Source organism: Saccopteryx bilineata, chromosome 5 (assembly GCF_036850765.1).
Source record: "Saccopteryx bilineata isolate mSacBil1 chromosome 5, mSacBil1_pri_phased_curated, whole genome shotgun sequence".
In the NCBI taxonomy this organism is placed as follows: domain Eukaryota; kingdom Metazoa; phylum Chordata; class Mammalia; order Chiroptera; family Emballonuridae; genus Saccopteryx; species Saccopteryx bilineata.
In genome coordinates this window covers 158,073,524-158,650,239 of record NC_089494.1, presented here as the reverse complement: position 1 = coordinate 158,650,239, position 576,716 = coordinate 158,073,524, and the positions used below count along the sequence as shown (strand labels likewise).

The following is a 576,716-nucleotide window of genomic DNA, read 5'->3' as shown; positions in this document are numbered from 1 at the left end:
ATTCTCTGACTATAAGGCTTTGAAACTAGAATTCAACTGCAAAAATGAAGTAAAGACACCCACAAAAATGTGGAAATTAAACAACATACTTCTAAAACATGAATGGGTCAAAGAAGAAATAAAAGAAGACGATCAAAAGATATATACAATTTTATTGTTGAGTGACGTCACGGAAATGGCGCCGTGAGCAGCGCGTCCGACAGATCTCCCCTAAATCACAACAAATTTATCAACTAGAAACAGAAAAATTTATCCTCGGAGCATTCCGGAGTTCCACACAAACTGAAAGTGAAAGGACTGTTATCACTTGAATCTGAGAGACGAGGGTGTGGAGGAAGCTACCGCAGGGACGTTCATTCAAGCCGCGAGGGAGTGCGCCTGTGGTGAGTCAGCCCACACTCGGGAGCCGCGAACAGCCGCCAGCGCTCACCCAGGGCGGTTGCAGAGTGAGCACCGACCACACTCGGGAGCCGCAAGCAGCCGCTGGCGCGCGCCCAGTCCAGTTGCAGAGCGAGCACCGCTAACGTTCCCAGCGGCCCGCGCACTGCGAGTGAGAGTCGCCAGCCACCGGTGCCCGGAGCACCCCATTTGCGCGCGTGCCCTGGGCATTCCACGTGCCCAGAGCGCCCTACTGGCCCGCACACCCAGGGTGCCCCATTATCCTGTGCCTGGTGCGATCCAGCCGCCAGTGGCAGGGCGAGCGGGAGAGGCACCAGGGTGGTCTTCCCTACTTGGGAGATTCTCTCCATGGGCGGGGCACCTCACCCAGCCATTCAAGCTAACAATCAAGCATTGGGGGAGGGGCGCGCGCAGGCAGCCTAAAATACCTTCGGGAGCACAGCTGCGACCCAATCACTGAAATTAGCTTAACCCATGAAATCTGCGCACCCTCGGTTCTAATTGATAAGATCTCTCTCAGTTCAGCGACCCAAGACAAGAGGCGTGATATTTTTTAGTGCCTCTCACTAAAGGGGCGGGGGCAACTTCTGATTGATAGAGCCTCCATATTCAGGGATAAACACTAACAAGAAGGACTTGGCAGATAATAAGATCTATACTACACTAGTCGCAAGCAGAGACTAGTGCCTCTTCTTCCCAGCCAAAACAGGCTACAAAGTGTGGAAAGCCTGGGTTGAGAAGTCCAACTGAATGCTAGGAGCTGAACAGTCACTTTGACAACAATTGACTCCCACCCCCGCCTGATTACACTGGAGGCCCTGACTGCCAGAGCCTTTCCCAAAGCCTTGCACTGAGTGGGGATAGAGTGGGGATTTCCCAGCTCTTTGAGCCTCTTACTCCCCAGGCAGAAGCAGTTGCAGCCTTATAGCTGGATCACCAGGCTGCTAATTCAGGAAGGGGGGACTAGGAGAGAGAATCCAGGAAAGCAAACTCTCTCATCGTTGGACCCTGCAAATGCCAACAAGCCTTGACTACCAGCAAGACTAAAGCCAATTATATGACATTGCCATAGAATCCCATCAACTGCAAATCCCTACCTAAGTGTGACACAGGGGCAGAGCCTGGGGTACAGAGTCACCAACCAGGAAGAGGGAGAGAAAAGAAAAAGGAAGAAGTTAACCTCTCAAAATCAAGAAAAATCCACAGACTTTACAACTTGTTCCACTAATTTTTTTTTTTTTGTTGTTTGTTTCTTCTATCTTATTGCCTTTATTTCCTCCACCTCGGTCCTTCTATTCTCTGCCCATCTTATGCTTCCCTTTTCTTGAACTACACTACCCATGAGTGTTACATTTTATTTCTCTTCTTCATCCTCACCCTCCTTTAAGGTTATACTCCAAAACACTTAACTCTCACTCTCTCCTCTTTTGTTTTTTGTTTTTTTTTGCTTTATTTTGTTTTTTTCTCTTCCTTTTTTATTTCTTCCTTCGTTTTTCTCTTTTTCTTATTTTTTCCTTTCTATTCGTTTTTTCTTTTCTCATTTTACTTTCCTCCCATTTAATCCTCAATCACAAACAAATTAGTTAATTTGGGACTCAAGGCTTTTTTTGGCTTTATTATTCTTTTTTGCTTTTGTTTTTGCTTTTTTCCTGTTTGTTTATTTTTGTGGCATTTTGGGTCCTCCCAACCCAAGGTCTCCATTGTCTTTACTCTTTGCTCCACTTAATACAACAGATTTTTACTTATTATTTTTTTCTTCTTTATTATTCTTTTTTTGGTCCTTTTTTCTGGTTCCCTCTTATCCCTCTCATTATATCTCTTAGTTGACCATCACTTACAAGCAAATCATCTTATGCTTGTCTAAGATTTTCTTCCTTTTTTTTTTTTTTTGCATTTAGTAGGTCCCTACTCCCTTTTTTTTGCCCCTTGAACTCTTCACCCCAAATCAGGCCCTCCATTATAGGCACGATATTTCCCTGAGGAGGGGAGAGGAGGGAAAGAGAAAAAAGAAAAAAGGGGGAAATAATAAATTATTACTGGTTTTTTTTGTGGGGTATTTTACCTTTTTTTTTTTTTTTACTTTTTACTCTTTATTAATTCTAATTAGTGCTATCAACAAGACCACCCTCAGATGCCAATAAGAAAGAGGAAATCGAATATTATGGATACAAAAGACAGAGAGGTAACACAAATAGATGTGGAAAAATCTATGGAGAAAAGACTTAACATATTGGAAGCCTTGGAGCTAAATGACAGAGATTTTAAAATAGAAATCTTAAAAATACTCAAAGATATACAAGAAAACACAGAAAGGCAATATAGGGAGATCAGAAAACAACTCAATGAACACAAAGAATATATTACCAAGGAAATTGAAACTATAAAAACAAATCAAACAGAAATGAAAAACTGAATTCATGAGCTGAAAAACGAGGTAACAAGCTTAGCTAACAGAACAGCCCAGATTGAAGATAGAATTCGTGAAATAGAAGACAAACAACTTGAGGCACAACAGAGAGAAGAAGAAACAGACTCAAAAATAATAAAAAACGAGAAAGCCCTACAGGAATTGTCTGACTCCATCAGAAAGAATAACATAAGAATAATAGGTATATCAGAGGGAGAAGAGAAAGAAAATGGAATGGAGAATATACTCAAACAAATAATAGACGAGAACTTCCCAAGCCTGTGGAAAGAACTAAAGCCTCAAATTCAAGAAGCAAACAGAACACCGAGTTTTCTTAACCCCAACAGACCCACTCCAAGGCACATCATAATAAAGATGACACAAACCAATGACAAAGAAAAAATTCTCAAGGCAGCCAGGGAAAAGAAGAGTACAACATATAAAGGAAGGCCTATTAGATTATCATCAGATTTCTCAGCAGAAACTCTACAAGCTAGAAGAGAGTGGACCCCAATATTTAAAGCCCTGAAAGAGAGGAACTTTCAGCCAAGAATACTATACCCATCAAAGCTATCCTTCAAGTACGAAGGAGATATAAAAACATTCACAAATACAGAAAAGATGAAAGAATTTATCATCAGAAAGCCCCCACTCCAGGAAATACTAAAGGGGGTTTTCCAACCAGATTCAAAAAACAAAAGAAAACAACACCACAAGTAACAGCTCCACCAAGAACACAATAAAACCAAACTTAAACTGTGACAACAAAGGAAAAAAAGGAGGGAGAGAATGGAGATTAACAGTAGCAAAGGACGATGAAGTACAGAAATACTTATAAGATAGGGTACTACAATGAATATGGTAGGTACCCTTTTCATTACTTAATGGTAACCACCCTTGAAAAAACCACCACAAAAACACTTGACTTAAAAAAGGTAGCAACAGAGGAAAGAAGTATGGAACACAAACAAACAAAAACAAATGATAGAAAAACAAAAGAGAAGAATCAAACTAGATACAAAACTAACAGAAAGCAATTTATAAAATGGCAATAGGGAACCCACAAGTGTCAATAATTACACTAAATGTAAATGGATTAAACTTACCAATAAAAAGACACAGAGTAGCAGAATGGATTAAAAAAGAAAATCCAACTATATGCTGCCTACAAGAAACACATCTAAGCAACAAGGATAAAAACAAATTCAAAGTGAAAGGCTGGAAAACAATACTCCAAGCAAACAACACCCAAAAAAAAGCAGGTGTAGCAATACTCATATCTAATAATGCTAACTACAAGACAGAAAAAGTACTCAGAGACAAAAATGGTCATTTCATAATGATTAAGGGGAAGTTGAATCAAGAAGACATAACAATCCTTAATATATATGCACCAAACCAAGGAGCACCAAAATATATAAGACAGCTACTTATTGACCTTAAAACAAAAACTAACAAAAATACAATCATACTTGGAGACCTCAATACACCACTGACGGCTCTAGATCGGTCATCCAAACAGAGAATCAATAAAGATATAGTGGCCTTAAACGAAATACTAGAACACCTGGATATGATAGACATCTACAGGACACTTCATCCCAAAGCGACAGAGTATACATTTTTCTCTAGTGTACATGGAACATTCTCAAGAATTGACCATATGTTGGGCCACAAAGACAATATCAGCAAATTTAGAAAAATTGAAATTGTACCAAGCATATTTTCTGATCATAAAGCCTTGAAACTAGAATTCAACTGCAAAAAAGAGGGGGAAAACCCCACAAAAATGTGGAAACTAAACAACATACTTCTAAAAAATGAATGGGTCAAAGAAGAAATAAGCGCAGAGATCAAAAGATATATACAGACAAATGAAAATGAAAATACGACATATCAGAATCTCTGGGATGCAGCAAAAGCAGTAATAAGAGGAAAGTTCATATCACTTCAGGCCTATATGAACAAACAAGAGAGAGCCGAAGTAAACCACTTAACTTCACACCTTAAGGAACTAGAAAAAGAAGAACAAAGACAACCCAAAACCAGCCGAAGAAAGGAGATAATAAAAATCAGAGCAGAAATAAATGAAATAGAGAACAGAAAAACTATAGAAAAAATCAATAAAACAAGGAGCTGGTTCTTTGAAAAGATCAACAAAATTGACAAACCCTTGGCAAGACTCACCAAGGAAAAAAGGCACAGGACTCAAATAAATAAAATCCAAAATGAAAGAGGAGAGATCACCACAGACATCATAGATATACAAAGAATTATTGTAGAATACTATGAAAAATTATATGCCACCAAATACAACAATCTAGAAGAAATGGATAAATTCCTAGAACAATACAACCTTCCTAGACTGAGTCATGAAGAAGCAGAAAGCCTAAACAGACCAATCAGCAGGGAGGAAATAGAAAAAACTATTACAAATCTCCCCAAAAATAAAAGTCCAGGCCCAGACGGTTCTACTAGTGAATTCTATCAAACATTCAAAGAAGACTTGGTTCCTATTCTACTCAAAGTCTTCCAAAAAATTGAAGAAGAAGCAATACTTCCAAACACATTTTATGAGGCCAACATAACCCTCATACCAAAACCTGGCAAGGATGGCACAAAGAAAGAAAACTACAGACCAATATCTCTAATGAATACAGATGCTAAAATACTAAACAAAATACTGGCAAACCGAATACAACAACATACTAAAAAAATAATACATCATGATCAAGTGGGATTCATCCCAGAATCTCAAGGATGGTTCAACATATGCAAAACGGTTAACGTAATACACCATATCAACAAAACAAAGAACAAAAACCACATGATCTTATCAATAGATGCAGAAAAGGCTTTTGATAAAATACAACACAATTTTATGTTTAAGACTCTCAACAAAATGGGTATAGAAGGAAAATATCTCAACATGATAAAGGCCATATATGATAAACCATCAGCCAACATCCTATTAAACGGCATAAAACTGAGGACTTTCTACCTTAAATCAGGAACAAGACAGGGTTGTCCACTCTCTCCACTCTTATTTAATGTGGTGCTAGAAGTTCTGGCCAGAGAAATCAGACAAGACAAAGAAATAAAAGGCATCCATATCGGAAAAGAAGAAGTAAAGGTATCCCTTTTTGCTGATGATATGATCCTATACATCGAAAACCCAAAGGACTCCACAAAAAAGATTATTAGAAACAATAAACCAATACAATAAGGTCGCGGGATACAAAATTAACATACAAAAGTCCATAGCCTTTCTATATGCCAACAATGAAATATTAGAAAACGAACTCAAAAAAATAATCCCCTTCACGATTGCAACAAAAAAAAATAAAATACCTAGGAATAAACATAACAAAGAATGTAAAGGACCTATATAATGAAAATTACAAAGCACTGTTAAGGGAAATCGAAAAAGATACAATGAGATGGAAAAATATTCCTTGTTCTTGGATAGGAAGAATAAATATAATCAAAATGGCCATATTACCCAAAGCAATATACAAATTTAATGCAATTCCCATCAAAATCCCTATGAGATTTTTTAAAGAAATGGAACAAAAAATCATCAGATTTATATGGAACTATAAAAAATCCCGAATAGCCAAAACAATCCTAAGGAAAAAGAATGAAGCTGGGGGCATTACATACCTGACTTTAAACTATATTATAGGGCCATGATAATCAAAACAGCATGGTATTGGCAGAAAAATAGACACTCAGACCAATGGAACAGAATAGAAAGCCCAGAAATAAAACCACATATATATAGGTCAAATAATCTTTGATAAAGGGGCCAACAACACACAATGGAGAAAAGAAAGCCTCTTCAATAAATGGTGCTGGGAAAACTGGAAAGCCACATGCAAAAGAATGAAACTCGACTACAGTCCTGTCCCCCTGTACTAAAATTAACTCAAAATGGATCAAAGATCTAAACATAAGACCTGAAACAATTAAGTACATAGAAGAAGACATAGGTACTAAACTCATGGACCTGGGTTTTAAAGAGCATTTTATAAACTTGACTCCAATGGCAAGAGAAGTGAAGGCAAAAATTAATGAATGGGACTACATCAGACTAAGAAGTTTTTGCTCAGCAAGAGAAACTGATATCAAAATAAACAGAAAGCCAACTAAATGGGAAATGATATTTTCAAACAACAGCTCAGATAAGGGCCTAATATCCAAAATTTACAAAGAACTCATAAAAGTCAACAACAAACAAACAAACAATCCAATAAAAAATGGGAAGAGGACATGAACAGACACTTCTCCCAGGAAGAGATACAAATGGCCAACAGATATATGAAAAGATGCTCAGCTTCATTAGTTATTAGAGAAATGCAAATCAAAACTACAATGAGATACCACCTCACCCCTGTTAGATTAGCTATTATCAACAAGACGGGTAATAGCAAATGTTGGAGAGGCTGTGGAGAAAAAGGAACCCTCATTCACTGTTGGTGGGACTGTAAAGTAGTACAACCATTATGGAGGAAAGTATGGTGGTTCCTCAAAAAACTGCAAATAGAACTACCTTATGACCCAGCAATCCCTCTACTGGGTATATACCCCCAAACCTCAGAAACATTGATACGTGAAGACACATGTAGCCCCATGTTCATTGCAGCACTGTTCACAGTGGCCAAGACACGGAAACAACCAAAAAACCCTTCAATAGAAGACTGGATAAAGAAGATGTGGCACATATACACTATGTCTCTGAGTACTTTTTCTGTCTTGTAGTTAGCATTATTAGATATGAGTATTGCTACACCTGCTTTTTTTTGGGTGTTGTTTGCTTGGAGTATTGTTTTCCAGCCTTTCACTTTGAATTTGTTTTTATCCTTGTTGCTTAGATGAGTTTCTTGTAGGCAGCATATAGTTGGATTTTCTTTTTTAATCCATTCTGCTACTCTGTGTCTTTTTATTGGTAAGTTTAATCCATTTACATTTAGTGTAATTATTGACACTTGTGGGTTCCCTATTGCCATTTTATAAATTGCTTTCTGTCAGTTTTGTATCTTGTTTGATTCTTCTCTTTTGTTTTTCTATTGTTTGTTTGTATTCCATACTTCTTTCTTCTGTTGCTACCTTTTTTAAGTCAAGTGTTTTTGTGGTGGTTTTTTCAAGGGTGGTTACCATTAAGTAATGAAAAGGGTACCTACCATATTCATTGTAGTACCCTTTCTTGTGAGTATTTCTGCGCTTCATCGTCCTTTGCTACTGTTAATCTTCATCCTTTCTCCCCTTTTTTTTTCTTTTGTTGTCACAGTTTAAGTTTGGTTTTATTGATTTCTTGGTGGAGCTGTTACTTGTTGTTATGTTATCTTTTGTTCTTTGAATCTGGTTGGAAAACCTCCTTTAGTATTTCCTGGAGTGGGGGCTTTCTGTTGATAAATTCTCTCATCTTTTCTGTATTTGTGAATATTTTTATATCTCCTTCGTACTTGAAGGATAGCTTTGATGGGTATAGTATTCTTGGCTGAAAGTTCCTCTCTTTCAGGGCTTTAAATATTGGGGTCCTCTCTCTTCTAGCTTGTAGAGTTTCTGCTGAGAAATCTGATGATAATCTAATGGGCCTTCCTTTATATGTTGTATTCTTCTTTTCCCTGGCTGCCTTGAGAATTTTTTCTTTGTCATTGGTTTGTGTCATCTTTATTATGATGTGCCTTGGAGTGGGTTTGTTGTTGTTAAGAAAACTTGGTGGTCTGTTTGCTTCTTGAATTTGAGGCTTTAGTTCTTTCCACAGGCTTGGGAAGTTCTCGTCTATTATTTGTTTGAGTATATTCTCCATTCCATTTTCTTTTTCTTCTCCCTCTGATATACCTATTATTCTTATGTTATTCTTTCTGATGGAGTCAGACAATTCCTGTAGGGCTTTCTCGTTTTTTATTATTTTTGAGTCTCTTTCTTCTTCTCTCTGTTGTGCCTCAAGTTGCTTGTCTACTATTTCACTGATCCTGTCTTCTATCTGGGCTGTTCTATTAGCTAAGCTTGTTACCTTATTTTTCAGCTCTTGAATTGAGTTTTTCATTTCTGTTTGATTTGTTTTTATAGTTTCAATTTCCTTGGTAATATATTCTTTGTGATCGTTGAGTTGTTTTCTGATTTCCCTAAATTGCCTTTCTGTGTTTTCTTGTATATCTCTGAGTATTTTTAAGATTTCTATTTTAAATTCTCTGTCATTTGGCTCCAAGGCTTCCAATATGTTAAGTTTTTTCTCCATAGATTTTTCCACATCTATTTGTGTTACCTCTCTGTCTTTTGTATCCATAATGTTAGATTTCCTTTTTCTTATTGGCATCTGAAGGTGGTCTTGATGATAGTGTTAATTGGTATTAATAAAAAAGAAAAAGAAAAAAAAAGAAAAAAGGAAAACACTCCACAAAAAAAGTAATAATTTATTATTTCCCCCTTTTTTCTTTCTTCTCTACCCCTCCTCTCACGTCCTTAGGGAAATATCGTGGTGACCTGCGAATTATATTATGCTAAATGGAACAAAAACTGCCTATAATGGAGGGCCTAATTTGGGGTGAAGAGTTCAAGGGGCAAAAAAGGGAGTAGGGACCTACTAAATACAAAAAAAAAAAAAAAAAAAGCGGGAGAAAATCTTAGACAACCATAAAATGATTTGCTTGTAAGTGATGGTCGAGTAAGAGATATAATGAGAGGGATGAGAGGGAAACAGAAAAAAGGAGAGAAAAAACAATAATTGAAATAGAAAAAAATAAAAATAATAAGTAAAAATCTGTTGTATTAAGTGGAGCGAAGACTAAATACAATGGAGACTTTGGGTTGGGAGGAATGCTAGTGAGTTAAAAAGCAATGTAAAAAGTGCCCAAAATACCACAAAAACAAACAAATAGAGGAAAACCAAGAACAAAAGCAGAAGAAGAAAAAAAAAGAACAACAACAACAAAAAAACCCCCACAAAAACTTGAGTCCCAAATTAAATAATTTGTTCGTGGTTGAGGTTTAAATGGGAGGAAAAGTAAAAGGAGAAAAGAAGAAATGAATAGAAAGGAAAAAATAAGAGTAAGAGAGAAACGAAGGAAGAAAAAAAGGAAAGGAAAAAAAAACAAAAGGGGAGAGAGTGAGAGTTAAGGGTTTTGGAGTGTAACCCTAAAGGAGAGTTAGGATGAAGAAAAGAAATAAAATGTAACACTCATGGGTAGTGTAGTTCAAGAAAAGGGTACCATAAGATGGGCAGAGAGTAAAAGGACTGAGGTGGAAGAAATAGAAATAATAATAAAGGCAATAAGGTAGAAAAAAAACAACAACAACAACAACAAAGAATTAGTGAAACAAGTTATAAAGTCTGTGGATTTTTCTTGATTTTGAGAGGTTAACTTCTTCCTTTTTTCTTTTCTCCCCCTCTTCCTGGTCGGTGACTCTGTACCCCAGGTTCTGCCCCTGTGTCACTCTTAGGTAGGAATTTGCAGTTGATGGTATTCTATGGCAATGTCATATAATTGGCTTTAGTCTTGCTGGTAGTCAAGGCTTGTTGGCGTTTGCAAAGTCCAACAATGAGAGAGTTTGCTTTCCTGGAGTCTCTTTCCTACTCTCCCCTTCCTGAATTAGCAGCCTGGTGATCCAGCTATGAGGCTGCCACTGCTTCTGTCTGGGGAGTAAGAGGCTCAAAGAGCTGGGAAATCCCCACTCTATCCTCACTCAGCGCAAGGCTCTGGGTAAGGTTCTGGCAGTCAGAGCCTCCATCGTAATCAGGTGGGGCTGGGAGTCAATTGTTGTCAAGGTGACTGTTCAGCACCTATCATTCAGTTGGACCACTCAACCCAGGCTTTCCACACTTGGTAGCCTGTTTTGGCTGGGAAGAAGAAGCACTAGTCGCTGTTTGCTTTATGGATCTTAATATCTGCCAAGTCCCTCTTGTTAGGTATATCCCTAAATATGGAGGCTCTGTCAATCAGAAGTTTCCCCCGCCCCTTTAGTGAAAGGCACTGAAAAATATCACGCCTCTTGTCTTGGATCGCTGAACTGGGAGAGATCTTATCAATTAGAGCCCCGTGGGTGCATAGATTTCGTGGGTTAAGCTAATTTCAGTGATTGGATCCGCAGCTGTGCTCCAGAAAGTATTTCAGGCTGTCTGTGCGCCCCTCCCCCCAGCGCTTGATTGTTAGCTTGAATGGCTAGGTGAGGTGCCCCGCCCACGGAGAGAATCTCCTGACTAGGAAAGACAGCCTTGGCGCCCCTCCCGGACCGCGGCTGGGGGGGGGGGGGGCGCGCGCGGTTTTTTGGCACACCAGTGGCCGGGGACCGCGGCACGGGGCGCGCGCGCAGTTTCTCAGCACGCCAGTGGATGGGGACCGCGGCACGGGGCGTGAGCACGGTTTCTCCGCACGCCAGTGGCCGGGGACCGCGGCGCGGGGTGCGCGCGGGGTTTCTCAGGATATGCTGGGGCGGCCGCCAGCGCCCAGGCTGCCGTCCCCTAGTGTGGGCGGGCAGCTGCACGTGTGGGTTGACTCACCACAGGTGTACTCTCTCCTCAGCAACAGTCCTTTTGCTTTCAGTGTGTGTATGGAACTCCGGAATACTCCGAGGATAAATTTCTCTGTTTCTAGTTGATAAATTTGTTGAGATTTTGGGGAGATCTGTCGGATGCGCTGCTCACAGTGCCATTTCCGTGACGTCACTCCACATATACACTATGGAATACTACTCAGCCATAAGAAATGATGACATCAGATCATTTACAGCAAAATGGTGGGATCTTGATAACATAATAAGGAGTGAAATAAGTAAATCAGAAAAAAACAAGAACTACATGATTCCATACATTGGTGGAACATAAAAATGAGACTAAGAGACATGGACAAGAGTGTGGTGGTTACCAGGGGTGGGGGGAGGGAGGACATGGGAGGGAGGGAGGGAGAGAGTTAGGGGGAGGGGGAGGGGCACAGAGAACTAGATAGAGGGTGGCGGAGGACAATCTGACTTTGGGCGAGGGGTATGCAACATAATTTAATGACAAAATAACCTAGACATGTTTTCTTTGAATATATGTACCCTGATTTATTAATGTCATCCCATTACCATTAATAAAAATTTATTAAAAAAAAAAGATATATACAGACAAATGAAAAGGATAACACGACTGTATGGCCAGTAGCCACGGCCACCATCAGAGCCACCTGGCCCGTGCAGGTTCGCATTTGATTCGGACAGATGGTAATGAAACAATGGAGCCAAGAACTGTTGGGCCATTAGCTTTAATCCTAGCTTGTACCTGGTGGGCAAGAAATACACACAGTGGGAAAACACTTCCCTTTCCATTCAGGGTTCCCAAAGACACTGACTTATCCGGATTTCCTAGAATCAAAGGTTTGTACCTCACCAGCCATATTCACCTCTGTTCCCCATCTCCTTCTTTCTGCACAAATTTGCTTCTCTTTCAGCATTCTGCCATCTTAGCTGCTTCTCCCCTCCTCCATGTGGCCTTTCTCTGCTCTCCTTTATAGTGTAGAAATCAAAACCTTTAATCCAATATACAAATCAGGAAGTCTTTGATACAAAGGCACTTATCTGAGGCATAAATGGGATTCCTCATAAGAGTGCACTACCTCCTATCATGCAACAAGGGTGGGAGGAAAAGCTTAGTTTTGAAAAGATCTTAGTATTAAAAGGGTGGGAAAGGCTTAGTCTTAAAACTAAGCCTTAGACTATAATAACCCTGCCTGCTTACAGCCTGTCCCCCACATCCAATGCAAACTATAAGTGAGCAAACATATATATCATATTTACAAACTTATTTGACCAACACATGACATATCACAATCTCTGGGATGCAGCATTATATGCTTATATGAAAAAGCAAGAGAGAGCTCAAGTAAACAACCTAACATCATATCTTAAGGAACTAGAAAAAGAAGAACAAAGGCAAACCAAAACCAGCAGAAGAAAGGAAATAATAAAAATTAGAGCAGAAATAAATAAAATAGAGAATAGAAAAACTATAGAAAAAATTAATACAACAAAGAGCTGGTTCTTTGAAAGATCAATAAAATTGACAAACCCCTGGCAAGATGCACTAAGAAAAAAAGAGAAAAGACACATATAAACAAAATCCAAAATGAAAGAGAAATTACCACAGATATCATAGAATACAAAGGATTCTCACAGAATATTATAAAAAATTATATGTCACCAAATTCAACAATCTAGAAGAAATGGATAAACTCCTAGAACAATACAATCTTCTAGCTGAATTACAAAGAAGTAGAAAGCCTAAATAGACTGATAAGCAGGGAGGAAATAGAAACAACTATCAAAAACCTCCCCCAAAATAAAAGTTCGGGACCAGATAAATAGACTAGTGAATTTACCAAACATTTAAAGAATTGATTCCTATTCTTCTCAAAGTCTTCCAAAAAATTGAAGAAGTAATACTTCCAATCACATTTTATGAAAAGGCCAGCATAACCCTCATACCAAAACCTGGCAAGGACAACACAAAAAAGAAAACTATAGACCAATATCTCTAATGAATACAGATGCAAAAGTCCTAAACAAAATACTAGCAAATTGAATACAATAACACATCAAAAAAATAATTCATCATGATCAGGTGGGATTCATCTCAGAATCACAAGGATGGTGTTTACATACATAAAACAATTAACATAACACACCATATTAATAAAACAAAGAACAAAAACCATATGAACCTATCAATAGATGCAGAAAAGGCATTCAATAAAACACAACATCCTTTTATGTTTAAAACACTCAACAAAATGGGTATAGAAGGAAAATACCTCAACATAATAAAGGCCATTTACAACAAACCATCAGCTAACATTATACTAAATGGTAAAAAACTGAAAACTTTTTCTCTAAAATCAGAAATAAGACAAGGTTGACCAATCTCTCCCCTCCTATTCAACATAGTGCTAGAAGTTCTAGTCAGAGGAAACAGACAAGAGAAAGAAATCAAAGGCATTCATATCAGGAAAGAAAAAGTAAAGGTTTCACTTTTTGCAGGTGATATGATTCTGTATGTAGAAAACCCCAAAGACTCCACAGAAAAGCTATTAGAAACAATAAATCAATATAGTAAGGTAACAAGATACAAAATTAATATACAGAAGTCTATTGCTTTCTTATATGCCAACAATGAAACCTCAGAAAAAGAACTCAAAAACATCATCCCTTTTAGAGTAGCAACAAAAAAAAAAATGAAATACCCTGACCTGTGGTGGCACAGAGGATAAAGCATCGACCTGAGGCCCTGGCCGGTTGGCTCAGTGGTAGAGCATCGGCCTGGCGTGTAGAAGTCCTGGGTTCGATTCCCGGCCAGGGCACACAGGAGAAGCGCCCATCTGCTTCTCCACCCCTCCCCCTCTCCTTCCTCTCTGTCTCTCTCTTCCCCTCCTGCAGCCAAGGCTCCATTGGAGCAAGGATGGCCCGGGCGCTGGGGATGGCTCCTTGGCCTCTGCCCCAGGCGCTAGAGTGGCTCTGGTCGCAACAGAGCGACCCCCCCCCAGAGGGGCAGAGCATCGCCCCCTGGTGGGCAGAGTGTCGCCCCTGGTGGGTGTGCCAGGTGGATCCCGGTTGGGCGCATGCGGGAGTCTGTCTGACTGTCTCTCCCCATTTCCAGCTTCAGAAAAATACAAAAAAAAAAAAAAAAAAAAAAAAAAGCAGCAACCTGGAACCCTGAGGTTGCTGGTTCAAAACCCTCACTTGTCTGGTCAAGGCACATATGGGAGTTGATGCTTCCTGCTCCTCCCCCCTTTCTCTCTCTCTCTCTCTCTCTTTCTCTTCTCTAAAATGAATTTTAAAAAAGCACTAAAAAAAATACCTAGGAATAAACATAACAAAGAATGTAAAGGACCTATACACTGAAAACTACAAAGCATTATTAAAGGAAATTGAAAAAGATACAATTAAATGGAAAATTATTTCTTGCTTATGGATAGGAAAAATAAATATAGTTAAAATGGCCATACTACCCAAAGCAATATACAAATTTAATGCAATTCCCATCAAAATTTCAATGTCATTTTTTAAAGAAATTGAACAAAAAATTATAAGGTTTATATGGAATCATAAAAAATCTTGAATAACCAAAGTAATCCTATGGAAAAAAGACAAAGCTGGAGGCATTACAATACCTGACTTCAAACTATACTACAGAGCCATGATAATCAAAACAGCAGAAAAATAGACACACAGACCAATGTAACAGAATAGAGAGCCCAGAAATAAAACCACATATATATGGTCAAATCATCTTTGATAAAGGAGCCAAAAACACACAATGGAGAAAAGAAAGCCTCTTTAATAATGGTGCTGGAAAAATTGGAAAGCCACATGCAAAAGAATGAAACTTGACTACAGTTTACAAATTCCTTGCACAAAAATTAATTCAAATGGATCAAAGAACTAAACATAAGATCTAAAACAACAAATTGCATAGAAGAAAACATAGGTACTAAACTCATGGACCTTGGCCATAAAAAACATTTTATGAATTTGACTCCAAAGGCAAGGGAAATAAGGGCAAAGACAAATGAATGAGGCTACATCAGTCTAAGAAGCTTCTGCACAGCAAAAGAAACTGTCAACAAAACAAATAGGCAACCAACTAAATGGGAGATAATATTTTAAAACAACAGCTCAGATAAGGGACTAATATCTAAAATATATAAAGAACTCACAAAACTCAGCAACAAACAAACAATCCAATAAAAAAATGGGAAGAGGACATGAACAGATACTTCTCCCAAGAAGAAATACAAATGACCAACAGATATATGAAAAAATGCTCATCATCACTAATTATTTGAGAAATGCAAATCAACACTACAATGAGATATTATTTCACACCTGTTAGATTAGCTATTATCAACAAGACAGGTAATAACAAGTGCTGGAGAGGCTGTGGAGAAAAGGAAACCTCATTCACTGTTGGTGGGAATGTAAAGTAGTATAACCATTATGGAAGAAAGTATGGTGGTTCCTCAAAAAACTAAGAATAGCTACCAGATGACCCAGCAATTCCTCTACTGGGTATCTACCACAAAACTTGAAAACATGAGTACGTAAAGAGACATGCACCCCTATGTTTATCGCAGCATTGTTCACGGTGGCCAAGACATAGAGAAACAGCCAAAATGCCCTTCAATGGAGAATTGGATAATGAAGATGTGGTACATATATACAATGGAATACCACTCATCCATAAGAAATGATGACATAGTATCATTTATGACAACATGGATGGACCTTGATAATATTATACTCAGTGAAATAAGTAAATCAGAGAAAGCTAAGAACTGTATAATTCCATACATAGGTGGGGCACAAAGTTGAGATTCATGGACAAAGACAGGGGTGCAGTAGTTACCAGGGGTAAGGGAGGGGCTTAAAGAGAAACAAAATATAGAGTGACAGAAGATGATTTGACTTTGGGTGATGGATATACAGCATAATCAACTGTCCAAACAATGTGGAGATGTTTTCTCTAAATCTATGTGCTCTAATTGACCAATGTCACCCTGTTAAATTTAATTGTTTAAATAAAAAAAATTTGTTTTGGGGGGGTGGATACTAAAAAGGATAATCTAACAAACCTACATGCAACTAGCACTCAGTTTAAGAAAGAAAAGATCATGGGTACACTTGAAGACCCTATGTATTATTCCTATTTGATTCATTATCCTTTCTTTCTAGAATTTAGAATTCAGTTTTTTCATTTGTGTCATAGTCATCTTTCCTACTGTTGTTTTAACTTGCTGTTTTTCCTGTTCAAAATTATGATTTTTAAAACTATCCTCATTGATAGCTAGTTTATTCATTTGTACATTTGCACATTGAATGCATTCTCCACACTTTGTTTAAACCATTCATTCTTCCACTGATATGTATTTATATTGTTCCAAACTTTTCACTATTATGGACAACATACATTTTGGTTTATGTATGAGATATTCCTACAAATCTGTACTGTATGCACCTTAGATATTTCACAACAACAACAAAGCATAAAAAGTGATATCTATAGTCCATGCAGCCAGTTATCTTCCCATTTCCTCATGAAATGTAGCTGTGTTACTGCTCATAGCATTCAATATTTTATTTTATATTAATTTTTGGAGCAAGAAAAGGTTATTGATCACAAAGGCCTAGCTAGAGAAGATGGAAAAACTAATCCTGAATCCATCTTAGAAACAGCTACATAATTTTTTTTTAATTTATTGATTTTAACAAGAGAGGTAGGGGAGGAGGCAGAAAGAGAGAGAGAGAAAGAGAGAGAAACATAAATTTGTTCTTGTATGTGCCCTTACTGGGGATCGAATGACAACTTCTGTGCTTCTGGACAATGCTATAACCAATCTAGCTATCAGATCAGAGCAGAAAATAGCTACATTTAACTTATAAAATATCCAAGGTGAAGCCTGTTCTGCAGAAAATGTATTGAAAGTCTAAAATAATTGTTTTATAACAACATTCTTTCAGTGTTTCAAAGCCATGGTAAAGGTACTTCTGGAAAATGTATTTAACATAGGCCTAGCTATATTTTACAGTTTTAAATTTCTATATGAAAATTAAGCCATCTACCCTTAAATTTTCATGGACTCCACTAACTCAATATTAAGTTTACTAACAGCATTTTATAATAAAACATTTCTAATGGGATATCATAGATAAGAAGAAATATGAAATTTTAATCCAAATCAAAACCTACTATAATATATAAAATTTTCACTTAAACTCTAGTTAGAAAATATACACTGAGACAAAAGGATCCAAGATACTGATGAACAAGGTAGATGTTCCACTAGCCTCCTCCCAGGACCAAACTGGAGTTACAACTAAATTTAAGAATAATCATCTTAAAAAACAAATCAGGACTAAATAAAGAGGAGTGTTATAACCAAGGATTCACAGAAGAAGCCACACTGAGACTGGTAGGAAGGGCAGAGATGTAAAAGAGCTGCTCCAGCTCTCATGAGTGGCAGCTTAGGTTCTGGAGGGACATCTCAGCTGTGGGGAGGTTTTCCCTGAGAGGTGTGGATGCTAGGGCCCAGGCCTCGTTCTGCAGCCTAGCGCATGAGATCCTAGAAGAGGTGCCCACATAGCATTTGGTGGTGAAAAGAGGCGAGGTTTCTGTCAGCCAGTAAGAGATGAAAGTTCTCAGAAACACAGCACACTCTTAAAGGGCCAATGCAGAAAATCTCTTGCACACCCACTTACTGTGGGCTCTAGCAGAGGGAGGGCAGAGTAAACTAGTGTAAAAGAGTCTCAGAATGCTAGCCTTAGGGAGAGACACAGTGGGGGCCCCTGTGCTGACTCATTAGCCAGTACCACAGTCACCATCTTTCTTGGGTGGAGCACTGCCCTTAGTGTGGCATCAGCCTGGGGATAGCAACTACCCCACCTTTAGAATCTCTCTTGCCCCACCCTATGGAGATTGGGCCCTGCTATGAAGAAAGCAGCATTTGCTAGAAAAGAGAGAGCTGAAAAGACTCAGGGGGTGACAGTGACTAAGTTGTCTGGCATTGAGGTGGAGCTTTTCCACCATTTTCCTCAGACAAAAAGACAACCCACACAATGGGAGAATATATTCACTGATACGTCTGATAGGGGTTAATAACCAAAATTTACAAAGAACTTTTAAAATTCAATACCAGGAAGGTAAAAAATCCAATTAAAAAATGGGCAAAGGCCAAGGTTCTCTTTACTATGCCACAGTCACAGAGCTCCAGGGAAAAGCAACCTGGTCTCAACTCTCCAGGCAGAGGAGAACGGAAGCTCCATATCCACACATGCTGCAAATGGCTTTTTCCTGTCTACCTGAATCATTACCAGCTAGAAGCAGCGGTCATTGGGACTTGGACACGAGCTGCAAAGTATAGAATGGTGACAACAATTCCAGTGCCATGCGGACTTTTCCTGTGGGGAACTTTCCTGTACTCCTGCTCCTTGTGACAGCTCCTAACAGACTGAACTGTGGTTGGGTTGCATTTTTCAGGGATTGGGCATGGTGATGGGGCCAACTTGGACTTGGGGAACATGTTAAGGACACTACTCTTTTATGGATTCTTGCTGTATTGGCCAAGAGTTTGCTTAAAGGCTTTTAATCACTGTAAAAAAATATAGAGGACTGGATGAAGAAGATGGGGCACATATACACCATGGAATACTATTCAGCTAGGAGAAATGATGACATCGGATCACTTACAGCGGAATGGTAGAGTCTTGGTAGCATTGTGCGGGGTGAAATAAGCGAATCAGAAAAAAACAGGAACTGCAGGATTCCATACATTGGTGGGACATAAAAGCAAGACTAAGAGGCATGGACAGGAGTGTGGTGGTTACGGGGGGTGGGGGGAGGGAAGGAGGGAGAGGGGGAGGGAGGGGTACAGAGAGAACTGAATGGAGGGTGGTGGAGGACGATCTCTCTTTGGGTGATGGGTATGCAACAGAACTAAATGACAAGATAACCTGGAAATGTTTTCTTTGAATGTATGTACCCTGATTTATTGATGTCACCCCATTAAAATAAAAATTTATTTATTAAAAAAAATAAAATAAAATAAAAATAAAAATAAAAAATGGGCAAGGATCTGAGGAAATGACTGGTGCTTCTGCCTCAAAGAAAATGCAGTAGAAACTCTCTGGGCCGTTGGCAAGCCAAATCTCTGGGTTTTAGAAGCCACACCTACTGGTCTCCTAGTGGCCACTCTGTACTGAGGTCTGAGAAAAAATTCAGGATTGACCAACACCTGGGGCTTTGGGGTGGAAGCCTCACCAACCACATTTCCTGAGACCTGACTAGCCCCAGCCTCTGGACTCTACCAGAGGTTGTTTTAGGGAGCGAGCCTAACAAGCAGCTAGCAGTAGAGGTAACAGGAGTAAAGTCTTAGGGAATCTTGGGTCTTTTGCTGACCTTCCCCCAGGCCCAGTGCTGGTAAAAAGCAAACGTAGGTGTGCAGCTTGGTCCTCCCATGTGCACCTAAGCCCTGCAGAGGCATCACAACCTCTGTATCACTTACAGCTTTTAAAGGTTCCTGAGGGTCAGTCACTGGCAGTATTGCGCACTGATATACATCCCTCATAAGAGGCCCAGAACCAAAACACCCAGTGACTAGCTACCGACATCAGAGCAGGATCTAACCACTGTAATCAAAACAGCCTGGTACTGGCATAAGAACAGGCATACAGATCAGTGGAACAAAACAGAGACCCCAGAAATAAACTGACATCTTCTGGGTCAATTAATATTTGACAAAGGAGGACAGAACAGACAATGAAATAAAGACAGTCTCTTCAATAAATAGTGTTGGGAAAATTGGACAGGTACATGCAGAAAAATGAAACTAGACCACCAACTTACACCATGCAAAAAAATAAACTCAAAATGGATAAAAGACTTAAATGTAAGTCGTGAAACCATAAAAATACTAGAAGAAAACATAGGCAGTAGATTCTCAGACATGTCTCGTAGCGATATTTTTGCTGATATAAGTGAAATAAAGGTAAGTGAAATAAAGGACAAAATAAACAAATGGGACTACATCAAAGTAAAAAGTTTTTGCACAGCAAAAGACATCATTACCAAAACAAAAAGACAACCCACTCAATGGGAGAATATATTCGCTGATACGTCTGATAGGGGTTAATAACCAAAATTTACAAAGAACTTTTAAAACTCAATACCAGGAAGGTAAACAATCCAATTAAAAAATGGGCAAAGGATCTGAATAGACACTTCTCCAAAGAGGACATATAGATGGCCAATAGGCATATGAAAAAATGCGCAATATTACTAATCGTCAGAGAAATGCAAATTAAAACCACAATGAGGCCCTGGCTGGTTGGCTCAGTGGTAGAGTGTTGGCCCGACGTGTGGATGTCCCAGGTTTGATTCCTGGTCAGGGCACACAGGAGAAGTGCCCATCTGCTTTTCCACCCCTCCCCCTCTTGCTTCTCTCTCTCTCTCTCTCTCTCTTTTCCTCCAAATAACTCAATTAGAGCAAGTTGGCTCCAGGCACCGAGGATGGCTCCACAGCCTCCACCTAAGGTAATAAAAATGGTTCTGGTTGCAATGGTGCAAGGGAGCCCCAGATGGGTAGAGCATTGCCCCCTAGTGGGCTTGCTGAGTGGATCCCAGTGGGGGCACATGTGGGAGTTTGTCTCTGAGTCCCCTCCACTCACTAAAAAAAAAAAAAGGGCAACAAACCCACAGTGAGATATTGCTTTGCACCTGCCAGAATGACTTTCATTAACAATTCAAGAAACAACAGTGCTGGCAAGGGTGCGGAGAAAAGGGAACCCTCCTGCACTGCTGTGGGAATGCAAACTGGTGCAGCCACTGTGGAAAACAGTATGGTGTTTCCTCAAAAAATTAAAAATAGAACTGCTTTATGGCCCAGCTATTCCACTTTTAGAAATATATCCTAAGAATCCTAAAACACTAATTCGAAAGAAGATATGCACTCTCATGTTCATTGTAGCACTGTTTGTAATAGCTAAGATCTGGAAATAGCTCAAGTGTCCATGATGAGTGGATTAAAAAGTTGTGGTTCATTTACACGATGGAATATTACACAGCCATAAAAAGAAGGAAATCTTACCTTTTGTGATGGCATGGATCAAACTGAAAATGATTATGCTAAGTGAAATAAGCTAGGCAGAGAAAGACAAATGTCATATGACCTCACTTATATATGGAATCTAATGAACATGATAAACTGAGAAACAAAATAGAAACAGAGGCAGGGTCACAGGGAACAGATAGATAGCTGTCAGAGGGAAGGGGGAAGAGAGAACAGGATCAAAGAAGGTAAAGGGGTCAGCCAAAATCATATACAGAACATATAGATACAGACAAGAGGGTATTGCTAGCCAGATGAAAGGGGGGATAAAGGAAGGGGGCTGGGGTCCAAAGAGGGGGCAATGGGGGTGGACACCAACTTTGCCTGGGGTATCGGGGGCATGATGGTGTGTAGATGGTGTTATATTGAGTGGGATACTTGAAACCACATCAATACAATAAATCAAATAATAAAACTAAATACACTGAAACACTGTATTTCACTTCACCGTAGTGAAGAAAAAAATATTTTATGACTTCAGTGACACAGTATATTTAAACAGCAGAAGTCTTAAACATCTTTGCATGCTTTAAAATACCATTGATAACTTGTTTTTCAATACTGTATAAGGTGCCACTGAAGAGACCCTTGTTCTCTGAATGAGCTTCCTAGTTATTGTGGAAATGCTTTTAGGTAAGAAGGAGCATGAATATCCTATTGGCGTGTTACTAACATACTGTGATACTGAACCACTGCTGGCACCTGGATCTTCTGACATGTGGGATTACAGTTATACATGAAGAGTCACTCCAATCAGTCACAGTTACTAAGCTGCTTTTTAGGGCACTTGAGTCATCTTGAAGTCCTTCACCCTGTGGCCCTCTAAGAGTAGATGCGCCCAAGCATTTGGCAATTGAGTAGAATGCGATTCATGCTTCAAAGGTGGAGGTTCTTCCTGCTCTTTCTCAGTTATTTTCCCCAAATACTTTTCTTTCACTAAGGATGATATATCCCAGCCATCATCTACATCTGAGCACTTTAGATCTTTTAATTCTCTTCTAAAGAATGCCTCAGATAAATTAATCCCACCAATTGACTTACTCACCTTTTTTTTTTTTTTAATTTGAAACCATCTTTTCAAATTGTTAGTGGAGATACCTGTGGCCTTGCAAGATATTAAATTAGAGTCCTCAGTTTCACTTCCTTCAGTCCTGTCAGTGTCAATTTTGATGGTTTTCCTTCCAAAGCCACACTTGTTTTTAGATGACTACACAAAAAGTAAGTCTAGGAATGCGTATGCCTGGATGAGGTGGCCAGCATCTAAATCTTCCTCTAAACCAGTGGTAGTCAACCTGGTCCCTCATGCCCACTAGTGGGCGTTCCAGCTTTCATGGTGGGCAGTAGCGGGGCAACCAAAGTATAAATAAAAAGATAGATTTAACTATAGTAAGTTGTTTTATATAGATTTATTCTGCCAAACTTAGCGAAAATCTGACATAAAGTACTTGGTAAGTAATTATTATTATTATATGCTTTAACTCGCTATAACTCTGCTTTATAAATTTTATAAAGTAAAGTTACTTCCCTACTTTATAAATCACTATTACTGTGAAACGGTGGGTGGTTAGAAAATTTTACTACTAACAAAGATATAAAAGTGGTTGGTAGGTATAAAAAGGTTGACTACCCCTGCTCTAAACTAAAGGGAGGTGTCAGAATAATTGAACTTTTGGGGAAAGTGATCTTCTATGATAGTTTCCTTAATTTTTAGAACAGATGTTCTATCAGTGAAAACAGGTTCTTGTCTAATCAATTGCCTTTTGGGAAGAAGTTTTATTGCTTTGGGTCTTTCCACTTGAGGAGCACTGTACTTATATGAAGACAGTAAAAGTTTCTTCTCAATTTTACAGCTGACCTGATGTTCAAGAATTTCTTGAATTTGCTGAATGTTAGGTATCTTTCTTTTTTTTAATAGTCATTTTTAGTTACTTATTTTATTTATTTATTTATTTGTTTGTTTGTTTGTTTGTTTGTTTTTTACAGAGACAGTGAGTCAGAGAGAGGGACAGACAGGAACGGAGAGAGATGAGAAGCACCAATCATTAGTTTTTCGTTGCGTGTTGCAACACCTTAGTTGTTCATTGACTGCTTTCGCATGTGTGCCTTGACCGCAGGGCTTCAGCAGACTGAGTAACCCCTTGCTGGAGCCAGTGACCTTGGGTTCAAGCTGGTGAGATTTTGCTCAAACCAGATGAGCCTGCGCTCAAACTGGCGACCTCGGGGTCTCAAACCTGGGTCCTCTGCATCGCAGTCCGACGCTCTATCCACTGCGCCACCACCTGGTCAGGCTAGGTATCTTTCTTGATCATGTCTTTTGGATTCCATGCTTCTTAGCAGTCTATTCAGTTGATCCCTCGGAATATCATATGTATCTGCATTAATCTCTAAGGCAGGGTCCCCAAACTACGGCCCGCGGGCCGCATGTGGCCCCCTGAGGCCATTTATCCGGCCCCCGCCACACTTCCGGAAGGGGTACCTCTTTCATTGGTGGTCAGTGAGAGGAGCACATTGACCATCTCATTAGCCAAAAGCAGGCCCATAGTTCCCATTGAAATACTGGTCAGTTTGTTGATTTAAATTTACTTGTTCTTTATTTTAAATATTGTATTTGTTCCCATTTTGTTTTTTTTTTTTACTTTAAAATAAGATATGTGCAGTGTGCATAGGGATTTGTTCATAGTTTTTTTTATAGTCCGGCCCTCCAATGGTCTGAGGGACAGTGAACTGGCCCCCTTTGTAAAAAGTTTGGGGACCCCTGCTCTAAGGTTTCCAATTTCCACACCAAACTCTGTTCTGAGAGTGTTCTTATTTTCTTAGTGAGAGAGGGGTTATTCTTCAAAGCTTTCCTGAAATGGTTCTTGTTATCTAATTTCTGTTCATTATCTCTTCCTTTTTCTTCCCCTGAGAGTATATGCAATGAGAATGCCTGTTCATGTGCCATTGTTAGACCTGACCTAGCATCCAAAATCTATGAGGCTGGGGCATTTATAGGTATAGCTACAGTAGTTGATTTAGATTCAAAAGTTTGCCAGATTAAAGGATTTCCTTTGGGTTCAATGACATTGTTTAATGGCTTACTGGTAAACTCTTTAATATGTTGTCTCTGACTGATAATCAGTTCATTCTGTTCCTGGAGTCTCAGCCCTTGCTCTTTTCTTGTAGAAAACATTATTTGTATTTAGATGGTCTATCACTAAGGTTTAAAGTTTATATGTGACTGGAGTCAACCATTCTCTTACTTGTGTTCTTGATGAAGAGTTTGAACTTGAACTGTCCATTTGCTTTCCTATCAAGAAATTGCATCACATTTTGGAAATCCTGGGGATACTAAAGATGTTCTTTAAACTCACAAGCATCTTTTAGCGTGCTTCAGTTGGGCTTGACCTGCAGATTGGACTTCTGGATTTCTGACAATTGATAGTCTAATGCTGATTTCTTAGAAGTTAATGCTTTAATCTCCTTCTTACACATATCCTTGAAGTTTTCCATTTCATCAGCAATTTCTCCTTTTCTTCTTTCCATCTATGAAATAACTTCAGAAATTCTTTCTCTTTTGTTTTCTGTATTTCATATTCCTCAGAGACTCTGACTGCATGGACTGCATGTCATGCTATAAAGCTTCTAACCTGAGACTTGGTAAGCTGCAGTTGCTCCTTCGAGATGTTGATCTCATTTTGAAGCTTATTGTTCTGATCTTTTTTCCTATATTCCTTTTTTTTTTTTTTTTTTACATGAAAGGAGGAACCATAGTGAGACAGACTCCCACATGCATCTTTACCAGGATTCACCCAGCAACCCTGTCTGGAGCCAGGCTCCAGTATCCAGCTATTTTTAACACCTGAGTCTGATACGCTGGGACCAGAGAAACTATCCTCAGTACCTCGGGACCATGCTGGAACCAATGGAGCCACTGGTCCACAGGAGGGGAAGAGGGAGAGAAGGGGGAAAGAGGGATGAAGAGAAGCAGATGGTGGCTTCTCCTGTGTGCCCGGACTGGAATGGAACCTGGGAACACTGGGCCAACTCTCCATCCACTGAGCCGCAGGCCAGGGCAACTTTTTCTTATATTCAATGTTAGAATCTTCAGGGTAGCACCACTTAATATGACTTGCAGAAAGGCTTCGTTCATAAAGACCTGTCACAAAAATGGCACTCGTTGCAGCAGGCTTTGGCCTCCATCATCATTAGTGGAGTGGAGCTCGTCTTCTGTGTTTACTCTTTTCCTTTTGGCACCTGATCTCCCCAGCCTGCTGGGGGAGGAGCTCCTTGCTCTGCTAACAATTGGCCAGGCTCAGGTGCAGCCACTCCTCCATGTTGTGTAGCTGGATAAAGCCAGTAGCCACGGCCACCATTACAGCCGCCTGGCCCATGCAGGTTCACATTGGATTCGAACAGACAGTAATGAAACAATGGAGTCAAGAACTGGTGGGCCATTAGCTTTAATCCTAGCTTGCACCTGGTGGGCAAGAAATACACACAGTGGGAAAACACTTCCCTTTCCATTCAGGGCTCCTAAAGCCACGGACTCATCCGAGTTTCCTAGAATCAAAGTTTTTATCTTACCAGACTTATTTACCTCTGTTCTCCATCTCTTTCTTTCTACACAAACTCTACACAAACTGGCTTCTCTTTCAACACTCCACCATCTTGGCTGCTTTTCCGCTCCTCCACATGGCCTTTCTCTGCTCTCCTCCAGCATGGGCTTCTCTGCTCCATTTTATAGTATAGAAATTAAAACTCTTAATCCAATATACAAACAAGGAAGTCTCTGATACAAAGTCACTAATCTGAGGCATAAATGGGATTCCTCATAAGAGAGCATCACCCTCTATTATGCAACAGTCAAGGGTGTGGGGAAAAGCTTAGTTTTAAAACTAAGCCTTAGGCTATAATGACTTTGCCAGCTTACAGCCTGTCTCCCACACCCAATGCAAACTATAAGCCAGCAAACATATATATTACACTGGGGAACACATTATTTTTCATTTTCTGTTGCATGAGGTTTTAGAACTGTTTCTATATATTTCTGCATCACTGATTCCAAATCTGAAATTCTTTTTTTGTTGCATGCTCTAGTTTTTATACAATTTTTATTTCTTTTTGTTACAGTTAATGGCATGCATTGGTTTTTAAATTGGAGTTAAAGGGCAATGACTCTTGGATTGAACATAACCACAAGGCAATTAATGTTTTACAAACATCACTTTTACATAATTGTAGTTGTTTTTAAATGTAAAAAATGATTATCTGATAAAAAAAACCCCTCTTATTTTGTTTTAAGATTGAATCATGGCTTCTTCGAGTAGGCATACATGTAAGAATAGTCCTGACATCTTCTGTTATATATGTGGCTGTTACACACTTCAAGGACAAAGGCTCAATATTTCATCATTTGTGACACGTGCATATATTGTCTATTTTCAAGTTCCCCTTGGCGATCAAGACAATAATTGAGCTCCACATATTATGTGTCATAATTATGAGAAAATGCTTCGTGACTGGACAAAAGAAAAATGCAAAAAAATGCTTCTTGGTATTCCCATGGTTTGGCGTGAACCTAAGGACCACAGCAGTGACTGTTATTTCTGTCTGATCCATACAAAGGGCATCGGCAAGAAAAACCGGCATATGATCGCATATCCTAATATTCCTTCAGCAATACGACCTATTCCACACTCTGAGACAATCCAGGTTCTAGTTTTCAATGGTTTTATTTCTTCTAAGGACGAAGAAAGTGAACATGGTTGTAAGGTCTGTGGATAATGGGGAAAGGTCAGGCCCGGGAACTTTGGCTAGGACCGCCCACAATCAAGCACGCCAAAAGAAACTTCCCAGGAGCCCTTTGGAAAAGAGCGACACCTCCGTCAGCCAGGGAGATTTTTACCACATCATATTAGCTCGCCCACCCTAGGGACCCTTTAAATATCTCTCACGTGGGTCAGCCCTTGTGACTCCTCTGGTTTCTGTCCCCTGGGACCAGAGGACCTCGTCGGGCAGGATGTGTGCTGTACTCAATAAAGCCTTTTATTATTCCACATTTTGTGGCTCTGGCCCTTCCTTCTTTCTCGGTGGGGAAAAAATACCTTACAATGGTATCAAGTGTATTTTGATAAGATGCATGAGGAAATGGTTGTAGAATCTGAAGGGTCTTCTTCTGATGCCAAGCAGTCATTAACCCCTCAGCAGTTTAGCCAACCTGAATTGAATGACTTAGTAAGAGATTTGGGCCTATCAAAGAAAGCAGCTGAGTTATTAGCCTCCAGGCTTCAAGAAAAGAATGTACTTCACCGGTCAGCTAAAATATCTCATTTCAGGAAGCGTGAACAAATTTTTCTAGACATTTTTCCTAAGACAAACACTTTGTTTACTGTCATATCAGTAGTCTTCTCAGCCAGCTAGGTGTTACCACTTACAGTCCAACAGAATGGCATCTATTTCTTGACAGCTCTAAACGGAGTCTGAAATGTGTTCTCCTACACAACGATAATGTTTATGCAGCGGTTCCAATTGGTTATTCAACTCATCTGTGAGAAGATTTTAATGATGTAAAAATTGTCCTTGACTTTCTGAAGTATGAAGAGCATAACTGGATCATTTGTGTGGATCTTAAAATGGTAAATTTCCTGCTAGGACAACAGAGAGGTTTCACAAAGTATACTTGCTTTCTGTGTTTGTGGGACAGCTGAGCTCAGGAGAAACACTGGACACAGAAGGAGTGGCCAAAACATGAAGCTCTGGAAGTAGGGATGCAAAATATTGTGAATGAACCTGTAGTTAATTGAGACAGGATCATTTTTCCCCCACTTCACATCAAACTTGGCTTAATGAAGCAGTTTGTTCAGGCTTTGAATAGAGAAAGTGAATGCTTTCAACATATTATTTCTGTTCTTCCTGCCTTGTCTTTCGAGAAGATATAAGCAGGTGTATTCGATGGACCTCAAATTCGAACCCTCAGACGTGACGAAGAATTTTCCAGAAAGATGAATAAGGAGGAGAAAGCAGCATGGCAGTCTTTTGTGGCAGTTACAAAGAGCTTCCTTGGCAACAAAAAACCAGAAAACTATGAACTTCTGGTTCAAAGGATGCTGTTGGCTTTCCGCGACATTGGATGTAACATGAGCAGTTAAGATTCACTTAAGATTCACTGTTCAGGTAAAATTCACTTCCTGAACAGTCACCTTGATAAGTTTCCCGAAAATCTTGGAGCTGTGCTGGAACATCAAACGAGACTGTCCTCAACAAGTACACAAATGCAAGAGCTAGAAAAGCAATTTTTTTCCTGAATAGAATTTAAATAAGTTTTGTGCAAATTTTATGATTAAGATAAGTGTTTTAATATGTTCTATTTTGAAATTGTAGACAAATTCTGATGCAATCATATCTTTTAAGTGTATTAGTGTATTTACTGCATTATATAAATTATTATATTTTCACAGATGATTCCTAAGACATTCTACTTCATTATGTTAAACTAAATGTTAAAAATTTTACAGTAAGATAAAAACCTAAAATCTTAAATTGCAAAAATACTGTAGCTTACAGAAAAAAACTAATGTCATATTTGAGATCAGCACACTTGAATTAGGTAAGAACAGTGTTTTTGTGGACGCAATAAAAATTTTGCTCCCCAGTGTTATATTTACAAACTTATTTGACCAGCAAGCTGCGAGGTGAGGAACTCCCATGAGTGCCTCAGGTGCTGGATGTAAATAAAGTTGTTCCAGGCAGACCAGCTTCAGCTGCACCAGGTTCTCCAGGACTGGCAGTGCGGGCACTTTTCGTATCCCAGTTTGCGGAAGGTGATGTTCACGGTGTTCTGCAGCGTGAGCACGTCTCCAGCCCCGCCCCCTTGCCCCGGTCCACGGCGCTCCGTGGCGCCAGTCAGCACTCTCCAGCCTGCCTAAACTGGAAGAACCTCAGTGGGCCCCCCCGAAATCGGCAGGGGGTGGGGAACAGGCCAGGGCTGCGGCGCCAGCCGCTGACCCTCCGGCCGTCAGGACCCTTCAGACCGTTTGTTGAGTGGTTCATAGACCTGCTTGTGGAAGTGCATTTCTGGAAGCAAATCGGCCACCTGTGCTGGCCTCAGAGGGGAGAGAGGTCTGATCTAGTGGACCCCGCGCGCCCCTCAGGAGCAGGAGAGGGCCAGGCCCCAGGGGATCGCGGCGCCTACCACTCGTCTAGGCATTTAGCCCGTTGCTATGGCAGCGCCCCCGCTGACCAACCCCCTTCCCCCGGACTAGGACTCGCCCTTACACACGTGCGTGGCAGCTGCATTGGTTTTTGAAGAGGCTAAAACATTTCTAGCAGCAACTTGTAGACCGCTGGCCTCTTATTCTTCGGGTCTTCTGAGGGCTGCCGATGGCTACCATAGAGATCAGTAGGATGAGGAAGAGCCGAGCACGCCTCAGTCCACCTGGGAGCCCCCGCTTGGGAAATCTCCCCCATCAGGAAATCTTTTGTCTTTCCCGGCAGGTCTCTGAACTGTGGGCCCACCCATTGGGCCGCAGGATCAGCGGGGACAAGGGCGAGGTCTTCCTTGCTCACCGTTACATCCCCAGCACCGCAGCTGCGTGCTCAGGGGCGGGCGCCCGCGCTGCAGGCTGGCGGGTGGCGTTGGGGACGCAGCCCCGGGACGCGCTGCTCGTGGCCCCAAGCCCGCGGGGACCCCGGCCGAGGCCCCGGAGCGGCAGGCGGGACGCGGCGGGCTGGCTCCTTCCAGGATGCAAGATAAAGCCTGTCTGGTGTGGGTATCTTGTGGCGACGCAGGCCGCCTGGAGCTGCTCCGGGCCCTCCCAGACTCCAGGCCACTGACGCCTCGTGATCTCTCAGCTTTCTCCCTCCCCCCTCCCCTCCACGAGCTTTCTCCGGCTTCTTCCAGTCCCAGCTTCTCTTGGGGTCAATAATTTAAAAATATTAGAAGACTGGGAGTTTAAAAACCTTTTAGAGTGTAACTCCGCCTCCCAGACCGTTTGTTGAGTGGTTAGTAGACCTGCTTGTGGAAGTGCATTTCTGGAAGCAAATCGGCCACCTGTGCTGGCCTCAGAGGGGAGAGAGGTCTGATCTAGTGGACCCCGGGCGCTCCTCAGGAGCAGGAGAGGGCCAGGCCCCCATCAGGAAATCTTTTGTCTTTCCTAAATACCTAGGAGTGGCCTGGTAGGGTTAGGGTTGTAGCTGTGCTTGTATTACACTTGACTTCAAATCTCTGTGTTTGAGAACTTCCACTGCTCATTATCTTCTCAATACTGTCTGTTCAGCAGCACCCTCCCCAAACCCCCCCCTTTAAACTTTTTGTTATTTAAAATTTCTTTTTTTCTGCCTGACCTGTGGTGGTGCAGTGGATAAAGCATGGACCTGGAATGCTGAGGTTCGAAACCTGCACTTGTCTGGTCAAGGCACATATGGGAGTTGATGCTTCCTGCTCCTCCCCCCTTTCTCTCTCTCTCTCTCTCTCTCTCTCTCTCTCTCTCTCTCTCCTCTTTAAAATGAATTAAAAAAATAAGATTTCTTTTTCCCCCCCTTCTTTTTCAATTAAGAGGAAGGGCGATAGAGAGACTCCCACATGTGCCCCATCCAGTATCCACAGGGCAACCCTGGACTAGGGCTGATGCTCTGCCTGTGTGGGGCCATGCTCCCAAAGGAGCTATTTTCAGTGCCTGAGGGGGAGGGTCAGTGGATCCATCCTCAGTCATCCATCAACTGCAATGCACTTGAACCAATCAAGCCATGCTGTGCAAGGGGAAGAGAGAGAGAGAGAGAAGAGGGAGGGGAGGGGTGAAGATGCATATGATTGCCTTTCCTGTGTACCCTGACTGGGAATTGAACCTGGGACATCCACATGCCCTAATGCTCTACCACTGAGCCAACTGGCCAGGGCATTATTAAAAAGTTCAAATATATACAAAAATAAAGGATAGAATAATGAATTTTTGTGTTCTTATCATTTGGTTTTAATAATTATTAATTCATCATCCATCTTGGGTTTTACAGACTGTTGGTCAAATAAGTTTGTAAATATGATATATGTAAATATGTTCGCTCACTTATAGTTTGCAGTGAGTGTGGGGGACAGGCTGTAAGCATGCAGGGTCCTTTTAGCCTAAGGCTTAATTTTAAGACTAAGCTTTTCCACACACCCTTGACTGTTGCATGATAGGGGGTAGTGCACTCTTATGAGGAATCCCATTTATGCCTCAGATAAGTGACTTTGTATCAGAGACTTCCTTGTTTGTATATTGGATTAAAGGTTTTGATTTCTATACTATAAAATGAGGCAGAAGAGCTCATGCTAAAGGATAGCAGAGAAAGGCCACGTGGAGGAGGCCAGGAGAAGCAGCCAAGATGGCAGAGTGCTGAAGGAGAAGCCAGTTTGAGCAGAGTTTGTGCAGAGAGAAGGAGATGGGGAACAGAGGTGAATAAGGCTGGTGAGGTAGAAACCTTTGATTCTAGGAAACTCGGATAAGTCAGTGGCGTTGGGAGCCTTGAATGGAAAGGGAAGTGTTTTCTCATTATGTGTATTTCTTGCCTGCCGGATGCAAGCTAGGATTAAAGCTAATGGCCCACCAGTTCTTGGCTCTGTTGTTTCATTACCGTCTGTCCAAATCAAATGCAAACCTGCATGAGCCAGGCGGCTGTGATGGTGACTGTGGCTACTGGCTTTACACAGATTCTTTCTCTCCCAGTCTTTAAAGCATATCTTGTCATTCTAGGATATTAATCTAAAATATAAGAATTCTTTCTTTTAAATAATGGCAATACCACAATCACACAAAAATAATTAATAGTCCTTAACAAAGTAACTAATGGGGGTACAAATTTTCAAAATTGCCTTATACATTTTTATGGTTTATTTGAATCGTGATTGTAAAGCCAGTAGCCATGGCCACCATCACAGCTGCCTGCCCCATGCAGGTTCGCATTTGATTTGAATAGACGGTAATGAAACAACAGAGCCAAGAATTGGTGGGCCATCATCTTTATCCTAGCTTGCACCTGGTGGACAAGAAATACACACAGTGGGAAAACACCTCTCTTTCCATTCAGGGCTCCCAAAGCCACCGACTTATCCGAGTTTCCTAGAATCAAAGTTTTCTACCTCACCAGCCTTATTCACCTCTGTTCCCATCTCCTTCTCTCTGCACAAACTGGCTTCTCTTTCAGCACTCCACCATTTTGGCTGCTTCTCCTCTCCTCCACATGGCCTTTCTCTGCTCCCCTTTCTCTGCTCTCTCCTCTAATGCTAATCTCAGGAACCGAGAGAGAGCAAGCTCCCAGTCTACCCCATTTTATAGTCTAGAAATAAAAAGCTTTAATCCAATATACAAACAAGGAAGTCTGATACAAAGTCACTTAGGGTGGGAAAGGCTTAGTCTTAAAACTAAGCCTTAGGCTATAACGACCCTGCCTGCTTACAGCCTGTCCCCCACACCCAATGCAAACTATAAGTGAGCAAACCTATATATCATATTTACAAACTTATGTGACCAACAATGATCCAAAACAAGGTATGCAAATTGCAGTTGTTGATATGCTTCTTAAAACCCTTTTAAAATAAGGGTTTCTTTACCCATTTCTTTTCCCTCTCTTGATATTTATTTACTAAAAAACTGGATGGCTTGTCCTGTAGAGTCTCTCACAGTTTGGATTTTGCTGTTCACCATGTGCCAGCTTGTTTAACTTGCTCCTCCGTCTCTGTATTTTCTGAAAACTGATGTCAGATCTTTTTTTTTTTTTTTTTGTATTTTTCTGAAGCTGGAAATGGGGAGAGACAGTCAGACAGACTCCTGCATGTGCCCAACTGGGATCCACCCGGCACGCCCACCAGAGGGCGATGCTCTGCCCCTCCGGGGCATTGCTCTGCCGCAACCAGAGCCACTCTAGCGCCTGGGGCAGAGGCCAAGGAGCCATCCCCAGCGCCCGGGCCATCTTTGCTCCAATGGAGCATTGGCTGCAGGAGGGGAAGAGAGAGACAGAGAGGAAGGGGGGGGTGGAGAAGCAAATGGGCGCTTCTCCTATGTGCCCTGGCCGGGAATCGAACCCAGGTCCCCCGCACGCCAGGCTGACACTCTACTGCTGAGCCAACCGGCCAGGGCCTGATGTCAGATCTTGATCAGCTTTTTGGATCCCGTGGTTTAGAGTGCTCTTTCTTGTATGTCCTTTCAGGAGTTCTTTTTAGTTTAAAAATTGAGCTTCCCTATGAGGATGAAGGTCATTTAAAATAATGAGAGGCAACATTCCCAGTTATTCATATAACTTACTTGTTCTACGGTGATTTTTCCCTTTTCTCTTTATCTAAATCCAAAGATAATATCGAAGGGGAATTGTTAGACTGAAACATTTCTGGCGTAAAAATAATAAGCCAAAAACTATTCCTCATGCACTTTTTATCTTGCAAGTCTCTGTTCCTTCTGCATTTGGTAATCTCATTTTATTTTGCATTCATTTAGTGCATTCAGGATTAGAATCAGAAAACTTAAAAATTATCTTTATTGTTCTATTTAATTACTCAGAAATAAACCAGCTTTCTTTCCATGTTTCCAGGCTATCTGGCTGAATTAGGAGAAAGAAAAAAAAATAGTGAAAGCTAATTGCTCCCCGCAAACCCCAGAAAAAAGTAAGTAATAGGACATTTTCTCTAAAATCTACAGCCTTAGTGAACAATACATTAAAGGGGGAAAAAAAAAAGATGTGTGTAATATTGTTGAAATCTAATTTCTTATTTATCACTTTTCTCTTTAATTCTGGACGAAGAAACTAAATCTGAGAAACCATAAAGAAAAAGAAGACCTTCTGATTTAATTTGATATAAAGATTATCATACTAGAGTGGAACTTGGCATTTTCTTTTTTTTTAATTTAAACTTATTATGTTTACATAGATTCTAGTGTCCCCCTGAATGCATCCCCCCTCCCCTGTGTTCCCCTCAACATTCCCCTCGCCTCCTCCCACAATGCCCTCTCCTCTTCCCTCCAGGATTTTCTTTTCTGCTCTCTATAATGCTGTGTTATGTGTATATAATTTCACCAATCTCTTCCCCTTCTCTGTTTCCATCCTCTCATCCCCTTTCCCTCTGATCCCTTTGATTCTGCCTCTGTCTCTATTCCGTTCCTCAGTGGAACCTGGCATTTTCATGCTTAGTCTAAGTAGCTAAGGGGTTTCAAATTATCAATAAAACATAAATAGAAAAGGGGAGAAAGCTTTCTATTATGTTTCTAAGCCTTGGGATAGTGTTGGTCAAATAAGTTTGTAAATATGATATATATGTTTGCTCGCTTATAGTTTGCATTGGGTGTGGGGAACAGGCTGTAAGCAGGCAGGTTATATATAGCCTAAGGCTTAGTTTCAAGACTAAGCTTTTCCCCACACCCTTGACTGATTGCATGATGTGGGGTGGTACACTCTCATGAGGAATCCTATTATGCCTCAGATAAGTGACTTTGTATCAGAAACTTCCTTGTTTGTTTATTGGATTAAAGGTTTTGATTTCTACACTATAAAATGGGGCAGAAGAGCCATGCTGGAGGATAGCAGAGAAAGGCCACGTGGAGGAGAGGAGAAGCAGCCAAGATGGCAGAGTGCAGAAGGAGAAGTCAGTTTGTGCAGAGTTTGTGCAGAGAGAAGGAGATGGGGAACAGAGGTGAATAAGGCTGGTGAGGTAGAAACCTTTGATCCTAGGAAAAGTCGGATAAGTCAGTGGCTTTGGGAGCCCTGAATGAAAAGGGAAGTATTTTCCCACTGTGTGTATTTCTTGTCCGCCGGGTGCAAGCTAGGATTAAAACTAACGGCCCACCAGTTCTTGGCTCCATTGTTTCATTACTGTCTGTCTGAATCAAATCTGAACCTGTACAGAACAGGCGGCTGTGATGGTGGCCGTGGCTACTGGCCTTACAGATGGAGTTTGGGGAGTAATAATGTACATGTACTACAAATTTCCTTTATAAAACCAGGTGTGTTTGAGTAAGAGAGTATTATTAATACCAGTATTCTTCTTGCTTTTTATCATGTTATGAAAAATTTTCTAATACAGGCATACCTTGGAGACATTGCATGTTGGATTCCAGACCACCACAACAAAGTGGATATTGCAATAAAACAAGTCACATGAATTTTTTGGTTTCCCAGTGCACATAAAACTTATGCTTTACACTATACTTCAGTCTGTTAAGTGTGAAATAGCATTATGTCTAAAACAAACAAATAAACATGGATACCTGTTGGTCAAATAAGTTTGTAAATATGATATATATGTTTGCTTGCTTGTGGTTTGCATTGAGCGTGGGGACAGGCTGTAAACTGGCAAAGTCATTATAGCCTAAGGCTTAGTTTTAAGACTAAGCTTTTCCCCACACCCTTAACTGTTGTATGATGTGGGGTAGTGCACTCTCATGAGGAATCCCATTATGCCTAAAATAAGTCACTTTGTATCAGAGACTTTCTTGTTTGTATATTGGATTAAAGGTTTTGATTTCTACACTATAAAATGGGGCAGAGGAGCCTATGCAGGAGGAGAGCAGAGAAAGGCCACGTGGAGAGGAGAAGCAGCCAAGATGGTGGAGTGCTGAAGGAGAAGCCAGTTTGTGCAGAGTGTGCAGAGAGGAGGAGATGGGGAAGAGGTGAATAAGGCTGGTGAGGTAGAAACCTTTGATTCTAGGAAGTTCGGATGAGTCAGTGGCTTTGGGAACTCTGAATGGAAAGGGAAGTATTTTCTCACTGTGTGTATTCCTTGCCTGCCGGGTGTGAGCTAGGATTAAATGTAATGGCCCACCAGTTCTTGATTCCGTTGTTTCATTACCATCTGTTCCAATCAAATGTGAACCTCTACAGGCCAGGTGGCTGTATTGATGGCCATGGTTACCCCCCTTACAATACCTTAACTGAAAAAGACTTTATTTCTAAAAATGCTAGCCACTGTCTGAGCATGTTAGGAAAATGGTGCCAAGAGACCTGATTGACAGAGGGGTCCCACTGACCTTCAATCTGTAAAAAACCCATAATATCTGTGAAGAGCATGGATCAAAGTGCAATAAGATGAGGTGTGTTGTATGGAAATACATTTTGGGGGAAGGGCAGCATTATTTGAATTATTGCCTCTCAAAGTCATTTGAAAAATGATCAGTTTTGATTGTCTTTATTGTTTTTGTTCAAATTCAGTTCAGTAAAGTATCTTTTAGGAAACAAAATCTAAATATTGATCAGCAAATAATTAGGTAGTTGATTGATTAAAATAGACTTTTTACTTTGAGACTGATATGAATATGTGTGGACACAAAGTATTTCACAGGATAGAGATATTAACTAACATTTTTATGATGAAGTGTTGGGCTTTCTGAAGTTATAAAGCTAAATTATCAAAGAGTTTCATGAATAATAACTATGAACCATTCTTGAGCACAAAGAGTTCACTAGCAATCTCTCTTACACACAACTGATAGAGGTAGGGTAGTAAGCACACATAGGGCACACTTACTGAATTGGCCCATTTCCACCAGGTGAAGGAGAAGAAAGGCTAATTAGACGTGCCAGATGACACGTATTGGGTTAGCACTGGGGCAAGGGGACTCTACGATTATTTCATCAATGGGAAAACCAGGGTATAGAGGGGATAACTAAGTAGCTTAATATCACGGACCTCATTAGAAATGGAGCAGTAAGTAGAATCTAGAAACTCTGTTTCGGAGACCCTTTTCAATCCATTCTGATGACTTGTTAAGCATTAAGGACAACAGGTAAAACCACTGTTATGGCCAGACAGTGGTAGTTGTATGTGAATAATATACTATGTTATGGCCACAGATCAGAACACAGACTTCAGGGTGTATTAAAATAACGTTGTTGTTTTTTTCATGCTCTTTCGATTACACATTGGAAGAATTAACAACACCTTCAGCAGAATTATCTTTTGGAACAGTGAGTGGTAAACGTTTTACAAGAACACATACAATACAGATACTTCCATTTGGGGGGATTAACCACCAAAGGGTGACAAACTTTCTTTTTCCATCTAGGATGAATATAATCTCATCTCTTATTGAGCTAACTTACTCCCTGGGAGAACAGGAGGATCGGGCCCCTTTCTGCCTGTTTCCTCTAACCCTGCATCACCTCTTCTCATTTGCTCTGGTCTGGGCTGTGTCAGACTGTCCCCTCCGGTCTCTTGTTTCTACACTTCCATAGTGCCGCCAGAAAGGTATTTATGACTACATAGCTTTCCTGTTTAAAATCCTTCAAGGACATAGCCTCTTTTGGGATTCCATGGCACTTAGTACATGCTTCTAGTTTAGCCATTTATCACATGGAACTGCAGTGATTTATTTAGGTGTCTGCTTCCACGTAAGCATATGAACTTTGCTAGGACAAGAACTTGCCTCCGTTATTTATTTATCCATTTTTTGGTAGCATTGACTTCTAGCCTAACACACAGAATGCTGTTGACTGACTAAACAAACTCTATTTATTGTCTAAGATATTTTGATATACCCACAGGAGTCCACTCACTCTCCTTTCCTTGCTTCTGATTCACACAATATGAGACTGTGGAGGAGCCTGAATTGTTACTTCAGCCAGGGCACCCATCATTGTATCCATTTAAAGAGGGCTCCATAAAAATGGAGTTAACCATTGCTGTCAACCTATGTTTACATATTTAAAAAATTGAACACCTTACAGGGACGAGTTGACAACTGAGAACAAGAAAGAGATCTGGTCTGGACACTGAGGAGTGTGAGGGGGTAGGTGCCTGGGAGAACAAGAGGGTATGAACACGGTGTCTCAAGGGAGGCTTTCAATGAAACATTAGATCTCACAACCAAGGCAGTGTTGGCCCTGGCTGCACCAGTAACATCTTTTTATTGGCTGTTTTTGACATGTGCCCCATTTTCCTAACACTTGAACAAAAAAATTGAGACAAATAATCAATTTAAATGTCTTAGTTTTTTTTTAACCTGGTAATACATGCATATGATAAAAAAAACCTCAAGTAGTACAAAGGGATAAAATAAAACGTTTTAAACATGGTAAGCAAAAATCTGTTATGTTGTCTATATCATCTTTCTTGGTTTTTCTTTTTCCTTATTCAAAATACCTCCCTCTCCCCAAAGTTTGAAATGATTTTATTTTCAAAAGGATTGGTCTATAATCATCATACTTTTAAATTTTTTACTGATCACAGTTTTAAAGGGTCATATCTAAAGTGTTGTTAGGCAATCATTCATATCTCTCAATATCCTTCTCAACTCTGGGAATACCAAACTGATCAATACACTTACCAAAATCAAGACTGAGAAGACAGCTGGCAGAGAGCTGGATTTGAAGTGGGCAGCGGAGGGAGGCAGCAGAGTCCCCTTCTGGCCGGGGTAGATGCCAGCAACGAGGGTGGCAGGTGACCCAGATGTCTTATATTTGTATCAGATGGCTGTAAAATGAAAGATAGAAACCCTCAGCATGGTTTATCTGAATTTGCAAACGTTTCTTTTCACATCTTGCTGGCAAATGATATTCAGGGTGAAAAAAATCTAGGGTTGAATAATATGATTATTCTGTTTTGTCTTGACATGGAAACTATGCCTAGACTGCTATGAGTTTAGAAGAAAAGCTGAGAGTTATTGCAATATCTAAATAAGTCTCAGTTGTAGAAGTTCTGAAACAAAAATATGTTCATGGAATGTTAATATTTCAAAGCTGTAATGTGAGGAAACTTCTCTGTTTTGATTTTAAATGAATATGATTACGTAACATTTACTCCATTTTAAAGATATACATTTTTAAAGGATGTTGACAATTTAAATATTTTTTAATGTGGTCCCTATTACATTATTTTTAAAAGCTGTGGAAATGGAAAAAGGACTTCGGACTAAAGACATGCTAAAACTTTGGGGGAAATCTGAGCATGTGATAAATGAATAGGAAGAAAATATTTTGAGACACAGACCAAGAAAACCCAACACGCAAGGGTTTTTTTTTTTTTAAATGACAATTTGAGGTTTCTATGGCACAGTGATCTGACCAGTTGTCCTTCAAGATGAAGGTATTTAGCAGGCCACTCTATGCAGAGAGGTGATCAGTAAATATTGTTGGTGGTGAACAGTTTTATATGGAGGAAAGGGGAATTTTGTGGATGAAGAAAAATAAAATTGTAAGGCAGCATGCCCAAATGTCTTTAATGACTTTAGAATGTTTTTGAAATATAGGTAATTGAATAAACTATATTCTTCAAGTACACAATAAGAATTTGAAGGGATTATTTGAGGGAATAATTTGAGGTAATTATGGCCTAAGACATTTCAGATAGAAATAAAAATGTAGCTTAATTAACATTTTATTTATCTAAAATGTTCAGTGATTCACATAAACCTGGTAGCAGCAAGTGTTATAGGTAATTATTCAGATATGGTACTGAATATTGACTGTGATTTCTTTTTTTTTTTTTTTTTTTTTTTTTTTTTTTCATTTTTCTGAAGCTGGAAACAGGGAGAGACAGTCAGACAGACTCCCGCATGCGCCCGACCGGGATCCACCCGGCACGCCCACCAGGGGGCGATGCTCTGCCCATCCTGGGCGTCGCCATGTTGCGACCCTCCTGGGTGTCGCCATATTGCGACCAGAGCCACTCTAGCTCCTGGGGCAGAGGCCACAGAGCCATCCCCAGCGCCCGGGCCATCTTTTGCTCCAATGGAGCCTTGGCTGCGGGAGGGGAAGAGAGAGACAGAGAGGAAGGCGCGGCGGAGGGGTGGAGAAGCAAATGGGCGCTTCTCCTGTGTGCCCTGGCCGGGAATCGAACCCTGGTCCTCTGCACGCTAGGCCGACGCTCTACCACTGAGCCAACCGGCCAGGGGCTGACCGTGATTTCTGAGTGCTCACATGTTAACTCTCCCAAGTTATTCTGTTGGGACGCCTTTCTTCTAGGGAGCATTGTTTTGTTACATTATTTACATGAAGATAAAGCTCTGCTGTTTTTCCATTTTTTTTTTTATTTTTATTTTTGGTATTTTTCCGAAGCTGGAAATGGGGAGAGACAGTCAGACAGACTCCCGCATGCGCCCAACCGGGATCCACCCGGCACGCCCACCAGGGGGCGATGCTCTGCCCCTCCGGGGCGTCGCTCTGCTGTGACCAGAGCCACTCTAGCGCCTGGGGCAGAGGCCAAGGAGCCATCCCCAGTGCCCTGGCCATCTTTGCTCCAATGGAGCCTCGCTACAGGAGGGGAAGAGAGAGACAGAGAGGAAGGAGAGGGGGAGGGGTGGAGAAGCAGATGGGTGCTTCTCCTGTGTGCCCTGGCCGGGAATCGGACCCAGGACCCCTTGCACGCCAGGCCGCCGCTCTACCACTGAGCCAACCAGCCAGGGCTGTTTTTCCATCTTAAGTGAGCAAATTGGTTGTAGGAGAGTTCAGAATGAGAAAAACAATGACAATTTGAAAAGTATACCTCCCTTATTTTAGAACTTTGCACTGGATTTCCTTTTATAGCCAAAGTACAGCTGGCCAACCATTCTTGTTTTGCCTCTTGTGATTTTGTTTGGGACGAAGGACTGAGAAAATGACTGGCACAGTTGGATTTGAAGTGGGCAGTGGAGGGAGGCAGCAGAGTCCCCACTTACCCAGGGAGGTTGCCTAATTTCCAGCATAGGACATGGAGTCTCATTGCATGCAGATCCCACAAAGGTTTGTTTGAGCTTCACAGATGTCAGAAAAATTTCATTCCCTTGGGGTTCACACTCATTTGTGTCCTCTCCAAATCTCTGATAGTGCCAGAAGAACTGCTAACAATGAGCTGGACAGAACTAAAAACGACAGAGTTCATTGCCCCACATGGTGGTGCTGGAATCACAGAGCTCAGTTCTATAAGGGAAGAAAGTCTGCTAAGTGTTAGCGGTCACTTCCACGGCAATATGCAGGATAATGCAGAATATCACAGAAGCTGTCTGTGCCAAGATAGACACAGCTCTGCTCTCCTTATAGCGTGGGCAGCCAGGCCGAGGAAACTAGCAGACTCACAGAATAGAGGGTGAGGGAGAACATTAAATAAAAGGAACTAAAAAAAACCATATCCTTCGGTTTTTTTGGTTTGTTTTGTCTTTGCTAAGTACAGCTTATAGAAGTGGAAGTAGAAGAAAAAGAGGGCCTTGGCCAGTTTGCTGCATGGATAGAGTGTTGGCCTGGCACGTAGATGTCAGGGGTTCGATCCCAGTCAGGGCACACTTGAGAAAAGACCATTCTCTTTCCTCCTTCTCCTTCTTCTCTCTCGCTTCCCCTCTCACAGCCAGTGGCTCGATTGGTTCGGCATTGGCCCTGGGCGCTGAGAATAGCTCAGTTGACTTGAGCATCAGCCCCAGATGGGGGATGTCGGGAGGATCCTGTTTGGGGCACATGCAGGCGTCTGTCTATCTCCCCTCCTCTCACTTAAAAAAAATAGGTGAGAAGGGAAAGGACTCAGATTTCCATGGTGAAAAGCAGTTCTAGGAGAAGTGAAGCTTGAAAGTTGGTAAATATAATAATTTTATTCTCCTTTTAATACTTAATTAATTAAAAAATATTTCTCGAGTGGTCCTCTTCTGTTGCCAGACAATGTTCTAGGAGCTAGGTCTACAGTAGTGAAAGACCAAGTCACTGCCATATGACATTTTTATATATATATTATAATATATAATACATACAAATTGTTATTTATATATAATAATGCATACACATAAATATATATTATTTATTTAACTATAGTATTTGTGTATATATATACAAGCAACAAGCAACTTATATATACAAATTGTTTTTATATATAATAATTCATACACAAAAATATATTATTTATTTAATTATACTATTTCAGTGAGACAGACAAAAACAAAGTAACCAATTAAAAAATAGGTAGATCATGTAAATTCAGGTAGTGACAGATGCTGTGAAACAAAATAAAGCAGGGTCAAGGAGCAAAGAGTAGCATTTGTGTGTGTGTGTGTTTTATTTTATTTTATTTTTGTGTTTTTCTTAAGTGAGAAGCGGGAAGGCAGAGAGATAGACTCCAGCATGCCCACCAGGGGGCGATGCTCTTCCCATCTGGGGTGTTGCTCCATTGCAACCGGAGCTGGTCTAGTATCTGAGGCGGAGGTCACTGAGCCATCCTCAGCACCGGCGCCAACTTTGCTCCAATGGAACTTGGCTGCGGGAGGGGAAGAGAGAGACAGAGAGGAAGGAGAGGGGGAGGGGTGGAGAAGCAGATGGGCGCTTCTCCTGTGTGCCCTGGCCAGGAATCAAACCTAAGACTTCCACATGCTGGGCCAATGCACTACTGCTGAGCTAACTGGCCAGGGCCTGTGTGTGTGTTTTAGATAAGCAATCAAGGAAGGCTTCTAGGAGGAGGTGTCATTTGGAAAGAGAATCTGGAATGAGGATGTGAGTGATTTATCAATAAAACTGGGGGGTGCTGTCCTTTTCTTCTAGACCACGATGCAGGCTGTTCCGCTTCTAGAAGGAAATTAAGCTCTTCCACTGCAGTCTTGTGCAGTAACTGATGTGAGGGCTGTGGCTGGGCTGGGAGGCTGGATCTGAGATTGGTGAAGGGGTAGCAACACCTCCAGCTCCCTTGCAGCTGCGGCCCTGGTGACAAACTGGGCTGGGGGTCTGTGGGGGATATTTGGTTCTGGAAGTATAGGGCTTGAACTCCAGCACGGCTCCTCATCAGCTGGGTGACCTGAACAATTTATTTAATCTCTCTGGTACATTGTTTCTTTATCTGGAGAATGAGGTCAATGAAGGCCCCTCTGTCACAGGGTCACTGTTAGGATTAACCAAGCTAACATATATGTAGGGTCCGTAAGACAGGGCTTGGCACATAATCAATTCTGAGCAAGTGTTGGTTGCTATTAACATATTGCCCTCCTTAGGGGGCCCAGAGCCCTTCCGGCTCTTCTGCACCCCTACTGTAAGGGTTGATTAAGAAGCACCGAGGAAAGGTCATTATTTTACCCTGTTGAAGTCAATGTCTTCAGGGCCTACCCAGCTCCTGGGCTTCCCTTACCCAACCTAAACACAAGAAGCCTGACTGTTTTTACCTCCCAGATAGTATGGTATCCTGAGGGCAGGTGCCATGACTCCTGGCAGCCTTTCCTTACTCTTGGAAAAGATTTCTTCTATCCATCTTCTGATGGATGTGACTTTCAGGCCTCTTTCTACCTAGAGCTGAGGGCAAAATTTTTACTAATTTAATCTTCCTTGGGAAATCTAGCTATGTAGTAAGCACCTCTGCCTTTAAGTCTGTTTACAGAGAACTGTATTTAATAGCTTATAGGAAAACACAAAAGAAATAGAGAACAAAAGGGCCAATCTGGTCATGTCACTCCTCTGCTTAAGGCACTTTAATATTAAAATTGTCCCATTGTTAGTTGGACACAGTGCAAACCCCGAGAAGAGAACATTCACACCCTGCCCTGCCTACCTTTCCAGCCCCATTGCTCCACACGCCACAGGTCTCCCTGGCAATTCCAGCCTCACAGGAATTTTCTTCAGCTTCTGCAGCCAGCCAGGCACTTTCTGGCCTCCCATTTTGCTGTGTGCTATTCCTCAGCTTGGAGCACTGCCCTGTCCCCAACCACTGCTATTCTTTGCCTGACCAATTCTAATTCTTCCTAAAAGTCTCCATTTACTCATTCCTCCAGTGTCTTCCCAGTCTTGGTCAAAGGCCTCTCCTAGGTGTTGCCTTAAGAGTCACTTCCTTCATTACTGATGTAAAGCCAGTGGCCAACGCCAGGGCCACCATCACAGCAGCCTGGCCCATGCAGGTTCGCACTGGATTCAGACAGTTGGTAAAGAAACAACGAAGCCAAAAACTGATGGGCCATTATCTTTAATCCTAGCTTGCACCTGGCGGGCAAGTAAAAACACACACTGGGCTCCAAAACCCACTCACATTCAGTGCTCACAAAGCTACTGACTTATCCAAGTTTCCTAGAATCAAAGGTTTCTAGCTCACCAGACTTATTCACCTCTGTTCCCCATCTCCTTCCTTCTCCCTGCACAAACTCTGCACTAACTGGTTTCTCACTCAACACTCTGCCATCTTGGCTGCTTCTCTTGGCCTCCTCCACATGGCCTTTCTCTGCTCTTCTCTCTGCTCTCTCCTGTCTAATGCTAATCTCAGGAACTAAGAGAGCAAGCTCCCGTTCTGCCCCCATTTTATAGTGTAGAAATCCAAACCTTTAATCCAATATACAAAATAGAGAAGTCTCTAATACAAAGTCACTTATCTGGGGGATGATGGGATTGCACCACCCCACATCAAAAGGGGTGGGAAAGGCTTAGTCCTAAAACCAAGCCCCAGGCTACAAGGATTCTGCCTGCCAACAGCCCACCCCCAACACACATTAATATCACCTGGGTGATGGGCCTCTACGTGGGCAGCGCCATCTTTAACAAAGTGAGCATAATATATTTTATCTGCCCAACAATCCACCCCTATGCTCACTTTACTATCTAAACCACAGGTATCTTCCACGATGGCCACTGTGCAAGGAGTGGGATACATTGCATAAACAGAGATAGTACAAATACAGCAATAGGATTAACAAATCAAAAGCTATGGATGAAATGAGAGAACTGTCAGCAGCACCAAGAGAGGCAAATCTTTTCCCTCTGGCAGAATACAGGCCAGAGTTTTGTCTGCAGACAGCACCGTAGCTGGCACCAGAGGGCGCCCTGAGCAGGCATACCAAACCTTATTGGCCAATACACCAGCATCTGCTGGTTCTATGTGTAGTAAAATAGGAGAACTCATTATTGGCTATAAAGAAATTACAAAGGTGCCCTTCATAATGCCATGTGCTCCTCTTTGGGACAGTGTAAGACCTGCCAGGATGGCAGGAATGAGGGGGGTGGCTGAGGTCTCATGTGCATGGACTGATTTCCTGGACTACGACTGGAGTGGGCATTGGCTCCTTTGTTGGATGGATTTATGGATTACGGATTTTGGACAATGTGAAATACCCTGATGGGGGTGGGGGGTGGCTTTGCTGGAAGCACTCCCCTGCCCCGGGAAGCTTTTCCCATGGCTAGAAAGAAGGCTGAGGACATTTTGCGCTTTTGGCAAAGTGCTCAGAGACTCGAGAAATGTACCTTTATAATTGTTGAAACTGTATGATTTGTGTTGTTGTAATTTGTGTAATGTGCCTAATTTCCTTGCACAGGGATGTCAGTGGTGTAGATTGTGGGTAGTAAAGTGAGCATAGGGGTGGATTGTTGGGCAGATAAAATATATTATGCTCACTTTGTTAAAGATGGCGCTGCCCACGTGGAGGCCGTCGCCCAGGTGATATTAAAGTGTGTTGGGGGCGGGCTGTGGGCAGGCAGGATTGTTGTAGCCTGGGGCTTGGTTTTGAGATTAAGCCTTTCCCACCCTTTTTGATGTGGGGTGGTACAATCCAATCATGCCTCAGAGAAGTGACTTTGTATTAGAGACTTCCCTATTTTGTATATTGGATTAAAGGTTTTGATTTCTACACTATAAAATGGGGGCAGAACAGGAGCTTGCTCTCTTGGTTCCTGAGATTAACATTAGAACAGAGAGAAGAGAGAGCAGAGAGCAGAGAGAAGCCACATGGAGGAGGCCAGGAGAAGCAGCCAAGATGGTGGAGTGTTGAGTGAGAAACCAGTTAGTGCAGAGTTTGTGCAGGGAGAAGGAAGGAGATGGGGAACAGAGGTGAATAAGTCTGAAACCTTTGATTCTAGGAAACTCGGATAAGTCAGTAGCTTTGTGAGCACTGAATGTGAGTGGGTTTTGGAGCCCAGTGTTTGTTTTTACTTGCCCGCCAGGTGCAAGCTAGGATTAAAGATGATGGCCCACCAGCTTTTGGCTCTGCTGTTTCTTTGCCGACTGTCCAAATCCAATGCGAACCTGCATGGGCCAGGCTACTGTGATGGTGGCCCTGGCTACTGGCTATACAACTGACAATATTATATTACTCAGAGAGGTCTGAGCAGCTCATTGCATGTGTATTCCTCATCTTGTTGCACTCTCAGCAACAGTGACTGTGTGTCCTTTGCTTTCTAGGAGTTAACCTTCTGTTTGATGGGAGGGTTAAAGCTTACATTGCACACACAGAACTGTAAAGCCACCAGTCTGGCAAATCCTTCCAGTGAGGGAATTTCTAGGAAGATTTTGCCCAGACTTTGCCAGAACACAGAAGACAGGGCAGGGAGTGTTGAGAGATAAAGCTGGAAAGGAAGCAGGGGTCCAATCATGAAGGCCTTTGTAAGTGAGATGAAAGAGTTTGGATGTCATCGAAGCACAATAGGGGACAAGGAAGTGTTTTAAGCAAGGGAAATTTGGTATCCTTTAAGCTAACCATGACAAAACAATTTCACACATTTTATCTGCGGAGACCAACCCTAACCAGCTTCTTTCCCCACAACTATGGGAAGTCTCAGTTTAGGCTCACTCAGAATTGTCTTATCATACCTCTGCCCCTTATCATCTGTGTGGCCTCAGGCAAGTCTTCCAAATGTCAATATTGTCATATGAGTTACAAGAATAATAACAGAATCTCCTTATATGGATAGCATTTTGAGAACTAATGGAGGTAAGTACAGTACTTGGCACAGTCCTGGAAGATAATATGAAAGGAATTGATTTAAGGACAGTTGTCAGAAGTACCAGTTAGTAACAGAAGTAGCAATAACAGTCATGGTATAGATACTCTTTTAACATATAGCATAAAGAAGCTGCCCACAGGATTGACACTCTGGGAACTGAGGAAAAGACTCTTATTTTGCAGATGCCATTTCCTGATGGCACACCACTGTGAAGTCTCTTTCTCCTTGTCGCTCCTTGACTTGTCCAGGATTGACATCCCTTCAGCAGGAGCTCATAGAGCTGAAGGACCCACACCACTGAGAAAGGAGGGACTGGCCCCCTTTTTCCTGAGAAGGAAGAAATGAAAAGAATACAAGGAAGGAAGCCAGCAGGGGTAACCAAGCCAGCCAGTGATAAATTAGCTATATCCCATAGTTACAATACAAAGCAAGAATAGCAGGGTCTGTATGCAAGTATAGCCAGTGATCTGGAAATACTTCCCCCTTGCTGACCCCACCTGAACTTTCCCTCCCCTCTCCTTGAGTCCTGGGAAACCTTAAACAAAGGAATCACATGCTCATTGCTTAGACAGTGTAAAGGTATATAACCTGTAAGAAAATCAACTTTGGGGAGCTCGTGTTTTGGAGCTACAGTGCCCACATGTTCTGCCAGCTTTAATAAATTCCCCTTCCTTTATTGATTGAGTTATCTGAGTGTCTGTCCTCCCTCGGGTCACTTCTTGCTACATCACCAGGACCAGTAGAATGGGATTTGGAGGGGAGATGCACAGGAGAGAGAAGGACAGAGGGGGCTGTGGGAGGGCAAGAAGAGACTGGAAGCCCAGGTTTCTTGGGAAAGAGGTTTTTCTTTTAATAGTCAGAGGTTAGCCATGCTCAGTGGTGGGATTCAAATAATTTAACAACCAGTTCTCTGCCCTCATGACCTTTTAAGTATAAAAAATATATATACTGAAAGGTAGTTTATTATTTCATGCATTTAATACTTAAATAAGAACAACAAAAGAGATACACAAAACTAGATTATGTTATAAGAAAGAGTTTTAAGGCCCTGGCTCAGTCATAGAGCATTGGCCCAGCATGTGGATGTCCTGGGTTCAATTCCCGGTGAGGGCATGCAGAAGTGACCATCTGCTTCTTCACTCCACCCTTTCTCTCTCTCTCTTTCACTTCCCCTCCAGCAGCCACAGCTTGATTGGAGCAAGTTGGCCCTGGGCACTAAGGATGTTCCTTGGCTTCTGCCTCAGGTGCTAAGAAAAGCTCAGTTGCTGAGCAATGCAGCAATGCCCCAGACGGGCAGAGCATTGCCTTCTAGGAGGCTTGCCAGGTGGATCCTGGTTGGGGCGCATGTAGGAATCTGTCTCTGCCTCCCCACCTCTCACATAATTAAAAAAAGACAGTTTTAAAACATTTAATACCTGACAAATAACAATAAAACTGTTATTTAAAATATTTCTATATTGCTTCTTGATTGTCATCCTCACTTACTACTGAAGTAACAGACACAAGGGAATTAAAATGTAGTATTTAATCAAAGGTATAATGAGTTTTATGAAATGAATAAATAAATATGACAAAGAATAGTTCCGTTAGATTTTTCTCAACTATGGACAGAACGAACAGTATTGCAGGCACTTAGAATATGCTTTTGTGCAGATGAACTTTAAAAAAGAGTAAGAAATGTAAATTTTTGATTTCCACATTGGGCGGCTGCCCAGGTACCCACCTTAGAGAGAACCCTGATTATAAGTGCCATTTTAACAATTAGTTTGCCAAACTCAACAAAAAATTAGGTATTGGTACTGCCGAACTGGTATTCACTGGCTGAATCCCACCAATGGCCATGCTCCTTCCCAACACACACACACACACACACACACACACACACACACACACACACACACACACCTGTGAAAATGAGGAAAAGGAAGAAAGAAGCTTGTAAGGAAGTGTAAAAAGGCATTTGTAAAGCCAGTAGCTGCAGCCACCATCACAGCTGCCTGGCCCATGCAGGTTCGCATTTGATTCGGACAGTCAGTAATGAAACAATGGAGCCAAGAACTGGTGGACCGGTAGCTTTAATCCTAGCTTGTACCAGATGGGCAAGTAAAAACACACACTGGGCTCCAAAACCCACTCATTCGGTGCTCACAAAGCTACTGACTTATCCGAGTTTCCTAGAATCAAAGGTTTCTAGCTCTCTAGCCTCATTCACCTCTGTTCCCCATCTCCTTCTTTCTGCACAAACTTTGCACAAACTGACTTCTCCTTCAACACTCGCCATCTTGGCTGCTTCTCTTCTCCTCCTCATGGTCTTTTTCTGTTCTCTTCTCTAATGCTATTCTCAGGAACCGAGAGAGAGCAAGCTCCCGGTCTGCCTCACTTTATATAGTGTAGAAACCAAAATCTTTAATCCAATATACAAAATAGAGAAGTCTTTAATACAAAGTCACTAATCTGAGGCATAATGGGATTCCGCATGAGAGTGCACCACCCCACATCAAAAGGGTGGGAAAGGCTTAGCCCCAAAACCAAGCCCCAGGCTATAAGGATCCTGCCTCCCCACAGCTCGCCCCCAACACATATTAATATAATCACTCCCATCCCAAGCAAGAAGGGCAATTAATATTATTACCTGGGCAACGGGCTTCCACATGAGCAGCGCCATCTTTAACAAAGTGAGCATAATATATTTTATCTGTCCAACAGCATTTTTTACAAATCCTAAGTGGACTACGTAATGATATAAAATTCACTTTCAATTGGACTTAAAAGATCATTTTACACATTTTTCTGCACCCCTCTTGAATATGCACATCTGGGCTAGCGGTACACTTTTCCTTCCTTCCTCTGTCAGCACTATGAGGTGGTACTGGGGGTATACATAGTGTTAAGGTATGCTATTATTACCACCGCTGTAATTATTTCAACTTAAATGCATGGGTCCCTTTATTGAAGTCTACGAGAGACCTGAATTTCTTTGAGTGATCAAAGTATAGATGCAAGGTGTGAAAAATGGAGGTCAGCGTAGGGTCAATCCTCCCTGGAAATGTGTTTTTGTATTGGAAAGCAACCTTATCTAAATAACTATTAGAAAAGGCAGTCATTCTTGCACATTCGCAAGGCTGCATTTTCTGTTAAGTTCCTCCCCACACACACACATTCCTCTATCCCTTACAAAGCCATTAATTTCTTACCTCTTGAATCCTTTGTACACTTGAATCCGTTTAAAGAAGAGATTGGCACGGAGAAATAGGATTGAAACAATCCCAGACTGTTTATTTTTTTCTCCCTAGGAAGAAGAGAAGGGAACAAAGTGTTTAGGATCTTGTCTGTTTCAGCTTCATGTGATTGTGTGGAATCTTGGCTTGACACCATTCAGAATGCGCACATACTGACAGCAAAAGTGGAGACCCTTGACAGATACCAGAGTGGCAACTGGCTCCGCACTCAGCTTTCAGAAGCAGCTCTCTCTGCTTTCCAAATTCAGGGAAACTACTTTAGGTGGTTGGGAAGAAATTTCTAGAAGGAAGAGATAGACTGTGTCTGGCCAGTAGCCACGGCCACCATCACAGTTGCCTGGCCCACACAGGTTCTCATTTGATTTGGACAGTTGGTAATGAAACAACGGAGCCAAGACCTGGTGGGCCATTAGCTTTAATCCTAGCTTGTACCCGGCGGGCAAGAAATACACACAGTGGGAAAACACTTCCCTTTCCATTTTCCATTCAGGGCTCCCAAAGCCACTGACTTATCCGAGTTTCCTAGAATCAAAGGTTTCTAGTTCACCAGCCTTATTCACCTCTGTTCCCATCTCCTCCCTGTACAAACTCTGCACAAACTGGCTTCTCCTTCAACATTCCACCATCTTGGCTACTTCTCCTGGCCTCCTCCACGTGGCCTTTCTCTGCTCTCCTCTCTAATGCTAATCTCAGGAATCAAGAGAGCAAGCTCCACGTCTGCCCCATTATATAGTATAGAAATCAAAACCTTTAATCCAATATAAAAATAAGGAAGTCTCTGATACAAAGTCACTTATCTGAGGCATAATTGGATTCCTCATGAGAGTGCACACCCCCCATCATGTAATCAGTCAAGGGTGTGGGGAAAAGCTTAGTCTTAAAACTAAGCCTTAGGCTATAATGACCTGGCCTGCTTACAGCCTGTCCCCCACACCCAATGCAAACTATAAGTGAGCAAACATATATATCATATTTAAAAACTTATTTGACCAACAGTTCCCTGACTGGAATGAAACCCACATCCTTGGCATATCTGGACAGTGCTCTAACCAATGGAACTACCCAGTCAAGGCTAAATTTTTATTTTAGAACTCAGCTTACTGTGGTATATCCTTCCAGCCACCAAATTGCTTATGTATTTGTGCTTCAGTTGCTCACTGAATAATCAGTGGATTCTTGTCCTTTCTCTACTTCTCTATTTTAGACTTAAAAAATAATTACAGCATTTCTCACTGGAAGGCTTTGTGAGTCCTATAGAGTTACTTGTCTTCCTGTTTAATTCTCCTGTGTTCTGGAAAATACCTGATATTTAAAACTTGAGATGTGACAGACATCTGACAAGGTGACAGAAACTCAGTTTCCAAAGGGCAGCCTACTAACTTTTTGTTATTCTCATCCCAAGTGAATGTCCCAGATGGCAACTGAAGAGGATTGTCTCTGATAAGAATGATGTTCTTTGCCTGACACCATCTGCAAGCTGAAGTATGTTGATAAACACTCCATAAATTGTAGCATTAACAACCCATCCTCCCATTTCAGAGGGAAGCCAACGCACACCAGCAGCACAGATAACAGTCTCAGGTTCTGAGATCTGGAAGAGGAAAGGTTATAAACAGCTCTGCTTTCTACCAGAGCTAGCTGTGAGCAAAGGGAATTGGCAAAACAATGACAATAATCACCAACGTTGTTTCCAGTTTCTGCAAATCACTCTCACTAAGAGTGGAAACCAACTGAGCAGACCTTTCCAACCCACACAGCAGTGTCAGGTTTAGACCATTAATCATTGTTCCTAACAGCAGAGGATCCTTTGGTTAATGGCGTTACTTCCTGAGCCAGGCTCTCACTATCAACAGGCAGGATTTATGCCTCATTATTCTCTTGGTTGAACAGTTCCTCAACTTTCATAAGGTTTTCCTCTTCCCACAGGGTGAGGAGGAAGAGGACAACTCCCATTCTGGGGTGTGCTTTGTTTTTTTCCTTTGAATTGTGGCTGATCTATGCTCTTCTCCCTCTTTGACTAACACCATTATTGATGGGCCTCTAGGTTTATTGGTTCAATTAAGGTTCAGCCTACATGACACTAACTGGTGGGTTTGGTCTAGTCGCTGTCAAATATAGTGAATTGGGTGGTGAAAAATTTTGTTCAATTTTTGATCAATTGAATAAAACCTGTCAGATTAGCATGTAACTCATGGAACATGCTACAACAGCATTATGGAAAGGAAATCTGGAATCTTTTCAAAGTATCTTCTTGAGGTAATGCCTTCTTCACCACATTTTGCTAAGGTGTAAAGCTAGTATCCACCGTCTTTCATCACAGCCACCTGGCCCATGCAGGTTCTTGTTGGAATCCATGGGAGTCCAAAAAGACCAGAGTAACAGGCTTCATTGAAAGAAAGAAAGGAACCCTGCCAGCCACTTCTCCAGGGAGAAGGGCACCGGTTACAGATTAGGGGTAAATTTTATAGGGTTTGGGAGAACCTGAGGGAGTATTGAGTCAAAAGTTCTGGTATGTTCCCTTTTACGGTTTCGGCTTCCTGGAACTCTACTCCTAGGGGTGGTTGATCAACTTTCTGGAACTCTTCTGCCTCAGGGATGATTATCCAGTAAGTAAGGGTGAGGTCAGGCAGCCAGGTGGGACAACAAAAGGGCAGTTGGAAGTTCTGGTAAATTTTGTATCTATCAGTTCTCATTAGATTCAGACAGTTGGTAATGAAACAATGGAGCCAAGAACTGGTGGGCCATTAGCTTTAATCCTAGGTTGCACCCGGTGGGCAAGTAAAAACACACACTGGGCTCCAAAACCCACTCATTCAGTGCTCACAAAGCTACTGACTTATCTGAGTTTCCTAGAATCAAAGGTTTCTAGCTCACTAGCTTTATTCACCTGTTCCCCATCTCCTTCTCTCTGCATAAACTGGCTTCTCTTTAGCATTCTGCCATCTTGGCTGCCTCTCCTCTCCTCCACGTGACCTTACTCTGCTCTCCTCTCTAATGCTAATCTCAGGAACCAAGAGAGAGCAAGCTCTCAGTCTGCCCCACTTTATAGTGTAGAAACCAAAACCTTTAATCCAATATACAAACAAGGAAGTCTCTTATACAAAGTCACTAATCTGAGGTATAATGGGATTCCTCATGAGAGTGCACCACCCCACATCAAAAAGGGTGGAAAAGGCTTAGTCTTAAAACTAAGACTTAGGTTACAAGAATCCTGCCTGCTTACAGCCTGTCCCCTGACATCCAATGCAAACTATAAGTGAGCAAACATATATATCATTATTTACAAACTTATTTGACCAACATTCCACCCCTTTTGCTCTCTTCACAATCTAAAGTACAGGTATTCCTGCACAAGGAAATCAGGCACATTACACAAATTACAAATACACAACAAATCATATAATGTCAAAAATTACAAAGGTACATTTCACCAGTCTCTGAGCATTTTGCCAAAAGTGCAAAATGTTCTCTGTCTTCTTTCTAGTGATGGGAAAAGATTCCGGAATAGGGGAGTGCTTCCAGTAAAGCCGCCCCCGACCCCCATCAGGGTATTTCACATTGTCCAAAATCTGTAAGTCCATCCAACAAAGGAGCCAGTGCCCACTCCAGTCGTAGTCCAGGAAATCAGTTGTTGGGCAGATAAAATGTATTATGCTCACTTTGTTAAAGATAACACGAGGAGGCCATCGCCCAGGTGATATTAATGTGTGTTGGGGTGGGCTAAAGGCAGGCAGAATCCTTTAGCCTGGGGCTTGGTTTTGGGATTAAGCCTTTCCTACCCTTTTTGATGTAGGGCAGTACAATCCTATCATGCCTCAGAGGGTGACTTTGTATTAGAGACTTCCCTGTTTTGTATATTGGATTAAGGGTTTGGATTTCTACACTATAAAATGGGGACGGAATGAGAGTTTGGCTCTTGGTTCCTGAGATAATCATTAGAAGAGAGAGCAGAGGAGAGCAGAGAAAGGCCACGTGGAGGAGGCCAGGAGAAGCAGCCAAGATGGTGGAGTGCGTGAGATGCCAATTTGTGTAGAGTTTGTATTTGGGATAAGGAAGGAGACGGGGAACAGAGGTGAATAAGTCCGGTGAGCTAGAAACCTTTGATTCTAGGAAACTCGGATAAGTCAGTGGCTTTGTGAGCACTGAATGTGACTGGGTTTTGGAGCCCAGTGTGTATTTTTACTTGCCCACCGGGTGCAAGCTAAATTAAAGCTATGGCCCACCAGTTTTTGGCTCCGCTGTTTCTTTACCGACTGTCCGAATCCAATGCGAACCTGCATAGGCCAGAAGGCTGCTGTGATAGTGACCCTGGCCATGCCTCCTGGCTTTACATCAGTCCACGCACATGGGGCCTCGGCCACCCCCATCATCCCTACCATCCTGGCAGGTCTTACACTGTCCCAAAGAGGAGCACGTGGCAATGGCAGTCAGCATTTCCATCTCTGCTCCAGACAGCATGTCCAGCCCTATGTCCCAAAATCGCAGAACTACCAGGGGCATAGTAAGAACTCTTTGCTGCTGGGCTCTCACCTTCTGAAGACTGCGGATTGCAACTCCAGCCTGATTTTCCTCATCCTCCAAAGAGAAACTGAAAACACCAACTCGTGCTGCTGGGCTTGAGCTCTGGGCTGCTGCCGCGGTCTTCTCTGTGGGCCTTGCAGTCTGGCCTGGCCTCCTGCTGCTGCTGGCTCTCCACAACATCCAGGGCAATCTGCAACTCACGAACCTGTGATTCCTCCTTCAGCAGCTGCTCCATTTCCAAGCGCATCTCACGAACCTGGTCCGCCTCCTCCAGTGCTTCCTCCAGCTCCAGGGTCTGCATCTCTTTCTCCCACATTTGCTCCAGCTTCTTCCACTGCTCGGTTTGCAGGTCCCGGGAAGCCTCTTCCACAGAGCTCTCGGTTTCCTTATGCATGGCTGTAAAAGTCAGCTAGCCTACGGCCCCCAAAGGACAGTCATGGGGAACCATAACAGCAGCCAGTCCTCTACTCCACCACTCAAAGGTGGTGGTGGCTCCATACTCATCTGTATCGAATCCTGCCACAGACTACGCCAAATGTAAAAACAGTATCCACCATCTTCTATCACAGCCACCTGGCCCATGCAGGTTCTCATTAGATTTGGACAGTCAGTAATGAAACAACGGAGCCAGGAACTGGTGGGCCATTAGCTTTAATCCTAGCTCGCACCTGGCGGGCAAGTAAAAACACACACTGGGCTCTAAAACCCACTTATTCGGTGCTCACAAAGTCACTGACTTATCCGAGTTTCCTAGAATCAAAGGTTCCTAGCTCACCAGCCTTATTCACCTCTGTTCCCCATCTCCTTCTCTCTGCACAAACTCTACACAAACTGGCTTCTCCCTCAGCACTCCACCATCTTGGCTGCTTCTCCTGGCCTCCTCCATGTGGCCTTTCTCTGCTCTCTTTTCTCTGCTCTCTCCTCTAATGCTAATCTCAGTATCTGAGAGAGCAAGCTCCCGGTCTGCCCCACTTTATAGTGTAGAAACCAAAACTTTTAATCCAATATACAAAAAAGAATGTCTCCGATACAAAGTCACTTATCTGAGGCATAAAAGATTCCTCATGAGAGTGCACCACCCATCAACAAGGGTGGAAAAGGCTTAGTCTTAAAACTAACCCTTAGGCTATAACAACCCTGCCTGCTTACAGCCTGTCCTCCCACACCCAATGAAAACTATAAGTGAGCAAACATATATATCATTATTTACAAACTTATTTGACCAACATAAGGCATAGCACTTCTAATCTCGTTCCTGCCAAGTTGATGTTCTCATATAGCTGGCTATTATTTTCTGTTAACCAGTTATCAGTGTAAATAAAATGTGAGTTTCGAGAGTTCAGTAATAACAGTCTCTTTCAATGAATGTCTGGTCAACCAAGTTTCTCAGATCTGATGTCCTAGACTATCCAACCTTAGGTTATTAGGTTGGAAAAGTACTTGATTAAAACCAAGACAAATGCTACCGCAAATAAGAAGGTAGCTTATCAAGTTATTATTTCCCTAGCCTTCCTCACTCACAGAATCCCAATATCTTGAGGCATTTGGTGGCAATGTGCTCAATGGGTCGTGCCAGTCCCAAGAGTGAATGTTGGCAAAACAAGTCCCCTGTCCAAGCCATCCCAGGTTTAGGTTCGGACTTGTGGCAAAACTCTAATCAATGAGGCATAGAAGGGAATCTACTAGGAAGATTTTTGAGAAAGCTTTTCTGTCCTAAAAAAATCAACACAAGAGGAACAACTGTCCTTTTCTGTCTCAGTATGAGCTTCTGTGAGGAGGTGACCTTGGAAGCTGTAGCAGCCATCCTGCCACCATTGGTGGGAGGTGAAGGGTGGGGTGAAGAGTCCAATAAGCTGAGGATGGCAGAGTGGAAAGTCAAAAGAAACTCATACTGAAGTGCTGAGTTATCCTGAAACCATCTTGCCTTTGGATTTTTTTGTTCTATGGGATAATAAACCCCTTATTGCTCAATGTGTCATTACTTGAATTTTCTGCACTCGAAGTTGAAAAGCATTCTAACAGATGTAAACACAAACCAGTGTAATAGTGCCAATGGCATCATGGCGTTATATACTCTGAAACCTTGAGTAAAACCAGTCTTTAAGACTCTGGTATGAGTTGAAGCCCTGTGGAAAAAAAGTTAAGTTCTGGATTAAATATCAAGAATCAGGGAGACTCTCTAATTATCAGAGCGGAAATCAAACCTAGAATTTTAATGTGAAGGCAAAAGTGATAATGATGCTGACCATCAAGAATAAAACATGCACATTATGCTCATCGACAGAGGCCAAACACAAAGGCCACATACTGTATGATTGCATTTATATGAAGCAGGCAAGTCCACAGAGACAGGAAGCAGATTAAGGGGATAAATGGTGATGGACCAAGACTTGACTGGGGTTGGGGGTGAATATGCAGTATAGTGTACAGAGATGTGTTGTAGAATTGGGCGTCTGAAACCTGTGTAATTATGTTAACCAGTGTCACCAGAATTAATTCAATTTAATAAATAAATAAAGTTGTTTGGGCATGGAAAAATTGAGAATGACTGTTAAATGGGTTCAAGGTTACCTTTTGGGGTGATGAAATGTTCTGGAACTAGATAGTAATGATAATTGCCCAACATTGTAAATGTACTAAATGTCACCAAATTGTACACTTCAAATGGTTGGCCCTGGCTCAGATGGCTCAGTTGGTTAGGGTGGTATCTCAAAACACAGAGGTTTCCAGTTTTGTCCCTGGTCAGAGCACATACAGGGGCGGATCAATATTCCTGTCTCTCTCTCTCTTTCTCTCTCCTCCTTCCTCTCTCTCTTAATAAAAATAAATTAATTTTAAAATAAATCATCAATTTTATGTTATATGCATTTTATCACAACAATAAAAAATTTAAAGAAACATGAAATAAGCATAGTGTGACGGCATGATAAGGAGATGCATTCCTGTTCATGAACTAATTTCATCAAGTCTTTGAAAATTTTTAATTTTAAAACTATTGGGTTTTTTCAACAATTTAAGATGAATTAAGTGGAAGTTATTTACAAAATATGTTGTCAGTTGATTCATTATTTTTAATTAAAATTTTTTACTGAAATAAATTTTTTTAGAGCATCAGCCCAGTGTGTGGAGGTTCTGGGTTCAATTCCCAGTCAGGGCACATAGGAGAAGTGACCATCTGCTTCTCCACCCCTTTCCTTTTCTTTCTCTTTCTCTTCTTCTCCCATAGCCATGACTCGAATGAGCAAGTTGGCCCCAGGCACTGAGGATGGCTCCATGGCCTCTCCTTAGGCACTGCAATAGCTCAGTTGCCAAGCACTGGAGTGCCCAGTCCTAGATGGGCAGAGTATTGACACCAGATGAGGGTTGCTGGGTGGATCTAGGTCTGGGCACATGTGGGAGTCTGTTTCTCCACCTTCCTACCTCTCACTTGATAAGAAAACGACAACAACAACACCAATATACCACTTGGTTTTGTAATTTTCTAACTATTATGTCCTAAAGGCTACGAATTAGTTGTGAAACATTTATTAGGTCCTTAAATGCATCAGGACTGATGTAAGCACTAAAAACATGAAGCCTTTGAGTTGCTTAAAAAAATTATTTTCTGAGCCCTGGTAAGTTAGCTCAGTAGGTTGAAAGCATCCTCCCAAAACAAAGTTCTGGGATTCGATACCTGGTCAGGGCATACACGGGAAGCAACAATGGAACAACAAATGAATGCTTCTTTCCCCCTTCTCATCTCTCTCTCTTTCTCTCTCTGTCTCTAAGATAAAAAAAAAATTCAGTCCTGGCTGGATAGCTCGGTTGGTTTGAGCCTTGTCCTGGAGAGCCGAAGTTGCCAGTTAGATTCCCTGGTCAGGACACATACAGGAGCAGCAGCTCAATGTTTCTGTCTCCCTCTCCCTGCCTCTCTCTCTCTCTCAAAAAAAATGTTTTCTCAAAATGAAAATTTTGATTCTGTAGGATAAGTCTGTTTCCTGGACTTACTCCATTCCTAAAGAAATAGAAAGATGTATCAGCTCATGATGGAACAAGGTAAAATAATTAGCTCTAATTGGAAGTGAATATGAAATTTTAATTGATATATTCCAGCTCTAGAGAAGTGGTGATCAATGTTGCCAATATTTTTATGTGGTTTGTTAGAATAAAACATTTTCATTTCAATTCTGTATGGTTGTTCACTATAGAAACAGTCTGAGATATTTAGCTGAAAATATGCTATCTCTTTACATATATGTAACAGCACCAACAACATTAGCAATACCCCGGAAACACTGAGTATTGCAGTTGCCAGTTAAACAATTAAAAAGAATAAGGAAGAAATCATTACATTTTTTAATTGAAATGAGTTACATATTTGAAGCACTTACTATCACTTATTTTACAACAAGAATTAATAATTTTATTTCTCCAAAACATTTCTTTAGGAACACAATTAACTAAAATAAATCAATAAGGGGTGGAAAGATTGCTTGAAGAAGTTGTTCTTCCAAACTGGCCTGGAAGCATGAGTAGGTTTTATTTCACATCCTCAAGTGTATACCTGGTTTTAACAATTTCTCTCTCAAATTATGGATTCCTAAATATGGGCCAATTTTGAGTGAACATGGGTCATCTTTATTCAATTTTTTTTTTGGTGTATTGATTCATTCTCTAATCTCTCTCTCTTTTTATACTCTCTCTCTTCTTAAACTAAAAAAGCTTGAAGGGAAATGATTGTTTTGCCTTAGATGTAGAGCAGAGAGAACTATTCTGATGCAAATATACTTGTAATGGGTTTGGTCTCCAGCTTCTAAAATTAAGGCATATATGATTTAGAAGACATCTTGGTGTGAGGTCCTTTTACAGAGACCATAACTCCTGTAGATAAGCAAACATTTTCTAATAATTAAACACAAAATTGGGAGTCTCAGTGGCTTTGGGAAAGACTATGTAGGAGTGGCTTTACTTCTTGTTTTGTTACAGAGGTGCTGTGAGGGGATCCTATGTGATTAAATTTCTGAGTGTTTGTTTATCAAAAGGGAACAGAGAAATCTCTGAGAGTGAGATTCACACCCAGTCTTTTAGTAATTTTCCAACAGGCTACACTAGACTCTGGTCATAAATCTCAACAGAAAATTGTTTCCTTTCCTCTGTTGGCAGCCAGCCTCATTTACTCAGCCCATTAAGAGGTGAACAGCGTCCCCAGATCTTTGCTGCCCTCTTCTTCTGAATCACATGGTCCTTTAGAACAGGGAAGAGTACAGCTGACAATCTTTGTTTTCTCTTGCATAGGAGCAACCTCCCTTTGACTTCAACCCTTGCCTTTATGGCAGCCAGCCATGTCCCGGAAGGAAGGAGCAGACTTAGGGCAAGTCACATTTATTTTAGAGGAACCAAAGGGGAAGGGAGAACATTCAAATGTGAGCAGGTATGCCATGGAGAAGAGTGAAGCAGAAATCTGGAAAATGTAAGAAAAATAGACACCCTTGAATGGTTTGAAAACCCCACAGTATCATCTTTCATAGGGACCAGATACACTATCAGGAAGGATGCAGAACCCAAGATGAATTACTTTTATGAGATTGGGTGACAACCAAGGGAAGGGTGGACAAAAATCAAAGGATTCTCCTTTCCCCCTGGCATGGTTTCCAGTCCCTGATTCTCTGCTTGTTATGATAACTGGACTGGACGCGTGTTTTATTCCTTGCAGTGCCAATACCAACACTGTGCATCAGGGATGCACTTTAGATAGGGCTTTCTTTCCAACAGCTGCCTCATGTCTTGTTTTGAGAGCATAACCTTATATAAATCAACTGGAAAATCTCTCTGTCTGTCTCCTGGAGCAAAGGGTAGCTCTGTAGCCTCCTTCTGGTGAAGTGGAACTGAAGTCATCTGCACATGCACCAAGGGACCCTACTCCTGGCCCTCGGCAAGCCATCTGTTTACTAGAGAATGGGACTAAATTCTCTTTGGGTGGACAAGAAAGTCAAACATTTTGCTTTTAGACCAGGGCAGGTTCATAAATTTGTTTGGTCTATGACAATAATAAAATTACAAATGCCTGATTTTAGTTAAGGAAGTCTTCATTTGGAAAACACTTTTTATCATGGGAAGGTACTGTGCAGGCTTTCTGCACACCATCACTCACCTCTGATTTAAAATTTGAAGACCTTTCAAAAACCTTTGAAAGTATGTTCTGCTCCCTAGGTGATCTTTTTTTTTTCTCCCTGATGTGAGAAGCAGGAAGACAGTCACAGACAGACTTCCGCATGCACAGGACCTGGATTCACCTGGCATGCCCACCAGGGGGCAATGCTCTGCCCATCTGGGGTGTTGCTCCGTCGCTAGAGCCATTCTAGCGCCTGAGGCAGAGGCCATAGAGCCATCCTCAGTGCCCTGGCCAACTTTACTCCAATGGAGCCTTGGCTGCAGGAGTGGAAGAGAGAGACAGAGAGGAAGGAGAGGAGGAAGGGTGAAGTAGCAGATGGGCGCTTCTCCTGTATGCCCTGACCAGGAATCAAACCAGGGACTTCCACATACGAGGCCAACACTCTACCACTGAGCAACCAGCCAGGGCCTGTTTTGGTAATCATTTGCTAATCTCTGATGCTGCAACTATAGCTAAATGATTTTTTTCTTTAGGGTTCTCTGTTTTGAATGAAAAAGAGGCAAATTGCTGAATTTGAAGAAGCTGGCTTGAGTTGGTATTGAAGGAATGCTTCAATTATAAAGTGAATAATTTCTGTAAGTGGAATTGCTTTAAGAGTTCTGGAGGAATATTGGTGAAGTGTTATCATTTTGTTAAATAGTTTTTAATATTCTCTCTTACTTAAATTATACTGACATTGATTTTTTTTTTTTTAGGTGAGAAGAGGGGAGCTAGTGAGGCAGACTCCTGTTTGCACCCTGACTGGGATCCCCCCGGCAACTCTGTCTGGGACCAATGCTCGAGTACTGGGCTATTTTTAGCACTTGAGGCTGATGAGCTCCAACAGAGCTATCCTCAGTTCTGGGGGCCATGCTGGAACCAACCAAGCCATGGGCTGTGGGAGGAGAATAGGGAAAGAAGGGGGAGAGGAAGGTAGGGAGAAACAGATGGTTGCTTCTCCTGTGTGCCCTGATCAGGAATTGAACACAGGCTGTCTATACATTAGGCCAACACTCTATCCACTGAGCAACCAGCCAGGGCCACATTGCATTTTTATTTGAGTAATATTTAGCAATATATCTCTATAAGTACATCTAATATTTAGTTTAATAAAATGAATATCATTTAAGTGAAGCATTTAGATGTCCCTCTTCCTCTATTCTTGGTAACCATAAAGAAAAAGTGTTACCAATCCAATACTCATTATATCCTCACTGTAGACAAATTCTATCTTTTAATTAAAAGTCTCTGATATGAAGTCAAGTCTCAACTACTACACCCAATTACTAAAGTTTGATAGGTTCCACCAAAAAAAGATTGTTTGCTTTATAAATGTATTGATTGTGGGGTTCAATGAAATGCAGGAACCCAAAATGTTATTGTCTTTTTAATAATGTTAATTGCATGTATTTATTGTAATAGCAAGTATGTACTGTAAAACATTTAAAAAATTCAGAAAACAATAAAGAAGAGAATAAATATCCCCAGCAATCCCAATTTCCAGGATAAGCACTAGTTAAATTTTGGCATAGTCCCTTTTAGTCTTTTTATATATACATATATAATTGTAAAACAAAGAACATACTTTATACATAATTTTATGTACTATTGTTTTTATAACCTTGCAATTCTTTTAAATTATTATTTAATTTTCAAAAAAACTTGGGAATTATCTCTTACACAAAGTTATTTGATAGAATGCATGTGTAATCTAGTAGGTTGGTCAACATTTGTTTCCACTGCTCTATTCAACATTAAAGTTAAGCTGTGTTTTCCCCTTAACTACTTGCACATATGTGTCAAGATTTCTTCCACCACTGCTATTACTTTATTAACATTTAGTATCCTGTTTCTTGAACCTTTAAGAACCACAGGGGCTTATATAAACTGCTCTACAATATTTAGTAATCTCTAGTAAATCTACTAATTGTTTCAAAAGTTATCATTACTTTCTCCCACTTTTATGAAAATCATGCTATCGAACTTCTGTGGTTAGCGGTAGCTAATTCTGTTACCAAGACTGTCACCTCTCTGAAATGGTCTTCATCTGGGAAAAACCATCTTTGTCTCTTTTCCTCTGAAAAGACAGCAGAAAATGAAATATTTGACCAAGTTGTTTTATATAGTAAACATTTTCATGATCTCTCATAGAACTTTAGGAAATTTTCTTTTTCTATTGACTTATTTTACATGAAGTTATTGATTCTTAGCCTTTTGGCTAAGATCAAGTGTACATGAAGTTAAGTTATCTATGTGAAAATTAAAAATTATACATGTTTGTATAACAGTTTTAAGATTTAAAAAGAAACTTTACAGAAATGTCAAGATATCTGTGAATTCATATAATTTAATAAAACAAATGAATTTTAACATTTTTTCCAGTGCACTGTCACTGTGTTGATATAATTGTTTTTCCTCCATTTTTTTCTGAAGATATTATATTTTAATGGAATTTTTGTGGTTATGAAACAGGGATGCTCAGAGAGTGTCATTTCCCAGGGTCCAAAGCAGCCTATTCTCTCCACTGTCATCACTGAACTTTCTTCCCATGGCTGGACCACTTTAGGGCCTTCTGATGTCAGGCTGGATTGTGCATAAGATGTTATAAGAGAAAATTTGACAGTAGGCAGATTGAAGCAATGATTTTACTATCTGTGGTGTAGTCAACCTGTGCTTTGTGAGTCCAGTCATGCCTGCTCTCCTATCAGCCAGAAATAGGCAGACCAAATGGATTATGGGCAAAGCTTACCTCAGAAAATGTGATCTAGCTGGAGATGGGAGCCCCACTAGTCTAAGAAGGCTTAACTTATAGTCATGGTTCTGCCATTTAGCTGTGTGGCATTGAACAAAACACTACAACTCTCTTAGTTAATTTTCTATTTGCATGAAATACTTTTTAAAATTAAAAAAGTTTTTTTTTTTAATTTTGTTTGTATTTTTTCAAAATGAGAAGCGGAGAGGCAGTCAGACAGACTCCTGCATGTGCCCGACTGGGATCCACCTGGCGGCCCACCAGGGGGCGATGCTGTGCCCATCTGGGATGTTGCTCCTTTACAACCAGAGCCATTCTAGCGCTTGAGGCGGAGGCCATGGAGCCATCCTCAGTTTCTGGGTCAACTTTGCTCCAATGGAGCCTTGACTGCGGGAGGGGAAGAGAGAGGGGGAAGGGTGGAGAAGCAGATGGGTGCTTCTCCTGTGTGCACTTCTCCTGTGTGCCCTTGCTGGGAATCGAACCCAGGACTTCCACACACTGGGCTGATACTCTATTGCTGAGCCAATTGGCCAGGGCAGAATGAAATTCTTTTTTCTATCTCTTCACTTTCAGTCTACGTGTATTTTTGTTCTGAGGTGGGTCTCTTGTAGACAGCATATATACAGGTCTTGTTTTCTTATCCATGCAACTACCCTATGTCTTCTGATTGGAGCATTTAATCCACTTACATTTAAGGTTATTATTGATATGTACTTATTTATTGCCATTTTATTCTTTAAACCTACAATCTTCTTTGTTTCTTTTTTCCATTCCTCTTCTTATAGCAGGCCCTTGAACTTTTCTTGCAGTACTGATTTGATTGTAATGAATATCTTGAGTCTTTTTTTGTCTAGGAAGCTCTTTATTTCTCCTTCAATTTTAAAGGATAGTTTTTCTGAATATAGTAGTCTTGCTTGTAGGTTCTTGTTTTGCATCACTTTAAATATTTCTTGCCAATCCCATCTAGCCTGAAGTGTTTCTGTTGAGAAGTCAGAGGTCATTCTTATGGAGGCTCATCTGTAGCTAATTAATTTCTTTTCTCTTGCAGCTTTTAGTATTCTCTCTTTTTTTCTTAACTTTGGCATTTTTATTATAATGTGTTTTGTTGTGGGCCTCCTTGGGTTCCTCTTTAACGGAACTCTCTGTGCTTCTAGAACCTGTGTGACTTTTTTCCTCATGAGGTTAGGGAAGTTTTTGGCTATAATTTTTTTTCTCTTTCTTTTTTCTAGGATGCTTATGGTTTTATAACTTACATTTAAGTCTTTTATCCATTTTGAATTTATTTTTATAAATGGTGTAAGTTGTTGGTCTAGTTTCATTGTTTTGCACATACCTGTCCAATTTTCCCAACACTATTTATTAAAGAGACTGTCTTTATTCTTACCTCCTTTGTCAAATATCAATTGACCATAAAGGCGTGAGTTTATTTCTGGGTTCTCTGATCTGTTCCACTGATCTGTATGCTTGTTCTCATGCCAAGACCAGGCTGTTTTGATTACTATGGCCTTGTAGTATAACTTGATATCAGGAAATGTGATACCTTCCACTTTATTCTTCATTTTCAAGATTGCTGAGACTATTTGTGTCCTTTTTTGGTTCCATATAAATTTTTGGTATATTTGTTCTATATCTTTGAAGTATGCCTTGGTATTTTAATAGGAATTGTATTGCATCTATAGATTGCTTTGGGTAATATAGACATTTTAATGATGTTTATTTTTCCTATTCATGAACATGGTATATGCTTCCACTTGTATCTTTCTTGATTTCTTTTTCAATATCTTATGATTTTCTGAGTACAGGTCTTTTACCTCCTTGATTACATTTACTCCTAGGTACTTTATTTAAATTTTTTTTTTTTTTTTTGCAGGAGTGAAAGGGATTCTTTCTTTAAGTTCTCTTTCAGATAGTTCATTGTTGGTGTATAAAAATGCCTCTGATTTCTGAATATTAATTTTATATCCTGCCACCTTGCTGAATTCATTTATTAGGTCTAGTAGTTTTCTGACTGAGACTTGAGGGTTTTCTATGTACAGTATCATGTCATCAGCAAATAATGATAGTTTTACTTTTTCTTTTCCAATTTGGATACCTTTTATTGTTTCTTCTTGTCTGATTGCTGTGGCTAAGACTTCCAGAACTATGTTGAATCAGAGTGGTGAAAAGGGGCACCCCTTCCCTGTTCCTGATCATAAGGAGATTGATTTTCATTTCTGTCCATTGAGTATGATGCTGGCTGTCAGTTTTTTATAAATGGCCTTTATTATGTTTAGGTATTTTTCCTGTATTCCTACTTTGCTGAGAGTTTTGATCATAAATGGGTGCTTTATCAAATGCTTTTTCTGTATCTATTGATATTATCATGTGATATTTATCCTTCCTTTTGTTTATGTCATGGATCACATTGATTGATTTGCAAATATTGTGTACCAGCCTTGTCTCCTTGGACTAAATCCCATTTGATCATGATGTATGACATTTTTAATGTATTGCTGGATCTGGTTTGCTAATATTTTGTTGAAAATTTTGGCATCTATGTTCATCAGGGATTTTGGCTTATAATTTTATTTCTTTTTAGTGTCTGCCTGGTTTTGGAATGAGAATAATGCTTGCCTCATAAAAGTAGCTTGGAAGTCTTCTCTTGAATTTTTTGAAATAGCTTGAGAAGGATAGGTGTTAGTTCTTCTTTGAGTATTTTAGTAAGATTCACCTGTGAAGCCATGTGGTCCAGGACATTTGTTTTTTGGAAGTTTTTTGATAACTATTTCAATTTTATTGTAATTGGTCTGTTTAGGTTTTCTGATTCTTCCCAATAGAGTCTTGAAAGATTGTATGTTTCTAGGAATTTATGTATTTCACCTAGGTTGTCCAATTTTTTATCATATAGATCTTCACAGTATTTTCTTACAATCCTTTGTATTTCTGCAGTGTCAGTTGCTACTTCTCCATTTTCATTTCTAATTTTATTTATTTGAGTAGTCTCTCTTCTTTTCTTGATGAGTCTGGTTGAAGGTTTGCCAATCTTGTTTACCTTTTCAAAGAACTAGCTGTTGGTTTCATTGATCTTTTGTATTGTTTTTCTCTCTTAGCCTTTATGCCATTTATTTCCACTCTGATCTTTATTATTTCCTTTCTTCTATTTCCTCTGTGCTTTATTTGTTGTTCTTTTTCTAGTTCTTTTACATGCAGGGTTAAATTGTTTATTTGAGCTTGTTCTTGCTTCTTAAGTTATGCCTGTAATGCTACGCACTTTCCTCTCAGAACTATACTTCTGCTGTGTTCCATAAATTTTGAGTTGTTGTATGTTCATTTTCATTTGTTTCAAGAAAATCTTTGATTTCTTCCTTGATATCATTGTTAACCTGTTCATTATTTTGTAACATGCTAATATTTAGCCTCCAAGTGTTTGAATGTTTTTCAGTTTTTCTATTGTAGTTGATTTCTACTTTCATGCCATTGTGATCAGAGAAGATGCTTGATATGATTTCAATTTCCTTAAATTTATTGAGACTTGTTTTGTGTCCTAATACATGGTCTATCCTAGAGAATGTACTATGAGCACTTGAAAAAAATGTATATTCTGTTCCTTGGGGTGAAATGTTCTGAAGATATCTATTAAATCCAGTTTATCTAGTGTGTTATTTAAGGCCACTGTGTTTTTGTTAATTTTCTGTCTACAGGATCTATCCATTGAGTTAGTGGAGTATTAAAATCCCCTACTACTATAGTATTGCAGTTGATTTCACCCTTTGTGTACATCAAAATCTGCTTTGTATATTTAGGTGCTCCTATATTAGGTGCATAAATATTTACAATGGTTATATCTTTCTGTTGAATTGCTCTCTTTATTATTATGTAGTGACTTTTTTTATTCCTTACTATAGCCTTTGTTTTAAAGTCTATTTTGTCATATATAAGTATTGCTACTTTAGCTTTCTTTTCATTTCCATTTGCATGAAGTACTTTTTTCCATCCCTTCACTTTCAGTCTATGTGAATCTGTTGTTCTGAGGTGAATCTCTTGTAGACAACATATGTAAGAGTCCTATTTTCTTATTTAAGCAGCTACCCTATGTCTTATGATTGGAGCATTTATCCATTTACATTTGAGGTTATTATTGATATGTAGTTGTTTATTGCCATTTTATTCTTTAAATCTATAATCTATAATCTTCTTTTTCTTGATTTTTTTCCCTTTGCTCTTTTTTTTTTTTTTTACAGTAGGCCCCTTAACATTTCTTGCAGTACTGGTTTGGGTGTAATGAATTTCTTGAGTTTTTTGGTTTGTTTGTTGTTGTTTTTTTTGTCTGGGAAGCTTTTCATTTCTCCTTCAATTTTAAATGATAGCCTTGCTGGATAAAGAAGTCTTGGTTGTAGGTTCTTGTTTTACATCCCTTTGAATATTTCCTGCCAATCCCTTCTGGCCTCAAATGTTTTTGTTGAGAAGTCAGATATTATCCTTATGGGTTCCTCTGTAGGTAATTAACTACTTTTCTCTTGCAGCTTTTAGAATTCTTTCTTTTTTCTTAACTTTGACATTTTAATTATGATGTGTCTTGGTGTAGGCCTCCTTGGGTTCCTCTTTAATGGGACTCTCTGTGCTTCTTGAACTTGTGTGACATTTTTCTTCCTTAATTTAGGAAAATTTTTAGCTCTGATCTCTTTAAAGAAGTTCTCTATTCTTTGTTTCTTCTCTTCTCCTTCAGGAACCTCTATGGTGTGAATGTTGTTTCTCTTCATGTTGTCACAGAGATCTCTTAGAGTTTCCTCAGACTTTCTGAGCCTCTTTGTGTTTTGTTTCTCTGATTCTGTGCTTTCATTTATCTTGTCCTCTAAATCGCTGATTCGATTCTCTGCTTCATCCAGCATGCTGTTGATTCCTTCTAGTGCAGTCTTCATTTCTGATATTGTATTTTTCCTTTCTGACTGGTTCTTTTTTATGATTTCAATGTCCTTTTTAATGCTTGCTATCTCTTTATTAAAGTACTCTTATGACCATCCATTGTTGTTCTAAGGTCCTTGAGAATCCTAAAAAATCATTATTTTACACTCTGCATCTTGTAGTTTGGTTACTTCCATCCATCTCATTCAGTTCTTTTTCTGGAGATTTCTCTTGTTGATTCATTTGGGTCCTATTTTGTCTGTGTATTAGGTAGCTCAGTCTGACTTTAAAATTTTTGTGGTGTCTTTATCAAGAAGATGGGCTTGGTGGTACTGACCTTCAGGCCACCTGTTTTCTTTGTTCAAGAAATACTTCTTGAGGGTACTATTTTCTCTCTTACTGTATTTGAGTATTAAATGCAGTTGGTCCTTTCATGGGTATGGTTATCCCTTCAGGCTGGCTGGCTCTAATGGTCAACCTTGATCATGTTTATTATAAATTGTGCAGTTTCTGTCCTGTTGGGCATATTTATTCTCCACAGTGTCCAGTGCCTGCTAGATTCCACCTTTGAGCATGTTGCTTGTGTCGGTAGCTGAGTTCTAGGGTTGGTACTGTCTGCCACCCACTACCTGTTGTGTTGACTCTAGATCTTCTTGGGTTGGTGTCAGCTGTTGTTTATAACCCACTGTGGGCTACCAGTCTGCAGCTACTGCACTTTTTGCTGTTTGTGTCTGGGTTTTCTCTGTCTTCAGCATGTGGGAGAGGCCAACCTTTGTATAAAGATCAGCTTCCTCCTGCTTTGAGGTGACAGCAGCTCCATAAAATTCCCAAGTTCTGTAAGATTTGTCTCCATTTTTCAGCTGTTTCTCCTCCTCGTGCAGCTGCCTGGTCTTCCTACAGAGTCTTCTGTAGAAAGAATGTAGTGTGGGCTCAGACTAGGCTCAACCACCCAACCCCTCTACAGGTTGCATGCTTAGTGGGTTAGGGCAGCTGAGGTTGTGAATACAACATTAGATGGACACCTATGTCAGGGGGTTTTTGGTCAGGAGCTTAAAGCAGGAAATGTGGCCCTTACTCCAGAGCTTAATCTCTCAGCCACTGCTGGATACTCAAATTTTATTTCTCCTGAACAAGGTGAGGAGCAGGTTTAGACTGAGTGTGGCCAAGAGTCCCCTCTGTTGAAGTTCTTTCAGCTGGTGAGACCCTGGTCTCTGGGAGGAAGACTGGGGGAATCCTCTCCTGGGGCTGACTGTGCCCCCTTAAAAGGGGCTAAGCCCCTCAACCAGATCCAACAATAGACTCACAGGGACCCACCCATTAAATGTCCATGCTGCAAGCCTTTCTCCCTTTCCCCTGTGTAATCTAGCCCTGCAGGACAGAATATCCAGTGTTCAGGTCAGCTGAGTGTGAAGCTCCACCCTATCCAATGTTCCTGAGCTGCTGTACTAGGGCTGATCACAGAGAATGGAACTTTCCTCAGCTGGGCCAACTGTGAGGAGTTTTTCCTTAGGATTCTACTCTAGCAAGGGTTGTTAGGTCCTGAATGATGCTTTCCAAAACTGGTCTCTGGATGTGCCATCCCTGGGCCTCCCAGGCAGGAATCTGGTGCAGATCAGTGGGAGACACTGCCTGTGACTGGCCCTCAGCAACCTTTTTAGACCTACAAGCAATCCAGAGTTTGTGGCTGCCTGGGCTGGGCCCAGGGGCACATGGAAATACCAGCTGCACTCCTAGGCTGGCTTTTACCTGCAGTAGGCCTGGGGAAAGGTCCACTTAAAAGGCCAAGTTTCCTTGAGTACCACCTCCTATAGCCTCTGTCTGTTGGCTACTTTTTGGGCTCAGCCACTAAAAATACCTCTGCTAGAGTCTAGCACCTGCAGCAATTCAGGGAATAGGAAGGGTGATGGGTGTGGCTCTGCCCCTCAGCCCCAGGTGTCAGTCAGTCCAGACTTTTTTCACAGACATCAGTAGGGTGTGGCCCCAGGAGACAGGTGGGTGTGGCCTGTGACCCAGAGGTGTGACCCTGTAGTTCTGACTATTTCTACTGAGTCTCCCATGAGGTAAAATCACCAGTCTTAGAGTCAGGAGTGTGTGGGGGAAAACTCTGGTCTCAACACCAGAAAACAGAGTCACTGACATGCCCCCTGCTTCCTGGCCTCTCAGAATGACCTGACATCATGACTGGGGTAGAAGAGACTTCCAAGGTCAGAGCAGTTGCTTTTCCCCAGGCTGATGCCGCCCAGAGGGGACTGCTCCACTCAAGGAACATGGCAACTGCAGTATTGGAGAATGACTCAGCACAGGGGTTCTGGTGGCCATCCCCCACAGTGTCTCTCCCTGGGCCTTCTACTTTATACTCTCATCATGCAACTCTGGTCCTCTCAGCTCTCTCTCCACTGAAGCTCCAGGTAAGTGATAGATATATGAATTTACCAGAACTTCTAACTGCTCTTTTGTTGTCCCACCTGGCTGCCTGACCTCACCCTTACTTACTAAATAATCGCCCCTGAGGCAGAAGAGTTCCAGAAAGCTGATTAACCGCCCAAGGAGGTGCATTCCAGACAGCTGAAATCCTAAAACCGTAAAAGGGAACATACCAAAACTTTTGACTCAGTACCCCCTCAGGCTCTCTCAAGCCCTATAAAATTCACCTCATAGTCTGTAACCTGTGCCCTTCTCCCCTGGAGAAGTGCCCAGCATGGCTTTTTTCTTCCTTTCAATAAAGCCTGTTACTCTGGTCTTTTCGGACTCCCATGGATTCCATCAGTAAGTGGCTATGAATGAGATTTTCTGTGTGGGCCCTTTAAAATGGAGCCTGCGTCTCTGAGAGTGCTGTCACTTTCTCACAGACAGAAACCCTGCTCTTTGTCCACCAAATGCTGTGTGGGTACCTCTTCTAGGCTCTGAAGCTATAGGCTGGAGCTCCAGGCATGAGGTTGAGCACCCACACTTCTCAGGGTGACTCTCCCCAATGTGAGAGTCCCTCTGGACCCTCAGCCACACCTCATTCCTGGGAGCGGGGCAGCCCTTTCCACATCTTCACCCTTCCTACCAGTCTCAGTGTGACTTCTTCTATGATTCTTGGTTATAGATTCCTCTTCCTTTAGTCCAAAGTTGGTTTTTCAAGATAATTGTTTTTAAATTAAGATGTAATTCAATGTGGTCCTGGGAGGTGGTAGTGGAACATCCGCCTACTCTGTCATCATCTTGAAATCTGTCTGGCTATAATTTCTTCAAAAGAGTTCTCTATACCTGTTTGTTCTCTTCTCCTTCACAAACCCCTATGATGTGGATGTCTTTTCTCTTCTTGTTGTCATAAAAATCTCTTAGAATTTCCTCAGTCTTTTTGAGCCTCTTTTTGTTGCTCTGTTTCTGTGCTTACATTTGTATTGTCTTCTAAATTGCTGATTTAATCCTCTGCTTCATCCAGCCTGCTGTTGACTTTTTCTAGTGCAGTCTTCATTTCTAATATTGTACTTTTCCTTTCTGATTGGTTCTTTTTTATGATTTCAACATCTTTATTAATGTTTACTGTCTCCCTGCTGACTGCTGTTGGACTTGGCCATGAAAAAAACCTCTGCTAGAGTCTAGAGTCTGAGGCAATTCAAGGATTAGGAAGGGTAATAGGTGTGGCTCCTACCCTTTGTCCCATGTGTCAGTCTGTTCTGACTTTTTTCACATACTTTAGTAGGGTGTGACCCCAGGAGACTGGTGAGTGTCGCCTCTGAGACCCAGAGATGTGGTCTGCCTGCAGACCATACAATTTCTACTGAGTCTTCTGTGGGACAGAAGCACCAGTCTTAGACTCAGGAGTGTGTGGGGGAAAGCTCCAGCCTCAATACAAGAAAACTGGGTCACTGATGTGCCCCATGCCTCCTGGCCAACTTCTCAGAACATCCTAGTCTCCATAAGGTGGGGCAAGAGAGACTCTTGAGGGTGGGGAAGTTGCTTTCCTCCAGGCTGATGCTACATGGACAGGACTGTCCCACCCAAGGAATATGGCGACTGCAGTATTGGAGAATAACTTAGTACAGGGGTTTCAGTGGCTGTCCACCTGGGTGTCTCTCACTGGGACACCAACTTCACACTGTCCTCATGCAGCTCTCGAACTCTCAACCCTCCCCTGTGAAAGCTCGGGTAAGTGGCTGGAAACCAAATTTTCTGTGTGGTCCCTTTAAGACAGAGCCTGCATTTCTAAGAGCTCCCATTTCTTTCTCACAGGCAGAAACTGTGGCTCTTTTCACTGCCAAATGCTGTGTGGGTGCCTCTTCTAGGCTCTGGGACTCTAGGCTGGGCACTGGCCTGGTGCTCCCTCTCCTCTTAGGTGACTCTCCTTGCAGTGAGAGTCCCTCTGGACCCTCAGCCACCACTTGCTCCTGGGAGTGGGCAGCCCTCTTCATGACTTCACCCTTCCTACCACTCTCGGTGTGGCTTCTGTGGTTCTTGGTTAGACCAAAGTTGGTTTTTCAAGATTGTTCTTAAATTTAGTTGTAATCCAATTTGGTCCTAGGAGGTGGCAGTTGGGACATCTGCCTACACCATCGCCATCTCAAAATTGGCAACAATCAATATATTTCTGTTCAGTAAGGGTACTACAGATAAATTGATCAGACCAGAAGGGATATTTGTAACATTCAATCGTAACTGTGCAAGGAGATGTGCTCTCTGACCCTCTATAGCTTTCCTCAGTGCTTTTTTTCTTGCGGTGCTTCCAGCCCAATATCTCATGTGGTCAACACCCGGCCAGAGTTGGATGAGCTATGTCTCTTCCTCTGTTAGCATTTAACAATCTTTCATTTTGTGAGAGATCCTAATGTCAACGGAAGTGAGTCACGTGAGATCAGATGATAGATTATGCCTGGAGTCTATGAAGCTATTCTGTTTTTATTTGTGAAAGTTGTGGAAGCTTATAATTTTGTTTTATGAAGGAAGCCTCCCTTACTGTAATTTCCTTAATCAAACAATAGCTATGTGGAGATCCAATGCCTTTTCTGTTATTTTATTATTTTTTTCCTCAAAGCCACTTAACATAACCTTTTAACTTGAAGTTTTTAAAGGACAGTTACTGGAGTCATAAGAACTCATTGCTCCTGTACTGGAAAATGTATCATTCAAAACAGGCTCTATGAAATAATGAATTGATGTCTGAAATTTACACACCATAGCTGGGCAAAAACTCATGTCACCGGGACTGCCTTCTTGTGGAGGGGAAACCTCTACAAGGACCCTAGGAACTCATTTAAGCTCTTTGGGGGAAAGGCCATGCCTAATAGTTGGCTTATCATAGGAACAAAAGGAATGCATATGGAATAGATAGATAGCTTGTTTGGTTTATGGAAATGTGGGAAATCCTCTGCTTTAGAAGAAAAGAAGAGAGGAAGAAATGAACAAAAAAATCAAAGAGTAGAACTAAACAGAAAGGAAAGAGAAACTAAACAGAAAGAAGTGGAGGCAGTTTCAAAACATATCTTCAGAGTTATTTTTTAAACATAAAATATGACAGTTATTATGCTACAGAACAGATTTTATTTTCCATTTTTCCAAAACACTAAAATAGCACACAGCAAAACAATCTAGCACACAGAGTAAACCAACATATGCAATCCATAATCTCAAAAATGGCGTCTTACTTTGTTTTAAAAACTTACACTCTTAAGTGACCTTTATCAAAGTTATCAACAAACAACAAAGAGGAATTATCTCTGAAAAACCTTATAGTAACAGATATCGCAACTGCTAGGAACTGGAAGCTTTCTACAGGGGAAGTACTGGAGGTGCCTCTATGACAGTCTCACTCACACTTCTGCTTCAGGTAGCACTGCTAGGGTCCCAGTTTGAGAAAGATTTATACTAACGATAAGTTTAATAATCTTCAGATTCTTTGACAGTCCTTTCGTCAGGAAGCTGATGAAGACCTGCCTCTCTGTAGGTTTAAGTCTTTTTCAACTTCTTGCTTAATCTCTTCCAGTTAGTCTCTGGTGTCTCCTCTTTATTCTTTCTGTAGAGCAGGGGTCCCCTGAGGCCATTTATCCAGCCCCCGCTGCATTTCTGGAAGGGGCACCTCTTTCATATTGGTCAGTGAGAGGAGCATAGTTCCCATTGAAATACTGGTCAGTTTGTTGATTTAAATTTACTTGTTCTTTATTTTAAATATTGTATTTGTTCCTGTTTTATTTTTTTACTTTAAAATAAGATATGTGCAGTGTGCATAGGGATTTGTTCATAGTTTTTTTTATAGTCCGGCCCTCCAACTGTCTGAGGGACAGTGAACTGGCCCCCAGTGTAAAAAGTTTGGGGATCCCTGCTGTAGAGGTTGCCAGACTAATCTCTCTAAAGCAGACCTCTGATTGCGCTACTCTTTGACTCAAAAACATTTAATGTCTCCCATTATTTCCTGGACCCAGCCAGAGCCATGCCTTGTCAGCCCAGCTCTTGTGGAACCCAGGGCACCCACCCCAGTGACCAAGATATTTCTCCATATGGGCTCCCTTCTTTCTTGCCTCCATGCCTTTACTCATGCTGTGCCTTTAGGTCAGAGTGAGGGGTCCTCTACCCTACTGATCTTCCTGCCAATGTCATAGTTATCTTTCCATTTCTTTTTTTTTAATTGATTTTAGAGAGACAGAGGGAGGAAGAGAGAGAAGCATTGATTTGTTGTTTCACTTAGTTGTGCATTTCTTTCAACTTCTGATGTGATTCCTCCATAACACTTTTCTGACTCCCCCCAGCATGCTCTTTATTTTCATTTTGAACCCTATAACACTGTTAAAAATGTGTCATTTATGATACTATTGTATTAGTCTCACCTTCCTCTGATTATGTGTAAAGTCTTTGAAGGCATGAAGAGGGTTTTATTTCTGTTTGCATCCCAGGAAAATTCTAATCAAATGCCTCTCACCCAAAAGATTCTCAGAAACTATTTCTTAAATAAAATTTTCCCTTTCTCTCTCGTTTTTTAAAAAAGATGTATTTATTAATTTTAGTGAGAGAGAAAGGGAGAGAGAGAGACAGACAGAAACATAGATATGTTTCTGTAAGTGCCCTGATTGGGGATCAAACCGGCAACCTCTGCACTCCAGGATGCTGCTCTAACAACCAAACTATCTGGCCAGGTCTCTTTCTCTTTTGATACTTTATGGAAAGGCCAATATTTTTCAATAGTTTTGAAGAGCTTTTATTCCTTTAATTTCTTACTTTTAAAAATGATTTTTAAAGTATGCTGTTTTATTTTTTTAAATAGGTATATTGATTTGTCATTAAATTTATTGCTCATGGATGTACTGTTGCATCATTTGAAAGCTAGAATAAGCTTGTAACAAAACACTCCACAGAAGCAAATACTTTCAACTTGTAGCTCTTCATATAGTTTTTAACAACAGGTGCTATTGGGCTCCAGTCCCACTTGATATAGCCATTTGTATATAACCCTAAAACATTATAACTTTATGAAATGACTTAAAAATAACAAAACCTTACATTAAAAGCAGAAAAAATTTAAAAATATAGAAAAGTAACTTGTGACTTTCAGAGATCAGAAGTTTTCCTTGGGATGATGAAGCCCCCAAAAGGTAGACTCAAACAAATGTCTTTGTGTCTTTTCCTAGGTACAAGGATAGTATGCAACAGACTCTTGCAATATATTACCATATTGCTTTCCATAGAATTTACCAAAGGAATGACTTTAATGGTGGAAAACTTGGGGTCTTTGATTAAATAATAATTTTGAGGTATATGTGAAACTATTCCTCATTCTCAAATATCCTGAGACTATAGACACTGACCTTGTGTGTGTCAATTTTGCATAAGATTTTAGAATGGATTGTTAAAATAAAATGACTTGTGACTTCCCAAATCAGGAATTAGTGTTCATCAGCATCAGTTCCCTAAGGACAACTTAGTTATGTAAATCCACCAAATAATTAAGATGGTACCTGTAGAACAAACTCCTTTCGGTAGCAGGATTTGTAGAATTCTAGCTCAGGGAATGATACATTGTTTTTAGATTTTACAAGGTATTTGATGAGATTGTTCATAATATTCTCATGAGTGAAATGGAGGCACATGGTCACGTATGACCCTAATAAGACAGATATGGTTTCTACATTGTAGAACTTAAATGTCAACTGAAAGCCACAGATAAGCCATTTTCAGCTTACCATTGAGACTCTTTAAGCAGAAGTAACTGTTCCACAAGGAAAAGGACTGCCTGTGACCCTAGAGATATTCAAGCGCAAGTTGAATGAACACTTGTCAGGGAAGGTGTAAAGGACATTTAAGTACTAAAGATGTGTTGGAGTTCATTGTCCTTTAAGCTTTTTAAAATTCTTATGGTATGTGATTCTTGCTCATGGCCAAGCCATCATGGGTATTAACAAGAGAGTGCCAGTGGATAAGGGTGAAATAGCCTCAACCACAGGAAAGATCTAATGAAACATGTGTCCTACTGACAGTGACTTGACATCTCATCATACTAAGAAACAAGGACAGCTTGTGTGTGTAAATCATTTTCCTGTGTCACCAGGCTGGTCAGCAGGGAGCAATAGAGCACAGCTCATGGAGGCTATTATGTCCTGCTATCATCACAGACTGGTCAAGGTGCTCATACCCAAGGGTGAAGGATGGATTCAGAGACTGTGTAAGGTTCCTATGTAGCTAGCAATTCCAAGACACAGTGACTCAGTGACCCAGAAGAAATGAGGATTTCCTGCTAACCCAGGACTCTAAGCCAAAGCTGGCCACCCATTGTCATCATCAGCCTCCCCCGCCCCAACCCCCCAAGGGAAGGAGCAACGTTTTCTGCCTCCCAGCCCTTGAAGTAGCAGTTGTGGCCCCTTGGCCTCAGAGCTTCTGCTTGCTGCTTTCAGAATGCTCTGGGAGGAAAGACTTGCCCTGAACTTTGAATGTAGCTAATAGCATTCTCATGACTTTCTCACTCGAGGCCTGCCCCATCACCCCTCCTGATTAGGGCTGGAAGTTCGGAGTCTGGATGGCTGGCTTCCTGCAGACCAGACCGGGAGGCTGAGCTACAGCCAGCAATTGGTGGAGGTCACTAGGTCAGTGTTCTCCTCTCCGTTTTCCTGTCCCCTGAAGCAGCATTTTGAATAAACAGCTTTTTCCTCTCACAAACCAAGACAAGAAAAAATACTTCTGGGTCCCACTTGCTGCTTTCCAGGTCCTATTTTCTGTGTTCTTTTCTCCCATTCTCCTAGATTTCTGTCCTTCGGGCGTGTATCATCCTGACTAATAGTGCGGCCAACAGACCACAACATCAATGCTGTTTTGACCATATTGGAAATGGTCTTAGTTACAGGAATCTTTTCTGTGTTTGGAAAGATTCTGTGTTTTTCTTAAAGGTCTTCTCTTTGCAGCAATCAAGATTTTAAAAATTCCACAGAGAAATATTTCCATTCCTGGTCATGCTTGATATCATGCATCACTTAGAATTGGATGAACATAATTAAAACAAGCAGGAGATTCAAATACACATGGAAATATCAAGACCTCTGAATGCCAGTGCAGGAATATAAAGTTGGTGTCTGCCATTAAGCACCTCTGTCCTGCTTTCCCAGGTTTACTGACTCCATCAATGGCCACATGCATCCACAAGTTCAGGTGTGCATGTGTACTACTCAAACATGCAATTGCTAATTACAGGCAGACTCCCAGATTTTTAATGGTAATTTCTTTAGGAAAAACAAACATAAGATGCTTGGAGAAAAGAATGTTCTTAAAATATAAATAACATTTTGAATACCAATCTGGATTCTGTGTGATTAGAAATCATTCTGTTTTCTTGTTTACTGAAATTTCATTACTTAGAAACCACTGGACCTGGAAATTCACAGTAAGACATCTATTCTTCTAGCCTGCTATTTAGAAGCCATCCATCTGACTTTTTCTTTTTGCCATATGTGTGTGTCCAGATATGGAGAGATGATATTTTTCATCTTCTGGTCTTCTGGTTTGTTGATCTGAACTTAGTGGTAATGATTCCATTCTCTTGAGCTTAAATTGATTAGGGACAGCCCCTATCCTCATTCAAGTTATCATTATTTCTTGCCTGAATGAGTAAGAGTCCTTTTAACTAGTCTCATCATTTTCACTCTTGTTTCCCGATAGTCCATGCTCCACATCATAACACAAGAAATTAAAAAAACAAAGCAAACAAAAATATTCCACCCAGGAAATTAGATTATGTAATTCCATTTGTTCAAATTGCCCCATGGTTATCCATCAACTTAAATTCAATTTCTTACCATAGTTTACAGGGTCTGACCTGATCTGGCCCCTGCTTCTTTTTCTGACTTCACTTTTCAAATAAAATTTAATGTTTTGAGTTTTAATAAATGTATTATTCTTGCAATCGTCACCACAATCAATTTCAGAACATTTTTAACATTTAACACCTTAAAAATTATCATGAGACCATCCGATGTCAGTCTCTACTCTTCCCTCCAGGCACTAGTCATATACAGATCTGCTTTCTGTCTCTATACATTTACATTTTCTGAACATTTCTTATAAATGGAATAACACAATGTGCAGTCATTTGCACCTGGCCTCTTTCATGTAGCATCATGTTTTTGAGATTCATCTATATTGTAACATATATGACCATTTTATTCTTTTTTAATTTTTTTATTTATGGTTTTGTGTGTGTGTGTGTGTGTGTGTGTGTGTGTGTGTGTGTGTGTGTGTGAAAGAGAAAGAGAGAGAGAGACAGACAGACAGATAGACAGACAGGAAGAGAAAGAAATGAGGAGCATCAACTAGTAGTTGTGTCACTATTTGTTCATTGATTGCTTGTCATACATGCCTTGACTGGGGGGCTCTAGCTGAGCCAGTGACCCCTTGCCCAAGCCAGTGACCTTGGACTTCAAGCCAGAGACCTTTGGGCTCAAACCAGTGACCATGAAGTCATGTTTCTGATCCCACACTCAAGCCAGTGACCCTAGGGGCTCTTAAGCTGGTGAGTCTGCACTCAAGCCAGGTAAGCCCATGCTCAAGCTGGCAACCTTGGCATTTTTAATCTGGGTCCTCAGCATCCCAGGTTGACACTATCCACTGTGCCACCACTGGTCAGGTTCTTTTTTTTCTTCTTCTGAATAATATCCCATTGTATAGATATACCACATTTTATTTATCCATTCAACTTTTTTTTTTTATTTTAAATATCTATACAGCTCTTGATGGGCATATGAATTGTTTTCAGTTTTTGGTTATTGTGAATAATGCTGCTCTGAACATTCACATAAAAGCCTTTTTGTGGATACATAGTTTCATTTTTCTCAGGTACTTTTCCCAAGTGGTTCTATGGGAAGGTGATGTTTGTTAACCTTTTAAGAAACTGTAAAACTGATTTCCAAAGTGGTTTTACTATTTTACACTTCCATCAGCAACTAGGGCTCCAGTTTCTCCAAATTCTTGCCAATACCTTATATTTTCTCTCTGATTATAGCCATTTTAATGCTTCTTCTATAGCTATTGAAATTATCATGTGAATTTATTTTATTCATATGGTACACTACTTTAATTGATTTTTGGATGTTAAAACAACCCTGCATTCTGAGATAAATATCACTTGGTCATGGTATATAATCCTTCTCATATGTAGCTCAATTCAGTTTGCTAATACTTTGTTAAGGATTTTTATGGGTATATTCAATAGAGATTTTTTTTTCTTATTCAGTGAGAGGAGGGGAGGCAGAGAGACAGACTTCTTCATTTGTCTGGACCAGAATCCATCCGGCAAGCCCACTAGGGCTTTTTTTGCAGAGGCCATGGAGCCACCCTCTGTGCGCAGGGTCAATTTGCTCCAATCAAGCCATGGCTGCAGGAGAGGAAGACAGAGAGAGGGAGAGAGGGAGAGAGAGAAAGGTGAGAGGGGGAGGGGTAGAGAAGCAGATGGGTGCTTCTTCTGTGTGCCCTGACTGGGAATCAAACCCCAGACATCCACATGCCAGGTCGATGCTCTACCACTGAGCCAACCGGTCAGAGCCTGGATGTTTGTTTTTCTTATGCTGTTGATATTAAGGTAATGCTGACCTCATAGAATGAGTTGGTAGTTCTCTTCCCTCACCTAATTTCTCAAAAGTTTATGAAGGACAGTTATTATTTTTTCTTTAAATATTTGAGGTAATTTACCAGTAAAATTATATAGTCTTTTCTTCTTAAGACAATTTAAAAACATTAATTCAAATTGTTTACTTGTCATAAGCCTATTCAGATTTTCTAGTTCTTGAGTTAGTTTGTGTTATTCTAAGAATTTGTTTATTTCAAGAAGTTCTCTAATTTGTTGGCAAGAAATTAGAATATTCTCTTATAATTCTCTCATTTTTGTAGGATTGTCAGTGATGTTCCCCCTTTCCTTCTGATTTTGGTAATTGATGCTTTCTCTCTCTTTCTTTCTTTCTTTCTTTCTTTCTTTCTTTCTTTCTTTCTTTCCTTCCTTCCCTTTCTTTTTTTTCTTTATGAGGAAAGATAGTGAGGCAGACTCCAGCATGCACCCCAACTGGGATACTTTTGGCAACCTAGTCTGTGGCCAATGCTTGAGTATCAAGCTATTTTTAGTGCCTGAGGCTGATGTGCTCCTATGGAGCTATCCTAAGTGCCTGGGACCATGCTTGAACCAATCAAGCCACTGGCTGTGGGAGGAGAAGAGGGAGAGAAGGGGTGGAGAAGCAGATGGTCGCTGCTCCTGTGTGCCCTGACCTGGAATTGAATCTGGGACATCTATATGCTGGGCCAATGCTCTATTCACTGAGCCACTTGCCAGGGCCTCTTGTTTTCTTAGTTAATGTAACAAAGATTTCATCTATTTGGTTAACCTTTTTTTTTTAATCTTTTATTTTTTTTATTTATTGATTTTTTAGAGAGAGAGGAGTGAGAGAGAGAGACAGAGAGAGAGAGAGAGAAGGGGGAGGAGCAAGAAGCATCAACTCCCATATGTGCCTTGACCAGGCAAGCCCAAGGTTTCGAACCGGTGACCTCAGTGTTCCAGGTCAACGCTTTATCCCACTGCACCACCACAGATCAGGCCTACTTGGTTAACCTTTTTAAAGAACTAACTTTTAGTTTTATTAATTTTGCCTATTATTTTTATGTTTTTGATTTCCATTCTAATCATTATTATGTTCTTCTTTTAGCTTGGTTTGGGTTGTTTGCTTCTTTTTTCTTTTCTGTTTTTGTAAAATAAAAGGTTATGTTATTGATCTGAGAGCTTTCTTCTTTTTGGATATAGGCATTAAAGTTATAAATTTCTCTTTAATACTGCTTTAGCTGCTTCCCATCAATTTTGATATATTGCTTTCATTTTCATTCAGTTAAAAATATTTAAACAACCTGTGAGTTGTTTAGAAGCACACTGTTTACTTTCCAAATATTTGGGGATTTCCAAAATTTATTTATGTTGTGGATCTCGCATTCTGTTGTGGTCAGAAAACATACTTTATATGATTTCAGTGTTTTTAAGTTTATTGAGACTTGTTTTGCAGCCCAGCATAGGTCTATTCTGGAGAATACTTCATGTGCTCTTGATAAAACTTCTGATTTTTGCATTTTTGGATAGTGTTCTATAACTATCAGTTTGGTTGATAATGTTATTCACTTCTTTTATATGTTTATTGAGTTTTTTTCTCTAGTGGTTCTATCAGTTATCAAAAATGAGGTATTAAAATATCCAGATATTGGCCCTGGCTGTTTGACTCAGTGGTAGAGCATCAGCCTGGTGTTTGGAATTCCCAGGTTCAATTCTCAGTCAGGGCACACAGGAAAAGTGGCAATCTGCTTTTCCATTCCTCCAGTTCCTCCTCCCCCTTCTCTCTCTCTCTTCCTCTCCTGCAGCCATGGCTTGAATGGCTCAAGCCAGTTGGCCCCAAACACTGAGGATGGCTCCATGGCCTTGCCTCAGGCACTAAAATAGCTCAGTTGCCAAACAACAGAGCAAGCCCCAGATAGGCATGAGCATTGCCCCATAGAGGGCTTGCTGGGCAGATCTCAGTTGGGGCACTAGTGTGAGTCTGTCTCTCTGCCTTCCTGCCTCCCATGTAATAAAAAAAATGTATATATATGTTTTATTCTCCTCTTCTTTGTGCCAAATTGTCATATATTATATGTACATTTGTTATAAACTCAACAAAAGTATTATAATTATTGCTTGAGTTTTTTAGATTTAATTGCATGTTTACCATTTCAGCACACTTCATTTCTTCCTGTGGATTTAACTTATCATTTGGTGTCACATTTCCCCCCGAAAGGATCTCCTTTAGTATATTTTGCAAAGCATAAATACTAACAATTCCCTCAGTTTTTGTTTATCTGGAATTTTCTTTATTTCATTTATATTTTTGAATAACAGTTTTGCTAGATATAGAATTTTTGGTTGACAGTTTTATGTCAACTGTTTGAATATATTATTTTACTGTTTTCTAGCTGTCAAAAAACAACACTCCATGGATAGTCTCATGTTTCTGCAGGATCAAGTCTTTCTAAATAAAGAGCATTGGAACTTGAGTTAAAAGACGATTGATGGCAAACATGCTTTGAAAGTTCAATGTAGAAGCTTTTGGAGAGATTAGAAGACATCTGCCCTGAAGACAATTATTGCTTATTTCAAAGAGTAACACAAACTTTATAGCCTCTCAGAGAGGATTTGCTTATATTCCAGAGTGAAGGCTTTTCCCCCCTCAGCCCCTTCAGGTGCAAATGTGCCAGAAGTTCCTATATAAGTTCTGGGTTTCATAATTTTGGAAATTACTCTCTTTTGGTGTAAATTTTATTCCAAGTGCAAGTAATATTGGTTCTTATTACATTGATCAGTGGTGATTTGGGAAACTGATATAAGATACTCTATAAATAAAGGCCTTTACCTGAATCCAGAGGTCTTTTATTTCTCTTTATATATGTGTATATAGAAAAATCAGCCATTAATAGTTGTTCTCCTGTATAAGTTGTTTATCTATTGTGAGATTTCCTCTTTGATTTTGTCTTTCTATAGTTTAATTATGACAGGTATAGGTCTGGATCTCTTTGCGTTTATGCAACTTGGGTTTGTTGAGCTTCTTGAACATATGGATTAACACATTTTTAAACCAAGTTTGTAAAGTTTTAGCCCTGGCTGGCTAGCTCAGTTGGGTAAGAGCGTCATCCTAAAATGACAAGGTTGTGGGTTCAGTCCCCGTCAAGGCACACACGGAAAGCAACAAAAGAATACACAACTTAGTGGAACAACAAATAAATGCTTCCTTTCTCCCTCCCCTCTCTCTCCCTTCCTCTCTCTGTCTCTCTAAAAATCAATAAAAACTAAGGCTTAGCCAGATAGCTTGGTTGGTTGGAGCATTGTCCCAGAGCGTGGATGTTGTTGGTTGGATCCCCCAGTCAGGGCACATACAAGAGCAGCTCAATGTTCCTGTCTCTCTCTCTCTCTCTCTCTCTCTCCCTGTCTCTCTCTCAAAGAAAAACATTTTTGTGAAGTTTTGGGCCATTGTTTCTTCAAAAAAAAAATTCTGTCCCTTTGCTTCTTGAGCTCTCATTACATGTGTGCTGATGTACTTGATATTGTTCCCCAGGTGTTGGGACCTCTGTATATTTTTATTCAATCCTTTTTCCCCTCTATGTCATCTAATAGGATCATTTCTACTGCTCTATCTTCAATTTTATTGATTTCTCTCTCTTTTATCATCTCCAATATGCTGCTGAGACTCTGTGATAAATTTTTGAAAATTTCAGTCACTCTACTGAACATCACAATTTCCATTTGATTCTTATAATTTCTATATATTTATTGAGATTTCCTATGCACTAAGTCATGGTCATACTTTCTTTTAATTTTGTAAGTATAATTTTCTTTAGTTCTTTGAGCTTCATAAGAGCAGAGATTTTGTTGTCATGTTTACTGTTCTATGACAGCACCCACAATAGTCCTCAACACATCTCAATAAGCATGTGTTTGAGTGGATTGGTTTACAGTGAAGTTTTACTTTGTCCTCTACATATGTAGCTTTTCTCTATGCACACCTGAAACTCATTTTTATTTACTTATTTTATTGCTCTGAAAATGTTTGCTTCAAAGTGTCTTGTCTTAAAATGGAAGTTTTCTCAGGGGATTACCAATGTCTCCATAAACAATGAGAGTTTTTTTCTCAAGCATGAGGTAATAGCAGATGCACCAAGGGACAGAGAACTCACAGTGCATTCATGATTGAGAACAAGATACAGGATACAGTTAATCCATTTGAGAATATTTATGTATAATATTTATTGCAGGGATGGTAGGAAAACCACCTCCTTCTGAACTGACTGTCTTCTGTCTTCCACCTCATCTTTCTCTTCCCCACACCCCCACACTGGCCTATAAACAGATCCCCATCTCACCACCAATCTAGGTTGTGATGGAGGTTTCCTGTAAATATAGATAACCTGATGCAGGGACACAAATAGAATGATTAATAGAACAATCAGAGAGAAAAAACAAGTTAAAGGGTACAGTTAAGAGGTAGGGCACTTAGATGATTGTCAAAATTCCTTGCAAAAGGTAGGACCTCATCTATTCTCTGAGTGAGGGAAGCAAGGGCAGACTAGAAGAGACCCAGGAAAAGTTGCTATATGGGAGAAAACAGGAAATGCCGTGGAAGATCAGAGGAGAAGAGGCTTCAAGTGTTTCTCTAGGTGGAAGGGGAGTGATCTGTAAGCAAGAAAAGTTGTTTCCAAGGAAGTCACACCTGATATGAATTCTGGAGGATAAACAGGAGTTTGCTGCACTTGGTCCAGAGCTAGGGGAAGGATATTCCAGGCAAAAGGAGTAGAGAATTAACAAGGAGCTAACAGTTCACTATGCACGGTAACTGTTTTTCAATGCTGATATTCACAAGTATGTTTATTTATGTTATGATAATTATGTTAGCTTTGAACACATAGCAACTGAGCATGAGGAAAGAGGCTCCCCCCCCCAAAACTGGCTACACAGTGAAGTCAGACTAAAATTTAAATATCCACAAATAAATAATGCTTTAGAGATAGATTATGTCTCTAAAAGGACAGCTCATAGAGATAATTGATTGATGCTTACATTGACATTTTATATGAAATCTCTATTAAGCACATATTTATAGAGATGATTTTTCTAACATTTCTACATGAATGCCATTTATATTGCTTTTGTTTCATTTTGTTTGCCCCACCAAATTGTTATATATGTTTATTCATTTAGATGAGATTTCACTGTCAGAGTCGACGATTAAAATAAGTAATAAAAATAAGGACTGTGGGGAAGTGTATTCAGTTCAGTCTGGTGAGTTTTAATACATGAAGAATTACACTCCAAGAGACCTCAAAGTCGTTGCAAAACTAGCCTGGCCTCAAGCAGGGACTGAGAGTTAGGAAAAATCTGTACTGCCATTTCTTCCAGTAATTGCTTCTTCTTTGTCTCTATTAGTCATCTGACTGCAGTTGAAATAACATTTATTGCTTTCTGCTTAATGTTCTAGAACTGATGACCAGAAAGCCATGAAGCAAAGACTATGGGCAATCTTAAAATCCGTGAAATGTCCTAATCAGCCTTCCCTCTTGACTTGATGTAATTTATTGTGGGCAGAGGAGATAGAGCATTAAACTGCTCCATCCTTAGCCTGAATATATGAGTGGAACTGAAGCACAAGATACAAAGTTAAGCCTCTTAAAGGGTCTTTCATATAGAAAGCCCTAGGAATGGTATAGACTGTTGTGGGGCCTGCTATTGTATATCTCAGAGCCTGAGACTCCAGTGACTTGGAGGTGGAGGCTGGATTGGGGAAGAGTCTTAGGATGGTGCCAGCAATCCTTCTTCCCTATTTGTTTTCTTAATAGAGTTGTCACTCCTTTATCTCACCGATTTTTTCCTTAGTTACCAGCAATGCTGCTGATGGGTGGACCTCAGTGTGGATTTTGGGGGCTACATTGTACTGCATTCCATACTTTTTCAATGTGTGGTCTTCAGGTTTAGCCCAAAGTTGTTTTCTTGTTTGCAACATTTATTGTGGCCTTCAAACACTCAGACATTGCTTTTAGAGTTTACAGAGTACAGTGTCTACTCAACATCTACCCACTGCAAAGAGTATTTTGGGAAAATGAGTTACATATGGTATCCTGCTCAGAGGATGCCATCTGACTCCTGATGTCAGGCAATCTGGGAGCTCCCCCACCCAGGAGATTTGGGTTAGTTAGTTACTAAGAGCTCTAGACTGTGCTTTTGAAACATCTCTTATTTTTTCTTTGAAATGTTTCTTTTCTCCTCCCCTCTCTGTTGCTATAACCACCACTTTTTAATTGAGACCCATTACTCATGTTTGGAGTTTGGAACTAGCCTCACTAGCTGGTTGGCCTGACTCCCTGCTTATTTTCATTTATGAAGTGCACATGTGCCTCTCTTTCCTTGACGTCCTTCTTCATCTGACCCCACACTAGCCCTGTGAGAATCTGTCATACTCCTCATCACAGACCCTCTGGTCTGATGAGGCCAATGTCCTTATGGTCCCCAGGACATTTCTCTGGAAGCCTTGTTTGCTGTTTTATTTTATTTTGTTTTGTTTTATTTTATTTTATGGAATGTCCTTTTTCCTTTTCTTCTATTTTCATCTTACTTAGCCTTCAGGACTACATCTTCTAGGAAGCCTCCATGAATGGTCCTGCTCTCACTCTCCTGTGGAGTGCTCTTGGGCTTTATGACCATCCCAACAACTCAATATAGCTTTATATCGACTTCTGTCACTTAGTAATTGTTTTCAAATATAGGTTTTTCAATTAAAAAAAAATTTTTTTTTTTACAGAGAGAGAGCAAGTCAGAGAGAGGGATAGATAGGGACAAACAGAAAGAAACAGAGAGAGAGATGAGAATAATCAATCATCAGTTTTTCGTTCGACACCTTAGTTGTTCATTGATTGCTTTCTCATATGTGCCTTGACCGAGGGTCTACAGCAGACCGAGTAACCCCTTGCTCGAGCCAGCCACCTTGGGTCCATGTTGGTGAGCTTTTTTGCTCAAACCAGATGAGCTTGCGCTCAAGCTGGTGACCTCGAGGTCTCGAACCTGAGTCCTCTGCATCCCAGTCCAACACTCTATCCACTGAGCCACTGCCTGGTCAGGCCAATTTGAAAAATTCTTAATGATTCTATTACATACTCTTTTAGTGTGTTTAAAGTTTCCCCAACAGTCCTGGGTCCATAATAATTTTCAATAAATATTTTAGCTTTATTAATTCTACACTTTTCCTTAATGAAGAAGACTGTAGTCAGTTCCACAATTGTAGCACTTGTTCCCTTCTTCACAGTTACTTTGAAATACTTTAACAATCTTTAGGGGACTGTCGGTTTTGGCATTAAAGGAGCAAGATAATGTAGTTTAAGCTGTTCACCTGGAAATTCATTTTTATAATATAGTCACTCTTCTGAGCAGGGTTCTTTTGTTCCCTCTAAATGCCCTGGCATATTCTTTCTCACCCTTTCTTCTGCCTTCTAGAAATGTTAAGACTTCTCATATGAACTTTTTTTTGTATCTGAATTACGTTGCTACTTTCACTCCATCCTTCTCCACTGCCATTTCAGTCAAAATATGTACACTGAATTTTTAAAATTTTTTCCTTATGTCATTGTCTCTATACATGGAATCCAAGCAAGCCATGTAAATGTACAAACAGCATGAACTTTGAAACAGTGATATCCTTCTGGTACCATATGAGATATTGTCTGCAGGGCGAGTGAGGATCTTGGTTCCCATACCCATCATATTAACTATAACCCAAACTTCTGTTTTCCTCAGGTCACTGAAATTAGAGTGTACACAGAATTGGAGGTGAATTTTAATCCACTTGTAGGGAGTAGGAAAATCATCTTTTCACCGGAAGAACAATTTCATTAATCTCTAAAGAACACTGGTCTTAGGTATTCAACCAGATGTTGCCCACATCCTCCAGTCTTTTCATTCTATTCCAGTCTCACTCATGTTGTTAAGGGTCTGTGTTGGGGTAATTTTATGCTGGAAGTAGAATTTTATTTATTTATCTATTTATTTATTTATTTTTAGGTTTTATTAATTCATTTTAGAAATAGGAGACAGAGAGAGAGAGAGAGACAGAGAGAGAGAGAGACAGAGCCAGAGAAAGAAGGGAGGGAGGAGCAGAAAGCATCAACTCCCATATGTGCCTTGACCAGGGAAGCCCAGGGTTTTGAACTGGCGACCTCAGTGTTCCAGGTTGATGCTTTTACCCACTGCGCCACTGCAGGTCAGGCTGGAAGTAGAATTTTTCTTAACACTTCACACCTCTAATTTCATTTTCTTTCTCTCTGTGTTTCTTTCTAATTTTGTTTACTTTCTTTACTTTTCATCTTCTAGGTCATTAACAAAGATGTCCTATGCTCAGTTCTAACACAACTCAGTTGGGTTCTAGCACCAACCCAATTTTTCAAGAAAATGACAAGATGTATTTTCTTTCTCATTTTACATTTAGTTTTGGTTCAGATTTTTAAAAAAGCTTGAGCTGTTGATACAATAATTTCACACTAACTTGTACTACTGGACCATCTGATTTTATTGCATTGTCTAGATTAAAGAATTTAATTTAACATTAATTTCTCAGGAATGGTGAATGCTTTTAGTTCACTTGTAAAGCAGCCAATCATTTCTGAAATATTCTCTGGAGATGTACATGAATAAGATACATGTATTTAAAGAGAGGTCTCTGGAAGAGACTAGACATAATTAGGATGTATCTAAAATCCCCAAACTTGGTTAAGAGTGTCTTCTTTCTTCTTTGTCATTCTTTTGCTAAATTCATGATATATTTATAGTTCTCATAGTCTTGGTCTGTTTTATTACCCTTTAACTCACTAACTCTGTTATCTCCACCCTAACCCCCAACATGCACAGCACCACTTGGTTTCTTCCATTTTAGGATATTTGCAATACAGTTTAGATTTAGAAATAATACTTTTGGAAGGAAGGGAACTGCACCCATACTAAGAGGGGATAAGATTCCTTACTTCTTAGTGAGACTATTTGTAACCTGGATTAAACTTGATTAACAAATGTTTAACTTTCAGACTTTCAGTTTACTGAGGAAACCCCAAATCATGTTTGAATGGTGTGTGAGGAATGTAGGTAATTAACAAGAGATTTACTTTTAGAAATCAGCCTTTCTCTGTAGCAAAGTGGCCTCCTGTTAGGAGGAAGGGGAGCGAGAGACATATGTATTGTTAATTCATTCACGGGTAGTGAATGGGGAAACTCAACCGAGTTCCTCAGGCTGAAGAGATGGGTTCCCATTTCCCCAGGCAGGTGTCCTGGCTGCTGCCTAAAAACCAATAACCTTGTGTCCCTAAGCCTCTCTAAGACAGCGAGCGTTTCAGCTGTCTGTTTTGGAAATGTCACAAAAAAGAATGGATATTAGGGAAAGGCTACAAATTGTTTGGGGACAGAAGCCTCATGCGTGTGGTCTCTGAGAAGAGGAAATCACTTTAGATAATATTTGCTTTTTCTACATTCTCTGAGTACAATAAAAGAGAAACAGGAACAAGACTTAAGAAAAAAATCTGTTATTTGTTCGCTAAGTAAAGGCTTCTATTTTAGTCATTTTGATCAAACAAAGGAATTGGAGAGATTTGATCCTGAGCTGATTCAGTGCCCTGGGACCCAGGAGTTAGATGATTCTATCCGGTGGGGTGAGACCCACTCCCATGCCTCCAAGACTGGACCAGCTTTCTCTCTGGGGAACTTGGCAAGGCTCTCCTGCATTAACTAGGTCTCAAACAATCTCATCTGATGCATCCTGAGGCTTTTTGGTATAGAGTGAGTTTGGAGAGAGCTTTATAGTCTTGGCTAAGGAAAAAGGAGTCAAAATCAAAGTACTTTTTGTCACAACTACATGATCTTGTCTATATACATGCAAGGGGCTTGCTTCTCCCTCATCTTTTTAAGCATGGCTCTGGAAGGGTTTTGGCACAGGCACAACAATCACCACAAGAATTCATGAACCAGAGCCAAATCTGACATCACCAAGAAGATGAAACACAACATGTGCAAGGCTTCCGGACATAGAACCCATTGCTCAGGGAACAAGAGAGGGCACTGGCAGCATCCTAGGTGGTGACCCACCCCAGGGAGCTGCTGCCCCTTGCCCAGAGGAGGAAATGTTTGCCAAGTAGTTGCTGAATGACTCAGAGCTCTTCAAAGAAAGAACTCTACTTCCCTGGAGAGTTGCTTATTTTTCCTCTTAATCACCAAAGCATAAGGGTGTCTTTTCTGAAATGGTGATTTGGACATTGATTTGGAATTTAAATTTGTGAAGCTTCCTCATTTAGTTTGCAAAGGAGGTTCTGAACAGCACAGTAGGAAGAAATTTTGGATTTCAATGTATTCAACTTGGAAAAGGTGGGCAGAAGAACCAGGGAACGCTGAATTGCTGACATTTTCAGAAAAGTTATTAAGATGGACAAAGGCTGAGAAATAACCATGGAAAGCATAAGCTACTGTATTAAAATTAGAGGATTTCAGGAAGAAATGATCCCTTAGACATCCCAAGGTGGAGGAGGGGTCTCACTGGGATGAAAGTTATTGTAAGGTACCAAAGGCTACAGAATTAATATTAAATATTTTAGGAAGCTTGAAGAACATTTTGTTAATTTGGGCTAGGTGCACAGAGGGATTTTGTAAATGATCTCTGTACTTGTGATTAGCATAAGACCAAGATGGCTGATGGCATTGTGTTTTAAATACAGAAGAGGAAGGAGACTTGGATTCTCTGACCTTCCCCCATACCTATGAGGAAATGGGTGAATAGCTAGCCAGGTATAGGGAGAAAAATAATTAAATTAAACCTTTTATTATACTAATGGACCATTTACAGGCATTTGTCCCCATGGAAACTACCTCTCCCCTCCTGAAAGCATGTAGTTAATGTATGTATCTCTGGACAAAGGAATAGCAAATGAACACTAGAAATTATAGGAATGTCTTTTAGTATGTAAAGTGACATTTTAACCATTGTGTTGCCTTGTAAGTTTTTTTTTTTTTTTTTTTTAATAAATTTTTATTAATGGTAATGGGATGACATTAATAAATCAGGGTACATATATTCAAAGAAAACATGTCTAGGTTTTTTTGTCATCAAATTATGTTGCAAACCCCTCGCCCAAAGTCAGATTGTCCTCCGTCACCCTCTATCTAGTTCTCTGTGCCCCTCCCCCTCCCCCTAACTCTCTCCCTCCCTCCCTCCCATGTCCTCCCTCCCCCCCCACCCTTGGTAACCACCACACTCTTGTCCATGTCTCTTAGTCTCATTTTTATGTTCCACCAATGTATGGAATCATGTAGTTCTTGTTTTTTTCTGATTTGCTTATTTCACTCCTTATAATGTTATCAAGATCCCACCATTTTGCTGTAAATGATCTGATGTCATCATTTCTTATGGCTGAGTAGTATTCCATAGTGTATATGTGCCACATCTTCTTTATCCAGTCTTCTATTGAAGGGCTTTTTGGTTGTTTCCATATCTTGGCCACTGTGAACAGTGCTGCAATGAACATAGGGCTACATGTGTCTTCACGTATCAATGTTTCTGAGGTTTTGGGGTATATACCCAGTAGAGGGATTGCTGGGTCATAAGGTAGTTCTATTTGCAGTTTTTTGAGGAACCACCATACTTTCCTCCATAGTGGTTGTACTACTTTACAGTCCCACCAACAGTGAATGAGGGTTCCTTTTTCTCCACAGCCTCTCCAACATTTGCTATTACCCGTCTTGTTGATAATAGCTAATCTAACAGGGGTGAGGTGGTATCTCATTGTAGTTTTGATTTGCATTTCTCTAATAACTAATGAAGCTGAGCATCTTTTCATATATCTGTTGGCCATTTGTATCTCTTCCTGGGAGAAGTGTCTGTTCATGTCCTCTTCCCATTTTTTTATTGGATTGCTTGTTTGTTTGTTGTTGAGTTTTATGAGTTCTTTGTAAATTTTGGATATTAGGCCCTTATCTGAGCTGTCGTTTGAAAATATCAGTTCCCATATAGTTGGCTGTCTGTTTATTTTGATATCAGTTTCTCTTGCTGAGCAAAAACTTTTAATTCTGATGTAGTCCCATTCATTTATCTTTGCCTTCACTTCTCTTGCCATTGGAGTCAAGTTCATAAAATGTTCTTTAAAACCCAGGTCCATGATTTTAGTACCTATGTCTTCTTCTATGTACTTTATTGTTTCAGGTCTTATATTTAGGTCTTTGATCCATTTTGAATTAATTTTAGTACACGGGGACAGGCTGTAGTCGAGTTTCATTCTTTTGCATGTGACTTTCCAGTTTTCCCAACACCATTTGTTGAAGAGGCTTTCTTTTCTCCATTGTGTGTTGTTGGCCCCTTTATCAAAGATTATTTGACCATATATATGTGGTTTTATTTCTGGGCTTTCTATTCTGTTCCATTGGTCTGAGTGTCTATTTTTCTGCCAATACCATGCTGTTTTAATTATCGTGGCCCTATAATATAGTTTAAAGTCAGGTATTGTAATGCCCCCAGCTTCATTCTTTTTCCTTAGGATTGTTTTGGCTATTCGGGGTTTTTTATAGTTCCATATAAATCTGATGATTTTTTGTTCCATTTCTTTAAAAAATCTCATAGGGATTTTGATGGGAATTGCATTAAATTTGTATATTGCTTTGGGTAATACGGCCATTTTGATTATATTTATTCTTCCTATCCAAGAACAAGGAATATTTTTCCATCTCATTGTATCTTTTTCGATTTCCCTTAACAATGCTTTGTAATTTTCATTATATAGGTCCTTTACATTCTTTGTTATATTTATTCCTAGGTATTTTATTTTTTTTGTTGCAATCGTGAAGGGGATTATTTTTTTGAGTTCGTTTTCTAATATTTCATTGTTGGCATATAGAAAGGCTATGGACTTGTGTATGTTAATTTTGTATCCTGCGACCTTACTGTATTGGTTTATTGTTTCTAATAATCTTTTTGTGGAGTCCTTCGGGTTTTCGATGTATAGGATCATATCATCAGCAAAAAGTGATAGCTTTACTTCTTCTTTTCCGATATGGATGCCTTTTATTTCTTTGTCTTGTCTGATTGCTCTGGCCAGAACTTCTAGCACCACGTTGAATAAGAGTGGAGAGAGTGGACAACCCTGTCTTGTTCCTGATTTAAGGTAGAAAGTCCTCAGTTTTATGCCGTTTAATAGGATGTTGGCTGATGGTTTATCATATATGGCCTTTATCATGTTGAGATATTTTCCTTCTATACCCATTTTGTTGAGAGTCTTAAACATAAAATTGTGTTGTATTTTATCAAAAGCCTTTTCTGCATCTATTGATAAGATCATGTGGTTTTTGTTCTTTGTTTTGTTGATATGGTGTATTACGTTAACCGTTTTGCGTATGTTGAACCATCCTTGAGATTCTGGGATGAATCCCACTTGATGATGATGTATTATTTTTTTAATATGTTGTTGTATTCGGTTTGCCAGTATTTTGTTTAGTATTTTAGCATCTGTATTCATTAGAGATATTGGTCTGTAGTTTTCTTTCTTTGTGTCATCCTTGCCAGGTTTTGGTATGAGGGTTATGTTGGCCTCATAAAATGTGTTTGGAAGTATTGCTTCTTCTTCAATTTTTTGGAAGACTTTGAGTAGAATAGGAACCAAGTCTTCTTTGAATGTTTGATAGAATTCACTAGTATAACCGTCTGGGCCTGGACTTTTATTTTTGGGGAGATTTTTAATAGTTTTTTCTATTTCCTCCCTGCTGATTGGTCTGTTTAGGCTTTCTGCTTCTTCATGACTCAGTCTAGGAAGGTTGTATTGTTCTAGGAATTTATCCATTTCTTCTAGGTTGTTGTATTTGGTGGCATATAATTTTTCATAGTATTCTACAACAATTCTTTGTATTTCTATGATGTCTGTGGTGATCTCTCCTCTTTCATTTTGGATTTTATTTATTTGAGTCCTGTGTCTTTTTTTCCTTGGTGAGTCTTGCCAAGGGTTTGTCAATTTTGTTGATCTTTTCAAAGAACCAGCTCCTTGTTTTATTGATTTTTTCTATAGTTTTTCTGTTCTCTATTTCATTTATTTCTGCTTTGATTTTTATTATCTCCTTTCTTCGGCTGGTTTTGGGTTGTCTTTGTTCTTCTTTTTCTAGTTCCTTAAGGTGTGAAGTTAAGTGGTTTACTTCGGCTCTCTCTTGTTTGTTCATATAGGCCTGAAGTGATATGAACTTTCCTCTTATTACTGCTTTTGCTGCATCCCAGAGATTCTGATATGTCATATTTTCATTTTCATTTGTCTGTATATATCTTTTGATCTCTGCGCTTATTTCTTCTTTGACCCATTCATTTTTTAGAAGTGTGTTGTTTAGTTTCCACATTTTTGTGGGTTTTTCCCCCTCTTTTTTGCAGTTGAATTCTAGTTTCAAGGCTTTATGATCAGAAAATATGCTTGGTACAATTTCAATTTTTCTAAATTTGCTGATATTGTCTTTGTGGCCCAACATATGGTCAATTCTTGAGAATGTTCCATGTACACTAGAGAAAAATGTATAGTCTGTCGCTTTGGGATGAAGTGTCCTGTAGATGTCTATCATATCCAGGTGTTCTAGTATTTCGTTTAAGGTCACTATATCTTTATTGATTCTCTGTTTGGATGACCGATCTAGAGCCGTCAGCGGTGTATTGAGGTCTCCAAGTATGATTGTATTTTTGTTAGTTTTTGTTTTAAGGTCAATAAGTAGCTGTCTTATATATTTTGGTGCTCCTTGGTTTGGTGCATATATATTAAGGATTGTTATGTCTTCTTGATTCAACTTCCCCTTAATCATTATGAAATGACCATTTTTGTCTCTGAGTACTTTTTCTGTCTTGTAGTCAGCATTATTAGATATGAGTATTGCTACGCCTGCTTTTTTTTGGGTGTTGTTTGCTTGGAGTATTGTTTTCCAGCCTTTCACTTTGAATTTGTTTTTATCCTTGTTGCTTAGATGTGTTTCTTGTAGGCAGCATATAGTTGGATTTTCTTTTTTAATCCATTCTGCTACTCTGTGTCTTTTTATTGGTAAGTTTAATCCATTTACATTTAGTGTAATTATTGACACTTGTGGGTTCCGTACTGCCATTTTATAAATTGCTTTCTGTTAGTTTTGTATCTAGTTTGATTCTTCTCTTTTGTTTTTCTATCATTTGTTTTTGTTTGTTTGTGTTCCATACTTCTTTCCTCTGTTGCTACCTTTTTTAAGTCAAGTGTTTTTGTGGTGGTTTTTTTCAAGGGTGGTTACCATTAAGTAATGAAAAGGGTACCTACCATATTCATTGTAGTACCCTATCTTATAAGTATTTCTGTACTTCATCATCCTTTGCTACTGTTAATCTCCATCCTCTCCCCCCTTTTTTTCCTTTGTTGTCACAGTTTAAGTTTGGTTTTATTGTGTTCTTGGTGGAGCTGTTACTTGTGGTGTTGTTTTCTTTTGTTCTTTGAATCTGGTTGGAAAACCCCCCTTAGTATTTCCTGGAGTGGGGGCTTTCTGTTGATAAATTCTCTCATCTTTTCTGTATTTGTGAATGTTTTTATATCTCCTTCATACTTGAAGGATAGCTTTGATGGGTATAGTATTCGTGGCTGAAAGTTCCTCTCTTTCAGGGCTTTAAATATTGGGGTCCACTCTCTTCTAGCTTGTAGAGTTTCTGCTGAGAAATCTGATGATAATCTAATAGGCCTTCCTTTATATGTTGTACTCTTCTTTTCCCTGGCTGCCTTGAGAATTTTTTCTTTGTCATTGGTTTGTGTCATCTTTATTATGATGTGCCTTGGAGTGGGTTTGTTGGGGTTAAGAAAACTTGGTGTTCTGTTTGCTTCTTGAATTTGAGGCTTTAGTTCCTTCTACAGGCTTGGGAAGTTCTCGTCTATTATTTGTTTGAGTATATTCTCCATTCCATTTTCTTTCTCTTCTCCCTCTGATATACCTATTATTCTTATGTTATTCTTTCTGATGGAGTCAGACAATTCCTGTAGGGCTTTCTCATTTTTTATTATTTTTGAGTCTCTTTTTTCTTCTCTCTGTTGTGCCTCAAGTTGTTTGTCTTCTATTTCACTAATCCTATCTTCAATCTGGGCTGTTCTGTTAGCTAAGCTTGTTACCTCGTTTTTCAGCTCGTGAATTGAGTTTTTCATTTCTGTTTGATTTGTTTTTATAGTTTCAATTTCCTTGGTAATATATTCTTTGTGTTCATTGAGTTGTTTTCTGATCTCCCTATATTGCCTTTCTGTGTTTTCTTGTATATCTCTGAGTATTTTTAAGATTTCTATTTTAAATTCTCTGTCATTTAGCTCCAAGGCTTCCAATATGTTAAGTCTTTTCTCCATAGATTTTTCCACATCTATTTGTGTTACCTCTCTTTCTTTTGTATCCATAATATTCGATTTCCTCTTTCTTATCGGCATCTGAGGGTGGTCTTATTGATAGCACTAATTAGAATTAATAAAGAGTAAAAAGAAAAAAAAAAAAAAAAAAAAGGGTAAAACACCCCACAAAAAAAAACAGTAATAATTTATTATTTCCCCCTTTTTTCTCTCTTCTCTTTCCCTCCTCTCCCCTCCTCAGGGAAATATCATGCCTATAATGGAGGGCCTGATTTGGGGTGAAGAGTTCAAGGGGCAAAAAATAGGGAGTCGGGACCTACTAAATGCAAACAAAAAAAAAAAAAAAAAAAAAAAAAGGAAGAAAATCTTAGACAAGCATAAGATGATTTGCTTGTCAGTGATGGTCAACTAAGAGATATAATGAGAGGGATAAGAGGGAATCAGAAAAAAGGACCAAAAAAGAATAATAAAGAAGAAAAAATAAAAATAATAAGTAAAAATCTGTTGTATTAAGTGGAGTGAAGACTAAATACAATGGAGACCTTGGGTTGGGAGGACCCAAAATGCCACAAAAATAAACAAACAAGAGAAAAAAAATAAAAACAAAAGCAAAAAAGAGAAATAAAACCAAAAAAAAGCCTTGAGTCCCAAATTAACTAATTTGTTCGTGATTGAGGATTATATGGGAGGAAAGTAAAATGAGAAAAGAAAAAACAAATAGAAAGGAAAAAATAAGAAAAAGAGAAAAACGAAGGAAGAAATAAAATAGGAGGAGAAAAAAACAAAATAAAGCAAGACAAAAAAAAACAAAAAAAACAAAAGAGGAGAGAGTGAGAGTTAAGTGTTTTGGAGTATAACCTTAAAGGAGGGTGAGGATGAAGAAGAAAAATAAAATGCAACACTCATGGGTAGTGTAGTTCAAGAAAGGGGAAGCATAAGATGGGCAGAGAATAGAAGGACCGAGGTGGAGGAAATCAAGGCAAAAAGATAGAAGAAACAAGCAACAACAACAACAACAACAACAAAAAAATTAGTGGATCAAGTTGTAAAGTCTGTGGATTTTTCTTGATTTTGAGAGGTTAACTTCTTCCTTTTTCTTTTCTCTCCCTCTTCCTAGTCGGTGACTCTGTACCCCAGGCTCTGCCCCTGTGTCACTCTTAGTTAGGGATTTGCAGTTGATGGGATTCTATGGCAATGTCATATAATTGGCTTTAGTCTTGCTGGAAGTAAAGGCTTGTTGGCGTTTGCAGGGTCCAACGATGAGAGAGTTTGCTTTCCTGGATTCTCTCTCCTAGTCCCCCCTTTCTGAATTAGCAGCCTGGTGATCCAGCTATAAGGCTGCAACTGCTTCTGCCTGGGGAGTAAGAAGCTCAAAGAGCTGGGAAATCCCCACTCTATCCCCACTCAGTGCAAGGCTTTGGGAAAGGCTCTGAGAGTCAGGGCCTCCAGTGTAGTCAGGCGGGGGTGGGAGTCAATTGTTGTCAAGGTGACTGTTCAGCGCCTATCATTTAGTTGGACCTCTCAACCCAGGCTTTCCACACTTTGTAGCCTGTTTTTGCAGGGAAGAAGAGGCACTAGTCTCTGCTTACGACTAGTGTAGTATAGACCTTATTATCTGCCAAGTCCTTCTTGTTAGCGTTTATCCCTGAATATGGAGGCTCTATCAATCAGAAGTTGCCCCCGCCCCTTTAGCGAGAGGCACTAAAAAATATCACGCCTCTTGTCTTGGATCGCTGAACTGAGAGAGATCTTATCAATTAGAACCGAGGGTGCGCAGATTTTATGGGTTAAGCTGATTTCAGTGATTGGGTCGCAGCTGTGTTTCAGAAGGTATTTTAGGCTGCCTGCGCGCACCCCTCCCCCAACGCTTGATTGTTAGCTTGAATGGCTGGGTGAGGTGCCCCGCCCACGGAGAGAATCTCCCAAGCCTCTCCCGCTCGCCCCGCCGCTGGCGGCTGGGCCGCACCAGGCGCAGGATAATGGAGCCCCCTGGGTGTGCGGGCCAGTAGGGCGCCCTGGGCGCGTGGAATGCCCAAGGCACGCGCGCGAATGGGGCGCTCAGGGCACCGGTGGCCGGCGACCCCCACTCGCAGTGTGCGGGCCGCTGGGAACGTAAGCAGTGCTCAACCGGACCGGGCGCGTGCGCGGCGGCTCGTGGCGGTCGCTCGTGGTGGCGGTTCGCGGGGGTTCGCGGCAGCTCGCGGGCTCGCGCTCGCGGCCGCGAGCGGCGGCTTGCGGTTCCCAAGTATATGGGCTGACTCACCGCGGGCGCACTCCCTGGCGGCTTGAATGAGCGTCGCTGCGGTAGCTTCCTCCACACTCTCGTCTCTCAGATTCAAGTGATAACAGTCCTTTTGCTTTCAGTTTGTGTGGAACTCCGGAATGCTCCGAGGATAAATTTTTCTGTTTCTAGTTGATAAATTTGTTGTGATTTAGGGGAGAGCTGTCGGACGCGCTGCTCACGGCGCCATTTCCGTGACGTCACTGCCTTGTAAGTTTTAATGTGTAGAAGCGTCTTTTTATGAATCCTATAGACAGATGTTATAAACTTGCTAATGAATTGTGTCCCATTCCCCTCCCTTCATCCTTTCCCCAAACCTGTGTAGGAGAAAACAAAAGGTATAGGTTTACACTGTAATGTCAGGTTATTTCCTCGCCCATGTATAATTAACAGTATATAACCAACCTCTAGAATATTAATGAGACACACGATTTGGGACTTTGGAACTGCCCCGTGTAAGCTATATGCGGCTGGCATATTTAATAAATTTTCTCCTTTAATAAAACTTTTCAAGAAGTTATTTGGACTACGTGCCTCTACAAAAACCCGTGGAATTGTGGATTGGGTACTTTACAACAAAGTGGTTAATTGTACTTTAAATCTCAGAGGAAGATTCTTCTAATTTGCAGATGACAGAAATGAAGAATGAACTTTATTATCTGATCTGAAGTAGGGAGTCACAACTTGCTGAAAAGATACATATGGCTGATAGGGAGGAAGAATGAAGAGTAAGTTTAAAATAAACCCAGAAAAAGCTTATTGAAAAAAGCACTTTTTTTTCTTTTCTTTTGGGTCTATAAGCAATAAAATACCACTGTTTTTGAACTGCAATTGACATGTGTCAATGTAAAAGACTTTCAAACCTTTAAGAAGTTTTATGAGTTTTATTTGATCCAAACTATTGACAAATGCTGGGAAGCAAAGTCTCAACAGATTGAGAAAGTGCTCTAGAAAATGGCGGTTTCACCACTTATTTTACACACTAGAATCATAGGGGAAGGCGTAAGGGGGTCACCTGAAATAGATGGGTGACAGACTAAGGAGGCAGGAGAAAGCAAAGCAGAGAAATCGCTCAGATTGGATAAAAAGTAAAAATGTACGTGTTGAAACTCTTTTTACATAGGCAGGAGTAAAACATTTGACAGTGAATGTGTCACATGACAACAATAACAATGAGGGGGTATGTTGGTTCCTGCTCTGGTGGGGTGCCTGCCCTGAGGTGGGGGAGGCAGGAAAAGAAGATGACCTTACATTTCAAAGACATGTTATTAGGTACCTTATCCTAGATGCAAAAAGACAACAGACAGGCTAGATTAAGGTAAGCACTGACCTTTATTTAGAGAAAAATACCTCCCTAGGGTGTGTTTACTCCCCATGAGCTGCTTTTAGTTAGAAAGTTTTAAGTTCAGACCATCCTGTGTGGTCACTTTAGGTCTCTGAGTTTGCAAGGCCACCATGCAGGGCTCACCTGAGTTTGTCAGGTTTAGTTATTGGCCCTGTATTTTATTTTATTCATCCACACACTTTTTAAAAAGGAGGAAAACAGGCCTAGCTGGTTAGTTCAGTCAGTTAGGAGCATTGTCCTGAAACAAGGTTGCTGGTACAATCCTCAGTCAGACCAAAGAATGCATGACTGAATGGAATTACAAATGAATGCTTCCCTTCCCCCTTCTCTCTCTCTCCCTTCTTTATTTCTCTCCCTTCTCTCTATCTCTAAAAAACAACAACAAAAAACCAAACAAACAAAAATTAAGCCCTGGCTCAGTTGGTTGGAGCGTCATCCAGGAAGTGCAGGGGTTGCCAGTTCAATTCCCTGGTCAGGGCACATACAGAAACAGCTTGATGTTCTTGTCTCTCTCTCTGCCTTTAAAAAAAAAGGAGAAAACAACAAAAAGACAAAGTACAAACCAGGTACATAGTCCTCTGAGGAGCTGTGCCACCTGGGCAGCTTCCTGTTCAGTCTTGCTATCCACAGGTATAGTTTGTGAATCTACGAATATGCTGGGTTAGTCTGAGTTCTCTGAGAAGATAACAAGATGAGACTAATGAGCAAAGATTTCTATAGGGGAAACACCTGTGTGAGAGAAAATGCAAAGGGAGCCAGGAAAGGATGAAGATCTATCAGACCATAATGCAAATTCGATCTTGAGTGAAGGAGACAGGGAAGGAAGCTTGGGTGGAAACATCCAAGATTGCTGTGTGGTTCAAGAAAGGCTCAGTAAGCCCTGGCCGGATAGGTTGGTTGGTTAGAGCATTGTCCTCAAGTGCAGAGGTTGCCAGTTGGATCCCCAGTTAAAGCACATAAAGAAACAGATAGATGTGCCTGTCTCTCTCTCCTTCCCTTCCTCTCTTGCTAAAACCAACAGATAGAAAAAAAAAAGAAAGGCTCAGTAAGGCCATGGGGGCCAAAGGCAGATTCCATGTCAGACTAGTCACATGCCTCCCAGATGGGCCCTTTTGTGCTCAGCCATTGGCTAGAAGCAGCCTGTGGGAAGTATGAAATGGATGCAAGCTGCTGATGGATTTTAGAGCATGCAGCTGGACCTCTTGGTGAATTATACTTCCTATAGTTAGAAGTTTGCATGACAAATTTTTATGGCTAGCACAGTTACTCAATGGAGTATTCATAATAGAGGTACTAACTTCTGTGGAATTGGAAGGAACCTTGAAGATCATTGTTCTGTTATTAAAATATTAAATGTAATTGACATGGGTGCAGAAGCTGAGGAAAGAATGAAGCCCACTGCAACTGAGGCCGAGAGATCATTGAAGGCATTTGTTCACTGCACTGTTTCCTGGAAGAGTGAATAATGGCAGCATGGGAGGCAACTCTCCCGACTCCATCAGGAGCAGGAGCTTCACTGGAGATTGTCACTGAGCCTGAGAAACACTAGGGTTATGATTCGGCCATTTTGGGTAGATATGACACTTCCACAGAAAGATGCCATAACTTCTCCATGGCATGTTTGAATAACTGCAATAGAGTAAAAAAATAGATAGCGGGATTTGGAGAATGCCTCCAATAACTTTGAAGCACTGGGAATGTTAATAGGAGGTGTCTGCATGGTTATTAAACTTATTATAAAAATTACCTTACAGACTGAAGAATTCCAAGGTCTTGATAATTATTAACTGTTTAACCCAAATTTCTGCAAGAAGACTGAAAAACCATTCATTGTCTTGGAAATGCAATCAGAGCTAAATTAAGCCCAATTCCTTTTTAAGAACTGTTAGAAAAATTGCCAGAGGCTTTGAGCAACAATGAAATGATATCCCTAATTTCTATTTGCTATTGAGAACACTACTTTGGGTTAAATGCCTAGGTATTTATTCCCTTGGCACTTCTATTAGTGCCTCTATCCAAAATGACCTTGACTGGTTGTCTGACACCTCTTCTTATTAGTGTACTGACTAGGGTCATCCATCTCCTTAATTTGATTCCAGTATCCCAGATTACCCTCTGAGGAAAATGACCGCTGTGAACATCATAGGTAAAATTTCATATTCGTAGTAAATATTAGAAATTTTCAAGGACAGCAGTAAGATGAAAGGGGCAGGTGATTGGTATGTCCTAAGTCAATGAAGGGATTTCTGTTATGTGATAGCCATGTCTCCTCACTTCTGACAACCCCTGTACTCGCTGAGCTGACCCCCAAGCATAAAGATAGTGTCTCTCTTGCATACCATTAATCATTTTCTCAAAAGTGATAATAATATTGTTATTATGTAAAAAAACTTTATTTTTAAGAGATACATGATTATATATATATATGTATATATATATTTTTAGTGGTAAAATGTCATACCTATAATTTACTTTTTAAGTTGAATTTATTGGGATGGCTTTGGTTAATAAAGTTTCTATAGGTTTCAGGTATATATTTCTATTATACATCTTACACATATGTCCTAAAGCCACACAATTCAGTCTGTCACAGATTCTACCAGGAGCCCAACCTTAGCAGGGCAGAGATGCTGAGAGTTGGGAGAGGGGTGGTACCAGTCAGGCTTGAGGGAAAGTGAGGAGTGTGGCCCCTGCTCCAGAGTCTTATAACTCAGTTTGTCCTGGATTCTTTCCAGACTTCAGTAGGGCTGAGCCACCAAGAATCCAGAGGGTGGGGGCACTGGGAACCCCAAGGATGGAGCTAGTAGATCTCACATGAGGGGGAGGTACCAGGTTAACCAGAAAGTGGGGGAAATGGCCCCCACTTCAAAACCATACAATTCAGTCACTGACATCCCCTGAGTCTGTCCAGACCTCTACACCCTGGTTTAGACAGCTGATTCCTCAGGAGGGTATTGAACTCCCCATGGTGGGGCAACAGGGAGTCTAGAGGGTGGGGCTGATGCTTTAAGGAGGGGTAAACTCCACCCAAGAAAGTTGGCATCTGCAGTGCAGTAGATTAACTCAGCACAGAGGTTCACAGAGGACCCTGGACACACACAAAACTCAGAGTCTTCTCACACCACTCTAATCTGCCTTTCTCTCCCTCTGCCAGAGCCCAGAGTGAGTGGCTGAAAAAGAGATTTTGTGCCTTGGTCCTTTAAGAAGTTGTCTGTGCAGTGTTTCTTCCATGCTCTGGTGCTCTAGAATGGGAAGCCTTGTGTAGGGTTGAAACACCATGCTTCTGAGGGTTAATCTTTGTATCCGAGAAATATCCCTTCTGGATCTCAGCTGCCTGTCACCTGTAGGAGTAGAGCCAGCCCTTTACATCTCTGCCCTTCCTACAAATCTCGATGTGGCTTCTTCCCATCCATCTAGCTAAAACAAATATGGCAAAATGTTAACAATTTTGGATTCTAGATGGAGGGTTTATGTATGATTATCACCCTATTATGTAATATGTTTAAGAATTTATATCAAAAGCATTGGAAAACATGACACAGCAGATGTTTATAATCTTGGGGATAAATGTGTTCCCAAAGGGTCATCTCTTTCAGGCTTGCCTCCTCCAGAATTGCACTTGAACCATGCATGTTGGAGAAAAACCTTTTCTTCAAGAAAACATTCCTCCATCTTCTTTGGCAGCCTATTCTGAATCTGTCTTTGTTGTTAAATTCTTTCTTATGTTTGTTCCAAATGGTAACTGAAATCATTGAATCTCTTGGCTATTTTGGTATCTTCCTATTTCCAAAGTTAGGTGGAAGTTTTGAGCAGGTACTAGATATTTACTTTTCTTCAAGATTCAAATTCCCATAGGCATTCTTGAATGGCTGGTAAGACAAGCTTCTCTCTGTGTGGTCTGATATTTATCCAGAAGCTGCGAAAGGGAAACAGGACACAGCACTGTGATGCTGAGCCAGCTCTGCACATGTCCCTCACTTCAGTCACTGCTCCAAAGGGAGGCCTTTTCTTCTCTGACTGCCCTGCCTAGAATAGCAACCCATTACTCTTTGCCTGATTCCTTGGTTTAGATTAAAAAAAAAACATTGATCATTGCAACATTATATTACACATTTGTTATTTATTTATTGCCTCTGTGTAAAGGTCAGGGTGGGGTCTTGATCTATGCTAGTGGTCAACTCCAACATGAATGTGCATCAGAATCTCCTGGAGGACTTATTAAAAAATATTGCTGGGCCCCACCACCGGAGTTTGTGGTTTAGTAGGTCTGAGCCCAAGAATTTGCATTTCTAACAAATTCCCGGGTAATACTGGTGTTCCTGGTCCCAAGCACCACATTTTGAGAACCATGGGCCTATTATTTGCCAATGCATCCTAGCATATAGAATAGTAAATGTTCCACAAATGCTTGTCAGATGGATGGATGGACAGATGGATGGATGGATGGGTGGATGGATGGATGGATGGATGGACGGATGGATAGATGGATGAATAAATGGAAGTTGTCTTGCCTGTATTGGTCACTGGGCTCTGGAAATGGAGAACTTCAAAAACCAAATAATCAACAGCTGAGCAAATCAGTGTTTTTCCCATGCTGGAGGCTTTTGTCCAGGCACATTTTACTGTGAAGAGCATGGGCCTCAAAATCCTTGTTTTAAGTTATTCTTACTAACTTTATTTTCTTTTAGCAAGAGAGGGAGACAGACAGACAGACAGATAGGGACAGACAGGAAGGGAGAGATATGAGAAGCATCAACTTGCAGTAGTGGCACTTTAGTTGTTCATTGATTGCTTCTCAGATGTGCCATGACCGAGGTGGGGGGGGGAGGCTCCAGCTGAGCCAGTGACCCCTTACTCAAGCCAGTGACCTTGGGCTTCCAGCCAGAGATATTTGGGCTCAAGCCAGTGACCATGGGGTCATGTCTCTGATTCCATGCTCAAGCCAGCAATGCCATACTGAAGCCAGATGAGCCTGCACTCAAGCCGATAAGCCTGCACTCAAGACCTCAGGGATTTGAACCTGGGTTCTCAGCATTTTAGGCAATGCTACATCCACTGTGCCACTGCCTGGCCAGAACTTACTAACTCTTGACAGGAATTTAGGGATGTTTAGGAACATTTTAAACTTTTGATGATGACAAGAAGAACAGATTCTATCTAATTCCCCTTAGTGCTTTTATCAGAAAGAGAATATAGAAGAAGCTGAGTCAGTGGTTTTTATCTGAATAATCCAGTGGTCTGAATTTGTAAGACCTTTTTTCTTTGTTGGATTTGGTGTCTTATTAGGATGCTCTTCTTCTGTTAGAGATTTTCCTTCTAGTCAGATCCGTTTTAAAGGAAGTATCATTATAAGAGATACTTCATTTGCAGTTGAATGCTTAGGGGTATCTGGGTGGGCACCAAGAAGCTCTTCTCCAATTGTATTTGATCTCTAGAATCTCAAACAGAATAGCTTTAGCTGTATGCCCCAAATCCTTTTCCTCCAACTACATTTGATTGTTTTTTACTGATATAAATAAAACATGTTGTCAGCCATTAGACAACTGGGCGAGTGAATTGAGTCCTGGTGAATAAGAACAGAGCAGTCCAAGGTGTTATTATTAGCAATGTGTTATATTTGTGTAAAATGATAGTTTCCAAATGACACAAATGATATCATCTTTCTTGTAATAATTCTGTAGTGGACAGTTTGGTGTTTAAGGAACTCTGGGTGAGTGAGCAATTTGTGTTTTCAGATTGTACATTTGTAGGTCAAGATTGTGCACACAGCAAAGATAAGCTCTAGTCTGAAAAAGCACAAGTACACACACATGCACACACCTGCACACACCAACTAAAAACATGAGCTTGCATCCTGGAATCCAGGCTGAAACAAGCAGTGCTACCCTGGGTGCGCTGGGACGGTCAGGGGAGTGGGAGTCTGGAATGTTTTCAAGGTTCTGTTTTGGTGTCAGATTGAGTGGAGATAGAGCATTTATTAATTTGGGAGAGCATCTGGGATCTTTAAAGCCAGAAAGAGGCATACAATTTATCAATCTTAATTTGCTCATGCTGCAGTTAGACAGAAAGATCTCTGGAAAACTCTGACAGGCCCCAGATGTTCCCCATTTGGCTGCAATCACACACACCAGCAAAGCTGCACGGCTCCTCCCCCTACTTCCTCAGTCCCCATTAAGCCTGGTCCCCTGCACTTTGGCCTGCTGTCCCAGTGCCAACGCAGTATTTAGCAGTAAAGACATACTAAGTCAGCCAGGTATCCTGTTGCAACTGTCCTTGCAACAGAAACTACCTTATTGTCAGCCACTGGCACTGGGATCAGGGTGAAACTTTCAATCTAATAAACATTTGTGTTCTTTAATTAGTAGATCAGGAGGGAACTGGTCAACCCACACAGTATTCAGGACACTCTCAGATTTCAGAAATTCTCTCCTGCTCTAGTCATGTTTAAAGGCTAATGGAAAAGATAGAACTGTCACTTCATTATCTTAAGTTTCTTGAAGGTAGAAAATGAATTTTATATTATTTATTTTCCTATAGTTTCTCCTATAGTGCCTTCTGTAGCAACGCTCAGTTAATGTGCATGACTGAATGGGACCATTGGACTCTCACCAACTTATCCACTTTTTACATTCATCTTCTAAGTGTCCTTTTGAATATGGGGTTATTAGTCCCATAGGAACAAAACAACCCCAAATTTCTTTATTCTTCAGATTATGGATTTCCTACTGTCGACCCTATTATGGGTCAGGTTTGGGCATACAGAAGTAGATCAGACAGACTAAGTTTTGGCTCCACTTACTTTAAAATCTGGTGATTGAGATAGAGAAGTAAGCAGTTGTTGCATACAGAGGGTTAAATGCTACAGGGACGGGGCAGGAGAGTGCACTGGTATTTATGAATAGGCTATTTTTTCTTCTAGTTTAAGGGTCAGAGGGAAGGAAGCAATACTTACCTTGATGCCTAAAACATGAGAAAGAGTGAGCCAGGTAAAGGTGGTGGATGAATCTTAAAACACAATTTACAGAGGAACTGAGCATGATATGTTGCTGTAACTGCAGTTGCTTTGATGGCTGGGACAAAAAGTAATTTCCCATTACTTTCCTTGAGGTGACCCTATGCGACATCTAGGCATGAAATTCTTGGCATTTGCATGATTCCTTTGAAATTTAGCTATTATATTTCAGGAGGCCTCAGTAAAAACATGAATTCTCCTAGGGAGAAATAATAATAAAAAGAAATCACTATCTTCTAGCAACTTTAAATGAAGTGAGTGATTTCTTAATGTGTTCTAGTCACCTCTTTGAGCTCTGAGGAAATGAGCAATAAGAATATTGAAATTTGAAGGGAAGAAGTGGAGTTCAGAAGAAGGAAGGAAAATCAGAGATGGTAAATTCTTGAGGTTCCCAAGGAGGCTTTGGTGAATATTATTTCAACCTGGTGTTAGTAGGTCTTACTTTTACTCCTCTCAGAGGTCCTATCACCAAATAAGTTGGGAAACAAATGCTATAAGAAAGGAATAGTTAAGTTGTAATGGGACTTTTCAAATCCTTTATGCCAAGATGCACTGTGGTTTCTGAGATGTTATAACATTAGACATTTCCTAAATGTATTTGACCATGGCACTTGCTTGGTAGAAAATTTTCTGGAATTAGTGTTCCATGAATCATACCTTTAAAAAATTCAGGTTTGGTTATATGAAGTGCTGAAAAGAAAAGCAACTCTAAAAGGGACCCATCATGACATTTCAATGGCCAAAGCGTTACATGGTAGAGTATTGGGTTGACTTCTTCTTATTATTATTTTTACAAAGGATCAGTCTTGTTTTTCGCATAAATAACTGTTTGTGCCTAAACTACTGTAGCATTTAGAATATTTTAGTTTCATAAACAAGTCTTCCCTTACTTATTTTTTGAGAATAAAGTTGTGTACTCTGTTCTCTAAAATGGGGCAGACCCATAGAGTGTCTGAGCCCTTATGTACTCATTTTCTAGAAAAATGCTCTAACTATGTTGTAATTTTCCTATGCAATCCATCTTGGCCACTTGACCTCTTTTATCTTGCTTAGCTTATCAGTTCATCTTGAAAACACACTTCCACCCAGCTGACCGTGACTATTTATATACATTTGGAAGACATTCCACTGGATATTGCTCTCAAAATGTTCTGTTTAGTATAGCAAAGAAGTGGTGATAGGACCCTACTATTTCATCATTGTATTTTCCTTAAGATAGTTTCCTGTGGTGTTATCAGCCAGTTTTGGATTAAGAAAATCTCATACAGGCAGTGGATAGAGCATTGGCCTGGGATGCTGAGGAACCAGGTTCAAAACCCCGAGGTCACTGGCCTGAATGCAGGCTCATATGGCTTGAGTGTGGGATCACAGACATGACCCCAAGGTCACTGGCTTGCCCCAAAGTTGTAGGCTTAAGCAAGGGGTCATTTGCTCAGCTGTAGTCCCCTGGTCAAGGCACATATGAGAAAGCAATCAATGAATAACCAAAGTGCTGTAACTATGACTTGATGTTTCTAATGTTCTACTCTCTCTCCCTTCCTGCCTGTCTGTCCATGTCTGTCCCCCTCTCTCTCTCTTTCTCTCTCTCTCTGTGTCTTTCTCTCTAAAAACAAAAATTTCTCTTGCAGGTATTCTGAACCTTCCTTCTAAATCTTTTGGTTTCTTCTGGAGCAAGAAATGATTAAGCTATTTCTTTGCTGAAAACTGAGAAGACAAAAATCTAAGAGAAAAAAAGGGGAGAACTATTTTTTTATTTATTTCAACTATTTAAATGTGAACCATACATAAGAGGCTCTGCTGCACACTACAAAAAATGTGGAAAGACATGGCCATGTGGCCTTTGCCATCAGGAGGCTGACAAGAGAAGAAAACAAGATAGCTGCACCTTGAATATCAGGCAGGCAAATAGGAGATAACAAAGTACTCCAAGACTCACTCCGAGTGGGCTGAAGGGAGTTTTCCGTGACAACTCCATGAAGAAGGTAACAATGGAGAAAGGTGCCAAAGGATGGACAGTATTTCACTATGGCGACAACCGGGGATGATGTTTTATGGGAAAGGAAGAATGAGGGCAAAGGTGTGGACATAAAGTGTGTTCAAGAAGCAGTAGACAACTGTTTGGATATCAGCTCTCACTCATTCTGTAATGTTAGCTGGAAGTCAGAGTCACTCTTGACTCCTCTGCCTCCCAACACCTCTCATTCAATAGGTCTCCAAGTCCCGTGAAATTTATCTTCTGATCATCTTCCAGATCCTCCACCACTTCATCTTTCCCAGCCTGTCTTCTTGGGAGCCGTCTCTTAACTGGTTTCTCCCTTTCCTCCTGGGCTGCTTCTGCTCCACTTTCCACACTGCCGCCCGAGGAAACTTTGAAAGGTGAACTTAACTCCACATACCTTCTATAGTGGTCCAAATTACTGACCATGGCTTGAGCTCCACAGTCAGACAGACTTGGGCTCAGCTCAAATTCCAGCTCTTTCTTAGCGAGTTGTGTGACCAGCTGTGTACCAAGCCTCAGTTTCCTCACCCAGAAAGTGGGCCTTGGTGGCAGCCATTATCTGTATTCTTGTTACTTGTTCCCTGCCCCATTCTTGCTGGCATCTTGGCTCCAGCTTCAAGGCCCTGCTTGTGTTCCCAACTGCACGGGGTTCTCTCTGGGATGTGCCTCTGTCCTCCCATCCTCTTGTGTTCCTACTTCTTGTCTTTCAAGACTGGTCCTTGGCATCTCCTCCTCTTGGAAATCTGTGGGAAATCCCTTCCCTGTCCTCCCTGGCCCCAGCATCCATTGTGCCTCTCTGTTCTGTGTTCCCATCTCCACCCTCTGGTACATACCTCACCGTTGTGTGTGCCTGCCTCTTTCCATACCTGGTTGATTATTTCTCCAGGATGGGTTCCCAGAAGTGGAATTGTCTGTGAAATGACATGTGCATCTTCAACTTACATATCCAGTGGCAAATTGTGCTCTCAAAAAGGGTATCAGTTTCTACTCTCACAAGCAATGATAAAACAGCCTTATTTCCCTTTTCCTACCTAGCCCTGAATAGGATCACTCTTTTTATTCTTTGCCAGCCTGATTGGTGAAATGTGATATATCATTGTGGTGTAACTGGGCTTTCTTTGATCTCTAATAGCATTTCCTAGTGTCTGTATTTCTACCTTTGTGAATTGCCTTTTTTGTTTTTGCCCATTTTTCTAGTGAAGAACTCCTCTCCCTCTTATTGATTTATGAAATGTCTTTCTATATTCACCTTTAAAATGATATAGTACAAATATTTCCCCTAACTTGGTATTGCCCATAAACTTATGTCATTTATTTTACCATAAGAAAGTTTAAAATCCATTAATCTTTTCCTTTATAATTTCTGACTTTTTTTCCTACTTAGAAAGACATCCCTTATGATAGAATTATAAAAATGTTCTACCTAATTTTTTTAGAATATTTTTATGGGATTTCTTTCATATTTAAATCTTAATCTATTCAGAATTTATTTGAATATAAAATGGAAGGTAAAAATCAGTCTCCATTTCCCCCCAAATTGGTAATCCATTGTTTCAACAGTATTGAGTAACAATATTTTCTCCATGAACCACCAATTTAAAATATTTGCATCATGTAATTAATTTGTGTGCGTGTGCATGCTTGTGTCTTGTTCCTGGACTCTTTTATTATTTTTATTATTATTATTCATTTTAGAGAAACAGAGGAAAGGAGTGGGAGAGAGATAAACATCAATTTGTTCTTTCATTTATTTATGCATTCATTAGTTGATTCTTGTACATGCCCTTACCAGGGATGGAACCTGCAACCTTGGTGTAGTGGGATAAATCTCTAACCAACTGAGCTACCAAGGCAGGGCCAGGACTCTATTTTTTTACATTGGTCTACCTCTCTATTCCTGTATGAGTTCTATACTAATTTAGTGAATGTGATGTGATAGTATGTTTTGATATCTGGCAACCCTCAACAGTCTTATTTGCTATAATTTTTCTAAAGTCCAGACCAGGAATTATAGCCATCTGCAGTCCCAAGAGATGGTTGGGATACAAGTGATCTGAGCAGATCTGAATGCCTATATTGGTATGTTCTTTTAGAAATCCTCAAGATTGGTGGGTGGCCTCAGTCTTGATGTTTGCAGAACCTGCGGTCTTAGTGCTGGCCCAAACCTGCAGGAGTGTGTGTGCAAGTTTGGACTATTTCTGTAGCATTGGAAGTTTTACAAATTAGATATGTACCTTATGGAGATGGATGATAGTGGAAGGCAAGGATAGTGGTAAGGGAGGTCTAGAAAAAGAATGATACGATTTTGAACTCTTTTACCATTTTGATTTATACCCAGTACTAATTTGATCCTTGCAAAAATAAATTTCCACATTTATAAAATTGAGATACCTAAGCTAACCTATTAGTCTTAAAATAAGAATGTGGAAAATGATGGATTGCAAACATGAACATTTGTGACTAAAACACTGTGTGAAATGTTCATCTACAGAAGGAATGAAGTATTGTTTATTCATACCATGAAATTCTTTTAATATTTTTAAGACCAAGAGGAGAGGGATTTTACCACAGTACCTTATATGGGTCTAATCCTTTATTGAAGGGAGAGCCCTTAAATTCAGCCTTCATTCATACATTCGTGTTTCTAACCATTGAAACTGTCCAGCTATCTTAACTCAGTCCAGCCCCACAAAATACCATCTGCCAGACACGGATCAGAAAAAGCAGCAAGCAAGATTTGGATTAAGCCTGTGGAGAAGCCCTGCTGTAGAACTGTTATATGAGGAAGAGAAATGGTTACACTGGTCAAATTCTACTGAAGCAACACTTGGGTTAAATCTTCTGTGGTCTGTGCCTTTCTAGTGATCAATGGTGTTCCTTTAAGTAGGTTATCCCTTTGGGGTGTAACAATCTTTTCTTATTGTGCATTTTTGTGATGACTGGATTTAGTCTATAAATAGAATTGCATGAATATGTTCTTCTGGGAATTAGGAGCAAATCAGTCCTAAACTCAGCTTTCAGAGGTGATTTATCAGATTATGGACAGAGTATAGTTCCTCCTTCATTAGAAAGCTACACATTTCTGAGTAGTGTTGTCATCAGGAAATGTGCAATACAAGGAATTTCTCTACAGTGCTGTTAACGTATCAGGATGTCTTTAGGCACCTTATTTCTGTTCTAAATTTACAAAATGAAACCCAGATTTTCCTTCCAGAGATGTAAATGGAATTATTCCCATGTAGAAGCATGGCCAGGGTGAATAAAAATGAGTTCTTCATTAGCTTCCAATTGTGTTTCATTATCACCTATGTCTGAATTCTTGAATACCATCAGCCTTCAGGAATAGAAAAACTTATACTTCAGTTTAACTCTTTGAGTATAAGAGAGTATCTTGCATGACAATCAGTAGTCCAAAGAGTCAAACTGAAATGAGACTGACTATGCAATCATTGGATATCTGGTGTTTGGTTGCTTTTGTTTTGTTTTCTGACTGACAGCTTGTCTTTGATACATATCCCAGGAAGTAATGAGTACCTTTAGTGGTGACCACAGGCATTCACTGATTGTCTAGATATGCCAGTCACATAGGTGATCTCTGGTGGCCGAGAGGCAAAGGCAGAGTCTCTGACCTAAGGGGCTGACAACTGGGCAGATGGGGAAATGACCATAGAATAACCATCTATGATGCTGTGAGAAAACATAGGAGGGAAAACTGACCCAAATAAGGAATGGGGAGTCCCAAAAGGCTTTCAGGAGGTGGTGATGTCTAAACGGACCCCACAGAGAAGTGAAAGGCGGCCAAGCGAAGGAGGGGATGAGAGCGGTGCTACGGGAAAAGGGAATAGTATAGCAAAGTCGTGGAAGCAAGATCAGTAAGCCAGTGTGGGGGTATAGTTGGGGGTCTGTGAGAGTAAAATGGGCAATGATGGTGTTGTGAAGAACGTTGTATGCCATCATCTTGAGGGTGAGGCAGAGCCTCTGAGAAATGGGCCAAGAAGTTGTGGGTGGGGAGGACAGGCCACAGATGATCAGATTGGTACTTTGGAATGAGAAGTTTGGTAAAAAGGTGGAAAAAGGATGATAAGAGATTGACTGTAGTGAAGGTGATTAGCAATTTGTTGTAGAAATGAATGTGGGCAATAAAGCAGGGGTAGAACAGATCAATGAAACAGAGATGGGTAAGTTGCTTCTGATTTAACAGATGTTTTTGATAATGGAGATGGAAATACAGGAGTGTAGAATGACTTCCTGGATGTTTGGGCAAATGAAAGAAGAAATACTGGGTAAGATAGAGGCTGGAGGAAAAGGAGCAGGGGAAAGTGGGCTCTGGGGAGGGGAGGGTGACAATGTGTTCAAGTTGGACAAGTGCAATCTAAGTATAAACTTTCTTTTTGTATTCATGTCTGAAGCTCAGGAACAAATTCTGGCCGAGAGAATCCCTCTCTCTCCCCAGCCTGTGGTAACCACTATTCCACTTTCTATCTCTATGAACTTGACTAGTCTAGAAATTTCACATTAGTAGAATCAAAAGTTTTCTTTTTATAAAGTGGTAGCACATGTCAGATTGTCCTTGCTTTGTAAGGCAGAATAGTGTTCTATGGTATGAACATACCACATTTTGTTTCTCCATTCATTGGTTGATGAACATTTGGGCTGTTTTCACCTTTTGGCTGTTGTGAATAATGCTGCTGTGAACATTCATATGCAAGTATCTGTTTGATGTTCTGCTTTCACTTCTTTTGGGTATATGGAATTCTTGGATCATATGGAATTCTCTGTTGCACTTTTTGTGAAACTACCATATTGTTTTCCATGGTGGCTACACCATTCTACATATCCATCATCAACACACATAAGTTCTAATTTCTCCACATCCTCACCAACACTTTTTAAAAAAATCAATCAATCAATTAATTAATTATTTTTGATGTGGCAGACAGAGAGAGAGACAGAGGGATAGATAGGGACAGACAGACAGGAAGGGAGAGAGATGAGAAGCATTAATTCTTTGTTGTGGCACCTTAGTTGTTCATTGATTGTTTTCTCATATGTGCTTTGACTGGGGGCTACAGCAGAGTGAGTGACCCCTTGTTCAAGCCAGCAACCTTGGGCTCAAGCCAGTGACCATGGGGTCATGTCTATGATCCCACACTCAAGCTGGATGAGCCCGTGCTCACGCCAGCGACCTCGGAGTTTCAAACCTGGGTTCTCTGTGTCCCAGTCCAATACAGTATTCTATCTACTGGGCCACCACCTGGTTAGGCAAATTTATTTATTTTTTGATAGTAGCTTGGCAACTGTTCTCTTAACTTTTCTCTCTTCTCTCTTTGGAGTTTGTGGCAGACTGCTCTGTGTTCATTAAATGCCATTTCTCTTTTTCTTTGGGGTACATAGCTGGACTGCATTCCTCAGCATCTCTTGCAGTTCAGCTGGGCCAGGAGGCTGACTTCTGGCCAACAGAGTATATCTTCTTCTCCTAGGCCTGACCTATAAAAGCTTATTATATGTTTCCTATCTTATCCACTGGCTGAATGGAAAAGACTTCAGGTACCAGGGCTATTTTTGAAGAAAACTTTTGATTCCACTAATGTGAAATTTCTAGACTAGTCAAGTTCATGTGTTGGACACCCCCCATGGTAGACTGTATCTAAGCAAGAAATAAAATTCTATTGTGTTAAGTCACTGGAATTTGGGGGTATGTGTTATAGCAGTTACTGTACCCCAATGCAGGATTGCATGATCTCTCACTCTTTCTTTGTTCTGCATGCATGAGGCAAAACTTAATCCTTAAGTTTGCATGTCTCCCTCATCCTTCTAGTTGGATAATTAGTAGAGATTATTAGCATCCTTGAATTCCAAGTCCAAGTCCTCAGGGTAGAGAATCTGACAGACTCAACTGGAGGAGAGTATCTTCCTGTGTGCCAGTCTGCTATGGCCAGATGGCAAGGCCACTGTGTACAATCTGGTGGCTGCTGTGGGCCCGTTCTTTCAGAAGGGAAGTAGGCGGTTTATTAGACACCCCTAAAGGCCTCTACCACATGATTGTTTCTTGAAATGTGGTCTGAGGCTTCCCTGACTTAGTTTCACCCAATGAATTAGAATCTTAGAGATGGGTCCTGTGAAGAACCTTGTATGCCATCATCTTGAAGTTGAAGCCTCAGAGAAGTGGGCAAAGAAATTTGGGTGGAGGGAAGGTACATGATCAGGATGGAATGCTGGCTCCAGAAATCTGCATTTTTGACAAGCTTTCCAGGTCATGCTGATTCTCACAGTCCTTAGGGAACCACTATAATCCAGCGCTTTCAGTGTTATTTTAATGTGTTATCTTGACAAATGTTTATGCAAAAATTACCCGAGATACTTAAAAAATTTTATGTTAAAAATAACCAGAAATGGTCCTGCAAAATCCTTGTTTGATTTAGAATTGTATGGTACTTCTTCATATTTAGTAAAAATTTCTTGAGGTACTTACAATTCCTGTTTGGTCATATACTAAGCATCTAACTGGGCATTGCAAGCTCACTGTTTTTAGGGGCTAGGCAAGAATCATAAATAAAAGCTTCTAGTAAAAAGATTTAAGTCAATTAGAAATGATGGGACCCATGAGAAAATGGAGTGTGTGCACCCAGAAAAAGGCTTCCATGCTCACAACTGCGTTGACTACCACAGTCAAACAAAACACGTCTCAAGGTTATATCGAACAAGACAGGTTGTGCGTCAGGAACCTTTGTTAAATAATCACAACTTTCTTTAAAATCAAATGATTCCAAATCTTTCATATTTATAAGGAGTCATTTTCACAAATTGTTTTAAGACCCTCATCACTTTTTAAAAATAGTAGAGAAGGAAGGAAACTCTGCCCGAGTTCATCTTATAATATGAAAACCAGCCCTGGCTGGTTGGCTCAGCAGTAGAGCCTTGGTCAGCATGTGAAAGTCTTGGGTTTCTAAGAGACATGGACAAGAGTGTGGTGGTTACCAGGGGTGGGGGGAGGGAGGACATGGGAGGGAGGGAGGGAGAGAGTTAGGGGGAGGGGGAGGGGCACAGAGAACTAGATAGAGGGTGGCGGAGGACAATCTGACTTTGGGCGAGGGGTACGCAACATAATTTAATGACAAAATAACCTAGACATGTTTTCTTTGAATATATGTACCCTGATTTATTAATGTCATCCCATTACCATTAATAAAAATTTATTTAAAAAAAATAAAAAAAAAAAGAAAGTCTTGGGTTTGATTCCCAGCCAAGGCACACAAGAGAAGCGACCATCTGCTTCTCCACTCCTCCCCCTTCTCTCTCCCCCCTCCTTTCTCTCTGTCTCCCCTCTTCCCCATACTACCCCCCCCCAGCAGCCATGGCTCAAAGGGTTTGGGCAAGTGGGCACCAGGCACTGAGGATGGCTCCACGGCCTTGCCTCAGGTGCTAAAATGGCTGTTGCCAAGCAACAGAGCAGTGGCCCCAGATGAGTGGAGCATCTGGGTGGATCCTGGTTGGGGTGCATGTGGGAGCCTGTCTTTGTCTCCCTGCTTCTCACTTAATAATAATAATAATAATATTAATAATAATAATAATAAAGAAAGCCATCAGTGCTGAGAGGAGGTCTCTGTTTTCAAATAACATCATTTCTATTAATATATGTTATCACTGTTTTGGTTAAAATCATGGTTGTTTACATCTTGTTATTAAGGTAATAGATAAGCCTGAAGTAAAACTTGGAAAAGAAAAAAAAAACACGAATGATCTCATCATTTCTCCATTCAAAGGAAATCACTGTGAACATTTTTCATATTCTTCCAGTCTTTTTTCTATATAAAGTTAGAAAAATAATTTATTTTTAACTTCACTTTGTTCCAAAAAGGATTAAAGACAACTATAAAAGCCACTTTTAAGTGATTGCTTATGTTCATTTATATTTATGCAGATGAATATATGTTTTATTTACATAAAAATTACAATTATATTGTGTATGTGCATGAGTGCATGCGACTGCAGTTTTCTAAACCATGTGTCTTAACGATCTTTCCATGTTGTTACTTGTAACAGCAACAGCTTCCAGTTGATTGAGTACTTTGTATGTGTCAGATACTGTTCTGATAATGTCACGTATACTGCCTATTTAATGCTCACGGTGAAGGGGGTGCTGTTAAAGTCCCACTTTCAGATAAAGACCATGGGGCACAGAGAAGTTCAGAACTTGCTGTTCATGTGAATAGTAAGCGATGTGACTGGAATGTGATACCCATTATTCTGATTCTGGAGTCTGCAAACTTCATTTCCAGGCAGTACTGCCTCTCCCACTTCTCAACTAGTGGGTAGTATTTCATAGACCATGTGGCAGTTTTTACAACTATCAAGCTCATCAACATTTAGGTACTGGCTAAAATTTTAGTATTACCAATAATATTATAGCAATATCTTGGTACATAAATGCACATATTTCTTTAGACTAGAACAGCATTAACATTTTTGAAAAAAAAGACACCCATCTCTTCAGAACTTCTGCATTTCGTGTCCTTTCTGAAAGAGGCCTTCTCTAACCTAAGGTTATTAATGACTTTTGTTTATTTTAATGCCTATATAGCATTTCTTTTCTTTTTCATATAGCATTTACTTTCTCTTTAATCCACTTAGATTTATTTTTGTGCATAGCGTTGAAAAGAAATCTATCCCCTCCAGGAAAGAAAACAGTCGATGTAAATGATTTATCATCAGGCTGGCTGGTCCCTCTGGGCAATGTTGTCAGCTCAGGAGCTCAGTTTGGTCTTTGCTGCTGGCTCGGTGAGCACCATGAGTGGTAAAGTGGGATAGTCAATATTGTTGGGCTAAGGATGGCCTCTATCTGTGGCCCACAGTCCATGACATATACTCTGTGCCCTAAGAGGCCTCTGCTAAGGCCTGGGTTTCCAGGGTGGCCAGCCCTCTGACATCCTTCTGGGGCTGGCCAATGAGAAGTATTGGTGGGAGATCAGAAGATGGGAGGAAAGAGAGGTCAGAGTATTTATTCTTTTTATTCTTTACCTGCCCAGCCACAGATATGCTCTCTGGAAATTATTCTTCTTTAATGTTATTCAGTCCAATCCTTTGAATATTCTAAAAGTGTCCTTCTGGGATTTTGATGAACAGAACAATGTGAAAGGGCCAAGATTCTCCAGACCCCCAAGGGAAAATGACTGGCAATTGAATCCCTGTATGTATATGAAGTCACCAAGGACAGAATGCTCTGGGAAACTAAATAAGCCCTTGGAGAAGCAATGGCTTTCCCAGCCTTAACCCTATAAAAGGATCTCTATAAGAAGCACTAGCTGCTGCTGATGCCTTTTTTAGTCTCAGCCCACCTGCACCCAGTTGTAGCAATAAACTTTGTTTTCCCCATTTGGCCTGGTGCGTGATTCCTTTTGGCAGAACTTACACAATGGAAATGAAATTAATGAAAATGTGAAACCACAAAATTTTAGATTGGTTGAAAGGTATTTAATCTTTTTTTTTTTTAAGTGAGAGCAGGGGAGATAGTGAGACAGACTTTCTCGCATGTGCTGTGACTGGGCTCTGTCCACCCAGCAACCTCCATCTAGGGCTGATGATCGTATCAGCTGAACTATCCTTAGTGCCCACAGCTGACACTTGAACCAGTTGTAAAGCCAGTAGGCACTGCCACCATCACAGCCACCTGGCCCATGCAGGTTCGCATTGGATTCGGACAGTCAGTAAAGAAACAACGGAGCCAAGAACTGGTGGGCCATCATGTTTAATCCTAGCTTGCACCCGGCGGGCAAGTAAAAACACACACTGGGCCCAAAACCCACTCACATTCAGTGCTCACAAAGCTACTGACTTATCCGAGTTTCCTAGAATCAAAGGTTTCTAGCTCACCAGACTTACTCACTTCTGTTCCCCATCTCCTTCCTTCTCCCTGCACAAACTAGCTTTTCCTTCAGCACTCTGCCATCTTGGCTGCTTCTCCTGTCCTCCTCCACGTGGCCTCTCTCTGCTCTCCTCTCTGCTCTCTCTCTAATGATAATCTCAGGATCCAAGAGAGAGCAAGCTCCTGTTCTGCCCTCATTTTATAGTGTAGAAATCAAAACCTTTAATCCAATATACAAAATAAGGAAGTCTCTGATACAAAGTCACTTATCTGAGGCATAATTGGATTGTACCACCCCACATCAAAAAGGGTGGAAAAGGCTTAGTCCTAAAAACAAGCCCCAGGCTACAAGGATCCTGCTTGTCCCCAACACACATTAATATCACCTGGGCTACAGGCTTCCATGTGGGCAACGCCATCATTAAGAAAGTGAGCATAACATATTTTATCTTCTCAACACCAGTCAAGCCACTGTCTGTGAGAGGGGAAGAGAGAAGGGGAAGAGGGAGGGAAAGAGAAGCAGATGGTTGCTTCTCATGTGTGCTCTGACTGGGGATCGAACTTGGAATGTCACTATGTTGGGCTGACACTCTATTCACTGAGCAAACCAGCCAGGACCAGGAAGGTATTTAAGGATGACATATATGATAGAATTTGTTAGTAATCTAGCCAGATCTGAGGATTATTAGAGAATATATTGAGTAAATCCTATAGTTGATGGCCACTCTTATTATATTGTTCATTTTGGGTGAATCAATTAATCATTTCAACAATACGAAGTGCTTAGTTGAGATTTAAAGTTTGTGGTCATGTGTTGTAGCACAAAACTATCTTCCAGGGTGAATATTTGTGTTATATCTGCTGGGGGAGGAAAGTGAACTGAATCAGGAGGGAGGAGATAGCACTGCTGTCAACACATAATTAAAATTTTTTTCAAGGTCATGTTTTCAAGGGGCCTATGATTTTTGTGAGATAACAAAGATAAAATGCAGCTTGAACTACAGAAGCATTGAAAGAATTTTTAGTGATTGTATACAAACTCTTTGACCTGTGGACTAAGACTGGCCTCACCCTTTAAACTCCTTTAAAAATAACCTCATTATAGCTGTGTGAAGGAATACCACATTTTTACCTACCTTCAGTAAATAAGAACACTATGGCAAAGACTTGGTCAAGATAATACAGCAGAAAGACTGAATTAAAAACTTAAAGCTCCTTCTATAATAATGTATTAGTTGAAGAGAGATAACATTTAAAGAGCTAAATCCATTCTACATAATCATGATTATCTCCTTCTTATATCTCATTTAGATAACTCATTGAAACTGTCCCTTTTAATTTGTTTTGAGAAGTTTTATACTTCCTACTAATTTAACCAACATAATGTTAGATATGAAGTGATTACATTGAAAATACTCTCGCACTGCTGCTCTAGCAGGGATAGGGAGCATAGGTTCGAGAGGTGGTGTTATTTAAGATGTTATATAGAGAGTCTGTGCCACAGACATCGGTTTCAGCTGGGACTCTCAGCAGGAAGTGGCATCTCCTATCTACCATGTTTTAGCCAAGACTATGTCTTCTCTTCAGTGTCCTGACCACTTAAAGGTAGTATAGACACAGTCCAGTTAGGAAAGCAGAGAGTAGTAGAATCTTGGAAGACATACTAGTATATTTCAAACCAATTTGGAGAAAAAGAAAACCTCCATGCACAATATACCACATAAACAAAATGAAGTATAAAAACCACATGGTCATATCACTATAGTACATACAGAAAATTATTTTGATAAAACCCATCACACACTTATGATAAAAACTCTTAGTAAGGTGGGAATAGAGGGGACAAACTCAACATAATAAAGGCCATATATGACAAACCCATAGCCAACATCATATTCAATGGGCAAAAACTACAAGCATTCCCTTAAGACTGGGAATAAGACAGAGATGTCTGCTTTTATTGCTCTTATTCAACACAGTACTGGAAGTCCTGGCCACAGCAACAGTCAAGAAGAAATAAAAGGCATCCAAATTGTAAATGTAGTAAAGCTGTCATTATTTGCAAATGGCATGATACTATATATGGAGAACCCTAAAGATTCCACTGAAAAACTACTCAAACTGATTAATGAATTCAGTAAAGTAGTAGGATAAAAAAATAAATATCCAGAAGTCAGTTGCTCTTTTTATACACCAAGAATTAACTATTAGAAAAGAAAACTAAGGAAACAATCCCATTAACAGTTGCTTCAAAAAGTATAAAATACCTAGGAGTAAATTTAACCAAGAATGTAAAAGACCTATATTTGGAAAATTACAAGACTCTGAAGAAGGAAATTGAAGAAGATACAAATAAGTAGAAGTGTATACCCTGTTCATAGGAAGAATTAACATCATTAAAATGTATATACTATCCAAAGAAATCTATAGGTTCAATGTAATTCTTATCAAGATATCAATGGCATATGCCACAAAACTAGAACAAATATTCCAAAAATTCATATGGAACCACAAAAGACTCTGAATAGCATAAGTGATCTTGAGAAAGAAGAACAAAGTTGGAGGTATCACACTACCTGATATTAAACTAGATTTAAAACAGTATATACTAGCATAAAAATAGACACAGAGCTCAATGGAACAGAATAGAGAGGTCAGAAAGAAACCCATGCCAAATGATCAATTAATATTTTGCAAAGGAAGCAAGAACTTACAGTGGAGTAGAGACAGTCTATTCAATAAATATGTTGGAAAAACTGAACAGATACAAGCAAAAAGAAGAAGAAGAAGAAGAAGAAGAAGAAGAAGAAGAAGAAGAAGAAGAAGAAGAAACTAGAGCACCTTCTTACACCATATACAAAAATAAACTCAAAATAGATTAAAGACTTAAATGTAAGGCTTGAACCCATAAAACTTCTAGAAGAGAACCTAGGCAGTAAAATCTCAGACATTTCCCATAACAGTATTTTTTTCTGATATATCTTATTGATCAAGGGAAACAAAAGAAAAAATAAACAAACAAGACCAGAGCAAACTAAAATGTTTTTGCACAGCAAAGGAAACCATCAACAAAATGAAAGACAAATCACTAAATGGAAGAACATATTTGCCATTGATACATCTGAGAAGGGGTTAATAGCCAAAGTTTGTAAAGAACTTATAATACTCAACACCCCAAAACAATCCAATTTAAAAATGGGCAAAAGACCTGAGTAGACTCTTTTCCAAAGAGGACATACAGATGGCCAATGGACATATGAAAAGATGTTCAATGTCACTAATCATTAGAGAAATGCAAATTAAAACCACAATGAGATATCACCTTACACATGTCAGAATGGCTATCATCAATAAATCCACAAACAACAAGTGGTGGCAAGAATGTTGAGAAAAAGAAACCCTTGTGCATTGTTGGTGGGAATGCAGATTGGTGCAGCCACTATGGAAAGCAGTATGTAGTTACCTCAAAAAAAAAACAAAAATGGAACTGCCTTATGACTCAGTGATTTCACTTCTGAGACTACGGTATATCCAAAGAAACCTCAAAACACTAATTTGAAAGAATATATGCAGCCTTATGTTCAGTGCAGCACTAATTACAATGGCCAAGATTTGGAAGCAGCCCAATGTCCATAAATAGATGCGTGGATTAAAAAACTGTGGTACATTTACACAATGGAATACTGCTCAGCTATAAAAAAGAAGAAAATCTTATGCTTTGTAACAGCATGGATGGACTTGGAGAGCATTATGTTAAGTGAAATAAACAAGTCAAAGAAAGACAAGTACCATATGATTTCACTCATATGTGAAATCTAATGTACAAAATGAACTAACAAGCAAAATAGAGAAAGACTCATAGATAGAAAGCAGGCTGACAGCTGTTGGTGTGGGGTGCCTGAGTGGGGAGATGGAGCAAAAAAGAAAAAGAAAGAGGGATGACATCAGAGTAATAGTGGTGTGAAAGATACCCTATACCTCTCCCCTTGTCTGGAAATTTCAACAAATTGAACAGCTATAACTCAGTGAAGGAATCCAAGCTGGCCTACAGGCTTGCCTAAAAGATCCATGCACCCAACTGACTAAAGAAAATAGGGAACATCATGACTACCCAAGAAAAAAACACAATTCAGAAAGAAAATGAAAATCTCCAGAAGGCAATCTCAATCAAATGGAAAACTTGCACTTAAATGGTAGAGAATTCAAAATTGAATTTCTGAAATTTCTCAATGAGAAAACACTGATAAGCAACCTAATGAGCTCAGAAAACAAAACAAATACCTCACCAGGGAGATTGAAATTCTCAGTAAGAGGAAGAAGTTTTTGCTGACCTTTTAAGATTCAGAGAGCCTTATCCTTCTCTATTTTGGAGGAAATACCTGAGGAACTGCCTCCTTTGAACTTATTAACAAATCCACTTCTAAGCCACCTGTTGGAATCTGACTTACTTGTAAATAAAAGAGCTTCATTACATGATGCTCTCTCATCAAACCTATAAGAGAATGTAAAACATGTTGGCAGTTTTTTATTCTCTAAGCAACTTATGGCAGCAATTTTCAGTGTAGGTCATGTTTTTAGCTCAGATAAAATAATATTTTATACTCAAATGGAAACTTTTCCATTTCAAAATGATTTTATGTGCCAGAATTCTTCTTTACTGTTAATCAAATGGTGCTATTAGACTGATAACAGAAGAAAAGGATGGATAACAAATTCTCAGATGATTCCAAAAAAAGGCAAGATGCTGAGGGACATTCTCCCTGGCAACGCTCACCACACCTCAATGACATCATCTTGGGTCATCAGTTTGCTAGTCCAGAAGTAAATAAAGTAAGAACAGCACAGACATTAAAGAGGAACACATAAATAAAGACCTGAAGTTTCTGAACTGTTTCAAAAAAGCACTCCGCACAACTTATCAGTAATAGTGCTCAATGATTGTTATACAGGATTTAGAATTTCTCCAAAATCTCCTAATTTTAGTTAATATTTATCTTTCTGGCCAATAAATTTGGGGCAAAATGTGGTTTTAAGAGCACAAATACACTTAAATTTTCTCTCTAAAAACACACTGTATTGTTTCTTTTCAAATAAAGCCCACACTATTAAAAAAGCCCACACATATTTGAACTCAGGTAAAATGGCTGCAAGAGACAAGTTGCCCCATTATATTGTCCCAGCTTCTTCTATAACCATAGAGTGTAACTTTCTCCAGAGGTTACCCCTCACTCCTTCTCTCTCCTCATAAGTTTTGTTTTGAGTGAAACACAACTAAAGGAGATTTTTGCCCCCTCATGAATTCAAAATCAAGAGATATGAAATTACAACTTCAGTGATAAATACTTGGTAGAGCGTGGTTTTCTTCCTCCCTCTTGGATAGACATGTAAAGGTAATGAAAGTATGAAAAAAAAAGAATATTTAAAAATGGCTCAAAAGGACTCGATTAAAAAAATTTGTAACTCATGTCAAAGGAAAATCTTGGTTCTAAACAAAAAAGGACAATTCTAACAACTCTTTCACAGACATCGTAATAAGGATGGAGAAAGGGGGTGTGTGTCTGAGAGAGAGAGAGTCTATGGTAAGGCAGCTAATGTAATAATTTATGCATGATAGTTATGATAATAAGATGACTTCAGGAAACAGAAGACTTGGTGGGACATAACTAATTGTGAGGAAAGAAAGGAATCCACAATGACAAAAAGACTTGGACCCTGGTCAAATATTGAACAAGGGAGGAAACGATGAAGAGGTTATTATGAGTCCATTTTTTTTTTAGTAACTAATGCCTTGATGAGTATAATGGCTCTGACTACTGTGAAGTGACAAGACTGTGATGGGTAGTGTCCAGGGATGACTCCCAAGAAGTCACTGATGGGAATGTTGAATTAGCCTTTACTTCTTAAAACTTCATGTTTACAAATTACCAAGCACAAAATAGACTCTAATTTTCACATTGAAAGCTATTTGTGGGCCCTAGCCAGTTTGCTCAGTGGATAGAGCATTGGCCCAGCGAATAGATGTCCCAGGTTTGATCCCCAGTCATGGCACACATGAGAAGTAACCATCTGTTTCTCTTCCCCTCCCGATTCCCCTTCTCTCCCTCTTTCTCTCACAGACAGTGGCTTGATTGGTTTGAGCATTGGCCCTGGGGTCTGAGGATAGCTTGGTTAGTCTGAGATTGGCCCCAGATGGGTGTGGCTGGGTGAATCCCTGGTAGGGGTGCATCTGTAAGTCTGTCTCTATCTCCCCTCCACTCACTGAGAGAAAGAAAGAAAGAAAGAAAGAAAGAAAGAAAGAAAGAAAGAAAGAAAGAAAGAAAGAAGGAAGGAAGGAAGGAAGGAAGGAAGGAAGGAAGGAAGGAAGGAAGGAAAGAAAAGAAGGAAGAAAGAAAAGAAGGAAGGAAGGAAAAGAAGAAGGAAGGAAGAAAGGAAGGAAGAAAGGAAGGAAGGAAGGAAGGAAGAAAGAAAGAGAGAGAGAAGGCTATTTGTAGGCATAATCCAAATAGCTGGAACCTATATTTGACCTTAGGGTGAGGAGTCCAATTGCATATCTGTGTGTGATAAAGAGAAGGTTATTGTAATTAATTGATATGTGCTTATTATACTTAACTGGTTAGAGGTGAATACATAAAATGTAGTGTGTGAGTGGTACATGTCTTATAAGCATATATGTTTACTTGACTGTAGAAGAGTCTGAAATTCAAAAGAGGTATTTTTAACTATTCATGAGCAATGTCAGCCCACCCTTGTAGTAATATGTTATTATAGGAACAGTTCTGAAAGAAGGCTTCTTTCAGGATGATAACACTTCAAAGGATGTGAAGGTTGGCTGATACACTATTTACCTTGTTTATATCCCCATTCATATATGCCTATTACACTTTCCCATACAATTTTTTTAAATGCTCAGTGTACCTATAATGTGTATTGGTCATCATAGATATGATACTTCATTATAATTAAATCATAATGTGTAATTATGAGGTGTTTCTCTTTTTTTTTTTTTTTTTGCATGGCAACTCTCTACTAGTGTATATTAGGGAGCATTGTCCTGTGGTTATCTCAAGATAATCACATCTGACTGCATAGAGAGTGGGGGAGAGTAGAAGGTAGGGGAGGGAGATCTTCCCTGCTCCCAGGACACGATGGCCCCCTCCTACCACTGGGAACTTCTAAACCCCCTCAATGGACGCTGCTCCCTTCACACAAGCTGTAGTGGAGGCAAGATTTCAGGGCATGTCACATGTCCCTTTCTTTGCCCTGCACCTTTATCATCTGTTGGGTGGATAAAATGTATTATGCTCACTTTGTTAAAGATGGCGCTGCCCACGTGGAAGCCATTGCCCAGGTGATATTAAAGTGTGTTGAGGGCGGGCTGTGGGCAGGCAGGATCCTTGCAGCCTGGGGCTTGGTTTTAGGACTATGCCTTTCCCACTTTTTTTGATGTGGGGTGGTACAATCCCATCATGCCTCAGATAAGTGACTTTGTATTAGAGACTTCTCTATTTTGTATATTGGATTAAAGGTTTTGATTTCTACACTATAAAATGAGGGCAGAACAGGAACTTGCTCTCTTGGTTCCTGAGATTAATATTAGAGAGGAGAGCAGAGAAAGGCCACATGGAGGAGGCCAGGAGAAGCAGCCAAGATGGCAGAGTGCTGAAAGAAAAGCCAGTTTGTGCAGAGTTTATGCAGAGAGAAGGAAGGAGATGGGGAACAGAAGCGAATAAGTCTGGTGACCTAGAAACCTTTGATTCTAGGAAACTCGGATAAGTCAGTAGCTTTGTGAGCACTGAATGTGAGTGGGTTTTGGAGCCCAGTGTGTGTTTTTACTTGCCCGCCAGGTGCAAGCTAGGATTAAAGATGATGGCCCACCAGTTTTTGGCTCCGTTGTTTCATTACCGACTGTCCGAATCCAATGCGAACCTACATGGGCCAGGTGGCTGTGATGGTGGCCATGGCTACTGGCTTTACATCATCCAAAGCAACTACATAGCTTAGTGGTTGAGAGTAAACTCTGGATTCAGATGTCTGCAAGTGTGTCCTGCTCTCAGACAAACTACTTATGTAATTAGTATATATTATTTCTCTTGAGTCTACAGATTGGTAGGCGGTTAGCTAACCTACACTGGGTTTGGGTAGGGTGGTTCTGCTCCATGTGTCTCTCATTCTCCTACTGAGACAAGGCGTTTAACCCTGGCCTATCCTTCCATGACACGGTTCCAGGGCTAAACTCTTCCTTACTCCCCAAGTAGAGTTAGGGGAGAGCAAGCTTTATTAGGCATATGCTTTTTCAAGCCTCTGCTAATATCCCACTGTCCACAGTGTGTTACATGGCCGAACTGAGAATCAAAAGAAGGGAAGATAAGTGGCCTTTTGATGGGAGGAACAATAAAGTCACATGGTAAAGGGCATAGATACGAGGAAGAGTGAAGAACAGGTACCATTGACAGAGTGGTCAAATTTTGCCAAATGGGGTTGCTGAAAAGCATTATAACATAGGAGGAAAAGAAGTGATAAACTCCACGCTAAACATTGCTTTCCTGTCATTCATGGAAGAATGCCCATGAAATTAGGTTTCTTATAGGGATTCCTGGTTCCTTCCTTGCTCTCCTGTCCTCAGCTCTGTCACTATACAAAGCTTCTCTCTTCTAATCTCTGTGCAACAAATCTCAGTCAGCCTTGAGGGAACTTCCCCATCTCACCAGGCAGGTTCTCAGTGCATCCCTCTTAGCACTTCTCCATGTCTGAGCATTTGGGATAGAGGGGTGTTTCTTACAATGCTCTGGTATATCTAGCTCTCTACCTGTAGCTCCCTTCATAGTTCCTCCAGCAGCGTGCATTGAAGATCTTTCTCTCTCTTTCCCTCTTTCTTCTTCTTCTTTTTCTTCTTCTTCTTCTTCTTCTTCTTCTTCTTCTTCTTCTTCTTTTCTCTCTCTCTCTCTCTCTCTCTCTCTCTCTCTCACACACACACACACACACACACACACACACACACACATCTCACACAAATATTCCTTCCCACTCCTAAGGATAAATATTAATTTTTGAACACAGTGTGATCTAAACACTTAGAATGTAATACATTCATATTTTCCTCTTTTCCTACCCATCCCAAAAGAAATGGCACCTGCCTGCCCCATGATGGCATCACATCACAGCAGGCAAAGCAAGGTCATTACCTGTCCTTAACTCAGAGCTCAGCTACTCAAGACCATGGTCTTCCCCAATGTCTGCCCAACAGCAAAGTGAGTTAGGAGGGATTCATTCTTCTAATCATATAGATAGCATCTTGATTAAAAAACAATGTGTAGCATTTTGATGTCATATTTGTTATATATAAACAGGCATTGATGTTATAGCAGTTGGCAGGCATCTTAGGTGTAGGAGTAAAATGAAATTCTATTTCCAGGGGTTAATTCCTCATTACCTCTGGTTTCCAAAAGACGAAAACAAAATATCAGAGTCATTTCCTAAGCAATGGGATCAGTAGACAGCAATGGTTTGATGCCTTGGCAGGACATTATATGAGGTTGCTCCTTCCTAAAATGAAACCAAAAAAGTCTGTCTAGATCTTTTAATCTGACAAATTAAATTTTTTCTTCTGTTTAGGCTTCTAGCTGGCAGCCTTTTGGTACAAGAAAAACTGTCTAAAATACACTGTTCTCAAAGTCTGAAGTCCCTGTGGCTTTGGGAGTCAGCTTTGATCTTAGGAAATAATCTAAAGAATAAGTTTCTCTATTCATATGTTCTTAAAGTTAAAATAGCATCTATCTAACATTTTTGGATGGTCATGTATATAAATCTAAATAGAGTTTAGAAGTAGAAGAACACAAATGTTCTAATCCCCAACTCTGTAAACTAAATGAGGATTTGCTTTGTATTTTTTGTATCCAGAAGCCCTTATTATTTTTATTCTCTTGTTTTGGGAGGATTTAAAGGGATAATCAAATTGCCTTGGCCGGTTGGCTCAGCGGTAGAGCATCGGCCTAGCGTGCAGAGGACCCGGGTTCGATTCCCGGCCAGGGCACATAGGAGAAGCGCCCATTTGCTTCTCCACCCCTCCGCCGCACTTTCGTCTCTGTCTCTCTCTTCCCCTCCCACAGCCAAGGCTCCATTGGAGCAAAGATGGCCCGGGCGCTGGGGATGGCTCTGTGGCCTCTGCCTCAGGCACTAGAGTGGCTCTGGTCACAACATGGCGATGCCCAGGATGGGCTGAGCATCGCCCCCTGGTGGGCAGAGCATCGCCCCTGGTGGGCGTGCCGGGTGGATCCCAGTCGGGCGCATGCGGGAGTCTGTCTGACTGTCTCTCCCTGTTTCCAGCTTCAGAAAAAAATGAAAAAAATAAAAAAATAAAAATAAATAAAGGGATAATCAAGGTTATAAAAATTCATTCTATCCCCACTTTCTTAAATGATTACCTCTACTTTCAGCATGGAATATAGTAGATACTTTTAATTTGTTGAAAATGACAGGTTGGATGATCCCAGCTGTTAGATTCAGGAAGGGGTGTTGAGACTGCCAGAGTGTAATTATTGAAGGAACCAAAACAGGGAGGTGCTGATAGAGCCCCTGTGAGGCTGAGAACAAAGAAGATCAGCACAAAGGAGGAAAAACGTTTGCATTCCATTGGTCAGAGACCCTTATCAGAAGTTTATGTTTGAAATTCACCACTAAGCTAAACCCAGCCCCTGTTGCTATGCTGAGTGTGGACCCCTTAGTGAATAGGTAACTGCCACATCTGCTTCTGTATAATGCTTGCTTACTTAGGATATATAAGGACCTGGCTGTAAGCGCCAGGGGTGACTCCCATTTGCATCTCCCTGTGAGTATGGTGTCTCAGGACATCTGGGGAGTTCGCCCCTGCGCAGGTTAAACTTGGCCAATAAACTACGATCTAAGCTCCTGAAAGTCTCCGACGTTTGTTCTCGTACCTGGTGGATCCAATACCAGCCTCTGAAGTTAGGCAGACCCTGGTTTGAATCTTAATTCTGCCATAAATTATGCTGTAAACCAGTAGGTTTCAAACAGTGTGCTGCAAGAATTTTTAAAACATGCAATACCTGACTATGTAGTCATGGGCACTGACCTCTCTTCCCTTAAACTGTCAAATAAAACAATGACAACAGCCAACTCTTTGATAGCCGTCCAGTGTGAATGAATCACAATTATACCTAGTTTTTTTTATTAGATCGTCAAGAAATATAATTTTTGGTGTGTGGCAGAATGTTAATAATTAGTTTATTTGTGCTGTGAGATGAAAAGGTTGAAAATTGCTGGTGTGCCTGACCAGGCGGTGGCGCAATAAATGGAGCATTGGCCAGGGAAACCGTGAGGTTGCAGGCTAGAGCGCAGGCTCATTCAGCTTGACTGCAGGGTCACCAGCTTGAACATGGGGTCATACACATAACCCGGTGGGCACTGGCTTGACCCCAGAGGTCACTGGCTTGAAGCCCCAGGTCACTGGTTTGAGCCCAAGGTTACTGTCTTGAGCAAAGGGTCACTGGCTCGACTGGAGGCACATATGAGAAAGTTGGTCAAGGCACATATGAGAAAACAATCAATGAACAACTAAAGTGCCGCAACTATGAGTTGATGCTTCTCATCTCTCTTGGTTCCTGTCTGTCCCTCCCTCTCTCTTTCTCTCTCTCTCAAAAAAATTGCTGGTGTAAACTGACAAGCTACTTTCCTTTTCTAGAGCTCAATTTATCTGTAAAATAGGGATAATCCTAGAATCTGCTACATATGGTGGTTATGAGCATTAAGTGGAAAATCCATGTAAGGCACTCAGCAAGGGGCATAGCATGGAATGAATGTTTAATGCATTTCAGTTATTTTTGTTATTTGTGACATTATTTCCTCCTCAACTCCTTCCTATTCTCCTTCCACTTTCTCATAAAGGTTCTTCAGAGACTTACCTCAATTCACATTCTCCCCCAGGATGTTCTCCTCTCCAGGTTAACTAATCTCAGGTTTCTCAAGAATTCCTTGTGTGCTTGAGGCTTTTCCTCTTCTTGTTGCTTTTCTTTTAGTAATGAAAGACAAACAATGCCACTGATGCCTGAGGCTCCTTGGCTCTGGACAAACTCCTAAAGTTGAGCACAGGGTAAGAGGCCATTTGCTAAGGAGGAACACTCAATACGCTCTACCTGGAGGGGCCACACCCATGTTTAATGAGTGGAGATCCAGTAAGGACACGGAAGGGCGATGGTGGGAAGAGCAGACAGGTGAAGGAAAAACAAGAGTATGCTGTGACTCTGGACTGTTGGACAACCTGTGAAACCAGACTGTATTTGTGGACAGTTATAGCTCCCTTTTCCTACCTTGTGCCACACACTCATGTTCCCAGCAAATGCTAGTTATCTTTGTCTTATATTCTTGGTCCCATCATCCATATGGTAGCTGTTTTCCTAGCTCTGGGTCATTGCAGATTTAAGCAGTGACTTCCCTGTGTTGAACAGTGGGGCTGGGAATCAAGCTCTGCAGCCCAAACATAGGGACTTCCTTTCTTTTCTTTTTCTCTTTCTTTCTCTTTTTCTTTCTTTTTAAGTGAGAGGAGGGTAGATAGTGAGACAGACTCCCACATGCACCTCAACTGGGATCCATCTGGCAATCCCCATTTGGGGTCCACCCTTGAGTACTGAGCTATATTTAGCACCTGAGGCACATGAGTACTGAGCTATATTTAGCACCTGAGGCACATGCTCCCAGAACAACCAAGCTATCCTCAGTGCCCCGGGCCACTCTTGAACCAATCAAGCTACTGGCTGTGAGAAGGGAAGTGGGGGAGAAGGAGGAGAAGGAGGGCAGAGAAGATGATTTTTCTCCTGTGTGCCCTGATGAGACTCAAACCCAGGATGTCTGTACACCTGGTCAACATTCTATCTACTGAGCCAACTGGCCAGGGCTGGGACTTCCTTTCAACTTCTCACTAACTCAGTGACCAGCACTCCTCAGTGTCTAACCAGTAAGGAATCTACTCTGTTACATCACAAAACTCATGTTTATTCATATTGTTCATGAGAGTAAGATGATCCTTTCAAGGGAAAAGAAAAGTAGAGAATGAGAACATGGATGGTGATGGTGGGAAATTTCAGAGCAGAGCAGAGCAGATGATTAAATTATACAAATAATGGAATTGTCTTAATCCTCTAATATGTGCATGAAGCCAATAAATGAGGGAAAACACATAAATATTTATAAATCTATTATATACTGAGCAATGTTGGTGCATTACCTGAGTATTAATCAAAAGACTGATATGAAGATACTCTCTTTAAACTCTTCAGATGTGCTTTGTCATCTTCGGTTCACCTGTTAAACTGTCCTATATGATAGATACCTGTGATGTTATGAGTTGAATTGTGTTCTTCCAAAAAAGTATGTTGAAATCCTAACCCCCAATATCTAAGAATGTGAGTATAGTTGAGATGGGTTCTTTACAGAGGTAATCAAATTAAAATGAAGTCATTAAGGTGAACGCTAATTCAATACACCTGGTGTCCTTATTAAAAGAGGAAACATGAACACAGACACACAAAGAGGAGAGACAATGTGAGACGCACAGGGAGAACACCATGTCAGAGAGAGCACTGGAGTCATGGACTTATGAGCTAAGGAACACCTGGGACTACCAGAAACTATGAAAGAGGAATAGAAAAAATTCCTTCCCTAGAAGGAAGCTTCAAAGGGAGCTTCAAAGGGAGCATGTCCTGGTGACATCTTAATTTTCAACTGCTTGCTTCAGTAACTGTGTGACAATGAATTTCTGTGGTTTTGAGCCACCCAATTTGTGGCATTTCAACCTTAGGAAACTAATATAGAGGAGAAATGGAGTTTTTAAAAATTGAAAATTCTTACAGAAATAAAAATTGTTAAATATGCTAGTACTTTACAGACAATTAAGTGAATGAAAGCTAAAAATCTAAAAATTTAAAACTAGAGAATCCCACTTTACTGCTTACAAATAAATCCCATCTAGTTGTTGGGTAGTGCAGCAATTTGCTGATCACATGGTTGTTTCTACAACAGAGGCACAACTAAAATAACAGCACAGACATTTTGAGACCATTCCTACTGTGTCATATCATGGTGCCAATAGAAGTTAAATTCAAGACTTTTTATTGTCAAGAGGCACTAGTGTCAGGTACATTTCCATGTGGATTATAACCAACAATCTAAATAACAAAAGGCTTGCTAATAATTCCAAAGACAGTGTGTTAGGCAGATGGTATTTTGGGGATGGAGAAGGGAGAGTTCAACATGGGAAGCAGCGTGTGTTTTATGTACACTGACCATTCTGAATTCACCATTGACTGAGTATCACTGAAGGTTATGGTTTAGTCAGCTAGCAAGTGAGTCCAAAGTTTTAATGCTTTAACTACTCATGCTAAAAAAGTTAACCTTTTAATGTCACAAGAGTTCTGAAGGAAAAAAACATTCTATATTTTGGGTAAAGAACTTTAGACCCCAGGGAGGTGTAAACTGTATTAACATTTATGGATATCAATGAAAGATTTTCATGTTTTGGCTCTTCCTGAGGGTGCCAGGTTGCTGGGTGTTACAGAAGTTGCCTACGAGTATGGTATAAATTTCAGAGAGGAAATGTGCAACTCATAAGGGAATCCTCCTTTGTCACAGAATTCTTCAACGAGTGATCTTGATCTCATTTTCCCACACTAGGCACCCAAGTCTCAACTCAGTGTTTAGGAAGTATTGTCACAGTTAGGCATCTCCATATAAATGGCTGGAGGTGATAACAATAACATAATTTGTTCAGAAGACCGAACTTTCACTGTACACATTCAACTACCAACCACTTTACTACCATAAAAGACATAAGCATTCTTTTTCCCCCTTTCTATGACCATGTGTAGGGTTTAACTAGTGAGGCTGGCCCAGTATGGATCCTCCCACGTGCTTCGGGGAAGTCTTGCCCCACTCAGACTAATTTGTACTGGGATTGTTGGTGCTTTGATCTTCCGCACTGATATTATTAAATCTTAGATTTGGTTTTGCATTTTCTAATCTGAGATTCACAGTCACCTCTAGATTCACAGTCACCTCTAGATTCACATAAGCCTCTAGATATGCCTAGGCTTTGAAGAGAGAGTGATATACAGTATGAAGTGAAGGAATCATCCTACTGTTTGCTTGTGGCTAGAGAAAAAGCACGCAGACGCTGGGTTCACCACACTGGGTTAATGAATGCTGGCCAGAAAACTAGCAAGTATTTAACATCCTATGGAGCATAAACCAATAAATTGGTCTATATTGAATGATTGATTAATATTAGAATTTGAAATTAATGTACTAAGTTTTAGTGAAACTCACATTTAAAAAGAAGTAATATTTGAAAACAAGTACCAAAATATTTTAAAATACTGAGAGAATTGTCAAAGGAATGGGATATTTAGTTTAATGCAAATTGAGCTAGCATTCTCAAGGAATAATGTGTTGCTCCCAGCCGCGTAGCTGAGTTGGTTATACCATCGTCCTGATATCCCAAGTTTTCAGGTTTGATTTTTGGTTAGGGCACATGCAAGAATCAACCAACAAATACATAAATAAGTGGAATAACAAATCAATGTTTCTCCCTCTAATAAAATAAAAATAAAACAAACAAAAACCAACCCTAACAATGTTATCTAGAACTACAAAAACCTTTATATACTTTAACCAGCACTCATTTTTGTAAAGTTTGTTCATTGAAATAAATGAAAAGAAGCCTATGTACAAAAATATTCAACTTAATGTTATTCTTTTTTTTTAAATTTTTTAATTTTTATTTTATTTATTCATTTTTAGAGAGGAGAGAGAGACAGAGAGAGAGGGAGAGAGAGGAGAGAGAGACAGAGAGAAGGGGGGAGGAGCTGGAAGCATCAACTCCCATATGTGCTTTGACCAGGCAAGCCCAGGGTTTCAAACCGGCGGTCTCAGCATTTCCAGGTTGACACTTTATCCACTGCGCCACCACAGGTCAGGCCAATGTTATTCTTAATATATAAATCTATGAATATCTATTCTCAGTAAGAGGGGGCTGGTTAAACAAAAGATGGTCCACACATTGAATAGAATATTAAGTAACTATAATAACATTGTATGAACACTATAAACAGGAGGATATAAAAATGTGTGTTCCCTGAGGCTTGTAATAGCAGCAAATTACAAAAGTTTGTTTCCCATGATAATTACTGTACATGTATGTTCATTCATTCATTTGTTCATTCTAGAAATGGTTTTGAGCACTGACCATATACTAGATGTTGGTGTTAAGTATGGGAGACACAAAGGTGAAAAGGTATTGTTCTTGTTCTCATTGAGGGTCAGTTCAGTTGGAACGTAGTCATGCAGACAAATGGAAAAGTGTAGTAATTCACAAAATGTACTGAAGGACAGGAGGAGCCTTTGAGTTGGCCAAAGACATGAAGGAAAGCTTCATAAAAGATTTATATACAGTCAAAATGTTAAGGGCAAGGTAGAGGAAAGAAATCAATTGTATAAGGGTGGGAGTTTAAAAATGACATAACTCATTTTAAAACTTTTATTGAAATTTAATTCACATACTATAAAACTCACCTATTTAAAGCACATAGTTCAGTGTTATTTTTTAATTATTATTTTCATTATTTTTTAGAGAGAGGCAGGAAGAAAGAGACAGAGAGACAAGAACACTGAGCTGTTCCTCCTGTATGTGCCCTGACTGGGACAGAACCTGCAACCTTTGTGCTTGGGGATGACACACCAACCAACTGAGCTATCTGGCCAGGGCTTAATTTTTAATTTATTGATTGATTTTTAGAAAGACAGAGAGAGAAAAGGAGAGAGAGGGGAGGGGGAAAGGAAGCATTCATTTGTTGTTCCACTTAGTTGTATATTCATTGGGTGCTTCCTGTGTGTGCCCTGATCAGGGATTGAACCTGCAACCTTGTTGTTTTGGGACAATGCTCTAACCGACTGAGCTAACCAGCCAAGGAGTTCAGTGTTATTTAGTAAAGTCACAGAATTATTGAAGCATTACCTCAATCTAAGTTGGGAACATTTTCATCATCCCAAGAAATTATGTATTTTTGCTCCTTCAAATTTCTTCCAATGTTATTTTTCTAATAAAGAATCAAGATGTAAGGCAGAAACTTTGATGTCTGCTACAGTGAGAAAGCTTTACTTTGCTTGTGAAACAAACCACAAGTACATCATTGTGTATTTAATTTTTAATTTTATTAGTGACAAAGTAAATAGATATCTACAAATGTATTTAAATAAAACAAGAAAAAGAGTTGAGTTGAAATAGGGTTTCAGTGATGACTAGTCCATGTTGTGTGTTTACTGTATAAAAATCTCCAAGTTTATAAAACCTGATTTTCCCATTTTCCATGTCTTAAAAATCAGCTGCAAGAGTTTTAAAAGGGATATTTAACATTTAGAGAGAATCTAAGAAAAGCACAGCACATTGTGAGTTATGGAAGTGATTGGTAACACTATGACAAGAAGCAGGTACACTCAGTGCATGGTTAGAGGATTCTATGTAAAGAGGGATGCTCAGGACTGATGCCTGGAAGGCTCACCTGACCTCAGTGTCCCCTTCTTCCACTTGCTTCCACATTCTAAGTGGCTGAGAGGGCCGCTATGGGCATGATGGCCCTCTGTGAAATGCTTATAAGGAGCAGTGCTCTCCCTTTAGAAGGGACTACTCTTGGCTAAGCCTGCGCAGAAGGTGGGTTGCCTTTGAAGCCCTCATACCTCGCTCTGCTCTGGGTCCCACTCTTCTTCTTGGGACCTCTAGTTTCCCCAGGTGTCTATATGAGTGGTCTCACAGGGTCCTACATTTATCTGTCTCTAAAAATTCTGAGTTCTTTCATGAATGTTAGCTTAAAAGGCTATGGTTGTGTTTTATGACACCACTTATAAAAAATCCTGAGGTGCCAATTTCTATTGGCTAAAAGACACTACAACAAGAGTTAGGGCATTATTTGGGGTCAGAGAGTCCTGTCTGACATCCTTCCGACCATATCCTATACAACCACTTCCCTATAAATCCAATTCTAGATGGACAACAAACACCTAAGACCAGAGGCTGGGGTGGTGACCCTCAGACGGTTTGAGGCACATTTGGTTCTTCTCAGCACGGTCTGCCACATACACTGCGAGCCATACTTCATTCCTGACAGACTGGAAACTGCTACGACGACACAATTTAATTCACAAGCAGGAAGAATATGAACTCCATCAGTGTATTCTTCTGCATGCCTTTCATTTGGTCACCAAAGAAATTCTGCAGCTATAGCCAAATGGCTTGTCTCCAGGTTAAGGCACGACAGAAAATTTAGTGTCTGTGAGTTTGGCTCTTCATTCAATAAGGTGTGACTGTTGAAACTGGGATACAAATTTCCCAATGGCTTTGTAAACTTAAGGATCTGGGTCTGCTTGTTCTATCACACTTAATATTCAGGATATTAATTTAAAAATAACTAATGCCAGTGTAAACATGCTTTAGATACATAGGTCTATAAAATATTGCACATAAATATAAAATTTGTTCAGTAATTCTTCATAGTAATTTTTCATTATTATAAAAAGATTACAAAGTTGTGCAGACTATATGAATTTGGCTGGTCAGTTTTACATCAAATATGATAATATTACACATGATTATGGATTATTTATAAGAGTTTTAAACATCAAGTGTTTATGATGGTTAAATTCAAGATGAGGGGAAAGTAGGTTAAATAAGGATAATTTTCCAAAGTCATGTACCATAAAGATTATCAGTAAAAATGAGCAGTGAATTTGGAATAAGCAGTTCTAAAGAAAATTGTTGAGAATCCGCTTTCTAGGTCCATCTCACATCTGCGTAACTTTGTATTTCCTTCTTATTTTGGTTTAGCAGGTTTCCTCTGTGTACATAGTAAGTTTGAGGTATTGTAGAAAAAATAGGTATTTAATCCGAAGTTAAATATTGGAATTGCTTCTTATAGATGTTAAAAATGTTTATCCATATTGTTAATTACTTTTTATTAATGAACTCTAGAAATTTTACCATAATTTTTAAACACCACACAGGGTTGAGAGTACCTTAAAAACTGTGCACTGCTAATTAAGTAAATGTAAGAATTTTTAAAAAACATAAATTGCAGCTTTTTGCAAAGCTAAATTAAGCAGATGTGAGTCCTTGGAAAGTGTGAATACAAGTAATTTCAGGTGCAAGGCAGCTAAGTATTAAGTGAAACTAGCTCTGAATACCAGTTTCCTTTTCCTCAACACCGTCTAAACCCTAATGAAGCTCTGTTAAACAATTGATCTGCACAAAATGGTTATCTCAGAAGGAAATCTAGTGAGTGATTTTGAAAACCAGCTAACCAAATCTTAAATTCCCAAATCTTCTTGATGACCAGAGTATCACCTAGAGAAATGGGAAATAAGTGGTTATCCTTACTTACAGGATTCTCTTTGTCATCTCAGAAGTACTTTCACAGTACCAACAACATATACTTGTCTCCCTGAGCCATAATGTCATTAGAAATATCTCTTCCATAGGGAGGTGTCAAATATTCGGTTGGATACAGTAGTGTTGGAAGGTTCGGTCCTAGCCTATCTTCTAGGTTTCATCACCATTCAGGCGTTTTGTCTTTGCGAATTAGGTTGGATTTACCTGGAAAACAGCTGTGGTTTCCAGGCCCATTTCAAAGTGTCTGCTAAATACAGAGTGACTCAAGCAAAAGGAATCTTCCACCATGGCTGACTGTTTCTACAATGTTGAGGATGTTCCCGCTCCCAAAAGGCTCCCTGGGCTCCATGGCAACGTCTCCAAAGAGTGGTGTAGATGAGGTGACACTTCCGGGGCCTTTCCATTTGTAGGACACTGGCAGGTACAGGGAAGCCTTCATTTAACCCTTGTGCTGCTGCTTCTTTCTGAACAGGACCAGGCTTGGAGGGTTTTTTTTTTGTTTTTTTGTTTCCTTTTCATGCACCAGGGGTTTTCTCATCTGTCAGCTGTTCCCTGTCATTCATATCATCTTGGGGGGGTCTTGATCTGTCAAAGAATCCACACTGTGGAAAAGAAAAATGGGCTAGAAAATCACGCCATTCTGGAAATTTGTGAAACCCTTCGTGGTAAGAATTTTCACTTTATATATTTTCTAAGGAACTTAGAGCTCCGTGAAGGTAATCTTCCTGCTTCTCCAAATTGAGATGTGAAAACAGAGTATTCTTTACTTGAAAAGGACTTCACTGCATAGGGCAGAGTGCTCATGTCCTTCCTCTTGCCATCCTGACAGTGGGAGAATGTTTCTGTTTTACATAAACCACTTGTGGACCTTGTATCTTTTTTGGGAACTACAGCCGTATGGCCCAGGGGTTTCCTCTCTGCTTTTCTGTATGTTTTTTGGAGCACTCTCTGCTGACAGCACTATCTGCTGACCAGGGAAGGGAGGGTCTCTCCTGAAATACACTGCAGGCTTCCTCAGGATAGATTACAGAAGGAAGTGAGGAGATCTTTGAGTATCTTTTGACACTTGGTGGAACATAGAGAGGAAAATTAGATTGGTCATTTATTTCAATCTCAGAACATTTTAGGTATTTTGCAAAGATTAATAAAGAACTCAGGGAAGAGGTGATTCTAGAATGTTCATCCTCCTGAATCTCAAATTAGTATTTGGTGTAGGAGATTATATCTTTTTGTAGAAACCCAGAACCTCAATTTTTACTTACTGTTTCTTTATTGGAAGCCCAATTCATTGGGTTTGCCTTATAACTATCAAGTTGTCTTTCAGTTGTAGGACTAGCACAATGTTCTGTCAATTGGCACATGTAGCTATAACATTTATGGAAATACAGTTACTATAACAGAATAACACAATAATCTCTTTCTAAAGGTGTGTAAGACTATGGGGGCTCAGGATGGCACAAAAGAGCTGATAATGACCACAGACACCAGTATTTAAAAGGCAAGGTTTTCTCAGTCTATATCTATTAAGGATGTTGTATATTGTTTTAAAATAAAAACACACTATGATTTTTGGAGAACCTCAACAATAGTGGTTAACTAAGATGTGACTGCATTAATGACCCTGATAGTCACATAATTCTGACATTGTTCCTATTTTGGAATGGAAAACTGTTAAAATTGGTAGTCATGTTTGTTTTGGGACCATAATTTAATTTCTATTGTAAACTTTTAGAACAAAATTCAGTAAAACACATGAAAGAGTAAGTTATGTCTTCCTAATGGAGGTGAACTAATTGGCCAGATTAAAAAGAAAACAAAAAACAAAAAAAACCAGTCTAAGAACATTACAAGCATGATCTATTTGCCGTACCTGATAGTTCAAGTACCAATTAATTACTATATTAATTGTACCTGTGTAGTTCTTGTAAAAAAACTCAAAGGATTGCTGATAAGACCATTTCAATAAAAAGCTTAAGATCTTGGTCAATTAAACAAGAAAAAGAAGTCTTCCTCTCTTCCTCAGACATTATCACTCCAAGCATATTGGAAAAAAGATCATAGATCTTAGTTAACAAAGTCAAATTTTCTATATAGTTATATAAGATAAAAGCAGCATTTTAATGCAGCATCCCTAGTATTCTTAAATGTCAGCTACTCAAGCCTAGTTTGCCAAAGCAACAAGATACAATGTTACTTTTACATTTTTTAGAGCATAAAAACTCCCAAATCATACCTTTAGCATTGTCTTTTTAAATCCCAAGATCTATCCTTCTAAATCCCTTCAGTGGCCTCTCTACTCAGAAAGGAAAGGAAAGAAACTTACCTTCCATAAAGCTAAGGTCAAAATGGCCAGAACCAACAATCCAAGAAGTATTGCTAGTATTATCACCCACAATGGGATTGAGAAGGAAACATTTGGGGTTGCCCAGATAACTGACGTCTTAATCTGAAATGGAAAATAAAGCAAATGAACTCAAATTTGAAAACTCTTTGGTGAAATAAAGCAGTAGTTACCAATATGATATTGTGGGTAAGGATCCATATAATAATTGAAACCATCCTAGGAGAGAGTGAAAGGGTTATCACCCTTGAACACGGATCTTAAAATTCACACATTCTCACATTTCCCAGGTTGGGTGAAAGTCTAATTACAGATACTTTGTGGACGTTTGGCTTCTAATAGCACAAAAACCCTAGAATAGAGTTGAGGCGGACCAGGAACCAACAAGGTAGAAAGGAATGACCTTAAATTGGACTGGACCATAACAACAATGGCTAAAAGTAGACTCTACAAAAGGCCAAGTCTGTCTACTCATGTTTCTCCATGGAACTGAGCTTACCTCAGTGAGAGGTAAGCTTGTGAACAACCACAGATGGTTAGATGGTTGCATGTACAAGAAGGTTAGATATCACCTCATCTAACACCCCCCCTCCCCACTGGTTTACAGATGAGATAAATGAGTCCCAGCAGGCTAAGTGACTCATATAACTAATTAGTGGTGGCACCTCTTTTCCTTGAGATTCTCTGCTCTATCAGTGAATCAGTGAAGGGTAGCCCAGCCCAGATTGGGAGCCTAGCCATCTGGTATTTTATGGAAGTAACTATAGTAAACAAAATGAACACTAATTGTCCTGATGTTTTGGAGTTGTCTTCAATCCTAAATCCAAACTGAAACTCATTTTACTCCCTACTCACTGCTACAAGGGAGCTTGGAAGTAAATGAGACCTCCCAGCAGGACTGCACACTCAATGTCTGTGAACCAGCCCTGTCCCCAGCACAGGCACAAGATGCTCTCCTACTGTTTATGTGCGGGGGCCCATGGCTCTGGAGATTCAGAGAGCAAATAAGCTGCAGACCCCCACAAAAATCAAGGAGAAACCCCCACCATGCTGCTAACACCTTATGTTAAGAAAAATAAAAAAAAGTGGTAGAGCGTTGGCCTGGCGTGCAGGAGTCCCGGGTTCGATTCCCGGTCAGGGTACACAGGAGAAGCGCCAATCTGCTTCTCCACCCCTCCCCCTCTCCTTCCTCTCTGTCTCTCTCTTCCCCTCCCGCAGCCAAGGCTCCATTGGAGCAAAGATGACCCAGGTGCTGGGGATGGCTCTATGGCCTCTGCCTCAGGCGCTAGAGTGGCTCTGGTCACAACAGAGCAACACCCCAGATGGGCAGAGCATTGCCCCCTGGTGGGCATGCCGGGTGGATCCCGGTCGGGCGCATGCAGGAGTCTGTCTGACTGCCTCCCCGTTTCCAACTTCAGAAAAATACAAAAGAAAAAAAAAGTGTATTCTTGGATCCAGAATGTTTTTCACCAAGGCGGGCCTACTAGTTACAGACAGAAAGAAGCAAGCATTACCTCTGCTAAACTGGTTGAAAGTGATCCTTGTTTTAACTGAGTTGGTTGGATCGATCATGACAAACATGATCCAGACAAACATTCAAGAACTCGAGGCCACAATTCCCTAACCCACCAGTCAGGAACAGATGACTTCATGATGAAGGCTGGTGGTTCTCAAACTTCCCCTGGCTGGAAACATGATGTCTTCACAGCCAGCACTCCAGTATCGGGCCCTGACCCTGCTCATGTCTCTGCTTCTGTCTCCTTAACGAGAGGCAAGCATCCTGTTGATCCTCCTCCCAGCTTGCCAGGGTTTTACTGCTTCTTTCATCTTGGTCCACTTCCTCTATGCAACACACACACTGATGACTTAATTCATTGGGTTCTCCAGATGCAAATATCATTTATATTTAGATCAAATGACAGAATTGCAGTGTGAAACTGCTAGTCACACCACATGGACAACAGTGCTAAGGACTGGATATGTTGTGGTCTCAACGAGAAAAAGGCAGACGGTAACTTACTGCTGTAAGTACAGTGTGTCCGTAAAGTCATGGTGCACTTTTGACCGGTCACAGGAAAGCAACAAAAGACGATAGAAATGTGAAATCTGCACCAAATAAAAGGAAAACTCTCCCTGTTTCATACCTATTCAGTGCAGTTGGATGTGGGCTCACGCACAGATTTTTTAGGGCTCCTTAGGTAGCTATCCTATATAGCCTCTACAGACTCATCACTGACTGATGGCTACCAGAACGGAGTTTCTCCACCAAACTGCCGGTTTCCTTCAACTGCTTATCCCACCGAGTAATGTTATTCCTATGTGGTGGTGCTTTGTTATAAATGCACCGATATTCACATTGCACTTTGGTCACAGATTTGAATTTAGCGAGCTACAGAACACACTGAACTTTCCTCTGTACCATCCACATCTTGACTGGCATGGCCGTGGGCTGCTCTGCTGTATACATGGTGTTATGTCATCATCTGCACATGCGCACATGCTGCCACATCATCCTATAGAAACTGGGAGGTTTTTCCTTTTATTTGGTGCAGATTTCACATTTCTATCATCTTTTGTTGCTTTCCTGTGACTGGTCAAAAGTGCACCATGACTTTACGGACACACTGTACTTTCTTCCTTTGACTATTAACATTCCTCGCCAGCTTTGTCCTGCATTGTCACTTCAATAGAAAGTGCTACATTCCGTAATCATAATGGCATTACCTTCACCCAAGCAGTCACAGTCTAAGGACAGGACACATGATATATAAACTGAAGAAATGCATTACAAGGGCTCATAGCAGTCACAATGCCACTCGGATTCTGTAGCTGAAGTAATTTATTTAAAATCTATCCTTCGGCCCTGGCCGGTTTGCTCAGTGGCAGAGCGTCTGCCCAGTGTGTGGAAGTCCTGGGTTTGATTCCTGGCCAGGGCACATAGGGAAAGCGCCCATCTGCTTCTCCATGCTTCCCCCTCTCCTTTCTCTCTCTCTCTCTTCTCCTCCCACAGCCAAGGCTCCATTGGAGCAAAGTTGGCCCAGGTGCTGAGGATGGCTCCATATCCTCCACCTCAGGCACTAGAATGGATCCAGTTGCAATGGAATAACGCCTCAGGTGGGCAGAGCATCACCCCCTAGTGGGCTAGCCAGGTGGATCCTGGTTGGGCGCATTCAGGAGTCTGTCTCTGCCTCCCCGCTTCTCACTTCAGAAAAATACAAAAAACAAAACAAAAAAAAAAAACCCTATTCTTCATGTATCCTACCCTATATGAGCAAATCAAGGACTAGATCACTTCTTGATCAATTGTTTTTACATTCCTTTCTCTTAGTGAATTTCATCTGATAACATATATGAAATCAGCATACAGTCCTAACATTATGAGGTCCTGGGAGAAAGGACTTGAAGTACCTTTTTTTTTTTTTTTTTTAAGTGAGAGGAGGAAGATAGAGAGACAGACTCTCACATATGCCCTGGCCCACAGCCAGGGCTCGGACCAATTGAGCTAGCCTCTGTGTCCAGGGCCAATACTTGAACCAACTGAGCCACAGGCTGAAAGAAAGAGAGAGAGAAGGGGGAGAGGAAGGGAAGAGAAGCAGATGGTCACTTCTCATATGTGCCCTGACAAGGGATCAAACCTGCGATGTCTGCATGCTGGGCCTATGCTCTACCCACTGAGCCAACTGGACAAGGCCAAAGTGTTATTTTATTTAATTTAATTTTTACAGATACAGAGAGAGAGTCAGAGAGAGGGATAGATAGGGACAGACAGACAGAAATGGAGAGAGATGAGAAGATCAATTATTAGTTTTTCATTGCGATACCTTAGTTGTTCATTGATTGCTTTCTCATATGTGCCTTGACCGTGGGCCTTTAGCAGACCGAGTAACCCCTTGCTCAAGCCAGCAACTTTGGGTCCAAGCTAGTGAGCTTTGCTCAAACCAGATGAGCCTGTACTCAAGCTGACGACCTCGGGGTCTCGAACCTGGGTCCTTGGCATCCCAATCCGACGCTCTATCCACTGCGCCATGGCCTGGTCAGGTTGAAGTGCTATTTTGAAATGACCCTAATGCTACTGGGAACAGACTGACACAGTCTTGGTAATGAGAATTTCAGATTTTTGGAACTGAAAGGGATGGTAATGATCATGAACTCACCGCCCAGTTACATTGCCCCAGGAGAGAGGAAATCTGGAGCCATATAAAATTCTGAGGCTTCTTATGTTTTTTCCTCTCATAAGCTCTAAATCTATGGAGTAAATACAGTTTCATATGCATATATTTTGTGCATATGTTAGAGAGCACCTGAATTTACTAATAGGTAATTTAGAATAAGACAGGCCACAGACTATTCAAATTTTTAGTTAGGTCCTGGCCAGTTTCCTCAGTGGATAGAGCATTAGCCCAGTGTATGAAAATCCTGGGTTTGATTCATGACCGCGCACACAGGAGAAGCAATTATCTGCTTCTCTTCCTTTTCCTCTTCCCCTTCTTTCCCTCTTCTGATCTTGCAGCCAGTGGTGTTGGCCCCAGGTGCTGAGGATAGCTCAGTTGGTCTAACTGTTGGCCTCAGGCACTGAGGATAGTTCAGTTGAGTCAAACATCGGCCCCAGATGGGAGTTGCCAGGTAGATCCCAGTCAGAGCACATACAAGAGTCTGTCTCAGTATCTCCCCTCTTCTCACTTTCAATTAGGTTCATCTGTAGAAAGGAGCAGGGGAGATCATTTACAAAGAACTAATAATGATATTTGAAAGTTTTGGTTTTTTTGCAGGAGTGATTGATAAGTAGGAATTAAACATTAAATTGAACAGGATATGCTAAGTAGGGTCTCTTGAAGCAGAAAACTGTTTTATAGGTATGCTTAGAAAAACTATTGGGTTTTTGTTTGCATTCATTTCTAAAGATTCTGAGAGCAGCGTCTTTTAAAAAAGTCCGAGACTAGATGATAACTACTGTCCTTTCCAGTTTACAAACTCTGAAATCCTCATCGCCACACTGTTGTCAATCTGTTTCCAGTAATGTTATGTTCCTTTAAAAAATACCCCTTCATACTCTCTCTGAAAATGTTCAATGTTAGGATTACATATATTGTATGTATTTCCTATATGTCATCATATGTAATTATCTAAGAGGAGTGGACATAAAGAATTTTAAAAACAGGCAGGCCGGAAGTGGCCGATTCCTTCTGCACCGGCATTCTGCTCTCACTGCTGCTGCCTCAACAACATCCATGTGGCACTGAGGCTGCCCAACCTTCTCAGTCTAAGTGAGTGCAGCTTCAGAGACCTTCCCTGGCCCCAGTTGTTTTTATTCCTAAATGTATTCAGGCTTTTTGCTGCATAGTCAAGAAGTCACTACACTAAGGAGGATGAAAATCCAGAAAACCAACAGCAGTGCCCAGAGCATTTCCTCAGATTTCCAGTGCAGAGGAGCCAGGCGCCGGCTGCTGCAAAGAGGTAGGTGAACAGTCAAGTGTGGCCCATCACTGGGAGAGTCACATCTTGAAAAGAGAGGTGTTCCTGAGAACACATGGATTTGGGATTCATGCGATGTATGTTAAGCCTGTAAATGACAAGGGGGCATTTCATCTGCAGGTGGAAACAGCTTTTCCTACAACTCAATCAACATTTTGTATAAATAAACTAGAAACTTGAACTGCAAGGTGACTAAAAGAAAATGACTTAGTGGGTCACATTTATGGGTCTGAAAATTATTTAAATTTGTATTGGTGCTGTGGAAATTTATGAAGGTTTTGGGAAAGCTTGGCAAAGAAATAAAATGTTGAAAATACCAAAAATTTGTTACTTTTAATATTTATGGGTTTTTTTTGCAGTTCCTTTTGACAAACCCACAAGAAGCTTGCCTTATACTTTGGATAATAAAGAATGACAAAAATAGGTCTTATATTCTAGAGTTTCCAATGATTAATCACTGACTTAATAAGAATATTCATTCATTTCCGATAAGATATATTAAACATCTCATGTTTGCTGCAGCTCTATGGGTATTCTCATCAGCTCCAAGCAAGGTTACTTTCTGTAACCTTGCTCTAGATCAGTGCTGTCCCATAGAAACATAATGTAAGCTTAATTTAAAATTTTAAAATTAATTTAAAATTTTCTAGTAGCCACATTTTTAAAAAGGAATAAGAAAGATGGGGCATTAATTTTACTATACAGTCTGACCAGGCAGTGGTGCAGTGGATAGAGCGTCAGACTGGGACATGGAGGACCCAGGTTCGAGACCCTGAGGTCACAGGCTTGAGTGTGGGCTCATCTGGTTTGAGCAAGGCTCATCAGCTTGAGTCCAAGATCTCTGGCTTGAGCAAGGAGTCAGTAGGTCTGCTGCAGCCCCTCAGTCAAGGCACATATCAGAAAGCAATAAATGAGAAACTAAGGTGCTGCAACAAAAAATTGCTGCTTCTCATCTTTCACCCTTATGGTCTGTCTGTCCCTATCTGTCCTTCTCTCTGTCTCTCCTACTCTGTCACACACACACAAATTTTTTTATTATACATTTTCTCTAACTCTAAATATCAAAACTATAATTTCAACATACAAAAATATTATTTAAATATTTACATTCTTTTTTTAAAATTCTTACTAACTCTCCAAAACCCAGTGCATATTAATAGTTGCAGCACATAATAATTGCTATATAGTTAAAATGAAATATAGTCTTACCAAGACAATAAAGCTGGGTTTAATAGAAAAAACATTTTATATAGCTGCTGTAAACTTATAGTTTTAAGTTTACATTTAAATGAGATTAAATGAAATAAAACTACAAGTTCAACTCATAGGTCGCACTGGCCACATTTCAGGTACTCAGTATCCACGTGTGGCTGGCAGCCACCACACTGGCTCGCACAGCGTTAGGATGTCTGTGTAATCTCACACAATGCTGGATTAACTGAATTACCCACCTCCAAGAGTCTTTCACCAAGACGGTGGTCCTAAGGCAGAACATGGGAAATACTTTTAGGACTAAACATTTTTCTTAAGAACATAGGCTTGTGATTATATATTTTAACTGCTTTAAGAAAGAAAGGTAATGTTAAGTAACTGAAGTACTTAAAATTTAGGGAGAAAATTTGAATTGCATGTCAACTAATGAACAAGCTGTTTTAATTCATTGTTATGTATCAAGAACCTACAAACTCTTTAAGGAAATAGTATAAACTTTTAACAATTCACTTATTATAATTACCTGCAATTTTAGGAAGCGGGATCCATAAATTGTAAGCAGTTTAGATTTTCTCAAAGTGATGCTAAGTAGGAAACATTTAATCTTACCTTCATCATGTTGTAAATCCTCTTGTTCTTTATTATGGTTAAAAGACCATAAATAAATCTTTAATATGCCTCCATTTCCTCATTGACATTTATGATACACTTTTGTAAGTTTTGACAAAAAGACCAAGGTAGAAAGAAAAAGCTCCCGTGTATTTGCAACTGTAATTAATGTTGACGTCTGTATTTATGTATCACAAAATCTTGTGTAAATATACTTCACTGGGGTCATAAGGATGTTTTAAATAAATATACCAAGACACCCTACCTACAGTTGCCATTTTAACATAAGGTAGACCAGCTGAACACACATTTTAACAACATTTATATAGCTGCTGCGAGATAAGTAGTCCCTATCTTAAGGTCAAACCCCAAACTATTGTTTAATATAGGAATCCCATTTTAAGCAGCTGAAATTTTGTGAACAATCCTAAAAACCAAATGTATTGGCAGTTTATGGATGAGTTTTTTAGATGAACATTTTCATGACATATTTTAGAATAGCCACCTCTGAAGTAATACCAGGCAATAATATTCTCTTCTAGATGTAAATTGTGGAATTTGCGTTAGTTATGTGCAACACAAATGTCAAAATTAATTGGAAAGCAAAAAAAAAAAAAAAGTGTTAAGTATCGAGGAATGTTTTTCTGCCATGCTGTAATGAATCGATGCTGTCACATCCCTCTGCTTCATGCAACCTTCCCTTCACCTCTGAACATAACAAGTGTCACGTCACATGAGGATTTCATTTTTACCAGCACAGAAACTATGCAAGAAGCAGCAGATGGGAACTGCTATTTTTTCAATATGAAGAGCTCATAAAGACCTCAAGAATGCTTGAATTATGACCATGTTGAAAGGGAGTATAAACAAACTAATCATCCCACACAAGGGCCTAGGAAAACAAGCAAATATTCTCTAGTCTCGCCAAGGAAGAAGGAACTGAGAGACTTTATCCCCAGTGGCGGAGTAGGGATTGGAGCTCTGATGATTTTCAAGCTACTGGTTCTAATGAGTTCTACCACCTTATAAAAAGAGAGGAAGGGAGAGAGAGACAGGAACATTGATCTGCTCCTGTATGTGCTCTGACCAAGGATTGAACTGGCAACCTCTGCACTTCCAGATGATGCTCTAGCCAACAGATCTATGCAGCCAGGGTGAGTTCTACCACCTTAAAGCAATTCTCTCCCTCTGGGCTCTTTTCGAGGTAGGAATGACAAGACTTTTGAGAACTCACTATAATAAAAGTCTGAATGTTTCTCCAGTTACAGTTGAGTCCTCACTTAACATCACAGATAGATTCTAGGACTTTAAGTAAACTGACATAAAATGAAACCAATTTTACCATAGGCTACTTGACATAAATAAGAGTTAAGTTCTTAGGGCATCTCATCAACTTGGTGACTGAACAACGTTGAACAAAATGTTATTCCAGGACCTGCTGGCTCCTTACATAAATGATGTGACAAGTTATCTGCATCAGATAACAAGACTTTTTTTAAAAAAATGCAGGAAAAGGGGTGGTGAGGGTGAGGGAAGCATGTATCTGCTCATTTCGTGGCCCTTCTGAGATGAGTTGAGAACAGCAGGCTGTCACCTGTGGCCAGCACAGAAAGATGCAACACTGTTGATGGAATCGACTGGAACATGTGTTTCTGTGAATGAACATGTGGTCAGAGACAACGAAAGGGCCCAGATTTATCTTCCTTAGAGCCACAAGCCTTTGAACCTCTCTGGATGAACATTCTATATTAAAGACCCCAAGTCTCTATTTTCTAAGTTGAACATAAATCCAGATGATAACAGACATCTTGAGAAGGAGAGGTGAACTGAACGAAGAAAGCTGTGGCAGTGCTTGCTTTGAAATGCCACCAAAGTTTACCGAAATGGTTCGACTTTACGAATCTAGTGACATTTCTGATATTGGGAAGGTTATTATTATTGAGACTTGAGACTTAGTTGTCCCAGGTACAGTGCTAAGGCTTTCTATACATAATGTTATAGTGGTACCTTGAGATACGAGCAGACCAACATACGATTTTTTTTTTTAACAGAGACAGAGAGAGAGTCAGAGAGAGGGATAGACAAGGACAGACAGGAACGGAGAGATGAGAAACATCAATCATTAGTTTTTCGTTGTGCTTTGTGACACCTTAGTTGTTCATTGATTGCTTTATCATATGTGCCTTGACCGCGGGCCTTCAGCAGACCGAGTAACCCCTTGCTCAAGCTAGGGACCTTGGGTCCAAGCTGGTGAGCTTTGCTCAAACCAGATGAGCCTGCGCTCAAGCTGGCGACCTCGGGGTCTCGAACCTGAGTCCTTTTGTATCCCAGTCCGATGCTCTATCCACTGCACCACTGCCTGGTCAGGCAACATAAATTTTTTTTTTTTAAGATATAAGCTGCGAATCAGTCAGTATTTTTGCTCAAGATCTGAGCAAAATTCTAAGATACAAGTCCTGTTTCAGGAAGCTGCCACTAGTTGGTGCGATGGTGCACGGGTCCAGTATCAGTAGCACAACACCAGCATCTCGTTCTTTCTCACATGTTACCCAAAGAATCAAGTCGAATCTCATGCGCTGTACTCATTCTTACATTATTTTTGCATTTTTTGCTAACTTTTTTTGTGTGCTATCATGGGGCCGAAGAAAGTGAGTATAAAGGACAGTGATGAGAAGAAGAAGAGAATGATGTTGACAGAAGTAAAGCAAGAAATAATAGAAAAACATGAGCATGGTGTACGAGTGATTGAATTGGCAAGGCTGTACAACCGCAATACATCTACAATTTGTAACATCCTTAAACAAAAGGATGCCATCAAAAGTGCAAATCCAGTGAAAGGAACTACAATTCTGTCCTAATTAAGGACAAATATCCATGAAGAAATGGAGAAGCTTCTGCTGGTGTGGGTGAAAGAGAAAGAGCTGGCAGGAGATACAGTGACGAAGACTAATGTGCGAAAAGGCACGTATTATTTATGATGACTTGAAGAAGAAAGAACCATCAACCTCAAAAGAGGTAGTAGAAGATACATTTAAGGCAAGTCATGGCTGGTTTGAAAAGAAACACCCAGAAAAAGTTTCAACTGGTCGTGCTTCAGCACTTTTTAATGACACTTGTTTGTCACATTTCCGTAACATTTTAAAAGGCAGGCTAGAGCAAACTTCTTTGGATAGATTTTTATTCAAAAGCCCTTCAAGTGAAAGTGCCGAAAGTGCAGCCAAAAAGGCAAAAACAAGTGATGATTAAGTGAAAAATACGTAATGTTAAGCTTAGGTTAAGTTTAAAGTTAAGAAAGTGCATTTTTTTACAATTATTTTTTGTCATTTTATTTTAAGTAAAGAAAGTGCAGTTTTAGTTTTGTTTAAAGTAAAGAAAATGCAGTTTTAGTTTACATTTAGTGTTAAAAAAGTGCAGTTTTAGTTTACGTGTCTACAGTGCCTGCATCCCTTCCTCCCTCCCTCCTCCTCTGCCTTTCACCTCCGTTAGCCACACTTGTCTGTCTCCAAGTAAGAATACAGTACTAAATAACACTTTTTTCTTTTATTTCATATATTTTGTTATGCAGTGATAAAGTATACATGTGTGTTTCTTGATTAAAAACATGTCTTTTTCATAATTTAGGATGGTTTGGGAATGTTTCACAGGGCTGGAATGAATTAAATCTATTTCAGTTATTTTAAATGGGAGAAATTTGTTTTGATATACGAGTTGACTGACTTACGAGCTCGGTTACAGAACAAATTAAACTCCTATCTCAAGGTACCACTGTATTGTCTCAACAACTCTTTCAGGTGGATATGAGTAACAGCCTCAGCAAAGCAGAATGGTTTCTTGAAGGTTTTTTAATCAGAGTGGGGTGGATCCAGGACAGAGTTTAGAAAATCTATTTGAAATTGTGCATTTTCCTCTGCTGTCTGCCTGTGCTAAAAATTCTCAATCTTAGTTTCACTGCAGAATTGTCTCTTGTAGATCTTTTAAAGCAGTGTCAAAGCCCCACGTAAGACACACTTAATCCTGATATTTGAGGTAAAGACTTAGCACATATATATGTCTAAAGTTGCGTGAGTGATGACGCTTTTCGATACTTAGGTTTGAGAATCGCTGTTCAGTGGGTTAGTTTAATTTAGATTACTGAAAGAGTTAGTCTAGAAAGATTTAATCTCACAATGACATTTGAAGACCTATGCTGATAAAAAAAAGTATGGTAATATCTATTTATATGCCATCCAAAGCAACACTTCTCAAATTTTATTGTGAACATAATACCCTGATGCTTTTGAAAAAATGCAGGTCCGTAGTGAAGTCTGTTTTGGAATTTCTAACTATTCCTAGGTGATGTTGGGGCTGTTGGTTTTGTAAACTACACTTTAAGTAACAGGGATCTGGGGACCAGAGTATAAGTGGGGGTCGTGATTGTCTATGGAGAGTCAAGAAATAAAGGTTGAAGTCATAATACTGTTTCCTGGAGCCCTGGCTATGATCACTTTCCTGGTAAAGGCAGAGTTTTGGTGACTGTGTCTGCTTAGCCCCTCACTCATCCTCCTCTCCGCTCTGCATGGCCTTGTCAGGTGCTCAGGATGTCAGTGGTTGTGCTGTGACAGATATTTGGGGGCAGGGGGGGGTGGTCAGCAGTGTTTAATAGCCTCAATTTTTAAAAATAAAATTTCATTCTAAAGAAGCTTATAGTATATTTTTTTATCTTCAGGTAAAAGTTACTGTTCTTGATGTAGAAAGAAAAGATTATTGGTCAATGTCATGCAGCTGGTCTCTGGCAACAATCCTGAAGAAGAGATTCACTCCTCCCTACTCATTTATGTTAAAATTAAGCAATCAGTACAATTTTATAAAAATGATCATTGCTGTCTAGACTTCTTTGAAACAAAATGGCTTGACTGAAAATGATATTAGTCCTGCCTTGTGACTGGTTATTTGGGGGGGGGTGTAGAAATTTACATGTAAAGTTTAAAAATTGGATTAAATAACCTTAAAGTAATTTTCAGTTTGAAATAAGAAAATAGTGATCTGAAGGGGAAACTGTTCTCAAGTCAATGTGATGAGCACTGAAACCTAGAACAGTGATTTAAAAATAATTCTTTCAATGAAATTATTTATGCCTGTATACTTTTAAGATACTTACTGCTATGCTTCCCTCTGGGAGTTTTGTTGGCTGATCTTTATAAGGCATCTTCTTAACTTCAAAGGACACCAGGGATGCAAGAGAATAGGGATCATTTTTTCTCTGAAATTAAAAATGTTTATTTAAATATACTTTACATAAAACTTTTAAAAGTTACTGGCAGCTACCCAATTACTTTCAGTGTTTTCCACATCCAAAGAAAAATTTCCTTCTTTTACATTTCCACCATCCAGTCTTCCATCCATCCATCCATCCATCCATCCATCCATCCATCCATCCATCCAGTCATCCATCCATCCATCCATCCATCAGATATCCATCTATCATCTATCCACCATCCATTAATCATCTATTTAGGCATCCATCCAGTTCATCCATTCATCCATTCATCCTCTCCCTCTTATTTTTAAAGTGAATTTGTCTTATTATCAAAAGACTTTGTATAATAAAATTAAAACGAAACACAAAATCAGAATCCTAACAATGAGTAAGCACAAGGATTCATACAGCTGCTGCTAGTGAAGAACAAAGGGGAAACAGAGTGGGCTAAAAATTCTTGTTATAGAGCAGGGGTCCCCAAACTACGGCCCGCGGGCCACATGCGGCCCCCTGAGGCCATTTATCCGGCCCCCGCCACTCTTCCGGAAGGGGCACCTCTTTCATTGGTGGTCAGTGAGAGGAGCATAGTTCCCATTGAAATACTGGTCAGTGTGTTGATTTAAATTTACTTGTTCTTTATTTTAAATATTGTATTTGTTTCTGTTTTGTTTTTTTACTTTAAAATAAGATATGTGCAGTGTGCATAGAGATTTGTTCAGTTTTTTTTTTATAGTCTGGCCCTCCAACGGTCTGAGGGATAGTGAACTGGCCCTCTGTATAAAAAGTTAGGTGACCCCTGTTATAGAGGAAAATGGTTCAAGGGAAAGACTGGTACTAAGTTATAAAGAAATTTATCACATTTCATCTTATACAGAAGACCCAGAGCACTGTCTCTCAGTCTTGGCACCATTAAGAGTTTAGGTTGGTTGGGGGGGGTGCTATCCTGTGCAATGTAGAATGTTTAGCAGCATCCATGGCCTCTACACACTAGATGCCAGTAGTAATCCTCCTTCCCTCAGTTATGACAACCAAAAATGTCCTTAATTACTGCCAATGTCACCTTAGAGTGCAAAATGCCCCTAATTACAAACCATAACCTTGGTCCATTGACTCAGTGGATAGAGTGTTGTCCGGCATGCAAAGTCCCAGGCTCAATTCCTGGTCAGAGCACACATGAGAGGCAACCATCTGCTTCTCTTCTCCCTCTCCCTTTTCTCTCTCTCTTCCCATCTCACAGCCAATGACTCAACTGGTTGAGCATTGGCCTCAAGTGCTGCGAATAGCTTGGTTGATTCAAGCATCGGCCCCAGACAGGGGTTGCTGGGTGGATTCCAGTTAGGGTGTATGTGGGAGTGTCTCACTATCTCCTCTCCCCTCACTTAAAAGAGAGAGAGAGACCTAGAGCCATACAGTGTTTTTGACAGAACTTTTCAGCAAAAACTCTTTGTTTAATTGGTTTTCATATTAACTGTTGATTAAAATCAAAGGAAAATACTTAAGAGTAAGTCAAGAGCCTTGACAACTCAGTTGGTTAGAGTATCATCCTGAAATACCAAGGTTGGGATTCAATCCCTGGTCAGAGCACTTATGGGAAGCAACCAATGAATACATAACTAAGTGGAACAACAAATGAATCTATCTTGCTCAATTCTGTCTCTCTAAAATCAATCAATAAATTAAAAAAAAGAGTAAGTCAAGAAAAGACATTCTGAGAGCTTAAGCTTCTGTGTTCTTCTGCTGATTAACTTGAGTCAGTGATTAGATCTATCCAGTGGTTGCCCATAGCTGACTCACATGGCTCTTGAGAGATTGTTAAAGTTTCAGAAATTAGGACGTCACGGAAATGGTGCCGTGAGCAGCGCGTCTGACAGATCTCCCCAAAATCACAACAAATTTATCAACTAGAAACAGAAAAATTTATCCTCGGAGCTTTCCGGAGTTCCACACAAACTGACAGCGAAAGGACTGTTATCACTTGAATCTGAGAGACGAGGGTGTGGAGGAAGCTACCACAGGGACGTTCATTCAAGCCGCGGAGGGAGTGCGCCTGTGGTGAGTCGGCCCACACTCGGGAGCGGTGAGCAGCCACCAGCGCGTGCCTGGTCCGGTTGCAAAGCGAGCACCGCTAACGTTCCCAGCAGCCCGCGCACTGCGAGTGAGAGTCCCCAGCCACCGGTGCCTGGAGCACCCCATTCGCGCGCGTGCCCTGGGCATTCCATGCACCCAGAGCGCCCTACTGGCCCGCACACCCAGGGTGCTCCATTATCCTGCGCCCGGTGCGCCCTAGCCAACAGCGGCGGGCAAGCGGGAGAGGCGCCAGGGCAGTCTTCCCTACTTGGGAGATTCTCTCCGTGGGCAGGGCACCTCACCCAGCCATTCAAGCTAACAATCAAGCGTTGGGGGAGGGGCGCGCAGGCAGCCTGAAATACCTTCAGGAGCACAGCTGCGGACTCAATCACTGAAATTAGCTTAACCCATGAAATCTGCGCACCCATGGGTTCTAATTGATAAGATCTCTCTCAGTTCAGCCATCCAAGACAAGAGGCGTGATATTTTTTAGTGCCTCTCGCTAAAGGGGCGGGGGCAACTTCTGATTGATAGAGCCTCCATATTCAGGGATAAATGCTAACAAGAGGGACTTGGCAGATATTAAGATCTATACTACACTAGTCGCAAGCAGAGACTAGTGCCTCTTCTTCCCAGCCAAAACAGGCTACAAAGTGTGGAAAGCCTGGGTTGAGTGGTCCAACTGAATGCTAGGCGCTGAACAGTCACCTTGACAACAATTGACTCCCACCCCCGCCTGATTACACTGGAGGCTCTGATTGCCAGAGACGTTCCCAAAGCCTTGCGCTGAGTGGGGATAGAGTGGGGATTTCCCAGCTCTTTGAGCTTCTTACTCCCCAGGCAGAAGCAGTTGCAGCCTTATAGCTGGATCACCAGGCTGCTAATTCAGGAAGGGGGTACTAGGAGAGAGACTCCAGGAAAGCAAACTCTCTCATCGTTGGACCCTGCAAATGCCAACAAGCCTTGACTACCAGCAAGACTAAAGCCAATTATATGACATTGCCATAGAATCCCATCAACTGCAAATCCCTACCTAAGTGTGACACAGGGGCAGAGCCTGGGGTACAGAGTCACCGACCAGGAAGAGGGAGAGAAAAGAAAAAGGAAGAAGTTAACCTCTCAAAATCAAGAAAAATCCACAGACTTTACAACTTGTTCCACTAATTTTCTGTTGTTGTTTGTTTCTTCTATCTTATTGCCTTTATTATTATTATTCCTATTTCCTCCACCTCGGTCCTTCTATTCTCTGCCCATCTTATGCTTCCCTTTTCTTGAACTACACTACCCATGAGTGTTACATTTTATTTCTCTTCTTCATCCTCACCCTCCTTTAAGGTTATACTCCAAAACACTTAACTCTCACTCTCTCCTCTTTTGGTTTTTTTTGTTTTGCTTTATTTTGTTTTTTTCTCTTCCTTCGTTTTTCTCTTTTTCTTATTTTTTCCTTTCTATTCGTTTTTTCTTTTCTCGTTTTACTTTCCTCCCATTTAATCCTCAATCACGAACAAATTAGTTAATTTGGGACTCAAGGTTTTTTTTTGGCTTTATTTTTCTTTTTCACTTTTGTTTTTGTTTTTTTTGTTTGTTTATTTTTGTGGCATTTTGGGTACTTTTTACGTTGCTTTTTAACTCACTAGCATTCTTCCCAACCCAAGGTCTCCATTGTATTTAGTCTTCACTCCACTTAATACAACAGATTTTTACTTATTATTTTTATTTTTTCTTCTTTATTATTCTTTTTTTTCCTCCTTTTTTCTGGTTCCCTCTTATCCCTCTCATTATATCTCTTAGTTGACCATCACTTACAAGCAAATCATCTTATGCTTGTCTAAGATTTTCTTCCTTTTTTTTTTTTTTTTGCATTTAGTAGGTCTCTACTCCCATTTTTTGCCCCTTGAACTCTTCACCCCAAATCAGGCCCTCCATTATAGGCAGTTTTTGTTCCATTTAGCATAATATAATTCACAGGTCATCACGATATTTCCCTGAGGAGGGGAGAGGAGGGAAAGAGAAGAAAGAAAAAAGGGGGAAATAATAAATTATTACTGTTTTTTTTTGTGGGGTGTTTTACCTTTTTTTTTTTTTTTTTTTACTTTTTACTCTTTATTAATTCTAATAAGTGCTATCAACAAGACCACCCTCAGATGCCAATAAGAAAGAGGAAATCGAATATTATGGATACAAAAAAAAGAGAGGTAACACAAATAGATGTGGAAAAATCTATGGAGAAAAGACTTAACATATTGGAAGCCTTGGAGCTAAATGACAGAGAATTTAAAATAGAAATCTTAAAAATACTCAGAGATATACAAGAAAACACAGAAAGGCAATTTAGGGAGATCAGAAAACAACTCAGTGAACACAAAGAATATATTACCAAGGAAATTGAAACTATAAAAACAAATCAAACAGAAATGAAAAACTCAATTCACGAGCTGAAAAACGAGGTAACAAGCTTAGCTAACAGAACAGCCCAGATTGAAGATAGGATTAGTGAAATAGAAGACAAACAACTTGAGGCACAACAGAGAGAAGAAGAAAAAGACTCAAAAATAATAAAAAACGAGAAAGCCCTACAGGAATTGTCTGACTCCATCAGAAAGAATAACATAAGAATAATAGGTATATCAGAGGGAGAAGAGAAAGAAAATGGAATGGAGAATATACTCAAACAAATAATAGACAAGAACTTCCCAAGCCTGTGGAAAGAACTAAAGCCTCAAATTCAAGAAGCAAACAGAACACCGAGTTTTCTTAACCCCAACAAACTCACTCCAAGGCACATCATAATAAAGATGACACAAACCAATGACAAAGAAAAAATTATCAAGGCATCCAGGGAAAAGAAGAGTACAACATATAAAGGAAGGCCTATTAGATTATCATCAGATTTCTCAGCAGAAACTCTACAAGCTAGAAGAGAGTGGACCCCAATATTTAAAGCCCTGAAAGAGAGGAACTTTCAGCCAAGAATACTATACCCATCAAAGCTATCCTTCAAGTATGAAGGAGATATAAAAACATTCACAAATACAGAAAAGATGAGAGAATTTATCAACAGAAAGCCCCCACTCCAGGAAATACTAAAGGGGGTTTTCCAACCAGATTCAAAGAACAAAAGAAAACAACACCACAAGTAATAGCTCCATCAAGAACACAATGAAACCAAACTTAAACTGTGACAACAAAGGAAAAAAAGGGGGGAGAGGATGGAGATTAACAGTAGCAAAGGACGATGAAGTGCAGAAATACTCATAAGATAGGGTACTACAATGAATATGGTAGGTACCCTTTTCATTACTTAATGGTAACCACCCTTGAAAAAACCACCACAAAAACACTTGACTTAAAAAAGGTAGCAACAGAGGAAAGAAGTATGGAACACAAACAACAAAAACAAATGATAGACAAACAAAAGAGAAGAATCAAACAAGATACAACTAACAGAAAGCAATTTATAAAATGGCAGTAGGGAACCCACAAGTGTCAATAATTACACTAAATGTAAATGGATTAAACTTACCAATAAAAAGACACAGAGTAGCAGAATGGATTAAAAAAGAAAATCCAACTATATGCTGCCTACAAGAAACACATCTAAGCAACAAGGATAAAAACAAATTCAAAGTGAAAGGCTGGAAAACAATACTCCAAGCAAACAACACCCAAAAAAAAGCAGGTGTAGCAATACTCATATCTAATAATGCTGACTACAAGACAGAAAAAGTACTCAGAGACAAAAATGGTCATTTCATAATGATTAAGGGGAAGTTGAATCAAGAAGACATAACAATCCTTAATATATATGCACCAAACCAAGGAGCACCAAAATATATAAGACAGCTACTTATTGACCTTAAAACAAAAACTAACAAAAATACAATCATACTTGGAGACCTCAATACACCGCTGACGGCTCTAGATCGGTCATCCAAACAGAGAATCAATAAAGATATAGTGACCTTAAACGAAATACTAGAACACCTGGATATGATAGACATCTACAGGACACTTCATCCCAAAGCGACAGAGTATACATTTTTCTCTAGTGTACATGGAACATTCTCAAGAATTGACCATATGTTGGGCCACAAAGACAATATCAGCAAATTTAGAAAAATTGAAATTGTACCAAGCATATTTTCTGATCATAAAGCCTTGAAACTAGAATTCAACTGCAAAAAAGAGGGGGAAAAACCCACAAAAATGTGGAAACTAAACAACATACTTCTAAAAAATGAATGGGTCAAAGAAGAAATAAGTGCAGAGATCAAAAGATATATACCGACAAATGAAAATGAAAATACGACATATCAGAATCTCTGGGATGCAGCAAAAGCAGTAATAAGAGGAAAGTTCATATCACTTCAGGCATATATGAACAAACAAGAGAGAGCTGAAGTAAACCACTTAATTCACACCTTAAGGAACTAGAAAAAGAAGAACAAAGACAACCCAAAACCAGCCGAAGAAAGGAGATAATAAAAATCAGAGCAGAAATAAATGAAATAGAGAACAGAAAAACTATAGAAAAAATCAATAAAACAAGGAGCTGGTTCTTTGAAAAGATCAACAAAATTGACAAACCCTTGGCAAGACTCACCAAGGAAAAAAGGCACAGGACTCAAATAAATAAAATCCAAAATGAAAGAGGAGAGATCACCACAGACATCATAGATATACAAAGAATTATTGTAGAATACTATGAAAAATTATATGCCACCAAATACAACAATCTAGAAGAAATGGATAAATTCCTAGAACAATACAACCTTCCTAGACTGAGTCATGAAGAAGCAGAAAGCCTAAACAGACCAATCAGCAGGGAGGAAATAGAAAAAACTATTAAAAACCTCCCCAAAAATAAAAGTCCAGGCCCAGACGGTTATACTAGTGAATTCTATCAAACATTCAAAGAAGACTTGGTTCCTATTCTACTCAAAGTCTTCCAAAAAATTGAAGAAGAAGCAATACTTCCAAACACATTTTATGAGGCCAACATAACCCTCATACCAAAACCTGGCAAGGATGGCACAAAGAAAGAAAACTACAGACCAATATCTCTAATGAATACAGATGCTAAAATACTAAACAAAATACTGGCAAACCGAATACAACAACATATTAAAAAAATAATACATCATGATCAAGTGGGATTCATCCCAGAATCTCAAGGATGGTTCAACATACGCAAAACGGTTAACGTAATACACCATATCAACAAAACAAAGAACAAAAACCACATGATCTTATCAATAGATGCAGAAAAGGCTTTTGATAAAATACAACACAATTTTATGTTTAAGACTCTCAACAAAATGGGTATAGAAGGAAAATATCTCAACATGATAAAGGCCATATATGATAAACCATCAGCCAACATCCTATTAAACGGCATAAAACTGAGGACTTTCTACCTTAAATCAGGAACAAGACAGGGTTGTCCACTCTCTCCACTCTTATTCAACGTGGTGCTAGAAGTTCTGGCCAGAGCAATCAGACAGGACAAAGAAATAAAAGGCATCCATATCGGAAAAGAAGAAGTAAAGCTATCACTTTTTGCTGATGATATGATCCTATACATCGAAAACCCGAAGGACTCCACAAAAAGATTATTAGAAACAATAAACCAATACAGTAAGGTCGCAGGATACAAAATTAACATACAAAAGTCCATGGCCTTTCTATATGCCAACAATGAAATATTAGAAAACGAACTCAAAAAAATAATCCCCTTCACGATTGCAACAAAAAAAATAAAATACCTAGGAATAAACATAACAAAGAATATAAAGGACCTTTATAATGAAAATTACAAAGCATTGTTAAGGGAAATCGAAAAAGATACAATGAGATGGAAAAATATTCCTTGTTCTTGGATAGGAAGAATAAATATAATCAAAATGGCCATATTACCCAAAGCAATATACAAATTTAATGCAATTCCCATCAAAATTCCTATGACATTTTTTAAAGAAATGGAACAAAAAATCATCAGATTTATATGGAACTATAAAAAACCCCGAATAGCCAAAACAATCCTAAGGAAAAAGAATGAAGCTGGGGGCATTACAATACCTGACTTTAAACTATATTATAGGGCCACGATAATCAAAACAGCATGGTATTGGCAGAAAAATAGACACTCAGACCAATGGAACAGAATAGAAAGCCCAGAAATAAAACCACATATATATGGTCAAATAATCTTTGATAAAGGGGCCAACAACACACAATGGAGAAAAGAAAGCCTCTTCAACAAATGGTGTTGGGAAAACTGGAAAGCCACATGCAAAAGAATGAAACTCGACTACAGCCTGTCCCCGTGTACTAAAATTAATTCAAAATGGATCAAAGACCTAAATATAAGACCTGAAACAATAAAGTACATAGAAGAAGACATAGGTACTAAAATCATGGACCTGGGTTTTAAAGAACATTTTATGAACTTGACTCCAATGGCAAGAGAAGTGAAGGCAAAGATAAATAAATGGGACTACATCAGAATAAAAAGTTTTTGCTCAGCAAGAGAAACTGATATCAAAATAAACAGAATGCCAACTAAATGGGAAATGATATTTTCAAACAACAGCTCAGATAAGGGCCTAATATCCAATATTTACAAAGAACTCATAAAACTCAACAACAAACAAACAAACAAACAATCCAATAAAAAAATGGGAAGAGGACATGAACAGACACTTCTCCCAGGAAGAGATACAAAGGCCAACAGATATATGAAAAGATGCTCAGCTTCATTAGTTATTAGAGAAATGCAAATCAAAACTACAATGAGATACCACCTCACCCCTGTTAGATTAGCTATTATCAACAAGACGGGTAATAGCAAATGTTGGAGAGGCTGTGGAGAAAAAGGAACCCTCATTCACTGTTGGTGGGACTGTAAAGTAGTACAACCATTATGGAGGAAAGTATGGTGGTTCCTCAAAAAACTGCAAATAGAACTACCTTATGACCCAGCAATCCCTCTACTGGGTATATACCCCAAAACCTCAGAAACATTGATACGTAAAGACACATGTAGCCCCATGTTCATTGCAGCACTGTTCACAGTGGCTAAGACATGGAAACAACCAAAAAGCCCTTCAATAGAAGACTGGATAAAGAAGATGTGGCACATATACACTATGGAATACTACTCAGCCATAAGAAATGATGACATCAGATCATTTACAGCAAAATGGTGGGATCTTGATAACATTATATGGAGTGAAATAAGTAAATCAGAAAAAAACAAGAACTACATGATTCTATACATTGGTGGAACATAAAAACGAGACTAAGAGACATGGACAAGAGTGTGGTGGTTACCAGGGGTGGGGGGAGAGAGGACATGGGAGGGAGGGAGGGAGAGAGTTAGGGGGAGGGGGAGGGGCACAGAGAACTAGATAGAGGGTGGCGGAGGACACTCTGACTTTGGGCGAGGGGTATGCAACATAATTTAATGACAAAATAACCTAGACATGTTTTCTTTGAATATATGTACCCTGATTTATTAATGTCATCCCATTACCATTAATAAAAATTTATTAAAAAAAAAAAGTTTCAGGAATTATTAGTACCAATTGTTAAATAGATCCTTATTAAAATTTAAATTATATATACATAAACTTCAGTCAATTGTAATTTTAAAAGGTAATAAACACTCAAAACTCAGTAATTACTTATTATTTTATTCCATTTTACAATTATTTATTCTCTAGATATTATGTATGTCTATTGTATCTAGGGAAATACTACATGATGATGACCTACAGTACAACTCTCACTAACTACATTTTCAGCAATGTCATGTTAGCAGCTTGAAATTGGCCTCCAAGGATGATATTTACATCATGGAAATCAGCAAATGCTACATATTAGAGCTCTTTTTTCTCCCTTAGAGCAGTTTATTAAATATTTACCAGCACTTTACTGTCTATGATTTTTGAGGCCAATCCAACAGGTTAGATTGTAACAATGTTGTTTAATTTTTTTTTTTTTTTTTTTTTTTTTTTTTTTTTTTTTTTTTTTTACAGAGACAGAGAGAGTCAGAGAGAGGAATAGATAGGGACAGACAGGAACAGAGAGAGATGAGAAGCATCAATCATCAGTTTTTCATTGCAACACCTTAGTTGTTCATTGATTGCTTTCTCATATGTGCCTTGATTGTGGGCCTTCAGCAGACTGAGTGACCCCTTGCTTGAGCCAGCGACATTGGGTCCACACTGGTGAGCTTTTGCTCAAACCAGATGAGCCCGCGCTCAAACTGGCGACCTCGGGGTCTCGAACCTGGGTCTTTCCGCATCCCAGTCCGATGCTCTATCCCAGTGGCGATACTGCGCCACCACCTGGTCAGGGTAATTTTTTTTTTTAAGTGAGAGGAGGGGAGATAGTGAGACAGACTCCTATATGGGCCTGGACTGGGATCTATCTGGCAATTCCCTGTCTTGGGCCAATATTCTTGAGTCAACTGAGCTATTTTTAATGCCTGAGGCTGACACGGATCAACCAAGCTATCCTCAGTGCTGAAGGCCCATGCTCAAATCAACCTATGCGAGGGGAAGAGAGGAAGATGGGGGAGAGGGAGAGAAGCAGATGGTTGCTTCTCTTGTGTGCCTTGACTAGGGATCGAAACTAGTACAACACTTTTTCTACTGAGCCTCTGGCCAGGGTCTAAATTTTTTTTTATCGTTTAATTTTTTTTTTCTGTGGCTAAATTTTTTTCTTCCTTCAATAAACCCCACTTCCTCTACATGGTAAGGATAGGCCAAAGTATGCAAAACATATACTTAAAGGCACTATTAACTTTGGCTTTCTCTTTCTTTCTACCCTAACATTCCAGAATAAGCAACTCTATTCATTTAGAACAAATCTTTTTAGTTATTATTTGGTTGGTTATTCTTCTGATGTTTTTTTGTGTCCTGGTATTTCCATTTTAACTGAAAGCTGGATTTTTTTTGTTTGTTTGCATGAAAAGTGTTTTTAAAAATGTGGAAATCTTTGTTCCCAAAATCATGTGTGCACTTGGTGGTTTAAATCTACTTTCCATACCATCCTGGCTGGCAGCCACAGAAGAAACAACAAACTCTGTGCAGAAAGATTACAATTACATACTCAAATGTGTGTCCATGCTCTCAAACCGCCAATGGACTGGTTTTCTTTAGTCTCCAAGTTCAATAAAAAAATGAATAGAAAATATATTTTTTGCTCTTGAAGTCATGTGTTTGGAAAAAGAAATTATGGGAGAACTTTGTCTCTGAATGGACTCTAGATAAAAACTTTTTGTCCTATGTGATTCTGCATTTATGAATATGGAAGTTTCTTAATGGATAAAAAATGGGATTTAAACTCTAGAATGCAGAGCATGGAGAAACATGTTTCACTGAGGACTTTCTTCCACCGCCTTTCTTTACCACCTCTGCTCTTGGCCACAGTTGGATTCCTTCTCACATTTTTCATTCATCGCCACTCTTTACTGTCATTTTCAATGGTTCACAAACCCTGTGCTTTGCTGGGCTTCAGAAACACCGGAAGTCGGGCTCAGAGATTCTGATTCCACACTCTGAGCTGAGATTCCATTTGTCATACATTGTTTGGAATTTTCACATTGCTATTTAACTTCTTGGTTTTTTTTTTTCCGTTACTTTTCTCCCCAACAAGATTATATAAAAACAAAAGGCCTATATCAGGGAACATAAAATGTATATCTCCTACAGCAGCTAGAACAGCACGCACAGGAGCCTTCATCAAGCCTGGCTCACCGATCATATAAAAGCACCGTGAATGAACACATCAGGTATTTTACTTATTTGATGACCTTCCCACCCCACATAACACCCATCTGATAAATAATACAACTCATGATTTATCTGTTCTTTATTTTAAAAGCCAAGGTCTCTTCTACCCTTTTTAGGAAAAAGTTCATTTTTTTCCCCATTTTTATGAGTTTCTCTGGAGCTCCAGGACTAAGAAACGTGAGTTTTTAGGCTATGATTGGCTGGGTTGGCATCAGAAAAAGATACACTAGCTCTGTGGCTGTTAGGTCATAGGCACAGCACAGGTAAGTACTTAATTCAGGAAAAACAATTCCGAGCAGAGTCATATTATTGATTCCATGTTGAAAGTTGAATGCTTTCAGCCATGTTCTTTATATGACAACTATATTTTTCTACATTAAATAATCTTTTTACATAGAAATCTCTCCGGGTAATCACTGCCACACTGTAGGCAAGTTAGGATTGAAAAGCAGCTGGAGTTGACATCCCTTGATAATATCTTAGATCTTCAACCAGCCCAGCGTTAATCTTCAGAAAATGCTCTGTTCCTCCCTCATGGCAGTGTCATTTAGACTGTTGTCAGTAGCCTACCAGATGCCTCTATGGGGTACTTTTGCACAAAGACGGTCACGGTAATGGAGTACTTTTGCACAAAGACGGTCATGGTACTCATAAAAGTTACAGAGTTGTTAATAAATGGAGTGGGGAGTGGGAATTTTGAGTTGATTAAACACCTAGTGTGGCCGGTAACAATATGAGCTCTTCTACTCCCTGATTCTCACCTCCCCATTGTCTAATTCCTTCTCAAGAATTATTTTAAAACACATACCCATTTTATGTAGCCTATGTTTCAACACTCAGCATTTATCAGAACCACTTACCTTGTGAGATGACAAAACCTAGGCAATTACAGGTAAAACTTGAAGCTGTAAAGAAGTTGCTGTTTCAAGGAACAATCACTGAACAGGGAAGCATTTAAGATCAACCTAAATAAAACCTTTTCCTGACCAGTCTGTATGCTCACCATGTAGACAGAAACAAATGTAGTGCAGCAAAGCCTGTCAACCAAGAATTGTAAACTTTCTATCCTGGATTAAGAAGGCAGAAAATGTTTACTTCCCTCTGGGTTGTATGCCAAAACTATCAGACCTCTAATATATCCAATATAGGGTGTGTGTGTGTGTGTGTGTGTGTGTGTGTGTGTGAGAGAGAGAGAGAGAGAGAGAGAGAGAGAAGATAGAGAGAATTTGTAATAACAATGCATTCTTCTTTTCCAGTCAGCTTCCAAAGGTGGAACTGAGAAACTGTGGAAGTACAGAAATCTGAGCTACGGCTGTGGGTATACATGTAGTGACTTGTGCCACTCTCTCCCAAATCTTTAGAAAGAGGCACTTTGCTCTGATAGGACTTTGGAATGTCCCTGCACATTGTTCTGGTCTGACTTTACTCGTGCTAAATATAGTAGTTACTGTTTAGAAAGTCCCTTAATTGCTACTGACTTCTAGACTTGCAGGGTCTTTTTGAACAGGAAATGAAGGTGCAATTTTCCTTCTCAAGGCCTCCTGCTAGAATAGAATATTATGCATAGAAGTGACGCTTCCATGTAAAAGCATCATTTGCCTTTGACCACAGTGTCACAATGATTTTAGTCCTGCTTTACTGAAAACTTGTTCTCCCTCATTTTAGTAGGACGTGATGTTCAAAGTGATGGGAGGAATGTATAGTTATCATTTAGAGCAGTGTTTTTCAACCACTAGTCCGTGGATCAGTCCACCAGAAATATTGTGCTGGTCCACAAAAGAGTTACCCACCCTGATGTTATATGAAGATTATAGACCCAATGATCTTAGTCGAATTCACATATGCTCAAGGTGATTTCTACCTTAGCGGTCCCCAAAGTAATTCTCCTATTTTCACCTGTCCTCAAGTGTAAAAAGGTTGAAAACCACTGACTTAGACTGTGTGCACTTGTGAATACACTCAGATTCTTCCCCTAACTCTGAGATGACAAGTTACAGCAGAGTCACTGTGAGTAAACTGATGGAATGCAAGTCACACCTGAAGCGGTGCCTGCAGCATAGTTGGCACACCATAAATTCTTGTTGAGTGAATAAATAAACAATGGTTTAACCAAAAAAAGATAAAAAAAAATTGAGACCCCAGACAGCTGGCTCAGTGCTAGAGCATCAGCCTGGTGTGTGGATGCTCTGCATTCAATTCCTAGTCAGGGCACACAGAAGAAGCGACCATCTGCTTCTCTATTCTTCCCTCTCCCCTTCTCCCCCCCCCTCTCTTTTCCCCTCCCACAGCCTCCGCTTGATTGATTCTAGCACATTGGGCACTGAGGATAGCTGCATGGAGCCTTCACCTCAGGCACTAAAAATAGCTTGGTTGCGAGTGGTTGCTGGGTGCATCCTGGTTTGGGTGCATGTGGGAGTCTGTCTATCTCCCCTCCTCTCACTTGGAAAAGAAAAAGAAATTGCAAATTGTACACTGCACTTCTCCCTATGTAAGTTGCTACAACCAGGGGTAACTGTGCTCCATGGGACATTGGGAATATCTAAAAACATTTTTTTGTTGTTGTCACAACTGGCATCTAGTGGATAGGGCCCAGGTATGCTGCTATAATACATCCTATAATACAAAAAACAGCCCTACAACAAAGAATTATACAAAATATTAATAGTGCTAAGGTTGAGAAAAGCTTGCCTGAAGTTTTTTTTTTTAAAGGGCTTCACAACAAAAATTTTAAAATAACTTAAATTTTCCTCTGGTTTATTTTAGAAACAAAATTAAATAATATTTTCAAGACAGTAGAGGTATTTTGAATCAGAAAACATGAAAATCTAGAACTATAAAATTTTATGTATATTAGTTGGATTCAAAAGAATTTTATACTATATATGTGTACTGAATTATTACATTATAGACTTTAAACTTATATATGTTATATATCAATAATATTTTGGTAAAGCTGAAAAAAATTGTCTTAACTAGATGGGAAGGATGACCAACAGATCCTTCTTATAAAAGAATATAATTTCTTTTAAAAAATTTAAAATCACCTAGCGTGCGGAGGACCCGGGTTCGATTCCTGGCCAGGGCACACAGGAGAAGCGCCCATTTGCTTCTCCACCCCTCCGCTGCGCTTTCCTCTCTGTCTCTCTCTTCCCCTCCCGCAGCCAAGGCTCCATTGGAGCAAACATGGCCCAGGCGCTGGGGATGGCTCTGTGGCCTCTGCCCCAGGCGCTAGAGTGGCCCTGGTCGCAACATGGCGACGCCCAGGATGGGCAGAGCATCACCCCCTGGTGGGCAGAGCGTCGCCCCATGGTGGGCGTGCCAGGTGGATCCCAGTTGGGCGCATGCGGGAGTCTGTCTGACTGTCTCTCCCTGTTTCCAGCTTCAGAAAAATGAAGAAAAAAAAATTTTTTAAATCAATTTTTAAATATAAACTACTTAAATTTTTTTTAATTTAAAATTTGTAAAAACAAAATGTTTAAAGTTTAAAAACCATTTTAAACAATAAGCGTCAAGCTGAACTTTTGAAAAGAGGTTCCCTGTGAGCGGTGTGCAGTGTTTTGTGTTTCCATTACCTGGAGGAACGTCTTGGCCCATAACCGGGATCTGACTTTCAGGACTGCACTTTCTCCTCCTTCCAGGCGTCCCACTGCACAGGAGATTTGTAAACACTCGATATTTGTACAATTCTGCAAAAAACAATAACTTCGCAAAATCAGCAGCTTTAAACTGTGGTAGAGAATTGACCCTGAAGTCAGTTTATTTATATCTTATTTCCTCAGAAGTCATTGCCTAATCCAGTGGTCCCCAACCCCTGGGCCATGGACTGGTACAGGTCCGTGGGTCATTTGGCACTGGTCTGCAGAGAAAGAATAAATAACTTACATTATTTCCGTTTTATTTATATTTAAGTCTGAACGATGTTTTATTTTTTAAAAATGACCAGATTCCCTCTGTTACATCTGTCTAAGACTCATTCTTGACGCTTGTCTCGGTCACGTGATACATTTATCCATCTCACCCTAAAGGCCGGTCCGTGAACATATTTTCTGACATTAAACCGGTCCATGGCCCCAAAAAGGTGGGGACCACTGGCCTAATCTATAAATTATTAATTTAAATGAAGAACAAATACATTAAAACAGCCAAGAAAAAACACAGTTTGGTGGTAATGATGTACCAACTTCAGTGGCAATATAGAGATAAAATGGAACATAAGGACAACATAAAATTTAAGTTCTTTTCTAAGGACTTAAAACCATCATCTTATAATAGCAACTTAATTGTTCTGTTTCATTTGCTTAGAACTCAGGGAAATGTTTCTATGGACAGTCACAGCACTCAACCCTGGACAAAATAAAAGTTCTAGAATGGTTTTCAAAGAAGGTCCCTGAGTTTATATTATTTCAAAGATTCAAAGTTATTAACCTACTGACAAGCATTTGCTCTATAACATTCTTCTTTCTGTCTAAATTACTTCCTGGTTATAAAGCAGGCTCTTCAGAGAGTTCCATCCATTAAGCTGTTTTTAAACTATATAGTTTATTTATTTATTTTTAAGTGAGGGAGGGAAGATAGAGAGACAGGCTTCCATATGTGCCCCGACTGGGATCTATCATCTGGGGTGATGCTTAAGTATCGATCTATTTTTAGTGCCTGAGGCTGATGCACATGGACCGGCTGAGCTATCCTCAGTGCCTGGGGCTGCAGGAGGGGAAGAGGGAAGTGGAGGGGAAGAGGGAGGGGGAGGAAAGCGGGAGGAGGGGGAGGGGGAGAGAAGCAGATGGTCATTTCTCCTGTTTGCCCTGACCAGGAATCTAACCCAGATTGTCCATAGGCCAGGCCAACAGTCTATCCACTGAGCCATTGGCCAGGACCTTAAACTAGTTTCTAGGGTTGTTCAAATTATAATGGGTAATCTTTAATATATATATAATATATATAAAATGCATGTTCCTGGAAATTATTTATTATGATGACATTCTACCTATCAAATCATGTTTTCTGATTGGATCTCATTATAGAAATAAATGAACACCTCACATCCATTTTCCATGTTCCCATAAGTAGGATGATACTTCTTGAATTATACTCATTGATTTGAATTTATTGTGTGGGCTATGCTTTATTGTTTATGTTTCAGGCACTGGGCACTGGCCTACAGATGCTCAATAGACATTAGTTTATTCGATATGGTGTGAAGTAGTTTGCTGAGGCATATTGCACTAATGAAATCGATACAATACAGGGTAACCTCAGAACATATAACTATAAAAACCTTCTTTGAGACCCTCAGCATTCTCTAAAAGCCAAGCAATAAGTAATGTATATGTGATAAACTCCAATATTGTTAGATTTCTCCATGATGTTTACAAATATAGGTAGCTGGGCTGCTCTTGTTCTACTAGAGTTGGGAACTGAGATGTTTGGGTCTGTCTCCAGCAGAAGCAGGAATTCTCAAAGTATGAAGCTTATGCCACTAGTGAGGACTCTCACGTTAGCCTATGTTTTATTATTGACATGCTGTGTATGGCTAACCCCACCCTTTGAAGGCAAAGGTGGTGGAGAGTCAGGAGGTAATTTTTGTAAACTCCCTGGAAATGGTGATCCCAGCTCACTAACTCTGTTGAAGGATTTTGAAGAAGGTGATGCTTAGAGTGAATTTTGAAAGATGAGAAAGAGTTACCTAGAAGTACAGGATGATGGGGGACACGGTTCTCTCATAGAAGCTTGATGCATGTTCAGGAAAGAGAAGAAAAGGGTTTCTGGGGTGGAGTGGACAGATGGCAATGAGATAGGAAGAGAGAAAGTCCAAGTTGTAAAGGATCTTTCTATTTGTGCCAGGGATGATATTATTCAGAATACACTGGGGAGTCTGTGAAGCATTTATTTATTTATTTATTTATTTATTTATTTATTTATTTATTTATTTATTTATTTCGTGACAGAGACAGAGAAAGACAGAGAGAGGAACAGATAGGGACACAAAGACAGGAAGGGAGAGAGATGAAAAGCAATAATTCTTCGTTGCGGCACCTTAGTTGCTCGATTGCTTTTGATTGACCAGGGGGCTACAGCAGACTGAGTGACCCCTTGCTCAAGCCAGCCACCATGGGCTCAAGCTGGTGAGCTTTTGCTCAAATCAGATAAGCCTGAGCTCAAGCTGGCGACCTCAGGGTTTCAAACCTGGGTCCTCCACATCCCAGTCCGACGCTCTGTCCACTGTGCCACCTCCTGGTCAGGGTGTGAAGGTTTTTGAGCAAGGGCTATGACCATGTTTGTATTTTAGGAGACAGGTGGTGTGTGGAAAGAACAAACAGAACAGTGGGAGACAAGGGGAATAAGTACTTGTTACAAGAGTCCAAGTGAGAAATGATGAGGCCCTGAACTGAAGCAGTAGGAATGGAAAGAGAAAGATGTATCTTAGAGAAGTTTTGGAAGTAGAATAGACATGTGGAGACTAATTGAAGGCTAGGATAAAGGAAAGGGAGAGGTGGAGTGGCTGTTTTGGTTTGGAGAACTGGGTGGATGGGTGCTGGCATTACTGAGACTGGGAATAAAAAAAGATGTATATTTTGTGGGTCCTGGAAACAGAGTTTTGGACATGTGGGGAATGGCATGTCTATGTCCAGATGGATATATACAGTGAACTCTTCAAATCTCTAAAGGAGCAAGGGAGGGTTAAGACAGTAGGAAACACTTAGAAATGACTAATGACTGCAGTTATGATCATGCAAGAAATTTTCCTAGGAATGCAAAGTCAATGGGTGAGAAGAGGTGGGCTGAGGATGTAATCCTGAGGTCTGGAAACTTCTAGGATGAGAAAAAGAAAGTCATGAAAAATTCAAAGTGCAAATCAAAAGGTAGGAAGGGGAGCAGGAGAGAATGTTTTGGGGGAATCCAGGGGAGGCGATGGTTTCTGAAAGTGGTCAAGAGTATCAATCCCACTGAACAGGATTAAGAAAGATAAAGTTTCTGTTAACTGAGTAATAAAAGGAGGAGAAGATGGGGGTAATAGATGCAAAAGAATCAGGGGCCCGAGATGAGAAAGGCAAGGATGTTCTTAAGTAGAGGAGAAATTATATCTCAGGGTTACAGATACAAATTTTTCCTATGCAAATTGGAAATGATGATCCCAGTGTAGGACGTTGGTACTTTCCACTTTCAAATTTCTAATCAGAAATGGGATCCAGTAAGTTGTTTTTAACTAAACAAAAACTGTAGGAGGTCTTATTTAGCTTTTGATTCCAGAATAAATTTTGCATAATCACTTTCTATCCAGAATTATTTTGACTTGAGGACATAGGGAGGCATATGACTTGCAATTTTTGAACCAATAAGGGAGAAAAAGAATAAAACATTATTTAACAAAATCAGATGTGAAAATCCAGGATCGCCTTGCCTTCACTGCAATAATAAGTTTCTATGATAGTCAAAGGTTAGAGATCATCTTGTGTTAAAAATCTTTAATAAGAAAGAATACAAAGAAAAAAATCTGATCTCATAACAGAAGAGCATATAATTTTCAAAAGAATATTGATCTCCACAGTCTTTATAAACTCATGAGATCTATTCTGAAGTGGAAATTTAAAAATAGAGTTAAATCTTGATTTTCCAAATTGTTGGTCTCCACGGGTTTGGGCACTGGTTCTTCAGAGGGCTTTCTTATTGGCACTGTATATTAGAATTCTATAGATGTCAATCATTAAAATTTTTAAAAATATAACAAGGTATAACTGACATACATTAATTTCAGATATACAACAAAATGATTTGATATTTCTATATATTGCAACATAATCATGATAAGTCTAGTTAACATCTATTACCATATATAATTACACTTTTATTTTCTTGTGATGAGAACTTTTAACAGTTACTTGCTTAACAACTTCCAAACACACCATATAGTATTATTATAGTAGTCACCAGGCAGGTACATTGCATTCCCAGGACTTAAATCATTGGCTTCTGTTCTATTCCTCCTGAAAGCTTTTTAAAAATGATATTATGTAGAATTTTATTAATTTATTATAAATTCAATAGCACACAAATTCCCTACTCTTACATTTTTCAAAATGTTATAGTGTCATAAAAATTTATAGGAACTCAAATCCTATCTGCCAACTGCCATAGCTTTTTGCCATATAATTTCAGGTTTTTCTATTATAATAAACATTCCTCTCTTGACTTAGGTTTAACTGATTAAGTTAGATTTGCTCTCAAAACAAGACAGAATTGCTCATTATACTTTTCTGTCCACTTCCATTTTTATAACTCTTTATACTGTCAAGATGAAATAAAGGAATGTCAGAGGAAATTCAAGACATATATTTTTTAAAAGAAACCCATTTTAACCCCTTTTGAGTGTACAGTTCAGTGGCATTACCACTCATATCGGAACATAAGGGAGAATTGAATAAAAAATGCTGATTTAGGAATGCTGTCCACCATTTTTGCAAAGTGCTAACTTAGCAAGCACAGGTTAGATCTACAACAGAATGTGGTGCTAAGACTGCAGTTCTCTTTGGCCCAGGACACCTGAACATTCCATTCTCGGCTCTTGGAGATGGAGCAGAGGATGCCGAGATTCAGGGACAGGTGCAACACTCACTCCCAGGGCTCATTGAAAGGCAGCACTGCTTGAGGCTCACTTCAAACTTTCACCAGTGCAGTGTCTGGGGACGGGCTAATAAGTGAATCTTTAAGTCCTTAAAACACATTAATGGTCACATTTTATGTTTCTATCATTACTTCCCCAATGTGGCCTCCATGGCAGGTTGAGTAGGGTGAAAATTTACATTGCAAGTACTCATTAGTCCTCCCAGAAAAGCCACTTTCATTTCTCACACTATGTACTGGCAAAAAATGTCAGGCATATCAGAATTGGAAAGTGAAAAGCAACAGTTGAAGCTTAAACCGTCTGTGTTGTCGCATCTGATCTTTCCCCCAGGTTCTGTGCACTGATTACTCACCAGGATTTTTGCTGGGCTCTGTCTGTGAAGCTCTGGCACAGGCACATCCCTCTTTCTGACAAGATGAGGGATGGTTGAGTTTCGCAAAAAGGCACTCAGCTCAGGGGTGTCCTCTTGGAGGGCAGCAGGCTGTAAACAGAAAGCAAGAGGTATCACGTACAATCACATTAACACTTGTTACCTAGCCTTGAACTCTCCAGAATATTTTTTTTCCACAACTGGATATAATTTGCATTAGAATGCAGACATGGTCTAAGTTACCAGCAGCATTCCAAACAGCAAAATGAATCCCACCCGTAAGGAACAACCTTGCTATTCTCCAATGATAGGAATTTGTGAGGCATGTGGAATGCCACCTGAAAAGTTCATCTTATGCAGATAAAATTTAAAAAAATTTTATTATTACTATTTTTTTTATTTAGTGAGAGGAGGATAGGCAGAAACAGACTGTAGCATGTGTCCCGACCAGGATCCACCTGGCAAGCCCTGTAGAGGGCAATGTTCTGCCCACCTGGGGCTGTTGCTTTGTTGTAACCAGAGCCAATCTTTTTTTTTAGCACTTGAGATGGGGGCCATAGAACTATCCTGAGCACCCAGGGTCAATTTGTTCTAAGCTGCAGGAAGGGAGAGAGAGAGAGAGAGAGAGAGAGAGAGAGAGAGAGAAGCAAGAAGGGGAGGGTTGGAGAAGCAGATGGACGCTTCTGTGTGCCCTGACTAGGAATCAACCTGGGACATCCACATGCCGGGCTGATGCCTGACGCTCTACCACTGAGCCAACTGGCTAGGGCAATGAAGATAAGATTTTGAGCAGAAGTGATTTCTCTGTAAGCATAGAAAATATGGAGTCACTTTTCAGGCAAAGAGCCATTATTCACTTTTTTCTTCCCTCTCCCTGTTTATCGGGGTTGGTTAAGCTGAGGAGATTTCTATGTGGAGACTTAGATCCCGAGGTGGCAGCCAAGCGTGGCACCAACCACAAGGTTCCAACATGGTCTGGGACCTGACGTAGGCACTTCTGAACCCCACACTCCTGTAATTGTAAGAAGTGCTCCCTCAGGAGAGACCCACGTTCTAATGACAATGACTTTTCCTAATCTTGGCTCATGAACATTATGCCATAGGAGTTTGTTTTCAGCCCAAAGTTGATTTTGAAAGTGTTTGAGAATTTATGATTTTATCTCAGGCTCCAGACTGGGTCATCTAATGGCTGAATACATATTTTGAGATTTCCAATAAGCGACACATAACATGCTATTAACATTCTTTTAGACTAACTGAATAAAGAAGCCTATGTTTCTGCTCCCCTTCTCCCCAAACACATCTTCTTTCATCCAGATTTTCTTTGTAGTCACAGGGACAGTAACGGCATGTTTATTGCTGTGGAATGAGAAAAGATATTCTCACACCGCAGATGTGGGATGCACCACCAAAGATGAAATGATAGTGCCCAATATGTCCTGAGAGCCTAGGAAAATCTCCTGGACAAACAAAAGACAGAGTCTAGACTTCTTAGTGTGCCATGCATAGACCTCCAGGTTCCAGCTTTGGTCTGCTCTTCCTGCCTCATGTCTCAGCAGGAGCCCTGTGCATTCTGCCTCTGGTGTGCAGAAACAGCCTCCATTCCCGACCTGCACCAGGCCGGTTTCCTCAGCCCCTATCTGACGTTCCACATGACGGCTCTGTTCCTCATCAGCACCTATCCACATGTACAGTAACTGCCTACTGACTCATCTGAGCTGCTCACTGCAAAAATGAAAAATGAGAAGCGTAGGGTCACATACAACATCGTAGGAAATATTGGAAAAGAGGGAGAGAAAGCAGATCCAAGGAAGAAAAGTAAGATGGGGAGCATGAGATGAAGGAGGCAATCCAGGCAAGTATGAATCTATGGACATCTACGGAAAAGAAAGCTGCAAAAAGAGTGACTATAAGAATGTCAGAGGCAGGTGAGGAGTAAAAAATAAAATTAGGACTAAATATTATTCGTTACATTTGTCACTTGAGAAATTATAGACATATGTTTCAGCAATTCTACTTTTAGGTATTTATCAGAAAAAAATGAAAGCACTAATTCAAAAAGATATCTCCACCTCTATGTTCATTGCAGTATTATTCACAATAGCCTAGACATACAAACAATCTAAGTGTCCATTGTTGGATGAATAAAGAAAACACACACAGACGGAATATTATTCAGTCATAAAAATGATGAAAATCTTGGTGCTTGCAACAACATGGATGACCTTGAGGGCATTATGGTAAGTGAAAAAAGTCAGACAGAGAAAGACAAATAGTTTGTGATCCCACTTATTTACAGAATCTAAATAAAACAAAACAAAATTCAAACATTGAATTATAAGAAAGAGGCAAAATAAAACAAATAAAAAATGAATGTTTTAAGTTATTTATAATGGAGATAATAAAGACAGTAACAAAATATTATGGGTATATACAGGTTACTGGTTAAAGAATGATATATAAATGACTACTAAGCAGTTGTAAAAAAATGATATAAGCTATAGTTTAGAAAGATATAAGATCTTAGTAAGGGAAAAATGCAGGTTACAAAATAGCATATATAATAAGATTATATATTTTAATAAAAAATTAATGTATATTTAGCTTATATATCTAGAAATAGAAAAATAATCTAGAAGAATAGTCATCTAAGAGTATTACTAGCAGTAGAGGTTTGATGATAATAAAAACATTTTGCTAATTTTTTAAAGGTATGATAATGATATTATGAATTTTTAAGGAGTATCCTTTATTTTCACAGTATGCAGTGATATGGATAAATAATTCATAAATAAATAGGAAATGTAACAGTAAGTGAATGAATGGTGACAGTACTAGAAATTTAAATTTTTCTTCTTTATGTTTTTTATACGTTGTGACATTCTTCTGATGGACATTTAGAATTTTTAAATATGAAAACTAAAAACAAAAAGCCATTTTATAATTGTAATAATAAGAGTAAAACAAATAACAGTAGGAATAGCAAGTACAGCTTGTCTAAAAATGGAAAGGAAAAGGCCCCTTCCTGGAAGAGAATGCAGAGGCAAGTTATTTGTTTACTGTTTATTTTGAGATGGAGGAAATTTAAGTAAGTTTATAGGATCCAAAGGAAGGAAGTAGTAGAGAGGAAGAGGCTGAGGACGCAGGAAATGAAGGACATGCTTTTTGTAGCAAAGTTAAATTTTGAAGTAAAGGGAAAATTCTCCTTCCCCTGAGAGTGTTGAAAAAAAGCTGAGGATGGGGGAAAAATGATTAGATATGTGTGTGTGTGGGGGCGAGGGTCAGGTGGGGTGGTGAAAGAGATCATTAGAAGATTCTCTTGCTGTAAGTTTATCTGGGATAGAAATGCTAAAGAGGCTGGATGGCAGGAGAGTAGTGAAGATTTGGAGAAGCCAACAAAGAGAACGGGAGGCAGAGATCATCAAAACGGCAGGGAGGACTTCTCTGGAAGCTGGCTACCCAATAACACTTCCTCCCATCAGTCTGTAACGGTGCCCTCAGGCTAAGGGGGTAGAGAATCCAAAATATAAGACTGTATATGACTGAGATTTTCAAGGTTGGAACTTGAAGGATGGAGGTGAAAGGAGGTTAAAGAAGGGAATTTGTAACAGAATGTTTCAACTGACTCACCATGGATTCCAGATGGTCATGAGAGTGGGGTGGGTTCATTAATTTGGAAAAAGACTTCATATCAAAGAAGTGAAAGAATTATAAAATTAGGAGGTTGAATGGGAGGCATATATGTTAAATATATGAGACCTAGAAGTGAGGGAAGTGTCAGCCCCGTGGACACTGGAGTACTCCAGGATAATGTTAAGGTCTGACACAGTGAGAAGTGTGAGGCATGCATGGTTCATGGATCCTCAGGATATGGTCTTGAGGTACTCAAGATATGGTTCTGTGGTCTGATAGGAAAACTTTTATATCATAAGATCAAAAATTGAGTTTAGATAGAAAATTATGAAAATCTCTAAGATTCTATTATATATATATTTTCAATCATATACTGTATATGTGTATCTGTGTGTATGTGGCTTTTGCTTTGAGATTTGTCATGTGCCATTTCCTTTTTTAAATAGGTATTTGGGTGATCTGTTAGAGGGTTAATTCTGTAGGTAACCGAATTACAGAGAAGAGATGCAGGAAGGAACTAGGGAGTATTTCTTTTTTCCCAAGTTAGAGTTTATTATTATTGTTGGTAGTAGCAGTAGTAACAGTAGTGGTAAAATAAGAGTCCAAAGAGAAGAAAACTCTTTAACTTCCTTTGTGGTTTCATTGGATGCAGCATTGTGTGTACAAAGAACACATTCTGGTCCTGGCCAGTGGCTCGGTGGCTAGAGCATTGGCCTAGTATATGGACATCCTGGGTTTGATTCCAAGTCAGGGCAAACAGGAGAAGCGACCATCTGCTTCTCTCCTTCTCCTCTTTCTCTATCTCTTCCCCTCCTGCAGCTAGTGGCTCAATTGGTTGCAGCATGGCCCCAGGCACAGAGGGCTTTGTTGGAGCATATCAGCCTCAGGTGCTAAAAATAGCTCAGTACTGGAGCATCAGCCCTAAATGGGGTTGCCAGAGCATGCAGGAGTCTGCCTCACTATCTCCCCTCCTCTCATCTAAAACAAAACAAAACAAGTAAACCACCCCCTCTAAAAAACACATCCTATAGTGGTAGGCTCAGTACATCATCATTCACAAGTATTTGTAATGGTCTTTCAATAAAATACAAGACTTACTTTTAGCTACAGAATGAATATATTACACAGCAGTGGTTGATAAAACACATTTCTTTATTTCCTCTGTAACATTATTTTATAGATAGAGGAATGACACTCTTAAATACCATAGTCAGAAAGTCTTCTAATGACTTGCAACCAGTTTTGTTAAATGATATTCTAAAAATTATTTCAAAATACAAAAAACAAAACAAAAACCGCCAAAAACAAATAAAAAAACAAGAAAGAAGTTATCCAAGAAATGTAAATAAACAGTGAAAGCCTATTTTCTAAATGAACTTTTGGAGCCTGTTTCACAACTTAATGTGAACCCATAGGTCATGTTTTTCCTTAATCTGGAATCCTTTTAGGTGAGGGAGGCTGGCCTCCCAGCACCCATGGTAGGCAGACATTCAGTTCAGAGTAACATTTGCTAAAGGCTATGAGAAGCTGATGGTAACCATTAAAGTATCTTCTTTAGAACAAACTGCAATAAGGAAACAATTGTTAGTAAATATGGTTCTTTCCCCAGATGCATCTCAGATTTTGACCCCAACAGGAGTTTTTCATTCTCATTACTCTTCACCGAACTCTTCACTCTGGTATAGGTTTAAATTTATGGAGTAAAGGAATATACTGTGTAGCTGGAATGTTGCAATGCTGTTGGAAAACAGTTTTTGAGAAAGAGGGATGAGATGATATTAAAGGCTCTGTGAACCCAAACAAGTGCAATGCATACTGTCTTTTTCTTGTTTGTAATTTGTTTTTGGATTTCAGGTATTCCTAGTAAGAGGTGGTAGATTTCTCTCATGTAATTCTTTGTCTATAATTAAATAGAAGTAGAGACAAGCCCAGGGGTTCAGGCTTCTATGTAATTTTCTCTCAGACATAAATATTAAACATTTTTGGGGAAGAAAGAAACCCATGTTTTTTTTAACATCCTGAAAAGTTCATGCAAAGCATAACCAAAAGAATCAGTTTATTCCATTGGCGATTTTGAAGCTTTTCTTAGTTGTTGGACATATGTTTTACATTTTAAAGTATACATGAGAACCTGAAAACCATCTTACAAAGTAGATAAGGCAGAAAGAAATTGACCCTAGAGAGACTGTTCTCTTTGGTGGCTAAAAATTGGACCTTAAAAAAATAAAGAGTGAATTAAATGAGAGAGAAAGGGAGAGAGAAAGAGAGAGAGAGAGAGAGAGAGGCACGAGTGAGTTGGATGCCATTGTTATATAAAGTAACAAGTGTCCCTCCCTGCATTAGAGAGAGAGAGAGAGGCACGAGTGAGTTGGATGCCATTGTTATATAAAGTAACAAGTGTCCCTGCATTCTGAATTAATAACAAGCAGTAAGTAAATGAAGGCAGTTATGAAGAAAATTCTCTCAAGGATAGGACAAAACTATGCAAATTTGCTAAGCAAAGCCACTGTCTATAGGCTCACTGATTTAACAAATAAATTATTGGTTAGACTATAATCTTTTGTTTTTTTATTACTGACTGAATTTAGAGAGACAGAGAGAGGAAGGGGGAGAGAGAAGCATTCATTTGTTGTTCCACTTAGTTGGGCACTCATTGCTCGCTTCCCGTATGTGCCATGACAGAGGACTGAACCCAGAACCTTGGTGTTTCAAGATGATGTTCTAACCAACTGAGCAACTGGCTAGGGCCAGGGCTATAATCTTTGGCAAATAGTTTCTGCTTTCCATGTTTGTACTATCTGGTTGTAATCTGAACTTCCTGTGGGAATGGTCTTATTCAAGAGATGAGTTCTCAGTCATGACCTCCTGTTTTCTATCGTTCCAAAGGCAGTTCTTCCTATAACACTGGCTTTCTCTCTTGTGACTGTTGTCCTAGTTTAGTCTCGGTCAGACCATTTCTAGCTCAGAATTCTTCTTTCGTGACCTTAAGACTCAGGTCTTGTGATCTTAACGCAAATTAAATTTGAGTATCTCATTTGCCCTCCTCTCCTGGGTATAGTTTTATACTCCACAGCCCATTCTCCTAGCATCTCACACTTGGTCGTTCACTATGTAATCTTGCCAATTTTAAAAATTCTTTATTCTTTATGCAACTTTGCATCCTTAGTACTGTTTACTTTTTCAACTTCATCTTATCTAGAAATTGTAGCCCGTTTGAAGGATTCTCCAAACCTCAGGATAGACTTAACCAAAATAAGAAAATTGGTAGTTTGAAATCATTATTTTACTGCCTTAAGAATAGCTTGAGAAATACTTTACTCAACTCTAAAATTTTATTTCAAGTTGGATCTGGAATGAATTAGGATTTAATGGATTGGTCTGAATGCCACAGACAGTTGACAGCTTCAAAATGTTTTAGGTGGAAGAATGTGGAGAAATTGCAACATTAAAGCCCTCTGTTCTGACTTGGACAATGAAGCCTGGAGGAACAACCTTCATGGTCATCTGCTCATGCCCCTGAGTTTACGGAAGGCAGAGAAATAAACTTGCTGAAGTGAAACCATCATGGGAGAAACAGACAACCAAAGATGAAGCCTATTCAGTGGGAAGAAGAAGTGGAAGTAGCAGTACTGTGACAAGGCACTGCCACCCCCACTCAGCTCTTCCTGAACCCTGCCGTCTACCCACGCTTCCACTGGCCCTCATACTCAGATATGTGAACAGTGTCGACAAAGCAGGCTAAGCGGATCTCCATGAAGCTGGGTATGAGGCAAGTATTAAAATGAAAAACTCGCTGACTTCTACTGGCATCTGAGTGTGTCCTTGCTGACCACCCCACAGCACTAATTTAGTTGCTGATGCCCTGTATTTGGGCAACAAGGGAGATGTATGTGGGTGAGATCTTTTGCCCACAGCCACAGGTTACAGAATGACTGTAGTGGTGGCTTTCAAAGGCAGTCAGTGTATGTACTTCAAGCCTTGTGAACATTAGGACAATTTGCTGGGATAACAACTCTATCAGTTGCTGTTGGGAAAACCCCACTCAGGCCTTTTTGAACTTTGAGACTTATGTAAGCAGAGCCACATTTGGAATACATACTCAGTTTATAGACGAGTTGTATTTCAGACAGTTTTAAGCTAGCTGTTTGGCATTCAGCATTCATTTCTCTTTAGAAATGATGTTTTAAATGGTGGTCCAGTTCTCAGGCCAGCCCGCAAACATATCTACTTTATGCACAATATGGCTTTGGCACATAAAACTATGAGATTGAAATAAAAAAGAAAGCCAGAACAGTTGCTATAGAAGTAATTTAAAGAAACAGAAACAAATCATTGTGTTAAGTATATTATATTAAATGCTGATTCATTTAATTAAAGGGAAGATAGTGGAGATTCTATATAGCATCTATCTGGGAAATGTCACAGGTTTTAGAGTTGTTGGCACTGTTCCCCTAGAGTGGGAGGCCTAGAAAGTGTTTCTGAGGAAATCTGATAGTTTCCTTTTCATAAACAAATTTCCTTAAGAATTTAAGAGAGTTGGAAAGAGGGAGTGAATAAGGCAGCTACTTTCAGTGGTCAGTGGGCAAAAATGAGAATATAGAAGGGATAAATTAACTAACAAAAAGTATGTGCACATGTGAGCAAGGGATTTTGCTGAAAGCAAATTAACTGAACAGTTGAAGGGGAGACATGGTTGGAAATCTGCAAATCCTCCAAAGGAAGCTTTGGAAAGTTGGGGAGGTATTCTCCCCTGACTGGTCCTTGGTTGGGGTATTCTGGTGGCTAGTCCAGTAGCGACTGGAGCGTGCTCAGAAAGGATTTGCAGAAAATGGACTGCTCACAGAGGCAGATGTTTTAAGAGGCACTCATCACTTATCACTCAACTTATAAAGAAACTATAGAACCAAATAGTAAGAAATTTTACCTTTGTCCACTAAGTAGACAAAGGTAATTTTTAATATTGGAACTTAATTCTTGACTAAACAAATATTTCTGCCTCCCTGTTCTTTTTACTAAACCTACCCTCTCTGTACTTCTTAAGAAACCAAGTTAAAAAAATAGCTTGAGGTTGTTAAAACTAAAACCATCTATGCTCCAATTTTTTTTAAAAAATTGCAATTTGATTTGATGTAAGAAGCTAAAATTGATATTGTTTTAAAATTTCCCAGATCTATTTTTTGAAGATATTAAGATATAATAATTTGTTCCTTAATAATTTTCAATTCATATGATATTTAAGGCAGAGAATAGACTTTTGGTTTTGATTTCTTTAGGTAGAAATGCATTGCCAAGTAAATTATTAGCAACTTTATCAAGAAATGATTTAATATCTTAAGAGGAAAATAATCATCAAATACTCTCAATTGTTTATAGTTATTGGTATAAAATATAATGATTATTAATTTTTTAAACGTGTTTGTTGATGAAAGCTCTTTTGGACTTTCTGGGTCATGCTTATTGAATGTAGGTAAAAATACTCTGAGAACCTGAGAGTAATATCATTTCAAGTATTCCATGAATTCAGAATTTCAAAAACTCATGAATTGTAAAAATTAGTTATTTTAAGGAGCTATTACTTCATACTATAATCAAATCTTCTTATATTCACCTTCTACAGATTGAGAAATTTATAAAAGAAACATAATTAAGTTGCTTTTTAAAAATTTCTAACCTTCGACAGTTTAAATCAAAGTCTATATGTTAACAACTAACTGGGTAGCAGGGAATACAGGTGCTTAGTATATACTACTACTCAGTTTGCATGAATCTGTCAAAATTTAAGGCAAGTTATCTATTTGTTACTGTTCCAGTCACTATAAATGATTGTTACTTGCAATGAAGAAAAAATAACTCAAAACCAACATGGTGCACATTAAACAAGTTACATAATATATACAAACATATATAAATAGTGTCAATATAAACTAAACATTACACTTAAAGAGAATTTGAGACTTTCTGCATTATTATATGCTCCATGAACCCATGACTGAAATAGAGTATATGGGAATTGCAAAACAGGATGTGTGAATGTTTTAATTACTTGGATGTTCTATTACATTACATTTAAAGGTGTTATTTTATAACATAAGCTACTGTCTGTGAAGATGCTGAAATGTCAATGAAAAGCTAAAAGAGAGGAAATGGAAAAGAAAATTGCAGGGAGGAAGTATTTTAAATAATTCTGTGGACTACAAATGGTCTTCTTTATTATTTCCCCATAAAGAGGGAGGATTGATGCCTCATAAATCTTTTAATACTGAACTCTGTTTTAGTGTTCTGCTCTTTGAATGGAAGACATGTTAGGCTGAAGACAGAAGCCTTTCACAACAGGCACTGTCCACATGCCCCTGGTTGAGAGCAGAGGGGGACTTGCATCCTGGACCACTGAGTGCTTCATGAAGCCTGCCCTCTGCCCCACTTCCCATAGAGAGACTGTGCTCCTGCAGCCATTAGAAAATGTCCATTCTTAAATGAAGGTCTTTGTGAGGACATCTGATTAAGAATAAGTGGTGTGTCCCCCTTTATTCAAATGTGCCATTTCAAGGATTTATGCTAATTACTTTTTTTTCCTTTTCCAGGAGGAGTCTAAAGCCAAATTTGGATATTAATCTGGATGAGATCAGCTCCATGGCAAGCTCTCCATTAGCTGAAGTGTGACCAGCAAACCAGCCCTGTGGATATCAGGTGGGGTTTACAGAAAGATAGAATCTCAGGCCCCACCTGGGACCCCTCTATACTCCCAGGTGATTCAGAAAGGCTGAAGAGTTTGAGATGCATTGCTCTCGGCTTCTTTATAAGCATCACTAAAGAATAGGATCCTAAAAATCTCCATCTGGGGGTTCTCAGGACACAGAAACAGCCTCTGGCAAATTATTGCATTTTACCACTTGCTATTGGCAACAGCTGGAAAAGCTGTTTTGGCAAAGATCCATGTCTTTTTGGCAATACACCAAAAAGACTTTAAAAATAGCATTTTATATAAATTTTCTAAAACATGACTTGTCTACTTATGATTTTGGTTTGGTTGTGCTGCTAGTCAAATAATACATAAAAAGTACATATTGAAATAGGCTAAATAGGCCCTGACTGGTGGAGCTCAGCAGATAGAGTATGGGCCAGCGTATGGACATTCCAGGTTTGATCCCTGGTCAAGGCACAAAGAAAAAGTGACCATCTGCTTCTCCCACTTCCCCCTTCTCTCACTCTTCCCCTCCTACAGCCAGTGGCTTGGTTGGTTCTAGCATGGCCCTGGGTGCTGAGGATAGCTTGGTTGGAGCGCATCAGCCTCAAGTGCTAAAAATAGGTTGGTATTTGAGCATTGGCTCCAGACAGGGTTGCTGGGTGATCCTCGTAGGGGCTCATGCTGGATCTGCCTCACTATCTCCCCTCCTCTCTCTCTCTCTCTCTCTCTCTCTCACACACACACACACACACACACACACACACACACACACACACAAACCAAATAAAAAACACTTCGAACAATAACACTAAGGGAGATTTAAGTTTTCTAGGAGTGACACTTTAAGTAAGGTCTTGCATTTTAACTGTAAAACTAAAAGAAAAGTTCTGATCAATCACCATGGAAATGACTTATAATTACTTCACTTTCTTTTTACACAACACTGTTTTTGTTTTTTCCTTACCATAAAAAGTAAACAAAGATGCAGGTTAGAGCAGGCTCCTACCTTTATGTCCTGTGGGTTGATATCTGGATTTGTTTGGCACTGTAGAGGTCCCAGAGTTTGAATATGAAAAATATAAAGAAGAAATTCATCCCGGGCAGAGGATGGCCAGCCCACCTCCAGGAGGGTGTCACTAATGGTACTTGGTCCGATATTGTGCAGCTACAAACAAGGGACATATGTTATGCTACAACACAAGAAGGGAAATGAAGTCAGACCCCACCTACCCTGTACCCATTCTACATAGCATGAGTTGTGGTTTTATATCACCTGGGCTATGATTGCAAACAATAGAAAATTGAGTCTGTAAAAGCAAAAGGAGCTTTGAAAGTAAGAAGTGCTGGTGCTTAGAGAAGACTCTTCAATCGTGAGGCTCTCAGAAGAGATTTCCCTGCAAAGACCACATTAGCCACACCTGATGATTGTGATGCTTACGTTAAATTTATATTAATTTAATTTCAGTGCTAGCAGTGTAATTTGAATTATATGCTTTCAAAACCTAGTTGTTTTTTCTTTACACTGAAATCGCCTCTTTCCTGACTACTGACTTGTCGATTGCAACCATATGCAATGCACTCTCTTTCACCCTCTGGAAATATGGCTATCCATCAAATGCCAAAGACCCAGGCTCACCACAGTTCACTTCAAGTGCGCATTTCAAAGCCAAGCTCCTTCTGTTTTAATCAGTGAACCTCAAGGAAAGAAAGGCCACATCTCATAAAGAGATGAACATTTTAAACATAAGAATCCTGTACTCGCAGGATACAAGACAGCTTATGGAAAAACAGTCAGTGTACTTAAATTTACTATGATCTTAAAAATTAAAAGTTAGCAGGAGCCTTTGTTTTTTTTCATAGTTCTGACAATTATGGTTAATAAAATAATTTATAATGAGTTTTCTTGATTAGGTGGCCCAATTCACATTATCAGAACAATGTGGCATCCATTAACAGCAGTATATTTTGAGATATGAGATGTATTTGATGATTGCTTTTGGCACTATTGATTATTATCCTAAAATTTTATGATCAATTTATACTAAGATTAAAAGAGGAGCTGCCTTAAATTTGAATATGTTTTCAAACTTCAAAATTCCACCATTCTTAATCAGAAACTAGTGCACAGAAGGTTTGAAAATTATTTCACAATTTCTTTTTCTTTTTTTTTTTCCAGTGATGTTCTTAATCCAAGTGGCCTTGGGGACTATGCTATCCTTTTGCTATCAAGAGAGCTTAAGGCAAAGCTTTGATCCAGCTTTGGACAGAGATTCTGTTTCTGAACCAGCAAGTTGGGCAGATGACAGAGGTGTTCATGTTGACACTGAACAGGGGTTGATGCATCTTTTCCATATATGTAAACAGCTCATCAGTTTTTCAATGGCTCTACTGTGAACTGTAGAGGATGCAGTTTGAGATGAATGTCAGTCAGGATTATGAGGTCAGTGGCATGGGTTATATAGGAAAGGGACAGAGGGCATTAATCAAGAAGAAACCTCAAACGGAACATGGTTTGGAATATTGTTTTACTAAACTTCCATTTCTGGTCCCTTGAAAGTGAACAGTAATAACTTAGAAACACTAAAAGAATTGTTTACTATATCTTGGTTTCTAACTGTAAAAAATGTAAATGTTTCAGATGATGTATCAACAAAGCTCTTCCCTGTTCACTATTTAACACTTAAAGTGGGAGACGATCACCCGGGTTCATTCATGAGTTACTGGCTTGCTTCTGGAATATATTTTACTAATGAATGAACTAATTCAAATCTTAGAATAAGTTATTTATGTCTAATTTGGCTTTTGAGTGAATGGTAAAATTATTCTTATCTATTTAGCATCAACCCATCATATATTATTGTATATGCTTTTTTTGTATAGTAGTGAATAATACATAAAATCTTCTCTGTCTTGTACCTTCCGGTTGGTGACCTTCAGTTTAAGAGGTGGGTGGGTTTTAAGGATATCTGAAAATGCAGGAATAAATAAAATCAAGTCTAGGGAGCTAAGCTATGCTTAGGTTGTCCAAACATTAAAAAGAGAAGAAATAAATAACATTTAAATAAAAAAAATTATAACAAGATGAAATGTTTCTCACTATATAATGGCTCTCACCACAAAAAGCAAGTGGCCATATAGTGATTACTTAACAAGACACCCCACCACCACCACTGCAATATGACAGCATAACAGCAACAATCTGAGCAGTACATGAAGCTCACATACTTGTACTGGCGTCTTTTAAGAAGCTATGAAGTGTTTATTAGTAAAGAGCATTAAGAATAGACCCCTAACATTACTTCAACAGAGACAACAGCTACCTCATAAATATGCTCCACCAGTGGTCCAACTCCCTCCTCTTTGTGGGGCTCCTCTTCTGGTTCCCAGTTATGAATGGGAAGAACAATCTGCGGAGGGTGGGAGACTCTGAAACACGGAATGTCACATTAAGTGCTGCGACAGCACACGTGAAGAATGTTTCACTGGTGTACAGTACCAAAGGACCAGAAAAAACGTGGTTCTCGATTTATTTGAATACTATAAATAGTCTTATAAGGAAAATAGTACTGAAAGTGATGTTCAGTAAAATACTGTAACTATAGGAATAGTGAAAGGTCTGAAACATCCACTGTAGTCTCCTAGTTACTGGTCTTTACTTCAGATTGTCTATTTTATGGCATTTCATCTCTTGGGCACTAGGGGACAGAGTGGAGAACATTCCTGAGTTGAGATGGATAATTTAGCATATACATTATGAAAATATATTTTGGGGAAGATAAAATACATTATGCTCACTTTGTTAAAGATGGCGCTGCCCACGTGGAAGCCTGTCGCCCAGGTGATGGTATTGGTTGCCCTTCTTGCTTGGGATGGGTGTGATTATATTAATGTGTGTTGGGGGCAGGCTGTAGGCAGGCAGGATCCTTGTAGCCTGGGGCTTGGTTTTGGGACTAAGCCTTTCCCACCGTTTTTGATGTGGGGTGGTGCACTCTCATGAGGAATCCCATTATGCCTCAGAGAAGTGACTTTGTATCAGAGACTTCCTTGTTTGTAAATTGGATTAAAGGTTTTGGTTTCTACACTATAAAGTGGGGCAGACCGGGAGCTTGCTCTCTCTCAGTTCCTGAGATTAGCATTAGAGAGGAGAGTGGAGAAAGGCCATGTGGAGGAGGCCAGGAGAAGCAGCCAAGATGGTGGAGTGCTGAGTGAGAAGCCAGTTTGTGCAGTTTGTGCAGGGAGAAGGAAGGAGATGGAGAATAGAGGTAAATAAGTCTGGTGAGCTAGAAACCTTTGATCTAGGAAACTCGAATAAGTCAGTAACTTTGTGAGCACTGAATGAGTGGGTTTTGAAGCCCAGTGTGTGTTTTTACTTGCCCGCTGGGTGCAAGCTAGGATTAAAGGTGATGGCCCACCAGTTCTTGGCTCCATTGTTTCATTACCATCTGTCCGAATCTAATGTGAACCTGCATGGGCCAGGCAGCTGTGATGGTGGCCCTGGCTACTGGCTTTACATATATACTTTTTATATCTATTAGATCCTGTGTGTGTGTGTGTGTGTGTGTACACACATGTGTGTATGTAATTCCTACTTTAAGCCATATCAAGAAATAAGACTTATTTGCATGAATAAAATAATTCTAGAATTCTGTGTGACATGTTAAATGTCCAGCCGTGAAGAAATCAAGTTTCCAGTTAAATATTTCATAATAGAAAAATGGCCACTTGTATATTCCTCTTTCTTAGATTTCTCTGGCTTCCCATTAATTCAGCCATAACTCTCACACGACCATGACTGAAGCCAAAACAAAATAAAGCCTGTTCATGCTCTAAAGTTCTTTTATAGGTGACTCAAGAGTGAGAGAGTTAAATGGCACAGTTGTGTAAGTAGGCTATTAACTTTACTCCTAGGTATTTTTGCCTGTGACTTAGATCTAGAGAGTGAGCACTGGGGGAATGAAATACAATACATGGCCTTATTCTACATTAAAAGCTGATTATAAACCTAATGATTCTTTTTACACAATCTTAAAAAGGAATTCTCCAAACCCCATAATACTTTCTAGCAATTTTCAGCTAAAAGATATATTAAAAGGAGTTTCAATACTTCTAACTAGAAGTGATTTCACATCATCTCTTTTTAGCAATTGTAGGTCTTAAATGCCCTTTTAAGGGTATGCAGGAATTAACACAGCCTCTAGCAATTTCAAAGTTATCATTTTCCCTCCCTCTGATAATCTCTTTCTAAAGCAGAAAGTAAATTTTATTGGGCTAAATTCTGACCTAGGGGCAAGTAATTTAACGTTTGTGTATCTCTATTTCCTCACCTGGAAAATTATGATAAACTTTTTGGGTTGTATACCAGAAACAATTGGAAAAGATCTCAAATGTGTTTTGGTCAAAATTAATTTGGGTGCATTGCATTCTGAAGGTGGGTAGGAGTAGTACATTTTAAAAACTGAAAACCAAAGAAATGGACTAAATTGTGAAGTCTTTCGCATTCATTTTTAAGGTGTAACAATTTAATAAAAAGTGCAGGGCGTAGCTTTGCTGGGGAGATACTTTAACATCCTCTAACTTGAGAGTGGTTTGTTGTTATGCCATGAGCCCCTTACCTACTTAATTTGATTAAATTCTATTTAGATGAAACAGGAAATTTGGTAAAGAAAGGAGTCCAGAACATGCTAGGTTTCCTTCATCGGACGGAAGTCCACAGAGCTTAGGCTTCCATTCCCACGGGGTCTTGATGACCTCACCACCAAAGCTTTACTTTGCTCTTAGCTTCTTAGCTTGGCAACAACAGAGTTGATTCCAGCATGCCCACATCTGTTGTGAGGCTCTAGGGAAACCTTTTTTTTGGTTGTTCTTATGATTATCAATCTTAAAGGACTGGTCATAAATCCTCTAGGACCAAAGAAGCATAAATTTAGATCTGGGCTGGTATTGTGGAGACATCATGTTCAAACTCCTCATTTTATAAATAAAATAAAAGCTGATGTCCAGAGAAGTAGGGGGCTGGTTACAGGTGAAGACTATAGCTCAGGTTTACTCAGTACCATCTGCTCTATTTTTAATATACAATTGACCACAGAGGCCACTAAGCTGCAGTGAGCTTAGTAAACACAACTTAAAAAAACTTCCTGGCCCATTTCTGTAACACAATCAAATAAAAATCTATAAAGAAACCTATCACAGGGCATGGCAAAATTATTCAAAAAGTATGACTCACAAAATTCACTTATTTACCCTCTGAAGAACTTACCAAGTCTGGAGAAACCCGGGCAAAGAATGGTTTTCTGAAAATCCCAACTAAATAAGTGAAGCATTGTCCACTATTTTCAAAGTTATTATGTTTTTAGAAAGCATGGAGAAACAATATCATTAACTAATTGGCTTGGAATGAACTGCGGGTGCAGTGATCTAACAACCGTTACTGTATAGCCTTCATATTCTAAGATAGAGGATAGAGCATTACTCCACAAAGACCCTCAAGTAGTAAAATTAGTGGTCCTTAACACTAACACGAGATATTAGGAAGGGCTTTGAGGGAAAGGAGTAAATTAAGTTTTGGATAAGTTAAAGATTTTATGCTCTCAGAAAGTTCCAATCTGATGATGCAGTAGTATGGTATAAGCCCTATTTGCATACCTTGTGTTCAAGTCATATTGGTCCAAAATAGCAAAGACTACCATTTATGAAATAATGTTGGCTCTACCTGCTGTAGACAATATCTATACAGAAAATGGTTATTTATGATTGTAGGCTCTCTTAATTCAAACCCATTCAATCCTGATTATTTTATAAATGATAAAATTGTATTATTCTTTAAGATATCAATATAGTCAACCTTCACCATATTATGGTTCACTTTTCGTGGTCTCAATGTATTGTGACTTTTTAAATTGTATATATATCTAATTTTGTATTGCATATTTTTTTGCTATATTGCAGGATTTTGAGGTATATAGGTATTATTTTATATTTATTATTTTAATTAGTTTTGTAGTAAAATAAGCAAAATAAATGTGGGAAAGGTTAATAACAATGTGGGAAAGTTTTAAAAGACTGTGGAGAGGGTTTATAAAGCCTTAAAAATATAAATAATAAAATAAATATAAGGTTAGTACTTCATGGATTTTCGCCTATGGCAGGGTGTTCTAAAACCTAACCCCCACAATAGATGAGGGACCACTGTATATGTGGTCCTGCTTTTTGTGACTAAGTTTAATGCTAAATTACTCTTTTGTACCAAGAAGTGACATTTAAATCTGCTTGAAGACATTACTTGGTATTGAAAGAAATGAAACAATTCTCAGTATTGTCTTCCCATCCAAAATACAAATCCATTTAAATTCATTTTTTAAATTACAAAAATAATGGTAAATTAAGAAAAGAAAACCAAACATGATAACATATATTGGAATAAGGATCACTGACTAAAAAAAAGATTAGATTTTCCTGATGACTGTACATAGAATTTTCAACACAGTAGCTATTCATTAAGAATTGAACATTGGAAGTAATGTCTTTGCTGAATATTTGGAGGAAAGAATTTCTTATTATTTAAAATTTTACTCTGTAAAATGACTAAAAAGAATTTTAACACTATCTTAGAGAAAAAATATGGCCAATTGTTGAAAATTAATTTAGCAATTAAAATAACTGCACACACATGAGAAACCCAATTTTAAATCTCTGTTTTGATTATTGGCAAAAATGAATATAAAATTTCCTACTTTTTTTTTTTACTTAGAAATAGTTGTATAATAAGTGATGACAGAAAAACATTTAGAACATTAATCTGAAAATATGAATATATGAAAATAAATACAGTTACATTAATACTCTGGCTGCCTTGGACTGATTTATGTCATGGAATAAAAGCAGCTCCAAATTTAAAATTTATTTTGGAATGAAACAGTTCCTCTTTATTTTTGGTTAGCAATATAAAGATAAGCTAAATTTGAAGGAGACAAAATTTTGTATATACTAGTTGAGATTTTTTTAAAAAAAATAATGCTTGTGTTTTCTTATTTGATTTTTAAAATAGTATTTTTCTTATCAAGAGAGGGATGGGGGAATTAAACTATAAATGCACCAACATAAAAAGGATTAGTTGTAAATATCTGTAAACCAAACAGGTCACTTCCCATGAGTCAACTCCTAAGTTAAAGAGGAAATCACAAAGGAAATTAGAAAATATTTTGAAGTAAATTACAATGAAAACCCAACATACTAACATTTTAGTATGCCACTAAAGCAGTTGTTGAGGGAATTATAGCACAAAATGCTATTTAAGAAAAGAAGACAGGTCTCCAAGTAGTGATCTAATTTCTACATAGAGGAATAAGAAAAAAATAAAAGATAAAATACAACCCGAAGTGAGCAGAAGGAAAGAAACAATAACAAAAGCAGAAACCAATAGAATAATAATAATAAATAAACACCCAAAACAAAAGCAATAAAAAGATTTAGAAAAGGATAAAAAGATCAACAAACCAAAAACACCTCGTTCCTCTAGCCAGACTATCTAGGGAAAAAATAAAGTGCCAATATTGGGAAGGATAAGAGGACATCATTAGAAGTCCTATGGACATTAAAGGGAAAGGAGAGAATATTATGAACAATTTCATACCAAAACATGTACCAACTTGGATGAAATAGACAAATTCCTTGAAAGACAAACTATCAATGCTCAATCAAGTAGAAACAGAGAATGTGAATAGCTTTATATTAAATAATGACATTGAATTGTTAAAACCCTTCCTAGGAGGAGATGACGTCAGAGTAATGGCGGGGTAGGAAGCGATACCAATAAATCTCCCCCAAAACTCAACAAGATCTTCAACCAGAAACAGAAAAACCTATCCTTGGAGCCTCCAGATGTTTCACAATACACCCAAAGGTATGATCGAGTGAAAAATTGGCTAAATATATAACCAAACCCTGAAGGAAATAGGGAGTAAGAAACGCTCCGCCTTCCTCACTAACCTAAACAGGACGGCTTTCACTGGAAACTGAGAATATAGAAACTAAGGCAGGCAAAGGGGGTGAATAGATCCAGGCCATGGCACAAACGGCTGAACCAGGCTGTGGCATGGAGATCCAAGCCAAGGAAAAACTGTTCCTGTGACAACCCGGGCAATACAGCTAATACTCACGCCAAACCCAGACAAAGAAAGACAAGCGGGGCAGCCATTTTACCCGATCTCCTGGTCGGCGCGCACAGATAGTGGGCGAGAGATTCCTTCCAAAGCCCCGGGAGTGTGCTCCCGTGTTGTACCACAGAGAGGCAGAGTCAGAGGCCTTTGTGTGGGCCGAAAGTGGAATCTCCAGGCCGCCCTAGCACCCTGGGGGAGCCACGCATGGGGAGGGAGCGAGAACTAATTCCAACACTAGAACTTTTCCATGCCGGAGGAGGTTTCATTCAGAGGGTGAGGCCACTGGTTTGACATCCTGGTCTGCATGTGCAGATAGTGAGCGAGAGATTCCTCCGAGTGCCTCGGCAGTGCCTGCCCGTGTTATCCCACAGAGGGGCAGAGTCAGGAGCCTTTGTGTGGGCCTAAAGCGGAATCTCAGGCCGCCCCAGCGCTTTGAAAAAGCCGCACACGGGGACAGAGCGAGAACCAATTCCAACGCGGGAACTTTTCAGTGCGGGCGGGGGGTTTCACTCAGAGGGCGAGACTTCCGGTCTGACATCCTGGTCTGTGCGTGCAGATAGTGAACGAGAGTTTCCTTCAAGCGCCCCGGGAGTGGGTGCCCGCCCGTGTTACCGGACAGAGTGGCAGAGCCAGAGGTCTTTGAGTGGGCAGAAGCCCCGGCTGATTATGCTAGCAGCTCTGATTGACTGAGCTTTACCCAGAGCCCTGTGCTGAGTGGGAATAGAGTGGGGAGTGGCCAGCTCTTTGAGCCTCTTACTATCCAGGCAGAGGCAGCAGCAACCCCAAGGAAAAACTAGGAGAGAGGCTCCAGGAACACGGATTCTCTCACTGTCGGAGCCTATAAATGCTAATGAGCCTCAACTGCCAACGTGATTAAAGCACAATACATGACATCGCCATAGAGACTTATCAACTGCAAACCTCCACCTGAGCATGCCATAGGAGCAGAACCCGGGGTGCAGAGTCACCGACCAGGAAGAGGGAGAGAAAAGAAAAAGCAAGAAGATAACCTCTCAAAATCAAGAATAATCCGCAGAATTTATAACCTATCCCATTTTATTATATTTGTTCGTTTGTTTCTCTTATCTTCATCCTTGATTTTTTTTTCCTCCTCCAATTTGGCCGTTTAACTCTCTATCGGTCTTACTCTCTCCTCTCCTTAAACTATACTACCCATAAGTGTTACATCTCCCTCCCATTATCTTTTCTTTCCTCTTCCTTTCTCTCTATGAGGGTTGCACTCCAACTCTCTATGAGGGTTAACTCTCTCTCTCTCTCTCCTCTTTTTTCTTTTTTCTTCTTTTAGTGGTTCCCTCTTTTTTTTCTCACTCTCTCTTTCTTTTCTTCCTCTATATTAGTTTCTTCCTTTCTCCTTTACGTCTCCTCTCATTCAAACCTCAATAACGAACAAATTATCTTATCTGGTACTCAAACTTATGTTTGTGGCATTTTAGGGGGTTTTTACTTCACCTTTTTAACTCACTAGCAGTGCTCCCATCCCTGGCTCTCCATTTTATCAAGCTCTTGTTCCACTAAATAAAATAGCAATTTTTTAATTTGTCCCCCCATTTTCCTGATTCCCTCTTATTCCTCTCATCATAAATCTTATTCATCCAACATCTAAATGCAAATCATTTTATTCTTGATCCAAATTTTTTCATTATTTGCTTTTTGTGGGTCCATAACCACCCTTTTTTTTAATTTTTATTTTATTTTATTATTTTATTTTATTATTATTATTATTTTTTGCCCCTTTATTACTTTTCCCCAATTCAGGCCCCCCATTACAGGCATTGTTTGTTCTACTAAATACAATATAATTCACAGTTCACCACAAGATTTTCTCAAGAAAGAGGGGAGAGAAGAGGAGAGGAAAAAAGGAGGGGGGGGAATAATTTCCTTTTTTTAAAAAAATTTTTTATTATTTTATTTTTCTTTATTTCATTATTAATTTTTAAAAAAACAACTTTTTTCGATTTTTTATTTCTTTAACTTTTTATTCTTTATTAAATCTCATTAATACTATCAACAAAACCACCCTCAGATGCCATTAAGGAAGAGAAAATCAAATATCATGGATACAAAAGAAAGAGAGGTAACACAGCTAGATGAGGAAAAATCTATGGAGGAAAAATTTAATATATTGGAAACCTTGGAGCTAAATGACAGAGAATTCAAGATAGAAATCCTAAAAATACTCAGAGATATACAAGAAAACACAGAAAGGAAATTTAGGGAGCTCAGAAAACAACTCAATAAACACAAAAAATGTATGTCCAAGGAAATTGAAACTATAAAAACAAATCAAACAGAGATGAAAAACTCAATTCACGAGCTGAAAAATGAGGTAACAAGCTTAGCTAATAGGACAGGCCAGATAGAAGAGAGGATTAGTGAAATAGAAGACAAGCAACTTGAGGCACAACAGAGAGAAGAAGAAAGAGACTCAAAAATTTTAAAAAATGAGATAGCCCTACAAGAATTATCTGACTCCATCAGAAAGAATAACATAAGAATAATAGATATATCAGAGGGAGAAGAGAGAGAAAATGGAATGGAGAACATACTCAAACAAATAATAGATGAGAACTTCCCAAGCCTGTGGAAAGAACTAAAGCCTCAAATTCATGAAGCAAACAGAACTCTGAGTTTTCTTAACCCCAACAAACCTACTCCAAAGCTCATCACAATGAAATTGGCACAAACCCAATGGCAAAGAAAAAATTCTCAAGGCAGCCAGGGAAAAGAAGAATACAACATATAAAGGAAGGCCCATTAGATTATCATCAGATTTCTCAGCAGAAACTCTACAAGCTAGAAGAGAGTGGACCCCAATATTTAAAGTCCTGAAAGAGAGTAACTTTCAGCCACGAATACTATATCCATCAAAGCTATCCTTCAAATATGAAGGAGAAATAAAAACATTCACAGATACAGAAAAGATGAGGGAATTTATCATCAGAAAACCCCCACTCCAGGAATTACTAAAGGGGGTTCTCCAATCAGATACAAAGAACAAAAAAAAACAAAGCCACAAGTAAAAGCTCCAAGAAGAACACAATAAAACCAAATTTAAATTTTAACAACAACAAAAAGAAAGGGGGAGAGGATGGAGATTAATAGTAGCAAAGGACGATGATGTGCAAAAGTACTCACAAAATAGTGCGCTACAATGAACAGGGTAGGAACCCTTTTCATTACTTAAAGGTAACCACCATTGAAAAAGCCACCACAGAAGCACATGAGATAAAAAAGATAGCAACAGAGGAAAGATGTATGGAATACAACCAAATAAAAACAAAAGATAGAAAAACGAAAGAGAAGGATCAAACAAGACACAAAACTAACAGAAAGCAATCTATAAAATGGCAATAGGGAACTCACAAGTGTCAATAATTACACTAAATGTAAACGGATTAAACTCACCAATAAAAAGACACAGAGTAGCAGAATGGATTAAGAAAGAAAATCCAACTGTATGCTGCTTACAGGAAACTCATCTAAGTAACAAGGATAAAAATAAATTCAAAGTGAAAGGCTGGAAAACAATACTCCAAGCAAATAACATCCAAAAAAAAGCAGGCGTAGCAATACTCATATCTGATAATGCTGACTACAAGACAACAAAAGTACTCAGAGACAAAAATGGCCATTTCATAATGGCTAAGGGGACACTGAATCAAGAAGACATAACAATTCTTAGTACATATGCACCAAACCAAGGAGCACCAAAATATATAAGACAGCTACTTATTGACCTTAAAACAAAAACTGACAAAAATACAATCATACTTGGAGACCTCAATACACCGCTGATGGCTCTAGATTGGTCATCCAAACAGAGAATCAACAAAGATATAGTGGCCTTAAACAAAACACTAGAGCACCTGGATATGATAGACATCTACAGGACATTTCATCCCAAAGTGACTGAGTATACATTTTTCTCCAGTGTACATGGATCATTCTCAAGAATTGACCATATGTTGGGCCACAAAAACAACATCAGCAAATTCAGAAAAATTGAAGTTATACCAAGCATATTTTCTGATCATAAAGCCTTGAAACTAGAATTCAACTGCAAAAAAGAGGAAAAAAATCCCACAAAAATGTGGAAACTAAACAACATACTTTTAAAAAATGAATGGGTCAAAGAAGAAATAAGTGCAGAGATCAAAAGATATATACAGACTAATGAAAATGACAATACGACATATCAGAATCTATCGGATGCAGCAAATGCAGTGATAAGAGGGAAGTTCATATCACTTCAGGCATATATGAACAAACAAGAGAGAGCCCAAGTGAACCACTTAACTTCACACCTTAAGGAACTAGAAAAAGAAGAACAAAGACAACCCAAAACCAGCCGAAGAAAGGAGATAATAAAAATCAGAGCAGAAATAAATGAAATAAAGAACAGTAAAAATATAGAAAAAATTAATAGAACAAAGAGCTGGTTCTTTGAAAAGATCAACAAAATTGACAAACCCTTGGCAAGACTTACCAAGAAAAAAAGAGAAAGAACTCATATAAACAAAATCCAAAATGAAAGAGGAGAAATCACCATGGACACCATAGATATACAAAGAATTATTGTAGCATACTATGAAAAACTTTATGCTACTAAATTTAACAATCTAGAAGAAATGGATAAATTCCTAGAACAATACAACCTTCCTAGACTGAGTCAAGAAGAAGCAGAAAGCCTAAACAGACCTATTAGTAGAGAAGAAATAGAAAAAATCATTAATAACCTCCCCAAAAATAAAAGTCCAGGCCCTGACGGCTATACCAGCGAATTTTATCAAACATTCAAAGAAGACTTGGTTCCTATTCTACTCAAAGTCTTCCAAAAAATTGAAGAAGAAGCAATACTTCCAAACACATTTTATGAGGCCAACATAACCCTCATACCAAAACCAGGCAAGGATGGCACAAAAAAAGAAAACTACAGACCAATATCTCTAATGAATACAGATGCTAAAATACTAAACAAAATACTAGCAAATTGAATACAACAATATATTAAAAAAATAATACATCACGATCAAGTGGGATTCATCCCAGAATCTCAAGGATGGTTCAACATACGTAAAATGGTTAACGCAATACACCATATCAACAAAACAAAGAACAAAAACCACATGATCTTATCAATAGACGCAGAAAAGGCTTTTGATAAAATACAACACAATTTTATGTTTAAGACTCTCAACAAAATGGGTATAGAAGGAAAATATCTCAACATGATAAAGGCCATATATGATAAACCATCAGCTAACATCATATTAAATGGCACTAAACTGAAGGCTTTCCCCCTTAAATCAGGAACAAGACAGGGTTGTCCAATCTCTCCACTCTTATTTAATGTGGTACTAGAGGTTCTAGCCAGAGTAATCAGACAAGACAAAGAAATAAAAGGCATCCATGTCGGAAAAGAAGAAGTAAAGGTATCACTTTTTGCAGATGATATGATCCTATATATCGAAAACCCCAAAGAATCCACAAAAAGACTACTAGAAATAATAAGCCAATACAGTAAGGTCGCAGGATACAAAATTAACATACAGAAGTCAATAGCCTTTCTATATGCCAACAATGAAACAACTGAGAACGAATTCAAAAGAATAATCCCCTTCACAATTGCTACAAAAAAAATAAAATACTTAGGAATAAACATAACAAAGAATGTAAAGGACTTATATAATGAAAACTATAAACCATTGTTAAGGGAAATCAAAAAAGATATAATGAGATGGAAGAATATTCCTTGTTCTTGGTTAGGAGGAATAAATATAACCAAGATGGCCATATTATCCAAAGCAATATACAAATTTAATGCAATTTCCATCAAAATTCCAATGACATTTTTTAAAGAAATAGAGCAAAAAATCATCAGATTTATATGGAACTATAAAAAACCCCGAATAGCCAAAGCAATCCTAAAGAAAAAGAATGAAGCTGGGGGCATTACAATACCTGACTTCAAACTCTATTATAGGGCCACGACAATCAAAACAGCATGGTATTGGCAGAGAAGTAGACACTCAGACCAATGGAACAGAATAGAAAGTTCAGAAATAAAACCACATATATATAGTCAAATAATTTTTGATAAAGGGGCCAAGAACATACAGTGGAGAAAAGAAAGTCTCTTCAATAAATGGTGTTGGGAAAACTGGAAAGCCACATGTAAAAGAATGAAACTGGACTACAGTTTGTCCCCCTGTACTAAAATTAACTCAAAATGGATCAAAGATCTAAACATAAGACCTGAAACAATAAAGTACATAGAAGAAGAAGACATAGGTACTAAACTCATGGACCTGGGTTTTAAAGAGCATTTTATGAATTTGACTCCAAGGGCAAGAGCAGTGGAGGCAAAAATTAATGAATGGGACTACATCAGACTAAGAAGTTTTTGCTCAGCAAGAGAAACTGATAACAAAATAAACAGAATGCCAACTAAATGGGAAATGATATTTTTAAACAACAGCTCAGATAAGGGCCTAATATCCAAAATATACAAAGAACTCATAAAACTCAACAACAAACAAACAAACAAACAATCCAATAAAAAAATTGGAAGAGGACATGAACAGACACTTCTCCCAGGAGGAAGTACAAATGGCCAACAGATATATGAAAAGATGCTCATCTTCTTTAGTTATTAGAGAAATGCAAATCTAAACTGCAATGAGATACCACCTCACACGTGTTAGATTAGCTATTATTAACAAGACAGGTAATAGCAAATGTTGGAGAGGCTGTGGAGAAAAAGGAACCCTCATACACTGTTGGTAGGAATGTAAAGTAGTACAACCATTATGGAAGAAAGTATGATGGTTACTCAAAAAACTGAAAATAGAACTACCTTTTGACCCAGCAATCTCTCTACTGGGTATATACCCCCAAAACTCAGAAACATTGATACGTAAAGACACATGGCAGCCCCATGTTCATTGCAGCATTGTTCACAGTGGCCAGGACATGGAAACAACCAAAAAGCCCTTCAATAGATGACTGGATAAAGAAGATGTGGCACATATACACTATGGAATACTACTCAGCCATAAGAAATGATGACATCGGATCATTTACAGCAAAATGGTGGGATCTTGATAACATTATACGAAGTGAAATAAGTAAATCAGAAAAAAACAGGAATTGCATTATTCCATACGTAGGTGAGACATAAAAGTGAAACTAAGAGACATTGATAAGAGTGTGGTGGTTATGGGGGGAGGGGGGGAAAGGGAGAGGGAAAGGGGGAGGGGGAGGGGCACAAAGAAAACTAGATAGAAGGTGACAGAGGACAATCTGACTTTGGGTGATGGGTATACAACAAATTGAAAGACAAGATAACCTGGACTTTTATCTTTGAATATATGTATCCTGATTTATTGATGTCGCCCCATTAAAAAAATAAAATTTAAAAAAATTAAAGAAAAAGAAATTTGAGTGCCTAATAAATATTAATTCAATAATTGCTCAAAAAAAATCCTTCCTAAAAAAACAAAAAGCCAAAAACAAACAAAACACCCCCAAATAGTGTAGACTGAGATGGCTTCACTGGTCAATTTTACCAAATATTTAAGGAAGAAAGAACATCAATTCTACACAAATATTCTTATAAATGTTGGAGAAATACTTCCAATTCATTTTATAGAGCTGTCATTCTCCTAATACCCAAATCAGAAAAAAGGTATTGTAAGAAAACTACATATCTGTATTTCTCATGAACATATATGCCACAGTCACTAACAAAGTTTTAAGTTGAGTACCACAATATATAGAGAATAAATTCAAACACACACACACACACACACACACACACACACACACAGAATGTAAAATATGTCAAAACATAAATGTGGGGGAATGAGTAAAAACTAGTGCTTTTAGAATGTGTTTGAACTTAAGCAACTTAAAATAGGCTGCTATGAACAGCGGTTGTTATATGTGAATCTCATGGTAACCAGAAACTAAAACCTATAATGGATACATGAAAGAGAAAGGAATCCAGACATATCACTAAAGAAAGTCATTAATGCACAGAAGAGAGCAGAGAAGAAGAAAGGAACAACAACAACAAAAAAAAATCTAAAAAAACCAAACCAGAAAACAATTAAGAAAATGACAGTAAGTACAACTCTATCAACAAATTCAAAACCAACTCTTTAAATGTAAGTGAACTAAATGAACCAATGAAAAAGCATAGGTGACTGAATCACTAAAAAAGGACCCATGATTGCCCTGGCTGGTTGGCTCAGTGGTAGAGAGTCGGCCCAACGTGTGGTTGTCCTTGGTTCAGTTCCTGGTCAGGGCACACAGGAGAAGTGACCATCTGCTTTACACCCTTCCTCCTTTCCCTTCTCTCCATCTCTCTCTTCTACTCCCTCAGCAAGGCTCCACTGCAGCAAGTTGGCCTGGGTGCTGAGGATGGCACCATGGCCTCGCCTAAGGTACTAAAATGGCTCTGGTTGCAATGGGCAGAGCATTGCCTCCTAGTGGGCTTGCCAGGTGGATCCTGGCTGGCGCATGTGGGAGTCTGTCTCTCTGCCTCCCCACTTCTCATTTAAGATAAATACACACACATACACAAAAAGAAGACCCATGCTTATGCTGCCTAAAAGAGACTCACTTTAGATCAAAAGACTCACACTTTGAAAGTGAAGGGATGAAAAAAGATAGTTTTTGCAAATGGAAACAAAAAGCAAGGGGAGCAATTCTTGTATCAAACAGACTTTAAAACAAAGACTGTAAAAAGAGACTAAGAACACTATATAATGATAGAAGATCAATCCAATAAGTAGATACAACTCTTATAAACATCTACACACCAATGTAGAGCACGTAAATACATAAAGCAGACATTAACAGACATAAAGGGAGAGACTGATGGTTATACAATAATAGTAGGGGACTTTAACACCCCACTTACATCAATAGATAGATCATTCAGACAGAAAATCAAGGAAACATCGGCCTAAACTGATACATTAGACCAGATGGATTTAAAGAGATATTTATAGAACATTTTACTTGAAACAGCAGAGTACATATTCTTTTCAAGTGCATATGAAACATTTTCCAGGATAGACCACATGTTAGGACCACCCAAAACAAGCCTCAATACATTTAGGAGATTGAAATCAAGCATCTTTTCTGACCACAGTTGAAAATAGCACTATCATAAAACCCAGCAATTTTAGTTCTGAGCATTTATCTGCAGAAAACAAAAATACTAATTTGAAAAGCTATATGCAGCCCTAAGTTCATTGCAACATTATTTAAAATAGCCAACATATGGAAGTAACCTAGGTGAATATTGATAAATGAATGTGTAAAGATGTTTTACATATTACTCAGCTATAAAAATGAATGAAATCTTGCCATTTTTGACAACATGAATGGACGTAGAGGCTATTATGCTCAGTGAGACAAAAAAAACCCCCAAACAATTACTGTATGATTTCACTTATATGTGCAGTCTAAAAACAAAACAAAACAAACCAGCAATAAAAAACTCATAGACACAGAGAACAAACTGATGGTTGCCAGATGGAAAGGGGTTGAGGGAATGAGAGAAAAAGGTGAGAGTGATTAAGAAGTACAAATTTCCAGTTATAAAAATAGTCATGAGAAAGTACAGGACTGGGAATATAGTCAATAATAAATTAAAAACTATGTATGGTACCAGATGAATACTAGATGTATTGGATTGATTAAACCATAAATTATATAAATATCTAATCACTATATTGTAAAGTTAAAACTAATATATTGTGTCAACTATTAACTGAAAATAAATTTAAACAAATAATCTAAAAATTTCTTAAAATTCAAAACCAAAAATTAAGTCACCACTTTAAAAGAAATAAAAAAGAAAACCATTTAATCATCTTAGATACAAAAAACACATTTGAAAAAAATGAATACTGTTGGGCAGATAAAATGTATTATGCTCACTTTGTTAAAGATGGCGCTGCTGCCCACGTGGAGGCCATTGCCCAGGTGATATTAATGTGTGTCTCTGTGGGCAGGCAGGATTGTTGTAGCCTGGGGCTTGGTTTTGGGATTAAGCCTTTCCTACCCTTTTTGATGTGGGGTGGTACAATCCCATCATGCCTCAGAGAAGTGACTGTATTAGAGACTTCCCTATTTTGTATATTGGATTAAAGGTTTTGAATCTACACTATAAAATGGGAGCAGAAAGGGAGCTTGCGCTCTTGGTTCCTGGGATGATTAGCATGAGAGAGCAGAGGGAGCAGAGCAGAGAGCAGAAAGAGGCCATGTGGCCAGGAGAAGCAGCCAAGATGGCAGAGTGCTGAAAGAAAAGCCTGTTTGTGCAGAGTTAGAAGCAGGGATAAGGAAGGAGATGGGGAACTGAGGAGAATAAGGCTGGTGAGCTAGAAACCTTTGATTCTAGGAAACTCGGATAAGTCAGTAGTAGCTTTGTGAGCACTGAATGTGAGTGGGTTTTGGAGCCCAGTGTGTGTTTTACTTGCCCGCCGAGTGCAAGCTAGGATTAAAGACTATGGCCCATCAGCTTTTGGCTCCGTTGTTTCTTTACCGACTGTCCGAATCCAATGCAAACCTGCATGAGCCGGGCTGCTGTGATAGTGGCCCTGGCCCTGTCTCCTGGCTTTACAAATACACATTCATGTTAGAAATCCTCAAGAAAACTAGGAAAAAAGGGGATACCCTCAACTTGATAAAAAGCCTTCAGCTAACATCAGACATAAATGGTAATAGCATGAGTGGTTTTCCTCTTAAGAGCAAGGCACAATCTAAGAGAGGGAAGGGTGTCTCCTTTCACAACATCAATTCAGTCTTGTACTAGTAGTCTAATCTACTCAGTAAGAGGAAAAAAAAGAAGTAAAAAGCATAACTGTGTAGTAAACAGTTTAACCTTGCCGCAAAAGAGGTCCGACCTTTGCCCTCAGAGTCTAAGAGGGAATCTCGAAGCTCTCAACATTTTATGCTGCAGAGGAAGGAGCCTTTGTTTGGCTGGGGGGTTTGGGTCACAATAGATATTCTAATAATATGACTTAGGATGGGCATTGCCCACACCAAAAAGATAAACCACATGATTTAGGATGGGAGTGTTGGTCAAATCACAGCAGTTAAGTGAAAGAGATCAATCATGCCTATGTAATGGTGCTCCTGAAAAACTGAACACTTGAGTGTCAGGTGAGCTTTGCTGGTTGATCATACTCCATGCATACTGTTACACATCAATACCATGAAAGTAACACATCTCTACTGAAGAAAATGGAAGCCCTGTGTTTGGTAGTTCCCTGGACTCCGACTTACAGATTTCTGCCCTTGACTAATTTTCATTGCTATTGTTTCTCTGTAATAAGTTGTGCCACAAGCATAAGCTTTCAATGAGTTCTGTAAATCCTTCTAAATTAATTACTGAATATGAGGGTAGATTTGGGTTGGTGTCAGAAGTGAGGGCAATCCACTGTGGGGATGGTTCCCTCTAACTTTACAGATGACTGAACTTTTCCACATATAGATTAGAAAAAAAAGAAATAAAACTGTATTTACTCACAAATAACATGATTTTGTAGTAAATCCTAGAAAAGCAACAAACAAGAAGCTACTAGAATTTGTGAGTTTACCAAGATCTCATTGTTCCCTACTACATTTCAAGACTTATTCAAATGTGGCTCAATGGAACAGAATAGGAGGTCCAGAAATAGACCCACACAGATGGACAACAAATTTCCAACAAAGGTGTTAAGTAATTCAATAAGGAAAAGATGGTCTTTCCAACAAAGAGCCCAGCAACCGCTGGATAATCATATACAAAAATGAACCTTGACCTTTATCTCATACCACAAATTTAGATTAATAAAAATTAACTTAAAATTATTCACAGACCACCATGTAAAACTCTAGAACTTATAGAAAAGAAACAAAGGAGACAATCTTATGACTTGGGATAAGGCAAAGAGTTTTAGAAAGGACAAAAACAGCACAGACTATAAAATATTTAAAAGTTGGATTTCATCAAAATTGAAAACTTCTGCTCTTTGAACATCAATGGTAAGAAAAACAACAAGCCAAACCATAAACTTGGAGAAAATCTTTGGAGGACACTTATCTGATAAATGATTTTCTATTTAGACTATATAAAGAACTTTTAGAACTCGAAAATAAGACAAATTTAAGAAACATTTCACCAAAAAAAGATATACTGATGGCAAATAGGCAATGAAAACATGCTCAATATTGTTGATTAGAAAATGCTAATTAAAACTTCATTGAGCTATTTCTACACATTACTAGGATTACTAAAGAAAGAAAGAAATGAACAAACCTCAAACATATGCTTCAAAGATGCAGCCTGACTGGAATTCTCATACCTTGCTGGTGGAAATACAGAATGAACATGGTGCAGCCACTGGGGAAAACAGTCCGCCAGTTTCTTAGAAAGTTAAATATACACTTGCCATACAATTCAATAACTCCATTTGTAAAAATGGATGTTCCAACAAAGACCTGTACGTGAATGTCTATAACAGGTGTATTATTATTATTATTTTAAATTTATTTTTAAGTTATTGTGTTGACATGGTTTTAAGTGTCCTACTCAACATAACACCATCTACATACCACATCATGCCCTCCCATGCCCCATGCAAAGTCTCTTTCCACTCCCATTTCTCCCTCTTTACCCCCTTCCCCAACTTCCACACCCCCTTTTCCTCTGGCTATCACTACCCTGTTGTCTGTATATATGTGTTATGTATATATGTTTATTGGTTAATCCTCTCACTTTCTTTGATCTAGTTTCCTCCCAAATTAAAAAGAACTCAAATATACACCAACTCATGAATAATTGAACAATTTATGGGACATCCATGCAGTGGAATACATTGTCATAAAAAGAAACAAATGACTGACACATGTAAGATGATTTTCAAATGCATTATGCTAAGTAAAAGAAGCCAGACTCAAAAGGCTACAGTGTGAGTGTGTGTGTGTGTGCGTGTGCATGTGTGTGTGTGTGTATATATATGTATGTGTGTGTGTGTGTGTGTGCGCGCGTGCGCTTTTCTGGAAAAGATAAAACTATACCACAGCAAATAGATGAAGGTTGCTAGGGACTGTAGTTGGGGTAAAGGTTGACTACAAAGGTACATAAAGAGGCCCTGGCTGGTTAGCTCAGTGGCAGAGCATCGGCCTGGCGTGCAGGAGTCCTGGGTTCGATTCCCGGCAGAGCACACAGGAGAAGCACTCATCTGCTTCTCCACTCCTCCCCCTCTCCTTCCTCTCTGTCTCTCTCTTCCGCTCCTGCAGCCAAGGCTCCATTGGAGCAAAGTTGGCCCGGACACCGAGGATGGCTCTGTGGCCTCAGCCTCAGGCGTTAGAATGGCTCTGATTGCGGTAGAGCAACGCCCCGGATGGGCAGAGCATCGCCCCCTGGTGGGCATGCCGGGTGGATCCCGGTTGGGCGCATGCGGGAGTCTGTCTGACTGCCTCCCCATTTCCAACTTCAGAAAAATGCAAAAAAAAAAAAAAAAAGGTACATAAAGAAACTATAGTATCTGGGGTGATAGAACTGTTTTATATTAAATGTTGTCAGAGCATCATAACTTTTCTATTAGACACTTAAAATGAGTAAGTTTTACTTTATATAATTTATATTGCAATAAAGCTGGCTTAAAAAAAAAACCAGCACCAGCACCATTAACAGATATCTTCAGGACCTTTCACCCCAAAGCAGCAGAATATACATTCTTTTCAAGTGCTCATGATACATTCTCTAGGATAGACCACATGTTAGGACACAAACAAGTCTCAGTAAATTTAAGAAGATTGAAATCATATCAAGCATCTTCTCTGATCACAATGGCATGAAACTAGAAATCAACTACAATAGAAAACCTGGAAAACATTCAAACACTTTGAGGCTAAAGAGCATGTTATTAAATAACAAATTGGTTAACAATGAGATGAAAGAAGAAATAAAAATTTCCTTGAAACAAATGAAAATGAACATACACAACTCAAAATTTATGGGACACAGCAAAAGCACTCCTGAGAGGGAAGTTCATAGCATTACAGGCATACCTGAAGAAGAAAAAGCTCAAATAAACAACTTAACACTGCATCTAAAAGAACTAGAATAAGAACAAAAAATAAAGCCCAGAGGAAGAAGAAGGAAGGAAACAATCAAGATCAGAGTGTAAATAAATGACATAGAGGCTAAAAAACAATACAAAAGATCAATGGAACCAACAGCTTGTTCTTTGTAAAGGTAATCAAGATTGACAAACCTTTAACCAGACTCATCAAGAAAAAATGAGAGAGAACTCAAATAAATAAAATCAGAAATGAAAAAGTAAAAGTAACAATTGCCACTGTAGAAATACAAAGGTTTGTAAGAAAATGCTAGGAAGATCTATATGCCAAAAAATTGGACAACCTAAGTGAAATAGATAAATTCCTAGAAACATACAATTTTTCAAGACTTAATCTGGAAGAATAGTAAACCTAAACATACCAATTACAACAAATGAAAATTGAAACAATTATTAAAAAATTCCCAACAAACAAAACTCCTGGAACAGATAGCTTCACAGGTGAATTTTACCAAATATTCAAAGAAGAACTAACTCCTATCCTTCTCATGTTATTTCAAAAAGTTCAAGAGGAGGGAAGACTTCCAAGCTCCTTTTCTGAGGCAAGTATTATACTCATTCCAAAACCAGGTGAAGACATTGTAAAGAAAGAAAACTAAAGGCCAATATCCCTGATAAACATAGATGCTAAAATTTTCAACAAAATATTAGCAATCTAGATCCAGTAATAAATACATTTAAAAAGTCATACATCATGATCAAGTGGAATTTATTCTGGGGAGGCAAGGGTGGTACAATATTGGCAAATCAGTAAATGTGATTCATCACATAAACACAAGGAAGGATAAAAATCACATGATAATATCAATAGATGCAGAAAAAGCATTTGATAAAATCCAGCAACCATTTATGATCAAAACTCTCAGCAAAGTGGGAATGCAGGAAACATGCCTTAACATAATAAAGGTCATCTATGACAAACCGACAGCCAACATCATACTCAACGGGCAAAAATTAAAAGCAATCCCTTTGAGATCAGGAACAAAGCAGGGGTGCCCCCCTTTTACCACTCTTATTTAACATAGTTCTGGAAGTTCTAGCCAAAGCAATCAGATAAGAAAAATAAATAAAAGGCATTCAAATTGGAAAAGAAGAAGAAAAACTATCATTATTTGCTGATGACAAGATACAGTACATAGAAAACCCTAAAGTCTTAGTAAAAAAACTACTAGATCTGATAAATGAATTCGGCAAAATGTCAGGATATAAAATTAATATTCAGAAAGCAGTGGCATTTTTATACACCAACAATAAACTGTCTGAAAGAGAAATTAAGGAAACAATCCTCTTCACTATTGCAACAACAACAACAAAAGTACCTAGGAGTAAATTTAACCAAGGAGATAAAAGACTTATACTAGAAAAATTATGAGACATTGAAAAAAGGAATCAAAGAAGATACAAACATGTGGAAGCATATACTGTGTTCATGGATAGGAAGAATAAACATCATTAAAATGTCTATTTTACCCAAAGCAATCTATAGATTCACTGCAATTCCTATTAAAATGCCAATGGCATACTTCAAAAATATAGAACAAATATTCCAAAAATTTATATGGAACCAAAAAAGAACATAAATAGCCTCAGCAATTTTAAAAATGAAGAATAAAGTGGGAGGTATCACACTTCTTGATATCAAGTTATACTGCAAGGTTATAGTAATCAAAACAGCTTGGTACTGGCATAAGAACAGGCATACAGATCAATGGAACAGAACAGACAACCCAGAAATAAACCTACACCTTTATGGTCAATTGATATTTGACAAAGGAGGTAAGAGCATACAGTGGAGTAAAGATAGTCTCTTTAATAAATGGTGTTGGGAAAATTGGACAGGTACATGCTAAAAAATGAAACTAGATCACCATCTTACACCACTCACAAAAATAAACTTAAAATGGGTAAAAGACTTAAATATAAGTCTTGAAACTATAAACATCTTAGAAGAAAACTCTCTGATATCTCTTATAGCAGTATTTTTGCTGATTTATCTCCATGGGCAACTGAAATAAAGGATAAAAAAACCCAAATGGGACTTCATCAAACTGAAAGCTTTTGCACAGCAAAAGACACCATGAACAAAATAAAAATACAACACACACAATGGGAAAACATATTCACCAATATGTCTAATAAGGGGTTAATAACCAAAATTTATAAAGAACTTCTAAAATCCAACACCAAGAAGGTAAACAATCCAATTTAAAAATGGGCAAAAGAACTGTAGACACTTCTCCAAAGAGGACATACAGGTGGCCAATAGGCATATGAAAAAATGTTCAATGTCATTAATTATCAGAGAAATGCAAATTTAAACCACAATGAAATACCACCTCACACCTGTCAAAATGGTCCTCATTAAAAAAATCAATACACAATAAGTGCTGGCAAGGGTGTGGAGAAAAGGGAGCCCTCCTGCACTGCTGGTGGGAATGCAGACTGGTGCGGCCACTGTGGAAAACAGTATGGAGTTTCCTCAAAAAATTAAAAATGGAACTGCCTTTTGACCCAGCTATCCTACTTGTAGGAATATATCCTTAGAATATCAAAACATGAATTTAAAAGAATTTAAGCTCTGCCATATTTATTGCAGTATGGTTTACAATAACCAAGATCTGGAAACAGCCCAAGTGTCTGTCAGTGAACGAGTGGATTAAAAAGCTGTGGTACATATACACAATGGAATACTATGCCACTGTGAAAAAAAAGAGGAAATCTTATCTTTTGTGATATCATGAATAGACCTGGAGATTATTATGTTAAGTGAAATAAGCCAAGCAGAGAAAGACAAATATCATATGACCTCACTTATATGTGGAATCTAATGAACAAAGTGAACTGAGAAATGGAATAGAGGCAGAGGTGAGGTCACAGGAAGTAGAAGTCAGCTGTCAGAGGGAAGAGGAATGAGGGGATGGGATCAGAGAAGGTGAAGGGATTCATGAAATTATATATACATAACACATAGATACAGATAACAGGACAGAAAATCCCAAAGGGAAGGTGGTGGGGGGAGGGTGGCAATGGTGGACAAGGAGGTGAGGGTGAGGGAGTTATACTGAGTGGGACACTTGAATTCATGTTAAATAATAAATTAAAATTAATAATAATAAAACCACCAAGCACCATAGACTGTCAAAAGATATTTGTAATACATGTAACTGATAAAAAATTAGTGTCTAAACTCTAGAATATAAAAGGGCCTAACAGGAAAAAGTTAAGCTTGTTAGTATAAATATGTACAAAAGAATGAACAGAAATTTTCCTAAACAGGAAGAATAGTAAAAAATAAATGAAGAAGAAGAAGGAGGAGGAGGAGGAGGAGGAGGAGGAGGAGGAGGAGGAGGAGGAGGAGGAGAACGGAAAAGCTAAGTCTCATTTAAAAATCAGGAAACTCAAAGGCCCTGGCCGGTTGGCTCAGTGGTAGAGCGTAGGCCTGGCATGCAGGAGTCCTAGGTTTGATCCCCGGCCAGGGCACACAGGAGAAGTGCCCACATGCTTCTCCACCCGTCCCCCTCTCCTTCCTCTCTGTCTCTCTCTTCCCCTCCCGCAGCCAAGGTTCCATTGGAGCAAAGTTGGCCCGGGTGCTGATGAGGGCTCTGTGGCCTCTGCCTCAGGAGTTAGAATGGCTCTGGTTGCAACAGAGGGATGCCCCAGATGGGCAGAGCATCGCCCCCTGGTGGGCGTGCCAGGTGGATCCCGATCAGGCACATGCGGGAGTCTGTCTGACTGCCTCCCCGTTTCCAACTTCAGAAAAATACAAAAAGAAGAAAAAAATAAAAAAAAAAAGAAATCAAGAAACTCAAAATGAAACCTTCAGCTAGATACTATTTCTTATCCATAAAATTGTTCCAAGATTTAAAACTGGGGCATTTTTGTCTGCCTGTCCAACACTCAATAGATAAAGCATTGATCTGGAACACTGAGTTTGTCAGTTCAAAACTCTGGGCTTGCCTGGTCAAGGCACATTAGGGAGTTGATGCTTCCTGCTTCTCCCCCATTCTCTCTCTCTCTCTCACTAAAAATGAAATAAAATCTAAAAACAAAACAAAACAAAACACTGGGGCATTTTTGAGAATTAGTTAATGTAGTGATATGGAAACTATTATCCATTTCTTGTGGGACTGAAATTTAGTAAATAACTATTTTGAAAAAAAAAATAACCCAGCTTTGTATTATTTAGTAAAATTAAATAGTGTATACTTTGATACAGAAATTCTACATCTGAGCATATACGATTCTGATAGTCACCCACATGTGTAGCAGGAGATATGTACAAGAAATTTTGTAAAAAAAAAAAAAAAAAGAAAACCCCCAAGTATTCATCAAGAGTAGAATGGATAAATAAATTATGGTATAGTTTTACAATGTTAAACTCTTGTGCAATTAAAATTAATGATCTATAGGCACACAGACTGAAGTGGGTGAATGTCAAAACCGTTCATTTGAATGAAAAAAAAATAGAAGCATACATAAAATGAGATTTTGTTTAGAGAAGATTCAAAAAACTCTCATAGGTTGTATTTATAATTATGCAACTGGAAACAGGCTGCCTGAATTTATATTCTAGCCCCTGCTTCCTAGTTGTGTAGCTTTTAACTCCTTGTGCCCAAACTCCCTCACTTGTATAGCAATGGCATATTAAGATGTCCTAACATGTTGGGATACCAAATGAAATGATCAATAAATGTTAGGCCCTGGCCAGTTAGTTCAGTGGTAGAGCATCGGTCCAGCATGTGTATGTCCTGGTTCGATTCCCAGTCAGGGAACACAGGAGAAGCAACCATCTGCTTCTCCACCCCTTCCCTTCCCTTCCCTTCCCTTCCCTTCCCTTCCCTTCCCTTCCCTTCCCTTCCCTTCCCTTCCCTTCCTTTCCCCTTCCCCTTCCCCTTCCCCTTCCCCTTCCCCTTCCCCTTCCCCTTCCCCTTCCCCTTCCCCTTCCCCTTCCCCTTCCCTTTTCCTCTCCTCTCCTCTCCTCTCCTCTCCTCTCCTCTCCTCTCCTCTCCTCTCCTCTCCTCTCCTCTCCTCTCCTCTCCTCTCCTCCCCTCCAGACCCCTCCCTTTCCCTCCCCTCCTCTCCCACAGCCAGTAAGTACATCTAGTGGAGTCTTTGCCTCAGGTGCTAAAAATAGTTTGGTTATCATCATGGCCCCAGATGGACAGATCACTGGCCCTGCTTTTTTTTTTTAAGTGAGAGAGAGAGAGAGAGAGAGAGAGAGAGGAAGGGAGATGAGAAACATCAACTCATCATTGCAGCACTTTAGTTGTTCACTGATTGCTTCTCATACATGCCTTGACCAGGGGCTCCAGCCAAGCAGTGACCCCTTGCTCAAGCCAGTGACCTTGGGCTCAAGCCAGCAACCATGGGGTCATGTCTATGATCCCATGCTCAAGTCGGTTACCCCATGCTAAAGCTAGATGAGCCCATGCTCAAGCCGGCGACCTCCAGGTTTTGAACCTGGGTCCTCAGCATCCCAAGTTGACACTCTTTCCACTGCACCACCACTTGGTCAGGCAAACTCCCACCCCTTTCTTGAGAACATGATGACAACGGCTCTGAGTGAAGAAATTTAAAGTTGCTATTATGGAGGAATGTGCACCAAGCAGGACCCATGGAAAAGAAAAAGGGAACCTGGACTGCTAGAGTGACAATTCAGCCCAAAAGATTCTGAAGAAACAAAATTTAAAATAAAATTAATGAAGCCCACACTTGCACAAAACAAGAACTACGTGTGGTCCATTTCTGATTCCTTTCTCCCTCAGGCAATTTCCAGACGGTAGCTATTTCAAGCCTTTTAGTTGACCACTTTCCTCTGTCTCTCGATTGATTGCTTATTGGCACCTCCTTCAAAGACGAGGACTGACCCCCAAACATATAAAAACCATCAGTTCTCACCTAAGAGCTGGCCATTTCTTAAACTCAAGATGTGGTATGGTGAGGTTGAATTTTCATTATGCCAAAATAATATTGGAGAGGTGAGGCTTTCAGGCAATGACACAGTTGTCTTTTTTATCTGTCTTCTTATCACTATCTTTTATAGTTTGATTACTGAACTGTCAGTTTGAGGAATAAAGTGAGCCCTTGTCCTGATATCCTTAGACTTAATTACCATACTGGATTTACTTAACCTTGCAATGGAAGGCTAATGATGAGTAGAAAAGAATAAAAATTTGTCAAAATGTGGTCTTGAATGCATTAGGAAAATTCCATATAGTTTTTATTGGTATTTTATCATTACTCTCACATATATACATTTATACATGTAAATATATATATTACACATATACATAAAACTATTATAACATTCTGTTTATTACTTACCCTCTTATTTCTACTTGAGCTACAGCAGTGATGTTGATTTGCAGGCTCACAAAATTGCTGTCTGGATTGTCCTTGTTGGAACTAAAACATAATTGGCATATGATTTTAATATATTTTCTCAGATGTGTTACTATAATATATGATCATAAGAAATGTTCTGTATATCACATGAGCAACACACATTATTGATATGATTATTCAGAAAACAATGGTGTACCCCTTCTACAAAATCATAACCATTTATACATGGAAATTTTAAGATCCACTATGGTCAAAGGTAATGAATGCAACTTTTCACAAGAAGATACTTTATCAGAAAGCACAATAGCTATTGAGAGAAGCTAACACTTTTGTTTCAATGGCTAAGCCAAAAAGGTAGCGAGCTGAGCTCATTTCCAGCATCTACCTTGGACACATTCCTTAACTTCTCTGAGCATCATATTCGTGGCCCATCCAATGAACAAGGACAGCACAGTCAGTTCCTGACTTTTCATGCTCATAAAGAGGAGGACTGGCAGGAATAATTCAAGAGCAGCACATAATGGAAAAAGCATTTGTGTTTGGCTCTGGAATGCAGCATGCCATACATTATTAGGGCAGCAAATTTATCCTCCTTATGGTTTATTTCTTAAGTAATATTAAAATAAGTGTACATTCCCTGCCTGTTCACTGGCTGATTAGGGTGGGGTGGGGGGTGAGTAGGGGCATGGCCAATAGCAAGAAGCAGCAAGATCAGAGAAAGTTGGGCAGTTCATGCAGAAAGACAATGAGCAGATGACATGGATGTTTGTCACATCTGTCCAGAATCTCAAGATGAAGAGTACAGGTTTAATAATATTTATTTGCATTGTGGCAAAATGATTTTCAAGTTTGCTGTTTCTTTCTCTCAAGCAAATATAATCAAATATGCAATAGAACTTTAGCCCTGGCCAGATAGCTCAGTTGGTTAGAGCGTCGTCCAGATACACCAAGGTTGCGGCTCATCCCTGGTAAGGGCACATATGGGAATCAACGAATGGATGCATAATTAAGTGGGACAACAAATTGATGTTTCTCTCTCTCTCTCTCTCTCTCTCTCTCACTCTCTCTCTCTCTCTAAAATGAATAAATAAAAAAATGAAATTTAACTTTAAAAAATGCATATGATAAGAAGCCAGGAATGTTAGGAAAATGAAACCTGTCTCATGAGAAGCTTGACCCAGGAGCTAAGCTTTGGATGCAGTCCCACTAGCATTTATTGTCCCTCTGTGCTTTCATCGAAGTCACCTTAATATCCAAAAAGACTATATAGCTTTTAGCAAATTAGATGTGGCCACACCAACCCCAATAGGTCATGTTTATATTCAGGTCTCATTAAGAAGAGAAAGCCCCCTCCTCTACCCACTGAATATCACACAGATTCACTGGACAGGCTCTCACACTGCAATGATGGTAATAGGCTATGTTCTGATTAGCTCTTGAAGCTTTCTAAATGTGGGAGCTGGAAAAAAACAGGACAGAAGTTTGCTTTCAAAGGAGGAAGAGACAGAATTGTTCCCACATTGCTTTTGAAAGGTCCTGTTCGATTGTATATACTGATAAGGCAACTTAAACTGCAAACACACATAAAAGATATAAACAGGCAAATGTCAGGCTCATTTCCTGTAATGGGGTATCACTGCTAAGCGTGTGATGAGCCTAGAGGAACTTGTTCACCAAAGTTTGAATCCCAGTTTCTAGGCTATTTTATTATTATCTCATCTGGAGAGGATCAGTCAACTAAAATTTTTTTTCTTTTCTTTTTTTTTTAATAAGGCTGATTTCTGAATTATTAACCACGAAGACATCATTAAGTAACTTTACTTGTTGCAGACTTTGAGGTTCAAATCCATTACAGAGGACTCTTAAGTCTGGAAATTTTAGTCTAATTGTCTCAGAGATTAACCAGACTTTGTCCTATTTTCTAATTCATTACTGCTTTGTGGCAGTGAAAATTAGAATTTGTAGGGGGGGAGGAAGTATCATTTAAATTATTCCTTAATTCTATTGCATTTTATTTTTAAGAGGTTCAAATAACACAACTTTTATTACTTCATAACACACTGAAAATATAAATAGGTATCCAGCACTGAAATTATCTTGGGACAGGAATCTAATATGAAGCATATAGAGGTGGTTTTGAAATTTTACAAAAGCAAAGGCAGAGTTGGAGGCTAGACCTGGCTGACTATTTAAAAGTGTCCTTTGTCACAAAAGCTGGCTATGACACTTGGTACTGCAACCAGTGATGTCGATAAAGTCTCCTGCTGAGAAAGATAATGGGCTTGATATATAACTTAGATGATCCTTTGACCTTTTTACTGGAAGGAAACCTCCCTCACTAGTACCACTGCTATATTCAAACAGGCAATTCATCACTGCCATAGATGCTGAGCTATTTATACTGTCAGTGCTGGTTCCAGGCAAGGAAAGATGAATTTCCTCCCCATGACTACACCCTATGTCATGCACCAAGAATAGAGATTTCTTTTTTATTTTTTACTCCAGTGCCACCTTTTTGTCTTTACTGTTTCTTATTTTCTAGCAATTGCTCTATGCTTTCTGTGATCTTTGGAATACTGGCAAAAACAATACAATGTTCATTTCACCATCACTGAGAGAGCAACTGCAAGGATGATCACAAAGACGTGTTTGTACATGGGAATTCCTGAGATGCACTCTGCACAGGGAGGGAAATGTTTACATGTCACACGGAGCCAGGCCATGAAGACACCACTTAACACAGACATTTGGTAACATGAAATATTCTAAGTTTATTAATTTTAAAGCCCATTTTCTTTTGGGTTCTATTTGTGGAAAAGGGCACTCAGTGCGGGTAATAGTGGTCAATCTGGTCAAAAGCTTTAGACTTCACAGCATTAGGTTTAGTTTATTTTTGGTTTAAACACATTTGAACTGGATGCAAACATCCATTAAATACTTATTTACTTCTTTGGAGTCTGCCAGAAAAAGCATGCAGATAAATGCTCACTTCTCAAATGCTCTAGTATTCAAGTGGTAAAAGTATTCTCAAATGCTTTGAACTCTGTAATTTTTTTTTTTTTTAGAATTTGATACTTTATGAAAGCTCCCCAGTTCTTTCTGGGTTTCTACATTTTTATATTTTTCAAGATAATGTTAAAATAGTCATAAGTTTTATAGCATATAAGGATGGAATAACCATGGCCCATTTATTTAGATGAAGAAGGGATGTTAAGAATGTGACTACTTCTACTTTCCATCTAAGTCAGCACTTAGTTGCCAAATTCATTATTGCAGTGATGATATATAGCAGCAGTTTTCAATCTTTCTACACTTGAGGACCAGGGGAAATAGAATTATTTTGGGACCACTAAGGCAGAAATCACCCTGAATATAAGCAAATTCGACTAAGGTCATTGTATCTATAATCTTCATACAATATCAGGGCGGTTAACTCTTTGGCGACCAGCACGAAATTTCTGGTGGACCTGTCTGTACACGGGTGGTTGAAAAACACTGGTCTACAGGCTGGATCTAGGGAAGGTGGAGAACATTATTTAGTGTCCTCTGCTCCTTGAGTGAACTTCAAATTACATCTATCATTTGTAAATGCAGGCAAAGGTGATGCGGAGAGGTCAAGGAATTTGCTTTGTGCCTTAGTAACAGATTATTGTTCAAAACAAAGTCTACATATTTTATGAAAGATGTATGTTTCCCCCGGTGATGCGAAGCTACATGGAAACATAGGATAAATTTCACAGACAATGATGGTGAGGAACAGACACTTTGGCCTACTGTCTGGTGGTCCTTCACTTTTTATTTTGAAACTTACAAATATTAATTGATTATCCTAATGAGAATATTTATGACTAACTAAACCTTCTGGAAAATATACATTTATGCAATTAAAGAATCAATTTAATAAGCTTTAGGTACAATGAAGGAATATTACAGAAGAATTCATTTCATCTGCACTCCATCACTAATTTGAGTTAAAAAAAGGTCTCTTAGATTCAGCAGAAAACATTTAAGTTAAAATTTAAAAGACATAATTGCAATTAAGGTCAGGAAAGGATACCAAAAGTAAGTTAAAAAAATTTTCTTCCTAGAAATGTAGCATACAGTTTAGGGGTTATGGATTTCAGATTTTTTAAATACCTTGCATTCTTATAGAGTTAATATCTTTTTTTAAAAAATATACTAAACTCCTAATTAACTGGCTATTAAAAAATAATCCAGACCTTGGCTGGGTTGCTTAGTAGATAGAGCTCTGAGGTCACAAGTTCCTTCCCTGGTCAGAAGGTTAGGGCACATAGGAGAAGCAACCAACGAGTTCACAACTAAAAGGAATAACTAAGAGGGACAAGTTGATGCTTTTCTCTCTCTCTCTCTCAGTCGCCCCTTCCCCCTTCCTCTCTCTTTCAAATCAATGGAAAAATAAAAAAATTAATCCATTGTGCAAAATAATATTTCTAAAAGTCATCACACTCCAACACAATTGAAAGTACATTTAGCGATTAGCGACATTGCACACTAGTATTTGAGAACGGAATTCTAGATAGTGACTTCAAAGTCATTTTCACATTAGACCATGCTGGGCAAGTTATAAATTATGATATAAAGCCTGTATGTGCTGCCCACATAAGTGTTTTTCAAATTTTTAAAACTGTAGACCACAAAATAATATTTACATATCCCAGGGTATCTTACTATATATTTACATTTATCTCAAAGGGATGTTTCATGAATTGGTCAATTGCTTTTTTAAAAAAATTGATTGATTTTATGAGACAGAGAGAGGAAAGGGTGGGAAAAAGAGATAAAGAGAGAGCAAAGCATTTATTTGTTGTTCTACTTCGTTGGGCATTTATTGGTCACTTCCTATATGTGCCCTGACTGGGGATTGAACCATCAATCTTGGTGTTTGGGGATGACACTCTAACTGACTGAGCCACTGACCAGAGCCCAATTGCCTTTTCTTTTAATATGAGTCTAGAGTCATTAAATTGCTTCCATTACTGGATAATGGGTTGTAGCCCATAGTTGGGACTCCCTGGCCCTCACTTCATAGGTCTTCCTACTCATAAAATATGATCTTCAGCCATGAAGAAGCAAACAGAACAGACAGTGAAAGAATAAAGTCACACTTGACTCCTTGAACAGGATCTATCTTAAGAAAAAGGGGGCAGCTATAAATGACTCAGCTTATAGTTTCCAGAAAAGACTCTGTCCTTCGAATTCAGGGTGGGGCAAAAGCAGCTTTATAGTATGGAAAAATAAACCCATAAATAATAAATAAGACTATAAGAATAACTGTGTTTCATATACTGTAAACTTACTTTTGCCCCATCTTGTATATGATCTTACCAGCATTTTGCCTTGGTGCTCACATTAAACAGTCAGGGACTCATTCATTCTTAAAAAGATTTCAAGATTTCTCATGCAAAATCTATGCTTTTTTGTAAAAATATTGTTCTTAGGGATTAGTTGACCAGCAACTGAGAGCATGGTGGGGAGCTGGAGGGGGTGGGGGAGATAGAAGGCACATGCATCAGAATGAGGAAAAATGGAGGTGAAAGTTGGGGGTAGGGTACCCAGGACAAGATTTTACTCTCATAACTTGGCCTACAGAATACAATCTCATTTTCAGAACCAAAAATGTTGAGAGAGAAAAAAAAACTAACTAAAATAACTGAGAAAAACCAAGGAAAAATGGGCTGTGGAAGTCTGGGTTCTAATTTCAGGCAGACTTTTAAGGTGAAGGAGCTTGACAGGTAGCATTGATTTCACCACAGATCTCTTTCATACTGAGAGGTAGGCATTTAAGGTCTAACCTTCTGATTTGAAGATCGAAGTTAATGCTCACATTTGTTTTCTCAAGACGTGGAACTGCAAATCGGAGGCCCAGAGAATACTAAATAAAAAAATAAAACACACACACACACACACACACACACACACACACACACAAGACACTGCGTTATTACATGGGAAGAACCTTATACATAGCACAAACATCCTGCAAAACTCCACCTTCAGCTGCTGTTCCTTTTTTCTGCTTCTACACTGGACTGCTGAGGGCTGAGAGGGAGTCATGCAATTGAGACAGTACCTATATGTTTTGGTTTCCTCTCTTTATTTAGTCCCATACCTGACACCTTCCTTGTGGGCCAAATTAAAAACAAGCTAAATACATGAGGGGAGACTTGATGGAGAAAACTTTAATGTGTCTTTATGATAGACATTTATATACTCATTAAAATTATGGCTATGAAGCCTATGCAACAATATTAAAAATGATTCTGATATAATGATGATCAATAAAGAGAAAACATTACAACATTGCATGTGTAATATGTTCCAGCTATGATTTTAAAAGTTTATCAGTGGAAAAGTTATTGTATGGAAGTGAGGGTACATTGTAAGAAAATATGCCAGAATATATTTATGCTATAGTTATTTAAGGTTATAAATGTGTGGGTTATTTTTTCCCCTTTATTTTCCAAAGTTTTAGAACTTTCTTATTATTTTTATAATTTGAAAACAGATTTTAAAAACTAGAAAAAAATAAAACCAATGATAATATAAATAAAGAAGTAAGAATGATAGTTAAGACATATAATAATATTACTTCCTTTCCTGTGCACTGTACTAAACCTAACATACATTGTCTCATGAAATCACAACAACTACTCTATGAGGGAGGTACTGTGATTGTTGACATTTTGCAATCAAGCAGCAATCTGAGGAGTAAAGAGATTAAGTGACTTGAGCCAGGTTCAGAGCAAATAAACTGCAGGGTTGGAATTGAAACCCTCCAAGCTGACTCCAGAATCTGTATCCACGGCCACTATACTCAGAGAATCACACTCGTAATTAAAAACTCAGGTTAATATGAACTGGTAATAATATGAACTAATAATCAATTGTCATTTTTATCATAAATCATCATGTTACTAGCCCTCACTGATTGTGCTACAAGTCAGGTACTACCCTAGTGTAAAGCCACCAGTGCTTATGTTATATCATTGCACTGCTCCAAACAGTCCTGCAAATAGTACAGTATTCTCCTATTTCAATGTGACTTGCCTGGAGCATCACAGCTGATAAATGGTTAAGCTGAGATTTAAACTCAAGTATGTCTAATTATTAAGCATAAGTGTCCTTTTCCCAGCCATGATGAATACCTTTATTACTTTAAATGTGTAATTTTCTCTCAGACCTCTGGGCCTTTGCACACACTCTTCTTTCTTCTTTGGAAACCTTGCCTATCCTTGCTTTTTTCTACTTGGAGAACTCCTGCTTGTGCCTCAAAGCTCAGGACAAGAGATACTTCTTGCAACACATTCTCTGATATAACAGGTTGGGCTAGGCAGAAATTTTCTCTTTATTTTCTCTCTTCTTCTTTGCTACTCTCTTATCACTCAACTTATGACATTACTAATTTTGAGTTTCTCATTGAATGGGGGTTGTATATTTTCAATTGTGATGTTGTCAGACTCTAGCTTAGTACCAGGCTCTAGAAGGGGTGGCAACAAAAACAGTCATTTCTCATCAAAAAAGAATGAGAGTATGTTATTGTTTGTATATTTCCAGTGATGGGGATCTTATTGCACTGTAATGAAGCCTGCCTTATGTTGGTGTTCATTACAGAACAATTTCGCATGGGTGAAGATACAAGTGTGACAGATTCATACTAAGAGACGCAGGTGTTCTTAACTGGAACCAAACACCAGATCTCTGGGCATTGATTCTAAGGAGACTTTGCTAATCCATTGTTTTCCTGCTTGAAAGATTTTGCAAGTTTTTATGAATCTTACTGGCATATAAATATTTTAAATTACTGCAGCTATTCTATAAAAATGACATTACTGAAATATCAGAATGAACACTTTTGACTCCTGCCTTGAATATTTTGTTAAATTCAAACAAAGTTGCTTGAAACTTTTTTTTTTTTTAATATTGGGACTGAAATAGATGTTCCTGGAGATTTACAATGCTTTTTAATATCGAGGCCCGCTTTTATGCTTGGAATTTACTACAATCCACTGAGAGTATTCTTTTTAAAGTACAAAATGAAGAAGTAAATAAATCAAAGTGTTTTATAACAAAACAGAATGCAATAAAATTGGATGTGTTTAAGGGCATTAAATGGTGAGATAAGAAAGCTATCAGGTTTCTTCCACTATAGACCTCAGAGATAAATGAATAGAAACAATTTACTTCCTTGACTTCTAAAGATTACTTGCTGGTAAAATGGATTGACATCGCTTCACATAAACACATTTGTGGTTAAGACCACCGGCCATTTTAATACTGCACTTTGACGCTGGTGGCCAGTTTTTGTTCCATGATTATTCTTAGTTACTGAAGAGCTTATGATCTCTAGTCTAGATTTTACACTGTTAATACTGAAAAATGAGTAAGTGCCCAGTCATCTATAGATGCTAACACCATTGTCAACATGTCAATTCATTTTTCTTTGGCCTTTGGGAAAACTCTTCATATCAAATTATGGTGGTTGGACTTTTGTTGAAAACTAGCAAAAAGATTTATAAGCTTCTAGATTAAAGGATTCTAATGAAAAAATGTTCTAATATCTCAGCTTAGACTCATTCTATCTTTTATGGCTTTGTTTAAATATCTCATCTGCTATCCATTAGTTTTCACTCAAGTACTTATCACAATTTTGCAGACAGGATGTAGTCAGGCCTGGTTCAAATCTTGGGTCTGTCCTTCATTACCTGTGTGACTTTGGACAATTCATTTGACTTCTCTGAGTCTTAGTTTTCTCATCTATAACATAGGAGAAATACTTGACTCATAGAGTTGTTGGTTGTTGTGAAAATTAAATAAACTAGCATTGAAAAAGCACCCAGTAATAGGTTTATAACACAGAGGGCCATCAATACGTGCTAGTTAATAAAAATCTATTCTAAAAGTTTATCTTTCATTTAAATATTTACCTACAGGGGTCGTCAAACTTTTTATAAAAACCGCCCACTTTTGCAGTGCTGGTAGACCTGGTCCCTTCCGCCCACTAGTGGGCGTTCCAGCTTTCATGATGGGCCAATCGCGGCGCTGTTTGATTGCACGGTAGGGACGAGGTTGACCAGCACTGCAAAAGTGGGCGGTTTTTATAAAAAGTTTGACGACCCCTGCACCAGGATCAATGGTATAGTGTTTATTATAGTGCGAAAAAACAAAAATATTATTCTAGGACAATATCCTGAAGTATAAGTTTGGAATAGGCATTTCCTGATAGAAAGTTTCAAATGCTCAAATTCATGTGTGAAACACTGGGCTAAAAGGTTTATTTACTGTAGCACTTCTCAGTACCTTAAAAATGCAAATGTAAGCCTGACCTGTGGTAGCTCAGTGGATCAAGCACCGACCTGGAGCACTGAGGTCGGCGGTTCAAAACCTTGGGCTTGCCCGGTCAAGGCACATATGGGAGTTGATGCTTCCTGATCCTCCCCCCTTTCTTTCTCTCTCTCTCTCTCTCTCCTCTAAAATGAATAAAAATAATTTTAAAAAATGCAAATGTACAACTAAGTGTCCCAGGGAATTCAACAGTGACCACAGAACTCTCTTTGGAATATAATTTGGGAAGTGTTCTAATACAAACTTATGCAATTATAAATTTTCATGAATTATTTTTTCAAACCATTTTATTGATAATCATAAACATCTAATACAAAATAGAGGACTGTATACGTTTAATTTCTGTAACATTTAATTATGTAGTATTTGCAGATTTCTGAATTTTTATTTATTTTTGACTTCAAAAAATAATTATTTCCACAGTGATATTTACTACAGGAAGTTCCTATGTGTATATTTGAACTGTAATTGCATAAAATAAACTATTGCCCACAACTAATACTGCACAGGAAGTTTCTAAATCTGGGGGGAAAAAAGAAGGAGGAGGAGGAGCTGGTAAAGGAGGAAAAGAAGGCGGAGGAGGAGGGGGAGGAGGGGGAAGAGGAGGAGGAGGAGGAGGAACAGGAGGAGGAGAAGGAGGAGGAGGAGGGGGAAGAGAAGGAGGGGGAGAAGGAGGGGGAGGAGGCGGAGCAGGAGGAGGAGAGGAGCAGGAAGAGGGAGGAGGGGGAGGGGGAGGGGGAGGAGAAGTAGTGTGGGCGTAGGGGACCAGGAGGGGGAAGAGGAGAGGAAAACCTCAAGTCCTTATTCTTTCATACGCATGTTACAGATTATTATAAACCCTTTTATTTTCTTGCTACATTTTTCTTCAAGTATTACTCTTCAAGTAAGATACTAGGTCTTTAAGTAATACCTGGTAAGGCTGACTGAAAAGCTGAATTATTATAGTATTTTAATATGAAAATACTGTGAATGATATTCATGTGGGAAATATATTGGAAATAAAAATTTAATAGTCTTTGCTAAAATTTTCAATTGTTATTCTTAAATTTCTCACTTTGTATTTGTTTTTGAATTCAAAGAAAAGGTTGTAGTAAATTCAAAGAAAATACAAAGAAAAAATCTTTAGTAAAAAAATAGCATTTATAAATTTGTTGCAACTAAAAGATATGTAAGAGTAAAGTTCAAAGAGAAAGCATATAGAAGTATTCATTGGTGTTTTTAACCTTAGATTATATGCTCGGTGTTGGTTACAATGCTAAATCCACTACCCTGGTAATTTCCTGCCTAATTTGTTTTAATTGCTATGTGCTAAATTGCTGAGTGCTAATTGGGGAGCTTTCTATTAGTTTTTTTAAACATTCAATTAGACAGAAATCAGTTCAGTATTTCTGGTTTTCTCTTACATTTGTTCCAGCCATCATAGGGTTCCCAAGGTCACACACCACTGTTCTGGTTACATTTTCCATCTTGTACTCACAGCTCAGTGGTCGCAATACCTACAATAGGAAAGAACACCAAGGGTGGAGTTCAGGGGGCAGAATAAATTACATCCTGTCACAAAAGCAATGCTGTGGGCGGGAAGCTCCTCCTGATTTCAAACACCTGTGTGGGTAACTGTGCCCAAGCATTAGTTTGTGACCATCAACTCAGAAGAAAAACTTGAGAGAAAAGACTGAAGTTAAATTTTAGAAAGAAACAGTTTTGGATTGGTAGAAATATATATTGTGTTTCCTTGAGAAAAAAAATGCTTCTTACAGTATTTATACAAATATTTTAGAAATTATTTTTCACTAATATTAGTGTTTAATTTGGGTCATGAAGATCACAGCTAATTCAACACAACTAAACAAATTTATTCTTGTAAAAAATGAAATGACAGTATGCGTATAGATGATCATATGACTCAATGTCTATTTGCAGGAGAAATGCTTTGAACACAAATTTCTACACAGCATGGTCCCATTTTGAGATTACACAATCAATCTCAGTTCAATCCTCTGAATAGTTAAGATGGAAAGAGAACACTTTTATGTCTACCCCGTGCTTCCTGTCTCCCTTCTCCTCCCTAATTCCTATTCTGATTAGAATATACAAAAACTCATTGAAGAGGTGCTTTGGATTCTGTGTTGGAGAAGGTCTCAAGGTTAAACCATAGAAGAGGGGGAAGAAAAAGAGGTTTATCTCTGACGTCCTGCCCTATGCTCATGGCTTCACCTGGCGTCCTCTGGTTACTCCCAGCTGCCTAGAAATCCACACTTGATTCTCTACCCTGAGCCCTTTACACACTTCAAAACCTAATGTCTCTATGAATGAATGAATGACATGTCAGTCTCCTGATGGGACTAAGAAATATATTTTTTAAATTGAATTTATTGGGGTGACATTGGTTAATAAAATTATATGTTTCAGGGGGGCAATTCTATAATATGTCATCTGTATATTGTATTGTCTGTTTATCACCCCAAGTCAAGTCCCCTTCCATCACCATTTACCCCCTTTCATTCTCTTCTGCCTCCCCCACCCCTTTTCCCTCTGGTAATCACTTTACTGTTGTCTATGAGGTTTTTGACTTTTTTTTTGCTTAATCTTTTCATTGAAATATATTTTCAAAATGCTGGTAATATTTTCTCTCCTCAAAGATACCTTCAGTATGTATTCAAGCTTAAGAATGCATAACTAACTCTAATCATACAGAGATGTTTTATGTTGAGATTATTAACCCAATCCTGAAAATAGAAAAAAAAATCCAGCAAAAGCTTGAAAAACATGCCCATGTATTCCCTGAATACAATTCAAGGGTTTTGTTTTTATACTAAAGATTTTTATTTTATATAAAAATTTAAAGTTGTACGTTCATTTATTCCAGCTTTCTAGAAATAGATTTTCTACATCAATCAAAGTTCTTTCCCCAGATCTTCTAACCTTTTTCTTTTTTTAACCTTTATTTCCTCTCTGAGTGAGAGAAATAATAACTGTTTTTCTAGATATTTCTAGGTTACTTTCCTCTGCTGTTCCAGGAACACTCTCGGTCTAATATGTTTATAGCTCTTAGAGTGTCACTCGTGCATTTATTCACTCACTGAAAATATGTACTGTGTACCTGCTATTTGAAAGGCACTGATAAAAAAAGAATCTTTGCCCTCATGGATTTTCCAAGGAATTGCAGTAAATATCACAAGCAAACAGAAACACAGGACAGTTTGTTAAATTTTATGGTAGGAGAAATTTGTAGTGGTAGAGGAGGACATACGTGCACATTGATTTAAGCAACCAGAAAAGTCACCCTGAAGGAAGTGACATCTCATCTGATGGGGGGCAGTGCAGATCAGTGGTTAAGAACAAGGGCTGGATCTAATAATGGAGGTTTCAGTCTTGGTTCTGCTACATAATAGCTGTGTAGCTTTGGGCATGTTCCTGAATTTCCCCTGACCTATAAACTGGAGATGATGAAGATTGAGTAAATTAAATACATGCAGGAGCTTAAGGTAGTACCCAGTCCATAACAATTGCAAAATAAATGTTAGCAGTCTCAATCTTTAGTATGTGGAGGCCCAAAGGATGAACAGAAAGATTAAGCTGGATAAGAGGGGGAACAGTAGTTAATGTGTCAGAGAGAGGGTGCAATCTCTTTGTGGTGAGAGTGTGAAGGGCTATTACAGAAACTGAAAAGAAATTCCATCCCACTGGAATTTACAGTGTGGGCTCAAGGAAAGAATCAATGATTAGTGATGAGGCTAAAGAGGTACATAGGGTGACAGTAAGGGTCTTGTTAGTCATCTCAGGAATTTGGACTTTACCTTTAAAAGCAATGGGGAGCTAGTGAGGGTTGTAAGCAAGAAATCGATGTGGTCACATCCTCATCTAAGAAAGATGGCTTCCTTTGCAGGAAAAGGGACTGGAGGCAGGGAGATAGGAAGATGAATTAGGAAACTGTTTTAGTAAACTCAGAGGACAATCATGCCCACCTAGAGAAGGCAGTAACAGCCACACTGGGATGGAGAAAAGATGTGGACTTGGGGCGTTTAGGACTAACTTGGGCTTCAGAAGTCAGGTGAATGCTGGTGCCATTCTCTGAGATGGGCAATGGAGGGCGGAGGAGGAACATGAGTGTGGAAAGACGAGAAGTCTAGTTCTGGACACGCTGAATGTGAGCTGGGTGTGAGACGGGAGTGAAGTGGAGTATATGAGGTTCCTAGAACAGCCAAATCCATAAAGACAGAAAGTTGAATCGTGGTTCCCAGGGGATAGGGAAAGGGGGAACTGGGAGTTAGTGTTTGATGGGTACAGAGTTTCAGTTTTGCAAGATGAAAGGTATTCTGTGGAGGGATGGGGGTGATGGTTGCACAACAATGTGAATGTAGTTTATGCCACTGAATCTGTACCACTAAAAATGGTAAATTTTATGTTACATATAATTTACTACTACTACAATAATAATAATAATAATAACAAAATGATAAAGCACATTGACTTTATTTGTAGAAAACTTTAGAAGGAAGGCCACCAAAGGGAAGTATAAAGGTTGGCTCACTTAAGCTTTCCAGAGAAAGAGATGATCACCATCTATATTTTTTAAAAGATAAGTGTTTTCAACAACAACAAAAAAAAACACTTACAATTAGACAATCCCAATACATTTTCTCTTGAGTAAAAGTTGTTTAAAAAAATCTTGAACTGAGTTTAAATAAAAAGATACACAAACCTTGGCCCTGGCAGGTTAGCTCAGTCGGTTAAGAGCGTTGCCTGAAACAACAAGGTTGTAGGTTTGATCCCCAGTCAGGGCACACATGAGAAGCAACCAAAGAATGCACGATTGGTGGAGCAACCAGTGAATGCTTTCTTTCCTCTTCCCCTCTCTTTCCCTTCCTCTCTCTGTCTCTATAAAAATCAATAAAACCCTGGCTGGATAGCTTGGTTTGTTGGAGCATCCACCCAAAGCGCGGAGGTTGCCGGTTGGATTCCCTAGTCAGGGCACATACAGGATCAGCTCAGTGTTCCTCTGCCTCTCTCTCCAGGCTCCTCTCTCAAAACAACAACAACAAACTCAAATAATCAAACAACCCCCCCCCCTCAAACTGCTTAAAAACAAAGAAGAAAGTAGAATGTGGCTTAGTCATGCAAAATTCAAAGACTGAGCAAAGTCTCTGGCCTAGGGAAACTGATGGAAGAATAGGTAAGGACTCTTTTGGGATTTGGGATTATGGATCCTGTCTGTTGTAACATTTAGAACCCAAGAGAGAAGCCAACAAGTGATCTCCACATCTTCCACGTGACAAAGGGAACAGTAAACTGAATGTTCTGCTAAAGGGAAAACAATTCAGAATAGATGTTGTGCTCACCACATCAGAGGAGGAGTAGCATGAAGGGAATTGAGATAAAACGAGTGGAGCCTTGAAATGCTTCAAAATGACATATGTGAGCTCATTTTTTTGTTGTTTGTTTATGTATCATCTGCATGAAGTATTTATAGGTGATATTTTTCTATGAATTTCTTCAACAGAAATTCATAGTTATTGTATAACTGTCAAGGTGCATGATTATTACTCACCTGGATTTATTATTTTTTTATTTTATTTTATTTTATTTTTTATTAATAAATAAATTTTTATTTTAATAGGGTGACATCAATAAATCAGGGTACATATATTCAAAGAAAACATGTCCAGGTTATCTTGTCATTCAATTCTGTTGCATACTCATCACCCAAAGTCAGATTGTCCTCCGTCACCTTCTATCTAGTTTTCTTTGTGCCCCTCCCCCACCCCCCTTCTTCCTCCTTCCCTCCCCCCGCCCCCCCTAACCACCACACTCTTGTCCATGTCTCTTAGTCTCGTTTTTATGTCCCACCAATGTATGGGATCCTGCTGTTCTTGTTTTTTTATGATTTACTTATTTCACTCCATATAATGTTATCAAGATCCCACCATTTTGTTGTAAGTGATCCGATGTCATCATTTCTTATGGCTGAATAGTATACCATGGTGTATATGTGCCACATCTTCTTTATCCAGTCTTCTACTTTTTAAAATTTTTTTTTACCAAGAAGATAATTTAACCAAAACAAAAACCATGAGACTAGAGGTGTGAGTAGAGAATTTTATATTCTCGATGTTTTTCAATGCCTATAAATTACTATTATGACCAGAGTTTGTTAACATCTCTTCAGAGGAATTATTTTTCATTAAACTATTTAATCATTAATGTGTTCACACTCTTCAGAATAGGTAGTGCTTGGAAAGTCACATGAATTTAATAAATTGTAGTTTAGTGAGCAAGTCCACCTGCAGGTTGTTAAGCAATGCCCACTGTGCCTAGCTCTGTGTGAAGGGCTGTGATGATGGTGAAAGAATGTTAAACTTGGTCTGTGCCATTAATTGTGAGTCTGCACATGTCTGGAAATGAGGTACTCTTTCCATTATCCTACAATGTATTTGTAATGGTATTTTAGACCAAATGGTTATAAACACAGCAGAACCTTTGGATTCTCTGAGTGGGAAGATTCGTGTTCTGATAAGAAAAGGAAGACTATAAAAGCATCCATGTCAGTTTAATAAATAGCAGCACTGCCGGACTGGCAAATGACAAAGACCTGGCTTTTCTTGGTCCCAGTCCCAAAAAAGGTGGACCACGAAGAAAGAAAAATGAACGTGTTTCCTTTCTAGTGCCTGTCTAGGTTGTTATCAGTGCTCAGCTGGGATTGGCTGGACCTTCTTCCAAAAGCTATAATGAGAACCAGACCTCCTTGGACCTGCTTGAAACTTAAAGGAACTCAAAACAAAGCCCTGAAAATAGCCAGTGGTGGTAGGAGTCAGCTTGTGAATTTAGCTGATAGATCCATCAATTGGTAAGCTGATTTTTTTTCCATCTACTTGTATTACTCCTCCTTGCTTCAGCTCTCAAACTTTGGCTGATTTATCTTTACACTATGGCCAAGAAAGATATTAGTACTGTTTAAAACCATCCCCCTTCCTGGTGCATTGCGATTATGATTAACACAGTAAAGTGTCATTTTCTCTTTTATTGAGGAAGAAGCTGTCTGCTAAGATGGCTCTACTGAACGTGGATTTGACTTCTAAAGTACACCTAGCTCTTTACTACTTCAAATAATTGGTGGGCATTACCTTGTAGCTGCGCTCAATCCCAACATAATCTGCCTCTTCTGGTATTATCACGAAGAGTTCGGCTTCATAGGCTCCTTCTCCTTCATTTCTTGCATTGATTATGAGCATAAGGTGATTTTCATCTCCAATGATGACCTGATGCTTATCTCTAGAAATGCAGTTTAATAGGAATCATTAGATACTGTATTTCTCTGGATTCATGGGTGTTTTATTTAAGGCCTTATCTGGGGGAAAAAGACAGAAAGTATAGAAATGCAAGACTGGGACTAAAAGAAGATGTATGGTCATGAAGGGATGGTGAGAAGAATCAGAACCATGTCTGGGTGGGAAAAACTGGAAAGCATTCAATGACGTGCTGGTAAATGTTTGACAACCAGGTCTCAAAAACAAAACAAAACAAAACACAGCAAACAAACTAGAAACCCCCCATACCTATTTGTAGCATTTGCTGATTCCAATCCTATGAATCCTCCCACTGTGGTCAATTTCAAGCTACTAACGTATTTAACAATCTGCCAGAAAAAATTCTAGCAAATTTAACAATTGGCTCATAACCCAAAATGAGCAGCTCCAGCACATCTTTGAACACATCCAGCAGGAAGTAAGACAAGCAGAGAGGCAGGGCTTAGAAACTCAGTGGGGGAGACGGGGAGGGCAAAGTAAACAGTGAGAGGGAAGAAAGAGACAGACACAAGATGACAAATAGCTGATTGAAGATTGTGAGCTATTTTGAGGAAATTTAATTCACTCCTGAACTTCAAATTGAACCAACATTTGAAATGCCTATTTCCCTTTTGACCCTTAATCAAAGCCATTGCTTTGAACACTGGCTAACTTGTGAAGTTTAGAGAAAGCCTCTTTGTGAGATATCAAACAGTTTCCAAACACTGACAGTGAGACAAATCCTGATGGGGATGGGGTGAAGAAGCATGAATCTGTTTTCTTTTCAGCATAGATGTTTTCCATCTTCATTTTTTTTCCATATCATGATGCAACACAATTACCAGTGCTGGTCTGGTGACTTTGATTCTTATTTAACTTTGTGACACCTTCTGCTTTACTCCATAGAGTGCCATTACATTTTTTTCCTCCAGCAAATTAAAGTTGATTTTTGTTTGGACAATTTTAAGGATGCCTTCCAACCATGGGGTGCTGTAAAAAAAGTTTCAGCCAAGGTGTCGATGGAAACAGCCTGTCTCTGAATACTTTGCCCACAGAACTGAGACAAGCAAATACAACCTGAACCACCCATAGACAAGTTTACTTTGAACAAAAACATTTTTTTTAACTGCTGCTGAAAGATGAAACAGCCCAGGCAAAATCTTAGGATGTATCACTTGATACCAATGACAAAGAACTGACCCAAGCCACAGGCTAACCCAAAGTGTAGCCAAGCTCAAGAATTTCATGCAGTGTATTTTTTTTTTGTAGTAGTAGTAGCTGGAAGTGTATACTTTCTCCAGAGAAGCTTTAAATAAACACCTGTATTCCATTAGATAAAATGTACAAGTTTATTTATTTAAACTTACGGTCTAGCTGACAGCTTCAAGTCAGGAATGCACATGTTGTCTTCTCCGCAGTCCACCAGGATGTGAGCCTGCGTTGTGTGCAAACACACATCAGGAATAATCTTGGAAAATTTGAATCACATCATTTTTCTTGAAAATTATGAATGATTCCACAAATTAAACCAAAGCTTTCATTTCATTAGGCATGATTCTAGAAGCCCCATGTTAGGCACTAACCTCCCAATATTGGCTAATTTACATAATAGCCCAATTCCAATTCATCCTGAAATGTCTGTAAAGAATGTGACTCTGGCAATGTTTTGAGGATTACGAGCTGTACTGCTTCCATCACAGCCACATTTTGAACAAATTAAATCTTGGTTGTACAAGGGGATGGGCTTCTGAAAACATAATGATGCAGTGTTTCAGGAAACATGTTAGAAGAAGCTCCCAAATGTTACATGTTTGTGTGCAGGAATGAAGACAAAAGAGACTGGATTCCAATTTACGGTCACAAGGACAGTGCCCTTGGCCTAACTGAGAATACAGTACATCATCAAAGATATGTCAATGACCCACCTGTTCAGTAACAACGTTTTCCCTGTAATGGTTCAATATTGGTTTCACCTCCAGGCCTTCCTTAAAGGTGGATTCATCCAAACTATAATTCAAACTAATGTTGATTGGAGATAATTTATCTCGGAATTCAGTTTCATCCTGGGGAAAATAATTAGAAGCTCAAGAAAGGCTTTGTGAATTAGCTGCAAGATGTTAGTCTGTGAAAGGCACTAGACTTTAGTTAATGAAAGTGAATGATGAAGTAATTATCACTCTTGCGAGTTTATGCACACACTGATTGATGTGGTATATAGTAGCCAGCTTAATTAATACATTTCAGAAATGAATCTTTTTTTTTGTAAATGAGAGGAGGGGAAATAGTGAGACAGACTCCCATATGTGTCCTGACCAAGATCCACCCGGCAACCCCCTCTGAGGCTGGTACTCTAATCTAATCAACAGAGCTCTCTCTTCAGCGCCTGGGGCTGATGCTTGAACCAGTAAAGCCACTGGTTGCAGGAGGGGAAAAGAGAGAGAAGGTGGAGAAAGAGGGGGAGAGAAGCAGATAGTCACTTCTCCTGTGTACCCTGACCGGGAATGGAACCTGGGATGTCCATATGCTGGGCCGACCTTCTATCCACTAAGTCGCCTGGCCAGGGCCGAGATGAATCTTTTAGAGCTGTGGCTTCACTAAAATATATGCTTCTAGAGGTAATCTTCAGGTTCTCCAGATTTCAAAAAAAAAACACCTCACACAGATTGGTCAAATTACAAAGTAAAAAAATCATATTTATATATGTAATAAGTGTTGAAAGTTTTGTGAATTGAGATTTGTTACTTTCATGAAGTTGGTAGAATTTATAAGCACACAGAACACCTTATACCAAGTGGTGAACATACCACCCTTCAGTTGTGTGCCAATCAAGGTCATAATGAGACTTAAGGGTCATGTGCCCATCTTTCTAGAGTGTGTTTGTAAGCTTTCTCCTCACTAAGTAAGTCCGTTAAAGGAGGAGACAAAATAAGAAAGAATGATGACAACCTCACAAATGGTAAGAAGATGAAATAATTGTGGTCCTGGCCAGGTAGTTCAGTTGGTTAGAGCCCAATATCACCAAGGTTGTGGGTTTGATTTTTGGGAGGGCACATACAAAAGACCAATATATAAATAAATGTATAAATAAGTGGAACAACAAATTGATATTTCTCTCTTTCTCTCTCTAAAATCATTAAATTAAAAAAGATAAAAAAGGATGAAATAATTGTGTTCTAAATATTTTGGCTTTTTAAATTTCACAGTAGGTTTGGTGCTGTTGTTAAAAATTTACTACTTTAAATATAGAATCATAAATGTCTTGTAATAAAGGCTTTGAATGCATACACGTTTTCCTGAGTTGGCTCTGAGATGCACGTTGATAAAATCTGGCCAAACATACTCACAGAGGAGAAACACTCAAATAAATTGTGTTTAACATTTATGTTGTTTTGCGGGGGAGGCAGTCAGAAATGAAAACCACCTGAGTTAGTGCTATTGTCAAGATCGTGAGCAAAACGAAAAGAAGCCGTGGGAATCAACAGCAACACATCTTTGAGCCAGTTAGCGGAAGTCAGGCTCCAGACGGGAGTGTGCAGCCTTACAGTATCATTTCCTCCCGTAAAATGAAAGTGGGTGTGGATAAGGAGGATGGGTAGAGGGACAACAACGTTTAGAATTTGGTTTTGGATGTGAGAGGCCAGAGAAGTGATTCCAGAACACTTACTCGCAGGTAAACCATAAAGTCCTGGCACTGGCGGGATTTCTGCCGCTCTATCACCAGAGGAAAGATGATATGTGACTGACGGTTATCCAGGAAGAGTGTGCGTTTAATGGCTCCTTTTTGTTTCAGGGAATCTAATTGAACCTCAGCAGTTAGGCCTAAAGGAGAGAAATGAAGAAAACATAATCAGTAAAGGAAAAGAATTCCATGAATGCAGTGCTTTATCAGAGCTATGAGTTCCTGTTTCAACTTGCTTACTCAGGAAACATTTTTTTCATAGTTGGGATCCAAAACAATAGAGGCACTAAGAAAAATTTTATGGAATACTTCCCATGCTAAAATACTAGTTTTTAAAAGTACAAATCGTCATTCCTATCCCCCCAATTATTTCTGTTTTTATAGATAATACTAATACCAATTATTCAAGTAATGTTTAAATAGAAGTTTCCATAGATACACTAGGAATCTTGGTATTAATGAAGGGCTCATTTAAAGTTTTATGTGGTCTATGCAGAGAAATGCTTATAGCTTACTTCTCTTAGTATACTATACAAGTATAAGAATGAAAGCATGCTCACCTATTGTGTTTGAAATGCTCTGGCCTTCTACAGATGCACATACGCTTAAGGAAAAGCTATGGAAAATAATAGTCAATAATCGACTGGTTAATAAAGTTTTGAATCGGAAGTAGAACTTTTCCTTTACTTGACTCCAGATGAATGAATACATTGTTTTCTTCTATACGTCCCTTATTAGACACAACTAAAAATATGCATATATTAATTTATATTTATTCACTTACATTTATAAAAGATATATACATATCCTACCAATTGGCCATAACACTAATACAATTAAGACTGGTGAGGTTAGCTGATTTAATCAGTAGGTTGATCAAATATTTGTTACCTTCATTCAATAAATGAATATCTCTGTGTGCTAGCGAGTGAAGGATTGGGCACTATGGCAGGGGAACAGTTGGTGGTAGAGCCTGGAGACAAGCTAGAGCATGACCCCGTTTGAGGAACCTGAAGAAATTCGGTGTGGTTCATGCATTAGAGCAAGATGGGGAAGGGGACAGGACTCTGAAACTCAGGTTAAAGAATTTGGATTTAATCCTAAGAGGCATGGAGCAATGAATCCACATGCCTGCTCTACTTGGAAGGAGAGGGGACACTTGCTGGAAGGAACATAAGGAGTGAAGGGTGGCTGTCTCAAGCTAGGTAGGCTCCATGACACAATGTATAAAGACAATAAAAAGAGGTGGATGTGTACGAGACACTTGATAGTCTTGCCTCGAACATAATCCAGAGCGCTGTCTGCCATCTGTGTAGGATGTCCTGCACTCGGGCCTGTTCTGTGGCCGCGGAAGGAATAAGAAACGGCCAGTTGACTCCGCCTGACTTTGCTAAACGTGCTCACCTCCCTCCTGAAATGCCAAGCTCTAACAGTCAGCATTTGAGATGGGGTCTTTACACATTTCTAAGAAAGTAAAAATATAAGAAAATACTTAAGCATGATTTAATGACAATCTTAACATTTTTTTGCTGGTAAAATACATAGTATGGTTAGAATATTTCTACAGAACCCAAAAGGAATAAATAACCCCTAATCATACTTTAATTATGTGTCAGCTTCCTGTGTCAAACATCATGAAAATGTGTCACATCTGGGATTCATCTATCTACAGTGACCTCAGTCAATGTTTCCCTTCAGGGTAAATAATTTGCCACATGCCATTAAACCAAAGGTTTCCTGAGATTTCTCCATTATTACAGCATTTTTGGCACTTCCCCAGAGAAATCACCAATTCCAGCCCATGTTCACTTTAATTACACATATCCAGGGAAGATGAATAGGTCGTCGCATCTTTAAATTTCCTACCAGGTTTAGCTTTCAAAATTGGAATTTTTTTTTTTTCTGTGTTCAATGTTTTGGGAAGTCTTTGGTTACTGAATTAAGCTGTGAACTATTAATAATAATTATTAATTCAGTTAAAATTTCAAACTAGAACTTAGGATCAGTGTCAATATGGTGTATTATATATAGTTTGAATAGGTCTTATTGGAACAAAAAAACAAATCAACTCAGCCTCTTTATCACATAAATTTTAAATTGAACTGTGTATCATGCTTCTGATATGTAAGAGGCAGGAAAATCCACTACAAACTCTCTAACACAAGACCCAATTCAAGGCAAGAGTGGTTGGGGCCCTGGCTAGCTGGCTCAGCGGTAGAGTGTTGGCCTGGCGTGTAGAAGTCCCAGGTTCGATTCTTGGCCAGGGCACACAAGAGAAGTGCCCATCTGCTTCTTGACCCTTCCCCCTCTCCTTTCTCTCTGTCTCTCTCTTCCCCTCCTGCAGCCATGGCTCCATTGGAGCATAGTTGGCCTGGGCACTGAGGATGGTTCCATGGCCTCTGACTCAGGTGCTAGAATGGCTCCAGTTGCAACAGAGCAATGGTCAGATGGGCAGAGCATTGCCCCCTGGTGGGCATGCCAGGTGGATCCCAGTCAGGTGCATGCAGGAGTCTGTCTGACAGCCTCCCTGCTTCTCACTTCAGAAAAAATAAAAGGAATGGTGGAATAATGATTCTCTGATACAACATTCATTGCCGTGGATCATGGGGAAAGAATGAGATAAACATGAAGCAGGACTTAAGTAGCAATTCATTGTTCAGTCTAACCAATTAAATCTCATTTCACTGATAGCAAATAGCAGATTTTACATGAAGGTAGGCAGGCATATTTGAAGTTTCTTTTCAGATTTGAAACATGGATAGTTATTGATTTTTAAATTTATGAAATAAAAACTTTTTATTAATTGAACTGGCTTTATGTTATTTCTAATATAGAAATTCTAGTAGCAGATACTTTATAAAACTACACTGTTTGAAAGACAGAAATTCTATTGATGGAGGTGAAGAACTATTTCAAGGTTAGAGTTTATCTGTTTTTAGCTGTACAATACAAGGTTATATAAAATACAGACCAAGATTACAGAAAAGAAAGTCAACCAGTACATTTTAACTATTTTAGGAAAACTGTGCTAAATTCTTAGAAGAAATTAAAAAGTATCAGAGAAACACATTTTAGAATGAACCAAATATTAACCTTTCATTTTCTAATGCTCTGAGCCCCTATTTAAAATTTTTGAATATGAAAACAAAACATTGTTCAGAAAATGTATGCAAGAGAATCACATAAATTATAGAGGCATATATTATATATATGTCCACATAAGTTGCATTTTATTATAATAATATGATTCAATGCAACAAAGAAAATGGTTCATGAAAAGACATTTTTTATTAAAAAGTAATATTCTTTCCATAAAACCAGGTAGATCACATACTCTGTTAAGCCCACTTAAATTTTATAAAATTACTAAAAGTTCTTAGAAAAAATTATCTAGAGTGAAACAGTACTTTATATCAGAGTGTGCCACAAACATATGCTTAAAAGAATTCAGCCTAGAGTCCATTCAGTTATGAATGAATGTGAGAACATAGGACTGACTGTAGGGGAAATACTGAATCTTTAATACTCGTGTCTCAGTAATTCTCACAACTCATTTCATGTTCATTTAATCAAGCCAGGGTAAGGATAGCTGCTAGCCCTTTTACATATTTCCTCAGATCAAGTTTTCATTATAATATCTTAGGTTTTAACCCATTTAAAATGTGCTCAGGACATTTCCCAGCTTCTTTCAAAAGCTGGTTAAGGAGAGGACAGGCCTTTAAGAATGGCCAGCTCTCGGCAAAGGATGTTTTCCAAAGAATTCTTCATCCCCTACCCTCCACCCTCAAAGGCTCTGACTTCAGTATGAATTCCTATCCAAAGGCCATCAGTAGCATGCTAACATTGGCTGGACATACTGTAACTTGGAGTAAAGACTGCATTCTGACATTCTCAGGAACCGAGTATACCGCCTAAGTTAGAGCACCTCTCTGGAAAATGAGGGCAGATCTCACACGTTCCAAGTATTTGTTGATTTATCAGAGGATATACCCTGCTGCCATTACCCAGGAAGACAGACTTCTGATCCTACACATTAAAAACAAAGTGGCATTTTTTCGGGCTGCTTTACAATCAAGTTCCATTTTGTAGTCCCTTTGGATAACAGGCAAGATTCAAAAGCAACACTTTCAGAAGTTGTATAAAGCCATGCTTTCCTATGGCACAGGCAAAGGAACCATAATTCTCCTGCTATTTATTCCGGATGATGAGATCATGGCCACAAAAATAAAGTTTAAGACACAAAAATCTCTATTTTGATAACGTTTACCTTCTGTCTAACTGCACATGCTAAGTTAGAAAAATGACATCTGTTTTCAGCATTCAGGAAATCAAGTAATTTAAGCCAAGCTTACTATTAAAGAAAATAAGGACATTGTATATATCTGAAAAATGGTATCCATAGTATACACAAATGCAAAAGTTAAGGCATTCTATTATATTTTCAGTTTGGTTAACATTCTTTGATTATGCCAACAATTTAAAAGAGATCTCCAAGATTTGTTTCATTAGGAACTTTCCGAAATGCTTTTACTGTATACAGCTGACTTAGAATAAGGTGAATGTAATGCCGGTGGCCGAGGCCAGGCAGGTTCACATTGGATTCGGGCAGAACTGCGGAGCCGGAAAGCGTTGGGCCATTCCAGTTTATTAGAGTCTCCCAAAGGCATCAAGCAAGCAAACAGCCACTCAAGGAGGCAGCAAGCAATTTGCGCTGTGGGAAAGTACCCATGGCCTATATAGGCTGTACACACAGGGCTCTCTGCCACGTGCTCACATGCTAATCATGCAAAGTGCTTACCGCCAAAAAACAGGTGAGCAAGCCTAACCACAGCTGTTTTCCCTACAGTAGTGGGCATTAGGCTCCCTAACCCCCACACAGTGTAACTTTGGACTCTACAATTGGGTCTTCATATCTGCGGATTCAACCAACCACTGACTAAAACAGTGTTTTAGATCTATAGTTCGAAATCTGCTGTTGAGAATGCAAAAACACAATCTACGGTTAGTTGAATCTGAGGAAGTGAAACCTGTAGATACAAAGGGCCAACTATATTTATTGAAAACAAATCCATGCATAAGTGCACCTGCACAGTTCAAACCTGTGTCATTCAAGAGTCTCCTGTACTTCTCATACCACCTGGAGCCTATAAGTTGGAGAAGTAGCCCTCTGTGATAGGCTGACAGCAAAAGATCAGCATCATGGCATGGGTGCCCGCTTTTTTTTTTTTTTTTTTTTTTTACTTCTTGCTACTCGTATTTGATGCACAGACCTGTAGCATCAGCATCTTCTGCAACTTTTTTTTTTTGGAAATGCAGATTCTCAGGGCCCACCCCAGACTGACCACCTCAGGAACTGTGTCTTCACAAAATCCCTGTGTAACCTGAGTGGACTAACTCACCAGGCCACCAAGGTTGTAGACTCTGGAATCTGGCAAGTCTTATTTTCCAGGTTGATAATCACTGGGTGCAGCAGAAGCTGGGCATCCACTGTCACCACCGGTCTTGCTCTGCAGGGAGGAAACACAGGATTTAAATGAGCCACAGAAGTCACAGGCAGAAGCCCACTCCACTTCTAGAGGCTATTGCCAACACGACTAGCCTTTGTGCTAAGAATTTACCTCACCACCTGAACAGGTGTGCACCAGACTCAACCAATTACATCTGGGAGCTGGTGAAGACAAATAAAGAACGTCCTTGGACAGCCGCCTTCACCCACTTGCTTTGTTTATGGAGTGGGTTTGTGGAATTTTGGCGAGATTGTTGTGAAATACTGCTTTGGGATCTGCTACTATGTCTACATTCACGTTTGAGGAAGTACATCATTCTATGGTCATTTGTGTCTATAAGTACTTGAGTTTTTGAATTTTCTCACCTTATTGGTTGATGATTTTTTAGTTTGATGCACTTCTAGCCATGCTTTGCAGATTTAGCTTCACATGGAGCAGTGGTTCTCAATCCTGACTATATAATGTAGGCATCTAGGAGCTTTAAAATCGGCGCTAAGCCCATGCCTTGCCAGAGGCAAACTGACTCAGGTCACTCGGGTCAGGACCAGGCACTGGCCTGTTAAACCTTCCCGGGGATTCTAACGGGCAGCCAAGTTTGAGGAGAGGGACTAACGTGAACGCAATTTCCACAACCCATAACCAGATGAGAATGTAAGTCACATGGAAAGGAAACATGACAATTTTTAAAGCTCAGTTTCAAGAGATGACAGCTGGGAGCCAAGTCTTCAGCTGACAACAGGAATCGATTCTACACTCTCTAGGTTTTTCTCTGACAGGTGGGAGGGCTATGCCTCACTCAGGGCAGAGTGTTGTTTAGGATATCACTGTAAACAATTTCAAGACTGCAGCCATGGGGCCTGCCGGGAATCTGGCTGAACTCCGCTACCCTCTTTATCTACACTGTGTTATATTACTTTGTTTCCAATATCGTGTTAGTTCCAGTCCTCAGAAAGGCAGATGATAAGACAGGATTAGACATGTAAGACATTTAGGGGGCAAACATTGATGAGAAAAAAGGGTAGGGAATGGAAGAGGCTGTGATCCAGGGCCCAGACTGTGATGCAGGCTGATCGCTTGGAAGGAGTGAGGGAAGAGAGGGTATCCAGAAGAAAGTTACATCCAGGGCACAGGGAGCCGAAGTTGCCTGTTAGAGTATCTCCATGTCCACAGGAGTGGACCCATGTTTACATCCCTGTTGTGCCTGGTAATTGACTGGGAGTAGCTCATGGAACACACAACCTTGGCACAAATGTGGTGGTAGATTCAGAGCATAGCGGCTGGATTGCGAGTCAGTTTTACTCCATAAACTCTGATTGGCACAGACTCGTGGCCAAAACAAACATAGCCTCATCCTGGTACTTTGAGTGTTTCAACCATCTGATTCTCTATAACCTGAACTGGAGAATGGCTGGTATAAATCAGTCCTCTGAGTATGTGTTAGGACCGGTGAAGAAGAAAATCTTACCTACTTGAGGGAATCTAACTTAATAATGTACCTGGGAGTTCAGCTAGGTTAGCAATATGTGCCCAGAACACCTGCGTCAGCTCTCTGCTTTCTGTCTTGATATCTTGACCTCATTCCCATAAAACTTTTTTTAAGAAGAAAAAAAAATCAAAAAATTTTAGATTGTCTACCAGTTACTATTCTGTGTACTTTACATGCAGATTCCCACTTAATCCTTTTAACAAAAATTATCTTAAAGAGTAGTAATCCCCTTTTTATAGATGAAAAATCAGAGGTTCAGAAAGTTACAGGAACTTAGCCAAGATTATGGATTTTGAGTGTGTGGAAATGGCCAGGTTTTTGAAGCAAGACCTGTCACTTTTTTTTAAGACCTGTCATATTTGAACTGTTGTTCAATGCTTGCTATTGGAGCCTATGAATTCCTGATATTTTCTATTCTCTAACTTAGTGTCCTCACTTGATTGTAGAGGCCAAGGGACATAGTAACATTCTCCCATCCCATAATCCTTCTCTATAAGAACATTTTAATGCATTCTAAAGCAAAGGGAAGCATTTAAATATAGTTACATATAAAAATGTTTCATTTTATAAGTTCTGCTAAGATTCATATCTTATTTAAAATTATGTTAGTAGGGGATGAAAGTTTGGCCATGAGGTATAATAAAAAGACAGAGGGATAAATAAGGAAATAATTAGAGCAACAATTCCTCCAAACTTTAAAAGAGCATTTATATGTTCTCCAAAATAAATCATACAGATATACTCCTTAAGGTAAAACTAACAGCAAAAAGGAAATGTATCTGAAACAATTAGAAAAAACACATTCATTGATAGATGCATAAAGAAAGAAAATGTGGTGTATAAGTATAATAAAATATTATTCATCTATAAAAAAGGAAATCTTGCCATTGCAACAACATAGAAGGCCCTTGAGAGCATTATGGTAAGTAAAAATTTCAGACAAAGACAAATACCATATGATCTCATTTATATGTGGAATCTAAAAAATATTTTTTATTTAAAATACACCAAAAAACAAACATAGATACAGAAAATGGATTGGTGGTTGCCAGGGGTGGTGCAGGGTATGTGGGGCAGGAGCAAAATAGGTGAAAGTGGTCAAAAAGCACAAACTTCCAGTAAGTCCTACAGTGTAATGACAGCATGGTGACTATAGTTAACAACACTATAGTTAAATATTGCATATTTGAAAGTTGCTGAGAGGAGATATCTTAAAAGTTCTCATGACTAGCAAAAGAAGCCTATAACTATGTGAGGTAATGATAGTAACTAGACTTACTGTAGCGATCATGTCACAATATATACAAATATTGAATCATTATGTTGTATGCCTGAAATTAAGATAATGCCACGTGTCAATTATATCTCAATTAAAAATTTGCATACACCAACCACATACCTATAAACAGCTACTTTTCCTGTTCCAAATGCACCCACAATTAAATCTAAAAAAGATAAAAACACATGCACAAATTTTATAAAAACAATGTAAACTCATTATCATAAATTGCACATAGAGCATCCTGAAATGTCTATTGCAGATTGAGAGTCATAAAAATAAAAATAGAAAATTGCACCATTTTTGAGACATTTTAGAAAGGATATTGGAACTTCACTGTAATTGTTCAATATGACAGATTAAACAGTAGATCTCAAACCCTTCTGGACTTGGGAAGGCCAACTTTCTAAAAATGCTTAATAAACTCATCATAACACACACCATTTCTCCATTTCTCCCACCTTCCAGATGCAAGGCACATATATTCAGGAAAGCAAAAGGAAAAAAGCATGTGCATGATGCCTACTGTGTACCAGGCTCTTGTACGTCTTGTTTTATTATTCTCCTACAAGCAGCAACTCTATGAGGCAAGTAGTACTACCAACAAAGTGGGACGTTTTGATTGTCATCTTGATGTAACCATTTGCTCTTTACAAATAGTGTGAATGGTAAGTATGCTTTTGACAAAGTGATCAGTAGTATATGAAATAATAGGTATATCATTATAAAGGTCTTAAATAACAACAACAATAATAAATAACATATTGGACACTTACTATAGGGCCTATAGTATAGGCTATAAATTTTTCTAAAAGATTTATTTTAACTGATTCCTAAAAAGAAGCTAGGAATCCTCTATTATTAGCACAATTTAGCTGATGAGTAAACAGAGTCTTAAGGAAGCTAACCTATAAATTCACTAAAGTCCGCAGAACTCTGGGCTAGCAGTACTGGACAATAGAGCAACTTTAGACTATTTCACGGTTAGTGCTCACAATGATCTCAGCAACTGGCTAATATATAGGCAGAACTGTGTTCTTCTTAATCTAATTTATAATGGTTATTTTTGATGGATGCAATCAAACACAAATAAAAATGACAGTGGCTAATTATGCAGAATAAAGTTTAGATATAGAAGTGAGAACACTGGACACAGTACAAATTATGGCCACAGAGGAAAACTTTAAATATATAGTTGAAACAATAATTGGTTAATTTTAGTAGAATGGAAGTAAAAATGAAAAAAAAAAAAAAGACCACTATATTTGACCACTCCATATAAAAAGAGCAGTCAAAGAATTAAATTGGTTTAATGGAGTTTGCAAGGAAAATGATTTGTAGTCACATTCCTTCAACACTCACCCTTCCGGGCCATAGAAACGGTGTGAGACTGCAAGCAGCCATGCTTCTCCTGAAGGGCTCCTTTGGCTGGGCCGAGATGGAGAGTAACTGTATGATAACTGGGGACAATGGCTATCACACCTTCTTTACCCTTCAAGTGGGATGATCAGAGGCATGTACCTCCCTGTCTCCCAGATTTCCCGAGCTAGACAGAGCCCTGGTGCCCATAATGTCAACCTCTTTATAATAATCTTTTGTTACATCCTTCCTTTCTACATCTCTCTTCCCTTCTCCCTTAGCAATGTTTTCTTTGGATTATTTCTTAAATAAATTGCTTGTTTTCTAATTCTTGTTTTAACCTTTTGAATAGTACAGATGTTCATGTACGTCCTCATGCCTCCTGACCATCCAGATGGTAATAAAAGGTTTTATTTTATAAATGTGTAAGGCAATATTTTAAAAAGGCAAATGTCTGTTCTTCTTGTTTCCATAAATTGGTTATCAAACAAACATGATTTTAAGTTAATAAAACTGGAACTAGAACCAATTTCATTTTTTGTTAAAAAAAAACTCACTTCTGCGGGTCAGCAAGCATTAAAAAAAATGCACTACTCAAAGGGTTCAAGTCTGCTCTGGAAGAAGCCAACCTAAGACACAATAACTCTTGTTAAAAATGTTTATTTAAAAAAAACTTCAAACATCTTCAGTGATAAAACTATGGTCAGAATGTCTCTTCTTTTATCAATACAGAATCCAATTTGGATAATAGCCCAGGATTGGACTCCATATTTCAAAAGATGTGAGCACTAATGTTCAAATAACTCAAATGAAGGATCTTGGTATCCACAAAATTAGAGAACACACTAAGAAAAGAGCAACAACTTGACCAACTATTGTTCGTGGAATAAAATATTCTTTTCCAAGGGTTCCAATCTTTGAAGCAGAAGCCAAAATTTCTAAGCTACCATTTTAAAAAATCATATCCAAATTTCAACTTTTTTCACTGTTTTCACATTTTACTCTGCTATATTTCTCTTCCTGTATATTAGTATCTTTTTACTATGTCAGAGGAAAAATAATTACTGATTTAAAGAAACACGAACTCTGTTCTTTCTATGTAGTCATGAATTCCAATATTTAGAAAGTGTAACACAGGTAGTCCTTGGTCTGATCCATTATCTGTTGATACGACACCAGACAGGAAAGTTTCATTATGAAAAACGGATTCAAGCGGAATTCTGTGCTTTGTTTTGGGCTCCAAATATTTATATACCAAGATTAGACATTTTATAAATAACACGAACTGTAAAAATTGGCTATCTGGAAATGGCAAAGAAAATAGGATTATAAGCTCTTTGAGGGCAGGAATCTTTCTTTTGGTCTGCATAATATGAATACTTTATGGGATAGGATGGGTTGAAATAAGATAATCTTTGCATCTACAGTACCAGGCACAGAGCCAGATTCAGAGCAGAGATTTATAAATACCTGTGAAATAGGGGGATAAGAAATAATGAGATAATATCCTAAAGATTAGAGGGAGGACAGAATGAGACAATTAAGATAGCCTAATGTAAACTACTTTAAATTCTGCTGGATTTTTGCATGTGCCATTGAAGGTATTCTCTCTCTCTCTCTCTCTCTCTCTCTCTCTCTCTCTCTCACACACACACACACACACACACACACACACACACTCCAGATTCTAGAAAATTCTAGAAAGTAATATAGTGGCTGCACCATAACTAGATTGTCTTTATAGATGAGAAGTTGACAAATACCCTCCTAATGGTCAGGAGCAAGAGGCCTTTTCCTTAGGAATGTCAATTTCTGTGCCTTAGGGTGGGAATTTTCCTACTCTGGAAAAATAAAATAACTGGCAAAACAGCCACAGTTTTCTTCATGAGAATGTGGCCACAATTATTCAGAGGCCAAGAAAACAGTTATCTACCACAGAAGTATGTTTGTCTTTGAGACACCACCTTGGTGTTGTGCCTGCTGGAAAAGGCTAGAAGCATTTATGCTTCAGACCTGAAAACTCCCAGATGTCCCCAGGGAGGAGAGTCGATATGTTGATTTGTGTTCGTAACCAGGTTGTCCTTCTAAAATATGCGGCTTGTTTTGATAAGTAGTATACAGTTTCCATATATTTAATATATATAATGTTTCACATACATACATACATATATTTATATTTGTATATATATACAGTTGTTCTTATGAAAAATAATATAATCAATAAATAATAATATAAGAATAAACTGTGTTATGTACTCATAACTATAAAACTAGCTTTGTACAACCCTGTATATGTGTACATATACACATAAACCCGTAATGTGTAGGGACACACACGTACACCTATATTATTTTTTGGTTCAAATTAATGGTCTTATTTCCATCTTTAGCATGAGCAGAGGAGTCCAAAACACACTGACTGTCGTACATGGATGTAGAAAGATTTGAACTATATGCATTGAGGAAGGGAAGGAAATTTCTTTTCATATTAACATTTTCTTATTTTGTGGTTTCTAAATAGTAGAAACTAAACATACTTTCCCTCCCAATTTAATTCAGTGTGAACTAATACAACTTTTATGATCAACCATTTATCTTTAAGCATAAAGACATATACACACACACAATTACACACAATATTTTAAATCTTGCATAATTCTGTCATGTTTAGGAATTTAAATGATAATCAGAAAAGAAATTTTGGTACTGATAGTCAAATTCATAGCTCTTCAGCTTTCTCCTTCTCTTTGGGACAAGTCTTCATTACCTAATATTTACTTTCTTATAGAAATTTCTTAAAGGCAGATTCTGAAAACAAACAAAAATCTGTACCTTTCTTTATAAAAAGACACCAATTATTTTCTTGGAAAAAAAAAAACAACTAGCAACCAAAGTTGGTTCTTCCCCCTTAATCAGAAGCTGTTCTCTAAATTCTTGAGCCCTTCGTTAGCACCTCACATTGCCTGAGAAATAGTTTATTTTCCTTTTGGCTTTTGATGGAACAACTGAGTACTTTTAAGAATACAAAAAGGGGACATTAGCATGAATGCAGGATCAGTTGGCAAGAAAAAATAACCCTAAAAATGTGAGGTCATGGGAGATGCATTACACCTCCGTTTTGTATTTCATTTCTCCTAAATTGTTATTTTTAAATGAAGAATCAGAGAAGAGCCAAGATTTTTAAGTGGTGGTTGGATGATAGAGTCAGATTTCATTAATCTAGGAAGAAACTTTTGGAGTTGGAAGAAGTTCTGTTTGAAAACTTAAGCTTGTTTTGCTTGTAGATTTGATGTTTGGGTTTCGATGGGCAGGGTGTGGGAAGAAACAATAAAACCTCCCCAGAAGAAGGGGGCCAGTGAGGGGAGGCCTGCAGGAAGTGCAGTGACAGGGTTAAAGAGTCACCCAGCATCCTTCCCTGGAAGTCGCCATGGCCACCCGAGCGCCTCCATCTCATAGACTTGGAGCCTCCTGGTTTGTTACCTTCTTCCTTCTCGCGTTTTACTTTCTCGTCTTGATGAGAAATAGACTGATGCTGAAGTCTGTTGCTGAAAATGCCATCAGGTACCACACTTTTTATTGTGGGAATTTTAAGAAATGAATATTTTAAAATAATTCTGGATAATGGAAATTGCCATAAAGAACCTCCAACCAAATAAATGAGAAACCTGAGAATGTAAATCTAACAATTGATGAAAAAATTACAATTACTCAAAAGGGAAAATTTCCTTAAATATGATAAAAAAAAATATAGAGGTCACAAAGGAATTTTAAAATTCAAACCTTAGCAAAAATATCTGAGCAAGCTCGAAATAGCAATGAAAGAAACAGGGGAAGATGTTTATAATGTATAGGCCTTATCAAATGTGAATATTTTTCAGTGATTAAAATAATGTCTGGTAACTAGTAAAAACTAAATATTAATTATTATTATCAACCCTAATTCATAATAAAAACTCATATAAATCAATAATAAAACTAAATATTCTAATACACAAATTATAAACAGGAGGGGGGGTGAACACACAGTACAGTGTACAGAGATGTGTTGTCGACAGTTATGTTAACCAGTGCCACCCTAATTAATTCAATTAAAAATATTGTAGCCTAACCAGGCGGTGGTGCAGTGGATAGAGCGTCGGACTGGGATGCCGAGGACCCAGGTTCGAGAACCCGAGGTTGCCAACTTGAGTGCAGGCTCATCTGGTTTGAGCAAAGCTCACCAGCTTGGACCCAAGGTTGCTGGCTCAAGCAAGGGGTTACTCAGTCTGCTGATGGCCCCACGGTCAAGGCACATATGATAAAGCAATCAATGAACAACTAAGGTGTCGCAATATGCAATGAAAAACTAATGATTGATGCTTCTCATCTCTCTCCCTTTCTGTCCGTCGGTCCCTGTCTATCCCTCTCTCTGACTCTCTCTCTGCCTCTGTAAAAAAATAAAATAAATAATAAATAAATAAATAAAAATAAAAAATATTGTAAATAGGTAATTCACAATAAATCAATAAGTATATGGAAAGTTCTTCAACCTCAGTAGTCATCATGAAATACAAATAAAAGGAACACAGAAGTATCATTTTTGATCTTTCAAATTGGAAAAGATATAAAGATTAGGCCCTGGCCTGTTGGCTAGGTGGATAGAGCATTGGCCTGGTGTGCAGACATCTAGGGTTCAATCTCTAGTCAGGGCACACATGAGAAACAACCATCTGCTTCTCTGCTCCTCTCTCTCTCCCTTCTCTCTCTCTTCTCCTCTCGCAGCCAGTGGCTTGGTTGATTTGAGCATCAGCCCCAGACAGGGATTGCTGGGTAGATCCTGGTCAGGGCTTCTCTATCTCCCCTTCTCTCACTTAAAAAAAAAAAAGGCTTTGGCCAGTTGGCTCAGTGGTAGAGCGTTGCCCCAGCGTGTGGAAGTCCCAGGTTCCATTCCCAGCTGGGATACACAGGAGCAGCACCCATCTGCTTCTCCATCCTTCCTCCTCTCCTTTCTCTCTATCTCTCTTCTCCTCCCCCAGGCAAGGCTCCATTGGAGCAAAGTTGGCCTGGGTGCTGAGGATGGCTCCATGGCCTCTGCCTCAGATGCTGCTAGATTGGCTTCAGTTGCAATGGAGCAATGCCCCAGATGGGCAGAGCATCGCCCACTGGATCCCTGTCGGCCACATGCAGGAGTCTGTCTCTCTGCCTCCCTGCTTCTCACTTCAGAAAAATACAAAAAGAAAAGAAAAGAAAAAAAAGATTAGTACTAAGCACTGTTGGCTAGAGAGTCAAGGACCAAGAACTCATATACTCTGTTTGTGGAGTATGAATTGGCACAATTAAAAAAAAATTAAATTTATTGGGTAACAGTGGTTAATAACATTGTATAAGTCTCAAGTGTACAGTCCTATAATATATCATATGTATATTGCACTGTGTACTCACCACCCAAAATCCAGTCTTCTTCCATCATCATATATTTGACTCCCTTTACCCTATTCATTTCCCCTCTCTTTCCCCTCAGGTATCCGCCATACTATTATCTGTAACTATGAATTTGTTTTGTTTGTTGCTTTTTGTTTTATATCTCACATATGAACAAAATCATATGGTTCTTGTCGTTTTCCAACTGATTTATCTCCCTTAGTGGTCTCAAGATTCACCCATGTTGCTGCAAATGGCAAATTTCACCATTTTTTTATGGCTGAGTAGTTGTATATATGTACCACATCTTTATCCAATCCTCTGCTGAAGGACACTTAGGTTGTTTCTATGTCTTGGCTATTGTGAATAATGCTTCAATGAACATAGGAGTACATATATCTTTATGATTGTTTTCAAATTTTTTAGAAGAGAAATTGCTGGGTCGTATAGTAGCGCTATTCTTAATTTTTTGAGGAAACTTCATACTATTATGCATAAAGCCTACACCAATTTACATTCCCACCAGCAGTTTACAAGGGTTCCCTTTTCTCCACATCCTCTCCAACACTTGTTATTTTTTGTTTTATTGAGAATAGTCATGTTAACAGGCATGAAGTGGTATCTCATAGCAGTTTTGATTTGCATTTCCCTTATAGCTAGTGAGGTTAAGCATCTTTTCATATGTCTGTTGGCCATTTCTATGTCTTTGTGGGAAAAGGGACACAACTGTCCTATAAGACAGTTTGGTGATATGTGCGACAATGCAAACCTCTGACTGGCATTTGCACTTCTAGGTACTTAACCATAAGGATATATTGGATAATTGTGCAAAGATGTATCAAACAAAAGCTAGCTTTCTAAGCATTTTAAATACACTAATTCTTTTGTTGCAGCATTTCTGCATGGAGAGGCCAAGTGTTAAACCCAGGCTGTCTGGCTACAAAGCCCACACTTCTAACTATTTTATTGCTCTACCTTCCAGGAGCATATCTAGAGGATATTTTTCCTTTCTTTAAAAAAAATTTAAAATTAAAATATACTATTGTACAAACAATAAATTTCATTCTTCTTAGCATCCTGTTCTGAGAGTTTTGATAAATGCATCCGGTCACGTAACCACCACCACAGTCCAGAATAGAGTAGTTCCATCATCCAACAATGTCTCCCATGCTGCTTTTTTTTAAATTTATTTATTTTTAGAGAGGAGAGAGAGACAGAGAGGGAGAGAGAGAAGAGAGAGAGAAGGGGGGAGGAGCTGGAAGCATCAACTCCCATGTGTGCCTTGACCAGGCAAGCCCAGGGTTTTGAACCGGCAACCTCAGCATTTCCAGGTCGACGCTTTATCCACTGCGCCACCACAGGTCAGGCTCCCATGCTGCTTTGTAGTGAAGCCCGCCCCCACCCAAAGCTTCCATATCTACTAATCTGTTTTCCCAAATGTCATATAAATTGAGTCATTTAATATGTAGCCTTTGGGTTCTGGCTTTTTTCACTCAACTTAGTGCATTTGCGATGCATCCATATTGTCATACATGTCAGAAGTCCATTCCTTTTTACTGCTGAGTAGTACTCAACTGTGTGGATGACTGACGGTTTGCTTATCCATCTCTGGCTAAGGGACAGGAGTTATTTTCAGTTTATGGAAAGCCATTATAAACATTTGTTTACAGGTTTTTATGTGCCTCCGGCCTGATTTTGATATGTAAATTATCTCGTGTTGAGCCTCTCTAGCACGTTTGAAACCCTCTTTTAAATGCAATTTTTTTATTTCAAGAGAAATTACTGAATGGAAGGTATAAAAATTAGGAATTTTAAATTTGTTCACTTTGCCACTGGCTTCCTAGTGACTCTGGACAAGTCACCATTCATTGCCATATATCTCTGATGAAGTTCTCAAGGTTCTCCAGATGAGAGAGCCAAGGGTTCAGCAGAATGGGAGTGGGTCCCATAACTATGCTCTCTGCTCTGATTTACAATCCAGGACTTTTCTTGGCCTCTTGAATCAGCTTTACTCCTGCAAGGTTTGGCTGTTCTCTTGCCTCCATGGGATAACCACTTTCTGGCTTTATCCTTGGCTTAACCAGACCTGGACATCAGCCTGCTTACCTCCATGACTCAGCTGCCTGTGCCTGTGGTCCACAGATTTCTGGCTCCTGTCTTGGCATTATTGATGCTTACAGCTCATAGCATCACAGCTCATAGCTCCAGGCACTTCTCATCCAGGCTCCATCTCTGGTAAGCCTCTTCCAGCATGAATGAGGGTTGCCGGGTAATAGTTGTTTACCTAGACCCAACCATGGTCTGTTCACTTTCGTACGAGAATGGTGTTAAAAGAAATGATGGGATTAAAGATAATGTGTAAGATGGTGGGGTTAAAGATGTTGTGTAAATATGGAGATATGGACTTGCAAGTGGGTTCTGAAATTGGCTTAAGTGTTTGGCACTGGAAAAGGAGTTCATGTCCGTGGGAAGCAGGCATCTAGGCAAGTCTCCAGAGTTTGGCAAATGTATTACCCTAAAAATAGACAGAGGCAGCCTTTCTTCCTTGCGTTTTTATTGCAGCATGCAAAATATTACTGGGAGGAAGGTTCTGAGTTGAAGGAGAAATGTTTGAAAAAAAAATGCGTGATTTTACCCCCCAAAAAATAATAATCCTAACAATCTGTCTGAAATGCTTCCAAATAAACTCTGAAGAAAAACATTTATGAGTTGGATCATAGTATTAGGTTGCAAAACTCTAATTTACTCAGGGTTTATTTTCCTTTAAAAAAATATTCCACCAAAAATAAGAGTGAAATATCAAACAATGGGTCTGCCTTAAGAAAATAGATATTTTTTCGTACATGATTAGCATCCTGCAAAAAGCACATTCCCCTCTTCTATTGCCTGATGCTCAGTTGTTGCACAATTCCATGTCACTGTATCAAAGGCTTTTCACTTTGTCCTTGTCCTGGCCACAATTACAATATGTGTGCTGTCCAAACAGTTGCTCAAAATCCTGGAGAAAAATTTGTTTCTCTAGGGCCAGTCTCATTTATAAGTGACTGCCTGCTGGGAATGACTGCAGAGAAGATAAGAAAAACCTGATATCTCACAAGACACTCCTCCTGCATCCAACCTCACAAAACCCTATGATAAAACCTTGTGAGACTTGATGAGTTTGCTAAGTGTTATGGATTGAATTGTGTCTCCTCAAAGTTTGTATGCTGAACCGTAACCCCCCAGTACCTAGAATGAAGCTCTATTTGAAGATAAGGACTTTAAAGAGATAATTAAGTTAAAATGAGGTCATTAGGGTGGGACCTAATCGAATCTGACTGGTGTCCTTATGAAAAGAAGAGATAAGGACACAACACACGCAGAGGGTAGACCATGAGAAGACACAGGGGAACTATGGTCATCTTAAGCCATGGAAAGAAGCCTCAGGAGAAACCAGCACAGCCCACACCTTGATCTTGAATTTGTAGCCCCTAGAACTATGAGGAAATAAGTTTCTGTTATCTGAGCCACCCAGTTTGTGGTACAAGAGATCCACAAATAATGTCTTTTTGTTCAAGGTTGTTTCGTTATAGCATTGATGAGATGCCACAAGAAATTAGCTCTTTTATTTTCTTCTTTTCCAAGTGAGAGGAGGGGAGATAGACAGACTCCTGCATGCACCCTGACTGGAATCCACCCAACAACCCCATCTGGGGCCGTGTTTGCAACCAAGCTATTTTTAGCACCTGAAGTGGATGCTCCAGGAAACTATCCTCGGCACCTGAGGCCAGTGTGCTAGAATCAATTGAGCCATGACTTCAGGAAGAGGGGAGAGAGAGAGAGAGAGAGAGAGAAGGGGGAAGGGGAATGGTGGAGGGGGAATGGTCACTTCTCCTGTGTGCTCTGACCGAGAATTAAACCTGGGACAATACATGCTGGGCTGATGCTCTACTCTGAGCCAACTGGCCAGGGCAGAACTTAACTCTTATTTGTATCAATTAGCCTATGGTAAAATTGGTTTTGCTATCCTTTTACTGTAGTTTCAAAAACCTATTGAGGACATGAAGTAAGGGCTTATTGAACAAATGTATAGAGACTTGCATGGGAAGCAAGAGAGAAAGGGAAGACATTTATGCAGTGGTTCCTTATACTGAGCACCCTCATCCAATACTTACCATGACCCAAGTCCTGTTCCAGCTGCCACATATGCAGCACTGAACACAGACACACCCCCTGCCCTCAAGACACTGAGTCTGTCAGTGGATTCTTCTATGGAGCTTGTCAAAGATGTAGGCCAGCACCCACTGGATGAGAATCTTTGGGTGCCACCTACTTCTCTCGATCACTTACATCCCAGTGAGAATAAAGGTATTAGATCCTTCCTTGCAGTCATATGAGAAAAGGAAATAAACAGTGTAAGTTTCCATAGCTGGTGTGGAGGAGCCCTCGGGACAGAAAGAAGAGGAAGCCAGGGATAAGAAAAGCTGAGCATCTCCCAAAGTGACCTTCACCTACTTCAGAATCGAACCTAAGGGCTGCTCTGTTGTTAGAGTTGGTAGTTTTTTAGAAAACCAGCTATTACTAATGTCATCACAGGAAAATGTCAGTAAGTAAATACAAACTGATGGCCACATAGAAAGAAGAGCATCATGTGAACAATGTTGGCAAATAGGAAGGACTGAGGAGAGTTTTGCTGCTGTGTTAGTTATTCTGAAAATCTCTCCTGCCTCATCTCATAGGAAACTTCAGACATAAATTACCCTAGTCACTGCCTTGAGGTACAGGTCCAGGTATGGCATAAAGAGCCTGCACCGCAGCATTAGAAATTGTTTCAAATCTCTCTTACATCCTTTCAGCGGGTGGTATTAGGATAACATTTGACTGTAGAGTTCTTCACAGTTTTCACATCACCTTCCCAGAAATCCTGAGGGGTGGGAAAATGGTCTGATGGTCTTCTTATGGCTGGAGGAGATCAAGTTTGGAAATACCTTAGGTATACCACTTACATAAGGTGCTGTTTCTATCATGCAGACTTCTGGTTCTTTTGGTCTAGCAGTTTGAACAGCAGTTGGCATTTAAATGTCCAGTGAACACAGAGCTAGGGTCAAGGGTTCTGATTGTCAAGAATAAGTGCACCACCTTGAATCAAAGTTTATTTTGAAGGGTATCATCTCTACTTACATTCCCATTCTCAGTCTGCACATGAATGAAATAGCTGACTAGACTTAAATAGAGTTGGAAGATAGTGGCCCCATGAAGAGCGAGGAGAACAACATTTTCTATGCCAAGGTGTGTGGCTGTGAGGAAATCGGTTTATTCATTCATTCATTTATTCTCATTCATTCAACAAATATTTACTAGGTGACTTAGTGTTGGCCACTACTTTGGGCACCAGGGATCATGTAGTGAGCAAAACCAAAGCCAGTGCTTGCTACCCACTAATAAATTGCCCAGTCTAATGGGGCAAAAGAGGCATTTATCAAATGACCACAGAAATGTATAATTTCAATCTGAGATAAGAGTTTTTAGGGAAAGGACAACAGTCAAAGAAAGCTTCCTGAGGAAGTGACATTTGAACTGAGTTCCTGAATGGGAAGTGAACTCTGGGAAAATTTCCAGGGTGTGCAAAGACAGAAGGGAAGCTTCAAGTGAATCACACAAAAATATGGCTTTTAAAATGTGTATTAATAAGTTAGAACAGGGACCGGGAACCTTTTTGGCTGAGAGAGCCATGAACGCCACATATTTTAAAATGTAATTCCATAAGAGCCATTACAACGACCCGTGTACCTTAGGCATTATCCAATAAAAATTTGGTGTTGTCCCGGAGGACAGCTGTGATTGGCTCCAGCCACCCGAACATGAGTGGTAGGAAATGAATGGATTGTAATACATGAGAATGTTTTATATTTTTAACATTATTATTTTTTTTATTAAAGATTTGTCTGTGAGCCAGATGCAGCCATCAAAAGAGCCACATCTGGCTCACGAGCCATAGGTTCCCAACCCCTGAGTTAGAATGACTAACAGAAAGATTATGCAGTGGGAAGTCAGAAATAATGTAGAGGTTCTAATACAGGAGAACTGACGCTAACTCCTTCACACCCTACTGTCCTCTCCCCTCCCCCCATGGTGAGGCAGCAAGTGTTTGTTAACTGTATCTTTATAAGTGGGATCAAGTAAATGATATACCGCCATAGCTCCTGGTGCCTTGGGTTTCAGAGAATAAGCCAACTTCCAAGATTGAGTGTTTGAAGGGTAGTGAGTTCAAACTTTAACTGACTTTCCATTTTCTGTCCCAACATGTAAGAAACTTGGAAATTGTCACTCTATCCTGACACTTAAAAAGTTAAACACACTGTAAAATCAACAACTCTTTTATCCATAAAAGAAATGAGGTCACAGGACAAACTGCTGCTCCCCAAATGGAAGATACTAACAGGCAAATACAGAGAATCACAATTTATCAACTTCAATGGAGAGCACCAGTCTCCATGGAAACCAGTGCTAGGGTGGAGAATCTGGATCATAATTGGCGAATATTGCTACACGCTCAGAGTGGACAACTTTGAGAGTTATAAATTCCAGGCGGATCAAGGTACCAGGAGTGCCAGCACACTCTTGTGAGTTTTATCTCCTAGATCTCACCAGGTTCTCACACTGAATATCAGAAAAATCCCTGGGCAGGTGGAGCGGAAAAAGAACTATTTTGAAATAATGCCAGGGTGCTGTTCTTTTCAACAAGGTCTGCCCTCAGGAGAAACTATTTAAACAGAGCCTAGTTACCAGGAGAAGGGAAATACCAACTCCAGATTGCTCTAGCCATCCTGTGCAACCCAAGTTTAGTGCAGGAGTTCAAAGAAGCACATGTGAAGTTCACAGGTTCACCAAAGCTGAGACCTAATCATAGGATTCTGAAATACTTCCCTTTCCCCAGTACCTACAACTACATCTCTCAAGGCCATTTACAGCAGTTCCTTTTACTCAGGACATCATGCCTGGCTATCAAAAATATTATGCCTGACCAGGCGGTGGCACAGTGGATGCTGTGGACCCAGGTTTGAGACCCCAAGGTTGCCATCTTGAGTGTGGACTCATCTGGTTTGAGCAAAAGCTCACCAGCTTGGACCCGAGGTCTCTGGCTCGAGCAAGGGGTTACTCAGTCTGCTGAAGGCCCGCAGTCAAGGCACATATGAGAAAGCAATCAATGAACAACTAAGGTGTCTCAGTGCGCAACAAAAAACTAACGATTGATGCTTCTCATCTCTCCGTTCCTGTCTGTCTGTCCCTGTCTATCCCTCTCTCTGACTCGCTCTCTGTCTCTGTAAAAAAAAAAAATTAAAAAAATTTATATTATAAGATATCCACATAAATAAACCTACACACAGACTTTATAATCTTCACAAAAGTAACTGGCTTACAGATATGAATGTAAAATGCAGGACCTAGAAGGTAATAGGAGAAAAGGTTATATCTTAGATGACCTTGAGTATGGAAATGAATTTTTAGCTACAACACCAAAGACATGATCCATAAAAAAATAATTGATAAGCTGGACAACATTAAAGTAAAAGAATTCTACTCTGTGAATAGCAGTGTCAAGAGAATAGACAAGCCACAGACTGGGAGAAAATAATTGCAAAAACACATCTGAAAAGGGATGTTATCCAAAATATACAGAAAACTCTTGAGGTTCTAGAATGAGAACACAACCTCATTAAAAATGGGCCAAAAACTTTAACATAAACTTCACCAAAGAATATCTACAGATAAGTACATGAAAAGATATTCCACATTTTAAGTGATCAGGAAAATGCAATTTAAAACAATGAGAGAACACCACACACCGAATTTTTTTAAGTGAGAAGAGTAGAGATAGTGAGAGACTCCCGCATGCGCCTCACTGGGATCTATCCGGCTACCCCTGTCTGGGGCAGATGCTCAAATCAACTGAGGTAACCTCAGTGCCAGGCCAATGCTCGGACCAACTGAGTTATCCTTAGTGCCCAAGATTGACCAATTGAGCCACTGAATGTGGGAGGGGAAGAAAAAAAGGGGAGAGAGAGGGAAAAAGAAGCAGATGGTCGCTTCTTCTGTGTGCTCTGACCAGGAATTGAACCGAGGACATCCATACGCTGGTCCAACTCTCTATCCACTGAGCCAACTGGCCAGGGCCCACACCTATTAAAGTGGCCCAAAATCCAATACAATGACAACACCAAATGCTGGTGAGGATGTGAAGCAACAGGAGCGCTCATTCATTTCTGGTGGGAATCAAATGGTACAGCTACTTTGAAAGACAGTTTGATGGTTTCTTGCAAAAGGAAATATGATCTTCTTATACAACCCAGCAATCTCACTCCTTGGTATTAACTCTAAAGAATTGAAAATGTATGTACACACAAAAAACCTGCACATGGATGTTCATAGCAGCCTTATTCAAAATTGCCAAAACTTGGAAGGAACCAAGATATCCTTCAGTAGATAAATGGATAAATAAACTGTGATCCATCCAGACAATGGAATATTATTAAACACTAACAAGAACTAAGCTATCAAACCAGGAAAAGACATGGGGAAACTTTAAATGCATATTACTAAGTGACAGAAACCAGTTTGTAAAGGTATGTACTGGCCATGGCAGGTTTGCTCAGTGGTAGAGCATTTATTTGGCCTGGCATGTGAATGTCACACATTTGATTTCTGGTCAGGGTATGCAGGAGAAGCAACCATCTGCTTCTCCATACCTCCTCTTTCTCTCTCTCTTTCTCTTTCTTCCCCTCCTGCTGCCATGGCTCGATTGGAACGAGGTGGCTTCTGGTGCTGAGGATGGCTCTGTGGCCTCTGCCTCAGGCATTGAAAAAATTGCTGAACAATGGAGCAAGGGCCCCAGATGAACAAAGCATTGCTCCTAGTGGGCTTGCTGGGTGGATCTCTGTTAGGGCGCATGTGGGAGTCTGCCTCCCCTCCTCTCACTTAAAAAAAAAAGGTACATACTGTATAACTTCCAAAAGGTAAAACTATGACACAATGAGGTCAGTGGTTATCAAGGTTTATGTAGAGAAAGGAATGAATAGGTGTAGCACACTCTGCATGATACCTATAATGGTGGCTACATGTCACCATACATTTGTTCAGACCTATATAAAGTACAACACCAACAATGAACCCTAATGTAAGCTATAGACTTGGATGATGATGTGTCAATATAGGTTCATCAATTGTAATAAATGTCTCACTTGGGTAGGGGATGATGATAAAGGGGAGGCTTTGCAAATGTGGGGACTGGGCATATAAGGGACTGTACTTTTGTTTAATTTTGCTTTGAACCTGAAACTTTTCTAAAAAATAGTCTATGAAAAAAAACTTCAACTGAAAGATGATATGTACCATATAAATGAGTAGCCATATGGCTGATTTATCTGGTGACTTATAGTTACTACTTACAAGTGGGATATGATTTGAATCAGTGACAGAATCTAAGATTAAGTATTTATTAAAGATTTAATCTTATCTGTGAAAGGTTTTACCTTAGAAGCTGTTCACGTGTGTGGAGGGAGGCAGTTCAGGTGTTTAAGGGAATTCTAACCTAATTTTTAAAGTCATTAATAATGAGCTTTGGATATAAGACATAATTTTTCAATATTGACTGCCTCTTCAAACTTGAGCCAGTAATCAAGCAGATGAAGCTTCTCACAGATCTTCACACCAGAATAAACAAAATATAAATATCTCTTTTAAAGACAGGATTCTCCAAACTTTGATGCATTTTCATTAATTTAAGGTTGGAATAAAAAGATCTTCATATTATGTTATTAGACTTGAAAATGACTGTTGTTAATTTTTGTTTTGTTCTTTCATAAACAAAGTTGTGAATATAGACAACAGTCATTCTCAACCTGTATCTGTGAATTTCTGAATTGAAATTTAAAAAATCACATATCCAGATTCCCCCTTGAATGCTATCACAAATATAGAAGGTCAGTGTATTGGTGCAGGGCTGGTTAGTCACAGGAGGATATGTCATATTCATCTCAGCTGTGTATAAAGTGACTTTATAACTCATCACATAAAAGTCACTCTAGCTAGAAATCAACTGTGGTAGGACTATTTATCCTATGGAATTTGGTAAATGTTACAGATGTGGGTTTTTGTTTTCCTGCAGATCGGCTTGTTAAACATTTACCAACATGTCTCTGAATATAAAGATATGTTTCGAGGTTGAAAGCACAGACAGTGGAATCTGTGGAGAAGTGTGCAGAATGGCTCCCAACTGTCTCCCTGAGAAATGGGAAGCTGGTTAGTTATCCACCAGATCTCATCCTCAGCAGGAGTTGCAGGCGGCCCTGTGGCTGTTTATCCCCAAACACCTTTCACACTGCACTGGTGTTACTGTAGCACTTGCCTGGTCCATGTACCACTCTCACCTGGGATACTATAACAGCTTTTGACCTCTAGTTTCTTTTTCATTACAACTCATTCTACTTATTGCTAAAGACTGAAGTTCTTAGTGTCATTTTGAAATCTAAAACATATTTTCTTTTTCTGTTATTTTCCAAACAGAGTACCAACTAACCAACTACTTCACAAGCTATTCAACATCTTTTATTTCTTGTCCCAAATTTAGCTTCCATTGACTCTCTTCATTTGTGCTTCCATCAATTTAGATGAAAACATTTCCTAAATAACCTTTTCTTATCTCTGAGTTTCTGCCATGCTGTGACTTTCTGGAAGGCCTTCTCCATATAACCACTTCATAACCAAACCTATATCTTAAGAATCTGCTTAACCATTACTTCCCCCATGAAGTTCTCTTTGAACATGTTAGCTAAAAGGATGTTTTTTTTAACTAATTCATTATTTTTTAATCTTAAAACTTCTCTCCTTGTCTTGCATTACAGTTAACTGTCAGATACTTTATTACCATGATTGCATTGTTTCTTAAGGGCATGGATTATGTCACACTGAATCAACATGTCATTTATAACTAATATTGAATGATTGATACTAGTTATTATTCACAGTGCCAACAGCTTTATACATGTGATTAAACTTAATATCTATAACACCTTTTTAAAGGGGGAATTTTATTAGGCACTGATATACCCATTTTACCAAAGAGGACTGAGGCTTAAGAGGCTGAGTAAGGTTACACAGTCAGCCATTGTTACAGCTAGAATTTGAACTCATACCCATGAGGACAGGATCTTTGTTTAATTTAGTGCTGTGTCCTCAAAACCTAGAGAGTACCAGGTATATGGAAGGTACTCTCTAAGTATTTGTTTAATAAATTAATAAATTGTATTTCCAAAGCACAATCTCTTCAACATTATATAATCAGTAAATATTCTACTATCCTTATCATATTTAAAAATAAAGACTATTAAAAAGAGAAACTTCTAAGATAGAAATAAGTTTTTAGGAAGCCAGTAGTAAAATACCTAAAACAAATATTTCACCATTATTAAAAAAAAAAAGAAAACTGTTGGTGATTGTTCTCAACATTAGCTAAATAGTTTTAAAGTTGCCCTAATACCTGTTATTGGCAACTGAAATGCAAAAACACTGACTTACAAAACGTAAGTTGAATAATAAAAATGTAATTCATCGATTTCAAGTAATATTGATGTCTTGAAATATAGCTATAATAGAAGGGAAAATGGAAATCTGTAGAATTCAGTTTATTACAAGTCTTATCTTGACAACCTGGCAGCTGTGAGAATACCCATATCCAGATCCTGGTTTTCTAAATACCATTCTTCAATCAATAAATAAATAAAATAAAAAAGGAACTACAGCTCTTTGAAGAATGATTGATTCCAGTGCTGGGTGGGGAAAATACAAGATGAGCCTGAAAGATCTTGTCATGTCAGAGAGGAAATGCTCATAAGAGTATAGAAATGTTAAAGAACACAGGAACCAACTGAAAGGAATTCCCACTGGCCAGATATAAAACAATTTAAACAACAATGTAAAGAAATCTAATAATGGATTATATAGCTCATAAAATAAATATCCATGATGCTATACAAATATAACAAGTTGAATAAATAAATAAATGAATAGAAGAGACATACTTTTCTTATGTTAGAATTGCAATTAATAAATGTAGAAGGAATAATGGAAATAAAAAATTGAATTAGGTAGTCACAATTGTTGCAGGGGAGACTCAACAATGAATGCTAAAATTAGTGGGCAAAGGTATAACAAGAAGAAACAGGATGTTTGCATAGTGTTATTATGTCTCTCTAGAGCAGGGGTCCCCAAACTTTTACACAGGGGGCCAGTTCACTGTCTCTCAGACCGTTGGAGGGCCAGACTATAAAAAAAAACTATGAACAAATCCCTATGCACACTGCACATATCTTATTTTAAAGTAAAAAAACAAAATGGGAACAAATACAATATTTAAAATAAAGAACAAGTAAATTTAAACCAACAAACTGACCAGTATTTCAATGGGAACTATGCTCCTCTCACTGACCACCAATGAAAGAGGTGCCCCTTCTGGAAGTGTGGCGGGGGCTGGATAAATGGCCTCAGGGGGCCGCATGCGGCCCGTGGGTCGTAGTTTGAGGACCCCTACTCTAGAGATACTTCTTATTACATAGGGAAAAACAGTAGCCTTACAGTGGGAAACCTCACCAATATCGAAGTGTAGAAAGACAGTAGACATCATGGGCTTCTCTGTAGCTCTGATGCACTAAGAAGGCGCAGAGCATCAGTTGTGCGTTATTCTTGCCAAAAAATACATAACCCCAATATAATCATGAGCAAACATCAGACAAATTGAAATTAAGGGATGTACTTCAAAATGTCTAGCTATTATGTATCCTGATTTATTGATGTCACCCCATTAAAAAATAAAATTATATAATAAAAAATGTCTAGCTATCCTCTTCAAAACTGTCAAAGTCACAACAACAAAGAAAGGTCAAGGGACTGTCACAGATTGGAGGAGAAAAAGAAGACATGACAACCAAATGCAATGTGAAGTCCTGGATTGGATTTTGGTCTAGAAAAAGAACACTATGGGGACAGATGGTGAAACTCTATTAGCACTTATAATAGGCCTATAGATTATACTAGGTTATATAATATGTTAAAATTAGGGAAGCTGGGAGAAGGGTTTATGGGACTTCTGTCAGTATAAAATCTTCTAGAAAAAGTTAAGAAAAAATATTTCATTAAATATTTCCCCCACCCCAAAGATAGAGCCTTAACAACATGCCCAATATTACAGAGAAATCTGGGGAGGCAGTAAGTTTAAATCTTGGATTACAGAATCAAAATTTAGAGTTTAAAAGACCCATGAAAACGTATACCATACATCACATCATTTTCAAATGAAAAAAAGTAAGATTAGAGGTTGTGATATAAAAGTCACATTGTCTTGGGGAAACTGCTTCTAGAACCTGTCTTTTGCCTCTTCTTCCATTTTCAGTTTTCTTATGACACTGCTGGAGTCAAGTCCAAGAGCTCTTTCAGTTGACTTCATTCATTCAATTTGATCTAAATTCATAAGGTCTTTTTTTTTATAAGAAATGTAATATTCTAATTTCTAATGTATTCATAATGAAATGATGAAAATACTGCTCAAGAAGAACATAATGTTTTGTTTCTCATAAAAATTGGTAGCAGTTTGAGAAATAAAAATAAACTTTGACTATAAGATTTTAACTTAATTCAATTAAACTTCCTATCAATTTGAGGAGCTCAAGGTGCATGACTCTCTTTGGTTAAAGCAACCCTTTAACTTCTTCTCATGTACAATTTGTTTCTTGCTGGGTTGTCTGTGTACACCCACTCACACACACACAGCACTTATTAAAAGAGAAATGGGTCGCTTTATTATATTTGGTATAACTGTCTGAGATGGCTTCATGCTATCATTGACTATTAGGAGCCTGAGCAAGCCAATGATAGTCTTGGCATTCAGCCCATGTTTTCCTCTGGTTTTTACTGCCTGAATGATTTCTGTTCCTCAACAAAACTAGCACTTACCCTCCCCCACCTTCCTACCTCTGGAGTATGCATTTAGCAGATTGCTTTGTTATACAGTAATGTTTAACAGAGTTAGACTGAATCATTGAATTTTAGGGATTCCTAACTATCATAGACATTTCTTCTCCAAAATGTTTTCAATTAATGTGTACAAGATACTCCCCTGGTCAACTATAGTTTTCCAATGATTATCAGTATAGACTTGAACCCATCTATTTTTTGACTAAGACTTTTGGTGCCAGCAATGGAAATACTAATGACTCTTATTTATTTATGCATACCGATGACAATATTTATTGTAAGATCTCTAAAATATACTGAGTAATTAAGTTAGATGTTAGGAAAATGTTTCCAAATATTGTTTCTCTAATAGAATCTATTTCTACAAGCAAATCTCCCATGTCTGTCCATTGTACCATACTTTACTAAGGACCCTGGATTAACATTCCAGAGTCATTTCTAACATTCCCCCCCCACCCCGTTCTTTAACTTCCATCTCTACCAATCATTTCCAAATTTGTCTATTTTCAATTTGCACTATTTTTGTCAGTCCCTTCCTTTCAATTGCTGTTGTCATAATCCTAATCTGGGCCTAATTAATATAAAATTAAATAGCCTTAAATGGCGAAGGGGCTGAGAGGAAAGAGCATTTACCATTCCTGGTACCCAGTAAATCACAGTAGTGAGAAATGGGAGAGGTCCCTTATGCCTCATCTCCCACCTCAGATAGCAGAGTGGTGGAATTACATCATAACTTGGCAGCAGCACATGGTATTAGGGGAAACGTCCAGGGAGAGTCCAGCCCCAAGACTATTGTGAGTGGTTGTCAGCCCAGCAAGGTCACCACAGCTATGTTCTTACTCTCACAGTTCTGTGTTTCTGGGGCAGGGAAGTAAATGTTATACTATAAATTAAGCAGGAATACAGTAAAAATGGAATAAGCAAAATAAAATAATACTCATTAGTGTGCTTAAGAAAAAGAATATCTCCAAAATATAGTCTTCTTTTAAAACTTGACTGCAGAGCTGCCATTTATTAAACTATGTCCTATATAATCTCATTTTAACACAACTCTGTCATTTAATTATATAATCAATCTAATTTCATCTTTATACCAACACATTATTATCTTATTTTATAGATAGGGAAATTAGACTTCAAGAGGTTAAGAAATGGTCTAACTCATATACCTACCCATGTCATCATCTTCAGCACAATAGAAGGCAGGTTTTCAAAATCTTAGGTGGCCTAACATGTCTGTGAATTTAAGTAGCTTTGATTCTGTTGATGTTCATCAGTTTGATATCCTCTCCTATTGTAAACCATTTCACAACACTCTGTAAAACACCTTTCCTAACCTAGACAGTGCAAGCTCATATTCATCCCAGTGAAGTAGGTATTATTAGCTCCAAATACCAGAAAAGAAAACAAACAGAAGCTTAAAGAAATAAATAACTTGTCATTGCCACAGAGCTCATCAGTGAGGGGTGGGGATCGGGACCCAGGCAGTCTGACTTCCCTTTCCTTGCACACAGCCACTCTGCTAAATAAGATTAAGTCTAAATCTAGAAGTCACTGCAAGATTAAGGTTTTCTTCCTTTGCGGAAATGAAAGATTGAGAGCTAAATGAAATTCATTTATAGAAAAATGAGGGAAGTTACATGTCTAATTTCTGAGTTATGTCTGCAAGTTTAAAATATGCTATGTTAGTTAACAGAATCTAGCTGCCTGCCTAGGAGATAGTTTTCCTCTCAATAGGTCCCTAGGGACTTGGTGGCAACATATAAGGGCATTCTTGAGTGGCATTTTTTTTTTTTTTGCAAGAAGATAGGGATCAGAGAAAATGTTATAGGATCAGAAATCACAAGACACCTATATTCCCATTCAAGAGGCAGGATTGGGACCAGAACCTGGTCTACTAAAGATGAACTCTGAAGGTGTCAAGACTATCTTGAGGGTTAAAAATTCAACTTAGTGGCATTAATTCCGGGCTTAGTGAAGAACATTTACTTGACAGAGACGGACTTCAATGCGTTAATATCATCAGTCACTAAAAATGGAATCAGCCTCAGCAGATAAGGGTATGGACTAGCAAATGGCTTTAAATGACCTTTTCTGATTAAGAGGGGATGAAAAAGACAAAATTATAGGTTTTCTCTGTTTCTCGTCTTACTGATTTTCCTCTCTTTTTTCCCTGAAGGCAATATTCTTTGAGAAAAATGTTGTTTTATATATCTCTCCTTCCTGGTTCTTTTTTAGGAGACTTCAAAGGAAGTTGGCGGGCTGCTTATTTAACTGATACACCCTTTATTTCCTCTACCGTGTGTAAGGCACAGCATAGTGAAGAGCAAGATCTTTCTAAATTAACTGTCTAAAATTGCAATCTAGGAATTAAATTTCATTAATCACCCTTACATGTTTTGGAAAGAAACCACATAGAAGATCTCATTTTTGGCTTATTTAAAATGCAGCCTGACCAGGTGGTGGTGCAGTGGATAGAGAACCAGACTGGGATGCAGAGGACCCACGTTTAAAACTCTGAGGTCACCAGCTTGAGTGCAGGCTCATCTGGCTTGAGCACAGGGCTGCTGGCTTGAGCATGAGATCATAGACATGACCCCCTAGTAGCTGACTTGAGCCCAAAGGTCGCTGGCTTGAAGCCCAAGGTCACTGGTTTGAGCCCAAGGTTGCTGGCTTGAGCAGGGGGTCACTTGCTCTGCTGTGTCCCCCCCATCAAGGCACATATGAGAAAGCAATCAATAAACAACTAAGGAGCCACAACTAAGAATTGATGCCTCTCATCTCTCTCCCTTCCTGTCTGACTGCTCCTATCTGTCCCTCTCTCTGTCTCTGTCACAAGTAAATAAATAAATAAATAAATAAATAAATAAATAACAGTTATGTCCTCCCCCCAATAACAAAAACTATCATTGATTAGACTAGTATAGTATAGTATAACTTATGAAAATAAATTTAACTAGACACTGTTGAAATTGCTGCAGGTAGGATGCATTCACATACAAATTTGTACACATTGTGGTATGAATTTATTTTAAACCCACTATAATGTCTATGCTAGTACCATGGAATATTATTGGCAAATTTATGAGAACATGTTTTGCCTGATCCCAAAGGGGAAAAAAATCTGAAGGATTGAAATTAGTCATATATATTTAGGCAGTCAGTTGATTAGAAAGCTGCTTCAAACCAGAAAAAGCTCTACATATGGAAAATACTTAATTAGGGAGGGGATTGGTGGTGGAAAGAGACAAGGTTTTAATAAACAGTTAAAGCTGTCAGTTAACTATTAATGATTTCTATTTATTGAAACCATCTTAACATAACCAACATAAAAGTGAAAATTGAATCATAAAACCAAGAAGTCTAATGTTCTCTGCTAAAAACTCTGATTACTGAAAAACATTAAGATCAATCCCTATTTTCATACGTCATGCGCAAAACATGAATGATGGTTCTTTGCTTTAGGAATTCTTATAAGTCCTCAGTATGAATTAGATAATCAAATATAGTTTATGATTTCTATTATGAACTAGTTCTTTTTGCTTTACTTTAAAATGTTCTATCTTTGGAAAACCCAAAATATGACTGGAAAATATTTATGCTCTAAAAGAGTAAACTTTATGACAAAAATGTTAAGGTTCATAAGTCAATCAATTGGAAACTGTGGGATCAAAAGGGAATTATGAGGTTAAAATATATTGCCCTAGAAAGGTGTCGGATGCGAGCTGTCTTTGTCAATTTAGACCAAATTACTGAGGGGTTTCAAACAAAACTTTTGTTGTCAGATTGGCAAATTTTGTATCCTATGCAGTTTTCAAAAAATTATCTTGCTTTTTTTGACAGGAAAGAGAGTGTTTGCTTTGTCTGCCTTTGAATTCTTGTGAAAGTCACTCTGGAATCCTACAAAGAACCTGTGTGTGGGTGAGCTTGGGAAAGAGCTGCTTACACATGATGCACTTCCCAGAGAATGGGCTCTTTCTAGGAGGTGGACTCTCTTGAGGGAAAAGAAAGAAAACATTACCTGGGTAATCGTTCCTGTCTATGTCTGAGTCTCCTCTTAAGGTGAAGCCAAAGCCAGAAGGGATAGCCTGCGATGCCCACACTCCTTGCAAAATTTGGGAAGCCCTGGTGTTTAAGCCATGTTTGTTCCCATTGTAAATGAACACTTTGCCTCTTTGATCCTGGCCTGCAAAGGGTGCACTGATGGCAACATCTACAAACAGAGACACATGAACATATTTTTTAAATAAAGAAAAGTGTTTTGTAATAGAATGAAGTACAATCAAAGAACAGTAGCATGCAGTCCAAAGGGCTTATTAAAATTTCCGTTAAAATTTGTAGTACTGCAGAAAGAGTAAATTGTTATCTTTTATCCATTTAACATAAAAGGTATAATATCAAACTCTTAATGCCAATACCTGCCAAATGTACTAATGAATGGCTACTTTTGTTGGAGCAAATTTCTATTCATTCACTCCTTGAACTTCAATCAGAAACCCATAATATGTTGGTTCTGAACTTTAAGGCCCTGAAAATGTATGCAAGATTTTGTGTGAGATTGCGTATTATTTTTTGTGAGAAGAGGGTACTTATAAAACATTCATAAATTCATAACTTAAAGAACTACAATTCTAAACTAAGAATTTAACACTTTTATTGCAAGCATTGAAGTAGCCTTTCTGCTGAAGTTTACAGACCAATTAAAATTCAGTATCACCTACAGTGAGTCCGGAAAGTCATGTGCACTTTTGATCAGTCACAGGAAAGCAACAAAAGATGATAGAAATGTGAAATCTGCACCAAATAAAAGAAAAACTCTCCCAGTTTCATACCTATTCAGTGTAGTTCGATGTAGGCTCATGCACAGATTTTTTAGGGCTCCTTAGGTAGCTATCTCGTTTAGCCTCTACAGACTCGTCACTGACTGATGGCTACCAGAATGGAATTTCTCCACCAAACTGCCGGTTTCCTTCAACTGCTAATCCCACCGAGTAATGTTATTACTATGTGGTGGCGCTTCGGAATAAATGTGCCGATATTCATGTTGCACTTTGGTCACGGATTCGAATTTATGAAACCACAGAACACACTGAAGTTTCCTCTGTACTGTCCACATCTCGACTGCATGGCCGTGGGCTGCTCCACTGTATACATGGTGTTACGTCATCATCTGCGCATGCGCACATGCTGCCACATCATCCTACAGAAACTGGGAGGGTTTTCCTTTTATTTGGTGTGGATTTCACATTTGTTGCTTTCCTGTGACTGGTCAAAAGTGCACAACTTTACAAACACACTGTATATATAACCCATATAGGTTAATCAGAAGGCTATATATACTTGCTAATATTTGAACACATATTTATTTATCTTGACCTGGTACATATAGAAGATTCTCTAGTTCTCTCTTTGACTCACTAAATCTAAATATTACTTTAAAAAAATTACTACCTTTATTTAGAGCTGTTATATGACATCTTAAATCAACATGAAAAGATTTCCATGTAACACCTATGTTAATCAAAACATAAATTTTAAATTGCCTTGAGATTTTTGATAGTTTATTAAAAACCCAACTGTATAACACACACCACAGTGAATACTTCAAAATTTCCATGCAACAGTAACACTGAATTATGACACAGACACAGTTTCCACACACTGGTGTAAATTACCATTGTATCCATCTTGATTCAGGTCTCCTAAGTGTACCACAGCACTACCAAATCTTCCAAAAGCCTCCATGCCTGCGAACACCTGCGGGTCTTCAAAGATGAGAGCACTCACTTGCATGTACAGGTAAACTTGACCCACTTCTCTAGGGCTGCTCTCAAATTCACGTTCCATAAAGAGAGGGGCCCCAATCAATATGTCATCCATTCTGTAGGGAACAGAGGAAGGTCAGCACACTGGCAGACATAAGATCTTTTCTGATACATTTTAATCAACCAAGTTAGTACATTTCCACTGGTATTTTTCCTTTTGCAGGGGACATTTTACAATCTTCATTTTTTTCATTGTTTTGTTATGTCTCTGGAATAGAATGTTGCAAGAAAATAATAGCTGTTAAATGATCACATTGAACTTTTTAGTCATGTTATAAGTAACTACTTTAAGGAAATCACAGGTATTTCACCTTTTCAGCTTTGAGTGCATTTCCAGAAACTGTAGATATACAAGTAAAACATATCTAGAAGACCTAAATAGATTTTTCTAAAAGTAGATTACAGGTTTCCAGATAAAACTTTCATCCCAAAAGAGAATTTATAGTTATTTTTTGTAAGTGTAGATATTATACCATGAAACTAATAGATAATTTTTAAGGTTGAAAAAATTCTAGAAACAGATACCTAACCAAATTATTTAGAGATAAAGACATAACAACTAAGATAATAAAAACCAAAAATAGTTAAAGACATTTCCCTCACAAAGCCAGATGGCAAAAAGAGGAATAGAACAGAGCCTTCTAAGCTATTTTGGGTTTTAAAAACATATGCATGCATTATTTTTATTTAAAACATTTTAAGATAAGTCACATCAACCAAAGTTTATAATTTGATCTGTACTAATCACCTCTACTAAAATTTGTCTGAAGACACCCCTATTCTAGGAAATGTACTAATGTGAAGAATGACTTCAGATGGAAATACAAATCTGCATTTGGCTTTTATATCTCTGTAGATTAGGTAATATGTAAAAGTTTGCCAAGTAAAGTAATTACTAAAATATTATCATTAATCTAAAAGTCAGGGATGAAGTGAGAACAGTTACTAAAAGCAAGACACCTCTTTTATAGCAACATGCAAGACAAGCCAACATCACTCTGACCCACCCCTCCCTCCAACTTCTTGCCTTTCTTGTGGTTTAGCTACTGTCTATTTTTCAGTATGATTCAATAGACATCCTGTGTACTGTTTATATTTAAGATACTGTAGTAAGTGATTTAAAGAATACAATGAGTATTAGGTCAACCCTGTTCTTAATTAACTTAAAAGTGAGGTCAGATTGCTACTTATATAACTATCAGCAAGGCAGAGTAAGAAAAGGTATGAGTGATCCAAACTAAATGCTAAAGATTCCAGATGGGGAAAGAGATGGTGGTGCTGTGAACCAAGCAAGTGTCCCTGAGTGAAGTTAGATAACAGTGGGTGGCCCAAGAAAGCTTCATGCTAGTGGGATGCCTATAATTTTAATTAGAAAAGTAAAATATACAAAGAATTCTTAAAGCTCTGGCCTTGACCAGTTTGCTCAGTTGTGAATGTCCTAAATTTGATTCCCAGTCAAGGGCATACAAGAGAAGCAACCATCTGCTTCTCCACCCCTCCCCACCTCCCTCCCTCCCTCCCTCTCTCTCTCTCCTTCTTATAGCTATGGCTTGAGTTGTTCAAGTGCATCGGCCTTGGTTGTTGAAGATGATTCTTTGGTGCCTCTGCCTCAGGTGCTAAAAATAGCTCGGTTCTGAGCATGGCCCCAGATGGGCAGAGCATCAGCCCCAGATGGGGTTGTCTGGTGAATCCCAGTTGGGGCACATGTGGGCATCTGTCTATTTACCCTCCTCTCACTTGGAAAAGAAAAAAATGAATTCTTAAAACTCAATAATATGAAATAGCAGTAATATTACATAACAATATACAATATTTTAATTATATATTATTATACAAAATCAATTTTATATTAATATAATTTAAACAATAAGAAAACCCATTAAAATTGGTCTAAAATCTAAATAGACACCTTATCAAAAACGATATACAGATGGCAAATAAGCATTTGAAAAGATGCTCAATATCATTTGTCATTAGAGAACTGGAAATTAAAACAATAAGATACCACTATACACCTACTAGAATGGCCAAAATACAAAACACTGACAACACCAAATGCTGACACAGATGTGAAGCAACAGAAACTCTCATTCACTACTGGTGGGAATACAAAATGGCACAGCTACTTTGAAAGACATTTTGGAAGTTTCTTATAAAATGAAACACTCATACCAAATGATCCAGCAATTACACTCCTTAATATTTACCAAAAGGAGTTGAAAACTTGTAACACAGAAAGTTGCATATGACTGCTTACAGTTTTATTCATAATTGAGAAAACTTGGAAGCAATCAAGAGGTCTTTCAATAGGTCAATGGATAAACAAATTGTATGTTCAGACAAATCCTGACAGCATCAATGCTGGTGAGGATGTGGAGCAATAGGAACTTCCATTCATTGCTGGATAAAATGCATAATGGTATGACGACTTCGGAAGGCATTCTGCTGGTTTCTTACCAAGCTAAGCGTAGGTTTGCCATACGATTTTCTCCTATGTAGTTACTCAAAGAAGTTGAAAATTTATATCCACCAAAAAACCCTGTAATTGTCCCAAACTGGAAGAAGCCAAGATATCCTTTAATAAGTGAATGCATAAACAGACACTTGGTATATCATACAAGAGACTGATTTTCAGCAATAAAAAGAAATGAACTATCAAGCCACAAAACAACAGGGAGAAACTTTAAATATATATTGTTAAGTGAAAGAATCCAGTCTGAAAGGTTAAATGCTGTGTGATTTCAAGTTCATGACATTTTGGAAAAGACAAAACTATAGAGACAGTAAAAAGATCTGTAGTTGGCAGAGGATAGGTAGGCAGAAGGATGCACAGGTAAAGCACAGGACATATTTAGGGCAATGAACTATTCAATATGATACTTTATGTGGATACATAACATTAGGTATTTGGCAAAACCCAAAGAACCTACATCATAGAGGGAACCCTAATGTGCCCTATGACTTTAGTTAATAATGTATCAATATGGGTTCAATATGCTGTAACAAATGTACCACACTAATGCACAATGCTAATTAAAAAACTGAGGGTAGAGGGGAGAAGGCGCTTCTATGAATTTGCTGTAGTTCTGGCTCATTTTTTCTGCAAACCCAAATCTGCTTTAAAAAAAAATAAAGTTTATTAATTAAACAAAACTGATCATTGAAAATGTAAGTTGAGCACAGAGAACAAAAGAATAGCATGAGTTTTGACATCATACTGATCCAGATTTTAAATCTGGCTTTTAGTAACTAGCTGTGTCATATTGAACAAGTCACAATACCTCTAAAATGTGGATAGCAATAGGCTACTTCATTAGATACATTATTTATGATCTCTGTCTGTCTCTCTCCCTCCAAATGTGCATACACATCCACAGGTTATATTGATACAATAGTATTTAAGAAGTGGTAAATATTATGAAGGCATTGGGCTGGCCATTGATGGGAATATACAATATTTTACATTATTACAATACAAACAGAAAGTGCCTGTTAAAAAAAAATGCATTGTCTTTTTCCATCCCCTGATTTGTAGAAGCTAGAAATAGGTGAAATATAACTTGGGGATCGTCAGGGACCTTAGGGACTTTTAGAATAGGCTCTCACTGTCTATCCACAGCAGAGGAAGTAACAAGTGGGTGAAGACACAAACCTGTAAGAAGGAAGTTGGAGGGGGTGAAAGGCAGGCTCATGGAATAGCTATTATTTGGATTTCAGATTCCGAAACATAAGTTGGATTACTATGCTTAGATAAAACTTCTTTTCTAAATATTCCAGATATATTTACCTTTCAAAAAATTGCCATTGCTTGCAATCCTGGTATGCTCCATCCAGGCAGAGAGGAAAGTATGGAGAGGGGCCATTGTAGCCCTGGGCCTTCCCCTGCAGGAACCTGGCTGCCACTCTTTCTGTTATCATTATTACCAGTAAGGAGAGGCATTTGCTAGACACTGAATTGTGTGCGCTGCTGCCTAGCAGTTCAAAGAAATCTAAAACCACTGGTTCTCTACTACGGAGACTGAGTGGGGCCATTTTCTCCTCCTACAAAGAAAGGGGAAATACTCATATAATTGGTCCCTGAGCATATGAATATGGCATGGGACTGACACTATTGGCCACTACATTTCTCACTGCCAACACTGAATTATAGAAATAAAAATTTAGTTGACCTATCATTGTTAAAGACTAGCAAACTGAAGGAATCTTTGGATTCTTTGAGTATTATGACAGCACTGATTTATTTTCTTAGGAATACATTTTCCTAGATATTTATTTGTAAATCTTCTAGAGTGTTCTAAACAGCAAAAAAAGAGAAAGACATTTGTTCTAATTTTTTAAAATATTTGAATGTTTATTTTATTGATTTTAGAGAGAGAGAGGAAAGTGGAGAGAGAGAGACAGAGACAGGAAAATTGATCTGTGTCTGTGGGTGCCCTGACCAGGAATCAAACCTCTGTGCTTTGGGACAATGCTCAACCAAGCTACCCAGCCAGGGCCAGTTGTTTTTAATTTATAATTGTGTTCTCATAAGTCTGAGAGAAAACAACTGTCTCAGATTAACTTGGTACAATGTGCCTTGCAGAGAATATTATGCCCTTAGTGTCAATATTTTTTATATTAGCAATACCACTTAAGAGTCACAGTATATACTATTGTTTAGACTGGTTTTGTTAAGTCTTTGTTTGCAGTTCATTTGTAGATTGTGAAATCAATTTAATGCGTCTTGACAAGATATTTTTTAAAATAAAAACAGATATAATAGAAAATATCAGAGTGCATAAATTACATATGATAAGGCTAAATATTGTTCCATGAAACTTTTGTTTCAGTTGTGTGTTTGTATACTAGGTTGCAATGTCAAATGTATTTTGTACTATGAACCATGAGGCAAAAAAGTAAAACAGCCTGACTTGTGGTGGCGCAGTGGGATAAAGCGTCGACCTGGAACACTGAGGTTGCCGGTTCGAAACCCTGGCCTGCCTGGTCAAGGCACATATGGGAGTTGATGCTTCCTGCTCCTCCCCCCTTCTCTCTCTCTCTCTCTCTCTCTCTCTAAAAATCAATAAATAAAATATTTAAAAAAAAAAAAAAAAAAGTAAAACACTGAACACCACTGCAATAAGCTAGGTGAGCTAATTAGGATATTTCAAAATTTGTCAAATTCTGTTTTTAAATATATACAATTCAAGAATAAATTTTAAAATACCAGGTCCACCTGGCAAGCCCACTAGAGGGCGATGCTTTGCCTATCTGGGGAATTGCTCTGTTGCTCAGCAACCAAGCTCTTCTTAGTGCCTGAAGTGGAGGCCACGGAGCCATCCTCAGCACCAGGGGCCAACTTGCTCCCATTGGGCCATGGTTGCAGCAGAGGAAGAGATAGAGGTAGATAGAGATAGAGAAACAGAGAGAGGGGGAGCAGTGGAGAAGCAGATGGGTGCTTCTCCAATGTGCCCTGACTGGGAATTGAACCTGGGACATCCACATGCTGGGCTAACACTCTACCACTGAGTCAACTGGCCAGGGCCTCTGAGTGCCATCTTAAGAGAATATGTATATAGTAAAAGACTGGGTGATAAACACACACACACACACATATATAACACAATATATATATATATATATATATATATATATATATATATATATATATATAAAACAATGATGAAGAAATAGTATTAATGATCAGGTGTTCACTAAAAACCATCTTCTGTCTGCTTGGGTCATATTGGTCATTTGGGTAAGATCTAAGATATTATGTAAACGCATTTTATAAAAGTAGAATATATGTGCTAAAGTTCATTTTATCTGAAATATCTAATGTTTAAGTATAGTTTTCTTTAAACTTCTGTGTAGATTTCACACAGGTCTTATTTGTCTTTTTTATGTCTAAATCCACTCTAATAATAATACCATGCAAAGCTCAATTTGCCATCCTTCAAATGTTGTTTGATATGGAAATATCATAAATATGTTCCTGAGGTGAGAGAACCCATCAATGAGAATATTCAATATGAAAAATCTGAATTCAAGTTTTTTGCAACCAAATGGTGTTAATGTGTGATTTAACATATAACTTTTCTGTTTTTTTCTTAGTACATATCACATGGTAATGCCCCTATTTTCAGAATGTAGCTATTTATTAAAATAATGTATATTAGAAGACTATATACTACAGTTGATACCTAATCAACTTAATTCTTATATGATAGGTAAGAACTAATATAGCTTATCAATTATATTACAGATCAATTTAATTTCTAATCTCTTTGTTTTAGTTTTCTATAGTTGCTACTTATTTCAATCATAATATATCCTGCATGAGAGAACATACTTGGCCTAAATCTAGCGCCAAAACATAGTCACCCAAAGCTGCTTCCTTTCAAATAAATATTCTCTAAAATGCTCTCAAGTTGACGAACTGCTAAAAATCTCTCTATTTCCCTTTGGCCTGAATGAGGTTAGAAACAATCCAATGGATTAAGTTGTAATTCTGTGAATTTCTGAAATAGTATAAATAAGTTTCAAAAGACATTAGAAAAAAATAAAAGATTTGCTTTCTTGGGCTCAAGATGAAAAATTCCATCTCCATTTGTTGTTAAGTTTGTCCAGAAATTCCTGATGGAGTTTACACTGACAGAGTTTGCAGCTCTGGCTATTTTAAGATAACTAAACTGAAGTTAATTTCATCAGCTTTGTTTACATTTCTAAAACAGTCACAGGCTTGACAATATCAACCACCAACCAGCGTACACACAATTGTTTGGCCTAACTTTTGGAGTCCACACATAATACCTGGAGATTATTTTAAATAAAAATATTTTGAGGGAAAATTGTCAACAATTTACTCATTTGATAACATTACTTAATGACACTGTCTTTCTCCCCCCCAATGTAGTGATTTCAGAGCATTTGTAGTATAATGGATGGAAAAGGTGACGTATGCTATCAAAGAATGTTCACTAGGTAGCCTCATTCACAGTAATACTTGAGTTCTTGGCTAGAGAGAGGAAAGTCTGCTCCAGTCACACAGAATGTGGGGAATCTTAACTTAGGAACCATGAACAATCAACTAGCAGAGCGATGTCTATAATCTTACTGAGTCACTGCCCATCATCCACTTAAGCTCAGGGTTTAAAAGAAGAGATGCAGAGATGACGTCAGAGTAATGGCGGGGTAGGAAGCGATACCGATAAATCTCCCCCAAAACTCAACAAGATCTTCAACCAGAAACAGAAAAACCTATACTTGGAGCTTCCAGATGCTTCGCAATACACCCAAAGGTATGATTGAGTGAAAAATTGGCTAAATATATAACCAAACCCCGAAGGAAATAGGGAGTAAGAAATGCTCCGCCTTCCTCACTAACCTAAACAGGGCAGCTTTCTCTGGTAACTGTGAATATAGAAACTGAGGCGGGCAAAGGGGGTGAATAGATCCAGGCCGCAACACAAACGGCCGAACCAGGCTGTGGCACGGAGATCCAAGCCGAGGAAAATCTGATCCTGTGGCAACCCGGGCAATACAAGCTAACACTCGCGCCAAACCCAAACAAAGAAAGACAAGCGGAGCAGCCATTTTACCCGGTCTCCTGGTCGGTGCGCAGTTAGTGGGCGAGAGATTTCTTCCTAGGCCCCGAGAGTGGGTGCGTGTGTTGCCCCACGGAAAGGCAGGGTCAGAGGCCTTTCTGTGGGCCAAGGGCAGAGTCTCTGGGCAGCCCCAGAGCCCTGGGAAAGCCATGCACGGGAGGGAGCGAGAACTAATTCCAACGGTGGAGATTTTCCGTGCTGGAGGGTGTTTCACTCAGAGGGAAACGCGGCCGGCCTCATATCCTGGTTTGCGCACGCAGATAAGGAGTGAGTGATTCCTCCGAGTGCCTCGGCAGTGCGCGCCCGTGTTATCGCACAGAGGGGCAGAGTCAGGGGCCTTTGTGTGGGCCAAAGTGGAATCTTGGGCCGCCCCCGCGCCTTGCAAAAGCCGCGCACGAGGACGGGGACGGAGCGAGACTCAATTCCAACGCTGCAACTTTTCCCTGCGGTTGGGGGTTTCACTCAGAGCGTGAGACTGCTGGCCGGATATCCTGGTCGCAGACAGTGAGTGAGAGTTTCCTCCAAGCGCCCCGTAAGTGGGCGCCCGCTTGTGTTACCGGACAGAGTGGCAGAGCCAGAGGTCTTTGAGTGGGCGGAAAGCCCGCCTGATTATGCTAGCAGCTCTGACTGACTGAGCCTTACCCAGAGCCCTGTGCTGAGTGGAAATAGAGTGGGGAGTTGCCAGCTCTTTGAGCCTCTTACTATCCAGGCAGAGGCAGCAGCAACCCCATAGCTGGATTATCAGGCTACTAATTGAGGAAGGAAAGACTAGGAGAAAGGCTCCAGGAACACGGACTCTCTCACTGTCGGAGCCTATAAATGCTAATGAGCCTCGACTGCCAATGGGACTAAAGCACAATACATGACATTGCCATAGAGACTTATCAACTGCAAACCACTACCTGAGCGTGCCAAAGGGGCAGAACCTGGGGTACAGAGTCACCAACCAGGAAGAGGGAGAGAAAAGAAAAAGCAAGAAGATAACCTCTCAAAATCAAGAATAAACTGCAGACTTTATAACCTATCCCATTTTATTATATTTGTTCGTTTGTTTCTCTTATCTTCATTCTTGATACTTTTTTTCCTCCTCCAATTTGGCCGATTAACTCTCTACCGGTCTTACTCTCTCCTCTCCTTGAAGTACACTACCCATAAGTGTTACATCTCCCATTATCTTTTCTCTTCTCTTCCTTTCTCTCTATGAGGGTTGCACTCCAAAACCCTTAAATCTCTCTCTCTCTCACTCCTTTCTTTTTTCTTCTTTTAGTGGTTCCCTCTTTTTTTCTCTCTCTCTCTTTCTTTTCTCCCTCTATATTAGTTTCTTCCTTTCTCCTTTACATCTCCTCTCATTCAAACCTCAATAACAAACAAATTATCTTATCTGGGACTCAAACTTATGTTTGTGGCATTTTGAGGGGTTTTTACTTCACCTTTTTAACTCACTAGCAGTGCTCCCATCCCTGGCTCTCCATATTATTTAGTTCTTGTTCCACTAAATACAATAGTAATTTTTTAATTTGTCCCCCCATTTTTCCGTTTTCCTCTTATTCCTCTCATCATAACTCTTAGACAACCAACAACTAAAAACAAATCATTTTATTCTTGACCCAAATTTTTTTCTTATTTGCATTTTGTGGGTCCATACGCTCTTTTTTTTTCTTTTTTCTTTTTTTTTCTTTTGCCCCTTTATTACTTTTCCCCAATTCAGGCCCTCCATCACAGGCATTGTTTGTGATAATTCACAGTCCACCACAAGATTTTCTCAAGAAAGAGGGGAGAGGAGAGGAGAGGAAAAAAGGAGGGGGGAAATAATTTCCTTTTTTTTAATTTTTATTTTATTTTATTTTTCTTTATTTCAATATTAATTTTTTTAAAAAAAACAACTCTTTTCGATTTTTTATTTTTTTATTATTTTTTTAAACTTTATATTCTTTATTAAATCTCATTAATACTATCAACAAAACCACCCTCAGATGCCATTAAGGAAGAGAAAATCGAATATCATGGATACAAAAGAAAGAGAGGTAACACAGCTAGATGAGGAAAAATCTATGGAGAAAAAATTTAATATATTGGAAACCTTGGAGCTAAATGACAGAGAATTCAAGATAGAAATACTAAAAATCCTCTGAGATATACAAGAAAACACAGAAAGGCAATTTAGGGAGCTCAGAAAACAATTCAATGAACACAAAGAATATATGTCCAAGGAAATTGAAACTATAAAAACAAATCAAACAGAGATGAAAAACTCAATTCACGAGCTGAAAAACGAAGTAACAAGCTTAGCTAATAGAACAGGTCAGATAGAAGAGAGGATTAGTGAAATAGAAGACAAGCAACTTGAGGCACAACAGAGAGAAGAAGAAAGAGACTCAAAAATGAAAAAAAATGAGATAGCCCTACAAGAATTATCTGACTCCATCAAAAAAGAATAACATAAGAATAATAGGTATATCAGAGGGAGAAGAGAGAGAAAATGGAATGGAGAACATACTCAAACAAATAATAGATGAGAACTTCCCAAGCCTGTGGAAAGAACTAAAGCCTCAAGTTCAAAAAGCAAACAGAACTCCAAGTTTTCTTAACCCCAACAAACCTACTCCAAGGCATATCATAATGAAATTGACACAAACCAACAGCAAAGAAAAAATTCTCAAGGCAGCCAGGGAAAAGAAGAATACAACATATAAAGGAAGGCCCATTAGATTATCATCAGATTTCTCAGCAGAAACTCTACAAGCTAGAAGAGAGTGGACCTCAATATTTAAAATCCTGAAAGAGAGGAACTTTCAGCCAAGAATACTATACCCATCAAAGCTATCCTTCAAATATGAAGGAGAAATATAAACATTCACAGATACAGAAAAGATGAGGGAATTTATCATCAGAAAACCTCCACTCCAGGAATTACTAAAGGGTGTTCTCCAATCAGATACAAAGAACAAAAAAAAAACAAAGCCACACGTAAAAGCTCCAAGAAGAACACAATAAAACTAAATTTAAACTGTGACAACAACAAAAAGAAAGAGGGGGAGAAGATGGAGATTAACAGTAGCAAAGGACGATGGAGTGCAAAAGTACTCTCAAAATAGTTCGCTACAATGAACAGGGTAGGGACCCTTTTCATTACTCAAAGGTAAACACCATTGAAAAAACCACCACAGAAGCACATGAGATAAAAAAGATAGCAACAGAGGAAAGATGTATGGAATACAAACAAATAAAAACAAAAGATAGAAAAACGAAAGAGAAGGATCAAACAAGACACAAAACTAACAGAAAGCAATCTATAAAATGGCAATAGGGAACTCACAAGTATCAATAATTACACTAAATGTAAACGGATTAAACTCACCAATAAAAATGTACAGAGTAGCAGAATGGATTAAAAAAGAAAATCCAACTGTATGCTGCCTACAGGAAACTCATCTAAGTAACAAGGATAAAAACAAATTCAAAGTGAAAGGCTGGAAAACAATACTCCAAGCAAATAACATCCAAAAAAAAGCAGGTGTAGCAATACTCATATCGGATAATGCTGACTACAAGACAGCAAAAGTACTCAGAGACAAAAATGGCCATTTCATAATGGCTAAGGGGACACTGAATCAAGAAGACATAACAATTCTTAATATATATGCACCAAACCAAGGAGCACCAAAATATATAAGACAGCTACTTATTGATCTTAAAACAAAAACTGACAAAAATACAATCATACTTGGAGACCTCAATACACCGCTGATGGCTCTAGATCGGTCATCCAAACAGAGAATCAACAAAGATATAGTGGCCTTAAACAAAACACTAGAGCACCTGGATATGATAGACATCTACAGGACATTTCATCCCAAAGTGACTGAGTATACATTTTTCTCCAGTGTACATGGATCATTCTCAAGAATTGACCATATGTTGGGCCACAAAAACAACATCAGCAAATTCAGAAAAATTGAAGTTGTACCAAGCATATTTTCTGATCATAAAGCCTTGAAACTAGAATTCAACTGCAAAAAAGAGGAAAAAAATCCCACAAAAATGTGGAAACTAAACAACATACTTTTAAAAAATGAAGGGGTCAAAGAAGAAATAAGTGCAGAGATCAAAAGATATATACAGACTAATGAAAATGACAATACGACATATCAGAATCTATGGGATGCAGCAAAAGCAGTGATAAGAGGGAAGTTCATATCACTTCAGGCATATATGAACAAACAAGAGAGAGCCCAAGTGAACCACTTAACTTCACACCTTAAGGAACTAGAAAAAGAAGAACTAAGACAACCCAAAACCAGCCGAAGAAAGGAGATAATAAAAATCAGAGCAGAAATAAATGAATTAGAGAACAGAAAAACTATAGAAAAAATTAATAGAACAAGGAGCTGGTTCTTTGAAAAGATCAACAAAATTGACAAACCCTTGGCAAGACTTACCAAGGAAAAAAGAGAAAGAACTCATATAAACAAAATCCAAAATGAAAGAGGAGAAATCACCACGGACACCGTAGATATACAAAGAATTATTGTAGAATACTATGAAAAACTATATGCCACTAAATTCAACAACCTAGAAGAAATGGATAAATTCCTAGAAAAATACAACATTCCTAGACTGAGTCAAGAAGAAGCAGAAAGCCTAAACAGACCTATCAGTAGAGAAGAAGTAGAAAAAACCATTAAAAACCTCCCCAAAAATAAAAGTCCAGGCCCTGACGGCTATACCAGCGAATTTTATCAAACATTCAAAGAAGACTTGGTTCCTATTCTACTCAAAGTCTTCCAAAAAATTGAAGAAGAAGCAATACTTCCAAACACATTTTATGAGGCCAACATAACCCTCATACCAAAACCAGGCAAGGATGGCACAAAAAAAGAAAACTACAGACCAATATCTCTAATGAATACAGATGCTAAAATACTAAACAAAATACTAGCAAATCGAATACAACAACATATTAAAAAAATAATACATCATGATCAAGTGGGATTCATCCCAGAATCTCAAGGATGGTTCAACATACGTAAAACGGTTAATGTAATACACCATATCAACAAAACAAAGAACAAAAACCACATGATCTTATCAATAGACGCAGAAAAGGCTTTCGATAAAATACAACACAATTTTTTATTTAAGACTCTCAACAAAATGGGTATAGAAGGAAAATATCTCAACATGATAAAGGCCATATATGATAAACCATCAGCTAACATCATATTAAATGGCACTAAACTGAAGACTTTCCCCCTTAAGTGAGGAACAAGACAGGGTTGTCCACTCTCTCCACTCTTATTTAATGTGGTACTAGAGGTTCTAGCCAGAGCAATCAGACAAGACAAAGAAATAAAAGGCATCCATATCGGAAAAGAAGAAGTAAAGGTATCACTTTTTGCAGATGGTATGATCCTATACATCGAAAACCCCAAAGAATCCACAAAAAGACTACTAGAAACAATAAGCCAATACAGTAAGGTCGCAGGATACAAAATTAACATACAGAAGTCAATAGCCTTTCTATATGCCAACAAAGAAACAACTGAGAAGGAACTCAAAAGAATAATCCCCTTCACGATTGCAACAAAAAAAATAAAATACTTAGGAATAAACATAACAAAGAATGTAAAGGACTTATATAATGAAAACTATAAACCATTGTTAAGGGAAATCAAAAAAGATATAATGAGATGGAAGAATATACCTTATTCTTGGCTAGGAAGAATAAATATAATCAAGATGGCAATATTACCCAAAGCAATATACAAATTTAATGCAATTCCCATCAAACTTCCAATGACATTTTTTAAAGAAATAGAGCAAAAAATCATCAGATTTATACGGAACTATAAAAAACCCCGAATAGCCAAAGCAATCCTAAAGAAAAAGAATGAAGCTGGGGGCATTACAATACCTGACTTCAAACTCTATTATAGGGCCACGACAATCAAAACAGCATGGTATTGGCAGAAAAATAGACACTCAGACCAATGGAACAGAATAGAAAGTCCAGAAATAAAACCACATATATATAGTCAAATAATTTTTGATAAAGGGGCCAACAACACACAATGGAGAAAAGAAAGCCTCTTCAATAAATGGTGCTGGGAAAACTGGAAAGCCACATGCAAAAGATTGAAACTGGACTACAGTCTCTCCCCCTGTACAAAAAGTAACTCAAAATGGATCAAAGATCTAAACATAAGACCTGAAACAATTAAGTACATAGAAGAAGACATAGGTAGTCAACTCATGTACCTGGGATTTAAAGAGCATTTTATGAATTTGACTCCAATGGCAAGAGAAGTGAAGGCAAAAATTAATGAATGGGACTACATCAGACTAAGAAGTTTTTGCTCAGCAAGAGAAACTGATAACAAAATAAACAGAAAGCCAACTAAATGGGAAATGATTTTTTCAAACAACAGCTCAGATAAGGGCCTAATATCCAAAATATACAAAGAACTCATAAAACTCAACAACAAACAAACAAACAATCCAATAAAAAAATGGGAAGAGGATATGAATAGACACTTCTCCCAGGAAGAAATACAAATGGCCAACAGATATATGAAAAGATGCTCATCTTCTTTAGCTGTTAGAGAAATGCAAATCAAAACGGCAATGAGATACCACCTCACACCTGTTCGATTAGCTGTTATTAGCAAGTCAGGTAATAGCAAATGTTGGAGAGGCTGTGGATAAAAAGGAACCCTCATCCACTGTTGGTGGGAATGTAAAGTAGTACAACCATTATGGAAGAAAGTATGGTGGTTCCTCAAAAAACTGAAAATAGAACTACCTTATGACCCAGCAATCCCTCTACTGGGTATATTTCCCCAAACCTCAGAAACATTGATACGTAAAGACACATGCAGCCCCATGTTTATTGCAGCATTGTTCACAGTGGCCAGGACATGGAAACAACCAAAAAGCCCATCAACAGATGACTGGATAAAGAAGATGTGGCACATATATACACTATGGAATACTACTCAGCCATAAGAAATGATGACATCGGAACATTTACAGCAAAATGGTGGGATCTTGATATCATGATACGAAGCGAAATAAGTAAATCAGAAAAAAACAGGAACTGTATTATTCCATACGTAGGTGGGACATAATAGTAAAACTAAGAGGCATTGATAAGAGTGTGGTGGTTACGGGGGGAGGGGGGAATGGGAGAGGGATAGGGGGTGGGGAGGGGCACAAAGAAAACAAGATAGAAGGTGACAGAGGACAATCTGATTTTGGGTGGTGGGTATGCAACATAATTGAACCACAAGATAACCTGGACTTGTTATCTTTGAATATATGTATCCTGATTTATTGATGTCACCCCATTAAAAAAATAAAATTATTAATAAAAAAAAAAAAAAAGAAGAGATGCAGGCCACAGACAGATTGGGGAAAGTAGGTGACAAGCAGTGACTCAGAGTAGAACTAAGGATATGTACTTGGGTAAAAATTAAATTTTAAATCTAGAGCTGAGCTCTTCTGAGTGATGTATGCTCATTCATATTTCCTTGATAACTGGTAAATGCTGGGAAATCTAGAAAGGGTTTTGTCAATTTAAAAAATATTGTAGGGATAATAGACTCTGTAAAATTATTTATGAATCATAACCAATGGCTCAGTAAACTGTATCAGATTAGTTTGGCTATTTTAAATATAATCAAATAAACGAATTTTTCTTATATGCCATGACCTTAAAAACCATTTACAATAGAATTTAAAAAAATTATCAGTCAGTTATTTTTAGCATAAAGACAATCTTAAAAGTTTTTTGGGTGAAACAACATTGAAATTATAATTTATATTTTTATAAAGTAGAAGACCTTGCTTATAAAAATAATGAAAATTATTAAAATGCACACTTAATATATAGAAATGCAGTTTTTATCAATAGCCAAAATAGAGTAAAGCATTTCAAACATGGATATATTTTATTCTTCTACCATAACCCTTATTTAAGATCACTGGCATCTATATGTATTCTATAAGTATGTGTACATCTATATCTATATACATAGAGGTACACAGACTACATCTATGTGTCGTTACATATATATATATATATATATATATATATATATATATATATGTGGGTAGATAGATGGATATGTGTGTATATATATAAAATCCAAAGAAGTTCAATTCACGGAAAGTAGAATGGTGGTTACCAGGGGTGGGATGGTGGGGGAAATGGGAAGATGTTGGTCAAAGGTACTGAGTTGCAGTTATGTAGAATGAATAGGTCTAAAGATCTAATGTGTAGCATGGTGACTCTAGTTATTAATACTGTATTGTATCCTGGAAATTTGTTGAAAGAGTAGCTCTCAGGCGCTCTCACTTCCCCCCTCTACACAAGCATGGATCACATTGTTGGATGGCTACAGATGGAGCACATAAAGTGAAATGTTAATTAGCTTGAACACAGTGATTATTTTGCCTTCCATGTATATTTATATCAAAACATCATGTTGTATACCTTAAACATATATACTTTCTATTGTAAAAAATAAAAATAAAAGAGGTTGCTGGGTTTCTTCAGTGACAAATATACTAATTTACTCTATTTCCCAGCTTTTAAAAGTGAGAGTCATGTCATCATTTTACTCATTTGTTTGATTGAAAACTCCTCCTACAGATGATAAATCTCTGAAGACTGAAATTCTATACTTTATAGAGCTTAATAATGTGTTCTCTCTCTATAGTGAAACAAACAGGCAAACAAACATAAAACCTTGGGTAAATTAGCGGAAGGTCCAAGAACTAATCAAGACATTTCCCCTAATTAGTGTATGATCTTGGGCAATTCACTTAACTTCTGTGCCTCAGTTTCTTCATGACTGAATTTTAGGTCATTTCACTGGATTGTAGTAAGGATGGCCATATGTTATTAGATATATCACACATGAAGCTCATTGAGAAGGAAAAATTGTCTGCTAATTATACATGATAAAAACTTTGTTGCTTAACAACAATATTGGATTCTATAAGAGTTTCCACAAAGAATGAGTTTTCTACATTTGGAGCTGCAGACAAACTGGAGGACCAAATATGTAACATCTGGGAAAACCTGGAGTTAAGGATTTGTGTTTGCCGCAAATCTTATGCAGCCTCTGGATCTCTGCTGGAAATCTGGCCAGCAGTGGAGAATGACAAAAACACTCTTTCACAAAACGAGGCTACATGTGTCTGACATGGAGCCATCACAGGAGCTAAAGAAAAGTCACTGACACTTGATTTACTGCTCTTCTTTTCTTGTTCTGCTAAGACTTTTCAAGGACTGCCCATGTCTCTGCCCAGATGGGCTGTTTCGTACCTTTCCTGAGGATGAGTACCCATTCAGGGAGGTAAGGACACTGGTTGTCGCTGTTACTGGTGGTTTCAGACCCCCATTCTGGGATCAAGTATAAACCCAAAACCACAAGATGCCATGCTCTTCCTATTTGTATCTGTTTGAAAGCCAAAAATATCAAATAATTATTCTAGAAATACAGGAACTGCAGAGATGATGGTAAATTATATCTTCATTATTGTAATTTCAGATTTCACATGACTTGTCTATCTCTAGTTGAGATGAAAGGTTTTCAGTGGCTTCTATTGCTTACTCTTTATAATAGGACCTTGAATTTACAGAACATCTAAATAATTAAAAACAAAATTGCATACAAATGGAGAATTAAGGGCATTTAATTTTTTAAAATACAATATTAGGATAATGGATGAATTTTTCAATGCAGTATAAGGAATTCATATTGAGTTCATCTGTGTCCTATAAAATGCTGTGTGACTCCCAGGGGAGAAGCCCTTGTGCTTGTTCTGTTACCATTTGTTGACAGAAATGTGTCTACACATATCCCAAAGACTACTGTGGGACTTGTTTTTCCTCAAGAAGGCACTCCTGAAATCTGGACAACATGAAATGTTTTGGACTCAAGTTCTTCAGTGATTTTCTTTCTAAATTACTCAAAAGCTCTGATAACAAATGCAGTTCATCCAGGTTGGAAATTATGAATGGTGGTCCTAATTGTTACTTTCTTTTCTCAACTCAGTCAGCTGAAGATTAAAGCAACATAATTTAAAGTTATCTGCTTCCATGATAAGATTGACATTCAAATATACCTTTAAGACCTATCCAGAGTGCAGCCAAGTCTGCTTCTAGCCACTGCTATTGCTCTGGTCTAAACCTCAGTTGTGCCTCACCTGGCTTACGGCAATGATCTTCCAGAAGGCCTCCGGCCATCAAGGCCCAGTGGATAGAGGGAGAACACCTGCTAGAACTGAAGTTGAAGCAAGCCACTGCCTCACTTAGAATTGTCCACTGGCTCACGAGATGAGTGTCCTTGGAAACAGACTCATTCTATTCTTTTCGTGGCAGAGTCAGGGTGGCACTGTGTAAAGCACAGTAGATGCAGGGCTCACAGCCCTGCTCCCCAGTGACCTCTCCCTGCACCTCTGATGTTCCGCCTCTGGAAATTCCAACGGTCTTCCCCATCGATCCACATGCTTGCAGCCTCACTCCCTCCAGGTCTTTCCTCAACTGTAACAGATTTAAATCACATCCCTCCCAATATTCCCCATGACCCGTATTTTTGTCTTTATTGTAATTTTAATTAATCAATTTTAAATATTTAATTTATTGCTAACATGGTTTCAAGTGTCCTACTCAATATCACACCCTCAATTCCCTGCATTGTGTCCCCATACCCCATGCAAAGTCTATTTCCATTCCCATTTCACCCCTTTACCCTGCCCCCCACCTCCAGTCCCCCTTTCACTCAGGGGCTTCTGTCCTGTTATCTGTATCTAGGCGTGATGTATATATAATTTGGCTAATCCCTTCACCTTTGTTATTCCTGTCTACTCATCCCCTTTCCCTCCGACAGCTGTCCTTCTGTTCCTTGTGACTCTGCCTTTGTTTCTATTTTGTTCCTCAGTTTATTGTGTTCATTAGATTCCACATATAAGTGAGATCAAATGATATTTGTCTTTCTCTGCCTGGCTTATTTCACTTAGCATAACCATCTCCAGGTCCACCCATGCCATTGCAAAAGGCAAGACTTCCTTCTTTCTCATGGCCACATAGTATTCCATTGTGTATATGTACCACAACTATTTTATCCACTTGTCAATTGACGAACACTTGGGCTGTTTCCAGATCTTGTCTATTGTAAAAAATGCTGCAATAAACATGGGGGGTGCATATCTTCTTTTGAATTAATGTTTTGAGATTTGTAGAATATAGTCTTAAAGTGGGATAGCTAGGCAACAAGGCAGTTCCATTTTTAATTTTTGACGAAACACCATACTGTTTTCCACAGTGGCTGAATGACTCTGCATTCCAACCAGCAGTGCAAGAGAGTTCCCTTTTCTCCACATCCTTGCCAGCACTTGTTATTTGTTGATTTGTTAATGAGCGCCATTTTGACAGGTGTGAAGTGGTGTCTCATTGTGGTTTTAATTTGCATTTCTTTGATGATTAGTGACGTTGAGCATTTTTTCACATTCCTATTGGCCATTTGCATGTCCTCTTTGGAGAAGTGTCTATTAAGGTCCTTTGCCCATCTGTTAATTGGATTGTTATCATCCTGGTGTTGAGTTTAGAAATTCTTTATAAATTTTGTTTATTAACCCCTTATCAGATGTATCAGTGAATATGTTCTCCCATTGTGTGGGCTGTATCTTTATTTTGTTAATGATGGTTTTTTTGCTGTGCAAAAGCTTTTGACTTTGATGTGATCCTATTTGTTGATTTTGTCTTTTATTTCACTTGCCTGTGAAAATATAGCAGCAAAAATATTGTTATGAGAGATATTGAAGAGTTTACTGTCTATATTTTCTTCCAAGGTTTTTATGGTTTTGTAACTTACATTTAAGTCTTTTAACCATTTTAATTTTGTTTTTTAAATGGTATTATTTGGTAATCTAGTTTTATTCTTTTGTGTGTACCAATCCAATTTTCCCAACACCATTTATTAAAGAGACTATCTTTTACTCCATTCTATATACTTGCCTCCTTTGGCAAATATTATTTGACCATAAAGGGGTTTATTTCTGGGTTGTCTGTTCTGTTCCATTGATCTGTATGCCTGTTCTTATGCCAGTACCAAGCTGTTTTGATTACAATAGCCTGTAGTATCACTTGATATCAGGAAGTGTGATACCTTCCATTTTGTTCTTCATTTTCAAGATTGCTAAGGCTTTTTAGTTTCTTTTTTTTTTGGTTCCATATAAATATTGGGTATATTTTTTCTAGGTCCGTAAAGTATATCATTGATATTTTAATAGGAATTGCATTGAATCTATAGATTGCTTTGGGTAGTATGGACATTTTAACAATGTTAATTCTTCCTATCCACTAATACAGTATATGCTCCCATTTTCTTGTATCTTCTTCAATTTCTTTTTTCAATGTCTTATAATTTTCTGAGTACAAGTCTTTTACCTCCTTGGTTAAATTTATTCCTAGATACTTTTATTTATTCATTTACTTTGCAATAGTGAAAGGGATTGTTTCCTTAATTTCTCTTTCTGACAGTTTATTGTTAATGTATAAAAATGCCACTGATTTTTTCATATTAATTTTATATCCTGCCACCCTGCTGAATTCATTTATCAGGTCTAGTAGTTTTTTTGGCTGAGGCTTTAGGGTTTTCTGTGTGCAGTATCATGTCATCAGCAAATAATGACAGTTTTACTTCTTTTCCAGTTTGGATGCCTTTTTATTTCTTCTTCTTGTCTGATGGCTGTGACTAGGACTTCCAGAACTATGTTGAATAAGAGTGGTGAAAGGGGCGCACCCCTGTCTTCTCCCTGATCTCTCTAAAAGAGGATTGCTTTTAATTTTTGCCCATTTGTAGTGTCTTTACCTGACTTTGGAATTAGGATAATACTTGTCTCTAATGATTGTAAAATGAGCTTGGAAGTCTTCCCTCCTCTTGACTTCTTTGTAGTAGGTTGAGGGTAGGCATTAGTTCTTTTTTGAATGTTTGGTAAAATCCACCTCTGAAATCATCTGGTCCAGGGTGTTTGTTTGCTGGACGTTTTTGATAATTGTTTCAATTTCATTTGTTGTAATTGGTCTGCTTGGGTTTTCTGATTCTTCCAGATTGTTTTAAAAGATTACATGTTTCAAGGAATTTATCCATTTTGCCCTGGTTGTCCAATTTTTTGGCATATAGATCCACACAGTATTTTCTTACAATACTTTGTATTTCTATCATGTCAGTTGTTAATTTTCCTGTTTCATTTCAAATTTTATTTATTTGTGTCCTCTTTTTTTCTTTATAAGTCTGGTTAAAGGTTCATAAATCTTGTTTACTTTTCAAAGAACCAATTCTTGGCTTCATTGATCTTCTGTATTATTCTTTTAGTCTCTAAGTCATTTATTTCCTCTCTGATCTTTATTATATCTTTCCTTCTATTTTCTCTAGACTTTATTTGTTGTTCTTTTTCTAGTTCTTTTAGGTGCAGGATTAGGCTGTTTATTTGAGTTTTTACTTGCTTCTTAAGGTATGCCTGTAATGCTATGAACTTCCCTCTCAGCTTGACCTGTGGTTGCACAGTGGCTAAAGTGTCCACCAGGAATGCTGAGGTCACCAGTTCAAAACCCTGGGCTTGCCTGGTCAAGGCATATATAGGAGTTGATGCTTCCTGCTCCTCCCTTCTTTTCCCTCTCTTTCTAAAAAATATGAATAAGTAAAATCTAAAAAATAAAAATAAAAAAAGGAACTTCCCTCTAAGGATTGCTTTCACTGTGTCCCATAGATTTGAGGCTTTCACTGTGTCCCATAGATTTGAGGTTGTGGTGTGTTCATTTTCATTTGTTTCAAGGAAATTTTTTATTTCTTCCTTGACCTCATTGTTAGCCCATTCTTTATTTGAAAACATGCTATTTAACCTCCAAGTGTTTGAATGTTTTTCACTTTTTCTATTGTACCTGTAGTTGGTTTCTAGTTTCATGTTATTATGGTCAGATAAGATGCTTGATAAAATTTCAATTTTCTTAAATTTACTGAGACTTGTTTGTGTCCTAACATGTGATGTATCCTAGAAAATGTGCCATAAGCACTTGGAAAAAATGTGTATTATGTTCTGAAGATATCAATTAAATTCAGTTGATGTACTGTGTTGTTTAAGGCTGCTGGGGTTTTTTTTATTGACTTTCTGTCTGGAAGATCTATCCATTGATGTTAGTGGGGTACTAAAATCCCCTACTATTATTGTATTACCGTCAGCCTCACCCTTTATGTCCATCAAAATCTGCTTTACATATGTAGGTCTGCCTACATTAGGTGCATAAATATTTGCAATGGTTATATCCTCTTGTTGGATTGCTCCTTTTATCGTTATGTAGTGACCTTCTTTGTCCCTTACTATATATAGCCTTTGTTTGAAAGGCTATTTTGTCAGCTATAAGTATGGCTACCCCAGCTTTTTTTATTTCCATTTACATGGGATATTTTTTTCCATCCCTTCACTTTCAGTCTATATCTTTTGTTCTGAGATGAGTCCCTTGTAAACAGCATTTATACAGGTCTTGTTTTTTAATCCATGCAGCTACCCTATGTCTTTTGATTGGATCATTTAATCCATTTACATTTAAGGTTATTATTGATATGTACTTATTCATGCTATTTTATTCTTTAAACCTATAATTCTCTTTCTTTTGATTTCTTTTTCTTTTTTTACTTTCCTCTTCTTATAGCTGGCCTTTCAACATTGTTTGCAGTACTGATTTGATGTTAATCAACTCCTTGAAACTTTTTTTGTCTGTGAAGCTCTTTATTTCTCTTTCAATTTTAAATGACAGCTTTACTAGATAGAGTAGTGTTGGCTGTAGGTTCTTGTTTTGCATCACTTTGAATATTTCTTGCCAATCCCTTCTGGCCTCAAGTATTTCTGTTGAGAAGTCAGATGTCATTCTTATGAGGGCTCCTCTGTAGGTAGTTAACTGCTTTTCTCTTGCAGATTTTAGGATTCTTTCTTTGTCTCTAAACTTCGGCATTTTAATAATGATGTGTCTTGGTGTGGGCCTCCTTGGAATCATCTTTAATAGGATTCTCCGTGCTTCTTGAACTTGTGTGACTTTTTCTTTCTTCAGATTAAAGTAGTTTGGTTATGATTTCTTCAAATAAGTTCTCTATCCCTGTTTCTTCTCTTCTCCTTCAGGAATCCCTATGATGTAGATGTTGTTTCTCTTCATGTTGTTGCAGAGTTCTCTTAGAGTATCCTTAGTGTTTTTGAGCCACTTTTCTTTTTGTTTCACTGCTTCTGTGGTTGTTTCTATCTTCTCCTCTAAATCACTGACTTGATCCTTCACTTCATCCAGCCTACTATTGATTCCTTTTAGTAGTTTTCATTTCTGATATTGTGTTTGTTATTTCTGACTGGTTCTCTTTTATGATTTCAATGTCTTTTTTAATGCTTACTATCTCTCTGTTTAAGTTATCATTGTGATCACCCATTATAGCTCTAAGATCTTTGAGCATACTAATAACCATTATTTTAAACTTTGCATCTAGTAGTTTGGTTACTTTCATTTCATTTAGTTCTTTTTCTGGAAATTTCTCCTGTTGATTCATTTAGTTCGTATTTCTTTGCCCATTTTGTCTGTGTATTAGGTAGCTCTACTCTGACTTTCAAATTTGTTGTGGTGTTTTCATGAAGAAGATGGGTTTAATGGTACTGACCTCCAAGCCAACTGAGTCCCTTGCTCTAGGAATGCTTCTTGAGTGTTATATTTACCACCTTGCTGTATATGAATATTGAATGCAGTTGGCTCTTTCCTGAGTGAGGTTATCTCTTTAGGCTGGCTAGCTCTAAGGGTCAGCCTTGATCATGTATATTAGACTCTGTGCAGTGTCTGTCCTATTGGGTGAATTTATTCTCTGCTGTGTCTGGTGCCTGTTGGATTCCTCCCTGGGCATGCCACTTGTGTAGCTTGCTAAGTCTAGCATTGGTGCAGTCTGCCACCCACTATTGGTCATGTTGGTTCTGGGTCCTCTAGGGAAGGTTTGGTATGGTTGATGTTAACAGTTGTTTGTAACCCATCGTAGGCTACCTATGTGGTTACTTCTCTGTTTGTGTCTGCATTTTCTGTGCCTGAGTACTGTGGGAGGGGCCAACCTGTGTATAAGAATCAGCTTCCTTCTGCTTAGAGCTGACAGCAGCTCTGTAAAAGAGCCCAAGCTCCTTAATAGTTGCCTCCATGTTTTAGCTGGTCCACCTCTTCTTGAAGCTGCCTGGTCTTCCCACAGAGTATTCTGTGGAAACACTACAATGTGGGCTCAGATTGGCCTCACCCCACCAACCCCTTTACAGGTGGCAAGCTTGGTGGTTTAGGGTTTCTGAGGTTGGGAATACAATCTTAGTGGGACCCCCTATTTTAGGGATCTCTTGGTCAGGAGCTCACTATGGAGAATGTGGCTTCTATTCCAGAACCTAATCCCTCAGACACTGCTGGATACTCTATTTCTCCCCAGTGAGGAGAGCAGCAGGTTCAGATTGGGTGGGGCCAGTAGTCCCTCTTGCAGAAGTTCTTCCAGCTGGGGAGCCCCTGGTCTCAGAGAGGAAGACCAAGAGAGTCCTCCATTGGGGCTGACTGTTTCCCCAGGAAAGTGGCTAAGACACTTGACCAGTCTCAACAATTGTCTCCAGGGAACCTACACCTTGAATGTCTGCTCCAAGCCTCTCCCTTTCCCACTGTGGAATCTAACCCAGCAGGGCAGGATATGTGGGACCCAGGCCGCCCAACTGTGATGCTCCACTCACACTAATGCGCATGCAAGGCTCTCTGCAGGTGCTGACCACTGAAAGCAGAGCTCATCTCAGCTGGACCTGGTGCCTGACAAGCCCTCTCTTTGAACACACCACTAGCAAGGGTTGTTGGGTCCTGCTCTGATGCTCTCCACAGCTGGCAACTAGATGTGCCAGCCCTTGGCCTTGCTGGAGTGAACCCAGGGCAGGCCAATGCAGGACACTGCCTCTGCCTGGCCCTCAGCAACCTTCTTGGAACTATAAGAGAACCAGAGTTTGTGGCTGCCTCTGCTGGGCTTAGGTGCACATGGAAATATGAAGCCACAGACCTAGGCTGGCTTTTACTAGGCCTAGGGGCAAGTTCACAAAAAGCCCAAGGTTCCCTGAGAGCTGCCTCCTGCTGCCTCTGTCTGCTGACTGTGTTTTGGACTTGGCCACTGAAGGAAAAATAAACACCTCTGGTAGAGTCTAGAGCCTGGGCCAATTCAGCAAGTAAGAATGCTAGTAAGTGTGGCTTCTCTCTCAGCCCCACGATTCAGTCTGTCCTAACTTTTTCAGACTTCAGTAGGATGTGGCCACTAGGAGTCTGGTGGGCATGGCCTCAGACCCAGAGATGTGCTCTGACCACAGTCTGTACAGTTTCTACTGAATCTCCCATGAGGTAGAAGCACCAGTCATATTCTCAGGAGTATGTGTGGAAAGCTCTAGTCTCAATACCAGAAAACTGGTTCACTGACACACCCCCTGCTTCCTGGCTTACTTCTCAGAACAGCCCAGTCTCCATAGGGTGGGGCAGGAGAGATTCCCAAGGGTCAGGCAGTTTCTTTCCCCCAGACTGATGCCACATGAGGGAGATCTACCAAAAAAAAAAGATAGTATTAGAGAATGATTCATCTTGCAGTTCTGGTGGTCATCCTCCACAGTGTCTCTCTGTGGGCCATCAACTTCACAGTCTTCTCACACAACTCTAGTCCTCTCAGCCTCTCCACCAGAACTCCAGGTAAGTAGTTGTGAACATTATTTTCTTCATGGGCCCTTTAAGATGGTGCCTGTGACTCTGAGAACTTCAGGCTCTTTCTTGCAGACAGAAACCTTGTCTCTTTTTACCACCAAATGCTATGTGGGCTCCTCTTCTAGACTCTGGTGCTATATGTTGGGGCACCTGGTCTGGGTCTTAGGACCCTCCCCTCTCAAGGAAGACCTCCCCACAGTGAGATTTCTTCTGGATCCTCCACCACACTCACTCCTGGGAACAGGTAGCCCTGTTTGGGTCTGCTCTTCCTACCATCTCGGTGTGGCTCTGTGACTCCTTGGTAATGCACTCCTCTTCCTTTAGTCCAAAACTGGTTTTTCAAGATGATTGTTCTTTAATTTAGTTGTAATCCAATTTGGTCCTAGACGTGAAGGTTGGAACATCTGCCTACTCTACCACCATCTTGGAATTTGCCTAGATAACTTCTTTTAAAACAGTCCTGAGCTGTCTTCTGGTTGCATATAAAACATGCTGCAAGCTCACTGCTCTCATCTTGCTGATCAGAATTAGAATGCAGGTTGTTATAAGAAGATGTAACTCAGGAACAGCCAGGTGGAAGAGATACAATGTGGGGGAAAGGGTATGAAGCTTCCATATTCTCACTAGGCAGGTCACTCTCCACCAAACTCCTTGTTTTCATCAACACAAAAGCTCTTGTTTTCTTTTTATAAGTTTAAGTAATACATTTTATTTTTTAGAGTAGTTTTAGATTCAAAGCTAAATTGAGAAGAACATACAGTCTTTCCATATAGTCCCCTCTCCACCCCCACATGCAGAGCCTCCCCTTTATCAACATCCCCACCAGAGTGGGACATATGTTACAATGAATGAACCTGCACTGACACATCCTAATCGCCCAGGCCTATAGTTTACAATAAGGTTCACTCTTTGTGTTGTATATTCTATCAGTCTTGACAAATGTATAATGACATGGATCCACCAGAATAGAACAGTTTCCTTGTCTTAAAAATCCTCTGTGCTCCACTTATTTATCTTCCCTTTCCTTGCTAACTCCTGGTTAACTGCTAATCTTATTACTGTCTCGTAGTTTTGTGTTTTCCAAAATGTCATAGACTTGGAATCATACACTATGTAGCTTTTGATATTGGCCTCTTTTACTTAAAATATGCACTTAAGTTTCCTCCATATCTTTCCATAGCTTGATAGTTCATTTCTTTTTAGCCCTGAGTAATATTTCATTGTCTGGATATAACAGTTTATTTACACATTGGCCGGCTGAAGGAAATCTTGGTTGCTTTCAGCCCTTCTGTTTATGTCCTACATTGCGCTCATCATGATCTAACATACTTTTTACTTGTTTAGTTTTTGTTTGTAGCTTCTATACTCCCACCCCCAACTCTAGTAGAACCTTGATGAGGATAGGGATTTCTATTTTGTTCTCTGCTATATCTTATCATATAGAACAGTGCTAGTGTACAGTAGATGCTCAAGAAATATGTTTAATGAAAGAATAAAACAATATTTTCCAAAAGGTAAAAATGTTACTAAATGTATCTCCAATCATATGCCACCACAAAATGTATAAAGCACACTTCTAACTAGAAAGTTTGCTAAGGTCTGTCAGTGAAGACTCTGAAGTGCTTTGTCCAGGTCCTGGAATGCAGTCAGGATTCTTCAGATATTTGCTTTACACAAAAATGTGAGCCCAATGAGAAGAGAAGGCTATTCTGCCTTGTTTACCACTATATGCTGGGCACTGAGAACAACGCCTCTCACATCGTAGGTGCTCCAACAATATTAACGAGATGGATAATCATCATGTTCACCTCAATTTATTGGTTTTCTTATTGGACCATTTGTTTTATCTCCTAGGTACTGTCAGTGAAACAAAGAGATGTTTAAGAATTATTTTTGAAGTAATGACTTAAACACAAACATCACTTATCATGTATGTTTGGTATGGTCCAAGCTCAACTTTAATTTACTGCCACAATCTGAAAAAAATAACATCATTATTTCATCTCTTCCACGGGCTTACTAGTATGTCAGTTAAAGCAATGTCAAGAAGAAAACTATTTTTTAAAAGAGAAAGAAAAAATATATTTATTTATCTGTAAATCTTTTATGAATGTATCACTTGCTAAAGAGTGAGAAGAGATAGATAAGCAAATTCTTCAATATCTTTGGATTTTAAATGGTCAAGGACTAAAATAAAGATAAACTAAAGCTGCTAAAACTAAGTAAAATAGCAGATGTGGAAACTCTCAGTAAAGACATAAACTAGGACAACAGAGAATTCTTTAAGAGATATATCCCCTTGACTTGAACCAAAAGAAAAAAAAACACTAAAACAAGAGAGCCTCTATTTTGTCAAGGACATATGGAAAGATGTATTTCAAAGGGGAAAATATAACATTTTTATGAATGAATATAAAACATGGTGAGTGAGGAAGTTCTTATTAACTTACCCATCATTGTTAACATCTGAGACTGCAACTGTATATCCAAAATAAGATGCCATCTGCAAAGTAAAACCATAAGATGACATATTTTGTATTCAAAAATTCATTTTTATAGTCATGTCTCAATTTTTCCTGGAATGTTAATCTTGTTGCAGCACAGTTTTGCATTTAAATTCATCAACTCTTAGACACAGTCAGGGTCGTGGAGTTATTTAGTCTAACCCCTGACCCAATGCATAATTTTCCCCTCAATGCCCTGACATTCACTTGAACACCCTCAGAAGATGTGCAACAATCAGCCCATTCAATTTGTGGACTCAATTATTAGAACGTTCCTTAGTAAGTTAGCCTTCTGTGACTTCTAGTCCTTCATTCTACCTTGTTCTGCAGTCTTAAACCTTACAGAATAAATCTAATTCCATTGCCATACGAAATCTCATATGGAAATATTTTCAGCTGGTATACCATCTTACCCCTTTTTCTTAGAGATACTACATGTGATACAAAAGAGAAATTCATACCCTGTGAGCACACTGATGCTTCTCTTAGGTAGGATTTACATTCTCTACTTTGGGCTGTTCACATCATTAAAGAATAAAAAAGGCTTTAATTTGGGAGAAATTGCATCTCAGTGTCAATTTGTATTGTATTGATTGTTAACTAAGATTTTTAAGTCTTTTTCTGAGTGTAACTAGTATACTATAATCTTCCCATATTCTAGCTCTGAAGTTGTTGGTTTTCAATCTATGCTTTCAGGATTTATAATCTTTTCAGATTTGGCCCATAGTTGCAGCTTGTCAAGATTTTTTTGTTTACATATTCTGCCATCTAATCAGCACACAACCTACTACAAGTGTGCACCACAGAAGGCAAAGACGTCGGTCTGTGTTGTTCACTCTCCTATCTGAACTGACCAGCGTTTATCTAACCAAAGTAGGTACCAGGTGCCAGATACTCTTTGTAAAGAAAATGTATGCAGCAGTGGACAAGTATTAACACAAAATAATTCAATTCTCCCACCTCTTTTCTCTGTTCCAAACATTTACATTAACATTATTATTTCCTGGTGTGAACAATGCCTTGACCCGGAGAAATTTTATCAATTATATATTAAATTCTTAGGTTCAAGACTTCAGAAATAGGTGGTATTAATGATGCAAAGTTATAGAAAGGCCAAAGTTAATGATATTTAAGGAGCTTCTAATGTAAGACAAATGTAAAATATAAAATAAATTTGGGCAAAGGAGAAATCTTGCTAGATTTTCACTAAATCATTAATTATCACCAATTGGGAATAGTAGTTCAAAATTCATAAATCCAGCCAACTTCACTATCATCCCAGCCTAATTGCTCCATATTTACCACAGGAGTATCAATGGAGGCATTCTTAAATGCTTTGCTGAAAATTGCAGAGTAATGGATAGAGTAAAGCCCCAATTTAGGGGGAGTGAGGGTATGTCAAAAAGGCTCTGTGTTCATTGAAAAACTATTAATCAAAGCTGCATTTTGATTTATGCAAATTTTTTATTTCAAATTTATATCTCTAGCTAAAACATGAGTGTCTCAGTATCTTAGATGTGACTTGGTCACCTTCAAATATGAGGCTTGCTAGAAGCTCAGTAACCTGGGTTGGTAGTTAGGAGAGAAAACTGGTTGCCTAGAGAAGCTAATTCAACTCATGACTGGCTACCTACCACATTCATTGTTTAAAGAAATGTAGCACATTTCAACAGGTCACGAGACCCGGAAAATGAGGGATGGTGGATGAAGTATGACCCCAAGCCATATTACATCTGGAGATGGGCAGCAGCCTGTTTTCAGGCAAGGCGCCCATTCTTAATAAGACCTCAGCAGGTGACTCAGAAAAAGCACTTCCTTTCTGGGAGGAAGAGAGCAGAACCAGATAGTTTGTCAACCTCCATGTAATTTTAGGATCAAGGGAGGACTCTAGTCATAGTGAGGAAGAGAGACAGAGCCCAGGACCACTGACTCTGGCAATACAATGGAATATATGAGAAACCTCTGTGTAACAGATGGAAGGTGAGTAATCAGAACTTACCACCAGGCACACTACATTCAGGGCCTCAGTATAACAAGATTGCTGTCAAATCCCAGCAGTTAGTGGCATTTTGGCTTTTAAGGATCATAATCTGTCTTTATATAACATCACTATCAGAAATTATCATGGGCATTTATTTGTTTGTTAATTAATTGCCATTCCCCCCAACTGCCTCTCTCACACTGCTGCATGAGAGCCAGGCTCTTGTCTGTCAGATGCATGATGATATTCCTAGTGCCTAGAACAGCTCCCAGAACATAGTAGGTGCTCTATGTAAATATGTATTCTATGAAAGAATAAGTGATATAAATATTACTATATGCTATTAGTACTGATTGAGATTATTTGATATTAAAATGTCTTTACCTGTTCACCAGTAAAATTCTGAATAAAAGTCATATCTGTAGAGTTAATGATTGAAACCTAAAATCATAGAAATTAGACAGGTTACATCACTTGATAGAGAATTGGAGGAAACAAAAATAATTACAACCGAAATCACTTTAAAATTTTGGAAAGGAGTGATAAATGGTTATCTATATGTAAAATAAAATATAAGCCCTTAAGAATGATATTTTAAAAATCCTATTGAATTTTTTATTTATGGTTAAGTCTGGGGGGGTCTTTTCAGACAAAATGCATGCTTACTACTCTGAAGTGGAAAAATAAAATTTGAGTTCAAGAACATTGAGAGGAATTAATCTGATGGTCAATTAATTGATCTAATCAGGATTTGTGTGTAGATTCATTTATGTATAGAGTCACACTATTATGAGACATGGGAGATTATGCCTCTTTGCAAAAAATGAAATTTTAAGATGTTCTTCACGTAACAAAATTATTCCTTTTAATTCTATTCAGCCAACCCCAAATCTATAAATATTCCAAGTTTACTAGATTTTTAAAAAACATGCTGCCCTGGTCAGTTGGCTCAGTGGATAAAGCATCAGCCCAGTGTATGAATGCTCCGTGTTTGATTCTCAGTCAGGGCACACAAGAGAAGTGACCATCTGCTTCTCTTCCTCTCATTCTTCTCTCCCTCTTCCCTCCTGCAGCCAGTGGCTCAGTTGCTTTGAAGTTGGCCCTAGTGCAAAGGATAGCTCGGTTGGTCTGAGAGCATCAGTCTCAAGTGCTAAAAGTAACTCAGTTGATTCAAGCATCAGCCCCAGATGGGGATTGCTGGGTGGATCCCGGTTGAGGCGCATGCGAGAATCTGTCTCACTATTTCCACCTCATTTCACTTAAAGAAAAAATAAATATAAACAAAATATAAACATTATTTAGGTCCTGATTGGTTGGCTCAGTGCATAGAGCATTGTCTTGGCATGCAGACATCCAGGGTTTGATTCCATGTCATGGCACACAAGAGAAGTGACTATCTGCTTCTTCCCTCTCCCCCTTCTTTTTCTTCCCCTCCTGCAGCCAGTAACTTGATTAGTACAAGCATCAGCCCGGGCACTGAGGATAGCTTGGTTGATTCAAGCACTGGCCCCAGATGGCGGTTGCCTGGTGGGTCCCGGTTGGGGCACATGCAGGAGTCTGTCTATCTACCTCTCCTCCTCTCACTTGACAAGAAAAACAAAACATTATTTAAAATTCTTTATTTGAAAAGTTTTTCGTTTCATAAGGTCTATTTATTTCCTTTTCCTATTTTTGTGGTAATGAATTATAATGGATTTGAATAATATCATTCCAAAATCCATGTTGCTATTTGGAAGTAGGGTTTTGTAGATGAAAAAAGTTAAGATCTTGAGATAAAATTATCCTGGATTTAAGGTAGGTCCCATATCTAATGAATGGTGTCCTTCTAAGAAAAGGCATGGACACACATAGATACAGATGGAAGAAAGCCACATAAAGACTGAGGCAGAGACATATTACGCCGTCATACGCCAAGGAGAGGCAGGGGCCACCTGGAGCTGGAAAACGCAAGATTCTCCCCTCGATGCATTGAAGGGAATGTGATCCTGCATAGACCTTAAATTCAAGTTTCAGGCCTCTTGAGAAAGTAAATTTATATTGTTTCAAGCCACTCACTGTGTGGTAATTTGTGATAGCAGACTTAAGAAAACTAAGGCACCAGTGAAATAACAATTGATTTTATTATTTCTACTATATGACACATATTAAAGTGTTGATCATATCAACAGTGGGATCCTCTGCAATATTCTTAGATTATACTCTAGGATAGGCTGGTTTCCTGGGCGTGTGACCTGTGCAATCCCACAGGGCCCCATGCTCAGATGGGCCCCATCTCTTGCTTTAATGCCTAGCTATTCCATCCTGAAATTCTTAATAATTTTGAACTAGGGGCCCTGCACTATCTTGCACTAGGTCCCACCAGTTTCGTAGCTGATCTTGCAAGGTAGATAAAGAAAAAAGATCTGGCTGGCCTCCTTTTTAGCAAGCAAATAAGCAGGAATCAGTAGAGGCTTGCTGTTAAAAGGGCATATGAAAAGATTTAAAAGTTGCCTGACCAGGCAGTGGCACAGTGGATACAGCATCGGACTGGGATGTGGAGGACCCAGGTTTGAGACTCCGAGGTCACTAGCTTGAGCGCAGGCTCATCTGGTTTGAGCAAAGCTCACCAGCTCGGACCCAAGGTCACTGGCTTGAGCAAGGGGTTACTCGGTCTGCTGAAGGCCTGCAGTCAAGGCACATATGAGAAAGCAATCAATGAACAACTAAGGTGTTGCAATGAAAAACTGATGATTGATGCTTCTCATCTCTCTCCGTTCCTGTCTGTCTGTCCTATCACTCTCTCTGACTCTCTCTCCCTCTCTCTCTCTCTGTCTCTGTAAAAAAAAACCCCAAAAAACCGATTTAGAAAGTTTTATGAAACAACATTCCTGTGCATACATAAGAAAATACCTTGCAATGCATTCTTAATACTCACATATCCAAAATTCTGTGCTCCTCTGGGGACTCCAGCAACCAATTCTGGTGATAAGAAGAGTCATTTAGGCATGTTATATTGAGTGGGACACTTGAAACCATGACAATACAATAAATTAAAAATAAAAAAGTTATTTAGAAGGTGAATTACATATAAATATACTTTATAGCTACACAACAAACTGATTAATGATAGTATTTTTTAAATAAAGACATCATATAGAGATCTGGAAGGCTGAAGTCATGGTTTTCCATGCATTGATTTTGTTTCTGCTACAGGCAATAGGTAAAGAAGGCCAAAAACTGTTATATGAGATTTCCCAATCCCTGCCATCAGTCTATGTGTTTCTGCCTCTAGCCCTGGCTTCTCGGGTATGCATGTGATTTGTAGGTTAAATCTCTTACCCTGTTTACTCCAGCTTTCACTGTGGTGACATCTTTCATTCTAGTATAAAAAGTTAATACTAAACTGTTAAAACAATGTCAGTATCTAAGGAAAAGCCACATATCACAGATGATATGGATTTGTCCACCAGAAATGTTTGTTGGCAGGAGAATTAGGGGACAACCTGGCAACCAAGAAAGGAAGCTTCAATGGTAGAGGTATAGGAAACAACTCTGGTGGAAAGAGGGCAGATATTGCAAGCCAGAGACCTGACTCTAGATTATAAAGTACCATATTTTCCCATGTATAAGACGCATCTTAATTTGGGGACTCAAAATTTGAAAAAATATGTATTACATAAAGTTATTGAACTCAAGTTTTATTCATCATAAAATTCACACAACTCCTCATCACTGTCAAAACTTCCATCCATTAGCTTGTCCTCATCTGTGTTTGAAGACGAATCACTGTCTTCAACAATGAGCACAAAAACAAGCATGAAAAAGCAGGAAATACAAGTAAAAAAACTACAACACTGTATAAGATGCACCAAGTTTTATACCTCAAATTTTTTGAAAAAAGTGCATCTTATACATAAGGAAATATAGTAGTGGTTTTGTCCTCTGTATGGCCATATACCTGGAATGAATCATTGAACCTTTTTCTTTTTTTTCAGTCACCTGCAATAGATGTGAGTTAGAATCCCTGATTACCAAAGATCATTCAAGCTCTCATTTCTATAAATCAAACTATTATTTGATTCATTAGGGTTAAAATTTAGTTTAACTTGAAGAAGAAGGGCCTGAAAGACAGTCCCTTTCCATTCAAGTTTCCTTTCTCCTGACTCCTGCCCTTAGAGGTAGAGCAGAATTCCAGCACTAACTCTACCTGGTGTACTGAATGTTAGCAAAGGTAGTGGTCATACTATTAGCATTAATAGAGAAGAGTCACCTGGGACTAAACATTGGACTTTTCCATAGTAAATTAACTCATTTAATCAACAAATATTTATAGGCAAACATGCTACTCATTGAACAAAACAGACAAAATTTCCTACTCTCATGAAGCTAATACTCAGGTAAGTCAACTTAAAAAATCAAGTTAATTAAACTGTATGTTAAAAACAGATAAGTATAGAGACAAGATGGCGATGGAGTAGATGGACGTACCAACTTCCACCTCCCAGAACCAAAGTGGATTAAAAACTAATTTTAAGAAACATCATCTGGAAATACCAATTTTGGACTAAGCTAAGAGAACTCTTCAACTAAGGAACACTGAAAAAAGCACACTGAGACTGGTGAAAAGCGGAAATGCGGAGAGGGCTGCCCAGATTCCCAGAGCGAATGGCAGCCAGGAGAGACTCGTGTGGGGGGAACTGAGTTTAGCAGAGAGGGGAGGGCCCTGAGTCCCAGGAACAAAGCCCCAGCCTGCAGCCCCAGAGCCTAGAAGAGGCGTATGGACAGTATTTAGCTGGACACAAGACAGGATACCGTTTGTGAGAAAGAGACTGATTTCTCAGACCCATGATTCTTCTTAAAGGGACCACGCAGAAAACCTCTCTCACAACCACTCACCCAGGACTCCAGGGGATGGGGAGAGAGGAGAGGACTGGAGTAGCAGGAAAAGAGTGTAATCTAGGAGGCAGAAGGAGAAACATTAAGAGTAACAGCCACCCTAACCCCTGGGACAAGTCACTCCCCAAATCTGAAGTGAATATTTCCCCTGGAAACAGCAATACCAGCAAAGGGAAGCAGGACACCAGCCAAACAAGCTCTCTCGCGGCACTCAGAGAAGAGTCGCTTAGAAGGAGGGAGCTTTTCAGACTACAGTAGTGAGTCTTAGGGTCTGAGCTGCAGTGCCCCCATCCATATGGCTGAAGGCTCACTCGAGGACAGGTGGCAGTGGGATGCAGAAGCACAGTTCTGTTGGCAAGGGCAGAAGCTGGCTGGCCACCACTGAGGCCAAGGTGTGAGCTCAGTCTTCCCGGCTGGGGAGGAGGGGATGTGCAAAAGTGGTCAAGCCCAGTTGCAGGCCGTCTGCAATCCAGCCTGTGGGAGAAGGTCAGGAACCCAAGAAGGCATGGAGACTCACCCTTCAGCAAGGGTGCAGGAGCACAGCCCTGCCCCACCAGCAGAAACCAGGCTTGTGGCCTGATTGGGAGCTGGCTCCTACCACGGGGGTGGAGCCAAAAGCCCAGAACAGGCGGAGTCCCACTACTGAGCGTGGGCACACAGTCCTGCCTGGCCTGTGGAGCCAAGGCTTGCAGCCGTCCCATGAGTGGGCTCCTCCTGCAAGGGCGGGGCAAAAGCCCGGAATCAGGCAGAGACCCGCAGCTGAGCAAAGGTGCTCACTCCTGTCCTCAGAGCTGAGCATAATGCCACCTGCAGGGGCAGGGTGAAGGCGAAGGCCAAGGCCAGTGAGGTTTATACACCCGAGCATGTCATCATAGCCACTCCCGTGAAGGAGAGGCAGAAACCACAGCAACAGCTCCAGTGAGCAGGCACTGGCAATGCCCATACCTGAATGCCCTAGGCAGCAACAGCAGAGGGGGTGGCGAGCCTGCAGACAGACCATACCTAGGGAACACAGAGGCCACACCCAGTGGATATTCAGTGGCCAAAACCTTTTATACAGACAAAATGAGAAAGCAGAGAAATGCAACACAAATGAATCAAGAGAAATCCCCAGAAAAGGACCTGACTGAGTCAGATATAACCAAATTTCCAGATGCAGAGTTCAAAATAACAATTGTTAGGATGCTCAAAGATATTAGAACAACAATAGATGGTCATTACAAACACCTAAATAAAGAGATATCAAATATAAAAAAGGACATTGAAATAAATAAAAAGAATCAATCAGAAATGACAAATACAATATCATAAATGAAGAACACAATGGAAGGAATTAAAAGCAGGATGGATGAAGCTGAAAATTGAATCAGCGAGTTAGAGGACAAAATAAATAAAGGCATGGAAGCAGAGCAGAAAAAAGAAAAGAGACTCAAAAAGTCTGAGGAAACTCTAAGAGAGCTCTGTGACAGCATGAAGATAAATAACATTTGCATCATAGGGGTTGCAAAGAGAAAACACAAGGGATAGAGATTTTGTTCAAACATATCATAGCTGAAAACTTCCCCCAATTAAGGCAGGAAAACATATCACAAGTTCAAGAAGCACAGAGAACTCTATTAAAGAGAAACCAAAAAAAAATCTACACCAAGACACATCATAATTAAAGTATCAAAGATAAGTGATAAAGAGAAAATATTAAAAGCTGCTAGAGAAAAAAAGACTATCACCTACAAAGGATTCCCCATAAAGATGACTTCTGACTCCTCAACAGAAACACTTGAGGCCAGAAGAAAATGGCAAGAAATATTCAAAGTAATGCAGAACAAGAGACTACAACCAAGACTACCTTATCCAGCAAGGATATCGTTTAAAATTTAAGAAGAAATAAAAAGCATTCCAGACAAAAAAAAACAACTCAAGAAATTCACTACAACCAAACCAATACTGCAATAAATGCTAAGGGGCCTGTTGTAAACAGATCAAAGGAGAAAAAGAATATAGCAAAAGAGATATAAACAAAATCCAAAATGAAAGAGGAGAAATCACCACGGACACTGTAGATATACAAAGAATTATTGTAGAATACTATGAAAAACTTTAGGCCACTAAATTCAACAACCTAGAAGAAATGGATAAATTCCTAGAACAATACAACCTTCCTAGACTGAGTCAAGAAGAAACAGAAAGCCTAAACAGACCTATTAGTAGAGAAGAAATAGAAAAAACCATTAAAAACCTCCCCAAAAATAAAATAACAGGCCCAGATAGCTATACCAGTGAATTTTATCAAACATTCAAAGAAGACTTGGTTCCTATTCTACTGAAAATCTTCCAAAAAATTGAAGAAGAAGCAATACTTCCAAACACATTTTATGAGGCCAACATAACACTCATACCAAAACCAGGCAAGATGGCACAAAAAAAGGAAACTACAGACCAATATCTCTAATGAATACAGATGCTAAAATACTAAACAAAATACTAGCAAATCGAATACAACAACATATTAAAAAAATAATACATCAAGATCAAGTGGGATTCATCCCAGAATTACAAGGATGGTTCAACATACGTAAAACGGTTAACATAATATACCCAAAACAAAGAACAAAAACCACATGATCTTATCAATAGATGCAGAAAAGGCTTTTGATAAAATACAACACAATTTTATGTTTAAGACTCTCAACAAAATGCGTATAGAAGGAAAATATCTCAACATGATAAAGGCCATATATGATAAACCATCAGCTAACATCATATTAAATGGCACTAAACTGAAGGCTTTCCCTCTTAAATCAGGAACAAGACAGGGTTGTCCACTCTATTCACTCTTATTTAATGTGGTACTAGAGATTCTAGCCAGAGCAATCAGATGAGACAAAGAAATAAAAGCCATCCATATTGAAAAAGAAGAAGTAGAAGTATCACTTTTTGCAGATGATATGATCCTATATATCGAAAACCCCAAAGAATCCACAAAAAGACTACTAGAAACAATAAGCCAATACAGTAAGGTCGCAGGATACAAAATTAACATACAGAAGTCAATAGCTTTTCTATATGCCAATAATAAAACATTTGAGAATGAACTCAAAAGAATAATCCCCTTCACGATTGCAACAAAAAAAATAAAATACTTAGGAATAAACATAACAAAGAATGTAAAGGACTTATATAATGAAAACTATAAACCATTGTTAAGGGAAATCAAAAAAGATATAATGAGATGGAAGAATATTCCTTGTTCTTGGTTAGGAAGAATAAATATAATCAAGATGGCCATATTACCCAAAGCAATATACAAATTTAATGCAATTTCCATCAAAATTCCAATGACATTTTTTAAAGAAATGGAGCAAAAAATCATCAGATTTATATGGAACTATAAAAAACCCCGAATAGCCAAAGCAATCCTAAAGAAAAAGAATGAAGCTGGGGGTATTACAATACCTGACTTCAAACTATATTATAGGGCCACGACAATCAAAACAGCATGGTATTGGCAGAAAAATAGACACTCAGACCAATGGAACAGAATAGAAAACCCAGAAATAAAACTATATATATGTGGTCAAGTAATTTTTGATAAAGGGGCCAACAACACACAATGAAGAAAAGAAAGCTTGTTCAACAAATGGTTCTGGGAAAACTGGAAAGCCACATGCAAAAGAATGAAACTGAACTACAGTTTGTCCCCCTGTACTAAAACTAACTCAAAATGGACAAAGATCTAAACATAAGACCTGAAACAATAAAGTACATAGAAGAAGACATAGGTACTAAACTCATGGACCTGAGTTTTAAAGAGCATTTTATGAATTTGACTCCAAAGGCAAGAGAAGTGAAGGCAAAAATTAATGAATGGGACTACATCAGACTAAGAAGTGTTTGCTCAGCAAGAGAAACTGATAACAACATAAACAGACAGCCAACTAAATGGAAAATGATATTTTCAAACAACTGCTCAGATAAGGGCCTAATATCCAAAATATACAAAGAACTCATAAAACTCAACAACAAACAAACAAACAATCCAATAAAAAAATGGGAAGAGGACATGAACAGACACTTCTCCCAGGAAGAAATACAAATGGCCAACAGATATATGAAAAGATGCTCATCTTCTTTAGTTATTAGAGAAATGCAAATCAAAACTGCAATGAGATACTACCTCACACCTGTTAGATTAGATAGTATTAACAAGACAGGTAATAGCAAATGTTGGAGAGGCTGTGGAGAAAAAGGAACCCTCATTCACTGTTGGTGGGAATGTAAAGTAGTACAACCATTATGAAAGAAAGTATGGTGGTTCCTCAAAAAACTGAAAATAGAACTACCTTATGACCCAGCAATCCCTCTACTGGGTATATACCACAAAAACTCAGAAACATTGATATGTAAAGACACATGTAGCCCCATGTTCACTGCAGCATTGTTCACAGTGGCCAGGACATGGAAACAACCAAAAAGCCCATCAATAGATGACTGGATAAAGAAGATGTGGCACATATACACTATGGAATACTACTCAGCCATCAGAAATGATGACATCGGATCATTTACAGCAAAATGGTGGGATCTTGATAACATTATACGAAGTGAAATAAGTAAATCAGAAAAAACCAGGAACTGCATTATTCCATTCGTAGGTGGGACATAAAAGTGAGACTAAGAGACATTGATAAGAGTGTGGTGGTTACGGTGGGAGGGGGGAGAGGGAGAGGGAAGGGGGAGGGGGAGGAGCACAAAGAAAACTAGATAGAAGTTGACAGAGGACAATCTGACTTTAGGTGATGTGTATGCAACATAATTGAATGACAAGATAACCTGGATATGTTATCTTTGAATATATGTATGCTGATTTGTTGATGTTGCCCCATTAAAAAAATAAAATTATTAAAAAAAAGAATATAGCAAAAGAGAAATACAGTTTTAAAGAATAAAATGGCAATAAAAAATTACATATCAATAATAAACTTAAGTGTAAATGGATTAAATGATCCGATCAAAAGACAGAGGGAAGCTGCTTGGATAAGAAAACAGGACCCATACATATGCTGTCTACAAGAGACACACCTTAAAACAAAAGATGCACATAGACTGAAGATAAAAGGATGGAAAAAAATATTTCACGCAAATAGAAATTTAAAAAAAAACTGGGGTAGCAATACTTATATCAGACAAAATGGATTTTAAAACAAAGACTATAGTAAGAGATAAAGAAGGTCACTACATAATGAAAAAGGGAGCAATCCAACAGGAAGATATAACAGTTATAAATATCTACACACCTAATATGGGAGTACCTAAATATATAAAGCAGACTTTGATAGATTTAAAGGGTGAGATCAATAGCAATACTATAATAGTAGGGGATTTTAATACCCCACTAACATCACTAGATAGATCCTCAAGAAAGAAAATTAACAAAGATACATCAGACTTAAAGGACACACTAGATCAAATCGATTTAATAGATATCTTCAGAACCTTTTACCCTAAAGCAGCAGAATATACATTCTTTTCAAGTGCTCATGGTACATTCTCTAGGATAGACCACATGTCAGGGCACAAAGTGGTCTCAGCAAATTTAAGAAGATTGAAATCATATAAAGCACTTTCTCTGATCACAATGGCATGAAACTAGAAATGAACCACAACAGAAAAGCTCAAAAACTCTCAAACACATGGAAACTAAATAGCAGGTTGTTAAATAATGAATGGATTAAGAATGAGATCAAAGAAGAAATAAAAAAATTCCTAGAAAAAAATGACAATGAGCATACAACAACTGAAAATCTATGGAACACAGCAAAAGCAGTACTGAGAGGAAAGTTCATAGCACTACAGGCACACTTTAAGCAACTAGAAAAAGCTCAAATAAACAACTTAACCTTGCATCTAAAAGAAGTAGAAAAAGAACAGCAAGTAAAGCCCAAAGGTTGTATAAGGAGGGAAATAATAAAGATCAGAGCAAAAATAAATGACATAGAGGCTAAATAAACAATACAGAGGATCTATGAAACTAGGAGCTGGTTCGTTGAAAAGGTTAACAAGATTGATAAACCTTTAACTAGACTCACCAAGAAAAAAAGAGAGAGGACTCAAATAAATAAAATTAGAAATGAGAGTGGAGAAATAACAACTGACACAACAGAAATACAAAATATGGTAAGAAAATACTATTAAGAACTGTATGCCAAAAAGCTAGACAACCTAGATGAAATGGACAAATTCCTCAAATCATACAATCTTTCAAAAATCAATCTGGAAGAATCAGAAAACCTAAACATACCGATTACACCAAATGAGATCGAAACAGTTATCAAAAAACTCCCAACCAAGAAAAGTCCAGGGCCTGATGACTTCACAAGTGAATTCTACCAAATATTCAAAGAAAAACTAACTCCTATTTTCCTCAAGCTATTTCAAAAAATTCAAGAGGAAGGAATACTTCCAAGCTCCTTTTATGAGGCGAGCATAATTCTGATTCCAAAACCAGGCAATGACAACGCAAAGAAAAAAAACTATAGGTCAATATCCTTGATGAATATAGATGCTAAAATCCTCAACAAAATATTAGCAAACCGGATCCAACAATATATGGAAAAAATCATACACCATGATCAAATGGGATTTATTCTGGGGTGGCAAGGCTGGTACAATATTCGCAAATCAATCAATGTGATTCATCACATAAACAAAAGGAAGTAGAAAAACTACATGATAATTTAAATAAATGCAGAAAAACATTTGATAAAGTCCAGCACCATTCATGATCAAAACTCTCAGCAACGTGGGAATACAGGGAATATAACTCAACATAATAAAAGCCATCTATGACAAACCCATAGCCAACATCATACTCAATGGGCAAAAATTAAAAGCAATCCCCTTAAGATCAGGTACAAGGCAGGGGTGCCCCTTTTCACTGCTCTCATTCAACATAGTTCTGGAAGTCCTAGCCACAGCAATCAGACAAGAAGAAGAAATAAAAGGCATTCAAGTTGGAAAAGAAGAAGCAAAACTATCATTATTTGCAGATGATAAGATATTGCATATAGAAAACCCTAAAGTTTCAGTCAAAAAACTACTGAACCTGACAAATGAATTCAGCAAAGTGGCAGGATATAAAATTAATACTCAGAAATCAGAGGCATTTTTATACGCCAACAATGAACTGACAGAAAGAGAAAGTAAGAAAACAATCCCTTTCACTATTGCAACCAAAAAAAAAATAAAGTACCTAGGAGTAAATTTAACCAAGAAGACTAAAGACTTGTACTTGGAAAATTATAAAACATTGATAAAAGAAATCAAGGAAGATAAAAACAAGTGGAAGCATATACCGTGCTCACGGTTAGGAAGAATAAACATCATTAAAATGTCTATATTACCCAAAGCAATCTATAAATTCAATGCAATACCAATTAAAATACCAATGACATACTTCAAAGATATAGATCACATATTCCAAAAATTTATATGGAACCAAAAAAGAACACGAATAGTCTCAGCAACCTTAAAAAATAAGAATAAAGTGGGAGGTATCACACTTCCTGATATCAAGTTATACTACAAGGCCATTGTACTCAAAACAGCCAGGTACTGGCATAAGAACAGGCACATAGATCAATGGAACAGAACAGAGAACCCAAAAATAAACCCACAGCTCTATGGACAACTGATATTTGACAAAGGAGGTAAGGAAATACAATGGAGAAAGACAGCCTCTTCAATAAATGGTGTTGGGAAAATTGGACAGCTACCTGCAAAAAAATGAAACTAGACCACCAACTTACACCATTCACAAAAATAAACTCAAAATGGATAAAAGACTTAAATGAAAGCCATGAAACCATAAGCATCTTAGAGGAAAACATAGGCAGTAAGCTATCCGACCTTTCTCAGAGCAATATATTTGCCTATTTATCTCCTCAGGGAAGTGAAATAAAAGGATAAACAAATTGCACTTTATCAATCTAAAAAAAGCTTTTGCATAGCTAAAGACAAGAACAGAATAAAAAGACAAACTATACAATGGGAGAACATATTTGACAATACATCTGATAAGGGATTAATTAACCAAAATTTATAAAGAACTTATAAATTTCAACACCAGGAAGACAAACAATCCAATCAAAAAATGGGAAAAAGAAATAAATAGTCACTTCTCCAAAGAGGACATACAGATGACCAATAGGCATATGAAAAAATGCTCAACATCACTATCATTAGAGAAATGCAAATTAAAGCCACAATAAAATATCACCTCACACCATTCAGAATGGTGCTCATCAACAAAACAACACAGAATAAGTGCTGGCGAGGATGTGGAGAAAAGGGAACCCTCCTGTACTGCTGATGGGAATGCAGATTGGTATAGCCTCTGTGGAAAACAGTATGGAGATTTCTCAAAAAGTTGAAAATCAAACTGCCTTTTGACCCAGCTATCCCACTTTTAGGAATATACCTCAAGAGCACCATAGAACTCCTCCAAAAGGAGAAATGCACCCCCATGTTTGTGGCAGCATTATTCACAATAGCGAAGATCTGGAAACAACCCAAGTGTCCGTCAGAGGACGAGTGGATTAAAAAGCTTTGGTACATATATACTATGGAATACTACTCAGCCATACGAAATGATAACATCAGATCATTTACAATAACATGGATGGACCTTGATAACATTATACAGAGTGAAATAAGTAAATCAGAAAAAACTAAGAACTATATGAATCCATACATCGATGGGACATAAAAATGAGACTCAGAGACATGGCCAAGAATGTGATGGTAATGGGGGGGGCAGTTGGGGGGGATGGGGGGAGGGTAGGGGAACAAAGACAACCAGATAGAAAGTGATGGAAGACAATTTGACTTTGGGTGGGGGGTATGCAGTATAATCAAATGTCAAAATAATCTGGAGAAGTTTTCTCTCTACATATGTATCCTGATTTATCAATGTCACTGTATTAAATTTAATAATAAAAGAATTAAAAAATTTAAAAAAACCCAGATAAGTATAATGGAGAAAACTGAGCTGAAGTTGGAACAAGGAAGGACTTGTGATATATTGGGTAGTCAGGGACCAACTTAGAAGGTGTCAATTGAGCAAAGACTAAAGAAAGTGGGGAAGGAAATATAGAGATCTAGGAGAAGTATGTGCTAATCAGAGGGAACAATTGAAAAGATCTTGAGGTACAAGCAGTGGTGGCTATGTCAGGTAGGATTAGTTTGTTCTGTTATTTTGGGTTTCGCCATGTCCAAAGAGGAGAAGGAAACAATGCAGAGGGGGTGGGTTGTTGCCGGGTGGGAGCTTAGTTTGAACATGTCCGGTATGAGATCCCAGGAATTAAAATGAGGACTCTTGATTCCTCACATCTGATGTGTCACTAACAGAATGGCTTTTGTCTAAGTTATTTAATCATTTGTATTTTTTTAATTCATAACATGGGACAATTGGACTAATTATTGTATTGCTTAACTAAATTACATAAAGCTTGATATTAATTCATATGAAATTCTTTAAGATTTAAAAATCTGTGCCAAAGTGTATTTTTTTTCCTACAAAATATCATATATATTCTGGGATTCCATTCATACACATTTTTTTTTTTTTTACAGAGACAGAGAGAGAGTCAAAGAGAGGGATAGATAGGGACAGACAGACAGGCATGGAAAGAGATGAGAAGCATCAATCATTAGTTTTTCATTGCAACACCTTAGTTGTTCATTGATTGCTTTCTCATATGTGCCTTGACTGGGGGACTACAGAAGACCGAGTAACCCCTTGCTCAAGCCTACTGGGTCCAAGCTGGTGAGCTTTGCTTAAACCAGATGAGCCCATGCTCAAGCTGGCAACCTCGGGGTCTTGAACCGGGATCCTCTGCATCCCCATTCAATGCTCTATATCCAATGCGCCACCACCTGGTCAGGCCATTCATACACATTGTGTAGCCAAAAAAAAAAAAATTACATTTGTAAAAGGTCTTGTTAGGCCACTTTTACCTTTCACCCATGCTTTATGAATGACTTACATTCAACAACGTCTCTCACCTTGTTGAGCATCTCCTGTAAATTCCCCAGCAGCAACTGAATATCCTGTTTTAAAGAAAAACAACAACTAATTATATGTTTTAAGTCTTCACAAATCAGTGAGCTATATATCTAGAAAAATTTAAAAATGACAGAACTGCCATACCACTGCTTTGTACAGAAATCTCAACAAATGTAACATAAAAGTTTAAGGTTCTATGAAAGGGAAAATTAATCATACCAATATGAACACTTTTGTACCAAATCCTGGAAGCTTTATATTTCTGAGTGTGGCAACACAGAATCAGATGTCACTTTCTAAAGCAGGAATGCTTCCTTGCCCAAACTGAAGTGTAAACGGTGACCTTGCATTTTAAAGTCACTGATTCATCATTATCAGACATGATGCTCTGAAAAGTATCCCTCATGCTCAGGTTTTGCTATTTCTGATCACCAACAAGGTCTACTTCTTAAATCATTTAATGATGGTTTTCCACAAACTGCACTTAGCTCTAAAAAGCAAAGTGAGAATACAAACATAACTCTTTTTTAAAATGCATCCATCAATCAAAATGCCAACCACAGATGGGAAACAAAAGTGTTTAAAGACATGGTATGGTTTGCACAGAATTTTCAAACATTCTAGCAACTGGAAAGTCTCTTACTGTTGCATTTAAAACTGCCCACATGTAGTACTGGGCCACCCCAATAATATATAGTACCTACTACGGGCAAAACCAGAGGCTGTTATGAAGCCTATGAAATAGCTATCAAATTATGTACGTTATACATATATCATGGGTGAATGAAAAGAAACTTAAGAGTCCATTTAAGCTAATAAGAAAAAAAAACTTGTATAAAATGCCCAACAATATCAGGTGACTGAGAAATAAATGTGTCTGCCATTTAATATGTTCGTCTTTGGAGGAAAGAAAGGTATTTTGAGCAATGGATCTCACCAAGGTAACTATCATCATAGGAAGCTGGAGCTACTTCCGTCTGCTTTTCTCGAGCCAGTTTCCTTAGAATATCCTTGAATGAGTAATTTGCAATGATGTCTGCAATACTGGCAGTGATCACCTGGCCTGCATCCAAACAAATTAATAAATTAACTGAATGAATGTCTGAACATCTGAACAACGCATACTCCTTTAGAAATGGTCATGGAACTGCTTGCATTTTCAATGGTGAATATTCTTGCCTGGCAATAGAACTACAAGTTGAAGTTGGTTAAAGCTGGGAAAGTGTTCCATTCTTATGGAAGGACCAAAGATGAGCTATACCAGGGGTCAGGAACCTATGACTCATGAGGCAGATGTGGCTCTTTTGATGGCTGCATCTGGCTCACAGACAAATCTTTAATTAAAAATAATAATAACGTTAAAAATATAAAACATTCTCATGTATTACAATTCATTCATTTCCTACCGTTCATGTTTATGGTTGCGGGTGGCTGGAGCCAATCACAGCTGTCCTCCGGGACAACACCAAATTTTTACTGGATAATGCGTAACATACATGAGTTGTTGTATGGCTCTCATGGAATTACATTTTAAAATATGTGGTGTTCATGGCTCTCTCAGCCAAAAAGTTTCCCGACTCCTGAGATATACATTTTATCTGCCTTCCTTCACCACAGTCTCTCTACCTTCAAATGGCAAAAACATCTAAGAGTGAAGACACCTGTAAACAGAATTTGTGTGATTAAATATTTATTCTAGAATATTCTAGCTAGAAGAAACATCATCTAGTTTTGATACCATCTAGCCAAATTATAACTTCTTACTTATGAGGAAACTGAGGCTCAAAGAGTTTAAGTGTATTCTCTAAGGTCACTTGGCGGTTTTGCTATTATGGTATTTGGCATTACAAATACCATATTATGGTATTTGGTCTCCTTTGGCATTCTAAATAGGCTGTGTTCTCACAAAACACAGATGTTTTAAAACTAAATCATTTGATTAAGAGATTGTGAAACATAGCAACATGAAAGGAAAAAAATACAAAACTATTGATCCATTTACTTTTTATAACAAAATTTATACATAGAGCATAATATTATGGCAGTGGGAAGCAGCTAGTTCCAGTGAGATCCAGAATCTTAGCAAAAATAAAAAATAAAAATCCATGAATACCAACATTGATATAATTACTACTTTTGTTAATCTCTCCCACATAAAGTCATTATCAAAAGTCTGAAATACTCCTATATTGGGATGGATAGAAATCCAAAAAATGGCCAACAATTTTCCACTGCAATTTTTATGCCTTCCCATATCTATTACAAACATCTCAGGGAAAAAATGTGATCTCATATTCTTTCAGAGAAAAATGGAGGAATGCTTTCTTTCTTTCTATTTATTTATTTACTTGTTTGTTTATTTATTTATTAAGAGAATGAGTGCAGGGGAGATAGTGAGACAGACTCCTGCATGTGCCATGACTGGGATCCACCCAGCAAGTCCCCTATGGGAGGGTGCTCTGCCTATCTGGGGCGTTGCTCTGTTGCTCTGCAGCCGAGCTATTTTTAGTGCCTGAGGCAGAGGGCATGGAGCTATTCTCTGTGCCAGGGGCCAATTCACTTGCCAATTGAGCCATGGTTGTGCAGGGTGGTGGAAGAGGGGATAGGGAGGGGTGAAGAAGCAGATGGTAACTTCTCCTGTGTGCCCTGACTAGAAATTGAACCCAAGACATTCACACACCAGTGAAGCTTTACCACTGAGCCAACTGGCCAGGGCCAAAAAATGTTTTGAACAGACTAACATTTAGTATTAATTTTAAAGCCAAATTATTCTTTGGGAATTTACACCTAACTCCTACAGTCTTGTTTGAAGTCCAAAAAGAATAAAACAGTCAAACTAGGCTATAAATATTCCCAGTGACTGTGTCTGAAATGACTGTTCTTAACATTAAAACAATGGTATTTACATATGACTTTCTGAACAATGCCTGTAGAATTTGCCAATTTTTTCTAGTTAGAGCTAAATACCCCTTTCTCTCTTTTCATGTACAAATTGCCTTTAATTGTTTCTTCTAGCTGCTTCTGCAAACATTGTAAGCTTAAAACTGAATAACAGGCCCTGGCTGATTGGCTCAGTGTTAGAGTGTCAACCTGGCATGTGGAATTCCCGGGTTCGATTCCCAGCCAGGGCACACAGGAGAAGCGACTATCTGCTTCTTCACCTTTCCCCCTCTCCTTTCTCTCTATCTCTCTCTTCCCCTCCTGCAGCCAAAGCTCCTTTGGAGAAAAGTTGGCCCAGGGATGAGGATGGCTCCATGTCCTCCACCTGAGGCACTTTAATGGCTCTGGTTGCAACTGGAGTAATGCCCAGATGGGCAGAGCATCGCCCCCTGGTGGGCATGCTGGGTAGATCCCGTTTGGGCACATGCGGGAGTCTGTCTCTCTGCCTCCCTGCTTCTCACTTCAAAAAAATACAAAAACAAACAAACAAAAACTGAATAACATTTTAAATAATCTTAGTTAATTGTTTCTAATTCTCTTGAAACGGCTAATTTTCAGCAAATCATCTGTACCAGGCATTTTTCAATTTAAAGAAAGAAACAAATTATGTGAAATTAATCAAGTCAATTAAAAGACAATCTTTTTAAATGGACACAATTTTAATTTCATATCCATCTACTGCATAAACTATATTACTTTTAGTTTGCAAAATAATTCTTAAGGATTGAAATGTTAATTATTTGATGTTTATAGTTGTATATGTATGAGTTAGGCTTAACAGCAAATTTATATAAAATTTTATCATAAATTCATCTTTCCTGTATCTTTTAAACATGGTCAGTTCTCTCACAATAAGAAAAACAAAAACAAAAATCCCTCACTCATTTTTTCAACTATCTCAGATTCTATTGTATATTTATCCTAAATTTTACAGCCAAAACTCAGTCTATATTCTCTGTAATCTTTCATTAGGCAATTTGTTCACACTCATGGCTTCAGTTATCACTAGTATGCAAGGATATTAAGTTTTCTTTTCCAGCCATATGGGCTTAGCTAGATGGGTTGATATGTACCCAATGTCTTAGCGGAGATTTTGGATCAGAGCAACTATTTTGCAAGAGGAGGAATTTTGCAAGTCCCTCCTCTCTTCACATAATTATTTCCTACTCAGGGTTCAGATCTCATTTCAGGGTTATCTTTTCCAAATTAGTTGACCTGTGTAACAACTTTATAAGAAACAGAAGAAGTCATCCCTGCTGTGTAATATTTTTATAGGAATCAGCGCAAGTCATCCCCTCTGAATTCAGGTTTTCCTACGAAGCAGAGCACAGGTTGTATTCCAGCTCTCTGACAGCCATTGTTCAGAGGACATGACACAGCTGCATCCAGTCACCCTGGGCAGCCCCCTATGCTCTCCTGGCCCCATCTGACACACCTGTCCTTCACAGAGAGTCTCATGCCTGGGATTTCTTAGTACTTGTATAAATATTCATTTTATGCTTGCATCTTTCCCCAGCTATGTAACCCCTGTGAGGGCAGGAACAAGGTCTGATGTTACTCATCTTTGTGTCCCCAGCATCTATATAGCACAAAACCTGGCACAACCTCAGTAAATAGTTGGTGAATAAATGAATTAAGTTGCAACAGTTTTACACAGTACAAACTGAAATACTTCATTCACCTGAGAAACTATAATTATAGATATGAAATTAAAATTTAAAAGTCAATACTGATGTTACTCTGCTTTATCCACCTGTAACAGCAAATGGGCATGTCTTCTCTGCTAACAGAACATACCTTGCCAATAGAAACTTCCAGGTCCTCCTACAATAAGGTCTCCATTCTACAAAACAGAAACACCAACAACAATTGGAAAAGAAAAACAGATAATTTTTAAAGGGTGATAAACCATTGTCAATAAGCATTGCTTTAACAATTTGTTGTTCATTGAAAAAAGCAATTTTTAAAGAGGACTTTATATATGAGTCATGCAAGTCATTTTCTTTCCCTTTTTTTTGCTTTCAATTAGTGTGTTATATTAGGTACTTTTAATTTGAGTTAATTAGGTGAGTTGAATTCTCTCCCCTGAGAATACATAATTTCAGTTTTTGGCCCTGCCGTAGGTAAGCAATTTATCTGTATATTTAATACTACTATACAATTTAGCAGACATGGTCTTTTGAGCCTTGGCAATAAAATGAAAATTCAGTTTCTATTTATCTCAAGGCCACAGTAATGCCTATTTTTTCCGCATATATTTCAACCCCACCCATCTTAGGAGAGAGAGCAAAAACTCCAGACTAGCTAATACAAATTTTCTCTCCTACGTGCAGCCCTACCTTCCATATCCTGTATTCTTAACTTTCAGTGGGGAAAAAAATAAAGACAAAGATTTTGATGAAATTAATACTACTTTTAAATCCATAGAAACTTTGTCTCCTATAGTCTTACTAGATATCTCTGTTTTTAATTTTATGGGAGAATATGTAAATTTTAACACATGTCAAATCTAATGTGTCAATTACACAAAGAGATAAAATAATTTATAGATTCTTATGAGCTTTTCAGAATCACATATCTCTATGGACTTTTTGAGATTTTTTTTTTCATTTAAAAACAATAATCCCAATTGGTAGGAAGAAAGACTTGTTTTTCATCAGAAATATTTTTGTACTATTTAATAGGTCATCATATGCACAGATTACTTTAACAGAAATAAAGAGTGAACAACAACAACAAAAATGTAAAGAAGTTGCCAAAAGAGGCTAGATACATACCTAAAGTTTCTTTTGTTGGTGGTGGTTACTGGAATGTGGGAGTAGAAATGAGAGGCAGAAGGTAAAAGAAAAAAGATCAAATAGATAAGATAAATATTAGAAGCTCCAAGACCAAAAGATTTCACCTTATAAAAATCCAGACTAAATCCTGCTTGGCAGTAACCTTGACCTTCAGGATCAGCATTACCTAGAATGATTAAAATATATATTTTAATAATCCATTCAGAATATTCTATTGTTTTCTCTGTATACTTCTAAATTTAAAATGATCAACATGCGGTTTATATTTATTTCTAAATCCATTTCTAGTAATTTATTAAACATTTCAATCTATTTTCCTGTCCCAAATATCAACGACATTCTATACTAATATCCAAAGGGATAACTAATGTCCCTTGGAGTCATTATATTGGGTTTTACGACTCATGCTTGTTTGAAGAAATAAAATCTCTAATTCTCAACTATTTTCTAAGTGGTAGTAATGTGTTTCCATGTTTTCCACATGTTCCTAGTGAAGCCAGACATGTCATTCTTAAAGGCAATGTCCCATTGAGAACGGAAGAGATAAAACATGGTCACCTGAGTGGATGCTTTTCGCTGGGGCAACCAACAGGAGTTTGATAATCTCTAAAATTCTATTGTCATTAGTAAGGTCAGTTTGGAAAATTGAATTTCTGGTTACACTGAATCTCACAGGGACAATGCAATGCTAGTATTCACGAAGAGAAACTCTCTGGTAATAGTTTATTTTGTACTCTAGCCAATACAATTCACTAACTGAATGTCCTATAGGACTTTATTGTACAGTTTTTTAAACGATAGGTTGGCCAACATGTGGATTCCTTGGATATTGTTATAAAAGTCTCTAGGACACTTTGATCAGGAATTTACCACCTGTCACTTGTTCTTTAAAGGACTTTCTACAACTCCTAAAGTGCTGAAATTAAAACCAAAATGCAGTTTAGTAGGGGCAGTCTCAATCATAATACAGTTACATAGAAACATGTAAAAATAATTACTTCTTTCTTATCAAGGATATTCCCAAGGGAATACTAAAGTAAGAGGAGAGGAAAGGAAACGCACATCATCACAGGAAAAATTTACAGGCTGAGCATGTGTCTCTTCCAGGAGCTTTTGAAATAGATCTGGTCTTTCCAGCTTTTCCTAAAACATTATTTTATTTTTTTGGTTATTACTTAGCTAATTTTAGTATTGTCATCATCCATTCATTCCAGATGCTCCTTTTATATTTAAAAACACTTTCTACTTCATACACTATGGGGTTTCTTTTAATAAGAAGATCTATTTTTAATTCAATTGTTAATTAATGCTTCGTGGTTTTTAAGCTATGTTCTTTTTTTTCTAGTTTTAAGGTATACTTAATATATGAAAAAATTGCACATTTGAATATATACAGTTTGGTGAGTTAGAACATATGCATACACCTGTGATATGACCACCACAGTCAAGGAAATAAACATATCTATCACATCCAAAAGATTTCTTCTGTCCTTTTTTTTTTTAATTTATTTTTACTTAGAAAATTAAATTTAACAAGGTGACATTGATCAACAGAGCACATAGCTTTCAGGTAAACATCTCTATAGCACTTGAACTGTTGATTACATTGTATACTCAACACCCAAAGTCAAGTCATTTTTCATCACTGTATATTTGTCCCTCTTTCCTCCTTTCTCCCCATTTTTTTAAAACAAAAACTTATAAGATTTACCCTTTTAACAAATTTCCACATTTTCTTTTTTTACAAAAGCTTTTACTTTTCAATTACAGTTGACATACAATATTGTATTAGTTTCAGGTGTGCATCCCAGTGATTAGACATCATATTACTTACTAAGTGATCATCCTGATAAATCTCATATTCATCTGACACCATAGTTTTTAGAATATTATTTACTATATTTCCTGTGCTGTACCTTACATCCCCATGACTATTCTGTAACAATCCATTTGTATTTCTCAATCCCTTCACCTTTTTCACCCAGTTCCCCAATCCCCTTCCCATTGGCAACTATCAAAATATCCTCTGTATCTATGAGTCTGTTTCTGTTCTGTTTGTTTGTTTTGGTTTTTAGATTCAATTGTTTAAAGGTATTCATTAAATGCCATTTTATTGTTCATATATTTGTTCTTTTTTCCCCCTTCTTTTTCTTTTTTTCCCCCCTTCTTTTTCTTAAGGAAAACCTTTTAACATTTAATGTAATGCTGGTTTGGGGCTGATGAACAACTTTAGCATTTTCTTTTCTGGGAAGCTCTTTACTTGTACTTAGATTCTAAATGATAACTGCTGGGTAGAGTAGTCTTGGCTGTAAGTTTTTCCTTTTTATCACTTTGAATATTTCTTGTCAATCCCTTTGGCCTGCACAGTTTCTGTTGAGAAATCAGCTGACAGTCTATAATGGGGGCTCCCTTATAGATAACTCCTTTTCTCTCGCTGCTTTTAAGATTCTTTGTCTTTAAGCTTTTGCATTTTAATTATGAGGTGTCTTGGTGTGGACTTCTTTGGGTTCATCTTGTTTGGGACTCTTTACACTTCCTGGACTAGTATATCTATTTCCTTTGCCAAGTTAGAAAAAGTTTTCTGTCATTATTTATTCTTATAAATTTTCACTTTCTTACTTTCTCTCTTCTCCTCTGGCATCCCAATGATGTAAATGTTGGTACACCTGCGGTTGTTCCAGACGCTCCTTATAATACCTTTATTTTTCAGAGTTTTTTTGTTATTCTGATTGGGTGTTTTTTGCTTTCTTCTATTCAAAATTGCTGATTTGATTCTTGGCTTCATCAACTCAATTGTTGATTCCTTATAAATTATTCTTCATCTTAGTTAGTGTATCCTTCATTTCTGACTGGTTCTTTTCTCTAGTTTCCATGTCTTTTTTATGCTGAAGTTCTCAGTAAGTTTATCTATTCTTCCCGTAAATTCATTGAGCATCCTTATAACCAGTCTTTTGAATTCTGATTCTAGTAGATTGTCTTCATTCTGTTTAGTTCTTTTTCTGGAGTTTTGTTCATTTCATTTGGGACATGGTTCTTTGTCTTCTCACTTTGGCAGCCTACCTATGTTTGTTTCTATGTATTAAGTAGGGCAGCTATGTCTCCTGGGCTTGGAAGAATGGCCTAATGTAATAATATTCTGTAAAGTCCAGTGGCACAGTCTCCTTGTTCACACAAGCTGGGCACTTCAGGTGTACCCACCCTCATATAGGCTGTGTACTCCCTCCTGTTGCGGTTGGGCCATGATTACTATTGGTACCTCAAGGTGAAGCATTTACCCCTAGGCTGATCAGCTACAAGGACTGGCTGTGACCACCATGTTGGATCAGCTGTGCATGGCCCACCCCAATGAAGGGGGAGGACTTACTTCAGCAGGACTCTGGTGCCTTCTGAGTCCATCCTTGAGTCTGTTGTTTGTGGAGGTAGTTGGGTGGTTCTTTGACATGGTCTGAAGCTGTCCACTGGGTACTGTAGCTCTTGAGCCTCCTGGGAGGTACAGGCCAAAGTCAGCCATTGCCTGTGCTCTTCCCAGGGACACCTGGTGTGAGTTACATAGTGAGCTGCAGATGGCTGTTGCTTGTGCTGGGCTTGGAAGTGCCCAGGAGAGGCCAAGCTACAAACCAAGGCTAGCTGCTGCTAGTGCCAAGCCTGGGCCACTTAGCAAGAGTATGGGGCACCCTGAGGCCAGATTCTGCTTGTTTGAGAGATTTTAGGAAAGTCTGAAGCATAAAAAAAAATTAATGGAAACAGCTTGAGTGGGCCTGCAAGTTGGAAGGGGTGAGATCTCAGGGAATCACCAGAGTTGGGCAAAAGTGTGAGCCTGGTTGACAGAGACTCAGATATAGCACTGCTTTCTAGCTCTGTGGGGAAAGGGCTCTGAAAAGTAACAATGGCCTCTGCCAGGACTCTGTCCAGGAGAAAGCTACCCCTCCGGCCCTTGCTCTGATGCCAGAAAATTCAGAAAGGGAGAGATGGGAAGCATCAACTCTTAGCTGCAGCACCTTAATTATTCATTGATTGATTTCTCATATGTGCCTTGGCCAGGGGTGGGGGTGAATCCAGTTGAACCAGTGACCCCTTTCTCAAGCCAGCAACTTTGAGATCAAGCCAGCAGCCTTATGTTTCAAGCCAGAGACCTTTGGGCTCAAGCCAATAACTATGGGGTCTTGTGATCCCACACTCAAGGTGGTGACCCTGCACTTAATTTGGCGACCTCACACTCAAGCTGTTATAACCATGCTCAAGCCCACAACCTTGGGATTTGAACCTGGGTCCTCAGGCCAATGCTCATCTACTGTGCCACTGACTGGTCAGCAGAGCTGTTGTTTGTTAATATCATCTCCCATTTCATTGGCTGCCTTGTTTTGTTGTTGGTTTATTTTGCTGTGCAGAAGCTTTTTAGTTTGATGTAGTCCCATTCATTTATTGTTGCCGTTACTTCCCTCACCTTTGGGGTCAAACTCATAAAATGTTTTCTACAGCGAAGGTCCATAAGTTCGGTGCCTATGTTTTCTTCTTTGTAATTTATTGTTTCAGATCTTATATTTAGGTCTTTGATCCATTTTGAATTAATTTTTGTGCAGGGGGACAAACTGTAGTCAAGTTTCATTCTTTTGCATGTAGCCTTTCAATTTTCTCAGCATCGTTTATTAAAAAGGCTTTCTTTCCTCCACTGTTTTTTACTCCTTTTTTAAAAATTATTTGTCCATCTATATGTTGTTTTATTTCTGGGCTTTTGGTTCTGTTCCATTGGTCTGTATGTCTCTTTTTCTGTCAATGCCATCTGTTTTAATTATTATAGTGCTGTAGTATAATTTGGAGTCAGGTAATGTGATACTTCCAGCTTCATTCTTATGTCTCAGAATTGCTTTGGCTATTCAGGCTTTTTTATGTTTCCATACAAACCTGGTGCTTTTTAGTTCTCTTTCTTTTAAAAATGACACCAGGATTTTAATGTATCAATAGGTTGCATTTAGTTAATATGGCCATTTTATCTGTGCTGATTCTTCTAATCCATGAACATAAAATATTTTCCATTTCATTGTGTCTCTTTCCATTTTTTTCAATAATGCTTTGTACTTTTCATCATATATTGGTCTTTCACATCATCTGTTAAGTTTATTCCTATGTATTTTTGTTGTTGTTGTTGCATTGAAAAGGTATTTTTAAGTCATTTTCTGAAGTTTCATTGGTTGTGTACGGGAAAGCAGCAGTCTTTGTATATTAATTTTGTATCCTAAAACTTTATTATATATGTTTATTGTTTCTAAAAGCTTTTCAGTGGAGTCTTTGGAGTTTTCTATGTACAGGATCATGCCATCTACACAAAATAATAACTTTACTTCTTTCTTGATATTGATGCTTTTTATTACTTTCTCTTGCCTGATTTCTCTGGAAAAGACTTCCAATACTATGTTGAATAAGAGTGGAGAGGGTGGGAGCTTTGTCTTGTTCTTGATTTTAGAGGAAAAACTTTCAGTTTTTCACCATATAATATGATACTGGCTGATGAATTTTTATATTCAACCTTCATTATGTTGAAGTGATTTCCATCTACAACCATTTTATTGAATGTTTTAAATATTAATGGAAGTTGTGTCTTAAAGAATGCTTTTTCTGCATCTGTTGAGAAAATCATATGATTTTTGTCTTTGTTTTGTTGATGTGGTACATTGTGTTGATCAATTTGCATATGTTGAACCATTCTTGTGCTCCTGGAATGAATTCTCCTTGATCATGATGTACAATTTTTTTTTAATTCAGTGAGAGGAGGGGAGGCAGAGACAGACTCTTGCATGTGCCCCAACAAGACTCCACTGGCAAGCACACTAGGGGGTGAAGCTCTGCCCATCTGGGGCATTGCTACATTGCTCAGCAACCAAGCTCTTCTTAGCACCTGAGGCAGAAGCCATGGAGCCATCCTCAGTGCCCGGGACCAACTCAAGCCAATCAAGCCATGGCTGTAGGAGGGGAAGAGAGAGAGAGAGAGAGAAGCAAGAGGGGGAGGTTTGGAAAAACAGATGGGCAATTTTTCTGTGTGCCCTGACCTTAAATTAAACCCAGGAATTCACATGCAAGGCAATGCTCTACCACTGAGACAACTGGCCAGGGCCTAGTATAATTTTTAAAATATATTGTTGTATTCGATTTGCTAGTATTTTGTTAATGATTTTTGTATCTGTATTCATTAGAGATATTGGTCTGTAGTTTTCTTTGTTTTGTATTGTCCTTGCCAGGTTTTGATATCAGGGTTATTGTTGGTCAAATAAGTTTGTGAAATATGACTTTTATGTTTGCTCACTTACAGTTTGCATTGGGGGCTGGGTAGTGCCAGGTATATGTGGTCTGTGAAATTGCAAATTACCTTCCTGCTCTGCTTGGGAAGGGCCATTGTTTTGCTAATGTTTGTTGGAAGAGAGGTTTTTATGCCAGAACATTTTTGAAAAGAGAAGAGGCAGAGAAAGAAGCCATGTTTGCAGAGTTAGAGAAGAGAGAATGCAGAGTGCTGAGGAAGAAGCTAGTTTGTGCAGAAAAAGAAGAGGTGTGCAGATGGGGAACCAGAGGTGAGGGGCTTTGTGAACCCCTCTGAGACTGGTGAGGCCTTTGATTCTAAGAGAAACCAGAGAACATTCTCCTGGTTGTGGAACCAGAAAATGTGTCAGGGCTTTGGGAGCTCTGAATGAATGAAAGGGAAGTGTTTTCCCTGTGTGTTGCTCATTGGCCAGTGCAAGACTTTAATAAAGGAATGGCCCATCATTTTTTGGCTCCACTGTTTCTTTATAGTCTGCTCAAATTTAATGAGAAGCTGCATGTGCATGGCCATGATGGCCATGACTACTGGCCCTACAGTTATGTTGTCCTCATAAAATATGTTAGGGAATATTTTTCTTCTTCTATTTTTTGAAAGACATTGAGAAGATAGGTGCCAGATCTTCTTGGAATGTTTGGTAGAATTCACTAGTGTAGCCATCTGGTCCTGGACCTTTATTTTTTGGCAGGTTTTGATAGTTATTTCTACTTCCTTTCTGCTTATGGGTCTATTTAGGTTTTTCACTTCTTTGTGACTCAAGCTAGTAAGGTTGTATAGTTCTAGGAACTTATCCATTTTTTCTATTTGTTAAGTTTGGTGGCATATAATCTTTCATAATACTCTAGTATGATCCTTTGTATATAATGTCTGTGGTAATTTTTCCTTTCATTTCAGATTTTGTTTATATGAGTCCTTTTTCTTTTTTCCTTACTGAGTCTAGCCAAGGGTTTGTTGATTTTCTTTTTTTGTATTTTTTCTGAAGCTGGAAATGGGGAGGCAGTCAGACAGACTCCCGCATGCACCCAACCGGGATCCACCCAGCATGCCCACCAGGGGGTGATGCTCTGCCCATCTGGGGCATCACTCTGTTGTGACCAGAGCCATTCCAGTGCCTGAGGCAGAAGCCATGGAACCATCCCCAGCACCCGGGCCATCTTTGCTCCAATGGAGCCTTGGCTGTGGGAGGGGAAGAGAGACACAGAGAGGAAGGAGAGGGGGAGGAGTGGAGAAGCAGATGGGCGCTTCTCTTGTGTGCCCTGGCCGGGAATCGAACCCGGGACTTCCGCACGCCAGGCCAACACTCTACCACTGAGCCAACCGGCCAGGGCGAATTTGTTGATTTTATTGATCTTTTCAAAGACCTAAGCTTGTTGTTGTATTATTTTTTTTTAGTTTTTTTGTTTTCTATTTCATTTAATTCTGCTCTAATTTTTCCTTTCTTCTGTTGACTTTGGGTTGCCTTTTGTAGGACCAGGGGCCGCCACTGTCACGACCATGCAGGTTCTCATTGGATTCGGACAGGGGGTAAGGAAACAGTGGAGTCAAAAAATGGTGGGCCATTTCTTTAATAAAGTCTCACACCAGCCAACAAGTAAACACACAGGGAAAACACTTCCCTCTCATTCAGAGCTCTTGAAACTCTGACACATTCTCCAGTTCCATAGCCAAGAGAATCTTCTCCAGTTCCTCCTAGAATCAAAGGCTCCCACAAGCCTCAGTAGGGCTCCCAGAGCCACTCAGCTCTGGTTCCCCATCTGCACACCTTCTCTTTCCCTCCCAACATGGCTTCTTCTTCAGCACTCTGCATTCTCTCTGCTCTCACTCTACAAACATGGCTTCTTTCTCAGCACTCTGTCTTCTTCTCTTTTCAAAACTTTCTGGCAAGAAAAATTCTCCTCCAGCAAACATTAGCAAAACAATGGCCCTTCCCAAACAGAGCAGTAAGGTAATTTGCAATTTATTAGACCACATATACCTGGCTTTGCCCAGCCTCCAATGCAAACTATAAGCTAGCAAACATAAAAATCATATTTTACAAACTTATTTGACCAATACCTTTGTTCTTCTTTTTCTAGTTCTTTAAGATGTAATTTTAGGTTATTTACCTGGGATCTTGTTTCTTGATATAAACCTGTATTGATATAAACTTCCCTCTTATTACTGCTTTCACTGCATCCCAGAAATTTTGATGTCATGTTGTCATTCTCATTTGTTTGTATATATCTTTTGATCTCTGCTTTTATTTCTTCTTTGACCTACTCATTTTTTGGAAGTATATTCTTTAATGTTCACATTTTTATAGGTTTCTTTACTATCTTTTTGTGGTTGAATTCTCATCTCAAAGCCTTATGCTCAGAGAATATGCTTGGCAAATTTCAATCTTCTTGAATTTGTGGAGGCTAGTTATGTGGTGTCAGGCAGGTAAGAAATATTTTGCTCAGCCTGTTAAAGATGGCCACTGCCCAAGAGGGGTGGCTGAATGCCTTTCTTGCTTGGAAGGGGTGTGGTTATGCTAATGTGTGTTGGGGGAAGGCTTTAGCACCAAAAGGTTTTAAAAGAAGGAGCTAGGAGGCCATTTTGGAGAGAGTGATCATGTGCTTGTAAAAGGAAGAGCCCATGGTGGAGCAAGGCAGGGAAGCCACATGGAGGAGGCAGCCAAAATTGAAGAATGGGGGAAGGAGAAGCCCATTTGTGGAGGAGAAGGAGATGGGGAACAGAGGTAAATAACACTGGTGAGGTGGAAGCCTTTGATTCTAGGAAAACTCAGATGAGTCAGTGGCTTGGGGAGCCTTGAATGGAAAGGGAAGTGTTTCCCGTTGTGTGTATTTTCTCACCCACTGGATGCAAGCTAGGATTAAAAGAAAATGAAATACCAGTTTTTGGCTCTGTTGCTTCATTACCATGGTCCAAATCAAACCTGAACCTGTGTTGGCCAGGCGGCTTTGATGGCAGCCGTGGTTACTGGATATACATGTGGCTCAAGATATGGTCTATCCTTGAGAATGTTCCATGCACACTCGAAATAATGTATAATCTAATGCAGGGATGAAATGTTCCATAAATGTCTATTATGTCCATTTGTTCTAGTGTGTCATTTAAGGCCAATATCTCTTATTAATTTTTTGTTTGGAAGATCTATCTAAAGCCATCAACGGTGTGTTGAGATCTGCATATATGACTGTGTTTTTATGTTTTTATTTTTAAGTCAGTTCTAAGTGTCTTATATATCATATTTTAATGCTCCCTGATTCGGTGCTTATATATTAAGAAGTGTTATGTCTACTTGATACAGTGTCCCTGTTATTATTATGAAATGTCCATCTTTGTCTTGTTACTTCAGTTGTCTTGAGGTCAGCATTGTCATATATATGGCTATGCCTGCTTTTCTTTGGGTATTATTTGCTTGGAGAATCATTTTCCCACCTTTAACTTTGAGTTTGTTTTTGACCTTGCAGCTTAGGTGTCAGACATAAATTTTTTTTTTTACAGAGACAGAGAAAGAGTCAGAGAGAGGGATAGACAGGGACAGACAGACAGGAATGGAGAGATGAGAAGCATCAATCATTAGTTTTTCATTGCACATTGTGACACCTTAGTTGTTCATTGATTGCTTTCTCATATGTGCTTTGACCGCGGGCCTTCAGCAGACCAAGTAACCCCTTGCTCAAGCCAGTGACCTTGGGTCCAAGCTGGTGAGCTTTGCTCAAACCAGATGAGCCCGCACTCAAGCTGGCGACTTTGGGGTCTCGAACTTGGGTCCTTGGCATCCCAGTCTGATGCTCTATCCACTGCACCACTGCCTGGTCAGGCTGAATTTTTTAATGCACAACTTTTCTAAAACTCCTTTTGAAAATTAACTGACTTTAGTTTTAACACTGTAAATTATTCAAAAGAGAATAAATGACTATGCTTCAGAACAGAAAACTAAAATAGTAATTTCTATATTGAGAAAATAACCAACTTCAAAAGTTTATTTTTTTTTTACTGTTGGTTGCGTTATGTGCCCATCACCCAAAGTCAAATCACTTTCCATCACTGTGTATCTGTCCCTCCTTAGTCCCTCCACCTCACTTCTTCTCTCCAATAACCACTTCACTTTTATCTACGTCCATGAGTCTCACTCAGTCTTATATCCCACTTATGTGTGAAATCATATAGTTCTTAGCTTTTCCTGATTTACTTATTTCACTAAGTATAATGTTTATTTTAAGTGATGATTATAATAGAATGTGGGGTTCTTTCTTTTACAAAGTAATTTTTTTGCTTATAATTATAGTTCATGAGAGCTGAAACAATCTTTTTTTCCTGGAACTTCAGAATATCTGTAAAGTGTACAATTATGTTCCACAATGAACTCAGGAATACAGGGCATCATGCTGGCTGTTCACTACTCCTTCTGAATTCCAAAGTGGAATAAAGGGTGTATGTAAACCATTCCCACCTGATTTCTGACTGACTGTAAGAGCTATCAGTGTGCCATTAATATGAATGAGCCCATTAGCACCCACATTGCTCACAGTATCAGTTGAGGGGGGTTATGGTGTGGAATGAACATGAGAGCGTTCTTTAAATTCTCTTTTGAAAATAATATTGCTGATGTTCCTGTTCTGTGAGACTGACCATATGTCTGCACAAACTGGTTTTGTGTTAATGAACTGTGAACTCCTGAGGAGGACAGGAAGTCAGCTCCTTGGGTGATTGGAGGAAGAAGAAGTACTCATAGTTAGAAAGAGACCATGAGGAATGTGAAAACTACGGATGTGTATTATTAGAGTTGAAAGAATTCTTGGCAATTCATTTAGCTATTCTGCAACTCAACATAAACTCCACTTTTAACTTTGTCAAGTTATTCTTCTATTTAGGAAAATAAACAGTACATAAATTGGCATCATAATGTGTCCATGTAACTCAAGACACAAGCCTACTATAATTTATATTTTTAGAAAACAGTTCAAACTCACTGAAACTCTTTCCCTACAAGTCTAGATGTCACATGCTGTATTTTAATTTGAGCTCTCCCATCAAAGAGGCAGGCAGATACAAAGGCAGATCAAATAGCAGTGACCAGTTTTATAAATAATTATCTTAGACAGCTAGAAGAATATATCATCAAGGCAAGAAGCATATGGAGAATGAGCTCAACAGTTTAATTATAATAGTTTAATGGTATAAGGAAGTATTTTTAGCAAATCATGAAAGCTATGATGTGGATAGGTATAAAAATTGATGAAATATGTTCAGTACTGAATGTCAGCTCTACCATTCATTATCTGGATAAATTAGGGATTTATCTGTCTACCTGACTTTTCTCTTTAGCATAATAATGACAACCTCTAACTCAATGCAGGAGCACAGTGCCTTCAGTGGAACATGACACAAAATATGCCTCTCCTTGCTCTAGTCTGTGCTTGGAAAGCTCCCCACCTCCCTATTCCAACAATCATTTGCTAATTGAAGCCCTTCCCATTGTCCTGTCTAAAAGCTCCTCTTTCCACCTAGACCATGTCATTCCCCTCTCTCTTGACTTGTTATAGTTTTCTTTGTAGCACCTTTCACTACCTAACATTGTTTTAGGAACTTATATACTCTTTAACTTTTTTATTGAGATATGGTTGACATATAACAATGACTTTGTCCAAAGCGTATAACATAATTTGATATATGTGTATATTGTGAAATTATCAGCACAGTAAGTTTACTTAACATCCATCATCATAAGTAGTGGAAGTTTTTCTTTTGATGAGAACTTTCAAGATCTACTCTCTTAGCAACTTTTAAATATACAACACAGTATTAACTATAGTCACCATGTTGTATATCACATCCCTGGGATGTATCTTACAACTGGAACTTCTCCTTTTTGTACTTTTTCACTACCTTCACCCATTTTTTTCCCTCTACTGCCAGCACCACTGGCAACCATCAGTCTTTTTTCTGTATTTATAAGTTTATTGTTTTAGAATCTACGTATAAATGAAATCATAAAGGATTTGTCATTCTCTGTCTAACTTATTTCAGTTACATAATGGCTTCCAGGCCCATCCATGTTGTTGCAAGTGGCAGGATTTCCTTCTTTTTATGGCTGAATAATATTCCATTGTGTACATATTTCACATTTTATTTATCTATTCATCTATTGATGAACACTGAGGTTGTTTCCATGTCTTGAATAATGCAAATAAAGCTGCAGTGAACATGGTGGTACAGGTGTCCTTTCAAGATAGTAATTTTATTTCTTTTAGATAAATAACCAGAAGTGGAATTGTGGAATATGAAATTATTTATTTACATTTTTTGTCTGTCTCCCCTACTAAAATATAAGTTTTTATAAGGCAGGAATTTGTTTTCTCTTGTTCTGTGCTTTATTCCCTAAACATAAAATAATTAATGCTCAATGGGTTCAATAAATGTGGTGAATGATTACACAATTGATTCTTATTATCTACAAGAAACACCAAACCATTTTAAGTAAACTCCTATTTTCACTGACTTTCATTCAGTTGACATTTTTCGTCATGTAAAGAAGTGGCTAATTTATTTTAGTATTATAACAGGAAGTCACAATCTTCGTTGTGCCAAAATCCTCACAGAAAACCATTAAAATGAGCTGTTCCACTCCCAAACATTTAGATCTCTAAATCTCAGCAGTCTTTTTATAACCCTCTATCATCACTGATCCATTCTTTGTCTTCATTGATTTATTTCTGATACTTGCTCATTCTCTTATCCAAAGTAATCTTGAATTTTAAAAATAGTTACTGAAATAGGCAAATTTTATGTATAGTTTTGGGAATCTAATGTAGGATTGAGTGGGGGTTTTTTGTTTGTTTTTTTGACAGAGACAGAGTCAGAGAAAGGGATAGACAGGGACAGACAGATAGGAAGGGAGAGAGATGAGAAGCATCAATTTTTTGTTGCGGCACTTTAGTTGTTCATTGATTGCTTTTTCATCTGTGCCTTGATCGTGGGGCTACAGCAGGTCAAGTAACCCCTTGCTCACGTGAGAGACCTTGGGCTAAAGCTGGTGAGTTTTGCTCAAACTAGATGAACTTACGCTCAAGCTGGCGACCTCAGGTTTTCGAACCTGGGTCTTCCACTTTCCAGTCTGACGCTCTATCCACTGCGCCACCGCTTGGTCAGGCTAATGTGGGATTAAGTCTTAATAAATCAATACCCTGACATAATTCACTGGTTTGATCTTTCTAATGCCATTTTTCTCAATGTGATCTTGCGAATTACCAAAAAAAGAATAAAAATCCTTTGGTTGCTTCCTAATAAATTCCAATGACCTACATAATACATGAAAAAATGGAAGAGGGCACAAGAACATGGAATGTATCAGTCAATCACTAATAATGTCCCAATGTCCTTAGGTGTGCCACCAAGATGCAATGATTAAACAGCAGTGCCCAAAGATGGTACTCGCAAAGTCGCCTGCCACATGAGACAAAGACTCTATTGTAGAAAGTTTTTTTGAAAACAAGGATTAAATACCTAAAGGAGAAAATCATATCGTGCAGATAACCTGAGTCCACAGCTGCCGAAGAAAGCAACAGCCAATAAGGGCACAGGCTGGACAGACCGATTGCATGCAATGTGTCCCCAGGTTCAAGCATGAATGTTAACCTAAAAATACAAGGTCTTTCAAAGTAAGAGGCAACAACATTTATTTAAGATAAAAACACAATAACTTTTTGGGAATGACTGATTCAGGCAAAACTGCAAATAGAGGTCCAATTAGGAGACAAAGGCAGGGATATTATAAGACAGGGAAGGGGAACGATTACATAAATAGAAGGAAGGCATTGTTATCAGCATAGAAAAGCTAATACAGTGACGCTAATTCTCAACAATGCTTTTAATTCTCAGTCCAGTAGCCATCAGTCAGGTAGTCATGATATCTGCTTTCTTGTTATCTTTGCAAACAGTTCTTTAGGACACAATGTTGCTTTAGCCCCAGTCCAAAGGATATTATGCCCTGTTATAAAATTCCAAAGGTTTGAGGCAGTTCCTCCAGAATGGTAGCTCTGGCTACATTTTAAAGTGGCTCCGTTTATATTATTATTAGTTGTTAACACCACTCTTGTGATTAACAAGTAAAGTGGGCAGTCAGTGTTGCTTAGATTGCCTTATGGATTTTGAATACCAACTAAGAGTTTAAGGCCTAAAATAAGAAACCAATCAATTCGCTACAAAATATCTACAACCCAGTCATTTTATTTTTAAAACACGGAAGGGGATCATCAGAATTCCATGTCTTGTCCCTCGTGTCATAGCAAGGTGTCCTATAAGATCGTCAGTGATCTTCACCCCAATCTCTTTCCTTGCCAGTGCATTCTGACATTACCTGCACCATCCACAGCAGAAAAGCCCTTGAGCTGAACTTCAGTTTCAAGAAATGAAAAGAACTTACTGTTCCGACAGGGAGAGTACTCAGCATACGCGCTGAAATTCTGAATTGCTACATAGCAGGTGCCAACTGGGTCCTTCTCTGGTGTGGATTTAAGAGTCCTCCAGTGATATAAGGGCGCACAAGCCTGTGAAACAGCAAAGACAATAAATATTTATTTTTTTGGTGTAGGCTCCTCCTACTCCAATTTGATCTTACCTGATTAATATACCTAACTTTGTGACAAGTCTATGTTAATTATTGGGCAAATTAATTGGCCTCCAGGAAGTACCTCGGTAGTCATAGTTTATTAAACTTCCAAAGCCAATTTGCTAACATTAACGCACCACAGAATTGTAGCAAATTATACATATACAAAGGAATGAGATTTTTTTCCCCAGAGAATTTTAAATTAAATAAAAATAATCTGGAAAAAGTAAATATTTCCTCAAAGAAATGAACTCATACTTTTTAAAGAATTGGATCTACATAAAAGCAAATGGTCATTTAAACAGTGAATGCATCAGTGTGATGCCTTAAAATGAGAACTGGTGCTTTTCTTTGTCTCATTGTTGGTCTTTAAAAAATACTCTCAATTTAAAAGATGAAGATGAGTTTGTAAACCTCTGTTTTGTGGATTTCCCTATTTATCACTGAAAGTGCATCTTATGACTTTTTAAACAATGACTTTTTTTTGGATACACTTAGCTCTTGCCACAGTGTCCTTGGCTTTATTTTTTATTTACTTGTTTTTACTCATGGTGAACCAAAAATTAAACAACATTAAATTAAACACGATTCTTGTGTGCAATGCTCTGGTTGCTTCTTCAGAAGCTTAGATTATAACAAGAGCACAGTATCTGAAAGGATATCAAATGGGAAAGAGGACATATGAAATCCTCTTCAAGTAAATTAAGTAACATTACCTTTGCTAGAAATGAGAGAGGCCATGGAAATAAATGTGAAGGAAACATAGGCACCTTTTTTTTTTTTTTTTTTTTTTTTTTTTTTACAGAGACAGAGAGTGAGTCAGAGAGAGGGATAGACAGGGACAGACAGACGGGAACGGAGAGAGATGAGAAGCATCAATCATTAGTTTTTCATTTCGCGTTGCAACACCTTAGTTGTTCATTGATTACTTTCTCATATGTGCCTAGACCGTGGGCCTTCAGCAGACTGAGTAGCCACTTGCTGGAGCCAGCGACCTTGGGTTCAAGCTGGTGGGTTTTTGCTCACATCAGATGAGCCTGCGCTCAAGCTGATGACCTCGGGGTCTTGAACCTGGGTCGTCTGCATCCCAGTCTGACGCTCTATCCACTGCGCCACCGCCTGGTCAGGCACATAGGCACCTTTTTGACTTGTGTTTTGCTAGCTTGAATACTCCTAAGTGTTCTCCCTGATCAGTCAAGCACTCATTTCTAAGGACACAGAATTACAGATTGCTAGCATGTGGAACCATTGGTTTATCTCTTAATTTGATGACATCATATTTAGAACAAAGCCAGAAAAGTGAAGGCAGGTCCTGATTTTAAATTCCTTTCATGATTCAAATGTGTCCTTGGTATTCATTCCAAGGTATAACTACTTTAAGTAAAAATAACTTAATATTGTCAAATGAGTAAGGTGCTTCTATAATTTCTGTTTTTGGACTTGTTGCTGTATGTACTATGAAGTCGTGGACAAAACCTAAAAATTCTAGGATTCACCTAAGATCCCTTATCTTAGGGCCCTCTTAGTGCTGACAAGTTATGTGCTTAGTACATTTACTGTAAGGTGAGAATGGTGAAGAGTGGGAGGGGTTTGAGCAGTGCACGCATTCACCTGTGACTCTGTCTTAGGCTAGCTGGCCTCACCTTCCCTGTCACCATAGGACACTGAAATGCCATGGAGATTCTTTCCAGTACTTGCTTGCCTTCTGTCAGCTCTAAAATGTTGACCTTTTTATATAAGCTCAGTTTCACATTGATGTGAAACAGACTGATGTGACTGAAGTATTTAGGCTTTGACCCAAACTTAATAAATACATGCACACATTATACCTAAATCTTCAGAATGATACTTCTGTCTGCAGAAATTTGAAGTTCTAACACATAGAGTAGAATTTAACTCTTGATTCTGCTCAGTTTCAGTACTCAAAGAAAAAATATTAACTTGAATATATTCCATATTATCTTATTTCCTATGCATGTTCCTTGAAAATGTAAGCATGCCCCATAATTAACCATTTTTATTATGAACATGGTATATGATTTTATTTTCAATGACTCTGAAGTCTCTACAAATGGCGAATAAATGCACAACAATTATATTACAGATAAATTTTAAGACTTTAAAAAAAACCCAATTATTAATCCCCATAAGTTTATTAGATAGAATTAGCTTTTCAATAGTAATTTATATAGGTCATACACTATTAAAGGATTAAAAAAAATGGCCAATTCTGGAATGTGAAAACTATATCAATGCAAAAGAATTCTACAGAGAGCATATTGTAAAGGCTGTGTTTGTAACTAGAGGGGACTATCTATATTTCATATATTACCTGTTTTATGTCAAAATCTTTTGGGGGCGGTTAATCACACACCAAATAAAACAAGGCATTTTTCTTTAAATACTTATTAAATCACAATTCAGACAGCTTTAAAAATAATGCTAAAAACCAAAGTTATTGCTTTATTGTTGTAAGGAAATTAAAGTCGACAATTAAAAAAATTTCCCCCAACAAAAATTTTCCAGATTAGCTTAATACAGTCATTTATTTCTCAGTAACTTAGAAATGTATCATTGCTCAAAATACTAAGAGAATAGAATCATAAAGTCATATTGTTTTAAAGCTGAAAGATATCTATTTGGGAGTGAGATTTTTTTACTTTAAAAAATATTAATGTATTCAGAGACCCATGTAATTAGTAATATATATATATATATATATATATATATATATATATATATATATATACACAATGAGAGAGGAAGGGATAGAGATGAGAAGCATCAAATTGTAGTTGTGTCACTCAGTTGTTCATTGACTGCTTCTCATACATGTCTTGATGGGGAAGGGGAGGCGGTACTCCAGCCAAGCCAGTAATCCCTTGCTCAAACCAACGACCTTGGGCCTCAAGTCAGCAACCTTTGGGCTCAAACCAGCAACCATGGGGTCATGTTACTGATCCCACACTGACCCTGTGCTCAAGCCGGTGACCTCGGGGTTTCAATGCTCTATCCGCTGTGTCACCACTGGTCAGACAGTAGTTATATTTTTAGGTAAAACTTTCTTTTAGTCCTAAAAATAATTAATGACATCACAGTATATTAACTTTTAATTAATCCTCATAGTAGTAGTCCTATTTGGTCAATTTATATTTTAATCAGTCCTTTAAATGTACCTCTTTAAGCTAGCGCATTTATTTTTCTATCTCTTTTAGTTGTTTTAGAAATACTTGAAAATATCCATTGATCTGGAAAAACAAGCTTTGTTTCCTATGGCTTTAAAATGCTAAAATAGATTGTCTAATTTTAAGCACTCAATTTGTTTCAAAATGCTGATAAGCTTATCTTTGGAAGTCTGACATGTTCTTACATGAAAGGATTTTTGTAAACATGAGTTTTAAAGCATTTCAGTGTCTTTACTTTATTCAGAGCAACCCAAACAAGCCCACAATTCATACTCACCACCACTTTCCCTCTGTGAGATTTCACTGTTGCTCCAAACCATTGATTTGATTTAAACTCTATGGGTTCCTTGGTTCCATTAACTCTGATCTTTCTGTTATCTGACAAGAAGTACATCAATTATTAATAACTTGTAAAACATGGCAGCCAATTAAAAAATATATATAATGATCATTTCATCTATTAAAAATACTTGAAAACAAATTTTTATAAACCGGGGCGTTTCTCTTGGACTAAGTCTAAGCTTGACTTTTCATTTAGAACAATACCAACAAATGACAAGACGTATTTGAACATGACATTTCACCACTTAACTTAAAAGAAGCATTTTTTTACAACTTACCTGTTCACTGTACTGTAAATCTGATGTGTACTCTAACAGTCTCAAATCTCTACTTCTGACATTAATTTATATCAGATAAGAGACCAAACACTTAACTGCTCTGAAGAATTTCAGTTCTTGTACAATAGTGAAACACATGGGAATCTCCCTAACTGAGGAAGCAGCATGAAGGACTGCCATAGTCTTGGTTTTTAACTGAGTAACGTGTGTCCATGCTGCCACAGAAAATAACACCTCAACATAGATATATATGCACATGTCAGCATTAAAAGGGCTGTCTGGGTAGAAACTCAACCCAATTACAACACACTTCAAGTCTTAATAAAGAGCAGATACTTTTTTTCCCCACTCTTGATTCCCAGTTAACATACTTCTCACATGGTTCCGACTACATGGTTCTAACTTAAGGTTCATCAGTAACAGCTAATGAAGTTCCAAAGACATCTGTACTAGGGTACCTTATTGGTATATGTTACCTGAAGTATGCATTTTACTTTTTCCCTTGACTCTATAATAAATGCACTACAAAGTGAACTTTTAACTTCTATCAAATGAGGCCAAAATATACACATAATTAACATTGTATTGAATTTACATATAATTACAGACTTTGAAAAAAGAATAAATTATATAAACTTGATCTTAACCTAAATTTTACATTTTGACATGTTAGAAAATCATAAATTTCCTTCTTAAAATTGGTATGCCTTTGATGTTTCTGGTCTTTAAAAAAACAAAAACAAACAAGTTCTGGAAATTCTTACCCAAAATATACACAATTGGCAAAGAATTAGAAGATCTTGTAAATTACAGCATAAAATTAAAAATATAAATATTGCTATCCCTGGCTGGTTGGCTCAGTGGTTGAGTGTCAGCCCAGCATGTAGAAGTCCTGGGTTTGATTCCTGGACAGGGCACACAGGAAAAGCGTCCATCTGCTTCTCTACTCTTTCCCCTCCCTTTTCTCTCTGTCTCTCTTTTCCCCTCCCGCAGCCGAGGCCCCACTGGAGCAAAAGGCCCAGGCGCTGAGGACAGATCCATGGCCTTCACTTCAGGTACTAAAATGGCTTAGGCTGCAACAGAGCAATGCCCCAGGTGGGCAGAGCATCGCCACCTCGTGTGCAAGCCAGGTGGATCCCGATTGGGCACATGCAGGGCCCTGTCTCTCTGCCTCCCCACTTCTCACTTTAGAAAAATGCTAAATAAATAAATTAACAAATAAATAAATATTGCTATTTGCTCTCAGAACCTTATAAAAGATTATAAAACTCAGAGTTGAAGAATCCTGTCTCCATTAATGGGGTGATCTTGGGCAATTCATTTAATCTTTTGGAGTTTTTATTTCTTCTATAAAATTAGGCCAAAACACCTTTCCCATTTCCTCTTTCACAAGTGACCAGAGTTATAAAGATCACATGAGATAAAGGAACATAAAAATGCTATACAAACTGAGAAGTCATATAATTAGAAACCTATGAACTCAATTTAAGTCAAAGGATTGGAAAGGACCTTGCAGACATACAAGTATAATGTCTATTATCAATGATTTGTGGTACTCAGCAATGAAATTAGTGACACCTCGGAAGATAGTCAATATGGCTTTGATTAAGCCTAGAAAGAAAGCGCTACAATGACTTTGAGATTTCGAAACTACGAAAAAGCAGTGAAAAGAAGGCCAACACCTCAAATTCAAATATACTTATAGAAGATCCCAAAAGAACTTAAGAAAAGCAGACTGCTGGAGGCAAAGACAGAAGCCAGTTCCAAATCTGGCTTTGTTTTGCTAGAGAAAATGATATGACTTTCCCTTAAGAGATTCTTGAGGCAACATTTTTGCTGTTATGAGGGGGAACTGTATAACTTTATTAAAAGTGTAAATTGTGGGTTATTTCTTAGCAACGAATGTCTTCTGGACCAATGAACCTGAACAGGCATTGCCAGGAAGCAGAAATTAAAAGCCTATAATCTCATGGACAGATTATGAGCCTCGAATTCAAACAATAATTGGAGGGAATGACATTAGAGTAATGGCAGCATGAGAGATACCCTTGATCTCTCCTCTTGAAATTTCAACATATGTAACAGCTATAACTCAGCAAAGGAACCCCAGTGGGCTCACAGGCTTGCCCAAAAGATCCATGCACCCAATTGACTAAAGGTGGGAAGGGTAAAAAAATGGAGGCACAAGATAAGATGCATTTGCTTTTGGCTCAGGATAGGAGAGTCCCGAACTGGTCCAGCCTTCATCTGCTGGGGCTCTGGAGAGAAGAGAGACCTTAAGTGACTGGGTCTTCTTCTGCCAGGAGAAGCAGAGAGATTGGGGGGAATGTGGTGTGGTACTGAGCCATATTGGCAAAGCATGGGGTCACAGCCAGTGTTCCCATAATCTGCCACAGCCCAAACTTAGATGGAGACACACAAACACAGAGTGTGGCCCCCAGCCTCCCAAATACTGCCTTTCTCCCCTTGTGAGTACTGAAAATGGTGGAGACATACCCCACAGCTGAAGAATAGAGGTGCTCTGTGTCTGGTGTTCTGCTCTGTTTGGACATAGGAAGGAGCACGTGATGCCTGAGATTGCCATTGCTAAAGCTGTAAAGCCCTCAGAAGTCCCACACATCATCATAACTGCAACACTGCCTCTACCTTTGTGACAGCAGCCTCTCAGCAGAGTTCACCTTGGGATTCTACAGACCTAAAACTTGTAATATAGCACCACCTACTAGAAAAGGATAGGAAAACATCTTGGAATTTTTTTTCTTCTAATTTTTTTAGTTTGTTTTGTTGTAGTTTTGTTTGTTTTTTTATTATAGTTATTTTCTTTCTTGTTATATATTTTCTGTAATTTTTCTCTTTAATTTTTAATTATAATTTTTATTTATTTTTATTTTTTTGTTCTTTATTGCTTGATTTTTTAACAATAACCCTCTCAAATACCCTCAATGCATAAAAAGAAATACCATGATTGCCCAAGTAAGAGATACAGTTCAGAAATAAAATAAAAATCTCCAAGGCCCTGGCCGGTTGGCTCAGTGGTAGAGCGTTGGCCTGGCGTGCAGAAGTCCCGGGTTCGATTCCTGGCCAGGGCACACAGGAGAAGTGCCCATCTGCTTCTCCACCCCTCCCCCTCTCCTTCCTCTCTGTCTCTCTCTTCCCCTCCCGCAGCCGAGGCTCCACTGGAGCAAAGATGGCCTGGGTGCTGGGGATGGCTCCTCTGCCTCTGCCTCAGGCACTGGAGTGGCTCTGGTCACAACAGAGTGACGCCCTGGAGGGGCAGAGCATCGCCCCCTGGTGGGCAAAGCATCACCCCCTGGTGGGCATGCCGGGTGGACCCCGGTCGGGCACATGTGGGAGTCTGTCTGACTGTCTCTCCCCATTTCCGGCTTCAGAAAAATACAGAAAAAAAAAAATCTCCAGAAAACAATCTTAATAACATAGACACTATGGAGTTAAATGATAAAAAATTCAAAATTGAAGTTCTGAAAATACTCAGTGAGATATGAGAAAATACTGATAGGCAACGTAATGAGCTCAGAAAACAAAACAAATACCTCACCAAGGACACTGAAACTTAAAATACAGAGATGAAGAACTCAATACATGAACTTAAAAATGAGCTAGCAAGTTTAGCTAGTAGAACAGGTCAGATAGAGAAGAGAACTACTGACACTGAACACAGGCAACTAAAGATGGTGCAGAGGGAAGAAGAGAGAGATTCAAGAATTTCAAAAACTGAGCTCTATTACAATTGTTTGACTCCATATATAAGAGAAATCTAAGAATAATGGATATTTCAGAATAAGAAGAGAGGGAGAAGGGAATGGAGAGCCTATTCAAACAAATAATTGATGAGAACTTCTCAAGCCTATGGAAAGAGTTAAATCCTTGAATACAAAATGTAAACAGAAATCCTAGTTACTTCAACCAAAACAGGCTTTCTCCAAGGCACATTGTAATAAATATGTCAAAAATCAATGACAAAGAAAAAATCCTCAAGGTAGTTAAGGAAAAAGAAGAACTTAATATTATAAAGAGAAACCTATAAGATTTTCATCAGACTTCTCAGCAGAAACACTATAAGCCAGCCAGAAGAAAGTTGACTCAAACATTCAAAGTACTGAAAGAGAGGAATTACCAGCCAAGAATACTCTATCTATCAAAGTTATCCTTCAGATAAGGAGGAGAAATAAAAACTTTTCCACGCATACAGAAGCTGAAGAAGTTTATCACAAGAATACCCACACTATAGGAGATACTCTAGGGGTTATTCTACTGGATGCAAAGAACAAAACTACAAGGATTGTTCAGCATAAGCAAATCGGTAAACGTAATATACCACACCAACAAGACAAAGAACAAAAATTATATGATACTATCAAAAGATGAAGAAAAGGTATTCAATAAGATACATCCATTTATGTTAAAAACATTCAATAAAATGGGTATAGAAGAAATGTACCTCAACATAATAAAAGCCATATATGACAAACCATATTACACTAAATGGTGAAAAACTGAAATCTTTTCCTCCAAAATAATGAAGTCAAGGCTGCTCACTCTCTTCACTCTTATTCAACAGTACTGAAAGTCTTAGAGCAATCAGGCAAGAGAAAGAAATAAAGGCATTCATATTGGGAAAGAAGAAGTAAATATATCACATTTTTGCAGGTGACATGATACTGTTTATAGAAAACCCCAAAGACTCCACCAAAAAACTATTAGAAACAAGAAACCAATATAGTAAAGTTTCAGAATACAAAATCAATGTACAAAAATCTACAGTGAAACTTCAGAAAATGAATTGAAAAAAACAATTCCTTTTACAATTGCAACAAAAAATAAGATACCTAGGAATAAACTTAATAAAGTATGTGAAGGACCTATACACTGAAAACTACAAAGCATTAGTAAAAAAAAATTGAAAATGACACAATTAAAATGGAAAAATATTTCATAGCCATGGATTGGAAGAGTCAGCATAGTTAAAATGGCCATATTACCCAAAGCAATATACACATTTAAAATTCCAGTGCCCAATAAAATTCCAATGTCATTTTTAAAAGAAATACAACAACCAAAAAATGCCACCAGATTTGTCTGGAACCATAAAAGATGCTGAATAACCAAAGCAATTTTGAAAAGGAAAAAAAAAAAAATGAATGGAACCGAGATATCATACTACCTGACTCCAAATTATACTATACAGCCCCAATAATTGAAACAGCATGGTATCGGCAGAAAAACAGACATAAAGACCAATGAAACAGAATCAAGAGCCCAGAAATAAAACAACATATAGATGGACAAATAATCTTTAACAAAGGAGTAAAAAACAGTGGAGGAAATAAAGCCTTTTCAATAAATGATGCTGAGAAAATTGAAAAGCTACATGCAAAAGAATGAAACTTGACTACAGTTTGTCTCCCTGCATAAAAATTAATTCAAAATGGATCAAATATCTAAATATAAGATCTGAAACAATAAATTACAAAGAAGAAAACATAGATACTGAACTTATGGACCTTCACCGTAGAGAACATTTTATGAATTTGACCCCAAAGGCAAGGGAAGTAAAGGCAAAAATAAATGAACGAGACTATATCAAACTAAAAAGCTTCTGCACAGCAAAAGAAACTGACATCAAAACAAAAAGGCAGCCTGACCTGTGATGGTGCAGTGGATAATGCATCAACCTGGAACACTGAGGTTGCCAGTTCGAAACCCTGTACTTGTCTGGTCAAGGCACATATGGGAGTTGATGCTTCCTGCTTCTTCCTCCTTTCTTTTTCACTCTCAGTCACTCTCTCTCTCTCTCTCTCTTTCTCTCTCTCTGTCTCACTCTCACTCTCTCTCATTATTTATATGAATAAATAAATAAAAATTTTGAAAAAAAAGGCAGCCAACCAAAATGGGAGATGATATTCACAAACAACAGCTCTAATAAGGGGTTAATATCCAAAATGCATAAAAAATTAAGAAAGCTCATTAACAAACAAGCAAACAATCCATTTAAAAAATGAGAAGAAGGCCCTGGCCAGTTGGCTCAGCGGTAGAGCATTGGCTTGGCGTGTGGAAGTCCCAAATTCAATTCCTGGTCAGGGCACACAGGAGAAGAGCCCATCTTCTTCTCCACCCTTCCCCCTCTCCTTCTTCACTATCTCTCTCTTCCCCTTCCACAGCCAGCCAAGGCTCCATTGGAGCAAAGTTGGCCAGGGTGCTGAAGTTGGCTCCATGGCATCTGCCTCAGGCCCTAGAATGGCTCTGATTTCAGCAGAGCAATGCCCTAGATGGGCAGACCATTGCCCCCTGGTGGGCATGCCCGGTGGATCTCAGTCGGGCACATGTAGGAGTCTGTGATTACCTCCCAGCTTCTAACTTTGGAAAAATATAAATAAATAAATAAATAAGAAGAGGACATGAACAGATATTTCTCTCACGAAAATATACAGATGGCCAACAGATATATGAAAAAATGCTTATCTTTGCTAGCCATTAGAGAAATGCAAATCAAAACTACAGTGAGATACCACCTCATACCTCTTAGACTGGCTGTTACCAACAAGACAAGTAATAAGTGTTGGAGAGGCTGTGAAGAAAAAGGAACCCTCATTCACTGCTGGGAGGAATGTAAACTGGTACAGTCATTATGTAAGACTACATGGTGGTTCCTCAAAAAATAGAATTACCATATAACCTAGCAAATCCTTTACTAGGTATCTACCCCAAAACTCGAAAACATTGGTACACAAAGACACATGCACTCCCATGTTCATCGTAGCATGATACACAGTGACCAAGACATGGAAACAACCAAAGTGTCCCTCGATAGAGGATTGGATAAAGATGTGGTACATTTATGCAATGGAATACTACTCAGCCATAAGAAATGATAACATATTGCCATTTATGACAACATGGATGGACCTTGAGAATATTATACTAAGTGAAATAAGTAAATCAGAAAAAACTAAGAACTATATTACTTCACATATAGGTGGAACAGGAATCTGTACTGTTACTGATGAATGTCACCCCATTAAATTTATATTCAGAATAAAATTTTAAAGGAATTAAAAAATAACAAAACAATAATTGACATTTGTCACCAGTTTGGCAAAAATAATATTGTTTACTCTGTTTTCAAGATAATAACTTGACACAGTATTTTGGAAGGGTCATTTGGCAACATATATGAAAAATTTTAATGTTACCTTTTTTTATTTGACCAAGCAATTCAACTTCTAAGATTTTGTTCACTGGCAACAATCACACAAACGTCTTAAGGTGCAGTACAAAGATATTCTTGGTATTATTTGTGATAGCAAAAACTGGACCAATGTAAGTGTTCATCAATAGGAAATTCCAAGAGAAATTTTGCCATCTATAAAATAGACTACTACTATACAAATGTTGGGACATATATGGTATTTTGTATACACTGATACAAAATAATGTTTACAAAATATATTCTTCTTTTTACCTTTTCCAAGGCTTTAAAAAAGTATGGAAGAGTACAAGGACTAAATAAAACAAACATTTATTTTCCCACCAGGTAGAATTTACAATTTTTAAGTTTCTTCACATTTACAAACCTTATAGACCCTCAGTTTCAGTTCCCTCATCTCCTCCTCTCATAGCCACCATTATGAATTAGATAGATGTGTGTACTTCTGGCCATTTAAAAAATAATGTCCGTGAACAATAAAGAAGTTCTTCTGCAAGGGATGGTAATAAATGTCTTAGGCTTTGCAGTCTCTGTGGTCTTTGTCAGTTCTCCTCATTTATGCCCTTTTAACAAAAGGAGTGCATAAATAAAATGTAGAGTAATAGGCTTGGCTATATTCCAACTTTTATTTACAAACACAGAAATTTGAGTTTCATACAATTTTCATGTGTCATTAAATATTACTCATTAAAAAATGCTTACCAACCATTTAAAAATGTAAAAACCACTCTTTGCTCATAAGCCATGCCAAAACAGGTGTTGCGTCAGATTTAGTTGTAGTCTGCCAACAATTGGCTATTATTGCGTATTCTTTTGTGTGTTTTTTTAAACTTAAAAATGGTGTTATGGTATCTCTCTGTAGCAGTCTGTACCTGTGTTTGACATTTAATATCATGCTTCCTGAAAGAGATCCATGTTTCGATAGATAGATAGATAGATGATAGATGATAGATAGATAGATAGATAGATAGATCAATGTAGCTCAATCTTTTTAACTCTGGTATAGTTGTATCTCATTGAATAGCCATTTACATTTTACTTATTCACTCATTTACATGTGAACATTTAGGTTTTTTCAGTTTTTCCGCTAAAACAAACATGCATCCTAAGCATCCTTATATCCATCTCCATCTGCATTAGCACAAGAGTTTCTTTCTGGCCTCAGACTAAAAATGACATTGCTGGGTCGTGTAGAACTATCATACTAATTTTATCATCTATACCAACTGATCTCCAAAGGAGCTACAATCTCTACATACAGTAGTAGGCCATTATCCCATTACTGTAGGACTTAAATTTTTGCCAGTCCAGATGACTATGAAATGATACCTCAATTTGGTGTGTTTTTATTGCATTTCCTTGATTATTAGTAAAGTTGATTGCCTTTTCATGTTTATGGACCATACATTATTTTTCTTCTGTGAATTGTTAGTTCATACCCTTTGTTCATTTTCTTGTTTGGTTATTATTAGCTTTACCAATTAGTAAGAATTCAACACATTGTATTGATTATTTTTCCCACATACCTGTTGCAAATATCTTCTCTCAATTTTTACGTATCTTTTTATTCTGTTTATGGGGTTTGCCAGTCATTGGGAATTTCCTGTTTGTATATGATGTGGCACAGAAGGTCATGAAAGGTCAATTGTCCCAACACCACTTTTTAAACTATCTTTTTTCTTTTTCTCAGAGAGTTGTAATTCTACCTCTGCAATAAAACTCCCGACACAGCTGAAGAGACCTGACATGATCTGGCTCCTGCCTGCCTCCAACCTCATCTCCTCCCATTCTCCCATGCTCATTAAGCTTCAGGAATACTGACTTTCTGGGACACGCCCAGCTTTTCTGTCTCCTCATTGAATTTATTCCTCTTACTGCTTGAACTCCTCTTCCCACGGTTTCTGGCATGGCTGCCTCCTTCTCATGACTCAGGGCTTCAGCTCAAGTGCCACTTCCTCTGAGACACCTCCCTTGCCCTTGGCATCCAGTCTCCCATTATTGTTTTGTTGTTTTTTTTAATTTCAGCCAAATGCTTTATTATACAACACTGGCGTCACATAAAATTTTTCAATATATCTTTCTTTTCTCATTCATCACTTTTTCTTAGGTTAGTTTCAGTTGTGCAGCACAGCATATGCTTTTTCTCATGGCTATTGCCCTAACTGAGAAGGTCTGCATGCTTATTCACCATCCCTCCCCTTCAGAATTTGCACAACCCAGAGACGCTCTGGGCCCCACCTCTGCATTTCCCATGTCTAGAACAGTGCTTCGCACACAGCGGGCCCTCCATAAGCCTTTTCTGAGTGAATGACCAAGCTCCCGTCTATTCATTCAGAGGCTTGTCTAGGACACTGTTCAGTATGATCAAACTTTTCTTTAAAAACCAAATGTTCTATGTGTAGCTGTGTGTGTATATGTCTAGACACTAATGACATTTCTCTTGAATGCAGGGAGTGTTCATGCTTCAGTGGCTTTTTAAATTTCCTTTTCATAGATTTCTGTATTGCTTGAACTTTCACAGGGAGCATTATCACATCTATGATCTGAGAAGAGAAAAACCTATGATAAAATCAAAAGAGTTGTAGGCCAACGTGAGAAATGGAGATAGATGGTAGCAATAAAATTTATCGTAGTCTGTATTTCTGGGCTCTGAAGGCACTTCTCTAAAATTGGCAACTTTGGTCTCTGGGAAATCGGGGCACGAATTCCAGTGTGTGGCAAGCCTACTAACTTTCGGTTCTTTTTTCATGGGAATATTTATTTCAGGGCAAAAGTGAGAAAATGTAGAAAGTGGAGCACACATGGGCAGCAAGCAGATTTTTTCCTAATCTTTTAGTGTAGTGAAATGGGAGAAATTGCAAGATAGATCACCATGGGAGAGAGAAGAGAAAAGCTGAAATGGATACAAGTGTGACCACACATTTTGCCAGGTGGGACGATGTTTGAAAACTATAAAGTCCTCAACCTCGTGCTGGAAAACAGTAAGTTTCCCTATAACCTGTCACCACACCAAGTACCTCTTTTTGGGGGTTTCCCCAAAGCCATGGCAGGAGATGTCCAGATATTTTTAATCAGACAAAAAGGGAAAAATCAATCTTTAAGCTTTTCCTTATAATCTTTCCTGTGTTTAATGTATGCTGTAAAAGTTTCACTTAAATTGAAACTCTGTATCTGAGAACAGGGAATACTGGCATGTAAAATTCAAAATAAAATAGCTGCGGTCAGAACAATCCTTGTCTAAAAGAAACAAGTCCAAGAAAAGAAGCTGAGATGTTTGTGTCCCAGAAAATTAAACTTCTGAATGTAAGACTCCTGATATTTAAAACCACTTCCAAAAACCATTAAATAACACCGCCAGCCTTGATACTCTTGATCATCTTACTGTGAATTTTCAAATATTTAAGGAAATACCACATTAATTCATTTTCCATACAATATTCAAGAAATATGTCACTTTTTTCAGTTTTATTGAGATATAATTGACATACAGCACTGTGTAAGTTTAAGATTTACAGTATAATGATTTGACTTACATATATATCATAAAATGATTGGCACAATAAGTTTAGTTAACATTAATTACACTGAGGAACAAAATTTTTGTTGCATCCACAAAACACTTGTTCTTACCTAATTCGAATGTGCTGATCTCAAATTTGACATTAGTTTTTCTCTGTAAGCTACAGTTTTTTAGCAATTCAAGATTTTAGGTTTTCTTCTTATTGAAATATTTTCAACATTTAGTTTAACATAACAAAGTAGAATATCTTCTTGGGCATCATCCTTGTGAAAATATAATAATTTATATAATGCAGTTAATACACTAATATACTAAAAGATATGATTGCATCAGATTTTGTCTACAATTTTGAAATAGAATATATTAAAACACTTATTTTAATAATAAAATTTGTGCAAAACTTATTTAAATTTTATTCAGGCAAAAATTTGCATTTGTAGCTCTTGAGTTTGTGTACTTGTTGAGGACAATCTCGTTTGATGCTCCAGCAGTAGTCTGATCATCACTAACAGCTCCAAGATTTATGGGAAACTTATCAAGGTGACTATTCAGTTAGTGAATCTTAACGCTCATGTTACATCCAATGTCGCAGAAAGCCAACAGCATCCTTTGAACCAGAAGTTCATAGTTTTCTGCTTTTTTGTTGCCAAGGAAGTTCTTTGTAACTGCCACAAAAGACTGCCATGCTGCTTTCTCCTCCTTATTCATCTTTCTGGAAAATTCTTCATCACATATGAGGATTCAAATTTGAAGTCCATTGAATACACCTGCTTTTATCATCTTCTCGAAAGACAAGGCAGGAAAAGCAGAAATAATATGTTGAAAACATTCTCTTTCCCTATTCAAAGCCTGAACAAACTGTTTCATTAAGCCAAGTTTGATGAAATTGGGGAGAAATGATCCTGTCTCGATTAACTACAGGTTCATTCACAATATTTTGCATCCAGAGCTTCACGTTTCGGCCACTCTTTCTGTGTCCAGTGTTTCTCCCGAGCTTGGTTGTCCCACAAACACAGAAAGGAAGGATACTTTGTGAAAACTCTCTGTTGTCCTAGCAGGAAATTTACCATTTTAAGATCCACACAAATGACCCAGTTATGCTCCTCATACTTCAGAAAGTCGAGGACAATTTTTATGTCATTATAATCTTCTCTCAGATGAGTTCAATAACCAATTGGAACCACTGCATAAACATTATCGTTGTGTAAAAGAACATATTTCAGACTCTGTTTAGAGCTGTCAAGAAATAGCTACCATTCTGTTGGACTGTAAGTGGTAACAACTAGCTGGCTGAGAAGACTACTGATATCATGACAGTAAACAAAGTGTTTGTCTTTAGAAAAAAAAGTCCACAAAAAATTTGTTCACACTTCCTGAAATGGGATACTTTAGCTAACTGGTGAAGTACATTCTTTTCTTGAAACCTGGAGCCTAATAACTCAGCTGCTTTCTTTGATAGGCCCAAATATCTTACTAAGTCATTCAATTCGGGTTGGCTAAACTGCTGAGGGGTTAATGACTGCTTGGCATCAGAAGAAGACCCTTCAGATTCTACAACCATTTCCTCATGCATCTTATCAAAATACACTTGATCACCATGTTCACTTTCTTCATCCTTAGAAGAAATAAAACCATTGAAAACTGGAACCAGGAGTGTCTCAGAGTGTGGGATAGGTCGTATTGCTGAAGGAATATTAGGATATCCAATCATATGCCATTTTTTCTTGCCGAGGCCCTTTGTATGGATCAGACAGAAATAACAGTCACTGCTGTGGTCTTTGGGTTCACGCCAAACCGTGGGAATACCAAAAGGCATTCCTTTGCATTTTCCTTCTGTCTAGTCACGAAGCGTTCTCTCACAATTATGACACACAATATGAGAAGCCCAATTCTTGTCTTGATCGTCAAGGGGAAATTGAAAATAGGCAATATATGCCCATGTCACAAATGATGAAATATTGTACCTTTGACGTTGAAGTGTGTAACAGCCACATATAGAACAAAAGGTGTCAGGACTATTCTTACATTTATGCCTACTCGAAGAAGCCATGATTCAATCTTAAAACAAAATAAGAGGGTGTTTTTATCAGATAATTTTTACATTTAAAAACAACTACAATTATGTAAAAGTGATGTTTGTAAAACATTAATTGCCTTGTGGTTATGTTCAATCCAAGAGTCGTTGCCCTTCAACTCCAATTTAAAAACCAATGCATGCCATTAACTGTAACAAAAAATAAATAAAAATCGCATAAAAACTAGAGCATGCTCCAAGAAACGGATTTCAGATTTGGAATCAGCGATGCAGAAATATATAGAAACAGTTCTAAAACCTCATGCAACGGAAAATAAAAAAAATTGTTCCCCAGTGTTATCTGATATCAATATCTAAAAGAGAAAAATATTTTTCCAATGACAAAACCTCTTAAGATCTATTCTCTCAACAACTTCCATATACAGTATACAGCAGTGTTAACTGTAGCCATCATGCTGCACAGTACATCCCTCGTACTTATTCGTCTTATAATGGAACTTTGTACCTTTTACCCACCTTCATCCAACTCCTCCACTACCCACCCTCAGCTCCTGCCTCTAGTAAACACAAATCTGATCTTTTTCTTTGAAGTTTTTTTTCCCACATATAAGAGAAATCATACAGGATTTGGCTTTCTCTGTCTTAGTTATTTCACTTAGCATAATGTCCTTAAGGTTCATCCATGTTGTTGCAAATGGCAAGATTCCTCCTTCTTAATGGCTGTATAGTATTCCAGTATGTGTGTGTGTGTGTGTGTGTGTGTACTCATTCATCCATCAATGGACAGAAGTGTGTTACTCCCATAAATGAACATTTTATATAAAACAGATTTATTTATTACATATACTCCATATATACCATATGCAAATGTGTGTATGCATGCACACATATATACACAGAAAGGCACATACTAATTTTCCTGTCTTTACCTAATAAAGCAAATCTAAACACCCTACTCTCCACAACTTAGGTCCCAGACCTCATACCCGACCTCCAGGCATTTCTTTTCTTTTCTGAAAATCATGACACTTTTATTTTAAATTTAAAATATCACTATTTAAAATTTAAAATATGACTCTCTAAATGTTTGGTTTTATATATAACCAAATAACTGATAAAGCTAAATGAGCTGAATATATTATTTTAGATCTCTAATAATAATGATGTTCATAAATATGGGTTTGGGGTAGCAGTAGTTAATAATGTATTACAATCTTCCTATTGTATAGTTTTCCTCATCTAAATGAGAATATAAAATTTCTTTCAACTTTCTGCTTTTAATAATTAGTAGTGTTAGCCAGTGTTATTCACACTTTTGCTTAGTAATAAATATGAATGAGTTTTTTACATCATATAATAAATAGCATTCTAAGTGTTTTTCTTATGTAAGTTGACTCAGGTTGTATGTCAGGTTTGTTTTGAAAATACATATGGATTTTCATTGGTAAGATGCAACAATTTTTGTTGGGTGAGTGTTTTGCTAGTTTATATGATGCAGCTAGAAAAGCAAAGTTTAATAAATGATAAAGATCATCTTCCAAAGGGAAATGACATGTCATCTGTGCCAGATCAGATTAAAAACAAAACAAGAACTCCCCTAGTATGACACAAAAAATCTGAAAAGCTGAACTGGTGACAGTTGGGTTGTATACATTGAGACAGTAACTTAGACCTCATCTGCTACAAATTACTCCACCTCATCTACACTGGCTAGGACAGTTTTCCCTCTTACCTCACCCACCCCTGAGTCATGCTTAGACACACATAAATGACATACATACTCACACACGGATGCGCACATATATCACTCTCAGTTTTGACCTTGAATGATACCCTCTCTGAAAAGCTTTCCCTGATACACAAAGTACCCCACCCCCTTTTAGTCCTGAGCATGAGCCCTTCTTCTGTGACAGTCCCATTAATGAAGCCAGTAGCTTGTAATGCATCCTTGACAATCCCCAATCCTGCTCTCCCAAATTCTATTCAGAAATCAATTCTGTTGATTCTCCCTTGTAAAGCTCTCCCAAGTCCATCTACTTCCCTCCATCCATGTTGTCATTTCCCTGATTGTGACCACCGTTTCTTACAGGCTCGGTTTGTACAGTGGCCTCTCACTGGTTTCCCTTTCTGCAGGCTTGTCACCTTCAAATGCATTCTCTGTTCTGAAGCCAGAGTTATTTCTTTTTTTTTTTTTTTTTTTTTAAACAAATTTTATTTTATTTATTTATTTTTTATTCATTTTTTTTTAGAGAGGAGAGGGAGAGACAGAGACAGAGACAGAGAGAGAGAGAGAGAAGAAGAGACAGAGAGAGAGAAGTGGGGGAGGAGCTGGAAGCATCAACTCCCATATGTGCCTTGACCAGGCAAGCCCAGGGTTTCGAACCGGCGACCTCAGCATTTCCAGGTCGACGCTTTATCCACTGCGCCACCACAGGTCAGGCAGCCAGAGTTATTTCTAAAACACAAACATTCTTAAAACCAGGTCTATACCACCTTGACCTTGCCAGCATCATCATACTGATTTTCTTTCAGTCACTTGAATTTTTATACCATCTCTCATCTTTAGGTTTTACTCACACTTGGAATAATGACCTGGGATCAAATGTCTTGTTACAGATATATCTGGGGAAATGAGAGATCTCAGTATGGCTTATATGTCACCTTCTGCCTGTCAAGAGGACAGCGTGTTTCTGTTTAGTGCCCAATAATTTATTTACTTCAAGAAGTAATGAAAACCCCTCATCGTGAGAACCTCAGGAAGCAGACTAAATGACATAAATCTCTTCAATATGACCTCAAAGCAGTGCTTTTAAATACAGGATATGATTGGGTTTCAGGATGAAGGTTGTATAAACTTGCCTCCTACTTGAAAATGTATTTATACTATAACCCCTATTACATGCTTGCATTTTCCTGGGATCTCACCTCTGTTGCCAGAGAGGATGTTGTAGTAAAAAGGGTCTCAATCATCATCATCTATCAAAATGGTTCATTTTGTGATTTAAAAAAATCACTATTCCCAATGTTATACAAAATAGACAATTCAAAATTCAAACCTGTGTCTGCAATGTATCCTTATGGAAGCTTAACACCCAAGATGAAATTTCCTCTAGGAGATCTTAAACTGCACCCTCATTAGGGAGGATCATATTACAGGGTGAGCAGAGGCAAAAATGTATTCATTCCACAAACACATTCAGATTTATAATTCATATGGTCCCTGTTCTGTGCCTGGTGATTCTATACTTCACTATTAAATTTATTCTGCCATTATGCTGTTAGTACTTATTTACATATTCCCTTTTTCCCAACCTTTTATACTTCTTCATTCTCAGCTAATAATCTTGCTTCTTATTTCACTGAGAAAATGCAAGAAATGAAAAAAATTTCTTCATTCTGGCAACACACCCACCAACTTATTTACTCTCAGTTTTCCCCTTACTTTGTCTCCTTTTTTTAAAAAAATTAATTTTAGAAAGAGAGAGAGGAAGAGAGAGAAACATTAACTTGCTGTTCCACTTATTTATTCATCCATCGGTTGATTCTTATATGTGCCCTGACCAGGGATTGAACCTGCAACCTTGGCTATCAGCACAACACTCCAACTGAGCTACCGAGCCAGGCCACTCTGCCTTCTTTTGTCACTAAAGATGAATTGTTTTTGTGCCTATCTGTATAAGAATTCCACCCATCTCTTTTCATCTTTTTAAAAATTTGTTCCTGCATATACCTATTCTCTTTCAGTTATCATTATCTTCCCTCAACTAAGTAAGTCCTAGTAAGCTATCAGCATGCTATAACAGCTTATTGACTTACACTTCTGTGGTCCTATCTATAGTAAAACTCCTTGGGAAAAAATGGTTACACAGATGTGCTGCCTCCTGCTGGCCTTCTCCCTCTCTCTTGACACACTCCACTGCACTGCTTCTTTCAGTCACCACGGCCTTCCCATTGCTAAAGCAAACGTCCAGATTTCAGTCCTCACTTCACTCCACCTCATAAGAATTTCTTCATTGGCTTCATAACTTCTTTTACTTAACTGGCTACTCCTTTTTAGTGTCCTTTGATTATGTTTTTGATTTTAGAAAGAACGTATCATGTACAGTATTACACAACCATTAATATATCATTAACAAAATGCACAACTATTCATACAAAAAGAAAAAGACTGTGTATCACTTCCTATTGAGATAGGAGTAGGGAAACAGACCTGTCCCCGGGTAAGGGAACTAACTGCTTAGTTGTTAACATCTTTGTTTGCACAACTGCTAAGTTTGTTTTTTTCAGATAAGTGATAAAGCAGGGAACTGCAGCTGAACCATAAATTCATCTCTAGGAGCAAAGGAAGTCCCTTTGCATAGACTTAATAAGTCCTGCACTATCCCAGAACACTGCTTCACGGACATATACCTGGATACAAGTGCTCCAAAAAAGGAGAAGCCTGCCAATTCACCTCCCTGACTGGTTAACCCTGGTAATTTCTGTGTCCTTCAGCCATAAAAACCCCTCAGCCCATGTCTGGGGCAGCAGAACCTGGGACCCTCTCTTAGTGTTCTCTCCCAATGTAGAGCCTCAAGAAATTTGCCTTTGCTTTTTTCAGAGTCCCTGGTCTAAATTCTTTTCTCTCAGGAGACAAGAGCACAAACTCATTGATAACACTATCAGGGCAGATCAAGGAAGGTTTTGATACCAAATGATTCATAAAAACATTTTTGATATTTAGGGCTATTTGGACTTTAAGATTGCAGATAAGAGATTGTGGACCTGTATAACTTGTTCATGAAACAAAAGAGTTTACCTACCATTGTTATTTGCTGTTAGGTTTTTCTTTAGTTTGCACGGTAATAGAAAATGAACTTCAATTAAATGTCCGATCTTTTTCTTTTCCACAGATTATTATTACAACAGTGCTATTATTCCTCAAGAATGAAAAAAAAATACAAGAATTTACCATTCTGCCCTTAGCTTTACTTCACATTTTGTTTAAATTACTTTTGCTTTCATATTAAGAAAAAAATCTACCTTGAAAATTCTATCTGAATATATTATATAGTCTTTTAATTTTTATATAGCAACTGGAGGATAATCTTTTATTATATCAATATAATACACAATAGAAATGTACAGCATGAATCAAAAGCAAGTTTAAAGTTGTGAGGATGTGAAACAAAGTTTATTCTTGTATTATTTATTAATATTATATTATTTTCAATACAAATAGCTGCAAACCTACTTCTGCTGCACCCTTATTGGACTTTTTTTAAATTTTATTTATTTAGTTAGTTTTTACAGAGACAGAGAGTGAGTCAGAGAGAGGGATAGACAGGGACAGACAGACAGGAACAGAGAGAGATGAGAAGCATCAATAATTAGTTTTTCATTGTGCGTTGCAACACCTTAGTTGTTCATTGATTGCTTTCTCATATATGCCTTGGCCACAGGCCTTCAGCAGACCGAGTAACCCCTTGCTAGAGCCAGGTACCTTGGGTTCAAGCTGGTGGGCTTTTTGCTCAAACCAGATAAGCCCGTGCTCAAGCTGGCGACCTTGGGGTCTCGAACCTGGGTCCTCTGCATCCCAGTCTGACGCTCTATCCACTGTGCCACCGCCTGGTCAGGCCTTATTGGATTTTTGAGGGATTAATAAAAGATGAACCACAGCACAATGTATAAACAGAATGAGCATGACAGGTAGGATGAAAGTCTCATGTATCATATAGAGAGAAGTTCTGAATTTTAGCTTGTCTGAGTTTGCTGGAGCTGTACTTCCTTCTCTTTAGTTCAATCGAAACACCACATTATTGTGAATATTCATCACATTCATTTTGAATTCTTTAATTTAATTTGCTTTCCAGATGAACTATCTTTATTAAAAATGCTTGCCATGCATGGGCAAAAAGAGTTTATGTAGGCTATAAATATCTATGATTAGTTTGGTCTAGTATATTGCAATCTAAGGTGTAACAATTATTCATAATATTTTTTCCAAGCTTGATAACCCTTTTGGGAACAAAAAGAGAAAAAATAACTAGAAAGTAACATGCAAATCCCATGAATGTGTGACAATTTCAACCCTTTTATTTCTCTGAGATCCTCATGAGCAACACATATATACACATATACACAGAATTTAAGTTCTGAGCTAAAAGGGGAAAATAAGTTTGACTACATATACCTGAAAAATGGGTGTAATCTAAAACTTATATTGCCTGTGATACCAGTTTTGGTCCCTCCAATATAGTTACTAATTTTGGTGTGATACTCGCCACTTCCAAAGCTGATTGCATCTACACATAGCTGTCCGCCACATCTATCGTTTGAATATATCTCATATATTTATGCAATACTAAATGTGTCTATTTTTCTGAGCTTTAATATAATCTCTAGTTATATTTCTAACCGCTGTTAAGATACTATATTGCATAGGATCCATACACATATATAGTATATCTTTGCACAAAACAGTCTAGAAATTATAAATAGAATTTAAAACTTAGCCCTGCTTTTCATGGCTTCAAAACTATTGCAGATGATAACACGTACAAATATACAATTCAAGATAGACTGTATTAACGGCTTCTATAAAGACCTATCTGAAACAAAATAGTCCACATGAGGAAAGAATGCATGTCAATGGGAAGAACTGGGCATGCATTTGGAAGGAAGTGAGATCTGAATAAGACCTTGAAGGGCAAAAAGCTTTAAAAAAAAGATGAAAAGAGATGGGTTACTCTAGGTGGATGAATTACATAAGTTGCAGAGGCACACTATTTCAAAATGCAACTGAAGCACAGAGGATAGAGTACAAAAGATTTTGAGCTAGCTTTTCTGTCCATTTGGATTTCCCATTGCATCTCAAACTGAGCATTTTCTGGAGGGATGTCACAGAAATGGCGGCGTGAGCAGCACGGCCGACAGATATCCCCAAAATTTCAACAAATTCATCAACCAGAGACAGAAAAATCTATCCTTGGAGCTTCCTGGAGTTCCACACATTGAAGACGAAGGGGCTGCTTTCACTTGGAACTGAGAGTCCGAAGGGAGCTGAGGGGGTGGAGGAAACTAACTGCGGCATGGACGTTCATTCAAGCCGAGGAGAAAGTCTACCCGTGATGAGTCAGCCCACATGCAGGGAGAAACCGCGCATGTGCTGCGGTCATCCCAGCCACCCGCAAGCTGCAGGCGTCCCAGCAGCTGGCACACCAAGTGCCGCGGAAGTCCCAGCAGTCGGCGCGCCTGTGCTGCGTGCTGCTGCGGGAATTCCAGCAGCCGGCGCGCCATGGGCGCCCACACACGCTAACCGCCAGGCGCGTGGGGAGTGCGCCAAAGTGAACTTCCTTACGCCCAAGCTTCTCTGCACAAGCGGGGCACTTGACCCAGCCATTCAAGCTAACAACCAAGCATCGGGGGAGGGGCGCAGGCAGCTTGCAGTTTGTCCTGGAGCACATCTGTGGATCCAATCGCTGAAATTAGCTTAACCCACAGTCTGCTCACCTCCCAACCGACCTACACGGCTCTAATTGACAAGATCTTTCTCAGTTCAGCGGTCCAAGACAAGAGGCATGATATTCTCTAGTGCCTCTTGCTAAAGGGGTGGGAGCAACTTCTGATTGGCACAGCTTTCATACTCAGGGATATACACTAAAAAGAGGGACTTGGCAGATGTTAAGACCTGTGCTGCAGGCAGAGACTAGCAGGCGTCCCCAAATTACGGGCCGCATGCGGCCCCCTGAGGCCATTTATCCGGCCACCCACCGCACTTCCGGAAGGGGCACCTCTTTTATTGGTGGTCAGTGAGAGGAGCACTGTATGTGGTGGCCCTCCAATGGTCTGAGGGACAGTGAACTGGCCCCCTGTGTAAAAAGTTTGGGGACCCCTGGTAGGGCATCTTCTTTCCAGCCAAAACAGGTTGCAAAATTCGGAAAGCCTGGGGTGAGTGGTCCCACAGAGTGCTAGGGGTGCTGAACAAGCCTGGTGGCTCATAGAAAGTCACCTTGAGAGCAACTGGCTACCAGCCCCACATGATTACGCTGGTGGCTCTGACTGACAGAACCTTACCCAGAGTCCTGCATTGAGTGGGGATAGAGTGGAGATTTGCCAGCTCTTTGAGCCTCTTACTCCACAGGCAGAGGCAGCAGCAGCCTCATAGCTGGTTCACCAGGCTGCTAATTCAGGAAGTAGAGACTAGGAGATAGGCTCTGGGGAAAATGGACTCTCTCATTGTCGGAGCCTGCAAACAAGCTAACAAGCCTTGACTACCAATGAGACTGAAGCCAAATATATGACATTGCTGTAGAGTCTCATCAACTGCAAATCCCTACCTAAGTGTGCCACAGGGGCAGAGCCTGGGGTACAGAGTCACCAACCAGGAAGAGGGAGAGGAAAGAAAAAGGAAGAAATTAACCTCCCAAAATCAAGAAAAATCCACAGACTTTATAACTTGTTCCACTATTTTTTTCTTTTATTTCTTTTATGTTCTTGCCTTTATTATTATTATTTCTATTTCCTCCACCTTGGTCCTTTTATTATCTGCCCATCTTATTCTTTCCTTTTCTTGAACTACACTACCCATAAGTGTTACATTTTATTTCTTTTCTTCTTCCTTACCCTCCATGAAGGTTACACTCCAAAACCCTTAACTCTCTCTCTCTCTCTTTTTGTTTTTTTCTTTTCTTTTTATTTTTTCTTCCTTTCCTTTTCTCCTTTTTCTTATTTCTCCCTTTCTATTAGTTTCTTCATTTCTCCTTTTACTTTCCCTCTCACTCAACCCTCAATCAGTAACAAATTATTTAATTTGGGTCTCAAGTTGTTGTTTTTTGTGGCATTTGGGTGCTTTTTACTTCGCTTTTTAACTCATTAGCATTCCTCCCAACCCAGGATCTCCCTTATATTTAGTCTTTGCTCCACTTAATACAATAGACATTTTTTTCCTTTTTCCTGTTTCCCTCTTATCCCTCTCATTATATCTCTTAGTTGACCATCACTTACAAGCAAATCATTTTATACTTGACCCAAAATTTTTCCTTTTTTGCATTTTGTGGGTCCCTACTTCCTTTCTTGCCACTTGAACACTTCCCGCCAACTCAGCCCCTCCCTTATAGGCAGTTTTTGTTCCATTTAGCAGAATATAATTCACAGGTCATCACGATATTTTCCTAAGGAGGAGGGGAAAGGAGGGAAAGAGAAGAAAGAAAACGGGGGAAATAATAAATTATTTTTGGTTGTTTTGTGGGGTTTTTTCCAAATTATTTTCTTTTTTCTTTTTTTTACTTTTTTATTTTTTCTTTTTTTTAACTTTTTATTCTTTATTAATTCTCATTAATACTATCAACAAAACCAGCTTCAGATGCCATTAACAAAAAGGAAATCGAATATCATGGATACAAAAGATAGAGAAGTAACACAGATAGATGTGGAAAAATCTTTGGAGAAAAAATTTAATATATTGGAAACCTTGGAGATAAATGACAGAGAATTTAAAATAGAAATCCTAAAAATACTCAGAGATATACAAGAAAACACAGAAAGGCAATTTAGGGAGATCAGAAAACAACTCAAAAAACAAAAAATATATTACCAAGGAAATTGAAACTATAAAAACAAATCAAACAGATTAAAAACTCAATTCACAAGCTGAAAAATGAGATAACAAGCTTAGCGAATAGAACAGGACAGATAGAAGATAGGATTAGTGAAATAGAAGACAAGCAACTTGAGGCACATCAGAGAGAAGAAGAAAGAGACTCAAAAATTAAATTAAAAAAAAGAGATAGCCCTACAAGAATTGTCTGGCTTCATCAAAAAGAATAACATAAGAATAATAGGTATATCAGAGGGAGAAGAGAGAGAAAATGGAATGGAGAACATACTCAAACAAATAATAGATGAGAACTTCCCAAGCCTGTGGAAAGAACTAAAGTCTCAAATTCATGAAGCAAACAGAACTCTGAGTTTTCTTAACCCCAACAAACCTACTCCAAGGCACATCATAATGAAATTGGCACAAACCAATGGCAAAGAAAAAATTCTCAAGACAGCCAGGGAAAAGAAGAATACAACATATAAAGGAAGGCCTATTAGATTATCATCAGATTTCTCAGCAGAAACTCTACAAGCTAGAAGAGAGTGGACCCCAATATTTAAAGCCCTGAAAGAGAGGAACTTTCAGCCAAGAATACTATACCCATCAAAGCTATCCTTCAAGTACGAAGGAGAAATAAAAACATTCACAAATACAGAAAAGATGAGGGAATTTATCATCAGAAAACCCCCACTTCGGGAAATACTAAAGGGGGTTTTCCAACCAGATACAAAGAACAAAACAAAACAAAACCACAAGTAAAAGCTCCACCAAGAACACAATAAAACTAAATTTAAACTGTGACAACAAAAACAAAAAAAAAAGGGGGAGAGGACGGAGATTAATAGTAGCAAAGGTCCATGAAGCGCAGAAACACTCATAAGATATGGTACTACAATGAATATGGTAGGTACCCTTTTCATTACTTAATGGTAACCACACTTGAAAAAACCACCACAGAAGCACATGACTTTAAAAAGGTAGCAACAGAAGAAAGAAGTATGGAACACAAACAAACAAAAACAAATGATAGAAAAACAGAAGAGAAGAATCAAACAAGATACAAAACTAACAGAAAGCAATTTATAAAATGGCAATAGGGAACCCACAAGTGTCAATAATTACACTAAATGTAAATGGATTAAATTTATCAATAAAAAGACACAGAGTAGCAGAATGGCTTAAAAAAGAAAATCCAACTGCATGCTGCCTACAAGAAACACATCTAAGCAACAAGGATAAAAACAAATTCAAAGTGAAAGGCTGGAAAACAATATTCCAAGCAAATAACATCCAAAAAAAGCAGGAGTAGCAATATTTATATCTAATAATGCTGACTACAAGACAGAAAAAGTACTCAGAGACAAAAATCATCATTTCATAATGATTAAGGGGACACTGAATCAAGAAGACATAATAATCTATATGCCAACAATGAAATATTAGAAAACGAACTCAAAGAAACAATCCCCTTCACGATTGCAACAAAAACAATAAAATACCTAGGAATAAACATAACAAAGAATGTAAAGGACCTATATAACGAAAACTACAAAGCATTGTTAAAAGAAATGGAAAAAGACATAATGAGATGGAAAAATATTCCTTGTTCTTGGATAGGAAGAATAAATATAATCAAAATGGCCATATTACCCAAAGCAACTTATAAATTAAATGCAATTCCCATCAAAATTCCTATGACATTTTTTAAAGAAATGGAACAAAAAATCATCAGATTTATATGGAACTATAAAAAACCCCAAATAGCCAAAGCAATCCTGAGGAAGAAGAATGAAGCTGGGGGCATTACAATACTTGACTTCAAACTATATTATGGGCCACAACAATCAAAACAGCATGGTATTGGCAGAAAAATAGACACACAGACCAATGGAACAGAATAGAAAGTCCAGAAATAAAGCCACATATATATGGTCAATTTTTGATAAAGGGGCCAACAACACGCAATGGAGAAAAGAAAGCCTCTTCAACAAATGGTGTTGGGAAAACTGGAAAGCCACATGCAAAAGAATGAAACTCGACTACAGCTTGTCCCCGTGTACTAAAATTAATTCAAAATGGATCAAAGACCTAACTATAAGACCTGAAACAATAAAGTACATAGAAGAAGACATAGGTACTAAACTCATGGACCTGGATTTTAAAGAGCATTTTATGAATTTGACTTTAAAGGCAAGAGAAGTGATGGCAAAGATAAATGAATGGGACTACATCAAACTAAAAAGCTTTTGCTCAGCAAAAGAAACTGACAACAAAATAAACAGACAGCCAACTAAATGGGAAATGTTATTTTCAAACCACAGCTCAGATAAGGGCCTAATATCCAAAATATACAAAGAACTCATAAAACTCAACAACAAACAATCCAATAAAAAGATGGGAAGAGTACATGAACAGACACTTCTTTCAGGAAGAAATACAAATGGCCAACAGATATATGAAAAGATGCTCATCTTCATTAGTTATTAGAGAAATGCAAATCAAAACTACAATGAGATACCACCTCACACCTGTTAGATTAGCTATTATCAACAAGACAGGTAATAGCAAGTGTTAGAGAGGCTGTGGAGAAAAAGGAACCCTCACACACGTTGGTGGGAATGTAAAGTAGTACAACCATTATGGAAGAAAGTATGGTGGTTCTTCAAAAAACTGAAAATAGAACTGCCTTATGACCCAGCAATCCCTCTACTGGGTATATACCCCCAAAACGCAGAAACATTGATACGTAAAGACACATGCAGCCCCATGTTTATTGCAGCAATGTTCACAGTGGCCAAGACATGGAAACAACCGAAAAGCCCTTCAATAGAAGCCTGGATAAAGAAGATGTGGCACATATACACTATGGAATACTACTCAGCCATAAGAAATGATGACATCAAGTCATTTACAACAAAATGGTGGGATCTTGATAACATTATACGGAGTGAAATAAGTAAATCAGAAAAAAACAAGAACTACATGATTCCATACATTGATGGGACATAAAAACGAGACTAAGAGTCATGTACAAGAGTGTGGTGGTTACCGGGGGGCGGGGAGAGGGAGGGCGCGGGAGAGAAGGAGGAAGAGGGGAAGGGGGAGGGGGAGGGGCACAAAGAAAACTAGATAGAGGGTGACGGAGGACAATCTGACTCTGGGCGATGGGTATGCAACATAATTGAATGACAAGATAACATGGACATGTTTTCCTTGAATATATGTACCCTGATTTATTGATGTCACCCCATTAACATTAATAAAAATTTATTTAAATAAAAAAAGAAAAAAAAACTGAGCATTTTCCAACAAGGTATCTATTATCTGTCAACCTCCAGCTGTTCTCCAAGTTCTCATTCCCAAAACTTCAATAATCATTTTCACTTCACTTTACCAAATTTAATGTTCACTAAGTATTTAGTATTAATACTAATGTGTTTTGTACATCCAATATTTCTCTAAATGCCAGTTTGCTCCAGGACTCAATCTCAACCTAGATCTTCCATCTTCTCTCATTTTCTCCTCTCTTTTCTCTGCTTCTTCTCTCCTGTCCATTCATACACACTCCTTATGTCATGGCCTTACATATCATCTACATACTTATGATTTCCAAATTTAAATCTCTAACCTCTTGCCTGAACTCTGGGTTGATTTATCCAATTGCTCATGTGACATCATCTGGACGTCTAACAAGCGTCTCAAATTTTACATTTCTGGGCTCGTTTGTAAGACTTGTTCTTGATATCATTTGTAAGACTTTGTAAGACTTGTTCCTTCTCCACTGTTTCCTGTCTCAGTCCCATTCTTCCAGTCACTCAGTCAAAAATTTCTTTTCTTCTGTAGCCTTTACATAATCCACAATGATGTCCTACAAACTGTACTTTCAGATGAATCACAAATCCAGCCATTTCTCAATCCTAACTGCTATCCCTCAACCCAAATCATACTTCTTTACCACTGGACAATGAGACTTGTCTCCTTGCTTCTGTTCTTACTTGCCTACAGTTTCTTAAACCTATCCTTTTAAAAACATAATTCCAATTGTTACTTGCCTACTCAAAAGCACCATTGGCTGCCTATCACTCTCGCAATAAAATCCGAAGTCCAGACCTTGACCTTTAAGGTACTATGTAATCTTGCCAACACCTGGCTCTCTGGTCTCATTTTCTATCACTTTTCTATAGAGGAAAATATCCTGGAGTACCCAGTGGGCCTAATGTAATATAAAAGATAATTGACAATGAGAGGAAGAGGCAGCAGAGGAGAACCAGAGACATGACCCTATGAGAAAGGCTCAGCCTGATACTGATGGCTTTGAAAATATTAGAGAGCCAGGAGATGCTGGAAAAGGCAAGAAAACAGATTCTCAGCTGAGAGCCTCTAGAAAGGAACATGGCTCTGCCACATCTTTTTTTGCCCAAGGGGACCTGTCTTAGACTTTGGCTTCCAGAAATGAAAGAAAATCAAAGTGTGTTGTTTAAGCCACTAAGTGTATGGCACTTTGTCACAGTGGCAACAGGAAACTAACACCCCTCTCAATCTAAAATAAATGTGTGTGTGTGTGCGCGCGCACACACACACACACACACACACACACACTACTCTCTGTACTCTTGTCCTCAGCTTACTTTTCCTGAACTTGTCTCTGGCTATTCACAACACACTCACAAGAGTAAGGCTGAGGGCTCTGTCTAAAGACATTCTTGCAGTGTCTATGACAGCACATGCTTATAGAAAGTCACTAACATTCTTATGGTCACTGAAATTTTATTTTACTTTTTTTAATACTAGGTTTTATTTTCTATTCCACTGTTCACTTTGGAAAACATTTTTATAAATAAAGATAAGTTAAAATTAACCAAAAAGTGCTTTAAGGGGGAAAAATATTATGATTTAATAAGGAGTCACTCAAGGAACCTGAGAGTAAATTGAAAAGCATTTTGTCTTCCCAGACAATGGTATCTGTGGTAGAAACCAGGTGGAACAGTTTGGGGACTGATTATTTGTATGAAATTCTCTTATCTTCACAGCTGTGAAGTACTTTCTCTTTTTCTCCCATGTTTCTGTTCTCTACCACAGTGTGGGGATTGGGACTGCAGCCCCAAAGGACTGTTATTACTGTGTCCCAAAAATATCTGCTGCAAAATATGTCCATTAGAAATAGAATAAAAACCTGTCTAATTGCATTTCCAAAGACAACTTCTTTTATTACATTTTCTTCCTAGTATTTTTTTAAATGTTGTAGATAGAATTTTGATAAATGTGGATAAAGTGCTAGATATTCAAATAAACTGTCATGGCTAGATTTCTAAGCATGCTTTGGACTACCAAATGTAAGAAGAAATAAATGTCAATTCTTGGTGAAAACTTTAACAGACAATGTGCAATTTGCCACATCCCCTTTCAAGTTAGGGTGATCTTGAAAGTACATGTCAACAGAAACAAGAAACCTTCATTTTCTTGCTCCTTGGGTGACCTGAATTAGCAGAGCCTCCCTACCAACTTATATTAAACAGTGTGTGAATAAGCAATAAGCCTTGGTTGTTTCAAGCCAAAGATTTGAGGCCATTGTTACTACAGCTACACCTGGGCATGCTTTGGCCTAAGAAATGTGAGGAGAATTGATATCCTATTGCATGTATCCAAGTGGGTTTCTTTTGTTCATAAATTCTCAGTGCATCCTTTAGAAGAATATGCATTGCGAATCTCATTTTTCATGTCAACTTGACTGGATCATGGAGCGGCCAGATGTTTGACTAAATATTACTTCGATAAGGGTTTTCCCAGGTGAAATTGGCAGTTGACAAACTAAAGCAGTTTGCCTTCACCAAATGAGTGGGTATCATCCAATTTACTGAAGGCCTGAAGAGAACAAAGGAAGAGGAAAAAAGAATCTGGCCTCTCTGCCTGACCGCCTGAGCTGGGACATAAAGCTTTCCTTGCCCTCAGTGCTCCTGGTTCTTAGGCCTTTGGATGCCGACCGAATCATAATACTGGCTTTCCTTGGTCTCCAGCTTGCAGATGGCACATCATGGGACTTCTCAGCCTCTAAAATTGTGGGAACCAATGCCTTAGAATGAATCTTTTCCTTTATATATACATCATATAGGTTTTGTTCCTCTAGAGAAACCTGACTAATACAGAAGGGGAGAGAATGCAGCCATTTCCAAATTCATTCGACATGGAGATCTTATTTTTCACGCTCAGTATGGAAGACCTCTTGAGAAATTCTGCTGCAGCCTTCATTCTGCCAGTCCCTTCATATCCCCTCATCAACTTTTAATCTTTTCTGCTCAACCAATATTGTTGACAAGTATGTTGACATTCTCTTAACATATGTAAACAAATTCAACTTAGCTCTACAGAATATTTACTTGGTAATGAGTAGAATGGTGTATCCCAGAAGAAATACTCTAAATAGATGCTATAACTCATCACGGGCACATATGTAATGTTTTAAAGAAAAGAAACATCTGATTATTGTACATAACAGATCAAAAACTAAGTACTAAATCATGTGGTGAAATTTCATACTGCTTCATGAGTTTGCCTGGATGTCTTGACTCTATTAAATGCCTTCCAATGTTTAAGGTCCAGAGAATTACCGGGACCTGTAGTCACTCTGATTTTTCCCAATGGCCTCTTACAACAAATTCTATGAACTGACTATACTATGAGACGATTGTGGGCCCTGGCCAGTTGGCTCAGTGGATAGAGCGTCATCCTGGCATATGAATGTCCCGGGTCCAATTCCCAGTCAGAGCACACAGGAGAAGCGACCATCTACTTCCATCCCCCTTTTCTCTCTCTTCCTCTCTTGCAGCCAGTGGTTTGGTTGTTCCAAGCATTGGCTCAGATGCGGAGGATAGCTCAGCTGGTCTGAGCATCAGCTTCAGGAGCCAAAATTAGCTCAGTTAATTCAAGCATCAGCCCAGACAGGGTTTGCCAGGTGGATCCTGGTCAGGGCACATGCAGGAGTCTGTCTTACTATCTCCCTTCCTCTTACTTAAAAAAAAAAAAAGAAGATGAAGATGAAGAAGATTGTGAATTAACTTCTTTGGGCCTTCTTAGTATACTCAGGTACACTCAAAAGCAGTTTTATTCACAAACATCCTTCTTATTCTAAAAGGTTCTAGAAACTGCCATGTCAGACTGTCAAGTCTATATTATTTCTATTGGTTTAGTCAATAATAAAAACAGGTGATACACTGCATCCTCTTACTTTTATGCATATACTTGTTAGTTTTCTGTAGTTTGAAACAGAGGCTCCTATATGGAAATTGCTGTATTTCTGAACCATGTGCTCCTGAGACAAAGAGGGAGCAATCAAAATTATCATCAGCTAATACAGGTCTTTAATTATGAACTTTGATTGTTTAACTTCATTCATAACACATCATTGAACACAATCATTTCATGCAGGAATTTTTGCAAGTTTGTTTTTAGCATTATTTTTCTATTAAATGTTTTTAGCATTATTTTTCTTGGTCCTAAATAAATACATATTCATGATTTTGAAAATAAGGAAAAAATGCATTAGGAAAAAATCCAGTTTTAATCATCTCCCAAAGACAGTTTTTCATTGCATAGTTTTTTTCTTGTACTCTTCTAACATGCATACAATTTTTTAAAAGTGGGGACAAGGAGGAATAGAGAGAGGCAGGAGAGTGAGAAGCATCAACTCGTGGTTGCTTTACTTTAGTTGTTCACTGATTGCTTCTTATACATGCCTTGACTGGAAGGCTTAAACTGAGCCAGTGACCCCTTGCTCAAACCAGAGACCTTTGGTTTCAAGATAGTGACCTTTGGGCTCAAGCCAGCAACCTTGGAACCACATCTATTATCCTGCACTCAAACTGGTGACCTAGCACTCAAGCTGGTACCCACACTCAAGCCAGAGACCTTAGGGTTTTTAGGGGGCCTCAGTGTTCTGGGTTGAGGCTCAATCTACTGCACCACACTGGTCAGGAGAGTCCATTTTAATTTTAAACTTAACATTAAAACAAAAACATTTTTCCATATTATACTGATTCTTGGTAGACTTCATATTTATGGTTATACAATACTTGTGTGATTAAGCTATAATTTACTTGACTATATTGAAGATATTTGAAAATACTATTTTTTAGTGTTATGCCCCTTTCTTCTAAAAAAAAATTTGCAGCGACTTTATTAATTTCTGAGACATGTGTCCTGTTTGGAACTGTAGAAAGAGAGAAGCCTGATGTTCCAGAAGATCCTTTCTAGAAGATAAGCTACTCTGGGTGGTTAAGAAAGGTATCAGACCCAGGGTGAGTGGGGACATGTGTGTACATAATACACTTTTCAGAAATAAACTTTGCTATGATGTATTATGCTCTAAAATAAGGTTTGTAAGCAGTGTGGCAAGAGAGTGGTGGCTTAGCTGGAGACATCTGGGCAAATGGTCAGGGAGGATGACTGAGGCAAATCTGAAATGGAGCTATAACCTGGCTGAGGGAGTTGACTTATTACTACTACACCTAGGGTGAGATGCTGTGTGTAATGTCGGCTGTGTAGGGTCCTTGCTTAAGCCTATTCCTATAGTAATGATGTGCGCCCTTCTCTTTAATCTCCATGTGTCCTGGAAATCGGGGTAGATAGATACAGAGGTTTTACAACATCATACACAAATCTGTGTCCATATGTAAAATATCAGAGCTAAAGAATAAAATTTACATAATGTTAATAAGCAAATGCTTTGGATTTCTGGATCCAAGATGGTGACAGAGTAGGGTGGACAGATGTTCCACTCACTTTCTCCCAAGACTAAACTGAAGTTATAACTAAATTTAAGAACAATCATGCTGATAAGCCAACTCAAGACTAAATGAAGAACAGGCTATAACCAAGTATTCACAGAAGAAACCACATCAAGGCTGATAGGAAGGGCAGAGACATGAGAAGGGCTGCTTCTGCTTCCAGGATCAAGCTGTGGCTAAGAATCTGGAGGGACATCTCAGGTATGAGGAGTTTTTCTCTGAGAGGTGTGGGTCTTAACCCCCAGGCAGGGTTCCCCAGCCTAGAGCACCAGAGCCTAGAAGAGATGCCCACATAGCATTTGGCAGTGAAAAGAGGCATGGTTCCTGCCTGTAAGTAAGAGGCAGGAGAGCTCAGTGACACAGGCAACCTATTTAAAGGCCAACACAGAAAATCTCATTCACAGCCATTTACTCTGGGATTTGGCAGAGGAAGAACAGAGAGAACTAGAGTTGCATGAGGAAAGTGTAAAACTGCCAGCTCTGAGGAGAGATACAGTGGGGGGGACAGTCAAGGAACCCCTGTGCTGAGTCATTCTCCAATACTGCATTCATCATTTTCCTTGGGTGGAGTAGTCCCTTCTGTGTGGCACCAGCCCACAAGAAAGCAACTGATTCACCCTCAGGAATATTTCTTGCCCCATCCTATGTAAATTGGACTCTTCTGAGAAGTAAACAGCCTTGGCCAGGGGGCTGAAAAGACTCAGGGGGTGACAGTGACTCAGTTTTCAGGCATTGAGGGTGAAGCATTTCTCCCCACTTTCCCAAGAATATGACAGGTGCTTCCACCTCATGGGAGATTCAGTAGAAACTGTCTGGACTGTGGGCAGACCAAACCTCTAGGTTTCAGAGGCCACACCCACTGGACTCTTAGTGGCCACATCCAACTGAGGTCTGAAAAAATTCAGGACAGACAACACCTGGGGCCTTGGGATGGGAACCCAACCCACCAGCTTTTCTGATGTCTGATTAGCCTCAGCCTCTACATTCTACCAGAGGTTTTTTCAGGGGCCAAACCTAATAGCAGCCTGCAGAGAAAAGCAACAGGAAGCTGCTCTCAAAGAACCTTGGGTCTTTTGCTGCTTTTCCCTCAGGCCCAGGGCTGGTAAAGACAATCTATGTGTGCAGCTTGGTCCTTCCATGTACACCTATGCCCAGCAGAGATGACCACAAACTCTTGGTCACTTAAAGCTCCAAAAAGATTGTTGAGGGCCAGTCACAGGCAGTATTATACACTGAACATCACCAGGTTCTCTCCTAAGAGGCCCAGAACAAACACATCTAGTGGCAAGTTACAGACAATATCAGAAAAGGATTCAACTAATATTACCAGCAGCATATCCAAAGGGAGAGCTTGTCAGGCACCAAACCCAGCTGAGGAAAATTCAGCTTGCTGTAGTCAGAACCTACACAGCAGCTCTCACACATTGGACAAAGTAGAGTCTCACAGTCAGCCAATCAAAGTTCCAAGTACCCAGCCCTGCTGGGCTAAGTTCCACAGGGGGAAGGGAGAGAAACTTAGAGCTCAGACATTCAAAATGTGAGTTCCTTGGAGCCTATTTTTGGACTAGTCAAAGGGCTTAGTCATCTTCTAGAGAGTCAAAATAAGCCCCAGTGGAAGACTCTTTCCTTCTTCTTTCCACAGACCAGGATCTCCTCTGTTGGAAGAATTTCTGCAGAGGGGAATGTTGGCTGCACCCAATCTGAACCTGCTTCTCACCTCATTGAGGAAAAATAGATTAGAGTTTTTAGCAGTGGCTAAGGGATTGGGCTTTCTGGAGTAAGGGTTACTTTCCATGTACTGAGCTCCTGACTAAGACATCACCCAAGAAAATGGTCCCACTAATGGTATCAACCAAAACTTAATTGCTTTAACCCACCAAGCTTGCATCTATGGAGGGGTTCATGGGGTGAAGCCAGTCTGAGCACACACTACAATCTTGATACAGAAGATTCTACATAAAGACTAGGCAACTGCAAGAAGAGGTGGAGCAGCTGAAAAGTAGAGGCGAATCTTTAGAAACTTGAGCCCTTTACAAAACTATTATCAACTCTAAACAGAAGAAAGTTGATCCTCATACACATGTAGGCCCCTCTCACACATACCCAGGTACAGAAAACGCAGACACAAACAGTGAACAGAGCAGTAGCTGCAGTCAGGAAACCCATGGTGGGTTACAAACAGTGACTGATATTAACCCATACCCACATCCCTCCCTAGAAGACCCAGAACCAATAATGCTAGCCTCAGCTAGCCACACATGTGGCCTGCCCAAAGGAGGGGTCCAACAGGCACCAGACCCTGCTGAGAAAAACTACACCCCATAAGACAGACACTACACAGTATCTAATATGTGTGATTAAGGTTGACCCTTAAAGCCAGCCAGCCTGAAAGAATACTCCACTTACAAAAGGACCAACAGCATTCAAGACTCACATACAACAAGAGGGTAAATATAACCCTCACAAAATATTCCAAGAGCAAGCAGATCAGGTGGCCTGGAAGTTAGTACCACTGAGCCCCTCTTCCCCATGAACACACCAAAACAAATTTGGTAGTCAGAGTAGAGCTAGCTAATACACAGACAAAATGGGAATGTAAAGGAATGTGACCCAAATGAATCAACAAGATAAATTCCAATAAAATAATTAAATGAAATGGAAGCAGCCAAACATCCAGACGTAAAGTTTAAAATAATAGTTATTAGGATGCTCAAAGATCTTAGAAGAATAGATCATCTCAGAGAAAATTAAACAAAGACATAGTAAGCATTAAAAATGACACTGAAATCATAAAAAAGAACTAGTCAGAAAAACCAAATACAATATCAGAAATAAAGACTGCACTAGAAGGAATCAACAGCAGGTTTGATGAAGCAGAGGATCAAATCAGCTATTTAGAGGACAGGATAAACATAAGCACAGAAACAGAGCTGCAAAAAGACTGAGGAAACTCTAAGAGACCTCTGTGACAACATGAAAAGAAACAATATCTGCATCATAGGGGTTCCTGAAGGAGAAGAGAACAAACAAGAGATGTATAACTTGTTTGAAGAAATCATAGCTACAAACTTCCCTAATTTGATGAAGGTAGCAGTCACACAAACTCAAGAAACACAGAGAGTCCCATTAAAGATGAACCCAAGGAGGCCCACTCCAAGACACATCATAATTAAAATGTCAAAGTTAAGAGACAAAGAAAGAATCTTAAACACTGTAAGAGAAAAGCAATTAATTACCTAAAAAGGAGACCCATAGGGCTAACATCTGACTTCTCAACAGAAACTCTTCTGTTTCTGTTGATAAAACAAGAGGAAAAGAAAAATTAAAGAGAGAAAAATGATTATAGGTTTAAAGAATAAAATAGCAAAAATGAGTAAATGTCAATAATAACCCTAAAGGTAAACAGATAATATAATAAAAAGAAATAGGGTAGCTGAATGGATAAGAAAACATGACCCTTACCTGACCTGTGGTGGCGCAGTGGATAAAGCATTGACCTGGAACACTGAGGTCACCATTTCAAAAGCCTGGGCTTGCCTGGTCAAGGCATATATGGGAGTTGATGCTTCCCACTCATCCCCCTTTCTCTCTCTCTCTCTCTCTCATTCTAACTCTCTTTCCTCTCTAAAATGAATAAATAAATAAAAAATTTAAAAAAAAAAAAACATGACCCATATACATGCTGTTTACCTCAGAACAAAAGATACATATAGACTGAAAATGAAGGGATAGAAAAAAGCAATCCATACAAATGGAAATGAAAAAAAAAATACTAGAGTAGCAATATTTATATCTGATAAAAACCACCTTTAAAACAAGGCTAAAGTGGAGTGGCAAGAAGGTGATGGAGTAGGTGGACGTACCAACTTCCACCTCACAGAACCAAAGTGGATTATAATTTAATTTTAAGAACCATAATCTGGAAAAACCAACTTTGGACTAAACTAAGAGGACTCTTTAACCAAGGAACACTGAAGAAGCTACATGAGACTGGTAGGAAAAGTAGAAATGCAGAGAGGGGCTCCAGGGGAAGAGGACAGAGGAGAGGACTGGAGTAGCAGAAAGAGAGTGTAATCTAGGAGGCACAGGCAGAAACACTTTGAGGGACAGCCACCCTAACCCCTGGGCTGAACCACTCCACAAATCTGAAGTAAATATTTCCCCTGGAACCAGCAATACCAGCAAAGGGAAGCAGGACACCAGCCAAACAAGCTCTTCTGCAGCACTCAGAGCAGAGTCACTTAGAAGGAGGAAGCTTTTGGTACTACAGTAGTGAGTCTTAGGGTCTGAGCTGCAACGCCCCCCCACACACACACGGCTGAGGGCTTGCCAGAGGTTGGGGGGCAGCAGGACGTAAAAGCATGGTCCCATCAGAGGGGGAAGAAGCTGGGCCAGCCATGACTGAGGCCTGGCGAGAGCTCAGTCTTACCAGGCAGGGGTGGAAGGGGTACATAAAAGCAGTCTGGCTGGCTGCAGGCCTGCCTGCAATCCAGCCTGCAGGGAAAATGCGAAAAACTTGGAACAGCAGAGACCCGCAGCTCAGCACAGGCATGCAGCCCCACCCAGCCCACAGAGCCAGGGCTTGAGCCCCAATGCAGGAGCGCAGCTCTGCCTACAAGTGTGGGGTGAAAGCCTGGAAATAGGCAGAGAACCGCAGCTGAGAAAAAGTGCTCACCCCTGACTGAGGTGCTGTGATGAGGCTTGCGGCCCTGGGCATGGTGCACAGCCCCACCTGCAGGGGCAGGGCAAAAGCAGAGGCTTGTAGACTCGGGCACGTGAACACAAACCCTCCCATGGAGGAGAGGTGAAAACCACAGCGACAGTTGCAGCCAGCAGGCGCCAGTAACCCAAACACCCAAGGAAGCGGCAGAGGGGGTGCTGAGCCTGCAGACAGACCACACCTAGGGAACACAGAGGCCACACCCATTGGACAACAGTGGTCAGACCCTTCTTATACTCAGACAAAATGTGAAGGCAGAAAAATGCAACCCAATTAAATCAAGAGAAATCCCCAGAAAAGGACTTGCATGAGTCAGATATAACCAAATTACCAGATGCAGAGTTTAAAATAATTATTGTTAGGATGCTCAAAGATCTTAGAACAACAATAGATGGGCATAATGAACAACTAAATAAAGGGATAGGAAATATTAAAAAAAAAAGACATTAAAATAATAAAAAAGAATCAGTTGGAGATGACAAATACAATATCAGAAATGAAGACCACAAAGGAAGGAATTGAAAGGATGGATGAAGCTAAGGATCAAATCAGCGAGTCAGAGGACAAGATAAACGAAGGCATGGAAGAAGAGCAGAAAAAGAAAAGAGACTAAAAAAGTCTGAGGAAACTTTAAGAGAGCACTGTGACAACATGAAGAGAAATAACACCCGCATCATAGGGGTTCTGAAGAAGAAGAGAAAGACCAAGGGATAGAGACTTTGTTCAATCAAATCATAGCTGACAACTTCCCTAAATTGATGCAGGAAAAAGTCACACAAGTTTAAGAAGCACAGAGTATTCCATTAAAGAGAAATCCCCAAAAATCTACACCAAGACACATTGTAATTAATATACCAGAGCTAAGAGATAAAGAGAAAGTATTAAAAGCTGCTAAAGAAAAAAAGGCTATCACCTACAAAAGAGCCCCGATAAGGATGACATCTGACTTCTCAACAGAAACACTTGAGGCCAGAAGAAAATAGCAAGAAATATTCAAAGTGATGCAGAACAAGAGCCTACAACCAAGACTACCTTATCCAGCAAGGCTATCATTTAAAATTGAAAAAAAATAAAAAGCTTTCCAGACAAATTAAACTCAAGGAATTCATTACAACCAAACCAATGCTGCAAGAAATGTTAAGGGGCCTGTTGAAAACACATCAAAGTGAGCAAAGAATATAGCAAACAAGGAATATAGCTTTAAAAAATAAAATGGCAGCCCTGGCTGGTTGGCTCAGCGGTAGAGCGTCGGCCTGGCGTGCGGGAGACCCAGGTTCGATTCCCGGCCAGGGCACATAGGAGAAGCGCCCATTTGTTTTTCCACTCCCCCCACTCCTTTCTCTCTGTCTCTCTCTTCCCCTCCCGCAGCCAAGGCTCCATTGGAGCAAAGATGGCCTGGGCACTGGGGATGGCTCCTTGGCCTCTGCCCCAGGCGCTAGAGTGGCTCTGGTCGTGGCAAAGCGACACCCTGGAGGGGCAGAGCATCGCCCCCTGGTGGGCAGAGCGTCGTCCCTGGTGGGCGTGCCGGGTAGATCCCGGTCAGGCACATGCGGGAGTCTGTCTGACTGTCTCTCCCCGTTTCCAGCTTCAGAAAAATACAAAAAAATAAAAAATAAAAAAAATAAAATGGCAATAAACTACATATCAATAATAACCTTAAATGTAAATGGATTAAATGATCCAATCAAAAGACATAGGGTAGGTGCATGGATAAGAAAACAGGACACACACATATGCTGTCTATAAGAGACACACCATAAAACAAAAGATGCACATAGACTGAAGGTAAAAGGATGGAAAAAAATTTCATGCAAATGGAAATGAAAAAAAGCTGGTGTAGCAATACTTATATCAGACAAAATTGACTTTAAAACAAAGGCTATAGTGAGAGATAAAGAAGGTAACTACATAAAGATAAAGGGAGCAATTCAACAGGAAGATATATCCATTATAAATATCTACACATCTAATATAGGAGCACCTAAATATATAAAGCAGACTTTGATGAATATAAAGTGCGAGATCAACAGCAATACTACAATAGTAGGAGATTTCAATACCCCACTAACATCACTAGGTAGATTCTCAAGAAAGAAAATTAACAAAGAAACAGCAGACATAAAGGACCCACTAGATCAACTCAATTTAATAGATATCTTCAGAACCTTTCATCCTAAAGCAGTAGAATACACATTCTTTTCAAGTGCTCATGGTACATTCTCTAGGATAGACCACATGTTAGGGCACAAAAGTGGTCTCAACAAATTTAAGAAGATTGAAATCATATCAAGCACTTTCTCTGATCACAATGGCATGAAACTAGAAATCAACCACAACAGAAAAGCTCAGAAATTCTCAAACACATGGAAACTAAATAGCAGGTTGTTCAATAACGAATGGATTAAGAATGAGATAAAAGAAGAAATTTAAAAAATTGTAGAAATGAATGATAATGAGCACAAAACAACTCAAAATCTATGGGACACAGCAAAAGCAGTACTGAGAGGGAAGTTCATTGCACTACAGGCACACTTTAAGAAGCTAGAAAAAGCTCAAATAAAAGACTTAACCCTGCATCTAAAAGAACTAGAAAAAGAACTACAAGTAAAGGCCAGAGGTAGTAGAAAGAAGGAAATAATAAAGATAAGAGCGGAAATAAAATACATAGAGGCTAAAGAAACAATACAGAGGATCAAAGAAACAAGGAGCTGGTTCTTTGAAAAGGTAAACAGGATGGATGAACCTTTAACGAGACTCACAAAGAAAAAAAAAGAGAGGAATCAAATAAATAAAATTAGAAATGAGAGTGGAGAAATGACAACTGACACAACAGAAATACAAATGATTGTAAGAAAATACTATGAAGAACTGTATGCCAAAAAGTTAGACAACCTAGATGAAGTGGACAAATTCTTTGAAACATATAATATTTTTAAAAATCAATCTGAAAGAATCAGAAAACCTAAACAGACCGATTACAACAAATGAGATCAAAACAGTAATCAAAAAACTCCCAACAAACAAAAGCCTGGGGCCCGATGGTTTCACAAGTAAATTCTACCAAATATTCAAAGAAGAACTAACTCCTATCCTTCTCAAGCTATTTCAGAAAATTCCAGAAAAGGAAGACTTTCAAGCTCCTTTTATGAGGCAAGCATAATTCTGAATCAAAACCAGGCAAAGATAACACAAGAAAAGAAAATTATAGGCCAAAATCCCTGATGAATATAGATACTAAAATCCTCAACAAAACATTAGCCAACCGGATCCAGCAATATATGAAAAAAATCATACACCATGATCAAGTGGGATTTATTCTGGGGAGGCAAGGCTGGTACAATATTCACAAATCAATCGATGTGATTCATCACATAAACAAAAGGAAGGAGAAAAAACACATAATTTCAATAGATGCAGAAAAAGCATTTGATACAATCCAGAACCCATTCATGATCAAAACTCTCAGTAAAGTGGGAATACAGGGAACATACCTCAACATGATAAAGGCCATCTATGACAAACCCACATCCAACATCATACTTAATGTGCAAAAATGAAAAGCAATCCCCTTAAGATCAGGAACAAGACAGGGGTGCCCCCTTTCACCACTCTTATTCAACATAGTTCTGGAAGTCCTAGCCACAGAAATCAGACAAGAAGAAGGAATAAAAGACATTCAAATTGGAAAAGAAGAAGTAAAACTATCATTAGTGGCAGATATGACATTGTATATAGAAAACCCTAAAGTCTCAGTCAAAAAAACTGCTGGACCTGATAAATGAATTCAGCAAGGTGGCAGAATATAAAATTAATACTCAGAAATCAGAGGCATTTTATACACTAACAATGAATTGTCAGAAAGAGAAATGAAAGAGCCAATCCCCTTCACTATTGCAACCAAAAAAATAAAGTACCTAGGAGTAAATTTAATGAAGGAGTTTAAAGACTTGTACTAGAAAAATTGAAAAACATTGATAAAAGAAATCAAGAAAGATACAAACAAGTGAAAGCATATACCATGGTCATGATTAGGAAGAATAAACATCATTAAAATGTCTATATTACCCAAAGCAATTTATATATTCAATGCAATACCAATTAAAATACCAATAACATACTTCAAAGATATAGAACACATATTCCAAAAATTTATATGCAACCAAAAAAGAACACAAATACCTCAGCAATCTTGAAAAGAAGAATAAAGTGGGAGGCATCATTCTTCCTGATATAAAGTTATACTACAGGGCCATTGTACTCAAAACAGCCTGGTACTGGCAAAAGAACAGGCATTTAGATCAGTGGAACAGAACAGAGAACCCAGAAATAAACCCACACCTTTATGGACAACTGATATTTGACAAAGGAGGTAACAGCATACAATGGAGTAAAGACAGCTCTTCAACAAATGGTGTTGGGAAAATTGAACAGCTACCTGCAAAAAAAATGAAACCAGACCACTAACTTACACCATTCACAAAAATAAATTCGAAATGGATAAAAGACTTAAATGTAAGTCGTGAAACCATAAGCATCTTAGAAGAAAACATAGGCAGTAAGCTCTCCGACATCTCTCGCAGCAATATATTTGCCGATTTTTCTCCACAGGCAAGGGAAATAAAAGACAGGATAAACAAATGGGACTATATCAAACTAAAAAGCTTTTGTACACCTAAAGACAATAAGAACAGAATAAAAAGACAAATTACACAATGGGAGAACATATTCGACAATACGTCTGATAAGGCATATAAATTTATAAAGAACTTGTAAAACTCAACACCAGGAAGATAAACAATCCCATCAAAAAATGAGCAAAAGAGATGAATAGACACTTCTCCAAAGAGGACATACAGATAGCCAATAGGCATATGAAAAAATGCTCAACATCACTAATCATTAGAGAAATGCAAATTAAAGCCACAATGAGATATCACTTCACACCAGTCAGAATAGCGCTCAGCAACAAAACAACACAGAATAAGTGCTGGAGAGGATGTAGAGAAAAGGGAACCCTCCTGCACTGCTGGTGGGAATGCAAACTGGTGCAGCCACTGTGGAAAACAGAATGGATATTCCTCAAAAAATTAAAAATCAAACTGACTTTTGACCCAGCTATCCCACTTTTAGGAATATACCCCAAGAACACCATAGCACTGTTTCAGAAGGAGCAATGCACCCCCATGTTTATGGCAGCATTGTTCACAATAGCGAAGATCTGGAAACAGCCCAAGTGTCTGTCAGTGGACGAGTGGATTAAAAAGCAGTGGTACATATACACAATGGAATACTATGGGGACATGAAAAAGAAGGAAATTTTACCTTTTGCGCAACATGGATGGACATTGAAACTATTATGTTAAGTGAAATAAGCCAGGCAGAAAAAGAAAAATATCATATGACCTCACTCATTTGAGGAATCCAATGAACAGTGTGAAGTGAGGAATGGAATTGAGACAGAGGAGGGATCAAAGGGACCAGAGGAAAAGAGGACAGAGAAAAAGGGGATGATAGGATGGGATAAACCTGAAGGGAAAGGATGAGGGTGCTATAGGGGAGGAGGGCAAGGGAGATATTGAGGGGAATATGGGGGAGGGGGGGATGTTTTCGGGGCAACACTAGAATCTATGTAAACACAATAAATTAAAATCAATAAAAAAACTATAGGTTTTAACTCAAAGCACAGTCTGTTTACTTACAGATACAGAGAACAGACTGATGGTTGCCAGATGAGAGGGGGATTGGGGGGGCTGGATGAAAACAAAACCAAACAAAACAAAATAAATAAACAATGGCTGAAGTAAGAGACAAAGAAGGTCACTACATAATGATAAAGAGAGCAATCCAGGCCCTGGCCGGTTGGCTCAGCGGTAGAGCGTCAGCCTGGCGTGCGGGGGACCCGGGTTCGATTCCTGGCCAGGGCACATAGGAGAAGCGCCCATTTGCTTCTCCACCCCCCGCCCCCTCCTTCCTCTCTGTCTCTCTCTTCCCCTCCCGCAGCCAAGGCTCCATTGGAGCAAAGATGGCCCGGGCACTGGGGATGGCTCCTTGGCCTCTGCCCCAGGCACTGGAGTGTCTCTGGTCGCGGCAGAGCATCGCCCCCTGGTGGGCAGAGCGTCGCCCCTGGTGGGCGTGCCGGGTGGATCCTGGTCGGGCGCATGCGGGAGTCTGTCTGACTGTCTCTCCCCGTTTCCAGCTTCAAAAAAATACAGAAAAAAAAAAAGAGAGCAATCCAACTGAAGGATATAACCATTGTAAATAATTTTGCACCCAACATAGGAGCACCTAAATATATAAAGCAGATGTTGATGGCCATAGAGGAAGAGCTCGACAGCAATAGTAACAGTAGGAGATTTTCACACCCCACTGACACCAGTAGATAGATCCTACAGACAAAATCAACTAAGAAATTATACACACACTAGATCACCTCAATTTAATTGACATCTTCAGAACCTTTCACCCCAAAGCAGCAGAATATATTCTTTTCAAGTAAACATGTTACATTCTCTAGGATAGACCACATGTTAGGACATAAAACAAGTCTCAATAAATTTAAGAAGATTGAAATCATATCAAGCACCTTCTCTGACCACAATGGAATGATACCAGAAATCAACTACAATAGAAAAACTAAAATACATTCAAACACTTGGAGGCTAAAGAGCATGTTATTAAATAACAAATGGGTTTACAATGAAATCAAGGAAGAAATAAAAAATTTCCTTGAAACAAATGAAAATGAATATACACAACAACCCCAAATCCAGGGGACACAGAAAAAGCAGGCCTGAGAAGAAAGTTCATAGCATTATAGACATACTTTAAGAAGAAGGAAAAAGTGCAAATAAAGAATCTACCCTGCACCAAGAAGAACTAGAAAAACAACAAATACAACCTAGATAAAGTAGAGGGAAGAATATAATAAAGGTCAGAGCAGAAATAAATGACATGGAGGCTAAAAAAGCATTACAAAGGATCAATGAAACCAAGAGCTGGTTCGTTGTAAAGGTAAAAAAGATTAACAAACCTGTAACTAGACTCATCAAGAAAAAAAGAGAGAGAACCCAAATAAATAAAATTAGAAATGAAGAGAAGTAACAACTGACACCACAGAAATACTAAGGATTGTAAGAAAATACTGTGAAGAACTATATGGCAAAAATTGGGCAACCTGGGTAAAATGGAACTAGAAACATACAATCTTCCAAAATTGAGTCTGGAAGAATCAGAAAACCTGCACAGACCAAAATACAACAAATAAAATTGAAACAGTCATCAAAAAACTCCCAGCAAACAAAAGTCCTGGACCAGATGGCTTCACAGGCAAATTTTACCTAACATTCCAAGAATTAACACCTATCTTTCTCAAGTTGTTAAAAAAAAAATTCAAGTGAGGGAAAACTCCCAAGTTCATTTTACAAAGCAGGTATTGTCCTAATTTCTAAACCAAGTAAAGGCACTATAAAGAAAACTATAGGCCAATATTTTGATGGACATAGATGTTAAATATCTCAACAAAATATTAGCAAACTGGCACTAGCAATACATTAAAAAAAATCATATACATGGTCAACGGGGATTTATGCCAGGGAGACAAGGATGGTACAGTATTCGCAAATCAATAAACTCGATTCATCGTATAAACAAAATTATACTGAGTGAAATAAGTAAATCAGAAAAAACTAAGAACTGTGTGATTCCATACATAGGTGGGACACAAAATTGAGAGTCATGGACATGGACAAGAGTGTGATGGTTACCAGGGGGAGGGGAAGAGAGGAAGGGGAGGGGATGGGGAGGGGAGGGGCATAAAAAAAACAAATAAAAGGTGATGGAAGACAGTTTCACTTTGGGTGATGGGTATACAACATAATCAAATGTCAAAATGATCTGGAGATGTTTTCTCTAAATCTATGTACTCTGATCAATGTCACCTCGTTAAAATTAATTGTATAAATAAAACTTTTTTAAAAATCAAAGCAAAAAAACCACATGATCATATCAATAGATGCAGAAAAGGCATTTGATAAAATCCAGCACCCACTTATGATTAAAACTTTCAGCAAAGTGGGAATACAGGGAACACATCTCAACATAATAAAGGCCATATATGACAAATCCACAGCCAACATCATACTCAATGGGCAAAAATTAAAAGCAATCCCCTTAAGATAAGGAATAAGAGGGGTGTGTTCCATTTCACCACTCTTATTCAACATAGTTCTGGAAGTCCTAGCCACAGCAATCCAACAAGAAGAAATGAAAGGCATGCAACTGGAAAATAAGAAGTAAAACTGTCATTATTTACTGACATCATACTGTACATAAAAAACCCCTAAAATCCCTGCTAAAAGCGACTAGACTTGAAAAACGAATCTGACAAAGTGGCAGGATATAATTTTTTTTTCATTATTTAGTATTAAATTTAATGGGTAATATTGATCAATAAGAGTAGATAGATTTCAGGTGAACATCTCTATAACATTTGAGCTGTTGATTGTGTTGTGTGCCCATCACCCAAAGTCAAATCTGTCACCATTTATTTGTCCCTCTTTACTCCCCACCCTTTCTCCTTCTTCTTGTTGTAAGGTACCAAAAAGCTGAAAATTGATATTGATATTCTGGGAAGAAAGGTGAGGCTTTCCTGTCCAGTAGAAGTTTCTTTCCTGTAGAAGTTTCTGGCTTGCAAGAACAATAGGTCATTCAGTTTTAAACCTAAAATAAAGGTTAATCTAGAAACTTCTTCTCTTTCAATAGGAGGCAGAATTTACATATCACCTTGCATTGATTGTAGTTCCTACCCCTTCCTGGAATCTTGAGGGTAAAATACCTCTACTAGTGAGGGAAGTTGAACCCTGAAAGATTTGTAAACATCTTTGATTGTTACCTTAAAAGTCTTAATGTTTCTGTGTATCTCCTAAACAAATGTTGCCAGCTTATGCCATGATGTCATGCTCTCCCCCGCCCATGTGAGATCAAGGGTATATAAGCAGCCCCTGAACTATTTTTTGGCACTGCATGATTTGGGCTTGTAGATGCCCTGTGTCAGCCATATGTGGTTGGCCTATTAAATCTCCTCCTCTAATAAAACTCTTCAAAATTCATCTGGACTGGGTGTCTCTATGTGAACTCGATGAAATGGGGTACAATGCTTTTCAGAATTTGGGGTGCAGTACTTTATAACACATGGGGGCTCGTCCGGAATCCGGTGTTTCACGTCACTGGATGGAGACACCCTGAATTGGCTGGTGTCTCTGGAAAGCTGCCCGGCCTCACTTGAATCTCATGGAGAGGCATGCCACCTGAGACTTTTCAGGGCTCCCAGTTTTCCTGTGGGGTCCGGACAGTGCTACGGTAGATGCTTCCCAGTTCTCAAATTCGACAATTTGGATAATTCGGCAGAGAAAATTGAGGAGGTAGGTAGAGCAGCTCTTTCTGCTTTACTGAACTTTCTGACTTCCCTTTGAACTCTTGCTTTCACTTTTATGTTTGTAACTAGTTTGTAGTCTGTGTCAGACTAGAATGTAGGTAGAATGGATTTGGGTTTTTTGCTGATTTGGGGCTCCAGGGATGTGGAACCCCGGTTAGTAGGTAGACTGTCAGAGCTCTTCTAGAGTTTCCTCAGATTTTTTTCTGTCTCTTTTCTTTTTGCTGCTCTGCTTCTGTGCTTTTACTTATCTTGTCCTCTTAAGTCGCTGATTCAATCCTCTGCTTCATCCAGCCTGCTTTTAATTCCTTCCAGTGTAGTCTTCATTTCTGATATTGTATTTGTCATTTCTGTCTGGTTCTTCTTTATAATTTCTGTGTACTTTCTGATGCTTTCATTTTTTTTTTTTTACTGAAGTCTTCATTAAGTCCATCCATTGTAGCTTTGAGATCTTTAAGCATCCTAAAAATCATTATTTTATACTCTGCATCTGGTAATTTGATTACTTCCAATTCATCCAAGACTTTATCAAAGGATTTATCTTGTTGAAGCATATGACTTATGCTTCTCTGCCTACCCATTATTCTCTATGACTTGTAGGCTTCTTCCAGCTGTGATCTCCTTACCTAGTAGAGCCTCTTTGAGGTCTTCATTTGTTTGTTTTCTTCTCAGTTTTCTTAACTCAGTGGTAGTCTTGTTTACTGATCTCAGCAAGGGGCTTACAAGGAGCTGTATCCAGGACTGCAGTGGGTGTAACCTGAGACTCTGAAGGCCCAATCTGCGCCAGCTTCTCTCCGGAGGCAGGGTGCTTTCTCCTGTTCAGTAGGGGGAGTATACTAAGATCTCCATGGAGACCTGAGTTACTGGCCCTCCACCCCACTTCTTGTTTTCAGCTGTGTCTTGTTGCTCTGATTGGAGCTGGAGAGCTTTCTGGAGGTGGGTCACCCAGAACCACTTTAGGCTTGTGCTTTGTTCAGGGTTCAACTCCTCCCCCAGATATGGCTGCCTCTGCACTGGATGAGTCAGCTTCTCAGGTCATCCCATGCATTCCTCTGCCTGTCACTGTCTCTCTCTCCCCACTTTCCTTTTGGAAGATAAGCCAGCCCTCTCAGCTCACTTCATTCCCAGGTCCCCAGGCAAGTGGTTGTGAGTGATATTCTCTGCTCTTCTCCTTGTAATGAGAGCCCTTCTGGGCTCTCAGTCTCACCCCACCTTCATTCCTGAAAGCAAGGGAGAACCACTGCGCCTTGGCGCTCTCTACCTGCTTGGTGTGGCTTCTTCTTTGCTCCTTAGTTTTTGAGATCTGTTCTTTTAATCCAAAGTTGGTTTTTCATGCTGATTGTTCCTAAATTAATTTGTAATCCAGTTTGGTGGTGTGAGCTGGGAGTCTGTGCATCTGCCTACTCCACTGCCATCTTGGTTCTCAGACATGAATTTTTTTTAATATTATATATATATATTTTTTTTATTGAATGATTTTCAGACAGAGAGAGAGAGAGAGAGAGAGAGAGACAGAGAGAGAGAAGGGGGGAGGAGCTGGAAGCATCAACTCCAATATGTGCCTTGACCAGGCAAGCCCAAGGTTTCAAACCGGCAACCTCAGTGTTCCAGGTTGATGCTTTATCCCTCTGTGCCACCACAGGTCAGGCCAGACATAAATTTTTTAATGCACAACTTTTCTAAAAATCCTTTTGAAAATTAACTCTGGCTTCAGTTTTTACATTGTAAATTATTCAAGAGGAGAAATGACCATGCTTCAAAACTGAAAACTAAAATATTAATTTCTCATTAGATTTATTGAGAAAATAACCAACTTCAAAAGTTTATTATTTCATTTTTTTGCTGTTGGTTGCATTATGTGCCCATCACCCAAAGTCAAATCATTTCCCATCACTATATATCTGTACCTCCTTATTCCCTCCCCCTCACCTCTTCTCTCCAATAACCACTCCACTTTTATCTATGTCCATGAGTCTCAGTTGTATATCCCAGTTATATGTGAAATCATATAGTTCTTAGCTTTTCCTGATTTACTTATTTCACTTAGTATAATGTTTATTTTAAGTGGTGACTAAAATAGATAATAAATTATAATAGATAATTGATATATCATGTTGTCATTCTTGTTTGTGTATATCTTTTGACCTTTCTTTCATTTTCTTAAACCCAGTCATTTTTTTAGAAGTATGTTGTTTAATTTTCACATTTTTTTAGGTTTTTTACTTCCTTTTTGCAGTTGAATTCTAATTTCAAAGCCTTATGGTCAGAGAATATGCTTGGTATAATTTCAAACTTCTTGCACTTGTTGAGTTTAGTTTTGTGTCCTAACATAGTCTATCCTTGAAACTATTCCATACCCACTGTAAAAAAATGTATAATCAAATATAAGAATAAAATGTTCTGTAAATATCTATTATGTTCTTTTGGTCCAGTGTGTCAATTAAGGCCATATTTCTGTACTGATTTTCTGTTTAGATGATCTATCTAAAGCTGTCAATGGTGTGTTGGGATTTCCAAATATGATTGTGTTTTTGTCTATATCTCTGTTTTGTTCTGTTAGCAGATGTCATATATTTTGGTGCTGATTCAGTGCACATATGTTAAGAAGTGTGATGTCTTCTTGGTATCATCTCCCTTTTACTATTATAAAATGTCCATTTTTGTCTCTTGTTGCTTTTGTTGTCTTGAAGTCAGTATTGTCAAAGGCCTGTCCAGGCGGTGGCACAGTAGATAGAGCATCAAACTGGAATGCAGAGGACCCAGGATCAAGGCCCCAAGGTTGCCAGCTTGAGTGTGGGCTCATCTGGTTTGAGCAAGGCTCACCAGCTTGAGCCCAAGGTCGCTGGCTTGAGCAAAGTGTCATTCAGTCTGCTGTAGTCCCCTGGTCAAGGTGCATATGAGAAAGCAATCAATGAACAACTAAGGTGCTGCAACAAAGAATTGATGCTTCTCATCTCTCTCCCTTCCTGTCTGTCTGTCCCTATCTGTCCCTCTCTCTGTCTCTGTTTCTGTCACACACAAAAAAGTATTATCAAATATAAGTATATCTACATCTGCTTTTCTTTGGGTATTATTTGTTGGAGAATTATTCTCCAACCTTTCACTTTGATTCCAGTTTTGTTAATGAAGCTTAGATGTGTCTCCTGAAGGCAGCATATGGTTGGGTTTTGCTTTCTGATCCAATCTGCTACTTTGTGCTTCTTTATTGATGAGTTTAGTCCTTTTACGTTTAGGGTAATTATTGACATATGAGGATTTTCTCTATCATTTTGTTTTGTTTTGTTTTTTTTGGTAGCTCTGTGTCTCCTTTGATTCTCTTTCTTTGTGTTTCTGTTTCTTGTCTTTGTTTGGTGGTATATCATGTTCCTTTCTTATGTTTCTTCTTTTTTTAAGATATGTATTTCAGTTTTTGTTTTTTCATGGGTGATAACTGTTAGGTTGAGAAAAACAAGTTTCATATATGCAAGAATCCTGTGTCTTATAAAGTGCTTCTGCATTCTATTCTCCTTTGCTACTTCAGAACTTTATCCCCTCCCCTTTTATGTTTTTGTTGTCATAGATTATCCTTGTTTATACTGTAATCTTGTTGTAGCTTTTACTTGTAGTTTTGTGTTGTTTTGTTCTTTGTATCTGGTAGACTAACCCCCTTGAGTATTTCCTGCAGTGGGGTTTATCTGCTGATAAATTCTTTCAGCCTTTGTACATCTGAAAAAGTTTTTATTTCTCCTTCATACTTGAAGGATAACTTTGATGGATATAGTATTCTTGGGTAATAAGTCCTATCTTTCAGTACTTGGAATGTTCGGGTCTTCTCTCTTCAAGCTTGTAGAGTTTTTGCTGAGAAGTCTGATGATAACCTAATGGGCCTTCCTTTATAATGTTATGTTCTTCTTTTCCCTAGGTGCCTTGAGGATTCTTTCTTTGTCATTGATTCTTGACATTTTTATTACAATGTGCCTTGGAGAAAGTCTGTTTTGGTGGAGGTAATTCAGCATTTTGTTTGCTTCTTGGATTCAAGTCTCTAACTCTTCCCATAGGCTTAGCAAATTTTTGTTAATTTTTGGTTTGAATAGGCCTCCATTCACTTCTACTTCTTTTCTTATTATGATATACCCATTTTTCTTATATTGCTCTTTCTGATGGAGTCAGAAAATTCTCCTAGACCTTTCATTTTTTAAAATTCTTAAGTCTCTCTCTTCTTCCCTTTGCATCATCTCTAGTAGCCTGTCTTCAATGTCAGTAATTCTCTCCTCTATCTGGCCTGTTCTATTAGCTAAACCTGCTAGCTCATTTTTTTCAATTCATGTATTGATTTTTTCAGCTCTGTATTTTAAGTTTCAATCTCCTTGGTGAGGTACTGATTCTGTTTTCTAAGCTCATTAAGTTGCCTATCAGTGTTATCATATCTCATTGAGTATTTCCAGAACTTCAATTTTGAATTCTCTATCATTTAACTCCAAGCTGTCCATGTGATTGAGACTGCTTTCTTGAGATTTTTCACTTTCTTTCTGAACTGGGCCTTTTTCTCAGGTAGCCATGGTATGCATTTTGTAATGCCTTGTGGGCATTTGAGAGTGGTATTTTAATAAATATGGCAAAAAAATCAACAGTGAAAAAATAAAAAAAGTAATAAATGGAAACAAATTTAAAATAAAAGAGAAAAACCACAAGAAATCAAAGAACAAAAAATATTCAAAAACATACAAAACAACAAAGAAAAACTAAAGAAAAGGAAAAAATTAGAGAAAAAATCCCCTTCAAGCACCCAACTGAAAGAGGTTTTTAAATTTTTTCCAGTAGGTGGCAAACTGGATTATAAGTTTTAGCCCTGTGAAATTCCTAAGCCTCCCTGAGAAGCTGCTGTCCTGATGATGGAGATGGGGCTGCAGCTGCATTGATGGATGGGACATACTGTGAGGTTTATGGCTTTAGCAATGGCCGTCTCAGGCTTCAGGTGCTCCACCTTGCATCTCAACAGACCAGGGGACCAAACACAGTTCACCTTTATTCTTCAGGAGAAAGAGTGGCTTTGTAGAACTAGCCCTGGGTTATGTCTCTGCCACTCTCTGTACTCATGAGGAGAGGAAGGTGGAATCTGGGAAGCTGGGGTATACACTATGTTTCTTTTCTGTCTCTGCACCAAGGCCAGCTGCCAGCAGACCGTGAAAACACTGGCCATGACACTTTGTTCTGCCACTGCTTTTGTTTTGTATCTCATCAACTGTTCCCCAATCTCTCTGTTTTTCCAGGCAGAAGAAGACCCAGTCATTTGGGTTTTACTCCTCTCCAGAGTTGACCATGAGTGCATCTTATCTTCTATGCCCCTTCTCAACCCTTCCTACTTTTAAGTCTATTTTGTGTGCTGATCTTTCAGGTAAGTTGGTGAGCCCAGCAGAGGCTCCTTCACAGATATATTTGTTCAATTTGTTGTAATTTCAAGGGGAGGGATCAAGGGTATCCCACATGCCACCATTACTCTGATGTCAGGATATAAAATTAATACTATATTGAGAAATCAGTGGCATTTCTATACACCAATAATGAACTGTCAGAAAGAGAAATTAAGGAATCTCATTTCTTATTGCAACAACAACAAAAAATAAGTACCTAGGAATAAATTTAAACAAGGAAGTAAAAGACTTGTACACAGAAAATTATGTCATTAAAAAAGAAATCGAAGAAGAAACAAACAAGTGGAAGCATATACTGTGTTTATGAATAGGAAGAATTAATATCATTAATGCCTGACCAGAGAGTGGCACAGTGGATAGTGTGTTTACCTGGGACACTAAGGACAGAGGTTACAAACCCTGAGGTTGCCAGCTTGAGCGTAAGATCATCCAGATTGAGTGCAGAGTCTCTGGCTTGAGCCCAAAGGTCTGGCATGAAGTCCAAGTTTGCTGGCTTGAGCCCAAAATTGCTGGCATGAGCAAGAGGTCATTGGCTTGGCTGTAACCCCACCCCCACCCCCCAGGTCAAGACAGATATGAGGAGCAATCAATGGACAACTAATATTCTGCAACTATGAGCCGATTCTTCTCATCTCTCTCCCTCTCTGTCTGTCTGCTTCTATCTCTCCCTCACACACACACACACAAAAGTACATACTACCTAAAACAATGTATAGATTCAGTGCAATTCCTTTTAAAATAATAATGACATACTTCGCAGATCTAGAACATTCAAAAAATTTATATGGAAGCAAAAAAGAAACTGAATAGCCTCAGCAATCTTAGAAAATGAAGATTAAAGTGGGAAGTGTCACATTTCCTGATACCAAGCTATACTACAAGACCACTGTAATCAAAACAGCCTGGTACTGGCATTAGAACAGACATACAGATAAATGGAACAAAACAGAGAACCCAAAAATAAACTCACATCTTTATGGGCAATTAATATTTGACAAAAGAGACAAGAGCATACTATGGAGTAAAGACAGTCTCTTTAATAAATGATGTTGAGAAAATTGGACAAGGACATGCAAAAAATGAAACTAGACCACAACTTACACCATTCACAAAAACAAACTCAAAATGGATAAAAGACTAAATGTAAGTCATGAAACCATAAAAATCCTAGAAGAAAATATAAGCAGAAGACTCTTAGAGCTCTCTTGTAGAAACATTTTTGCAGACATATATTCTTGGACAGGTGAAATAAAGGACAAAATAAACAAATGGGACTATATCAAACCAAACATCGTTCGGACAGCAAAAGGCACCATTAACAAAATAAAAAGACAATTCACTTAATGTAAATACATATTTGTAAATATGTCTTATAAGGGATTAATAACCAAAATTTATAAAGAACTTATATAACTCAACACCAGGATGGTAAACAATCCAATTTAAAAATAAGCAAGGACCTGAATAGACATTTCTCCAAAGTGGACATACAGATGACCAATAAGCATATGAAAAAATCCTCAAAGATGACGTCAGAGTAATGGCGGGGTAGGAAGCGATACCGATAAATCTCCCCCAAACCTCAACAAGATCTTCAACCAGAAACAGAAAAACCTATCCTTGGAGCCTCCGGATGTTTCGCAATACACCCAAAGGTATGATCGAGTGAAAAATTGGCTAAATATATAACCAAACCCCGAAGGAAATAGGGAGTAAGAAATGCTCTGCCTTCCTCACTAACCTAAACAGGGCGGCTTTCACTGGAAACTGAGAATATAGAAACTAAGGCGGGCAAAGGGGGTGAATAGATCCAGGCCACGGCACAAACGGCCAAACCAGGCTGTGGCACGGAGATCCAAGCCGAGGAAAAACTGTTCCTGTGACAACCCAGGCAATACAGCTAACACTCGCGCCAAACCCAGACAAAAAAAGACAAGCGGGGCAGCCATTTTACCCGATCTGGTCGGCGCGTGCAGATAGTAAGTGAGAGATTCCTCCTAGTGCCTCGGCAGTGCCTGCCCATGTTATCTTACAGAGGAGCAGAGTCAGGGGCCTTGGTGTGGGCCGAAAGCCTCCAGGCCGCCCCAGCACCCTGGGAGAGCCGCACACAGGGAGGGAGTGAGAGCTAATTCCAACACTGGAACATTTCAGTGCGGGCGGGAGGTTTCACTCAGAGGGCAAGACTCCAGCCTCACATCCTGGTCTGCACGCACGGAGAGTGGGCAGGAGACTCCTCCCAGCACCTCGGGAGTGGGAGCCCATGTTGTCCCATGGAGGGGCAGAGTCGGGGGCCTTTGTGTGGGCCGAGGGTGGAGTCTCAGACCACCCCAGCGCCTTGAAAAAGCCACACACGGGGATGGAGCGAGAGCCAATTCCAACACTGGAACTTTTCAGTGTGGGCGGGGTGTTTCACTCAGAGGGCGAGACTTCCGGTCTAACATCCTGGTCTGCGTGCGCAGATAGTGATCGAGAGTTTCCTCCAAGCGCCCAGGGAGTGGAAGCCCGCCCGTGTTACTGAACAGAGTGGCAGAGCCAGAGGTCTTTGAGTGGGCGGAAGCCCGGGCTGATTATGCTAGCGGCTCTGACTGACTGAGCCTTACCCAGAGCCCTGTGCTAAGTGGGAATAGAGTGGGGAGTTGCCAGCTCTTTGAGCCTCTTACTATCCAGGCAGAGGCAGCAGCAACCCCATAGCTGGATTCTCAGGCTACTAATTGAGGAAGGAAAGACTAGGAGAGAGGCTCCAGGAACATGGACTCTCTCACTGTCGGAGCTTATAAATGCTAATGAGCCTCGACTGCCAACGAGACTGAAGCACAATACATGACATCGCCATAGAGACTTATCAACTGCAAACCTCTACCTGAGCGTGCCAAAGGGCCAGAACCCAGAGTACAGAGTCACCGACCAGGAAGAGGGAGAGAAAAGAAAAAGCAAGACGATAACCTCTCAAAATCAGAATAATCCACAGACTTTATAACCTATCCCATTTTATTATATTTGTTCGTTTGTTTCTCTTATCTTCATCCTTTTTTTTTTCCTCCTCCAATTTGGTCGTTTAACTCTCTACCGGTCTTACTCTCTCCTCTCCTTGAACTACACTACCCATAAGTGTTACATCTCCCATTATCTTTTCCTTCCTTTCTCTCTATGAGGGTTGCACTCCAAAACCCTTAACTCTCTCTCTCTCTCTCCTCTTTTTTCCTTTTTCTTCTTTTAGTGGTTTCCTCTTTTTTTCTCTCTCTCTCTTTCTTTTCTCCCTCTATATTAGTTTCTTCCTTTCTCCTTTATGTCTCCTCTCATTCAAACCTCAATAACGAACAAATTATTTTATCTGGGACTCAAACATATGTTTGTGGCATTTTGGGGGGTTTTTCCTTCACCTTTTTAACTCACTAGCAGTGCTCCCATCCCTGGCTCTCCATTTTATCAAGCTCTTGTTCCACTAAATACAATAGTAATTTTTTAATTTGTTCCCCCATTTTCCTGTTTCCCTCTTACTCCTCTCATCATAACTCTTAGTCAACCAACACTTAAACGCAAATCATTTTATTCTTGATCCAAATTTTTTCATTATTTGCTTTTAGTGGGTCTATACCCCCCCTTTTTTATTTTTTTATTTTTTTTGCATTTTTCTGAAGCTGGAAACAGGGAGAGACAGTCAAACAGACTCACGCATGCGCCCGATTGGGATCCACCCGGCACGCCCACCAGGGGTGATGCTCTGCCCACCAGGGGACGATGCTCGATGCTCTGCCCATCCTGGGTGTCGCCATGTTGCGACCAGAGCCACTCTAGTGCCTGAGGCAGAGGCCACAGAGCCATCCCCAGCGCCCGCGCCATCTTTGCTCCAATGGAGCCTTGGCTGAGGGAGGGGAAGAGACAGAGAGAAAGGCACGGCGGAGGGGTGGAGAAGCAAATGGACACTTCTCCTATGTGCCCTGGCCAGGAATCAAACCCGGGTCGTCCGCACGCTAGGGCGACGATCTACCGCTGAGCCAACCGGCCAGGGCTTTTTTTTATTTTTATTATTTTTATTTTTTTTTCCTTGCCCCTTTATTACTTTTCCCCAATTCAGGCCCTCCATTACAGGCATTGTTTGTTCTATTAAATACAATATAATTCACAGTTCACCACAAGATTTTCTCAAGAAAGAGAAAAGAGGAGAGGAGAGAAAAAAAAGGAGGGAGAGGAATAATTTCCTTTTTTAAAATTTTTATTTTATTTCATTATTAATTTTTTTAAAAAACACAACTTTTTTCGATTTTTTATTTTTTTAACTTTATTTTTTATTAAATCTCATTAATACTATCAACAAAACCACCCTCAGATGCAATTAAGGAAGAGAAAATCGAATATCATGGATACAAAAGAAAGAGAGGTAACACAGATAGGTGAGGAAGAAATCTATGGAGAAAAAATTTAATATATCGGAAACCTTGGAGTTAAATGACAGAGAATTCAAGATAGAAATCCTAAAAATATTCAGAGATATACAAGAAAACACAGAAAGGCAATTTAGGGAGCTCAGAAAACAACTCAATGAACACAAAGAATATATGTCCAAGGAAATTGAAACTATAAAAACAAATCAAACAGAGATGAAAAACTCAATTCACGAGATGAAAAACGAGGTAACAAGCTTGGCTAATAGAACAGGCCAGATAGAAGAGAGGATTAGTGAAATAAAAGACAAGCAACTTGAGGCACAACAGAGAGAGGAAGAAAGAGACTCAAAAATTTAAAAAAATGAAATAGCCCTACAAGAATTATCTGACTCCATCAGAAAGAATAACATAAGAATAATGGATATATCAGAGGGAGAAGAGAGAGAAAATGGAATGGAGATCATACTCAAACAAATAATAGATGAGAACTTCCCAAGCCTGTGGAAAGAACTAAAGCCTCAAATTCATGAAGCAAACAGAACTCCGAGTTTTCTTAACCCTAACAAACCTACTCCAAGGCACATCATAATGAAATTGGCACAAACCAATGGCAAAGAAAAAATTCTCAAGGCAGCCAGGGAAAAGAAGAATACAACATATAAAGGAAGGCCCATTAGATTATCATCAGATTTCTCAGCAGAAACTCTACAAGCTAGAAGAGAGTGGACCTCAATATTTAAAGTCCTGAAAGAGAGGAACTTTACGCCACGAATACTATATCCATCAAAGCTATCCTTCAAATATGAAGGAGAAATAAAAACATTCACAGATACAGAAAAGATGAGGGAATTTATCATCAGAAAACCCCCACTCCAGGAATTACTAAAGGGGATTCTCCAATCAGATACAAAGAACAAAAAAAAAATAATAAAGCCACAAGTAAAAGCTCCAAGAAGAACACAATAAAACCAAATTTAAACTGTGACAAAAACAAAAAGAAAGGGGGGAGAGGATGGAGATTAACAGTAGCAAAGGACGATGGAGTGCAAAAGTACTCACAAAATAGTGCAATACAATGAACAGGGTAGGAACCCTTTTCATTACTTAAAGGTAAACACCATTTAAAAAAACCACCACAGAAGCACATGAGATAAAAAAGATAGCAACAGAGGAAAGATGTATGGAATACAACCAAATAAAAACAAAAGATAGCAAAACGAAAGAGAAGGATCAAACAAGACACAAAACTAACAGAAAGCAATCTATAAAATGGCAATAGGGAACTCACAAGTGTCAATAATTACACTAAATGTAAATGGATTAAACTCACCAATAAAAAGACACAGAGTAGCAGAATGGATTAAAAAAGAAAATCCAACTGTATGCTGCCTACAGGAAACTCATCTAAGTAACAAGGATAAAAACAAATTCAAAGTGAAAGGATGGAAAACAATACTCCAAGCAAATAACATCCAAAAAAAAGCAGGCGTAGCAATACTCATATTTGATAATGCTGATTACAAGACAACAAAAGTACTCAGAGACAAAAATGGCCATTTCATAATGGCTAAGGGGACACTGAATCAAGAAAACATAACAATTCTTAATATATATGCACCAAACCAAGGAGCACCAAAATATATAAGACTGCTACTTATTGACCTTAAAACAAAAACTGACAAAAATACAATCATACTTGGAGACCTCAATACACCGCTGATGACTCTAGATCGGTCATCCAAACAGAGAATCAACAAAGATATAGTGGCCTTAAACAAAACACTAGAGCACCTGGATATGATAGACATCTACAGGACATTTCATCCCAAAGTGACTGAGTATACATTTTTTTCCAGTGTACATGGATCATTCGCAAGAATTGACCATATGTTGGGCCACAAAAACAACATCAGCAAATTCAGAAAAATCGAAGTTGTACCAAGCATATTTTCTGATCATAAAGCCTTGAAACTAGAATTCAACTGCAAAAAGGAGGAAAAAAATCCCACAAAAATGTGGAAACTAAACAACATACTTTTAAAAAATGAAGGGGTGAAAGAAGAAATAAGTGAAGAGATCCAAAGATATATACAGACTAATGAAAATGACAATACGACATATCAGAATCTATGGGATGCAGCAAAAGCAGTGATAAGAGGGAAGTTCATATCACTTCAGGGATATATGAACAAACAAGAGAGAGCCCAAGTGAACCACTTAACTTCACACCTTAAGGAACTAGATAAAGAAGAACAAAGACAACACAAAACCAGCCGAAGAAAGGAGATAATAAAAATCAGAGCAGAAATAAATGAAATAGAGAACAGTAAAACTATAGAAAAAATTAATAGAACAAAGAGCTGGTTCTTTGAAAAGATCAATAAAACTGACAAACCCTTGGAAAGACTTACCAAGGAAAAAAGAGAAAGAACTCATATAAACAAAATCCAAAATGAAAGAGGAGAAATCACCACGGACACCGTAGATATACAAAGAATTATTATAGAATACTATGAAAAACTTTATGCCACTAAATTCAACAATCTAGAAGAAATGGATAAATTTCTAGAACAATACAACCTTCCTAGACTGAGTCATGAAGAAGCAGAGAGCCTAAACAGACCTATTAGTAGAGACGAAATAGAAAAAAAACATTAAAAACCTCCCCAAAAATAAAAGTCCAGGCCCTGACGGCTATATCAGCGAATTTTATCAAACATTCAAAGAAGACTTGGTTCCTATTCTACTCAAAGTCTTCCAAAAAATTGAAGAAGAAGTAATACTTCCAAACACATTTTATGAGGCCAACATAACCCTCATACCAAATCCAGGCAAGGATGGCACAAAAAAGAAAACTACAGACCAATATCTCTAATGAATACAGATGTTAAAATACTAAACAAAATACTAGCAAATAGAATACAACAACATATTAAAAAAATAATACATCATGATCAAGTGAGATTCATCCCAGAATCTCAAGGATGGTTCAACATACATAAAACGGTTAACGTAATACACCATATCAACAAAACAAAGAACAAAAAACACATGATCTTATCAATAGACACAGAAAAGGCTTTCGATAAAATACAACACAATTTTATGTTTAAGACTCTCAACAAAATGCGTATAGAAGGAAAATATCTCAACATGATAAAGGCCATATATGATAAACCATCAGCTAACATCATATTAAATGGCACTAAACTGAAGGTTTTCCTCCTTAAATCAGAAACAAGACAGGGTTGTCCACTCTCTCCACTCTTATTTAATGTGGTACTAGCTGTTCTAGCCAGAGCAATCAGACAAGACAAAGAAATAAAAGGCATCCATATCGAAAAAGAAGAAGTAAAGGTATCACTTTTTGCAGATGATATGATCCTATACATCGAAAACCCCAAAGAATCCACAAAAAGACTACTAGATCAATAAGCCAATACAGTAAGGTCGCAGGATACAAAATTAACGTACAGAAGTCAATAGCCTTTCTATATGCCAACAATGAAACAACTGAGAACGAACTCAAAAGAATAATCCCCTACACAATTGCAACAACAACAAAAAAAATACTTAGGAATAAACATAACAAAGAATGTAAAGGACTTATATAATGAAAACTATAAACCATTGTTAAGAGAAATCAAGAAAGATATAATGAGATGGAAGAATATTCCTTGTTCTTGGTTAGGAAGAATAAATATAATCAAGATGGCTACATTACCCAAAGCAATATACAAATTTAATGCAATTCCCATCAAAATTTCAATGACATTTTTTAAAGAAATAGAGCAAAAAATCATCAGATTTATATGGAACTATAAAAAACCCCGAATAGCCAAAGCAATCCTAAATAAAAAGAATGAAGCTGGGGGCATTACAATACCTGACTTCAAACTATATTATAGGGCCACGACAATCAAAACAGCATGGTATTGGCAGAAAAATAGACACTCAGACCAATGGAACAGAATAGAAAGTCCAGAAATAAAACCACGTATATATATAGTCAAATAATTTTTGATAAAGGGGCCAAGAACATACAATGGAGAAAAGAAAGCCTCTTCAATAAATGATGCTGGGAAAACTGGAAAGCAACATGCAAAAGAATGAAACTCGACTACAGTTTGTCCCCCTGTACTAAAATTAACTCAAAATGGATCAAAGATCTAAACATAAGACCTGAAACAATAAAGTACATAGAAGAAGACATAGGTACTAAATTCATGGACCTGGGTTTTAAAGAGCATTTTATGAATTTGACTCCAATGGCAAGAGAAGTGAAGGCAAAAATTAATGAATGGGACTACATCAGACTAAGAAGTTTTTGCTCAGCAAGAGAAACTGATAACAAAATAAACAGAAAGCCAACTAAATGGGAAATGATATTTTCAAACAACAGCTCAGATAAGGGCCTAATATCCAAAATATACAAAGAACTCATAAAACTCAACAACAAGCAAACAAACAATCCAATAAAAAAATGGGAAGAGGACATGAACAGACACTTCTACCAGGAGTAAGTACAAATGGCCAACAGATATATGAAAAGATGCTCATCTTATCTAGTTATTAGAGAAATGCAAATCAAAACTGCAATGAGATACCACCTCACACCTGTTCGATTAGCTATTATTAACAAGACAGGTTCGAGAGGCTGTGGAGAAAAAGGAACCCTCATACACTGTTGGTGGGAATGTAAAGTAGTACAACCATTATGGAAGAAAGTATGGTGGTTCCTCAAAAAACTGAAAATAGAACTACCTTATGACCCAGCAATCTCTCTACTGGCTATATACCCCCAAAACTCAGAAACATTGATACGTAAAGACACATGCAGCCCCATGTTCATTGCAGCATTGTTCACAGTGGCCAGGACATGGAAAAACCAAAAAGCCCGTCAACAGACGACTGGATAAAGAAGATGTGGCACATATACACTATGGAATACTACTCAGCCATAAGAAATGATGACATCGGAACATTTACAGCAAAATGGGGGGATCTTGATAACATTATACGAAGTGAAATAAGTAAATCAGAAAAAACCAGGAACTGCATTATTCCATACGTAGGTGGGACATAAAAGTGAAACTAAGAGTCATTGATAAGAGTGTGGTGGTTACGGGGGGAGGGGGGAAAGGGAGAGGGAAAGGGGAGGGGGAGGGGCACAAAGAAAACTAGATAGAAGGTGACAGAGGACAATCTGACTTTGGGTGATGGGTATGCAACATAATTGAAAGGCAAGATAACCTGGACTTGTTGATCTTTGAATATATGTAACCTGATTTATTGTTGTTGCCCCATTAAACAAATAAAATTATAATTTAAAAAAACCTACTATTTTTAGTAACTTAAAAAAAATCCTCAAAGTCACCAATCATTAGAGAAATGCAAACTAAAACCAAAATGAGATAGCACCTCACGCCTGCCATAATGGCTATCACTAACAAATGAACAAATCACAATTCCTGGCAAGGATGTGAAGGGAACCCTCCTGCACTGCTGATGGGAATGCAGACTTGTGCAGCCACTATGGAAAACAGTATGGCATTTCCTAAAAAATTAAAAATGAAACTGCCTTTTGAACCAGCCATCCCACTTCTAGGAATATATCCTAAAAATCCCAAAACAAGTGACATCAGAGAAATGATACCATGAGGAGTGCTCCCGATACCTCTTCCTGAAACTTCAAAAATTCAACAACTAGAGACAGAAAAACTTTCTCAGGAGCATCCGAAATACACATACATCAAACAAAGGTACAATTGGGTGCAAAGGTGGCTGAATATATAATCCACTCTGAAGGAAATAAGATGAAGAAAGAAGTATTCCACTTTCCTCACTGATCTGAGCAAGGACTGCTTTCACTTGGAACTGAGAGGAAGGGAGTGCTGCAGGCACAGAAAAAGCTGGGCTAGGGCAGAGACGTTCAAGCCGAGGAGAGAGTGTGCCCATGGCTCAGCCCACGCAGAGCTAATGCCAGCAGCAGGCCCCAGCAGAGGTGGGCGAGCAGTTGCCTTGTTTACTCCCAGTATCCCGGTCGGTGATTGCGGGCAGTGTGCAAGTGTATCCACCTGGTGGTGCTTCAGATGTGGACGCCTGTGTTCCCAGACAAGGGGCTAGGTTAGAGACTGTTAGTAGTGGCCCTCTGTGTGGGCTGTGACCAGAGTTTCTGAATAATCCCGGCTTCCCAAACAGCACGCAGGAAGAGCACAAAAGCCAGCTTCCCTACACCCAGACCTGTCTGGGCACAGCACGTCCGCCAGCCATACAGGCTAACAAAGCACACTGTTGAGGAAGAGAACTGCGGAAGTGCTAGGGGGAAGGGTGCACAGGCAGCTTGCGGACAGCCTCTGGAGAGCAGACCTGCGGAGTACTAATGCATACTAGACATGCCCAAAGGCTCATAGGAAGACACTTGAAAAGCAATCAGCTCCCAGCCCTGCCTGATTACACTGGTGGCTCTGGCTGGCAAAGCCTTACCCAGAACCCTGCGTTGAGTGGGGATAGAGAGGGGATCTGGCAGCTCTTAGAGCATCTTGCTCTCCAGGCACTGGCTGGGACAACTTCACAGCTGGGTCCACAGGCTGCTGGTTCAGGAAGGAGAGATTTGGGGAGAGGCTCCAGGAAAACAGACTCTCCCATTGTCAGAGTCTGCAAACACTAACAAGCCCTGCCTACCAATGGGACTGAGGCCAGGTTTGTGTCATCATCATAGCAACACAACAGTAAATCTCTGCCTAAGAGTGCCACAGAGGTAGAACCTGAGATACAGAGCCACCGGCCAAAAAGAGAGAGAAGAAAGAAAAAGGAAGAAGATAACTTCTCAAAACCAGGTGAAATCCACAGTCTTTATAACTTTTTCCATTTTTTTCTTGTATTTTTTATCTTTTTTTCTCCTTCCACCTTGGTCATTTTATCTTCTTTCTGTTTTATTCTTTTCATTTTGAACTTTATTACCCATAAGTGTTACATTTTCCATTCTTTTTTTTCTATGAGTGTTACATCCCAAAAAACTTAACTCAATTTTTTTCTCTCTCTTTTTGTTTCTTTTTTTCTCTTTTACTTTTTCTTTCATTCGAATATCACCCACAAATTATTTTATTCTGAACTCAAATTTTTTCTTTGTGGCATTTTGTGTGCTTTTTACTTTTCTTTTTATCTCTTTAGCATTTCCCCCAACTCCGGCTCTCCATTCTATAGTTTTTGTGCCACTTAATACAGTAGAATTTTTATTTTTCACATATTTTTTCTTTTTCTTTTCTCTTACACTATTTCTCTCATTCAACCATGATTTACAAACAAATTATTTTATTCTTGATCCAATTTTTTCCTTGTAGCATTTTGTGGGTTCTTGCCTCATTTTTTGCCTCTTTGTCACCCCCCCCCATCCAGGTGCTCCATTCTACGTATTTTTGTTCCACTTAGCACAATAGAATTTTCAGTTTTTCACTGCATTTTCTCAAAAAAAATTTTTTATCAACTCTTATTAGTGTTATTAACAATACCACTCTCAATGCCATTAAAGAAAAAAGAAATTGAATATCATGGATACAAAAGACAGAGATGTAGCTTCGATAGATGAGAAAAAATCTATAGAAAAAAATTTCAATAGCTTAGAAACCCTGGAGTTAAATGACAGAGACTTTAAAATTGAAGTCCTAAAAATGCTAAGGGATATACAAGAAAGCACAGAAAGGCAATTTAGGGAGCTCAAAATTAATTCAATGAACAGAAAGAATACTTCACCAAGGATATTGAAACTATGAAAACAAATCAAACAGAGATGAAAAACTCAATTCGTGAACTGAAAAACAAGGAAACAAGCTTAGCCAATAGAATAGGCCAGATAAAGGAGAGAATAAGTGACATTAAAGACAGGCAACTAGAGGCACTACAGAGAGAAGAGGAGAGAGACTCACAAATTTAAAAAAAAATGAGATAGCCCTAAAAGAATTGTCTGACTCCATCAGAAAGAGTAACATAAGAATAATGGGTATATCAGAAGGAGAAGAGAGAGAAAATGGAATGGAGAACATATTCAAATAAATAATAGATGAGAATTTCCCAAGCCTGTGGAAAGAACTAAAGCCTCAAATTCAAGAAGCAAACAGAACACCAAGTTATCTTAACCCTAACAAACCTTCTCCAAGGCAAATCATAATGAAATTGGCACGAACCAATGACAAAGAAAAAATTCTCAAGGCAGCCAGAGAAAATAAGAATATAACATATAAAGGAAGGCCCATTAGATTATCAACAGATTTCTCAGCAGAAACTCTACAAGCTAGAAGAGAGTGGACCCCAATATTTAAAGTTCTGAAAGAGAAAAACTTCCAGCCAAGAATACTATACCCATCAAAGCTATCCTTCAAATACAAAGGAGAAATTAAAACATTCACAGATACAGAAAAGATGAGAGAACTTATCACCAGAAAACCCCCACTTCAGGAAATACTAAAGGGGGTTTTCTGAGCAGACACAAAGAACAAAACAAAACGACAAGTAAAAGCTCCATCAAGATCAAAATAAAAACAAGATTAATTTGTTACAACAAAAACAAAAAAGGGAGAGGACAAAGATTAACAGTGTAGAAAAGGACAATGGAGTGCAGAAGCTCTGGAGATAATGTACTACAATGAACATGATATGTATCCTTTCCATTACTTAATGGTAACCACCCCTGAAAAAACCACCACAGAAACACATGGCTTGAGAAAGAAGTAAAAGAGAAAAAAAGTATGGATTACAACCAAACAAAAACAAATGATAGAAAAATAAAAGAGAAGAACCAAACAAGATACAAAACTATCAGAAAGCAATATATAAAATGGCAATAAGAAACCCTCAAATGTCAATAATTACACTAAACCTAAATGGATTGAACTCACCAATAAAAAGACACAGAGTAACAGAATGGATTAAAAAAGAAAATCCAACTGTATGCTGTCTTTAAAAAACACATCTAAGCTACAAAGATAAAAACAAATTCAAAGTGAAAGGTTGGAAAACAATACTCCAAGCAAATAACATCCAAAAAAAAAGCAGGTGTAGCAATACTCATATCTAACAATGCTGACTACAAGACAACAAAAGTAATCAGAGACAAAAACAGTCATTTTATAATGATAAAGGGGACACTGAATCAAGACATAACACTTCTTAATATATACTCACCAACCAAGGAGTACCAAAATATATAAGACAGCTACTGACTGACCTAAAAATACAATAATACTTGGAGACCTCAATACACCACTGAGGGCTCTAGATTGTTCATCCAAACAGAAAATTATTTTAAAAATATTGGCCTTAAATGAAACACTAGTATAATTGGATATGATAGACATCTATAGGATTCTTCATCCCAAAGTGCCAGAGTATACATTTTTCTTTAGTGTACCTGGAACATTCTCAAGAATCAACCATATGTTGGGCCACAAAAATAACATCAACAAATTCAGAAAGACTGAAATTATACAAAGCATATTTTCTGATCATAAAGCCTTGAAACTAGAATTCAAACTACAAAAAAGAGGTAAACAAACCAAAAATGTGGAAACTGAACAACATACTTTTTAAAAATGAGTGGGTCAAAGAAGAAATAAGCACAGAGGTCAAAAGATACGTACAAACAAAAATAACAATACAACAATCAGAATCTCTGTGATGCAGCAAAAGCAGTTATAAAAGGGAAGTTCATATCACTACAGGCCTATATGAACAAATAAGAGAGGGCCCAAGTAAACCACTTAACTTCACATCTTAAGGAACTAGAAAAAGAACAAAGATAACCCAAAACCAGCAGAAGAAAGGAAATAATAAAAATCAGAGCAGAAATAAACAACAAAATAGAGAACAGAAAAAGTATAGAAAAAATTAATAAAACGAGGAACTGGTTCTTTGAAAATATAAAAAAATTTGACAAATCCTTGGCAAGACTCACCAAGGAAAAAAAGAGAAAGGACTCATATAAACAAAATCCAGAATGAAAGAGGAGAAATCACCACAGATATCATTGATATACAAAGGATTATTGTAGAATATTATGAAAAACTATATGCCACCAAATTTAACAATATAAAAGAAATGGATAAATTCCTAGAACAATACAATCTTCCTAGACTGAGTCATGAAGAAGCAGAAAGCATGAACAGACCCATAAGCGGGGAGAAAATAGAAACAACTATTAAAAACCTCCCCAAAAATAAAAGTCCAGGGCCAGATGGCTATCCTAGTTAATTCTATCAAACATTCAAAGAAGACTTGGTTCCTATTCTACTCAAAGTCTTCCAAAAAATTGAAAAAGAAGCAATACTGCCAAACACATTTTATGAGGCCAACATAACCCTTATACCAAAACCTGGCAAGGACAACATAAAAAAAGAAAACTACAGACTAATATCTCTAATGAATACAGATGCTAAAATACTAAACAAAATACTAGCAAATCGAATCCAAAAATACATTTAAAAATCATGATCCCATCATGATCAATTGGGATTCATCCCAGAATTACAAGGATGGTTCAACATATGTAAAACAGTTAATGTAATACACCATATCAACAAAACAAAGAACAAAAACCATATGACCTTATCAATAGATGCAGAAAAGGCATTCGATAAAATACAACATCACTTTATGTTTAAAACATTTAACAAAATGGGTATAGAAAGAAAATATCTTAACATAATAAAGGCCATCTATGATAAATCATCAGCTAACATCATATTAAATGGCATAAAACTGAGGACTTTTCCCCTAAAATCAGGACAAGGTTGTCCACTCTCTCTACTCTTATTCAACATAGTGCTGGAAGTTCTAGCCAGAGCAATCAGACAAGAGAAGGAAATAAAAGGCATTCATATTGGGAACAAAGAAGTAAGGTTTCACTTTTTGCAGATAATATGATCTTATACATCAGGGGTCCCCAAACTATGGCCCGCGTGCCACATGCGGCCCCCTGAGGCCATTTATCCGGCCCCCGCTGCACTTCCGGAAGGGGCACCTCTTTCATTGGTGGTCAGTGAGAGGAGCATAGTTCCCATTGAAATACTGGTCAGTTGGTTGATTTAAATTTACTTGTTCTTTATTTTAAATATTGTATTTGTTCCCATTTTGTTTTTTGTTTTTTTTTTAATTTAAAATAAGATCTGTGCAGTGTGCATAGGGATTTGTTCATAGTTTTTTTTATAGTCTGGCCCTCCAATGGTCTGAGGGACAGTGAACTGGCCCTCTGTGTAAAAAGTTTGGGAGCCCCTGCTATACATCAGCGGTTCTCAACCTGTGGGTCGGTCGCGACCCACAGGTTGAGAACCACTGCTATACATTGAAAACCCCAAAGACTCCACAAAAAGACTACTAGAAACAATAAACCAATATGGTAAGGTTGAGGATACAAAATTAATATACAAAAGTACATTGCCTTCCTATATGCCAACAATGAAACATCAGAAAATGAGCTCAAAAAAAACAATCCCCTTAATGGTTGCAACAACAACAACAACAAAATACCTAGGAATAAACATAGAAAAGAAGGTAAAGGACCTATATAATAAAAACTACAGAGAGACAAGATGGCGCTGGAGTAGGCGAACGTACCAGCATCTACCTCCCAGAACCAATGTGGATTACAAACTAATTTTATGAACTATCAACTGGAAAAACCAACTTTGGACTAAACTAAAAGGACTGTTCAACCCAGGAACGCTGAAGAAGCCACCCAGAGACTGGTAGGAAAAGCGGAAACGCGGAGAGGGCTGCCCAGCTTCTCGGAGCAAACGGCAGCAGGGAGAGACTTGCGTGGCGGGAAGTGAGTTTAGCAGAGTGGAAAGGGCCCTGAGCCCCAGGAACAAAGCCCCAGCCTGCAGCCCCAGAGCCCAGAAGAAGCATAAGGACAGTATTTAGCTGGAAACAAGTCAGGATACTGTTTGTGAGAGAGTCTGATTTCTCAGACCTAGGATCCTTCTTAAAGGGACCACGCAGAACGTCTCTCTCACAAACACTCACCCGGGGCTCCTGGAGACGGAGGGAGAGGGGAGAGAACCACAGTAACAGGAAGAGAGTGCAATCTAGGAGGCATAGGGAGAAACATTTTTGGGAGATAGCCACTCTAACCCCTGGGACGAGTCACTCCCCAAAGCTGAAGTGAATATTTCCCCCGGAAACAGCAATACCAGCAAAGGGAAGCAGGAGAGCAGCCAAACAAGCTCCCCCGCGGCATTCAGAGCGGAGTCGCATAGAAGGAGGGAGCTTTCGGGTCTACGGTAGTGAGCCTTAGGGTCCGAGCTGCAACGCCCCCACCCACACGGCTGAGGGCGCACCGGAGAGCGGGCGGCAGCGGGAGACAAAAGCGCGGTTCTGCTGTCAGGGGCGGAAGCCGGCTGGCCACCAGTGGGCTCAGGTGTGAGCTCAATCTTGCCCGGCTAGGGAGAAGGGGGCGTGCAAAAGCGGCTAAGCTCAGCTGCCGGCAGCCTGTAATCCAGCCTCTGGGAGAAGGGCGGGAAACCCAGAAAGGGTAGAAACCAGCCCCGGAGCAAGGGCAGAGGAGCACATCCCTGCCCGGCCTGTGCAACCCAGGCTTGCGGTCTGACTTGGTAGCAGGCTCCCCCCGCGGGGGTGGAGCCAAAAGCCCAGAAGAGGCGGAGTTCCACTACGAAGCTGAGCTTGGGCACGCAGCCTTTCCTGGTGGTAGAGCCAAGGCTAGCAGCTGTTCCTTGAGTGGGATCATCCTGCAAAGGCAGGGCGAAAGCTCGGAAACAGGCGGAGACCCGCAGCTGAGCAAAGGTGCTCGCCAGTGCCCTCAGGACCGAGCATAACATCACACACGGGGCAAAGGCCAAGGCCACCAACCCTTGTGCACCCGAGCACGTAATCACAGCCACTCTCGTGAAGAGAAAATGCGGAGGCAGAGAAATACAACACAAATAAACCAAGAGAAATCCCCAGAAAAGGACCTAAGTGAATCAGATATAACCAAATTACCAGATGCAGAGTTTAAAATAACGATCGTTAGGATGCTCAAAGATATTAGAACCACCATAGATGGCCATTACGAAAACCTAAATAAAGAGATAACAAATATAAAAAAGGACATTGAAATAATAAAAAAGAATCAGACAGAAATGACAAATACAATATCTGAAATAAAGAATACAATGGAAGGAATTAAAAGCAGGATGGATGAAGCAGAGAATCGAATCAGTGAGTTAGAGGACACAATAAATAAAGGCATGGAAGCAGAGCAGAAAAAAGAAAAGAGACTCAAAAAGTCTGAGGAAACTCTAAGAGAGCTCTGTGACAACATGAAGAGAAATAACATCCGCATCATAGGGGTTCCTGAAGAAGAAGAGAAAGAACAAGGGATAGAGACTTTGTTCAAACATATTATAGCGGAAAATTTCCCCCAATTAAGGCAGGAAAATATTTCACATGTTCAGGAAGCACAGAGAACTCCATTAAGGAGAAATCCAAAGAAACCAACACCAAGACACATCATAATTAAATTACCAAAGCTAAATGATAAAGAGAAAATATTAAAAGCTGCTAGAGAAAAAAAGACAATCACCTACAAAGGAGCCCCCATAAGGATGACTTCTGACTTCTCAACAGAAACACTTGAGGCCAGAAGGGAATGGCAAGAAATATTCAAAGTAATGCAGAACAAGAACCTACAACCAAGACTACTTTATCCAGCAAGGCTATCATTTAAAATTGAAGGAGAAATAAAAAGCTTTACAGACAAAAAAAAACTAAAGGATTTCACTACAACCAAACCAAGGCTGCAAGAAATGCTAAGGGACCTGTTGTAAACAGATCAAAGGAAAAAAAGAATATAGCAAAAGAGAAAAACAGTTTTAAAGAAAAAAAATGGCAATAAACAATTACATATCAGTAATAACCTTAAATGTTAATGGATTAAATGATCCGATCAAGAGACATAGGGTAGCTGCGTGGATAAGAAAACAGGACCCATACATATGCTGTCTACAAGAGACACACCTTAAATCAAAAGATGCACACAGACTGAAGATAAAAGGATGGAAAAAAATATTTCACGCAAATGGAAATGGAAAAAAAGCTGGGGTAGCAATACTTATATCAGACAAAATGGACTTTAGAACAAAGACCATAGTTAGAGATAAAGAAGGTCACTACATAATGATAAAGGGAGCAATACAAAAGGAAGATATAACCATTATAAATATCTACGCACCTAATATAGGAGCACCTAAATATATAAAGCAGACTTTGATAGACTTAAAGGGCGAGATCAACAGCAATACTATAATAGTAGGAGATTTCAATACCCCATTAACATCATTAGATAGGTCCTCAAGAAAGAAAATTAACAAAGAAACAGCAGACTTAAGGGACATATTAGATGAACTCGATTTAATAGATATCTTCAGAACCTTTCACCCTAAAAGAGCAGAATATACATTCTTTTCAAGCGCTCATGGGACATTCTCTAGAATAGACCACATGTTAGGGCACAAAAGCGGGCTCAACAAATTTAAGAAGATTGAAATCATATCGAACACTTTCTCTGATCACAATGGCATTAAACTAGAAATCAACCACAATAGAAAAATTGAAAAACATTCAAACACTTGGAAACTAAATAGCACGTTATTAAACAATGAATGGGTTAACATTGAGATCAAAGAAGAAATTAAAAAATTCCTAGAAACAAACGATAATGAGCATACATCAACACAAAATTTATGGGACACAGCAAAAGCAGTCCTGAGAGGGAAGTTTATAGCATTACAGGCATACCTCAAGAAGCTAGAAAAAGCTCAAATTAACAACTTAACCGTGCATCTAAAAGAACTAGGAAAAGAACAGCAAGTAAAGCCCAGAGCTAGTAGAAGGAAGGAAATAATAAAGATCAGAGCAGAAATAAGTGACATAGAGGCTAAAGAAACAATACAGAGGATCAATGAAACCAGGAGCTGGTTCTTTGAAAAGGTAAACAAGATCGATGAACCTTTAACAAGACTCACCAAGAAAAAAAGAGAGAGGACTCAAATAAATAAAATTAGAAATGAGAGTGGAGAAATAACAACTGACACAACAGAAATACAAAATATTGTAAGAAAATACTATGAAGAACTGTACGCCAAAAAACTAGACAACCTAGATGAAATGGACAAATTCCTTGAATCATATAATCTTCCAAAAATCAATCTGGAAGAATCAGAAAACCTAAACAGACCAATTACAACAAATGAGATTAAAACAGCTATCAAAAAACTCCCCAAAAAGAAAAGTCCTGGGCCTGATGGCTTCACAAGTGAATTCTACCAAATATTCAAAGAAGAACTAACTCCTATCCTTCTCAAGCTATTTCAAAAAATTCAAGAGGAAGGAAGACTTCCAAACTCCTTTTATGAGGCGAGCATAATTCTGATTCCAAAACCAGGCAAAGACAACACAAAAAAAGAAAATTATAGGCCAATATCCCTGATGAACTTAGATGCAAAAATCCTCAATAAAATATTAGCAAACCGGATCCAGCAATATATGGAAAAAATCATACACCATGATCAAGTAGGATTTATTCTTGGGAGGCAAGGCTGGTACAATATTCGCAAAGCAATCAATGTGATTCATCACATAAACAAAAGAAAGGAGAAAAACCACATGATAATTTCAATAGATGCAGAAAAAGCATTTGATAAAGTCCAGCACCCATTCATGATCAAAACTCTCAGCAAAGTGGGAATACAGGGAACATACCTCAACATGATAAAGGCCATCTATGACAAACCCACAGCCAACATAATACTCAATGGGCAAAAATTAAAAGCTATCCCCTTAAGATCAGGAACAAGGCAGGGTTGCCCCCTTTCACCACTCTTATTCAACATAGTTCTGGAAGTCCTCGCCACAGCAATCAGACAAGAAAAAGAAATAAAAGGCATCCAAATTGGAAAAGAAGAAGTAAAACTATCATTATTTGCAGATGACATGATATTGTATATAGAAAACCCTAAAGTTTCAGTCAAAAAACTACTAGACCTGATAAAAGAATTTGGCAAGGTGGCAGGATATAAAATCAATACTCAGAAATCAGAGGCATTTTTATACACTAATAATGAACTGTCAGAAAGAGAAATCAGGGAATCAATCCCCTTTACCATTGCAACCAAAAAAATAAAGTACCTAGGAATAAATCTAACCAAGGAGATTAAAGACTTGTACTCAGAAAATTATAAAACATTGATAAGAGAAATCAGGGAAGATATGAATAAGTGGAGGCATATACCGTGCTCATGGTTAGGAAGAATAAACATCATTAAAATGTCTATATTACCCAAAGCAATTTATAAATTCAATGCAATACCAATGAAAATACCAATGACTTACTTCAAAGACATAGAACACATAATCCAAAAATTTATATGGAACCAAAAAAGAACACGAATAGCCTCAGCAATCCTGAAAAGGAAGAAAAAAGCGGGAGGTATCACACTTCCAGATATCAAGTTATATTATAAGGCCATTGTACTCAAAACAGCATGGTACTGGCATAAGAACAGGCACATAGATCAATGGAACAGAACAGAGAACTCAGAAATAAACCCACAGCTCTATGGACAACTGATATTTGACAAAGGAGGTAAGACAATACAATGGAGTAAAGACAGCCTCTTCAACAAATGGTGTTGGGAAAACTGGACAGCTACCTGCAAAAAAATGAAACTAGACCACCAACTTACACCACTCACAAAAATAAACTCAAAATGGATAAAAGACTTGAATGTAAGCCATGAAACCATAAGCATTTTAGAAGAAAACATAGGCAGTAAGCTCTCTGACATCTCTCGCAGCAATATATTTGCTGATTTGTCTCCACAGGCAAGTGAAATAAAAGACAGGATAAACAAATGGGACTTTATCAAACTAAAAAGCTTCTGCACAGCTAAAGACAATAAGAACAGAATAAAAAGACAAACTACACAATGGGAGAATATATTTGACATTGCGTCTGATAAGGGGTTAATAACCAAAATTTATAAAGAACTTGTAAAACTTAATACCAGGAAGACAAACAATCCAATCCAAAAATGGGCAAAAGAAATGAATAGACATTTCTCCAAAGAGGACACACAGATGGCCAATAGGCATATGAAAAAATGTTCAACATCATTAATGATTAGAGAAATGCAAATTAAAACCACAATGAGATATCACCTCACACCAGTCAGAATGGCGCTCATCAATAAAACAACACAGAATAAGTGCTGGCGAGGATGTGGAGAAAAGGGAACCCTCCTGCACTGCTGGTGGGAATGCAGACTGGTGCAGCCACTGTGGAAAACAGTATGGAGATACCTCAAGAAATTAAAAATCGAACTGCTTTTTGACCCAGCTATACCACTGTTAGGAATATACCCCAAGAGCACCATAGCACTGTTTGAAAAGAAGAAATGCACCCCCATGTTTATGGCAGCATTGTTCACAATAGCAAAGATTTGGAAGCAGCCCAAGTGTCCATCAGAGGATGATTGGATTAAAAAGCTTTGGTATATATATACTATGGAATACTACTCAGCCATAAGAAATGATGACATAGGATCTTTTACAACAACATGGATGGGCCTTGATAACATTATACTGAGTGAAAGAAGTAAATCAGAAAAAACTAAGAACTATATGTTTCCACACATAGGTGGGACATAAAGATGAGACTCAGAGACATGAACAACAGTGTTGGGGTTACAGGGTGGGGGGAGGAGAGGGAGGGGGTTGGGGGAGGGGAGGGGCACAAAGATCATGGCTTTTCAGCATTGGCCATATTCCCCCCTTAATCTATAGACAGATAGCAAATATCTACGTATGGTGTTCCCACTATAAAGACTGCTGTCCTAGGGACAAATGCTGACAAACTATTTCAGCAGTTCCTCCTTCTTCAAAGACTTATATGTAAACATAGAGCTCCATGTTTCATAGGACATACTCAAGCTCACTCCATGCTTCCTGGTGCTTTAGCACAAGGGAATGCCCCCCCCCTTTTTTCTTTTTTTTGTATTTTTTTTTGTATTTTTTCTTTTATTTATTTATTTTTTGTATATTTCTGAGGATGGGGATGGGGAGGCAAGCAGACAGACTCCTGCATGCGCCTGACTGGGATCCACCTGGCATGCCTACAGGGGGGAATGCTCTGCCCATCTGGGATGTTGCTCTGTTACAACCGGAGTCATTCTAGCAACTAGGGCGGAGGCCATGGGGCCATCCTTAGTGCCCAGGGTGGATTTGCTCCGGTGGAGCCTTGGCTGTGGGCGGGAGGAGAGGGACCGGGAGGGGGGAGAGGGGGAGGGGTGGAGAGGTAGATGGGCGCTTCTCCTGTGTGCTCTGGCCGGGAATCGAACCCGGGAATCCTGCACACCAGGCCAATGACTCCAACGGGTCTACCATATCATGCTTTTTACTTAAAAAAAAAAAAAAATTTACATTTCTTTTGAAAGCTGATGAACAGGAGACACCAAATCTACCTTCTTTATTAGATCTAGCTAATAACACTGTTCTGTCTTTTTTCCAAATAGCTCCAGATATATGGAAAAGATGTATATAGGCGGATGGGGATCCTCAAACCCCTCAGCGAGATCTTCTGAGAATGGCTTTTAAGATACCTAGAGGCAGAAAAAGCCCAATAGAGATCAGGAGGAACTACCAGCTTTTAGGATACACCCTTAAAGGCTCCAGCACCCCAAAGGGGTCTCATAGGATGCCATCTGGGTCCTGCTTCAATAGTGGAAAGGAAGGTCATTGAGCTAAAGCCTGCCAGGCTTACACACCTCTGCTGTGAGGAAACAGGGACACTGGAAGGTGGGCTTCCCCCTCGCTCCTCTAAGGGAGGGTTCAGTCTCTTCCAGGCCTGCTCCAGCCATCTATGACCTAACCTTGCCCAGAATGCTGGGGTTTGCCACTGAAGGCTGAAGGTGCCCAGGGCCGTCGACCCCATCTACGACACTGTGGACGAGCTTAGGGTATTTCTTCCAAGAAGCAGGTAAACTGATCTCATTTGCACAAGGGCCACTTAACTATGTTTTGCCTGAATAGTCAGGTTCTTTATTCTTCCCTCAAAGATCTCTGTTGTGGGTGTTGATAGTCCTATTTTCTGCTGCTTTGCTTAATATATAGTGTTTCCTTTATTCCTCCTACCTCAATGCCCCACTCATATTTCAGGCTGGGACCTACTCTTAATTTAGAGCTCTCTTTTCTCCTTTTGCCAACTTGTATTATGAATTTACCTTTGCCACCCAGCTTAGTGTATCCCAAGGTCCTCTTTACCAGGCCACAGTCACAGAGCTCCAGGGAAAAGCAACCTGGTCTCAACTCTCCAGGCAGAGGAGAACAGAAGCTCCATATCCACGCATGCTGCAAATGGCTTTTTCCAGTCTACCTGAATCATTACCAGCTAGAAGCAGCGGTCAATGGGACTTGGACATGAGCTGCAAAGTATAGAATGGTGACAACAATTCCAGTGCCATACGGACTTTTCCTGTGGGGAACTTTCCTGGACTCCTGCTCCCTGTGACAGCTCCTAACAGACTGAACTGTGGTTGGGTTGCATTTTTCAGGGATTTGGCATGGTGAGGGGGCCAACGTGGACTTGGGGAACATGTTAAGGACACTACTCATTTATGGATTCTTGCTGTATTGGCCAAGAGTTTGCTTAAAGGCTTTTAATCACTGTAAAAAAAATAAAGGACTAGATGAAGAAGATGGGGCACATATACACCATGGTATATTATTCAGCTAGGAGAAATGGTGACATTGGATCACTTATAGCGGAATGGTGGAGTCTTGGTAGCATTGTGCGGAGTGAAATAAGCGAATCAGAAAAAAACAGGAACTGCAGGATTCCATACATTAGTGGGACATAAAAGCGAGACTGAGAGGCATGAACAGGAGTGTGGAGGCTATGGGGGGTGGGGGGAGGGAAGGAGGGAGAGGGGGAGGGGAGGGGGAGGGGTACAGAGAGAACTGGATGGAGGGTGGCAGAGGACGATCTCTCTTTGGGTGATGGGTATGCAACATAACTAAATGACAAGATAACCTGGAAATGTTTTCTCTGAATGTATGTACCCTGATTTATTGATGTCACCCCATTAAAATAAAAATTTATTTATAAAAAAAAAAAAAAAACCTGTTCACTAACAAGACCAAAAAATCAAAGAAATCTGAGTGAAAATGTCCATTTAAATGTCTCATAGGAATTCATTTAATGGGGTATGAATAAAAGAAAATGAGTTGTATGTCTTTTTCAAAAAAATATTTAAATATAAATATATGAATTTCTTTTATGTTCTTTATTATGTTATATTTATCTAAATGTATGAATGTGTACTGTTTCTTTTTATACAACTGAAATTGCTACTGGAATGGCCTTTGGTTTTAATAAAGTAATACAAGGTCTAAGTGTAAAAAAAAAAAAAAAAAAAAAAAAAAACTACAAAGCATTGTTAAGGGAAATCGAAAAAGATATAATGAAATAGAAAAATATTCCTTGCTCTTGGATAGGAATAATAAATATAGTCAAAATGACTATTTTACCCAAAGCAACATACAAATTTAATGCAATTCCCATCAAAATTCCAATATCATTTTTTAAAGAAATGAAACAAAAAATGATCAGGTTTATATGGAACTATAAAAAAAACCCAAATAGCCTGACCTGTGGTGGCGCAGTGGTTAAAGCGTCGACCTGGAAATGCTGAGGTCGCCAGTTCGAAACCCTGGGCTTGCCTGGTCAAGGCACATATGGGAGTTGATGCTTCCAGCTCCTCCCCACCTTCTCTCTCTGTCCCTCTCTCCTCTGTCTCTCTCTGTCCCTTTCTCTCTCCTCTCTAAAATGAATAAATAAAATTTAAAAAAAAAACAAAATAAAAAAAAAAACCCAAATAGCCAGAGCAATCCTAAGGAAAAAGAACAAAGATGGGGGCATTACAATACCTGACTTCAAATTATATTATAGAGCCACAATAATCAAAACAGCATGCTATTGGCAGAAAAATAGACACTCAGACCAATAGAACAGAATAGAAAGCCCAGAAATAAAACCACATGTATATGATCAAAATTTCTTGATAAAGGGGCCAACAACACACAATAGAGAAAAGAAAGCCTCTTCAACAAATGGTGCTGGGAAAACTGGAAAGCCACATGCAAAAGAATGAAACTCGACTACAGTTTGTCCCCTTATACTAAAATTAATTCAAAATGGATCAAAGACCTAAATATAAGATCTAAAACAATAAATTACATAGAAGAAAACATAGGTAAAACTCATGGATCTGGGTTTTAAAGAGCATTTTATGAATTTGACTCCAAAGGCAAGAGAAGTGAAGGCAAAGATAAATGAATGGGGCTACATCAGACTAAGAAGCTTTTGCACAGCAAGAGAAACTGACAACAAAACAAAGAGATAGCCAACTAAATGAGAGATGATATTTTCAAACAACAGCACAGATAAGGGCCTAATATGCAAAATATACAAAGAATTCATAAAACTCAACAACAAACAAACAAACAATCCAATAAAAAAATGGAAGAACATGAACAGACACTTCTCCCAAGAAGAAATACAAATGGCCAACAGATATATGAAAAGATGCTCATCTTCATTAGCTATTAGAGAAATGCAAATCAAAACTACAATGAGGTACCTCCTCACACCTGTTAGATTAGCTATTATTAACAAGACAGGTAATAGCAAGTGTTAGAGAGGCTGTGGAGTAAAAGGAACCCTTATCCACTGTTGATGGGAATGTAAAGTAGTACCACCATTATGGAAGAAAGTATGGTGATTCCTCAAAAAACTGAAAATAGAACTACCATATGACCCAGCAATCCCTCTAATGGAAATATACCCCCAAAACTCAAAAACACTGGTACGTAAAGACACATGCAGCCCCATGTTCATTGCAGCATTGTTCACAGTGGCCAAGACATGGAAACAACCAAAAAGCCCTTCAATAGATGATTGGATTCCATATACACTATGGAATACTACTCAGCCATGAGAAATTATGACATCGGATCATTTACAACAACATGGAAGGACCCTGGTAACATTATACTGAGTGAAATAAGTAAATCAGAAAAAAGCTAAGAACTGTATGATTCCATACATAGGTGGGCCATAAAAATGAGACTCAGGGACATAGACAAGTGTGTGGTGGTTATGGGGGGAGGAGGGGAAGTGGAAATGAAGGGGTGGTGGGAGGGGAGAGGCACAAGGAAAATCAGGTAGAAGGTGATGGAAGAGTATATGACTTTGGGTGATGTGTATGCAACATAATCAAATGTCAAAATAACCTGGAGATGTTTTCTCTGAACCTATGTGCCCTAATTGATCAATGTCACCCCATTAAAATTAAAAATTAAATTAAAATTAAAATTTAAAAAGTAATAATAATAAAAATAAAAAGAATTTAAAACAAAAAAATCCCAAAACACTAATTCAAAAGAAGATATGTACTCCCATGTTTACTGCAGCATTGTTTACAATTGCCAAGATCTGGAAACAGCCCAAGTATCCAACAGTGGACAAATAGATAAAAAGCTGTGGTAGGTTTACACAATGGAATACTGGGAAGCCGTAAAAAGGAAGGAAATCTTACTTTTTGTGAAAGCATGGATGGACCCAGAGATTATTATGCTTAATGAAATAAGCCAGGCAAAGAAAGACAATAAGTACTATATGATTTCACTTATATTTGGTATCTAATGAACACAATTACCTGAGGAATAAAATAGAAACAGAGGCAGGGTCACAACTAACAGATGGACAGCTGTCAGAGGGAATGAGGAATAGGGAACGGGTACAAAGAAGGTGAAAGGATTAGCTAAAAACATATATTCATAACACATATATGCAGGTAACAGAGTAACAATAGCCGGCAGGAAAAGGTGGTTAGACGTAGAGGGACACGCTGCGCTGTGTGGATGTTACATTGAATGAGACACTTGAAACCACGTAAACACAATAAATTAAAAATAAAAATTTTTAATCAAAAAGAAAGAAAAAATAAGTAAATGCTCTCCAGTACAGTTATAATAATTTTGTTAACTACAATAATGTGTTTGAAGCTAAATCTTCTTAGTTTAATGACTCTCAGTGAGGGGTCCCGTGCCTGAATTTCAGTAAGGTAATAAGAATTAAACAAGTATGGCTTGTTTAATTACTCAACATGTCTTCATAGTTCTCTTACCAAACACATTCTGAATATAACATCCTTTATTTAAAAAATGATAAAGATGGTTTTAATGATGATCTGACTAATCATTCGCCCTCACTTAGAGGCAGTAGCTTAAACATTGTGGGGTCATATGTCCTTATACTTCCAGTTATTATCACTCGGACCTTCACATAGTCTAAGAACTTACTGACCCCATGTTCACAATAATGGCCACAAAAGCACCTTTAATTATCAGATCAAATACATAACTCTCTAGCATTCTCAATAATGTCTTTTTTCTCATTTTTTTCTATTTACATGCAGTAAAATTTACTCTTGGTGGTGCATAGGTCAATGGCTTTCGACAAATACTTACAATTGAATCCATCACAATCAAGACACAGAAAGTTTCATCACCTTCCACAACTCCCGTTTTCTGCCTGTTTGCAGACAGCTCTTCTTTCCTACTCCTAATGCCTGGCAACCATTCCTAAAAGGCTTATTTTTGTAATCTATGTATTCATGTTACCACATTAAAAGAGTATTTAATCACTTTGAACAATACTTATGGATTAGAAGAGTTTCTCAATTTGGTGGATGGACCTTTGTGCAATAAGATAAATATCAGCGATCCAGGATCTGGCCTTTGTGCCAGGCTGGGGTCAAGCTCCATTCCCTCCAAACTGGATAAAGTCCACACACAATAACACCAGTGTACCGAGTAGAATGTTTTAAGTATAAATTGTTTATTTGTGAATCATGATTTGCTTATCTATCATAAATTTCCAAATGACATATCCCAGAATTAGAGATTACTTCTAATATATTTTAGGATTTCATTATACAAGTACACATATCTTGATACAGTAAATATAGCTTTGTAAAGATGTATTTAAACTAAATTTGGAAAATTAATTTTTTAAGTAAGTGTTTTTAATAAGATCAATAATTAGTTTTGTAACTCCCTTCCTCAAAAACCCATGTTTGTGTATCTGGATGGTGCCAATCAGGGCACACTGGAGATTTTAGAAACATTGGCAAACTTTCCTCCACACAACCAAATGCAGGGCTCTTTATATACAATAGGTAAAGTTTGAATTCAGACATCTCAACCCTCCAGTTTAAATATCTGGGTGTTTTTCTGCTTTCAGAACAATTTCAAGTGAGGTTCCCACATTTCTCCCTAAAAGCTGCAGCTGCTGCACCCAGCCATTCCTGTCAAGAGCCTGGAAGCCTGTTCCATCATACAGATTTCCAACTTCTTGAAAAAATTTTGCAGATTAAGGAACAGGCGCCTAGTGCTCATACAACTCAACTAGCCGTAGAGCAGATCTGTTTCCCATTTCTAGTTGGAGTTTCAAGGACTTCCTTTTTCTAATTGCTTCCTCAGTTGCTGCGTGATGCAGGGACCACAGCCTCCTGCCTTCTCATATCAGGACAGGACTTAGTTGCATTCTGTCATGTGGGAGTTTGAACCAACTGGGAGAAGTTTAGGGATGTTGGCTGCATCTGTCAGGCCAGCTTATCAGGCATGGTTCCCATCATGAATTGCTACTAGAATAAGTAAACCACCCCGCTAAACCCCCCTTGATGACTCAGAGGGATCAGTACTTAGTTTAAACTTCCTGCCCCAATATATGGGTTCATTCATTCTTAAAAGAAGCAGGTTATCTTTAATATGCCTTTTTCCTTATTTTCATTTTCAATTGAACTTTCCAGGGCCCAGATTTCTGTTTTCGCTGAGTTCTGTCACATTTGTGTCATTTACTTGGGTGGCTCGAACCTACATTTTTCTTTTCTTTGTTCCTGAACAAAAACTGATTTCTTTCTGAGAAACTTGGGAAAACAAGACTTATGCGCCCAATATGTTTTCCAACCCTCACATGAAAAAAGGTCACACCCAAGACTATCAAAAAACAATCCTGTACCAGTCACAGTGCCAGATGCTCTAAGCTGCTTCTTATTGTGGGCTCACTCAACACAAAATAAAACAGACCTCCCCATTCTCCCCCCTAAAACAAAGTCTTCCAGTCTCCAAGCAAAACATAATTCTAACAAAAATCTTACCGTTCCAGAACTTCAAATATCTTAAGAAAATTACCTTCTGTTTTAAAATGATGTATTTTTTGAATTTAGATTTTTTTAATTTGTTTGTTTTACACAAAGATACTAAATTAAGGCCAGCCAAATTCTAGTTGTCTTTCTCAAATAACTTCCAAATCTCAGTGGCACCTCTCACCTCTTCCTGTTCGCTCTTTATGCGGGTCCCGAACTGCAAGTGGTTCATAGCTGTACTGCCTCTTCATTATTACTACTATGATGATCATCATCATTAATGAGGACATGCCTTATCTTTCTCTTCAAAATGTTTCATTAGAACATTTAAGACAACCAAATATATGTGTAGTACACTTTTGATACTATTATTATAATTTGCCCTTTCCTCATCTCACAGATAGGTGTCTAATTCAACCATTCCCCCTTTTTTGCTGGGAGGGCTGTAATCTAGCAGTTTTTATTTAATCCACACATGGTTTGGAAAATATAGAAATTTTTTTTAAAAAATGAACATTGGAGTAGATGTAAAAAATGCGAAACATGAATTTGACAGATGTGATGATTTAAGTAGGGACAAGGCATAGTTTAGAGAGTTCCTGAGGCAAAAGTGAGAGAAATCAATTTGGTGATGGGGGAATTTTATTCTAGTGAAGTAAAAGGAAAAGACAGAAGGGAGATGAGAGAAGGGCTTTTTTGGAACCACTTGATTTTGTACAGAGCAGGAACATTATCTACTCTTTGCACTTGCACCTCCCCCATCGCCATATGCTTCCCTACAGTTTCTTTTTACCATACTTGAAAGGACCACAGATTTTAATAGTATTCATGCATTTGAAGTGCTAGGCTATTCCAAGCTTCCTCTGTTGTTGCATTTATGATGAGAAGTAATAAAAAATAATCCAAGTTATATGATAATGTAAAAATGATTATTCATTAAAAAAATTTTAAACTAAAAAGCACTTTAAAAAAATGTCAGTTGACCTTAAATAAACTGAGGTTTAAGATCACAACCACATTTAGGGACTAATTTATAGGCCAGTCTCCTTTGGTGTCCAGGCTGAGAGAATTTAGAAGGTTATCACAGCCAAAACCAAATTGTAGACACCTCAATGGCCCGAACAAGTTGAAACAATGTCACTAAAAGGTCTAATTTACTTAGAATGTCTTGAATTCAGATGTAATAGTAAAAGCAGACAGCATCAAGACAGGGAAAGTCATGACTATCTCTTCAAAGGAATATTTTCCTGCAGCATCACACTATTATATGAATGTCAGTTTGTGAGTGTCCAGCACTCAGAGCTTCTACTTTGTCAAGCAGAGAACTTTTCTTCCTCTTTGTTGGGAAAAGGTATGTTGCTGTCGAAGGGCCAAGAGCAAGACAGGAAGCGGCTGATGGGGACATCGAGGGGGCATGCTAGCAGGAGTGGTGGCAAACCAGAGGGCATATGCAACCTATTATTTCCAATAAGACAAAGGCTGCTTCTACAGTCTCTGGTTTCCACAACCCTCTACCAATGTGCTTTTCCCTGTCGCATCTTCTCTATAAGATCATTTTAAAAATGATATTTGTGAAGCTAAGTTTGGAGTTAGAGAATGGAGGAGGGGAAAGGAAAGTGAGTAGCTCTATGAGGAAGGAAGGCAGGGGGAACAGGCAGGTTTTGGAGCAGACAGACCTCTCGCACAACACTGCATCTACTTCTTACCATTGTGTGATTCTTAAACATATATTTTTTTAACACCTTTGATGTCAGTTCCCTCTTGCATAAAATGAATTTCACGTGGTTATTTTGTTTTATAAATTATAAATAATATGTATAAGTGACTGGTACCTAGTAGGTGATCAATAAACATAATGCATCTGGTAACAATGACTGAAAGCCCCAGAGTTAGCAATGCCTTTGTTTCTGCCTTTCATCTTTGATTCCAAGATCATACTCTTCCCACAGAACAGATGCCGGAGCTGGAAATAGCTCTACTGGTTCCTGCTGTCCCTTCCTCTTTTTCACAGCTTCACAGCAAACGGCAGCCACTGGCATGTCTATTGTTTTGGGGGTGCATGGATAAAGTGGTAGAAGAGATGTGTAGGTGGCTAGCAGCCACTCAGTAGCAAATACCTGAGCTGTGTTCCTCTAACCCCTTTCTCCTACTCGGGATGTTTTCAAGCCATTCCCAACAGCAACCAAGGTTCCTGGGCCCACAGTACCCCCTGATGGCTAACATGAGAAACTTTCTTTTCTCAATGTTTCTTATCTTCTCTCTCTGTGCAATTCCCCCAGGCTTCGTTTATTCCATCAAGGCCTATTCATTCCTCACAAATGTTCTGTATTGTTTTTTTTTTCTTTTTCATTTTTTGCTCAATAAATAATTGAGCAAACATCTACCTCCCTTCCTGTTTCTTTCCCTTGTTCCATTAATGAATCCTCAAATTACTGTGGTTACCATTGCTAAGAATAATAGTAAAATGAGTGAATCTGTGCATCAAGAAAAACCTCATATATTTAGAAGTAAAATAAGACATCTCAAAAGTCCTTTGAGAAATTGAGAGGTCTTTTTCAGAACCTGGACAGAAGATGCTATCTACCCTCAACTCTTTCTCCAAGTAACACTGATCTTTTGACATTCTTATTATTTTTCTATATATTTAATGGCTGCAGTAGTACTAATATGTTCTCTACTGTTTCATTGCAAATATAAAATACTTTCTTAATTTGAACATAACTAAAGGTAATGCTTGTAAAGTATTTCTTTTCTTTGAAATTATTTTCATATTCATAGAATTGTAATTATTTCCTCCTTTAAAATAAAAGAAAAATGCAAAAAAGTAACAGGTAAATTCCACCCATCTAATCTCATCAAAATTCTGTGAAAATGGATTTTCTACCTAAATTTGAAATGTATGATAATGTAACAACAATGAAGAATGATGTTGCAAGATAGTTGTGTGGCACAAAAGGTATTTTAAATGATTGTTCATCAAAGAATATTATTTGAGTTGACATATTCACATTTTTCTGAAAAGAGATATTTGTTTTCTATAATATATACCTTTTGAATTCATAAAGTTTTGGCTGTACAAATTAAAACAGTCAGTGTTAATGTTTTTGAAAGCATTATGTTTAAATTGTTTTCTCAGGACCCAAAGAGAAAACACCAGAGGAAACAAAACCAGCCTGAATTGTTTAAAATGTATTTCCCTTTAATTAAATAGGAAACATCTGTCTAGGGATTTTGGAAATGAATGTAATCCATCCACACTCTGCCTGTACTAGTTTGCCTCCAATGTCCAATATTTTGAAAGAAAATTCTTTCTTTCTGTAAAGAATTAAACAGCAACATGCAGCAAAGTCTGGGTCTTGCCTCCAGAGTTTGGGCACTGGAAAGGCTACGGCTGTCTTCCCTAGATCTGTCTTTGGGAAGCAAATTCTCTCCATAATCAAGGTTAGGCTGTAACATTTGTTTTTCTCTAAAGCATCTGCATACCCTGAACATGATCATCTCAGGACGGCGAGGAAATAGAAATTACTAGGATGTACGCAAATACTCCAAGTCAAAATATTGTTCCCCTTCTAGGATTCACTCAGCATTTTCCTCCCACTCAGGCTATTAAAAGCTGATATCTGTAGGGACCTGCACAGCCCACAACAGACTCATCAGACAGGACAAATGAGTACCGAGAAAGTGGGGAGTTGACTCTAGGATGGCTCTGGTTTTTTGAAACCAGGTCTGCTGTTGAGAATGACAAATATCACTCACTGGTGTTGTCAAACGGTATCTGCTTGCACTGCGCAGACCCCTCGGCTGGCCAAGGACAGTAATAGACGGCTCCCCCTTCTATGATGTCTGGCTGGCTGGTGTTGGCTTTAGGCGCTCCCACCAAGACACTCGCTCTGCAAAAAAGTTGGAGAAAACCACTCGGTGGGAATCATAATGCGCACGTGAGCTTCGGTGTCCAGCTGCACGTCCACTGAGCCTAGGGTGGGGGTCAGGGGCAGAAACGTAGGTATGGGGGAGCAAACTGTCAAACTTGATTTCTTTCCTCTAGGAAACCTGGGGGCCTCTGAAACCGTGCGTGCAAACAACCCTAATTCTTCTCTAGGTGGAGCTGTGTATACAGTAAGGTGAGAGAAGGGGGGGGGGGGGCCCAGGACAGAGGCCAGAGGCTTGGAGAAAGCAGACAGCATTTGCAACCAGACAGTTAGCTGTTACAGGCTATGTATAAACAGGCCGTGCTATGGTCGTTGATTTAACTGGCCTGCGTCGGCCAGGTCCCGTTTTCCTTTTTGAGTCTTTGTGCTGGAAAGTCCCCACTATACCATTCAAGCGGCAGGTCTCCAGTTCAAAGTGCATAAGGCACATTTAGCCTGTTAGGGGGAGAGAAGAGACTGGTGGCGGGGAGCGGGACGGGACCCCAAAATGCACCAGCGCGAGGGAATCTCAGGAATCGCCTTCCTCCAGGCTGCAGGATGGGCGCGGGTCCCTAGACAGAGGGGCTCCACGCAACCTGTGGCCGGGCTCGCCCACGCACGCCCACTCCCTGCGCCCCGCGACTTACGTGCGAGCCGCAGGTATGTGGAAGTCCACCGCATATCCGAAGTAGCTGCCCTCGGGGCCGCTGTACACCGTGAGCTTGTCCACGTCCAGGTTGAACGCCTGGGAGCCGGGGGACCACAGCATCCCCAGCGCGGCCGAGATGCAGCAGAGGGGCGCAAGCGGCTGCGGCCGGCCGCCCCAGGGACCGCGACGAGTTCCGGCAGACATCGCCATCCGCCCCGGTGGCTGCTCTCCGGGGAGCAGGACCCCGTGTGGAAACCTGCCGGGGTGGCGGCAGTGACAGCCCCAGGCGCTCGGATGCGTGTCCTCTGTGGTCTGCTCGCAGCCAGCTCTCAACCCGCTGCCCCGCCAGCTCGGGGGCTGGCCCAGCGGCTGCAAGCCTCCGCCGGCAGCGGGAGGGGGCCCGGCGCTCTCGCGGCGCCTCCTAGCGGCCGGTCCGCGGGCTGCGGGCGGGGCCCGCGACACCGGGGCCGCCTCAGCTCCTGCTGGCGGCCGGCGCCAGGCGCCTGTTTCGGCTCCTGGTTTTCTATTACATTTACATCTGAAGGACGATCTGAGTCTCGTACAAATCAGTTTAAGCCATTGCTTTTGGAAGAAAAGCCCCCTACGCGGGGCTAGAGTTTGCTCCAGTTTGTCCCAAATGGAAGAATGTGAAAACGTACCCCATCAGGAGGCAAGATAAGCGTCCTCCTTGCATCATCTCTGCAGTCTAAAGACCCTCAGGGTGGATGCATTTCCTTTTCTTCTGTGACTGAGATAATCTAAACCCAGCATTCCTCCCCGCCCCCCAATCCACCCCAGCTTGCTGCAGAGGAAACTAAGAAACAAAGAAAGTCTCGACATTTTATTTTAAACTTTCTCAAAAGCCAGTGGGGCATGTTAAATGTCCTGGTACTAAATGTTGGTGACCCTGTGTAGCTGTGTTGAAGATTGACAACGTTAGGAATGTTGGAATTTACAGTATAACCCTAGCAAGGGTGGAAGGTGTAGGCTGGAATCTGCAGGAGTTCTATTATTGATCTCTTTTTGTGTCCTCTGGTTGGAGCTGAATGAAGAATGAATAGGTGGAGAAGTGAGATGAGTAGCATAGCATAAGTGCCTTTACACTACCTATGGTCTTCAGAGAAACCCTAAAATAGAGCAGTTAAATATTAAACTGGTGGTGAGGTTGGGGGACAGTTTAGGGATGGGAGAGGTAAGTAGTGTCCAGAAGTTTAAGGAGAGTTGGTGGTATATGTAGACTTGTGCAGGAATTTGAATAGCAGGCTGGATTGGGGCGTTGTGTGTGGAGAAGTTGAGGGTAAGAAAGACCAAGGCTAGGAAGAAATGGTTTTACAAGGGATTGGAATAAAAGAGTGGGTTAGGGAGTGGAAGTAAATAGAGATGGCTCTCCTGGAACAGAGGATCTTTACAATAAGTATCAATACATTTATTAAGGCTACAGGAGGCAGTTCTAGAGCAGAGGCATGACATGCCCACAGGGATTTAAAAGTTTAGTGAGGACATGTGTGGGGGATGGGAAGCTGGGGGGGCAGTTGTTAGAAGGGAGAGAAAGCAAAGAAGCTGTTGCCTAAATGCACTGGGTGATGAGAGCCTCCTGGTAAATAGAAAGAAGGGAAGGGAAGACCACAGTGTTGATGAGAAGGAAAGGGGTCAGAAGATTGCTGGCAGAATGAACGAATGTGAGAGTCCAAGGTGAGCCAGTAGGTATCTACTTTGGAGAAAAAATAACAAAGAGTAACAACTGGGCAGAGAGCAAGATGGGAGGTTAGTGGTGAGTTAGACGCTGGACTTACTGACTCTGAGTTACTAGTGGGGAAGCCCCAGAGACAGTGAAAGCACAAAATGCAATTCAGAGCAGTGATCAGTCTTGTGACACAGATCGGGGAGTCTACCACGGGAACTCTCTGAAGCTTCCCTCATGGGAGCTCACGGAAAAGCTGGACTTTTTCATCTCTCTTACAGTGAAAGCCACTTGGTAGACAAATTTGGATTTTATGCCTTTGTCTTTGCTTGTCTTATCCCTAAAGAAAATAGTAAAAATTAATAAGCTATAACATTACCTGGCAAATCACGAAGTCTGGATAATTTCCTAACTGTATAGTCTTTTCCCACACAAGAACTGAAGAAACAATGGTAGAAGCCTTGTTTTCTCAATTCTAAAGTCCATTTGTGTGGGACATGGAGTCGGCTTCTCTGGTCAAGTTACTATTGTTAATAAACATGATATTCCTTGTAGTAAATTTTAAGAAGTAATTCACATGAAACATTCACATGGGATGTTCAGAGCTATGCAGGACATAGAGGCTCCAAATAAACTCAAATTGATCATTTCCTGACACGGCATGCTGAATTTAGAAACATGTTTATTGCATGCAAGCCTTAGAATGGAACACCTACTATACAGGTTGAACTAATAACATAGTCCTAGATATGCACCTGACCCAGTATGGACTCACTGGGCAGAAGGAACTGCTTCTTAAACAATGCTTTGATTTATGTAGGGTAGCACATCCCTGGGGTATCCCCTTTGTTACTCTTTGTTTTGTGATATTTCTAGTATATTTTATCTTTTTAAGTGATGATAGGTAGGGAAAGGAAATTCTACTTATTGCCACATAATTATATATATATTTGTTCCTTTCTTCTAAAATACTGTACACTTGTTCTTGACTTACACAGCCTGTATTCTTTTTATTGGTTTTTTTAAAAAAAATTAAATTTAACAGGGTGACATTGATCAATAAGAGTACATAGGTTTCAGGTAAACATTTCTATAGCGTTTGAACTATTGATTGCCCTATGTGCCCATCACCCACAATCAAATCACTCTTTGTCACTGCACACTTGTCTGTCTTTACTCCCTTCCTCCACCCTCCTTTCCTGAACCTCTCACCCTCTGGCAATCACTTCATTTCTTCAATGTCCATGAGCCTCAGTTTTATATCCCACCTATGTGTGAAATCATGTAGTTCTTAGGTTTTTCTGATTTACTTATTTCACTCAGAATAATGTTCTCAGGGTCCATCCATGTTGTGATAAATGGCAATATGTCATCGCTTCTTATGGCTGAGTGGTATTCCATTGTATATATGAACCACATCTTCTTTATCCAATCCTCTATTGAAGGACATTTTGGTTGTTTCCATGTGTTGGCCACTGTGAACAGTGGTGTGATGAACATAGGGGTGCATGTGTCTTTATGTACCAGTGTTTTTTAGTTTTTTGGGGTAGATACCCAGGAGAGGGATTGCTGGGTCATATGGTAGTTCTCCTTTTAATTTTTTGAGGAACCATCATACTTTCTTCTGTAATGTCTGTACCAGTTTACATTCCCACTAACAGTGGATGAGGGTTCCTTTTTCTCCACAGACTCTCCAACAGTTGTTATTACCTGTCATGTTGATAATAGCCACTCTTAACAGGTATGAGGTGGTATCTCATTGTAGTTTTGATTTGCATTTCTCTAATAGCTTGTGAAGATGAGCATCTCTTCATCTATTTGTTGGCCATTTGTATGTCTTCATGGTAGAAGTGTCTGTTTAGGTCCTCTCCCCATTTTTTAACTGGGTTGTTTCACAGCTTATATTCTTAACTTTCCACTTTACAGATGAGGATACTGAGGTTCACAGAGGTAAAACAATATGCATAGTCACAGGGCAAGTAGGTGGTACAATTTAGATCCAGGACTGTCAGATGCCAAAATTTGTTCCTCATGCTATTAGGTCTACAAAAATTTATCTTTTAAGTTATAATAATAATTAGGAATCTTTCTAGAGTTAGTAAGCTATTCTGGGCTAATAACCCTTTGTGCATGCTTGTGGGTGGTGATTGAGAAGTGGCATAAAGTAGCTGTGTACTCTGCCAAGAGGTCTTAGAAAAGGGTTTGATGGTACAGTAGTTTCCCTTTATCTGTAGTTTCACTTTCTGTGGTTTCAAGTCAACTGTGGTCTGAAAATATTAAATGGAAAATTCCATAAATAAACAATTTATAAGTTTTAAATTGCATGCTGTTCTGAGTTTCATAATGAAATCTTGTGCCATCTACTCCATCCCACCCAGGATGTGAATTAACTTTTGGTCCTGCATCTCCAACCATAGGTTACTTAGTGGCCACCTTGGTTATCAGATTGACTCTCATGGCATCAGAGTGTGTGTGGTCAAGTGACCTTTACTTTACTTAATAATGGTCCCAAAATGCAAGAGTAGTGATGCTGGCAATTCAGATGTGCCAGAGAGAAGCCAAAATGTGTTTCCTTTAAGTAATAAGGTACGTGTGTATAGGAAAACACATAGTATATGTAAAGTTCAGTACTATCTGAAGTTTTAGGCATCCACTGGGGGTCTTAGAATATATACTACTCACTTCATTGAAGCTATAAAATATCCCCTAATTTTTGTGAGCAGTATATTTCCCAAGGATAAGGTATTGGGGTACTGGTGTACTTTGGTATTCAAAAAGAGGAGGGAAAGAGAACTAACTCAAACCTCTTTGACTTCCCTGCGAGTCCAAAAGCCTGGGAGAATAGTACATATCCCAAGTGGCCAGGGACAGGGAGCTGTAATAACTAAAAGGACAGGATAGGTCTAAAAAGGTGTCTTGCATATTTTACTGATCTAACCCATGGTTGGCATGCCAATCAGTAAGTTCTGGGGTGCTGTCAAAGAAACACATGGGCAGTGATGTGTCTTGTGCTGAATGAGAAGTTTGATATTTTAAAGATCTACTAGCACTGATTTATTTGCCAGAAAAGCAAGTCTGGGAATTGTTTATCACGCATGCGAGGGCATGTGTATGTTTAACACTGAGAAAGGTATACAGAGTTGTTTCTCTAAAAAGAGAAGAAAGGAACCCAAAGGTCAAAGATAGAACAGACTCGGCCCAAACTTTCCAAAAATAAATAAGTAAAGAGTACCACAGGAAAAAAATAAAAAGATCTCTGGGTCATAGCCATGCACAAAGTACTTAAAAATAGAGATGTTATAACATTTAAGCATTGGTGCATACTTTTCAAAAGACAACCAAATATATTCATAACTTAACCAGTTTTTATTTCTATGTTTAAATCTATTTTTTTATGTAATAAAGTATGGTCCCACCTTCAAATAAAGGGTTTGAGTCTTGACATGATTATTTCATTATTATAGCCATGTTTTCAATATGTTAACTAAACTACTTACAAAATAAGCCAATGTGAAACCTATGTGTTTTAGACGGTTTCATCAGCTTTAAAAATGCACCAGAAATGGAAGGTAGTTTTTCCATCTCTTCTTATATTTTGTGGAATTGAGGTGGTCTTGGGTTTTTTGTTTGGTCAACAGTTCTGAGGGTTGTTTTTTTTTTGCAATATTAGAAACAACTGATTAGTTGAACCTGGAAGTAAAACCTGCCAAAGGGAAAGAATTTTAAAATCCATCGAGTGTCTCTAAACCTGAGCTTATGTCTGCAAATTTTCTATTCTGGTGCCTGGAAAGTGAACCTCATCACAGTAAAATAATTTTCTCTTCTTTTTGATGATTTTGTTTGCAATTCTCTTTTATGACTTTCCTTCATGACTTTATTAGCAACTTGTAAGTTAGAAGTGCTGCCCAGAGGCCCCTGTGTTGGCTGCCCTTCAAGCACAGCCAAAAATTGGTTTAGCTGCAGGAAAATTCCCACTAGTCAAAACCAGACTCTGACTTGATCCCTTTTTAGAATGAACCTTTTAAATACGGCTCTGCTTTAAACAAAAATGAAAATAAAACAATTCTTCCTCTAAAGGAAAAGTAACTAAAGATAACTATGCACTTCCAAAGCCTTTACATTTGGGGATAAATCTTCCTGAGAGGCAAAGCCTCAGGAGCACCTGAGCTTAGACTAAGGATCTTGAATGGTTTACAGATTTCAGTTAGGGCCGGTTCACTCCTGCATCCTGAAAATCCTCTGCATGTCTGATGGGTTGGCGAGTGGGCCTTTTAGGTAGTTATTGACCAAAGTGACTAATGCAAACTTCTGGGGGGCGGGAAGCAGGGATAAGGTGGGGAAGCTTTTGTGAGCTACCTTTCCTCAAAGAAGAATGCAGCCATGTGACAAGTCAAAGAATGAAATGGATTATTCATGACACAACCTTTTTGGGGGTGGGGAGCAGGAAGAGAGAGACAGGAACATTGAGTTGATCCTGTATGTGCCCTGACCAGCAATCAAACCCACAGCCTTGTCATTTCCAGACGACACTGAGCTAACTGACCAGGGCCACAACTTTTCAAAAAATATGTGGTGATAACTCTGTTCATTCAGATATGGAAAGCAAGAGACCCTATTGCTTGTCTGGAGCTATTGATGTAGTAAAGTTCAATCTTAGCAGGATCAATCTGTACACACATAATTAATATATTTAGTTCTCTATAAAATGCCCTATGCCTCCTATGGTATCAATGTGTTTTGTCATCTGTGTGACTTACTTAAAAGGCCTACCATGTCATAAGTTATCCATGACCTTGACCACGTTATCTCTGTGAAGAGATGCCCTTGCCTCTCTCCAGGGTTAGCAGTCTTCGAGAGAACAATTTGAAGGTTGGAAGTGAATTTGTCTTCTACTAAATTTGATTAAAACATGACTTAAGTTGATCTTTCTGGGTTTTATTGTTGTGACATTAAAATATATGTGAGTTCCCCAAAGGCCTCTGGGTACATGCAAAAATATAAATATGACAAGTTAAATTAAAACCAGTAGATAAAAATTAAAATACTTTCATAAAATATAAATAAAATACTCTCATAAAGAAAAGAGAAAGATGCCAAGTGGTATTATACTGGAAAAAGAAAACTAAACCAAATGGATAAAGTTTAGCCCATTGTTCAACTGTTTACAAGGAGGACTTGTTTAAACTAGATGTTAGAGTGACTTCCCATAAAATCCCGGAAAAAAATGTGCTACTACTTATTATGATAACAAATCAGGGAACTATAGCAGCCCCAGGGAGAGTTAGGATCTAAATTATAATTATTTTTATAGTAATGTTAGGATGTTTTCTAGCCCTTAGTTACTATGGGATCGCATTCATTTACATCTCACTCTTGGATGGTGAGACAGCCCTAAGTATCATTAACATTTCTCTCAAAATCCTGCTGTCTGCTCAGGCATAGAATGATTGTTTGGAAACCAGTGCTGCTTACATGTGGAGAGGCAGTATAACGTAGACATTAAAAACACAGATTCCAGAGCCAGATATCTGGGTGTATTGCTCATCTTTGCCACTTACCTGTACAACCCCAAGCAAGTTACCTACCAACTGTATGCCTCAGTTTACCCATCTGTAAAGTGCAGGTACTAACCTTATACCACATGGACTTGTGAAGACTAAATGGGTTAAAATATATACACGTATAGGCAAGTCCACATGAAAAGAAATATATGTTAATTATTATTGTTATTTACACTTCTGATTGGTAACAGATTACTAATAGAATGATGTTATCTTTTCCTTTCAGTTATCCACATGTGCCTGCCCTTCATGAAGGACCACAAGAACTCACTGTTTACCAGACCTTATCTTGGAGGTGGTCATATTCTTGATAACTGTTTTGGTTGAGCCTTCTGAATTAATATTTATTTGGACAATAGCAGGTTGTAGAGAGGGTACCAAGTTATTTGAAGTATTTGGGGGGATAATAAATGATGTTTGGGGAATATTAAACTGAGCTATACAAATGAAGGACAAATAAAGAACAGTTAATACATAATTATATTAGTCAACATGTGAAAAAATAAAGGTCAATTAGGATAGGGCAGTGCAGTGCAGTGGGAATGGGCACATTAAAGCTTTGTTTTTAGTGTCTTTTATTTGATGTATGTAGTTGTGATTTTCTTTTTATTGATACTTCTTGAGGTACTTCTAGAATGTGTGTTGTTTCTTTCCCATGCCTCTCTCATCTTCTAAGATGCCAATTAATACGCTTGACCTCATGGTATAGCCTCTATTGTTATTGTAGTTTTATGTTTCCATCTGTTTAATTCTACTTGTTTTATCTTAATATTTTTCTTCTGACTTATCTCTCAGTCCAATGATTATTTCTATAATTGTGACAAATCTGCTGTTAAATCAGTCCATCAAGTTCTAAATTTTGGTTAGTGTATCCTTAGGTTATAGAATTGCCTTAGGTTATTTTATTTTTATTCCCAGTTCTTAATCTTTTTTTTAAATTTCTGAACATTTCCAGAGTTATTTTAAATTTTGTCTAGTAACTCTATTATGTAAATTATGAAGAAGAAGTCTATTTATATTGTCTGTTGTTTCTCTTGAGTATTGATCACATTGTTTTGTCTCCTTGTATACCACTCACATAAGAACATTTTTTAAAAATTAAATACCAATAAAAAAATAAAAAATAAATAAATAAAATTAAATACCAGATATCATATATAAAGGAGTACATAAGTAATTTAATGCTAAGAATGATGTTATAACTTTATTAAGTTGGATTTTATATTTATTTCTGGCAGGCTTCTATGAATAATAGTATACTCACCCACTTTAGTGATTTTCAGGGATTCAATTGACTCAAAGGTGAGCATCAGTCCCTGAAAGCTCTGCTGTATTTCCAATTCATCCTTAATCTTAACATCTTGGGGTCTCAGCCCTAAGTGTACCTTTAAAATGATCATTTCCTAGACCAGAGATTACAATTTTAGTTCTCTGAGCCCCATCAGCCTTTCCCACCCCAACCTCTCAGTTTTCTCTTTCATTAGAAAAACAGAAGATTCTTCTAGGGGAAAATAGCTCCAGATGTTGGCTACCAACTTTGAATTTTCTTTAACCCTTGGACAGTGGCTCTATAATTCCTTAGTGCCTTATAAATGCTGCAATGCATTTGAGACTTGCTAAAAAATACTCTGTCAATATTTTAAAGCTGTTCTTAGCAGGATGATTAGTCTAAAATATCTAGTCTGGAATTATCAGACTTTGTATCTAGATAATTTTGGTGAATCGTAGTGCTCCTGTTAGAAAAATAAAATTATAATGTCGGACTTGGTTTAATGAGATATTTTGATTTTTTCTAAACACCCATGTAGAGTTGTCTAATAGTTGGTTTAAAATATAGAGCAGAATTTTGATAAATAAGTCAAGTGATACTTGCATTAGATTTTGCATGTAGAAAAAATCAAAATAATAATGTGTTCCTGAAAAGGCCCAAAATTGCAAGAGAATGGGTGACCCCTTTCTACCGATATTTATCAGTCATGAGCTTGATACTTTGCTTTATTCTTTACCTACATGATCTATTTTAAGATATTTTTAAATATTCCATTTTAAATATGAGGAAGCAAACTTTATGAGGTTAGTAACTTGCAGGAGGTTACATGTCTGGTAAGTGGTCAAACCTGAGACTAAATCACAGAATGTCTTTTTGATGCCTAAGAACTTATTTTTTTTTTTTACAGAGACAAGAGAGAGTCAGAGAGAGGGATAGACAGAGACAAGAAGAGAGATGAGAAGCATCAATCATCAGTTTTTTGTTGTGACACCTTAGTTGTTCATTGATTGCTTTCTCATATGTGCCTTGACCACGGGCCTTCAGCAGACCGAGTAACCCCTTGCTCGAGCTAGCAACCTTGGGTCCAAGCTGGTGAGCTTTGCTCAAACCAGATGAGCCTGTACTCAAGCTGGCAACCTCGGGGTCTCGAACCTGGGTCCTCTGCATCCCAATTCGACGCTCTATCCACTGCGCCACCGCCTGGTCAGGCGAACTTACTTTTTCTATTAATGTATTTCTGCTTTCTAGGTTTGGTACAAGACACTATCATCAAACTCTTTGAGGAGTCAATATCAAAATGAGGAGCACTCCAATGGCAAGAGAAGTGAAGGCAAAGATAAATGAATGGGACTACATCAGAATTAAAAGTTTTTGCTCAGCAAGAGAAACTGATATCAAAATAAACAGACAGCCAACTATATGGGAACTGATATTTTCAAACGACAGCTCAGATAAGGGCCTAATATCCAAAATTTACAAAGAACTCATAAAACTCAACAACAAACAAACAAACAATCCAATAAAAAAATGGGAAGAGGACATGAACAGACACTTCTCCCAGGAAGAGATACAAATGGCCAACAGATATATGAAAAGATGCTCAGCTTCATTAGTTATTAGAGAAATGCAAATCAAAACTACAATGAGATACCACCTCACTCCTGTTAGATTAGCTATTATCAACAAGACGGGTAATAGCAAATGTTGGAGAGGCTGTGGAGAAAAAGGAACCCTCATTCACTGTTGGTGGGACTGTAAAGTAGTACAACCATTATGGAGGAAAGTATGGTGGTTCCTCAAAAAACTGCAAATAGAACTACCTTATGACCCAGCAATCCCTCTACTGGGTATATACCCCAAAACCTCAGAAACATTGATACGTGAAGACACATGTAGCCCCATGTTCATTGCAGCACTGTTCACAGTGGCCAAGACATGGAAACAACCAAAAAGCCCTTCAATAGAAGACTGGATAAAGAAGATGTGGCACATATACACTATGGAATACTACTCAGCCATAAGAAATGATGACATCAGATCATTTACAGCAAAATGGTGGGATCTTGATAACATTATATGGAGTGAAATAAGCAAATCAGAAAAAAAACAAGAAATACATGATTCCATACATTGGTGGAACATAAAAATGAGACTAAGAGACATGGACAAGAGTGTGGTGGTTACCAAGGGTGGGGGGGGAGGGAGGACATGGGAGGGAGGGAGGGAGAGAGTTAGGGGGAGGGGGAGGGGCACAGAGAACTAGATAGAGGGTGACGGAGGACAATCTGACTTTGGGCGAGGGGTGTGCAACATAATTTGATGACAAAATAACCTAGACATGTTTTCTTTGAATATATGTACCCTGATTTATTAATGTCATCCCATTACCATTAATAAAAATTTATTAAAAAAAAAAAATGAGGAGCACTGAAACAAGTGCAGTCACTGAGGGAGCCTGGAGGCCACAACACCCAGTGGCAACAAGCACATTCAGGAACCAGAGCCTGGTTTCCAATGCCATTCTCCAAGAGAAGGCACCAGTGAAATGGCCAATTCTATGGCTGGGGCAGAGAATGAAACAAATGAGTCTGCAGCACCTCATAGAACAGAAAATAAAGGAGTGCTCTGGAAAACAAGCTGATGGGGGTATATCAAGGGGACACAAAATTCAACTGAAGGAGCTCCCAATGTCAACTTAAACAACAAAATAACTAATATAGTATTATATTATAACTCAGACTATAAAATAAATAATCATGAGTCCTATTAGGGACTGACTTGTGTGCCCCTCCCCCCGCCATTCTTAATGTTGAAGTTCTGACACCCAATATGAATGTATTTGGAGATAGGGCCTTCAAGGAGGAAAAGGCTAAATGGGGTCATAGGGCTAGTGTCTTAATAAGAAGAGAAAGAGACACCTGAAATCTCTTTTTCTTTCTCCTTCTTCCTCTCCCCTTCTCTCTCAATATGTGCACAGAGAAAAGGCCCAGTGATAATATAGTGAGAAGGAAGCGAAACAAAGGAGAGAGTCCTCGTTAGAAACCAACCCTACTGTTATTTTGAAATAAGCTTCCAGCCTGAAGAACGGTAAGAAAATAGATGTGCTGGTTAAACGACTCAGTCTGTGGTATTTTGTTATGGCAGCCCGAGCAGACTAATACAAGTCCATGGTGATATAAATAAATGATGAGAAGAGACAAATTCCCATACATACAAAATATTTTTTTTTATTTATGTCCACACTGGCTCCTTAAAAAGGTGGAGCCCAATTTCCTTCCCTTTAAATGTGGATTATACACAGTGACCTTCTTCCAAAGAGTATAGTATGGAAAGGGCATATAAATGTGTGAAAGATTGATATTATTCGTAGTGAGTCATGCTGATAATGTACCCAATATCGATTTGTTGTTCCACTTTATTAATGCATTCATTGGCTAATTCTTGTATGTGCCCTGACCAGGGAGCAAACCCACAACCTTGGCATATGGGGACAATGCTCTAACCAACTGAGCTACTCGGCCAGGGCAGTTTAGGTTTATATAAATAGAAATAAGAGGTGAGTGTGGCACTTACTTCTGTGCTCTTCCTCCCAAAAACTATAGTCCCAATCAGATCAAGAGAAAAACATTAGACAAACTGAAATTGAGAAAGACTTTACATAATATCTAACCAGTATTCCTCAGACTGTTAAGATTTTCCAAAAAGAAGTGAAGTCTGAAAAACTGTTACAGTTCAGAGGAACTTAAGGTGACATGATGACTAACTGTGATGTGGTATCCTGGATGGGACTCTGAGACAAAGGAGTAGGTAAAAACGAAAGACATTTAAATAAGGTATGAGGCCTGACCAGGCGGTGGCGCAGTGGATAGAGCGTCGGACTGGGATACAGAAGACCCAGGTTTGAAACCCCGAGGTTGCCAGCTTGAGTGCGGGCTCATCTGGTTTGAGCAAAAAGCTCACCAGCTTGAGCCCAAGGCCCCTGGCTCAAGAAAGGGGTTACTCGGTCTGCTGAAGGCCCGCGGTCAAGGCACATATGAGAAAGCAATCAATGAACAACTAAGGTGTTGCATCGTGCAACGAAAAACTAATGATTGATGCTTCTCATCTCTTCGTTCCTGTCTGTCTGTCCCTATCCCTCTCTCTGTCTCTGTAAAGGAAAAAAAAAAAAAGGTTAAATAAGGTATGAGCTCTGTTGAATAATAATGTATCCATATTGGCTCCTTTGCTGTGACAAATGTGTCATACTTATGTAAGATGTTAACAACAGGGGACACTGGGCACAGGATATATATATATATGAATACTATTCATGCTGATTTTTTGTGTGCAAATTTTCTGTAAATCTGAAACTGAAACTATTCTAAAGTAAAAGTTTCTTTCAAACAAAATGCAAAACTGTACATTTGTTGAATTTTCCATATGACTTCTCTTTTGAATTGCTCCTCTGAATATTCCAAGGTAAATAAATATTTATTAGCTTTATATTGGGAGGAGAATTTAGTTTGTTTGTGTTTCTTCTCAATGAGCAGGATCCATTTTTTGCAGTCAATATTCTTCCACGTCTTGGCAGAAGCCTAGGAGATAAAGAAGCTGGGGGAACCCTGGCTGATTAGCTCAGTGGTAGATTCCCAGTCAGGGCACACAAGAGAAGCAACTGTCTGCTTCTCCTCCCCTCCCCCTCCTTCTTCTCTCTCTGTTTCTCTCCTGCAGCCATGGCTCCATTGATTTGAGTATTGGCTCTGGGCACTGATGGCTCCTTGGACCTTCCACCCCGGGTGCTAAAAACAGCTCAGTTATGAGCATCAAGGATCGGCCCCAGTCGGGGGTCACCAGGTAGATCCTGGTCAGGGCACATGTTTATCTCCCCTCCTCTCACTTAAATTAATAAAAAAGAGAGAGAGAGAGAGAAGAAGAAGCTTGGGGGTGGGGAGGGCCAGCTCAAAACTGAGCATGTTTATCTGTCTGAGGAATCCCTGCAGGTATACTTTAAAGCAGCCTGTTCAGTCCCTGCATTTGAAACATCCCCACAGTTTTAGCCTTCTCTTCTTTAGTCATCAATTTCCTTCTCCCTTTACAGAGACTCTCTGAAAATCCCTGAAGACAGTATTTGCTTTTAAATGTTTTGGATTAAACTCTCCATTGTCTTTTTCCTTTGAATCCTCTTGTTCTCTCTGTTCCCACAGAGATCCTCCCAGCTTTTTCATTTTATTTTAAGATTATGTTACTGAACCAGATGATTCAGCTTCATCCTTTGCTCTCAGACTCAGGAAAAAAAATGCCTGGGCTGTGGGATTCAACAAACACTTCTACCTCTTCCTTTCCAGACCCTGTCAGCTGCACTGTTCCAATGGCACTCAGATAGATCTACAACTATGAGCCCCATTCCTCCTGGATTTTAGTGCTGGCCTGCAACCAAGAACTTGCTCCAGCTGTATTGACCTCTAATTTTCTTAACTCTTTCCTCTTCTTTATGCTGGTGTTGGGAGTTAGAGATGGAAGAAAGAGAGTCATTTCTTATTTTTATTTATTTTTTAATGACAGACAGAGAGAGGGACAGATAGGAAGGGAGAGAGATGAGAAGCGCCAATTCTTCATTGAGCACCTTAGTTGTTCATTGATTGCTTTCTCATATGTGCCTTGACAGGGAGGCTACAGCAGAGTGAGTGACCCTTTGCTTAAGCCATCGACCTTGGGTCCAAGCTGGTTAGCTTTGCTCAAACCAGGTGAGCCCGCACTCAAGCTGGTGACCTTGGGGTCTCGAACCTGGTCCACATCCCAGTCCGACACTCTATCCACTGAGCCACAACCTGGTCAGACAAGAACATTCATTCTTCACACAAGTGTTTATCAACCATTTATTCTGTGCCAGCCACTAGGGTTACAGCAGTGAATTAGGCAGGTGAGGTCCTTGGCCACATAGAAGCCACATTCTGATGGGTCAGTAACAACTACAGACTGCTTATTACTGCTACAGAATTTATCTGCATGTGTGATTTCATTTAGTCCTGATGATGGCAGCTCGATTGTTGTCCTCATTTACTGAGACACAGGTGCTACCTGACTTACGCAGGGCCATGTAGCCAGTAAGTAATGAAGACAAAATTGAAAGCCAAGGACTTGAATCCCAGAACATTTGGATTGCTCACCAGTATAATATTGGAAAATTATTCTTTGGGGTGAATAAACACTGTCCTACTTCTAGCTTTCTCTTTTTGTTCTAAAAAAAAAACAAAAAAAAAACTTATGCTGTTTTTAAACAGTGTCAGTAACATCTCATTATTACAATTCTAATTAAAAAAAGCAGTTCGTTTTTAAGGAAAATTGTGCAGTTGACATTTAGTAGTTGCTTATGTCACAGTGTCCATCAACTCTCTTCCTTAGTTCTATGGTGAGCTTCCTCTGCCCCTCTTTCCGCCCTCCCCACATTGCAGAGTGTCCAGGGAGTAATGTGGGATGGACCACCATCCACTCTGTGGACAAGGTACTGATTGAAATAAACCAAACAGCCTGTGCCATCTTTCTGGCCACATGATTGGTAGGGATGAGGTCAGTGTCTGGCATTCTATATAATAGCTACAGTGATTCGTTCAGGGTATTTTGTTTGTTTTAATTTTTTGATTTAGAGAGAGGGAAAGGAAGAGAGAAAAAGAAATGTCGACTTGTTGTTCCACTTTATTTATGCATGTATTGCCTAATTCTTGCATGTGCCCTAACCAAGGAGCGAACCCACAACCTTGGCATATGGGGACAATGCTCTAACTAACTGGGCTACCCAGCCAGAGTGGGTTAGGTTTATATAGAAATAGAAATGAAAGGTGAGGCTCTCTCTCTTCCTGATCAAGGAAGAGGAGACACATGACTTGAACTACTGCTGTTAGCCATGGGGGGAGAAGAAACTGAGAGACACACAGACAAAGAGAGCTGGTGTTCTCATTGAACTACACTGCCATCGGCCGCGTTTCGTGACTTTGCAGTGATGTGAGTCAGAAATCATCTTTATTGTTTAAGTCATTTTGAATGGGAGTTTCTTTTGATTTTATCCCACATCATACCATTTAATACAAATAATTCCTTCTATGTTAGGTATATGACCTCTAATAATTCCTTCTATGTTAGGTAGGTCTTTTAAAAACAAATTTTATGTCTGACCTGTAGTGGCGCAGTGGATAAAGCGTCGACCTGGAAATGCTGAGGTCGCCGGTTCAAAACCCTGGGCTTGCCTGGTCAAGGCACATATGGGAGTTGATGCTTCCAGCTCCTCCCCCTTCTTTCTCTCTGTCTCTCTCTTTCTCTCTCTCTCTCTCCTCTCTAAAAATGAATAAATAAAATTAAAAAAAAAAACAAAACAAATTTTATAAGAAACTAAAAAAAAAAAAATTCAGAGGGCTTCAAACATCCAGAGGACATTTGCAAACAAATTTGGATCTGTGACTTATAAGACAAAAATAAGATAAAGTAAAATAAAATTCACCTCGCCAGTGATGCCTCTGTTCCACACATGAAGATAATCAAGACTGTGAGTTAACAATTTGGGGCCAGATGTAACAGATGCTTACTTAATTGGCTCACGATATGCTGGTTTCAGAATGTAGCGTCTTGGATTTTGTTGCTAAAAACACTCCTATTTTTGCCAAACAACACTGTTCTGGAGGTCTGCCACCACAAACACAGAGAGCTTGCTGTGGTGGTGATTTGTTCTTTTGGTGGAACCATGAGACTCCACTAGATTATAGCAATGTGAGAGGCAAGACATCAGCCTGCTTGTGTTCAATTAATCACGTTAGTCTCTAGATTTAAAAGCACAGCTTCATTCTGTTAAATAAGAGTGAAGATAATAGTGAAGCGATTAGGACTTCAAAATACATGGGAAGCATGTACACTTCCAAGGACATTCCCTCCGTGTCCGATGTAATATTACATGGAGATCTTAGCCTCTGAGGATACAAGCCAAAGAAGAATCAGTTGAGATGTAGCACAGTAAAGCTCAACTTTTACCAAATTCGGAAGATCAGTCTGGAGAGAGAAGGTAGTTCTCTAATTGAGACTTTCCAGTATGTTTTCAGCTTTCCAGTTAGCTTTGTTGGCCCAACATGACTTTGTAGAATTACATAGTGAGAATTATAGCTTTCCACTCTGCTCTTAGAACAAAATATTAAGAACATAGTCTGCCTGTCAGTGGTAAAAATGGGAGTAAGAAATTTTTACCTTCCATTTTTATTTCTTCTTTCCTTAACTACTGTATCTGACAATTGGGATATGGACAGGCATAAATCATATATTTATTCCCATAGGAATAAAATACATCTGGATCGTTGCCCTATTAAAACTAACGAGGGAAAAACTCATGTCTAGTGCAAGTGTAATATCATGTCAGTGCTGCCTGCACTCTGAACAGATTGTGCCCCAGAAACCAGTTTTTATGGGTTGTATGAAAGTTGGAACATATTTTTTGACAAAAGGCCAGCCCATAGTGGCCTCATAATGGAACAGTTACCATAAAACCTAGCCACCATATTGACGGTGCTTCTGGGGGCAGTGGTGCAGACCACACTTGGGTTGCCATCCTTCTCCCTGGCTACAGTAGCATTGATTCCTCCTTGATTGTTCCACAGGGACGTGGCATAGTACAGAGAAGGTTGTTGATGGCTGGGAAGAGACAAGGACTCAACTATGGAAAGGAATAGGATTGATGGGCATGAAGGGGGGGGGGCGGGGGCATTATAGAGCCAGGAGATGAGCAAGTGGGTGGCTCCTAACAGAGTGAAGTCCTAAGGTCTCTGCTTGTGACTTGCTTCTCTTTTAAAACTTCTTATCTTTGAAGACAACATCAGATTTTGCTTAAGGTCACATCATAGACATGAAATTCTGAGGGCATTAATTCAATTGATATAATTGGGAAGTTCCAGTGAATCTTGACACAGCCTGGGTTCTTCTGTCATAATGTGCTATAGAATTCAAACTTTATTGAATACTTCTGAGTTGTTTATATTGGAATTTTTAGCACTAATGGCCATCAGAAAGGAAGGTAAAAATGAATAGATGTCAAAGGTTACCCTGAAATGAGCATCACTGTAACAAAGTCCTCATTACATTGTATTTATATTCAAAGCAAACAAAATTTGACTTCTTATTGAAATGTGAACAAAGTTAAAATTTTATTTTTATGTATTCTAAATTTTATTTCAGTTCCATTTTATTTTAGGAAATACACATTTTTTTCATGATAAATGTAAGTACACATCTTTTATCTAGTTTATCTATATGAGCAAAACTATATACAATAAAACAAATTATATAAATATTTTCTTGGGAAAGAGATCTATATCTTTCATCAACTCCTCAAAGTATTTATGCCCCCCAAATTTTCAAGATTCACTGCTCTACAAGAATGAAAGTCCAGCCTGACCAGGCGGTGGTGCAATGGATAGAGCATTGAACTGGGTTGCAGAGGACGGTTCAAAACCCCAAGGTTGCTGGCTTGAGCACAGACTCACCAGCTTGAGTGTGGTGTCACTGGCTTGAGCATGAGATTATAGACATGACCCCAAGGTTGCTGGCTTGAGCACAGACTCACCAGCTTGAGTGTGGTGTCACTTGAGCTTGAGCACTAGCTCTGCTGTAGCCCCCTGGCCAAGGCACATATGAGAAAGCAATAGATGAACAACTAAGGTGCCACAATGAAGAATTGATGCTTCTCATCTCTCTCCTTTCCTGTCCTTCTGCCCCTGTCTGTCCCTCCCCCTCTGTCTCTGACACACACACACACACACACACACACACACACACACACACACACGATGAAAGTCCAAGTTGCTGTTAATGGAAAGGTATAATGTGTAAACTCTTTAAAGTTGGGAACTCTATCTTTCATGTTCATTGAATCTCCCTAAACACCCAGTCTCTTACTCTCCGCCGTTTTCTATATGTTACCGTCTGTTCCACATGCTGGCAGGATAAGTGCTCACTGGGGGTTTAGGTCCCTTTCTGCCCTTTCGTCTTCTTGCTCCCTCCACCTACTCAGTGTTCTAGCTGTTCTTTTCAGGTATTCTCTTTGTCAGTATTGTCTGCTACTCCTCTTGATTCTTCCTGATATTCTAGTGTAATAATCTTTGCTCATTTTCCAGCTGTTTGTCACATGCTTCCCGAAATTCTGTCATGCTCCAATCTCTGTTGTTGGCAAGAAAGGAACCAAGAGCACGGACAATGAGTAAGCATGGCCTGAGCACCTATGTGGATGTCAAGCAATATGTTGTATGCTGACGGTAAGATACACAGCCTCTGCCTCGAGGAGTTAAAATTCAGGCAGATTAAACAGCCTTGTAAAATCTTCCTGGACATTGTTATTCTGCTAGGAAGCTGTTGTGAGTAAATAATTTGGGTGAACCCCCCTGGCATATCTACCTATCCAATACGTACCTGGGCATTGCATGGGTGATAAGTGCATGTGCCATTCCCTAGTCTCATTTTACAGAGGGACAGGCAGACATACACAGATGGTAGCTATTATATAATTAAATTCATTAATAAGATTAATCACTCTGAGAACATTCCCATTTTCTAGCCCCCTCCCAAAAAATCCATTTTGACCACTATAATTATGTTTCAGTACTTTGTGGAAGATTGCTTTGGACCTTATTTAATCAGTCAATCAGTTAACAAAAATTCACTGAGCAGAGGCTGATATGTGTCAGACTCTGAGGATACACCAGAGGGCAAGACAAAGACTCTGCCCTCCAGGGTTTGCAAGCCCCTTGAGAGAGAGCAGGTGGGGGACTGTCCCACTGTTGCTTCCCTTGTTTCTCTTAGGCCTGCTCTAGTTCCCTGCCCAAGTCATGTAAGTGTTGTATATAACTGGTTTGCTAAGAGGACCCAAACTTGGAACTGCTAACTTTAAAGCCCCCAGGGTTTGACAAAGGTCCCCTGGTGGCTCACTCAGAAGCAGTAACAGTGGCTTCTCTGCTCCTGTGGTTGATTTGACTGTACCACATATGTGGATTGCTTTTCAATCCAGAGACAGTGGTTACCTTAACTACACTGAATTGAGTCACAATAGTGTTTTTTGGCCAAATTCTTCTACAGGATAGACTAATTTGTGTGAACTCCTGTGAAACTCATAAAGGTGGACATGATCCATAATATCACTAAGAGTTTTTACAGAGATATTTTAACTTAATTTCTGGAAAAACAAATGAAAATCAAAATGCTACAATACAGCCTGCAAAGCTATAAGGCAAACATCCCAGCAGAATGGGGTTTGGATTGTGAGATTCCACTTCTCCTCTCACTCGACTATAGCCTATACTTTGCTCCAGGGAATTGAGAACATGACTCATGTCCCTCTATTCTCAGTCAGGACCTTATGCTAACATATATGGTTCTTCAAATGGAAATATTGGTCTTTCTCATTCTTTCTAACACTGTGATTTTCAAAGTGAATGAATAACCTAGCCAGAGGGATGCTCTTATTCATTTGAGGTTCCTCCATATTTAGTTCTTTTAGCCACCCATCTACAAGCCAGGGGAAGGACACCCCTGTTACTGGCTAGCTAGCTATACCTGCTATTCTCGGATATGTGAGAAGCAGTTGTTTTCTAGGCTAACTAGATTGTCACTGTGATTGTTAGTTTTCTGTTTCAGCTTGGCTGTATTATAGTGCCCAAATATTTGGTCAAATATTAGGTATGTCTGTTAGAAATTTTTATGTTTTACGTTATTCTTTACATTTTTAATTTTTTTTCAATTTTAATTGACATACAGTATTAGTTTCAGGTGTACAACATAGTGATTAGACATTTATATAACTTACAAAGTGATCACACTGATAAGTTTAGTACCTATCTGATAACTTACACAGCTATTAAAATAATATTGATTATATTCCCTATGCTATCCTTTACATCCCTGTGACTATATTGTAATTGCCAATTTGTACTTCTTTATTTATTTATTTTTATTAATTTTAATGGGGTGACATTGATAAATCAGGGTACATAAGTTCAGAGAAAACATCTCTAGATTATTTTGACATTTGATTATGCTGCATTCCCATCACCCAAAGTCCAATTGTCTTCTGTCACCTTCTAATTTGTAATTCTTAATTCCTTTTCACCCCAACTTTCCTTCCATCTGGAAATTATCAGTTTGTTCTCTATGTCTATAAGTTTGTTCCTGTTGTGTTGTTTGTTTTGTTTTCTAGATTCCCCATATAAGCAAAATCATAAAGTATTTGTTTTCATCTGTATGACTTATTTCACATAGCATAACATGTGAAGGTATTTTGGGAGAGATTAACATTTAAATTGGTGGACTTTGTAAGCAGATTGCTCCCATAATGTGGTTGGGCCTTATCTAATCAGTTGAAGGCCTGACTAGAAGAAAAAATCAACTTTCCCCAAGCAACAGGAAACTCTGCCAGCAGACAGCCTTTGAACTTGTCCTGCAATATTGACTCTTTCTTGGATCTCCAAACTGCCTACCCACCCTATAGATTTTGATCTTGCCAGTCTCCACAGTTGAGTGAGTTGATTCCTTAAAATATATCTATCTATTCTCTCTCTCTCTCTCTCTCTCTCTCTCTCTCTCTCTCTCTCTCTCACACACACACACACACACACACACACACACACACACACACTATTGGTTCTGTTCTCTGAAAGACCATTGGTTAACAGATATGTGGGCTAACAAGATCCCCTCACAGAGAGTTCTTTGACCCCAAACTTTGTGATGATGTAACTCTGACTACCTATGTGATATCTTGTGAGTCTTCCCTGAAATTAAGAGGCATTCTTAGAAGTTGGAGATGCAGGAGAGAAAATATGGAGGGAGGGTGGTTCTATATAACAACCAAGAAAGACTGGGCTCATGTACTTTGTTCCATGGCAACACTTCATTTGACAACTGGGTCCATTCAAAACATTAAATATGATCCAACAAGACTTTTAGTGGTTTTATATCTACCATAATACCATGCTGCCAACTAGTGGACATATGTGTTATAATTTTGGACCTTAGGAACCCATTTTCCTCTTGATTGAATTGAGTGCTTGGTCAATACCAGGAACTTTAAAATGGAATGTGACAAAATATTATATGATTTCATTCATTTGTGGAATCTAATGAACAAGCAAAATAGAGACAGACTCAGACATACAGAACAGGCTGACAGATGTCAGGGGGGTGGGCAGAGGGCTAGGTGAGAGAAGTAGAGGGATTGAGCAAAAAAGAACAGAAAAAAGAAGAAAAAATCTCATAGACACTGACAATAGTGTGGCAATTGCTGGTGGGTGGGGAGGATGGAGGAGGGTATAGGGGAATAAATGGTGATGGATGAAGACTTGACTTGGGGGGAATGAGCACATCATCTGTGCCAACTGGGCACCTAAAACCTGTATAATTATGTTAACCAGTGTCACTCCAATAAATTCAATTTAAAAAAAAGAAAGATGACCTACTTATCAAAGAAGGGAGTGGTGGCAACAATAAACTATCTACCAGCTATTCTTCTACCTAAGTTCTCAAGGAGATATTTTCAAGGGTTAGAGTGTACATGACTGGCAAAGAAGGTGATGTTACTTATATCCTTGTATCTTGGCTTCATTGCTTCTAAGATATCATTTTTTTTCCTGCTTTCCCCATGGGAATATCCTCCAGAAGATGTTGACTATCTTAATTGACATGTTCACTGTCGTGGTCCCACTCAAAAGGTTCTATTTTCTCATAGGGCCAGCCACTCCTCTATCTGTCCTTCCTCTCCCATTGTTACCAGAGTTGAGCCTTGTTTCCATTGTTTCTTGTTCTAATAGTGTGTACAAGCCATTGACCTATTGACTCAAATCCAGTCAAAAGAGCAGTGACTCAAATCCTACTGGTGCCCCCTTATCTAACTAAGTAAATGAAATACTTAAGAATAAGAGATGTAGGCCTTGGCTGGTTGGCTTAGTGGTAGAGCATCAGCCTGGTGTGTGGAAGTCCTGCGTTCAATTCCTTGCCAGGGCACACAGGAGAAGTGCCCATCTGCTTCTCCACCCTTCCCTCTCTCTTTTCTCTCTGTCTCTCTAATCTCCTCTTACAGCCAAGGCTCCATTGGAGCAAAGTTGGCTCAGGCGCTGAGGATGGCCCCATGGCCTCCATCTCAGGCGCTAGAGTGGCTCTGGTTGCAACAGAGCAACAGTGGGTAGAGCATCAATCCCTGGTGGGCATGCCGGGTAGATCCCAGTCGGGCACATATGGGAGTCTGTCTCTTTGCCTCCCTGCTTCTCAATTCAGAAAAATACAAAACAAAAAAGAATAAGAGATATATCTGACTAGGTCAAACTGACCAGAAGAAGGATATATTTGATTGATTATATGCATATTCTTTTAAAATTTTATTATTGATTTTAGATAGAGAGAAGGGAAGAGAGAGAAACATCAACTTGTTGTTCCACCCATTTATGCATTCATTGGTTAATTCCTGCATGTGCCCCAACCAGGGATTGAACCCACAATCTCGGAGTATTGGGAAATGCTCTAACCAACTGAGCTACATGGCCAGGGCTTGATCATATATTTTTAAACATTTAAAACACTATCAATATTTAACTTTAACAATGCATACTATAACTGTTCACTTCTCTTTCAAGAAAGACTATCAAAATAATATTCTTTGGGAAATACATAAGCACAGACTGAAATTTATTCTTCTTTTCCCTTGTACCTCCTAAAGTTAAATAATCTTAAACATATTTTGAAGTAACTGCCTATCAGCTCCCATAGTAAAGGTACATTTATCTTTCACTAAATACTAAATCAACAACTGCCCACCCCGTTTGTCAAGAAGGTCTTTGCCTACCCAGATAACCTTAGCATGTAACATCTCCCCCTGATTACCTGGTCCCATACAAGCTCCACAGTGTAACTGACCACATGTTAGCAGAGTTTGTTCCTTATTTTGAGCCCCAATTTTGTAGAGCACTTTCTTAGAATCAGCTGTGAAATTCTAAAATTATGTGTTCCAAAGTTCTACCACTGAATTTTCTAATTCAGTAGATCTAGATTAAGGCCCAATGATCTGTAGTCTTAACTTCACAGGTGATTCTGTTGTCAGACCAAACAGCTGAGAGTTCTAGACCTTCCAACTTTGGTTTCCACAGCCCACAGAATACAGACTATCAGCCGCATGGATTATATCAATTGATACTCAAATGAGAACTCCAGAGTAGCAGTAGCACCTCTTACTAAAAAAGACACATGCTCTATGTACTCACAACAAAATTCAGTTGTAATGACTCACCATAGTTTACTGGCCAAAACATTCCCTTTAGAATCAATCGTTCCAAGCCAGCTGGTCCCTTGCCATCTCTGGTACCAATGTTACCCTAACAGCTGGTCAGGATTAAGGAAGCTGTCACATATGCATATAAGGAGTTCAGTAACTAGTGCTGGGCCCTGGCGGAGGGAATCAGAAAATCTGTGAGTCTAGGCTCACCTGTGGACCCAATGTACATTCTTTCCAAGCCAGCTGCTGGAACCACAACTTGTGACCCTCCAAGGGGACAGGAGATGCTATTTTCAAGGTCTTCATACCTCATGCATTCTATTAACGCTCATCTAGCTCACCAGGACTCCAGATTCCCTTCTCCACCTCAGACACCTAAGTGTGTGTTAGAAGAGGTTTGGGGTAACCAATGGCATTAAAATTAGCCACTGGAAAGTATCTGTCTCAGATAGATAGATGAGAGAACCCTTCTCCTACCACTGAAATGTTCTAGGGAACCCTAGGGTCTGCCCTGGGTTAGCCCTTCTAGGGAAACACTATCCCTCCCCTCCTGGTAGAAAGAGTCTGACCTGGTGGGAGATGGTGTATAAATTCAGTGAGTCACTCTTATGATTCATCCCACTAAAACCCAAGGGTGAAAGTGTTTTTGTTTGTCTGTTTTTAGTTTTGTTTTGTTTTTAGTGAAAGCAGCAGGAAGGGAGGGAGATGAGAAACTTCAACTCACAGTTGTGGCACCTTAGTTGTTCATTGATTGCTTTCTCAAACATGTCTTGACCAGAGAGCTCAGGCCATGCCAGTGACCCCTTGCTCAAGCCAGTGACCAGGAGATCATGTCAATGATCTACTCTCAAGCCAGTGACCCATGCTCAAAATGGTGACCTCGGGGTTTTGAACCTGGGACCTCAGCATCCCAGGTCAATGCTCTATCTACTACGACCACTAGTCAGGCAGCGGGTACAAGTTTTAAAATAAAAGATACTGAAACTCTTTCCTTAGACTTTGAGAATGTTCCCAGAATCTGTGTCCACCTTCTGGTTCAAGTCTTTTCCCTTACCTCAATTTCCTTGGCTTCTAGTTGATGGTGATGCTCACACCTATATATTTTCTCTCAACTTCTCTCTTTCGCCAATGCGAAATCTCTTTGGATTGAATCTCTGATGGGTAGTCTACAGGGCTTTGATTTATATTTCTCTCAAAGAACCTGCTTCTTGGCTCTCTAGTGGTGAAGTGGCCTTTATCCCAACTCCCTTCCCAGATTTCTGGGATGGAACACCACAACTCAGGCCCAGACACCTAAACCTCCGTTTTAGAGGTAGGTGAAAGGGTTAGCTCCAAATACCCAGCAAGACTTAGTAAAAAATAAATACCATTCCCTGCATGTAGGGAAGGAACTGTACAAGAATACCTAATCCCAGTGGGCTTTCTCCCTCTGATCCCCTAGCAGTTACCACCAGGCCTGAGATATTTCTTAAGTGCTTCATTATTATTTAATTCTTGACTTCTTGTCTTGTCCCTTTCATCTTACTGGATTATTAGCTCTTTGAGGACAAGAATCATGTGCTGTATCTACTTTGCGTCTTCATAGTGTCTGGTATGCTCTTTTACTTAGAATAGGGTGCCAAATATACATGAATATATTTAAACAGTAAGGCATGGCCAGATATTCATAACTAGTGCCATCTCAATAACAGAGAAAGAAGTGAATAGGATGGGCTCAGAGGGATTTCCATAATCTTAAATGAAATGTACTAACTGAATAATCAGAGGCCTTTAGAAAGAGTCAGTGAAGACTAGAAAAACTTTAGTCTTACAAATTCAACAAAAGAATTGATTCAGAATGGCCGAACTTGTACTTTGAAATGAGAGCTCTAAGCAATTACACTTAATTATAGATTTTTTTCAGATCTCTTTCACCTAAGCTATAAGGAGCATATGGTAGGTTCTGATAACTATCTTTAGTTCTTCTCATTCATGAACCAATGAGAGCATCAACCAGGGTGGGCTAGTGACTCTTGTCTGAAATATTCTTCCTCCAGAGCTTGTTCTGCACCAGCTGTGTTGTGACATTTTCCCCCCTGCTTCAAAGTCTCTATAACTAAGCACAAAAAATAACTAGTCCTGCTTATGTCACTGTTCACAGTACAGTCTGTAAGTGATGAATCTTTATGAATTGATTTTTAGGGAAGTTTTGCCTCTCCCATTGTGTCTGTAAATGCTAGCTAGACTTTTTTTTTTTTTTTTTTTTTTTTTCTTAGCAAGAGAAAGAGAAAGAAAGAACAGACAGGGACAGACAGAAAGGAAGGGAGAGAGATGAGAAGCATTGACTCATAGTTGTGGCACCTTAGTTGTTCATTGATTGCTTTCTCATTTGGTTCTTGACTGGGGCGGGGGGCAGGCACTCCAACCAAGACAGTGATCCCTTCCTTGCTCAAGCCAGTGACCTTGGGCTCAAGCCAATGACCATGGGGTCATGTCTATGATCCTATACGCAAGCTGGCAACTCTATGCTTAAGCCAGAGAGCTTGGGATTTCGAACCTGGGTCCTCAGCATCCCAAGCCAGAGCTCTATCCACTGTGGCACTGCAAGGTCAGGCTGGCCACACTCTTTAAATTGATGTTGTAGCTCTGTTGTTGTTTCGTTTTTGGTTTTTGTTTTTCTCTACCTGGATTAAATTGTGTTCAGATTCTTTTTTAAAAAAATTATTTAATTTATTGTGTTTACATAGATTCTAGGGTCACCCAAATGCACCCCCACCCCCATATTCCCCTCAACATCTCCCTTGCCCCCCTCCCTACAACACCTTCCCCCCTTCCTTTCAGGTTTATCCCATCCTATCATCCCCTTTCCCTCTGTCCTCTTTTCCTCTGGTCCCTTTGATCCCTCTTCTGTCTCTATTCTGTTCCTCAGTTCTCATTGTTCCTTGTATTCCTCAAATGATTGAGGTCATATGATATTTTTCTTTCTCTGCCTGGCTTGTTTCACTTAACATAATAGTTTCCAGGTCCATCCATGTTGTTGCAAAAGGTAATATTTCCTTCTTTTTTGTGGCCCCATAGTATTCCATTGTATATATGTACCACTGCTTTTTAATCCATTCGTTCACTGATGGACACTTGGATTGTTTCCAGATCTTCACTATTGTGAACAATGCTGCTATAAACATGGGGGTGCAAAGATATAGAACACATATTCCAATAATTTATGTGGAACCAAAAAAGAGCACGAATAGCATCAGCAATCTTGAAAAAGAAGAATAAAGTGGGAGGTATCACACTTCCTGATATCAAGTTATACTACAAGGCCATTGTACTCGAAACAGCTTGGTACTGGCATAAGAACAGGCATAGAGATCAATGGAACAGAACAGAGAACCCAGAAATAAATCCACACCTTTATGGACAATTGATATTTGACAAAGGAGGTAAGATTATACAATGGAGTAAAGACAGCCTCTTTAACAAATAGTGTTGGAAAAATTGGACAGCTACTCGCAAAAAAAATGAAACTAGACTACGAACTTACACCATTAACAAGAATAAACTCAAAATGGCCTGACCAGGTGGTGGCGCAGTGGATAGAGCGTCAGACTGGGATGCGGAAGGACCCAGGTTCGAGACCCCGAGGTCGCCAGCTTGAGCGTGGGCTCATCTGGCTTGAGCAAATAGCTCACCAGCTTGGACCCAAGGTCGCTGGCTCCAACAGGGGGTTACTTGGTCTGCTGAAGGCCCACAGTCAAGGCACATGTGAGAAAGCAATCAATGAACAACTAAGAAGTCGCAACGCGCAACGAGAAACTGATAATTGATGCTTCTCATCTCTCTCCGTTCCTGTCTGTCTGTCCCTGTCTATCTCTGCCTCTGTAAAAAAAAAAAAAAAAAAAAAAAAGAATAAACTCAAAATGGATAAAAAAGACTTAAATGTAAGTCGTGAAACCATAAGCATCTTAGAAGAAGACATAGGCAGTAAGCTCACCAACATCTCTTGCAGCAATATATTGTATTTACTGATTTATCTCCACAGGAAAGTGAAATAAAAGACAGGATAAACAAATGGGACTATATCAAACTAAAAAGCTTTTGCACAGCTAAAGACAATATGAACAGAATAAAGAGACAAACCACACAATGGGAGAACATATTCGACAATCAGATTCTTTTTGAAGGCTTTACTCTCTTTGGGCAATGAAGTTACCTTACTCTGTGTAGTTGTTTTAAACAGCTTTGGTGGGTACAAGCACTGTCTGCTTGGAGTCTTGAGTTGAAATGGATTTTTGTCTGTGCTGTCATGACAGTCTCTGTGGCTCAGAATCAAGCTGCTTGGAGGCATTGTGACCATCCCTTGCTTTGGGATCCATGGATGATGGGAGCTGAGGTTCATGGGGGTGTGACGGAGGGTGGGTGCTGCTGTTTATGATTGTAGATGAAGGTTGTTTGATGAAGGGAGAAAGGTGTATAAAGATTCCTGTAATTCATAAACAGTTTTATTTGATCAATAGCAACACATACAGTTTAATCCATTTAGAGCCAGTGACGGCTTCTGTGGGCATGGGTAGCATAAAAACAACACACTTAGGAAATATGATTTTGGTTTCTAAGTGTGAGATAAAATAGAAGGCCGAAGGGTTGGTTAGATCGTTACAGCTGAGGGGGGAAGGAGAATGTGTGAACTGCTTTGTGAAAGCCCTTTTCAAAAGAGGTCCACTTCCCACACTCCACGGCTCCCATGTTACCCCACCTGGGCCCTTGAGTGAGCATGAGCCCAGGTACTTCACTTTGGCTGCCGGTTTTGCAAGCTGGTTGCTCCCCAGGCCCGCCTATGTTCCTACAGAATTCCTACCACCAGTTAATCCCCTGACCCCTGCTTGCTACCAGCCCACAAGTATCTTCAAGGACTCATGTGACTTTCTCTGGGCTACAATTCTATGGAAATAAGGCTGCAACTTCCCTAAGGGGATATTCCATTTACAGCTCATATAGCTCCTCTAAAACTTAAAAGAGGGGACAGAAAGCAAGTTTTTCATGAATGGTACAAAAAAACTTCTCCGGTGCCTTTTTCAGTTTGCCTGTGGAGGGGGCTTGGGGCTGGTGAGGCAATGAGAAAGGAAGGACAGCTGGGAGATGCTTTGGGCAGGATAGGAGGAGTGTTTTCTGGGGAGGCTCCACTTTGTTTTTGTTTTGTTTTGGGAGCAATGAAGCCCAAAGCACAACTCTCTTTTGATTACTTGTAATTGCTGAAAAAGACCTTTTGTCTTGGGCAAAGCCAGAGAGGAGTTTATATAGCCGTAATGCTATCCCTGATACTTTCTTGGGCTCCGTAATTAAGACCAAGAGTGATAAGCACAAATTCTCTATACAGGGGGCTGAGGCAATAAGTGTAAAAGGCTGAAAATTGTTCTAGATTCAAAAGACACCAATTTCAAATGCATCTTGAATTATGGCCAAGTTGACTCTAGTAATGTAGAGGAGCTGTTTAAATCAGAAGGCATGAATTTCTGAAAAAGGCTGAGTTACAGGGTTACGTCTCTGTTTTCACAAAGTCCTGGTCCACAGCTGTGTGTGTGTGTGTGTGTGTGTGTGTGTGTCTTTCTCTGTGTCTGTGTTTTGAGTTTAGCTCTAAAAAGCAAACTTAGGAATCAGAGGCTGTTCTTGTGCACTTCTAGTTCCAAAAAAATTTTTTTCTCTCTTAACAAGTCAGACATTCTAAATCTCATGTGGAAGTATTCAAAAATACAGTAACTGGAAAGACTTTAGTCAAGCCATTAACAGCTTGCTGGCACTAAATAAGGAAATGGGAGACAACCCCGCTGGTGCTGAGGAGCCTCTGTGTGACTTGCTAAGTTGTTCCTGGCACATGAAAGCCGCCCAGGGTTGGGCCTGCCCTGTCTGTCCACCTTGTCACTTGCAGCTCCCTGGCTACAAAAAGAATAATAAAAATACCCTTTTTTAAAAATCATTAAAGTTCTTGGACTCCCTCTAACCCCCCAAAAGATACTTCAAAATATGTATTTAAGTTAGGAACACTTCAAATTTTAAGTGTCCCTAATAAGAATAAAATCCCTTAATTTAAGTATAAATCACAAGATTGATCATTTTGCTATCAAGTTCATCACATAATTACATAAGCCTATCGACCAATAGACAGAGTTTTAACACAAAAGTCATAGTTTTTGAAATGATGATATTGCAGATATCATTGTATTTAAATGGAACAGAAACGTGGACAATCTCCATTTTTTACTGAGCACTAAAAACATTGCATGCTAATATAACTGCAGAACTTTCTTTTATTAAACCACTAATATTTTGTTTCCCATGCTAATTGTCCAAGCATTGAAGTGCAGAAAACATGCACAGGGAGTGTTTATTTAGTGCTAGTAAATGATACCATGTCACGTCTGGGGCCAGAAGACTTTCTCATATTGTGAGGACTGCTAATATTTGACTCAGTCTATATTCTAGAAATTATTTCACAGCTATTAATTAATAGTTCTAGAGGCTATGTTCAAGTTTTTTAAATGTTAAATTGGGATAGACAAATGTGTTTTTTATCTGATCATAAAACCAATGCATACACTTATAAAAATATTCAAGTATACAACTAAGCATAACAAAGAATAAAAGGAGTCTATAGCAATTCCTTCTGAGAATTAAGTCCTGTCAAAACCTTGGTGCCTGTTCCTCCAGGTCCTTTGTTTCTGTATGCACAGTAGGCTGACCAGTCATGCCGATTTGCTGGATGGGGAGTGTCCTGGGATTCTGGGCAAACTGGGGGAGTTAGTATGCAGATGCACTTGTGTATGTACATGCACACACAATAATACATAAAACCATTTTTATTAGAAACTTCAAGTGCTGGGCCTGCATTAAGCTCTTTATATGCATTACTCTTACTCTCAAATTTTAGGAAGTAAACTAAAGTGTAGAGAGGTATTCTTTCAGTAGTGGGGGTCCTGTTACATTCTATTTTCTCATTGAGGCAGAGGAGTGATGTAAACTTTTTGTCAGCCACATTGTGTCATGTGCTGCATAATGGCATTTCAGTCAAGACTGACTGAATATATGACGTCAGTCATTCCATAACATTATAATGGGGTTGAAATATTCCTGGCCCTGGTTAGTAGATAGAGTGTCTGCCTGGACGATTCCTGGTCAGGGCACATAGGAAAAGCGACCATCTGCTTCTCCCTCCTTCCTCTTCCCCTTTTCTCTCTCTTCCCCTCCTGCAGCCAGTGGCTTGATTGGTTTGGGCATGACCCCAGGCAGTGAGGATCGCTCCACTGTGGGGAGCACATCAGCCTCAAGTGCTAAAAATAGATTGGTATTTTTGGCAGCTCCAGACAGGGGTTGCCAGGTAGATCCAGGTTAGGGCACATGTGAGAGTCTGTCTTACTATCTCCTTTCCTCTCTCACCTAAAAAAAGAAATTCCTGTTTTCCCAGTGACACTGTAACTGCCTTTTTATGGTAGCCTAATGCATTACTCAGGTATGTGTGGTGATGTTGGTGTAAACAAACCTACTGTGCTTCTAGTTGTATAAAATAGACCCAATAATATAATACCTATGTACAGTGCCAGGTAGGTCCTTGAATTATCAGAGAATCACTTTGTAGATTCTATAATTGTCTAAACACTATGCTGTACAGTTGAAACTAATATAACATTGAATATCAACTATAATAGAAAAAATTTAAATTTAATAAAATTATAGTACAAACAATTACCTACAGTACATAATATTTGATAATGATAATAAAGGACTGTGTTACGGGGTTATGTATTTATTATACTATACTTTTTATTGCTGTTTTAGAGTACAGTCTTTCTACTTATAGAAGAGTTTGCTGTAAAGCTGTTGCCCTTACACCGGCAGCAGCCTTGCACACCTAGCATTTACCATGTCTCTTGATGGCATCATTTTTTGTTGTGCTTGATTCAGTCTTGTGTTGTTTTGCACAGTAGCTTGTAGCCTATGAGCAATAGGTTGTGTCACGCAGCTTGGGTGTGTAGTAGGCCATACCATGTAGATTTGTGTGAGTGCACTCTATGATGTTCTCATAACAAAATTGCCTCACAACGCATTTCTCAGAACGTATTCCTGTCATTAAGCACTGCATAATTGTACATATATTTTTTCTAGTAATTTAATTTTTAATTTTACTTACATTTTGTTTTGTATATGGAAATTACCATTTTGTGTGTCAGTACCACTGTTTCCCCACTTTATATAATTCTTAAAAAGTCTTTTTCCATCCTAAGGCTGTATAAAGTCATTTAGAACTTTTATTAGTATTCTGTAAATTTTTTCCCAGTTTTGCCTGACCAGACAGTAGCACGGTGGATAGAGCATCAGCCTGGATTGCTGAAGACCCAGGTTCAAAACCCCGAGGTTGCTGCCTTGAGCACGCTCATCTGGCTTGAGCTTGGGCTCACCAGCTTAACCGCAGGGTTGCCAGCTTGAGCCCAAAGGTTGCTGGCTTAATGCCCAAGGTCGCTGACTTGAGTCCAAGGTCACTGGCTTGAGCAAGGGGTCACTAGGTCTGCTGGAGCCCTCTGGTCAAGGCACATATGAGAAAGCAATTAATGAACAACTGAGGGACCACAACAAAGAATTGATGCTTCTTATCTCTCTCCCTGCCTGTCTGTGGGTCTCTCTCTCTCTTTCTCTAACTAAAAAAAAAGAAAAAAAAATAACTTCTAAGCTTGACCAGTGGTGGTGCTGTGGATAAAGTATTGACCTGGATTGCTGAGGTCGCCGGTTTGAAACCCTGGGCTTGCCTGGTCAAGGCACATATGGGAGTTGATGCTTCCCGTTCCTCCCCTCCTCCTCTCTTTCTCTTTGTCTTTCCTTCCCTGTCTCTCTCTCCCCTCTGTAAAATGAATAATTAAAAATATGATAAAAAAATTTTTTAGTTTTATTGAGATATAATTGACATATAACATTGTATTAGTCCAATATATACCATATAATGATTTGATATATGTATATATTGTGAAATGATTATCACAAGTTTAGTTAATATTCATCATGCCACATGGTTAGAGGTTTCTTGTTGTGGTAGTGGTATTTTTGGAATGAGAATTTTGTGATCTACTGTCTTAGCAATTTTCAAATAAAATAAGTCCTCACATAACATCATTGATCAGTTCTGCAGCTGTAAGCAAAATGACATATAATGAAACCAGTTTTACCATGGGCTAAGTGACATAAGTAAGGGTTAAGTTCTTATGGCACTTTATCAATATTATAATAAAATTACAAATAAAATGATGCTATTCTTATTCCATACGTAGGTGGGATATAAAAGTGAGACTAAGAGACATTGATAAGAGTGTGGTGGTTAGGGGGGGGAGGGAGAGGGAAAGGGGAGGGGGAGGGGCACAGGGAAAACTAGATAGAAGGTGACAGAGGACAATCTGACTTTGGGTGATGGGTAAGCAACATAATTGAATGACAAGATAACCTGGACATGTTTTCTTTGAACATATGTACCCTGATTTATTGATGTCACCCTAGTAAAATTAATTTTAAAAAAATGATGCTATTCAATAACCTCCAATATGCAAGACAGTGGTGTTAACTGTAGTCACCACGCTGTGTATTACATCCCCAGGATTTATAACTGGAAGTCACCTTCACCCATTTTGCCCCCCACTACCCCTTGTCTCTGGCAACCACCAATATGTTCTCTGTATCTGAGTTCAATTTGTTGTTTAAGTTTCCACATATAAGTGAGATAGTACATTATTTGTCCTTCTCTGTCTGACACATTTCACTTAACATAATGCCCTCAAGATCCACCCATGTTGTCACAAAAGGAAGAATTTCCTTCTTTTTATGGCTTAATAATATTCCATTATATATCCCATTTTCTTTATCCATTCAGTCGTGAATGAACACTTAATTTGTTTCCATGTTTGTCTATTGTAAAAAATTGCTGCCAAGAGCATAGGTATCTTTTCTATATAGGGATTCGGTTTCCTTTGAATAAATACCCAGAAGTGAAATTGCTGGATCATATGGTAGTTTTAATTTTTTGAGAAGCCTCCATGCTGTTTTCTATAATAGCTACACCAATTTACAATCCCACCAACAGAGCAGAGAGGTTCCTTTTTCTTCACATCTTTGCCAGCACCTGTTACGTCTTGTGATTTTAATAATAGTCAATATAATAGGTATGAGGTAATATCTTGTTGTGGTTTTGATTGTCCATCTTTTTGCATATCTCTTAGCCATCTGTCTTCTTTGGAAAATGTCTATTTAGGTCTTCTGCCCATGGTTTAATCACATTGCACTAGTTTAAAAAAATTTTTTGGCTATTGAATGGTATAATATTAGTCCCTTATCAAATATATAATTTGCAAATATTTTCTCCCATTTCATAGGTTGCCTTTTCATTTTGTTTATGGTTCACTTTGCTATACAGACCACAGGTCAGGGAAATTTTCAGCCAGTATTTCTTTATGTAAGTTTTCTGTCTTTCTCCCCTTCCTGGAACCCCTATAATGCAAATATTGGTCCACTTGATGTGTTCCATAGGTACCTTAATCTGTCTTTACTATTTTTTATTCATTTTTGCTTATTCTTCTCTATTTGGTTAAACCCCACTGCCCTGTCTTTGAGTTTGCTTATCCCTTTCTTCCACTTTACCTATTCTACTGTTAAACCCTTCTATTGAATTGCAGTTCAGTAACTGTATTCTTTAGCTCTGTAATTTGTTCCGTACTTTCTTATATTTTCTATCTCTTTGTTTAAATTCTCACTCTGTTTATGTATTATTTTCCTCATCTCTGTGAGCAATTATTCTGAAATTTTTATCAAGTAAATCTCATCTTCATTTTGTTAAGGTATATTTCTTGAGTTTTAAATCCTTTTTGTTTGTTTAGAACATATTCCTCTGTTTGGTTTTTTCCCCCATTTTCCTTGACTCTTTGTGGTTTCTGTGCATTAACTAAAACAGCCAATTCTCCCAGTCTTGAGGGAGTGGTCTCTGGTAGGAGGTTATACCTTACCATTTAGCACTGCCCTATCTTGGTTGTTTCTTTTTCCTTTGTGATTGTTCAAGCCATTTTCACTGATTTTAGTGGCTCCCAGTAGTTGGACTGTGCCAAAACCATCCAGTGTCCCACAGGGGAGAATGTCAGTCAGCACCTAGACGCTAGCTGATTAGAAGCTGGATCCTAAGCAGCAGCTTTTAAAATATGAAAATAGACTCTTTGCAGGGAAGGACTGGGAGAAGGGCATTTCTGTCTCCTCCCTGTTCAATGAAACAGTTAAGAAGTGTTTCTTTGTTGCAGTCCTGTGGGACTGGTGAAAGTAACCTCTGCTGACCACCAGAACCAGGCAATCAAGGGAGTGTCCCCTGGTGGCAGCTGCAAAAGCCTCTTCACAAAGATACTGGTGACCTGGAGCAGGCAGGGCAAAGACAGAGAGAGAGAGAGAGAGTATGTGTGCACACAAAGATGGTGCCCACCAGCCTCCCCAGTCTCTGGAGATTTCAGTTGGCCTCTAGATTTGTGTTATATCAGGACTATGACTCTCAGGCTGAAGGTTTTAGTATAAGTAGAGAGATCTCTTTCATGGAAAGACTGGGATATAGATGTCTCAATGTGCTGCTTCTATGCTGAGCCCTGGGGGATAGCCACTGTGAGTTGTTGCAAGTTCTTTGTTTGCAGTAGTCTGGTAGACTTTGTGGACCCAAGCACTATTGCCTTTCAGAGCTAGGTGTTTGGGGAGCTCATTCTTGGGTAGAAGTCTTAAAAGTTGAGATGCTAGATATTGGTCCTAACCCTTTACTCCTCAATGAGAAGCTAGGAATTGTGAGTTCTCTCCTAATTGTTATGTTGCTATGCCAGGGGTGGGGTTTATGGCAAACTTGTATCTCATCTTCTCTTACCTGTTTCATTACTGCTTTTTTTTTTCTTGTTTGCTCAATGTACAATATATGAGTCATTCAGCTAGTTTCTGGATGTCTTTCACAGGGAATTGTTTCATATATAGCTATAAAGACATTGCATCCATGGGAGTAGGTGAGTTCAGGAGTCTCTATGTCACCATCTTAAACTAGAACCCTTACTAGTATTTTTATGTTGTCAAATCCATTTGGAATATATTTTATTACAGGGTTATGAAGTAGGGCTCTAACTAATATTTTCTTGAAATGCATACAAGTTGACACACAAATAATCCATTCTTTCCCCTTTGATTTGAAATACTACATCTTTAGCACACACACAAACTTGCGTGTGTATGCGCGTGTATGTGTACATGTGCATGCATGGGCTCATTTCTGGATTTTCTATTCTGCTCCATTCATCTCCCTATCTGCCCGTGGTTTTTATCATAGCGTGTTAATTACTGTAGTTCTATTATGAAGATAGATGGGCAGAGAGAGGTGTTAGTTAACTCAAACAATAATTTAAAAAATATGAGAGTAATATGGGCCTGTAGATAACAACTTAGTCATTAAAGATTTTTCCCCAATCAATTGGTTCGTCATGTTCAGTGGGAGGAATGCTGTGTATTTCAAGGTCATGTGTTGATGTTTTTCAGTTCCCATAGAGACAGGCTGTGGAGACCTACAGTGATATTTTACCTTGTAAAGTTTTAACAGTAGTAACAGACAATTTTTAGCCTCATGTCTGTTTTATTACTACATAGCACAACACAGGGTTTGACCTTTCAGTGTTCTCTCACACTGAGAGTATTAAATAAACTTTTTAAAGTAGGTTCCAACCACTTTCTGGCTAAACAGGGAACTTTGAAGGAAAGATAAGGACAGAACAGCAATTTTAAAAACTGTAGAAAACAAATAGCTGCAATTTTAAGGGTATCACAAAATGTGAAATTTTTGACCCATTCTCAAGTGCCTCAATGGAGCATACTCCAAGTTAACAATGATATTAAAAATAAAGATAAAAAAAAAAACATCAGTAGCACTATGCAATTGCAGCAATGAATGTTTTTCCTTGTTTAGTGATGCCATTAAATGTCTTAAGCTTGTTTTATCTGTGCTCAGCAAGTGTAATTTAAGTTATTTCACAATTGGTTAAAGCACAGATTAAAGAGAAAACTGATTTCTCATTTTGCTTAATTTCTTAGTTGCAGCAAATTCATGTCTTCCCAAAAACATGCTTAACCTATTTGTAATTTGCTTTGGCTATTAAGTAATTATAAATGTAGTTAGAAAAGTTTATCAGGTTTTAATAAAAATGACAATTGTTTTGTGGTCAGGTCCCTGAGACTGTGTCAAGTATATGCTTCTTTCTTCAGTTGCAGTGTTGCAGCATTCAAGGAATGGTATCCAAAAACAGCCAGCAAAAGACAAAGGCCTTCTATAATTTGGGCTTTGTTGGAGTTTATAATCAACTCCATGTATCCAAAAAACTTAACTTAGTTCATGAAGACTGCATTAAGCAAATAAGCTTTAAAAGTCAAATAAAAGTAAAAAATATAAAACATATCATGTTGGTCAATCAGTACAGAATAGTCAAAGGGGCATAACTTCCATAATTGATAAAATAGTGCAATATGTCATTTGTTCTAGTTATCAGGCAAAACTCTTCTAGGAGACTGCTATAGACTGATTGTTTATGTCCCCCTGAAATTCATATGTTAGAACCTAACTCCCAGGGTGATGGTATTTGGAGATGGGGTCTTTGGGAAGTGATTAGGTCATGAGGTTGGAGTCACCATGAATGGGATTAATGCTCTTATAAAAGACTCCAACGAGCTCCCTTGCCCCTTCTACCATGGGAAGAAAAAGCTGTCTATGAACCGGAAAGTGGGCTCTCCAAAGGTAACAACTCCCGACCTTGGACTTCTTAGCCTCCAGAACCGTGAGACCAGAGGCGAATTTAGCAGCAGGCACACCGGGCATGTGCCCTGGGCCCCGACTTCTGAAGGGCCCCACAAAAGCCCAACTCTACACTTTTTTCTAATGACACCAAGTTTGGTTTCATTTGTGCAATTTTAACATTAATAGTACATAATATTTATTTATTTATTTAAAAATATGGTTAACATGTATTTTTATTTTCCCTGTCTCTTTTTTTAAGGGGCCCAATATTTTATTTTGCACCAGGGCCTCAAACAGCCTTTATCTGCCTCTGTGTGAGACATAAATTTCTGTTGTTTATAAACCACACAGTCTAGGGTACTCTGTTCTAGCAGCCCAAAGATAGGGACATTCCAGCCACCTCAGTCTCTCACATTTCAATTTCTTCTTCACATGTACCTTAAAAACATCTTCAGGGGGGAGGGGGGAAAGGGAGAGGGAAAGGGGGAGGGGGAGGGGGAGGGCACAAAGAAAACTAGATAGAAGGTGACAGAGTACAATCTGACTTTGGGTGATGGGTATGCAACATAATTGAAAGACAAGATAACCTGGACTTGTTATCTTTGAATATATGTATCCTGATTTATTGATGTTGCCCCATTAAAAAAATAAAATTATTTTTAAAAAAAAGAATAAAAACAAACAAACAAACAAACATCTTTATTCAACAAATATGACGTGTGACAGACACTAGGTAAATGGACAAAGCAGGAGCAAATAGAAGTCCTTGCCCTCAAGAGACCTACATTCCAGTGAGGAAAGATAAACTCTAAACTAATAAACCAATAAAGACACAGTATGGCAAATAGTGCCACGGAGAAAAAAGAATGTAAGGTAAGCATGATAGCATATGCCTGACTGGCAGTTAACAGCGAGGTCTAGTTTCTTTAGCATGGACAGGGAGAGCCTTGCCAGTAAGACATTTTGAAAAGATCTGGAGGAACGGAGGGGTGAGCCTTGTGGGTATCCTGGGGGAAAGCATTGCAGGCAGAAAGCGCAAGAAGTGTACAGGTCATGCCTAGGGGATGCTGGAGGTGTGGGTGGAGCTGAGGGGAAGAGGGCCGCGAGGTGAGACCGATAGAATGGGGATGAAAGGGGGCTGCAAAAAATAGGGCTTTTATGTTAAGTGAAATAAGCCAGGCAGAAAAAGAAAAATATCATATGACCTCACTCATTTGAGGAATCCAAGGAACAATGTGAAATGAAGAACAGAATTAAACCTGAAGGGAATGGAGTGAGGGAGCTGTTGGGAGGGGGGCAAATGATATGTTGAGGAGAATATGGGGGAGGGGGGATGCAATCAGGGCAACACTAGAATCTATGTAAACACAATAAATTAAATTAATATATATATATATATATAAATCACAACCATCTCAGGTCCAAATATAGACTGAGCATCTGGCAACTCAAATTTATCGCTTTACCCAAGTATGAACTAATCTAGTACATCACTTCACACAAACCAATTTTGCAAGAGCCTGTTCTCTAAATGATAATGTCAGCAACTTCCTTTTTCTTGGGAAATCTGCCTATATCAAAACTCAGTACCATACATGTATGGGCAGCAGCTTCACACAGAGGGAAGGATCAATACGAGACAATTATAATTTACTTGGTGAGCAGAGAATCAGTAAAAATGAAACTCCAGTTTCAAAGTATATTTAAAGCATGGTTAACAACACCTTGTGTATTATCACTCTACAAGTTGAAAAATATTGTCATCTTAATCACTTGAACTGACTATTAGAGTCGAAGTAATGAGTTCCTTGCACAAGGCTAGACCGAGAAACCAGACCTCACTCTAAATTTCTTCTTTAAAGACTCTATATGGACCTATGCAATGATTATTTCAAAATTAAATACCACCAGATTACCAAGGACACATCTTAAACGAGTTTATATTTAAATTAGTGGTTTCTGGATGAAGTTCAAAGGTTCAGATTTCAATAGCAAAATACATATTTATAAGACCTTGCTGTTGATTAATAACTCTAATTGCTAATCACATTCATTTCTTGATGCTTCTAGTTGGCATCAGTTGTACAGAGTGATATTTCTGTACTTGCCAATTCCTAAAAGGAATGTACCCTATTTGGGCAGAAAATGTGAAAACAAGTGCTTAGAAACGTAGTCTGGCAACACTCTCTAGAATATCAGGAAAATATGGAAAGACCAAGGATGTACAATAGATCACTGATGTGGGCCGTGAATAAGAAAGGGAAGATGAATCTGAAAAAGCAAAGGAGAGAAACATCAACAGGACTTGATTTGAGAGTTGGATTGGACATGAGGTACAAAAAGAGGTAGGAATAAAGATGACTCTAGAATTTTTATTTAGAGGATTGAGATGTGCAACTTGAGAAAGTAAGTCATTGGAATCAGATGGAAAAAACAGAATGATAAGTTATTTGGGGGATGGGTTGGGTTTCAAATATTTTTTTATGCCATAGATTTTTAAAGAAAGGAAAATAGGAAATGGGATAGAGAGTACATGTGACTTCCACAGGAGGTGGTGACCACATGACCTCAGGGGATCGGGGAAACCTGGGACCTGGATGTCGAGAAGGAGCCAGTGGAGCCAGGATTTGGGGAAGGCATGGCAGGCTGAGGGGACAACAAGTGGAAAGGCCCTGAGGAGGGAACTAGCTTTACAAGTTTGAAAGTTGAAAACGAGAGACACAGTCAGAGGTTAGTTTGGGGAAGATCGGCAGAGGTCACATACCTTAGGGCCCTTAGGCCATGGTGAGAAGTTTGGACTTTATTGTGACAGTGATGAGGCACCGTTGGAAAATGTTAAGTAAGAAAGTGATAGCATCTGATTTAAAGTATCACTTATTTGCAGTATGTTAGTGTATTGAATCAACATATACCTTAAGCTTATATGACATTATATGTCCCTTACATCTAAATAAGGCTGGGGGGGGGGGTCACTCTGGCTTCCCTGTGAGGCATGTCATGAAAGAACAGGAGTGGAGATGAGAAACCAGCTATTGGCCACTACAATATTCCAGGGAGGAGGGTCTGGTCTGGACTAGGATGCTAGCAGCAGAGGAGTTGAGAACAGCCCTGTCAGGTGGATACTTTGATGGATTTAAGGTGGGATGTGAGGAAAAAGGCATAGTCATGCAAACTACACCTGCAGACCCCAGGGAGACACAACATGAGGGAGGGGCACTGCGGGAAGTAGAGACACACACCGAATTTGAGATACAGCAACAGAAAAGATGGCAAGATATTCAAGATGGGGTATTCTCTAGGTGTCTAGAAATTAGACTAGACGACTAGAATTTAGGTGAAAGGCTCAGATTGGAGATGTAATTCTGAGACTTATTAGCCTAAGTATCATGGTTAAGATCCTCATGCAGTCTAGTAGACTAAGCATAGAGTTGGAACAATGAGTCATGCCAGAAGGACTTCTTACTGAGAAACTAGCTGGATGGAGGAGCGTCACGGGGCAGAGGAGGAGACAGCCTAGTGCCCTGAAGCTGCAGGGAGACAGACTCGGGCTCTCAGGTGACTGTCCACTAATAATGCCCACTACAGGGTCTTATTTGTTGTCTTTTCTGAGACTTAAGAGAGTGTTTTCAAAAACGGAGAGAAAGTTTCAAAGGCACTGTGTTCCAGGAAGATGAGGTCTGAGAAAAACCTAATTTATTTTTTAAAAGGAACTCTTGGCAACCATTCCGGAAGTGCGGCGGGGGCTGGATAAATGGCCTCAGGAGCCTGTTTCACCTAGGTTGTTTAATTTTTTGGCATACAGTTCTTCATAGTATTTTCTTACAATATTTTGTATTTCTGTTATGTCAGTTGTTATTTCTTGACTCTCATTTCTAATTTTATTTATTTGAGTCCTCTCTCTTTATTTCTTGGTGAATCTGGTTAAAGGTTCATCGATCTTGTTTATCCTTTCAAAGAATCAGCTCTTGGTTTCATTGATCCTCTGTATTGTTTCTTTGGACTCTATGTCATTTATTTCCTTTTAGATCTTTATTATTTCCTTCCTTCTACCACCTCTGGGCTTTACTTGCTGTTCTTTTTCTAGGTCTTTTAGATGCAGGGTTAGGTTGTTTATTTGAGCTTTTTCTAGCTTTTTAAAGTATGCCTGTAGTGCTATGCATTTCCCTCTCAGTACAGCTTTTGCTGTGTCCCATAAATTTTGAGTTGTTGTATGCTCGTTATCATTCGTTTCTAGGAATTTTTAAATTTCTTTCTTAATCTCATTGTTAACCCATTCATTATTTAATAACATGGTATTTAGTTTCCATGTGTTTGAGTATTTTTCAGTTTTTCTGTTGTGGTTGATTTCTAGTTTTATGCCATTGTAATGAGAAAATGCTTGATATGATTTCAATCTTCTTAAAGTTGTTGAGACCTCTTTTGTGCTCTAACATGTGGTCTATCCTAGAGAATGTACCATGAGTACTTGAAAAGAATGTATATTCTGCTGCTTTAGGGTAAAAGGTTCTGAAGATATCTACTAAATCCAGTTGATCTAGTGTGTCCTTTAAGTCTGCTGTTTCTTTGTTAATTTTCTTTCTTGAGGATCTATGTAGTGATGTTAGTGGGGTATTAAAATCCCCTACTATTATAGTATTGCTGATGATCTTGTCCTTTATATCCATCAAAGTCTGCTTTATATATTTAGGTGCTCCTATATTAGATGTGTAGATACTTATAACGGTTGTATCTTCCTATTGGATTGCTCCCTTTATCATTATATAGTGACCTTCTTTATCTCTTATTATAGCCTTTGTTTTAAAGTCCATTTTGTCTGATATAAGTATTGTTACCACAGCTTTTTTTCATTTCCTTTTGCATGAAACATTTTTTTCCAACCTTTTACTTTCAGTCTATGTGTATCTTTTGTTTTGAGATGTGTCTCTTGTAGACAGCATATGTATGGGTCCTGTTTTCTTATCCATGCAGCTACCCTGTCTTTTGATTGGATCATTTAATTCATTTACATTTAAGGTAATTATTGATATGTAGTTGTTCATTGCCATTTTATTCTTTAAAGCTATATTCCTCTTTTACTATATTCTTTTCTTCCTTTGTTCTTTTTTACCGCAGTCCCCTTTTTTGCAGCTTTGGTTTGGTTGTAATGAATTTCTTGAGTATTTTTTTTGGGGGGGGTCTGGGAAGCTTTTTATTTCTCCTTCAATTTTAAACAATAGCCTTGCTGGATAAAGTAGTCTTGGTTGTAGGCTCTTGTTCTACATTACTTTGAATAATTCTTGCCATTCCCTTCTGGCCTCAAGTGATTCTATTGAAAAGTCAGATGTCATCCTTATGGGGGCTCCTTTGTAGGTGATAGACTTTTTTTCTTTAGCAGTTTTTAATATTTTCTCTTTATCATGTAGCTTTGGTATTTTAATTATGATGTGTCTTGGTGTTGATTTCTTTGGGTTTCTCTTTAATGGAATTCTCTGTGCTTCTTGAACTTGTGTGACTTTTTCCTGCATCAATTTAGGGAAGTTTTCAGCTATAATTTGATTGAACCAGGTTTCTATCCTTTGTTCTTTCTCTTCTCCTTCAGGAACCCCTATGATGTGGATGTTATTTCTCTTCATTTTGTCACAGAGCTCTCTTAGTTTCCTCAGACTTTTTGAGTCTCTTTTCTTTTTGCTGCTCTGTTTCCATGCCTTCATTTATCTTGTCCTCTAACTTGCTGATTCAATCCTCAGCTTCATCCATCCTGCTTTTAATTCCTTCCATTGTGGTCTTCATTTCTGATATTTTATTTGTCATTTCTGACTGATTCTTTATTATTTCAATGACCTTTTTTATAGTTGCTATCTCTTTATTTAGGTGCTTGCTATGTCCATCTATTGCTGTTCTAAGATCTTTGAGCATCCTAGCAGTCATTATTTTAAACTCTGCATCTGGTAATTTGTTTATATCTGACTCATACAAGTCCATTTCTGGGAATTTCTCTTAATTCATTTGGGTTGCATTTCTCTGCATTTCTCTGCCTTCCCATTCTGTCTGTGTATAAGAAGGGTGTGGCCACAGGAGTCCAATGGGTGTGGCCTCTGTGTTCCTTAGGTGTGGTCTGTCTTCAGGCCCACCACCCCCTCTGCAGCTGCCTCAGGCATTTGGGTATAGACTTTGCCAGCACTGGCCCATTGCAGCAGTCACTGCAGTTTCTATCTCTCCTCCACAGGCAGGGCTGTGTTCATGTGCCCAGGCTACATGCCCTGGCATTCTTAGCCTTTGCCCTGCCCCTGTCAAGTGGGGCTCCACTTGGTGCTGGGGCTGCAAGCCTTGGTACCACAGGCTGGGCTGTGCACCTATGCTCAGCCACCAGTCTCCACCCATTCCTGGCTTTTGCCCCACCCCTGAAGGCAGGGCTGTGCTCACTTTGTAAGGCCACAATCCCTTGCTCTTGAGCGGGGCTGCGCGCCCCTGCTCAGCAGCAGCTCTCTGCCGGTTCTCCTGCTTTTGCCCAGTTTTCACCTTGCCCCTGAGGGTAGAATTGCAGGCAGGACCGCTCTTGTTCACCCGGCCCGCAGTCGGGTCAGACCACTTTTGTGCACCCTTTCTGCCCCTGCTTGGTGGGACTGAGCTTGCGCCAGTCATGGCTGGCCTGGCTTCCGCCCCTGCCTACAGGACCGGACTTCTGTGTCCCACCACCGCCGCCCTCCGGTGAGCCCTCTGCACTGTGGGTGGATGTGCTGCAGCTCAGACCCTAGCACTCAATACTGTATTCCTGATGGCTCCCTCCTTCTAAGCGACTCTGCTCTGAGTGCAGCAGGAGAGCCTGTTTGGCTGGTGTCATGCTTCCCTTTGCTGGTATTCCTGGTTTCAGGGGAAATACTCACTTTAGATTTTGGGAGTCACTCAGCCCAGGGGTTAGGGCGGCTGTCCTTCAAAGTGTTTCTCCCTGTGTCTCCTAGATTACTCTCTCTTCCCGCTACTCCAGTCCTTTCATCTCTCTTCGTCCCCCAGAGTTCCGGGTGAGTGGTTATTAAAGAGGTTTTCTGCATGTTCCCTTTAAGAAAAATCCTGGGTCTGAGGAATCTGTCTCTTTCTTACAAAAAGTATCCTGGCTTGTTTTGCAGCTAAATACTGTCCATATGCCTCTTCTAGTCTCTGGGGCTGCAGGCTAGGGCTTAGGTCCTGGAGCCCAAGACCCTCCCTTCTCTGCTAAACTTACTTCCCACCACACGAGTCTCTCTGGGCTGCTGTTTGCGCCCAGGTGCTGGGCACCCCTCTCTGCATTTCTGCTTTTCTTACCAGTCTCTGTGGCTTCTTCAGTGTTTCTTAGTTAAAGAGTCCTCTTCGTTTAGTCCAAAGTTGGTTTTTCCAGATGATGGTTCTTAAAATTAAGTTGTAATCCTCTTTAGTCTGGGAAGTGGAAGTTGGTACGTCCGACTACTCCATTGCCATCTTGCCGCTCCCGAGATGGTTGTGATTGATTGTTCCTCTGGCCACCCACAAGGATTCATACTCCCTGATGCTCACATTCTGCTGTAATGTATCCCTCCCTCATTGCCTCTGAGCTTAGCCATGTGTCTAACGTTGGCCAATGGAACATCAGCATACAAAACACAAGTGGAGGCTTGTTTGGTGCTTATACTTTGAAACTTGCCCTTGTAGCACACTCCTTTTTAGAATCCAGCTTCTGTGGTGTGCTGAAGCCCAACCAGCTATGTGGAGGAGTACACACAGGAACAGAGGACTCTAGATACAACCCTTGCTGAACTCCCAGCCATCAGCTGGCACCAACTCTAAGTCGTAATGAGCAATGTCACTTAGAATTTCCTATTATTCTAGTGCCTCAGCCTTTACACAGAGCTTTTTCTTCTCAAAATACCTTTGGCAATTATACCCTAATTCATTGCATATAGGCCTTTACTTACAAACAATAATAGGCATAAAAGCAAACTCTTATGCAGCATTTGCAATGTACCAAGTACACAGGTAACTTATTTACTGTTGTGCAATTGCAACTCTGTGGTAGTATGTCAAAACGTTTTATTCCCCTTTCCCCCAATCTCTGGCTTACACTGTAATTTGACAAATTCTTGGCTACAATAATTCATTCAGCAAATGCTTATTGAGCTCCCACTGTGTGTTGAACACTGGTGATACAGTGGTGAACAAAACAAGCAAAAACCTTTGCTCTCATTGAGCCTGCATTTTAGCATAAAACACAGGTAATAAACAAGAGATAATTGTATCAGTCACATAGCTTAATTAGTTGTGTGGTGGTAACAACCTAAAAAGCAATGACACTAGGACTTTGTAGGTTGGCTGCTGCTGTGCTCCATGTCTCCTTCAAGGCCAAGCAGAAACCTCTCCTAAGGGCATGCTGGTCTCCTGGCAGAGGGAAGAGAGCAGGTGGAGCCATGCAATGACTCTTACAGCTGTTTTCAGGAGTAACATGCATCACTCCCACTCACATGTTATTGGCTAAAGCAAATCATATAAACAATCCTAATTGAGCAGAGAAGCAAAAAAATTGAGAACATTAATATAACCTACCACAATTACAAAGTATGTTAAATGTAGATATGGGCCAAGTTAAAAAATAAAGATGAAAATGGGGAGGGAGAGTGCTGAGGACCTCGAAGAGGAGTTAAATTTTAAATAACATTTTCAGAGGTGGAATTATTTAAAAGCGGACACATCAGCAAAGATTTGAAGGGAATAAGAGGGAGAGGCTTGGAATATCTGGGTAAAGAGCTTTTCAGGAAAAGGGAAAGCAAATGGAAAGTCCCTGAGGCAGAAGCCGACAGTGATTTGAAGAACAGTGAAGAAGCCAGTGTGGCTGGAAAATAAGTGTGTATGGGGTTGTTATAGGAAATAGGATTAGAGAAAATGGGAAGTGGCCCATGATCTAAATTGCATTTTAATAGAGTCATTCTGTCTGCTGTGTTAAAAGTAGGCTGTAGCAGTGCAAGGTTGGGAGGCAAAACACAAGTGGAGAAGCTTTTTGCAATCGTCCAGGCAAAAGAGAACAGTGGCTTATACCAGAATTGAAGCAGTATGGTATTGAGAAGTGGCTGGATTTTTTATATATTTTGAAAGTAGAACTGATGGGCTCCTTTGATGGTTTAATTTTGAGATGGATAGAGACAGAAACTATGACTGACTTTAAGATTACTTAACTTTCAGGTTCACTTATAGCTATTAAATCAATTTAGTCTAAAACTTTAATTCAAAACTCAGTGTCAATCTCATCTCCCTCCATCCCCCATTCCACTCACTGAGCCAGTACAAGTTCAAACTAGGATTCTGACTGCATAGATCAAGGGTGAAAAGCTCAGAATGATGCTCCAATGTGTTAAGCAAGGAGAAGGAAAGATTTGTAATTGGAAAATCTTGCAGTCCTCCCTTTACTGGTTGTCACTTCTTCCCTGTGAAGTTCCCTAACACTAACCTGCCATTGATCTTCTCAGTTTAGTGGGTTCCCAAAGGCTGTTCTCTTAGGAGGTACATAGGTGAGTTCTTTAGACTGTGCTAAGGGACGCCCTTTGCACAGTTCCCTGATGTGTGAAATAAGTGGGCAGCATCCTAGCTAGGCCATCTCAAGCACAGCTAATTCTGACCCCCACCCCCACCCCCACCCCAGCAAGTAGAAATGCAGGCTGCTCTGCCACATGTCATCCATTCTTCAGGCCTCTTTCTTCTTGTTCAGAATGGCATACTGATGTATCCTCATATGTGCTGTCTAAGGAGGTGCCCACTGACTAAGAACATGTTCTCTTGATGCCTCTCTCATTCATTCCCAAACCTAAAATGAGGAGATGCTCTCTGAACACTGTGCTCCCACAAAGATGGATAACCCAAGAGAGCCTCTCTGTTCCTCTTGTTTCCCCTCTCATCTTCTTACACAAAAGACTGGCTGGTGAACCAGTGCAGCAGATCTGAACTAGAAACGTCAACACTGGACTATGTTGGGTCTGGATGGCCAGGAACTGCTTGCAGGAGAAACAGTAATACTACATTTGGCTCCCTGTCCTTGGAGACCATGGGCTCCCTACTTGTCAGTTTGGAAGTATTTTGGAATACTTTGTTGAGAAGAACTGGAATTAATCATTTTTTTTTAATGCTTGGTAGAATTCACCAATAAAGCCATATGGTCCTGAGGTACTCTGTAATTGCAGGTTTTTGATTACTCATTCAATCTACTTACTAGTAATTGTTCTGTTCAGAATTTCTATTTCTTCATGATTCAATCTCTGTAGGTTGCATGTTTCTGGACATTTGTCCATTTCTTCTAGGTTGCCAAATTTGTTGGCATATTATTGTTGATAGTGGTCTATTATAATATTTCATATTTCTGTCATATTAGCAGTAACTTCTCTTTTTTATTTTATTTATTTGAATCTCCTCTTTTTTTCTTGGTGAGTATACTTAAAGGTTTGTCAATTTTATCTTTCCAAAATCCAGCTCAGTTTCACTGATATTTTCTGTTGTCTTTTCAGTCTTTCATTTACTTCCCTCTTGCTACTAAATTTGGGCTACATTTCCTCTTCTTTTTACAATCCTTAACATATGAAGTCAGGTTCTTTATTTGAAATTTTTCTTGTTTCTTGAGGGTAGGCATTTATTATTATGCAGCTTTTGCTGCATGCCTTAAGTTTTAGTATGTTTTATTTCCATTTTCATTTGTCTCATCATTTTTTATTTCTTTTGATTTCTTCTTTGACCCATTAGTTGTTTAGTAGCATATTGTTTAATCACATACTTCTAAATTTTGCAGGTTTTTTTCCTTGTAGTTGATCTCTATTTTTATATCATTACTTTGGAAAAGATATTTCAGTCTTCTTAACTTTATGAAGACTTGGGATAACATCAGAGTAATGGCAGCATGAGAAATACCCCTGATCTCTTCCTTTGAAATTTCAACAAACTGAACAGTTATAATGCAGTGAAGGAACCCCACCTGGGCTCACAGGTGTGCCTGAAAGATCTGTGCAACAAATGGACTAAAGGTGTGAAGGGTTGAGGAGGAGGCAGAAGATAAGATGAACTTTCAGTCAGCTCCAGAGAGGAGAGAGGCCAATACTGTCTGGGATTTCGTCCACTTGGGGCTCAGGAGAGGGGAGAAGCCTAGACTGGGTATTTTTCTGTTGGGAAGAGAGGTGAGATAGAGGGGCAGAGGGGGAGATACTAAACCACACTAAGCACAGAGACAGAGAAAACCAAAGTGCAGCACCCCCCAGCCTCCCACATTCTGCCTTGCTCACATTGCAGGGTACAGAGAATGGCAGAAGACAGATCCCACAGCTAACTCTCCAGAGCCACTCTCTCCCCTAAAAAACAGCGGTGGCCTGAGTCTGGTCCTCTGGTCTGTTGAGGCGTGGGGAGGCCTGAGATGACCATTACTAAAGCTGTAAAGTCCTCATAACATGCCCCACCCACCAACGAGAGAATTTACTGCCTATGTTTTCTTCTAATAATTTTATGATTTTGGGGTCTTACATTTGATTCATTTTGAGTTTCTTCTTGTATATGGTGTAAAAAAGTTGTACAGTTTTTAAACTTTATATATTTTAAATTTTATTTACAAAATTACATTTAAAGGGGTGACATTGATCAACAAGAGTATACTGATTTCAGGTAAACATTTCTATAGCATTTGCACTGTTAAATAATGATGTAATGAACATGAGGGTTCATGTCTTTACATACCAAGGTTTTCCAGTTTTTTGGGTAGATACCCAGTAAAAGGATTTCTTGGTTATATGTTAAATCTAATCTTAATTTTTTGAGGAAAGACCATACTTCCTTCCATCTTCCATAATGGCTGTACCAGTTTACATTCCTACCAGCAGTGAATGAAAGTTTCTTTTTTCTCCACAGCCTCTCCAACACTTGTTATTATCTGTCTTGTTTATAACAGCCAATCCAACAGTTGTGAGGTGGTATCTCATTGTAGTATTGATTTGTATTTTCTAATACCTAGAGAACATTTGCATTTTTTCATATATCTGGAAGAGGGGAGACAGTGAAACAGACTCCTGCATGTGCCGACCAGAATCCACTCGGTAACCCTCGTCTGGAGCCAATGCTCAAATCAACAGAGCTATCTCCAGTGCCTGAGGCCGATGCTCAGACCAACTGAGCCACTGGCTGTTAGAGGGCAAGAGAAGAGGAGGAGGGGGAAGAGAAGAGTAGTAGATGGTCACTTCTCCAGTGTGCTCATCACCCAAAGTCAAATAATTTTCCATTACCGTATATTTGTCCCTTGTAAACCAGTTTTATTCTTTTGCATGTATCTGTCCAGTTTTCCCAACACTATTTATTGAAGAGACTGTCATTACTTCCTTGTATACTCTTGCTTCCTTTGTAATAGATTAATCACATAGGCATGGGTTTACTTCTGGGATCTCTTTTGTTCCATAGCTCTATGTGTCTGTTTTTAATGCCTTTACCATGATGTTTTGATTACTGTAGCCTTGTAGTATAGTTTATATTAGTTTGATATCCAACTTTGCTCTTCTTTCTCAAGATTGCTTTGGCTATTCAGTATCTTTTGTGGTTCCATATAAATTTTAGGATTATTTCTTCTAGTTCTGTGAAAAAAGCCATTCATATTTTGATAGTAACTGCATTTAATTTGTAGTTTGTTTTGAGTAGTATGTACATTTTAATGATGTTAATTCTATTTATGCACATGGTATATGTTTCCATTTATTTGGATATTTTTCAATTTCTCATTTCAGTGTCTTATGGTTTCCTGACTACAGGTCTTTTATCTCCTTTGTGAAATTTATTCCTAGGTATTTTATTCTTTTGATGTAATTACAAAAGTGACTGTTTTATTTCTCTTTCTGATATTTTGTTATTGGTATATAAAAATGCTGCTTTCTGATATTAACTTTGTATCTGAATTTATTTGATGAAATTTTTAGGGTTGTGTATATACAGTTTTATGTCATCTGCAAATAATGACAATTTTACTTCTTCCTTTCCAATTTGAATCTTTTATTTCCTTTCCTTGTCTGATTGCTGTGGCCAAGACTTCTTATACTATGTTGAATAAAAGTGATGACAATGGATATCTTTGTCTTGTTCTTAAAAAAAAAGCTTTCAGCTTTTCACTGTTGAGTATGTTGTTATGTATGGGTTTGTCATATACAGAACCTTTATTATGTTTTGGAATGTTTCTTCTGTCCCCATTTTGAGGTTTATTTCTTTTTTTAAATCATAAATGGATGTTAGATATTCTGCATCTATTGATATTATCAGATGATTTTTATTCCTTATTTTTTTTATGTGGTGTTTTGTGCCAATTGATTTGTGGATACCAAATAAGATTTACATCCTGGAAATCAATTCCATTTGATTATTGTGTGTGATCTTTTTAATGTATTGCTACATTCAGTTTGCTACTGTTTTGTTGAGGATTTTTGTATTTATGCTCATTAGTGATATCACACTATAATTTTCTTTATTTGTAGTGTCTTTGTCTGGTTTTGGTATAAGTGTAATGCAGCATTGTCAAATGAGAGTTTGGGAGCCTTGCTTCCTCTTTAATATTTTTTGAATAGTTTTAGAAGGAGGTATTAATTCCTCCTGGAATGTTCAGTAAAATTAACTTGTGACATCTGGTCCAGGGCTTTTGTTTGTTGGGAGTATTTTGATTACTGACTTTCCTTCATTAGTAGTTATCAGTCTGATTAGATCTTATTTTTTGAGAGAGAGTAGAGAAGCATGAACTGGTTGATCCACTTACTTGTGCCACTGATTGCTTCTCATATGTGCCCCGACTGGTACTTAAACTGGTGACCTTGAGGTCAAGCTGGCACCCTCAGGATTGAGCAGGTGCCCTCAGGATCGAGCTAGTGCCCTTGGGATTGGTGATTGGCACTCTGGAACAATGCTCTATCCACTGCACTACTGGCCAGGACTCTGTTGAAGGAAGTTCAATCCTGCAATTCCTAAGAGGTATTAAACAACTGTTCTGCCTTGATAGTAAAGAAAAAAACTATCTCTGGCTGTTCACATTTTTAATTGCTAGGCAACAGTCCTATTAGAATAAAGCAAATCTCTCTTCATTTCTGTAATTTTGTTCATTGGCCCAAACAGCTGCCAGTCATATTCTGGTGCTTCTGGCTGTCTGAGTTATAGAGCTCTTAGGTAAGCATAGGCTTGGTGTCCTTTTCAAGGTGGTATATGAGTCCACTGGTCATTTATTCAGTGCTGTACTCTCAGGGTTGCTGGGCAGAAACATTTAAAAGTATTTGTTTATTCTGAGACACTACTCTAAAAAAAATGTAAGGGTACATTTAAAGAAAAAAGGTGTTTATTTTGGCCATTCACTAGAATCATAATAAATAATGCAATAAACTAATGTAGTAACAGATGTTCTCATGCACTTACCATATTTATAAATTTACAAAGCCTGGCTTGCAGGCCCGCCAGGACAAAGTTGGAAGAGCATGTTCCACAACACAGTGAAGGGTGACAGGGTGAAGACTGTCAGACTCTTTCCTGCCTTTTTAGAAAATACATTCTCTATATATCTGTGAATAAATGCTAATTTCCTTTATAGTTTCTACTTTTTATAAACATGCCAGAGCTAGGCCAACTATCAAAAGGTCCAAGTTAATACTTTGTTACTTATCAATATTTCATATGGGAAACAGATTAAAAAAATAAAAATTAACTCTTCTGCATTTCATTGTGGAAGCTGATATTGCAAGCCAGATCATTTAAACAATAAAATATGCACAAATAAAATAAACTCCCAAAATAGAAGTTTATAAATAGTAACTTTGATACTCAATATACAAACGCTATAGTATTAAACAATGTTTTTAATTTGATAAATGACCAATTATCTAACTGCAAAAGTGGTGAACTTTGATTAAAGCTTCATAAATTTCACACAAAGAGTTAATATAAGGTAACCTTTAACATAATTTAAACATATGTTAAGCACTGAAAATGTGGTCTTACGTTATTTACAATTAGTTAGTGATACCAGTGTATAGCCAATTGCCAGTCTTGCATCCCTGTTTCAACATCTGCTATTACAATTTTCCTTTTAAATACTTAGGCAAATTAGTTTAGTGAAGGAGAACGATCTGTGGTCCACAGTAACTCGATGTATGGCCATTTGGTTTGAAGACAGCGTTTAATAGGTGTGTCATCTGTTTGTAGCATGGGATCTTCAAAACCCAAAATAACTGCAGTCCCTTCCACATACATCACCTGTTGAACAAAATAAAACCACCAAGGTAAATCAATATTCTCAGTACATTTTTGTGAAGGATACAAAGACTTTCAAATAAGGCACTATATATTGTTTCATATGAAACTTGACACCTAATTTTATTATGATGAAATTATGAGCAGGGATATCTATTTACTGATTAATGTAAAAATAAATTTGGAAACAAGATGGAAATACAAATTTTAACTGCTAGGTGACTAGATGATTTTTAATTATAAGCTTATGACAAGAAAAATCTTTTAAAAATCCAAAAATACATACTTTTTGATAAAAGAAAAATCATTCTTCAAATAATTTATACGACTTGAAATAAATTATTCATATAACAATGTAAATTGTTCTCATTCTTTAAATATTGAAGCATTCAGATGGTCATGCTCACAAAATGAAAAGCTACAACAGAAATAGTTATATATTCTAAAGACTTAATTTTCTTTTAATTTAAGCAACAAATTTCCAAAGATGAAAGCAATTTGGATATTTACCAATGAAATTTGCTATTTACTATATTAAAAGTTTCTGAAATGCTGCTCATCAATGTACTTTATACTGCATGAAAAATCATGGAGAAAAAATTGAAAAGGATATCAGGACAGAAATAAAGACCAAATAGAAAGGTTGATATATAAAATTAACCAGGTCCTTTTTATGCAGTGGAATTGATCATATCAAATATAAACTGGCAGGTGAGTACCAGAAATGTTTATTCTGAAGACAGCAGAGTTGCTTGGGCAAGTCCCGTGACCTACCTCAGCGCCCAGCCAGCCTGTGCCTGCAGCTGCTGCCTCACACTCCCTCCCACTTGGCCAGCTGCTCCTTTTGTCTCCTCAGATATTTTTAATAGTACCTTACAAAGTCTTCTACCATATTTCTAGCTCCTAGGTATTATACCTAGCTCCATAACACTGTACCTCTGAACTTAATGACATACATGCTTTGCTTCCTAGTTGTAAGAACTATTGTCACGTTAATATTTATCTTCGATTTCCAATCTTTTTGTTAGTATGTCAGACGCTTGGCATGAGCATGATTTGAAAACTTACTATATACAGGTAGCGTGACCAAGGACAGGACTGGGAATCAGGAACTCAGTTCCAATCCCTGCTCTGCCAGTGACTTGCTGTGTGACCCTGGGTGAGTCACTTAATCTCCCTGTCTCAGATGCCTCATCTGTAAAATATGGATAATATTTGACTGACCTACCTTGTAGAGATTGTGTAGGTAATTAGTGACTCTAAAGTACCTCCTATTACAAGGCTATGTAAGATTTCAAAAACTAGATGAAGCACTCATAAACACATCAGAAAACAGCATCCAAATTTTCTTATTGTCAAATTTATATTATTTTGCTATGAATATATCAGTAAATTTTCTTCATGTGAAAAGATCTTTAGACCTAATTTAATAAAAATTCTGATATTTTGTTAGGAATATAATATTAAATTTTAGCCTGTTTTAGATATGCTCTAACTAAAATGATGCATTTAGTGTACATTACAATCTATTTTCTGTAGCCATCCTCAATTTAGGTAATTATGAAACCAGCATGACTGTTTTAAATAAAAATCTATGTTATAATATTAGAAGGCTTCATTCCTTCTAATATTATCTATATCTACTATGATTGCTACTTGAATAAATGGAAACATAATAGATATATCATATATGTAGACAAAGCTAATATTTCATTCAAATGGGTGTATCAGTGAGACCAACTTTTGGACTAAATTAGGTTAAGTACACTGGAAGTGAGTCTCCCGCTGCCTCTGTCAATGACTCCTTCACAAAGGAGAGCAGCAGAGCACAGCAGAGCACAGGGGTAAGAGGGCGGGCTCCAAAGCAGTCTGCCTAAGTTTCAGCCCCAGCCCTGCCATTTCCTGGCTGCAAGGTGCTTACCTCTCTGGGCTTCAGTTTCCTCTTCTATAAAATGGGAATATACAGACCATACTTACTGCATAGGGTGGAGGGAAACTTCAGATAAAACAAAATACTTAATACAATTCCATGTAAATGCTCCATAAATGTTAACTAATATGGTTATTAATTTAAATGATTAAAAATTTTTTTTCCAATCAAAATCCTAGTCCCCCTTTCTTCACTTAAATGGGTTGGTAAAACTATAATATTGATTTAATAATATTCATATAGCCAAGAGTAATATCATGTATGTAGATGCAGTTATTTTGTCACAGTGAAATTATTACTCCAAAATTCCAATGAGGATCTCAGAACATCATATATTGATTAAATAAAAATATGACTAGTTCTAAAATACGCTGTAACAAAGACCCTTGCAATAATCTCCTTAGGTAGCAATTCTGTGGGAATCAACACTGTCATACATTCATATATTTACAATCCAGATGAAGACAAATCACTATGTGAATGAATTATCATACCTTTTCATTATAATTTGACTGCTTCAGTCCATTGTAGTGGTAGACAGTAAAAGACTCTGGACAACTGGAGCCCTATTAAAAATAAAGTACTATTAAAACTTTAAATTATATCTTTATATCAGGCAATTTCTAATTAGCAACTGAAAATAAAATGCAAGTCTCTTAGATCCTCATCTTCTGATGGGGGTATCATTTGATAAACAAGAAACTCATATTTGTGCAGGTAACTACCAGAACAATCTAAAAGCTGAAACAGCTGCTCCGGGAGGAGGCTGGAAAGCCCGGAAGTGCTGGGTTCTGTCGGCTCTTCTGTCCTACTACATTTATGTTTTTAACTACATGCAGGTATTACTGAAACTTTTTTTAAGAACAAGGTTCTAAAACACACACAAAAAATATTTCCTAAAATGTATCTCTGATTTTTTTTTTTCTGGTTGTAGATATTTTCCTCTCAGTAAGTATGAAAGAATAGAAATATTTCTTTTACTGAGATCACAAACATATATGCACCAATACTTCCAATTTGGTCTACAGTACTGACTTGGGGCTTTCCATCACTCAAAATATCATTTGAATATTGTGAACTTTTAAGTAGTGAAAATAGTATTGTGAGAAATGAAAACACATAATTAGTGCTTAGAGACTTGAATAACACTCAATAAAGGGTATAAATCATTACACCAAACTTCCAGAAAAATTGATCATGTTATTTCTAGTCTTAACCTTGGTTCTTAGTTAAAGATCAAGTTCAACCCTTTTAACCTAGCATTCAAGGCTATTATTGGTCTGGCCCCACTGGCGGTGCCTGGCTCCAGTGATTTCCCTCAGGGCCTGTGGCTGCCTTCTGTGCTTATCCCTGGATCCCTGGTCTTCCTGGCTGTATCACATTGATACAAGGATGGGATGTGACTTAGTTGGGCCAGTGTGCCTCCTTAGAATTTTTTTTCCGATTGGAACTTGGGGACGAGAGCTTCTAGCAACTGTGGGTAGCTTCAGCTTTCTAGAAAAAAACAGGGTGAGAGAATGCAGCTACTCTGGAAAGAGGAAGGATATAAAATGGAGGGAGAGATGTTCCAGTCTTAGAGGACTCGAATGCTGCTTTTGATTCTTCTTCATATCCTCTGAGGTACTCCTTCCAATTCATATCTGCCCCTCCCACTTAAGTCAGTTCAGGCTGGCATTCCATGATTTGCAACCAAGACTCCTAAAATACAGGACCTAATCTACCTTTTCAGTCTTATCTGCAACTGTTCACCTTTCTGAATTCTCATCTTAGATGAACATATTACTCATTTTCCCATGAAAAGACCTTTTGTTATGGGCTCTTAGCATATTTACTCCTCTCTCAAATACCTTTCTCTCTCCTCTCATTTTTAAGACCTAGTTCAAACCTTATTCTTCTGTAGCTTTTCTTGAACACATTGGTAGGGTTGTTTATGATTTGGGACCTTTATAAAAATAACTCTCAAAAATTAATTTGGAAAGAAATATATACTACTCTGTATCATCTATTCAGTTATTTTGAAAGATAAATTAAAATTTTAATTTTTTAAACTTTTCATTCTTGTATTCCCAACTAAATCTAAGCTCTCTTATACCTTTTTTGTATCCTACTCAAAATGCTTCACAACAAATAGAAAAATCAATAGTTTAGTTGATCATTTCCTCAATTGTATACATGAGTCAATGCAATTGGTTACTTAGATTAATAATTTGGCTGTTAATTTTCAGAGTTAATGTATTTAAAATATAAATATTTACTGTGGTTGAATACAATTTATATTCTCTAGTTCCAGTCATTAACAACTGGCATAAAATACTGAAATATCAAAAGACAGTTTTACATGGAGGTAAAGGGCTTAGTCTCTGGAGTCAGGTGACTTACACTGGACTCTTGAATCAGCCACTTTCTAGATATATAACCTTAATTTTTAAGTTCTCTAATCCCAAATCTCCTCATTACCAAAATAAAAGAAAAATATTACCTAACTTATAAGGCACATGGTGCCTGGTACACAGTACATGCTTAATACATGGTAACTGCTTCTGCTATTCTTCTTATAAACAAATTGTCTTGAAATGCTTATGAATATTTTAAGTTTTTCCCCTTTGCCTTATAGCTAAGGCATGCTCTTCCATTGCACCTACTTAAAGCATTTGTAAAGATGAAACTTTATTTAATGTACTCCTGGTTGATTAAATGTTTGCTGAGTGTCACTATAGTGGTCTGTTAGGTACAAAACAGTGTATGAATAATGTCTAAAATGAGTGATAGAGTCACTTTACATTTTGTGACTATAGAGAAAGAGGAAATCAATGGTGTGAGCTATGATCAGAAAAGTTCTGTGACACTGAGAGGTTGGAGCTCTTACAGGATGGGAGTAGGTTAAGAGTGTGACAGGTATTCCTCTAAAGTAGTGGGTCTCAAACTTTGGCATCACCACCTCAGAATCCCCTGGAGGGCTTGTTCAAACCCAGTGCTGGATCCCAATGCCAAAGCCTTTTATTCACTAGGTCTGGGGAAGACCTGAGAATTTGTACTTCTAACAAGTTTTTTGGGACCATACTTTGAGAACCCACTGCTCTACAGAAAACAAAGAGCAGAATACATACTTTGGTTGAGGAAAGAGCATGAATTACCCAGAAGCAATGAGATGACTCAGGTTCAGATATAGAGTTTGTTCAGAAAAATAGCAGGAAATAAGCAAACAGTAAGGAGAGAGAACAAACAGAATAACCAAATGGGAAAGTCTGTCATCTACGGAAGGGAAGGGGCCTAGAATTGTCTTTAATGATCACAAGGAATACTAAAATTTAAAAATTAAATTCTTATAATAATTATATGCAGTATCATGTAATTAACTAAATATAATTATGGTTGGTAACTACCTCATTTTATTTACATTTCCCAACCACTTCTCAAAATCTTTCCAAAATTAAATCAACAACAATTTTCTTTTTATTTCCTCATATTAATAACTAAGAAACCAGGATTTCTCTAAAATGTTACGACAAGAGCCTTGAAATAAATCAGAGGTAAAGTTAATATTGTCTAAAAGTTTAAAATACTAAAATTTATTAAATATTTATTAAGATATCTAAAACACAGTATTAGAATCCAAAAAAGAGCTTTTATAAAACCCTAGTAGTTAATGTATGAACAAATATGGCACCACAATCCAAGGGTCTTGCTAACAATATCAGAAAAAAAGAATCTAATTTTTCATGAAGCATTTACCAAAAATTTTAAATCTACTTGCTATAATGTGATATCCCTCCTTTTTGAATTTTCCCTCATTCTCTTTCTTTATTCACTGTAACCATAACAGAAGTATAAAGGTTTAGAAAATATAGCTTCCTTTTTCTTTTCTAATTACCAAGATTAAATGTTAATAATATTGTCTACTCTGTTAAAGATAAGTTAAATCTGAGACATCAAATTAACAATTCTATCTTGAAATTTAATAATTTTATCTTGATATTTTTAAAATTAAATTTATTGAGGTTACATTGGTTAATAGGATCATATAGGTTTCAAGTGTATGTTTCCATGATACATGATCTGTATATTGTATTATGTGCCTACCACCCAAATTAAACCATCTCCTGTTACCATATATTTGTTCCCCTTTACCTCCACTATATCGACCCCCTTCCCTCTGGTAACCACCATTCTGTTGTTTGTGTCTATGATTTTTCAGTTTTATATCCCACAAATGAGTGAAATCACATGGTTCTTAGCTTTTTCTGACTTTTTTCGCTTAGCATAATATTCTCAAGGTCCATCCATGTTGTCACAAATGGCATTATTTCACCTTTTCTTATGGCTGAGTAGTATTCCATAGTATATATGTACCGCATCTTTTTTTATCTAATCCTCGAAAGATACTTTGGCTGTTTCCATGTCTTGGCCACTGTGAATAATGCTGCAATAAATATAGCAGTGCATATATCTTTGGAAATAAATGTTTTTAAGTTTTTCAGGTACATACCCATAAAATGAATTGCTGAGTCAGATGGTAACTTGTCTTAATTTTTTAAGGAACCTCCATACTGTTTTCTATACAGCTGTACCAGTATGGAATTTCTACCATCAGTGAACAAAGGTTCCATTTTCTTCACAGCCTCTCCAAAACTTGTTATTGTCTTATTGATAATAGACAATCTAACAGACGTGGGTAGCTATCTCGTTGTAGTTTTGATTTGCATTTCCCTAATAGCTAGTGAAGTTGATCATCTTTTCATATATCTCTTGGCCATTTATATGTTTTCTTGGAGAAATGTCTGTTTAAGCTCTCTCCCCATTTTTTAATTGGATTATTTGTTTGCTTGGTGTTGAATTGTATGAGTTCTTTATATGTTTTGGATATTTTTCAATGTAACAATACATATTTTTTATAATAGAAGTAGAAGAGAAATAGTAACTTCTATTAAAACAATGAACTTTAATTTAAACTATGCTGATAACCTAATGAAATAATCACAATATACCTAGAAAAATAATTTGATTTATGATAAATCCTCTGTTTAAATGAGAAACACAAGCAAAGACAGGTAGGTGCAGGCGGTAGAACTGGGTTGCCAAAGATGCAGACTTAACTTAAAAGAGTATTCAGACTAGAAGAGATTTCTATTAATTGAGCTATTATCAGAACTCAACGGAAGATATATCCCAACATGAGATGGCACAGCTCCACTCAAAGGTTTTTCTTCGAACCACCCAAAATTCTCCTGGCACTGAGGTCCACTGCTAGGAGCTCCCACTACATACCGGCTCCTTTACCTTATTTCTAGTACTTAGAAAATTCTAAAAAGATACATACCAATCTACTGACACTTGTTACCTGAGAGAAGGAAAATAGGGGTGGAAATGGATAAAGAGAGTCTTTCTCTCTTTACTGCCATATTTCTGAATTTTAAACTTTCTTTAGAAAAAATAGTATCATTACATGTATATACTGGAGTATACACTGTCTTCCAGCATGATTCTACCTCAAAGTTTTGTATTACTATGTTGGAGCATACATATCCATCTATCCTCTTTGTATGGCAAAGGTATTTATATTATACTGCATTTTTTAGTCTCATATTTGCATGCTAGAACATATTAAATGTATAGGAAAAAGTGCTAAAACATTTACAGATGATCATCCCATAGAGCAAAATAAATTTCTTCAACTATGTTACCTGGTCAGGAAAAAATTCTTGAAGAAATGGACCCAATAGTATGATTCCTAATCCTTCTGGATCTAATTTATTCTTCATGAGATTTATACTGTGGGGAGGAAAAAACAACAGTAGATACCAAAGGGAAAAAAAGCTTATTTTTCTTCTTTCATGATTAAATTACTGGTACTATAACACTTTGACTGCCAAAAATTTTAAGAACTGTTCTTTTTAGCCTCTAAATGACAAATACACAGGAATGACATCTGATTTGCCAAAACTTAGTTATTTTTAAACCAGAGTCATCTGTTACTATTTAGAATTTAAATTATGACGATAACTTTGGAATATTGTTCCTTATTAGGTAAAGTAATTTAAAAACTTAGGCTTATAAAAACAGGCCTATAACCTCCCAAAGGCAAATTCACTCTGCTTCATAGGTATGCCTAAATTTAACAATCAAATGAGGCATTTAACTTAAAATATTTATTTTAAGCTCAAGGGGGAAAAGAAACACGGTCAATAGGAAGTGATGCATCAGATAATCAAAAACATCTAAAAAGCTTACTTTTGAGAACCAAATGAGGTAGAGGCTTAAAATTCTTAGGCAATGTACTTGGAGGTTAGAGGTAAGCTAACTGTCAGAGAGCTAAGGTAGAGGGAGTTAAGGTAAATACTATGTACTTCATTTCTCCAGGAGCAGCCTGAACTGGGTAGTGCTTTGTGCAGCCATTTAGGTGCAGCCAAGGCTGGTGAAAGGTGTTACATGTGACTAGAAAGAAGATAGAGAAAAGAAGACTGCAGTTTGAAGGGTTTTAAAAATAAAAACTTTCTGAAAAGAACATTTTCATTCATGTTATCTCCCAAGCTATAAATGCCAAGTTAAGTGCACCTTATTATTAAACATGTAAAAGGATGTGACATTTTAAAGGGTCTGAGTAAGGGCAGGAGGTTATGACATGAAACAAATGAAGGCAAGGACACATTATATTTAATACATCTAATTTATTAATCCTAAATTTGGCCCTGCTAATTTATGGGCCATCACATATCATAAACTAGACCAAAGTACAGACTGAATAACTGAGTCTAATCTTTTAGCTACTTTTAGAAAAACAAGATGGGCTCTGGCTGGTTTGCTCAGCGAATAGTTTCTGCCCTGCATGCAGACGTCCCAGGTTCAATTTCCGGTCAGGGCACTCATGAGAAGCGGCCATTTGCTTCTCTCCCCCTCCCTCTCCCTTCACTTTCCTTCTTCCCCTCCCACAGCCAGTGGCTTGACTGGTTGGAGCTTTGCCCTTAGGCGCTGAGAACAGCTTGGTTAGTCTGAGCATCAGCCCCAACCAGGGGTTGCCTGGTGGAGCCCCCTTGGGGCACATGCAGGGCCTGCCTAGCTCCCCTCCTCTCACTTAAAAACAAACAAACAAAAAATACCAATCTGACTAAATTTTACTAACTTTATAATTCAAGGTATGTTAAGTATTCTGATGAGACGAGGAAAATTAAGTAGATAATGTACAGCTACCTATGTAAGAATTTAAAAAAATTTAACCTTTCGTTTTTTCTCCTTCTGTCTTAAGAATTGTCAGTAACCAAAAATACCTATATTTACTTCTCTTTTGCAAATGAAGGCAATGAAAACAAGATGGTCTCCACCTGGAAATCAGTTTGGAAGGAATATGCTAATTACTATTATTCCATTTATTGGACTAGTTCAACTCCCTCTGAATTTCTCCTCTTTAAGTTGGAAACAGTAATTATGTCTGTTAAGAATGAATAACATCACAGCTCCAATAGTAAGACTGAGACATTTTCAGATGTGATTAGTGTGTAAATGTACCTACATATGCATTTCATACTTTTAAAGAAAACACACCTGATTTATTTAAAAACAGAATTGGATCAAGTTCTAAAAACTGCATATGAGTATATTTTACGTTGTTTTTGCTGAATCCTTTCCTTAAATGTTTTGTAAGCTAAAGTTTGTTCATTGTCAAAAATTTTTTGAAGAAAAAATATTGTGCAGATAAAAGTTAGTGTAGATTATATGTCATTTTAATTTTATTTCCACATTTGATCAATATATGTAGCCACTTAACAAGAAATTTTCTCATGTATAATAAAGATCCCAAATTTATGGAAGAATTTACAGATGTAGCAAATGTAAAAATGTAACAGTGAACTGTGGACAATGGAACAATATTAATGTGAGGCAATGCTTTTGTACTTTCAGTACTGACTCTGCTGTGATATTCTGGTCACTTACAAGGTTTTAGATCAGTTAACTTAATCACACAGAAATGTTCAATGTCTTTGATCAAATAAAAGTCCTGCTTATTTAAGCAGGAAAACTAGCAATATAGACATTTTACAGATCTGTCACTACTTTTGCTTTAGCTACTAAAGATATGGTCAAATTATTTTTAATGGAAAAGGTCTCACAGTGAGAAAAAAACTTATTAAGTTTGTTAAAAAAGATATATACTACATTTTTAGCACATTTTTCAGCAGGACGGTAAGTGTATAGTGGGAAGGAAAGCTCATTTTAAGTATGTCAAATTTCTGCTATAATACTGAATAGTCTGATTTCTAACTCTTTTTTTATATAATGTCCTATGCTTTGTGTATGCCAGTTTAGATAAAAACAAAACAAAACATGGAAATTTTAAATGTAATGCAATTTTCCCATTGGTTAAATAACGCTTCCTATTTACTTACTATTCAGGATCAGAAACAAGGTCCAAAGCTTTCATCACGTCTTCTAGAAGTGAATCAGGTATAAATCCATTATCTGGAAAGAAAAAGGGGAACAACTTGGAATATGAGTTTATGTCAAGAAATGCTGGGTGGGGAGGGGGATTCCATGATGGTGAAAGAGTAGGCGGATGTTCCAACTGTCACCTCCCAGGACCAACCTGAAGTTGTAACTAAATTTAAGAACAATCATCTGCTTTTCTACCCCGTCCACTCCTCTTTCTTTCCCTCTTCCCCTCCTGCAGCCAGTGGCTCAACTGGTTTGAGTGTTAGCCCTGAGCGCTGATGATTAGAGCACTGGCCCCAGATGGGGGCTGCTGGGTGGATCCCGGTCAGTGCACATGCGGGAGTCTGTCTCTATATCTCCCCTCCTCTCACTTAAAAAAAGAAAAAAGAAAAGGAAAGAAAAACCAAATTAGGACTAAATGAAGAGGAGTCCATAACCAAGTAGTCAAAGAAGCCATATCAAGACTATATAGAAAGAATCAAGATGTGAACAGGGCTGCCCCTGCACCCAGAAGCAAGTGGCAGTTGAGCATCCAGAGGTACATCTCAGCTTCAGGGAGGTTTGCCGTAAGAGATGTGGGTCCTAAGCCCCAGGATGGGAGTATAAGCCTGCAGCACCAGCCTAGAAGAGTTGCCTACATAGTATTTGGCAGTGAAAAGAGGCAAGGTTTCTCTGTGTAAGAAAGAAACTGGAGATCTCAGAGAAACATATACCCTTTTAAAGGGGCAATGCATAAAATCTCACTCACAGCCACTTACCCTGGGCTCAGGTGGAGGGAGGGCTGAGGGGACAGCTGCTTGAGGACAGTGTGGAATTGGAGGCAAAGAAGCAGAACAGCAAAAAGAAAAGAGGTTCAAAAGGCTGAGAAAACTCTAAAAGACTTCTGTGACAACATGAAGAGAAACAACATCTGCATCATAGGGGTTCCTGAAGGAAAAGAGAATGAACAAGGGATAGAAGACTTGTTTGAAAAAATCACAGCTGAAAACTTATGTAAATTGATAAAGAAACAAGTCACACATGTTCAAGAAGCACGGTGTTCCATTAAAAATGAACCCAAGGAGGACCACACCAAGACACAATATAGTTAAAATGCCAAAATTAAGAAACAAAGAAAGAATACTAAAAACTGCAAGAGAAAAGTAATTAATTACCTACAAATGAGCCCCTGTAAAGCTGACATCTTACTTTTCAATGGAAACACTTCAGGTCAGAAGGGATTGGCAAGAAACATTCAGAGTGATGTAAAACAAGAACCTAAAACCAAGACTATTCTATCCAGCAAAGCTATCATTTAAAATTGAAGGAGAACTAAACAGCTTTCCAGACCCCCCTCAAAAAAAAGGCTCTAGGAGTTCATTATCACCAAACCAGTACTGCAAGAAATGTTAAAGGGCCTGCTATAAGAAGAGAAATGAAATAAATAAATAAATAAATAAATAAATAAATAGAAAAATGATTAAGGATTATAGGTTTAAAGAATAAAATAGCAATAAATAAATAAATAAATAAATAAATGTCATAATAAAAGTATAAATGGATTAAATGCTCCAGACACAGGGTAGCTTCAGGAATAAGAAAACGAGACCTGTATATGTGCTGTCTACGAGAGACTCACTCAGAACAAAAGCTACATATAAGAGTAAAAGTGAAGGGATGGAGAAAAATATCCCATGCAAATGGAAATAAAAAAAGAGGGCTGCGGTAGCAATATTTATATCTGACAAAATAGCCTTTAAAACAAAGGCTATAGTAAGGCACAAAGAAGGTCACTGTATAATGATAAAGAGAGCAATCCATCAAGAGGATATAACCAGTGGAGGGATTAAAATAATTTAACAACCGGTTCTCTGCCCTTATGACCATTTTAAGTATTAAAAATGATATACCACAAGGTAGTTTATGCACTTAATACTTAAATAAGAACAATAACAGAGGCACACAAAACTAGATTAAGAGTTTTAAAATGTTAATAAAAAATATTAATACTTGACAAAAAACAACAAAAGTGTCATTTAAGATATTTCCAATGATAGCTTGTTACCGCCTTTTTGGCACTTTTTCTCTTTACATTATATGTTTGTTTACTGAAGTAACAAATGCAAGGGAATTAAAATGTAGTATTTCATCAAGGGTAGAATAAGTTTTATGGCATGAATAAATATTACAAGCATAGTACTGTCAAATTTTTTTTTCATCTATGGATAGAATGATCTTTACTACAGGTGCTTAGTATATGCTGTTGAGCAGATGAACGTTAAAAAATGTAAATTTGTGAATGGGCAGTTGCCCAGGTGCCCACCCTAGAGAGAACCCTGATTACAAGTGCCATTTTAAAAACCAGTTCACAAAACTCAACAAAAAATTATGTATCATCAGTTCTGCTGAATCCCAGCACTGGATATAACCATTGTAAATATTTATACAACCAATATAGAAGCACCTAAATATATAAAGCAGATTTTTATAAACATAAAGGGAGAAACTGGCCTTGGCCAGTTGATTCAGTGGATAGTGTGTTGGCCCAACATATGGATATCTCAGGTTTGATTCTCGGTCAGGACACACAAAGAAAGCTACCATCTGCTGCTCTCCCTTTTCCTGTACCCCTCCCAGAGCCTGTGGCTAGATTGGTTTGAGTATCCCTCTGGTGCTAAGGATAGCTTGGTTAGTCTGAGCACATCAACCTCAGATGATAAAAATGGCTCAGTTGATTTGAGCATTGGCCCCAGATGCAGGTTGCCAGGTGGATCCTGGTCAGAATGTATGTGGGAGTCTGTCTCACTATTTATCCTCCTCTCACTTAAAACAACAAATCACATGATCATATAATAGCTGCAGAAAAAGCATTTGATTAAATTCAGCACCCATTTATGACCAAAACTCTCAGCAAAGTGGGAATAAAGGGAACATACTTCAACATAATAATGGCTATATATGACAAACCAATAGCCAACATTGTACTCAATAAGAAAAAAATAAAGGCAATTCCCTTAATATCAAAACAAGACAGGGTGTCCCCTTTCACCACTATTATTTAACATAGTACTGGAAGTCCTAGCCACAGCAATCAGACAAGTAGAAGAAATAAAAGGCATTGAAATTGGAAAAGAATAAGTAAAACAGTCATTATTTCCTGATGGCATGATACTGTATATGAAAAACTCTAAAGCCTCAGCCAAAAAACTGCTAGACCTGATAAATGAATTCAGCAAGGTGGCAGGATATAAGATTAATATTCAGAAGTCAGTGGCTTTTTTTTTAGATTTTATTTATTCATTTTTATTATTTTATTAGATAGAGAGAGAGGAGAGAGAGAGAGAAATAAGACAGAACAGGGGGAGGAGCAGGAAGCATCAACTCCCATATGTGTCTTGACCAGGCAAGCCTTGGGTTTCGAACTGGCGACCTCAGCGTTCCAGGTCAATGCTTTATCCAGTGTGCCACCACAGGTCAGAAGAAATCAGTGGCATTTTATATACCAATAATAAACTTTCAGAAATAGAAATGAAAAAAACAATCCCATTCAATATTACAACAACAAGAAAAATAAAGTACCTTGAAGTAAATTTAACTAAGGAGTTAAAAGACTTGTATTTTGAAAATTGTAAGACATTGGGAAAAAAAATCTAGGAAGATACAAACAAGTAGAAGCATATACCATGTTCATGGGTAGGAAGTGTTAACATCATTGAAATGTCCATACTACCCAAAGCAATCTATAGATTCAATGCAATTCCGATTAAAACACCAGTGGCACATTTCACAGATCTAGAACAAATATTTCAAAAATTTATATGGAAGCAACCAAAAAAGAACCCAAATAGCCTCAACAATCTTAAAAATGAAGAACAAAATGGGAGGTATTACACTTCCTGATATCCGACTACACTACAAGGCTACTGTAATCAAAACAGTGTGGTACTGGTATAAGAACAGGTATACAGATCAATGGAACAGAATAGAAACCCAGAAGTAAACCTATGCCTTTATGGTTAATTCATATTTTCATATTTGACACAGGTGGTAAGAGTATACAATAAAGAAAGTCTCTTTAATAAGTGCTGTTGGAAAAATTGGACAGGTCCATGCAAAAAAAAAAAAAGTGAAACTAGACCACTTAATATAAACTCAAAATGGATAAGACTTAAATGTAAGTCAAAAAAGCATAAAAATCCTAGATGAAAACAGAGTCAGTAGGCTCTCAGACATTTCACAAAGCAATATTTTTGCCGACATATCTCCTTAGCAAAGAAAATAAAGGACAAAATAAACAAATGGGTCTATATCAAACCAAAAAGCTTTTGCACAGCAAAAGACTCCATTAACAAAATATAAAGACAACCCACTCAATGGTAAAACATAGGCGCTCATACATCTGATAAAGATTTAATAAATCAAAATTTATAAATAACTTCTAAAATTCAACCCCAGGCAGGTAAACAATCCAATTAAAAAATGGACATAGGATCTGAATAGACACCCTCCAAAGAAGACATACAGATGGTGAATAGGCAGCTGAAAAAACTTTCAACGTCACTAATTAGGCAGTGGTAGTCAACCTGGTCCCTACCGCCCACTAGTGGGCGTTCCAGCTTTCATGGTGGGTGGTAGCGGAGCAACCAAAGTATAAATAAAAAGATAGATTTAACTATAGTAAGTTGTTTTATGAAGATTTATTCTGCCAAACTTAGCGAAAATCTGACATAAAGTATTTGGTAATTATTATATGCTTTAACTTGCTTTAACTCTGCTTTATAAATTTTGTAAATTAAAGTTACTTCCCTAGTTTATAAATCACCATTACTGTGGAATCGGTGTGCGGTTAGAAACTTTTACTACTAACAGAAGTACAAAAGTGGGCGGTAGGTATAAAAAGGTTGACTACCCCTGCATTAGAGAAATATAAATTAAAACCACAATGAGATATCACTTCACATCTTCCAGAATGGCTTTTATTCACAAATCAACAAACTACAAGTGCTGGCAAGGATGTGGAGAAAAGGGAACCCTCCTGCACTGCTGGTGGGAATGCAGACTCCTGGAGCCACTGTGGAAAACAGTATGGAGATTCCTCAAAAAATTAAAAATGGAACTGCCTTTTGACCCAGCTATCCCACTCTTAGGAATATATCCTAAGAATATAAAAGCATGAATTCAAAAGAAGATATGCACCCCCATGTTTACTGCAGCATTGTTTACAATAGCCAAGATCTGGAAACAGACTAAGTGTCTGACAGTGGATGAGTAGATAAAAAAGCTGTGGTACATATACACAATGAAATACCACACAGACGTGAAAAAGAAGAAAATATTACCTTTTGCGATGGCATGGATGGGCCTGGATATTATTACACTAAGTGAAATAAGACAGGCAGAGAAAGACAAATTTCATTTGATCTCACTTATATGTGGAATCTAATGAACACAATAAACCATGGTACAGAATAGAAACAAAGGCAGGGTCACAGGAAACAGATGGATAGCTGTCAGAAGGTTGGGGCCAAAGAAGGGGAAGAGTTTAGCCAAATTATATATACGTAACACATATATACAGACAACAGGGTAGCAATTCCCAGAGAAAAAGGGGAGATAGAGACAGGCGGGTGGTGGTGGGGAGGAAGGAGCATAATGGAAATGGAAAGAGACTCTGTGTGAGGCATGGGGGGCATGATGCAGGGTGTACAGGGTGTTATACTGAGTGGGACACTTGAAACCATGTCAACACAATAAATTTAAAATAATAATAATAAAAAAAGAAATGCTATTACCACTAATCCTATTCCAATGAAAAATAACATATAATAGATACAAAGAATTAAGGAACAGCTTATTAAGTTTATTTTAGGTAGAAAGCCTATTGTTATTAGACATTCCATATATTCATTTTCTTGGGCACATAGACAAGGATTTATTTTCAAGGTTAGTTTCTGAGAACTCAAAGGAAACCTTAAAGCCAAATTGCTTCTTAAAACAGGCTTACAAATTTAAATAATTAATGTTTTTTCATACGTACTTAATTATAAGAAATATTTAGTAATTTGATGCATCTTTCAACAAACAATATGAATCTTTCAATTCTACTTAAAAATCAAGTTAAAATAATTCTTTATCAATAAATTCCTTTCATTACAATGTTATTTAACTTTGAAGACTATTAATGATCCACCAATATTCAGATACTGACAATATAAGAACAAGAAAAGATATCCTTATAACAACTTTAGTTAAATAAAAGTCTATTTGAGAAAAGTTCAAAGTTGAAGGGCAGAGTAGAATCAAATATTGATAAAAAACTAGCTTATAAGAAATATTGCTTTTCTTGAGCTTGATGAGGAAATAGCACTGGCAAATGGCTCCAACTCTCATGAAGCAATAGAACGTGACACACACAAAAATGGTGCCTGGGTTCTTCTACCCATTTACTCATTCTTGTCTCAACTCTAAATCAACTTCTTACACAATATCCTTTTCAGGGATTAGACACTTAAAAAATTCCTGTCATGGACGACAAGATGTCCAAAAGCCCTGCTTCCATAATCATATAACAGAAAAAAGTGTAGTTGCTCCTTCAGGCATGTACTCTCTCTCTATCAGAAAGGGACTAAAGTAGTTATAATTTTAACCTCATAAGCAGATATTTATCTATTTGAAGACACACTGGCCTTGACTAAAAGGCTAAGACTCACATAGGATAATTAAAAATGTTTTTAAAAGTGAAGTTTTAGAATAATTCCAATTTGTCAAGTTACCAATAGTTTGAGGTACAGCAAATAAAGAACTTCGATTGACCCTGGTGGGTGGGTCAGTGGATAAAGCTTCTACCTGGCATACCAATATCACAGGTTCTATTTCTGGTCAGGACACAGAGGAGAAGCAATCAATGGGTACACAACTAAATGGAACAACTAAGTGGAACAATGAGTTGATGCTTTTCTCTCTATCAAACAAATGGAAATAAAATAACAACAATAATTTGTATTATGCTCCATAAGCCTAACTTGGAAGAGCTTAAAATAGAAAAAAAAATTGTTTTGTTTACTTAATCACAGCCCAAAGCTCAGCATTTCGCAAGTTTTGTTTGGCTACTAGCAGGCAGGAACAATTATCTGGAAAAGTTTCTGTGCTTGCGGGCTATCATGTATACCCACTTAACTTGACAGAAGCAGTATGTATTACCCTGTTCTTCAGGAGCACTGAATGGCGGCAGCTTTACCTGTTCTTACCAGAACCTGAGACTCAGCTCCCATTTCCAGAATAAGCTAATTGTCTGGATAAGACATGGACAACAGCTATAAAAACAAAAGTACCCTTCTTAAACATCACCTCAAGCTGAACTATTCCTCAAGCTTAATACATTATTAAAGTACACTTTCTAGAGTACAACAATAACTATACTGATCCAGTAACTCTTCATTTTGTACACACAGTATTTTAAAACTAGAGATTGTAATATACAATAGTTTTCTCAATACTTCAAAGACATTAGCCAAGATTAAGAGAGATCTGGAAATTGCTTATGTCTTTGAAACATTTATTTTGACATCACATTATTCTTTAATCATACCTATCAGAAAAGATTCTTGATAAAATTTTTGAAAAAGAACAGAATCATAAAGACTAATACTAGATGAAAATAGTGTTTTAGTCAATTGACTCTTTAGAGAATATGGAAATTAAAACACAATTATGACAAAGACGTCAATACATGGCAAAAAACAGCAGAGGAAATAATAGAGAATACAATTGGTTGACTAGTCAGCAGACATAAGAAACACCAAAAGAAAAAGTAGACTTGAATGCACGGGTAAGTTGACCACATGAACACAACATAAGCTCTACAGGTTGAAAGCACAGAGGAATGAGGACTCTAAGATGGGAGAACTGAAGCTGGCATAGCAGCTATGATGGTAAGTAGCTCTTGTGTGAATATTAGGATACAGTTAAATCAAGAGCTAGAACTTAATGCCATTTGTTTTAGTCAAATAATTAATAGTTATTTTATTTTTACTAAGTGTTATACTTTATACAACTATTATAATGAAGAATTAATATAACTCTATTGAAAAAAGTAGGTGACTTATACCCCTAGGCAAAGTGAAGACACCCTCAGTTTCAGCTTTCCTTGGTCTCTCTGCCTTAGTGTTACTGCTTACCTGGCTCCCAGGGGATAAGGAGCTCCTGGATGGCAGGGATTCCATGGGTTCATGGCCTAGCATGGTGCCTGACACAAGTATCTGCTCAATAACATGTGTTATTTTTTTTTAATTCATTAATTTTGTTCTGAAGCTGGAAACGGGGAGGCAGTCAGACAGACTCCTGCATGCGCCCAACCGGGGTCCACCTGGTACGTCCACCAGGGGGCAATGCTCTGCCCATCCGGGGTGTCACTCTGTCATGACCAGAGCCATTCTAGTGCCTGGGGCAGAGGCCAAGGAGCCATCCCCAGCGCCCGGGCCATCTTTTTGCTCCAATGGAGCCTCAGCTGCAGGAGGGGAAGAGAAAGACAGAGAGGAAGGAGTGGGGGTGGAGAAGCAGATGGGCGCTTCTCCTGTGTGCCCTGGCTGGGAATCGAACCTGGGACTCCTGCACAGCAGGCCAACGCTCTACCACTGAGCCAACCGGCCAGGGCCAACATGTGTTATATTTAATTAGTCAAGATAATCCTCACTTCAAGCTCCAACAAACTATTCTGTTCAGGCACCAAGGTTTTTCAAAAACAGCTTTGTGAATTGAATGTATAAAGTTCAGAAAGAAGTGAGTAGTTAATTTATGGCCTGTCCTGGAGAACCACTTGTATCATGTGATGGAAAAATTGCAAAACAGATAAAACATGGTGGCAGGATACAGAAAAACCATGGCTGGAGCATCAAGAAAGAAACAGTGATGCCAACGATCCAGCAAGGTGAAGAATAATGGGGACAAAGGGAGGAGGGGGAAGCAGCAAAAGGACAGACAGGGAAATACAGTGGTGCCTTGACACACGAGTTTAATTCATTTCATGGCCTAGCTCATAACTCAATTTGCTCCTGTGTCAAATCGAATTTCCCTATTTAAGTTAATGGGAATGCAATTAATCCATTCCAGCCCCCCAAAACCACACATTTTTTTGTTTTATATGCTTTTAAATAAGAAAATGTACTTTATAAATAACAAATACATATATATATTTATATATACATAATAAGAGAGATAGTAAAGAAATAAACTGGTTTATGAAGGGTATTTGTCTTCAAGGTTAGGTGAAGATGCTGGTGGAGGGGGAAGAGACATTAGCATAACAGTGGCCCTTCCCAAGTAGGAAGGTAATTAGCAATTTCACAGACAGCTGCCCAGAGCCATTTTTAACAATAAAAGTGAGCAAACTCAGAACTTACAAATTTTACAAACTTATTTGCCCAACAATCATCATTTTCTTCACTGACATGTGTTATATTTAATTAGTCAAGATAATCCTCACTTCAAGCTCACTGTGGCTTTTTCACCACACTTTCCTCACTTTCACTTAGAGGCCATTACAACAAAAACCTTTCCATGGAAGCTCGTTTCTTCCTCCCTTTCAGAAAGTTCAGCAGGCTATCTAGTGGTGGGTGGTAGAAGCTCGTGATTCAAATATCTGCTCATGACTTAAAGCAAAAAAATCCCACAAGTGACTGCTCATCTCTCAGATTGCTGGTGATTTAAAGTACTCATGTGTCAAGGTACCACTGTAGTATTATTTAAAAGGAATTTAAAGGAAGACTGGATTAAACAAAAGGCCATTTCTAGACAATGTCTAAAGACTGATGTAACTAAAACAATCTATTAGTAAAATTATTCTTAAAGATTAAAAGATGTAGCACAATGAAACCAGAGACAAAAGACGGCTCTCAATATACAGGGGTGGGCAAAAAGTAGGTTTACAGTTGTGAGTATAGGAAACACAGAAGTTATTCTTGTATTATTATTTATTAATCATTGTATTATTTATTTTTATAACTATAAAGCTACTTTTGTCCACCCCAGTATTTTAGCTACTTTAAAAATAGTATTTAAAGGGCTCCTTTTCAATCAAACTATGTATTTTTCACTCAAACAGGGTTGATTTCTGAGATGTAATTCTACAAGGGAGATAGAATAAAAGAGAAGAAAACAAATGGAAAAGCCCATTAGGTGTAGTGTGAAAACTTGTGGCTATCATTTTAAATTCTATCTATGTAGAATTCTGTGTCCTTCGATATTACCAAGTAAGTTCCATACCACAAATTTTTTAATTTTTTATAAAACAACAATATGGTCAACTTATTGAGTATTTGAATGATGACGTAAAGTAGATATTAAGTCCATTTCACAGATGAGAAAACTGAGGGTAGAAACTTGCCTAACATCACACAGTCATGAGTACCAGAGGTGATATTTATTTGAATCCAGGCTTCTGATAACCAACTAGAGTGCTTTTAGCTCTCAAGAAGTTACAAACTATCACAAGGCTGGTTTTCTTAAGAACAAAATGGTAAAAGCCTATGTCCTAGGTTTAAGGTAAGCTTTTAAGGAGACCAAGTGCTTTATATATTGTACATTCCATGAAAAGGCAGACATTATTATTTTTAGATAGGCCCCCACTTATAAATCAGGTTTATGTTTCAAAAGATCAATTAATTCACCTGCTTAGAAAACTGGAAATGTAGTTTCACAGCCACAATGCTATAAATGGTGATTAACCTGCACAAGTCCATTTAATTCATTCTATGCTTAAAGCATAGTGCAAACAGTGCTATTACAGGTCTACCTAAATGTCAGACACATGGGTCGCAGCCAGGGTGGGGGCAGTCAGGCAGAAAAATAATCATGGGTACCAGAATTCAAATTCTCTTTTCTTCAGCTTCCCTCTAGGTCAGCGGTTCTCAACCTGTGGGTCGCGACCCCAGCAGGGGTCGAACGACCAAAACACAGGGGTCGCCTAAAGCCATCGGAAAATACATATTTCGATCCCTGTGTTTTGGTCGTTCGACCCCCGCCGGGGTCGCGACCCACAGGTTGAGAACCGCTGTTCTAGGTCAATTATTCTACAAATATTTTGAACAAGATGACAAAGAACAACTGTCCCCAAAACAGCTTCTGCTAAATGGAAAGTGGAACTACCCAGAAACTTGTAAGAACTACTAGTATATTAAGTGTTCTGAGACAACCTGATTTGTTTAAATCTTGTAACAAGAGCATCTATATTTGGGGAAAAAATGAAATTAGATTAGAAGATTAGTTTCTAAGTGACTAAAAAAGCTAAAAATGGAAAAATTTTTAATCCTTTTTCTTATAGTGAACTATATATAGCTAAACCAAAACAGTGAGATTTAGATGAAAAAGTGGCATTTATTTTCTCCATAATAAGTCATATATAGAAGATACCTTTTCTGAAACAATTTTACTTGCTCTCTTTGTAATTAATTCAGCTTGGAGTCCTGCTAAGTTGTCACATAAAACTATATAGATAAAAACCATTTCATTTAATCAGTAACTTTCTCTACTAAGAACAGGGTTTAGTTTTATATGTATCTATGAGGACTCAATTCTGAAAAATTGCCACTGATTGTTAATAGTTTTAGTATTGGAATTATAAGAAATTCTAACTTTTCTTGCAAATTCGTAGAAAAAAATGAATAGTACAAGCCTGCTATTTCATTTAATGATCAATTTTTTTGTTTTGTTTTGTTTTTTTGCAAAAAGCAAACTAGCATACAAACACACTTACTGTTTGGGATAACTGTATTCAACTTTTAAAAACTTAGTTTTACTATCTTTGCCTTCATAATGGATTTTTTTTTATGGATTTTTTTTTTTAATCAGCATTCTTTCATTAGCTTTTTGAAGTTCAGGTCTCCTATCTGTGAATATTCCTTTCTGTGAATAATGAATATTCTATCTGTGAATAATGCTCTGAAAGCATTATTTATTCCTTTATTCAATAAATTATTATCATCTAAGATATATATATATATATATATATATATATATATATATATATATATATATATATATTTGTATTTTTTTTCAAAGTGAGAAGTGGGGGTGGGGGGAAGCAGACAGATAAGACAGACTCCCATGTGCACCTGACTGGGATTCACCCGGCATGCCCACCAGAGGACATTGCTCGGCCCCTCTGAGGTGCTGCTCTGCTGCAACTGGAACCATCCTCAGCGCCCGGGCCAACTTTGCTCCAGTGGAGCCTTGGCTGCGGGAGGGGAAGAGAGAGAGAGAAAGAAGAGGGGCAAGGGTGAAGAAACAGATGGGCACTTCTCCTGTGTGCCCTAGCCAGGAATTGAACCCAGGACTTCCACATGCCAGGCTGACGTTCTACCACTGAGCCAACCAGCCAAGGCCCAGATAAGATCTTTTGATCACTTCCTTATATTTTCCCTTTCTCAAGAAAAACATTACTCAGTTTCAATTTCAGTTCTAAAATTTTCACCAATGACACAAATGTAGGGGTATCCAAAAAGGTAGAGCACGTGGAAACCATGTTTGGTTTTGGCATGGTTTGTGGTGGTTACACTGGGATAAGAGTATTCTTGATTATCTTAGACAATTACTTCAAATCAAGTTAAGCAGCACAATAAAGAACTGACTGAAATTTCTGGGAAGATACTCAGTTTATCCATCATGCCATCCTACATACTTATCTTATAATATTCCATTCTGGGAGGATTTTATGTCTCATACTGTAATTAATTTTAGTATGAGTAGAAACATGTCCTGAAACAGAGCATTTATATGTGTACAAAGTGGTATTCTCTATTGGAATATAAGGTATATAAAAGGTGAGCATCTCAAAGGGGGTTGGAGATAGCAGGAAAAAAAATACCTTAAATATATCCTTAAGAGAATAAGATACAAGAAACTGCTCAACTTTTTCTGAAATATACTTCTTTAAAATACAAATTCAATCCACCATTAATTTCCTTGGTTATTCAAATAACCTCTTGGCTCTCATATCACTTCTATTAGAAAACACTACAATTATTTTTCTTTTACTCTGTCTTCTGACTCAAGTCAAACACTTTGCTGGCTATTTCATGTATATAAATTACACTCTCCCATCTGTATTCATACATATAATTTACTTTTTGCCTACATTTGCCAATGCAATACTTTCCTTCTCAGGTCTTTATGACAGCTCGCTGAGTAATCTAAGCTCACTATAATCACAACATTTCTCTGAATCTTACACTATTAACATAAATTTTATTTTCATATTAACTTGTTATAGTTTCTCATACTGTCCTTTAGGAAGTTTGGTCCTTAGCTCAAAATATATTAAATACATTTATAAATAGAAATGATTTTTTTATTTCTTATTTTTTCCATCAGGGAATTCAAAAGTGGCAACAGAATCACTGATCCATGATATAGTTCAATGTACTTCATTCAGTAATGACTCAAAGATTTACTCTAAGGCTAATTTTATTAAGTAGTTAATCTCTTCTACTTCCTACATATAGATTTAGAATGCAATGCTGCCTAGAGTAAACTAAGTGGAGTGGCAAATTGATGCTTCTCTCTCTAGCTTCCTTCCCTTCTCTTTTTCTCTTTCTCAAAAATCGATGGAAAAATTAAAAATAAGAAGAAGAAATGTTACCTAGAGTTTAAAAGATTATTCACGCATACTTCTTATATTAGGGAAAAAGCGCCTGACCAGGTGGTGGTGCAGTGCATAGAGCATCAGACTGGGATGCGGAGGACCCAGGTTTGAGACCCCAAGGTCGTCAGCTTGAGTGCGGGCTCATCTGGTTTGAGCAAAGCTCACCAGCTTGGACCCAAGGTTGCTGGCTTGAGAAAAGGGTTACTCGGTCTGCTGAAGGCTCATAGTCAAGGCACATATGAGAAAGCAATCAATGAACAACTAAGGTGTCGCAACAAAAAACTGCTTATTGATGCTTCTCATCTCTCTCCATTCCTGTTGTCTGTCCCTATCTATCTCTCTCTGTCTCTGTAAAATAAATAAATAAATAAAATTAGGGAAAAAGCATAGTGAAAGAAGCCAATTCAAAGTGAAATAAGAATACAAGCACCAATAAAATTGAGGTCTAGAGAGAGGAACTGACATTCATGAAAAACCTACTGTGTTTTAAACAGGGTGCTTTCCACAACATTATTTATCTTCATAATGATTTTAAGAAGTAGGTATGGTTATTTTCATTTCATATATAAGAAAACAGATTTATAGACCTAAAGAGACACTGCTACTAAGTTGTAAGAGAAAAGATAATCACGTGCCATATAACAGCACATATGATGGTGGTCCCATAACCTGTTAATGGAGCTTAAAAATTTTTATTGCCCACTGATGTAGTAGCTGTCCTAGTATCAGAGCACAACATGTTACTCATGTTTGTGGTAAAGCTGGTGTAAACAAACCTATTGCATTGCCAGTCATATAAAATTAAGCATATACAATTACAGTAGGAGGCATCCCACCTAGGGTTGTATAAGTACACTCTATAATGTTTCTACAAAGATGAAACAGAAATAGTCTAATGATGCATTTCTCAAGATGTATCATCATTTTTAAGTAGCACATGACTATTCCTAGAAGTTCTGTAACTCAAATTTTCAAGTGAAAAGAGATCTTCTGGAGTAACAAGTTTCATGATAGAATAATGTGCATTCATTAAGATAACTGAGTCCATCTGGAGTTCATAAGGATTTCACTGATCCAACAACTTAAATTTCTACATAGTAATTTACAATGAAATTTAAGATATAATGAGGTTTTAAAGTTATATTGGAAAAGTCAGTGACTTAGTTATTATACTTTAGTTATATTATAATTAACAAGTATGCAAATGCAAGGTGTCAAAACAACTTAGCTAACAGTGAACACTGTTGAAATATATAAGTGAATTTTTCAAAAATGTCCTTGTTAGTATAGTAAGGTAGAATAGCTAAGCTGAGGCTCAAAGAGAATCATAAAGACGATTTATATTATTCTTCCATAACTTCCTGTCACAATCAATTTTATCAAAATATTCTGAAGAGTGACATCAGCAAGATGGCGGGCTCGGAGGCCCCAGTACTCACCTCCAACATGAAAACAATAACAACAACAATAAACAAATATATACAAACTGAAGAAAACCAGCATAGAGAAGCTCTGGACAACAAAGAAAAGCAAAAATCCTGTAGACTTAAGATAGAGGAAGGCTGCATAGAAAAGCACATGAAGCACATTTCCTGTGTCACCCCATGCCCCAGTCGAGAGCAGACTGGAACCCGGAGGGGTTCCCTCAGAAGAAGTTCACCACAAGGGCAAGAGAAGAACCCCAGCAAGACACATTCTGTTCCAGAGGCAGCAGCCTTTGCTACAGAGGTCTCTCAGTCTTCACCAATGCTGACCCCAGCTGACAGGGCTACCCAAAGCACCCTCTTCCTCTCCTTCCCCTATATTTACTTACAGAGGCTGGCACTGTCACTGCAGTGACACCTGCCTTCAGGGGCCCCAGACACTGATGTGCCCTGATCTCAGGGACGGGGCATCACAGCACCTCACCATACAGGGGCAGAAGTTAACACTGCTCTATGCTCCATATCTGGCCCCACATCTCAGTTCTGTCCCATCATTACCAGGACAGTGTCTGCTACCCTGAGCCTCACCCATCATGTCTTAATTTGCAGCTCTGAACCATCCTGGGCTGTGCTGCCACTGCTCTAACCTAGGATCCTGACACATGGCTTCACCAGACTACAGCTGAGACCATGTTGCTGCTGACCTGTGCCTGCTCCACTGGGGCCAGTGATGAGACTGACCATCATCCCCAGGCTGTGCTGCTCCTGCATCTTGCCCTCTGGTCCCAATCGACCACTGCTCCTTATCATCTCAAGGCCTATACCACTGCTGCATCCCTGCATGCTGGCCAGAGTCATCACAGCGAAGCCCTTTGATCAAGTCCGAGTTCCGTGGAAGATCTGTGCATATGGACACCCCAAGACACCAGTACTAAAGCCACAGCAAATGCACCTGGACCCTGCGACTGGACAGTATGATAGTTCTGCATGCACCTGACTTTAGGACCCTAGCTCTGACACTGTTCTGTGCCAGCAGCAAAGATTTTCTCTGCTAGAACTTCTTCCCACGAGCAAAAAGGAAGAACAGAAAGACCTCAGCAGCTTTACATTTGGAGGAGCCCAACAGTCCTACCTGCCTCTACTACCCATAGGACCACTGAAGTATTTGCCAACAGAAGATCCCTTCAGTATAGCCAAAGTCGACCTCAACCTACTGCACAAATACTACACCAGTGTGCTATCTCAAGACCAAGGACACTACATTCAACTAATCTGGCCCCTCTAGAGCCACCTCCAGATAAAAGACTTTTCCCACTGAAGCCAGCCCAAAAAGGCTATACAGGTGATTGCAATCTAAGAGCTCATACATCAATGAAAACTCATCAGAAGCAAAAAAAAACAAGGTACATGATACCAGAAAAAGAACAGTATAATTTTCTTTAAAAACAAACAAACAAAAATGCCCCAAATAATGTAGATTTGCTAGTATTTTAAAAAAAATTCAAAGTAATTATTTTAAGGAAGCTTGATGAGATACAAAAGAACACAGATGGACAACTCAATGATTATTAAATACATGGACAAAATGAAAAGTTTAACAAAGAAAAATCACAGTAAAAAACTAAACAGAAACTCTCAAGCTTAAAAATACAATGAATGAAAAAAATATCCAATAAGCAGCAGCTTCAAGAGCAGCTCACTCACACAGAAGAATTTGTGAGCTTGAAAACATATTATCTGAATATTATTTATCAGTGGAGAACAAACAAATTAGAATAAAAAAGAGTGAAGAAAGTCTAAGTGAACCATGAGGCACCATAGAGAATAAACATATCTGCATTATGGAATCCTGGAAGTACAAAAGAGGGAGAAAGTAACAGAAAACTTACTTAAAGCAATAATGGCTGAAAACTTCCCAAATGTGGAGAGTTATATGGCTGTCCAGGTACAGCAAACTTAAAGATTTTCAAGGCTATTCAACCCAAAGAGATCTTCACCAAGTAACATTATCATCATGCTCTCAAAAATCAAAGACAGATGGAAAATTTAGGAAGCAGAAAGACAAAAATATTCATTACATAAAAGGAAGTGTTGATAGGCTGCAAGCATATTTCTCAGCAGAAACCTGACAGGTCTGGAGAGATAGGTAAAATATATATTCAAAATGTTCAAAACAAAACAAAAAAACCCTGTCAACCAAGAATTTTCTACCCAGGTAAGGTGTGATTCAAAAATGAAGGTGGCACAAAGATTTTTAAGACAAACAAAAGCTGAGGCTATTTATCAAAATAAGACCTGCCTTATAGGAGATAGTGTAAGACAAATAAACCATAGGAATATAGTTAATAATATTGTATTGAAAAATTGAAAGTTGCTAAAAGACCAGATCTTGAAAGTTCTCATCACAAAAAGAAAAAAATTTTGTAACATGTATGGTGATGACAGTTAGCTAGATTTACTGTGGAGATCATTTCACAATGTATAAAATTTTTTAATCATTATGTTGGACACCTGAAACTAATATAATATTATATGGTTAATTATACCTCAATTAAAACGGAAACAAAACAAAATATTCTAATCCTGTAATAGTGGTATGTAAATCACTTGGAACCCTAGATAATAGGTTCACAGACAATTGTTAAAACAACTATAGCTACAACGTTATTTAATGGATACACAATATTTAGAGATGTATACTGGGATATCAAAATAAGCAATGGGGGTATGGAAACAGGTAGAAATTTTTGATGAATTGAAGTTGTTACCAGCTTCAAGTTGGTGATTAGAACTATAACATATATAATGAAAGTCATATGGTTAATCTCAGAGCCAAAACCTTTAGTAGATATACAAATGATAAAGAAAAAAAAGTCAAAGCATAATACTATAAAAAAATCAACTCACAAAGACAGTAAGAAAATAAGAAAGCCTGTAGAACTACAAATCAACCACAAAGCCATTAACAAAATGGCAATAGTAAGTCTTTACCTACCTAAATGTAATAGTGTGGTAGAATGGATAAAAAACAAAATCCAACTATATGCTGCTGAAAGGAGACTGACTCAAGTTTTAAGGATATTCACAGGTTGAATGTGAAGGGATCGAAAAGGGTATTCCATATAAATAGAAACCAAGAGTGCAGGGTAGCTATAATTACATCAGACAAAAGAGACTTTAAGTCAAAATCTGTCAAAAAGACAAAAACTGTAATTACATAATGATAAAGGAATCAGTTTATCAGGAGGATATAACAATTATAAACATATATGCACTGTATAATTGAACACTTGAATGCAGTAAACAATTATTAATAGGTCTGAAGGAAGAAATGGACAATTCAATAGTAGGGGAATTCAATACCTCACTTTCAACAATTGATAGGTCTTCCAGACAGAAAATTAGTAAGGAATAATATACTTTAATGACACTTTAGACCAAATTGACCCAATTGACATATACAGGCCATTGCATCCAAGAGCAGCAGAAACCATATTCTTCTCAAGTGCACACAGAGCATTCTTCAAGTTTCATCACGACAGGTCACAAAATATGTCTTAGCAAATTTATGAAGATTGTCATACCAAGTATCTTTCCTGATCAAAACAGTATGAAACTAGAAATCAATAACAAGAAGAAAGCTGAAAAACTCACAAACATATGAAGATTAAACAGTATGCCCCTGAACAACCAAATGGATCAAAAATGAATCAAAAGGAAAATCAAGAAATATCTCGAAACAGACTAGAGTGGAAATACATCAAAATCTATGTGAAAACACATCAAAAGCAGTTTTAAGAGGTAAATGTATAATAATAAATGCCTACATTAAGAAACAAGAAAGATCTCAAATAAAAAACCCTCACACTATACCTCAAGGAGCTAGAAAAAGAATAAATGAATCCCAAGGTTAGCAGAAGAAAGGAAATAAAGATTAGAATAGAAATAAATAAAATAGAGACCATAAAAACAATAAAAAAGATTAATGAAACTAAAAGTAGGTTCTCTGAAAATATTTTTCAAAAATTGACAAACCTTTAGCTAAATTTATCAAGAAAAGTGAAGACTGACCTGGAAACAAAATCATACATGAAAAAAGAAACATTACAACTGATACCACAAAAATACAAGGGCTCATGAGCAATTACTATACCATGAACAATTATATACCAACAATTTAGCCAACCTAGGGAAGAGAAGGATAAATTCTTAGAAATATGCCACTCACAAAAGACTGAATCATAAAATAATAGAAATTCTGGACAGATTACAAGTAAAAAGATTGAATCAGTAATTAGTAATCTCCCAACACTAAAAACAGTAAGAACAGATGGTTTCACTGGTGGCTTCTACTAAACATTTAAAGAATAATACTCAAATTCTGTCAAAAAATTGAAGAGAATATTTCCAAACTCATTTTATGAGGCCAGCATGACTCAATACCAAAGCCAGATATGGATATCATGAGAAAAACTACAGATCAATATTCCTGAGGAATATGGATGTAAGAATTCTCAACGGAATATTAAAAATCCAAATACAACAGCACTTTCAAAAGATCATGCACTATGATCAAGTGAAATTTATTCCAGGGATAGAAGGATGCTTTAACAAGTGCAAATCAAAAGATATAATGACCCATATTAATAAAAAAAATCATGATTATCTCAGTATGCAAAAAAAAAAAAAAAGCATTTGACAAAATATAAAATCCTTTCATGATAAAGTTGCTTAAAAAGTTTGGTGCAGAAGTAATGTTCCTCAGCATAATTAAGGCCATACATGACAAACTACAGCTAACACTCAACAGTGAAAAGTTAAAATCCATTCCTCTAACATCAGGAACGAGACAGAGATACCCACTTTCACCATTTTTGTTCTACACAGTATTGGAAGTCCCAACTATAGCAATTAGGAAAATAAAAAGGAATTAAAAGGTATCCAAATTAGAAGTGTAAAATTATTGTTTGTTGATGACATGACATTTTACATAAAAGCCCTAATGACTCCACTAAAAACCTGTTAGAATAAATGATCAAAGTAAATTTGCAAAATACAAAATCTGCATATACATGTGAGTTGCATTTCTATACACTAACAACAAACATCTCACTGGCAATAGCATGAAAAACAGCAAAATACTTCTGAATAAATTTAACCAAAGAGATGTAAGAACCTACATACTGAAAACTATAAAATAGTGATGAAAGGGATGAAGACACAAATAAATGAAAATATACCTTGTGTTCTTGAATTGGAAGAATTAATATTGTGAAAATGTCCATACTACCAAAAGCGATCTACAGATTCGATGCAATCCTTATAAAAACTCCATGGCATAAATCACAGAAATAGAAAAAAAACCTGTCCTAAATTTTGTTTGGAATCACAAAAGACCCTGAAAAGTCAAAGCAATCCTGAGAAAGAACAAAGCAGAGGCATCACACGAACTGGTTTCAAGCTGTATTACAAAGCAACAGTAATCAAAAGAGTATAATACTGGCATAAAAACAGACACATAGAACAGTGTAAAAAAAAATAAAGAGCCCAGATATAAACCCACACATATATAGTCAACTAATTTTTTGACAACAGAACAAGAACACACAATGGGGAAATATGATAGTCTCTTCAATAAACAATGTTGGAAAAACGGTATCCACATGAAAAGAATAAAACTGGATTCCCAGTTACATCCTCACAAAAATTAACCTGAAATGAATCAAAGACTTAAATGTAAGACCTGCTGTAAAACTCCTGGAAAATAACATAGGGAAAAAGATCCTTGTTAATGATTTCTTGGATTAGATACCAAAAGTATAGCTAACGAAAACTAAAATAAATAAGTGGGACTATATTAAAGCACTGCTGCACACACACAAAAAAGCAATAAATGTAAAAAAGCAACCTAAAGAATGGGAGAAAATATTCCCAAACAATGTATCTGATAAGGAATTAATATCCAAAGTACATATATAAAGAATTCAAATAACTCTACAGCAAAAAGGCAAACAATGCAACTAGAAAAATGGGCAATGGACTTGAAGCGACATTTTTCTTAAAGAAGACATAAAAATGGCCAATAGGTTTATGAAAAGATGCTCAACATCACTAATCTTCAGGAAAAAGCAAAGTAAATCAAAATAACAATGAGGTACCAGTCGACATCTGTTAGGATAGTTAGAATAGCTTTTATAAAAAAGACAAGAGATAAATATTGGTAAGGATGTGGAAAAAAAGGAAACCCTTATAAAGCTATTGGTGGGAATGTAAAATAGTACATCTATTAAAGAAGAGTACGGAGGTTCCTCAAAGTTTAAAAATTGAACTACCACATGGTCCAGCAATCCCACCCCTAGATATATATCTGAAGGACTAGAAGTCTGTAGTTCAAAAAGATCTGTGCATACCCACAGTCATTACAGCATTACTCATGACAGCCCAAATATGGAAACAACTTATCAACAGATGAATGAATAAAGAAATAGATTTTATACACACACACAACACACATTTAGCCATGAGGAAGAAGGAAATTTTGCCTTTTGTAACATGAATGGAATTTGATGGTATTACAATAATTGAAAGAAGTCAGACAAAGACAAATATTATATAATACTACTTATACATAGAATCTAAAAGAGCTGAATTTGTAAAAACAGTAGAATAGTGGTTACCAGGGCCCAGGGGATGGGTTAATTAGGAAGATGTAGTTTAAGAGTAGAAACTTGCAACCAATGGAAAAATAAATTCTGGAGAGCTAATGCACAGCAGTGATTATGGTCAACAATACAGTTTTATAAATTTCAAAGTTGCTAAGAGACTAGTTCTTAATTGTTCTCACTATAAAAAAGAAAGATAATTATGTGATGTGACAGGGGTATTAGCTAACACTACTGTAGCAATAATTTTGCAATATATAAATGTTTAAAAGCAACATGTGATACACAAACTCAGACTGTTATATGTGAATTATATCTCAATTTAAAAATATTCTGAAAGAGCTGTTTATTTAAATATATAAAAGAAAAAGGAAAAAAATGACTTACTTTTCAAAGAGCTTATTCAGAAGGTGGTATTTTTCCCTGTTTAACACTGATTATAAGGAGTCAAGACTCAAGTAAGCATAATTCAGTACCCCAAGAAACATAAAAACTTTATTCCATGTCAGAACTTGACAAGCACTTAAGTGTCCTTTTATTTGTTCTGTTTTCACATTTCCCATTTAAAATATTCAAGAAATGCAACCTAGGTTTCATTCAATTATGCAGCAACTCTTTTGAAATAGACTAGGGTAAATATCAACATATTTCAAAAATATAAAGATATAAAACATAAAGTCAATGTTAATAAAATAAAGTCTTTTACCTTCTGGATCATAGGTTTGAAAAACTCTCCTGGCTTGTTCTGAAGGAGCCTCAGGGGCAACTAAAGCCATATCCTGAAAAGATAAAAAGCATAAAAAGCATGCCACTAACTAGTTACAATATCATGACATTAAAAATAAACTAAACAAATACTAGACTAGGGTGAAGAAATGATGACATTTGGAGGCAGAAGACTTTGAGTTATATTTATATCATAGATTGGCGACTAAGGCAAACTCTCGGGCCTTAAAGAAATGGGATTAATGTTTTGATGGTAGAGAACTGTTGCAAAAATGACATGGAAAGCTTTATATAAAAACATGTAAAGTCTAACATTATATAGATAATTATTATAAAAATGCAACCTATAAAATTAATAACCTTTACATTTGTTTTACATGATTGTCTAAGCAGAAAAAATATTTAAAAACAACTTAAAATATACTCTAGTTTTCAAATATCTGAAAATTAAATACAGAGAGATAATAGCAAACAATTACATGGCAATGTATTTGAAATTTAATATGTTAGTGAGCATGTTATATCAAACCTAGCCACAGAAAATCAAGTTCTGCGTGTCAAGAATTTTAATTTTTCTGAACTCTAAAGAAATACTGAAAATGCAGAATTATTTCTTTTTCCCTTAGAACCAATTCTCTATCATGACTGATTTCTTTATGCAGTAATGAATATTCTAACTTATCAAAAGAAAAGCGCTAAGAATTCAGTGTTATCTTGGGTTCTTCACAAAGCTTTACTCCACATATTTGAACTGTTAGAAAATTGTACTTGACAGAAATGAAGCTAGAATCTGGGCTCCAGAAATTTTCCTCTATTCACAGCTTTAGTTTAAGCATTTGTCTATAAGTGTATTCACTCAGATAAACCTCATTAGAGAACAAGTTCCCAAGTATTCCTTTCCACCATCTTTAATTTTTTAAAAGACACTATGGGGTATAAATGATAAATACATCTTAAAATGTTGTTCTTTTGTAGAAACAAAATATTCTAAGAAATGTAGTAATTAACTTTTGTCTTAATCAGTGCAACTTTACCTCAGAGATGAAGAAACAAACTGTAAGAATCAATTAGAGTAGTTCTCACCAACCATGAGTCTAGGTGCCTGAGCACACTGATAGTATGTTCAGTGTACATGGGAATATGAATCAATGGGAATGGGAATAAAAACAAGGCAATCTATGTAAGCTCTTACACATTTTTAAGCATTAAAAGTAAAAAATTCTGATATTTTATAACATGGTAAAATTTGGTCATGTGTAATTATTTTTCATTTACCATTGCTTAATACCAACTTTTAGGGTCCCCTTTCCTACATTTTATATAGTATTTTGGAGAAAATATGAAAGTCAAGTGACATGTTTCATCTGGCCTAACTTTCAATGTCTTTCTGATTTTATGATCCAGTCCTTTATTACTGGATAGTTGGACTGTGTCTGATCTTTTGCTATTATAACTAATGCTGCACCAAATAAACCTGAACATGTAATTTCATACATGTGCTGTTAATATATGTCGGCCAGACCATCAGAGACTGGTTGGTCAAAGGAAGAATTCATTTATAATTGTAGTAAATATTGCCAGATTCTTAGGTTATGTTTGTTCATATAATCTATTTTGAACATATATCTTAAAACTTTCCTTTTTACATCAGCAAAATAGCCATAGCTGTATAATTAACTTTGTATCAAAACTAGGATTATAGCCTCTGCTCTTAGCTTTAGGGAGCAATTACTAATATTGGGGCCACTATTATTATTATTTCTTAGTGTCTTTTATCACTCCTAAACCTTAACTGTAAACATTTCTACATTTATTCCACTATAAGCTTTTTCCATGGATATTATTAAAATAATCTTTAAAAAAATTACCTTCTAAAATAATAGTCAAACATACATTAATCTCTACCATAAAAAAACCTGTCGAGTTATAAAGAAAGATTCCAATGTTGTAATTCCAAGTTATCTAAATCAGCAAGGATACTTGTAAGCATTTTCTACTTTTTATCAGTAATTGTAGTGTATAGAAGAAATTTTCAATGTGTATTGCACTTGAAACTAAAGTTTTGGTACCCCACTAGTAAAAGATCCTAAATATGAGTCAAATATTTAAACATTTTTTTAATTAGTTGATTGATTTCAGAGAGACAGAGAGAGGCAGGGTGAGGGAGAGCATGTAAAACAGAAGCATTCATTTGTTGTTGCACTTAGTTGTACATTCACTGGTTGCTTCCCCTGTGTTTCAGGACAACATGCAGGGATGACACTAACCTGCCCTAACCCACCAGGGCCTTAAACACCGTTTTAGTTAGCTATTTAAACTCTGATTTACCATCAAAATTATTTCTTCCCTGTAGGTAGTTCTCTACATTATTCAAATATAGTCAGAAGCTTTTACCAGAGGAATACTAGAGCAAACAATTTCAATCCAGCTAATTTACTGGTCAATAGGGATTGCTAGACAATGTAGCTTTTAAAATTATCTAGCTTCACCCACCTTTCCTTAACTGGCAAAGAGCTACAGAAGAGAAGGGGGAAAACAGCTATAATGAGACTATCTAATAACTTATACTCATGAAACAAGTATCTCTTTTTTATGTAGTTTTGTTTGTACTATCAGGATAAGTATTCACTGTTCACTATAAACCTTTTAAAATGTGGAAACTCTACCTAACCTTCTAAACATCTACCGAAATATAAGAAAGGTCTGTGTTCAGGTTGTTGGCTAGGTATAAGTAATTCACTACTGCAAAGGTCTTTAAAGTTCATTCATTATACTTTTCATCATTATCGAGAACAATCTGCTGTCACGTGTAATCCACCTCTAAGAGCCTTATCTAACTTCAGGAATGATCACACATATATAAATTACATTTTAGCTTGCAGACAACATTTTAAGGTGTTATTAGGAGTCCTTCCATAAAAACAGTTAACTGTAATCCAGTTAACATTATCCTTAAGCTTTAAGTGCAGTTTCACTAAATCACTTCATAATGGGTTTCATATTGACTCCTTACTCACTAATTATACTTGTGAAAGTAATTTGGGAATTATCAAATGAATATTTTAAAATATTACCAAATGTTCTCAAGTATACTATGTTCTTCAGAGCCAATGTTAGACACAGAAGTCAGTTAATGCCATCAATTCAAAGTAGGTAGGACAGTGTCTTTTTCTTACTTTCCCATTATTTCCAAAACAGTGTGCAAAAGTCCCAGATATCTCAACAGCCCAATGCTGTGTGGCATAGATCTGTGTCCTATAAGCTGAGAAGTGAGGGTAGAAAACATAAAGCAAAGCCCTTCGAGGTTCTTTCTCCACAAAAACATAAACTTGAAATGTACAAGTGGAAATAAGGAGGCATTCCACTTCCCTCATGCTACCCACTGACATTGATTTTAACAAATACAAACTGCATATTGGAGAATCTCCACATATATGGACTTCACATTTCATATAAAAATGAACACATAGCCTGACCAGAGATGGTGCAATGGATAGAGCATTGGCTTGGGACACTGAGGACTCAGGTCTGAAACCCCAAGGTTGCCAGCTTAAGCGTGGGGTCACTGGCTTGAGTGTGGGATCATCAACATAATCCCAATGTCACTGGCTTGAGCAAGGGGTCACTGGTTTGGCTGGAGCCCCCCAGTCAAGGCACATATGAGAAGCAATCAATGAACAACTAAAGTGAAGCAACTATAAGCTGATGCTTCTCATCTCTATCCCTTTCTATCTCTCTCTTTCTCTCTCAAAAAAACAATTCATAAAAACATTAAAATTGTAGCCCACACAATACTAATAATTTAAGTTTTGTAGGTTTGGATTACTAAAAAACATTAGAATTGTAGCCCACACAATACTAATAATTTAAGTTTTGTAGATTTGGATTACTATTAATGGAAAGTAAGGGATACCCTAACTCTACCTCCTCACCCCCACAAAAAATCCTACCTCCTTTTATACTACTTTAAATAAGATATGACTGCGAAAAATAGTCACAGTACTCAAATTGCTAATATTTTTAAGTTTTATCAGAGCATTATAGGAAAGTTCAGACTGTACATTAAGTAGGTTTTCTACTTCTATGAATATGTTTCATACTCATGCCTTGGATATCCATGTTTTTAGCCTTTTGTATCAAGATATACATGCAGACATAGCGAAGATGGTTTGGAAATAAATGATTAATCCATCTGGTCCTGTATCTGATCCAATTATAATCTTCTAGCAGAATCAGTATAGTTCAACCACACTGAACGAATTAATTACTATTTTCCACATGTAGCATGAACTCTCACATTCCACAGTTCTAGTCTTTTGCTTTATCTTTTTCTAAGCTTAGAAAACAGTTATCATTTCATATGTCTAAAAGTTACCATGTGCTTTAGTTCAAGTATCACAAGAAAGTAAGAAGTTAGAAGAAAAAATATGAGCAACAAGGGAGTAAGAGAATCTGTCACACACAAAAATGTGTCAAGGCCAGACTAGGTATGCTGAGCAGGATTTTGATCAGCACAATCAAAGCAGAGGATGAAATAAAAGCACATAAAAATAAAAGCATAAACTGTAACACTATCATACACTAAATATATATGTGAGGCTTTTTACCTATTCTGCTATCAACTTGATTTGCTACAATTATTTTTATCAATTATGGATAGACAGCTAGAGGTGTGAACTTATCAATACTGATTCTAATTAAAACTTATAGGCTTTACTCATGACAAAGCACCTTTAGGCCCTTCTATCAATGATATTTTACCTTTTTTAGATAATTATTTGAGTTCTATTGTAATAAAAAATGTTTTAAGAAACAAACTCAAAAGGAGGGAGAGACTACTTTCAGTAAGCAGGTTGACATTACTGACATGATTGAGATAACTAAGAAAAGAGATAATTGAGAAAATATATAAAAACCAGCTACAGAAGCAGCTACATCAGGGCATTCAGAATAGTAGGAAAGAGTACATAAGAGCAATGAATTCTTACTAGAAGGACACAAGAGTATTTATACTACATTTAGAAAGATTTCTTGTTAAAAGAATTAGAAATAAAAAAAAGTTTGTTATTACGGTACAAATCATTGGCATAACCTGACACATCTGATGATGGTCAGCCCCAAAGTTTATTAACCCATTAGAAAACAATTTGTGGGTATGAATTCACAGGTTTTTAATAATTCAAATAATTAAAAATTGTTAGTCTGTGCAGACTTCTACCCAAAGTTTCCAAGTAATTCAAATAACAGAAGATTAAACCTTAGGATATGTTGTCTGAAATAGCTATTTGTAGGTTTAAAGATAGGTATTCAAAGTTACACGACGAATTTATTATTTAAGCTATAAAAACAAGTACGTTAGCTTCTTAATTTCTTCTCTGCAGTAGATAAGGCACGAAATTTAAACATATGAACTCTAACATTTAATTAATATAAATGGACTGGATGACTAAAATACACAGGAAAACGCTACTATAAAAGCCCAACTGTGAAATTCATAGTATTTCAAGTCCCATGACTTTTACGTAATAATTAAAGATACAAAAAGGTGAATTTTCTTTATAACAAAACCTATAAAACATTTTACTTTATTTACTTGAAATTGTGCTTAAACTACTTAAACTGTATTAATGGTAAAGTAGAACTGTCTGATTTTGAAACACCTAAAAAAATTCTCTAACACTAGCAATAGACTTCCTAATGTTACACCAAAGGGTAATACAAAAAAAGAGCTTGTTTGTAGAATGAATTATATCTAGACTCCCAGTAACAGATACCACTGTAAAAGCAGTGAGCTCACTCAGGAACAGTTAAATGTTCTGTTTCTCCTTTGCTTTAAATTCAGCTTCTTTATATATTTTTGCATTTAAATAGTACTGTGTTCTCATGTGTTCTTACCTGGAAGAAAAATTGCTTTATCATAGGAAAGGTTGAAAGTGACACTATGCACACACAATGAGTCTTTTTATAACCAGGAAAGAGAACAAAAAAGATGTAAAAGTCATTTCCCCAACTTCAAAAGAATGTCTAAAATGGATTACCAAGTAAATTAGTCACTGATCTTTTGAAGATGAAACTAGATACTATAGATAGGTTCCAACTATTTTCATATAAGATCTGCAGCTGTCACCCCAAACTGAGATTCAAATGAACAATAAAAACAAAAGAGGAAAATCTATTTTGCCTACTACATTATACATATAATTCTATTAATATTTATATTTTCAACTTCTCAAATTTAAAGCCCTCCATTTGAATTTGCCCTAAAAATTAATTTCATAATTAGTCTTAGTTCCAGAGGAATGAAAAAAGTGACCCAAATAATTTATTCTTAAAACTCGAATATAAATGAAGACAAAAGAATCAAAGGGAAGACAATTCAAAAATAATAAATATTTAAATATAGATTTTAGATTCTTTAAGCATCTATTTCTCAAAATCATTTAACATATGCAGTAGGTTTGTAAGTTTTCAACTAACGTCATCATATTTCTGAAGACACTGTCCATACTCATAGCACACTCCTACCCAGTGTATAGATTTCAGTAGAAATTAAGTTTCTTCTTTTGAAGAAGTTCATTTACCTACTGCTTTTCACCTCAACCACATTCTCTTGATAAGAGATTTCTGTGAGTCACCTGCTGCTGGATGAGTCTGATTGCCTATAAGGTCCCCGCAGTTAAGATTCTGTGCTATTCCCCCTCAACAGTAAATATAAAATTCCCATTTATATAGAATAACTTGTATGTATTTCTTTCTACCATAATCCCTAAGATACTATGTCAAAGAGTACAATATCAGTTTAGTTGTTTCACAGATACAGATGCTTGATGAAATAAAAAAAGATCACTGTGTCCAAGTCAGATAAAAAAGTAAGATGATTTATAAAACATGGTTACTATTTTTAAACACTTAAAGAAGTTGGTTATACGTGACTGACCTAAAGTTTTACCATCTGTTCATATAATTTTTATTATTAAATGTATTTTAAACATTGATTTTCAAATAAAACTGAACTGTGAAAAATCTCTTATAATTCTACAAAATGTATTCAGTGATTTTTCTCCATGGGTTAAGAAGAGGGTTCCAATATATAAATATAAAAATGTTAAGGGCTGAGCCACTGGACATCTCAAATATGAAATAATAACTTTATTAAATAGTTTGGCACTGAAATTTAAAATCAAGAATCTTTTTTTAAAAAAAGTTATAGTTGGCCCTGGCCGGCTGGCTCAGCGGTAGAGCGTCAGCCTAGCGTGCGGAGGACCCGGGTTCGATTCCCAGCCAGGGCACACAGGAGAAGCGTCCATCTGCTTTTCCACCCCTCCCCCTCTCCTTCCTCTCTGTCTCTCTCTTCCCCTCCCGCAGCCAAGGCTCCATTGGAGCAAAGATGGCCCGGGCGCTGGAGATGGCTCCTTGGCCTCTGCCTCAGGCGCTAGAGTGGCTCTGGTAGCAACATGGCGATGCCCAGGATGGGCAGAGCATCGCCCCCTGGTGGGCAGAGCGTCACCCCTGGTGGGCGTGCCGGGTGAATCCTGGTCGGGCACATGCGGGAGTCTGACTGTCTCTCCCTGTTTCCAGCTTCAGAAAAATGAAAAAATAAAATAAAATAAAATAAAAAAAGTTATAGTTTACTTAGAGACCTAAAATTAATTGTTTATCTCAAAAGGAAAAACCTAAACAGATAGGTAAAAAGTCATTTCACTAAATAGAAACATTTTCTTATTCATCAGCAAACTATGACCATAAATCTTAACTATGACAAAGTATATATTGTGACAATGCTTATTTATAAATACTCATCAAACTTGTTTTTAAACATTAATCTGGAGAAAGAATCTGTGTATAAATGTGGGTTTAAGTTGATCAGGTAAAGAGAAAAATCTAGTTCTATATTTGCCTCCAAATAAGAATAATACATGCATTAAATGCTACTATTTCTTGATTTAAGGGCTTACGGACGATGAATTATTATGATCTAAGACAATTTTGGACTACGAAGCCCCCTTATCCCCTCTTACCATGTACAAATATAGTTATATTACAATTTTTAGTGAGATAAACCTTCCTTTAGTGTTTTCTGCAATTTATTTGTTCAACAATTTATTGAGCACAAACACTGCCTGGCACTGTCCTAAGCACTGGGAAACAGTACAAACACACACAAAACAGAAAGCCTGCTCTCATACACTTTACCTAGTGAAAGACACAAATAATATATAAAACAAATCAGTAAAATATATACCATAGTATTTATATAGTATCCAGAATGTATTAAAAACCCTTACAATTCAATAACAAAAAGACAACCTAACTCAAAAATGGGCAAAGAATCAGAATAGATAATTCTCCAAAGAAAATACAGAAATGGGTAATAGCACATAAAGAGGTGGTCAACACTACTCACAGGTAAATACACGTCAAAACCAAATGACCACTTAACATACACTAGAATGGTGGTAATAATAACAATAATAATAATAATAAGATAAAGTGTTATCAAAGATGTGAAAAACTTGGAATGCTTACATACTGCTAGTGGGGATATAAAATGGTACAGTTGTGGAAACAGTTTGGTGATTCCCAGAAAACTCAACCAGAGAACTGCCATATGATCCAGAAATTCCAGTTGTAGGTATCAACGAAACAGAATTGGAAACAGGGACTCAAGCAAGTGCTTGTGTAAGAATGTTCATAGCAGCAGTTCACAATAGCCAAAAGGTAAAAACAAACCAAATGTCCACAAATTGTGTTATATACATGTGTAGAGTGTCATTCAGCCAAAAAGGAATGAAGCTCTGATCCATGTTACAAGAATAAACCTCAAAAACCTTATATTCAGTGAAAGAATCCAGACACAAAGGTCACATATCTTATGATTCCATTTATATGAAATATCCAGCACCAGTCAATCATAGAGATTAAAAGCTAATTGGTGGTTGCTGAAACCTCAGAGTGGAAATGGGGAGTAACTGCTTAACAGACATAAGGTTTTATTTTAGGATGATGAAAATGTTTTGAAACTACATACAAATGGTGGATGCACAAAACTGTGAACATACCAAAAGCCACTAAATTGTTCACTTGAAAGTAATTAATTTTATTATGTGAATTTCACCTTAATTAAAAAATATTTGAGAGAGAGAGAGAGAGAAAATGTTAATAAGAGGTAAAGGAAGGGGACTACAATTTTAAAATTTTAGGAAAGATGGCCAGGGAAAGCCTCATTAAGGAGGTGACATTAGACTGCTGACCCAAAGAAAGGAATCTTTTATACAGACACTGAGGCAAGATCATTTTAAGCAAAGTGGACACTGTTGCATTTTTGAGGAGCAGAGGAAAGGCCAATGTGGCAAAAAAGATAGGAAGGGAAGTAATAGGTAATGAGATTAGAGAGGAAACAGAGAATTACATGAGGTGAGGGAGTCCTGTAGGTATTCCAAGGATTTTGGCTTTTATTCTTAGTGAAAGGAGAACAAATACCAGGTTTTGAGCAGAAGAGTAACAAAGTTTCGGGGCCACTTTAGTTGCTGAAATGAAATACTACAGCCTGGCAAAGGTGAACAGGATGGTCATCAGTTAGAAGATACTGACTGCAACAATCTCGGAGAAAGACTTCTCTAATTTGCCTTCCAATTCTTTCAGTAAATTTTATAGTTACTTTTTTTAAAAACGTTCTTTTCTCATAGAATCCATAGCTTTAAGGATATATAAACTCCTCTTAGGGTTTTTATTTTTCTTTTTAGTTTTCTTTTGACCCCTACACTATCCCCTACACCAGGGGTCCCCAAACTACGGCCCGCGGGCCACATGCGGCCCCCTGAGGCCATTTATCTGGCCCCCACTGCACTTCTTTCATTGGCGGTCAGTGAGAGAAGCACATTGACAATCTCATTAGCCAAAAGCAGGCTCATAGTTCCCATTGAAATACTGGTCAGTTTGTTGACTTAAATTTACTTGCTCTTTATTTTAAATATTGTATTTGTTCCCATTTTCTTTTTTTACTTTAATATAAGACATGTGCAGTGTGCATAGGGATTTGTTCATAGTTTGTTTTTTATAGTCCGGCCCTCCAGCGGTCTGAGGGACAGTGAATTGGCCCCCTGTGTAAAAAGTTTGGGGACCCCTGCCCTACACTGTCTCCATTCTTTTGAGTTTCTTTCTCCCTATTTGTTCTGTTTTTCATGTAAGTATTCCTCAACTGTCTGGTGACTCTAGGTGGTCTGCTAATATTTGAAAAACTAAAAGCACCATCTTTGTGGGCAGGTCTTGTAAACCTCACTGTGGGGATTATCTGGCTGAACTGCTCCCAAACTGTAGTATTACAATCTTTCCTCTTAACCTGGTCAGTTTGCAAAAAGTAAAATAAATCATGGGTATATTCTACAATAGCAAAGCTACTAAGTTCTTTCAAAGTCTTGAAAATCTAAACAGTAAAAACGTGTCATCAGAACTCTTTAACTTTTATCCATCCAATCCAACCTATCACCAAGTCCTGTCAGTTTAACTCAGGAATAAATCTCTCAAATTTATGTGCTTCAATCCATCTCCACCACCATTACCCTGGACCAAACTATATTCCTTGCTTACCTGGAACACTAAAGAAGTCTTGTTTACCTACTCCCTAGGTTAGCCTTCAATATGTCTGTTTTCCACAATTAGCCAGAGTGATCTATTCAAAATGCAAATTTGATCCCAATCCCTTCTTTCCCATCATCCCCCAAACCACTTCCATCACCAATTTTTGAAGTCTTGAGGCTGTCATTATTCTTTTTAAAAAAATTTTATTTAGACAATTTTTAACAGGATGACACTGGTCAACTAGATTTAGAGAAAATATCTCCAGATAATTTTGATATTTGACTATATTGTATACCCATCACCCAAAATCAAATTGTCCTCCCTCACCTTTTACTTGGTTTCCTTTATGCCCCTCCCCTCCCCCACCCCCTCCCTCTCCTTTCATCCCCTTCCCCTAATAACCACTGCACTCTTATCAATGTCCCTGAGTCAATTTTGTGTCCCACCTATATATGGAATAATACACTTCTTAGCTTTTTCTGATTTACTTATTTTACTCAATATAATGTTATCAAGGTCTATACATGTTGTTGTAAATGATCCTATGTCATTATTTCTTATGGCTGAGTAGTATTCCATAGAACAGGGGTCGGGAACCAATGTCGTGAGCCAGATGTGGCTCTTTTGATGGCTCCATCTGGCTTGCAGACAAATCTTTAATAAAAAAAAATAATAATGTTAAAAATATAAAACATTCTCATGTATTACAATCCATTCATTTCCTACCACTCATGTTCATGGTTGTGGGTGGCTGGAGCCAATCACAGCTGTCCTCTGGGACACTACCAAATTTTTATTGGATAATGTGTAATGTACATGGGTTGTTGTATGGCTCTTATAAAATTACATTTTAAAATATGTGGTGTTCATTGCTGTCTCAGCCAAAAAGGTTCCCGAACCCTGTCATAGAATATGTGCACCACATCTTCTATAGCCAATCCTCTATTGAAGGGCTTTTTGGCTGTTTCCATGTCGTAGTCACTGTGAAAAATGCTGCGATGAACATGGGGCTGCATGTATTAAATATCTTTACAGACCAATGTTTTCAAGTTTTGGGATTATATACCCCGTAGAGGGATTGCTGGGTCATATTGTAGTTCTATTCTTAATTTTTTCAGGAACCACCATACTTTCTTCCATAATGGTTGCACTACTTTACATTCCCACCAACAGTGAATGAGGGTTCCTTTTTCTTCACAGCCACTCCAGCACTTATTACCTGTCTTGTTGATAATAGCTAATCCAACAGGTGTGAGGTGGTATCTCATTGTAGTTGTGATTTGCATTTCTCTAATAGCTAATGAAGATGAACATCTTTTCATATATCTATTGGCCATTTGTATTTCTTCTTGGGAGAAGTATCTGTTCATGTCCTCTCCCCATTTTTTTACTGGATTATTTGCTTGTTTCTTGTTGAGTTTTGTGAGTTCTTTGTATAGTTTGGCTATTAGGCCCTTATCTGAGCTGTAGTTTGAAAATATCAACTTCCATTTAGTTAGCTGTCTATTTGTTATTTTGTTAGTTTCTTTTGCTGTGCAGAAGCTTCTTAGTCTGATGTAGTCCTATTCATTTATCTTTGCCTTCCCTTGCCTTTGGAGTCAAATTCATAAAATGTTCTCTATGGCCAAGGTCCATGGGTTTAGTACCTATGTTTTCTTCTATGTAATTTATAGTTTCAAATCTTATATTTAGGTCTTTGATTGATTTTGAATTAACTTTTGTGCAAGGAGACAAACTGTAGTCCAGTTTCATTCTTTTGCATGTGGTTCTCCAGTTTTCCCAGCACTATTTATTGAAGAGACTTTCTTTTCTCCATTGTATGTTTTTGGCTCTTTTATCAAAGATGATTTGACCATATATATGTGGTTTCATTTCTGGGCTCTCTATTCTGTTCCATTGGTCTGTGTGCCATTTTTCTGCCAATACGATGCTGTTTTATCATGGCTTTGCAGTATAATTTGAAGTCAGGTATTGTAATGCCCCCTGCTTCGTTTTTTTTTTTCCTTATAAATACTTTGGCTATTCAGGGTTCTTTATGGTTCCATATAAACCTGATGACTTTTTGTTCCATTTCTTTAAAAAATGACATTGGAATTTTGATGTGAATTATATTAAATGTGTACATTACTTTGGGTTATATGGCCATTTTATTTATTTTATTTTTTAAATTTTTTTATTTTTTATTTTTTTCATTTTTCCGAAGCTGGAAACAGGGAGGCAGTCAGACGGACTCCCACATGCGCCCAACCGGGGTCCACCTGGCATGCCCACCAGGGGGCGATGTTCTGCCCCTCTGGGGCGTCGCTCTGTTGCATCCAGAGCCATTCTAGCACCTGAGGCAGAGGCCACAGAGCCATCCCCAGTGCCTGGGCCATCTTTACTCCAATGGAGCCTTGGCTGCGGGAGGGGAAGAGAGAGACAGAGAAGGAGAGGGGGAGGGGTGGAGAAGCAGATGGGTGCTTCTCCTGTGTGCCCTGGCCGGGATTCGAACCTGGGACTCCTGCACACCAGGCTGATGCTCTACTGCTGAGCCAACTGGTATATGGCCATTTTAACTATATTTATTCTTCCTATCCAAGAACAAGGAATATTTTTTCATTTCATTGTGTCTTTTTTAATTTCCTTTAATAATGCTTTGTAGTTTTCAGTATATAGGTCCTTTACATTCTTTGTTATGTTTATTCCTAGGTATTATTTTGTTGTTGCAACCGTAAAAGGGATATTTTTTAGTTCATTTTCTTAAGTTTTTATTATTTGCAGTAGACTTCTGTATTAATTTTGTATCCTGCAACCTTACTGTATTGGTTTATTGTTTCAAATAGCCTTTCTGTGGAGTCTTTGGAGTTTTCTATATACAGGATCATAACATCTGCAAAACGTGAAACTTTTATTTCTTCTTTCCCAATATTTCTTTTTTATTTCTTTCTCTTGTCTGATTGCTCTGGCTAGAACTTCCAACACTACATTGAATAGTAGTGGAGAGAGTGGGCAAACCTGTCTTGTTCCTGATTTTAGAGGAAAAGTTTTTAGTTGATTGCCATTTAATATGATGTTAGCTGATGGTTTGTCATAATGGCCTTTATTATGTTGAGATATTTCCCTTCTATACATATTTTGTTGAGTGTTTTAAACATAAAATGATGTTGTGTTTTATCGAATGCCTTTTCTGAATCTATTGATAGGATCATATGGTTTTTGTTATTTGTTTTGTTAATAAGGTGTATTATGTTAATTGTTTTACATATGTTGAACCATCCTTGTGATACTGAAATAAATCCCACTTGATCATGGTGAATTATTTTTTTAATGTGTTGTATTCAATTTGCTAGTTTAGGATTTTTGTATCTGTATTCATTAGAGATAATGGTCTGTAGTTTTCCTTTTTTGTGTTGTCTTTGCCAGGTTTTGGTATGAGGGTTATGTTGGCCTCATAAAATGTGTTTGGAAGTATTGCTTCTTCAATTTTCTGGAAGACTTTGAGAAGAACAGGAACAAAATCTTCTTTGAATGTTTGACAGAATTCACTAGTATAGCTATCTGGCCTTGGACTTTTCTTTTTTGGGATGTTTTTGATAGCTGTTTCTATTTCTTCTCTAATTATGGGTCTGTTTAGGCTTTCTACTTCCTCATGGTTCAGTCTAGGATGCTTATATTGTTCTAGAAATTTATTAATTTCTTCTGCATTGTTAAATTTAGTGGCATATAGTTTTTCATACTATTCTACAATAATCCTTTGTATATCTATGATATCTGTGGTAATTTCTCCTCTTTCATTTTGTATTTTGTTTATATGAGTCCTTTCTCTTTTTTTCCTTGGTGAGTCTTGCCAAGGGTTTGTCAATTTGTTGATCTTTTCAAAGCAGCAGCTCCTTCTTTTATTAACTTTTTCTATAGTTTTTCTGTTCTCTATTTTATTTATTTCTTCTCTAATTTTTATTATTTCCTTTCTTCTGCTGGTTTTGGTTTGCCTTTGTTCTTGTTTTTCTAGTTCCTGAAGATGTGATATTAAGTTGTTTACTTGGGCTCTCTCTTGTTTGTTCATATAACTCTGTAATAAGTCTCTTATTATTGTTTTTGCTGCATCCCAGAGATTCTGATATGATCTGTTGTCATTTTCATTTGTCTGTATATATCTTTTGATTTTTGTTTTTATTTCTTCTTTGACCCAGTCATTTTTTAGAAGTATGTTGTTTAATTTCCACATTTTTGTGTGTTTGGTTACTTCTTTTTTTGAAGTTGAATTCTAGTTTCAGAGCTTTATGGTCAGAGAATATGCATGGTATAATTTCAATCTTTCTGAATTTGTTGATGTTAGTTTTGTGGCCCAACATATTGTCAATTCTTGAGAATGCTCCACGTAGACTGGAGAAAAATGTATACTTTGATGTTTTGGGGTTAAATGGCCTTTAGATGTCTATCATATTCAATTGCTCTAGTGTTTCGCTTAAGGCCAATATTTATTGATTTTCTGTTTGAATGATCTAGAGCTGTCGGTGTATTCAGGTTTCCAAATATGATTGTATTTTTGTCAGTTTTTATTTTTAGATCAGTTAGTGGATGTCATATACTTTGGTGCTCTTTGGTTTGGTGCATATATATTAAGAAGTGGTATGTCTTCTTGATTCAATGTCCCCTTTATCATTACAAAATGACCATCTTTGTTTCTGATTACCTTTGTTGTCTTGTAGTCAGCATTGTTAGATATGAGTATGGCCACACCTGCTTTTCTTTGGATATTATCTGCTTGGAGAATCATTTTCCAACCTTTCATTTTGAATCTATTTTTATCCTTGTAGTTTAGATGTGGCTCTTGAAGGCAGCATACTGTTGGGTTTTGCTTCTTGATTCAATCTGCTACTCTGTGTCTCTTTATTGGTGAGTTCAATCAATTTGCATTTAGTGTAATTATTGACACTTGAGGGTTTCCTATGCCATTTTATATATTGCTGTCTGATAGCACTGTTTCTTGTTTGGTTCTTCTTTTTTTTATTTCAGTCATTTGTATTTTTTTGGTTGTATTCTGAATATATCTGGCCTACCTACAGCTGAGAGCACAGGAAGGGCCCTGCTCAGCCTTGAGTGACCTGGCAGGGCAAGGTCACTAAAACTACTTGAAGGCTGTTCATGGTACTGATGCCAGAAGCAGGGCAGCAAGCACACAGTGCTATCACAGGCTTAGTATGTTCTGATATGCTTGTAAGATAGAGAGTTACATAGTTATTACCTCTACCCCCCCCCAACAAAATACCCTTTTGTTTAAGCATATAAAATAAACGGGTTTTCCAGGCTCAAGGTCATTGTGTCTCCATCAGAGTACAGTGTCCCACCTAGCCCAAACTCTATATATGGCTTTGTGTTTTCATTAATCCTCCATTGCCCGTACTCAGGTCTTCACTTCCCCATGCAGGCGGCAGCAATATGCCAAAAAATTGAACAACCTAGGCAAAAAGGACAAATTCTTAGAAACATACAATCTTTCAAAACTGAATCTGGAAAAATCAGAAAACCTGAGCAAACTGATTATAACAAATGAAATTAAAACAGTTATCAAGAAAACTTCGAGCAAACAAAAGTCCTGGACTGGGTGGCTTCACAGGGAAATTTTGCTAAACATTCAAAGAAAAACTAATCCCTATTCTTCTCAAGCTTTTCAAAAAGTCCAAGAGGTGGGAAGATTTCCCTGCTCATTTTATGAGGCATGCATTATCCTAATCTAAAACCAGGTAAAAACACTACAAAGAAAGAAAACTATAGGGCAATATCCCTGATGAACATACATGCTAAAATTTCAACAAAATATTATCAAACCAAATTCAGCAATACATAAAAAGATCATACACCATAATCAATTGGGATTATTACAAGGAAGTAAAACTGGTTCAATATTAGAAAATCAATAAATGTGATTCAGCACACAAACAAACTGAAGGATAAAAATCACATGATCATATCAATAGATGCAGAAAAAGTATTTGATAAAATCCAGAGCAAATTTATGATCAAAGTTCTTGGCAAAATTGAAATAGATGGAACATACTTCCACATAATAGAAGTCATATATGACAAACTGACAGCTAACATCATAGAAAATGGGCAAAAATTAAATGCAATCCCCTTAAGGTGAGGAACAAGACAAGGTACCACCTTTCACCACTCTTATGTAACATAGTACTGAAAGTCCTAGCCACAGCATTCAGACAAGAAGTAATAAAAGGCATCCAGATTGGAAAACCATAAAAATCCTAAGAAAATATAAGCAGTAGACTCTCAGACATCTCTAGTAGCAGTATTTTTGCCAATATATTTCTGTGGGCAAGTGAAATACATGACAAAATAAACAAATGGGACCATATCAAACTAAAAAGCTTTTGCATAGCAAAAGACACCATTAATGAAATAAAAAGATAGCTCATTCTGTGGGAGAACATATTTGCTGATACATCTGATAAGGGGTTAATAACCAAAATTTAAAAAGAACTTATAAAACTTAACACCAGGAAGATAAACAATCCAATTAACAAATGGGCAAAAGACCTGAATATACTTCTCCAAAGTGGACATACAGATGGCCAATAGGTAGATGAAAAAATGCTCAATGTCACTAATGATTAGAAAAATGAAAATCAAAACCATAATTCCTTTCACAGTTGCAACCCCCACCCCAAATAAAACAAAACAAAACAAAACAAAAACAGGGAATAACCATAACAAAAAATGTAAAGGACCTATATACTGAAAACTATAAAACATTATTAAAGGAAATCAAAAAAGACACAATGAAATGGAAAAATATCCCATGTTCTTGTACAGGAAGAATAAATATAGTTAAAATGGCCATATTACCCAAAGCAATATTATACAAATTTAATACAATTCTCATCAAAATTCCAATGTCATTTTTTAAAGAAATAGAACAAAAAATCATCAGGTTTGTATGGAACCATAAAAAACCTCGAATAACCAAAGTAATCCTGAGAGGCGAAAAAAAAAGTTGGCGGTATTACAATACCTGACTTCAAATTATACTACAGAGCCACAATAACAAAAACAGCATGGTATTGGAAGAAAAACAGACACACGGACCAATGGAACAGAATGGAGACCTCAGAAATAAAACTACATATACATGAGAAAATAATCTTTGATAAAGGAACCAAAAACACACAATGGAGAAAAGAAAGCCTCTTCAATAAATGGTGCTGGGGAAATTGGAAAGCCACAAGCAAAAGAATGAACCTTGACTACAGTTTTTCCCCATGCACAGAAATTAATTCAAAATGGATCTAAGACCTAAATATAAGATCTGAAACAATAAATTACATAGAAGAAAACATAGGTACTAAACTCATGGACCTTGGCTGTAGAGAACATTTTATGAATTCGACCCAAAGCCAAGGGAAGTAAAGGCAAAGACAGATGAATGGGACTATATCAAACTAAGAAGCTTCTGCACAGCAAAAGAAACTGACAACAAAACAGCCATCTAAATGGGGGATGATATTTTAAAACAACAGGTCAGATAAGGGGTTAATATCCAAAATATATAAAGAACTCACAAAACTCAGCAACAAACAAGCAAACAATCCAAAAAATGGGGAGAGAACATGAACAGACACTTCGCCCAAGAAGAAATATATATATGAAAAGATACTCACCTTTACTAGCTATTAGAGAAATACAAAAAAAAAAAAAAAACTACGATGAAATACCACCTCACACATGTTAGATTAGTTATTATCAACAAGACAGGTACTAACAAATGTTGGAGAGGCTGTGGAGAAAAAGGAACCCTCATTCACTGTTGGTGGGAATGTAAAGTAGTACAACCACTATGGAAGAACATATGGAGGTTCCTCAAAAAATTAAGAATAGAACTACCATATGACCCAGTAATCCCTCTACTGGAGATATAATCCCATAACTTGAAAATATTGGTATGTAAAGACACATGCACCCCCATGTTAAACGCAGCATTATTCACAGAGGCCAAGACATGAAAACAACCAAAGTCCCCTTAATAAAGGATTGGATAAAGAAGATGTGGTACATATATACAATGGAATACTACTCAGCCATAAGAAACAATGACACAGTATCATTTATGACAACATGGATGGACCTTGAGAACATTATACTGAGTGAAATAAGTAAATCAGAAAAAGCTAAGAACTATATGATTCCATACATAGGTAGTACACAAAATTGAGACTCATGGGCATAAATAGAATTACACTCGTTACTAGGGGGAGGGGGAAGGGGGTAAGGGAAATGGGAAGAGGATGGGGTAGGGGAAGAGACATAAAGAGGGACCAATATAAGGTGATAGAAGATGATTTGATTTGGGTGATGGGTATATAACCCAATCGACTGTCCAAATGATGTGGAGATGTTTCCCCAAAACCTATGTACTCTAGTTGACCAATGTCACCCTGTTAATTTTAATCATATAAATAAAAAAATTAAAAACAAAAACAGAAAAACCCACAATGAGATATCACCTCACACCTGCGAGAATGGCTTTCATTAACAATCAACAAACAAGTGCTGGTGAGAGCGTGGAGAAAAGGGAACCCTCCTGCACTGCTGGTGGGAATGCAGACTCATCCAGCCACTGTGGGAAACAGTATGGAGATTCCTCAAAAAATTAAAAATGGAACGAGTTTATGACCCAGCTATCCCACTTCTAGGAATATATCCTAAGAATCTCGAAACATGAATTTAAAAGAAGATATGCACCCCCATGTTCACTGCAGCATTGTTTACAATAGCCCAAATCTGGAAACAGCCCAAGTGTCCGTCAGTGGACGAGTGGATAAAAAAGCTGTGGTACATTTACAGAATAGTATCCTACATGGCTGTAAAAAAGAAGAAAATCTCACCTTTTGTGATGGCATGGATGGACCTGGAGATTATTTTGTTAAGTGAAATAAGCCAGGCAGAAAAAGACAAATATCCTATGATCTTACTGCTAAGGGGAATCTAATGAACACAATTATCTGAGGAACAAAATAAAAACAGAGGCAGGATCACAGAGAACAGATGGACAGCTGTCAGAGGGAAGGGGGAAGAGAAGATAGCATTGAAGAATGTGTACATACCATATTTCCCCATGTACAAGATACAGCCTTTTTTTGAAAAATTTGGGGTCTAAAAACTGGGTGCATCTTATACAGTGGTTGTAGATATTTTTACTTGCATTTCCTGCTTTTTCGTGCTTGTTTTTGTGCTCATTGTTGAAGACAGTGATTTGTCATCAGACACAGATGAGGACAAGCTAATGGATGGGAGTTTTGACAGTGATGAGGAGTTGTATGAATTTTATGATGAATAAAATTTGAGTTCAATAACTTTATGAAATACATTTTTTTTTCAAATTTTGGGCCCCCCAAATTAAGGTGTGTCTTATACATGGGAGCGTCTTATACATGGGGACATACGTTAATACATATATACAGACAACAGAGTAGCAATAGTAAGAGGGAAAGGGGAAGTGGAGATAGGGGTAGAGAGGGAAACGGGGGTGAGATGGACGTGGAAAGAGACTTTTTATGGGATATAAGGGGGCATGATGTGGTGTGTAGAGGGTGTTATATTGATTGGAACACTTGAAACCATGTCAATACAATAAATTTAAAATAAAAATTAAATAAACAATGAGTTATGAAAAAATATTTTGAGAAGATATAAATGTCACTGGAAGCCAAGTATGGAAAATTCATGCAAAGGCTTTAGTTACTAAACTAATGTGTGTGCCAGACTGTATTTCAGATCGAAAGAATAGGAAATATCAGAATAGAAAACATTAGTATCATTTGAAGAGTTCAAAAGCGAGATATATGATTTTCAAGATTTATAACAGTTGAAGAATCTAAATCTTACTATAAAATTCTCTATGACCACTTCAGATGTGTGTATATTTTCCTATCAGGATTATTAGTAGCTTCAAGGAAGCAGATAAATGAAAATAGATTTAAAAACTCTTTCTGACTGACATGGCATACTCTGAGTTTGTTTGGTTAGGCCTACAGCTGGTGCTGTAGAAATTTTTGTGTTTCACTTTGTGTACTGATGTATCTAATTTAACATTTCATTGCATGTCTTGAGGTCTAGAAATAAGAAGATAAATGAAAGCACCCCTGCTTTGGACAAGGCTCCCAGCTGATCATCTGACATATTAAAAAATGGTGTGAGAAGTAAGGACTATACACTATGTTATAAATGCAACAGCACAATGAACCAAGTGCTATCAGAGCAACAAAGAACACCAGGAAAGGCTGGTAACAGGTGTATATTTCATAGTAAGTAGGTATCATTTACTCCCACAACTTTATCAATATACATAATATGTAGATGTTTGAATACAAAATGCCTGCATATTTACATAGCTGACTTGACTCTATTCCTTGTATTAACTGTCTGCTGCTATTTTGACAATATAAGCACCCCTTAAATATCAATCATAAAATTTAGGTTTAAAATATTTTCATATTATCATTTATATTTAAAACATATAATTTCACAGAATTTATTAATTTTCTTAAATCTAAAGAATAGGGTTGGAAATAAAATAATAACCGGCTTGAAAGTATCCTTTATATGAAAATTAGAACTAATTTTCTTTTATGAAAATTTATGACATGACACAATAATTAGTCAAATAATGAAATCTTCATTCAGGAATTAGAAGTTGCTCAATTTCTATAGTTTACATTATGCTTTTAACTTCTTCCTCTTCATTTTAGGAGGGAACAGCAAAAGCTTTCAGACTAAGTATTACCTATCAGTCTGTACTTTGAGTTATATTTTATAGCTCTACTTATTTAAGAAAAAGTTAAGTATACTTCTCACAAAAATTAGGGGATATTTCAAAATAAATATGAAACTATAAAATATTCCCTAATTTTTGTGAGCAGTATGTATAACTTGCTCTAAACCCACTAGCTGCACTTTGCCAGCACAATAAAAGTAAATACAGGAACAAATAAGAAAACAGACCCACAGAATTCAGCATTGTCAGTTCAATCTTAGCTACAATTTATACTAATCACAATTCTTACAGACATAAATAAACCCACATTAGTAAATACAAGCTAAAAAAATTAAAGAGTAATTGAAAGTGCATCAGAATTGAGAAACCTCAAAAACACAATTATATATTTTCCTCAGGCCAACATATAGAAAATCTGTAGGAAAATCAGAGACATTTAATAAATGTTTGTAGAATAATGAAAACAACAGCGATGATGATGATGACAATGATGACAGCTAGGATTTACTGGGCATTTAACTTGTAATAAATAGTACTGCTAAATGTTTGATCTTTAAGGCTGAGAACAATTCTAAGAGGGATAGGTACTATTATTAATCCCCATGTTAAATACATAAGAAAAGACGCTGAGCAATGTTAGAAAGTGGCAAGGCTGGAATTCAAATAAAGGCTGTCTGACTTTACAGCTCTGAATAACTCAATTGTAGGGAAAAAACACTGTTAAAGGCTAGAATTTAGAAAAGGTTTTGTTGTCAGAATTTTAAAATAAACATATTCAAATACATTTAATTAATTTCTATATTGTTACCATGAACCTATTAAAACTATAGGGACTATTCCACCTTAAAAGAGCACCTAAGTGTGATACCATCAAACAATTAATAAATTTTAAAATATTTTCCTAGAAGAAGTTGTTACTAAAATTATTTTATATAATGTAAGTGAGATTTTAATCTTTTATACAAGAGAACAATCTGGAACTCTTATTATAACACAAGCGATTCCTAAAAAACAAAAACAAAACCCACAACACAAACACCAAAGCACTAGAGTCAGAAAAGGTAAGAGATTTCTAACGAAGTCATCACAGATTTTATTTATTTATTTTTTAAACTAGAGCAGTATAACAATATGTTTAGTATTAATATTTTAGATTTTAGAATGATCCACTTGTTAGTGGGGATACACTGACGTTTGCACCAAGGTCAAAATTAAATATAAACTTATATAACTTGTCTGAGTGATGTTACACCTTAAAAAAAAATCCTACTATAAGCATACCTTGGCAAAAAATACGGTGAGGTGAGTTTCACTGCCAACAATCCATATAGGAAATTTTGGAGATTTCAAGTAAGAACCAACCTAGAACAAATGTAGCAAAATAAACACACAGATGAAAATTTTATACTGTCTGTTAGATATTTGGCCATGAATATTTGAAATGTAAATAGAGTGTCCAATTCATATTTAAATGGAATAATGCATTTTGCTAGAATGTCTTACCCATTAAGTCAAATGCTAAATGTAAAACGATTGTTATAAAGATGATCAGGGCCTTTATACAGAACAACAAAAACAACACTATTTAACAGAGCTAGAAATAATGAGTTTTAACCCTAAGACTCATTCTCAGGTTTTACTAAAGTTCCTAGATAGAATGGCCACTTCTGGAATTTTAGCTTGGCACCTCAAAACCCTAAAACCATAAGCTTGATTATAATAACTTGATCAGGAAAATCATTATAAATGAACAAATGAGTACATTTATGAATAAAGGGAAAAGCCTTAATAACATCCTCCTGTCTTCAGAACAACCTAGGATAATATAATAATCTCTCTAAAGCAAAATATATATTTGAAAACATGGAAGTATATAAAAGAATTCTGTCATTTAACTCTTCATGGTAGGAGGTATCTTTCCAAGTTTTACAATATGAATCTCTTTAAAATGTAAAAAAGTTACACTTACAGCCTGGCTTCAGGGTTATTTATTTAATCTCTAAAAACTATAGTACCAAAAATTTGGTAGTATCATTTTGTGTGTATGTGACAGAAAAAGAAAGCTTAATGTTCAATAACAACAACAAAATAGAATTCACATCAATCAATTCCACACATTTATAAGGACAAAGATTTTACTTAAAAACAGCTAACCTTACCAATCAAATTTACTGAGTTGCTTTTGCTCACACAGACTGCCTAGAATTGGGAAATTCCAAATGGCTATTTGCAGCAGTCAGGGCCCACTATTCTTTCCTAATTAGCCAACAACCCTGATATGATGCCCTGGTTTAACCAACACCAGGACCCTTTGAATTTTTTTTTTTTTTTTAAGATTTTATTTATTAGCTCTGGCCAGTGGCTCAGTGAATAGAGTGTCAGTTCGGTATATGGACATCCCAGGTTCGATTCCCAGCCAGGGCACACAGGACAAGTGATCATCTGCTTCACCCACGTTCCACCTTCTCTCTCTCTTCCCCTCCTGCAGCCAGTGGCTCAACTGGTTTGAGCATCGGCCCTGGGCACTAAAGATAGCTCCATTGGAGTGCATTAGCCTCAGGTGTTAAAAATAGTTTGGTATTCAATCATCAGCTCAAGACGGTGTTGCCAGGTGGATCCCGTCAGGGAGTATGTGGGTGTTTGCCTCACTATCTCCCCTCCTCTCACCTGAAAAAAAAGAAAAAGAAAAAAGAAAGAAGAAGGAAAGAAAGGAAGGAAGGAAGGGAGGGAGGGAGGGAGGGAGGGAGGGAGGGAGGGAAAGAAAGAAAGAGACAGCATGGCTGGAGTGCAGCAATGGAGAGAGCATGCACCTCTGGAAGGACAGACAGAATCCAGATCGTCAGGGTTGTATGGTGAAAATTTTAAAGTATAAATACCCTAACCTCTTCAAAACATACACACTTTTATTTAAAAACAGCTTTATTAAAATATCATTGATATAAAAATTATATATATTTAAGATATACAAATTAATGTTTTGATATACATATACATTGTGTAAAGATCACTACAATCAAGCTAATTACCATATGCATCAACTCTATATAGTTACCATCCTTTCTGTGTGTGCACATACACACACACTTTTAGGATATATGATATAAATGCATGTGTGTGTGCTAGAAGAGCATGCAGCTCAATTCTTTGGTTGCTAGGCTGACACTGAATAGTTTTAGCTTGTACAGTTAAAATTATTAAAAAAATAAGTTCTACTGTTTAACGTTATGATTGATGCTAATTAATAAGGGTAAGATAAAACCTATTTGATTTTCATAACATGTCACCCTGTCCAAGTGTCAGCATAAATGTTTGTTTTTTAAAAAAAGGAATAAGGGAAAGAAGGAAAAATGGGTAAGCACAAGACACTGTTACTGTTACTAAAACTAATCACCAGAACCACTGCCATGAACCACCATTTTAAATTGGAAAAGAATATTAGGTCTTGTTTCCTCCTCCAAATAAAGACATGTTACATGCAAACCACTAATGATTTAAACACCATTTAAAATTCTTTGAAATATCCAATAGCTATTCTAGATTGTGTAGGGGAGCAATAAAATACATAGCAATAAATGAGTTTCATGGCAGCTCCTAAACTCAGCACATGTGTTAAAGTGTTCAATGCTATTAAATGCTTGGAATTCCTCTTTTGTGGTGTGAAATCATCTTTCAGATGAACAAAAGTCAGAATTTCAGGCATTGAGCAGATTCTCTTTTTATGCCTGATAAAGTATTTTCCATTGTTTCAGTGAAGTGCACTATTAACTGGTATGAAAGAAACAGTACATTCTTTTCCCTCATTTTACCAAAAATACATTTATATTAAACAATAGATGTTTTTATTTTCATAAACTGTTCCATGCTGTGTTCTTGCCCCACCCTTTGTGAGCCAGCTGAACTCTACCCATAATAAGCCTTCAGTTCAGGAAGGGAGACCAGGAAGAATCTGAAGAGGGTATAGAATAACAGTAGGAGCTAAAATGTGTTGTCACAGGACAAAACATTATCCACAACAGTGACCATGGGAACAAACAACAATCAAGTATCTTAAAAATCAACTGACCTTACAGTATCTTAAAGCTTCCATTAATGTTAAGAATCCTACAGCTGCTTGTTCACGTATACCAAGAAGTTCTGCAAAACAAACAAACAATAAAAAAAGTTAGCATTGTATTAGTACACATACATATGAAAAGTACTTATATATAAGTATATATATATTGTTATATATATCCTATAACAAAACAATTACTTTTACTCAAAATTATACTTAAAACCTAGCACATATTTATTATTAACAGTTCATAGCAAAGCATCAGCAAAGCACTACTCATTATTCAATACCAATAGATCATTATTTACTTATGACCCACTTTAGCAAAAGCTCTTTAGGATGCTCAATAATTTTTAAAAGTTTAAAGTGCATGAGACCAACAAATTTGAGAATCATTGGAGTATAGCATTCAAAAGCAAAAGGAACAGGGAGAGTGAGCAGCCCAAACAGGTAGAAATGGTACTGTATAGCCTTGCAAATTTTCCCCTACTTTCCTATTAAAGTGTAACCAGCATTAAATGTTTAGTTAAAAAAAAATAGGTTAGAAATATTTTCACGCTTTAATTTCTAAAATCAGTTACCACCACCTAGTGTTATGGTTAGATACTACATCATCTTTTGCCTTGAAATTTTAAATACTATCTAGTCTATTTATTATAATGTTCTAATATTCAATACAACAAAGTAGCTGTTCATAATTCTTAAGTAATAATTACTCATATTATGTGAATAATCACTTGTTTAAGCATGCAATCTAGGTGGTATTATTTTTAAAATGTATTAATCCTGTTTCCTTAAATGTAATATATACTTAATATTTTTATCTGCTTTGATAGCTAAAGTATGTAATTAAGAGTATTTACTTTTATATGACAAGATGTTCAATGTCACTAATCATTAGAGAAATGCACATCAAAACCACAATGAGGCCCAGGTCAGTTGGCTCAGTGGTAGAGCATCAATCTGGCGTGTGGATGTTCTGGGTTTGATTTCTGGTCAAGGTACACAGAAGAAGCACCCATCTGCTTTTCCACCCTTCCCCTTCTTGCTTCTCTCTCTCTATCTCTTCTCCTATGCAGCTATAGCTCAACTGGAGCGAGTTGGTCCCAAGTGCTAAGGATGGATCCATGGCCTCTGCCTCAGGTGGTAAGAAGAGCTTGGTTGCTAAGCAATGGAGCAATGCCCCAGAAGGGCAAAGCTTTTCCCTTAGTGGGCTTTCTGAGTGGATCCTGATACTGGCACATGAGGGGGTCTGTCTCTGCCTCCCCTCCTCTCACTGAATAAAAAAAATACAAGAATAAAAACCACAAGGAGATATCACCTGACACCTGTCAGAATGGCTATCATTAATAAATCAATGAACAAAAAGTGTTGGTAGAGTAATAGTGGCATGAGAGATACTCCTGATCTCACCCCTTGAAATTTTAACAAATTAAACAACTATAATGCAGCAAAGGAAACCCAGCAGGGCTTGCAGGCATGCTTGAAAGATCCACACACTGAATGGACTAAAGGTGGGATAGGCTAAGGGGGGGGGCAGAAGATAAAACACATATGTGGTTGACTTTCAAAAGGAGACAAACCCAGAGTGACTGGGTTTTTCTTTCTCTGCCAGACTACAAGGAGGAGGGAAGCTCAAGCTGTTTGGATTTTGTACAGAGAGGAAAACCCAGAGTGACTGGGTTTCCTGCCGGAAGAAGCAGTGACATATAGGGGCAGAGGGGGTGATACTAAACCAAAGTGGCCAGAGTGCAGGGTCATAGCCAGCGTTCCCACAGTCTGATTGCAGTCTGCACTTCGCAGAGATAGAGAAAACTAAAGTGCGGCACCCCAGCCTTCCAGATCCCACTTTCCTCATCTCGTGTCACAGAGAATAGCAGACAACCCCCACTGTTAGCTCTCCAGAGCCATTCTCTCTCCTGAAGAACAGAGGTGCTCTATATCTGGTCCTCTGGTCTGTTGAAACATGGTGAGGAGTGCACAGAAGCCTGAGATCACCATTGCTAGAGGCAGAAAGCTGTAAAGCCCTCACAACACACCCCATCTGCAATGCAACTGCAGTCCTGCCTAAATCATTGCAGCCACAACATCTAAGTAGAGGACAACCCAGGAATTTCACAGAGCTAAAACTTGTAGTACAGTGACACCTACTGGAAGAAAACAGTAACCTCTAAAAACTACAAGTAAAAGCTCCAACAAGGTCACAGCAAAAACAAGGATAATCTGTGACAACACTAACATAAAAGGGGAGATGACAAAGATCTGCAGTAGCAAAGGAGGATGGAGTGCAGAAGCACTCATATGACAAAGGACTCTTGTATAATACATATGAACATGTCTTTCTTAAGCCTAATGGTAACCAACCACAATAAAGCCACTACTGAAAAACAGCTTAAAAAAGAAATAAGAGAAAGAAGTATGAAATACCACCAAACAAAAACAACTGACAAGAAACACAAAAAAGAAGAACCAAACAAGACATAGAGCTACCAGAAAAACAAAACATAAAATGGCTATAGGAAATCCTCAGGAGTCAATAATTACTATAAGTGTACATGGACTGAACTCACCAATTAAGAGGCACAGAGTAGCAAACTGGAACAAAAAGCAAAACCCAAACATACGCTGCCTTCAAGAGACACATCTAAACCACAAGGACAAAAGCAGACTCAAAGTAAAAGGTTGGAAAACTATTTTCCAAGCGAATATTATAAAAGAAAAGCAGGTGTATCCATACTCATATCTGGCAACAATGATTTCAAGACAACAAAGGTAACCAGAGACAAAGATGGACATTTCATAATAATATTGGGAACATTGTATCAAGAAGACATACACTTCTTAATATATATGCACCAAATCAGGAAACACCAAAATATTAAGACATCTACTAACTGATCTAAAAATTGAAGCAGACAAAAACACAATCATATTGAAGATTTCAACACACCATTGGATGATAGATCATCCAAACAGAAAATCAATAAAGAAATATTGACCTTAAATGACACACTAGACCAAACAAATATAATATACATTTACAGGACATTTCATCTCAAAACATCAGATTATATATTTTTCCACAATGTGCATGCAACATTCTCAAGGATAGACCATATGTTGGGCCAAAAAACTAACATCAACAAATTCAGAAAGACTTAAATTATATCAAACATATTTTCTGGTCATTAGGCTTTAAAATTAAGAATATAACAGCAAAAAAGAAGTGAAGAAACCCATAAAAATGTGGAAATTAAATAATATACTTCTAAAAAATGAATGTATTGAAAAAGAGATAAAAGCAGATCAAAAGATATATATAGACAAATGAGAATGACAACACGACATATAAAAATTTCTGGGGTGCAGCAAAAGCAGTAATAAGAGGGAGGTTCTTGTTGTTTGTTTTTTAATATTACAGGATTATAGCAAGAAAGAAGAGAAATCTCAAGTAAACAACCTAACATGATATCATGAAATCTTAAAAACTAGAAAAAGAAAAATAAAGGTAACCCAAAGTCAGCAGAAGGAAATAGTAAAAATTAGAACAGAACTAAATGAAACAGAGAACAAAAAAAGTATAGAAAAAATTATTATAACAAAGAGCTGGTTATTTGAAAATATCAATAAAATCGAACCCTGACTAGGTTCACCGAGGAAAAAAGAGAAGGAACTCATATAAACAAAATCCAAAATGAAAGAGAAGAAATTACCACAGACACTCTAGATATCCAAAAGATCATAGTAAAATACGATGAAAGATATGTCATCAAACTCAACAACCTAGAGCAGGCATCCCCAAACTATGGCCCACGGGTCACATGCGGCCCCCTGAAGCCATTTATCCCCCCCCACCACCGCACTTCCGGAAGGGGCACCTCTTTCATTGGTGATCAGGGAGAGGAGCACTGTATGTGGCGGCCCTCCAACGGTCTGAGGGACAGTGAACTGGTCCCCTGTGTAAAAAGTTTGGGGACCCCTGAGGAAATAGATAAATTCCTAGAACTATAAAATCTTCCTAGACTGAGTCACAAAGAAGTGGAAAACTGAAATAGACCCATAAGCAGGGAGGAAATAGAAACAACTACCAAAAACATCCCCCCAAAATAAAGTCCATGACCAGATGGCGATACTAGTGAATTCTACCAAACATTCAAAGAAGATTTGGTACCTATCCTTCCTAAAAATCTTACAAAAAATAGAAGAAGCAATACTGCCTAACATATTTTATGAGGCCAACATAACCCTCATACCAAAATCTGGCAAGAACAACAACAAAGGAAAACTATAGACCAATATCTCTAATAAATACAGATGCAAAAATCCTAAAAAAAATATATATCAAATTAAATACAACACATAAAAAATAATACATCTTGATCAAGTGAGATTCATTCCAGGAGCACAAGGATGGTTCAACATAATACACCACATCAACAAAACAAAAACCAAAAATCATATCATCCTATTAATAGATGCAGAAAAGGCATTCAATAAGATACAACATCCCTTTATGTTTAAAACACTCAATAAAATCATAATAGAAAGAAAGTACATCAACATACTAAAGGCCATACATATGAGAAACTATCAGCTAATATCATCCTTTAGGGCAAAAAATGAAGGCTTTTCCTATGACACCAGGAACAAGATAAAGCTGCCCACTCTCTCCAATCTTATTCAGCATAGTTCAGGAATTTTTTAGCCAGAGCAATCAGGCAAGAGAAAGAAATAAAAGGCATTGATACAGGGAAAGAAGAAATAAAGGTATTACTTTTTGCAGATGATATGATCCTGTATATAGAAAACCCCAAAGACTCCACCAAAAAAAATTCTAGAAACAGTAAACCAATACAGTAAAGTTGTAAGATACAAAATCAATATACAAAAGTCCACTGCTTTCCTACACTCCAATGATGAAACATCAGAAAATAAACTAAAAAAAACCCAAGTCCTTTCATAATTGCAACAACAAAAAATAAAATAGCTAGGAATAAACTTAACAAAAAATGTGAATGACCTATATACTAAAACTATAAAGCATTACTGAAAGAAAATGAAAAGAAATATGAAATGGAAAAAATAATCCATGTTCATGGATTAGAAGAATCAACATAGTTAAAGTGGCCATAGTACCCAAAGCAATATACAAATTTTAATGCATTCCCCATCAAAATCCCAATGTCATTTTTTAAAGAAATAGAACAAAAAATCCCCAGGTTTGAGTAGGAACATAAAAAAATCCCAAACAGCCTGACCAGGTGGTGGCGCAGTGGATAGAGCGTCGGACTGGGATGCTGAGGACCCAGGTTCGAGACCCCAAGGTCGCCAGCTTGAGCACGGGCTCATCTGGTTTGAGCAAAAGCTCACCAGCTTGGACCCAAGGTCACTGGCTCGAGCAACGGGTTCCTCGGTCTGCTGAAAGCCCGTGGTCAAGGCACATATGAGCATATGAGAAAGCAGTCAATGAACAACTAAGGTGTCACAATGCTCAATGAAAAACTAATGATTGATGCTTCTCATCTCTCCGTTCCTGTCCGTCTGTCCCAGTCTATCCCTCTCTCTGACTCTCTCTCTGACTCTGTAAAAAAAAAAAAAAAAAAAAAAAAAAAAAAATCCCAAATAGCCAAAGCAATCCCTAGGAAAAAGAATAAAGCTGGAAGTATCACACTACCTGACTTCAAATTATACTACCGAGCCATGAAAATCAAAACAACATGGTATTGGCAGAAAAACAAACACACAAACCAATGGAACAGAATCAAGAGCCCAGAAATAAAACCACATATATATGGACAAATAATCATTGACAAAGAAGCTTAAAACACACAATGGAGAAAAGAAAGCCTCTTCAGTAAATGATGATGGGAAAACTGGAAAACCCATGAAACAAATGAAACTTTACTAGGTTGTCTACCTGAACAAAAATTAATTCAAAATGGACCAAACCCTAAATAGAAGCCTTGAAACAGGGAATTACACAGAAGAAAACATACGAACTAAACGCATGGACCTTGGCCGTAGAGAACATTTTATGAATTTGACGCCAAAGGCAAGGGAAGTAAAGGCAAAGACAGCTGTATGGGACTATATCAAACTAAGAAGCTTCTGCACAGCAAAAGAAACTGTTAAAATAACAGCCAACTAAATGGGAGATGATATTTTCAAACAACAGTTCAGATAAGGGGTTAATATCCAAAATATATAGAGAACTCATGAAGCTCAGCAACACACAACAAACAATCCAATTAAATAATAGGGAGAAGACCTGAACAGACACTTCTCCCAAGAGGACATATAAATGCCCAACAGATATATGAAAAGACGCTCATCTTCACTAGCTATTTGCAAAATGAAAATCGAAACTCCAATGTGATATCACCTCACACCTGCTAGGTTGGCTATTATTAACAAGACAGGTAATAACAAGTGGTGTAAAGGCTGTGGAGAAAAAGAAACCCTCATTCACTGCTGGTGGGAATGTAAATTAGTACAACCATTATGGAAGAAACTATGGTGGTTCCTCAAAAAATTAAGAATAGCGCCCATCTACTTCTCCACCCCTCCCCCTCTCCTTCCTCTCTGTCTTTCTCTTCCCCTCCCACAGCCAAGGCTCCATTGGAGCAAAGTTGGCCTGGGCGCTGAGGGTGGCTCCATGGCTGACTCAGGCGCTAGAATGGCTCTGGTTGCAACAGAGCGATGCCCCAGATGGGCAGAGCATTGCCCCCTGGTGGGAGTGCTGGTGGATCCTGGTCGGGCGCATGCGGGAGTCTGTCTGACTGCCTCCCCATTTCCAACTTCAGAAAAGTACAAAAAAAAAAAAAAAAAAAAAAAAGAATAGAACTACTATATGACCCAGCAATCCCTCTACTGGGTATCTACCTCCAAAACTAAAAAACATTGGTACCTAAAGACACATGCATCCCCATGCTCACTGCAGCATTAACAGTGGCCAAGACATGGAAACAACCAAAGTGTCCCTTGTTAGAAGACTAACATAAAGAAGATGTGGTACATATATACAATAAAATACTACTCAGCCATAAGAAATGATAATATATTGCCATGTATGACAACATGGATAGACCTTGAGAACATTATAATGAGTGAAATAAGTAAATCAGAAACAGCTAAGAACTACCTGTATAGGATTTTACACATAGGTGGGATACAAAACTGAAACTCATGGACATAGATAAAAAATTAGGTAGTACCAGGGGGGAGGGGGAAAGAGGATCAAATATACGGTGACAGGAAATGATTTGACTTTGGGTGATGAGTATACAACATAATCAATAGTTCAAATGCTATAAAAACATTCACCTGAAACTTATGTACCCTTATTGATCAATGTCACCCTGTTAAATTTAATTTTCTAAATAAAATACAAAAGAAATATGAGAAATATACCCTGGCTATCTTCTTTTTCAAAATAATTATTTCAGAGACATTGCTTAGTTTTGATATTTAAACTATTCTTAAAATAAATCCATGGCAAGATAATAGCTTTGAAAGCTTATATTTCAAGAAACAGAAAAGAATAAATTTGTACTTATCAAGAACCAAAACTTGGGTAACTGACTCATAGGCTGTAAAAGGTAGTATAAGGCAAGAAAAAAGCCTATGGGAAGGTGGGTGAGGAAATGCCTAGGGAGACAGAAAGAATATTCTGGTTCTGGGAACAGAAGAGGCCTGGGAGCATCTGCAGAATGTGTGGAAAGAAGGAGCATGATAACTAGCACGAAGAGCCAGGGTAAGGCTCTGAAGTCTAGGTGGAAAGAGCTCTGAGCCACAGCACACTGTGGGATGAGATACCTCAACCAAATTCAGCAGGAACCAGATATTCCTTCCCTCATCATTTCAGAGGATATAAGATACCTCAGTGCCCAGAAACTATCAGGGTAAAAAGAAAGATGTGCGTAAGTCATCATGGGTGAGTGGGAGCAGAAACCTGCCTATTACTCGAGAGACTGACAGGTTTTATTGGTAGGATGAAATGTTTTCAGTTGTCAATCAGAATAGGATTCAAGAAGATAGGCTCAATTACAAAAAACTGAGCAAGATAACTTGTGTAGTTATTTGTCTACAAATTTTAGTGTTTAAATTTTTACCTGTATCAGAAATTATCAAAACTAGGTTCTCTTTCTACCCTCATCATGAAGGAAATAATGTAGGGAGGGAGGGTAGTTCTTAAATTTCTTAAGCAATAAAATAAAGGGCTGGATTGTGCTGAAGTGCTTTTTATTCTGAAATCATCTCTTTTATAAAAATTTTATTAATTATTTGGGGGTGAGATTGTTGATGAGATGACATAGGTCTCAAGTATATAATTCTATTATTCATCACCTGTATATTGCATTGTATGCCCACCACCCAAGGTCACCATCTATTTGTACCCTTTACCTTTGCTACCGACCCCATCCCACTGTCCCATTGGTAACTCTTGTACTGTTGTTCGTGTCTAGTTTTTCTTTGTTTGTCTTGTGCATTTCTTGCTTTCAGTTTTATATCTCAGATGAGTGAAATCATGTTTCTTGACTTTTTCTGTCTGACTTACTTGCTTAGTGTGATGTTCTCAAGAGGTGCTTTTTAATTCTGAGATTATATAACTTTTATTAATTCTTTTCCTTAATGTTATATCCTCTTGTGTTTCTGTTAACTACATATATTTTTAAAATTTGAGAAAAATTCAAATTTAAGATTCACTCATTTAAATGGGACAAAAAAAGTCAATAACTATTATATTCTCAATCATAATATTGGCATCTCTCTTTTGGTGACTGTTTTTATCTACTTTAAAAAGAAAGAAATTAATTTCCCTGTGAACTATAAGGACAATGGAACTTCCTGTCCTATACTACCTACTTCAACAGAAGGTATACAGTATTCAAGTTGAAGGAGTAACTACATTAATTGAGACTGACTCAGTAATGAGTTGAAGGGCATTTTATTCAGAGCTATGTCTCAGTTCTCTTTATCTAGATAGATGGACAAAGGAATTTTCACTTTAATGTCCCTGGAAATATATGATACTATAAAAAAAGAAATTTTGATAGGTAATAATAGGGAGTAGTGGTTTAAAAGTCTCAGATAACATTAAATTTTCCCAGCACCTTAAAGGAAATTATGCCCCTTAAAAGTAATATAGGAAAACCCACTAGACTCAAAAAATATTTCAAATTATAATATTTATAGTACTTCTCAATTTTAAGCAAAATGCAAGTGTTCCAGACATATAGATACAATTGCATAGAAATGTACTAGGTTTATTTATATAAAGAGATTTATATTTTACTTTTTCTAAAGAAGATAATCCTACCATCCCAATTTTATACCAGAGAAAACTAAAGGCTTGAGAAGTTAAATAATGAGATTGGAGCCTACATTTGCTTCCAAAGTCTATATTCTATATGTTATAGTGCCTTGAAAATTGTAAAGGATTCTTCTATTACAAAGAACTTATCTTAATCTCTAAGTAATGCAGAGCTATTAAACAGATGAATAACATCCAACTACATTCTAGAAAAATATTAATCACAAAAGAGATAAACACACAAAGTACATACTTACTCATTCCTGAGCATTCTCTATCACCATCCCATACATTAGAAACAGCATGTCCCGTCAATAGGAGGTTGATTAAACTTTGGCTATTAATAAACATTTAAAAATAATTGAAATAGAAATTAACTAATTTTCAAATAAAATGATCACTATGGTAAGACATAAAGTATGATTTTTGACATTAAGTTATGTTAAAAAACAAAATTTGAGGCCCTGGCCAGTTGGCTCAGCGGTAGAGCGTCAGCCTAGCGTGCGGAGGACCCGGGTTCGATTCCCGGCCAGGGCACACAGGAGAAGCACCCATTTGATGCTCCACCCCTCCACCGCGCCTTCCTCTCTGTCTCTCTCTTCCCCTCCCGCAGCCAAGGCTCCATTGGAGCAAAGATGGCCCGGGCGCTGGGGATGGCTCTGTGGCCTCTGCCCCAGGCGCTAGAGTGGCTCTGGTCGCAACATGGCGACGCCCAGGATGGTCGCAACATGGCGACGCCCAGGATGGGCAGAGCATCGCCCCCTGGTGGGCAGAGCATCGCCCCCTGGTGGGCGTGCCGGGTGGATCCCAGTCGGGCACATGCGGGAGTCTGTCTGACTATCTCTCCCTGTTTCCAGCTTCAGAAAAATGCAAAAAAAAAAAAAAAGAAAAAAAAAAAAACAACAAAATTTGAAAAAAAACTTACATTTTTCATTTTACACATTCAACTGAACAGCAGCCTTGTTAACTGCATTAGTAAATGAATCACCGCAATTGTAACTATTTTCTGTATAGTTACATAATTTAACAACTTTGTCCAAGAGTCTGTATCTCAATCAATAAAAAAATTATACTTAGACTGATAACTTACTTAGTATTTATAAGCACCTTTAAAAATACATATGTAAAAGTTATTATTTTGTGTGTGATGGGACATATGTGAATTTTAACCTCTGGAGCACCAAAGAGAATTACTTATTTTTTAGAGTAAGTTAATCAGTTTTATCGGCCCTGGCTGGCTGGCTCAGTGGTAGAGCGTCGGCCTGGTGTGTGGAAGTCCCAGGTTCGATTCCCAGTTAGGGCACGCAGGAGAAGTGCCCATCTGCTTCTCTACCCCTCCCCCTCTCCTTCCTCTCTGTCTCTCTTCCCCTCCCGCAGCCAAGGCTCCATTGGAGCAAAGCTGTCCCAGGCACTGAGGACGGCTCCAAAGCCTCTGCCTCAGGCACTAGAATGGCTCTGGCCACAGCTGAGGAACGCACCAGATGGACAGTGCATCGCCCGCTGGTGGGCATGCCAGGTGGATCCCGGTTGGGCACATGCAGGAGTCTGCGACTGCCTCTCTACTTCTAACTTCAGAAAAATACAAAAAAAAAAAAATTCACTGTTTTATCAGTTTTAACAGAAATAGTTATTAAAAAGTTTGAGAGGAAAGGTAGTTTCACAGAAAACACTAAGAAAAAAATTTTTTTCTCCCAAGCAGGAAAGTATTTATAAATAGGTACAGATATACTTATTTGTAAGTCAAAATGAATAGATTTCATATATTAAAGTCTCTTAAATGGAACATCAAGCAGAAGTTGTTATAATACCCAAAGCCATCTAAAAACAAAACATTTGCTACAATAAGTGCATGGCGTTCATAAACCTAAAGTGGAAATTAACATTTCATATGATATATAAGGCAAGCAATGCATTAACCACAAGACTGTTCAAATTCATAGACTTGATGCCATAAACATTCACAAGCAAAACTCTGTCCATTTAAAGAGATAATAGATTTAGTTAATTACCTGCCATGTCCATACACAGGATCTATCAAAGGTTCAGTTGAATCTTCAATTTCATTTTTTATGTTTTCAATGCCCTAAAGAAACGAAATATCTTGGTTTATTTTAAAAACTAGAAATGGAATTATAGTAGTTTAAAAGTTGACCAGTTCATAATATAAATTAATAAAATACAATTATTTAACCCTTTGAGTAGTGAGTTTTTTTCATGCTTGCTGACACCTGGGAGTTTGTTTTGTTTTGTTTTTTTCAAAAAATGAAATTAGTTCCAGTTCCAGTTTTATTAACTTAAAATCATGTATGTTTGATAACCAAGTTATGGAAATAAGAAGAACATACATTTGTCTTTTTTTAATGTTGCCTTACACATGTACGATCATGCCCTGGATGGTCAGGAGGCACGAGGATGTACATGAACGTTCGTACTACTCAAAGGGTTAAGTAAGTTTTCTCCTAGACAATCAGCCAGATTTGAATTAGAAGTGCATTTGAGATGATAATGGTAAAAAAGTTTCTTCAAGAACATCTTTCTTTTTTTTTTTTAATGGGCTCTGTATAAAGAATACAGATAACAGATCTAATATTGGTGAAATGCATAGAGAGAGAGAATGTTTAAGTTTCAAGAGGAGGAAAAAGAAAATTATTTAATCCAAAAGTTAATATTCACTTAACTTTAGGTTAAATTAAATTCAAAACTAATATACCAGCTAAAGCATCCAATATATTTTCTTAGATCATTTAAAAAGATTATTGGTACTAAATACATACACACATGAGTGCTGATAGAGATATAAATTTAAATACACAAAGGATATAACCAATACAAAAGAAAATGGAAGGTTTGCTTTTGATTGTTGGTTTTCACAAATATTGGTAATGCAAATGTGTACTGACAAAAATATAAATTAAGATGGCTGGGAGCTCCTTATTTTCTTGAAAATATATTTTTATATTTTTAACTCCCAAAATGACATCCAAATTCCAAGGTTTAGAAACTGGATCATTCAAGACGACCTAGTTTTCTTAACTTGATCTACTCTAAAATGACAAAGATAATCTGCCATTCACTGTGCTACTCATCTAACATTAACCATTGGTTCTATCAGATTACAGGCCATTAATAAGGATTAGAGAGATAATTAATCAAGGATCAAAATAACTAATGATTGCATAAGTACATGTAGAAGGACACGAACAAGTATGAGATCTTGCACATGCCTTTTTCATAAACAATACAAAGCAGGCTTTGATAAAGCCAAAATGAATAACAGAAACAAGTGACATAATCATTAGGGAGAAAGGGAACACTGTTTCAGAGACAGGCTCAAAGAGCAACCAGACATGATGGTTTATTGGCTGTAAGGGACAAGAGACAGAGGTGGTATCAAAAGTCTCGAGCATAAAAAACTGGCAGACTAAGGAACAGTTAAGACAAAGTCATAAGAAACCAGTCATCTTAGACATCTCCACCACAGGTATTCACACTTCTGACCGACTACCAAGTATTTTCTGTTCTTTCATTTAAACCTCTTCCTAAAAGTTTTTAAATTTCTAAAATTGAAACATGCGTCTAAATATGCTCTTTTTCTTTTCCATTTCCATGGTCACTGCTCTAGCTTAGGCTCACCTATTTCAATAACCACTTTCCTGGTTTTCCTGACCCTAGACTTTATACTTCACACTCGACTCCCTGCAGCACAGCTCTTATCCGAATTTAAGGAACATATTTTTGACTTCCTGTCAAGATGGCAACATAGGTAAATGCAATACTCAAATCCTTCCACAACCACATCAAAATTATAAGTACAGGATAACCATTTTCAGAACCACCTGAAACCTGCCTGAATGGTAGTCCTACAACTAGGGATTTAAAGACGATGCCATATTGAGGTTCGGAGAGGCGGAAACACAGAATGGGCTGGTGTCACACCCACATGTGGCAATTTAAAATCAGGAGGGATATTTCAGCTTCAGTTAAGAAAGGGACTTGGGGGAAGAGCTTCCAAAAGGGGTTAAGGTGTCAATTGCCAGACACTGCTAAGAGGAAAGAAAATAAAATTCAGAATAAGTGAGTGCACTTCATAATTAGCATATTATTGATAACCTACACGGTCCAAAAGATCAGGGGTGAAAGTGTTTCAAAGTGGTTGAGTAACAAGTGAGTAGTGAGAAAAATTTATTATCAGCATAAAAGATTTTTATTCTGAGATTTAGAAACATTACCAAGAATAAATTTTTTCCTCATAGCAGGAAACATACTAAACTCAACTAATAAAAGCCAGAAGAAGCATCTACTTAAACAAACCTTTGTCAGTAACACAGAATACAGAAAAAGCAATACTCCAAATTTGTTTCCCCACATTGAATACTGGTCCAAGACAGCATCTTTTAATTCGGATAAACTTCTGAATGATATTTTTCTGGGGGGTGAAAAGAATTAAGTATTAGTATTATCATGAGGTTTACTACATCCATAAATGGGGAAAATTCTTAAATTGTCTTATACATCAAAATGTACTTATACAAACAGGAGATTTTTATAAGTGTCTCAAATTTTCAAATACAAATTTAGCAATTAAAGCAAATGCTATTGCTGACAACTGTATATATATATATATATATATATATATATATATATATATCCCTTTAAGGTAGAATGTCTACTTGGTAGGGAATCTCTTCATCTCTTAGGTGAACTGCTGTCTGGCAACGATAAAAGCTTCATTAATATAGTTATTTAAGAAATGAAGTGGACCTCTTTTAAGATGGGGTTAAGAACAAACAAAACGTGACTGTTGTACATTTGTGATTTCTTTTAAAATAAATTAATGTTATATTTCAAATCAAATGCCACCTATAATTCTACTAACATAGCTAATCTTACCTTTTATTTTTTTAATAAAAAGTTTAAATTCTCTAATGAAAACAGGCCTTTTAATGAAAATTATAGTTAGCATATTTTGGCAAACAATAAATAATAATTCAAATATTTATTCTAGTAGAAACCTTTATACTCACTCAGGACAGAGAAACATTAAGCTAAAATTATTTTTTATTGTAATGATGAAAAAACTTTTAGTGTGATAGTTAATTTAAAAATCCAAGTAACTTAAGTACACCTTTACAAATTATTTTAATTTGAAAACAAATTAATTCTTAGCATATAAAGCTAAGTACCTTTCCCCAGTATGAATAGACAAAGTGGCAACGTGTCCTCAAGGTAAGTAAATTAAATGTTCCAGTGTTACTTACTGAATTAATGCATGAAATCGCTCAAAGCCAAGCTCTTCGACAGCCAAGGCAGCTATACATAAAAGACACTTTTCAGCACTACACATGGCAAATAAATGACACAAGATACACACAGCAGGCAGTAAACACTTTCAAGCAATCAAAAATTTCCCTCTCTTACTCTTTTAAAATCCTCAGTTTATTTTCAACTTTACTATAATAAAAATTTATAATTTAACATCTTAGTTACCATGATTATAACTAAAATGGATATAATATTGAGAATGTAGAAGAGACTTTTCAATTCAGTTATGCTAGGGTAGTTGACAAAATAAGTTATTGGCAATAATAGTGCTTCACTCATCATTGTAATGTGTCTTGCACTTTTAAATAATCTTTTAATCTATAGATCCAAGTAAAATCATCATCACTAATCTTCCTATTCATAATATAAAATCTTCAGGTTTAATGCTCTATTATTAAACAAATGTATATAAAAAGGCATAGCACTTTGAAACTACACAGGTTCAATAACAGCTTTGTTTGTTTCTTCATTAATTCAGCATAATGGTTGAGAAGTTTTCAGTAACTTATTAAGATTGTTTTTTAATACAGTACAATAAATTTTGAAAGATCAGAGTAAATCAAAGAAAGTATTTAAATCAAAGGTAATATTTAGCACTTTTCTAAGTGCCAGGCCCTTTTCCAAATGCTCTACTGGTCTTACTTCACTAGCTCCTCATAACCACTTTCTTGGTCCTCATTTCACACAAGAGGAAACTGAGGCAGTGAGAAGAATGCTCTGAAGTGCACACAGAAGTCAACAGTAGAGCTGATATTTCAATCCAAAGAGCTTTGGCTCCCCAAAGATAAGGTCTTTAAGAAGAATCAAAATGCCTACTCAAATTTATCACAATGAACAATTTCATATGTGTGTATCTACATTTATAAAGCAAATCTTAGTACTTTCAAATATTATCATCAGAGAAAGAAATGGATTCCATAAGAATTCAAAATTAAAGTTTCTTGATTTACAATTTAAAAGGTCACATTATGTTAGCCATTCAAAGTCTACACTTAATTTTCAAATATTTCAGTTACTTTTTAAAATCTTGAAAAGCCCAAAGGCTTAAATAATATTTTTATTTGTTTGGGAAACAAGCTAAAATTGAACCTCAGTATTCATTACTGCAAACAAATGTGCGTTACTGGAAGCCAAAACTATACACACCACACAAGCCAATGAATTTAATGTTTGTACAGAATGTATACTGACAATGAAAAAATACTTCATATTTAAAATTTCAGGATAACATAAAAATTATATCTAACCTTTCCCAAATTGTACTGATTTTTCTGTGCCTGATTATATAAGTAATTTAATTGGGCATACACTACAAAAGCTGACATAAATATAGTCATTTAGAGAAAGAAGGCAAGCAAAATAAAAAGCTTAGCAGGCAGAATGGTAGAAAAATATAAAACACAAGAAAAGGAACATAGCTGAGAATAGAGGAAAGAATAAAATAGTTATATGGAATAAAAATTTTAATGTAAGTTCATTTAATTTGTCAACATCTATGGTAAATTCTCATATTTTCAGTTAAAAAATTTCAAATTTATATGATTACAGAAAACAAATTTAAAATCTGGTTTTATTCATGTCCACTTTTGAAATGAGGCATAGTAAATTGGAAAATTTCTAAAATACATTTTTCAAAGAGGAATTTAATATAGAATGCCCACATAATTTAGTTATCAAAGTACCAAAGTTAACGTATTATGAGGTCAATTAACCTATCACTATGAAATACACAGCATGGTCCATAGTAAGCATGCAGACAGTCTAAGATACTAATAAAAAATGTTACAAAAAAATCTTATTATTTTCTTACATTTTATTAGACACTGGCTTTGAGCATCTAATCTTTAAAATAACTTTTAATTACTTTAATTATTCCTGTCAAAATTTTGATAACCTTAATAAACTATTAAACATGCTTACATGCAATCAACCTTGGTGACATTTTTTATTATCATCCTTGTGAATATTTTCCACTCATTTCCTTCAACTATATTGTCAACTCTAAAAATGTTAGATTTTTTTGGAAAGGTTATGTTGAAAGCCCTGAATAAAACATATCACTGAACTGTTTAAATTTAAAAATTTTTTCTTTGTGAATGTCCTACTATTAGAATTTGCCATTGTAACCACAAAAGTAGTAGGAAAAATGCTGACATCACAGATATATTTTAGTTCAAGGAGCAAGAGTGCATCATAGTCCTATAGAAAAAGCAAGATGTATATCACAATCAAAATTTACTTTCTATAAATCAGTTGTTTAATTTCATTGAAAGCAATTTTCAAAGATGTTAATGGAATGCATGACAGGCAGAGTAAGTCACTTATTCAATATAAGAACTTAGAACTACCAATTATCAAAAGCCACCTACAAGCAAGATAGTTCCCGAAAAGAAAAACAGAACAGCAACTTTTGTTATCTAGCTTCCGAAGGACCAGAAGTTCCCGTTTTACTAGTTCATTCAGGCACTTTTTAGGACAATTACATAATTTTCAAAGACTAAAGGCGACAGAATATATAATTTTTATAATGAGAATAGTTGTAATTTATTTTAAAAAGAAATATTCAAAGTATGAAAAACATAAATGAAGGCAAAATTAAAACTCAAAATTACTTTAAAATAATTCATAATAATGTATAAAAATTTAGAAGAAAACAACAGGTAATAATAAAAAAAATTCCCAACTTTGTTCTAGGAAGCAATTAAAAATATGTTCACAAATTTTGTAATGTCAAAAAAAATCTTTTTCCCCAATATCAAAGTAAACATTAATGCATTTAAAATTAAAGTATATAGAAATATGCTCTTTAAATGAAATACCAAAGCTCACAAGAGAATATCATCAAGCAGATTAACTAGAATTTTAAAAAAAGTTTAAGAAATACAGTTCCTTCCTTTCCAAAAATGAAAGCAAAATAAACAAATGCAGTGTCTTCTAGTAATTAAAATAATACAAAGGAAATGAAAAATACTAAGGCTCATGAATTAAGCTTAGGCTAAAATAAGACATGCTATGAAAATTTTAATTCTTTTTTTTTAATTTTCAATAGTTTTATTAAAACAAAGGTATAAGAAATTACTTTAGGAAAAAAATGTATCTTACAAGAAGAATGTTCCACTGGATGACTAGATTCTGCAGGACTCCCAGAAATACTAGCAGTTTCCTCAGTTGTCTTTCCTCTTAACCATGAAACCAAGCAGTATGATCCAGAGTTGTCACAACAGGCACTTTCTAAAATATCACATAAGGTGTGACAAAGGAGTTCCTTCCGCTCTTCCTCTAAAAATAATCGAAGTATACATTATAATGGTTTTCTTTGAAAAGATAATCTGGGCATGAATTACAGTGTTAAGAATGTCTCCTCTGATCAACTGGGGGGCTCAGTGGATAGAGTGTTGACCTGGAACGCTGAGGTCCCAGGTACGAAACCCCAAGGTCACCTGCTTGAGTACAGGCTCACCAGCCTGAGTGTGGTCGCTGTCTTCAGCCCAAAAGGTTGCTGGCTTGAAGCCCAAGGTCACTGGCTTGAAAAAGGTGTCACTGGCTCAGCTGGAGCCTCCTCCCCCTGGGGTCAAGGTACTATGAGAAGCAATCAATGAACAACTAAAGTGCTGCAACTACGAGTTGATGCTTCTCATTTCCCTCCCTGTCTCTCTCACTAAAAAAAGAGAAAGAATGTCTTAATTTAATGATGAAAATCATGTATTGTAAGTGGGGGAAAATCTATCAACAACTGATCTTAAATTATATTTTAGAAAAATAAGGTGCTTGACGGTTATAGTGTCACCATTACTAAATTTTCCATTAATGATAAGAATAATCTTAAAATGTAGAATTAAACAGGAGAAAAAATATGCCAATATTGATCCCCACCCACTCCCCCTTTTTTTAAGATTAATCTTGAGAGAGAGAAAGGGAGGGAGAAAGAGAGGGCAAAAAGCATCAACTCGTAGTTGCTTGACTCTAGTGGTTCACTGATTGTTTCTCATAAGTGCCCTGACCCCTGGGCTTTGAACTGGTGACCTCAGCATTCCAGGTCTACACTCTATTCACTACACCATCACATGCCTGATCCTTTCTTTCTCCACTGCAAATGAAGCAAATAAATCATGTTATTTCCTTTATTATAGAACCAGGAACAAGGTAAGGGCCTTTTGAGACCTTTATTTTTTCCCCATTTTTAAATTAGTTTAATGTCTTTGATCTCCTTGTCTCACAGTGTAAGGATAATGAGGAAACATACCCTCAGCACATACAATACCACAATCCATTACATTAGCAATGCCATTGTAGTTATGCTGCATAATACAGGAGCTATTGATACTATTGAAGTGATTTGAGCTATAGATTTTTATAGGAAAGAGCACAAATGCTCGATTTCTTCCTGAACCTTGGCCAACTTTTCCTTTTCAAGAAGTAGTACTCTCTGAAGGTAGTATAACTCTTTGAAACTTTCAAACAAAAGGGATAAGATATATACACATCTCATGTAAAATTTTATGCTATGGGAATTTCCTATCTCTCTTAATAGATTTAAAGTACTTTAAAGGCAGGAACTGTCTTATAACCTCCACAGCATTTATTGCCATGAATGACAGGATAAACTTTTTTATCAATATGAATATATTTCTATGCGAGAAATCTTATTAATAAAACATTCAGCTCTTAGTCTCTTCTCTACTAAAATTTACTTTGCATTTCAACTATTGAATACAATATACATAACAATGACACTTTAACTCTTAAATTCAAAATCACTAGCAGATTCTATGTGCGTGGTTTGGAATGGAAGCTGTTTTGGTCTTGTATACGAACTGAGACTATAATACATCCTACATACTTTTAGAAGTTATTGTGCATTCCACATGAAATTGTGTAAATGAAGATCTTTGTAAACCATCAAGCAGAATGCAATTTTTTTTTATTATCTGGTAGTACCATACAGGTCCCTGACCTAGTCATATTGTAGAAGCTTTGTCAGCTTCATTTGCAATTCAGAATTATTTGCAATATTTTCTTTGAACTGTATAAGACATTATGCTAAAAAAATGCAGAAATATAAAAGTAACTCTCAGTTCTTGCTCAAAGCAAAATAAGACAAAACAAGCATACACAAATGATTATTCCTTATGGCATGATATAATTTTAGTTTAGGGAAATGTACTATTTTTAGAAAGAGGCCAAAGTTTCTCCTTAGTTATAGTATTCTGTTTCATATGTCTTAGGAAAACCAAATTTGGAAATACATGTATTTAAAAATTTGGAATCACTGTCCATGAATTTTCTAAAATATTAAAAACAAAACCTCAGGAAAAAATATCTCATTAATAGTACTTTTTAAAATAGATTAATTTTGGCCCTGGCCGGTTGGCTCAGCGGTAGAGTGTCGGCCTGGCGTGCGGGGGACCCGGGTTCGATTCCCGGCCAGGGCACATAGGAGAAGCGCCCATTTGCTTCTCCACCCCGCCCCCCTCCTTCCTCTCTGTCTCTCTCTTCCCCTCCCGCAGCCGAGGCTCCATTGGAACAAAGATGGCCCGGGCGCTGGGGATGGCTCCTTGGCCTCTGCCCCAGGCGCTAGAGTGGCTCTGGTTGCGGCAGAGCAACGCCCCCGGAGGGGCAGAGCATCGCCCCCTGGTGGGCAGAGCATCGCCCCTGGTGGGCGTGCCGGGTGGATCCCGGTCGGGCGCATGCGGGAGTCTGTCTGACTGTCTCTCCCCGTTTCCAGCTTCAGAAAAATACAAACAAACAAACAAATAAATAAATAAAATAGATTAATTTTAACTAAACTACTGCCAATGAATGCTGCATAGATCATCTGTAAAATAAATGGAGTAAAAGTTTATAAAAGAACTATCATACCTGAGCAATCCCTCCAAGAAGACTTGTCAGAAGAAAACAGGAGCTTCTTCAAAAGAAATGCCTTTATACAATTAAAGCAATAGTTATTAGCATGCATTACAAACATACCTTTCATCATTCTATTATAAAATGGAAAAATACTAATATGTACCTCCTTTCTAATCTTCTGAATAGAGTTATAAAAATCTCAAATGGTTCCCCTTCATGTTCAGCAGTAACTGGGCATAATTATTTATTCAGAATGTACTATTATAAATAAATTTTACAACCATAAAATTCTTTTTTTCATAATATACATTTTCTGTTAAATAGAAAAATTGCCTCAAAATAAAACATATAACTAGAAAATTAAAGAAATATACAGTGAAGGCCATATTGAACAAAAACAAGTCTACATTTCTCTTTGATTTCTTGGGGGAAAAGGAATCTAAATACAAAAGTGGTTCTGCTCTATTAGTTTTGATTGTAATACAAGAATATGACTACAAGACTCATCACTTTATTATAAAAAGCTTCTAACTTCTTCGTTTAACTAAAACAGCTGTCAGACTGGAAAGAAAAACAAACTGATTTCTAATCTTTCCTTAAGTGAGTCAACTATGTTCCATTGGTGATTTACTGAAGAGCAGTTCAGAGTAGTATAGTCTTTCCTTCTCATACTACAGTTCTAAGGCTATTTGCATCCTAGTCTTATCTAAAATGCAGTTTATTATGCTCCATCTATTGCATCTGAATCTCTAGGGAGCAGATTCAAGAAAAAGAGGTTACTATGGTGAGTCACTCATATGTGTTTGAAAGCAGTTATATATTGATAAGAGGACTGCTTTTAGTCAGAGAGACCAAGGTTTAAGTCCTAGTTCTACTACTTTACTAACTAAAAATAATAATAGCTCAAACTTTAAGATTGCAGTGAGGATTATAGGAGATAATCTATGTAATGCACTTAATTAGCACAGTACCTGGCACCTAATAAGCAATTATTTCATAGAATTTTAACAAAAAGCTAAATATTACATAATATCCTCATAGAAATAAAATCTACAAGTAGTACAATCAAGTGCTTCTGATTTTTACTTAAAATGACAATAACCATAAAATTGAGTCATATAACTAAACTATAAAATTTTGAAAAAGTGAAGTGGGATAGCCATTATTTCACCACTATTACAACTACTTAGCATTTTGATATACATTTTTCTGTTCTTTCATACCTGTTTTAAATTTTACTATAAGTGAGAAACATAATGGGTATGTGATTATATTCCATTCCATTTTAAGTTTTTCCACAGAATTCGAAAGTATAATTCTTAATCACTAAGTTTCTATCAAGCTATTAAAATTTACTTAAACATTATTTCATGTTTAAACATATTACTGTCCATTAGATTGTTTGCAATTATTTTGCTACTATAAATATAAAAGCTACTTCTTGAATATGTTTCCTATATTGATTATTTCTTTAGGAAAGATTCAAATAAGTAAAATTACTGCATCACAAAATCTGCATTTTCATGGTTCCAATTATAATGTAAAATTTCTTCCCCAAATCAAAGGACAACTATGTACTACATAGTGATATATGAATAATTCAACCTTCTATGCACCATGGCAATTAATTTCTATTTAAAGACTAGAAAGAGTAAGCAGCAGAATCTAATTACAGTTTTATTTGTACTTTCTTGGATTTCTATTGAGGATGAACATCTTGATTCTCTAGCTGTCCAGCACCATTCCACCTGTTATGAGAGCATACACATGCTCATTTCACCTCTGGGTTCTTAGTGTTTCATAACCAATTTGTTCAAGTTCTTTGTATAAAAAAGACAATATCCATTTATTAATGTTTGCTGTAAAAACCTTCCTGAGCTTGAAACTCATCCTTTCTCTTAAACAGCTGACAATACACTATTTTAAGTTTTTCTGTAGTTGAATATTATATCAAGAATATACCTGGGTATATGGTATGAGAGGATCTAAATTCATTTCTCCCTGCTGTCAACCAGTTATACCAGTGACATTTAGTAAACTTCATTTTATTCCACCACTGATTTGTAATTCCTTCTTTACCATGATATGTGATAAACTCTTGGTGAACTGTTATGTATAATGTGATCTACTACTAAATTATCTATTTGGTTCCATAGTATGACTATTCTGGCAATAGTGTCATGTTTTTAATTTATAATTTAAAAAGTTTTAATACCTGGACTTTTTCATTTTCCTTCATTACCCTTAATGATTTAGTTTTGACTTTTACTTGAAATTACAATATAAATAAAATTCCTCTATGATTGAAGATATTTATATGTCTATGAAACTAAATTATTACCTCAAAGATACATAAGAATTTTGGACATTATACCTTGTTAGACAGCAACCCCACTTGCAAAAATAACTACCATTTTGGAAATGTACCTCATTTTATAAAACACAAAACTCCTAAGGTATACCTTGCATTTAACTACATTCACAGACTTGCAATAAATAAAGACCCAAGGGTACTATTAATGGCCCAAGAAGGGCAGTGTTAATATAATCTAATTTGCAAACAAGAAGGACAAGGAATCTTTAAATTTAGATAATATTCCTACTAGCAACCAAATTCTGTCTCAGTTATTCAACATGATATCTCTAATAACTAATTTACAGTTAAATTTTATTCTTTATATTCAGTAATTTCCAAGCAAAGTTCAAACATTCAAATTTTTCTTAATTTTTAAATAAGTCTACTAATTCTCTTTCTCTCTCTCTCTCCATATATATATATGATATATATGATATATATATATCAACTCTTTAAAGAAATAAAAAAGTGACCTATAAAGGATATATTATAAAATCAGTCATGAAGGGAGATTTTTTTCCTACTTCAGAGAATACATTTTTAATGTAATAATGTAAGTGCATAAAGTATAAGTTTTCAGAGAAATGTACTTTGTAGCTAACAGTTCAGAAATGCATTCTTTATGGACAATGAATAATAAATACCACATTAAACATCTATTTTTAAAACCTGCTGATTAAAACATAAACAATAAATTCAAGCTTCTTTTATAATAGGTCTGAAGTTACATTGCTATTCAGACATAAGTGTTAAGAGTAAACTGAATCTCAATTTTTGGTTTTAACAATGTAACTGTTATAACAAGTCAGCCTTGAAATTCAAACAACGTGACACAACAAAATTAAAAATAAAATATATATATTTAGATTAACCCTATCTTTTATGGGGTTAAGAAAATAAAGATAAAATTTTTTTTTAGCCTGACCAGGTGGTGGCACAGTAGACAGAGCGTCGAACTGGAACACGGAGGATCCAGGTTCGAAACCCTAGGGTCGCCAGCTTGAACGCAGGTTCATCTGGTTTGAGCAAGGCTCACCAGCTTAAGTCCAAGGTCAATGGCTTGAGCAAGGGGTCACTCGGTCTTCTGTAGCCTCACCACCCCCGGTCAAGGCACATATGAGAAAACAATCAATGAACAACTAAGGTGCTGCAATGAAGAATTTATGCTTCTCATCTCTCTCCCTTCCTGTCTGTCTATCCTTATCTGTCCCTCTCTCTGACTCTCTCTGTCTCTGTCACCAAATAAATAAATAAAATCTTTTATTTTGGGAATTCTGTTCGAAATCAGTTACTACTAATTTTATTTTAAAAGCCAAAATACAGTCTAAAATACTATAATCTAACTATTTAAAAATTTATAGTTTTATGCCATGAAAATATTAACATGTTCAACTTTTTAGGGAAATCATTCTTATATAGAGATCAAGAGAAAACAGTACCATTGCTACAATGTACTTATCTATGGTATAAAATGTTATCACTCAACAGGATCATTGTATTAGAAAGATGATCGTTAAATCCTTAGTTTCTGAAAATCAGGGTACACTTATGTTTTATTGAATATATATAGACAAAAGGCTACAGCTATGTAACCTACTTATGCTTTGAATTCATTTTTGTTTTACTTTAATGAATTTATTGCAGTGACATTGGTTAAAAAAAATTATATAGGTTTCAGGTGTACAATTCTATAACACGTCATCTGTGTATTGCATTGTGTGTTCACCACCCAAGTCAAGTCTCCATCCATCACCACTTGTTCCCCCATATCTGTCCTCCCTCTTTTACCCCGTTTCCTGCTGGTAATCATTGTACCATTGTCTGTGTCTTTGCTGAATTCACTTTTGTTTTGTATATCTATAGCAGTTTACATGAACAAAAATTAAGAGCTAATTAATCATGCCTCATGATTACAAAGTATAAATACTAGAAAACAAAGAGTCAAGTATGAAACGTTTGAACATGTCCCTCTAAGGATTGGTAAAGTAGTCTATGTTACCTGAACAGGTGCAATAACAGCACAGGGGCCACCTTCAAACTGTTCTAATGCAGATCCCTCTGATTCACTAAACACAAACCCTAAAAATGAAAGCAAGTAGCAAAGATTAAAAATGTAATTTAAATAGCAGCTAAAAGAATATTTAATGTATTTTGCTTACAGATGGATCACTTATCACAATGGCAAAATATCTTCAACTAAGTCTGGAGCAGTGTTAACTTTTGGGGAGATCCAGGAACCTTTTGAAAAAAGATATAGAACCTATGCTCCCCCACAAAATGCACATAAACATACGCATACACATACAGGCACATACGCACACTCAATATTTTGTATCCAAGGACCCCTCTAAGTGGACTAGGGGGATAAAGTGTGAAAAAGAACACCAAATCTAACTTTTATATAACTTAATTTATTGAAAACTAGATAGTCTAGCTACTGAATTCAAACAAAATATTTAGGACCCTGTCATACACTCCATGTAGTTTTTGTTCCAATCTTTGAGTCATAGTCTATGAGCTAAAAATTAAATGGCATCATATATAACAGTGAAGTACTCAAATTGGCTGTATCTTAATTAATTAATTAATTAATTAATTTTATTATTTTTTTTTTTTATTTTTCTGAAGCTGGAAACGGGGAGGCAGTCAGACAGACTCCCGCATGCACCCGACCGGGATCCACCCAGCACACCCACCAGGGGGTGATGCTCTGCCCATCCGGGGCATCGCTCTGTCACGACCAGAGCCACCCTAGCGCCTGGGGCAGAGGCCAAGGAGCCATCCCCAGCCCCCGGGCCATCTTTTGCTCCAATGGAGCCTCAGCTGTGGGAGAGGAAGAGAGAGACAGAGAGGAAGGAGAGGGAGAGGGGTGGAGAAGCAGATGGGCGCCTCTCCTGTGTGCCCTGGCCGGGAATCGAACCCAGGACCCCCGCATGCCAGGCCAACGCTCCACCACTGAGCCAACCAGCCAAGGCCATGGCTCTATCTTAATTTAAATATTACCCGACCAGTGCTGACAGAGCAGCTAGCAGAAGTGGTGGCAATGCCTGCACCCTGCAGCACAGGGACAGAAGAACTGAATTACTCTGTGTATAACCTTTAGGAAATCACTTCACTGCTTAAGCCTCAGTGTACTTATCTTTAAAATGATCACTTCCAACTCCAGCAGGCTAGGAATATACAAAGTTTCATTAGAGATTATACTTCAGTCATTCATCCAACAAATATTTAATGAGCATCAGAAAAGTATACAAAGCATCGGATATATGCATGAATGACTGAATCCCTAGTCTAGAGGAGCCAATAGTCCAGGTGAAGACAGACATATGAACAAATAACCACTAAAATAAAGAAATGAATGTTACAACAGAAGATGATCAGTGTTCTGGATACAGAAAGGAATGACTTACTGTGCTGGAGTCAAGTTTTAACAGGTGACTTTGAGGCTGATCTAGAATAGGAATTTGCCAGAGAGGCAAGGGTCAGAGGATAACTATCAGGTAAAGAAAACACCTCTATTGAAGGAAAAAGGGTTAGTAAGAGCAAGGGAAGTGTATGAACCAGAGGGAAATTTAATGTAGCTGAAGGGCATTATGAGAGTAAGATAAGAGAGATGGTGAATGGGAGAAAGGGACACTGACAAGAGGTTAATAGTGGGAAGGGCTATACCATAACAAAAACTAATTAAAGTGCTAATATGATCATACTCTGTTTTTCTTTTGTAAATGACTGGAATGGGGCCTGACCAGGTGGTGGCGTTGGACTGGGATGTGGAGGACCCAGGTGCGAGACCCTGAGGTCTCCAGCTTGAGCACAGGCTCATCTGATTTGAGCAAAGCTCACCAGCTTGGAGCCAAGGTCACTGGCTTGAGCAAGGGGTTACTCAGTCTGCTGAAGGCCCGCAGTCAAGGCACATATGAGAAAGCAATCAATGAACAACTAAGGTGTCACACCGAAAAACTAGTGATTGATGCTTCTCACCTCTCTCGGTTCCTGTCTGTCTGTCCCTATCTATCCCTCTCTCTGACTTTCTCTCTCTCTCTCTGTCTCTGTAAAAAACAAACAAACAAACAAAAATATGGTAATGGGGATGAGGCTGTTTCAACAGCCCTATAGAGATAGTGCTAATTTAATAAAAGCAATATTAGTGTGGAGAAGAAACTATCTAAACAATATTTCTGTGATAATCATTAAGATTTGATTATTATATGCAAGTGGGACAAAGGCTTGGTACAAAGAATTTAGAGCTGACGGAAGTATCTGGCTTGAGATACTAGATGATAGCAAGCAAGGTAAGAAATAGTGTATCTGTAGAGCAGAAAATTTCAACCAATGTGCTGCAAGAATTTTTAAAATATGCAATACCTGACTTATTTAGTCAGGGTCACTGACCTCCTTTCCCTTAGATTGTCAAATTAAAAAATGACAACAGCCAACACAGCAATAACTGTCCAATGTGAATGTCCCATGTTGAACCATAAATACATAGGTCATATAATAGAGCTGCATCTTAATTGTCACACTGAATAATAAGGCTGCATCTGATTACTTAATTCTTGATAGCAGAAATTCTTATATACAAGTATAGGCACTACACTGGAGCAAAAAGGGTAGGTAATTAATATTATTATTTTTCTAAATCAATCAAAATTATACCAATTTTTGTCAGATTGGCAAAAAATTATAATACTTTCTGGTATATTGCAGAATATTGGTAACTAGTTTATGTGTGCCACAAGATTAAAAAGGTTGAAAATCACTGGTGTGGAAGACTCCATGCGAAACCATCTCCTCTCTCTTTACCTTTCAATCTTTTACTTTAAAACAGTATTTAAACATGTTTCTGATATATATAAAATCAAAAATACCTTAAGATTCCACTGAAAGCTCCTTGGTATTTTCCCAAAGGTGTCAAAAACTTACGTTTACAACAAAAACCTGCAAATGGATGTTTAGAGCACCTCTATTCATAATTTCCAAAACTTGGAAGCAGCCAGATGTCTTTCAGTAGGTAAATGGATAAACAGTGGTACATCAGATAATACAATATTATTCAGTGCTAAGGCAAATGAGCTTGCAAGCCAGGAGAAAACATGGAAGAACCTTAAATGTTTATTATTAAGTAAAAGAAATCAAAGCAAAAAGGCTACATACACTGTATGAGTCCAACTATATGACATTCTAAAAAGACAAAACTATGTAGACAGCAAAAAGATCTGTGGATAACAGTGGGTAGAAGAAGAAGGAACAGAGAGATGAATAAGTGGAGCACAGAGAAGGTAGTGAAAATACTATGAAACCACAATGATGGATACATCATTGACAAGACACATAGAATGTATTACACCAAGTGTAAGCCTTAATGTAAAGTATGGACTGTAGGTGATGATGTATCAATATAGGTTCATCAATTTTAACAAATGTAACTATCACTCTGGGGGATGATACTGATAATGGGGGAGGCTATATATACTACTGTAGGAGCAGGAGCTTGGGGCTGATGCTGGACATGGCCCTTCCCCTCCCAAGATGTTAGACGGCAGCCTTAAGGAGGGAGATGCCTGGTCCTGGAAAGTTTCCACGAGTGTACAGAAAGGAAGGTCAGACTTTCCTATACACAAGTCAGAGTGTTCTCTGTTCTTAGTATCCTCTTCTTTCTTTTTTTTTGTATTTTTCCAAAATGAGAAGCAGAGGTGAGGGGGGTGGACACAGACAGACTCCTGCATGTGCCCGACCGGGATCCACCCGGCATGCCCACCAGGGGGTGATTCTAGCACCTGAGGCAGAGGCCATGGAGCCATCCTCAGTGCCCGGGCCAACTTTGTTACATGGAGCCTCGGCTGCGGGAGGGGAAAAGAGAGACAGAGGGGAAGGAGAGGGGAAAAGAGAGGGGGAAGGGCAGAGAAGAAGATGGGCCCTTCTCCTCTGTGTTCTGACCCGGAATCGAACTGGGGAATTCCACACACCAGGCCGATGCTCTACCGCTGAGCCAACTGGCCAGGGCCTTAGTATCCTTTCTCCTCCCTCCTCTGGTATGTAAGAAGGAGGAGTGGAGCTGCTTAGGGGTGGTTCTTGCTAGCCCAACTAGTCGCCATTGGGCTTCCCTCTGTAAAGTGGGTAATAATCGGCTATGTCCTCTACTTCTGCTCCTCCTGGTGCTTTTTTTTTTTTTAATTTTTTTTAAATATCCAGGTACTGGATTGACATCCCCAGCTTTGCAATTGGCATAGATGGCAGAATATTCCAGAAAGTGCCACAGTTGACTCAACTGTTGCTACTGACATGCCGTCTAGGAAATCATGGGGGACAATCCCGGAGAAATTGCCAGGGGCAATCCCAAAACTGTTGCCAGGAAAAATCCCAGAAGAGTCACCGGGGGTAATCCCAGGATCACCAGGAACAATCACGGAAAAGTCACCTAGGGTAATCTCAGGGTGGCCTTTTGACACCATGTGGTATGAGGTGGCAAGCTTCTTGGACTCATGGGGTTTGCCACAGGAGTTGGGGGGATGCCCCCAAAATGCTATGGGTATGCTACAGACCTTGTGGAAGGTCGATGAAGTATACATCTCTTACCTAAAAAGAAAGATCTGTGCCTTGTTGTGGCAGCTGTTGGCTGGCTATTCCTTCAGGCACTAAAGACAGTTACTGTGAAGCTAGAGAGGGAGCTGGAGTTGGAAAAGGAGTCCTTTAAACATCTTGGAGCCTCTCCTGGAGGTCCGGTAGTTGCTGTGGTCCCAGGAACAAAGGGGCATTAAACACCATCCCAAACCTTGTTCAGGTTGTAGGAGTAGGAGGGGTTAATAGCACAGCCTCAATGTGAAGGGGAAAATGGCACTCTTAAAAACTCAAGCAGCAGCCCTGGCTGGTTGGCTAAGCGGTAGAGCGTTGGCCTGGCGTGTGGAAGTCCCAGGTTCAATTCCCGGCCAGGGCACACAAGAGAAGGCCCATCAGCTTCTTCCCCCTTCCCCCTCACCTTTCTCTTTATCTCTCTCTTCCCCTCCTGCAGCCAAGGCTCATTGGAGCAAAGATGGCCCAGACACGGAGGATGGCTCCATGGCTTCCACCTCAGGCGCTGGGATGGTTCCAGCCACAGCAGAGCAATGCCCAGATGGGCAGAGCATCGCCCCCTGGTGGGCATGCCAGGTGGTTCCTGGTTGGGCATATATGGGAGTCTGTCTGCCTTCCCCAACCTCTCACTTTGAAAAAATACAAAAGAATAAATAAAAATAAAAATAAAAACTCAAGCAGCTCTGAGTAGCCCATGCCTGGTATTTCCCCTCCCTCCTCTCCAGCCTCCTTGGAAAGCTGTCAAAGACAAATGAAAATCTTGCCTTCTCTACAACTATGAATAATACTGTTTATATATATGGTAAAAATATAAAATTATCCTAAATGGGTTTTTTCTTTTTTTTGATTAGGTAGTCTGGAAAAGCATTTGATATTATTACTGGTGTAAGTTTAATATCTTTTAAAGTCATTAACAGGAAATATGTGTCTGTTTTGCCTGGCTTTACAAAAGGTTCCTGTTATCTCTGCTATGTTTTTTGAAAATAGGAGTGTGTTTGCCAGTGAAAGAACCTGTTTCTAGAAATTATGAAATCTGTTCATAAAAGTATCAATCTAAAGAATGCAAATTACTCAGTTCTGGTTGTCATTAAAGGTCAAAGTTTCTAAAAATTAAGAAAATTCTAATCAAATCAGAAAGGAACTGTACATTTTTTAAGAAATTAGTCAAAAGGAGTCAAGCAACATTCTCAATGACAAGAGATACCAAACAGATGCAACAGAAGGCCTCTCTCCAACCTTCCCAATGTTTAAATTATACGAGACAGAAAAGACTTTAGGTTATTCCTGTGGGTCCCTGGAATACCTCAAGGATTTGTTCTCTCTTCTAACAAAAAAAAAAGTTTTGGACTAATTAGGGCCTCTTTAATATGCTTGAAATTACATGGGAAGCTTTAAAAAATATAATAATACATTATTCTATTTGTATACATATACTTTTATTTGGTAGATGAAATTCTCTGAAAATCTCCTAGAGTCTACAAGGTTCTAAAATACTTTCATTTGTTATTCTGATTGTTAACTTAAATGCTGTTAAAGAAACAAATTCCTTTGTCAGTTGCATTATATTCAGATTTATAACCATGTCATTTTAAGCCTTTTTTTTTTTTTTTTTTGCATTTAGAGACAGACATTGGTTTTTTCTGAGCATTTGCAAATATATTGCTTCTTCAGGAAAATCACTGGGCAGGACTCAGACTTATCCTAAAATATGGGAATAGATTCTCAGATCATGCCTTTGAACCATATGAAAATTTATAGAACTCTGGGAAATAATTGAATTCATGAAAATACTGACAAATAATCAGGATAAATAGAAATTAACTGGGACTAGGTAAACTGAAAATAATTACTTTATGACTCTGTTCAAAACATTGTTAATTTTTTTTAAAGATTTTATTTATTCATTATAGAGAGGGGGGAGAGAGAGAGAGAGAGAGAGAGAGAGAGAAGGGGGGAGGAGCAGGAAGCATCAACTCCCATATGTGCCTTGACCAGGCAAGCCCAGGGTTTCGAACCGGTGACCTCAGCATTTCCAGGTCGACGCTTTATCCACTGCGCCACCACAGGTCAGGCTAAAACATTGTTAATTTTTAAATCTTTTTTATTTTCCAGAAATAAGGAAACTTGTTTCTTAAAGCAATTTAGTGACTTATATCTTTATAAGCCATATTGGGGCATTTATCTTTTTCTCCCTACTTGATCCCTCTAGAATCTGGCAACTTTTAATAAGTATTACTATAAGAGGAATATATTTGTTTGAATCCAATTAAGAATCTGTTCCTTTTATAAGATGCAGAACCAGTTTCCAATTGCAGTTTTATTAACCAAAATTTTGACTGGAATGTCATGTCTGGAGAGGATATACCTGGCTCTGGTCGTCACCAGAAAGCTTCAAGGAGCCCTGGCTGGACAGTTCGGTTGGTTAGGGCATCATCCCAAAGCGCAGAGGTTACCGGTTTGATTGCCAGTGAGGGCATATACAGGAATAAACCTATGTTCCTGTCTGTCTGTCTGTCTACCTGTCTATCTCACTCCCTTTCCCTTCCTCTGTCACTAAAGTCAATAAATAAAAATTTTAAAAATAAAGTAAAATTTCTAAAGAAAAAGAAAAAAGAGAGAAAGCTTTAAGGAATTAAGATTGACTTTGAAGCTATTAAGAGCCAACGGAGCCTGATCAGGCAGTGGTGCAGTGGATAAAGTGTGGGACTGGGATGTGGAAGACCCAGGTTCGAGACCCCGAGGTCGCTAGCTTGAGTGTGGGCTCATCTGGTTTAAGCACAGCTCACCAGCTTGGACACAAGGTCGCTGTCTTGAGCAAGGGGTTACTCGGTCTGCTGTAGCCCCACGGTCAAGGCACATATGAGAAAGCAATCAATGAACAACTAAAGTGTCGCAACAAAAAACTGATGATTGATGCTTCTCATCTCTCTCCATTCCTATCTGTCTGTCCCTATCTATCCCTCTCTCTGACTCTCTCTCTGTCTCTGTCAAAAAAAAAAAAAGGAGCCAACAGAAAGCCCTGGCCAGCTTGCTCAGTGAATAGAGCATCGGCTTGATGTATAGATAGATCTCCTGGGTTCGATCCCTGGTCAGGGCACACAAGAGACGCGAACATTTGCTTCTCTCCCCCCTCCCTATCTCTTCCCCTCTCTCAGCTAGTGGCTTGATTAGTTTGAGTGTTGGATCCAGGCACTGAGGATAGCTTGCTGGTCAGAGCATGAGCCTCAGGCGCTAAAAACAGCTTGGTTGATTTCAACATTGGCTCCAGATGGGGGTTGCCAGGTAGATCCCCATCCAGGCACATGCAGGACTCTGTCTCACTATCTCTCCTCCTCTCACGTAAAAGACAAAAAAGAACAAAACAAAAAAAAGAAAGAGAGAGAGAGAGAGAGAGAGAGAGAAAGAAAGAAGAAAGAAAGAAAGAAAGAAAGAAAGAAAGAAAGAAAGAAAGAAAGAAAGAAAGAAAGAAAGAAAGAAAGAAAGAAAGAAAAGAAAAGAAAAGAACCTCAGGACATTTTGGGAAACCTTAAGAGCTTGAGGTATTCAACAAAACCTATGGGTACTACAGGCAAAGCCCGATGGTAACTGTGTGGCTTTGCTCTTTGCCCAGAAGGACTAACTAAGGCTCAATCTAATATTCCTTATAAAATTCTAGCAAAGCAGATTTTTAAGACTATATGGTCAACTGCTATTCCTGTTGTGTTTATGCAAATAATCAGGCCAAACTGAAACTACACTTAATGCAGTAAATAGACTGGTCTTAATTTGGCTCTTTAATAAAAATGAGCATAATTTTAGGGAGAAACAGGTTTCAGTAGAATCTATAACACAGTTATGAATATCAGAAACTAGACTAGATCCTGAATTTTCCTAGTTTTCCTACATTGAACCATTCATCATAATTCTTGTCATTCTGACTTTTGTCCCAGTAATACTAAGATTTGAAACACAGATTGTCTTTACCAGGTTACAAATGCAGCTCATACTCAGGGAATACCACCTCTAGGTACCATCACCATCTCCTTCCGTGTCCAGGTCTCATCACCCATTTGACAGAGAACAAGGATCTCTTGGCTCTGAAGGAAAACATCACCCCTCTTCAACAGAAAGCAGCTACAGAAGAGACCCTGCACTCCTTTTCCCTGAAAGAATCTTTGATGAGATATACTAGGTAATTAGACAGACATGAACAGAGTAAGGACCATAGGCCAGACATCAACGATTGCCAGGAGAGAAAACCCCAGGTGCCTAGCTATGGGCAAGGCTGGAAGGACAGGGGCCTCGCCTTAAAGGTAACCCTTCCTCCACTAGCATATTGCTAGTCATGCAGATTAGATTCCCTTAGTAGTGGAATAGACTAGGGTGCAGAGAATAGTACTTAAGCATTAACCCCTAGGAATAACACCTAAGACTCAGTTGTATTTCAGCCCCAGGCCCACAAAAGCAGCAAAATAATTACTAATCTCATAAAAATAAGATAGCTAAAAGTAACATTGGGGAATGTAAGAAGAGAGACAATAGACATACTCCCAATACATTAGTCTTACACTCTGTATTATAGAACTGTCGAGTGTTTTTTCTTTCAAGCTTAGGGATGCCCACTGGACTGCTCACCTAGCCCAGATGTCAGACCTTGAAAACCAGACCAAAAGCAGGAGTCCACAGCTCTGACTGCAATACCAGACCCAATCTAAGTCTTTGAGGAAAGTAACAAAGCTATAACCTTATCTCTAAGGACAGTGAACCTACCAAAGCCTAATGAAAAAAAGAATATGGAGCTGAGAAAGAACACATAGTCACATTTCTTGCCCATCCCAGACCAACCCTGATCACCCTATAAAAGAGGTCTGTAAACTGAAGATGTTAAGGTGGGCTATAAAGGCACTTAGACCATGTTCCACACAGAATATTGTATATATATTCCTGGCAATGCATATAATATCATTGGCCTTATTGGGCTTTGCTTTTACCTTCTGATTCATGGCTGCAGCTTGTATTGTATGTGTAGCATCTGGATGTAATGTGCTAATGCTCTAATCACATAGATAGTTCACCAGAAGAATTAACGTGTAGATTGTGAGGTGGAAGACCAATGTCAGGGTAGAATGTGGGGCTGATGCTGGACATGGCTCTTCCCCTCCCAAGATGCTAGATGGATGGTTGGCTAGCAGCCAAACGAAAGAAGAAACACAGCCTGGACCCAGGAAATTCCCACCAAATGTACTGAGGGGAAGGTCAGACCTTCCCATACACGAGCCAAAGTGTTTTCTGCTGTTCTTAGTATCCCTTTCTCTTCCCTCCACTGGTGCATAAGAAAGAGGGAGTGAGCTGCTTAGGGGTAGTATATGGGATATCTCTGTTCCTTCCCCACATTTTTGCTATGATTCTAAAACGACTCTAAAAAAAAGTTTTAATTAAAAAAATCATTTGACCCTAAAAAAAAATTCCACTAAAAACTCCAATCACTACACTCTCAAGGATCACCTAGTTGTCTATATGGACTGTCTAACTTTCCTTACTCCACACAACTTACTTAACCGATAATAATCTGGTTTTCAAACTATGGCTACAACTCATTCTCACCAGTTCCTCATCAATAAAAGCTATTTCTTCAAGTCTTTTTTTTTCTTTTTTTTTTTCTTCTTTTTCAAGTGAGAGGAAGAGAGATAGAGAGACAGACTCATGCATGCGCCCTGACTGGGATCTACCCAGCAACCCCTGCCTGGGGCTAATGTTCTGCCCATCTGGGGCCATGCTTGCAACCAAGCTATTCTTAGTGCCTGAGGTGGAGGCTGCATGGAGCCATCCTCAGCATCTGGGGCCAGTGTGCTCAAACCAATCGAGCCATAGCCGCAGGAGAGGAAGAGAGAGAGTGTGAGAAAGAAGGAAGAGGGAGGGGAGGAGTGGAGAAGATGGTTGCTTCTCCTGTGTGCCCTGACCACAAATTGAACATACACACACTGGGCTGATGCTCTACCACTGAGCCAACTGGTCAGGGCTAATCTTTCTTTTTTTAATCACCCAGAGAATCATCTGAAGTGCTGACCACTGACTTTTTAAAAACCTTAGTCCTTTGGCTGTATTGGTCCCTCTTGCTCCAAATTTTCCTTTTCTGTTTCTTCTCACTCTCCTTGATCAACTTTCCTTAAATGCTAATGTTCCTCAGGTGTTGGTTTTAGAATCTATGCTCTTTCCATTCTACACATTCACCCTGCGTAACTCATCTACTCACAGCATTTAATTCAGATACAGACACACTCTAAATGCTTTACAAGTGAGCTACCTGGCCATGGCTATGTATTTCCTAGCTTTAAAAGGAATTAACATCATAAAATGGCTGAGTTTTTTTTCTGATTAGATCTGAAATAAACATCTAAAGCTTTTGACCCTAAATATATCATTTTGCATCACATTCCATAGTAGTAAAGACATAGAAATCTTTGTCAGTCTTATAACTCATAACTAATTTAAACCTCAGCCATGAATCTGTTTAAATTTTCTAGTCTTTTATTTTTATATGACTTACTATGCATATACACACTATTTAAACCAGTTGCACAATTGCTGCCTCTATAATTTTAGTCTTTCTTATAAACAAAAGGCCACAGAAAGACTTGATTTGTCACTTCAAGTCACATGGTATTGGCTGAGTCACATGGCACTGGGCCTTAGTTTTCTCTATAAAAATGACAATATCTTTATATATCTTTAAAACCTTTGTTTGTAGATATAGCTTCCAAAAATCTATAATTAATGGAGTTAGGAAGAAATTTAACCAAGTGTAATCTAAACTGTGGTGGCTCAGTGAATACAGTGTCAACCTGGAACACTGAGGTCGCTGATTCGAAATCCTGGGCTTGCCCGGTTGAGGCACATATGACAAGCTACAAGCAAGCAATGAACAACTAAAGTGAAGCAACTGTGAGTAGGTGCTACTCACTAATCCTCCCTCCTCTCTCTGTAAAATCAATAAAACTTTAAAAAAATATTTTGTTGAATGAGGATAACTACATTTAACTTTGCTATCTCTCAGGGATGTTATAAGGATTAAATGAGAGCTTTGAAAACTGTAAACAATACATTATATAGAATATTACGACAGATACTTTGGACTAAAAAATAGATTATGTATTCAAAGACTAAGAAATAAACTCATATGAAGTTACAAACTGAGTTTTAACAAGTTGGAGTTTAAGTGAATGATAATTTAGGTATGTTAAGGAAAGAAAAATCTATACTTAAGAGAGACACCCAAATGTACTTTGGAACTTTATTTCAAATGTATTATCTCCTAAATATACTTTATGTTTCTATCTTAACTGATCCCTAAGCTTTTCTAAGTTTTTTTTTTTAAGTTGCATTTTTTCATATTACATAACAAAAATTGTCCTTTACCGCAAGTCTAAAATTCTAAATTCAATCAACTAGAGCTCTATCTCCTCCCCACCCCCCTAAAATAAAACCACTGAACTGTTATAAATAGCAAAACTGGGTTTCTCCTTTTCTGGTTAACCATTATATAAAACCATAAAATAACTTAAAAATTGGAGAAAGGGGGCTAACAAAGGAAAAGCTGGTTTTTCCGAGTTTCTACTCCAGCTCTGGGGTGGGGCTGTTGTTGTAACTGCAGTGCTGGAGCACAGCCACACCCGTGTTATCTAGGGCTGCTTTTGCTGCAACGGCAGAGATGACAACTGAGACAGAGGTAATGAAGACCTGGGCTTTTACAGAAAGTTTATTAACCAATGAGCTAGACAATCAATACTAAAAAACCCCTCAAATACCCAATAAGTAAAAATGTTTTCATTTATAGTAAGATTAATACTTGCTTCTGTGAGATCCAAATGACTTTTATTTTGGTTTTGTAGGGATATGGTCAATCTGACCACTTCTTACCATCTCTAGTACTAGTAACCTAGTCTATGACCACCCTGCCCTGGCTCCATACCAGGATTGTCTCTCATTTGATCTTACTGTCTCACTCAATCCATTACAGTCTATTCTCAAATACAACAGTCAGACCAATACTTTAAAAACTTGTCATGTCTCTTCTTTGCTCTAAACCTTTCAATAACCTCTCATTGCATTCAGAATAAAAGCCAAAGTCCTTACAACGGCCTATAAAGCCTTATATAATTTGGGCCATATTATTTCTTGCCTCATCTTTTATTACTCTCTCCTTCCCTCATTCCCCTTCCAGCCAAACTAACCTCCTTCCTGTTTCTTGAAAAAAAAGCCAGGAATATTCTGTATTAAGTCTTCTATAATGGCCATTCTCTCTGCCTAGAACATTCTTTTTTCAACTGTCTGCAATGACTAACTCAGTTACTTCAAATATTTGCTCAAATCTCATCTGTAAATGAAGCTACACCATCCCATCACTCCCCATTTCTTCACTAAGTATTATACATACTTAATTTATACTATATTATGCTTATTATTTGTCTTTTCTCCCACCCTACTAAATGTAAGCTGCAGAGGCCTGAAACACTGTTGTAGTTTGTGGGAAGGGAAGAGAGAATAAATTATATTCATGAATAAGGAGGTAGAAAATATGTACTTTTTCTCCAACTGAGCAGAAGGAAATCAAACAGTAGTGGAGAATAAATTTTCAAGTAAAAAAAATAAACTTTGGCCCTGGCTGGTTGGTTCAGTGGATAGAGTGTTGGCCTGGCATAAGGACAACCCAGGTTCTATCACCAGTCAGGGCACACATGAGAAGCCATCATCTGCTTCTCTTTCCCTCCCTCTCCTTCTTCTCTCCCACTTCTCCTCCCGGATCCAGGGGCTTGGTTGGTCTGAGCATCTGCCTCAGGCACTGAGGATAGCTCCATTGATTTGAGAATCAGCCCCAGACAGGGGTTGCCAAATGGATCCTGGTCCAGGCACATGTGGGAGTCTGTCTCTCTATCTCTCCTCTTCTCACTTAAAAAAAATAAAAACTTCAACCTTTTAATTATGTGACTTACCACTTTTAAAACATCCCAGCCCCAAAACACCTACTCTTAAACTACTCTTAAAAAATAAAAAGTATAAAAGGATTTGCAGGAGTGAATTATCTAAAACTGCCAAATGAATTTAAAAACCAACTATGTGCCAAACCACTTAACACATTATCTAAAAATGCCAACTCAAGATGGGGGGAAAACCCCCAAACACTGTGCTATGGAAACTCCTGCAGTTGATTGTTTTAACATATCGAAAGAATTTAACATGACCGACCAATGTAGCTTCATAAATGAAATATCTCTAGGCAATTTTATAAATATTTGCTCCAAACCACTAATACCTATAACTTGCTTCCACAAAACTAGTGAGATTATAGTTGCCAATTCAAAGCACAGTTACAGACTATGAGAAAAAAGTCAAAGTTACTGTCACACTATGACTGCAGTAAGGCAAGTACAGCAAAGCAGTGCTTCTTGTGCCTAGACCCATAATCCCAAATCCACAACAACCTTTAGCAACAGTTTCTGTCTCTAAGAATGAATAAATGAATACAAGGATTAATATAGCAAAACCAATAACATCCTTCTGATTCAGAGGTGCAAACTTAAAAACACATTATTTAGTTGCCTTAAAAAAAACCGTGCTCAATGTAAGACCTTGAAGAATTACAGACACACAATATAAATGACCTCTCTGAAAAGCAAAAAAGAAAATAAATCCTTTATTTTGAAATGGCATTAATTGAATGAACTTGTTAAGGAACTTTTAATATGACTAAATGGTGGCAAAGTATTATGTAAGTAAACAGTTCTATTTTAAATGATTACCCATCAAATAAATAATTTCTTGTAATTGTCAGGCCATTGACAGAGATCTTTGGCTTATTCTACAAACATTTTCTTAAAAAAAATTAAGCTACCATTTTCTGAGTGTTTACTATATGTCAGATATTGTGCTAAGTGCCTAAGCATATTTACATGTCTTTAATCCTCACAACAACCCTATAAGGTTGACACTACTATTACCTGCATGTTACAAAGAAAACTGAGACTTAAATAAGTTAAATAACTTAAACCAAAAACTCAAATATGCCTATTCAAAAGCTTTCTCTTAAGCATTACTAGCCTATCTGATTTTTCCTTGAATTTGTATCACAGTATTAATATAAATGAGGCTGAATACTACCTTATTCTGCATTGTAAATGTTAATTAATTAATTTTGGCTAATTACAGGGGAAGTAAAATTTTTCTTAAGCCTTCACAGTCTTGTGTATTTTACAGCTGTTCACTATTAGGATAAATAAGTCAAAGTAGAAACTAAGTTTTCAGATAAAATCTGCAAATGTGGCTATCCAAGATTTCAGAAAATATTAGTTAAGTGACAGAACTAAATGTGTAAAAGAAAGTCAAATTAATGTCACGTAATTCACCCCCGGTACTATCAATTTGTGTGCAATTTTAGCCTGGTCATTTACCCTTCCTTCATCACTCACCTGCAAAACAAGAGTGATAAATTAAATAACCTGTCATATATTATGATTCCAACTTTGCGTGCTCTTAAAAGACAAATATCTGGGAGGCAGGAAAGACTTACTTACACTGTGAATTTCTGTTACGAAGTACATATTATGACATGGTAACATATTCACTATGCTAAAATTCCTCCAAATCCTTTGAGAACAGGCAGGTATTCTCTATATAAATGTTTTGATAATAACAGTAATGAATAGCTATTATTTATAGGCCTGTTTTACATACACACATACATTACCGATCCATTATACTGACTCCAAAGCCTGTGATGGTAACCTCACTTAACTTCAGTCTTTAAGTCACCTTAGGTAATGAGTCCATTGTGCTTTAATATGAAAACTTAAGAATTAGGTATAAAGTAGGTAATGAGTCCACTGTGCTTTAATATGAAAACTTAAGAATTAGGTATAAAGTGTCTATCACAGGGCCTGGCACAGTGCATGAATTTAGTAAGTGGTCATTTTATGTCATTATTATTCATATTATCATTAAAACTTACATAACTCAAATACTTGTTGGGGTAATTAGACTGGCACAGAGCTATGGTTCATATTCCTTTGAACTGTTACAGATAGTAAAACATCTCAAAACCAGGGATACTTTGGGTTAAGAGAACACTTTGTAGCAAGCAACGCTGTACTATGCACCATGCCTAAACAACCTAAACATATAATTAAAAGACAAACAACAAAATTGCTTTGTGCAAAGAGCCACTTTGACTTTACTGTGGACTTCTCTCTTCCTTCAAAATCAGACCAAACACCAATCAATAAAGCCTTGTTGGGGGCTAAAGATTCAGGCGGCCACGGCACTTCTTGAGAAACTGACACCGGGGCACACGGCACACCTTCCGTGACACTGCAGCCCAACAACCACCCCTTTTCCTCTCCAGCCAAGGGCAGTCCAGGGAGCGGCTGAGGTGTTTCGGGTCTTTAATGGAAAGCTGTAACCATTCAACCGCTCCCTCCAAGGCAAGCAAGGTGTTTCTACAAAGTCCAGTTTCCGAGCCGGGCATGGGAACTGGGGCAGAGTGCGGGGCACGCGAGGGAGCTGGCTGGCGCGAGAGGCGTCACAGCCAGACTCGCAGAGCAAAGGAAGCAGCGCTGGAAGTGAGAGCCCAGCCAGGGTACCTTGCGTCCAGCGGCAGAAGATGGTGTCAGAGAGACCGGGGCTGCTCTTGGTGCCCCATACCAGCTCCACCAGCTCTTTAGTCAGTTCGGACATGATGGGGTGCCGGCGAGCGGGTCTTTGCTTTCAGGACTCCTGCCCCGGAACATGGGGAAGGGTCGGTTCCAGAGACAGGAGTTGCGGGATGTCAGCGGCAAAGCAGCTGGAAGGTGAGACCCCAGGAAGAGGAAAGAATAGCAAGCTACAACCAGGGTGCCAGCCTGTCAAGACCGCTCCCAGCCGCAGCTAAGTTTCCCTACCGGAAGTCACTTCCGGTTCCTCTTTCGCCAACGCCCCCACACCGGGAGGGCCCAGGGAGTCACCTCCCCGGAAACGGAAGTGGGAGTGCAAGAAGGCTGGTGTTTCTGAGTTCACTCCCCGGCCTGATAGTGAAGCTATTCTCTTAACAAGTAGGGTCATCTGTGGTTGCTGCCAGATTTCTGAAATCCTGAAACATTTCCTCCCTCTATGCACTGCTGTGGTCTTAGCTGGAAGTTATGAGGCCCAAACCCTAGGACCTACAATGTAGCCTGTTTCTTAAAATTTGTAATATTAATAATGCTAAACTACAGCGTAAAGAGTAAGTTGAGTCCCAGGAAGAAACATTCATGTCTGTGTTGAGGACTCCCCATTAATTTGAAGGCTGTCAGCTTCTGTGCCTCCAGAAATTATAGAAAGTTGAACTATTAAAAACAGAATGTGATATAATGTGCATTAGAAATGCCTCTACCAGGTGTAACAGAATGACAAAGCTATTTGTAGGAAAACAGATTCAAAGCAGCCTGTTTGTAAATGGTAGAGCATTATCATCCCTA

The 576,716-nt window shown here is 38.3% G+C and overlaps 2 protein-coding genes across 4 annotated transcripts; both read right to left on the bottom strand.

Moving 5' to 3' along the window:
* Positions 1-136,633: 136,633 nt before the first annotated feature.
* Positions 136,634-424,228, bottom strand: ITGA8 (integrin subunit alpha 8). The gene is made up of 30 exons (XM_066280756.1): positions 423,889-424,228; positions 423,090-423,223; positions 338,649-338,749; positions 335,001-335,124; positions 320,385-320,446; positions 319,280-319,325; positions 315,480-315,605; positions 314,542-314,586; positions 302,519-302,562; positions 299,989-300,045; positions 297,570-297,622; positions 269,602-269,807; positions 267,948-268,139; positions 243,284-243,329; positions 240,291-240,398; positions 235,452-235,507; positions 234,877-235,031; positions 233,138-233,275; positions 232,580-232,647; positions 231,051-231,198; positions 225,333-225,425; positions 220,380-220,459; positions 214,546-214,626; positions 188,219-188,324; positions 185,905-186,063; positions 174,563-174,691; positions 169,163-169,276; positions 153,625-153,726; positions 141,177-141,299; positions 136,634-139,455 (listed from the first exon to the last, which is right to left on the bottom strand). The coding sequence occupies exons 1-30, from the start codon at positions 424,098-424,100 to the stop codon at positions 139,369-139,371; spliced, it is 3,195 nt and encodes a 1,064-aa protein (XP_066136853.1). The 5' UTR covers positions 424,101-424,228; the 3' UTR covers positions 136,634-139,368.
* Positions 424,229-475,740: 51,512 nt separating this feature from the next.
* Positions 475,741-576,180, bottom strand: MINDY3 (MINDY lysine 48 deubiquitinase 3). 3 transcript variants are annotated; one of them, XM_066280865.1, is made up of 15 exons: positions 575,865-576,180; positions 559,682-559,761; positions 555,339-555,399; positions 552,582-552,758; positions 549,416-549,467; positions 548,469-548,583; positions 546,167-546,240; positions 544,415-544,494; positions 534,854-534,924; positions 532,072-532,152; positions 509,425-509,497; positions 486,975-487,047; positions 484,278-484,365; positions 479,091-479,162; positions 475,741-476,669 (listed from the first exon to the last, which is right to left on the bottom strand). In XM_066280865.1, the coding sequence occupies exons 1-15, from the start codon at positions 575,956-575,958 to the stop codon at positions 476,520-476,522; spliced, it is 1,341 nt and encodes a 446-aa protein (XP_066136962.1). In that variant the 5' UTR covers positions 575,959-576,180; the 3' UTR covers positions 475,741-476,519. The 3 variants fall into 3 exon arrangements, with proteins under 3 accessions (XP_066136962.1, XP_066136964.1, XP_066136963.1); XM_066280867.1 differs by lacking the exon at positions 559,682-559,761 and having other exon boundaries at positions 575,865-575,935; XM_066280866.1 differs by lacking the exons at positions 549,416-549,467; positions 555,339-555,399; positions 559,682-559,761; positions 575,865-576,180 and having other exon boundaries at positions 552,582-552,714.
* Positions 576,181-576,716: the final 536 nt, after the last annotated feature.

Excerpts from the sequence above, each read along its gene's own strand:
- ITGA8 (XM_066280756.1), bottom strand. The coding sequence starts at position 424,100 with ATGGCGATGTCTGCCGGAACTCGTCGCGGTCCCTGGGGCGGCCGGCCG. Across the intron at positions 423,224-423,888 it reads CACATACCTGCGGCTCGCAC|AGCGAGTGTCTTGGTGGGAG; the intron begins GTAAGTCGCGGG and ends ACTTTTTTGCAG. Across the intron at positions 169,277-174,562 it reads AGAGCCCAGCAAAAATCCTG|AATTGTACAAATATCGAGTG; the intron begins GTGAGTAATCAG and ends TGTTTTTTGCAG.
- MINDY3 (XM_066280865.1), bottom strand. The coding sequence starts at position 575,958 with ATGTCCGAACTGACTAAAGAGCTGGTGGAGCTGGTATGGGGCACCAAG. Across the intron at positions 555,400-559,681 it reads CTGTTATTGCACCTGTTCAG|GCATTTCTTTTGAAGAAGCT; the intron begins GTAACATAGACT and ends AATTGTATAAAG. Across the intron at positions 534,925-544,414 it reads TAGAGAATGCTCAGGAATGA|AACTTCTTGGTATACGTGAA; the intron begins GTAAGTATGTAC and ends TTTGTTTTGCAG.